Raw genomic sequence first — 576,716 nt, 5'->3', positions numbered from 1 at the left:
AATCATCCTAATGTTATTGATGTTTGTTCAAGAGTATTCAGGTAGTCGGTCTCATTACTGTTCATTTGACAGCAGAGGAGGAAGTCAGAGACAAATCAAACTAGAAGCTGTTGTTTTACACATCACGCCACCATGCTATCTAGATTCACAGCTAGTGTGGCTTTATGCCGACTTTGTTTCAGTGTAAAAAAGAAAAACTGGTGTAATGAGGGTTGTTCTTTGTGGGACCTCTGTGTAAAGGGGCGTTATGAGAAAGAGGGGGGGGGGGGATACGTTGCACATTCTGCAAGCCACGAAGTGCTACATGAGAAGAACAGGGCTTCAAATAGACCTCGTGATCAGTGAGCAACTGATACTGCGTCAAGCGATCGGCTCCAGAAATGCTGAGCACCCTTAATGAAGATGGATTTTAATCTCCCCTTTTTGGTATTTGTTTCACCGTTGTTACTCGTGACCCATAGCTGCACATAGTGCGACGAGAAGATGGTCATGATGGGTGCAGGGAATTCAAGATTGGTTCAAATTGGGTTTCCAGCTCAGATTGCTTTCAGGAAACTGAACAGATGGCGGAGCAGGTAGTTGGGCTCAGAGATGATGCCGTGGAATACAACCAACGTCTGAACTTACATTATTAAAAAGTCAGAAAAAAGCAATTTATCACAAACCACAGATCAGTTTAATGGATTTGCCTCACCCTGTGCATGTGCGTGTGTGTGCATGTGTGTCTGTTGGTGTGTGTGCGTTTGTAGCCCAAAGCCTGAGGGGACAGCTGTAGCTTCACTGTTGCGCACCATTTGTCCCCGGCCTTTCTTTGGGAGCTAAATCTGATTCACGGCATCTCCAACTTTTGATTCCAGGCAGACTGTCTCCACAGCTCGCTCCTCGAGAATCATGACACCAAACATGGCGGGGCGTCTGCCAAAGCATGAGATCTTCACCAACAATCACAACGACACTTCCAAACGAGTCTCAGAGAGTTGAAAGTGAACCACCCTCAGTCTTCCAAAACCAGACTACATTTAATCAAGCTGGGGGACTGATTTTAACATAACAGCTAAACATTTTTTAACTAACACATAAAAAGATGCACATGGCCATGAATACCGCGACAAAATCCACTATTTCCATAGTTCGGCAGACAACCGGAAACACACTTCCCAAAAGGGGCCTCCTAAAATGTGCTACTTATAACCCCATGTATATACTGAATTAGGGGTGGAACAAAAATAATTCTTAGATAGATTGCAATTCTTTTACAATTGATTACGACTCAAAAATCGGAAATTTCAATCTCAATTCTCAACGTTCTGATTGAATTCAAGAATTCTGTGACAACGGGCTGTCCCTTCCTTACCAATGTCCCTGAACACAACAGAATCTTGTTTACCTTCTAAGCAAGGGTAAATAATAGCAGTTTTGGTGAAAGGGGCTGAGCTTGATCAGCTAAATATGGATACATTCTGACCGGCGCCCTCTGGCTTAACAGAAAATGTATGGAAGCATTTTGCTTTGTCTTCTTTCCGACCAACTCGGAAAGCGAGAAATGATTCACAAAGTAGATTGCAACTTTTTTTTTTGCCAAGGAATGGTGCCCTGACTCAGTCATTGAGAGTCAGAGCTTTCGCTCTATGTTGCACACATTGGAGCAGAAATAAAACATTGACATCAACATTGTTACAGACACAGCGATACTCCAACAAAAGCAAAGCTTACGCCATGGATTCAGTTAAGAAAGCTGGGAGGATGGTTACACGCTATGCGAGACTTGCATTGTCGCAGAATCTAGTGTGACTGTAACCGCGCACTTTATCACTGTATGTAGTTTGACCACATGTTCTAGAAAGCATTATTTATCTTTATCATGGGGAGATTATGATATCAGTTATAACAATAAATCCTTAAAAATGTCAGATAATTTGTTAATTGTAGCTCACCCACATTTTAATATCTACGCTGACAGAAACCATCACAGAGCCACAGCGAGAGATGCAACCCAAGCCGTAAAAACAAATACTGTCAACTTTGCCTCTATTCTATTTTGCCATCATCCTTCAGGTGTCAGGGGATAAAGAGAAGCTATTCCAATCCTAGAACGTGTAAAATGGTCGGCTATGTTCCTAATACTTTCTACTCAGTGAAAAAAAATATCAGTTAAAAAAACAAACACTAAACATTTGAATTGCAGATTACATTTCTTAGTGTAGGTGTCCACTAGGGCTGCACCCCTGTTTTTCTGTAATGAATGAATCCAACGCAATTTTTTTAATCCGATTTATACATCACAATTTATGTATGGGTTATTCTAAAGATTTGAGACAACCATTAATAAACAAAACAGAAGAAACTTGCAAATGACACTTCACATGCAGTTGGTTTTACTTGGTTTTATATTGAGTCGACTCTGAGGTCCTCTGGGTATTGCCGAGCTGAAGGCCATTGGGCTTTTAGTACTACAGTTTCACTGGGATTACCAGAGAACACGCCAAGCGGCAGGCATTAAGTAAACTAAATTACAGGCTCTGAGGAATTAGTCAGTAACATCTGGTAAAACATAAAAAGCTACAAATCCGGCTCAGCATCCGACTGGTACATGTCGGCGTATAGATGCAGTATTGACTGTTTGTCAAGACAGACAACAGAAGAGGGGATCACGCCATGCTACTGATACAGCTTTGGACTAAAATACAGTCAGATAATCAAAAAGAAATTGAAGGGAGAAGCATTAACTAGTCTCACATCTCATTCCTGGAGGAAAGTAGAAATAAAAATGTATCTATATAGTTATATTTTAAGCAGTGCTATGCAAAAGACCCACTAGACAACAGAAATACAATACAAGAAGGAAATAGAATATGTTGCCTTAACCTTAAAAATAAGATGTTGTTTTGATCCCAAGAGGATCTTTTTTTTCCCCGAAAATGCAATGTGTGAATGATTACCAACTATCCCAGGCCTGTGGGAACCTTTGCAAACAGTTGATGCTGCACAACTAGCAGGTCACCATGGCATTGGGCAGCATCTGCACTTGCTTGTGTATTAGCTCATCTGTAATAACATACGGAGATGTAAAGCATGCAACCTTGTCCTCACATAAAGCCCAAGGCAACATATCAAAGTAAAATGTTTCCATTTCAGTTGTATAATGATGGTGTGATTAATAATAGTAATGCAATAATTATTTATGAAACATTTTTTATTCAAAAAGAATCTCAGAGTGCTACAGAGCCAGTAGGTAGATACAAATAAAATATAATAGAAAATATAATAGCTGGCAGTGATTTAACACAAAGTTAAAAACACCTTCCTGAATAAAAAGGTTGTTAGGCCAGTCTTAAGAGTCCAGTGTCTGTGTTGCCCTCACGTGGTCAGAGACTATTCCATAAGCAAAAGGCCCGGTCGCCCATGTTGGGAACTTTTTGTGGATCTTGCGGAGCATTTATGAGTGAGTAGTAGGACTTTGTAGTCAATCCGGAATGAGACAGGGAGCCAGTGGACTGAGTGGAGAATGGGTGTTATGGACTCATATTTCCAGACTCTCATTAGGATCCTGGCAGCGCCGTTTTGAATGTATTGCAGTTTCTGCATGTTCTTGCCAGTGATCCCAGTGAAGAGGGAATTACAGTAGTCCAGTCTAGAGCAAATTATGTTTAATTATGCTAATGTACACAATGATACATGTGAATATGTTGAAAGAGTTAATCATGCAAACTTTAAAGCCCAATTTGGCATAAAAAGTCAATTTATTTCCAAAGTCCAGCATTGAAATCACTGACCTTTAGTGGTCGCACAATGCACCATCCCCGAGAGCTATACATCAGATTCCACATTGAGTGAAGTGTCAGAGATCAACAAATATATCCATTCATTGCTGATGACACAAAGAAATATTGATGTTTGATGAAATCCTAATTACTTGCAAATTGTCTATCACCTTTTTTTAATTTATTTGCCAAAGCAGAGCATTATTTCTTCGTTGTCTGCAGGCCAATGCAAGTGGGGATCTAATCAGGAGATGTAAAATGCAGCTCTCTAATTGCATCATTAGCTAAACCAATGACTCAGTCACAGTGACTTCAGCCTCCCCGCCACCACCCCCACCCCACACTCTGCCCCATCCAGAAATAGGGAGTCAAGCCTGAAGCTCTTTACTATACAGCTGCTCAAGCAGAATAATTCTAACATGTAATGTACAACAGCGCAAAATGTTAGCGTTCCAGAAATATCAGACTGAAAAATATAGTATTAATGAGACTGTGCTTTAAAATGTCATCAAGACACTATTTAACCTATGGTCATGTAATGAAACCATAGGTTAAATAGTGTCTTAATGGTGTCTTTCAGTGAATGGCATCGATTGGATCTTATTTAAATTAAACATGTAGGCCACAATGTAGTGATCCCGCCTCTAAATGTTGAAGATTGTCAAAGGGCAAACAAGAACACCTTTTCAAAGAGGTACCATCATACACAGATCCACACGCATGAATTAAGGTTTGGATTTGGATGTGATGCAATTTTAACAGTTATGTTAAAAAAAAAAGCTCTCTCGATGCACTACAATGGGAAGAGAGCCTCAGTCTTTTTTTGGATCACTTATTGCCAAAAAAGCCACTCGACTTGCCCTCTCATTTGGAGGACCCCTGACTTGCTGCAGTTCTACATGCATTGCGAGAATGACTCAAAGAGGTGGTTTCCCAGCAACTGAAAACGCTGTGTATCAGAAAAGAACGTGCACTGCGTTTCCTGCCTCTGTGCATGAAGTGAAGAGATGACGGTAACAATTACTTCCTATCTTACATTCTCAAACGCAAATGAGGGCATGATCTTCATAGGCTTCCTGTAAGTATAGATCTCAATGATGACGCATAACGCATTGCCTAGTTTAATGAGAAACACGACGGTCCACGTTTTATGAGGATACGTGCTTCACATAATGATAGCTATATTTACGTGACCTTAACTTCGAGATTCTGACATTTTCAAGTGTAAAGAAGGAGAAAAAATATGTCAATGTATGCAGACAAAACATGCTTTCTATCTCTAGTATTTAGTTAGTTGCACATGTTTTACTGAGCCTCGTCTCTTCGTCACAGTGATGGCAGGAATCAACCTGTCCTCTGCCGCACCGTGAGCCTCGGTGGGTGCCTGCAGCAGTCCGACTGCGGCTGCTGAGGACAGAGAGCTTCTGGTTCCGACGTCTCCGTGTCGGGTCACATCCCTGAACGTTAAGATACGGCTCTTCTTCCGATTACACGTGTGTAAACCAACTTAGTCCTGCACGCGCCTTTACATTGTGAACGTGCGAGGTCCCTGAACGTTACATCAATGTAACGTTATGCTGATGTCCTTACAGCATGGAATGCGGCGAACTTGGTTGCTCACCACTCAGCACACTTTGCAAGCTAATCGCGGCTCACGAAAACATATTCATTATCACAAACACACGCTCTTATAATGATGAACATCTGTCTGTGCTGCGGCAACGTTAAATTGCCATGTCCATCTCGACACCGTTAACTGGTTACCGTGATTAATGTTGCGTTAACTGCTCAGCCAACGAACATTTTAAGAAATTAACGTCGTCAAACCCATTTCGGAAAAAAACCCATAATTGTTAATAGAAGTGTAGCTCACCCACACGCCACTTAGTCACCGGAGAAAGAGCAAACCTTCTTACCTTGTGCCGAAATCCTTCTCTTCCCTTTTTGACAGTGTAAAGACCCTCTGGATTTTGTTGCTCTGACACAAGTACCACGCGCTGCATCACAGCCCCGCCCAGCTGGCTGCAGGCGAGCTGTCATTGGTCAATTAGAATACAACTGCAGCCAGACTGAGGCTTCTTATTGGCCAGACCCACATGCCAATCTATTCGGATTCTTCTTCCCGCGTTCTCGGAGGCGCTCACAATACATTAACATGATGCCGCCTATATTTATGTGTCAACCACTGCAAATGTGTAAAATAAGTCACAGTGAGCTCAAGTATTAAAATAACGTAGAGTAGGACAAAAAGAGTTTAAGCAAATTCATGTTTTAATGTCAAGTGAAACAATTCACCCTGGCAAACAAATTGGCAATTTGTGGGACAAGTACAATGCAACAAAAATCAATAAATCCCATATAGAAAGCCTTTGAATCAAAACTGTATTTCTTAGTAAAACAAAAAAGAAGTCTATCATTGGCAACCTAAAAAGACAAAGGAAGACAATAACATGTCAGAACAGAAACATCCTTGTGCCCCCCTAGGGAGAAGGATTCAACACTAGTGACTTTGAGTCTTAGTGCCAGCGAGATTGGATTAGCTGTCTCAGTAGTGCAAAACGTCTACAGCGGGCAGTGGTGCTTGCAGGATGTTAGAGAACACGGCGACAGTCAATCTTTCATAACAAGAGGAGCCTTGACTTGAGCTGCCACCTCCGCCCCCATAAGTTCCTCTACAATCGTTAGGGCAAACTCAAAACTGGTTCCTGGCCCACGGCTGGTGATGTAATGTCCATCCTTCTGTACTCGGGCCTCTGAATATTTATAGTGATCTAAAAAAAGACAAAGCAATACCGTTAGGATAATCACAATATGAGAGCTTTAAGGTAAAGAATGAAAGTCACACTTCAGACATCACATTGTAATTCAAGCACTTGTATATAGATCATCTATTATCAGTTTTTTTAAAAACACATTTCTAGTATATTCTGCCAAATTCTTGCACCTGCTGGCATCCGAGTGTGTGCTATCTACACTACTGCATAGTGACATGACTTTTATTAGGCCAGAAAAAGCTAGTACAGCACCATCTGGTGCCCTTTAGAAATAATTAAATCTCCTCCTATTCCGAGTTGGAGCTGCAGATGTTATTTACTTGCTGTACTCTTCAGTAATATTGCTAGCCTTTTTACCAGCCGCAACAACGACCATGGTATTGTTTTCAACCAGAATTTCTGGACACACCTATGCCTGGAGACACCTATTACCACAAACAATGTTTTGAGTTTCTGTTCGTCGATGGTCAAAGTGTGTGACTGCAATATATAGTCGCAACCGTCACGAAACTCCCAAAGGAGTGTAGTTGAGATAAAAGTAGTAGTTTAGCCTGGTCCGAGCAAGTGTGTGTGTGCGGGAGGGGGGGGGGCTAAAGGGACATTGCAGTCGCGGCTGGTGTGATCTCTCCAAAACATGGTCTCTAGTGTTTGCGAGTGTTTTTCTGTTTGTTTGTTTTTTTACCTCCAGCCATCATCTTGTCCTTCATGGCAGGATGTGTAGTGACTGTGCTGCCGTACCCGATGCCATGTGCCAGCAGAGCAATGGGACCTGCAGAAGGGCAAAGCATTTATTGGCTTCCTGTGATAAAGTGACACTTTCTGCTTGTGTGGCTCCAGTTTATACAGTTTAAAAGTCACGGGTAAAGTACTATATCCTCAAAATCACTTCCATCAAGCGAAACACTTAATCAGATTTTAATACTGCATTTACCAGTAGGAACTGCACTTAGTCCACAACAGTATTACCTAAAGGTGTCCTCAGCTGTGCCATTGTTTCCAAGAATATAATATACAGTTTCAGTCTCTCTCCAGCAAACTAAAGAGAGAAAAAAGGAGCGGCTGAAGACATTTACTGCTGCTGCATTAACGTTGGCAACGTGCGACCACTGCAGTGAGCTCATCCAAAAATTGTTAATGAGTAGAAAGTTATTGATTATGCACCTTGGCTGCCATCCCATGCAGTCTAAGGATAACACCCTTCCCCTGAAAGAACAGAAGACTGCCAGCCAAAGCCGGGCTACTCCTGTTACAGCCGTCCCCACCCAGAGGACACCAGACTGGGAGAGAGAGACCTTCTGAGAGTCAGACAGCGAGGCAGATGTGGACTGAAAGGTGATGATGACCAACTCTCTATTAGTGTCCATGTATATGTAAATATTAGCTCAAAAAGAAAACTATACAATGAAAGACTCATCCTGATCGTTTTTGTTTTACACTCATTGTTCTGCTCCCCAATCAAGTGGGTTTTTTTTAACTGATTTTTTTCTTCACGTGGAGATCCTAATTTCCATTATAGGGCAAAAATAACTGGCTTCTTGTTAACTGGTTCCCTTCCTGGCAGGTTCATTAAACTGTATATTCCGGTGAGGATTTCAATAATTTTCTAGGACATCCTTCAATCCACTTTGCCGCATTGGTCCCCGTCCCTATTCAAAATGTCCTTCCAATGTCCTTCCTCTGCATATGGAGGCTGTCAAATAAAATGTCAGTGCTTGTGGGTTCACTCAGGGACATTCATTAATCAAACCCTCACTCTTCCATTCCCAATGCCAAAAGGGGTCATTCCTTAACTATATATTTTTTCTAAATGTTGTTAAGATATATGATGAACTATTTCAAGGGCATATCTAGTTACTAAAATACGAGAAATCCACAACCATGAGCATGTAAAAACTGCACATTTTTCTTCAATTCTATTTGCGAGCAAATCCTAATCCACTTTACTGGCACAATATTAGCTTGATACATTTAAAACCACAGTATCAAACATTTAGTGTTGTTTCAAGATAAAAATATGTCTCATGATAGCATAGTGCATTGTTAAATAATGTATGTCATTGGATTTGTCAAACTGGTTTGATATGGAAAATGACTGCGAGTAGATTTATTGATCCGTGACTGAAAGCATCCAAATAAACTGCATTGCGTCAGTTGAGTAATTTACATTTATTTGTTCAAAGCAACAACAAGATGGGCCTGTATATTCATGACTTGGTTGTTTTCACAAACAGTACCTGCACAGATGGCTGCAATCAAACCCTTCCTGCCATCTTGTTCCTTCAGCACCTCCTTCACAGCAGGAGCCTGCAGGAGAGAGAGTGAGCAGTCATCCCGGGAGCACCGAGGCAGAGATAAAAAGAGAATACGGCAGCATTGTCTTTTACTCTCAAGTCTGAAGCTCCAAAGGAGTTCATTTTTAACGGATGCACGTACGACCAATGATGGAAAACAAAACATTCACGCCCCATTAAAAGACATTTTCTAAGTTCTTCTTCAGCAGTTCATTTCTCAAACCACATACGTAGTCAACCTCCATCTGGTGAAACCACATCGATTTACGAAAGAGAAAATCACTGAAACTGTAAATTATGATCAGCTTTTGACATTTTGGCATCTAAGAAAACTAAAAAGAAATCACAGATTAAGAAAATTCAGAGGGAGTGTCGTGGATCTGAGCGATTGGGGAGGAAAAGCATATTTACAAAACAAAGAACTTCCTATACAATCCATGTGTGTATAAAATAAAGCAGACTTATTCCTCTAAGATTATCAATGAAATTGGAGAATAGAAAAACATTTTATTCTTAAATTATTGATCCATCCATCCCAGCTTTGTAACCAACGATGCCATGCCTCCTCGTCAAAATGTAAGGAGTTTGCGTCATTATGTAAAAATAAGATTTTTGAATATTATTTGCACATTCGGTCGATTATCAAAACAAATTTGACCGTTAGAGCTTCTCTGGGAAAACTGAATTCTGGTGAAATTAGTGAAGGGGGGAATACGTCAAATCAGTGGCTGTCAGGGTGGCCCCTTCAGTCAGCCTCCTAGGTCGTCCCATGCATTGGCACCAGATGTCCTCTTATATCCATGATGCAATGCTTAATTCCCAGACCTGCGTTGGCTTGGCATGCGATTGATTGGACGCAGCGCGCTTAAATTCATAAAATTAAAAAATTTATTTATTTATCGCCATAGCCATTATTTTATTTATTTTTCATTATCTCTAGGACTCTTTCAGAAATCATTAAATATTGTGAATTCGAATATTGTGATAAAGTTCTTTATTAAAAATTTTGTTAACAGAAAAAATAAACGCACATTTCCTCCCATATTAATTCACCGACAACCCTTTCTTTTATTATATTGATTTATATTATAGCTTAAGCTTAAAAAAAACTATAATATATCTAATTAATATTAATAGAAAAAAAATACTAGTAGGGTATTAAACAAATCACTTGAAAATCTCTTAAAATTACTCGAAACACCTGGAAACATGTTTCTGATTTTCTATTTTTTTTTTTTTTTTTTTTTTTTTTTTTTATGTTAATTTTTAATAAATTTTTATTAAGAATAAAAGCTCTAAAAAAGCCGTAGAGAAATTAAAATGTAAACCTAATATATACAGATACCTTTTTATTTTTCTTTTTTATAATAAAAGAAAAAAAAAAAATATTAATATTTCTAATTTCTAATTTATCTTTTATCTATATGTCATTTCTCTCGCTCTTTCTTCTCGTCTGCTCAATGCACTGCAAAATGCGCAAAAAAAAAAAAAAGAAACTTCATCACTTCACTGTTTGTCGCATTGTAGCAGGGCATACCTTTTTAAAAAGCAGATTTCAAGTAAGTTTCTCTCCAAATCGCCATCCTTGTGGGTTGAAAAAACAGTTTGTAGTGAAAAACAGCTTTAATTCCTTTATCAAATTCTCAGTTCTGAGGTTTTTGCATCTATCTGCATTTAGGACCCGCCTCTCAATCCTGGTAACTCATCAAAAGACCTGCAGCACTCCCCTGCGCACTCTCCCCCTTGGCTGCAGGGCCTCGTTTCGAAGGAAGGCGAAGGCCAACTCTAAAGTTGATGATTGATTGACACAACATCATTCCCATTCTTCACTTGAAGCTCGTAATGTTGATTCTGAAGGCCTAAGAAGGATTTTGGCAGCCTAAACACACACTGAATATGATTGGATGGCTGATAAAGATCTAACATAAAGACCAGCCTCAGGAAATCTCAACCTGGCGCTGGCAAAGCGCAGCGCAGGCAGAGGAGAAATGAAATTAAGAATAACTAACTCTTACTCTGGGGAATAAATAATTACATTGAAATATATTTAGAAAAAAATATATATTCTGATGATGTTTAGGCCAGCAGAGAAGGCCTTGCTGGCCCTGACGGCCCGCCACTGCGTAAAATCATCATGCAGTTAAAGTCTTCCACTGGCTCCTAGTTTGCAATTCACACTATTTTCTTTTAGGAGGTTTTGGACAGTTTTACTTGTGATGAATCAGATATTGTTAATTGCTCTCTGGACATCGACATCTTTCCAGATGCACTCAAAACAAGCTTCTACTTCAAAAACAATATTCTTTATTTTTCTATTTTGATCAATTTTAGACCCATTTCCAACCTGCCATTGTTAGGCAAGACATTGTGAAAGGCAGTATTTAAACCGTTAGATGCAGTTAGTCCGCTTTCAGAGTGCCGAGACGGCGCTTGTAAAAGTAAGAAACGATCTAAGACTGAGGCCACATCAAAAAAAGTTCTCCATTCTTTCACTTCTTGATCTCAGCATTGTATTTGATGCAGTCAATCAGGAGATACTTCTCATCCAACTGGACAATTGTGCTCTCAGAAACTAATGAGACAAGCAACTGCTGTTGATAGTTGAAGACTTTTCAAAATAGCTCAAAGTTTGTTATTACAATGTTGATTTGAGGTAATTACACCTTTTTCTTACTGTATTTATTATGCAATGATTTTGCATTTCTCACACTTATTTTTATATTGTAAAAATGTTTTTTTAGCATTAACAACTTTTTATTATCCATCGGGTCCATAGGGTCGCTGGAGCCGATCCCAGCTGACATTGGGCGAAGGCAGGGTACACCTGGACAGGTCAGCAGTCCATCCAGGGCATATATAGAGACAGACAACCATTCATGCTCACATTCACACCTATGGGCAATTTAGAGGTCAATTAACCTGAGCTGCATGTCTTTGGACTGTGGGAGGAAGCCAGAGAGCCCAGAGGGAACCCACGCTGCCACGGGGAGAACACGCAAACTCCACACAGAAGGACCACCCAGACCAGGAATTGAACCCACGGTCCTCTTGCTGTGAGGCGACAGTGCTAGCCACTACACCACGTGCATTACCAACTTGTTTTATAAAAAAGGTGCTATATAAATAAAGCATAATATTATTGTGGCCTGTGCAGGTGCAATTAAAATAAGGAAATGTAAAACTCATCTTAACTTGAGTGAGGTAACAATACATAAATGTGCTTATAAATCAGTAAGGCCCTCAAGTTAAAGTTAAAGGCCCTCAACGCACATTTTCTCAATCAACTTCATACTATTATAAATGACAGAAAATTAATACAAGATTTCCTACGAAAGTCAGAACAGTTAGTTATTCACATAAACGATTTCCGCATTCCCATTGTTCTTACTTCACATGTACCAATCAGGATTTAGCCCAATTGGAATGAGAATCTGAACAAAGTTGGTGGGTTGTTGCTGTCTCTCAGACCTTCACTCCATTTGACCATACAACTACGCAGGTTCTGTACCAAACTTGTTAAGTACTGAACCACTGTTCTCGGTTTAGCTCATTTAAGAAGTATGTGTGCAGAACAGGGTTGACCTAAAATGCATAACGTTTACTCTGTTGAAGCCTCTGTTTATTTCCTGAACCATGTAAAACCCCAGATACAAAATATAACTTGGAGAGTCACACTAAATAGGTCTTTAACAAATCTGGCAACCACATGAAGTAAAGTGACGGCCACCGGACAGGAGGAGGAAGAGTGCGACATCTGAATGTTGTCATTGTTATTAATAGCCCCTTCGAGGCAAAGTCGCACATGCGCAAATGCAGGCGATAGAACACCGCATACCGAGGTGAAATATTCATGCTGAAAGTTCTCCAAAGTTGAACTCAAATGAATGCAAACATGCGATTTGTTTCACATGCGTTTTCAACCCTTTGCTCGCAGAGAGAGAACGTTGGCAAATGCCGGGCCCTTCTACTCCAGCTAATTTAAGTTTAAATTAGAGATTGTTTTCCAACACTTTAACTTTGTTTGCTTCTTTTTTTTTAGTCCCAACCATCATAGATTATTGTTTTATGGAAAAATGTTTACAATTTGAAACCACATTTTCTGGTAAATATAGGTAATTGCTGTTAATTGCTGTCACTTAATTTTCACAATATTATTAATTGTAGGAATTCTTTTTTATCACATGAGATTGACATTGGCATGATTTTGTGTTATTTCTTGCAAGACAGGATATAATGAGAGATACAGTTTGAGAATCACTGGGTTACTACATTGTCCTGTTTCCAAGCAGGGTTGACCCTGGCTTTTGGAAAATAGCCCTATGTGATTGTTCTAGTAGATCAAAACTTAAAAAGACAATACAAAGTAATTTACAGGCTTGTGATTGGAGTGTTTCTCACCTCTGCCAGATTCTGGGCCCCTGGCATTCCTCCTGGCAGAAGCACCACATCGTACGGGCCCTGAGAAACACACCAAGATAGATTAAGAGAAACTGAAAGGTCTGTAGGTCGGTAGGTTTTCACAAATAAGAAATGTGTCTTGCTGTTTCCTGAAAGTAAATAAAACAAAGCATTTAATAGCGAAACATTTTTTGCAAAACATTGTCCGAGAAATAAGTTTCATTCAACATGGTTTGATTAATGGAATACTAATTAACTGAAAATCCATACATTACAAAATATTGCTTCCGTTTGACTATTTCTTGACATAATTGTACACGTAAGACCAACCTGGGCCATGGCCTCTTCCAGACTGGCATCAGGACAAATCACGACGTTTCTGCTGCACTGGACTGGCTCTTTGCCCGTCAGCCCTGCAATCGTCACTGCAATCTACCGTTTTGGGGAAATATTTTTTGTAAACACATTAGCATAAACGCAGCATCCTATTTGTATGCAAGGATTTGGAGACTTTTATTTTGAAGGGCTATCAAAAGGCTATCTTTGACCAACGTCTTTGACATTTAACGCGCTATCTTTCTGCAATCACTTTACAAGGTTATGAAGGCATCGACAGGGAACCAGATCACGTATTATACATCAATACAGTAAAACTATTCCAACACCAAAACTGTGAACGGGGCCAAGTAACGTCAATATCAAAATGACATTATTAAAAACCTTATGTTTCATCACTGCAACGTGACGCTGCATGTTCAGTCATTATCACGGTGACGGCATGTCTCAGTGAGGCCGTGGGGTTGTGCACCGACTGAAAAGGTAGCTAACGACACGTCAATGTGAAACTAATGCAAGGTGGCTAAACTCTGCTGAGCCATAGCTTTATGAGCTCGGTAGCTAGGTATGAGCTAGCAGACGTCACAGACCCCAGCTCTCCGCATGATGTCCACAGGGATGACCGTTTCCATCTCCTCCGCACCATTAGACAGGATCACGAGCGCCCTTTTGCCCGTCATGGTCAGCTAGTAGGCTAGTTAGCTTGTAGTTATGCTACTGAAAGGGTCGAAGACGCTAACTTCCAGAGCGCAACTTCCAGCAGCAGCAGCTGGTATAGAGCGCATTCACGTGACGTCAGCATCTCAATCGCGCCATCTTGGGGTCCACTTATTAAATGTCAGAAGAAGTTGACCTGGCTATCGTGTCCGCTGTTTGATTATGCGAGAGCCCAGCAACCTCATGTCCTTCTGCATTACCAAAGAAAGATTTCAGCGGTTGGAATTGAATATTCGGAACGCTTTTTTACCTGATTTTACTCGCTCAACACTTTGTGGTTAATTCGCTAGTTACCCTTAGTTACCAGCACATAGCCGGTCACATTCCTGTAAAACAGTTTTCATTTCCGCTATCGACCATGGGACATTAACAACTATTTCTGCGTTATACTTGTTGTAGAAATACCACAAAGCTGCCAACTTTTCAAAAAACCTTGGAGTGAGATTTTGTCGGGGGTGACCAAAATGTTGCCGCACACGCAGCCACACACCTTGCTGGCTCAAATATCAGGAAATTTGAATTAATGTGGCGTTGTACCCATGTTGTCCCCTGCATTCTGGCCTGGCAAAGGTATTTTACGAGGCATCTTTGCTACCTTAAAGAATTAAAATGTTTTTTAATAACTCTACTCTCATTTACAAAAACATGCCTAATTCTATTGCACAAATGTTCTGCCTTTATGTTAAATTCTTTATAATACATCTTGCTTGTTCAAAGTACTGTTTGGAACATTTTTGAGAGGGTCCTTTTCCTAGGCCTGCAAATAAAGATAAATGCTATGTAGGCAGCCTTAATAAACAATGCTCTGATGTGTTGAGCTTGCAGTATACCAAGAGGTTAACACGATGCTCTCCTGCTGCTTGTTATGACAGCTGAGTTTACATCACCACACAAAATCACACGCACAAACACAACACATTATTTCAAGATTTAAAGTTTAAGAGAGTGAGAACTTAATTGAACCGCATGTCATTAACAGGGCTCTTAAGTTTTGAAGACAGGCAAGAGTGACATATCTATCCAGGATGCTTTATTTTCATTGGTTGCTGGATTAAATCTTACCCAGATACAACAGATACGTTTTTTTCTGATTGGCTATTGTGTAGCCCATTTCTTCTTTTTGATTGGCTGATAAGTGGCTCCTCGCAGCAGAACTCCAGGGGAGCGCTTGATTCCTCCACGGTGAGGGCAGCGCGGCCAGCTCATGTTTGCGTGCTGCGGCACATTAAAACATTAAATAGCCGAGAGTTTTTTCAGCGTGAGAAATACGATGTGTGGCGGGAGTGCGTGACGTAAGACCGAAATGCGTGAGTCTCACGCTCAATGCGTGACACTTGAGAGCCCTGCATTCACACACCGTAGTCTCTGCTCGTTATGTCTGTTTGAAAATCTTCTGTTGCTGACTTCGGGACTCTTTGGGGTAAACAGGATGTCTATTCAGCGAATAGGTTTATAGATGCGCTCCTTAGCGCCATCTATCGTCGCGGAGTTTGAAAAGAAACCAACGCGCCTCGGCCCAAAATCAGAATTTCTTTTGCCGTGAGATATTGGTTGTGTGGCGTGAGAACGTGTGAAAACATGCAAAAGCGTGTGGCACACGGCGAAACCGTGAGAGTTGGTAGCTCTGTAAACCCATATTCTGAATCATTAGTCCCACATCCAACAATGAGGCACAGTACCTAATCACAAGGCACACCGTTTTGAACTGCAATTGTGTCTCCTTCAGGATATAATGGTCATTTCTAAAGAAGAGCGGCATAAAATAACGCAAAACAATGCCGTGCATGGACCCCAACATGGCCGCCAAAGGTTGTGTTGTAGTCACGTGAGTGAATACGCTCTATACCCTGCAATGAGGAGGGTTTGACAGGAGGGAGGTTGCCAGGCTGCGTCCCTCCATCCCCCTTTTAAAGACAGTGCTCCGAGAACTCCGACGCCAATTAAAACACACGTCATGTATGATACCTTAAATATGACCTTACCTGAGTATGAACCAAAGGGATATGAACTGTACAAATAACGTGCACCTGCACAAACTATGGAATGTAATATGCTTATGTCCTCTGCAGGGATAGTTTTGTAAGCTCAACCAGACTCTAGCAGCCTATATTTTTGTTTTTGACAGTATACTAGTTCAGAATATGTATATATGAATATATCTATGTGTTTAAAACGTTTGAGTACTAATATCTGCCCATCAGATTAAGCATGGTCACAAATACTGGACTCACCCTAGAAATTAATGATTTAAACTTAAGTCATTGATGATGATGATGATGATGATGATGATGATGATGATGATGATGATGATAATAATAGACTGGTCGATTTTTGTTTTTATAAACTGTAAGCAGGTTACATCAACATTAAAAGTATGTACCTTATCCAGTTTCTTCTGTGCAGATACAAGTCCACTATTGTTTTTTTGAAGATGATCCAGCCTTTGGTGCCATAAAGACTACCCTATGATATGAATGTATGATTACTTTATGGTACATCACTAGGAACACAACACGTCTAGTCAGTGAAAATTTAGTTACAGGCATCAAAGCAAGGAGCAGAAAATGGCTTACACCCACTACATACCTTCTGCCAGTAGGTGGAGGCATTAACCAAATGATGTAGATGTGAAGTCAAGGTATGACTTAAGAATGAAGTTTAAAATAAACAGTAACCGTCACTCTCTTAAATCTAAAGAAAGATAAACTTGGTGACAACTCCACAAATGCTATTGTTAAAAACATAAATCATGTATCAGTTAATGCCAGTTAATCACAGGCTTATGATCAGCTATAAGGTGCCACGCAGAGAGCTAATTCAGTAATGTAATGAATGTGGATTTGAAAACAACACCAGGCAGCAGGTCACAGAGTTCACCAAGTTCTTCAAGATCTGTCTGAGAACTTCTGCACCAAACTCTTAAGACAGTTAGGGAATCATATTCCAGTGTAAATCCAAGACTTAATATCTGGGGCTTTGGCATGCAGGCACCCATCCTAGTTAATGTGCCTCTGTGCATTCTGCTGCTGAGATTTACTTTCATATTTGTGCGACAAACTAGAGCCCAGTGAAACGACAGATTAGACAAAAGCGTAGGGGGTGCTGGCAGCAGGTTGTTTATTGCGTGCCTGCGAGTGAATCCAAGAGGCAGCGGTGATTAACAACATATGCAGCTAGGGATCAACTGAACCAGACCCACGGTGGCACTCAAGCTCATTTCCATACATTAATTCATTTATGCTCATTTACTAATTCCTTTCAGTGTGTAGTCATAAAGTGCAGGATTACACTGAGGAAATATTTCAAAGTGATAGTAAGGTGGCACGTAATGTGTGAGGCACTGAAAACAAAGTGACCAACAACTGATGAAGTATATCTAAACTTCTCATCTGAAGCAGGTTCCACTGTTAAAATAAAACAATGCCTCGAAAATAATGAAAACACATTAAAGAATAAGTTTGGAGATTTCCTATATTTTCAGAAGTGACAACACAGCCCATTAAAAGACCAATACTATCAATAAATAGATCTGACAAGTAATACCTGTGTAACCAAAGCTGATACAGCTTATATATTTGTGCCATAAATGACTACTGTTATCAAAAAAACTTTTAAAGCACATATTTGAGCCACATTGTTGCACTGGATTTATGTATTACGTTAAACACTGTAGTTTATCAGCCCTATACAGTGCCCTGTTTTCATGAATGAGTATAGCACTTATTATTTCTTGACAAAAGTTTAGTCGGTAACAACATTTGGTTTTGGTCTTTTAAATATAATACAATGCCAAACGTATCCTTTAAAAAGGCTTAAACACTGCAACATGCTTTGGAAAATGGCATATAGTTTGTCTGTGAACAAAATGTACTAAATGTCAGGGGCCAATCGTGTGGCATTTGTAGAAAAGGGTCCTTCCCCGTGTACATGGCACATGCGGTACAGAATAGTTTGTATGTTTTTCTCGGGATAGTTGAGATTGGCCTGTTGAGCAAAAGGGTGCATCAGTGGATTCCTTTGCGTATTAATCCTTCTCTCTTGCTCCCTCATGCCTGCTCCACCAGGCCTTGCTCTGCTTTATCTGGCCCTTCGCAGAGGTCTGCTCGAAAAACCTGAAGGGCTTCTGGAATCAGACCTCCGGGAGACGAGAATACAGAAACATCTTTTTTATAAGACGGGGACAGAGGAAATAGAAAATCCTCAAACTGAAATGAGGGAATTCCACAAATTACCAGTTGTCACAAAGTAATCCTGTTACTATTTCAAAGAATATGAAACGGTGTAAACATGTAAATAAACTGCTAATATGGATATAGGTTACAAGCAGAGGCTCTGTTTAGTTGAGATACAGCTGCAGAAACCTGTTTCAGATCCCCAGTAAGGAAGAGTGCCACAACATTAAAAAGTGATTCCAGAATATTTGCTTCTATGGGATAGATTTGGATGTGTTTCTTTATTTATTCTTTGTATTGCTACACTTCAGCTCATTGTGGGCCAACCTTTCGCAAGCCGGTGACTCTTTCCCAGTGATCTAATGGCAGCATTAAGGGCTTACATAGCTGCACTCAGAAAACTGATGAATATTTAAAAGCATGTTATCTTCCCATCTGTGCACAGGCTTTATCTTGTGTCTGTCTCACACATTGTAAGCCACTGAGTGCATGGAATGAGTGACAAGCATATAATCTCGATCGCATCTCGATGCGATTACTTTATGTTGCCAAGCGCTCAGGTGACAGCTGGGGGACGGTGAGGAGATCTGGGGGAAAAGGTGACATTGAATGTTACGCACCTGTGTCGGCAGTCAGCAGCCCCATACAGACACAAGATGGCGCCAGTTGAGTAGGCTAGTTCATAAAGCGAGGCCAAGTGTGTGAGAATATGTTCATCAATAATCTGCAAAAAACTGCAAATTACATAGAGAAAATAATACAAAACAAAAGTTGACTTTGTTTAGCTACAACAAAGGCAATTCCTCCTATTCTTTATCAAATCACCAAAAGTGTTCAGATGTCCAGTTTACACGAGCACATAAACAGATGAAGTGAACAAAGACGTGTTTGGATGTATGTCTCAACATGCATTTCACAATTTGTTTTAAATGCTTTAGAATTATTCAAAATGAGATCCCCGTAAATTCAACGCATGCCAAATTGTTTTCAGCTATAGAGGCAGTCTTACAAATTAAGGCAACACATTAATGTGTTGTTTAGATTACTGAGTATGTACAACAACACAAACCACAATTGCCTCACAGTCATTTCTAGTTTAAATAATCTGCCTATCCTCAAATTATGCCCCCATCCGTGCTATTTTACGAGGGGGGCTAAAGTGACTCTCCTTTTTCTTTATTCTCCCCCTCTGTCTCGGTGAGTATCAGTCTGTTCTTCTCTCAGCTTGCCTCTATTAGACGCCTTAATTCTGTACAGCGCGGCCTATCTTCAAACAGGAATGCTGATGATTCTGGCCCTGCAGCGGTGCTCCCCCCCCCCCCCTAGCCCTTACCCTAGCCCCGGCCTGCTCCTCTACACAGAGGGCAATAAAGACACAAGGAGGATTAGTGTTGTGTGCCTAACAAAGTGGTTGCCAGAGAGTGAGAGGGCCATGCCCATGGGCTCAACCGCAACCCCGCTCAGCTCCACTCGGCTCTGTCGAGGTCCCCCCCTGCTTGGGCTTCCCTAAGGTCCGCTCTCTCTCAGGGAGCTCTGTGGATGTGTGATAGACTCTGAGTGGGTGAATTTATGTTGATGCTAAAGAGGCAGAGGACGCAGACAGATAATCCACAGCTTAAGCAGTGCTGTAGTAACTTTCCCCCTTAAACAAGGGAACATATGTGCAAACAGTTCAATTTAATTCAATCACATACTCACATACTGTGCAGATTTTTTGCTCAAGACTTTCCCACAGTGAAAAAAAAAAAAAAAGTTCCAACTCTTTGACTAGAAGTCACTAGAAAATTTGCATCAATAAACACATGATGTTTTAGTTACCTGTGTTGGTTCATCCCACTCAACGTCCAGTGGGAAAACCTGGTTTGCTATAGCGCATGGGCAGGTTGAAGACCTTGCAGTGTATTTATGGATATCTCCCCCACTATAACCAGTGTGCTTATATAAATTGAACACCATATAATTGAACAAGTCTGATGAACAGAGGTGCTGTGGTCTTGTAAATGTCGGCGCATTAGAGTGGAGTGTTACGTCTGAGATTGCTGTGCAGGAACGTGTCTGTGGGTGCCGGCCTGTGAGGACAGTAGCCTGTGGTTTGATGGAGAGCCGTGTACAGGACAGGACAGGTGAAGCAAACAGCTGCTACCCCCGTTTTTCCTTAAAAGCCCCAGCGTGACAGATCAGGCCGTGGCTCTCACACATTACGGCTTGCTTTTCACACGGTAGCTGACTCAGGCCACGTTACACACATCTTTTAGATGGTCCACTTTGTACGTTAGGTAATGAAATTGACGATGGAGACCCCAGAATATGCAGACATATGGTGGCTATTAATGCTCCTTTCTCCCTTTTTTAGCTGCAGCCTTCTGTCAAACAGTATGGTCTGTTCCCGCCTGTCCGTTTTGTGTCCTCTTCACTCTTCAAGCTGTTTGCCTTTTACCTCTGTCACGCCAACCAGGATTCACACAGCAGCATGAACTTCTGCGTGCAGAAGACAGGCCAGATTCTGTTAATACTTGGCTAAGTTTACATGTTCATTCATACTTGATTACGGGGGAAGCCCTGAGTTGTGGATGGTTTCAGTATGTGAGAGAGGCACAATATGGAAAGAGTTATCCCTTTAACTGTAGATACACAATGGAAACACAATACTCAACAAAAATATTGTTACATTATTTAAAAAATATATTTGGAAACAAAATAAAACAAACCGCCATTGCTCAGTAACTTACAGCATCATTGTTTTGAGTAGGATTTTGAAGGACTTCCCCCCGCTCAACGGGGGTTATTGTGTTCGCCAGCATGTGAAATCCAAACCTGGCTTCACTCTGTGTCTGGTTTGCGTCAAGCTTTTTCCGTTTAGTGTTTCACCTTGTTATATTTGGGGTTTTTTTTTCTTCCCGGGGCAACGTCCGCCATTTTCATAGCTTCCTCTTGGAAACGTTTCGATCTGGCACCTGGTCAACAGGTTTCTACAGAAGTTGACGCTCAGAAACATTTGATCCTCCTAAAGTTGATCGGAAGGATCTACATTTCCTGAAAACCACCCACAGAGAACCATGTGTGTGTGTGTGTGTGTCCGTGCATGCATGTCTAAGCGTCTTTGAGTACTATGAAAAGCGCTATAGAAATTGTATGTATTATTATTATTATTCATGTGTGTGTGCGTGTGTGTGTGTGATATTTAAGTATACCATAGTATGTCTTGATAAAAGGCATTACAGAGGTGAATAGTATGTGTGTGTGAACATTCCTTTGTTTTAATGAGCAATCACTGTAACTTTGTGAACAAATAAATCAGACAATGCAATAATTAAGTGATATTCCCACAGTTGTGGTCTTGAAATAAAATCCAGTCTTCTTTGTACGAGTCAAAGACGAGACAATGTAAAAATGCATTTCATTCAGACCTTCAAAAAGAAGTTTCGAGAACAACAACACATAAATATATTTTTTAATCCTGTTTGTTCAAATACCTTGATAAGAGGAGTTTTATTTCTATGTGATTATTATGTTTGTGGTTATGTTTGCAACTCAGCACCATTTATGGTGCAACAAATTTAGCAACTAATTCTGATTCTGTTCGGGTCTTTTCTCGCTCATGCTTCCGAGTTGATAGCAGCAACACATTTCATTCTTCTAACAATGTACCGGAGCCACTTCGAAAACTGATGGTAACATATCCTTTTTTTCCTTCCTTGGTAATGGAAATGGATGCTCAATGGTCTCCCTCTGCAACGTATTATGGAGGTAAAAAGGCATGCAGGTGTAGTCTATTTTTACCTGCATAAGCCTTTATAGATTAACACAGTTTACCAGTCTCTGCTCAGCTTTCCGTACACTATCCCAACTCTGAAATTAACCGGATTCTACTTACTTAATCTCCTCCTTTTTTATATAAATGCATACTGCATTATCTGACTTAATGTCTGAGACGTTTCCAAACAACTTTCCTTTAAAACTTCTTCAAAATTGGTATGAAAACATTCCCACGAAAATGATGGCTTCTTTATTGTTGTCGAATGGGGTATTTGCAGCTCGGAGTGTAATTTTCGGGGTGATGGGGGAGACAAACTGCCTATAAATAAATCCTATGCAATCTCAATTAAGTCTGTTTTCTCCCGCTCACTATTCCCACACGTTTGATTTCCATTTTAAAAGCAGAGTGATACATCCCGATGATTGGAAATGTTCAATACACACTTCTGGAAGTAGGTGCACTGTCCTGTGCAGATAAGGTTGCAAAAGCAAGATCTGTCTCTCTGAAATAGAAGCTTGACAAACAGTGCCGTCTCTCCCAGACACAGTGGGAGAGAAGTGTGTTCGGATGGAAGCCTTTGAGACCAGTCTTTTTAATATCGGCGCCGCTGTAACATCAGTAAGGTGACATTTCGGCAGCACCATCAAGATCCAACAGTGGCCATGCTGTTTCGACAATCAATTATCCATGCATAACATCCCACCAGTGTGTGCGACATGAATCAGTCCTGGACCAGGCTTCTCCTCTGACTTGATTCTCAAGAAAAGGGAGACCTTTCATCCGACCCTTAAGAAAGAGAGAAATGCTCTGTGTGCTGATAAGGGAGCGGAGAGAGGAAAGTTATGGGGGGAAAAAAACAGGTAAATCAACAAAGATATTTATTTGCATTATCTTGGAAGGAGCTCAAATTGGTTTCATCCCAGTGACTGTGAATTGTGTTACAGAGAGAACGACGACCATCTCGCAGCAGAAGCCAAGGTTACGATTGAAAGGGCAGAATGCATTCTTTGTATTGCTTTGTGGACTACAGGGAAGAATGCATGTTATCTTTATTCCAAGGAGAATTAAATACATTTTACAGGACACATTGCTCATATCCGTTTTTGAAACCAGCTTAGTTTTCATATGATTGATATCAATGTATGTCATTTATTTCCCCAGCTATCTGACATGAATGACGTTCCTTCAGCAGTCTGCGAGTTCTCTCCCTACTTGTGTTCCTCTTCTTCGCCTCAGAACAGGTTGTTCATAATAGAGGGAGAAAATGAATTCCTGTGCAAACATCAACAGGCCTTTAGGGCTAAAAAACACTACAATATTGGGCTTTATTGTGGCTTATAATAAAGTGTCACACATCTGTATGGATTAAATGGTAGCAATTGAAGTGTCTTGCAATGAGCTCGTAGTAAAACATGGGATTTCCTCTGTCACGTTGATGGCTCTACAACATATCGTGTGGTTATCAGATCATATTGAGTTCTAACTTCACTATACATACAACATGTGTGATAACTGTGTTCGATTTTGGGTTTTGAAACCTCGCAGTAAATGAAATCATAGTCGGAGGACCCGATTTGGCGCAGCAGCCCACTCCCTGAAACCAGAAGCTTTCTCCAGTGTTTGACAAACAGCACTATTCCTCCGCTCGCCCTCATTTCCATCTGTATGCTATCACTTGGCTGTCAGCGGCCGGATTGGCCTGTAGTTCGCAGGATGAAAGAGAGAGAGATCCTGTTGAGTGAATAATCTTGCCAGTTTACAGAAGAGAGTTGATGTCAACTTGACAGACTGTGAGTAGCACACAGATTTGGGATTCATGGGCAATCCCATAGTCCCTTTAAGTCTGGACGTGTGAATGTGAAATCAATAGTACATCCATACAACAGTTTGTTTACTGGACTCTGGAACGCTTTGTTATGAAAATAAGAGTCACGGATCTTTTCCCTACAGATTGAGGACACAGAAAAGGGCACCATAAACATGGTAGTTCAGCATGAAAATCCTGATCTTTCTTTCTTTTCTTTTCCTTTTCTTCTTTTCAAATTCTCTTTTTTTTAAAGAAAAGCACGCACTATTTAAAATATATGAATTTATCAACACGATGTATTCCAAAAACATGAAAGCAGTACGGCTGATTGGGAACCGTGTTAGTGTTAATATGAAACCTCTCTTGTGTAAAAAAGCAAATTATATTTTAATTACCATATTCACCTGTGATGCTGTAAATGAAACGTGTCACCCTGAAGGTAAAGCTCACCATTTGAAACATCTCCTCGGGACTCTATACACTACACACACAAACCACCTGAACCTCAGCCACAATGTCACAATGATCTGTATCATAGGAGGTATTCAATAGACTTCAATGGCACCTTTACAGACATCTGCACATGCGTCAACGTTTACATGTAACATAGCTGTCTGGGTTGGCACCGCCATCATGCCCTGCTGTTTATTTGATATGCAAAGGAGTGCTGTGGAGCAGCTCCACGGTCTCTGCTAAAGTACTTTACTCATCACATAACCCAAAGTGGCAGCAGCAGCATCAGGATGAGCTCCAAGAGCGAGGTGGCTCCCTCTCAGTAATTTATAATGCACTTAACTCCTCTACCCTGTTGATTGTCTGCATTACCAAGAATCAAACACGAGGCAAAACCAATAAAAAATGCCACTTTTTATTCTGGTTTAACACCTTGGAAAGTACAAGTCTTTCATTATGTTCCCGCTCGTTCACGTCGGGTTCCCGTGTGGAACAGAAACAGGGATTACGGTGGCAAAGGAAAACCACTTCAAACTGCTTCCACGAACAGCGTCAAAGAAAAGCCTGGGTGAAAAAGAGCGAAGAAGGGAGAAATATACACAAACGTGTCGGTTCAATTGTGGTTCAATTTCGCTAGTTTGGAAAAATGTCAAAAATATCAACATTGAAAACATTGCAGTGTTAGATGGGTGAACAAGACACTGCAGGGTCTCTAACCACACCGGTACGACAGGCCTCAAAGTCTTCCCAGAATACTCTTCTGCTGCCTCCAGCCTAGAGTCACATGGACCGTCCATCTCTCGGGGTGGAGACCATTATTAAATGTGCTCTGTGGAGGGCCTGCAGGTAGCTCCCAGGATCAGACACAGGGAGAGCAAGAGGGGGCTGTTTGGCTTAAGTGTTTTTATTAGGATAGATGGAGACCTAAGCTCCATAACAGAGCTTCAGCCCTTTCTCCCAGACAGGGGCCCACTTTCCCTTCTCACTCTGCACAGGCACATATCAAAACACCAGCGCCTCACAGACACGCCGCTCAAAAATGGCATGTTCTCTTTTTTCACTTGGCTCAGCTTTCTCCCTGTCAAAATACAAATGCTCCATGATGGAATTCTGCAATTTCCTTTATCACCTGCAACAAGCCCATTTCTCGACTGTTAAAACCCGTAATTATTGTCACTGAAAACAAAACTGCACAAGGAGGTTTGACATTGAGACTTTGTGTGTGTCCTTATGTGTGTATGTCCTATAAAATTAATAGCTTACTTTTGAGAACTTGTAAACTACAGGAGATTGTATTGTACGGAGTTTTAGCTCCACCCTAAAGTATTTGTTCTCTATTTTTTTTGCACACAATGCTGCAGCACCTATTGGAGCCAGCTGGCCAGATGGTATCCTTCCTCCTCTAGTTGTAATGATATGGTGACATGTGTAAGCCTGTTTTTCCACTGCCCATCACTGACACCAGAACACTCTGAACATCAGCTCTGAACAAGGACAGTAAGTCGGGGAAGAAGACTGAACCGCAAACACCTCCATCCCATAATTTGATGACTCGGTCCAGTTGTTAAAAATCTATTTAATGTAGGAACTTTATGTGAACTTCACAGACAGTAAATGTTACATCAGTTTTTATATGTAGTCACCATCTTTTTGTGGCACAGAATTACTGCCTCTGTGTTTAAAGTGTAATCAATAGTATGAGCACATATTTTACAGAAGACTTTACCTTGTCTTGACCCTGCGGTTGTCATCAAAAGAATGCTGTGAACCCTGAAAAAAATGTTCCCATCTGGCTCGCCATCACATCAACTGCTGCTGTTATACTTGTGGGAACTACAATGGCCTCGCACTGGGCACAGAGGAAGAAAAGAAGGAGGAATAGTAGAAGAGAGGGATGGATTCACTTGAAAGATTCAGCTGTTAGGCCATTCGAACCCTGGGAAACTCAAATACTGGTTTTAATGTATGGGTGAGCACCTCGCCAGCACATCAGCCTGACTTATAAAGCCTCCGTAAAAATGTCGGGAACAGGTGGACGGGGAAGTTTGGCAAAGGGTGAAAGAGGCTGAATGCCAGGTCAGTCCTCACTGCCAACATTATGTGTTGCTTTGAAGCCCTCCCCCTCCCCTTTCACACTTTATATGTTTTACCTCCTGCAGTGCAGTAAATCACTTTTTTATTTCTCCACGTTAGCATCTATTAAAGTACAATTCCTTACATTGATTTCTCTACCTTTAATGCATAGGCTCTCCACATGGTATCGCATGCTCAGTATGTTGTATGCAGTAGTTTGTGTCGGCATAGGCAGACAGATGTGAATGACTCGCTCCAAAGCTCTAATGTGGTGCAATGCGGGTGAGGTCTGTACAGCCGTGTGTATATTGACTTCTCTGGTTCTGTAATGTTTCATTGAATAAAACAAAGAGCCCACCCCTCAATCCAGTTTTATCCATAACCTCTGAAATGAGACTTTATGTTTCATACAAACGGCATCTTGGTTACATCAATAATCCTGCAAATGAAATCGATTTCCCCTCCCGCTCTTCCAATTCTGATCACAGCTGGGTTCCCCATATGGAGTATTAATGGGGTGGAGCACCCTGAGCCTGATCTAAAGCTGGAGAATTCTGGGCACACCACAATATCAAATCCCACTGTAATTACCTTCATGCAAACACAGGGGCCCTCTCCAACACAATATGGGTTGAAGATTGGGATTTGTGTGCATTGTTTTTGACGCTGGAATTGATCTTGAAAATTGTTTGGTGCAATTTACCAAGATGCTTAAGAAAATTGAAGAGCACGGACTGTGCGGCATACAAATGCCTCGTTGTGAGGAGCACAATATACAAGCTCTAGGTGGCTCATCTAAAATGTTGACAGCAATGACTTTCTGGTACAATACAACAATAGCTAATTATTGTGTTTTCCATAAATTCACACAACAGAGATCATGGATCATCACGGATCTTGACAATCGTCACTCATCTTCATACTTTATCAGAAATTCTCCAAATCAAAGTCGAAACCAATTTAACCCATGCAGATGGCTCAGCAGCTACTCCTTCTCAATTAGCGTACACGTGTACTTGAGCCCAATTTTGGCATAGCAAATAAAATGTCATTTTGTCACGAGATTATGCTATCTGACATAAGGCCATTGTCTTAATTCCCTAAGGCGATGGTGGAGAAAAATCACTCAACATACAGAGGGCCAGGCTATATCCTGTCTTACAGACATCCATAGCCCATCATGCACACCCCAGCCTTCTCTCTCCAGCAGGTGGGGGTGGTCATGCACCACGCAACACGGTTATGGGTTTAAGTCAAATCTACATACTGAAATGACTTCAGCTTCCTTGCACAATGCCAAACTTGCTGGAAGTCTGATGAGTTTATTTCATCAATTTCAGAAATGCTGCAGAGAGAGAGAGAGAGAGAGCGAGAGAGAGAGAGAGAGTATATATTTCTACATACAATAGACTGTGTCCATCATCCTCTGTGTGTGTGCGTGTGTGTGTTTGTGTGTGTGTGTGTGTGTGTGTGTATCCCCTCTGCATACATAGACGTGTGTAAGTAAGTTTGATGTGAATCCTCTCTGCCCTCTGAGTAGCACAGTGACTGCTGTCCATCTGCTCCGGGGTCTCAGGTGTGTGTTATCTCTTCCTGTGCCCCTGGGAACTTTCTACAGATATGCCAGTCAGCCCGGGCTGAACTGCTCTTGTAAATTACTCACTAAACAGCCCTGCCCTGGATTCTGCATTTGGGGGGAAATCAATTATTTGACCCCCCCTTACATTTCACAGTCCATTTTCAGCATGCTGGGGCCAATTACACCCAGCAGAAAGACTACTCTTTATGTCATTCCCACGATGACCTCCATCTTGCAGCTCCACACGGAGCACTGTTAATGCACCAACTACAAGCACTTGTGCCACGAAGGATTGTGCTAATGCAATGGTTACCCACACTTTAGCCACACCAAGCACACACACACAGCAGCGGAGAGGCAGCACCACAGCCGCACACAGCCAGCTGTATAGTCTCTCAACTGGGAGGTGATCATCCCATGTCCAGTGCACTGAGCGAACGCCACTGACGGGTTGACAGCCCTAATGAAAGCTGATTACCAGGAGGCATCTATTAATTTGTCCTTAATCATGACAAAGAGAGTCTGTGGCTAACAGCTGTGAAATGGCAGCCGCCGCGTGGAAATGAGGCTCAGGGAAAGGCCGGGGACAAGGGGTTAGACCCTGTGCTGTCATTAACTGCCTGCCATTGTGCGTGCTCGCTCAGAGCTTAGCTACAGGTAACTCTATAAGATAACACGGACCGCGCTCTGCACTGGTCTTTGTGAAAAGCCATTGCTGTGAATCCTGGGCGGCTGGGCGAAGAATAGGAGGATATTGGTTTGCATGCTCCGAGCCGGTGTTCTTATGATCCAGGTGAGAAGCTGACAGTAACAGGTTTAAGCTCTGTTCCTTCATCTGCTGGAGGGGCGCTGAGGGAAAAGTCAATCACCGACGGAACAGGTCGCTGAATAAGGAGCCGAGCAGGCTGTTTAAACAGGCACAGGGCAGCATATGTATGCCCAATCAAACCCGGCATTTAGATTGTTATAATAGGCACACATGAATGACAAATCTACGTTGGAAATCGAAAACAAATATTCTCCAACACACACATATTCCATTCTGGGAGGTCCCATCAAAATTAAATCATCATTTTGGAATATTTACAGCTGTGTCAAATCCTGGATGTTTGTAGCCGCTTGTGGTGGAGTGATGTTCGGAGGAGGAGGCCCCTCATATGAGTCCAAATGATCTGCCTGGCTAGAGTTGCTAATGTGCTTTATATGACCCTGAGGTCACTTATAGGCTCCACTTAGGAAGCATTGGGAGGGGGGGGGGGATAATTATCGCGGCTGTCACAAGGTCTGTGACCTAACAACACCGGAATATTAACTCACACAATGATTTATAATGACACTAATGGTTTTTAATGTGTACCTTTAGTTAGCACAATAACAAACACGTGTTTTTAGCACAATAACAAACACGTGTTTTTTGAGTGTGAAACACTTTCACACCTCACCTACATGCAACCAGTAATAGCTGATAAAAAGAGAGTATTTTACCGTCTGGATCTTGAGCCTGAGCTCCACAAAGCTCTCCCCATTCATGATACCTGCTAGTTGTGAAAGCACCTGCATTTTTATTTGGCAATTCTTTGTCCAGTCCATACAAGGTCCAACATAAATCCGTTATTTATGTCGGTTTTAACCACCCACTGGGATTAGAATTCCCACAGTAGGATGTTAGTTCATCTTAGTTGTGGCAAAAACATAGTTTAATCCTGTAAGGGGTCTTATTTAAAATCATTCCCATCCCCTGTTTGTCTTTGACCACATTGGACATTTAGCTTGACCAAATATCCATGCATTACTAATGTTAAATTATCTGAATAAGTCATTTCACAAGTGTACTACAACACTGGCAGATTTGTGCAGTGATGCTGAATCTGTTCTGCTTCGGACGATGTTGGACATTGAATTGTCGCTGTTCTTGATTATTGTTGCCTTTCTTTTACGTCAAGTCTAATAACGTGAATTGTGCCTTTTAACATTCCCACTGGTGTGAGCGGGTTTAATAGAAACAGTTAGGGTTGTGTGAAATCATGAATTTTTTAATGTCCATATTGACACACTTTGTGTTATTATTAGGTTTTTGAGACCTGCTAAACGTATTAAACATCGAACTGTCGTGTTTGATTTAAGTGTAGATCAAGAGCAAATATTTAGACGCGATGCAATGATCTTATAAATATTTGTGAATCATTTTTTAAAATCACCTCGCAAATTTACTTGCATTCAGAGTGTAATTATTGAATTATATTATTCTTTACAGGGTTTTTGCTCTGGTCTAAAAACATTGATTCTGCTCGGGGAAAGACCGCAGGGCTCGGATGTAACATGACAAACAAGGCAGAACATTTCGTTTAGCTTCGTATGAATTAATCAGTGGAAATGGGCAGACATGTTGAGCAAACAGTCATTTAAGACTCTGCTGAGACACTGATGGGACCCGTGATTCAATTAGATACTGAGCTCTTAAAGATGCAACATGTCTTTTAGTTCAGGAGGGAACAACCACAGCTGGCTTCCACAGAAACACACAACTGGCTGACTGTCACACATCTGTAAACCTCATAGGACTGGATGCATTCTTTGATAGATAAGAAGTGATAAGTATTATTTGATAGATAAGAAGGGCTGCAAAAGAATAATATTGGGAAACATTGTGTATACATCCTACTTGATTTTCAATGCTATGAACATTGTTGGAAACAGTAGAATTGCACCAATGTGCTGCTGTGTTTATTATTTAAAGGACACAGGATGAGGAAACTCTGAAAGACCACCATGTTTTTGTCACACGAGTACATTTTACATTTCACATGCATTGCTTCAGAAACTGGCACTGAACCCGTAAAACATTTAAAGGAAAAGTTATCACTCTGTCACATCAAATTGTTCAAATCACATAGTCGATATAGCGTTGCACATCCATCCAGCTATAATATTGCCATGCGTGGTTAATGACACAAATAATGACAGCATCTTATTCTTAACTTTTTAGTGATGTTTTAAAACAATATTTTCAACATCAAATATTGAACTGAGATTAAAGTTTATATTTTATCGTGGGCTTAATGTGTGTGTGAGCACCTGATTTATAAAGGTTTCTAAAATGTAGGGAACAAATAGGCGGCTGAATGTTCTCTGAATATGCAACTCTTGAAATACATTTTGGATAAAACATTAAAAAAATAATTTTACCGAAGTGTAGTCCCCCCAAAAAAAGTATTTTGCTTGATAATGATCTATAGTACAGTAGTTTATGCTCTTTTATTTACTAATATTTGCTATCTATAAACCTACGGGTTAATCAATTAATTAATGTATCAGATTGTATGTGCGGGAAAAATATACAAAATTATAATGATAATTAATATGCAATTGTGAATGAGTAAAGAAAACGGCTATTATAACTTACTTTCAAAGAAAAACTACATATGAATCTGAACTAAATACCATGTTAAAGATTACATATTAAATACACACTGTTGGCATGGCTTTAAACAGCACTACGATTGATTTGTACAGATATTAAGAGCAGAGCTGTTACTGTGTTTGCTCATCCAGCCGTTCTCCTATCAATCTTATCATTTGACTTTATTATTCAGACAATTGAAAAAGCTTTCTTGATGCTGAAGTGTTCATTGCCATAAAGCATGCGGCTGAATGTACGTGATCAAGTGACACATTTTAGGGGGAAAAACTCAAGTGAAACAAGACAAATTCAGACATAGATGTCTTTCTAAGTGTCAGTAAGTGTTTTATTCGTGATTGCTTATTATTACAAACTCTGTATTTGACTATATTGAAGAGACCAGATGATGGAACGTATCAAGGTGCGTTTTTCTGTTTTATTGTTTGCCATTTGATGGGTGTTGACGGTTTAGGGTTCGGGCAGCAGGGAGTGAAGAGGCACCGCAAGCCTCCCGCTGATTCCCCTGGTGCTGCCCCCTCTCATCTACGAGGAGAGTCTCTTCCCCCCTGCTAAGTTTGCAAAGTCCAATTTTCAGCTAATATGGAGGTCGCAACCGCAGGCGCAGAGGGCGTAGTAGGACATAATGGCTATGGGATTGTAAATATTGGTTTTAGAGAGACACAATTGGAGGGCAAGCGGAGAGAAATTTCCATAGAGTATGTGCTAGCACCATTGGAGGCCTCGGCGCGGCAGAATAGATTTTCCATTCTAGTGTGTCACATTAGATTTTCGGAGGTGCTCAGTGGCAGGTACACGTCATTAGTAACACTTTAGCACAGTAATGAACCTTTTTATTTATCCGGCGCCTCTCTCATGAATGAATAAGGAGCTGCTCCCCGACTGTGCCCAGCCATGAGGAGCAGACAGAGGAGGCAGAGAGGGAGAGAGAGAGAGAGAGAGAGAGAGAGAGAGAGGGAGGGAGAGCTGGGAGCACGACGAAGTCAAAAGGGGAACGTGGAGCCCTGGGGAATGCTGAGGAGGGTTACATTATCATTATTGTGACACTTGCATGCACACACACTAACACACACACATGCACTCACGTATGCATCAGTGAACAAAAGAGCATACACACACACTCATGCACACTCCCCACCTCTGCTCCCTGGGGTCCTGATCTGACACTCTATTTACACACACATTTACACAGTCTACTCCCTCCTTTATAAAGCTGACAGGTACTTAAGCGGTACATTACTCTGAGGAGCTCAAGCCTCACGGCGGTGTAACCAAACTGTCCATTCACTGCTAGCCTTGTCTCAGTGTTCATTCAATAATGGCCTCGGAGAAATGCGCCAGTAACGAGCGGTTGCAACTGGGCCGGTCTGACGCGAAGCATCGGGAGACTTTTGGCCCCGGTTCATGGGTGGTACAGAACATTCTGTCAGGGTTCAGTAGCTTCAAGAAACACTGAGAGCCACATGAGATCTCGGCTCTCCAGACCTGTATGTGCCAGTGGAGATGCTTGACCTGCTTCTGTTAATTTAATCAGAAATCAATAGCACAAGTGTGTTCATCCGAGTTTTAACACCATTGAAAGCCAATCAGGGCATATCTGTCTTAAGGTCAGTGACTTTAACTATTGTTTTCCAGGTGATAAACCTCAATCTTAGCCCCTCCTCCGTGGCTCCTCTCAGATCCCAGCCTGGTGCAGTGAAGCGGAGAGAGTGGCAATAGCCGGCGTGGTCAGGGCCCCATGTCACCCCCAGCATCCTCAGTGTTCATTTCCCTTTCATCTTGAGTGTGAAATCGCTGCCGGTGCAGCACTGACCTCAGCATTAGGAGGTCAACTATTGAAATCTGATGTGCGCCTCTCTGGCTGAGGGACTTCAACAGATGGAGGGAAAGAGAGGGAAGGTAAGAAATGGAAGGAGAACGCTGGCGCTTACAAAAAGATTGGTCTAAACACGTTGTCCATCGTGGCTCTCCGTCTTAAGAAGTTTCTACGCTTAAGATAAGTTGAAGAATCTTTAAGCGGGGTGTGGAGCAGTTTGTGATTTTGGAATATGAATATTACATTGTACAATATTTGTTCAAGGTCAAGCTCAGTATTTGGACGTGCGAGGTCTGTGTTCTTCTTAACCCTTGTGTTGCCTTAGGGTCATTTTGACCCGAATCAATATTACACCCTCCCCCCGCCTTTGGGTCATTTTGACCCGATTCAATGTTTCACCCTCCTGTTACCTTTATATTTACTAACATATTTTACCCTTTGGGTTCAATTTGACGCCAGCAATTAAAACCTCCAGAAAATTATTAGAATTAATATTGTTTTCCAAGTTTAAGTGTGAGGCACTTTATGTTTGTTTGTTGACTACCGAAAGAACACCGACATTAAACATTGAATGGGGTCAAATTAATCCTAAAGCGGGGGGAGGGTGTAATATTGATTCGGGTCAAAATGACCCTAAGGCAACACAAGGGTTAAAACACTCATGTGAATATGTGAGTATATCGTAGTTCATGCGTTAAATCCACATGTATGTGCTCGAAGTATTATGTTTTACTTCCGTGTTTCTCGTCACCGTTAAAGTAGAGTAACTCCAAAAACTCAAACTTTGCAGCTTTTGGCAGCTTTCTACAAAATACATGCCAGAACTTCGTGTCTCCGTGTGTTTCAAACATAAGGTTCTGCATTTAAAGTCAATTCGACACCTCATCTCAGTATGAATCCCCTCCGAAAGGATATGTGATATGAAGCGTCGGAGAAGGTTGAGGTCTTGTCTCATATTTCCCATCGGCTACACTTTCATCCCTCTCTCCGCAGCAGACCACCTCTAGCAACCTGCCCAAATACGGTGTTCTGCCCTCAAAACCCTCCTCTCTGAAGAATCTGAAGAGTTCAGAATCTGCCGAAACTTTGGATCTCAAACACAAACATCTTTTATTCAAAGGATGTCTGTAATCACAAATAAATAGCATTTCTAGCGATGAGAACAAGGCACAAGAGAGAGAGAGAGAGAGAGAGAGAGAGGAGCCTATCTCAGGAGCAGATAACTAGTAGATATGATTCCTTAGATAAGGAGCAGTAATTTGGCTTTTAGAGATAGCTCCGGGGACCGCTGTGCAGAGCTGCGCTGATTTACTGTGTGTATGGGAGGTTGTTTTTTTCCACATTTTTATCTCTCCTGTTGAAGAGCATTTCATCTCTGATGATTTTCTCTCTTTTTTATGTATTTCCCCCAGAAGGTGAGATCACAAACCCACAGAAGGCAGAGTGGCATGTTTTAAAGCGATGGACAAAATACAAATATTTGAAAATGTATTTCATGGTAATTATGTCAGGTTTCATGGCCTTGGCACAGTACTGAGGCACAGCCTGGATGCCTTAATTTGTGTAGAAACTGTAATCATTTGTTCATTTCAAGGTGAAAATTGCATTTTTTAATTTAAATTGTATCCTGCGTGATAGGCTATTATCTAGAAAAATTGTCACTGTGTATGGCGGTCTATGCCCCGCCGTCACGCCTGTTTAGAGCCCACCTCTCCTGAGAAAGGGCTTATATGTGAATCTCCTGTCTGAATGCACCCAGCTTGCTCTTCATTAGGGCCGCCACTGCACTCATTTCCATTTTGTTATTAATATTAATTAGTTTGAGAGCACAGCTCAGATTTTAAATGTAAATCAAGCTTGGCTTCACACTGATTTTTATCTCGTTCAGATTTCTTAGATTTCCAACTTTACTTTGACTTTTTTCTCCTCCTTTTTTTCCTTCTTTTTCTTCCAAAGCTGCTTTAAGGGAGGTGTGCCTTGGTGTGTGTGTGTAGTTGTACATGTATGTTAACACTTCTATTTGCAATTTTGGACAATTATGCCAAGTTATATCTCATAGATTAAATGCAAACTGATGAAATGCTATAAAGGTGAAATATTTTATAATTGAGACACTGTTTCTTGTAAATCAGATGACTTCAGGCGATGACAATACCCCCATTTAAGCTCCTGCTTTTTACTTATACATGACAGATTGTCTATCTATAATACCTGAGAGGGGTAACCATGAAATTCAAAACACCTCATATGTTCTGAAAATAAGATGTTCTCCCTATGCAAAGCACACAGTTGGGTAGAAGATATATGCACACCAAGCTGTGCGTCTGCGTCTGTATCAGTGGGATCCTTGAGGTGACGAGCACAAAGCTGAGGCTCAGGTACACGGCGTATGCTGGCATAATTACAGGATTTGGAGGATTATTATACTGTAAGTGCTTTCATGGCGACAGCTGGGAGCTTTCTACTCCCCGTGACACATAATCTCAAAGAATAAAACCAAGACCCCCAGAGCATCTCTTAATCATTTCTTAGCATACCTGCACACGGTTCTGAACTCTCTTTCTGAAGACAGATTTGTATAATTATAATATAATTATCATATCTGGTATAAATCATTCTAAAGTCATGTTTTCAAACATATTTTCTTTAAAATTGAGACATTTTCTAGCCTGTTTTTCTTCACTGGATGCCCTCGCTGTATACCTTCTTCCTCTTCTTCATGGCTTTCCTGAGTCTTCAGCAGCAGGTTATTTATCCCATCATGGGCAGGTTCAGGGGCCTGGTCCTAAATTAGATCTGAATCACAGCCTCTATTCCATGGCTCAGTTTGAAAATGAGAATGACCCGGGTGAGGCTGTGACTTCTCTATCGCTGAGCGATAGGGCCTCCTGGTCTCTACAGTGAGGCTCAGGAGTTCCATTTCCATCCCTGTGATCTAAACAAACCCATTACCGCCAGCCATTTATGCACTGGGGCAGTACCCAAGTCCCGGGTCTGAGGACACAGCCCACGGCTAAGCTACCGTGGCACCTTCAATGGCCGTATGTCCATATCGAGAGGGGAGAGGAGGAGCGGAGAGCTCGGGCCTCTGCACTGTATCTAAACCACTCCAGAGAGGCGAGTGGAATCGGCTCTTGTGGACTCTGTTTATCCTCTGCTCCTGTAGTCAATCAATTAGGGGATCAAAGGAGGAGATGAGGGAAGTGTCAGAAAGCTCTCCCACACACCACTGCCTGAGCTGCCACCTCGTCCAGTCTGAGTGACAGCAGACCGGAGAGAGACAAAACTCCAGGGCCGGCACCTCAGGAGACAAGCTGGAGCAAAGGGGACAACCATAGCACATGCCAAGGTCTAATCTGGACAACCAGAACACACACTTTTAGAGGAATGTATAAGGGATGACACACAGCAGGCAGAGAGCCATCTTACAATGCATATTCAATATGTTGAGAGGAGGTTTCCCACATGAACTCATAAAGAAAAATATCAATTTCGTTATTGACCATATTCCTGACCTGCTTCTCCAGAGTCCAAGAACACTTTTATTTAAAAATGTCATTATTTTCTTTTAGATACTGAAGAGAATTTCCACTTGCATCAGATTGAGCCTGGATGATATCGTGGGGTGGTAACACTGCAGTTTGAAGCTGATTTGAATCGGTAAATCTAAAGCGAATACTAAATATAACATGTCTATTTATATACTAGCAGAGATGTTCAAATACAATTTTTTTTTAACAAAGTATGAAACATGAATGATAGTTACCTCATGATGACACTGTCTTAATATAAGTTTAATTAGATGAGACCTGACTTTATTTAACATCAAAGCTAAGTCCTAATACAATTTGATGTCAATGATGTAAATACTTGTGATTAGTGATGCATTTCATTAGTTTCATTTAATTGCCAATTAACAGTAAAGTATTGATTATTATTTGTGCACTATATAAAAGGTAAATACATCTCTCGCAGCACAACTTGGCATGATTTGCTTTCTTTACTAATTTACACAAGATTATAGACATTTTATAGCGGCATATATATGCAACATGTTTAGTGTTTAAAATCAGTGAGGGCTGGATGGCGTGTTTGACATGCCTTCAGAAGTGCTGATGGTAAAAACTGAATGAGCTCAACTGCTCTGACATGTAATTTGAAACACTGCGGATGCTTCCACGCCACACCGGTTAGTTCCCCTACATTCACACCATGCCGCAGAGATTTGCAGACAACATTCCTCGGTCAGCGGCGGGAGAGGAGAGTGCTGCTGGTCAGTGGGCACAATGAAAAACTTCCTACAGCTGCAACCAGACACACTCTGAGTCTGTGTCTCTGAGTCTGGGACGTCTGAGCTCTCATCACTTCCTAATCACATCACTAGCACTGGAACAGTCTTCTGGTGGCCCGCTGGCTCCACTGATGTACTTGAACATGGAGGACACACAGCAATATATATGCATGTAAACAGGATGCGGACAAGGCTCATTCAAACTTCACACTGAGGCTGCAACCACATTTGATTTATCATGACATTTTTAATCTGATGAATGTGAGAAAATATTAGAAAATAACCATCAGAGGCCAAGATGCATGTTTTGTCTAATCATTTAAAAACGTAAAGATACTGAATTCACTGTGAAATACAACAGAAAATTCTCACATTTCATAAGTTGGAAGCTGAGAATTTTAACTTACATTTTTGTCAAAAAAATGACATCAATTCTAGATATTGTTGTACATTAATTTCATGGAATAGATCATTTGACAATCCCCCTACTTTATGCACAGTAAAAAGAGCACCTGTTCTGGCACTTGCCTGGCTCACAGTATGTTCGCAGCTTTCTGGAGAGCCACTCATAAAACAGCTTCACACTCAAGAATGAACTTCTTTGGGTCCTCAGCAATACGGCCGTCATGTGGGAAGTCGATCGATGAGCGATTGTCGGAAAAAATCAAAGGACATACATACAAACCGATGACTGGTTCCATTTTATTTTGAAGAGAAAACAATCAACACACACAATAAAAAAGAGACACATGGCTGAATCAGTTTTGGATCTTTAATTGATAACAGTTACGCCAGTGTTACAGTAAACACACCAACAGGCTGAAGGTAGTAAATACCAGTACAAGTTTCCCACTACTCTAATACTTCATACAGCAGAATAAATTATACCATGATAATATACACACATGCGAAACAGAAAAAGAAGTAAAGCAAAGCACAGATGTCAGAAAGCAACTAAACAGGTTAAGGGTCAAATGGACGGGAGGGGGGACAAGGAGTTGTATGCTTTAAATATCCAAATGTTTATTGACGCAAGTATTAGAAATGGGTTTGATACACTAAAGACGATTCTAAAATTCTTCCTTTTTAAAATATACACGAGTGAGGCGTCTAAGCGTCGAAGTTGGAGCTGCTGCGATTCAGTGCAGTCAGCATTTCTTGGACTTCACCCGAAGTCTCATTGGTCAACAAAATCAACCGTGACTCGATTCAGTTTCCCACAACAGAGAGGCCGTGTTCCCCAGCTTCATCACCATCCTGAACCGTTGGTTAAGTCCCACACCCAACTTTCAGCGTTCGGTTGTGTTAGGTCCGTGGTCCAGTTAAGTCTGGTCTGTGAGATCCGGTGGTTTTAAAACACCCTTGAAATGCTCTGACACATGTTTCATCCAGCCATCTTTCAAATATACAGCGGTCCTGTGGTCCAGGGAGTCTCTCTGTGTCGCCAAGCTTTCATTTTCCATTGAGCTCAGTTGGATCCTCTTTTAAACTATTTTTTTTATGGATTTAATATTTTACTAATTTATACAAATGTATTCTTACCTGGGCCAAAAAACATGAACAAAACTTTTGGTCAAAACAGGTAAACCAATTAAATACAATCGAAACAAAAACCAACAGAAAACAAGCCAGTTAAGGAAACTCAAATCAAACATTTACTTCCACAGATCCCTTGCTTACCCACCATGTAGTTTTGTTTTAGTATAAAACATACTCTTTATAAACAAACAATACACAATCTGCTCCAGCTACTGTCCAGTTTTTAAAAGGCGACTGAGGACTAAATCCTGTCTTGAGATAAAGTGAACTAATCATCATCGTGACAAAGAAAATGTCACATGCGTTCAAGGGACCGGTCCTGGATGGTGTCAAAAGTCTGAGTGAGTTCTACATGAATGTCTCTTCGCCACTATTCTCTCAAATGTTTTCTTCTTTTTGTACATTTCAGTGAAAACGTCGAAGCGGAGGATTTTAGGGGGCCAAGCAGTGGTGTTACCTGTGCCCTTTCATGACTGGATTAAATGATTTTCCAGAGTGCATGTGAATGGCACAGCTTGTGGTCTTTTTAATCTCATAACAGAGAGCGTAGGAATGCTTGTAGTTTATTCGCAGATGGAGGAATGTTTCGAAGGAATGCTTGTTTACTCTGATCGCAAAAAACCAACTGAAGGTGAATTTACAAAATGAGCTAATTATTCTATAAAAACAGAAATACTGTCCGTTAATGGGAAGGGTCACTGTGAATTAGCGTTGACATTATTTTGTGTGATTTAATCTGCGATTAAAGTCACACAGCGTTCCCTGGCAGATGTGATTTGGGAGGAGTAGAGAGGGATGGGGGAATTTAGTTAGCCCTCCTTGGCAAGGTCCATATTTCTAAACAAAATACATTAATTTCCCCAATCCTGTTTTTGCAAACAATGCGCCCCTCCCCATGGACCGCGGCTAAGGATGGGATGGAGGTTAGAAGGGGGAAGCTATTGGCTGCCAAAACACTGCTTTAATTCCCTGCAGAATCCACCCAGCCAGACTTCCCACCGAGTGGCCAAGTTGTTTAGGAATGTCAAGATGAATATGAAAGTGGGAAGGTCAAATCGCTCATGAACATTAGAGCTCAGGGAACAGGGAGAAGAACAGCAGCTTGGAAAACAATCATCCTCTCATTGTGTGACTGTGCCGACACGTAAAACATGCACAAGCAACAGACACCCACTCCCAAATTGTCTCAGTCATCCACACTGTGTTTTACACACCAACATCTAACAGAAAAGAGATACGCATGGAATCAAAGAACATAAATCACATAACAGCAACAATAATCTTAACAATATCAAAATGGAACAAGAATAAGAGTCGTTCAAATGATATTGGCTTTTGTTAACTACTATGAACAGCAAGGTCAAAGTACATGCTGTTGATGGCTCTAAATGTGTGCTGGACTGCAGTCATGACAAACAGGCCTTCCATTCTCTTGGGTCCTGTCTGGCCTTCTGAGCAAAACAAAACAGGGTTTGGGTCTGGGGAAGGAGTTTGAGGAGCAGGCAGAGACGCACACAGATTGAGCAGAGAGGGAGCAGAGCCGCCTGGTGGTCGACAAGGGTGTGAAAAGTTGAGTTCAATTCCCCGAAGTGTCTTGTCACACCCACAAGTGTCACTTTCTCTGACACTCACAGCGAGGCTAAATGTCTGTGCGCTGATGTCATGGTTGGGCTGCAGAGCGAGCAGCAGAGAGGCGAGCTGGAGTTGGGCTCCAGACTTGATGGAGCATGGAGGAGGGTGGCAGAGTGCGAAGGAGAGTGGTGCAGCTCGTCCGGGGAGGCTTTAGTAGGCCTGTCCCGTCTCCACTTGCAGCAGTCCCAGCACGGCCGAGTGGTCTCCCAGTTTCATCCTCCTCTGGGTGGACAAGCTCACGTTCTTAGCCAGGTAGTCCACAGCAGCTGCACAGAGACAAGAAGACAACACGAGAAAACCTCTTGTCAGACAGGTGGTAGATGCCTGAGACATGTTCTATTCATTCTCATTTCAATCCTCTAAGGCTGAAAATAAGTTGTGGCAGAAGCGAGTGAGTCAAAGGAAAAACTATTCACAGTGAGAGTGAAAGATAAAAAACCCTTCCCCTGTCCCTTGTCTGAGCTTGGCACGCTGCTGGCACGGAGCATGTGCATCCTGGTCGTCTCCATGCTGTCACTCATACGGGTCCCTGTGTGTGTTCTGTGTGCCAGTCTTCATTACACTTGGCATCTCTGATTTCATGCCCTCCACACTCCACACGGCTCATCATTTTCATCTGCAGACAGCAGCTCTCTCCTCCATTCATTACCCATCCACTGTGCTCAATCACCATCTTAATTAACCTCACATCAGCTCACATCCGAACCGCCATCAGTTTCTCGCTTGCTGACAAAACGCTGGTGCGCACACACAACACGTGACACTGGTACGCACGCACATACACACACACAACAAAAAACATTTAAAAAAAAGATGCACAATGCAGCAGATCACTACTTAAAGCTGCACATAAATACAAACAAATGTTGGCTATCTGGCGCTGGCTGGCTTGTTGGGGAAGTGTGCTTCATTTTACCTCTTATGAATGGCTGTGACAGCATCAGTCAATTATGCTAATCTAATAAAGCAAACTCTTTCCTGCCCTGAGGGTGTGTGTGTGTGTGTGTGTGTGTGTGTGTGATGGAGAAGAGAGAAAGAGGGAGGTGGGCAAGAGGACACTGTGGCCCCTGAGGGTGTGCCGTTCTTTGAAGTAGCCCTCTCCTCTTTCCCATCCAAGTGGAGTGGGGTGTGACTAAGGCAACTCTCTTGGAGGATGGTGGTGGTGGTGTTGGTGGTGGGTTGAGGGGGGTCTTTATCAAGAGCACGTGTCTGCCTGCACCAACAAGGGTGCAAAGGTCAGGAGGCTCTCTTGCATAGGAGTTGGGCATCACTTCATAGGCTTTCTTAATTTAGTCATTTCAAGAGGAGTATATAAAGGACCAACGCACAGGAACTCAAGCTAAACACAAACATACATCAGAGAAATGTTGATGCATGGTTTACTCACTCTGGCCATACTGGCTGTATTGGTAGCCTGCAGTGACGGGGTCCACGCTGTAGCTGGTGGCGCTGTAGGTGGGGGGGCAGTATGACTGAGAGGAAGCCAGACTGTCCTTGATGGAGTCAGAGCGCTGGCTGCAGCTGGCTGAGATGGGGTTGGAGCTCTCCAGGCCGCCGTGCAGGGGGGAAATGGAAAAGTCGTGCTGGGTCTGGGAGGGTACGACGCTTGGGTTACTCAGGATACTCATTACCTGGAGGGGAAGGGGGAATGGAGGATGTTAGAAATTTGGAAAATTGAGGATCAAAGCGTTAACAGAGTTGAGGGAAAGTACTTTTTTTCCTGAAAATATAGTGCCATCCTAGCACTTCACGGTAAAGATGCCAATATAAATACCCCATTTCAACTTTGAAATGGGGAAAGGGAAAAACTTCGCCTTTTTTTTTTAAAGAGCAGGGGGAAGGATACAAGGAGAGTGATGAGGTTAAAAAAAGGAGAAAGGGAACAAGAGAGACTGTTTCCATTAGCTGGCACTGCCAGTAAGTGTTCTGCTGTGGGACAGAAGGGTCCCAGGGTGATAATAGACCCACCATCCGTGCCAGACAGCCCCTGTCCCAGAGCCTGAGGCCTGAGCCCGAGCCTACAGCACAACATGCACCAAGGGAGTCCCTAATCCCTCGCCCCTAGCCTACCCATCTCATGAATAGTAATGGGGTTGGAACTGGTAAATGATCCTCTCAGATCCCCACACAAAGTAGCCTCCACAAACCTTACCGAGGGGCCCGCTGATACTGCAGGTTGAGGCTCGCCTGAATATCAGTGTGTATATTATTCATAGTGTATAAAAGCTTGCAATTCAATATTCTAGATTAATGTAATAGCATGTGACATTCGTCAGAAGAAGGTCTCAAAATATGTTAAAATGGAAGAGATTACTTTTGGTGCTCGCTCAGTCTGAAGCACAGCGGCCCAGAACACTGTGAAGAATGTAGTTTTCTTATGCTGCGAGTTTCTTTAAGTGAAAAAGGAAAGTGGAGTGTGTGTGGGAGGGGGTGGTAAAAAAGGGAATTGTCCCACACATGCTTCCCTCCTATAGCATGGACGCCTTCCCTTCAACATCAGGTTCACGTTGAGTTTTGCTATGCTGCACTGGCCTTTGGCCCCTTGGCTGCTAAACCAATTAGCCCATCATGGAGGTGGTTACACAGGGGTGATACGCACGCAGGCATATGTTTGCATGCATGCACACATGAATGGACACATGCGTGCATGCACACATCCGCTGCAAACATAGACAATGCAGGGGCAAGGCGCAAATGTCCACAAAGTCCGCAAATGATGCACTAAGCCAGGAATATCCCACAGAGGGGAAATTAACGATATTCTGCAAGTTAATCATATCTTCAGAAAAGGCCTCCCAGGAAATCTGAAGCACTCGAATCACATCAGAAACATGAAGGCTGGTTAGTCATTTCCACATGTTAATTCTATCAGTATGGAAACCCCCACCCTTCGTCCCCTCAACATCTGTGGTCTGCGGACAAAGCATGTGACATGTATCCATCAGAGGGAGATTCATGGCTCTCTTCATGCTGGACACATGTGATGCTTCCTCCCATATGAGATACACACTCTGAGGAGGACAAGAGGAGTATGTGTCCTTATGTGTTGGGATGGCTGAGAGTGAGGGGGGGGAGAGCTTGTTAAGTGTCCTGAGAGAGGGCATGAGTCCATTTTAGTCATTGGTTAATTGAAGCTTGATTACATCGCTTCCTCATGAAATAGCCAACAATTGGGCTGAATATTATTCATGCTCATAAAAGTTCTTCAAAATAAAATTACTTCTTATCACCGACATTGTAGCAGCTTTGCGATTTTAGCGAATTAAAGATGAGGCGACCACTTTAGAGTCTAACGAGTGTTGTCATCTGTGAGTACGCCGCTATCCTTAAGTTGTCCTTCCCCCAAAGAGGATGCTGTCTAAATGATTTGAGTTTTGCTTTTGGGGAGAAGGTCAGCTCTTAGCTCTTAGATTCATCAGGTTCTCATTGGCTGTGCCAGTTACATTTTGTGTTCACACCACTGGAATAAGAACCATGGCTGTTTCAACATTGTTCCCTCAATCTGATGAGATTGGTCTACATAGTATAGGTCAATTTAAATGACATGGCTATGCTACTTTGCTGTCCCCATGACGTTATCTCATTTCACATTAAGGGTTGAATGAGACTCATCATTTGCACACTCTATGTAAACAAGACTTTATAGATATTACATCCTGGCACAAAGTGTCGTATTCCTGCTGGCAAACTCATCACAGCCAGTGAATTTATTCACAGAGGAATAAAACACTTTTTGTAAAATGTTTATATACATAACATGATAGATATTAATTGAATGTGGTTTTTGGATTGACATGATTATTGTCAATGCAATATTTGATGGAGTTTCACTGAATGGGGTCTGGTGCACCGGGATGTCACTCAAGTGTTAAATTGCACTTCTCAGTACACACAGGTGCATTACACCAGACTTGTGGAGTACAATTAATGAAACATTTTAGAGCTGAGAAATCTTTTTTACAACCATATGATTTTTCTCACAGTCTTTACATTTTGGTAGAGACTTTCTCACTCCGTCTCTCCCTCCCTCCCTCTCTCCCTCCCTCTCTCCCTCCCTCTCCTCTTTCCCCCCCACATCCCTCTCTTTTTCTTGCATACAGCGTCCTCAGCAGCCCAGAGTTCGTTTGTTGTTTGACGTTGTGTGAGTGCTGGTTTGGAAGATAATGTGAGCCAGGACCTAGTTTAAAGGACAATGCTCCAGGGCCTTCCCTGCCTCTCTCACCCCCCTTCCATCACCCTCTCCTTTTTCCGCTCCCTCTCGACAGATAGATTACTTTATAAATAATAATAAAAAAGTAATTAATTCTCTCAACTTCTGAGCCCTCTGGCCTGTGGCGAAGTGAATGGGGGAGTGTAAATTGATACAATGTGCATCCTTTCAGATAAATAAATAGCGCACTTGAAACACAAAAAGAGGCCCTTTCATACCTCCCTAATTTCTTCAACAGTCAAATTACATTTATTTTGACTCCATGAATGTTTGACGAGATGTTCTTTGTTGGATTTCTTTCCAGAATAAAACAATATGACAGAGACAGAGCTGAGAGAAACAGTGAAGAAAAAAAAAAAAAAAAAAAAAAAAGGGGGAAAAGTCTGCAAAGAAAGAGTGCAGATGTTCTGCAGCAAGCCTATTTTTTTCATTAAAAGTTGTTGTTGTAATTACATTTGGACAATTTAGTTCTAATAGCTTTAACAATATTTAAATGAGGAGCATTTATGTTTTTCATTCTTGGCTGTAAGAACTTAAATTGCTTCATTCAGAATTAGTTCTCATTCAAGCACCTGACGATAATAAGTGGGCACATGAACTCTTGTGTTGGACTACAACAAAAATTCACAAATGTGAAAACGTAAACGGAGCAGTAAAAATACGATAGCCTATAGAAAGAGGGCGAGAGTGGCATAAGAGGGGGAGAGAAAGTGATATAGAGTGAGTGAGAGGAAAGTGGAGGCTTTGGGAAGTACAAAGACTCCTGTAGGACTGCGCTGGCCTGAGGGCTAGCCTGCCTGGAGAGCTGATAGGAGCCCCTTCTGTTCCATTCCCGGCGCCAGCTCCAACACACCCCACTCCACAAATACTCTTAATCTGCGCAAGACTGGATTAGTTCCTCTGTCACCGATAGCACCCTGTTCTGCCCGAATCGAAATGCCCCCAAGATGTACCTTTAAGTTAGGCAGAGGTCACCGGGGCAGACAGAGAAAAATGAGCCCTCCAAATGTCTGTAAGTTATCTGGGTGGTGCAGAATAGCATCTTGAACCTTAGCAGATCTGCCTGGCTGATACTCGCTTCAGCTGAGAGTGATTAAAGACGGTGATGACACAACACTGAATTTCAGATCAATATTTGAAGGCCAGTCCTGAGGGTGTGATTACAGGACGAGAATATACGGTTTAATTCTGACACCCAGGAGTTGTAAAGATCCAGTGTCTGACTTTGAGAACTACCAAAATATTGAACACATTTTAGACATATATAGCAGACATAAGAAAGAAAAAAAGAAACAAATATATATATGTATATAATATATGTATTTTATATACTTAGACAGAGTATGCAGAAAAACTCAAAGAGATTTTTTTTAATAACGTTAACTAAATAAAACTTACATTTCCATTAAATTAAATTCTTATTCTAACTAATCTGAATCAAACATCTAATTACCTGAAACTAAACAAAGATGTAAGAATAAAGAGCTCATGGAATTTGTAGGTACCCCAAAGTCAGTCAACTCATGCTCCCACAGTGTCCCACCCTTCCCCCATCCCTCACACGAGAGGGCCGGCCCAGCGGGCAGCAAGGCCCCTCATCTGAGCAGACAAAATGACTATTTAAAAATAACAGTGATTGCATAAATTGAATTAAAGCGTTTTGGTCACGGTGGAGGTGGCGCGAGGGGTGGCGTGGGGCCGCAGCAGACAGCCGGGACGGTGGCAGGCAGCAGATGACGGGCTCTGGCCTGCATGCCACTGCGTTAATTGGCCGCGGCACATTAATAAAAACTGAAAAGTGTCTTCCACCAGCACCATAGGATGAAGAGACAGAATGAGAGGTAGAATGGGAGGGAGGGCGAAGGGTGCTGGAGGGAGAGAAATGAGCCTTTGAAGAATGTGGTCCGTATGGAGGAGGTGGGGGGTGCTAATTGTGTTCAATTAATTGGCTGATTGGCACTGACAGAATCTGGGCACTGACAAGTCAGGCACAGATGAGGACGATTAGTGGGCACTGGAACAAGCTGTCACTCCTCACAACGTGTTAGCCATCCTGCGCCTGTGTCCCTTCTCCTTGTGAAGCTGTTCAGGCCTACAAAGGAAGCTAAAACAAGTGGAAAAGGAATATTTATTTTAGGGTTGTCCATACTTCTTCTCTCTCCTTGCAAATTTTCATTCAGCTAAATCCTCTCCAGCCCATTTTGGCTCATGCTAGTTTTAGTGTTCAAGAAAGCACAGCTGCTCCAGCTGAAGGAAGGGCCACCCTCCCTCATAAACATCCCACAGTTTAAGCTATAAACTTGGCCCCCGCGCTAACCAGAGGTTAATATGCCGTCTATTGGACTGCAATTGGAGAACGTGTGGGGAGCAATCCTCTATTCTCTGCTAGTGATATGCTTGAGTAACTATGGGATGGATTCAGCCACTGGGAACAAGAGAGGCCTCTTCAAAGCGCACACACACACACACGCATGCACACACACTTGCAGACTTCAACTCTCCACACCTTGCACCAACGCCTCTTTTAAATTAAACGGCAGATTTTCTGATTCCAGGAGAGTGGTTTCAGCGAGGCAGGGCCTGTGTGTGTGTGTGTATATGTGTGTGTGTGTGTGGGAGGGAGCCGCTGCAAAAGGAAAGCGAGGCGGATCGAAGGAGAGAAGGAGAAAAAAAGGGGAGGAAGATGAGGAGGAGGTGTGGGTTGTTTGCTAAAAACCGCAGGGGCCAGGTCTCGTGAAAAATGTCAGGTCAAATTGTTTTTGACAGTGTTAATATCTGCACCTCTTAGCCATAATTACATGTAAATAAATAGTGAAATAGCTCTCAGCTGGAGACAAAGAGGGGAGAGCTCCTGCATGAGACAACCAGCTGGGGACCCTACCTCCATATTCTCATGTTATTGTGGGGAGGAAGAGAGGAGGAGAGAGAAAGAGGCAAGAGCAATGAACCATGCTGGCAGTAGCTACTTGTATTGCAAGGCTTTTTTCAAGGCTTAGCAAACTGTGAGTGTTAAATCAACTTTGCAAATGGGTCACAAGCAACGCAAAGTCCACAGTGGAGCCGGGAGCAGGGAACCAATGAGGGACATGCAGGAGGAGACAGGGGGAAGGAGGGACAGAACGAGAAAACATGAGAGAAAGAAAAAGTCAGAGAGAGTATTAATCACAGCTATGCACCTGTCAGAGTGGCATCTGGAACTAAGAGGAACCACATGCAGATAGACAACAACCCGAGACCTCCGACAAGCAGAACAGGTTCACAGCAAACCAGCCCTTCTTCTTCCCCAGCCATCCCATAACCCCCTGCACCCTGACCCGTGACCCCAGAGCTATGGTCATCCAGCGTATGCCCCACAGACACTTCACCTGCCCAGAGGCCTGCTGTTACAGCTCTTTATCATTAATAATAATAATATTATTACTATTTCAGTACAAGTCACCTTCAAATTGTGTATGTATGAGACTGGGAATTGCCATAGATGAGCATGTGACACAGTGCGTGTCCGTGTGTAATAGGTATTTTAGATAGGATCAATGTCTGTGCCTATACTTTAATAAAGCAGTATCACTCTTCACCTTATAGGCATTTCAACTGCGTAGGACACACAGCATGTGAATCAGTCTGTCATTTTCCTCCTTAAATCCCCATCTTCTAGGATTTACTGAAATTCATATTGGCTGCCTCTGCAAGATAAATGTAAATCACATTCCCTTATATTTACTATTTATCAGGATGCAGCAGCTCACTTTCAGCAGGAAATATCTCACCCGCACACAAACACCCTTGCATTTAAATAGCATTTTTATTGTCCGCCATAGCCTTTCATCTGGGCGTAGGGAGAAGAGCTGCCTCTCCAGGGGAGAGAGTTGGAGCAAGAGAGGAAGGTGGGGAGAGAGGGAGAGAAAGAGAGAAAGAGCAAAGCACTATTGGCAAGGCATCATGGGATGACAAAACGCCAAATGGAGGGAAGGAAGGTTGGTAGGTGAAAAATAGATTATGAATACATAAAGCTCCAACTGAAAATATTTTGGAATGGCAAAGAAAATGGCTTCACTTGGTTCTCGGGAGACGTTAGAGATGTGGTGAGCAACAAATGGCTCAGGACGGCTAGTAGGCTGCGCTACTGCCAGCTGCTAGCCAACGAGGCCTGTGTGTAAAGCTGCAGCTATGACCGCGATGTGCTGCAAGGTGTCAGGAACCTCTGAGTTTAGAAGGAGAAGCCCACCCTAATTGTTCTGTCATACTTCATAAAAACTACAGTCCGTGAAGTCTCTTCAAGCTGCAGAAACGAGCCGAGATACAGGAGACGACGACCGCGGTGTGTGCAGAGGTGGATTTCTGGTGTCACAGACACAGAACCTTTCCTCAGAGTTCAAAAGTGTTGCAAAACAACAGCAAACACTAATAATCTGTGCAGAAACAGTATAGCCAGTGGATATGATTTACAGTCCCTGGATTTTCTTGGCAGCTGCCAACAGCAGGCCTCTTTTTTCTGAAAGCCTCTTACATCTTTTTTTATACTTGCCAAATTGAAACAGTATTTGTTTTAATGGGAGTTCTAATTAACCAGTATGTATTCCCCCTCTTGCTCTGCGAGTGGCTGAGCTATGAATGCAGGCTATGTGCTCATCCCCTTTGATTTGTTGTCAGTGGAGCCTGCCAGCTGACACAGTGCCCGGTGAGAGGCTTAATGCCCAAGTTTTAATAATGTGGGGGACTACATGAATCTCCCCCTCTCATTGGTATTCAGGTGCAGAATGTCTTGTTAGAAGTCAGAGAGGGAGGCGGAATGAAGCCAGAGCTCCAGATTGTTCCGTATATTTTCCCCTCTCGTTTTTTTTTTTTTGGCAACGGGTAGAGCTTGCTTCTTAAAAATAATTCATCCCGTTTTTTAAAAGAAGCGTCTGCGCTAGCTAATGGAAGAGCAGCAGCACAGTTTGGAGTCTCCCCTGGCTTATCTCTCTCAGACAGTTGTGGGGAGTCGCTGGTGAGCATGGTGTCAGCGTGCGTGGTGCGGTGCAGCGCGCGGGCAGGCAGGCCTGGGGACACAGATCAAAGGGAGGCAGGGGTGAGAGCCGCTCTGCCTCTGATCCCGTGTACGCGTGAGTGTGTGCGTGCATGTGTGGAGGCCCGGCCCACTCACACAGCCCAAAGGCCCTCCTCAGATACAGACACATATCCTTGTCATTCCAAAACACACAACACTTTCATAAAACTGCTAAACAGAAAGAGAAAAAAGTTCCCCACAAAACTTTGCAAACTTCCTTGATTAAAACTTAAATTAAATATCTGTCCATCATACCTTTGACTGCCCACTCTCCTGATCACTTCGCCCTTTCATTTTAAATAGCATCAAACAACATCTCTGCGACGCTTTCGATGCATTTCCTGCGTTTGCTCTGCAATAGAAAAGCTTTTAGTTCTTATTTTTCCCTCATTACTCTAAGGAGTGAAACCCAAGCTCTGCCACTGAGCTTCTCTTGCTTCAGCTCTCCAGACGGTGCAGTTGTTTTCTTTCCTCTCCCAGCAGGTGTCCCTGTCATGCAATAATGAGGAATTCAGCACAAACGTCTCACCACATATAAAATGCCCATGAACCCTGCTTCAGAGAAGCATTTGAGAAGTATCTAAAAGGCTCTTTATATGTGGTTTCATATTTACTGGGTGTGTTGAACGTAGACCATATTCTTAATAGATGACTGTGTGTTGGCTGTCAAAGCATGCCCTCTTCAATTATAGGAAGACTGCCTGTCCTGTTGTTTTCTAGCCAACATATGCAAAATTCAAATTTGAAGCATCATGGTGGCCATTTGGGGCCGAGACAAAGGCCGATTTCAAATGGATTATTAAAAATGAAAAGTACCACGCAGAAAAAAAGCAAACGTGAGCATCTTTAGTTAACCACAGATAGAAAAAATACTAGAATGCCTCTGCCCTGTGCCCTTGCCTTTCCTTCTCATCAACCCCCGCTGTGCCGCTAAACGAAACAAGACCAACAACAAAACACACTTCTGGTTTCATACTTTTTGCCCAGCCATGCACAGCTTCACTCTGACCCCTAATATATTGCTCCCTCAACCAGCCAAACACGTTGTACATCCCACAATGACAGCAACCAGTTTGAGTGCGGACGGCTTTTCCACCGCCTGTAATGGGAAAATGTGTGGTGTCGGGATAGGTTATGGGATTGGGATGGACGCGAGCTCCTGTCGGGATCGCTGAACGTTGCAGGATTCCATTACAGACTTGGCACCACGCCACCGCAGCCCATTTACTGGGAATCAGAGAATTTTTGTCAATCTTTACAGCGACCGCAAGGCCATCAATGCCAGACACTTGAAGAAATAGCTTGCACATACCAATGCAAAAACATATCTCAAGCAAACAGATGCTGTCTGGAACTCACAATATCATATTCTAAGTTCCAGCTCGATAGAAACAGTGTCTGTGTTGCTATTTCTCCATTAGAGGAAAAGGAAAACAGGAAACTCTGTAAATTACGGAAAATTAACAGTGAGGTGTCGAAAGTGTGTCGCTAATTTTATCAAGCTGAAACAGATTTTTCATTGATTTAAATGTGTTTGAATGTAAAGAATGAGCAAGGTCTGACATGGGCAAGGTACACTTTCTTTTCAGTGCTGTGAGGTTTATGTTGATAGCTGCATGTAGGGAGAGAGAGAGAGAGAGAGAGAGAGAGAGAGAATTGAATAGTGAAAAGCCATGCTGTACAGTGGGCTAACGGCTCCTGTCCTAATCCTCACTATGACAGGAAATGTTTAATATCCCAACACATTCTTGAATGCCTGTGAAGAGGGAGAGAAAGCGACACTGAACCCCATGCCAGTATTAGAGAGAGCCATTAATGAAAGAAAAAAAAAGAACGACTCCATGTTCCTGGTGTTTTTCTGCAGGTTTGCAGTGAGAGCATTAGCAGTTAAAGCCCCTGTGCTACGATTAACAATCAAACACGCTGTGAGCCTCCGTGTTATCCTCCGTTGCTCCAGCAGGAGAGAAAATCTCTTTTTTTGTCACAAAAGCCTAATTCTTTCTTCTCTGAAGAAAGAGGGTAGAATATACACTTTTATAATACCAAGAATGTTTCCAATCTGCTTTGAGAAATATTTAAAGAAGAAAAAAAAAACTCCCAATAAAACACGTGTGAACGACGGGGTAATTGTGGAAAATGCAGCATTGAAATTCATTTTCAACTCTTTACACACCATTTCAATCTTATTTTCTGCCTGTTAACCGCATCTTGTTGCTGAGGGTGGGCAAGACTGGCCAGTATTGACGGGTAATTGTGTATAATTCACACACGATTTGCATTTTTTAATTCTGTGCTACTTAAAGCTCAACCCTTACAAGAGAGTCATATTTAAACACTCATTAAGGGAGGTGTCCAAAGAGGTTAACTTGGCTAAATCCAGCGCTCTTCCAAAGAGGAGGCAAAACAAATTAACCTGCACATACTGTGCGACACGCTGAGGTGGCACAGACGAGAATGTGAAGAGAAGATATTTTAGGGATTTAAACTGCAATTAAGAAACCCAGAAACCTAAGTAGCCTGGGTAATATTCTTCTTTATCATGACAGGAGTGAGCATGTGTCCAGCAGGAAACAGACGAGAAACCCTCACCAGAAGAGAGCACACACAGCCTCTGACACTCTGAACATAGAGCTGCCATGGAAATCATGCAGTAAAGGGATGAAGAAAATCTGGAGTCTTCCAGCTGCAGACAATTACGTGAAGAAGATTATGAGTCTACATTTATAAGCTTTAGCTAATTATTTCATCTGCATGTGTTCTCACTGCGCTGCGCAAGGATTTAGATGTCCCAGGAAAGTCAAAACCGCTGTTTGGAGCAGCTTGAGTACTTGCGGTACTATCAAGATGAATTTTAATTTGTTGATGTTAATCCAATTGTTTTACAAATGTAGCAATTTAGAGTAGCTAAAATAAATCCAGGGCTTTGGAAGGAGAACATAAAAGCCCACACTGGTAGCGATTTTGCTGAACATGCTGTTTCTGAATTTTTATTTCAGTCAAATACAATTAGTTAAATATTGTGAACAGCGAGAGGAGGGGGAGGGTGGTAGACTGATGAATGGGTATTCTACCTATTTGTGGGAACGTTGTATAAGCGGGAAACCTTCATGGAGGTAAAACCTGTTGCACTGACCTGTGGGGAGAGCCCGTTGCCGACAGAGTTCATGTGGTTGCTGGACGCTGAGGGGCTCATGAAAGTATCGGAGTAGCTGGAGAAGCCGTGGCGATTGGACGAGAGACCATAAGCAGAGCTTCCGTCAGCAGTCAGGCCTCCCTGGTGCATGGAGGATGGAGGCAGGGGCTGGGGTCTGTGCAATGTGCTGCCCTCTGACACCAAGAACAACATAAACAGGTCAGGGAGAATTCAGGGAAACACTCACTTAAACTGAAGCTCAGCAATAATCCTTACACAGCATCCTCAAAGTTTAAGGTCACAAGTCATACATTGAGGGTCCTTCTTCAAATTGATTACCAAAAATAAATGTCTCTTTCTGCAAAGGCTTTAGTACATACAAACTCATTTCTGTTTCATGATGAGAGGATGTGATTGTAAACATAACTACTTTCTGCACAGTTGTTATAAACTGCAAATGGTTCATATATAATTCATAATGCTATTCACATGAACATAAAATATAGATGAAAGACAACTAAATAGGACCGATTTAAAAAACAAACAAAAAAACGGATTCAACTCAAAGTACAGAGCCTATATCTTTCCGGTCTGAACTATGTTGTGCTCTTACCCTGCGATAGCGTGGTGCCGGGGTAGCTGGACTCTTGTAGCTGGTATGTGGGTAAACTTGGCATCCCTGTGGGGGGGAATCCTCCAGGAAGCAGGTGGTTGAAGGCCGCTAGCTGATTGGCCCCGGCCTGTTTACGCCACCGAGCGCGCCTGTTGCTAAACCACACCTGAAAATAAAAAGACACACAACTTCAAATCAAAGCACAGTGAAAATGATTGGTTGTCACTCATTTTCATTTTTAAATGTTGAGCTCCTGCAGGTTACACGTTGTTTTTGTTTCATTTTCCATTATCTCAAACTGCATTTATGTTTGTGCTGTGAGTATTTGACTGCAGTCGACTCTCAGTAGAGTCTGCTGGCTCCTGCCACCTGTGATTAATCTGCCAGTTAGTGCGAGTGGTGGTGCTGGTGGTAGTTGAGAGAGTCCCTGTGGGAGATGCCATTGAGGATCAGTGGTCCGTCCCTGTTGTTCTAAAGTGGCTGAAGCTGTGATCTGTGTAAACAGGCTGCCCTAAGCCCCCTTCAGAGGGGAGAAGTCATTTAAAGGTCAGAGGTAGGCCACTAGCCTTCAAATCACACCTCAAGTATGTTCATGAAGCTACTGGATGCTTTGCTTTCAAGAGGCCATTATCTCTCTAGAACTGCAGATAAACAATAACTGCTATGCTGTATGAATGTGGTTGTTTTTAGAGATTTAAAAGTCAGTTTAAAGAGAAAGAAAAAAGATTTAAACTTTGGTGTCAAGACACACGGTTCTAAGGCTGCAAATAGCAAAACGCTTACAAAACGAGCAGGACCAAGGCGCAGACACACAATGTCAACTCCCTGAATGAAAAGGGGGAAAAATAGGAGTCTTTTGAACCGCAAAGATTTACACATTTTAAAAAGGCTTCTGCTTCAACAAAACATGAATATAATCAGGCTCTTTTGAAAAGAGCCAGCAACCTGTTCCATTTAACCAAGACAAGGCCCGGGCTTCACTGTGTGCTAAGGGTTGAAGGACATTGATCTATGCCTCGCACAGGCAATTCATCAGAGTTTAATACACTGTCAGCGCAGTTCATCTACTGTTGTGTTTCAAACGGCCCGGACTATTGTGAGAGCACATGAAAGAAGGGGACAAAAGCCCCTCCATACGCCACAGAGAACAGTGGACACAAAGAGGGGGCGTCCCTTTTAAACAGGTCTTAAAGAGGGACACTTTCAAGGGGACTTACACAGCTACATACTCACTGCTTTTTTGGGGCTGCCTCTTTTTGGACACACAAACATACATATAAACTCGTATAGGCCTTCAAGGGATCTCAGCCCAACGGAGATCTTAATTTGAATGTGGTTTCTTTATCACACCGTCGCTGCCTCTACAAAGACCAAATGGGTTTTTTATGTGCCTCTACCTTGGTTTAGTCTTGAGCGCTCAACAGAAAGAACATTGGATGCAGCAGGCGATGACTGTAGGATGAACCTCAAACACACCACTTGAAAAACAACAAGAAATATTTATCTCAGGCCTAATTGCTTCTAAAGACCCCATGTGAATCCCTCAATCGGCTATTCCAAAATAAATGTGTTCAGGGGCTCCAGTGAAATTTCTGCTATTGGGATGTAGTGGAGCGTAGTCCAAGGTCTGAACTAAGCTCCTACTGGGCCAGACAAACAGCTGCCTGGCCCAGGGGAGGGGGGCACACCCCTTTCTTCCACACACTCCCCATCACCCCACCCCGCAGTGCCACTTCACCTCCGACCTCATCCACTCACCCCACCCCTCTTTTATGTTCATTTTAACTTCCTTCCCCCGTTGTCATCCAAGCATAGGAAGGAGGTGTTCCATCACGGCAGACACAAAACAATTAAACGTTGAAGTCCGCTCTTTGCGTTTGCCATTTTCCTTTTGTCACCGTTGCATTTTCAGTTCTTTCTTCAACTCCTAACTCTACTCTCTGCAATTGTTTCCACTGCATATGTGGAATTATCTGTTCGACAAAAAAACTAAATGTTTAAAATAACATATGATCCCATGAACACTGTAGTTAAAATATAAATAATACTAAATAAAAAAAGTTGCAAATACGAAGCTTAAATAATTTTTCTAACACACAAAGATTGTGGTTTTTGTTTTCTTATACTTCAAGCCGCTGTTGGTTTCTCAATACCAATCCAAGAACCTGATCTTACCTTAACCCTGACCAAGTGGCGTGAGAGGCTAAGCATAACCATAAACAAGTTGAAGCATGCTGTAATTGATTCAAGCAGATGCTATGGGGAAGATAAATGAAATAAGTTGTCCATAAACATTTGACTCACACTGTATATTGTGATGTTTCCTTATCATGTTGATTGAAGATGTGATCCAGTCTGAATGTTTCTTTCAAAATGTGTCTGTTTAAAATTAGTAGACTTTAAACAACGTCCAATCACCAGAAAAACTGTAAGGCATGTCAATGAAGGGTACACTCGTAATTTACAGTATTCTTAAACTATGAATAGGCTTGCTTCAACATGATGGACCTAAACTTAGAAACACGCTGAGGCTCGATTTAGGCAGAGAGCACAAAAGCCGGATGCAGTGTGTCTACTTCAACGTATGGGCATGCCCCGCTAACTGAGTGGACAATTGTCGAGCTCTCAGCACAGACTTGGATAAACATGGACACAAGTGGCAAATCACAGAGTCCATGTGCTATCACACACATGCATACGTTACGCACACACACAGACTAACCCACAGCCTGAAGCTGAGGATTTGAGGCTGTGCTCTGGAACCTGATCACAAAGTCACCTTGGACCACAGATTCTCCTCTGCTCTCCACAATCCGGTTACATTCTCGGCAGTACAGAGAGCTGCAGCACTCCTCCATGTCTTCCCTATCTACCTACAAGTGTGCCGCCGAATTCATGTGTCTCACTTCTGTTTCCTTATCACGCACTAAAAGGGTTCCCTGCATCCAGTGCACTTGGATGCGACTGCACCTCTGAATGGTGATGGGAATGTGTCAGGAGGCAGGAGGCGCGGTAACCCATCTTACAGAAGTCAAGCTTAGCCCCGCTTGTGAGACAAAAGAGGAATTGGAGGAGGGTGAAGGTTGTTGTCGAGCACTAGAAGAGGATCTATTTGCAAGCTTCAAACAGAAAACATTTCGTTTTAGTCTCTAGTTTGGTGGCTTACATTGCTTCATGTGCCTTTAATCTCTCATTCACTCTCAGCCGACAGAATCGAAGCGATAAAGTGGCATTTTTCATTTTCTTATTGCCGATCAGCGATAATATGCACTCACAAACACTGTAAATGTGTGACACTGCACTGCAGTTAAAATCTCTGTTGTTTCTCTTAAATAGGATCACTCATATTTCAGAATTCCCCATTCAGAGAATCCTCCATGAATTATTTTGTCAAAGACTAGCACTGAACGTGTGACGCCTTTCAGGAGCCAATTTGCAACATTCGGTAGATGAATACCGAAAGCCGAGATAATGACAAAACAAAATGTGCTGCTGACTTCATATCCACAAAAACACAGAGGGGTGATGCAACCAACCTCAACATACAAATCCTCTTCTGTCTCATACCACGCAATACCCCCCCCCCCCCTCTCTTCTTCTCCTCCCCCTCCCTCTCCCTCTCTCTGATTCCCTCCCTGCTTGCCTTCCAGACTGGCACTATGCTAATTAAAGTAGCTAGGAGTGTGAATTTGAGAGGAGAGTGGGATTAGTTTGATAAGTATCAGGAGTACAGAAGCACTGTACCAAAGTCATTTAAATTCTAATCATAAGAAACTGTTAGAACATTCATACTGATGCATTGCAACAATTTCTGCCCTACAATCTACACAAATCCTATTTATTCCTTTATGAAACATAAACCCATACTGGCGGGAATACAGTTGCCTGTTGGGTTTGGTTGTCACCACTTAGCTCCATTGTGATTTTCTCTCTTGCCGCTGGTACTCTACTCCTATTATAATAATCAAGAAACTGTGAAGTACCTCCTGATACCTCCCGATGGGATTATATTCACACTAGCTGTGTTGAAAACTTGTGTTGTAATTCGTCGACACTGTTCTGTCACATAAAGCGAAGAAGACATCCTCTGTATATCAGTCTTTTCCCTCTGCTCATTCCATTTCAATCAGGAGAGACGGGTATTTAGAGTTGAACAATCATTTATTACAATAGAATATTGCAAAGTCTTTTTGGCGATTGGACTCCATCCTGAAGTAGGATAAACCAGGGGTAGAGCTGCTGATATCTGCGCAGGCAGAATCCCCCCAAAGAGAATTATTTTATATGTATAAAATAAATTAAACCTTACCTACAGCCGCAGAAGTTTCCTAGGCACCCCTAGAACCATTTCATGAAACCACTAGTTATGGTTCGAAGGGGTTAAGGCTAGCCGTAATAGTAAACATCACAGAGTTAAGAAGGTCTAGCTAAAAAGCAAGGGAGGAAGGCCCCGAAGGACTGCAGACAAGGATACGGAGGTCTATCGACCGCAGAAGCTAATAGTGCCGATCTAGATATACAGCACTAAGACAGCAGGATCCGACCGGATCCCGAAAATGATAGTGGGGTCGGAAATGACGCAGAAAGGCAGATTAGGGGTGAAGATGCACCGCAGACAAGGACAGGAGGGGGTCGAGAGTAGACCGCAGAACTGGACAGTGTGGATAGGAACTACCACTTCAAAGGAGAAGGGGATTTTAAGATCCCCGAATGGATAGCGGGGGGTCACGACGTGCTTGGTCGCTCCCAAGGACCGGATAGGTTGGGTCAAGTTAGACCGCAGACAAGAATAGATTGGGGTCATGGGTAGACCGCAGAACAGGATAGTAGGGGTCACGTTCAAGACCGCAGGACAGTTCGAGTCGGATTTGTATCGGTTGGTCGCTTCTCGTTAGACCCCTGTCGGACTCTGGCGTTCCCACGCATCCGGGGAAGTACGTCCGGGAAAAAGACTGTGTCCTCGTTGGACGGGTTCATCGCAGACCCAGAAACAAGAAATACCCGGAAACAGGAATATTATGTCAGCTTTGTGACGGCCCTCCCCGGACCTGTAAACGAGAGCGGGTTTCCATACCATCTTTTGCTGGAAATTGGAAGATAATCCGCTTTGCCAGGTAACGGAGACCTAGGAAAATAAGAAGGATACCGTTACGCCAGATAGCGTTCACCTAGGAAATTAAGAAAAGATCACGTTAAGCCGGGCAACGTAAACCGCTAACTATTACATTAAACTAGGCAACGTCAACCAGGGAAGTAGAAACTTCACGTTAGTTAAGGGCAACGTGAAACCAGAGAATGCTAGAACACGTTTAGGTGAGACAACGTAAAAGCAGGAAAATATTCTTCTTCTTCTTTTAGATTTAAGGCCAGCATAGCCGCGAAATGACCACCACCACCAGTTATATGTAAACCTTACCAATTTAAGGTTTCAGGGACCTTTGATTTGACCATATGGTGTCTATTCCAGCCGGATGTCGGAGCCAACGGCAGAGGAGGACCACCTCCCCATTCTCTGGAGAGTTGAGGCGGAGATGCCTTGGCGGCCGCCGAAGAAGCAGCCCCTATCCGGAAAGAATGCCCTGAGTAGTTTGGCTAGGCTAAGTTGCTATTTGGGAGGATAACCTTCCAATGACCCCGGAACCAAGTCTGAGATATGGCCACCTTCCCCGGGGGAAGGAAGAGAGGAGCCCGTCTTAGGCCGAACCAAGAGGTACTCAAGCATGCTTCATGTTAGTTAAGGGCAACGTGAAACTAGAGAATGCTAGAAGCACCCGTTTAGATGAGGCAACGTAGAAGCAGGAAATTGAGGAAAACTCACAAGAAAACTGGTCACCTCGCACCAGCATGGTTCCACAAGTCTGTGTTAGCGAGCGGATCTGGAACCTTAGCTATGGTGAGATACGGCTGTACATAAGATGACTGACAAGTCACTGCCAACCAATACTTGAACCGGACACCACAAACAATTTATATGAATGACTTACCATATAGTGCCGGACTTCAATGATTTATGACTTGCCAGCATTAGGTTGAGGTCAGGGTAAAGGTCTACAGCTGTCCCATTCCCGGCATCAGTGCAACTGCGATGCCTAGGGGTTAGCCAAAGTAGCAGCCTCTGTGCTACCCCTTTGACCTACATAATGCTTCGTTGATCGAAGAAAGGAGGCCCTCCCGTACAAAGCTGCCTAGATACTTGGAGTATTGCCCGGGAAGACCATCCAGGATCCGAAAATGGCCTGAGGTGTTTAGGAAGCTGAGCGTCTCCTAAGCTAATGAAGTTGCTTAACGATCACCATTGACGGACTGCAACTGTGTCACAGAGGGAGGCCAGTAACCCCCCAAAACCACGGATGGCCTGCATCCGTGTAGCCCTTGACTGCATCAGGGAAATGCACCATCAGCCTTTGCAGCAAACGCAACTCCATACAGAAATTGTCCAACAACCTGCCCCGCAGGTCATACCGGCCCGTCAAGATAGATAATATCGGGAAAATTTGAGATATCCAGAGAGTAGGCCATAAACGCGCATTCGTCAGGTATGATACCTCTGACGAATGTACCAATGGCCAGGAGAGTGAGTAAGCGTAAACTCTTTACTTGTTCTTGCGTCCTAGACCAAGCCTCCGCAGACGCCCACGACTATACTGCCGCGCTCACACCAAAGCGTTTATGCAGTCCTTTATGCAAGGGTCAAGACCCAGCCGATATCATCCTCACGCTGGACCTACCCCTGATAGATACTTACTCTATTCTACCTTCTTACCTCTCTAGTCATTCCACATGCAACAGTACTAACCTGCCAATCAGATTGCCCGCTGAATTACTCCTCAGGTGTCCAGCACACAGCTAGAGGTGAATATGAATTGCCACACTGAAGTTGAAATAGATTGAGATCGTGATCACGATATCCTGATTAATGAGCATTAGTTCAACCACATTTCTCCTCGGATTTAACATTAGACAGGGAGCATGTACTGATGGAAAACTCTTCCTTTTGCCATCTGTCAGGTATCCTTACAACCAGCCAACGTTATCATCCTGTTTCTTCTGAAAACTTATTACCACATTTAAAGACGAGCTGTTGAATTAACGTTTAATGACTATTTAAAGAAAACACAAAACCCACGCCTACTAAATATATGCTACCTCTATTATACTTCTAAATGTTGTATCCTAACAAGCCCACTCTGGCTTTTACCTTATTCTGCTACCCAACTACAAATATGTGACCAAGCAAAGCCATCTTTACCACAAACCGGTAGGCAGAAAGAAAGTAAATCTTTGAAAGTCTCAAGTTTCCAACAGATCGACTCCCCTTCCCCAACTTAGCGGCTCAATGCTTGCTTCTGCCTGCCATTAGAGGCTCAATGCTAGCTCCAGCCAGTCTTATAGGCCCAACGCTTGCTCCAGCCTTCCGAGGTTTAATGCTTGCTCCAGTCTTCCGAGGCTCAATGCTCACGCCAGTCTTCCGAGGCTCAATGCTTGCTCCTGCCTGCCATTAGAGGCTCAATGCTCGCTCCGGCCAGCTTTTACAGGGTCAATGCTAGCTCCAGCCAGTCTTACAGGCCTCAATGCTCGTGCCAGCCTGCCTTCCAGACCCAAGGCTCGCTCCAGCCAGTCTTACAGGCCCAACGCTTGCTCCAGCCTTCCGAGGCTCAATGCTCACGCCAGCCTTACCGGCTTAATGTTTGCTTTAGTCAGCCTTAAGGGGCACAGCGTTAGTCCCAGCTGTCCTGTAAAGGCTGAAACTTGCCCCAGACTACATCGGCTCTATTGACTTTACAGACTCAATGACTTCGACCTTCTTTATAAATATAAACTAAAATATAAAATATTTATTTTCATTTGTATACAATATATTTATATTTGATTCTCACTGACATCCTCCCACTAAATGTACTTACCGCGGCCGTCAACTACGTTACGTATTATTTAGTTGCAACTGCAGCCTTAAGTTAACCTAAATTAGAAACCTTTATTTACACTACGTATCCATTGATACAACTATCAGGCTATGTCAAAACAGAATACACGTTAGACAATGTGATGTCACGACCAAGCCGCGACCATAGCGGGACTACCAGAGTAATCGCCGGCTGCGATACTTCTCCTGACGCGTGCATGCCTGGCGCCGTCCTACCGCGACATTAAAGTTTGTATGAACTGCTGCCCCGTTATGTCATTTCACAAGCGGCATCACTTTCGAACACGCTCCCCTTCCGTGACTGGAAGGACTGGTTCGTACTGCTTGAATCGAAAAGACGGTCCGGAGCTTCGGGCGCGAGTCTGAACTCAGAGTGCACTTATTTAGTGTTCCGGTTCACCTCACGGAGCCCAGTTAGCGCCGCCGAAACAACGTAATAAAGACACAGCGGTTACCGGGATTTGAAGAGAGCATCGATGGTGTGCATGAAGCTACACCGTGACTGCAGGGCGGAGATGACGCCGTTGTCAATCGTAGAGGAGACGAATTCCTGGCGTACCAAATACCAGAAGCGCCGTGCTACCTCTTCGCCTGCAGCCTCGGCATACACCCGCTCTTCCGGTCCCGTCGCCGTAGAGGGAGCAGCTGATAGCAGCTAACTAACTAGCCATACTTGCTAGTGGAGCAGGAGAGGAGGCTCGCTGCTAGAAACACCGCACTGGGTGAGTACACCTGAGCAGGGCAGCCCGCCGGCTGCCACTGAACACACCTCTCCACGAGATAACCACAATCGGAATCTGACATGTTTCAGCTCCCAATAATTAGATGCAATCAGCAGAGGACCAATCTCCCCATACGAACTGACGCGAGCTGAAACGACAACTGACAGCAGCAGAGAACAGAACTTTAAAGTGTTACCAACGACTCTGTGATAGGCTTATCCAACTGGGCTGGCTCTAAATGGTTCATTCATCGGGCCCGCCCCCAATCAGCTAATGGAGTAATCGCTGCAAGACTTGTGAATGAACCAGCTGTACCCACTGTCTTCCTGTCTGAATTTTCGCTAAGCTACATTGCATCAACAGGCCAGAACAAGCCAGAGATAAAGAGAGAAACTTTTTAGCAAATTGATTTGCACGCTTCGTAAAACGCAATGCTTATACCTTATTAGATTCCACTTCGTATAAACGCTGCATGCAGAATGTTTATTGGTAATGAAAGAGGATCTATGTGACAGATTCTGAAAAGCGAGCCGGAGGCGGCACGCTGAGATGATGAGCCTCTGCCGAGTCTCAGGAGTCACTCTCTTCAAAACTTTCAGTCTGAATAGAGAAGAATGTCATTTGCTTCATCTGAGAGCTGATTTACAGCAGCCTGCAGCCTATGGCCAGCTACCCATGTGCTCAATGCTCCCTTCACCTGCTCCACAAATGATGCCCTCTTCTCTAATAGCTCATAGAATGAGCTCTGCTGCCTGCTCCGGTTAAAACTGAGGGGTTATCAGATGGAAAGTGTCAGCGCACACTGCATCAGCGGAGCACATAGCGAAGGTGGACTTGGCAGTATTCCGTCTCACTGAGACAGCCTGGAACTAATTGCTGAGAGATACGGATCGTATCCCACAATTTGTCAGTTGGGGTGATAAAACCATTGCAGGGCTCACGGTGGTGAAGGAGCTCTGCTGAAGGGGGCAGTGGGGCTGATAAAGATGGATGGGGAGAGGGTCTTAAAATGGCAGGCGAGGGCAGACACAAGGGAGTTAGCTCTGTTTATGAGTTTAGGTTGAGAGTCAGCGCTAAGCCAAACACTCATCACCTCCACAAGAATCTAGCAGGTTCATTTGGAGCACAGCTTTGGGCTGTGGCGTTTTAGTGCCAGTGCAGCCATGTTTGTCTCACAAGTACAGTTTACTTCCAAATCCAACCTGAACAAATTGCTCTGCACATTATCTCCATGTTTAAATGACAAATGGGTAACAGGGAAGCATGACAGCGAACACAGATCCAAGTTAAAATATGAGACTGTTGGAGCACTGACACCCTCTGCCTATCCTTTCCCTCTCACCCCCAAACACCAGTTTGTCTGCGAACAACATCTGGAAGATGCGTCACTGCAGCTGTGCTGGAGAAGCTTTGCTCTCAGGCCAAAGGGTCTCCTCTCTCCTGCCCCATGATGGGCCTTTTAGCTACCTCTGTAAAAGCCCAGCTGGTGGACATTTTCAGAGCGCTTGTGATGCAAACAACAGCTATATGCACACACTATATAATGCACACACTATATAATTCACATTTAAACTAAATTATTCCCGATCTAGTTCAACTGTATTATCTAATTCGCCTTGAACAATGTTAGCTGTTAAGGTTATTCCTTTTAAATGCTTTTGGGAAAATACTCCAAGAAAACTATATAGCATTATTTAGGTTGGCTACCAGAGACACTTTCTTTGTAATCTTCTCAGAAAATTAAGTTGAGTTGACCTTTTGAGACTTTCAAAGCCTTTAAAAATTAGATTATGAGTAAAACAGCATTAACAAATTATAGCCATGACTCAAATTCCTCAGGTTTTCACATGACATCATTTAAGTCTATTATCTAAGAGCAAACACACAGCAGTCACTCGCTCTTCTTTCTTTCTCTAGCTTTCATGTTTCGATATTTTAGTTTGTTTCCAGAACACAGGTGCTCATACAATAATCTATTTTGTTTTCAAGCTGTCCTCCATGATCACTTTGAATGAAACTACATTTATACATTTGCACATGGCTTTTACTATGAGTTTAAAAAACTTGCAGAGAATGCAGTTTTAATAATTATAAAATGAATGTATTAAATCAAAGTAGGATTGTTGGGACTAAACCCAACAATTCTAAATTAAATGTACTTTTAATCGATACTTATTAAACAATGTATTTGAGTAGATGGAATGGACATTTTGAATGGGTTCACTTCTTCCACTTCTTATCCACGTTTACTCTAACACAAACTAATATATTGCCTTATATAACAACCATGAGATGCATTTCTCCTCCCTTGAGTGAGGCATTAAACACTCAGACATTTAGGACATCCTTGCATGTTGGGGGGTTAAGATGGACAAAGACATGTGTGGAATTAGTTACCCCAACTGCATGTGTGTAGTGTGATGAACAGTTAGCATGCGGTGAGGAGTTGGGGGTTCAGAGGGAGTGTGAACCACTGTGGTAAGAGGAGAGGGTGCCCCAGACTTTCTTTTTTTTACTAGCGGCTGATTGATTAATGTTGTTTTCGGGGCATTGGGTCCCTGGAGAGGATGAGGAACCCTGTGTGATATGTGGAGGGTTTTACAAGCCGCGGCGAGCTTGAAAGTGATGGGATGAGATCCTGGCCAAAGGCCGAAATGAGGAATCCATCAGGAATGCATTGCCTTTCTCTCCTCTCCTCTTTTTTCTCACTCTCTCCGTCTTTGGAACAGCTGCTGCTATAACTCTACTGTACAGATATTCCCTCAATCTTACATGCAACAGCAGGGTGTCAGACAGGTTCCTGTGTCTGAAGTGTGAAGATTGGGAGCATTTATCTAAAACATCTTGAATATGAAGGCTAATGATAAGTTGCAAACTCTCTTACAAGCACAGCACAGAAATGCAATATCCGTACGTTTTCAGAGCATCAGACACGATGCTTTTAGCCGTAGGTTGAGGGAAAGTATGGTATTTGCTGTTCAGGCATCATAGATCTATGTGAGGTCCACACAAGGTGAAACATAGTGTGAGGTACGTTTTCCTCAGGAGTCTCTAAGCGACTTCAACACATTGATGTTCGCAGTGCAGGTCGGGCAACGGAGTGGAGCTTTTAAAGTCAGCATTTGTGTTTAAAGCGCGGGATCATCGGAATGCAGAGATCTTTTATTTGCCCAGGTTTAGAGATTTCTGCCTTCAATAAAAGAGTGATGAATCAAATTTCGTCGAAAGTAAGTCGTTAGCAGTCTAACATCTTTGTTAATTGGGATGGTCAACACACAACACGGTTTTCAATGGGACTTTCTGTTAAAGTAATAGTCCCCATGAACAGGGTTTACAGTTTGTTATCAGAGTAAAAGGGACATTCGTAATCTGGCTGTACATTTCTTTACATGCACATTCATACATTTGCATTGGGTGAAAGCTTAAATCTCAGGGACAAATTAAACTCAACCCTTCATCAAAGCTATTACATATTGTGTTGAGATGATTAGGGTGAAACATAATGCAGGCAAACTGCAGCACAATGCCTGGCATTACTGGTACCTGTACTCTGGCCTCTGTGAGTTTTGTCCTCTGGGCCAGCTCCTCTCTGGTGTAGATATCTGGGTAATGTGTCCTTTCAAAAGCCTTCTCCAGCTCCTCCAGCTGCTCAGCGGTGAAGGTGGTGCGACTGCGTCTCTGCTTCCTCTTCAGGGGCAAGTCGGGCTCTGAATCTATATCTGAACCTTCGTCTGTGCGGTTACCTGAGTTGAGAAGGAAAAAGACAGAGAACGATCTGTTATCATCATGCAATGAATTCAAGTTATGGTGGGTTTTGTGTGAAGCAACTGAGAGGTGTTTGTAGAAAATAGCGTAAATAATCTGAGCTGCAACTGATCAAGAAAGGACTCTCACAGCATTATTTACATTTTGGAGCCTCTTTTGTTGCTCCAGAGAGCGAGACTGGCAACACTAAGGATTCAAGTGACAGCAACTCCTCTCTGAATATACAACTGGGAGAATATTATCTTAATCTGTGGATATTTATTTAATATAGAGGAGGCCCTGATACACAATCCTGCCTCTGTCAGGGGCCCCAGAGGCGGTGAAGGCAGAGGGCTGTGGGGGAGCGGGGGGTGTCGGTGGGTAGAGGGGTTAATCTGCACAGGCCACCTTGCTGCTCCTCACCCTGCTTTTCTCTCCCATTGGCCCAGGGCACACTGCTCATACACAGCTCAGCCAAAGTGTATAAAATAGAACACAATATCACACCAAAACCATTCAGTCCCATGTGTTTCCATCTGCTGTCATTAAATGAATTAGAACACATTTTACATTACTTTTTAGGCATTCAACTAAGCTGAATTTTTGCTCCAGGAATATAGATACAGCACAAAGCTGTACAATCCGGGCCGACAGGGAAATTTTTGACAGCAAATATGCATTACCATTGCACATTACCATTATAACTGAATTTTGAAAATTGCATCATTTTCACCTCCTCTGCATGTCTATTCAAACTACATGGCCCTATTCATTTCATGTCATAAAATTCATATTTTCATAATTTCCTCATTGAGACATTGACAAGGCGGCGTGATGTGCCAGTGTTGCTCCAGGCCTAGTTGGATTGCATCATGCACAGTCCAGAAAGTGTGGGAGAGGGAAAATAAAGGGAGATATTGAAAAAGAGGGTGTATGAAGAGATGTCTGCTTCTGACAGAGGCCCTCCACTATTCAGCTCGAATGAAAACTATAATGCTCACCTGAATGTCTTCCTGAGTGAGTTTCTACCACCTGACTCATTGTTTTACAGCTTCGATCTCTGTTTATAGCTCACTCCAGTCAAATCTTTCAACATAAGTGGACAAAAGAATACTCAAACCTAGCCTCCAAATAACAACTGTGAGAACAAAAGAGCAACAGAGCTGGCGGAGTCTCAAGGCCAGCTCCAGAGTTTAATTAAACAAGGAATTATGGGATTATCTGGAGACTATCATTACAGGCCACTCTATGAGTCGTCTACGAACATTTTTGTCCCCCTGAGCTCATGCTCAATGATTCTCTGCGGATTACATGTGGCTGCAGGACATGAGGCCGCATTCATTAAATCAATTCTTCAGTCTTATCCTTTTTAATAAAGATTGATTCTTGAAGCACAGGCTCACTTCGCTGCAGAACACCCTTGAACATACAAAGTTGAATATGTACATACACCACATATCCCTTTGTTGGTTTTCATGAGGATGCGTATGTCCATTTCTCCGGTAACTTGCCATGACGACACTTGAGACCAACCGAGCAGTCTGCAGATCACTTTCCAAAGTCACCTCTGTGTCCTACGGGGAAACGTGGGGGCCAGAGTAGACATATACTCCAGGGGCTCAGATGAAGACACTAAAGTCCTCTCCTCCTCAAATTATTTTATTTTTCTCCCCTTTTGTTTGAGGTGCTTTCACAGACTTTATTTTGCTGCGGCAATCTGTGTCACATTTAGCATGCTATCAGGCTAATGACTGCACACCTTAACAAACAATAGGTTGTACTGCTGCTCTCCATTAAGCCCTATGAGCCAACACATCTGCTCTGGTACATGATCCAGAAGCACAAGGTCAACAGCCCTTCTTGTAATGAGCCAAGGAAAATGGAAAATGGCACACGCTGCATGGGGCCAACTGGGATTGGGGTTGGATGTAAAACTCATCTATATGCCGACTACGTTTGTCATATAGGCGACAGAAAATACATTAAAACACATGGCTGCCGTCCATGTTGATGTTCCAAAGAGCCTGGTACTGATTTCTGGTTTACAAACTGCGGTGTGACTGTAGTCCGCCCAAAGCGAAGAGGACTTGGCTGGAATACATGTCAGGGTAGACTTAAGCAGGTATAAGGACAAAAAACAACCATTTATCAGTCTTTTTATGACCAATAAAAGCACTATAAAATCTTAATTTCATGTCTCTTTTTCTCCTCACAGATGTGCCAATGTTAACAATCACAGGCAAAATAGGACTCAGTGAACAAAATCCCTGCAGGGCTGTTGAGGTCAATTCCTTAATAGTCTGCTCGGCACAAAAAGGTACATTATGATTAGACCTTCCTATAATACGATGGTGGTAATTCCATTCACAGGTTCATGGGATATTGATAAACCACTCATGCCTTGTCTCATTACTTATCATCCAATTAGAATCTAATTATATGCCATCCAGTGGGCACGATTACCACCGTGTACTCTCCTCCAGGGGCCCCTCTAAGGTTTTCTTCCAATATTGATTTAAAAATGCACCTATTACAGATAGGAATTAATCAGGTTTACACATTGCTATTTGTGGGTAAGTGCCTGATTAAGATTAGAAATAACACTGGGTACGGATTGAGTAAAAGCTACCTTAACCCAAATTGTAATGCATGTCATGACTTGTGGTAGCGATGGTTTCATTACAGGAAATTATTTAAAAGATTAAATTGAATACAATCAATCCCTGAACTATAATAACACTGTTATGCATATAATTGACAAAACATTAAAAAAAGTGTTGTTAGCCACGTGCAGCATTAAAGTCATGTTGTGATCCAGGCAATGTTGTACCGGCGAACAAATAATGGTTGCTCGATGGCTGAAAATTAACAAACATGTATTTACAGTGAGACTTTCAATTCAAAATTCAGAGCAGAGGGATTGCCTCCACACGACTCTCAGCATGACGACAGCTGAGCCGGCGAGACTAGAAGCTAACATTATAGAGCAAACAGAGCTAACAGTGTTTATCTGAGGGGGGTCCGGAGGATGGGCTTTAACTGGAGTACGAACGTAGTGCAGAGCGGCGGTCATTAGCTAGCCCGCGGGCCACAACAGAGACTTACATGCGCTAAAAAGGCGCCCGGCAAAGCACAGAAAGAAATCGTATTACAACACACCCACCCACACACACACACACACACACACACACACACACACACACACACACACACACACACACACACACACACACACACACACACACACACAAAGAGGGAGTGTCATTTAAATTCTCTGCTCAGTTATTCCATGACACCTTTACATCACAAATAGTTGAGTTCTGCTATTAATGCTCTGAATTTTTAACTGAGAACCGTTAAATGTTTTAACAGTTTTTGCTCTAATAATGCTTTAACTCGAGCCAGATCTTTGGAAGGACTAACTGCCAGTTTATAGTTTTAAAGTTACTATGAGGTTTAAAGCCGTTTCTCTTCCCTGATGCTCCTCGGGTGACGCCACAGACAGACTCCTCAGACCATACCGGCAGATGGGATCCTCATCATCACCATGTTTCCTCAAAACCCCTCCACTTCTCTTATCGACCCCCTACCCACCTCCTTCTCTTCTTCTCCCTCCAACCCCTCGGACTCCTCCAGTCCTCCACCTTTACCCCCGCGACGCTGATGTAATGCTAATTAAACACACAGCTGTCCTCTCTATAGCGGCAATTAGCCAAGTGATCTGTAAGGTTACAGATTTATGACACATAACAAGTGCAGTAAACTTCATGTCTATCATGTTGTTGAACAATGTTGAAGAAATAGTTGCATATAAATGTTTATCATGAAGCATTACAATCAGAAGAAGCAAAGATCTGTGACATTTATTTAATTTTAAGTAAAAACGTATTTAAAAAAAAGCTTTATTCTAAAAATGTGTAAATTAAAAACTAAAACTAGAAGGTGTGTAAATATATACAGGCTACTTTAGCCCAGATGTGTAGGCCTTTCAATATCTTAAAAAAACAGGAAAAGCCATCACGAAAATTAACAGAATTACAAAAATGAAATTGCAAATATAGACGATGAAATCCAAATAAATGACTCCCTCTATATGCAACTAAAATGTAAGAATAATTAGAAAGCGTATAGATTTCTTTATTACAAATGTTAAAGGACATGTCTTTGAAAGGAGTCCGAGTTCTTTATCCATCATCTCTGACTCACCTGTGAGCAGTTTTAGTCTAAAGTTAAGTAGCGCTCATCCTCGTCAGACTGTCTCTGATTTCATAACCCATGGCCTCAATATCAGCCATACCTTTGCAAACTATCCAAGACAGAGGGACAAAAACAGACAGGGCTTTGGCAGTGCAGCATTAGCTCATAATGGCTCATTTAGAAAAGCATATTAGTTCCAGCATAATTACAATAAGGCCTCACGCTCTGTGTTTTTGCAGGCATTCACAGGACCAGCCTCTGAGCACCGAGTCACACCAGTTGACTGTGACTGACAGCAGATTTAGTTTAAAATTGTGTTTTTCCTCCCTCTTTTTTCCCACAGGACAAAAATAACACTGCGTCTTTTCTCCCTATTTATGTTGACTTGTTTATTTTGTGCCTACCTTTTGTCGTAGTTGATACTGCAATTATACTTTTTGTCAGTCAGAGGGGGTGAATATCAAAAGGCCTAATTATGCAAACAGCCTGTGATAAGAGGCGTCTGCCTGAGATGGGATCTGCTATCTCTGACATGCATCTGTCTCTGTGCTGTCTTTGCTGCTGCAGGCCTGCATATAAACAGCACTGCCTGTCGCCAGGACTGCATGCGATCCAACCACTAACACTGGAGTGGAGGGATGTTTCGGGGGGCGGGAGGGATCACGCAGCAACATCAAATAACTAACAACTTCCCAATTTGCATTTTTCCGAGAATGGTGCGGCATCTCTGCTTTATGCACTCGCCTGCTCATCCCAAAGGGCTTGCCAAGTTAAAGGAGCCATGTGATTCAAGGCATTTACCGAAGGATGTATCTGCGATAGGAACCGTATGTGAATACAAGATAGATGACAGCGATAACCAGAATGGTTTAAAGACAAATTCTCTATGAATAATCTTCTCCTGTAGTTATCTCCTTGCAAGTGAAAAACAAAACTCCAAAAGTGAGTGTAGCCTCTGCATAATCGGAATTTATTATAAGTATATATTAGATTAAAATATTCAGATCAACATACCGAACCAATTTGTAAAAAGACTGCATACGTTGCAAAATCGAGTGAACTGTTTACTTGGTTTGGTAACGTGCTAAAATGCACCATCAATTTCCTCTGGTTGTCGGTGACCTTCTCTGGGCCGCAATTTGACATTTAGCTGAAATTGAATCTGGAGAAGATGTGTAACTATACATGAGGATATTAAAAATCCACCATCTATCGGAAATAAAAATCATTCTCAGCTCACCTTTATGGACAGATGTCATTGGATTCAGCTTTGTCTCATGCCTATCATATCAATTACCGGTTTATAGCTGGTGGCCGAGGGCCAAGGGCAGACAAAATATATTTCAAGTGTTAAGACAGGACAAGTGAGAAAGGAAGGCAGAAGTGAACAAGAGCTCTAAACTTTAGTGCAACTTTGAGTCTGTAGCTACAAGAAGAAGTTTGAAAAGATTAAAAACTACCTGATGAAAAAAGAAAAGCCTTTTTTGCCACTAAATGCAGACCCTCTCATTGTCGGTTTCTTTTACGTCGACATTCCACAGGAATTCCTCTTTCTCTTGGAAAAAAATCTCCTTCTTTAGAAAAGGAGTAGTGCACCGTTGAAAAAGAGGAGAAAAAGGCAAGGGAGGAAGAAAGATGGGAGGCTCTATAATCTTTGGCTCTCACAACAAACAATTAGCCCCCTTTTCTCTGTTTGAGTTGGGGAGAAAGTGGGAGAGAGGAGGGAGGGTGGGAGAGACGCAAGAGAAAGCAGAGGAGACAGAGAGGGAGAAGCAGCGAGAGCGATGCTCTTTTATGGCTCTTGTCATATGGATGAAGGCGCGGCGCGTCCATGAGAGCGCACGCTCACCTTCAACAACAGGGCGTCCTCTGGGCCTCCCGGCCTTTTCAGCGCAGAGAGACAAGCTCCTCGGGGGGCCATTAGAGCATGAATAGGGGCCTGACAGCCCTGTGCAGCTCCGCAGGGCATCCATAAACGCTGACATATTGACTCCCCATGCCTCTGCGCTGCCTGAGTGTGAAAGCGCGAAGGACTTGAAGGGTGGGATTTTTTTTCTTTAATATACAACTGACTAAAACTAGGATATTAGAAATATGGGGATTGATTGTTTTTATCCGAGAGATAAATTTGATGGCAAACACTTTTGTACTCCAGAGGGCCGTTTAGTGTTTTTCCTAATATATAAATTATTGTTTTTAAAAGACTTTTTTTGAAGGAAAAAATGCACTTCTAACATTGCATATGTTAATTTTCATCCTTCACACTATGCAAAATCAAAACAATTTCAATTTACTTGCTCATTAATCATGTAATTTTGTCGACCCATGACCCATAAAGTCTTCAGAAGACACAAAACAGGAACCTTGTTGGGAAGACTGTTGTCAGTAAGACTGAGCTTTGCACCAGGTTTCCTCTTCTGTCGAGCAGAATGTCTCCGCTTGAGCTAGAGTCTTCACTAATTGAGGTCACAGCGAAAGTAATGAAATTAACAGAGAGCACAAGAAAGTAAAAAAGGAGCCCATGGGGGTCTCTGCCAAATGGCACTGGAGCCAGAGCCTCGGTCCCCCAGCAAAAAGCTCTCAAAAACCTACGCAGGAAATCAAACAGTAACGTCTCAGGGCTATGAGCTGAGGTCTCCTGCAGGAACAAATCATTTTCTCAACAAAGCCAAAGAGAGATTACTGGGCACAGTATAGGAATGCACAGCGGACATTTTTATGTGTCCAAGGGAAGTTTTCTAATTTTCTGGACAAGGCTGGGCAGCAAATATTGTGGAAAAGTTTGTGCGACATCAAGGGCACGAGGGAAAAAAGAGTGCTGAAAACCTTTATAAAAAACACTACGTAACTGTTTTTAGCGCGATTATGGCGATTACTATAAACAGAGTTATATGTCTCAATATTACTTTATTCCTGTGCAAAATAAAAACAGTATAGCAAGTTTTGAAACGGCTTTATATTCCTTATAACGAGTGGAAATTATTAAACATATCTTCAAAAGTATTATTTTACTCCACAGTGGACTGACATCCAGTGGATTACAAGTGAACAAAGTGTTTCCTTTATATTGAACAATTTAATGAATATTTCCTCTAAATAGCTTTTTTTTCCTGTGCACATTTAAGCGTTACAGTGCTGGGCATTAATTTCTGAGATCCCTCCATATTGAGGGGTTATAATGTGGCACAGTAGCAAAGCTTTTTATACTGAGACTACATGTTCCCCAAGGAGAGAATGACTGACGATGCAGAAATAAGCCCATTAGTTGAAAATAGCGGACAACATTTGAAGTTGTTATTTTGTCGACAAGGACAGGAGCTCCACCCCACTGTTTGGACAACCCCTTACACATTTTAACTTGGTGGGAAAAAACACATTTCTGATTTGCAACACTTAGGGAACATGTTTATTGTCTTTGTGCTTCTGAAAAAAGCCATGCACAATTAAAACAAATGAATATTTCAAGTGGTGAAGCAGATCAAGAGCATAAAATGTGAAATGTTCTGGCCCTAAGTAGCATAGGCTAATGGCGATTTTTAAACTAGCAGACCATGGTCAATGTTTCCCATTCATCACTGTGGGAGAGCATGGACGCACTGTGCTAAATGTAATTACTGTTGCACATTATGTGGGCTATTCCTGTATTGTAATAAAATTAGCCAGAAATGCCTTTTGTCTTTTCTAATGCAGCTCCATGGTAACCAGTGGATGGTCATAATGCAACACACTGTCCCCGATCTGTGCCAGCTGTCAGAGTTTGACAACCTTAGGTGGCAAGGCGAATTGGAGGAAACTACATTTCTTTCAATAAATGATGTGGCTCTGACCTGCTCATCCATTGCATGATTTAACATGGACATAATAAAGCTTGAGATGTACTGTATACTCATTTGTGTTATCCTTCAGCGTTATTGTTTGGCAGGGTAACAATGGTTTAATCACCAAGACAAAGATCTATTCCTGCCAAAGGTCCCGCTTATTATTACCATGTTCATCTTAACATTTTTACGAAGATTACTCCAGACAGGCAGGAAATTCAATTATACTACGTAGTTTATTCTATATTATTCAAGCTCAAGAGCCAAATCTTAAGAGTGGGATTTAACATAAAATTGAAATGTTACATTTAACCAAAATAGATTTTTGTGATGACAGGGCTGCAAATAAAAAATGTACAGTTTTAATAATGATCCATCATCATAATTGATATTTCTAAATTACAAAACGGACACAAAACTATCTTAAATGTGCACCTATATATCGTAGGTTATTTGGGGAAAATTACAGCCAAAAATCAGTTTGTAGAAATATATATTTCACACGATTTAAAAAGCATGCTATCAAATTTATTATATAATATAGACTGCTAAATACAATTGAGCCAGACAAACACTGCACTGATGCACTGATTTATCAGCTGTAAGATTATATTTGGATGAACTCAAAGAGACACTGCATGTCAATACTTGTCTCCTCGCCGATATGGCCTACATAAATAAACAGAAGAATTACTGGTGCATCTTTGACAAATTAACAGGCCTTTGTCATTGTTTGGAATGATCTGACAGCCGGCAACAACATTTTGTTGTTTGGTAGATAACTTATTCGACAAAATGGGGATGATTTATGGAATTACATGGTTAATTAGATACTGCTTGAAGCTGAAATTACTCTGTAAACTGTCTGTCCCCTGTGGCAATCCACCTAGTTGAGACAAAAACAACATTGCATTTTTAAGTCTGATCATTCTATGTTTGGGAGTTCTTCTCTGCCACGAATGCTCATAATCATTTTATTGCACGTTGACATTGTTATTGGTGCTTTCTGACAACAGGCATCATTGTTTGTGGAGGTCATGAGGTCAGTTAATTACGTTTCTTTATTGCAGAAAAATGATGGCAGCTCCTCTAATGATGTGAGCAGAACAACTGCACCAGGAGGTTTGTTTTAGCGGATGTTGCCTGAATTGAACGGGCTTTTTTTTCTTCTGGCAGAAGGAAAGACGTTAAGAGCAAATCTCAAAGCAATTAAATGAGATTTCTGTCCGATATTATAGGTTTTTCCATTAAAACCTTAGAGAATAATCTCTCCTGCTGAGAACACTTGTCTCTCCTCGTGGCATGGCTGGGAATCAGCAGTGAGAGATAAATAAATGGCCTTTAAAAAAACATTGGCCCTCTTGTCAAGACACATATCCACCCGAGAGCAGCGACAATCCACATGTCAACTCGTTCGCTTTTCATTTCCTCTGCTCCCTTTGTTAAGACACTCCTGTCTAATGAAGTAAGGGACTGCAATCCCACAGGGCTAAGCAGAGCTCTGTCAGCCCTGAGTGTTGTTTTCCCTCCAGACAGCCCAGTCATCGTCCGCCATCGAAGGTAATACTCACCAATCTGGATTCATTACAACCCCGAATCTATGAATGAACTGCCCACTGAAAGCGAAATCCGCAACTAATACACAACTGCCCGGGAGAAGAAATCGGCCTCCCCGGGACCCTCCTGCAGACTGAATTGGATTGCCAATACGGCCCACAGACGTTTGAGATGTCGAAAAAAACAATGGAGCAGAAAATAAATACTCCAAAGCCACGATGATGACTCCACTTGGTAAACTAACAGAGTATTGATCTTCTTCTTCTTTTTTTTGTTTGTTTGTTTAGAAAAGCCTCATCCCTGCTAATAGCTGTCTGAGAGTGTAATCTCTTCCTTGTCCTCCCCCTCCTCTCCTCCCCCTCCGCATTCCCTATTATGTGGCTCCTTTCAGTGCGCCTCAAATAGTTTAGGTTCAGTGTCGCACTGGGGTCCGGGGCATGGGACTGGGGAGCAATTGTTTGCTAATGTTGACACCTGCCAGAGCAGGCTTGGTCTATTTGGGGCCCGCCAAGCTGCAAACTGGATGCTCCCCCTCTTTAGCGAGATTAAGTGTGGGTTGCTGGGGTCACAAATCACTGGACTCCCTCTGATGTTGTGAGGCACAGAGCCAGCGACTGAGAGGACGAAAAGAGAAAGCTGGAGAGGGAGGGACAGAGGAGGGAAGAGGGATAAAGAGTGACAATCTATTGTTTACTGAAAAGGAGGGGAATAATGTATCTCCTTGAGTGCGCGTAACCAGCGCGCCCCATTCAAAATAAAACATATCAACAGTGAATCCACGTCGCCAAAGCACACAAACGATTTCTGCCCTGCTTTCTGTTTTCCTATACATGATCAAGAATAGTTGAAAGTGTTTTGTTTGAAATTCAACACAGCAAACGGGAAGACCAATTGTCACACTCTGCTATTGGTATCAACATAACAGCTTATGTGATTTCCACACCCACAATATAATAATATTAGTATTAAAGTATAAAAATAGGATGCAAGGTATTAAAACATCTGCTTTTATGATGATTCACAGGGCAGAATTTCTTTGGCTTGCATTTCACCAAATATGACACTGATAAAAAAATGACCTTGGTTCTTCAAGAATACATAAACATGAGGACAGCGTCTTTCTAGAAACTATAAATTCCTCAGAGAAAAGTCTTTTTAAAAAGTGCTTGTTTACCCAAACAGATAAACATATCTTCTTTAAAGTTGTTTTAAGCACAAATTAGGTGTAAAGCCCAAGGGAGAACCAGCGTGTTCATGACAGACAGCGCCCAGCTCCTCCTCCTCCCCCTTCCTTTGCAGATGTACATTAATGCAAAAAGAGGCAGAGATCTGAGCTGCAGCAGAAGCACCCTCTCTCCCTTTAAAACTGCTGCTGTCCAGCCTGATCGTGTCAGTTTGAAGGCCCCCATTCAAAAGTATTCATGCATCTGCCTTTGAGGCACAATAGCAGCTAGTTTATAAACTGTCTGCCCAGAGTCCCAAAGGCTTTAGTTCTTATTGTTTTCAGCCCCTTAATAAACTTTTTGGAGGAGTTCATCAACTTGCCTGAATAGCCTATGCAGCAAGTCTCAAGACAGAAAATAACAGAGGGGCCTTTTCTCCTCCCTCTTCTTTCTCTCGTCCTTTTCTAGTGGCTGTTCATCCAACAATGGTGAGAGTAGGCTGTCAGACATCACAGGGCTTTTTTTTTTACCAATACAAGAAAAAAAGTTTTCAATAAAAAGAGAATGCGGCCTCTTAAAATGGGAATCCAAAACAATTGTATTTTTGCATTTGCACAGGATGTGTATATCGCTAACTCAAGAAGTTAAAGATAAACGTTGTTTCCGAAATGTACATTTGAATATAACATAAATATCTAGCAGAAATTGTAGAGGAATCAAACATAACATCATCGATTTAATTCATTTTTCAAGTTACTGTTGAAGTGAAAAAACAGAGCAAGTTAATGATATGATGTTTCTCTTCTGTGCCTATGAATTCAAAATATTGCCTGACACCTGTTCGAGACAGAAATGATGGGACGCAATAAAATGTAATTTTGGCTGTAATCCATTAATCCACTGTTATACCTTTAAACTCTTTGGAATAAAAATTAGCCAAATTTAAAAGTCTCTAATAGATGTCTGCTCTAATTAATTTCATACCTAATTAAAGCAGGCTACAGTCCGTGCAGGCTGGCCTGTTTAGCCCGCTGGATGACCATAATTGAAGTAATAGCGGAAAAGAAGGCCTGCTTAGAAAATAAGACCCCGCAGCGGTCCAATTCAACAACATCACCATCCAACCCCGCTGCTCCCCCCCACCCACCCCTCCACCATCTGACCCAAAAAGGCCTTATTGGCTGCCCCGGACCAACCACCTACTGTTTCCCACCGATGCACTTGGTGCGTTTTAACACCCTAATTAGATGTGACAAGTTCAACGAGCTGGTTTCAGAGGAGGAAAAGCCGGTCAGGTTATGATTTCCGAGTCAGACACACAGGGGAATCTGTGGACAGCTGATTCCTGTCAGCCTCATTCATCTTCTTCCAGCCAATTAAGCGTCACTGCTAACAAAGCGGTGGCAATTTGGGGAATACATTTAACGCCTCAAGTGGAAATGTAAATGTTTGAGGCGTTGTCAGCAGGCTGGTAACACTAATATGATACTAATAACAATAAAACGGTAAAATAAAAACAATTCATAATAATGATAATAATGACAACAACAAAAACTACTTAGCTGACAAAATATTTACATTGTAACAGTGCCAGCAGGGTATACATGTAAAGTGTAAAATGTGGGATGATGAATTTAGAGTAATATTTGCCATAAATATAATAAGGTCATTCAAATGATAGGGTAATATATAAAGTAATAGGAGTAAAAATATAGAATAATAGGGTAATGTATAAAATAGCAGATTAAAATAATATCGTAATAAATACATTTCCCATAATTTCAACTGTCAACAATAAAATACTTTCCAAATTGTATATGTATATCTCTCTCTATATTGATATATATAATACAATAATTCAACAAAATCACCCATTAAATTGCCACAAAATAAATGTACCTTTTAGAAAAATTACAAATTCAGAATGAACTTTCTTTAAAATATATTATCCATTTACGATCCCCCAAATTCTAAGATGACTTAGACCAGGAATTCATGTGGAAAAAAATAATTTTGTGACCTAAAAGTACAACGTGTTGTCACTACCCCCACCTGTTGACATGTGTGATGCATTAAAGGACTGTGTGTGTGTGTGTGTGTGTGTTTGTGTCTGTGTGAGTCAGTGAGAAGAGGAGAGAGAGAGGGGGGGGGAGGGAGGGAGAGAGAGATAGAGAGAGAAAGAGAGAGAGAGAGAGAAAGAGAGTACAACTTAGGTAAAGAAAGGATATTTTGGACTCGAGCCCTGCAGGCAGGATTCTGGAGCCCTGTAGTGAAAATTGGTTGGAATAAAACACAGACAGAAATGAGAGTCGCACCCTACTGTTATGACAGGATACCTGCAGGGCAACACTTCCTCTTTAATTTGTCTCGTATGGTTTGAGACCCCCAACCAGACAGTCGATCCTCAGAGTGTTTGTAAGCCTACTGAGTTTAATTCTCGATGGTGAAATTATATGCTATAATTAAATATCAGATCATTAAAAAATGCTCACTGCCACAGAGGCATCTTATCAACTTGGTCTTCCTCGGCTTCGTCCTTGTTATCACATTAATAGTAACAACATCTAAAATGGGCCTATCAGCATTTGTGGGGGAAATTGCAGGCTAAACAAAGGGCACCTATGGGTTTACAGCTTATATTCTGATGTATTTGAACAGGAAATGTTAACCTTGAAATGCTACTATCTGCACTTAACAATGTTTGATCATAACCCCATAAATGAGGGTAGAAATTGAATCCTTTTAAGTTATTAAGCAGGAAAGGATTATAAACTCCTCTTTATAAATGAGCTAGAAATCCCCATGTCTTCCGCTGTACACTTTTAAATTTCCCACAAGAAGCTGGAGAGGAAAGATTGCCTCTTTTCAAGAGCCCCACAAGAGATGGAAAAACCATTTTTATTCCCAGATAGGGAGTCGTCCCACATAGTAAGCGCCACTTTAATTAATAGACAGCCTTGAGAGGTATCACTGTCAGCCTGGATAATGGTGGCAGAGTCAGTGTTTGTGCTTCCATGAATATTTCTGATGTGATCAAAGTCAAATGCCAGCAATGAATTTAAGCCTACACCATTTTTTTTATTTAGCCTAATGCAGCCGACACTTAAAGCTCCTGACACTGAAACGTCTCCGCAGTGTGGTGGTAGGCCTATACAAGCTTAAACTGCACTCTTTCAAATTGATGCATTACTCATTACTCATAAGCAATGGGTCTCATGTTATTATGTTGCACGGTTTGCTCATGTTACCTTGCTGGAACCAATAGCCTAATTTGTTATACTGGTAGCTTTTCGCCATAAAAATATAGCAATATATCATTAACGACAAATGATACCAGCCTTTTCTAAAGAACTAAATAAATATGCAACATTAAAAAAAATCACCATATATTTCCGGTGGAATTGATGTTGTTGATATTTTGTGTTAAACCTGCTCTAGCTTTTATAGATGGAGAGGAACCAAATGAACAGTTCTATTTATGATTTGAAATGATGATGAAATGTGTTACACGACTGAGATACCTCACAACCAAATAACTAACTTCCAGTATTATTCAGCAGCATGTGGTTCCAGAGACATGTCATCCTGGTTATTACAATACGAGAAAGACTAAATAGCATAGCTGCTATTTATGCCAACTAAACATCACCTAAACAACACTGAAACAATACTGACGCTTCTCTTTTGAATTCAGAGATGCTTGAAGAGCCAAATATAAAATATTATATTATTTAAAATATATGGGCAATGTGTCTCTATAAACAAATATGTATTTGTTATGTGAAAATGTCCAAAATATATATTTTGTATTATCATTAGAATGAAATGTTGTATTTCAATTTGAAAAAACAGCATTTATAATATATTATTATTATTATTATTATTATTATTATTATTATTATTATTGGTGATGTCCAGTCTGTCCGCGGCTGCCCCATCTATAAGAATAAATGTTGGCCTATACCGATGTAAATTCCAGTGAAATATGGCTTGAGTGGCTGCGGGGACCGGGGAGGTTAATCCGAGTTTAATGCAGTGAAGCACAGCGCAGGGTCTGGGCTATGATGGGTATGTTATCTCTGCCCAACATTTGGGTCTCCCTCAATTTCCACCCAGCCAAATAACTGCGAGAAAGTGCAGATGTAGTCACTCTCAATGCCTGAGGAAAAAACGTTATTAATAGCTAAATAACTTCCCCATACTTTCACTGAATCTCCCTCACACACTGTTCCAGATGGATTTGTTTGAAGTGGTCTCTCGCTTCATTCCCCTGTCCTTCTCATTCAGCACGGCTTTAGACCCGAAATATAGCTACATTATATTACCATACACTTAGAGACCGCGAGTGCACGCGCGTGCGCAAAAGTGTGTGCGTGTGCGCGTGGTAGTGTGCGTGGTGGTGACGTGAGAGCGGCATCTTTAGACACATTCTAATAACTATATACTATATATATACGTCGTGTTTTTTTTTTATAATAACGGCACAATTGTTCAATTAATTACTTTATTTGGAGGAAACACCGATTTTTCTACACCGATTATTTATTTATTTCTGAGTAATTTTTTGACGTATGACGTAAATTAAACAACATTTAGCCTAAAGATAACTCATAACTGAAAGAGACTTTTTGTGTTATCTTTTTTTAGGATGCAGCCCTAACCTGGATCTGACTTCACACCTCTCTGCTGCTCTGTCACTTTCCTAGCCTGGTGTTCGGGAGTAATCCCACCTGACAGCTGTTTAATTAGATGGAGGACCTCAGGTAATCCTGCGATTTGCTGAAGTGTCCATCGCCTGTCTGCGCCTCCTCTGCCGGTCAGGTCGGTTGCGTTAGTGTGGCAGATGGACGCCGGACAGCTGATTCACCTTTTTTTTCTGAGCGGTGCGGCGCAAAACAAAAGGATATCCAAGCTTGCACAGATGTAGTGTCCGCTTTCCACAATATTGTGCACGTGTTGAAATGTTGGCACGTATATTTAACAGTCACATGAGGTGATCAACAGACGATCAACATATATCCAAAATTAAAAGGGTTCCTAAAGTTGTGGCAAGATCGGATTCTTTTTGGGGCGCACTGATCTTTGGTTGGTTTAATTTCCGCTACATGTTGAAATAACAGCTGACTCCGAGCAACAACATAACATGTACAATATTGTAGAATGCGTTTGAATACACGTTAAATAAAGATAGATTAGAGCTGGGATAAATCCGTGATGTAACCACTGAGAAAATCAAATACACAGGCCTAATAAACAAATAGATAAATAAATAAAGTCTTAAAAATCTGGATCTGAAAAATAAATATCTCATGAATGTTGTGCCCTGGGCGAGCCACTGTGAGCTCCGCTCAGAGATGAAAGTGAAAGGAAATAAAAGGCTCTATTTAATCTGCTTTAAAATCCCTCTCCACATAAGGGCTGTGCTTCAAACTCGGGGAGTGAGGGGCTGATTGGGGATAAATACATTTCTTACCATGCCTGCGAGCTATTACACCCGGCACGAACACAGCACCTATTCAGCAACCGTCGTTTCCAGTGCTTACTCTAATAAGTATTAACATTATTAAATGCCATCCGGATGCCGGTAGTCTAAACTGCTTTGCCCAGAAGATGCGTCTCTTTATAGCCACGTAGGCCTAATTGAGTCCCAATTTTTTTTTTTAAACAAAAGAAGTCCAAATATAAATTTAAAATAGACGCGGGGAAAAAATTTGATATTTTGCACCAACATTACACAGTCAAACATAATGCAATGCTGAAGTATTTAATAATGTACCAACCATCACATCAGTCGTGCTTGTTGTTACGCACAGAGTTGGCGTAACGAGCAGACTCTCCAATGTTAGTAATTTATATCCAACAGGGTTTATAAACCATCTCTATGGACGTTTGACACATTTGCAACAAAATTGTGACATTTTTCTCGTAACATGAATGCATGGTGTGACAGAAAAAAGAGACCGTTTTCACGCTATCAACTGATTCTTCTCCAACGGGCCATTATAGAAAATTACAAAACTATCTACCAGCGGGGCGTACTGAATAATTCATCTCCTTTTATGTCTCTCCTTGCCCTTTGTCCAAACTTTTCTCTATTTTTCCCGATTTTTGAATGAGAATGGACGGGTCCACATACTCTGCTTTTTGCTGCCCTGCTTTCCAGGATCTGCTTTTGTACCTCCGACTCTTCGCTTGAGAAACGCGTCAATGGAGGGGAGGTTCTGCTCATGAAGTTCATCTTCAAGTTTTAAAATGTTTTGTCAGTGTCTTTTTGAGGGGAAAAATAAGCTTTTGTGAACACTTAACCCCATTCACTTATTTTTGATAATCAACCTTTATATCGTTTGGAAGCTGTGCAACTCCATAACCATAAAACAAACAGCGAAGCACTGGACACAATGTGACAATTAAATATGACAATAAAAAGTTCTTCATTTCAAAGTCTATTCTCGTAAAACTTAGAATATAAAACACGTCACATTATAATTTAAATTATAAAGTCCCCCGTGAGTTATTTCTCACTTGTAATATATTATATCAACTTCTTTTTTATATGAATAAAACATGCTACAAATATATTGCATATCACAGGAGGAGATACCAATACATGCAAGCTTGTTACCATCTTGTAAATAGTATTGTAAAACACTGACAGCAAATATACCTGCACATTATTTCCCCCTCCTCGCAGCATTACTAAGAGAGCAAATAATAATATGAACAATGATTTCCACTTTAACTGACAAGTGGTGAAATGTCAGAGAGCTGACATGATTGTGATTGGGTCAACTGTCAGCTGGCATTTAGAGGTCGTTAAATGACTCAAAGAATGAGGAGGAATTCGCGACACAAATTAATTTTCTGCAGTTAAATACCTTCTGCCAAGGCTCTCATAAATAATTGAGTGAATGAACAACTGCTGGCACGGAGTTAAAAGCAAGAATACATTCTGTGCGTTTAGCTGCAGCTCGGATGTGGGACCATTTCCCAAAAGGACGTAAAGTAGGAAGTCTAGTTAAAACACTTGCTCCCTGCTTACAAGGCTGCAATTTACCCTCAATAATGATGATGATCATAATAATAATAATAATAATAATAATTTGATATTTCAGACATATACAAAAGGGCCATATTCTGCTGTTAACTTACATTTATCACCGAGGATGCCATCGATGCTATGCTTTGTTTTCTTTTCTCCATCTTCATCCTTCTTATCACAGTCATCCTCGTCATCCTTTTTGCCAAATCGGGCCCTCAATACGCGGCTGATGGAGCTCACTAATGGCAACACAAAGGTAAATGGGTGATTAGCTCTAAAACCCATAAAAGAACCATTGTAATCCTAGCATACATTTTTTCAAAAGCACAGAAAAAAAGTTTGACATGAAGAAGCTGCGTTGAAAAAAAACTATAAGAAAAAAAGGACACTATAAATACAATAATCAATTATTATTATTATTATTTATTATTATTATCTATTGAGCACCAAAGGCAAAGGCAGATTTTTGTTCTGGGTCACATAACTGTATGTGTGCTTCCTGCTACACTGACATGTTATTATCAGTAACTGGGGCTTAAAACATGTTGGATTCAAAGTGATGTTCAGAAGTGTTGCTGCAGTGTTCGCTCGTAATAAGAAAATAAAAAAAGTGCAGCTTACCAGATGAAGCCTCACCTGAAGGAACTGTGCTTCTGTCGCACACCCCGTCCTTCAGCAGCTTATCCCGGATCTCCCAGCTGAACATACCGGGGTTTTCTCTCTTGTACTCCTCGATCCGCTTCTCCACGTCAGGAGTTGCCACCTGCTTTAGGTTTGAAATGGTGCACGGGAGGAAAAGGGCAAACAAAGGAAGATATTTCCGTTTTAATTGAGAGGCATTTTTAAAGAGAAAGAAAAATGTGATCCTAAAATAAAGGCGACTAAAATTAAAAGACAACTATGAATTATGAATCTTTTTTTGAAGGGAATTTTATGAGACCAACCGATAGGCTATAAACATTTAAACGAAATTAAAAAAACATCAGTGAAAAAATATTCCACATAAGTATAAATAAAATGCTGTAATGGAACATCATTTTAGTATTATTTAGTATTGAATGAATACAATATTGTATAATAAGCAAATTAGACAACAATTATCATTATTATTATTATTGTAGGAATAGTGTTTTCATTTAATTTAATTTATTTTTTCAAACTCAATAGAATATTTAGAAAGAACAAAATATCAGCCTCAACGTTTGTTATGACTATTACTGAAGTATGGATGTTACAGGTGGGCTGAAATGTAAAGGTCATAGTGTCATTATACAGGCAAAAAAAAATCGCCAAAGATGAGATTATACTCTTTTTTGTCCCTCTATCATAATTTAATAACACAAGATCACTCAGGTGTCCTTCACCTCGCGACCCACAGACCGTTCATGGATCTCACTCACCCTGGGCTTGCTGCCTCCTATGGCTCCCGGACGGATCGAGCCGGTCTCTTGGTATCGGCAGAGGATCTTGGAGACACAACCGTGAGAAACTCGCAGTTGTCGCGAGATTACGCAGGGTCGGATGCCATGGTGGGCCATCTCCACTATCTTGTGTCGGATGTGATTTGGCAGGGGCCTCCCGTTGATGAACACACCGCCAAGCTGGTTCACCCTACCCTGGCCCAGAGGGGTGGACACTGCGCCACAATAAACAATAAAAGTCTCAAAAACAACAACATCAACAACAACACACCCAGTCCTCTAAATGTTTACTTCAATGTTTGCTGTATGTAGCACAATCTCATTGAGTCAAATAGCACCGTGTTTGCTGTGTTACTGACTTTTAATTGAAAGCAGTTTATGCACATTATCATATTATACATTTTCAAGAGAGCGTCGTGCCAAATTCATCCATCGTCAGTCTGGCTGACAGCATGTATCCGAGGCCACTTCAGTATCCAATTTCACATTCAAGAGACACTAAAGAGGGTGACACTTCCCACCTTGATTATTCCTAGTCATGCTGTACAAATATTGATGTGATCCTTTGAGTCATCTCTTTGCTGTGTGTATTATTGCCATTTCCAGCAGCAGGACACTTGAACAAATCCCGCAGCTCGAGTAACTTGCGAACTACGTGTTTTTGGTACATTTCAGTCCAGAGCACTTGAGCACGAACTGGGTGTAATGGGGAAACTGTTTCCATAAATGCATGCAAATACGAAGTGATCTTTTCTTCCGCCCATATGTCCAGACGACTTGAGTGTGGGCATCGAAGTTTAAAAAAAATTACCAATTAGATTGCTTTTGTGTGTGTGTGTGTGTGTGTGTGTGTGTGTGTGTGTGTGTGTGTGCGTGCGCGCGTGTGTGTGCGTGTGTGTGCGCATGTGTGTGTGTGCCTGTAACAATTGAAGCTTGGATAAAATAAATGTTGCTTAAAATTTCCCCAAAACAACAAAACAAAATGGTCTGCTTATCCTGTCATCCAAAGTGTTATGAAGATAAATTACGGTCAGTTTAGCTTCAATTTGAGTACAAAGAGTATTTTTAAAAACATCATTTTCTGGGCCTATTATTATTAATACAATTTACCCATAATTTGAATATGAAAACATCCAAACCATAAAAAACAAATACACAAATGCCAAATTGTGATCGCAATGTATTCGATTCTGTATAATAAGGAATAACTAAGAGTAGATATGTCTTAAATTAAAATCATTTAGAAATAAATATACAGACTGAGCATATCAAATCCTAGAATATATAATCTGGTTGAATCAAAACACACGAGTAAAAGCTATTTAAAAAAGCTGTGGGTTATTATCGAAGCACGAGTTGATGCTTTCCCTAAAACCATAATTCCCTTTTGATTCAGGTTGTTCACTTTAATCATCACTGACTGGAGGTCGAATTTGTTCACCCACCTTTTTATTTCCCAGCATGTCGCCGGTAACGAACTGCGCTGCGTGTGACTATCAGAGTGTGTTACTGATGAGTTGTGTCACAGCACAAGTGCAAACATCAAACACACGTTGTCATGTATATTTTACCTTCCAGGGGGAAGCCGGTTCGCGGGTAGTTCTGGCCCGGCGCGGGGCGCATCATCCGAGGCATCGTTCCGGGCAAAGTAGCCATCATTTGGACGAACACAAAACGGATTCCAGTCCGAGTTCAAAACGAAATGTCTTCAAAATGATCAATATGATGCTCAGTCTGCTTGTCAAATCCCAATCCCAGGCGGAGAAACTGGACAAGCCCTTCTTCCACCGGGGGAACAGATACAGTGATGCTCTCCTCTGGTGCGATGAACGAGACAAAATATATTCAAAAAGATAATAGCTGCTGCAAATACATTAACAACCCCTTGAAGCTGGGATGTCTGCAAAATGGAGCACTTAAAACTGTGTGTGAGTTGGAGAAAATGCACTGTTATTCTTTTCCCTTGGTGTAGTTTGGGTTCAGTATAATGTCTGCTGGCTGGTGGGAAGTAGTTTAAGTGGCCAACTTTCGTGCATGTCGTAGGAGGAGACAGCCGAGCGCGCTCATAGGCTCCCTGGCCTTTCTTTTATGGATGAAAGCGAGTGGGTTTAGCCAGGAGCCTGTCGACCAATCAGAGCAACGCATTCCACTTTTAATTCACTGCTGCCTCCCTCCTAAGACTCCATACACCAAAAAGCAGTTCAAAATGTTATTAGGTCTAAATGTTATTCGCAAGCCTGTTTTTTCAAAATGTGTCTGGTTCCGTGACATTCAGCTTTTGGAACCTGTGGAATATTAATTCATTTAAATGGAAATAATAATTCCCTTTCTCTTTCTTTCTTTGCTTGAAGAAAACTCGAGCAAGTAAAAAAATAAAAATAGATATCGCATACAAACTACTTATATATCATTCAATTTAAACTGTAATCATTTCCTTCAAATACAACTGCGATATATGTACTGTATATTAAGAATAAAATTCCGATTAAAATATCATAATCATCCAAAAATATTATTCATTGAATTGACCAAAACCATTTATTTTTGGAAAATAACTTGACAAGTTATACATCCGGTAAATACGCGGAGCTTCAATAAGAATCACGGCCCAACATACTTGAGTGAGGAGTTGATGGTTTCTCAGCGGACAAAGGCGCGCACGAGCAGCGCCGCCTCGCGAGGGTTAGACCACAAGATGCTTTTGGCTTGTTAACCTTTCAATTAAGTAAATGTGCGCAGCATGAACGTGTAAATCGCTCCTATAGCTGCTGTGGTAATTACAACATTTGGATCGACCCGCTATTGATGACAACAGGTTGACTTTCCCTTAAGTACGCACAAGAGTAATTGCTTAAAGGTAATTATTAAAACAAACAAATAATACGCCACTATTAAACACGAATTAAAAAAAGCACATATGGCAAAAAAAAAGAAGAGGTTCATGTGTCAACTCTGTGGGCCCACCGTGCATATAAAATCGTGTGACAATTGCCGTGGAAAACACTCCTGGTGGAAGGCAATTTCACAAATAATTTGAGCAACAATTAGGGAGTGTGGAGGGGTGAAATGGCGATTTCACATGCAGATGTGCCGGTGGGAAGGATCTGGTACCCTGCCGAATAGCTATGACCCTCACTCTCCCGCTTTGGTTTGCTTCACACATGGGACAGAGAGGCACAAAGAGGCCGCCTCGCCCTCCTGGGAAGGCGCAGAGAGCACTATGTCAAGCATCAATCATGCGAAATCCAAACAATAGGTATTTCTCTTATGGATAAAACGTTCTTTTACAAATATGTCACCTCTCTGTTTTTCTGGAGCTACAACAGGTATATTTTTTTTATCAAACAGACACGCAAATAAAGCTAATAACCTCAGCAAATATCATTGGTTCTCCGTGCACCATCCAGTCTGGCCTCTGTTATCCTAATCATTATTAGCCTGTTATTCATTTGTTATGCAGCTGTCGATGATTACACCCAACAGAAAAGTGTTGCAGTGTGCAGAGAAATGCTGGAACATTTACATGATTATGTAAGTAAAAATTATGGGTTTCAATTTGTAATATTTTCGGAAACATAAAGACGTACAACTGATATATTTAAACAACAGTTAATCCTGAAATGTTGGTATATCTTTAGGTATTTTGGTCCCCTGTACTGTTACAATTACAAGAACATCTCTAACACAACCCTACAAATACAAACAAACAACTTTAGAGCTGAACAAAAGATACAAGCTCCCCAAAGGTAGCATTTATTACAGAACTTGAATCACATTTTTGTGAGTTGTTTGTTGGTCTGTGCTCAAATTGTTCATAACACCATGTTCAAGATCATCTACAATGAGGACAGATGATGTAAATTGATGATGCCTCAGGATACTAAATGCCAAAGTGTTAAATATAACTAGTTATTATAGCCTCCTATTGAAAGGTTTTGAGCCAGTTTGACTTTCATTAGAACTCTTGGTAGAAAAAAAGAGCCAAAAAATGCAACGTTGCAGTTGGTTTTTATGAGTTATTTTACTATGTTGATTAGTTCTTTTATATAGTTGTGTGTCCACTAGTGGGCGACTACTGTTCCACTTTTTCAATCAGTTGATTTATTTGGAGAAAAGTCACATTATGCACCTTTACGTGATCTATATACGGCTCTAGGTTTGTATTCCTAATGTTTGTGCAAATGCATTATGTTTTTGGATTATTTGACCAGAAGTGGCATCTGAATCCCAATCGTCCTCGTCACACCCTTTACTCCATTTATCCTGCTTGTTTCTGCAGGGTTCGGTTCAGCGTCTGGCTCGTATAAGTAACTCTGACACTTAAGTTTCCTTTCAGCATGCAGCAGACAGAAAAAAAAACGTCCTCTCTCTCATGATACTGTCTCCAATCTTATCTTGATCTGCACCGCTCTTCAAACACTTTCCTACATAGCCTCTCATTATTTGTGTTATGGCAATTACCAAAGTTTCTTTTTTGCTTGTAGGTGAACACTTTCCCCCCTCCTCCTATCTACATTTATTTTCTCCATACACAACGTTTAGCTATTCACATTGAGGAGCACAAAGAGAAAACACCTTTGATGAGAGGCATCGCCGATTTAGGCTTTATCTTTGTCTGAGCCGAACAAAGGCGAGAAGCACGAGCATTAAGTGTATACAAGCATTATTTTGCAGTGTATTTAAATTGTGCTTTTATCTCCCAGTAAGTGAGAGGGGAGTGTTGAACAACACTATTTGTCTTGTGTGAATGCTGTGCAGAATATCTTTGGATCATATGCTGTTTAATTTCTGCAGTAGATATTAAAACAGCAAATTCACATCATGAAAGATGTCTGTCAGAGACAATATTCCTCTGTTTTCCTATACTGTTAATAAAATGAATGAAAATAATGACCTTGTTTTTCATCTCCAAATTTTGGCCGTGTTAAAATGGGAGAATATGGACCGTGAACACTGTTTAACATCCTGTTTTTTCACAATTTAGTTCTTAAAATACGAAAACACAGTAAACATTCAGACAAATACTGTCTCCTGCTGTCTTGTGATCATTTCTGGCCTGAAGTGTAAAGAAATAAAAGAAATTCACGAATTTAATTCAATAGTTTCCTGAAGCATTTTCCATTTTGTGGGCATATTAATGCTGAAGGCAAGTTCTGTTTTTATGAATAGTTTTACATCCGTACTCAACACACATTAACTACTTTTTCTCTCCTCTTGCCGGCCTTGACTGAGGACTTTGGAAATTGTTGCATGTGAGATCTGCCTGCGTGAAACAACACGGCGGATAGCCTGCCACCCAAAGATTTCAAGGAGGACATGAACAGTTGTTTTTCCATCATCTTCCATCATTTACCTCCACTGCTTAAGGCTCCGGAGAGACTTTCTTGCTGCTTTAACAGTGACAAGATCTGCACTTCCACCACAGCCTTGTTAACTTGTTAAGATTTTTTCACATCTGCTCAGAATCATCCAAATGTGTAATCGCTTCCTGATGGGATGTATTTTATCACAATAGAGAGAGAGAGAGAGCGTATAAAATGTGCTCTTCGGAGGAGACTGTCTAAAACCTTCCTGTGCGTTGTAACATTAATTATAGAAAGCTGATTTAAGATAACCATCTCATTCTGTTGGGCACAGGGAGGAGCGCTGAACAGGCATGTGGGTCTGACAAGGTGTTGTTTGGTTAATAAGGAGAGCAAGGAGCATTCCTCACACTCATTTGGAACAAGTTAGCCAACGTGTGAACCTTGCCTGAACTCCCCCTGTTCAGTCTCCTTGGCTGGCTTTATACAAAACATATATAAGAAACACAAAATAAAGTCAGCAAGGCGACGCAGCTGGTTTGGAAAATTGAATGCTTTTTGCAAAAGAACAAAAGACAACCCCAATTCTTCCAACCATAACGACTCTACAACAGTCCAGCACTACAGTCCCTTTTTGTATCCAGACGCCCTGAGGACCGAATGGATAGTAATTGAAAAAATTGTTTTGTTTTTTCTTATAATTTTTCTTTATTTCCTTCTTTTAACACTGACATTGCGTACCTCTTCAGGCTTGAAACAATCAGAGGAGGAGAAAAGATCACTCTTCTGGTTGATCTTTGGTTTGTCACGAGTAGATATGGTGGAATTTAATGTAAAGAACACACCTTGGAGCTTCTTCTGTAGAGCACAAGACTTCCCATGGAGATCTTATTCTTTCCTACATCACCGCATCGTCACACACAATGTGTGGTAGGGGAGTGGGAAAACAAAATATGTTCTGCTGTCATCTGAGTCTGGCGTCTGAGTTATGACTCACAAAGACATCTATAACTCAACCAGTGATCAAACACAGCCAAAGGCCACTTAGAGAGGGCAGCTTTCTCTGGATTTCCAAGGAGATCAGAGGAATCAAAGCGAGGACAAACGGGACATGGAAAATACAGAGAGATGGTGCAACTGTGGTAAAAATGAGAAACAAAAATCACTCTTATCTGACAAAGTCAGGGACAAAGGAGACAGTGAGTGTTGCCTCCTTGTTGCAACACCATCAACAGGCCGATCGGTGACATCACACAAACAGGCAGACTCAGCTGGAAGGGTGCAGGTGGGTGCAGGGGTGGCAGCAGTGGGCTGGGGGTTGACATCCTGTCACTGCTCATTAGACTGTGAATTCAGTGTATACCCTCAATAGCACCTTCACTTGGCACAAGCAGAACAAACTGGTGATGCGACATTGGAGATAGATGTCCGGAGGACCGAATGAAAACAATTTAGACGGTGGACAATTCACTGCACAAAGAAAGAGAATGGGAAGTCTTGGAATGAGAGCGATCTCCCTAATTGAAGCCAGGAAGTAAAAAGGAACAAATCAGTACAAAATACACGGCACATCACAAAGCCATGATAATGGCTGTTGTCTCCTCAGTGTCTCAGGAGGTGCAACAGCGCTCCTTTATCTTCCTTAAACAATGCAAGGAGACCTGTTGTCTGTATATCCGAGGCTCTTATCACCACGCAGCAGAGCTTACCTGTTCTCTTCTGTTCAGCACAACAGAAAAACCAACAGAGCACCTTTCTGTTTCACTGTCACATGATATCAACACCAGTTTGTTAAACATTTGTGTATGTGAGGACGTGGTCATGAGAGTTTAACGCAAAGCCTGATCCTCTGAGTCGTGCGTAAACAAGGCACCATGTCAAAGCCAACCGCTGATCTCGTGTCTTTGATGATTCGCCTCAGACCGGCACAAACGCATTCAGATAATGCAACATTTAAAATGGTGTATAACTTGTCATGGCCGCCTACGATGTCCCTAAGATAAGACACCTTTTGGTTTAGTGTCAGGTTCCTGAGAGAAGGGCATCATTACAGCAGCACAAGGGGTAATCTCTGCATTGCTACTGGGTGTTTAATAAACAGGTTACACTCACACCTAAATATGAAAGATCACAGATGAACAGATTTCCCCGAAGCATGTATGAACACGACTGAGACTAAATCAGAGAAGGAGTATTTAAGAAGAATTTGTCCCCGTTGATATTTGTCACTTTGCTCAAAATCCCTTCAAAGCTTTGACTTTACAACCACAAGGGTTTCTCTATTAATTGATGTGGTTTTTTTAATCGGTCAAAGGAAAAGTAAACCTTCTTTTAAGTTTGTCAAACCCGTTTGTGTTCTGTCCAGTAACTGAACATAAGGAATGCTTTATCATTCTGCCTTCGGCAACAGGAAACTTTTTTTCTATTTCTATTCCTTTACTATTTACAATGTAAAAATATACAGTTAATACAACTCCTTTTAATGCTGTAATACCACTGGTCACTGAGAGTACACTGAAACCTTCAGAGGGTTTTCATGTAAAGGAATACGGTGGGTTGCTGGCATCATTTCATTACAGTAGCCAGTGTTACAATCCATTTTACACGACCAAGAATGCTCTGTGTGCGTGTTGTACTTGAGTGTGCGTGTGTGTGAGTGAGTGAGTGTGTGTGTGTGTGTGTGTGTGTATGTGTGGCATGTGATAGGACCATAATTCTTGGGTATCACGCTCTGATGTGCATGCCAAATCCACTTGTCCTCTCACACAACCTACCAGTGTGGCTCTGCCGTTTCAGCTCTGCCAGCTGAGGTCTGGGGAGAGCAGCAGCACAGGAAGCAGGTCACGAACCCGTATTCAGAAATCTCAATGTGATGTGCTTACTGAATTTGGACAAATATTACTTTAACCCTTGTGTTGCCTTAGGGTGATTTTGACCCGAATCAATATTACACCCTCCCCCCGCCTTTGGGTCATTTTGACCCGATTCAATGTTTCACCCTCCTGTTACCTTTATATTTACTAACATATTTTACCCTTTGGGTTCAATTTGACGCCAGCAATTAAAACCTCCAGAAAATTATTAGAATTAATATTATTTTCCAAGTTTAAGTGTGAGGCACTTTATGTTTGTTTGTTGACTACCGAAAGAACACCGACATTAAACATTGAATGGGGTCAAATTAATCCTAAAGCGGGGGGAGGGTGTAATATTGATTCGGGTCAAAATGACCCTAAGGCAACACAAGGGTTAACAGGCCAGAGTTACCTGTATGAAAACAGGTACTGTTTTGTTGTTGTCTGAGAAATATATGTATATTGATTCTTATTTTTGTGTTCATATATTCTTTGGATTTTATTTTGTAAAATTTGTATATGTCTTTTTAAATTTATTATTATATTTTATGGAGCCTCACACAAAAGCCTTTCGCACAAATGTACTTATATAAGTGAGAATAAATATCTGGAAACCGGAAGCTTACCAGATGCTAATTGTTTCATAATGTCAATTGTGAATAAAAAAAAGAAAGTATGATCATTTGTAAATAGAAGTTGAGTGTTTTTTTAATGTTTAAACCCAGATTGTAATATATAAATAACTAAGTGACTATTGCTGAATATAGAAATTGAGTACGTAAAAAGACATAAACAGAATTAAAGGAAAAGTCAGTGTGAACACCTTTTGTTCGAGCGGTGGTGGAAGTATTCAGATCCTTGACTTAAATAAAAGTAATAATTCCACAATGTAAAAAACCTGCATTTTAAATGTAGCAAAATCTAAAAAGGAAAATAACTAATTTTGCAAATGAATAAACATGTAGGAAGTATGTCACTGTTGTATATGATTATATATTGGTTTGATCTGTAAAAAAATAAAAATCATATTTTCTATACTGATCGTTTGATATGTTTGTAAATCTGCATTTGCAACATAGCTGTCAAAAGAATATAGAGATTTAAAAAGCTTTCCCTCAGAAATGTAGTGCAGTTGAAGCAAATGGAAATAAGCGCCTCAAAACAACACACATTAATTACACTTGCCTCAGCTCTTTCTTCGTCTTTGATGGTGTGCAATGTACGACTGTTAAACGGGCAATTGTTTACGTCTTTAGAATGACATTTTCTAAAAGGGGGAGCTCACATTATAATCAGGCCGTCATGAAGCATGATCACAAACATTAGCTTTTTATGAGGCCAACTATTTTTTTTTCTCCACATTTGACTGTTTCCGGTGCTAAAGAAGATACAAACCCAATTTCAGGGAGTTGATTACGACTTCCTGCTAGAAGAATAACATGACATGCCATCAGACCCTTTAAGAGTTTCTCGAAGCTAAAGCGGTCGAAGAGGTTGTGTTGTACAAGATGGAAATGATGGAAAACAAGAAACAACATTTTACTATCTGATGGTATAAGTTGAAATACAGCATGAACAGTTTGCTTTGGTAAATTACTACATCATTAGTAACAAATACAATCAGTTCAAAGTAACAGTATCAGTCATTTCAAATCAGAGTGTTTAAAAATATTTGTCGAAATGAAATACGTTGTGTAACACCCACAACATGACTTACTTTGTTATGTTGAGGCAAGTAACTACATGCCTCTCAATTCTAAAAATCACAGACCATTTCTGCTCTAATCAGTGGCTGCAAAAGTAAAGAAATGTTCAACAACAAAAAAGGAACAAAAAATAAATAGTCTCTTTGTTAATGAAGATAAAAGTAATGCCTCCATTTTGCATGCTATCAAAATTAGTCTCACCACAACCCACTGAAAGATCCTTCCAGAGAAGGAAGATCACTTGACCCCATCTGTGACCAAATCCTGTCTTTCCATTAGGTGCCCTCCGTCACCATAACGTCTATCTCTGCTCACAGTGGACACAGATGCTTAAAAAAGCACGGGGCATCATAAAGAGCTCACAGACAAGAAGTCACACGGCTCCCGTGATTGAAAAGATCCATTATTATGACGAACTGAGCTGAAGGATCTTGTGCATGTGTCTTTTTTTTCAAAGACAAACAAAAGACAAACACACTTTTCATTTGTTTTCACCATTTTCATTCATTGTAAATGAGCAGTTTTGTCAGCTTTTTTACCGATAATCTACCTTATAAAATTTATTATTTTTGGTACATACATGGTGGTTAGGAGTAAATAGCATAACACGGTTTAAAGCGTTCAGTTTGGGTGATTCAGTGGTTAACACAGGCACTTAGGTTTGATCATCCCAGTTGGTTTTTATGTGGTATTTCAATGTTCCAGACAAGAAATGAAAATTCACTTTTTCTGTGACTTTCCCCTCCTACCCAGGTGAGAGAAATTCATCATGGCCTCTCGTGTTGATATCTGGCTCCTGATCAATTCTGGACCATGTAGAGTTTGCATGTCCGTGTGGGTTTCTTAGGGGTACTCCAATAGTTTCATTGGACATTTCGAAGGCATGCAAATGAATTGGTGAGTCAAATGAATGTCTTCACAGTATTTCTGATGGGATGTCCTGTCCAATGAGTCTTCTATTGGCAACATATTCTATCCTCCTAAGGCAAATTTCTGATTGATAAATTGAAAAGGCCTATTTTGTATACTCCTGTTTACATTAAATATTTGGCAAATAAAAAGTACTGACTATGACTGAGAAAATCTTATGCAAACAAATTATATATCGGAAAAAAGGGAATAAACATTTCCAGTTCATACACTCAGTGTAACAGTTTAGCTCCACGCCTTCCTTTTTGTAATAGTTGTTTTCATCCTGTCACACCATCTCGTTAATCCAACTCCCCTCACCTGCCTCTGATCACTCCCTCGTTAGTCCCTCATTCCCTTCACCTGGTCCTCATGCCCTTCTCACCTGCAGCCCATCCCCTCAATTCAAGCATGTCTTAAAGACATAAAAACATGGATGACTTGCAACTTCTTGATGTTAAACTCAGACAAAACCGAAGTAATTTTAATCGGCCCTGAGCACCTCAGAGATCAATTATCTGGTGATGTGGTTTCTGTAGACGGCATTGCCCTAGCATCCAACACCACTGTAAAGAATCTTGGCGTTATCTTTGATCGGGACTTGTCCTTTAACTCCCACGTAAAGCAAATCTCAAGGACTGCATTCTTTCATCTACGTAATATTTCAAAAATCAGGCACATCTTGTCTCAAAAAGATGCAGAAAAATTGGTTCACGCGTTCGTTACTTCGAGACTGGATTACTGCAACTCCTTATTATCAGGCTGCTCTAATAAGTCTCTTAGGTCCCTCCAGTTGATCCAGAATGCTGCAGCTCGTGTTCTCACTAAAACTAAGAAAATAGATCACATCACTCCTGCACTAGCTGCTCTGCACTGGCTACCCATAAAATCAAGAATCACTTTTAAAATTCTTCTCTTAACGTACAAAGCCTTGATTGGTGATACACCATCATATCTTAAGGAGCTTGTAGTACCATATTGCCCCACTAGAGAGCTACGCTCACTAAATGCGGGACTACTTATAGTTCCTAGAGTCTTAAAAAGTAGAATGGGAGGCAGAGCCTTCAGTTATCAAGCTCCTCTTTTATGGAACCAGCTTCCACCTTCAGTCCGGGAGGCAGACACAGTCACCTCGTTTAAGAGTAGACTTAAGACTTTCCTCTTTGACAGAGCTTATAGTTAGGGCTGAATCAGGTTCACCTGGTCCAGCCCCTTGATATGCTGCTATAGGCTTATAGCTGCCGGGGGACGTTTTAGGATTCACTGAGTACCTATCTCCTCTTTTTTCTCTCCTTAAGGATGAATTTTCATCTCTCAATCACACGTTACTAACTCTGCTTTCTCCCCGGAGTCCTTTTGACTTCACGTCTCATGGGGTCATCGGACCCTATGAGACGGCATTGATCCTATCTGCTGATGGATCATTGAGGTCTGGGTCGTGGAATTCCTGCTACTGACTACGCCACTGTCCTGTTGAGACTCCGCCCACTGTTGAGAATCCGCCCACTCCTCCTCCTCACCGCCATCTGCCTGATGGATCGTGGAGGTCTCCATCGTGGAATATGCCTACTATGAACTATATTCATACACTCTGTCACATTCATTGAACGTATTTAAACTCTAAATCTGTCCTTCTGTACACATGACATCTATTGCATCTGTCCATCCTGGAGAGGGATCCTCCTCTGTTGCTCTCCTGAAGGTTTCTTCCCTTTTTTTTCCCCCTGAAGGGTTATTTGGGAGTTTTTCCTGGTCCGATGTGAGGTTTTGGGGCAGGGATGTCTATGTGTACAGATTGTAAAGCACTCCGAGACAAATTTGTAATTTGTGAAATTGGGCTATACAAATAAACTGAATTGAATTGAATTAGTCCCTCACTATTTAGCTCCCTCACTTCCACTTGTCCTCTGCCAGATTGTCTTGTGTTTTCGTGCCAAGTTCTCCAGTGTTATTAGAGTATATTCCTGACCTTCCTGTTCTGACCTCTGATTCTCTGCCCTGCCCCTTTTTGGACTTGTTTGCTTCTTCGACTGATCTCCCGGTTTTGACCCAGCCTGTTTCCAACCAAAGACAGTAATCTTTGTTACTCCTGTATGAGTCGTGCTTTTGGGTCCACTCTAATAGCGTCGTGACACTCAGAGTAATCAGATTTCAGAGGGGCATTTCTACTTTCAGAAGTCTTTGCTATCAGATTTTCTCAGATATTTTAGTTCGTATATGCTTATTATCAGTTTAGATGACATCATTGTATATGACATTAATAATATGTGATTTAACCATTAAAAAAACAATACATTATATTATTATATTATCATCTGGCCATGTACAACTGTAAAACAGATAATGAAAGAAGATACATTCCAAAAATGCTATACAAAATAGACAAAGATCTCACTTTACAGTTACAAAAAATATAGGAGACATGTCAATCTAGAAGAATACCTAATATACCTTTTTAATTTACGAATAAACAAAGTTCTACAATACTTTGACATTTAGGGAAAGTACGCCGATGTTATTTCTTGCAAAGATGAGAATATTGATTCCACTCACACATACTGGTCTGTTAAACAGAAAGGTGCAGCCAGCAGCTGTTAGCTTAGCTTAGCACAAAGACGACATGAGTAGTTACCAGGCGACCATGGGGAGACGCCATGAGGTTACTGTTTCCACCCAAGAAATCGTCCATCACTAAAAATTATTTTTCAACTTTGGTTTATGTGTCGATTGTACAAACAAAATATAATTGTCATTAGTGTGGTGGAGAGGTGCTGGTAGGCGAAGTCTGTTGCCTTCATACAAAGCCTGTTAGCTGGCTCTTTCACCCTGTTTTCAATCGGTGTGATACGCCAACCGATGCCGGCCGTAACTTCATATCTAATGGACAGATATGAGAGTGGTATAAAAAATACCACGAATTTTATAAATGTCTTTCCGAGAATGTCAAACCCGTGTGAACTTCAATCTCAAACCCAGTTTGGATTCATGAAGCTTCTGGGGTGTGTGGCACAGTTGTGAATGTAAAAATGAGTACCATGAACTAATAGTAGCAAAACAACATTCCTTATCACTTTACATTTCCACTTTGCTCTAATTATTTGAACACATCTTTCTAAAGACCCTCTCTCAAGTAGATCACATACATCTCTCTTTTAGAAATAACTGCCGAAAGTGATCTAAAGCAATTCTGTGATTCTAAACTTGATTTGGTTAACAAGGAAATATGTATTGTAGGTCAGTGGTTAGCAGGTCCGTCTTTTAATGAGAGGTTCGGTGGTTCGATCCCCGGCTAGCCCTAGTCGATGTGTCCTTGAGCAAGACACTTAACCCCAAATTGCTCCCCGTAGTGTGTCGACAGTGTATGATTGTAAGTCGCTTTGGAGAAAAGTGTCAGCTAAATGTAAAGTATTATTTAAAAACGTATGAAGAGGTACCATAAAATAAACCCTTGGCCCAACATCAATTTTAAATGTAACTTTAGTTCAGCTTACAGAGGTTTTGCGAGTTAAGTGCACAATGTAAGATCAAGCTCAGTGTTCAGAAGACATTAGTGGTATTGTCTTCTTCTTCCACATAATTAAATTAAACTCAGGCTTCTTTGACAACATTGTCTGGAGCAGCCTCAACCTTTAAAGCAGACTCCTCCTGCTTTTTCCAAGTAAAATATCTGGTCATCTGAGCGTCTCTAACTGAACTGTCACAGATGATTATAGGAGGAACAACTCGTCTTGGTATCCCAAAGAGCATGGGGTCCTCACGAGAGAGTGAGCCACAACTAGAATCAATGTCACCGTTCAGATAATCACGCATTGCCGATTCACCATGTTAGATTAATTTTGTTTGCTGCCTAACTGTGTAAAGCCTCTATTCATTTTCCAATTTTTTCCACAAAAAAAACCGTGGTCAACTCCATATTGAAGCTCTCCTCCTTAAAAGGTATCCCTGGTTGTTGAGAACCAAGTGTGTTATGTTGTGTTGTTCATCTGGTTGCTGAAATTATTTTTGTGACAAACCAAACCGACAACCTTTGAAAATCTTTTTGAATTTGAATCCTTGTTTTTCTTTTGAATTAGATAAGTGTTACGCGTTTGGGTAGTGTAGTACATAGGTCTATTATATCCGTTTCAAACATTGTGTACGGAAGTACTTCTTATTTTGTTTTCAATGATTTGTCATGTTTTACTTCAAATATGGTAAAAATAATTATCATTAACATACTAACTACATAGTTATGTTGTCTTTGTTCATAATTAGAGAGAAATTTAACTTGATAAGTTAGTTAAACTACATTACAGAAAACATTGTAATGCATAGAGTGGCAACCTTGCATGCATTCCTCACTGAAAACCGATGGAATGGGAGTTAAATAAATGTAATGTGCAAGTATTTTTCTCTTTTTTACTGTTTGTAAGTCATAATTATATGCTATATAGGCTATATTTATGAGGAGTCACGCAGGGACAGTAGGATATTTTCAGAAATACAACCGAGGGCCCATCTCTTTAGTGTGTCTTATGTGACCTCTCCTCACAGAAAACCATGTGTTTGTCACACACACACACACACACACACACACACACACACACACACACACACACACACACACACACACACACACACACACACACACACAGAAAAACAAGCTTTACACAACAGGAGTGTGAAATCACCATGTTCCAAGATTGGGGGGGGGGGGGGTATTTGTGCTCCCGGTGGGCAGAAATATCTGTGCACTCAGATGACATCAGGCAAAGCAATGACCCCTGAATTGAGAATCGCTCTCAGGAAACAAGTGTTTCATCTCTACTGGTGTCAACAGGGTAAACTGATTTAAAAAGCAATGCGTTACTGATGTAAGACACGCAATGCATGTAGAATAGAAATGATAGAAAAGAGAATGTGTCTGACAGCACAGTTATAACCAAATAACCTATAAAATGCACCAAAGAGATTTTACATTACTTTAGTAATTACTTTAGCTAATCTTTACACTTACATACATCTAAGTTAATATTGTAGAAATAGTCTACTGCACTTTTTACTCCACTGCATTTATCTCACAGCTGTCGTTACTTGTTCATGATTTGACATACAAAACCAAAACTGTCTATACAATATGACATAAATTAATCAACCCATCCGTAGGCCCAACGTATAGTTTACATTTTCTCCACCTCACCCAGCTAATCGACACAATAGTGAAATGTTTTTTAATATAGCAATGATAATAATAATACAATACTATTATGTAGTAGCAGCCGTTTATAATACTAACACTCAAAATAAAACACTCTGTAAAAATAGTAGGCCTGCCTCTACTTTTCATACTTAGTCAAATGTGGCTAATACAACTTGTCATGTAATTTTACTTAAACTTGACAGGACTTAACTGTTAATGTATTTTAATGTATTTTAATATTTAACCCTTTCCTGTTAATACTTTTACTTAAGCATGTCAGTACGTACCTATGATAAAACTGAAGCGTAAACGTTCACAGCACAAACTTTACCAGTCGGCTCCCATGTATTGGAAGCCAGGCCTTCAGTTTCCTGCAGTACGGTGCTGAGGAGCAAGGCACCAGCGCCATCTTGCGTCACGATAATGCAGTGATGCAGGATGTAGCTACGTCACGTCCGGTTCAAACATGGCCGCGTCCTGACAAATGTCACATTTCTTCAGTTGCTGTAAACACAGTTATTAACGTTGCTTTTATCACCCGTCCAGCGAAAAGAAAAAACAAGCACACTGGGAAGGTTTTGCGTCACTCTGTTCAACATCTGCAGAGGTATTTTGCTTATTTTGTGCTCGTTTCTAAAGCGCACGTAACGTTAGTCCTTAAACAGCCTTGAGCAACAGCTACATAGCTATTCTGTTGCCATTTAATGCAACGTTCAGTGTTATCTCCTGATATCGAATCAATGTTGTAATTTATGAGACTCACTGCTGACGTTTTAAGAAAGAAAGTTTAATATGAAATTGAGTATCTGTCTTTCTTTTGTCCCTAATGTCAGTATATATGTAATGTCTAACCTAAGGAGATGTATTGTGACGTGAGGTTAAAGTCTTGTAAAGCCATGTGGTCTGGTCACATATTAGTGAATGACGTATTGAAGAAGAAAAAAAGACCTAACCGTACTTCTAGTAATATACATTTTGTTTTTAAGTGTAACTTGTGTTCTTGTTGCAGGATAATCGAGCCAACACCATGGTTCATTTATGTGAGTATAAGATGCGAACACTAGAGGCATATCCTGACTGTTCTGATGCTTGAATAAACCTTTGATTTAGAGTATGTGTATTTTGTGAAGGTTATCACATACAGGACTGTCTCAGAAAATTAGAATATTGTGATGAAGTTCTTTATTTTCTGTAATGCAATTAGATATTGTGATGAAGTTCTTTTTTTCTGTTGTATGCAAAAAAAACAAAATGTCATGCATTCATCACATTACAAATCAACTGAAATATTGCAAGCCTTTTATTCTGATTTATTGCTGATTATGGTTTTACAGCAAGAAAACTCAAATATCCTATCTCTAAATATTAGAATATCATGAAAAGTATACTAGTAGGGTATTAAACAAATCACTTGAATTGTCTAATTAACTCGAAACACCTGCAAGGGTTTCCTGAGCCTTGACAAACACTCAGCTGTTATAAATTTTTTTTTACTTGGTCTGAGGAAATATTAAAATTTTATGAGATAGATTTTAGAGTTTTCTTTTTGCTTAAGCCATAATCAGCAATATTAAAGAATAAAAGGCTTGCAATATTTCAGTTGATTTGTAATGAATCCAGAATGCATGACATTTTTGTTTTTTAAATTGCATTACAGAAAATAAAGAACTTTATCACAATATTCTAATTTTCTGAGACAGTCCTGTATAGCAGAAGCAGCCAGGACTGCTTCCTTACTTAACTTGTATTGCTTCATTGGCAGTGAACAGATTTAGCTTCTCATATGAAGTTAACAATCAACTTCAATTCTTCTCCATTTCACATTGATCAGTCGATGAACACTTAATTTAGAAAATGCCAAAGATAGTGAAACAATGCCCATCACAAGAGAACACGTCTTTAAATGTCTTGTTTTATCCAACAACAGTTGAAAATGCAACAATATACAATAAATAACAACACTTTTTTCCCCCTTAATGCTGCAGGTGTAATTGATAAAATTATTGCTAATTATTGTTGATTTATCAACCACATTTTATTTGGGTCTATAATGTACATATACATTCAGTTTACAATGTACATCTAGCAAAAGAAAATTTAAGGGATTAGCTGATTTAATAACTCTGGTAATTTGACAAGAGGCAGTTTCAGGTGTTTTTGATTTTATTTTTATTTCTGTATAGTGAAAATAAAATTAAAATAAATAAGGGTAGACAAAATAATAGAATCTCTCTTAACAGTGTTGCCAAAAATTTAACATTAGAAATAAATATAAACATTTTACAATAAAAGAGAAAAGCAGAATACAAATTTATACATAAAATATGAATACAAAACATAAGGAAGAAGTGAACGTTTCACAACTGCTGCTCCCTTCACTTATTTTCCTTCCATCTTGTTCAAGAAAGTAACTGATTGAACATGGAATCAGAAATTGATGAAACATATGGTTGACAAACAAGATATCAGTCTGTGGTTTCATTTCATGATAAGAATTATGCTTTACTGGAAATTACTTAAACAAGATGGTCAAGATCTCGAAAGTAACAGCTTTTACTGAAGATTGTGCATTTTCAACATTAACAATTACAAGAAACTAATCTAATTTTACATTTAACAATGCTGACTGTGCTCGTTTCCTTCCGCAGCATCACTCCTGCTTAAGAACTACCACGGAGGTTACGTTGTCATCCGATTTGCTCTTGCAGGCCACAAACAAGCTAACAGACCTTTTTATCGAATCGTGGCAGCGTACAACAAAAGGGCAAGAGATGGTAAATATTTAGAGCAGCTTGGTACCTACGACCCCCTGCCCAACATCTACAATGAGAAACTTGTCAGTTTCAACTTCGACCGAATCAAGTACTGGATCGGTTGTGGCGCACATCCTACAAAGCCAGTGGCCAAACTTCTAGGTATGTATTCACTAAATGGCATATTTATTTTAAGGTGGATAATTTTGCTCTTGTCTGCCGTCCTCATAGATGACATGTGCCGTTTACGTTCAGAACGAACATCTACAGGACTGTCTCAGAAAATTAGAATATTGTGATAAAGTTCTTTATTTTCTGTAATGCAATTAAAAAACCAAAAATGTCATGCATTCTGGATTCATTACAAATCAACTGAAATATTGCAAGCCTTTTATTCTTTTAATATTGCTGATTATGGCTTACAGCTTAAGAAAACTCTAAAATCCTATCTCACAAAATTTTAATATTTCCTCAGACCAAGTAAAAAAAAAAGATTTATAACAGCTGAGTGTTTGTCAAGGCTCAGGAAACCCTTGCAGGTGTTTCGAGTTAATTAGACAATTCAAGTGATTTGTTTAATACCCTACTAGTATACTTTTTCATGATATTCTAATATTTAGAGATAGGATATTTGAGTTTTCTTAAGCTGTAAGCCATAATCAGCAATAAATCAGAATAAAAGGCTTGCAATATTTCAGTTGATTTGTAATGAATCCAGAATGCATGACATTTTTATTTATTTATTGCATTACAGAAAATAAAGAACTTCATCACAATATTCTAATTTTCTGAGACAATCCTGTAATGTATCATTCGGTTCTCCAGAATTCGGCAATGAGGAATTCAAATTAAAAAATGAAGTATCGGTCCAAAAAGATTTTGGCATCTACTGCACAATGTTTCTGCAATAGTTAGTTTGAAAAGTGTGTAAAAGATATTGTCTTCCTCTCTCCCCTGTCTCATTCTGCAGGGTTGGCAGGATTTTTCCCTCTGCACCCAATGACGATAACAGAGTCAGAGCGTCAGAGAGCACAGACAGAGCTGATGGCAACAGAAGATGTTCTGCAGGAGGGACAGAAGGAGGCGGAAGTGTGAGAACTAAAGCGTGTGCGTGTGCGTGTGCGCGTGCGCGCGCGCGTGTCCCCCCCCAAAAAGATGTTGCCGTTCTTTGGGGGGAACTAATCTATTTGTTTCCGAACTTGTTATGTGGACTGCTTTTAAGCAATATCAGATTGACATAATGTATTTTGAATTGACAATTCTTAATAAAGCTAATTTTCTGTTCTGTTATATTTGACAATATTTGGTTAAGAAGCAGACTTTTTCTATTGTTCTCTCTCTATGTTCAAGAACTTTTATGAAAACAATATTTTTACTTTGAACTTTACTCATGGGGTGTTATCGTTTTTCTTTCTTTTGTCTGCATTTGTGTTGAAATTAATAAATAGTGAATAGTCTGTAGTCTATGCCAAAATAAACAAACATGACCTGGCTTTGTTGACACTGTCTATCAACTTTAAAAAATAATGGTGCATTCAAATAGTGATTTTAATGTCAATTACCATGGCAATGGTTGACGCATTTGGGTTGGCCTTGGTAATGTCAAACACAAGACTATAGGGAAATTCAAAGTGAGTGGGTTGACTGATATTATTATTGGCAAGCTTTATGGCACTTTGGCTCAACAGCAAATTCTCCACCCGTCTGTGGAACTGCGTGTTATTAAAATCTTTCTAATCTGGAAATTTACTGTTGACCATTACATGACTTCTGTGAGTTAATAATATTGTTGAAATTATTATGCACTAAATCTTGTTTTTACTGTTTCAAAGGAAACAGCCTCGTGACGTTTTTTTTCTCAGTGGATATTTACGGCCTGTATTCGGTTCCCATCGGTCATGCTGTAAACTCTACCTTGTATTGATGTCCACTAAAATGAAAAACAAATCATGAACACAGCAAATAATCAGTTTCAGAATGTATTTGACCTTTACGCTGAAAAACAATTGTAATAACATTTTGATATTTCCAAAATATAATTACCCCATTCTTAACTTTGTGGATAACCTTAAGAAGCAAATGTCTAGAAATGAGCTTGTAGATCACACTATGCAACGAAAGCAAAGACGCTATTTATTTCTGCACATTATTGTTTTGGTGTACAACAAAAGGGCAAGAGACGGTAAATATTTAGAGCAGCTTCTACAATTAGAAACTTGTCAGTTTCAACTTCGACCGAATCAAGTACTGGATCGGTTGTGGTGCACACCCTACAAAGCCAGTGGCCAAACTTCTAGGTGTGTATTCACTTAATGAGCATCTTTTAAGGTGGATCAATATTGCTGTTGCCTGCCGTCCTCATAGTGATTTTTTAAATCAAGCAAGTCCATCCATAACGAGCACCGCATGCTCGTAAATGAGCTTTGTGGACAGGCCATTTAATGAAGTACTACAATCACTTAACTAAGCGAGTCAATTTTATTCAAATCGAGATGGTGGTTTTTCCTATACAAACTGCTGTCTGTGTGCCTGCCACATGCTTATTTCACATTGAACAGGTCTGTTTGGCTTGCGTCAATCAGGTAATTATTGAAAGACTAATTTCAGCCAACACACACTTGACAACGCCTATAGGTGACATTTGAAAGTCCGGCAGAAACATACCAAACTTAGAATAGTCGCTGTTGAGATTGCTTCAGTTCTTTAAGAAAGGTGGTGTAAAAGTCAGTTTGATTCTTAAACATGTTGGAGTACCAAGCATCCCCAGTACAACTGTTTTTTTATTCTATTGTGCCTCCTGCACCTCGAGCTAATCACTCAAATCCAGACTGTTTGCTGTCCTGGCTCCTCAGTGGTGGAGCAGGCTCCCCACTGACATCAGGACAGCAGAAAGTCTCTACATCTTCCGTCGGAGACTGAAAACACACCTTTTCCGACTATATCTGGATTAAAACACAGATTAGCACTTCAGTGGCACTTAGATAGCACTTACTTATGGTACTTTTGTAGTTCGACTATGTTGAGGAAATGTTACTTCCTGTATTCTTGTTGTTCTTAGTTTGTACTCTAGGTTGAAATGCACTTATTGTAAGTCGCTTTGGATAAAAGCGTCTGCTAAATGACATGTAATGTAATGTAAATTGCTAATTATTGTTGATTTATCAACCACATTTTATTTGGGTCTATAATGTACATATACATTCAGTTTACAATGTACATCTAGCAAAAGCAAATTTAAGGGATTAGCTGATTTAATAACTCTGGTAATTTGACAAGAGGCAGTTTCAGGTGCTTTTGATTTTATTTTTATTTCTGTATAGTGAAAATAAAAATAAATAAGGGTAGACAAAATAATAGAATATCTCTTAACAGTGTTGCCAAAAATTTAACATTAGAAATAAATATAAACATTTTACAATAAAAGCAGAATACAAATTTATACATAAAATATGAATACAAAACATAAGGAAGAAGTGAACGTTTCACAACTGCTGCTCCCTTCACTTATTTTCCTTCCATCTTGTTCAAGAAAGTAACTGATTGAACATGGAATCAGAAATTGATGAAACATATGGTTGACAAACAAGATATCAGTCTGTGGTTTCATTTCATGATAAGAATTATGCTTTACTGGAAATTACTTAAACAAGATGGTCAAGATCTCGAAAGTAACAGCTTTTACTGAAGATTGTGCATTTTCAACATTAACAATTACAAGAAACTAATCTAATTTTACATTTAACAATGCTGACTGTGCTCGTTTCCTTCATAGCATCACTCCTGCTTAAGAACTACCACGGAGGTTACGTTGTCATCCGATTTGCTCTTGCAGGCCACAAACAAGCTAACAGACCTTTTTATCGAATCGTGGCAGCGTACAACAAAAGGGCAAGAGATGGTAAATATTTAGAGCAGCTTGGTACCTACGACCCCCTGCCCAACATCTACAATGAGAAACTTGTCAGTTTCAACTTCGACCGAATCAAGTACTGGATCGGTTGTGGCGCACACCCTACAAAGCCAGTGGCCAAACTTCTAGGTATGTATTCACTAAATGGCATATTTATTTTAAGGTGGATAATTTTGCTCTTGTCTGCCGTCCTCATAGATGACATGTGCCGTTTACGTTCAGAACGAACATCTAATGTATCATTCGGTTCTCCAGAATTCGGCAATGAGGAATTCAAATTAAAAAATGAAGTATCGGTCCAAAAAGATTTTGGCATCTACTGCACAATGTTTCTGCAATAGTTAGTTTGAAAAGTGTGTAAAAGATATTGTCTTCCTCTCCCCCCTGTCTCATTCTGCAGGGTTGGCAGGATTTTCCTCTGCACCCAATGGCGATAACAGAGTCAGAGCGTCAGAGAGCACAGAGCTGATGGCAACAGAAGATGTTCTGCAGGAGGGACAGAAGGAGGCGGAAGTGTGAGAACTAAAGCTGGGCACTGTGTGTGTGTGTGTGTGACGGTCCAGTTCAAAAAGATGTTACCGTTCTTTGGAGGGAACTAATCTATTTGTTTCCGAACTTGTTATGTGGACTGCTTTTAAGCAATATCAGATTGACATAATGTATTTCGAATTGGCAATTCTTAATAAAGCTAATTTTCTGTTCTGTTATATTTGACAATATTTGGTTAAGAAGCAGACTTTTTCTATTGTTCTCTCTCTATGTTCAAGAACTTTCATGAAAACAATATTTTTACTTTGAACTTTACTCATGGGGTGTTATCGTTTTTCTTTCTTTTGTCTGCATTTGTGTTGAAATTAATAAATAGTGAATAGTCTGTAGCCTATGCCAAAATAAACAAACATGACCTGGCTTTGTTGACACTGTCTATCAACTTTAAAAAATAATGGTGCATTCAAATAGTGATTTTAATGTCAATTACCATGGCAATGGTTGACGCATTTGGGTTGGCCTTGGTAATGTCAAACACAAGACTATAGGGAAATTCAAAGTGAGTGGGTTGACTGATATTATTATTGGCAAGCTTTATGGCACTTTGGCTCAACAGCAAATTCTCCACCCGTCTGGAACTGCGTGTTATTAAAATCTTTCTAATCTGGAAATTTACTGTTGACCATTACATGACTTCTGTGAGTTAATAATATTGTTGAAATTATTATGCACTAAATCTTGTTTTTACTGTTTCAAAGGAAACAGCCTCGTGACGTTTTTTTTCTCAGTGGATATTTACGGCCTGTATTCGGTTCCCATCGGCCATGCTGTAAACTCTACCTTGTATTGATGTCCACTAAAATGAAAAACAAATCATGAACACAGCAAATAATCAGTTTCAGAATGTATTTGACCTTTACGCTGAAAAACACAATTGTAATAACATTTTGATATTTCCAAAACATAATTACCCCATTCTTAACTTTGTGGATAACCTTAAGAAGCAAATGTCTAGAAATGAGCTTGTAGATCACACTATGCAACGAAAGCAAAGATGCTATTTATTTCTGCACATTATTGTTTTGGTGTACAACAAAAGGGCAAGAGACGGTAAATATTTAGAGCAGCTTCTACAATTAGAAACTTGTCAGTTTCAACTTCGACCGAATCAAGTACTGGATCGGTTGTGGTGCACACCTACAAAGCCAGTGGCCAAACTTCTAGGTGTGTATTCACTTAATGAGCATCTTTTAAGGTGGATCAATATTGCTGTTGCCTGCCGTCCTCATAGTGATTTTTTTAATCAAGCAAGTCCATCCATAACGAGCACCGCATGCTCGTAAATGAGCTTTGTGGACAGGCCATTTAATGAAGTACTACAATCACTTAACTAAGCGAGTCAATTTTATTCAAATCGAGATGGTGGTTTTTCCTATACAAACTGCTGTCTGTGTGCCTGCCACATGCTTATTTCACATTGAACAGGTCTGTGTTTGGCTTGCGTCAATCAGGTAATTATTGAAAGACTAATTTCAGCCAACACACACTTGACAACGCCTATATGGAGGACTCAAAATTTATTTATTTATACATTTATTTAAGCATTTATTTATTTATTTATACATTTATTTATTTATTTATACATTTATTTAATTCAATTCAATTCAGTTTATTTGTATAGCCCAATTTCACAAATTACAAATTTGTCTCGGAGTGCTTTACAATCTGTACACATAGACATCCCTGCCCCAAAACCTCACATCGGACCAGGAAAAACTCCCAAATAACCCTTCAGGGGGGAAAAAAAGGGAAGAAACCTGCAGGAGAGCAACAGAGGAGGATCCCTCTCCTAGGATGGACAGATGCAATAGATGTAATGTGTACAGAAGGACAGATTTAGAGTTAAAATACATTCAATGAATATGACAGAGTGTATGAATAGTTCATAGTAGGCATATTCCACGATGGAGACCTCCACGATCCATCAGGCAGATGGCGGTGGGGAGGAGGAGTGGGCGAGTCTCAACAGGACAGTGGCGTAGTCATGAGCAGGAATTCCACGACCCAGACGATCCATCAGGCAGATAGGATCTATGCCGTCTCATAGGGTCCGATGACCCCATGAGACGTAAAGTCAAAAGGACTTCCGGGAGAAAGCAGAGTTAGTAACGTGTGATTGAGAGATGAAAATTCATCCTTAAGGAGAGAAAAAGAGGAGATAGGTATTCAGTGCATCCTAAAACTTCTCTGGGCAGCTATAAGCCTATAGCAGCATATCAAGGGGCTGGACCAGGGCAAACCTGATTCAGCCCTAACTATAAGCTCTGTCAAGAGGAAGGTCTTAAGTCTACTCTTAAACGAGGTGACTGTGTCTGCCTCCCGGACTGAAATTGGAAGCTGGTTCCATAAAGAGGAGCTTGATAACTAAAGGCTCTGGCTCCCATTCTACTTTTAAGACTCTAGGAACTACAAGTAGTCCCGCATTTAGTGAGCGTAGCTCTCTAGTGGGGCAATATGGTACGACAAGCTCCTTAAGATATGATGGAGCATCACCAATCAAGGCTTTGTAGGTTAAGAGAAGAATTTTAAAAGTGATTCTTGATTTTACTGGGAGCCAGTGCAGAGCAGCTAGTGCAGGAGTGATGTGATCTCTTTTCTTAGTTTTAGTGAGAACACGAGCTGCAGCATTCTGGATCAACTGGAGGGACCTAAGAGATTTATTAGAGCAGCCTGCTAATAAGGAGTTGCAGTAATCCAGTCTCAAGTAACGACAGCGTGAACCAATTTTCTGCATCTTTTTGAGACAAGATGTGCCTGATTTTTGAAATATTACGTAGATGAAAGAATGCAGTCCTTGAGATTTGCTTTACGTGGGAGTTAAAGGACAAGTCCCGATCAAAGATAACGCCAAGATTCTTTACAGTGGTGTTGGATGCCAGGGCAATGCCGTCTACAGAATCCACATCACCAGATAATTGATCTCTGAGGTGCTCAGGGCCGATTAAAATTACTTGGTTTTGTCTGAGTTTAACATCAAGAAGTTGCAGGTCATCCATGTTTTTATGTCTTTAAGACATGCTTGAATTTTACAGAGTTGGTTGCTCTCCTCTGGTTTTATCGATAAATATAGTTGAGTGTCATCTGCATAACAATGAAAGTTTATGGAGTGTTTCCTGATAATATTGCCCAAAGGAAGCATGTATAAGGTAAATAAAATTGGTCCAAGCACAGAACCTTGTGGAACTCCGTGATTAACGTTGGTGGTTATCGGCGTCATCGTTTACAAATACAAACTGAGATCGATCTGATAAATAGGATTTAAACCAAATTAGTGCCGTGCCTGAAATGCCAATCGACTGCTCCAGTCTCTGTAACAGGATGTCATGGTCAATGGTGTCGAATGCAGCACTAAGGTCTAACAAGACCAGGACAGAGAGGAGTCCTTTATCTGCTGCCATTAAGAGGTCATTTGTAATTTTCACCAGTGCCGTCTCGGTGCTGTGGTGTTTTCTAAATCCTGATTGAAATTTCTCAAATAAACTATTATGATGTAGAAAGTCGCACAACTGATTTGCGACCACTTTCTCAAGCATTTATTTATTCATTTATACATTTATTTAAGCATTTATTTATTTATTCTTGTATTTATTCATGCATTCATTTATTTATTTATTTATACTTAAGTCATTTTAAGTCCTCCATACGCCTATAGGTGACATTTGAAAGTCCGGCAGAAACATACCAAACTTAGAATAGTCGCTGTTGAGATTGCTTCAGTTCTTTAAGAAAGGTGGTGTAAAAGTCAGTTTGATTCTTAAACATGTTGGAGTACCAAGCATCCCCAGTACAACTGTTTTTTTATTCTATTGTGAGGCCTTTTTAGAAACGATTTTCTAATAAGCATACGGGTGTGGAGAAAAAATTATGTTCAACCTCGTCAGTCGTCACAGCTTATTCTTTCTTTGTGCCATTGAGATGGTTCATTAATCCTCATAGGATCATGTTTAACATTCTAGTCATAGTATAACCAAATACATTAAAATGTCTATATTGTCAATATGTTGCTCAATGTAAAATTCCTGACCTTCATGAGTCATGACCTACTGTTTATGTCCAGCTGCTTGCCACAGCATGTCATTATTGGATTGAAATTAATGTCAATAATAAAGCAAATAAAATACTATTTGCCAGATTTATTGCATTATAAAAACTAATCAAATAAGTGTATGAAGAGCAGAACAATGCATTCATAGTTATATAAGTAAGACCGTTCTATGAATAACTTTCTTGTGACAAATTAAACAGCGACAACCTTCACTCACCTCAAGTGGAAAAGTAAGCACCACCAACACTCATCCTTTAGCAACAAGAATCAACCCAACCACAAATACAGAGGTCTCCGCGAGTTCAATGTCTACATCCCCCTCACTGATGACTCACTTCATGCGGAGGGGAACCGGTTCAACTCCGAGCCCATTGACTAGCCAGGATTTTTTTAATACAGCTAAATTATAGGATTATAGCAGTGTGTCAACATTAAACATGTCTGATCCTGGCATTGATATTTCTTACCACTGTTTAAGAGTGGATGGGAACATCTCTTATGATTTTGCAATGTCAATTTTATTTGTCATCATATTTTGCAGATACTGCAGCAATACCAACTCGAAAATAACATTTTACTTTTAAATTGGTCCACATACATTTTATGGCGGCTTTTAATAATCTTAACTCACCTCAATCGTTGGAATTCATCAACATTGGAGCGTGAGATTTTAGATTATGGTTACATGACTGCATGATAGTACTCTTTGGTATTTTTTTGTGTTTAATAATGTCTTGTAATTTATTAGGTAATTTCAGTAACTGATACTATATAAAGATATTGTCATAATTTATGTTTTGCGCTTTGCTGTTTTTAATGTTGATGATAAAATAATTACATTTATTGTTGTAATCGTGCTGTATTGCAGCTTGAAGCCCTACACTCTAAGAAGGAATGTGTCAGAAATGGCACAACATGTGTTGAATGTCAACACATCTACAGTGTGCTTAGTGACAACTCATGTTGTTTTAATTTCAACACAGCAAGTGTGTAAGTAATTTCTACACACCAGCTGTGTTACATGGCTTAACACATAAATGTGTGATTTTAACACTGTGTGTACATCATGTATTGCCCAGATAAACACATACATGTGTTATTTCTGCACATTATGTCACCAATGTGTAATGGAATTACCTGCTGACTAATATTTTCATTTCAATAATAATGAAAAGCAAGGATACAATCATAAGTCTTTATTAAATATTTACAAAAAATGACAAGTCTTCAAGTTAACTTAGATTTTCCATAAACTTTACTTTTACAATTATTGTAATTACTCTCTTAATTAAGCACACGCTGTTTTATTTTGTTAATATCTTTCTATTCTTCCACTTTAGACCAGCATGTGTTGTTGCATAAAGCGTGGCGGAGTACATTTATCCAAACAATGAAACTCAAATCCAGTTTGTCAACACTCAGCTTGATGTTGATGTTGACAGATATCGTATATAACGCAAGAAATCTCAAGAAGATTTCTCAGCCCTTTAACAATTCAGACGTGCTGTTAAATGGACTCACATCTCAGACACCTGAGATCACAAGTAAGTGTCCTCTGTCAGTTCTAAACATTTTACTAATCGCTGCTTTGCATATTCAGTGTTTCGTCATTCAATGCATGTCAACATTTCTATATTTGCATTATGAGACTTGTACAAAATGGTAAATGCATAATTTTTTATCAATCAGATATCACATATCTGGAGTATTATGTCAACTTCTCACAGTTTGCCAATTATACTGCAGAGATCATAAATGGTCAATGGCAGTGTGTTGGACCTCGCAAAACAAACCCTGACTACAGTCATCAACATGGAGGGTCAACCTGTAGGTAAGCAAACATCTGTGTTCATCTCATCTAATTCAAGGAGCTTAAATATTTCTAATATTTTGTCTCATATTGTTAATCATATAAACATAATTAACTCGTATGACCCTTCAATCCAGGCGTTACCTTGAGGAGTCTAGCCTTGAGCGGTTTTATGGCCCACAGTGTGACCTCTTCAGTCACAGGTTTGGATCACTGGCAGCAGCACTCCTGCTCTTCATTATCATAATTGCTGTCATCGTCACTATCACAACCCAGCTCTTAGGCCATGACAAATATGGCGTGGACACTTAAGTTAAAGCAAAATGTTTATTTAACGTAATAAAGAAATATAACGTAGTGAAGTGTGGTAGTCAGTAACATCAGTAGTGTCAATGTGAATGCGTGTGTAATGGAGTGTAAGTGTCGTCAGCCAAACCACAGGAACCGGCATCAAAGTCCCACGACCACAACCACTCCACCAGTGAGGAGAGACTAACCCGCCATGCGCTGTGCGAGCTCAAGGCTTTTATGCCCTCCTGCTCTCGGACCAGGTGCGCTGCATCAGGCAATCACTCACCTAGGGACAAGGGCATAATTAGTAATTAGACACGGAGGACCGTCGCAGTCACATATGGGTTCTAAATATTTATGGTGGGTTATGCTGCACAACATGCATCTTCTTTTTCTGTAATATGAAAATGTAGTTTCTTGTTGCCTGTAATTGTAAATTTACAAACATTGCCATGAGAAACTAGTGAAACTGTCTCTATATTAGGAAAAGAAGCAACTCTTATAACCGAAGACTGTTTGCTTTTGAAGAAGATTTCTTTGACTTCTCGGTTACAAGTGCGTCCACTTTTTTTTGGTCATCACTGATTTAAAAAAGATATATATTTCAACAATTTCTCGAGGCATCTAACATTCGCAGCATTGATGACATCAATTGTTTTCACCGGGAGATCACTATTTAGGATCAGCAAGCGCTTGTACATCATCAATCAATTCTGACAGCCAATTGCAGGTATTGTTGTGTATCTTGTGTACTATTTTAAATCACATACAGTACGTATACAAATATTCTGGAGTACAAGGACAGATTGTAGTTAAAATGTTGATACAAAAATGTTATCATTCTTCTGTCTTTCCAGATCACAACAAAACGTCCAGATGTTTGGAACATCCTCAATCCATGATGGCTACAGACCTCAACATTTTGTTTGAATCACAATGTCTTTCCATAATTTAGTATCAGTATGAGCTAATAACTTTATCTTGAACATGATATTATATACCAGTGGTTTGTTTTGTGATATGCATACTATCACTGTATTTTACATTAATTCTAGTGCATTGTTGCCTCTTGTGCCAATATATAAAAATGATGTCGTAACTTAAGACTCCAGTTAATTCACACTACACTACAGCAACTTATTTGTGCCAGTATTTGCTTCAGTGTTTGCAATCTTGTCCTCATATAAGGTCACAAAGAAGATATGTGTTGTCAATGAGCAATACTGCCTTGCAGTAATAAGAAAAAGGGTAAAAATATAATATTAAACAAATATAAAATATGCTCCCTTAGTGAAACTTCTTGTTTGGGTTGTTTTAGCACAATTGTCTTCAGTAAAATGCGATGACATCACTGAGTACATTTTTAACCTGGTGGTTTTTGCTGCAGTACACTATCGTGTCACTAGATGGCAGGAACACACTCATTTTAATGATGTTTTCCCATTGCAATATGTGAATAGAGATGCACAGAGACAGACCGAGTTTATGATTTCTAAAACAAATGAGTGGGATGTCAAAATGTGTCATTTTAATCAACCTTAGCAGACCATCACTGTCCTGTTGTAGAATTGGGACATTGGTCAGTACCAGGTTATAACAGCTGTATAGGCCAATCTTACTAGTTATGACACTGGTGTTGGTGAGATTATTTTGATGTGCAACTGTACCTCGAAATACAAGTGCACATCTGTGCTGCGGGTCCTCAACAGCAATATACAGTTCATTGATTGTTTTTCCTTCGAAGCCAGGGATGGCTGTTTGTGTCCACCTTGTGTTTCACTCATAGGACACACTTGTAACCAAGTTCTTTACCTCTGCTTAATCTACTATAGCCTATGTTCATTCTGTACTCTGACCTGAGTAAGACTCTGTTCACCATTCCCAGCAAATGATAGGACAAGTTGTTATTTGTTCGATATCAGTCTTTGAAAATGCCACAACAGCTTACTGTTAACTATCCCTTTAATTTAAAATAAAGTGCAAAAGAATTGCACAATTTTAGGAGGAAAGTTTCTAAAAATAGCATATAGGTGAACGTTGAAACACATTGCAGATATAATATAAATGGATTAGAAATGGGGTCGTTTGAATTGCTTTAAACCTGAAAGATGTTGTTGGGAAGGCCTATTTCAGGAAAAATATAAATTCGACCGTGTGCAGAATAAGCTATTATGAAAGCTTTTTTTGAAATGACTAATTGTGATTTACAGTGTATTATTACCGAAGACTTAGGTTGCACTTAATCAATCCATATTCCCATTTTTTTTAGGTTGTGTGTAAAACAATAGCTTCTTGATACTTAATGAAATTGTCACTGAAATTGACCTTTTGGTTATGTTTGTGGTGCTGGTGCCTTTTGGCTAACCAAGCTAGCTAGCACTAGTTTTAGTTTAGTTTTTGCTCAATTCGCGATTGTTATGCAGGATCTGGCCCACTGAGCCTCACTTCTTCTTCTCTCCACCCTCTTGCAACGTTATATACTAAACAACTAAATGAGCACATAGCAAAAACCTGCTAAAGGTTCATGGGCGCAGTGGTGCTAGTTAGCGCTTTTGCTACTTCCTGATGCCAACACAAACAAGAAGTAATTGCAAAAGCTGAGGATAGTATTGCATTATATCTTATCACTCTACGACTCACTAAACTAGAAACTGAAGAACAGAAGAAAAAGGACAACCACTCTCCCTATGAGCTTAAGCCGACCTTAATAATAATAGTAATGCCAATCATTAGTATTAAGACCAAAATGGCAAATCAATTGCTATCAAAACATAACCACAAACCTAGAGAAATGGCCACTGCCTTGCTGAGAGGTTCAATTCAATTTATTTAGTACAACCCAAAATCACAAATTTGCCTCCGAGGCCTTTACAATCTGTACACATACGACATCCTCTGTCCCGGTACCTCACATTGGAACAGGAAAAACTTCCCCCCCAAAGAAATGATGAGAGGTTCAATAATAACAGCAACAGTGGACGTAGTAGAATAACAATTATAGTATAAGCAGTAATGGTATCGGCAGTAGTAATAGCAATGCAACTAATAAAATCAATAATCGTCACAGTCGGTGTCGGGCAGGACCATGCAGGGTCCAGATATAACCACAAGCCATGGAAACCTGCGTAGCGAGAAAGCACAAAGACTCCAGGGCAGAAGCAGAGTTTGTAATTAATGGGACATGATTTCAAACAAAAGGAGAGACAGAAGAGAAGAGAGGAGCTCAGTGTATCCTAAAATGTCCCCAGCAGCTTAGGCATATAGCAGCATCTAGGGGCTGGACCAGTGCAAACCTGAGCCAGCGCTAATTAGAAGCGCTATCAAAGAGGAAAGTCTTAAATCTAATCCTAAATGTTGTGATTGTTTTCTGCCTGCCAGATTGAAAGTGGAAGCTGGTTCCATAGAAGAGGAGCTGAAGGCTATGGCTCCCATCCTACTTTAAAAAAATTATAGGAACCATAAGCATTCCTGTATTATCATTACTAATTATTCTGCATCTCTTTGAGACGGGATGTGCCTAATTTTCAAAATGTTACAGAGTTGAGAAAAGGCAGTCCTTGAGATTTGTTTCACGTGGGAGTTAAGGACAACACTCAGATTCTTTACGGTGGTGCTTGATGTCAGGGCAATGCCATCTAGAGAAATTATATCCTTATATAGTTGAGTTCGGAGTTGTCTGGGCGTAGTAGAATAACTTCAGTTGTGTCTAACATCAGGAATTTGTTTTCTGATAATAGTGCCAAAGGAAAGCTTATATAAAGTGAATAAAAGTGGTCCAAGCACAGAACCTTGTGGAACTCCGTGACTAACCTTGTTTATTGAAATTTCATCGTCTACATATACACGTTGAGATTGATCTGATAAATAGGACTTAAACTAAGTTATAGTGGTAATTGCAGTTGAATTGCAGCTGATTTAGTCATCACTTGAACTCTAATGCTCTGTGTGTTTCACTGTGGTTTGGGCTCCATGCCTAACCACATGGACCTAAGTCAAGAGTAAAACCCTTGCAACATTGTTAAGTGCTAAGAAAACCTGTGGGCGCAAAGCTGGCTGCCACAGAGCATCTAAGCAGTCATGCAGCAGGAGAGCGCATTCTTACCAGGAAGAGGAAGGTAATACACTGTTCGCCTGTCAGTCGAACATTGTAAGTCACTCTTCTCTGGATAGAGGCCAGTTACAATAAGGCACAGCATGAGGGTGTGTGGGTGAGAAAACAGGCCAAACAGCTGAGGTGACAGACAGAATGAAGCGGGCTCATAAATAAGTCATTTTATTTTGCTTTCTTTTTAAAGAATATACGCATAAACTACTCATAAAAACAAATGGAATTGTTAAATACTGTACACACCATACTGTACTCTCCCAGTGCATGTCTTCACCACAGCAGAGAAGTTATTTCATGATAAACTAGTCTTCATTCAGTTTTATTATTTCTAATAAGACATATGAATACCTTAAGATTAAATAGTATCAGTGTATGATGTAAACATTTTTTCCGACATTAATTAAGTCCAGAAGGAACATTGTGTTGGCAAGGTTTTGTGAGCAGGAGAGAGGGAAAGTATATATAAATTACCATTTGACCTTAGCAATTATCCATTTCCCAAACTGAACATTTTTCAATACCTAGGGTTACTTCAAAACATGTGCTACATGTATTATATCCTCCTGATGCTTCTTGAATAATCTACAACAATAATAATCATATAGTTTCTAGGCTGCCAGCAGCCAAAGTCTCTCAGACCACACCCACTGCAATCATGTAAGGCAGGAATGCATGAGCAGAACAGGAAAGTCTGTGTCAGGTAGGTAAACCCTGCACTGGCTTTGTAATTTCCATCTGTATTAACAGGTTAGCCTAACATCTCCGTGATCTAAGATCCGCGTGATGTAAAATCTCTACTTAAGGATATCCGGTTAGAATTGCCTTTGTGTTATGCTTAACCAAAGTGTACTTGAGTTGGTCAGGTCACATATAGAGCTGGTTACCTCATCTTTTGTAGATTATAATTAATTTGTTTTCCTTTATTACTGGGGAGTATGTGAAATATAGGATTAATATAAAAAGGGAGGTAGTACTTGAGGCAAATTAGTTCCAAGCAATTACTCACAGCTTGACCAAAATAAAATAAGCTCCTCCAACTGTTTCATGGAATTTCAGTGAGAATCGCATTCACTTAATGTTCAACAGGCCAATTTCTGTGCAACAAAACAGACCTGGACACTGAAGGAACGCAATCACTTTTTAGAGGGCTGTACTCAAAAGCAGGCGCTGCAAATAAGCAGAGCACAGTAACAAGTATGGTTGACAGACACCAATCGTAGAAAGTCATTTTTATAAAGTCTCACCAGAACACTTTTCCAACCGATGCTCACATGCACAAATCATGTACACACACACACACACACACACACGCGTACACACACACACCTCAACAGACAACTACACTACATAAGCTGCACTAGATATTCCAACGGAAACATGCGTAGCTACCAGAAATGTACCCACCTCGGGAGTAAAAAAATGTACCGTGTGGGAAACATTATTTTACACAGATATAGTGGCCTGAGTAAGACTAAAACTTCATCAAAGCAGGGAAACCACATCAGTGTCGATATACAATAGCAAACAGAAAAGAGATTCGTATGCTAATATCCTTCATTTTGTAAAAAATTAATTGGCCTTGTATTTAGACTTCATATATTAAATGATTCACGGTTACATTACTGACCTTTTGTCCCTTGTGAGATACAAAAGCAGCTTCAATGCATCTCACAAAACATCCTCAACCTTCCACATACAGAAAAACACTGAGCACATGAGGTTCAAGGCCCGCTTGCAGCCTCTGACAGTACCACAAAATCAGCAACAACAAAAAAACATTGAAAGTCATGAAATAAAGGTAAAAAATCATATCAAAAGAAAGCTCTACATTGTGGAATTTTTCCCACAAGCTATAGTCAGAGATAGCTTTTTTTTTTTTACATAAAGTATCTTGGCTGTGATAGCTACTTAACATTACCAGTAACTGAATACAGTGTGCACATACCCTGTCTGTTCAGAATACATAGGGGGTTAAACAAAATTAAAAGTAAAAGCAGCAGTTTGAGGGTTGTTAGTGTCCAGTTTCACAATTTTTTCAAGTGGCTTTATGCACAGTACAGTAGAGTCCTCTGCTACTTCCATTTAAACTTTTCAAACTAAATCCACATGTGCTTTCCTCTTGGTGTGACAGTCCCAGTCTAAGTCGGATACATCTGTATTGCGAGCTGCAGGGCTTTCCATGACCCGAAGAAATCTCTCTACATAAGGGGAGTCCAAGAAAGCGGGCCGCTGAGGCAAGAGATAGTAATGTGTGGTACTGGCCTTCTTGCCATTCTCCAGATCAGGGAGGATGCAGGGGGAGCCCTCACTTTGCTGTCTCTGTAAACCGCGACAGCTTACGTATTTAGGATCCGGTGCAAAGCTTTGGGTTGGGGGCATCACCCCATTAATGTATGTCGGGAGGCTCTTGGGGCTGGGGGTGCGGGAGCTGCCTCTAGACAAAGGTTCCCTTGGCGGAACCTTGGGTGGCTTGTCCTCATCGCTGTAAGCCCCAGACGAGACCTCTGCTGACCAGCGGCGGTAGTCTCCCGTCTTGATTGTTCGTGGAGGGATAGGGGGTGGAATCTCGGGCTTATCCATACTTTGGGTGTGGCGTTTTTGGCACGTGAGGCGCAGCAGCGAGGGCTTGTTAAAGGATCCAGCTGGGCCAGAGTGCGAGCGTCGCAGTCTCCTCTGAGCTTTGTCCTGCTGTCTCTGATAGACCGCTGGCTCAGGTGGTTCCTGTCGCTGCGGCTCATGCTGTTCCCGCACTTCCTGTGGAGGATGTGCCTGATGATGCTGCTGCTGCTGCTTGGGCTGCTTCTGGCTTTGCGGTCCTAATGGGACGTCGTAGTAAGCATAGTTAATCTGCCCACAGTCCCTGAAGCTCCTTCGATTGGGGACTCCATATCGAAAGGGAGACGATTTGGAACTCTGATCAGACACCAGACAGCAGCTATCGTCCGAACTCGTGAAAAATTCTACCTCCTTGTCCATTGCCTGCTCAGTGGAGACGTCCGTTTGTGGAGGGATGGGCGGCAGAGGCTTGGAGCATCTACCTGGCGTCTGTGGTGGACTGCTGCACTCGTACACCGAGAGCCTCTGGAATGAGGGGACCACCTGGTCATCATCAGCAGGACTTGGGGTTGATGGTTCAACACTGCAGGACAAGGAGAGATGGGAGGGCCTGGATTTCTTTGGCGGTAATCTCTGTGAACTGGGACTGTGTTTCTGTCCTGTCAGAGAAGAAAAATAACATTACATTAATGACACAGTATTGAATTATAAAGGTTGGCTCATGACAATCATAAATTACTACTTAAACTTCATTGCATCCTGTAAAAAGCACTCATATGAACTACTAGCTTTTTTCTATGTTTCTGGAAAACCACTTACTATGTAAGGCAGGAATGCATGAGCAGAATCTCGAATGTATGTAGCAGATGATTCAAAGAAACAGCACATCCAGAGCAGCATGTGTGTATTTCAAAAGATCTGCACTGTGCAGATGACAGATCATGCACTTACTTTCATAATTTAGACACGGTGGAGGTGGCCCTTTATGATGAGCACGAGAGCTGTTATCCGAGTGTGCAGTGTCCATACTGAAGTAGAAGCTGTTAAAAAGAGAAGACAAAAATTGTACCATTTAAAATAAACTGCCTAACCATAAAAGAGACGCACGCCATTTACATCTTTTACTAAGAATCTTCCCCTAAGGGCCTGCTAGTCTTGGAACCTGATCACTCACTTGTCCAGCTCATTGTGATAGTTCCAAGAGGGTTTGGACCCAGCCATGCTTTGACAGTAGCTGCCCCTCAGGAAGGGGTTTTCTATGGGAAAATAAATCTCCTGGGCAGCCAGGCCCACTGTGGACATGCTCCAGGCACACTCGGGTCGCATCAAAGTCAGGAAACACTCAGATCACCCGGCTGGCTGCCCCTGCTTTTGGTGTACCTGTAACACAGCCAAGACAGAGCCATGAATGACAGTGAAAGGTTTTGAAAGGAAAAGCCAATGAAGAGAAACAGAACTTTCAAAATACTCTCTGTAAGCAGAGCCCACATCCTCTACAAAAGCCAAGAAAGAAATATAGCCCCGATATTGGAATAGAGTGTACATTAACCAAATCTACCCCTTTCTGCTGCCCAGCAAACCAAATGTTTAGTCGTGGCCGTGTGCTTTGTTTCCCTCTACAAAAACAATACTACAATCTCCTGTGATAGGAGTGATTAAAGATCAATTTGACAAGATTTTAGGACTCTTATGTAACAACACACCAAGAGAACAGAGCAGCAACAATATTTAAACAACTGGCCTGAAGTAGATAACAGTAGAGAACTTTGTGTAAGAATAATTGGTGCTTCATATAATAAACAAATACAATTATTTTCCCACCAGGTCACAGAATAATTGTTACATTTTATATATAGCCCATATAAGCCTTCAACAATTCTCAAAATACGCAATCGTATGTGTGAACTCACTAACCAACTTTCCGACTTCTATTTGTACAGACTGTTCCACCTCTAAAAAAGTTTACAGTTTATTTTAAACTTGACTGTGCCGCGCTCCAGTGCTGCAATCTCACTTGTCCTGAACAGAAGAGGAAAGCGCTCCTCCAGTTACCAAAGATATACCTGATGTTGCAAGAACTCCTCAAGTCAAATGACCTGAATGTCCGTGTCAAGTCAAGTATGTGTCAGGGCTGAGTAAACAATGTGTACAATATTCAGGGGGAGGGGACTTGGCAGCATTTTGATATTTCTGGGGTCAGCAATACATTGGATGTATTTTTGCACCTGAATTAACCTGTTCAGTATGTCACAATCTCTGGAGACACTTGTTTGCAAAGTGCTATATCAAAGTATGCCAGTGTGTCGAGGATAACTATTGGTGTATTTGTCTTCAGCACCCTATTAGAAGTCCTATTTTTCAGAATGCAACAAAACAGGTGCATCCGTCAGCCTGGTGGTTATCTCTTCTGGAGACCACAAATGAGGTGCGTGCACACTCGGAGACAGGCTGTCCCCCTCATAATGGTGAAGTGATGACTGAGGAACACGGCCCCCTCGTTCCTGGTCTCCTATGAGCCATATGTATGTGCTGCACCGACAGCTGGTGAGAAACAAAGCTCTAAAAACAACAGGAAGTCCGGGGCATCAACATGAGGCAAACTGCCCACCAAGGCATGCGATCCCCATGCCCAGGGTCGTCGATTCGGTTCGGCGGGGATGGGAAGCAACATGATCCTCGATAATGAACCCCGGGGGCTTGTGCTTCCTCTTGCAACAGGTGCAAAGACAGTTCATCGTGGCAGTTAACTGCAGGAGAATTTACAGGCAACAGGATTAAACAAATGACGTGTCATGCAGAGCATTAACCCTCTTGAGAGAGAATGTACATTAAGTCACTGCATTCACGAGAGTCTTTATATGGTCTCGGCGTTTATACAATAGGTGGACAGGCTCAACACGAGTGTGAAGAGGGCTGATGGGGTTAGCGGGGATGTAGAAACATCAGGAGATAGCTCGCCTTTGATTTAGGATTGCAGTAGTCAGACCTAGGAAGGAGTTCACACCCCGCTCATGACACCCCTGCAGCGGTTTCCGAGCAACCATACCCGCTCTACCTGTGCGGCAAGCAAACAGCGCGCACACCCCCTCACTTTACCGGATTGAGATAATAATGGTTAAAGGCCCTCTAGCAGGCAGGTGACTCACACCACAACAAGTCAGCTATCTGGCGACGACAGGTAATGATGATACAGAATGGTTTGTTATTTCAATTTAAGCGGGGACATATATATATATATATATATTCCGTTATAGGTTTGCAATTGACTAAACATTATGTAAGGGATTAATCATTGTATACCCATCATAAAAAATCAGTCTATATAGTCATAAAAGTGGAAAATGTGTTCCCAATTTGTAGTTTATTTGTGTAAGAACTTAACAAACTTTATAAGGCTTAAAGACAAGTTGCTTCTCTGAATGGCTGAGAAAAAAACATAAACAAAAAAATATATAAAAAATACACACGATTAAGCCTCATCTCAGAGGTGTCCGCCGTCGCGCTGGCACTAACATACACAACAAGAGACAGACATGGGCTCTTTCTTACTGCAGCCAACACCAGACATTTCAAATCTCTTTCTGAACTCACCTAAATAACTTCCCAGCGTTCCTCCGCGGACTCGCTCCTAGACTCCTCTTCTGTGAATTATAGCTCCTCGATTTATTTGGTTTAATTGACTCTGGAATCGTCTGATTGCATCAGGGACAGCACGCCAGGGAATATGTGGCTAAACTGAGACACTTTTAGATAAGTCTAGTATTGTAGTGAGCAATGTTTTATAAGATCCACCACACCAGAGGCGCACTGGCTCCGCCTCGAACACTTGCCCTTAAAGGCGCAGTGTTCTTTTTCACCACGTCTCTCTGCAGCGTACATGCGGCAGGACAGGCTGAGTGCAGATGGGACATATATACAGGCTAATTTAGGCATTAAGTTAACTTGATGTGATCAAAACCTGAGCACGGAGCAAGGATACATTCAGCTGATAAAGTGCTCAAGTGGAGGACATGAACACCTCAACAATTAGACTGTTGGACGTGAAGCTGCTCTGCGAATTGGCTACAGCTCAATGGGGATTGGTTGATGCAGTGGAGCTATGTTTATTCATAATTGTATACTCTGCTTTGCAGCAGTAAAGTCATAATTATAAGGCGTTAGTTTAACTTTCAAAACTTTTTATTGTCTTGACCTATATTGTAGTTCAAATGTGTCTCCAAGCATATACATGCTGCAGTCAAATGTAAATCTCATGGATCTGCAGCGAGACAGAGGCAGTAGTGGGGATGGCTCCAGGGTAGATAACACAGACAACAGGCAAAGCAACACAGCCAGAAACACTCTTATCTGCACAGCTGCTGGCTGAATGGAGTCCAGATTGTTTAGCTACTCGCTTATCATATCAGATTCAGATTATTTTAGCTGGACCTGCTGGCATAATGTTCACTTAAACCCATTGTAATTAGGTAACCGAGGCCACAGACGTACATTGATTTGTCTTTGTTTCTGTGCAGGGTCATATTTAAATAATCTTGCATGTGCCATCACTTAGTCTCCCACCCTCTATGTGCAGTCATTTAGCCAACTTAGATCTTAAGTGGTGTTGTATTAACTATATGTCACCAAACCTAACCGGGCTATACAAACCCAGCACTGACATGCACACTAACCAAACAAAGTGATACAATGGCTACAAACAACTCTATGTTGAATAAATAGTGCCAGAAAGCAAAGGTGTGTGCAGAGAGAGAACAGAGTGTTCTTGTGCCTGAGTTCGCAAATCCTTTACAGCTTGGGCACGGGGGCCCCTCAAACCCAAAAGGCGTATCATTACATATTTGACCCCTACATGGACCAGGCTACTGCTAATCCCCCTTTATAATTTGAGGCACATTTTTGGGATTCCCTTGTTGTGACCTGCCGAGGAAGGTGTTTTGCTGTGGAGGTGAATGATAATGGCATCAGTGTTATAAATGATTTACATGTTGGATGTGATGGATGGTGCAGGAAATACTCACCTACAACAACAAATGTTCAGTTAGGAAGAGAAATTGAATGCAATTAAATCCAGTTCAATAAAGCATATACTTATGTTTATTCTCCTTATGTTGATTCCTGCTTTACATCTTTGAATCTGTGGGTAAAACAGTGTTCCATGTTTCACCAAACAGACAACAGAGAAATAAGCTGCATGTTCAAACAGTCTCTCCTTCCACTTCAGCCCCCCTCCCTTCTCTGCTTGTGAGCCACATCGTGATGTCATCACTCACAGGAAGTTCCTTATAAAGTTAGTCAGAGACGGGGGGAAAAAGAAGGAACAATTCAGGGAGGGAGATAAGCACCCACAGCCAGAAGCAGCTTTGATGAGAGATTGAGATGGCAGGTGAAAGAAATTTTGTCACAGAGGATGTCGTTCTCAGGAAAAATACCAAAGTGTTTATGTGTTATGACAAGATTTATCTTCCATACCCAGCATCCTCAAACCCCCAACACACGTATACACTCGTCTCCCATTCAGCTGCAGTTGGAGCAGAAAGGATTTTGTTTTGGTATAACTATGGAGTGACGCGTCAGTCTCTCATCTTATTATGAATCCCTCACCAACAGGAAGGGAGGAGTTTAGATGGAAATAAATAAGAAAACAACGTATCATCAGTGTAAATGATTTATTGACTATGGAGGTCACCGCATTGATTGCTTCTGCCTGCAGAGGTAATTAAATTACGTGCATAATTAGCCTAAGTCCAAAGTTCATGCTGATATAAACACAGCAGCAGAAGGTTCAGTGTTGTAGTGACGTCAAACCTGTGAGTCTGTAGAAGATTTCAGTGAATAGGTGATACACTTGTGTTTGATTTTGCTCTGTTAACATTTCATTTTTTATGAAGGAAAGATTCAGACCAAAGTTTGTTGGCTATCTATCTGTTTAATTAAACGGTTATTGTAAACACTTCTTTCAACTTCTTGCCTTTAGACATGATAATTGTTGTAGATGGTGTTGAAAATCCCTATATTAAATTTAAAAAAACTAGGATTAAGTATACATCTGCATATAGTCTATTCCATTTATACCCCAGGGGTATTGATCAAGTCACATTATTTCTTTGAAAGCAAATTGTCGAAGCTTTTCAGAAAATAATCACATTCAATGACATTATATTTGCGTAGTGGAAGAAATGATGTCTGTTAAAAGTATGTGCACAGCTATGGAAAAAAGAAAAAATATGTATTATTTTTGTGTAATTGGTGTGAACTGATTTTACCTGATTTATTTTGTATGTTCTTGTTAATTGTAAAATAATGTGTGACTCGTTATAAGCACCAACATCGTCAATCAAATACTAAATATCCACAGAGAAATACACCAATAATGCAGAACAACTTCAATATGGCTGCGTGCTCACACTGTCGATGAGCTGAGCATCCAGCCGGTGCAGCTGAGAGCAACATATGAGACTGAGAGTGACACATTGCCGTTTATTAGTTCTGGATGGTGGTTTTATCTGGCAGACCCACACACATTTGGCTCTTGCCGTGGAAACAATACACAAATCCCCAGGCAACGGACTGTCATCTCTCTCAACCATGTGAAAGAACCTCTACTGGGTAACCATACCAAACTCCTGAGAATCCTCCAGCTGCTTCAGTTATTAATCACTTCCTGTATTGGAACAAAGGCTTCTGGGAAATGGAAGGATTTTAGGGTAAATTGCCTCACACAGGTATTTAAATTTTTTGAGCGTAATATAATCAAAAGCAGCAACAACGAGTCATCGTTGCATCACTCCTTGATATTGTTATGTTGATTGGTTCAAGTGCCGCCACAGCCCGCTGTTAGTAACGGGTGGAGCGAGCCACACCGCCTCCTTGATGATGACAGGGTGTGTTTAGTCTCCAGGACCCGAGGATCACTTTAGACATAGACTGGGGGAGGTATTGGCGCGCTCATCCTATGACTGAGACTGAATTAAAGTAATGTTAGTGATTATGATGGCAACATATAAGTAAAGCTAACATATTGTATTCATTCTTCTGTTTGGGATTACGGGCAGTAGTAAAAAAGAATGGGAACATACTCTCACAGTCACACGTAATCCCCGACACAGACACCCACACAAACGTTCTCATTTGTGTCTGGTGTTTGGGGGAAAGCTGTGAAAACGACAGCTGTGGTGTGATGAAGAACGTCACGCTGGTTCTACAGCTGCTGGCTCAGAGCCAACTCTGCTCACAGGCTGCACCACCGGAGCTCTACAGGATTGACTGACACAGACGGAAACCTGCTCCTAATATGCCGTGTTTCCGGCCAACCAGCGAATGTTCGGTGCACAAAACATTAGCTCTATCTTTTGCCTACGTTTTCCTTTTATGTGCTAGCTGCATTATTGTATCCTAAAGGGTCCAGTGAGGAGCCTGTTTCCCGTAGTGTAATGGTTGTATTGTCTTTTTAACGTCCAAAACAGGAGTTTCTGTCATTTGGCCGATGAGTATCACAGGTTTCCGTTGTGTTTTGATGTCAGCCTGCAGAGGCGAAGGTTTAGGTTTTTCTTAATGTAGCCATCTATTAATCTTAGGTAACAACTGATTGCTGGGGGAATTCACTCTTCCCCTGATTTCCTGGCTCAGCTTCACTCCTGGGGGATATTAGAAACTCAGCACACAGCAAGACCCAAGGCCCCCAGGTCTGCTGATAGAGATTTCAGATGTTGTCCACCAAGAAGATCACCAGGCGTGCCATCAAAAGGGGACACTTCCAATGCAGTAAGCTATAAATAAGTAGCCACCGGGTTAGGAAAGCATTGCTGTCTTGGTGCACTAAGAGGACAGAAAAACGCATGTGTAATGAAGGATACATTCCCCAGATGAGCTACAGTGAGCTGACTCCTGTTTCCACATTTGTGTATGAAAAACCTCATGTGGTATGGTCTGATGAAAAGCACTGAGTCATTCAGGGCAGAGTATCAGCTTTGTCAGAGAGCTTTTTGTTCCATTCACAAACGGATGTAGGGCCCCTGGTGGAGTCAGCCAGACTACCTGGTCTGACGCTAGGCAGCAGCCACATTAATTCCTCACAACAGAAACGCTGTGGATCACCGCTCACGCAAGCCTCTTAACGAGCAAACCGACTGGATCAGGAGAATGTAGATGAGGCCCAGCTCCCATTTTCCATTCCTTATGAGCAGATTGGCTGTGCAGATGCATATGTTTGGGGCAAAATGTGGCACTTCAAGGGAGAACCGTGCGTGGGTGGAAAAGCAGTTGTGTCCTTAACTCAATCGTCAGGGTACAAGGACTATTACTGCCTCGGGGGTACACGGTAGAAGCTAATGATTAATTAATGTTTCATCTAATCTGCACCACAACACCATTTGTATCTTTTCTAAAGAGTTAATGCAAAGTTACACTAACCCATGGTGTTATATTGGAGAACACAGAATTTTAGATATGCACAGATAAAACATCTAAAACAACCAGAAAATGCTGAATGTTTTACACCAAGGTACTGGCAAGACAAAACCGGAGGCAAAATAGAGGCTTCAAAGGAGGCACCTTCACTGCTTTGTAAATTTAGCTCTGGGGGGAAAGAACATTCAAAGTCAAGTTTAAGTAATGACTGTAATTATTTTGGAGCCAGCAGATTATTCTCAGCTCTGCAGAAAAATAATGAGTTATCACTGCTGTACACCCTATTTTTAAATCAGGAAATAGTGATGCTGATATTGAGGTCGAATTACTTGCTTCTCAAATAGGTCATGCTATAGCTCTGTAGGTCGACTGTGTGTTCAGTGAACTAACTGTTTCTACATCAGGACGGTCACTAAGACGGACTGCTTCTGTTTAAAAAAGGTGATGACTTGTTGAATTAACTGTTGTTATGCCGTAGATGTAACACAAGTCTCAGTTTATCCTCGCCTTCTCTCTGCCTCCTGGCAAACCCTGCTGACGCTCTCCTCCCCGCACTGCTGTGGTCCCCAGCAGGAAGTAAATCAGCCAGGGAGCCGCCCCAGACCAAACACTGCAAGGGCCTCTGGAGTCTGAAGGCGTGTGGGAGGTGTGCATCGAGCTCACGGGGCGCTATGTGCTTGTTACTTCCTCGTCAAGTGAAAAAACAGACGTTGCTGGATACACAGACAAGCATGTAAACTCTGAAATCTGAGGACATATAGACACTTGCACATACTTGAGTTTACACACAGACCGATGTACAGACAGGCGTGCACATGCTTAAGGCAAACATTTTCATTTTACACACTCCAAACAACACTTAGGGCAGCAGTCTATACTTAACATCCTCTTCCCACAAATCTCACTCTGAAACTATATTTACTCTAAAGCCCCTCACATAATTACTCCATCATTTGGAGCCTTCCCTGAATCCCCTTTACTGGCAAGCATTGTGAGATATCCACTACACAGGAAAAGAGTGTCATTTTACACTTCTCCAAGAGATATCACACTCATATACGTGTGCTTCTGACCTCAGACTGTCTTTGTTGGAGGGCTGGCTTTAAATAGGGGCTCATGCCAAAGTGGTTAAGACACATTGTGACACTGTGCTAGCATTAAAAAGCCTTTTATCTCTCGTGACCCGAACCAGGCCCCGAACATGTTTGTCTTCAGGAGACATTTTTAAAAGAATTAAAGCTGGAACCATCTTTCTAGATTTGCAAAAATAAAACAAATGGCATCTTTTTTTTTGGACGGCATGTTTACCAATACTACTCTCTCAGAACATAGAGAAAGTATTGTGAAAATATCCTCAGCTCATGTTAAGTTTCCACTGTGAGTTTTTAGGGAGATCAAACATATAATACATCAGACAATAGAAAGCAAATCTCTCTGAAATAATCCTGTCTGATAATTAGCTTTTATTAGAAATGCTGCCATCATTCCCTGGAATAACTCTGCCCTCAATAAACTCGAACACAGAGCCTCAGATGAAAGTGTGGGTAATTTTCCATGAGCATGTACATATGTGACGTCTGAGACATCAGTATCGGTGTCCTTCATAGGCGACAATTACCAATCCTTTTTCTGTGACTATCCTGATGCATTTGCTCCTCACTTGATTGTTTTATCATCTCCATTTCCGTAACCCTTATCTTCAGACAGGATGAGGAGCCTAATGTTTACATTAGTCTCACCGCAAACACACACATGAATGCGTTTTCCCAGAGATTGAGCCTCTCAGGCCACCATTGTGTCATAAACGAGAGAGAGGACACGCAGCATGATAGACAGAGCAGCCAGACGGCGAGGAGGCCTGTCTTTGAATGTTTACTCAGATTATAGTACGGAAAGTACGCATCCTGAAATACAGCAGGAGTCGCCAGGAGGACACAAAGGCAGTTTGTCATCTTGAAGGGCTTCATAAAAAAAACAATGATAGCAAAAGAAAGCACACCCACTGACAAATGAGAAGAGAAAGAGAGTAAAGTCACAGTTACAATGTATATTTAAAAACAAAACATCAAGTTTTAAACGGATGTTTGGCAAATAAACGTGATGGTATATTAAAGACTCCTGTTGTTTATATTCCTGTATATTTAACAACATGCTGCTACACAGTGAGTGCTTTGAGTTTATCCGGCATAGCTGCAATCTCTTTTGAAGTGATCTTGCAAAGTGTTCCCACATGGATGCACTAATTAAGTTCAGGCTCATTAAAATGCTGAAAGTAGCCCCTTTGAAATACGGTCTGGAATGCTGCAAACACCAAACAAATCCCTGTGATATCTTTCAGCAAAAGTCTTTTCAGATTAAGAACAAATCATTTAGAAATGTTTGTTCTCTGTGTGGTGAGAAAGCACGATGAAAGTCAGGATGTAAAGGTGTTATACATAAAGTCCACCGATGAAAGACTATCTGCAAAGTGTTTCCTTTTTGTAATGGAGAGGGGAAGAAGGGAGGCTACAACACATTCTCTCAAACTGTGCCCAGCTCTAACTAGTGGATGCATACCAAACTCTGGCTAGATAAGATTGTAAGTCATTGAAAGAGGTCCAAAACACCCAGCTCTTCCCTCCCCTGTTGCAACAGCTCCTTTCAGGGATATCTCTACTTGAACCTCTATCAGGGCAGGAAGCACCCAGCCGAGAGAGAGACAACAACAGCTCTACTTCCTCTGGCTTTTACCCTGAACTAAGAAACTTAGCTCATGGGAATGGGCATTCTGGAAAACATGATGAGTTTGTGTTTATGAGCGTCCACATGCACGTACAGTATGTCCACGTGTACATTGTGTCATTGCAGGCGTAAGAGTAGGACATATAACGTCAGCACGGAAGGAACAGCAGGGCTCAGAGCACAAGCACTTTATGGGAGTATGTCAGCATGTTGTTGGCACTCTGTGTGAGAAGAAGCAGACGCAACCTTAGACGTGTTTTCCTAGTCCCCGGTTGCCTGTGACTCAGAAGAGCAGCAGACACACAGGGGATGTTTTAAAATGGGACAGACTTTAGTCTGATGGACGTGCTGGCCTGCACCAAACACCTGACTTATACAAGAGCACAAACGCCACTCCCTGCTGTCTTGTGGCCTTTTGTGTTTGCATAGGCACGTGTCCATGTGACGTAATGCAGAGCTGTCATGTGACATGGCTAGAGCTCGGCAAACAGAACTGTGTCATGTTGTTCCCAAGCCAGTGTAGTATTAGTGATATTTACACCTTGAGTCAGATCTTGGTCAGGAAGAGAAGAGAGGCTAAACTTTCCTTCAAAAATTGACTTGATGATTCACATGGGAAAAAGGGAGTTCAAGAGGAAGACTGTGAGCGGGTTCGAGAAAGATGGGTCAGGGAGTAGTCACAGGAGAGAAGCCACCCACACTTACCACAGCGGCTTGACTCATGCGGCGGGGTTGGCACACGGCTGTGGGACAGGGACGTTGCACCGGGTCTTCTCTGCAGGATGTGCTGCCTGAACCCTGAGGCGGAGCACAGCGGAGCGTCACGGCCACTGACAGCAGCTTTCACGACTGGAGCCACAGTGACTGGCGACTGATTAGAGCGGACACACAGTGTGTCACACAGAGAGGGCGTGTACATGCTTCAGCAGTGAACAACTGAGCTCTGCACGACTTTATCCAGCTCTAACAGGGTCAATGATTCATGCGTGGTGTTCAGGCAATTATCTTCCTGGATGACAGAGTAAGACATCTGAGAGGACCTTATGCGAATGAGTGGTGGTGCAATCTCCTTTCTGCGAATATTTATTGTTCCTGTCCCATGTTAGCAATCAACGTGAGTGGTTATGATCGTGTGTAACACCTGATGTTTTGTTTTTGCACCTGGCCTCGCTTTCCTGTTTTCATTTAACTGTGTCCCTGATCACTTTATGTACACTCTGTTTCTCTCCGGCTTGTGTAGCCAAGCTGATAAAACCCTCCCTCCTATGGACACTCAGATAAGAGCCTGTGATTACGACATCCAGAGTGGTTAGCGTGCACTCTTACCGAGGCACAATACACATGTGATGTGTATAAATCTGTTCTTACTAGCTCTTCCAGGGCTTTAGGGTGTTTCCTGATTGAATATGTTGAAATATTCTCGTGCTACCGAAACCACACAGTGACACACAAAGTAAAAACCTTCCTGTAGTGCACGGTTGCCAAGTTGTCTTTGTCTTCATTATATTAAATTAAGAGCAGGTGCTAGCTCTGGTAGCTAGGCCAGATGCAGAAAACTAAAGTCAGATGAACAACGGCACAAGCAGCAGACAGCACTGGAGGGTAAGAGGTATTACATACAGTATGTGAACACCTGTGGAAACCTTTTCAAAAGACCAGCCGTCTTCAACATATTTGTTGGACTAGCGTCTCCAAGTTATCACGACCTGTCATTGTTCCAAACCACAATGTTAACAATTATCTGGAAAAGGTTCAACAGTTTGGAGCCAGCTCCTCCGAGCTCAGCCAAGCATGTCGGCTTGTAGGAATAATGTTGTGGCAAACCCATGTGTTTATAGAGCTCTCCTTTGTGGTAAACATGGATTCAAAAAGGTCTGACAGCTTTTAAACTGCCACCACCCACACTGTCTCATAGAGGCCGGACGTGGTTGAAAGTACAGCTTGAACTGGGCGCAGACCTCCGAGCTGCATTTTGTGTGACTGATTTGAGTATAGTGTTTCATCCACACTCAAAACCCACACATTGTTTGTTTGACTTGTTGCCCTAGTGATAGTGGCATCTCCCAATAGTTGACCTGAATAGATGCCATGGTGTTAGCACCAGGCACAACTTGATTTGCTTTGCTTCTGCTGATCGTACGAGAATATAAGTGGATCAGACTATAGTCCAACAATCCCAGTAAATAAATTATACTGGGCTTGCTTGCTTTCGCAAAGCAAACTGTCTCTTTCAGCTGCTGATATATTCTTATAGTGCTGCTGTCCATGAAGCTTTGTCTTAAATAAGATATTTCCAATAGGTACATTTTAAAATAACATGGTCACTTTCATGGCTGTGTACATGATTGGTTGCTTTACCCGGGGGGAAGGACGTCTGGAGTCTGTTTCTGGAGTGACAGTGATGGAGCGCGACTAAAACAGATCATCCTGGGCTAGATGGGGAGGTGTAGGGGCTGCACGCTGTTTGTTTCTGGATCAACATGCTGTTCCTTTCCGGCTCTGTTAGCTATTTGATAGAAAGAGGGATATATTACCTCAGTCTGATTGCTTTACAACCTGTTGGCACCAGACTGTCTGCCTCAGGTAGGATCTGCACCTGTGTGCTCAGCAAGACTGATAGTGCACACACACAAACTACACACAGCTCTAGAGACAGCCTCCTACTTCTAAAAGCTCACTCCTGAGTCAGAGTAGTCAGGTACTTTATAAGCAAGTGTTAAGTGGGGAATCAAATGAAACCGTACAATACTGTCACACTGGAACAGTGAATTTGATGCTAACTGTGCTGCAAATACACCAACGTATGAAGTTACAGAGCCTTCTATTGGTTCCACATAGATTTAAAATGAATAATCTGAAATCAAATTACAAAGTAATGCCGGAAATTCAAATACGCTGGTTGCATTATCAAGAATTCAAACTTATTTAACGAAAGACTCCTGCAGAGGGCTCAATTGTTTGTCAGATAATCGTGGGGCAACACTGAGGGTTTGTCATCTGTGACTTGTTGGACCTGATCTGTCACTTGTATCACTGTCCTCCCTCGGAGCACAGGGGGTGGGGTTTACCCCTAGCCTTTCTGCGCACAAGAGTAAATGAAAAAAAAGAGTTTACACTGAATGTTTCTGTCTATATAGTCGCACATGTTCTGTTTTGAAAAACATAGTGTCTCTTCACTTTCTTTAGATGAATGGGTAAAACAATTTAACAAATTAGATCAAATTAAAACTTGCAGATTGTGTAATTAGTCAAAATATTTCACTAAAATGCTAATGTGGCCACAACGGGCATCTGATAATGAAAGGTTGCTTGTTGCTGCAATGCTCTGACAATACACCTACTGGTATGTAGTTTATAAAAAGTGTCACATATATTTCTCGCAGCTGTGGTACACTTATATCTTCACCATCTCTGATGCATGACTTGGATCCCCACTGCATGCACTCACTGAAGCAGAGAAAAAAACAAGTCAGCATATTGTGCAACCATTTGACGCGGAGATCGTTGGGTGGCAGGCCATGCAATTCAATGTGTGCAGCAACAAATGCAAAAGTTGCATTTTGTAATCTGAACGTGCAAACACGTGCATCGTTGATTTCATGTCCACGAACATGTATTTATCTTACTGGAATACTTTACTTCTTATTTTATACTGAGAGATTTGAGGACTGAAGTACTATCGAGTAAGTCAAACTTGGCCTCTCTCTGTTTGAAGCATGTATTTAAAGAAAAGAAAAAAACTTGAAAAGTCAAACAGGAAAGTCAGGATTTATGAAAGTAGAAAAATGTGTTGCTGCAAGGTTAACCCAGTGTTGCACAGGAGAAATGTACCGATCTCAAAGCCAGCACCCCCCTTTCATGTTACCCACCCACCTTATCGCCCACCTCTTAACCTCTGGACATGAGTTCATATGTTTCCATCATCTGTGGTTCTGTGCATATACTGTACATGTGCACTGCAGGCGCTCAGTGTGTCATATGGCTACAGTTTACAAACAGAGTCAGTCTCCTGTTACCGGACACCGGAGCTATTCTAGCCTCTTCTTCCGATGCACACCATCCGAGTGTCCGGTCTCCATGTGGAAGTCTGCAAGCCAAGGTCACCGGGTCACATTCCTCCAGCTCTTTGGCATTCTGCCCCAGGGTTCAAGTAGTGTGGAAGTGTGTGCGTGCGCATGTGTGTTTGTGTGGCGTGCGTGCATGGATTGTTTGTCTTACATGCCACAAACTGCATTCTGTTAGAGGAGAGGCATTGCAAGAGAGTTCTGCACTGGTGACAGATAGAGGTGCACGCACAGACACACACACAGGTTGTATTTGAAATATAGAGCTTTAAAAGGAGATGTTATATGGGAGTGTGATTAATGTGGCTGTCTCCACACATACTTTCAACAGTCCTGGTTGGCTGGGAGGTGAGTGCTATGAGAAACTGCTGTTTGCTCGGGGGTGGACACTGATCCTTCAGGATCACTTGCACATAGACATATTTTAAGTCTATCTGGTTGATTTAGACTTTGTGTACTTGAAACTTGAGCACACCAGCGGAAATGAAGAGAGTCAGTATAGCACCATGGTGTTAGAAATGCAACACAGTTTGGCATCTAAAAAATCCAGCAGAGACTATAACAATAAACATTTTTGTTCATATATAGAGAGCAGGAGTACTGCATAGTTGACCAGCATCAGATATAATATGAGGATTTTTTGATTTACTTCAGAATTAGATCCTTTATGTAAATAAAACTATTAATACAACACTATAAACAAATTCCATTCAAATAACAGCCCAGTAAAGAACCACCTTACATCAACAAATCAGCAGAAGAATCAAATGCATGAACATAATGTAGTTTAATCACTAGCAATGCAGCACATGTTATAAAACCTGTCAAATCGTACAGTAAACTGTAAAGTTAAAGTAACAACAGCTGTTACATAAATACTGTGGAGAAAATGTCTATTTTATTTAAAGTATAAAGAAGCAGACAATAGAAATATTTTAGTCTTCAATATGGTACTTATAGTTTCATACATTACACAACTGGCTATGATTGAGTTTTTGTATCCATGTCCAGAAACAATTCATGCCAAATTGCATGCAATTTCAACCAAATGTGCCCAACAGCAAATCCTTAAATCCTGGATGGACACAAAGCATCATAAATGATTCTCCTCTGAACTGAACTTTATTTTGTTTACCCAGTGAGGGAGAGGAGACCCAGGTAATCCCCAAATGACAGACACCCTGTCCTGGTCTTGTTTTCGTCCCTGGCCAGCATCTGGCAAGGGAGGAGCAATCTGATGAGCCCACAGAGGACGACACACAGACACACACACACACACACACACACACACACACACACACACACACACACACACACACACACACACATACACACAGCAGATCTCTGTCTGTCTGGAGAGGGTGTGACATGAAGCGTGGGAGGCCAAGACGCTGACATGAGACATGTCTGATTGCTACAGGCAGATGAAATACAAACAGCACTGTGAGGGATTTTGTTGTATGACCAACAGATTTGAGTAACAACATGTGCAGGTTTTTAAGTTATGGCTGTGACTTTGGGTGTATACTTTTATTATTCAACACGTAAAAAGCCTTGCGTTTTTAGCAGTTGAGCTCATTGCACTGGTCTCTGATCAGTTATAGATGTGTGATTTATATCAGCTTGTGAATTAATTACTGAGAAAAAGTTTCAAGCTGAAAAAAACAACATTTACCCAACATATTCCTCTACCTTTACTCATCAAACTAAGTTTAAACCTATTTACTAAAACTAAAGTTTTTCCTAAGTAAAATTACTCATAAAACAAACAAAAATCAGACATGTTTTATTTATAATATGGCAGTGACGCCTGAACCCACACAAGGCAATATCGCAGAGCTTCCTTCCTGGAGTTCTGTTCCCTGGAGATTCCAAGAGTGCTGCCGGAAATCCAACATGAGGCAACAGGCCGCCCCCTTGAAAGGGTCGCAGAGTGTGAATAAGTCCACAGAGCGAACATGGTCGTGGCTGACAGACGGACTGAGTCAGCGCCGCATTCCAGTGGAGTCAACCATCCACTTTACCCTCACAACACACACTCCTCTACACATGCACGCACACAGACACACACACGCACACACACACACACAGTCACCTCTTTAAAGTTTCATTCTTGCTCACACACAAATACAGTACACTAAAGGTGTACCAGATTTATAACATCCACTTTACCCTGAGAAGACATTCCCCTTTGCCCAAATCTATCACACACACATCACGTCTGTCTCGCTCATTTACACATACACAATGCATGGCCAATGAACAACACTCTTTTCGGCCTCTAATCCAGCTGCTAATGGATGGCTAAATGCCGCTCCCGAGTCCTTTGCTAATCCTCTGTCACTTCAAACCAGGGAGTCCTACTTCATCGCAAAATTGCACCTGCAATAGTAATTTGCAGTATAAAGAGGGGACATGTATATAGTGTATCAGTAAACACCAATTAACAATTATAATAATTGAATGATTTAATACATGGGTAGTTTAAAAATAAATGGAAGGTCCGATATAGATTGAATAGAGTCTGTCTCATTGTTCTCTCTGTGTCTTCCGTCAGTGTGGAACAGTGCAGGCTGTTCTGTGCCATAAAGGTGTGTGATTAACTCTGCGTGAGTCAGATACAGGTGTTTTGCAATTTAAGGGAGGCTTCTGACACCACCCCCTTCCCCAGTTTTTTTAGGTTCATAGTTATGAGGCAGCCTGCATCTTCACACGCAAGCCTGCTGTCAGTCAGGAGGAGCTTGCAGGTTATCGTTAATCACACTGGAGACAGTTGGAGGATCTGCAGCTGGGGTGTCTGTGTTTACAAGCTGACAGATTTAGACCAAGCTTGGATACAACTGGTCTCTCCCATGGGAGGTAAGTTGATAGCAGACCCAGGTAGAGTTTGCACTCACTATGGTTAGGGATAACAGTGATAACGGTTGTATTAAACACCATAAAAGAGACAAACAGAGTTCAATCTGAATGTTCAAATTAAATACACATACATACAAACACACACACACACACACACACACACTAAGGATCTCACAAGACAGAAGGACATTCTTCTTTTCAGGTTAAGGGAGTTTTTAACAAAGCCAAGGGTCTTCAGTCCAACCCAGAGCCCTGCCCTATATCAAAGTGCTCGCCTGTCATCATGAGGGCTATTACCAATGTATGATAATGGTGATGACTGGTATTGTCACTTGAGTAATGCAATGTGGATTTTCCTGTAAGGTCACCAGAGTGACGCAAATCCCGTGTCTCAAGAGAACAAACTCAGCCATCTATCTAAATAAAATGCAATATACCTGGCGTGAGTACAGAGCTTCCACATGTCGATCACCTTGTGTTTAAAACATATTGTGCCAAATCATAAGAAACAGCAGATCTCATCTCCGGGTTTCAGCTTGTGTCGATGACCTGCAATCCTCGTGGTTCAATGGTTCGAAACTTGACCAGGTAAGACTGGCGTGTTTTACTGATATCTCTATCTGGGTTTCCTCTCCACTTTTTGAACTCATATTGATCTGTATCGCATCTACAACACCATGTCACCTTTTTTACATTAATAAGTTGACCAAATCACAAGCCTGTGAATGATATATTTATGTAGGAAAGCAGTCATTCTGAAAGACTGGGTCGGGATCCATGCGGGTCGCAGGAGATTTCATTAGGGTCGCAAAATAAAATTGCAGATTTTTTATGTAGTCTTTTTATTTCATATTTGTGTTTGCAGTAGACCTTTCAGTCACATGAGAGAGCCTTCATATTTGTATTGTTGGGATAATTGTAGCCTACATATAACATTGAATCTGATATGATAGGCTTGTGTAAATTATGTCTGTTTAACTGATGAGAGGAAATTAAATGAATGAAATAACCTATTAACTCTGTGTGTATTTGATCTCATTTATAAAGTATTTCAACATATGCATATTTTTCCAGTAACACATGCAAATAAACCATGTGTGATTTATCCCTTCTTATGGCTAGTTTACCTATAAAAGAGGAGAATATAAGGTGATTGCTGTAGTATTGGTGCGGATTTTTTTTCCTCATGATTTATAAATGAGTCAATCCCCAGAAAACAAGTTTGTGAAACAATGCATTAAAGTGTTAACTGTCTGTCAAGGCATGACGGGATACTTTCTTATGGATAACCACATTTGTCAGTGTATTCAGCAGTTGGAGTCTGCTGAACAGTCCTGAGTAATATCTCACACTAAGACTCGTAACTTTAGGCTATATGTTTTAAAGCAGACTTGAAAAATATTGATATCAGAAATGTGCCTGTACAAGCTGGACAACATACGACATCCTCTTTTCTTGGACCGTCATGTTGGATAAGGACACCCCCCCCCATCCCCGCTCCCCTCCAAAAGAAAGTCGAGAACAATGAATCAAGTGACTTTGTGTTGCGTGAAAGCAGTCCCTCGAAAGAATGATCACTAGACTTACAGTTCCCGTCAGCTCTACAAAGCTTCATATTGTCTTTCAGCTTTTTGTTTTCGTTCCCCGGCCCACTACCAGACTGCTTTGATTCATTCTCACCCCACTCATCGTGTTGCGAGCAACAAAAAAGGTCCTAAAAACCAACTGCACACTATCTGTTCAGCAACAGATAGAAGACAAACAAAGTTAGCGACTAGCTGGTGAACATTGTGAAGCATTTAGCAGCTATAGGAACCAGATATTTCCCAAAGGGGTCGGTGCAGTGAATTAAGGATCTATATAGGTGGACAGAAACACGAGTCCAAATGAAGGCCTAACGTTGCTCTGTATTTTCTTGTTGTATAATAAGCAACTGTTTTTTTTAAACATCTTTGGTGATAATATGCCAGTATCTTGTTACAGCTTAAATAGACTCCAGCTTGACAAATGTTCCAATGGCAAAAAAAAGTAATTTCAAGGAGTTTAGAATAGTAGGCCCATGTGTTTTATTGCATCTAATATAGCACTTGGAAAACCTTCCTCCTTCCTCAAACAATAAATCTTGTAATCTTCTTTTCACCTATTTCCTTTTATTCATCCCCCCTTTTGACTCCTTCCTCCCACCCACGCTGCTGCCCTCGGGCTGGCGGCACTAAAAATAATTGAAATAGCGATACACTGTCAAGCAGCCTTAATGAGCAGCTGGAAACTGCCGAGGCATTGCCTTCATCTGTGATGGCTGGAACATTTGGGCCAGTGATAACATGTGAACATTATATAAAGGCTGCTGTAGTTAGATGATGTTCAGGGTCATGAGCTTTGTTCTCGCTGGCAAAACAATTCATTATCTTTCTTTTTTTAATTTGGAGAAAAACATGCAACAGCAACACTTTACTTTAACTTCCAACAATGTCGTTTTGGCAGAAAGTCTATAACAACATTTAAATAATAGCTTACACATTACCAGCTGTATGCAGATATAAGCTATTATGTATTAATGTGCTTTAACTTAAATTCTGTAGATACACATAAGTGATGAACACAGTGGTAATACAATCAATGATAACTTCAGGAGATATTATAGGCTTATTGTTGACTGAATAATTAAATGTTAAAGCAGAGTGTAGCCATGTAACGTATCGAAAGAATACATCTTGCCACATTTAAAACAAATGAAATCCCCGCAAAAACTACCAAATGATTTACTCTCATTACTTCAGGTGCAATATTAGATTTCAGTGATGATGGTACACATTTTAAAAGATATAAAATGTCAAAATTGACCAAAACCAATGAAAACAGGGTTATTTACAAAGAGAATGCCACTGGAAGCACAAGCCGGAACTCACTGACTTAGCAATGATGCAATATGTGTGTGCGGTGAACATGAAAAAGACTCTGACTGGAGATAGGGGCAGGCCCCGTGACTGAGCACGTGGCTGCGTGGGGCCGCTCCTAACCTGTGTTGAGGAAGACAGACACCCCGAGGGTCAGACTGTGGCATCTGGCATGCTTCTAAAAAGAGGAAACCTACCCTCCCTTCCTGACCTCCTCCTTCTTCACAGCGGATGCTGATCCTGTCTGTCTTCAGGAGGAAGCAATTATTGAGTCAGAGGGAAAGACGCGCCTCCTTTTAATAAACCCACATCAAATCATCCGATGACTGACAACCGTGTGACTCACGTGTTGGACGGAAGTGAATAGCTTCAACAATGACAAAGAGAAGATTGAATTATAGGCAGAGTCATGCAGTCAGGACAGTGCTTCGGGCACCAGACATCCCATACTTTCATTTCTCGCCTCATGAAGAGCATTTCAATCCTCCAATCGAGCAGTGTGACTAGTTTACAGTCTCTCTGTCCTCTCTCCGTGTGCCTGGCTGTGTGACTCCCATCCTCTGTCCTCTACTATAAAGTTGAACTGGTAAAATTCCACTCGTTTTGTTCCCTACTCCTCGAACCTCTGTAGCAGCAACAATTTCCAATACTGTTCAGATCCAACTGCTCCCTAACAGGCCACATCACTTTAAATGGGGCTTGATGGAGGAGAGGCTTCACCTTGATGAGTCCATTATCTGAAAACAGTGTGCGTCATGTTCTGAGTGCACTTTCCATCCTCAAGCGTCTCCTGAAGCTACTCATGTGAACTGGGGACGCTTTGGCCGCCACTTGTTTCCATCGGAGTTGTAGGACATTAAACAGCACTTTTATATATAATAGGGAATAAGAAACTGAATATATGACTTTACTAAAGTTGGCTAAATGTGCACACAGCAAGCATCAGACGATAATATGGCAGTTATATATTATTAACTATCTTAAAAACTGTTTTTTCAAGGTGCTGTGCACACTTTTACAAAGCTTAAAGATTTTTTGCAGCTGTAATTAATAAAGATTTTAACGTCTGAATGCAAATGAAATGCGAAATAACTGATTTGTTGGCCACTTGGGGTCATTGAAAACAGTTGAATGTTAAAATGATTTTAAAAATGCCATTTAACCCTTTTAGATCACACTCTAGTCATATTGTGCGCATCTTAAAAAATATATACAATAACAAAACAACAAAAAAGTCGTTGTATTTTTAGATAAAAATCCAATCATTGTTTCTTCCTGTAAAACCAAATGAGACATTAATGACAAATTTTAACAAATAATATCTTGACATCCAGCCATCCAATCATTTATCAACTTTAGCAACACGGGAAGTCTGACCCCTCTCACTTTTATCCATCAATCAAATGCACAGGATTTAATTTAAATCCCTCTGTACACCACTTAAATTAACTATTCCATTTCACTGGAGAAGACGTCACATTGTAGGAGCTAAAGAGGCTCTTACGTCTGTTTCACTTGGCCAACTTGTCAACACAGCTTATACATCCAACAGTTGATGAGAAATATTTTATTTGAGTTGTTTCTGGTCCAATCCACTCTCTTTAAGCTCTGTTTTTGTTTTCCACCAACTCCTGGCTCTGTAGCAGCTGTAAGTGCTGCACGATGGTCACTAGCTTGTTGATAATTCTGACTATCTGTTGTTTGGTGCTGGACAGTCATACTGTACATGTATGGTACATCACTTTTTCATTGAAATAAGGTTAGAATGAGCCCAGACAGTAACTTTGTGAAGCGGACAGCTGCACAATGAGTAGAAACCTGATTTATAGCTCCATAAAGCTCAGGGGTTGTCATGTCATTTGAGACATTGTTATGATGATAAATGTAGTTCACAGCTCCTCTAACCCTGTAAATCGTCTTTTCATTTCTTAGTCGCTGTGCAGATTCAATTTCATTTCTACTTTAGAAAATGTCTCACATCACCAGTTCCAGCAGGTAAAAACCACAGCAGGAGAGAAGACTCACTCAGAGAGCACGGATAACTCGCCTGATGAGTCACCGACCGGGGGATGACAGATGAGACCTATCAGTTCACTTTGGGAGGTAACACGACACTACCACAGGAGAGCTTGCTCACACACACACACACACACACACGACAGATATAAAGTCAGAGAAAAAGAGCTCGATGCAGCATTACTCATGTCCATTTAAAATCCATCAGTCCACAGAGGGGAACATCAATAAAAGGGATCAGTTACTCACATGTTGGCTGATGCAATTCGCAGAACTATACCAAACATCTGAAAATCACTGACATCTGAAAATGTATATCTGAATATGTTTGTGTGCTATATTCACGATGATGTTCCTTAACAGATGACCAAATATCTTTGACAATGTGCATTGTCTGTGCAAGATAACAACTGAGCACATTTTATATTTCCTGTTGAACCTATGCGGTGTCCATTGAGTGCATATTGTACACTCTACTCTGTGCAGGTCTGGCATTTGTTGTACAGCACAAACTCTACTTCTCTCCATCTCGTTGGTTCATAATGTCAAACAGACCTGGATTTCTAAACACTGTCGATTTGCTCAAACTAAAAGATAACCGAATAAATTGTTCCACTGATGTCAAAGACCTCCGTCATTCTATCGCTCACTCGCCTTCTCCAACCGCCTGCCCCAACAGTCTGAATAAATCCTGCAACATTTCCATCACTTAATATTCTAACTCGACTTTTTGCGTGACAACTGTGTGCATGTCAGCTGTTTGCCAATCCCTTTTATGTCATTTCACAACACAGCACGAGCCTCCAGAACAAGGTGACACACTTTTCACACTCTTTCTTACTCTGATTATTTAGCAGCTCATAAATGTCCGACTGCTTTAAGCCCATGAGATGCAGCTATCAGTCACTCCCTGCTGTGTGAGTAGGAGAGCAGACTGACAGAGATTCAGTTTTTCAGTTTATTTGTATAGCCCAATTTCACAAATTACAAATTTGTCTCGGAGTGCTTTACAATCTGAAGCCAAACACTCTTGTCCCCAATGTGAACTGTAAATGGTTTTCAGAGACAAACACCAACGAGCTTTTTCCCCTGCAGGTTAATCAACCCAGAGTGCAAACAAAGACGTTCCAGTCCTCGGACCGTGCTAACACAGTTCTAAGAATTGGGTTAATTTGTAGGCAAGTTTTCTCACTGCTGTGTACAGTCAAATGTTGTATCCGTGGAGAAACCTCCACAGAGAAGTGCAATACCTTTAAACACTTGCGGATGTGAAACAAAGCAAAGGCCGCAACCTTCATCTGATTGTAACCACGTAGAACAATGCACAATAATGTGTCTCATTGTTTATATATCCCTGCACATGTGAATGTATGTACAAATACAAGTTGCAACACACTTGTGAGCCGCACGCACACACACTCACACACACACACACAGATGGGCTGAAGACACCAAGAAGAACAAGTTTTACTGCTGGAAGGAGGGAGGATGCATCCTTTATTTAACCCGTAGTGTACCGTAGGAACACCTTCACACTGCAAGTGTTCAGGCTGTGATAAGACGCACATGCATTTCTGCATGATGTAGTGAACTGAGGAATGTTGCACCACCACAGCTGGTTCAACCCTGACCAGCCACCCCCACCGCCGTTCAACAGGATCTCGTCGTTCCCACATTTCCTCCAGCATCATTGTCAGAGAGCTGATCAAGACGGATGACCGGCAGCACAGCTCAGCTCTGCTGCTTGGCTGCACGAACTCGCTGGCTGGCTGTCCCCACTCTGCTCGGAGAGGCTGGCTAATAATTTGTCAGCCCCTGTGGGGTATGAGGCCAGCATGTCGACAACGGGCCCAGTGTTTCCCAGGCCAGCGATGGAGATTAGAGAGCGGGGCTTATCCGGCCACTGTGCTGGCAAAGGGGGGTGTAGAGGGAGGGAAGGAGGGTGAAAGGAAGCAAGGGAGAGAGGGTGGTATTCCTGGGTCTCGCTCAGGGAGAGAATCTAGCACAGTGTTTTGCAATAGTCACGGCCATTACGGAGTGACAGAGGGGGCACTGGTGGCATATTATGTTTGCCAGCTGCAGTACATAACACATGAATAAAGTATAAGTGAGTGAGTATCTATTTCTTCATCTGACACATGGTGTTCCCTTGATGCAAAGAACGTCTTTGTTTTCTCAATCTGAGAGGTGTTGTGCAACAATGTTCCCTCCTTTGCATGTCATAAGGCTAACCCACGGAAATGTACTGACAAACAGGCTTACAGCACAAAATGTGTTTTCAGACTCTGTGTGAAACAAAACATAGCAGCACCAAAAGAAATCATTCCAGCACATATGCAGGTTGACTCCCCTCCGTTATCAGTTGTTCAAACAGCGCTTTGCTACACAATGTACCTGCTGCCCACACAGCTACAGGAAGCTCCACCTTCACCTCCATCACCAGCAACACAATACGTCTCCTTCTGGGTTTTCTCACCAGCTCCTTAAAACGTAAATATTCCTGATCTGTGAGTACAAGTGCCAGATTTCAACAGCCCTACAAGACAGACAATATGAGTCCACGGGTGAAGAGAATACAATACACGCACATGACATCTAGTGGTTGAGCAATAGAAATGTACACACTCAGGGAGTGGGGGACCTATAAGCTTCACAACCAGAGGACCTAAATGTAAGTGTGAACAACTTTTAAGAGGATCAGTTTATCCAAGTTATGGAAAGACATATTTTCTCACCCTTTTTTTACATAAGAAATGTAGCATTTAATCAACTAATCTACAACTATTGAGAATCGATAATCATTTCAGTCATTATTCAAGCCAAACCTCTACAAATTTGATGGATACATTTTACTAAAATGTAAGACTTTTCTGCTTCTTCTTGACCTTTTTTATTTTAAATAATGTAATATCTTTGGTTTTGGACTAAATAGGACATTTGTAGACAACAGCAAGGACCTTTATCACAATGTTCTGATTTTTTATTGAACAATCTAATTAACAACATTCTTGGTGTTGGGGAGTAACTACAACTGCACATACGGAAATGCTGCATTAAAGTTTTTTGTGGCTCGAGGCAGAGCTGATAAAATGCCAAAAGTGATGTCACTTCAGACAGCGTTGGTTGGGGCTAAAGCTTACAAGATTAAAAATGAAAGAAATCTAGAGGTGTTGAGTTCAAAAATGTGATAAGAGAAATTTAGGGGCCAAAAGCCGCTCTTCAGACGGAACTGTATGAGGTGTGGTCAAGTTGCATTGTGGGTAATGTAGCTGCCACTCACTTTCTGAAAAGGAAGACAAATGCATGTAACAAGTGCAACGCAAAAAAATTGGTGGTGTAATCTTTTCATTAATTGGAGGAGAAAAATATCTCCTGATTAATTGATGTTGAAAATGAACATTAGTTGTAGTTCTGGTAGATGGTGTGTGTGCATAATTAACCCAAATATCTTGTAAAGTTTGGTTTAACTTTCTCCACAGAATACTCTGCTAATGAGCCAAGTCTCTCAACATTAAAAAAACTCATAAATATGTTTCAGAGTCTGCGTCCGTCCACGTAGGAAGGAGATTGGAGTTGATGGATCAAATGTGCTAAACCAAAAGCATCAAAAGAATCTATATCAAATCGCAACCAAGTAGTTTTGTTCAAAACATAAACGTCTTTGAGAGCTCTGTTTCTTAACAGCAAAAGCGCCATGAACACTATGACATTAATACAAATAAATATAGAAATTTAGATTCATTTTCAGTAGAGGGTTTACATAAAAACAAGCAATATATATTTTATACAGAGTAACTGGGATATTGCATCTGAGGAATACGTTGCTTTTGCAAAATATTTATTGGGAATGTAGCAAAAATCTATATCCAACCAATGTCACAAAACTGAGAAATATAAAAACACAACTATTTACATGCCACTTTTTTAATTACCCTGTAATTTGAGGGTTAACAAGCGTTCATCCTACTGATGACACTACATTTACCTGGTCTAAACCACACCATTATTATCATGCATTCACTGTTCTGAACAACCCACAGGAAGCTTACTTGTTTGACCAAATAGCCATAATGATAGGGATTGTCCATGTCTAAATTATTTTAAGTCACTGAGAAAAAATTTAATACTTTGAAACAAAACAGACAGGCGTGTGTGTGATGCTGGCACAAATCATCAATGAAAGTTTCCGTAGCTACAACACACAACAAGGCAAAAGGTGAATTCATGCTTGAGACAAAAACAAGATGTTAATCTGAACCCACCGTCGTCTGCACACGAGAACAGAGCAGACACACTTAGCCAACACGAAATCCAGTCAGAGACTGGTAAGCAATTTCAATTGTTTCTGCAAATAGTATCAATCACATTATTCACAAAGAGGGATGAATCTTGTATTCCCAGTTTGTTCTAGGTGGAACGAGTAGACAGGGTGTACTAGAAAACATTGAGTGTCATCACCGGTCTTCTTACGTCAAGATGACTAACAAGATAGGCAACATAATACCTGCTTTATGTCCCTGAACAAACCTTTCCTGTAACTTCCTGTCTTCAAAGTAGTCTGGTTCACCTCAAAAGACAGAACAGAAAAGTTGCAATCACATATAATTACAAGAACCTGCAGCAGTGCACAATCCCAACCAACTAAGGTTTTTTGAGAAACTTTAATTCTATATTGTGAAATTACATAAAATCGAATCAAAAATTCCAGTCAATGAACATAAACTGTTTTAAAATGTCAAGTAAATAATTAAGACAAAAGACAAATATGTCCATGTCTCATTTTTCCACGTGTACAAAAACACTTTGAAACCAATGTAAACAACACAAAAAGAGCCAATTACACTGTACCGTCAAATCATTAAGAAATTACAACTAAAACTGTAAGTGAATGTTAATTCAACTTCCATTAAGGTGTGCATGGTAATTGCTTTGCACTGACGCTTGCTCTCTCCGGTTTGGCAACTAATTCTTGACCTATTAATCAAATGAGAATCTTATGTTCACGAGTGATTCAGAAGAAAACCTTTGGCCATGTGAGTCAGATAAAATAAATCACTTCCTCCACTGACTGTACGATAGTGAGTATGCTAGAGAAAAATTCTTAGGAGCAAAACCTAAGTCTTCCTTGTATTGTACGATGATGCAGTTTCCATTTTGTTTCCTGTTTTTACCGCATCTATCATTCTGTCATTGTGCTGCAATTAATTAGGTCCTGTAACATGTTTAGTCTGTCTCATATGTTATTAACTTCATATACCTCATCTTCATGCTTTATTGCAGTCTTAATTCAGCGATGGATTAGAAGACATGATTATTCACATATTTAGCCTTTGTTTGAAAGATTCATCCCGTAAAATCTGATAAAACAACGCCCTGACACTTTATCTGTATCATTATAATCAAAATAAATAAAACAGAAGAAAACTGGACTGGTTTCATTTTGATAATCAAACTCAGTATTATTGAGAGGAACCAAATATAATCTCAGGGAACATTTATGAAAAAGATTATTTTTGTGTTCATTTCATAGCTCAAGTATTTGATGTTAAAACTTGTAAACAACGAAGTTATTTGGTTTTCAAAGTTCTTCGACCAACAGCTTTGAAAAAAAGTCTGGACAGAACAAATATTACAGCTTGTCCAATATGCTGTTGTCAAGGGCCATTTACAAGAGCACTATTTTCTGCTGTAGGTTTATGCAAATATCTTGGGAGGAAATATGTCAATGTCCTTATATGGATGACACACACATTCAGTGTTGCATGCAAATGTCCATGCAAAAGCAACACTGAGGTGAATGCAAAACATGAAAAGAAAATCAAAAATGTAAATAAAATCATTCAATACAAAAGATCCTAACATACATTGTATCATGAGCTTTAACTGTATTGAGCTTGACATTTATTGATGGCTATCTTAATGGCACACTGGTTGCAGTAACTGGGTTAATGTGTTCTACATTTTCCCTAAAAATGACATGATGAGCCACCCACAAAAAAACAACATTTGCAAAGTGATAAATGTGAGGTTTTGCTGTGATAACAACTCGAGGATGAGCAGGTAAAAAGGCGTTTACTGCACTTATCTCCGGAAAGATAGTTAGACCAAAGAGAATCAAAGAGCAAGCCACAAGCAAATGTCAGTTAAATGCTGCGGAAAGATGAGCAGCGCTTGCACGACACACACGTAAACACACACACAAGGTGCAGAGTGAATCCTTCTTCACTGCAGCGCCTGACAAATAAGTCAACAATGTCAGTAAATTCGATGCTATCATTCACAATTCCTTCAGAATTAAGGTTATATATATCTAGAAGTGATCACAATAATAGTGCAGTTAATGCTACAGCTATACATTTTTCTGATAACATTAGAACAAATATCTTTATTATAAAATGTCGTGCTACATGAGACCACAAATGGAAATGTGTGTGAGATATGACAAGGGTCATTTCAGATGATTTGCAGTTACCTGGTATTAGACCTTGAAGTGGCCGGTAAGGGGAGGGGCCTATTGCACCAATTTTACTTTTGGGGTTTCAGGTGAGTTTGCATACAACATATCACTGACACATATGCTGTTCTCATTACTTTAGCTTCAGTCTCTCGGTTATCTGCATCATGGCTGCACCTTTGACTCTCCTGGTTTTGTGCTGCGCATTCAGACTGAGCTGCACTAAGAATCCACCTGAATGGTTCCACAACATTTCTACCAGTCTTTTCAGTTTGTCTGGGGACATTATGCTCGGAGGGCTCTTTCCCATTAACCAGCTCTCCAGTAACCTCAGCCAGAGGCGGGAGCCGAACAACATCAGCTGTGAAAGGTAAGAGCTCATGTGAAAAAAAGCATTTTGGGTAAATAATGACCCTATTATTAGAGATTCTGCACAAATAAGTATGTTTCACCCATCTAACTAGGCTGTTACTTTGTTTTTTATCTGCTTGTGGTTCCCCAGTTTAGATGAATTTGGACTGGGCCTTGCTCTAGTAATGAAATACGCAGTGGATGAGATCAATGCAAACCAGATGATCCTCCCTGGCATCAAGTTGGGTTTTGAAATCTATGATACATGCAGACAATCTGCCGTCGTTGTGAAGCCCACCATGTCTTTCCTCACTGCAAAATCTAACAAAGCGCTATATGTGGAGTGTGATTACACAAACTATGAGACCAGCATATCAGCTGTGATTGGTCCTCTCACCTCAGAAATGGTGTCCGTCATAGGAAAACTTCTGGGATTCTTTCTGATGCCACAGGTTTGGCTTCAAAAACATTCACGCTGTTTTTTTCTCAAGAAATATTCCTCATGTAAAATAAAATGTTCAAAGCGAGGCTAAATATTTGCCTCTACAGTGTCCGTCAAAAAGGGAAGTGTGCATAAAATTATGAGAAAAAGATGAATACTTGCTGTCCTACAACGCAAGCTGTATCACAGAGAAATATGAATGTGTTCTTCATGATTAATATACTGTATATTAACTGCTTTGTCATTTTTTACACAATAGTTAAACATAAGACAACTGCCCATTTGCTGTGCAAATTATCTGCAACCTCAGAAATGTGCATCAGGCCTTGGATTTCAATCATGGAAAATCAGTGGGGTAATATTCAAAAGTGGTATAATACAACTTCTCTCACTTCAGGTAAGCTTCGGTGCCACCAGTGACAAATTCAGTAACAAGCTTCTCTACCCGTCATTCTTCCGTACGGTGCCCAGTGACAAATGGCAAGTGGACGCCATGGCGTTTCTCCTGAAGGAGTTCAACTGGAACTGGGTGGCAGTGGTGGGCAGTGAAGAGGAGTATGGACAACAAGCTGTGCAGGACTTCTCCAAAACAGCAGATCATATGTCTATCTGTGTGGCTTATCAGGGACTGATTCCAGTGTATACTGACCCTGCACCTGCAATAGAAACCATCATCAACAATATCCTATCAACCAATGTTCAAGTGGTAGTTGTCTTTTCTCTGTCAGTGCCTGCTGAGAACTTTTTTAAAGAGGTTAGCAAAGCACTTTAGACACATATTACATGTGGATGGATTGTATTCAATTCACTACCAATGATTCAATCCAATCTACTACAGGTCATCAGGAGGAATGTAACTGCTGTGTGGATTGGCAGCACAAGTTGGATCATCAGTGCTCGACTTACTGCGCTCCCCAATATCCAAACAGTCGGCACGATCATTGGATTCATGGACAAGACCCAGGACCTGGACCTGTTAACTGCCTACACACAGGAGCTCTTCACCAAACTGAGTGAAGAGAGGGCAAATACTACCCCTCCAGCACAAAGGTCCACAGGCTTTCCTGTCAATCCCTGCCCACAATGTTGGAACCTGTCACCTGCTAATCTTAGTTTGGTGACCGGCTCTGGTGTGAAACACACATCTTTCAGTGTGTATGCTGCCATCTACAGTGTGGCACAGGCCCTGCACAACCTGCTGGGATGCAATTCAACTGCCTGTGTGCAGGGACCGAAAACCAAGATCCTTCCCTGGAAGGTGATTTATTTTTCTTTTGGTCTGCTATATAGCTGAAACATGTTTAACAACATTGAGATTAATTTGTGAATACATTCTTATTTTGCAGCTGTTGGAGGTTTTAAAGAATACTTCTGTCGACATAAATGGCACACATTTAAAGTTTGACAGTTCCGGCAACCCAAACATAGGATTCGATATAATAGAGTGGGTCTGGAAAGATTCGGGTTTAGATTTTGTAGCTGTTGGAAACTACGCTGGACAACTGTACATCAACAAAACCCTCTTAAAGTGGCACACTGTAAATTCTGAGGTAATTTCAGCAATTTATTAAGAAATTGTTATAAACTTTTGAACATGAATACTTTTAAATCTTTGTGGTAATTACCATAACAATCCTAACTTTAATGGCACAACTTGTGCAGGTTCCTCAGTCCACCTGCTCAGCAGCCTGTGGGAAAGGCCAGGTCCGCAGAGTCAAAGGCTTCCATTCCTGCTGTTTCGATTGTATCGACTGTCTGCCGGGAACCTACCGGGCAAATGAAGGTAATGTGGTATCTGTCAAATACTCGATCTTTATTTAAAGCAATTGTGGAGCATTTCAGGAAATCTGTTCTGGACTCACGTCACTCTCATGTCCCCATGGTAATTGTAAGCCTGCAGCCAGAAGCCGGTTTGTTGACTGGAGAGAACGCAAAACAAGCTAGCCTGGCTCTGTCTAAACATAATCTGCCAACAACAACAAAATTCACGTTTTCACATTTCAGTTTTTGACAAACAATATAACATGTTATTTAGTGAGCTTTGGAGGCGCTAGTATAAGCAGATTTGTAATACATTCAGACACAGACAGGCTATCTGTTTCTTCCTGCCTCCAGTCTTTCGTGCTAAACTAAGCCAATCAACTGCTGTATCTCCAGATTGAATACACAGACATAAGAGTGATAAATGGTGTGCTTGTTAATCAAAACCAAATGTCATGTTGTTTTCTGACTCATAGATGACATTCAGTGCACAGAGTGCCCAGATCGTAAATGGTCTTCGACACGCAGCAATAATTGCACTGAACCCACCTTTTTCTTTTTGTCCTGGGACACGCCTGAGGCTCTGGAAATTACACTGGCTGTGGTGGTGCTGTTGGTATGTCAGATGTCAGTGGGTGTTGTGTTCCTGAAACATTGGAGGACCCCGTTGGTAACAGCATCGGGGGGAGCACTGAGTTTTGTGGCTCTGCTTAGCCTGATGGGAGCTTCCCTCAGTCTGCTGCTCTTCCTGGGCCAGCCAGGGGACGGGGTGTGTCGTATTCAGCTGCCCCTCACCTCTATTTTCCAAACAGTGGTCCTCTCCATTATGACGTCTATCTCACTGCAGGTGAGGAATGACGGATCAAATACAAGAATGTAGATGAATGTAGGACTAAATAAAGAGCACACATTGTAATTTGGTTGCAAACTTGTCTTTTTAAACAGATTCTGTACGTGACAGAGTTCCCAAAGCTGGCCTCCTCTCACCTGCACATGATAAAAGGCCCTGGAAGGTGGCTGTTTGTGTTTGTCTGCTGTACCGTGCAGGCTGGTCTCTGTGGCTGGTTTGTTCAGGAAGTGTCTTTACTGTCGGAATTTGTGGCAGACATGAAAATAGACTTTGTGAGAGAATTTCTGTCATGTCCAATGTCGCCCTTATCTGGATTTGCTTTAATACAAGGTTTGAACGGCGCAATGGCCCTTATATGCTTCATGAGCACCTTCATGGCAGCAAAGCCTCTTCATCAGTATAACCTCGCCAGGGACATCACCTTTTCGTCTTTGTTCTACTGTGTGGTTTGGGTGGCCTTTATTCCGATCTACATCGGTTTGAATCAGAAGAACAGGTCTATCGTCCATGTTTCTTTCACCCTGGCAGGCAACTTGGGATTGGTGGCAGGCTACTTCTTCCCAAAATGCCACTTCCTGTTGAAAAAGCCTGAGCTCAATACAGCGGAGCACTTTTCTACCTTCCTAGAGGGTGCTCCAGTGACACCTGCTCAGGAAGAACCAGAGCCCCAGAAAGAGTCAGGGAAATAAACTTAAGTGCAGTTTTATAAATATGAACTCAAAGTATCTGTACCAGTCATATCTTGTAAATTGTACATCTGCATGCTTTATATGGAACAAAGCATGTGTGTGAGTGTCACAAACTAGTTTAGTCCTACAGCTATAGGATCCTATATTGTAATATGAATATGTTATTGTGAAAAATACAACACAGCTCAAATTTGCCTTTTGTAATTTTCCATGATAATATAGGGTAGAAATGTATTGTTAACATTGCTAACATTGCCATGTCTATACAATATAAAGCATTTTAATATGGCTGTGTACCTGTTTTAGGTACAAAACACATAATCAACATACTCAATATAATGCATTGTTATTTATTTTGTATAAGTACATTTTATCATATTTGGGGGTTGAGTGCTAGTAACAGCTTGAGTTTAGTGGCTTGTTGACTTGTTAGACTAAAGTTATGTGTACAGTAAGAATCTGTAACACTTTACTTTAAGTGTATTATATAAATATGAAAAGAAGATAAATAATGAATATGACTATTCATTTCTATGTTTTGCTGTGAATTGTTCCTTTCATGAGATTCACAAGAACACTCCTCCTCACGGTGAATGAGTGTCGAGGACACTTTGAGTTCCACCCATCCATTATCTGTAACTGCTTATCCTATTGTAACTACTGATCAGCAGGTGACACTGGGTGAAGGCAGGCTACCATGGACAGGTCACCAGACTATACAGACAAAGGCCATCCTAGCCTATCAAATCCGGGCCCCATGGGGCTATAGTGTCCCACTACACCACCATGCAGCCCACACGTTGAGTCAATAAAGTTTATTGAAGGGGTCAAATGTTTTGAATGAAATGCTTTGAGGGTGACACGTCCCTCTGTCACACATCCTTTTGTAACTTTCAACTGAGAAAGAGAAATACAAGTGAAATACAGCAATATAGTTACAATGCAATGCCACTTCTAATTCTGAAGGTTTATTTACGTTGTGCTTGACAAAGGGAATTAGGATATACCAAATATGGTCCTTCTCTGCACATCTAGACATGTGTGTAGATGCCATTGGATCATATAAGTATATGTGAGTTCATGCTTTTAGCTAATGAAGGTCATCTCCTTAGAAGTGTGTGTAGCTGTGCAGTCACCATCTAAATCAGTGCTCATACACAAGCACAGGACTGAATAATCTTTAAGACCAAAACCAACATTATGATGATCTGAGTTTGCCAGAGCTCAGAGGTCGAGTAAGGAAATGCAAGTTTGAGGGTGATTGATAATAACAACAGTGACAGTAAAGAAGGTGCAATGATGTTAGTGATAATAGTGAAGGTAAAAATGAGGAAAAAAACTATATCTCTTAATTTTTCTAATACCATTATTTATGGTCTAACAATCACCACATCCTCATTCTTCCACAATATGCAGAGATCTGAAATAAAACTTTATTATTTAGCATCTGTATACATGCTTAAGATTGCAAATAAACCATGAACATCAAATTAAGTGAAAAGCATTACATACATTTGTAGCAATAACCTAGATAATCAGCAAAGACACAGGCATATAATCAGATCTATTTAATTTAACTTATACTGCTGTCTTCTGGCAGAGACAATAAACACGTTAACCCTGCTTCTTCTTATTTATTTATTCACAGGGCTCTCAAGTCTCACGCATTGAGCGTGAGACTCACGCAATTCGGTCTCATCTCACGCACTCCCGCCACACATCGAATTCCTCACGCTGAAAAAACCTCTCGGCTATTTAATGCTTGAATGCAGGGGTGCTCAATACGCCGATCGATTGTTCCGCTGGAGAGCTCCGACGCGGGTCTGCGCGCATTGGGATGGAGCAAAAAAATAGTCACTAGCACCCCCCCCCCCCCCCCCCGTCAAAAACTTTTCTCGGAGTAGAATAGTCACTAGCACCCCCCCCCCCCTGTCAACAACTCTTTTCGGCTCGATGCCGGCGCGCGCAACGGTCAGCTGTATCGGGTGCTGATGGAAATCTCACGCTTGCCTGTCTTCAAAACTTGAGAGCCCTGTATTCATATTTATATATTTCTTCTGATGTTACCCTGCTATGTGCTTGCATAATAGACTGTACTGTATATATGAATGTCTTGCATATGGTCATTATATTGCTTTGACTTTTATTTTTAAATACTCTAACTTGTTTTGTTTTACCTGTCTAGTTTAAAGTCTTTTAAAAAAGAGAGTTTGAGTTTGATGTCCTGTTTATTTCGTTTCTGGATTCACTTATCAAACACTGGAAACCTCGGACCTCTTTACTCAACCTGGCCATGAGGACTTCCGGTCCTAGGACACTTAGCAACGGTTGCTAACAACTCAGGCTCCTGTGTGCCTGTGTTCTGCGTGATGGCAATGGTTTTTTTTTTTTTAAACATTAAACTGGTGAGATACATTTGTATTTGTCCGTAAAAGCATTGCAGATAACTTTCATATGCTATCTAACTATAACCAAGATACATAGTTCAAGTTGTCCATAACAGCTAGCAAGAATCATGGCTATTTTGTTTGGTTTAGTTAGCTAACTGCTAGCTAGTTATCTATGTTATCAATGTGCGTTTTGAGTATCCTCAACTTGATGACATGTCTGTCTTATAAATTAATACGATGCCTTGGATTAGCTGTTCTGATAGTAAGATTATCTTCTACCTAAATTTGAATACCAAAGTTTGATTTATCATATATGATGTAAAAAAAAAAAAAAAACATGCAGCACTGCACATTAATGGGTTGTGAAGATAAATGTGTCTTGTTCAAAGTAAAACTATGACACAAAGTATTCAATAATAAAATAAAATATTAGCTTTTTCAAGGTTTCAGTTTCAAGTAGTAAATAGTTTAGATAAGACAAATATGTTTGTAGCATTTCTTCATTTAAATTGCCACTTCTACCCCTCCAATTTTAAGTCTTACTCTCGTGATGTAATATGCTGAAAAGTAATTTATTCTCATATTCAGCTTGAGTTATGAAAACTGAATATCAGATTAGGTTGGATTTCATTTAATGTTCAGAGGAAAATGACATTTCCACAAGTAAAAGTGTAATATTTTCTGCAAACGTCACTTTACTTCATATTATTTTTCTTCAGTAAAGCCCAGTGTAACCATGCCACGTGGAAGATTGACCACTAGTGCCCGCTCAGACAGCAGTGAGGTGGATATTGATGGTACAGGTAATGTTGGATATGTTGCTATCAACTAGATATTGATGCTCTCTTAGTAATAACATTTTGCCAGTTGCATGGTTGAAACAGTAATAATGTGCATATGATTTTTTTAAAAAGCAGAATCAGAGATAGCCAAACTGCAGAGACAGTTCAGGATCATGGAAGGAGATCGGCAGGTCTACAACATTCAGGCCCGGGAGCAGATCCGCAAACAACAGTGAATAAGCACTACGCCTATATCACATTGTCAACTGTGTGTTTGTGTTTTTTTATTCGTCTAATTGGTTGTCTATGTGGGTTAAGGCAGGAGGTAGAGAAGCTGCTGAAGGAGAAGGAGGACCTGCATAGAAACCTCGGTGCATGTAAAAGCTTGTCACGCCAACAGCAGGACAGTGAGGACACTCAGAGTCTTCAGGCTCTGCTGGAGCAGAGAGACGCGCTAGAGGAGGAGCTGTGGAGAGAGAAGCAGTGTCAAACAGAGCTAGAGAAGGAGGTGAATTTAGTCTGTCCACTCTATATAATACCATACATGTCTTGTTTACTGATATTTTTGGTCACAAACCACAGTTTATGTCACGTGTCTGTAATGTAAGCAGATAACAAAAATGGAGTTGAAGCTGGCAGAGTTGAGAAAAGGGGAGGTCAGTACTGGGGACACACAGAAGTCTGAGTTACAGCGGACTCAGAAGGCCATACGCACTCTGGAATACAAACTGGACAGAGTGAGTTGAGAAAGTCATTCTCACAAAATACCTTGAAAATATTATCTCTAAATATTATCGTGCTATCAAATTCTATTGTTGTTCTTTGTCGGTTTTTACAATGAATAGCATATCGTTCTATGTCACCTCCAGTCCTTGACACGCTTGAATGAGCAGCTGACTAAAAACAGCCACCTGAGAGAGGAGCTCCAGACACTTCATATTGAGCGCATCCGTTTCCAGCAACTGCACAACAATCTGCACAAGGTCAGACGTCACGCAATACATGATTCAAAGACATGTTCGTGAACTGGTTTTCCACTTGTCGCTGTTTCTCGTGGGTTGTAGGAACTTTACGATGCCCGCAAGAAAATTGGGGAAGTTGTCAACCTGTCCTCTGTTGCCTACGATGCCAGGTCAGATTTTAGAGGGTTGTGTAATAATGTGTAAGAATCAAAAAATGATCTTGTTTTTTATTATTATTTATAAACCTTTGTAATTCAGGGTGGAGGCTCAGTCCAAGATGACCATGATAAGGGAGAAGGCAGTGAAGGACCTCGCCCAGTACAGCATTGAGATGAAGGAACTGGAGAGGGTTATTGCACATGAGTTCAGCCTGAAGGAGTTTATGACCACCAAGTGCAGCGAGAGGAGCGGGCAGGATGACGGCCATGAGATGGGACACAAACTATGTAAGACACAGCCACTGAGTTGCAACTAATATTGCTGTTTTTACAATATTGATCATTATGATGATGGCAAAACTCTTAGGAATGATAATAACACAGAGAGTGATTATTCAATGTTTATTTACTGGGGAGTCCCACAATTATCATCTTGTGCTTTATAAAGTCTCATGCTATATCCAATGTGGTCTACATGTAAAACAAATATAAGGTCCTTGTGACATGATTTTGATACGATTCAAACGCCGGATGTAGCCACATTAAGAATGTGAAAAAGGAAACAATAGCATTGAACCCTGCACAGTGCAGATCTCATTTCTATGAAAAAGTCTAGAGGAACTTTGCTTGACTTATTCGTCATTACCTGTCTTTGCCAAGCTGTTCACTAGCAAAACACCGCCGCATTGCAACTGTACAGCCTGTCCTGCCAGTGCGTCCTTAAACAATGTGTTATGACCTGGCCCAAGTGGCCATAACAAAAGACAGACACGCCATATGAACAATCAAAAAGAATCTTCATCGAACACATTCAGCAATCTAGAGCAAATTAAAGGGTGAACTTAAGTATTTGAAAAATGGGGCGTGGATGTTCGTAAAGTATGCCACGTGTAGTGTGCTGGAATGGAACTTGTGGGTGCGGGTGTGGAAAAGATACATGAAAGCAATACAACAAACTAAAGCCACATAACCAAACTGCAGTGAATGGTCCGCCAGATAGTCGACAGGGGAATCAGGCAGCAAGCTAAATGAAACCATGAGTCGTCACAGCTGTGATAGAACCAAACACGACACTCTTCACAGAGTGTTAACTTGTTTCAGCCACTGGCAGTCAGACATGGGGACGCACTTCAGTTACACGCACAATAACAGGAGACTTGGCATGGACTTGCTCAAAAATATTTGTGAGCAACTCCTGGCTTCAGAGGCTAGAGGGATGTGTTTAATTATAGTAGATTATATGTTTATATGTTAGTTGGAGACCCAGTGTAATTATACAATAATCATAACTGTTACTGAAAAAAAGGTTAGGCTTATTACTGCATGCATAATAACGTTAGCAATATTTTCCTGTTACCCTGAGTAACATTGGTCTATCTCTCTCTCTCCCTCTCTCTCTCTATATATATATATTAAAATTATTTTAGATCATATGCCAAACAGAAGAGAAAGAAATGCTGATACTGTATGCTAATAGTTTAAAGAGTGATAATACAGTACACGTCTTATGGCTGTTCTAAGCAGACTAGATGGCTCAAAGACTTGAGATTTAACTTGGACTTGCAACAAATGACTTTTAAGCATCTCTGCTAGTAGCAGCACTGATTACATAGGAAACGTCACAATAGAGTTTTTTAAAATAACTTTTTATTTCGCATTTTCCACAAACAGATTAGTCCTTGACATCGAGAAAAGAAATATATATATATATATATCGACAACAAAGTAAAATCAGCACACATCCAAATCCATCCATATCCACATACACACCCGCCAAACATTCCCACCCATCCCCTCCCACATGTTTATACTTATACATCTACCCTCCAAGAGTAGGACACAATGAGGAGGGAGGGAAGGACCAAACAATCACACTAAATAGAACCAAATGATAAGCATTAAATACAAAGTGAAAAAACTAAAGAAAGGTAAAAGACATTAATGTGAAAAAATAAAATAAAAAACATAAAAAATCAACAGACATTCATTTCATAACCAGAATTTCCATAGATCTCTTTGTTTAGCAGTTGCACTCTATGTGTACAACCTCAACCCCTCTCAGTTATAACATCTACATCCAATATCGACTCTAGATATAACGTCACGCACGCCCATCTTCTTGTGAAGATATCTAATGTCATTTGTAGTTTTGCAGTCATTTTTTCCATTGTATGGACCTGGTTTAATCTCTGTCTCCACTGAGTTATGGTTGGTGGTTTTTGCATCTTTCCAGTTCAGAGTTATTGTTTTTCTGGCAATCATTAACAGTATACGTCGAATATACCTCAGATTAGTGTCCCCTAAATCTCTTGGTATAGACCCCAGCACATATATTAATGGATCTGAGGGTACCTCCACTTCAATGATTCTATTGATTTCTTTTTAAATATTTTTCCAAAAACCTTTGACTACTGGACAGTCCCAAAAGATATGCGTGTGATCTCCTATTTTTCCACATTTTCTCCAGAAGGATCCTTCACAAATGAAGAGATTACAAGAGGTGTATTAAAATATCAGATTTTTAGATCCAATCAAATTATTTCTATAATTGGCTATTGATTTATGACATTTGTTGCACAGATCTTCCCATGTTGCATCTTCAATTATAACATTTAATTCCAATTCCCACTTTTCCTTAATGTTCAATGTATTTTGTGTTTTGTCAGCTGTAAGCCTTCTATATATGTGGGAGACGTGGTTTTTAGTTGGAAAGCCGTTTTCTGCTATACTAAGAAAATAGTCTTCTGTTACATTAGTTGTTGTTTTTACTAACTGTCTGTCTTTATGGTTTGTAATGTAGTGTCTCATTTGAAGGTATCTATACAGGTCCTTTGATGGAAGTGTATATTGTTCTTGCAGCTGAGAAAATTATTTGAGTTCTGTTCCATCAAATAATTGGTTGATGGTTTTAAGACCTTTTACTGCCCACTGTCTAAATCCACTATCCCATATCGAGGGAGGGAATTCTATGTTGCCTACAAGTGGCATAGCCCTTGAGAGTGAGCTGGGTCCTTCAAGCTTCTTTTTAAGTATTGTCCAAATCTTCAGTGTGTGTTTTATCCATTCGTTTTTATTTTTTATTTTGTTTAGATGAGAGTTAGATGTACAGAAAAAGGTCTGTTAACTTGATTTATAGAAGTTATAGCTGGTAATAAAGATATATATATATATATATAATATATATATACTGTACATACCATTTATTATGATCCTGATATGAAGATGCTTGTTTGTCCAAGTGTCAGAGATGAAGGAGCAGAGGAGAACGGACTCGGGGGAAGAGTCGCTGGATGCTCTAGAGGAGGTGTTTGAGAGGATCCAGACAGTGACAGGGGAGGACAACCTGGACATGCTGGTCACCAGGTTCATCCAGTGTACGTCTTATCAACATAGGCTGACTGTTTCAGACACAAATGTATGTTCCTTGTAGATATATTGTTGATTTATAAAGAATGACACCATAACTGCATCTCTTTCCTTTGAAAAAAGATTATTGTATGATTTTTTTCTTTACCTTTGGAGGAACACTGAGGCTAAATTAATTTCCATGTCCCACTTTGGTCATAATCAGTTTCAGTTGAAGAGATTTAAATGTATCTCTCTGTTGCATTGCTGTTTTGCTGTGTAGTTGAAGACCAGAACTTTGCGCTCTTCAACTTTGTAAATGAGCAGAACAATGAGGCAGAGGCGCTAAGAGATCATATCAGCAAGGTGAGTGATTCCTTTATTTACTCTCATGTTTAGCTCCACATAAAATACTCATATTCAGTGCAACAATAGAGCAGGTATGCTTAATTCCTTGTTCACAAATATTGCAAGGAACAAATATAAAGGTATTCAATGGCCAGAGTTATAGCGTTCTTACAACATCCGAGTAAGTTCTAGGAAATTAAATTAAAGTGGTTATTTCTGAGTGAGTGAAAGGGAGCATGCAGTATTCAGTGGTGTTGGTTCAACCCAAGTATCTCCATATTTGAATGTCTATATGTGAATTTGCAGACAGAAGCAGAGATACAGCGGTTTCGAGTAGCAGATTTGCAACAAGAGCAGGATCATCGCTCTCGGCTCCGAGACATTGCGGAGCAACTACAGGAAAGCGAGTCTCAAGCTGAAGACTATGAAGACAAAGTCAACATCATAAACAAAATCCTGGACCAGATTAAAACAGGTTTGGCATACGGCTAGAAAATATGTCAATATTATAGTAGTATTTTATATTTTGAGATCCTAACATTGCACAAATGTCCTTTCCTGGTTTTAAAGGCTGCATTACATGTCATATAATTTTCTAATTTACCAGACTGTTCTATCATTTGCCTTAATCCACTTACCGGTAGTCATTATACCCTCATCACAATGAATCCAACATCTCATTGCCATGGATATCTGAAAGAAAAATTTGTCGACAGGCAAGCATACAGTTCAACACATATAAAGAAAAATATCCATTGGTAAATTGATAATCACTGAATATTTACATGGGTTTGATTCAAGCAAAACCTATTGTCCCTCACATACTCTTTTCCAGGAAACGTCCCTTAGAATCATCAAGAGATTACAGATATATGTATGTTTTCATCACACAAAAGCAAACACAGACGGTTCCAGGTACTCCTGATTATGGTCTATCCCATCTCACAGGCGTGAACAGCATCTTCTCTCAAATGGATTGGGACCGCTCAGTGATCGAGGACATACTGGGCTCCTCCACAGGGATCAGTGAGAACAACATCATGTCCTACTTGGGTCTGGTGGAACAGAAGACCAACGAGCTGCTCACCATACAAGCTTTCCTCAATTCTAAAGTAACCTGCCGACCTGTGCTTCTGTGTTTACTTTTCTGACAGACGTTCCTGTTGTATTTCTGCCATGTCATGTAATGTGTCTCTGTATTTGTGGCTCTTGCAGGATCTAGAAAAGGAGTACAACCCAAAAGACCTGGCTACATTCCTTTTGGGTCAAAATCCAGAACTGCTTCAGCAGAGTGTTAGCGTCCAACCTCCAATCAACAGGTCAGACTTTTTTTCATAATTAGTAAAGCTATACATACATTTAATCACCACGGACATCCGGTTGATGTGTGTGTGTCTGTGTCGGTTGGACTCCTCAGTGCGGAACATGACGCTGAAGACTCTCCTGTCACTGATGAGGAAGAACGACCACTGTCACAGGGAGAACTTCGCCAAAGAATATTAAAAGCGGTGAGCACAACGCTAAGTGCGAATCATGCACTTCGGCGATTGTTTGTGCTTTTCATCATGATATATTTTTCCTGTACTTGGTTCATTCTCCTGGATATGAATATTAGATTTTGCAGAAAGAGAGTTCAGCTCGGCAGGCAGCAACCAAAGCCTCAAAGATCAGCCAGCAGCTGGATGGCAGACAACGCTCGCTGGAGGACGCACTGATCTGACACACTGACCTGATGTTTGAAATGGGGTCCTCGCCATCTGCATCTGAAGGGCTTGCTTTTATCGTTCAGCATAATATAGATCCAGGAAGGCCATCGCCGCTGATGGAACCGGCCTGTTTGCTTATTTTTAAATGTTGCAGCTTGCACATGTAAACATTTAAAGCTTAATTATGTTATGTATGTCCCATTTTATGATGAATCATTAGCGTGGCCTTTTACAATGCCTGTTTGTTGGTGTGATTTGTTTTGTTGGAACTAATTAGGTCTGGAGCTATAAAGATGCCATTTCAGATGCTGGTGACCAGCTGTCCTTTTGATGTGGGACTTGCCATCTGGCTTTGACTCTTCAGTCTGGTTGCAGGACAACCTCCCGCACTGGCGGTGTTTCATTACATGGTAGTTGCTGCTATGCTCAAACGGAAAGGTTGGGGGCAGCAGAACCTTTTGTAATTCTAATTGGCATGCTGAGCCCTTGAGTCCTGTTTCCAAAAAGGACATGAGCATTTAACGCTTGACAGTACAAACGGATTCTTAACAATTTTGTGTTGCTGTAATAATGCAGATTTTTCTCAGATGTGTTATGCTGAATCACGCTCACTTATTCATATTTATGTGACCAATTTGTAGAGCAGGCTTGCCACATTATCTTCTTCACATGTACCAGTAATATCAGAAGTGTCTGTATCTTTTTTTCCGTCAGTGTGGCTTGTAATGTGCAAAGATTAAAAAAACTTCACTTTGATCCTCAGGAGTTTCAAATGTCATCTTATCCAAACATCCTGGGTCGAGCCTCTGGTCTGGAAAAGATGGCAGTCACTGCTGCAGAGAGCAGCTTCCTCTGTACAAATGAGGGACGGGGAACTTATTTTAAGAACATTATTTTTTTTAACTGAAACAATTAACAAAGGGTGTTGCTATATTTAACTTTAAAGGTCACCCTGATGCCTTTATAGCTTTTTTACTGATTCATCATTGACTGATCAAGGAAATAATAATTTGTCAAGTGTACCTGCCCAAAACAATAAAGAGACATATCAGTCATTATGTTAAAAATCTAACTTGACTTTTGTGATAATTAGCTTATCTGTAAAAGGGTTTTTTTCCGGTTTTGACGTCAGAAATTTGGGGAAGTGAAACTGTTACTCTTAAAACATTTATGACTGAATTACCAATGGTTTGCTCAGGATAATCCTGCTTGCAGTCTCAACTGTGTGGCTATGAAGACAGATTATCAGAGATAAAAGAGCGCTGTGGAAAGGCAGACGGGTGGCGATAGTGGGAGATAAGATGGAGGAGGCTGCTTTCTTTGAAATTCTACTCTCACTCAGCCCCCTCCACTCCCAACAAACGCTCTGTGCACACGGCTCTCTGCATTGCCATAGAAACCTCCCTTTTAATCACAACAGAAACCTCATTTCCGACTGCTGACAAAAGAGTCTTCATTGCCTGTAGAGACCGCCTACATCAGCCATTTCCAAGGCCCGCCTCCTTCTGAGGGCTGTACCTACCAGCAGCAGTAGCTTTATTTACCCTTCCCTCTCCATATAAGCACATTTTCCACCTTTTCTCTTGCTTTAGCTTTACAGCTGCTTCATTTTCTAGGGCACCTTCTGCTTCGCACCTTGTAATCATAGGTCATTTGAGTCTGTTCCTTCTTTTTTTATATACCAGCTGCAGGCTGTTGAGATTGTTGTGATAAGTTCAACTAATCCTCATCAAAAAGTAATAATTAACTGTTAACTGGAAAAGCCTACACACCGAACCACACCAACAGAAACATAACCGGTAGCGTTTCTTCACACTCATCAGGAAACTATACACACTTGTCCGTGGCCTATTCTTCCGTTCCTCATCAGAATGTTACACAAAGTCAACTGCAGCGGCCTCTGTCCTGTAATAACCACTGCGTTACTCACAGTTCCACTCCATATCCTCAACAATTAATGCTGGCATACAATTGTATCAAGCCACTTGTAGTTTATTATGGATTGTAAAGTTCTTGTCAACTTTCATCCCACCACAGGCAAAGTTTTCAGCGTAAAGCTCTCCACTTCATATCTCTAATCGTGTTCTGCTTTGGGAACAAACTGTGTTAGCACTTATAAAATGCCTTGTTCCCTTTATCTCAAACAAGACTGTTATCTGGACCAGGACCCTGTCCTCTGTCTCCCACTCTGTTCTCCTCTCCCTCTTGTTTGTTTATTTGGGAATTTTGCCAGGTATTTCCCCAGCCAGTCTGCCTGCTGCACCCACAATGTTCCCTCCTCTTGACGAACTCCACCCCCCCCCCCCCCCCCGCCCTCCAACTCTCACACCCTCCCACCCACAAGTCACCCTTCCATGTATGTTGCTCAGCAACATGAGAACTGGTGCATTTTTTTAGCCAATCAGATGACTGAACATATTTTTGAACAGTGTTGAGGAAGGAACAAGGATATCACTGTTTTTCCCTATCAGGTCCTTCTTCAATTATGGGGTTTACACCTTACAGGTAATTGTAGCTATTTCATTACGCTGCACACATATTTGAGAGAAGTGAGCCTTAGATCATTCTCAGTGGCGGTTCATCCCTCGCTTGTACTAGCAATGCACCACTGGGTGGCAGCACGATCAGTTTCTACCACACAGGCTGCAAGAATCTTTTACTGCTGTTGCTAAGCAATTCTGACTCTCATGTCTTACCTGTGAAACATTTTTGATTTTTACAGATGTCCCTGCCACCATTTTGTCTTTGTTTTCACCATTTTGAAATGCATCCCACTCTAAAAGGGAAACAATGTTGGTTGCACTCTAAAAATCTCCTCACATCCAAAAATATGAACCCTCCAAAAGATGTTATTACAATTCTGCAGAGACAAAGCCTGTGTGTATCCGCTGGCAGAAGGAACGAGATACCCACCGTGTATGAGATCAAGGTTTGGGTTAAATATTAGCCTTGAATGGATTCGGCTGGCTTCATCTCATCATGCAGGAGGCAGGAAATATGCTCTTGAGTGATTAGGCCAGCAGCTCTTGTCTTCCACTTTAGCAGCAGTGGAGCGATCCATACGCTCTCTAGGCTGATTTGTCGTGCAGCTTCCTGTTTTCTTTGTCTACCAACCTCTGAGATATTTAGCTTTCACTGCTTTGACATTTCAGATATGATACCAGCTGATCAAGTCCCATTCAAATATTTCCTAATCATTGATATGTCTTCTTTTTTTACACTCCCCAGGTCCCTGTGTCCCTCCCCCTCCTCGATCCCCCTGTGTGTGAGTCCCTCATCTCAGCTTTGGTTGCTGTGCAGATGGCTCTTTGTTGGTGCTTCACAATGGGTCTAAGGTCAGTGTGCCTCATGCCATCAACACACTTAAACTTATTCACTGCAGCTGTCTCATGGCTGTATTTGTAGTTTATCTAAAATAATTCTCTAGCAAGCATCAGGTCTGCTCATGCGTGCACGGTTATGTTGTGGTCTTGAATAAAGAGGAAGTTATAAAACCACAGATGTAACGTATAGCCTGGACCTCTCGGGCTGTAAACATGATTTTCAATTTTTTTTTGTATCTGCACTACACTGGGGCCTTCTTTTGACACTCGTCACATTTCTTGGTTTTTGATATGACAGTTGACGACAAGCTTTGGAGGATCTCTGAAACAAACCAGAGAGCAGAATATCAGATCAGCCAGAGAAATAGAAATGCAAATCTACCATCTGCTCTGTGATCCTAATCCAACCCTTCATCATTCAAGAGCTGGTCTAATAATTACTCTCATAGTTTACCCTTTAATAGTAATTCTAAGGCTAACAAGATGTAGTTTCAGAATAGTAAACAAACAAAACATTTAGGCATCTCTCTCAGAAAGATCAGTGTAAATTACACATTTACTAATCTGTCGGTCATCCAAATAAAATAGAGCTTAAACACTATAATTTTTAACATTATCACATTCAAGGACCATATGTCGGTGCCAATATACATACATTTATAGACACATGATAATGCCAGAAGCATAAACAGATGTTATGTTTAGTCTATGTGAGAAATGGGAGATTTTCCCATTGTACAAAGTAATGTCCGCTGGCCACCACAAGGCTGAGCAGCAGAGGGGGTTTAAAGCAGGAAGAAGCAGGAAGAAGCAGGTAGACTGAAAGGCGGGAAACTAGAAGGAGGAGGAGCATTACTTGCAAAGCAGAAGGAATTACTGGAAATTTCCACTTCTCTGGCATAGCAGTTGCAAGGGTGGAGCTGTAGGAGTTTAAATAAATAAGGTGGTACAGTTGAACCAGTGCAGAGGGGAAACTGAAGCTACTTTTTCAAGTATCTATTTGTTAATGAGTTTTTTTAAACCTAAAATATGTTTTTTACATTGTATACAGGACTGTCTCAGAAAATTAGAATATTGTGATAAAGTTCTTTATTTTCTGTAATGCAATTAAAAAAACAAAAATGTCATGCATTCTGGATTCATTACAAATCAACTGAAATATTGCAAGCCTTTTATTCTGATTTATTGCTGATTATGGCTTACAGCTTAAGAAAACTCAAATATCCTATCTCTAAATATTAGAATATCATGAAAAAGTATACTAGTAGGGTATTAAACAAATCACTTGAATTGTCTAATTAACTCGAAACACCTGCAAGGGTTTCCTGAGCCTTGACAAACACTCAGCTGTTATAAATCTTTTTTAACTTGGTCTGAGGAAATATTAAAATTTTATGAGATAGGATTTTAGAGTTTTCTTAAGCTGTAAGCCATAATCAGCAATATTAAAAGAATAAAAGGCTTGCAATATTTCAGTTGATTTGTAATGAATCCAGAATGCATGACATTTTTGTTTTTTTAATTGCATTACAGAAAATAAAGAACTTTATCACAATATTCTAATTTTCTGAGACAGTCCTGTAAGTGTATAACATAAAATAGGTTTCTATTGAGGAATTCAAGGATCATTTAAGGTCATTATGCAGCACAAAATGACATTTTATTTCAGCCTTTTAAAACACAAAAAACACAACAAAAACAGTAGTACATTCCCAAGAAGAAGAATACATTGTGCATATGTTGATGCAATACGTTGTTGAGAAATTATTGTATGTTCAATTTGTGAAGAAACCACTAATGTAAACAATCAGGATATCTTCTTGAATAAAACATTTTTTTTAGGATATGCAAGATCTATGAAAGACAATGTAATTATAGTTTAAGAAAATAAAGATACAGCTTAAATGATCTGATTAATTGATTCATGAATATTATATATATATATATATATATATTAAGAGGGCAAAGTGCTTGCTGACAGATGATGATATGTTGCACTGCAATAAGATGGTAGGTTGCTATTGCTGTGTAGTAACACAGCATCAATCGCTGCACATTTCAACAGATGTTGAATTATTTATTCTTTGACATTTCAACCTCTATGTTTTAAACATACAATTTACTTAATGCATGCAGTATCGTGGCTTCTGTGACTAGTACATAATACATTACACTCTCTTCATCCATCTATCCATTTAATCATTTTCCAGCAGCTTTTCAGAGTCAAAGTAGCTGTGGCTACAGCTGGTATCACCCAGGTGACCTTTTCCCCAGCCGTTTCCTCCAACAACTCCACCAAGTGCTTACAAGCCAGCTGGGAGATGTAGTCCCTGTGGCATGTTCTGAGTCTGTTCTGGGAAGTCCCCCATCCAGTCTGTAGTTTGAGGTTTTCCTAGATTTCAGCTGCATGTATTGTCATTGCTATCAAAGTAAAGATGAACAGTCAAATATCATTCTTTATGGTTCAGCCTCATGGTCCAGTATAGTTTACAATGGCTACTGCAGCTGATGCATATTTTAGTGTTCTACCCACATGTGTATGTCATGAGACCCTGTAATATCTGAACTCCTGTAAATATGCTAGTTGCTTTTCTTCCCCAGGATGGGACACCGCTTTGTTATGGAGATCATTCTTAGCCTCAGGTTGTGAGGTGTTACTCCTCCCGGTTACTTTACACCCAGGAGCAGTTGCTGCTGTGCACAAATAATGGAGTCAGAACCAGCGGAGTTCATACGCCAACGTTAACATGAGCAGCGGCTCCAGACTTTAGCTGCACCATGATATCCTACAAACAGGGTTAGAGACAATGCACATCCTTTTACACTGGCTGGAGATAGTGACAAACAGTGGGTTAAATCTGAGTGTACAGAGACCAATAGACTTTGATATCGGGAAACACTAGCGCTGGCATTTTCCAAATCCTCAAAGCACTTACAGACTAATCCATGCAACACTGAAGATACATGTCAGCCACAACAGGCCAAACCAGAATCTCTTGGCACCCTGACTCTGAAGAGCTTTGGGTTACATTATGTGTGTTCATATTACTTTTTCATGCTGATTGTATTTGGTTGTATTCTTACTTTAGGTATTTGCGTTAAATGTAGCTTTTTTTTGTCTAAATATTTGTTTGTCCGGTTACTTTTATTCCGTTTTTCTCTCTCTTCCCTTTATCAGTTGAATCCTAAATGCGGCTGCAGTGACTTAATAGGCCTAATGTAACTATGTGACCCCTGCGATGTCAACCTTTTCTTTCCTTTCATTTCATCCCCTCACCGTATTAGTTTACTTATTTACAAATTTGCTGTTCATTATTATTGTATTCTTACTTTTGTTTTATGTTGTTCTCTTGGTTCTTGGGTCTTTGTGTTGTTATTAAGTGATATTGGTGCATTTTTATTGTTCCTGCAATTTGTATCACATCGAATAAAATGTTCAGGAAAAAAATAATGGTTGACTTATAAAAAGACGTCTCGAAAAAATATCAATAACAATTAAATTTTTTACTTAACCCTTGTGTTGCCTTAGGGTCATTTTGACCCGAATCAATATTACACCCTCCCCCCGCCTTAGGATTAATTTAACCCCATTCAATGTTTAATGTCGGTGTTCTTTCGGTAGTCAACAAACAAACATAAAGTGCCTCACACTTAAACTTGGAAAACAATATTAATTCTAATAATTTTCTGGAGGTTTTAATTGCTGGCGTCAAATTGAACCCAAAGGGTAAAATATGTTAGTAAATATAAAGGTAACAGGAGGGTGAAACATTGAATCGGGTCAAAATGACCCAAAGGCGGGGGGAGGGTGTAATATTGATTCGGGTCAAAATGACCCTAAGGCAACACAAGGGTTAAAATAGACCTTGCATAACTGCATTAGTTTACAGAAAAGTTATTAAAGATGTGACTCTTGGCCATTAAGTCTCTTTACAAGCATCCCTGGAGTTTTAATTTTTAAATACAGTATGAGCCTCTGGGGGTCGTGTGGCAGCACTACTAGTGCATGTTGCCATTGTGGTATACAATGACTGTACTTAATTGTGTTAATCATAGATTAAAAACTTTCTCCCTCACTGTGCATTCAAATGAAGTGTGCCAGTGAGAAGTCAACTTCATGTTGTTCTGTACTCTGCAGGACCTGAAAGCCAGAGAAAGCCAGGCCGACCATGCGGGACTCTGCTGTTGAAAACAAAAGAGCTCAGTTTGCCCCCCACCAATGGGTTCAATTATCGGGACCCTTCCCCCGCCTAATCCCGACCCCTCTGCTCTTTGATGGGCCTCACTTACCCCTGAGCACTGACATTCCGCAAGTTAGGTCAGTCCTTTGTCCTGAAGAAATTAAGTGAAATTAAGGTGCTGTACTTGCCATCCTGTATCCAGTTCAACATTCAAATACATGTCTCCCAGGCTATGGGAACTGATGCAACACATTTCGTTGACTGTCAAATGCATTTCATTGTAAGAACAAAGAGGCTTTTCTTTTATACAATATGGCTTTCTGTGTTACCATGATCTTAAATAACCTAAGAAAAGGTGTCCTGTTCCTTGTGGAAAGCTTTTCCTTGACTCTACTTGCTGCAACACTTTGATTCACGTCTTTACCTGCAGAGTGAAATAGGCTGTCCATAGATGTTTTTTTGTTTTTCTTGTTCAAGATTGGTGGCACATGGAAACATGTTGAGGTAGGCAAATAAGAAGAGAGAAAAAAGACAGGAAATGATCTCACAAACACTCCCCCTCTGATTGCTCCCAATTTCCAGCTACAGAAAAAGAGTGAGTAATGCCTTCTGCTGCTTTGAGTCTGCTCCTCTGTTCCTTCTGTGGAGCTACTGAAGACCATTACATTGTGGATGTCTGCTTCAATGCTCTGTAGTCTCCACATGGTCTTTATTTCACAAACAAAAAGGTATTACACTTCATGCAATGCTCATGAGTCCTTGCATTTAAGTGCAGTGACATAATGTCTTAAATTGCTGCTTTGCATATATTTTCAGCCAAACCATATATAACCAATGCAGTGTTATTATCTTCTGTTTATATATATATATATATATATATGTAGAAAGCTTTTGTATTCAAATTAGCACTATTTGAATATGTCCTTAGTATAGTTTGTATCATATGAATGATAGAAAAGTCTAATAATCTCAAAGTACTGACACATAATCCTTTGATCTCTGTAATTACAGTCTGTATGATAATATTTCAACTGAGTGCGAGGTGAATGACCAAATGGGGCCTGGAGGCTTCTTCAAAATCAGTAGCTTGAATACTGACATAGAGAATAAGTGAGGCGGTTAAGGATTAGGCCGTAAAATAAGAGATTAAAAACATACAGTGTCAATATATCCTCTATGGGTTTGTTGTGGCAAGTAAAGGACACGAACAGAAGTCAGGCTGTCTAGAAGTATTTAAAATCCAGATTATCTGGAACACCCAAATATGTTTTGTAAACTAGAGTCATGCATGTGGAAATTACTCTGTCGCTCTGACAACCATCTGATAATAATCTAACAACTGCAGGTAAAAGTTTTATGATAGCTGTTTCTAGGTTTAAAACAATAACAGGCGTGGCATAAAGGTTGTTCATGATTAGGCTGACACTTGAGAAATGACAATGTAGGTCACAGTATCCTGTAAATTTCCCCACTGCGGGACTAATAACGGATTATTTTATATCCTATATATGCAAAGAAAGAGGCGATTTTATATGTAATAAAGGAAATACAGATTTGTTTCACTTGAGGGACTGACCATGTGGAGGCTTAAATTACAGAGTCAAGGACCCACAAAGTTGTGTGTGTTACCACGAGTGTGGGGACGGCAATGAAAGTTAATGTCAAAGACTTTCTGAAGGAGAAGAAAAACAGACCATTTTGGGATATCAAAGAAATCACTCTTTCAATAAGACAATGCTTCTTATTTAGGAGGAAAGGGGAAATATATCTGAAGAAATATAACCTTAAATCATCGGTTACACTTGAAACTGTCCATGAATAAAAGACAATAGTATCCCAGGAGCATCTATAAAGACTGGGTAATCTCTTCCAATGAAATACCCCAAGACACATCATACTGTAATTATTGATGTCATTTTGTATTCTTTGCATGTTTTTCTAAATAAGTAACTTTGTACTTTCCCAGGAGAATTTTTTATTTATTTAATGTTATTAGGGCAATAACTATGATTCAATACATGCTGAACATGTTTCACACTACTGTAGCCACACTTATACATCACCTCATTACTCTGCCTTAACATCACAAATCACAAAGCACACATGTAATGTTTAGCGTGTGTGGCACATGATTTGTTTTCTTCTTTTCTTTGTTTCATATATTGCCTTAAACAGACAACTAGTTCAACTAACTTATTGTTCGACTGTGCAAATACTTCAGAAGGTAAAAATTAGAGGAAATGATGATCAATTTATGTATATTGATATCAAAGTTGTATTCATTTTAGTATTTAAATGCATTTGACTGTGTAAAGTGGATGTATAGCTCTCAAGCGTTGCAGCTATTTTGCCTTGAGGGAATATTGTAATAGAATAATGAATTGCTTAATTACGTTTGTTCAATGTGCAAATTACAGTGTTACTGGTCCTCCATTTACTAGGTTAGTAAAACAGTGAAAGTGTGTGCAAATTTAAGCAGGAACACATTTTGTTACATTGTGTTAAATATAGAAAGGAGGAGTGGCCGCAGTGTTTTCAAATCGTCACATTATTCCTTTCTGCTTGTAATTTGACACCCGATCTCTGCAGAGAAAGGGCGCTCAGACAAAAGATGCCGTTCGTGGGCATATGTTGAGAAACTTTTTCACTCCATCTACTTGATTCAATATTCAGCTGTGGGTGGACTTTCGTGGTTTATCAATACTTGAACAACGGGTCACTTGCATCCATTTCGAACATTTTAGGCACAACAAAATCAACCGTAACAGACTGATTTGTAGTAGAGAACGAAGTCTGATGCCTTAGTCCGGAGCTTTAATACAATTGACCAATCAGCGACGAGATAGCCAGTAGGCGGGATACCTTTTCAAGATTGACAGGATTTCCGTCCAATCAAACACTCCGGTAGCAGACATCGTCCAATTGTGTGCGGGATCGACCCGCTGTATCCAACAAGAGTGGATTTTCAACGAGCTGGAGAGAAAAGCGGAGACAGGCAGACATCATTTCTCTCTCGGCGCCTTTGGACTATCCACACGAAGGCAAAGAGCCAAGAAATTAAAAATATATCTATTTTTTCATAACAGGAATATAATTATCTAAATTAATTTAGAAAATTAGCCATGGCCGACACAGCTGTTGACAAAACCGCAACTGCAGAGGTTACAGCCAAGGTGCGTTTCATTCGGGTTTTTTTTCTTCTTTCGGTTGAATTGTCGTGTTAAAAGATTTTTTGAACTTTTTGAAGTTGTTGTATTATTTGTGTTTACAATTGTTTGCTGGTTTTCAAACAGTCGTGGGCGGCTGCGGCAGAAACATTAACGTTACTTAATTTTAAGTTAACAGTAATAGAGCAAAAAAAATGTAAATTACCTAACTAAATTACTCTTGAATGGTAACTCGTCAACTACCGTTCACCGCAGAGGTGAAAATGTGTTTTCTACACCGTGTACAGCTAAAATATTGTCTTGAAACTCAAACTTATGTGATGTGGGTCGCTAAAAAGAAAATCTTGAGCAGACAAAGCGGTCAGGTAGAAACTAGCGCTCGTGAAGCGGAGCTGCTGCTGTGGGCGGGAAGCCACACTTCGGTTAACGCTGCATTACGGGTTGGGACGAAAACCTCCAGCATTGTCACTAATTATGTCTAACATGGTCTTGTCTGAATTAGACTTTATCCCAAATATGGTAAACCAGCGTTCTCATTCAAACCAGACGTGGTGAGAACGTGAGGCACTTCAGAATAAACTCTTTGCTAAACCGTCACATTGATCAAGAGCCGTGCTTTTATTTTGTAGGAGCTAAAGGAGAAGAAAGAAGTGAAGAAGAAGGAGGAGGAGAAGGAGGAGGTGAAAGAGGAGGGGGAGGAGGACGACGACGACGAGGAGGAGGAGGAGGAGGAGGAGGAGGGGGAGAAAAATAAGACCGACAACGGGGACGCACCTGCCAATGGCACAGTGAGTTGGAGACTAGGACCAGCCTCGTGGCCTTTTGTCTTAGCACCCCTCATCATGCAGGTGTCGCTGCACCCGCCTCCCCTTCCTGTTCAGCTGCTCTTCACACTGCTTTGTTTGGGTTGTAAAATGGCACAGATGTTAGCTAGCAAGCGTTTGGACGTTTCAATTGGTGTCTCTAGTTTAGCTTTGTAGCTAATCCTCTGGGGAGTAAGGGCTCCTCACACATGCCTTTTTAAGTGTCCCCCCAGGGGTCTGTATGGCTAAGAGGATTATTTCAAAATATGCTTGGGATTCCATGTTTAGATTTTATTTTCCTCTGTTCAAAATTGTACATTTATTAATAGCCACATTCTGAATTGTAATGTTTTATGTGGACTGACATCTCCCTCTCTTCATTCAGAATGGTGCTGATCACAGCGACAAAGTGGAGAAAGGAGAGGAGAAACACAAGAATGGAGATGGTATGTTCTCATAAAGGAGTCTTTCTGTTTTCAGGAATAGACTTAAAACAACTGTTTGAAAGTCTCTAAGTGTTTCTCTTTGTTGTTTTGGATTTGCTCATAAATGCCGCCACCTTGTGTGGCCTTAAGGTCAATTATTTTTTCCATGAATTTTGTCTTAGTTACACAACGTGAGGGATGTATTTTCTGATGTGACAAACTGTGCTTACAGGAGCTGCAGAGGAGGCGCCCCCTGCTGAGGAGACTGACGCACCGCCTGTGAAGCGTGCAGCTGAAGAGGAAGAGGTGGGTTGTCACCACGCTGCAATATACAATTATAATCAAATGTGTTGACATTTTGTGAACTTTGCTAATGCATTTAATGTTTCCCTTTTTTAAATAGGAAACGGTGGAGACAAAAAAGCAGAAGACAGAGAAAAATGGAGATTCAAAAGAAGCAGAAGTGAAGGCTTAGGTATCTGCCCTGCTCCTTGTTTGCGGCTCTGTCCCACCAGCCTGGTCAACATCGTGTTGTAGAGCTTGTGCTTTCTGTACCGTTTGAGAATCATTTTTTTGTTTGCTCCCATGTTATCACATTGCACTGGAGTCCTGAAACATAGTGGCCCTGCATCCTTTTTTTATGAAATGTTATTTATTGGTCTTTAAAATGAGCTTTTTTTTAACTTGTACAAATTGGGCCACACCATGAGATAATTTTTTCATTTCTTGAGGTTTTATATCGGTATGATAGAAGCACAATCTCTGTTGTCAGTGCTGACCAGATGATTCATACGTACAGGCAGCTGCTCAACTCCATGGCTCATTTTGACCTCAGATTCACGTAAGGACCAAAGATAAGTTTTAAGCAGGGGCTAATGGACAGTTGTTAGCATTATTAGTTGAGGCATATTTTGTTGTTGTTGAGCTGCTTGTTAATCCTTGGCCTGGCTGCCTGGTTAACATAACAGATGGTGCAAATAAATAAAGGGGCTCTGTCTTATGCCTCCATGATAAGATTTCTTGACCTTGTTGTATGGAGGCAGGATTTTGCAATGTTAATTAACCCCTCTTAAATCTTAACGCTTTGGTCACTTGTTCTGTATGCATTCCATGCAAGTTTGTACCATTTCTACTTTTATTTTTCTTACAATTTCAATGAGTTTTATGTTATGGCTGGGTAGCCCAGTTTTGCGTCTAAAACTGCCTTGTTCTGAACCAGAATGACATTCGGTTACTTCAGCCACGGCTTTGTATATTCTGATCAACAAATAAATTGTCTTTTTACTTAAAAGTATATCTTTTTTTGTATGAATGTGTGTTACTTGATAATCAATGCTTCTTAAAAGCATGGTTTTATAAGTAGGTGATGTCACTTGACCTAATTTGTCTGAACATGGAAAATGGCTGGCTTAGATGCAGGAAGGCACAGGAATAATCTAATTCACTTGGTAATGGGAAAGGGTGCACAAAATGGATTTCACTCTTGTCTGCTGGCTCCCCCTTGTGGTGTACTCAAATATTGCAGCTCATTTCTGAAATCAGCTTGGGGGATAACTATTATGGGTGTTTACGGTTATCAGTTCAAAACAATAACTGACACAGGAGACAAATGGCAAAATTATCAATTTTAGTTTTAACTGAACCCTGAATAAAAGCTTTTACATAAACACTAATATTGAGCAATAGGTGGTACCATATAGCACAGCTGCTGGGTTTTATTTCTTCAGCAAGCTGCAACGCATGATCCATACAGTGACTGTTCCCTCAGAAACGTTAGCGTGGTGTGCATCCATCAGTCCAGGAGGCTTAAATCGTAGGCAATTGACATTCTGTTGAGGCAGCAATGAAGACTGGCACTTTAATGTTGGAGTATTCAGTGTGAGTGCCAATCAATGAAACGGATCACAATGGTTATACTCTTACGTTGACCTTTTGTTTAAAGCCCTGAAGTCTGACATGGTGCCTGTGTTGAGGCGGGCAACGCATACCGTTTGCCCTGGCACAACAGATGCTTTTGCGGATGAAGATGGCTTCTTTAGGATGGAAACAACGTCATAGAATGACTTTACTGAGTTGGTGGTCCGAGTGTGGTGGCGCTTAAGCATGCTCCCTAATGATGACGTTAAACACTTGCTGCCGGCTCTATGCACGCCCACAGTCTTCCTTCAATGTTGTCCACCTCCAGGGTTACCCATTGTTCACATGAGTCTTCTCCCTGTTTGCTGTTCTTCTGTTTTGTTCGGTTTCCGACCGAATGCTGATTCACACCCCAGTTTCAACTTCTCCTCTTCCTGATAATGACAAGAATCACTGTCATTATTACAACGGCAGGGCCAGGAGTCGGGTGACAGCTCACGGCTGGACCGTGGCTTAGTGGGGGCCAGACACAATGTGCCACCAGCACACATTTCTCTGTGTTCTTGAAAGTTTGTGTACGAGCGTGTGTACGTATGTCATCCTTAATAGTCATGCCTAGATGCTAATTAAGTACTTAATCGACAATGAACTCATACTTGGGACCTGATTACGAGTCAAACAGCACCAACGTGTGAAATGTGGGGATAGCACACTAGTAGGTCTCACAATGATTGCGTTTTGTGGGAAGTGTGTTTTTTATTTGCTGTGAACAATGTGAAGCTCTTCAAGACTGTTACAGTGATTATGCCTTTTTTTTAAGCTTCTAGTAAATATTAGGTATGTGTTTGCTAAATTAAAGAGCTCTTGAATTAATGAAGGTGCATTAACGGTGAGTGTGAGTGGAGACTGGCAGCTCATTGATTCGTGTGATGCAAATATTCTAACTCAGAGAAACAGGCAGGTAGACATTCCCTTGGCTGTATAACCAAACAAAAGAATACAAAAAAAGGTTTTTAGAATTACATTGCAGCTCATGCAGACGCTAGGCAACTGATAAAAGGGAGAAAAAGAGGAGGAAAGCTGTGGTTAGCTTGTATATAGTGACCAACATTTCTATGCTAAACAAAAACAAGCAAGAAAAGATTGAACAAGATTTTACAGCAAAGAATCAAACAGAAGAACTGCGAAGGCTTAGATGTCCTCAAGGAGGTCACTCACGCTCACACGCTCTCTCTCACACCCATTTATCGCACACTGCATTCAAAAAGATCACACGTTTGCAAAAGTAAAAATAAAATGTATGTCATGTATACACGTATTAGAGCAGTGGCCAATGTCTGTCTGTCTGTCTAGCTCTGAGTAGAGCGGTGCCGATTGGTGTGAAATGATATTTGGAATTGTGCTGTACAATGTGCAGCAGGATGTGCAGTGTGTTAGTCCTATGACTGCTGTGAAGGTCAACACACTCACGCGACAGCGTGGAAGCGCGTGCCCGTTGGGTCTGCGTGTGTGAGGTAAAGTAAATTGAGAGACTTTTCTAAATGTGCACCAATAGTGGCTGGGTCTCGCTATCGGGGGGCTCACCCTCAGGGGGGGGCAGGTGGTAAACCACGCAGAGAGAGGAGTACAGGCAGCCCACGAATGACATCAGGCTTGCAAAGTACATCACTCCCTGGGCCCCACCCACCAGTGAGGTCAGAGGTCCCATCGCCACAGAGACCAGGATCTGTGCCAGGAAATACTGGCAGCTCAGCAGAGAGATGTCCACCCCCATCCCTCGTTTGGTCCCTTCCTCTGACGAGCCACAAAACTGAGGAACATATGCAAACAATGATAATCAATCTCTGAAGTGCACCATAAATCACTTCAGAGCTAAAGGAATAGGTAAACATTTTTGGGACATACAATTTTACATGTTTGTGCTGAGATTTAAATGAGAAGATTGACACCGCTCATGCCTGTGCTCTATATATGGCTAATTTACATTTACACTGCAAATAGGGACTGAAAGGGGACACAAATCTGGCGACTAGTACTTCTATATATCTAAAATAGTCAGGCAAATAAAGCATCATTGTTACACTTTTCTATTTATTTTTTACAAAACACAGTCTTTTCGCTAACCTGCTGCTGCCTCTGGCTTCATATGTCCTGTACAAACATGTGAGTGGGATGGATCTTCTCATCTAACTCTGAACAAAAATGCTTATAAGTTTGCTTATTTCCCCAAATCTTTAACTATTCCTCAAAGTAAGTATAATATCATAAAGCTCCATATCTAGATACTGACCTGAGGGCTCTGGTAGTATTCACACAGCAGAGAGTAAGGCAGCGTGCATAGAGAGGAGAAGAGCACCCCATAGGTGACACAGAGAGAGAGTACCACGTAGAGGTTGGTGGACAGTGTTGCCAGGCCGGTGCCCAAACCAAACACCAGGTAGGCAAAGAAATATAGAGTGCGAAGAGAGAAACGCTCCTCCAGTTTCTCTAATATGGCTGAAAGTTGAAGAAGAATCGCAGAGAGAAACAGAAGGCACACATGTCAGGTTTACCAAGGAAACAACGACGCGTGAATGGCACTAATAACACATACGCGTCGTGAATGCGAGTGTATCTTACCTGAGTAGAAAGCAGCACTGAATGCATAGATGCACATTCCCCAGCAGCCCATGTTAACACCAGCATTGTACCGTTGGTAAGCCTCAGAGTCATGGGGTGCTTTGGGGTCTCCTTTAAACACAACCTCCCCCATGAAGTCAGTGTAGAAGAGCAGCATGCCTTCAAAGGACAGCCAGCCTAGACAGAGACAATGAGTATCAGCTCAGTTCATATTTAAGCCAGACAGTTTTTCCAGTGTCGCAGGGTTTTATGTGCAACAACGTATAAATAGTGAGAATTCTCACCCAGGAAATGATTAGTGCATAAACTCCGCAGAGAGGGAGGCATCCTGTAGATGGCTACACACAGCAGCCGTATTGACAATTGCGACTCTCCATTATTCACATTCTCAGTCAGGTCACTCTCATAGCGCACCCCGTTCAGCAAGATGTTTGCAACCTTCATCAGAAAAAGAAAGACACAGTGTTTTAAAATGCTGTAGAGGTTTCTACTGACTAAACAGAGTCTATAATATCTTGAATATGTGTCTGGACCTGCTGGCTGAAGGTCACTGTTCTCCTGCGGCCGTTCTCCAGCCCAACAATCTGGGTTGCAATGGGGTCCTCCATTAGTGCAAGACTCTGGGGTCGCTTCAGGATACCAGCAGAAGAGCCCTGGTGTGACCCTGCACCAGGCTGAGCCCCAGCTGTGGCCTGAGATTGTACTTCTCCCTCAGCCTGTGGCGCATCTGCATCCGGAGCTGCCCCAGCTGGATGAGACCCCACGTCGGCCTGGGTCTGTCCTGCGGGATGGCTGCCTGCTCCCTGTGTGGACTCATCAGGAGGAGGAGAGTCCCCTGGAGGCAGGGGCACAGTGGTGGGGTTGGAGGCCAGGGCCTGTGGTGTCTGCTGACCAGTGTAGCAGTCTATGAGCACACTGTCTATATAGGAGGCTCCTAACGAAGAGGCAAAGTCATTGATGCCAGTGAGCGAGTTGTCCCGGCTTATAAAGCTGCCATATTTCGGAGTGAGGGGGCTCAGCGGTGATATGGGGCTCGTGAGACCAGCACAGAGCCTTGCATTGGCACTGTAAGAATGGGCAAGAGGGTCAGAGTAATATGGGTGAGACTTTGAGAAATTGTAGCTGTAAAGACCTTCCTCATCTTCCTCATCTAGTCCCAAAGCTGGGGGAACAGGAGGAGAGGGAGGAAGAGGGAGGCTGGGGCTTTTTAGATGAGCTTTGCTGGAGTTTTTGTTCTTTGGTAGTCGCCGTTCGGGGATACTCATCAGAGTCATGGCTGTGGCGAACACCAAGGTGATACTCGAAAACAGGAATATGACCCGCAGTTGACCTCCCAACGCCCTTCCAAATTGTGTCTTGTCCCAGTTGATGCCACCCACAATGTAGCCAAATCCACCTCCTAGTCCTGCAGGGCAAGAAACCAAACACATTGGTAATGTCTTAATTGCTTACGTCTATTTTCTCCACATTCCAATGAATATAAGTTATTAATTCCACTGTGTAGTGAACCAGTAAGTGTGGGTTTTCTTACCTGCCAGTAGTGCATGGATGTTCAGCCCCCGATCCTGGTCCTCTGGGCTGCACACGTCCATCATGTAGGCATGGCTCGGGTTGTCTGCTGAATCCGCGCTGAAGTCCATCAGGACCACACCACACACCGTCAGGATGATTCCCCACTTGTGGTTTGATTCGGTATCAGCAAGCGCACCTCCAATGTCCCGTCCGTTCAGCACCAGAGTTAGACCAAACAGAGCGCCTAAGAAGGAGGAAAGTACAGTTCAAGTGAAATCCTTCTAAGGGTAAGAGTTAATCTACCTTACTCTGAGTTTACAGTCATTTACTAGCATGGAGAGTAGGGCGTAGCAGTTGTATCGTGTCTTCTGGTGCTCTGGAGGAGCTTTGTAAAACATTCATGGGACATCTTTGAGGTATCTCGGTGTGGCCTTAAAAACTGAACATCTTTTATAGTAAAGCTGTAACAGGGCTGTGGAGTTTGGGAGACTTTTGCAATAACCAGGCAGGAAAGGTCAAACAAAAAACATGTATTGATTTGCATTTGAAGAAGCATATAATCCTGTGTTTTTATGTTACAATATGGACTAAAAGTGAGGATATCTTAACCTCTGTTGCATCAGCTTTGACAATTACTATGTCTCTTAAGTCTTTGCACAATTTATACTTACATACATACTGATATTTAGTATTGTATTTACAAGGCCCCAAACTGTTCTTACCTAGAGCCAAGGCAAAAATAAAAGGTCTCCTTCGCCCAAACCGGGATGTACAACGATCACTCCACGCTCCGAGGAGAGGCTGAACAAGGAATCCTTCAAACCAAAGACGGAGGATGGAGTTAAAGTCTTAAGTAAAGAACAAAATCATTGCTGCTCAAAATCACAAGATATCATATATCAGTCCCAACGGGTGCCCATTTTGCCTTTCTGTTCACTTACCCAGAATGGGGCTAATAAACCACACCAAGCTGTAGAATTGATCAGGCAAGCCCATCTGTAGAAGCACAGGAGTCACATAAGCCGTTTCCATGGCATAGCTGAATTCAATTCCAAAGAGGATGCAGCCATTGCAGACCAGCTCTTGGAAGGTACGCCTGGGGGGAATCTCACTGAGGTCCAGCTGGTCCAGGGGGCAGGGTGTGTTCGGTGGCGGAGGCGGTGAAGGTCCTATCAGCTTCCGGCGCTTTGGCTGTCTTTGGAAGTTATTGGCTCGGTGACTGAGGTGCCGGGTGGTGGACGTTGGGAAACTGACGGTTTTGGATAGTGAGCTCCTCCAGAGACCTTCCTGAGCTGTGGATAACCTCCCTCCTGGACTGGCCAAGAGGGGGTCACTGGGGGTGCCCATGCCCGGAGATGACATCTCTCTCAAGCCAGTTTACACTGCAGCATATACAAGGGTGACACACGTTGTTAACTTTAGACTTGTATGGGTGGGTTTTTACACTTTAGAGGTCATTCAAGATCACCATAACGTATCACGTTGGTCATGTGAGTAACTGAATGCTGCGGATGGCTATGTGGTGGATGGTTACACTGCAGTCATCAGCAGACAGCGGTGATGGCACAGCAATGATGGGCACGACGCACTGCAACCAATGCGCATGTTAGTGATGTGCGCAAAAACCCATGTGCTCGGCGTGGCTGAGTACAGCCGGGTAGTATGCGGCACCGCTCTCAAGAAGCTGTTTCCATTTTAATATTCCACGGAGGAAGCTCAAATCGGATTTAATTGACCCGCTGGGGCTCACAATGATGTCTTTCAAGGCAGTTACTAGGATAGCTTTTCACTATCCCTCATATTGAACCTAAACATTTGAACAATACATGTGTAGCCAGGTAGCCGATCGATTGATCTCCCCCCTTTCCCTTTGTCTTCGAATGATACTCGATATGATCCCCGAGTTGACATGTGATCCTTAATGTGAAGACCACACGATCGACTTAACTGTGTGAGAAGATGATGCAGGCGTGCACATTGAAACGTGAAAGATGATAATTACCTTGTCGGGGAGGCTCGTCATTTATTGCACCATACTAGGTAAACAGAGCCGGCAATATGATTTGTAAAAGAACGAAGGATAAATTAAGGGAGTCATGATTGCTGTTTTTTTTCTTTCGTTTTGTGTTGTTCTCCTTAGCATGCAGTCATCCCCCGGCTCGCTCATCTGTACCTTTTCCTTCCCCCTCTTCTCATCGCCTCCTTCGCCTCTTCCTCCCGGTCTCTCCCGTGACGTCACGTCCCTCCCTGCAACATCAGCAACGCGGATAGTCACCAGTGAAAAAACCCGCTGTCTGAACATCTCCACATCTACTTGAATATAGTGTACTCAATTACTGATAATAGTCAGTACATTTTAATTATTGACTGATTATTTGTTGTTTTGTAAAAAGGAACTCAGATATACTGCTCTTTCAAGCATTTTATAATCTATCAGTGAAACCTTTAGTTTATAAACCGAAAACACATGTTTCATTTATTGGGGAAATGTCCCCATAACAAACAGCGTATATGCAAGAGGGTCTTCAGGTGTTTAGCACAATAAACCCTGGTGGGTCAGTTATTACCAACTCGTGCTGAGCTTGTTCAAACCTCCACACGTTTATTTTATATTCTAGCCAATCCTTAAGGTTTAAAAGATAGTATTAGCTGCACTTTGGGGAAATGTGCAATATATATATATATATAATATATATATATATATATGTATATATACAAATTGTGGGTTTTAATGTTTTACTGTTTAAACATCAGCGATCCTAATGAAAGACGGGATCAAGCTGCATATTTACAGAATAGCTAATTGTCAAATAGTGGAGAATACTAATAACAATCATTTTAATTCAGCCATTGTATGTATAGGAATAATGTCAGAAGGTCCGGTCTTTGCAGCCTGGTGTTTTGGTGAATCTGGTTATTTATTATACGGGTTGTTGCACAAATAACAGAAGACACACGTATTCAATTTGAGCACCTTCTGTTCAATCAGTGAAAATGAAAACAGGTGTGTATGATAAAGTCCATGATGGTGAGAAAGCACTGCCACTGGGTCAAAGCGAGAAGGACTTGTCCGGAAAAGTACAGGTGACACCAATTATATTAATGAGGTGTCAGTTTCCTCAAGTTTCCCATGTAAGCTGTGACAATACCAGAACCCTTAAACTAGCTTACATAGAGTTCAGTCCTTCTTAATGTCTATATGTTCATTTCATTTCATACATTATATCAGGATGCACCGGTAGCATCTCTTAAGTGATTTAAGGGCCACTTCTGACTGCAGGCTCACTTGTAGTAGGGTCTGGCCTGCAGGCTGTCCAGCTTCAAACTGAGGGATGGCAACAACGGCTAAGGAACTGATGTATTGAATTACGTGTAAGCAAACCTATAATCTTGATACTTTTGTGACTAAATTTGTCTAAAAGGATTTCTGTCTCGGAACATACACTAAAATCTTGATCTTAAAAGTAACTAACAATAGATGTTTTAATTTAGTACCGTAAACAAAGAACAACATTGTGGAGTAAGAGGCAGAAGATGAAAATGGTTAAGTACAGTGATACATTTTCCTCGTGTCAAACATGTTAAAACATCAGAACAAAATGGCTCCTGTTGGCTCAGGGGTTAAAAGAAAGCAGACAGATGGTAGCAAACTAGCAGCTATATAAAAAGCAAACAAAGGCCTGGCAATAAACCGTGTTACCTTTGAGCTCACCTGTACTACACGCCTTGTGCATGATAAAGAGCTGAATATATTCAATTATCAGTCACCACTTTGAGTTCATGGAACAGCTGTTTTCATGTGTTATGCTCGTTGTGAGGAACCAGTAGCTACATGTAGAGAACTAAAAGCTGATGTTGGCTCTTATGACAAATGCAGTATTGATTGATTTTAGAGGTGACATGAACGTGTTGACGGTTGCCCTTCCGAAGCCCCGCCTCCGTTACACGCACACACCACACACATCCATGCGCACACATTCGCGCTCTGTAAATGGCTGACTTCCAGCGCCAACAGAATCTGATTGGACGCCAGTGCTCAGTGGGTGTATCCGGATGCAGATGTTTTGCAACTGTTGGGAGGGCTCTGCTTACATATTGCTACTGCTGTCACGTTGTCCGATTATATTGTGAAGGAGACCGCACATTCCTTGTAGCTTTGTTTGCCAGTGGAGGTAAATCGTCGAAAATGGCAAACGTCGACCTCACTAAACTCGGAAAGAACTTGTTAAAGAGCGGTGCAACTGGAGAGGTACGGTATACAGCTATAGTTTACCGTTTTGGTTAGAAAGCTAATTATACTCCTTTGAGCTTTCTGCAGAGTTCATAACGTCATTCGGTTGATTAGTTAGTATTTAAATATGCCCTCTTTAAATCATCAGTCACCTGCTGTTAGGTTGACTGGTTCCCCTCAGAGAATACCTGCTGTATCTAACCGACTATTACCTCACAGCATTGACATAATTGGTGTCAATCAAATGAGGCCTCAGGGAATGACACGATAATGACGATCTGATGAAACGCACGCGAATTCAGATGATGATCTTATTCTGCTCTGTGATTTGTGATTTCACAGATGAGTATATCCACCCCTTCCTTTTTATAGGCCACCTGTGCGTTGCATGTGTTGTGGCCTCACTGTGTGTCCCCTATCTCTGTGTTACAGAGTGTAGAGCTCCAGTCCCTGTGGCAGGACCAGCCGGTGGTCTTGTTCTTCCTGCGCAGGTTCGGCTGTCAGGTGTGTCGCTGGATGGCAACAGAGATCAGCAAGCTCGAGCCAGACCTGAGAGCCAGCGGCGTGGCCCTGGTGGGGGTCGGACCAGAGGAGTTTGGGCTGAAGGAGTTCATGGAAGGAGGGTTTTTCAAAGGATGTAAGCAGTACTTCCTCATCTAAGACCAACACATGGTCTGTTTTCGTATTCAAATATCTAGTAGCACCTATGAATTTCATTCTGGTCAGGTTTTTTTTTATCGTTTTTATTTCAACTTTGTTGCTAGACCCTTATTGTATATTCTAAATAGCTGCATTTAACTGTTGCAAAACCAAACTATGCAGCAGAAAAATTTAGTGTCATGACCGTTTACTTTTTCAGTCCAGATACCAATACCTGGGTTTTGGGTATCAGAAGAAATCGAGTACAGATCCAATATAAGTGTTTAATGATTAAGCTGTATGTCTCACTGTGTGGGCGAGACTAGGATCATGTTTTTTAAAGTCTAAGGCAACATGCAGGCTTGATTAAAACATTGCTTTCCTAACTTTGTAAAAAAGAAAAAAAAGATGTAATTGTAACGTATAAATGAACTGACATTTTGTTAATTAAAATAATGGTATCTGCTATTTGAGTGTATCGGGCAGATAGCCATATCGATGCATCTCTAGTCACAAGGATTCAGACACGATTATTGAGCCCATCACTTTCAACAGCCAACTGTTTTTAGGGTTGTAAATGACCATTTATCGTCTTCTTCTTTTAGCCATTTATGTTGATGAAGACAAGAAAAGCTACAAGGATTTGGGCTTCAAAAGGTGAGTACAGTAAATCCACATTCCCTTTGTGTGATAGAGGAACTGTTTAATGTGACGGTTTGCTTTAACCATGATGTGTTTTGCTTTCATTTGTCAAAGATGATCTTAACTTCAATCGGATACTTTTGATCCACCATGATTAATCGATTCGTCATTTCATAAATTTGTTTGAGCAAAAAGCCAAAAATATTTTCGTTCCAGCTGTTTTATGTAAGTGGAAGATGTTTAGCGTTTGGACTGTTGTTCAAATAAATTAAGACATTTGAGTAAATCTCCTTTTTATAAGGTTAATAGCTGTTACAGCTCATGCTAATCTCCTCTCTTTTATGAAAGATTATCTGCCTTGTGTTGATCTGTAATTGAGAAACGGTGTGTCTTCACACTCAGATACACAGCCTTGAGTTTGGTACCTGCTGCTTTGGGGAAGAAAGTACGAGATGTCGCTTCAAAGGTGTGTAGCTTCATGGTTACATCATTACTTCACGGCTCATATGTGGTCACAAGAGCAGGGGTAAATCTGTGAGACGCACTTTGACACTCTGACCTCTGACTGCCTGTTTCCTGTGCGTTTTCAGGCCAACGCTGACGGCATCAAGGGAAACTTCTCAGGAGATCTGCTCCAGAGCGGAGGCATGCTCATTGTGGACAAAGGTACAGTCCAAAAAAGGGTCTGTCTTGTGAAAGTGTATACAGGAAAAACTAATTGATGGTTCTAAACACCTTTATGAACTGGGGGATGTCAATATCTAAAAGACCTTGTAGCATTGCATTGATATGGGTGAAGTTTGTCTTGTCATGTGTATGAAGGTCTCTAAATGGTCAAAGCGATGCATCTTTGCAGCCTCTCCTCTAGAGGGCAATGCTGCATCACATCCTTGTAGTTCAAACCGCTCGCCCCCAACGACTTGAGTGCTCTCCAGGGCGGTCGACTTTCCTCACTTCTTTATTTCTCGTATCCACAAAAGTATAAATATTAAACTTTTGAATTAATTTTGCCATCCACATATATGTATGTATATATATATATATATATGTGTGTGTTGGGTACATTAGAGACAGTTATTTGTATTACTCCGTTTTCACCACCTAACCACGAGAAGGAGGTTCAGCCATGAATCTGAGACCATTTGGATCTTAACTATTAAAAGTTTTAAAATAACGCTTTGGTGAAACCAAACTGCCTTGCACAGGACTTATATATTTTGCCTTTGTTCCTCTTGTTTTTTTATCACCAGTAACACGTGGATATAAAATATGCATTCACTGTGTTGAATTGAACTGTATTCTGTGTTTTATAACCGCTTTTATGAGTCATGAGTTCACCAAAGCAAATTCATAATGGTCTTTTGATTTTATTTGACAAAGTCAGCAAGTTGCTCCCTTTGCTGATTTCCCTGAAATATATTTTCCTCTTCAAAGGTGGAGAAAAGGTCCTCGTGCACTTCATCCAGGATTCACCAGGAGACCACGTGCCTCTGGAGGATGTTTCCAAGGCTTTGGGTATCTCATCCAAAGCAAAAGCAGGACAGATTCCAGTGGTGAGACATCCCATAATCAAGAAAAGATGCACATTACTACCATGTTCCATTATTAATTTCCTCCCTCTACTGTCTTTATTTCACTTTATTTTTATTTTTATGACCTTCATATTGTGTTTACCACACTGGAATGATGCCATTTCATCAGTTTCTTCCAGCAGACTTCTTTGGTTACATCAATAGCAACACATAAATCTGAGTCGCCCTTTCAAAAACAATTTCACACTTATTACTCCATCTTCATGGTCCGTCTGTGTCATCAACCCCCCAAACCTTTTAAACTGGAATGATGATATTAGTCTTTACCTAATTGTACCAAAATGAATTGCACAAAGGTAAGGTTATAAAAAAAACAACGTATGAGTTTTGTTATTACTACCATAGTATTCTATATTTAAAAATATTTGCACATAACCCATTAGAGCCAGGTATTTTAATAATGTGTTTGGTATCTGGGATTGACAGACATAGATGTAAGCATACATGTTGTGCCTTTGGCATGTTTATAACATTATGGTGGTGGCTATGCTAAATTCTGCAACTTACTGTGGAATAGGATTTTGTGAGAAGAAAGAGTCAGCATTATCATGCCAGTGTTAACAAGTGATTGCCCCTTAAAGACTCCAACAACTACAGTGTATATGTTGCATCTATTGCAAATAGATCAGAAAATATGAACGACCATTTAAAATGTAGTCCCTGTTCTATGCCGTAAAAACAAATTAAGAGAGAAACTGTTCAGGGGTCATGGACTTATTGTCCTGTGTCCAGAGCACAACAGGTGTATGTCATCAGGGCTTTCAGCTCTCCCACGACATCAGCACATGGTATTCAACGCCCGGTCCCCGTGGTGCCGGTGCATGCATCCCACAACATCCACCATGTCTAAGCTTTTGCAGCATGAATGCAATGGCTTCCCCATGACCTGTCTGAAGACCAACGGATGTCATTGCCACAGACCCGGCACAAATGCGAGTCACGAGCTGTCTGACATGCTGGTGTGGAAGAGGCCCTGAAGGAGTTGACTCCTTTTTACCAGAGGGAAGTCAGCGGCCGATACGGATAAAACAAACTTGTTCAGTGTCGTCTTGTTCAAACCTTTCCTGTTCAAACGCCTGATGGACTTTGTTAACTTCTCTTAAATGTGCCGAGTAAACCTCACACTAGAATTCTCTGCAGAATACTCTGTATCTTAACTTTAGGACAATGATTCTGAGGCCCCATAAACATCTGGCGACTGTGGGTCATTGGTTAGCAGGGCCGTCTTTCAATCAGGGGGTTGGTGGTTCAATCCCCGTCCTAGTTGATGTGTCCTTGAGCAAGACACTTAACCCTGAATTGACCCCTGTAGCTGCGTCTATGATTGTTGTCGCTTTGGATAAAAGCGTCAGCTAAATGAAATGTAAAGTAATAATCTAACATCGAGCCAATAACTGGAGTGCTCCTGCCTCAATTAAATATGAAGCAATGGTCAAAGGAGAGAGGATGTACAGATTGTATAAACCCCAAAGGCAATTCTTTATTTTATTTGTGATATTAGGCTATATAAATCAGACTGACTTGACTTTTCCTACCTTCTCTTGCAGTGCAATGATGACGTTTGTACACGGTGACGACAACTGCACATCATACCACATGAATATCTACACATCTGGCAGCTAAATTTGAAGTGCCAGGGAAAATGCAACTGTGATTTTAAAACTACTGCCAATATTCATAATTGCTTGTAATTTATTTGTGACTGCCTTGTATGGAATTGTATTATCTACAGTGAAAGCTGTATTCCTCATCATTAATGTTTAATTGTATGTGATTTTTTGTAAGTGAATTAATATTGTATTTTTATGAATTTGCAGTGTATTGCAATCACTTTATAAAATTAATGATTTATAATATATATCAATTATAATATAAGTTAAAACACTTTTTTTTTTGTCATGATCTTTCATGCAGATATTAGCAGAGCTTCAATAAACACGAGGTCTCTAACTTGATGACGGGTAGGGACCATATGAAAGATCAATTGTTAATGACATTAATAATGACAAACTCTCGTGGCTCCATCACAAGACCAGTGTCTTTACTCGCCTCCAGCATGTTTACTTTATATCCTCTGCTGTGTTGACTCCATCAATGTGTTGACCTGAGACTTCAACCTAGAATAACGGGATTTGGTTTCCTCCAGTGTTGCAACTTTTTGAGATAATTAGAAACATGTTTTTGTTTTAGTGATAATGATGCTGTCCCCTCAAAGCCACACACTTTGTTGAACTGTATAACAATTCTGCAGTTAAACTAAAGACACATTTTTACAAATGTCAAAGTGATCTTTACGAGCCATCATAACTCAACATGCATCCTATCAGAAATATATTGCTGAAAAAGCTAGCTTCATATTGTGTGTGTGCTGACAGGGTCACATGTGTTGATAATAACTGTACTAAGTATGATTGAGGACTGTGTGACTGCATAGATACAGATGAACTTAATGCTTTTGAGTGCTTTTAGGGGTTCACAGTATCACAAATGCATGAATAGAATATATAAAAAACTAAAATATCAAGAAGCATTACAAAAAACACTGACCGGATGACAATTCATTTAGGTTTTATATAAATATGTTAAATAAAAATGAGAAAGTAGAGACTTGAGAGAGTATAGCATTTGAGACACTTTAATGCAATCTAGATAATTACATAGCAGCCAACATCAACATTTTTAACGTCTACATTTTTGCAAAGCAACAATCATAGTTCATAAATATTTATGTAGATAAATAAAACTCTTTTGATGGGTATATAGATTAAACATGTTCAAATATAACAATAATGTATTTGTACTTGGCTGGTAATTTGAAAACAACACAAGTTCACCATGTACGTAAATGTGAAGCAAGAACTAAGGGAAGACGTGTACGCTTCCTTTCTTACCTAATTTGAAATCCTTTATATGAAAATACTGCAGTACAGAACATCAAGTATCAACAATAACACATTGTATCTAATGTACCCTTTAATGTTCAGTCACCATTTTTTAACAGTTTTACTCCTTTTAGGATAACGAGATAAAAATAAGGAGTCTAAGCTGTTGCCCTTCAAACCCAGGACCAATCCGTACCGTACGATTTATAATTTTACCGTTTGACATTTGGAGTGAGAAGCTTTCTTTCTGGAGGAGAGTGAGATGAGAAGACTGACACCACTCTCGATTGTTTTGACTGCTAAAAATAAGACTGCAGCCAGCAGCCGGTTAGCTTAGCTTAGCACTGAGGCTGGAAACAGGGAAACAGCTATCCTGATTCAGTGCACTGGAAACTAAATCAACCTGTTTAGTCTGTAAGTATTCAACTTAAATTAGTCCAGCATATAAGGCAAATTCTTCTTTTTAGTTTGGCTTTGGTTCAAATTGATCGATATACAATTGAGATGCAACATATTAAAGAAATAGTTCACCCCAAACTAGTATAAGTGGATAATGTCTCTTCTCCAGGCTCGTTATGGCCCAAGATAAAGTTTTATAAAAAAATAAAATAATTAAACATTCTCTAAAATTTGTGATTTTAATACCAGGAAATATATATATATTTTTGTAAATGTTTGACCCCTCTCCCCTGGCTCCCTAATTGTGTATTTAACCTACAATGGCTCTATTATGCCATCGTTTTAAGAGGAGAGCAGCATTTGGGAGGTGGTTGTATAAACACTTTGTATTGTTTGGGGAGGAACAGTTTATGTTACCGGAAGGCAGATTTTTGTTATTGTTGAAGAGAACCAGACCTGTATGGAGCCAAGACAGTGACTTTCATTTTGGCATTGAAATGTTGTATTGGCACAAAAAAGAAATACTGATATTTCAAAAGTATCCAATCGTTAAATACATATTGAACACACTTGTAGATTTTGTGACCATGGCTTTTCATTGATTGTCTTCTAATTGTTTTTCTTTATCTTCTTCGTCTTCTTTTGCGCTGACAGTTTCTTGTCAATGTTTACTTTGACTGGCGTTATGATGGTTCTCAATGCAATGCTTCTAAGTATTTCAATGCCACCATTTACTTTTTTTTCATTCAGTTTGTTTTTTGTCAATGCCAAAATCTAAAGTTTCTGTTCTGGTTCTTCACGTGGTTTGTTACTGAAAAGCAAATATATTTTTCCCATTGAGAAAAGCCTTCAGCATCATTCTTTGCTGCTATTCCAATAACGACATATTCTCCCGTTCTAATGTAACTGATGCTATTGCAGCATCTAGGTTAACATCTTTAGGAGACGGCGTTGTTGTTGAGAATGAACAGTTGCCTCTCTGTCGTCTCGCCGCGCCCAGAGCGGCCAGTAGACACAGATTGGTCCTTGTTCTGGCTTCCCGAACACAAGCGCGTTACTTGAAGCCTGGCAAGTTGGATTTTTATGTGATATATGATCCCGCAATTTGCACATCACAATTACATTGCAAGAATCCAGCTGCCTTGTAGAGACCGTGTTTCTAGTTGTTTTGCTAAGCTAATATAACCATCTGCTGTCTCTAGCTTCATCAAATAAAAAAAGAAGCAGACATGAGAGTGGTATACATTTTCTCATCTAAATGCTTTACTCTCAAAATGTCACGCTTTAAGATGGCGTCACACAATCACCACTTACATTCTGAGTCAAACTAAAAACTATTTTCTGCTGACAACATCTGCCAATATGCAAAAACTGCGAGACAGACTTTCATATACAGTAAAGCTTCAATATACACATTCAATTCAGCGGCCTCTGTTGAGACCTAAAAGTCGTGTTTACCAAGGCATCCTGAATGTGACGGATGACAAGCAAACATCCAGAACTGGATTTGTGTGTGTGTGTGTGTGTGTGTGTGTGTTTTTCGGGCTGTGTTTATAGGCTCTCTTCAGCACAAAAACGGTGTCTTCCTGCCGCCAGTGCCTCTCTCATGAGTTCTGCTCGGCTTTGATTCTCCTGTCATTACTTGTTAATAAAGGTAGAAAATAACAGTCCTGGCCCTGGCCATCTCTTTAATGACAAGCCCCATACTTCAGTGTGTGTCTGCCCGTGGGCTCGTGGCTCGACTGCAGCGGTCACCACGCTTCAGCACACTGCACTTCATCCTTTAATCTTACACAGCACTGATCAATGCGACATCAGAGGACAAAGCACTTCATCTGCTGCCTGTTCATGTGTGAGTGTGTATGGGAGGGTCTTCTTCTCCCTTCGCATGTAATTGGCTTTACCAGAGGCTAAAAGTCTTGTTATCACGGTGTGTTTGTGTCTCTTTTCTCAGGAGATTGTGTAGTGAAGGAAATAATAGTTTGTCTACACATCGATCACCATGTCGACTGAAATGTAAACTTACATATATGATACAAGCAGATAGTGTAATATTCTATAAAGTAGGGAAATGCCATTGTAATCTAACAAATGACACGTTAGGAGTTTTTTATGACAAAATCTGGTAAAAGGTTGAATGTGTGGAAGCAGAAAAAAGAGAGCGAACGAGCTCAAACACACAACACCGAACCGACTGTTTAACCAAACCTGTATCTAAACTTGGCACTAACTATTAATGCAATAATGTGATATACATTGTTTGTTTTTATCATTATCACATCCCCAACACGTGTTTTCTCACAAGCTAAAAAAATCAGCAGGCCACCAGTATTTTTCAAAACATCTGGAATATGGTTTCTCATCGGAAAGCTTTCATGACATACGTATACATTTCTGCAGTGAGTACTGAGCAACAATCATTTGCAGGACATGAAAAAGAAACATAGAAAAAAGATGATCCTCCAAAAAGTACTTAATAGCTTTGTACATTTTTTTGTGTACAAATGTTGAAAGCCGCAGCTTTCTTAGAATGTTAATTCATGGTTGAAGCTGCAAAGATTTAACAGTCTTAAAGTCTTTAGGTAATTTGTTTCGTGTAACAGTAAATGAACAAACTCTTAGAGTGTGACTAATTCTATTGTAGCTCTACTTCGACAAAGCCCAGAGCTTCCATTTATTTCATACTCTTCAGTCAGAGTTAGATTTGTTCACTATTGTTTCTTCTGAAGTGACAGACTGTCTGGAAAACAATACATCAGAGGAAAGACAACAAAGGCAGCTCTTTGCCAAATAATACTTGATAAATCACAAAGATCTGCACGAGAGATTTCTTTAAAGATTAATTCAAGAAAGGCAGGCCAAGCATTTAAAGCCAGCCGTAAAAGCTTCAACCTTTTTTTCTCAAGGTCTCCGTTTTCCATGTAGCCTTTTTATTCATGTACCCACTCATCGTCTGCCGTGGGACAAAGCAAAAAACAGAACAAGTGATCTACTCATCCAGAGACAACACTTCAAATTTGAGGAGATACTTTAGCAAGTTTATTCTATGTATTCTAAATGTATATGGGCTTCAAGTTTTGAAACTAGGACGTAGTCCAGGATGACATCCATTGTGACAACATCACATCCTCAAATGAATTGGAAATAAGCAGCATGTCTCTGCGGGTTTAAGGAGCACAACTTGTTCTTTTGATATGAGTTGAACAAGTCAAGAAATACATTTCTCGATTGTAAAACTTTCTACCAGACACGACACTTCCGCTCGGGGTTCATTTGACTGCCCTTTTGGCATTGAAAAGCTTCTGAGAAGGCTTCGAAGTTCTGGAGAGATCCAAGCACCCTAAAGACCAAAGAAAAACAAAGCATTGTGGTCAAAGCTTCATGAGTTATGAATGCCAGAGGTCCAGCTTCAAAGTCCTTTAATCAGGGATCAGCAAATGCACCTGCTGCTTATAATACTAAATTTAGCTGTGTTTCCATGCACACGTCAAATGATCGGCACACATGGAGAGGGAGACAGACGCAACATTATACGTCAAGTCCAATGGTCACTCTCTTTTGAGTTCTGTATTTAGTCTCCACCAACTCATGACACACATATCAGTATTTCAGCGGCTGAATGCTCCACTATGTTCTGCAGCTTGTTACTTCCTGTGTCTGGCTGCCGTTTGGTGCTGAGCAGGTTGAGTATAAAAACTAATTTTGGACATTTTACAGACATATATATTATAAATGTGGGACTGTGGGTCAGTGGTTAGCAGGTCCGTCTTTCAATCCGGGGAATGGTGGTGGTTGGCGGTTCAATCCCTGGCCTATTCAATGTGTCCTTGAGCAAGACACTTAACTCTGTATTGCTCCCTGTAACTGTCTACGGTGTATGATTGTAAGTTGCTTTCGATAAAAGCGTCAGCTAAATGACATGACACACACACATATATATACAGGACTGTCTCATAAAATTAGAATATTGTGATGAAGTTCTTTATTTTCTGTAATGCAATTAAAAAAACAAAAATGTCATGCATTCTGGATTCATTACAAATCAACTGAAATATTGCAAGCCTTTTATTCTGATTTATTGCTGATTATGGCTTACAGTTTAAGAAAACTCAAATATCCTATCTCTAAATATTAGAATATCATGAAAAAGTATACTAGTAGGGTATTAAACAAATCACTTGAATTGTCTAATTAACTCGAAACACCTGCAAGGGTTTCCTGAGCCTTGACAAACACTCAGCTGTTATAAATCTTTTTTTTTACTTGGTCTGAGGAAATATTCAAATTTTATGAGATAGGATTTTAGAGTTTTCTTAAGCTGTAAGCCATAATCAGCAATATTAAAAGAATAAAAGGCTTGCAATATTTCAGTTGATTTGTAATGAATCCAGAATGCATGACATTTTTGTTTTTTTAATTGCATTACAGAAAATAAAGAACTTTATCACAATATTCTAATTTTCTGAGACAGTCCTGTATATATATATTCCAAAACCGCTCATCCTATTCAAGGTGCTGATCCCAGCTGACATTGGGTACACCGAGGCACATATAGAGACATTTACTCTCACATTCACACCTCTGGACAATTTAGAGCTTCCAATTAAGCTGAGCTGGGAGGAAGCCGGAGGGTTCAGAATGGGTTCCCTCTGGGATCGAGGTGAACTGCTAGCCACTCCACCACCGTGCAGCCCGACTTATATATGAACATGCTGAAGCTCACCTGTACTCCAAGGGACTGTGCGAGTCAGTCTTGATGGACTGGCTGGCATACTCAGGCCGATAAGCACCACACCACACCTGGAAAAGTGACAACATGAGTGGAGAGCAACAAACATCCACTTCAAATGAAATCAGCGTCTGCTGAAATAGCTCAATACACATTCCCTCATTATTCTTACTTACTTGGGCAAAGTTAAGAAAGAAAAGTTGCTTGTGATTCATGTCTAGACCAGGTAGATGAGGCTCCTCCCCCTCCGTCTCCACCCACTTTAGATAAGCCTATGAACACACACAAACACATCAGACACTTAACATGTTGGACTTCTGGAAGAGTAACATGTGGTTTTGCGCAACATCCAACCTTATATGCTTGACGAACGCCTCCATTGTCTGCAATATTCTCCCCCAAAGTGCTGATTCCACTGACCTGCAGCCACACAGACGAAGCCATGAACACAAACACCGACATGAAGACACTCATTCTGGTGGTCACTTAATACATGGGTCACATTGTCTGGGATTATATGTCACTGGGTACTTACGTTTTGTCCACCCGCTAGCTTCCAGTTGAAGTTGCCATATTGTTGCACCATGCACTGGGACTGCTCTTTAAAATGCTCAGCAGAGTAATTACTCCACCAGTTTAGCATATTACCATCCATGTCAAAATTACGCCCTGTGAGGAAACATAACACATGAGGTAAAAGACTATTTGACAAAGATGATGCATCTAAAAAGCAGTAAGTTGTGTCGGTTGAAATAACAGTTGATTTTAAACAGCTAAAAATAACCACGGTGAATCATTCATGTCTCACCGTTGTCATCAAATCCGTGTGTGATCTCATGTCCGATGACCATTCCTATTCCACCAAAGTTAAGGGCCTGGTGCTGATGTTTACTGAAGAAAGGCGGCTGCAGGATTCCTGCTGGGAACACTGGACAAACAACACAAACAACTGGAGTGAGAACACAATAAGCACTGTCACAGCAAACAGGGTGACACTGAGGTGTCACTGTTTTATCCTCAACAACATCCTCAGAGGAAGCTCTTACCGATCTGGTTTCTGTTGGGTGAGTAGAATGCATTCACCACAGCAGCACCAATGATCCACCTGAGGAGTGATTGGTTTATTATTGATAAAAGAGCATGAAATTGCATTTTTTATTGGAAGACACGATGTTGTAAAATCCATAAGCAGAGCATATTTTCCACCATAAAATATTTAGACCTTCATTTTTCGCTACTCTTTGGGGTTTATTTGATGAAGACACAGAGAACCTTTCTGTTGTTACTGTAAGACATTCAATGCACCATTTTTGAAAATAATGTTATGTTTTGGTTGAGAAAAAAGATATCTTGGATGACTGTAATTCATCCACCTCATTTGAGAGAGGGGGTTTTATGTCATGAGATTTCCCGGAGAGCATTGATAGATAGATGGATAGATAGATAGATAGATAGATAGATAGATTGATTGATTGGACTGTCAGATGTATCAACAGCTTACAAGTCAGGGTCAACTGGTTCTCGGAGCTTCTTCAGACTCTTGTGTGCTTCAGACTTGAGGTTCTCGAGAATGTTTTCAAAGTAGTGCTCTTCACTAAAATTCAGCTGGAATGAGACATTGGAAAACAGTCTGTAATCAGTGATATATTTGAGTTTACTTCTAGCGTGACCTGGAAACAGACCCAGCTCTTACTTACATGCGTGTACTCCTGGTCGAGCTTCTGGTTGCTCTCCTGCAGAATATGATCTGGATAGCCAATATGCTCCTTGATTGCCATGGCCTACACCACGTGCAGAACAATAATCATGAATCATATGGAACATCTAGAGATACATCCTTATTTTCTCCGCGTGGCCGTCTACTTTACCTTCTCTCTTGCCTTCTCCTTTGAGGGAGAGTCCATCCAACTCAACTCCTCCAGTGTTTCCACATACGCTTTCTGGATCTTACCGATAAGGTCGCTGACCTGAGAACAGTGTAATCATGATCCCATTCAGAAACACAATGTCATCGCTATCCGTTCCCAGACAACACAATGCCTTTTGTGAACAAATACATTTAGGTCACCCACGTAATGAATGAGCAGAAACATGCATTTAATGTTAGAAAAGTGCACTTAATGTCAAAGAGCACAAAAGTGTTGACAATTAATATGGCAGACAAATTATTCAGAACACATTTTCTTGATTTAGTGGCACATAATGCAGGAATTTCTAACAGCAATGCAGCATGTGACAGTTACAGTCAGTATTCATAGTTTGACGTAAACTGCCTCTGTGGTGGTAACTGATTGCCGTGCTCTAAGGAAGAAGATGTTTCAGATCAGAAGAACCTACCATTTGTTTACTTTCACCAGCGAAGGTTTCACGCACATACAGAGCTCCAACTGCGTTCTCCATGCTGCTCTGGACATAACGGACACATTCTCGCCACCAAGCATCCTCCACAGTGGTCCCATAGAGAGTCTGACCATACAGGCACACACACAGACCGTCAACACTTTATCATTTTGTTTTTGAATGAGCTCATTTTAATGTGTGCTGCTCTCATATATCACGCTCGTCTCACCTTTCTGTAACGGGCTCTGGCGTCTTTGAAACGCCGACTTAAGCTATTAACTCTGTCAATGATGAGCTGCCAGGTGAGGTAGTTCTGCATAGTTCTGCGAACATAAATGTTTTTTGTATAAGTGTTGTGCTGAATTGTAGCTATTCTGTGATTATTATTCATGGTCTCCTGTCTGCATAACTCTCTCGGACTGACCTGACACTGTGTTTGGAGAGAATGTTGTTCATCTTCTCAAGGTAAGGGGAGCTGTAAACCACCACCTCCTCCTCTTGCTGCACCTCTACGGACACACTGGACAGCACGCCTTGAATAAATTGTGTCCAGTTAAAACCCTGGAAAACAAAAGGAAGGAGACAAGTATCATGTTAAATAAGGCTGTAGTTTGTGCCATTATAGAATCAACTACCTCTTTTTAACAAAATACAAGAAGGAACCAAGTCAAAGGTAGAGCTAACCAATGCCTTTATTTTTTCACTTTTTATTTTATTGATATTGATGCATCTTGAACACTGGGGGGTGTATATTATACTGTGTAACATGTCTGCTTCTTAAACCTAAAACAATTGTAAACATAATTCAAAATGCTACTTTTTCCCCCCTGTTTTCTGATATTTCTGTTAATGCCAGACTATGAATACTTGTCTCTGTTTTAATAAAGGCTGGTGAACTTCAAAAATATGACCAACAACAATGGTCTGAGAGTCTGACGTTGTATTATCATAAAAATATGAGACAGTTAATGTGCGTTTGGTCAATGACAATTTGACAGAGCCTTCTAGTGGCACCTTGAATTACCATCTGTAAAAAATTAAGAATAACCAGTGGCCTGATTGCACTTCATGTAACACACAAGAAATAAGTGAAATGCCACAAACATTAAAGCTGAAAGTGCTCTGAAGCTCTTCGAGTGTCGTCTTGTAGTAGAGAACAGTGACATCTTGGCGCTCCTCTGCTGGTGATGTGGCCTGTCCAGCATCAGGAAGAAAGAAGCCTTCTATAAACTCATGCTTGGTTAAATATATTCACATGTTGCTCTCCTTTCATCAGCATTGTCTCATTCTCCATGCCCCTCTTGCCCGACACGGACAAAAGACACGGTTACAAGCTTGGCTGATCTCGTGTCCACACTAAATGTAGCCCAGTTCGTTCATTTACTGGAAGCAGAGAGGAGGTACCCATTTTTCAATTTTCATTTGTCAATATTAATTATCCTGTTGTGACCTCGAACTCACATTGGCGATGTCTGTCTCCAGCTCCAGCACTTGCATCATTTCCTCCCACACGCGGTCATCATCCTGAGTCAAGTTCCTGTCCTCTCGGGTTATCTTCGCGATAGAAACCATGAAATGTAGATACGCCTCTCGAACCTACGGGTCAATCACAAGCTAGTTCATTGTCTTTCCTCAACAAAAAAAGTAAGGTTTTGTTTGAACAATAGGGGTTAATGGAATGAAATTTGTAACACTCAAATAATATTTTCCAAAAATGAACAGTTTACTAAGGATAATCCAGAGAGTAATAAAACCAGGGATGATCAAGATGTGACTGTGGACAGTTTCTTTTATACAAAGTAGTTTCAAAGCAACATTTTGTAAAGCGAAGTATCCGTTGAGTTTATCAAGGAGGCCGATTGTTCTCTAACGAAACCTCCCTTCATTAATTACGCTGTTGAGGATATCTCAAAACCATGACAAATAAAACCAGTCAGAAAATATGTTCTTTTGTGATTTGGTCAAACGGATCGTTGAAGGCCTCACCTTTTTGTAGTTTCCATCATTGAAGTAATAGTCTCTGGATGGCATTCCAAGTCCTGGTTGGTCAATCTAGTCAAATCAACCAAGAATAGTGATTAAGCATTTTGGTTTGTTGAAACAGTTTTATTAAGGAACATATATGACACTATGCTATATTTTTCGTTGTGTGAATAAGGCCCATGAAATGAGCAAAAACAAAAATGACAGAGTTCACAAGGAAGAAGTATGTGACTAGGTAAAGCCTGAGTCTAAAAACCTTTGAAAACACATCAATGAGCCACCACCATGTTGCACTGGATGTTCCTTCATTGCCATGAACAAGGTCCCTGTAGTTTATACAGAGTGCATCCTGTATACCCAGAATTAAAAATGTACATGTTCAGTATAATGAATGGGTGTGAGCTGACTGCCGCAGGGAGGGAAGTCTGACTGTATAATGACATTATGGCTGTTCTTTGTTCTTTGTGATCTTACATAAATGATGTGGCGCCGAGAGTCTCGGTCGTCCGTCCACACGTACATGTCCAGCAGAACCTTCTTGTGGAAACGAGCAGTAAGCTTTGCCAGCGTATCCTCAAGGCTCCATGCTTCCTCTGCAAGTGCACACAAATAATGGCTCTTAAATCAAACAGTCATCTTGCTGTAAAGAATTATTCAATGTTGCGGGATGCAAAAAATCCGGCTCCCTCTCTGCCTCGGCCGCCCATTTAACTGGGCTCTCTGTGTACATCTGTCTGTGCAGATGCAGCAATATGTGGTTCATTATGTTTGAGCCCCCGTCCGTGATTACATTTAACTAAAGTGGCAAGAGTCAGGAGCTTGGGGAAGAGCTGCGTGGACTATTTAAAGCATCCTTCACGGTCCTGACTGAGGACCAGCTCCTCTTCCCACTCAACACACTCCTGAACTCCACACATGACTGTTCAGGCCGGCCGGCCACTTGAGCCCGCCAACGAAGCTCACATTCAGCAGTTCTGTGCAAATATAGCTGGACAAGTTCTGCGTGAGCACATGTTATTGAGTAGGAACATCAGTGCTTGTTTGTGTGGATGTGTTGCGCGGGCATGTTTGTACAAAACAAGCTGCAGACGTGGATCAGAGTGTGTTTCTACCTGTAGTGGCGTTCCAGGCATCTGACGCCACCGGCCAGTCTCCGATACTCTCGATGAGCTTCAGGAGCGGCTGGGCGTCACGCTGCTCTATGAGGCCTGGAGGTGAAAAAACATAACTTGTAAAACGAAACAATACTGTTGTCTACTCACTCTGTCAGAGACACAACACGCCTCAATGGGATTGATTGATGCTTCTTTTAACTTAGCAGTTAACAAAAACAACCCCACCACAAGAATACACTTTACATCTTAACTTTTGAACCAACATGGACAAAAAGTCTTAAGAGAACAATGTTAACATCTACATTCGCTTAACAACTCAAAATAGAAAAGAAAACTAAAGCAGGATTGTTTTGACTGTTAATTGAATTTTAGGAGGCACTTCAGTCCTCTCTGGTAAAGCTTCAGTTGGCAACATCAGACTTAGAGCAAATACTGTCACTACTGCTCGCATCTTATAAAAGACAAGTGATTTGTCTGGAAGGCAGAAGCAGTCACCTCATTTAACCCTTGTGTTGCCTTAGGGTCATTTTGACCCGAATCAATATTACACCCTCCCCCCGCCTTAGGATTAATTTGACCCCATTCAATGTTTAATGTCGGTATTCTTTCGGTAGTCAACAAACAAACATAAAGTGCCTCACACTTAAACTTGGAAAACAATATTAATTCTAATAATTTTCTGGAGGTTTTTATTGCTGGCATCAAATTGAACCCAAAGGGTAAAATATGTTAGTAAATATAAAGGTAACAGGAGGGTGAAACATTGAATCGGGTCAAAATGACCCATAGGCGGGGGGAGGGTGTAATATTGATTCGGGTCAAAATGACCCTAAGGCAACACAAGGGTTAAGAGTAGACTAAAGACTTTCTTCTTCGATCACACATAGTTAGTCCTGAATCAGGTTTGCCCTGCATTTCTGTAACTTTGTAATGCTTCCTTCTGTAAACATGACATTGATTGCATCTGTCCATCCAGGGAGAAGGATCCTTCTCTGTTGCTCTCTTGAAGGTTTCTTCCCTTTTTTCTCTGTGAAAGGGTTTTTTCTATTTCTTGGGAATTTGTCCTCATCCGATGTGAAGTCAAAGGTCAGGGATGTCGTATGTGTACAGATTGTAAAGCCCTCTGAGGCAAATTTGTAATTTATGATAATGGTCTATACAAAATAGACTGAGTTGAATTGCAAATTTAGCATTTTTGCAAAAAAGTAACTTAAATGCATTCATCCTTTTTAATTAATCCATTAATCCATGTTGATACACCTCCTTACTGCTGCTTTAGTTGAATACATTTTATAATTAGTGATGAATCTCATATAATAAAATATGTAATATTGATTACCATTCAACGTTCCTGCTTTGGCCAGTATGATCTTGAATCAGGTATTAAATTGCATTTTATATGGAATTAAAAATAGCTTCGATTTATCTTGTTGGTCGAGGAAACAAAAAAGCCTCAAACACAAACTGTTTATGTTTAAGAGAAGAGAATCTTACTCTCATTCATGCAGGAGTTGTAAAGGACTTTGGCCTTCTTGATGGCATTTCTGTCCTGTTCATTCTCTGTCTCAAGAACACCTGCAACAACAAAACACAAGCGGACATGTCATCTCTGAATGAAGCCCACGCATAGCTCTGAATGCTCCAGCCCACTGACCACCAAAGATCAGACCCCGCTGACCTTTGAGCACAATCTCCAGCTTGTCCCTCAAAATGTCAAAGACGCTGTGGCGGGAGCTCGTCTCTGGGATAACGTGTCTCTCCAGCCAACCCCCGCAAGCATACTGGTAAAAATTAGCACAAGGCTCCACAGAATTATCCATGTTCCGCAGGAGCCGAGCAGCTTTTAAGTATCAAGATAAGAGGGGGGAGAAGGAGAGGGAGAGAGAGAGAGAGAGAGAGAGAGAGACACCATTACGAAGATCCACATTTGGTCAACTTTTCTCTGCAGCGATGAAGGGGGGGGGGGGGCACAGCAGGGTGAGCGAAGAAAAAACAGTTCCCTCACCTGCAGTAACACAGTCTGCAGTTGTGCACACACTGTTGAGGTTGTTGCGTAACAGCTGGCCTGGAAAAAATTAGTGTCAACAATCATGAGGAAGCGTGCAGTTTATGTGACAAACCAAGTAAAACAAAATAAGGTCCTTCTAAATAGTCTCGATCAATGGTCTAGTGTCTGTGTGTGTGTGTGTGTGTGTGTGTGTGTGTGTGTGTGTGTGTGTGTGACAGGCAATGTCTGTGTCAGCAGTGACTTTGTTCTGTTACTTTAGCGTGGCACTACTGAACTGGCATTGAAGGGAATTACAGTATTACAGAGACTATCAGAGGTGCAGGCTCCAATATGACACGTGTTGACCCACTTATCACTCCACGCTCCACGTGTTCAGTTTCCAAGCTGAAAGCGACCGACACTCACCTTCAATTGTTGAGCTCCTCGACACACTCTTCTTGTTAGATTGTTCTGAAATGGATGGAAAAAAACATATTTTTAGGACGACTTTATTCTAAATTATAATGTCATTAAAACAAGAGAAACTAAATCTCTACACAAGAAAACAAAGGAACTATCCTACCGAAAAATACTGAACAAAAGAGAGCCTGCAGTAGCGGTTTCCTACTTGTTTCTGGAAAAGATATGATATCATTACGCTTATTTAGCTCATTTTGGTTAATGACATTACCGTTAACAGATGACACATGAACATCAGCATATTGCATAACGCAATGCCACGGTCATATCTGAAAGCATTTCTAGGGTCAGCATCATTTCCTGTGTCAATGTCAGCTTGCAGTTACACACGAAACAGAGCAGAGAGACACTGCTGTAATATCTGGATCTCTCCACATCGAGCCTGACAGAGCCATTACCTTTCACAACCGATGTGTAGAGAACTACCAGCCCGGCCAAGGCACAGCTGACCAACAGCAGCAGGACGGACAGACCGATTTCTGCAAAAGTCCAACGACGCTTTCCTGGTTTACTTGATTTCTCCATGATATCCATTTGACTTTCGGATTTGCCCATATTCCTCCTCACTGACGGCTCTGAGGGAAAGACACCGTTTGAGTGTGGGATGGTCCAGGCACAGAGCTGTGTGTGTGTGTGTGTGTGTGTAGGTGTGTGTGTGTGTGTGTGTGTGTGTGGGCTGTGCATTGATCCATCAGTAAACTGCAGCTGACCGGCAGTGAGCGAGCTTCAACTGCTGAACACCGACAATAACTTCACTGAAAGCAGTTGTGAAACTGTTCTGGGCTCGTTGCACAAAACCAGTGTCACTCTACGTGTTATTATTTTCTTAAGTATGTTAATTGGATTGGCTTTTCATTACTAGTTTTCTAGCCTGTTGATTAAACAAACTGTCCGTTAGTCATTTATTTCTCACCTTTAAAGATAATGACAGCTTTAATAAAAACTACATTCCCTCTAATGTATTTATTTTACTTTTCCATTGTCTTCCTTAGCTTTACTTTGCTGCTCAGGATGCCTTCCGCCATTGGTTCCCAACCTGGGGGTCCAACATTATTTAAAGGTTAACATTGATGTGATACAAATTGTATAATTACTTGTGCCTTTGTCATGTCAAATATTGGATACATTTAGCTCCTCATGTTGTCTCAAAATCCTTGAAATTAAACAATTTATGAAAAAAACCACTGCTCACATATCATGGTGAGCAGTGTTTTATCACGTATATTAGTCTCGTATATTATCTCACTGAGGCAAAAAAATATTTTTAGAACAACAAGAAGACCTGTGGCAATATCATTTTTTTTAATATGAACTATTACTGTCCATTTTGTAAAGATAGTTGAGTAGCTGTCTTTAACTTTTTTTATATAAGTTAACAAAGTATTTGTTAAATCCCTCATTCAGTTAATTTAGGACATTGTTTCTCACTTTATCATTGAGCTCCATCTGTTGTTTATATAGATAAAGAGTTGTTCTGTATATTTAATGTGACATTTCCTCTGTAAACTATTTGGGGGACAGTAAATTAACCATTAAACCTACTTTCACTGACTATTGTTTAAAACATTTGCTCCGCACCACACGCACACACATACCAGGCCTCTAGCCATGAGCCTACTCCAAGAGAGCTAATTTGTATGCACAATAATTATGTATGTGTGAACACAATATTCCAAATGAGCATTTGTGCAGGGAACAAAATGACAATCACCCGTGGCTTTCAGCGGCATTGCTTCGCATCTATTCACTCTGCAGCACCTGTTTCTCCATAACCAGCCCCATTGCCCTATCATTAAAGCCTGACAGGGGCCGGGCTGTAAATCAGAGGTTCACACTGCTGTGCCCCATTAGCTCTTCCTGATGAATACTCATGGGCACATATCTGGCACTGCAGTGATGAAGAGCAGGCAGGGGCTTGTTAGAGGCTTCACTGACATCCTCAGCATCAGACTGCACAGAAACTGTCTCTGAGGCCAAATCCTGTTCAACTGCATTAAAGTCAGGCCTCTGGTGGAGAGCAGAGCAATAATGTGCAGTCTACTGTGTCAATACAAAATGACTTGTCCAATAGGAAGACCTATTCACATCCTTAAATGTCCTCAGATTTAAACTGCAGCATTTCTGTTTAATTCCTCCCTGTTTTAGAAATATCCATTTCTAATAATATTCATAAGCAACTATAACCCTGTGCATATAATGTCCATGCCCTCTATCCATTTTAAGAGGCGACGATAAAAACATTAAAAAAAGAAAAAGACACAAACATCCCAGACCCGATAAGGATGGTGCTGGATCAAAGAACTGTTCAAGAAAATGTTAAACAGCATTATATTACTTCTCACTGGAGTCATTTGGAGTGCAGATCTATTTGTTTCCAGTCCACTTTAATACAGTAAAACATGAACAATAATAATATATCATAATATTTAAAGCATTGATGACATCATTATGATTATTATCATTATTATTGGTGTATCAATAATGCACTAACACTACTAATAATTGTGTCTTGGTGTTAGTTGAAGGAGATTACAACACATATAGAATACAAAAAATTACAAACTCAAATATAGCATTTCCTGCTTCTTTAGCACTGTCCTTTACAGTTTTATTCTTTCATGTGTTATTTTTGTATCTGATCATTTGTATATTTTTTTTGTAAAGAACTTTGTCACATTTTTACAAACATAATGTATAAATAAAGTATTATAATTATTATTATGAACTCAACTTTAAAGCTCTGTAGCTTTAATAGGATTACACAACAACACACACACACACATATATATATATATATATACACATACAGAAATGTGTTAGAGGTGAAGTGACAGTATACAGACAGTTGTATGAAGCCAGAGAAAATATTGGTTTCAAATTCACAAATTGACTCTTAACTTGGGGAACCAACATCTGTAGAAGATCATAAGAACACAGCCTATATATCTTTTATGCATGCATACAGACAGTTGGAAAGGTTTACATAATAAACACAATCTAACTCTCTATCAACATTGAAAGGAGCATCAATGCAAAAAAGATACTGATCCAATCAGTGACACTGAAGGATTCTGTGTTCAAAATGTGGTTGTCCGTGCACTGAGAAGCTGAATATGTCTCAAGCCAAGGAAGGAAAGCACATTATATGAAGCATGACACAATGCATTGTATACAGGGCAGAGGTTCAGTGTGTCAAAATGAAACCCATTTTCTGAACGCGAGACCAATCTGTACTAAAAGTTCTCCTGGTCTTAAACACATTGAGATTACATTCAGTGACTGGTACTGTTCTCTAAACGTACTGCTCCAAACAAAACAGGGATTAACCCGCAGGTCAGACTGCCAACACACTTTCTGTTATTCAGGGCAATTTCAGGTGGCTAACTTTAACCACCTTCACGTTGCAAACAGGAATGTGATCTAAAGGCTCCAGAGTCTTACCGTTGTGTCTGGATGGTAGAAGTCCCTGAGCCGTTGCCCCCCACAGCGCGCTAATATCTGAAACACCCCTGCTGAGCATCCACTCAGAGCTGGTGTGGAGAGAAATGAGTCTGTGCTGCGGGTTGAAGGAGACGTTATCCAGCTCAGTGTGCTGCTCAGGGAATGAGTGAGGCAGCAGAGACCGAGGGAGAGCAAGATATGGAAGGAGGGAGGGAGGGAGGGAGAGGCGGAGAGGCAGATGGGAGGTGATAGCTACTGGATTGTTTTTCGATAACATTAGATGTTTGGGTTGTGTGTGTTATGTGGGGTTGAGGTGGATTATGATTCTTGCTGAAGTGTCAACATGATGTGTGCCAGTGAGCATCAATTCTTCTTTTTCTACCTGTGGCATCTCCAAAGCTGCTGGGAGGAAAGAAAATTCAAGAATCTTGCAGAGAGATAAGAAAAACATGTTCTTAAAGCACTCTGTAGACAGATACTAGTAACAGATTCCCTAATCCTTTTCTGCTGTATTTATAATCCCTGCAGCCATAAAAAAAAGTGTGGAGGTATACCCTCCTGTTATCGTGAAAACAAGCACCGCTTATCACTGTTGCCATTCTCATCCCTCTCTCCTCTCCCGTCCAGGAAGAGCCGTCTTCAGGGAGCTCTCTGATGCCTGAGGTGTTTCTTGGCGGGGAGCTGAACCCTGGCCTGGTGTCAGATTGAAATGGCATGGTGCCAAGGCTCATTATCAGCCTGATTAGCTTCACTGATTAACTGATCATAAAAAGGAAGAGTGTGTTTGGCTGACGCTCAGTTGCTCAGGTTGTTGATGCGGCCCAAGACGAGATGAGTCAACAAATATAGTGGATCAGACCCAAAATAGAATGTGCATTTAGTACATTAAATGTCTTTGTACAGTCTCACAGCAATGCACATGCAGCGTTATTACATTTATTGACGACTAATGTCTAAAAGCTTGCAGACATTTAACAGCAACATGACTGATGGAGTGCAGCACGGCTGGGAGTCGAGGTTTGCGACAGAGTTCATAATTTATTCATAGATTTGATTTAGCACGGAGGATGTTTCAGCTCACATAGTCATTGTGTGACTGCAATATAATTTATAACCATCTTCAATCCTGGATTTGATGTTCGGGGTCAAGGAGTGACGGGATTTAAGAGGTTAATTACACAGATTTAGAACTAGTAAGTAAATATCCAGGTGAAGGGGTGAAAATAACCAACAATACATATAATATCATTTATTAGATAGAATTCCTGTTTTATTTAGTCCCCCCCCCCCCCCCCTCTAATTTCAGATACCTTTGTGTGTTTTGCCCCACGTTTGTGTGTTACTGTATTGAATACTTTTGAAGTGTTTAATTTTTCAAGTGATCTGAGGTGTTCTACTTCAGGTGTGCGGTTGTGTCAAATGTGTTTTGACAAAATGAGTCAGATTTTCAAAATCGTGCAGCACTTTGCGTTTGGAGTGAGAAACCCACAGACTGCAGTGGAGGCTGCCCCCTGGGCTTATGCATGTGTGGCTGCTGGAGGGAGTCAGAGTATCAGACCAACATGACCCGAGACTGGTCCTGAGTGCGTCTCCTGTAGGAGAGAAATCTTCACCCATAATCCTTCAAAAGTAATAAGTAATACATTTATATTGCACTTATCACAGACAAAGTGTCACAAAGTGCAGTACAGTAGTCAATTAAAACAATTTGGCAATAACAGGGGCAAAAAGATAAACAGTTTAAAGTACAATACACAGTATAAAGATGGTGCAATAAAATAAACAATAGAACAGAATGTTCAAATCAACCAAATGCCTGTGTAAACAGGTATGTTTTGCGATGGAGTTTAAATGATGATCCATTCCCTGCTTTATCATAGGGACAGCATCATCAGGCGCAATAACCAGAAGCTCCATCTCATTATCATTTAGTTGTAAGCAATTTACTGCTGTCCAGGCCTAAACAGCAGTGACACAATCAAGGAGGCTGGTTAACCATGGCTTTAAAGGAGACATGGAGTGGGACATAATCTGCATTTTGATGATTTGTCCCAGTGGTAATAAGTATAAAGAAAATAATAGCGGCCCCAGGACCGAGCCCTGCGGTACCCCACAGGAGAGTGGAGAGATGTCTTACACAAATTCTCCCGCCGAGACAGTAAAACTTTTGTTTTTGAGGTATGATGAAAACCACTCCAACGCTGTTCCTGATACGCACACCCAGTCACGTAGCCTCTCAATCAAGATGTTACGGTGTGTACGGTGTCAAATGCCAAACTGAGGTCAAGAAGCACCAAAACAGAGCAGTCACCTGCGTCAGATGGCATTAATAAGTCGTTTGAAACCCTCAGGAAAGAGGTTTCAGTTGAGTGCCATTTGCGAAACCCTGACTGAAACTTGTCAAACATATTGTGCATCTCAAGTGCAGCAGTTAGTTGACTGGCCACAACCTTCTTTAGGATTTTTGACAGAAAAGGTAGTTTTATATATAGGCCTGTAGTGGGTAAGGCAGAATCTAAGTTGTGTTTTCTCAATAATGGCTGGATAGTGGCATGCTTGAAATAGGAGGGGACATTACCTGTGGACACGGAATAATTACAAATCATTATTATAGGGGAACCAATAATTGTCAGGATTTTCTGAAATAGAGAAAAAGGATCTGGCAGAACCATTATTTGCTATTTGTTGTGTACAGGAAGGCCACACTAAGCCAATGTGTCCCCAGAACCCAGTTAAGCTGTCCATGGACATGAGATATAATATCCCACAGCAGATGTTTGCATAAATGTGGGAAGAAAAAAAACATACCTGTTAAATGTTGCTATCATAGACAACGTACTCCTTTTTCACTTGGTCCCCATCAAGGTGACAGTTGTTTATTTCAAGGTTTAGCTGAACTTTATCAAGCGATGTACTCTGCTAGGTGGCAGAGTCGCCTCATAGTTCCCACCTCGTTGTCACTGGTAAAGGAGTGTAACTTCAAACTAAGGTTTTCCTTCTAAGTGTAATGTGGAGGTTATTTCTGACACCTTTGCAGACGCAATTTACGGCCGGATGCAAACTTAGATGATCACACATGGGCGAATTGTTTGCTCACCGAAACCTGCGGCTTCAAGGCTTGCCTTTCATGGATGTTTTTATTCATAGATTGTTTACATAGGAATATAGTGTTGGTATATATATATGTATATATATATATTTTTTTTGTAAAAAAAGACTCATGAAGTAATCTTTTCATTATATCGTTGGAATGTTCCCTGAGCCTTCTCATAACTTCATCTGCATTTCGGTCTAATCCTGTAATTCCCTTGAATTTGACGGTTTTGCAATCTTGGAACAAGCCCTATTTTGCTTTAAAGGAGAATCACTTTGTTTCATAAAAAAGGTCCCAAAATAAATCGAAATGAAACACTAGCGGCCCTGCTGAGACTCCGCCTACTCCTCCTCTCTACCTTCATCTGCCTGATGGATCATCGAGGTCTGGATCGTGGAATATGACTACTACCAACTATTCATACACTCTGTCATATTCATTGATTGTGTTGTTACTGTGTTTTTATTTGTGTATAATGATTCCTTCTGTACACATTACATCTATTACACCTGTCCATCCTGGAGAGGGATCCTCCTTTGTTGCTCTTCTGAAGGTTTCTTCCCTTTTTTCCTCGTGAAGGGTTATTTGGGAGTTTTTCTGGCTAATGTAGTTCTACTTAATTCATTTAAAGTAAATCAAAATCAGTGCTTTAAAAGGGTTGGTTGCTTTGGTGTTCTTTCTTTCCCCTTTTCCTTTCAGAATGATGCTCTGCTGGTTAAGATCTTTCTCACATTTCCAGCAGTCACAACCTTTTGCTTTCTGCCAGTGGTGTTTGGGGCTTTCTGCTCTGTGTTGCATCATTGCCAGCAAATGTGTTGACAAACACAATTCTGGCAAACATCAAATCTTTCCTGCAGTTTCCGGTCTGGATATTGCATGTTATATACTCTACCTCTGTTTTTGCAATGATCTCATTACAATTTTTTTTGTTTTAAGTAGGGAACTTCAAATGTGATTATTGGAGATGTTTTAGCTGTAAGCGTATATTTGTTCTCACATAGGCCATGAACCAACTGGACTGCCTCTATGATTAGTAGATCTGATAAACAAGCTTGAAAGCTTTTTAATTTGGCCATTGATGATGAATGCCACTGTATGTATTTGATGGAGAAGGCTGCTCAAATATGCGAAAAGCCTGTGGCAGAAAATGTTATGTGTGCTTGGAAACTGAAAAGAAGGATGTTGTTGTTGGATGACAGTTTATAGATTTTGGTAAAAAAAATTCTCATAACGAACAATGATATCAAATTACAGGTTGTGCAACATGGACCAAACGGTTCTTTTCACTGGTTCCAACAGAAGACCTATATTTAAAAACTCAGCGTTCATATTCGTAGACAGGTTAATAAATTAGCATTTGAGAAACTTTCTTTTTCTTTTGCCTGAAATTCCAATTTTTTAGCTTGCGGCTTGACAATAGTATTAATCACTGCTTTACATTCTCGCTACATGTCAATTATGACTTGTGTAAAAATGCTGTCGGATTAGACCGGCAGTCACTTTAACCAGCCCAGAATATTTCAGTTTTTAATTGCAATGCTTTAAGCCTGGGCTGTTTTTGAGCAAGAAGCTTATTTATTGTGATGAGGGGATATTATCTTACATGTGTCATTTTCTTACAGATACTAGCACTGCTATAGTCTTGTTTATATAATAAAATAGAGGCATTGATTGTTGACGCAGGTGGCAGCTAAGGCAGTCTGTCAGACAGCGCCGGTCGTCCTTACACACTCTGTCAGCTCGCTGGTGTTCTGTTAGATTCATTGTGGTCCCTCAGCCCCTAAACAAAGGCTGAGGCCTATTAAAACAGATGCAGTAAATCGAAGGAGGAGAATAAAGCAGTTAATCACAGAGAAGCACACAGGTCATTAAGCACAGCAGTGACATAAAACCCCTGACGGCTAGTCCACTGCTGACTAACTCAGAGGAACTGGACCTGAAGCAAACCTCCTGGTCTCTTTCCTCATCTCATAAATCAGCAGCCATTAAATCCCTGTTTCCAGGTGTGATGTGACGAGCAAACGCAGTCTGATTGATCGTCTACATTTTCACATTTTTGTTTTTGCTCCTCACGCAGGCCAAACCTATGCGTGACGGCGCATTCATTCTTTGGAACAAAAACATCTGAAAACAGGCCATTTAAAAGGAGAATTGTCTCTTAGTGCAGGGCTATAGGGGAACTGTTAGACATATCTAAGTGTCAGTATATTTAGTTTATGTGCACATGTTTTGATGCTTATACGCTCTGTAAACTTGATGCAATAGTAACATAAAAAAGCCCATAGGAGATGGAACATTTGTGAATATTATCTGTTGTGTCCCAGAAACAGAAATCCAAAATAATCTTAAAATAATGACAACAGGGGGAGTAATGAAAGCAACATGATCGTTTCCTAGGAATAGACTATAAAAACTATACAAACTTTGCAGAAAGAAAAGTTTAAAAGTGCATGAAGCCCAAACCAGCCTTTGACTTCAGTAACATATTCAATGGCGGAATATTATTTTCAATGGAATATTGTTACATTGTGCTATTGCAACTTTACTTTACTATGTGATGGATCTGAATACTTCAACCTCTGATACAAATGTGTTGTTGTTGTTGTTGTCTTTTGTTCGTGGCGATACATACAAATGTACTGTTCTTATTACAAACAACATCCTATTAACTCCCCATTAATCAGACTCTTTGGTCGCTGACACATGACAACAACCCTGCCATGGATGGGGTCTTTTACTCTCCACCTGTCCTCAGGTTGTAGCAGCTAGGACAGCGAGGTGGCATGTCTAATCCTTCTTATCTTAATGGCATCCACTTCTATCTCTGGAGTGGTGGGGACAATCGACCCTTTCCTTTTCTTTATCAGCAGAAAACACTTCCCTCACCAATCCTGTTGGTAGAACCACAAGCTCTCACACACACACACGCACACACACACACACACACACACACACACACACACACACAATAACACCGCAAACAGGGTGGATGTGTACCTTGGCTCCAGGTTATTATCATTCGTCTTTTCATCTTCCTCCCGGGACAATGGCAGCTCTTCAATAAGGGAGCCGGGAGAGACTTTTCAGATCAGATAGAAACGCAGAGATTGACAGGCCATGTGGTAATAACACATTTTCTTTTCAAAACCCTCACACAGTCTGGTTTGTATAACCACAAACTCTGGTTTCCCAGGACATTTGCTCAACTCTAGATGCGTGTAGAAATTGTGTTTTAGTGGTGTGGCAGCTGTCTCCAATTTGGCCTCAGCTGCTGGTGATTGGCAATTAGTCAGCAGCCGAGGCCGCTCTCATAAAAGGTCTCAGTTGAGAGTGGAGAGGAGAGAGAGCAGAGGCGCAGTTTTGCGGTCTGCTCGGTGGTGTGTGGAACACAATAAAAGATGTTGCCAAACGGAACCTCTTTGGTCATGGCTGATCCTTGGTGCTTTTGGGGGAAACCCACGGGTAACGGAGCTGCTACAAGTGGGTATACTGTACTTTTCAAAGTCAACATGTAAGATAACTAAAATCTGTGTTCTTTACTTTAAAACTATATATATATATATTGGATGGCTCTCTTACAGTTGGTTAACTTGGATTAAATAAAAAACAATATCTCTGCTTGAGTACAATTTCACTACTTTGTTTTGTGATTGTCAGTGTGTCTCTCTTTGTCCTCCACTGGGAACTGATGATATATTTAATTGTTTAAGGAAACAACTTTGGACTGAAAAAACATGGTGCCAATGTCTAATAATCCTGGCAATAATGATTTAGGTATGATTTGATAAGAACCTCCAACTTTATACTGATCTCTCTGTACTATTCAGGAGATCATTGTGTGTCCGGTTGAGTGGAGCGTTTTGCTGTGTGTAGTTTAGTGTCAGCTACTTTATCATGTGGAAACTAAATCGTCTTTTTTTTGGACAGATATATACTGAGAACAAACTCCTAAATGGTCAAGTAAATCTAATGAGTCTCACCTGTGTTTTCACCATCAATTCCGTTAAAATGAACGTGATGGATGAGTCGACCTTATGCTTTTCGGTCTTTTTTCCTTCCTTTCATTTCTGCACTTTGTTTGGTTGCAGTGACTTTTAAATACAGAGACAGGAGGTGAATTCATTTTAAATAATACATGATTGTATTACCATTTACAGTATGAGTACATGATCGGGGAATCTTCTGCCAATCTGTCTGACCACTTCTCATTGGTTTGAGGTGATCGGGCTTCAGTTGAAAAAAGGTGATGTCATGCATGTTCATGCCATTCTGGTGGAAGATGTAGAACTTGATGTTATTAAGTCATCGTTGAGATGAAGCGGATCAGACTTTGTGATTAACTGATACATTCCTCAGAATTTAAACTTTGTCATGGATATTTAAAGATAGATTACAATTTGAAAACAATATTTTTGACTATTTAAAAAGCCTAATTATGTAGAAGAAAATGTTGTCTTTAAACCAAGATTATGTGCTCAAATATATTCTCGGGATTAATTACATTGGTCTGTCAGACTGCATGTAGATTTGAAAAGTCAGCTTTAGGTGTAACTAAACAACAGACGATTATTCTATTTAAAAAGTTAGTTTTTTCAAAAGAGTATACAGTTAGTACCATGAATGTACAATATAAAGTGTCTCTGTTGTGTTCTTGTTCAGTGTAATGATATTATATTGTTCTACACAATATCATTACACTGAACAAGGACTGGACATAGACACAGAGATGACTGTCTCTACATGATAAATCAAATGTAAACATATTAATCAATGTGATTTTTTTAAATCTCTGTTTGTCACCTTACACCTTTTTATTTCCTCAAAATAATTTATCTTGGGTGATATTTTGTTATTTAGTAGAAATATGAGTAATTCCACTTTTTCTTGTGTTTTTGTTTTTGATGTGTCCGTTATCTGTGCCTAATGAACGATGAAGCGTTCTGGCGGCAGGCAGTAATTGCTTGGAGCCCAACAGTGGGGGTGTAATTAGAGAGACAGGGAGGAGTGTATGACTGCCACTGCGTTTAATGATAATGGGGTCAACTAATCCTACTGGACTGGCCTGAACAGTTCTCAATGCAAACGAGCCGTGACTGGAATACTAAGCAGCATCTTGCCCACGCAGTTCCACACCATTTGCTCCACGGGGCATCAGGCATACGATTATGGCTGTGACCCTGCAGCACCTGCAACACTGTCATTAGTGCCACCACGGATGGACAGGTTTAATGTAACTAAACTAACGTCATCAAGCCACCCAGCAGAGGCTGATTACGTTCCACTGACGCAAGTTAAAATATAATTTCAGAGCCACTCTCTCTGACCTGCTGTCCTTATAAGGTGTTTACACATTTGCCTTCCGATGGTGGATAATAAATAATGTGTCACTATAACTATATATCTCTGAGCACGTATGATTTTAAATAATTATTCTCATTACTCTTTCACATGTGTAATCTCAACTGACCATGTGAGCCTGAGCAGATGTCCACTCACACTGTCATGTTCCTCCATGGTTTATTACTTTATACTGACACCTCTTGAAGATATTCTTGGAGGAGTTTCCTCTTTGAACCTTCCGGCCTAAAGTTCAGGCCTTCTTTTTACCTAATATGGTTTTCTATTTTGTTCCCGTTATCCTGCCATCAGCAGTGGTACTGTTTAAGCTCAACTGTAGCTTTGAAGGCATATTATTGCTTCAACAGACTATCTTGTTCTTTGTTTTATTCCCTTGAGTTAAAGTCTAAACTACACTATTTAACTATTTCACTTCAGTTATTAGTTTGATTTAGTTAGGCTCAGTTTTTGTAAAATTTGTTGAAAAATGCTTTGTGAATAAATTTGCCATGATAAAAAAAGGAATTTTGTGCATCGCTTCAGCAATAACAAATCCAATAAGAAGTGGTGGTATATAATTGAGAAAGTCTTAATTGACATTTAAGAAAGCTATATCATTTGGTTATATGTAGTTTGATTGTTTGGTCCTTCCCTCCCTCCTCATTGGGTCCTACTCTTGGAGGGTATAAACATGTGGGAGGGGATGGATGGATTTGGATGTGTGCTGATTTTATTTTGTTGTAGATATATTATTTTCTTTCTAGATGTCAAGGAATAATCTGTTTGTGGAAAATGCAAAATAAAAAGTTATAAAAAAAAGCTATACTTAAGTACAATAGAAGGTACATGATCCTCTCAACTCCTTTATATTTCTGAGGAAAATATTGTACTTTTTTTTCCCCAGTGCATTTCCTTCATGGTAGTTTTTAGCTCTGCAGATTCAGATTGTACTCCAAAATGCATATTTATCAGAGGTATGTTCCTTCATTATATGTGATCCGACAACTTTTCTTGAATGCATAACCTTACCTAAAGCAGTAAATGATAAGGGTGTCTATATATATATATAATGTACTATATTTTCGTTATTGTCAAATCCAATCAAAGAACAAACACCAACATTGGCTTAGTCTATTTCTCTGTCTGTGGAATTGAATCCCGAAATCCACTGTTTCCTTCACCAAATGTAAATCTCATTGTCAATTGTAATGGTTCCTAGACACAACTGTGGCACAGAGATAAGACAAATATAGAACATCACCAGACGACTGCTTGAATAGAGTATGATCTACAATGTGGTATTTCGTTACAAGTTACAAGTCTTTTATTGTCAGATGCACAGAATGACACAGGGTCAGACTGGGCACTGAAATTCTTAGGACAAGGCACCACACAACAACTACCATAGCATAACATAGCAAACATGACATACACTCTGTACAAGTACTAATACTACATATATACATATAACATATAATAAACTAAACTACAGACAAATGGGAGTAGCAGGTAGTTAGTTTAACCATGTTATTAACTAATCTCCATTAAATGTACTGACCACCATCAACCATCCAGTCATTGTCGAGAGTTAGATAAACAGCGCCCTCTGCTGTTCAACAACATGTCCTGTCGCTTACATCCAATTATGTGTCTGTCCCTTTAAGGATACAGCCTCACACGATTGCAAGGCATGATGGGTAGACGCTCCACAGCCAATCACATCGTTGTTGTCAACGCGTTGTTAAGAAGCTGGCGATGGAGTCAGGTTTAAATCACGAGAGAGTATGAAACTCGGGCTTTTAGTTTTACTCTCACTAAGATAGACATTTGTATGAACGTGTTTAAAAAAATATGTCCTCCGCCAACCGACTGGACGTTTTACGTGAGCGTAACAAAGAGTTATTGAACCGTTTGAAGCAGCGGGGACAGACCCTGGAGCGGCTCAGCGGCTGCAGTCAGAGCCACCAGAGGGAGAGAGAGGGCGGCGCGGAGGAGCGGAGGGGCCCCGCAGTGACCCGGTCCGATGGAGGCCGAGGCCCCGCCCGGGCCGCCCTCGCCAGACGGACAGTGAGATTTGCGGGTAAATAAACCATCGAGATATTTGTAGATATTAGTTAGCATACAACACGTGTGTCTAAGACCGTGCAGTCGTTACTTATGTCCTCATTTGTATTATTGTGTAATGGCTTCACTAATAAATAAATAATAATCACTAAATTCAGTGACATTTAAATATTGTGTCTTGTCTGACTGCATTGTGAAGTGTGTTTTGTAAACTAACTACCGAGCTCACAGTCTGCTCTTTCGTTGTTTCCGGATGTGCTGAAAAAACCTTTTGTAAAACTAGACATAGCTGCTGGTTTTTGTGTATTTGTAATGATATTTATTTTCATGTTGGACATTAAGTCATTGTTGGTTTATTTTGTGTATCACATTACATTTCACTGCAAACCTGTGTTGTGCGTGTGATAAATTCAAAATAAAAACCTGGAAGGTTCTGTTGTCCCATGTCTCCATCAGATACATGTGAGAGACAAACAGGCATCCGCAGCACGATCTCATCACCGTCTTTGACCTCCAAATACAAACGAGGGACTTCTGAACATGCAGCACCGTCAGACCTTTTCAGAGAGCGCAGCAGACCTCCTCTTGCCCACAGCAGACTGAAGCATATGGACCCGTCCACAACCAAGTCCTGTCGAGTCAATCAAAGCAGAGAAGAGGTAGGAAAAAGAACTGAGGACAGTCTGCTCAAGTTCATCTCTGTTTTGTTAGCTGTATATTTTTTTGTTTATCACCAGCACTACCCTGGTATGTTCCCCCTAATCTCAGTTATCTCTTCCACCCCAAACTGAAGATTTACTCACCCCCATGTATGCTGGAATCTCACTCAACCTTTCTGTGGGATGGTTTCTAAATCTCTGTCTTGTTTTACACCTTGAGATAGGAATAAAATGGTAATCGGCTGTCTAAGAACAACCTTTTCAACATTCAGTTTATTTGAAGCCACAACATTGTGAGTCCAAAAGATTAATATTGTCAATCTTATCTCCTATATTTTCCTCGTTGACCCATCTCTGTTCACTCACATGAGCTACAGTCATCTTTTTCTCATTAAATAATCATTCTTAGGCTTTTTACTCTGGAGCTGTAAACCTATGTCCCTTAAGAGTTTGGGAGGAGACACAGGTGGAACTGCAAAGCTCTGCATGTTGCTGCCTGTTGATTTTGTATGAACTGAAATTTGACTGTGGGATGAATTAGTTCTTTTCACAGGAGATTTCCTCACAGCAGATTTAAGTAGAACATGTTAACCATAATACTCTGCCCCGCTTGTTTGTTTTTGTAGAGGGAGGTTCAGAGGCGCATCACATCTCAGTCTGATGAATGTGAGGAGATATCTGCCTTGGACAGGCATCACCTGCAGCCATTACTCGGGTATGACTGGATAGCAGGTACGTCTTACGGGTCTCTCTGTCTGCCTGGTTATGTCTTGGACACACAACCATCTAATAGTGCCGTAACAGGTGATGTTTGTTCCCTCCAAGGAGTCCTGGATGCTGAGGACTCCTTGATAGAGCGCTCTGATGAGTTCTTCAATGACCTTCACACATTTCGATCTCTTAATAAAGACGAGTGTGTCCACAACCCACAAGAGAAGTGAGTGTTTCCCCTGTGACTGCGCATAGTTTGCCTGTAATTGATGACGACTTCATTGAATTACTATTAATTTGCTTTCCTTATAGATTTCCTGAAGAGAATCGCTCAGTCCTGCCGCTGCTCACTGACAAGAACGGTCCAGAGGCTGATACGGCTAATCATCAATGTAAGAGGGGTTATTTATTTAAATTGCATGGTCTCATTTTTCTTATTATGATGACTGTTGCAATTTCTCATCTCTGTTCGCTCATCTTTTTGTTCAGGTACGTTTTCTTATAGGATCAACAGCCGACTGTTCCCTGTTCCACTTCACTACCAGGAGTGCTGCCCGGTGTGCAAAGAGCCCAAATCCTCCCATCCTCACACTACTGTTGAACCGGCTCTCATCAGGTAATGATCATGTGCACTTTAAGTCATGACCCCTGAGCAACAGAAGAGCACTCAACCCTTGAGTATTTCTTCTTGTCATATACATATTATAATTAAAATTGTGTGTCTTTTGAGGTTCCAAAGTTTGAAAATTCCTGCAGAAATGGGTTGGGTTAGACTTAAAATCAATACAAGGCCTTTCATTTTTTTTTTTACTCATATTTTCAAGAGATAACTCTGACAAATATCAATTAGTTTTAGTAAAGTAAAAAATAAAATCACCACATTTAACGACTATAGCAGCATGTCTTTTGTCTCATGTGTTTTATTGTTTTCTTCGTAAGGGTCAGTATCCCTCGCTCCACCCTCTTGCCACCCTACAAGTACAAAGCTCATCGCCGATGCAGTTTTGACCCTTCTGATAGTGTTGGGTTACCATCGGTGAGTAAGGAATCCCACAGCAAAACAATTTATGATTTCTTTGCTGTGCCGTTCAACTTCTGAGATCTGAGTTAAAAATAGTGTACTGGAGTAATTTTTGACTCGTTCATCTCTGGTCCTGTCCAGCACTGTCTCTCAGGGTGGTCGAACACAGGTCAGAGCACACTGCCGCCCCCCAGCAGCCTCGATCTGCGGAGCAGTCTGAATATGAAGAACTCCACCGGGTCACAGAACAAGGAACTGGAGGTGACACACTGCAGGCCTCTCACTGTATCTCAAACTTAAATATTATTTACCTTTTTCACAAGAGACATTTTGATATGTCATAGTAGAAAAAGCACATATGCAACTAAAATATTAACAATAGTTCAGTTCCATTAGGTGTCCCAGTGAGCAATAACAGTGAACCAGCATGCACATTAGTAAGACCCTGGAACTAGCTTATCTAAATGTAATGCAGTTGTCATTGTGTGTAAAAAAAAAAAAAAAAAAGATCAATTTTGAATCCTGTGAGGATACATGGCACACTTCTCATATTCTCACATGGTGGTTTCAATATTTTTCAGGACTCTGCACCCAAAGTGTCTGGTAAAATCTCTGACCAGATCTCAGATGTGTCCCGTTTGGCTCGTCACAACTTCCAACACTTCTCTTCCAAAAAAAAACAGGGAAGCATGTTTTACCCTTTGCACTGACATTTAATCACAAGTCTATTCTAAGGTGATAATAGTTCCTGAGTAATTTGACGACACCCAAAATTATTTCCTTTTTTGTGCTCCTGTTTTTACTTTCTGTATTGTGTTTTTACTTTCTTTAATTTTAATAATGTTTTCTGTATATATTTCTGTTAAATTTGTATGTTAAAATTAGATTTTCAAGATGAAACAAATAAACCGTGATCTTAAAAGAGAATGCATTCACATGTGTGTCTAATCCTAAATAAATAAATTTGAAACATGATATATTGTAAGATTTTAATGAGTTATAGAATGAAATGGGACATGTTATTATGTATTCTGTGTTATTTATTCTTACTTATACTGTACATAATAAGATGAATTCCATGGCAATAATTGTGCACACGACAAAGCAGCATCTTTCATTATTTCAGGAGTTGCATTTTATTTGTCCTGATCTGAACAAATTATACGAAGTTTGGACAGATTTAGAGACATAAAGCAAGAGCTCATAGAGTTACGCCACCGTGGAGGTGGTTTTAGAGTGAACTTTGTTTTGTAAATTTCACAACTTTGAGAAAGTTATTTTAAATCCTCTTTTGCCCTTCACAGCTGTTTGCTTTGGCTCCCAGGTTTATGCATACTTCTGTTTTTAACTTCCTTTGACTCTCCCTAACTGTGAGGCTGATGTACTGACGATGCAATTCACAGGAAACCACAAGCATCTTTACTTAATGTCAAACGCTGTAGCAAACCCAGCGTCGACACTTCAGTGTTTACAGTTTGTCTCTTCCAGGCGAACATATTAGAAAAAGTTAGACGGTATAAACAAAATATTCAATAAAATGATCTAAAATTAAAGTAAGTTATTTATTGTTTTTGAAGTTGAACAGGATGCACTATGTTGTTGTTGCTCAGAGCTGTGTGCTGAGTTCTGGAAGGCAGATTACCATGTCAGCTTTGTGTGAGATGAGGCTTTGTGATAACAAATTAGATTTTTACCACAAACAGTTGTGAATGTAAACGTTGCTTCTGAAACTCATGTCATCCTCATCATCATCATATCTTCAAATACTCTTTTTGCTCTGCTCCTCCTTTTCTTTGGTCAGCTACCATGAGTTGCAGTTTTTACATTGAAACTACAACATCTAGTGAGAGCTCAATAATCCAACACTGAAGACTTAGCAGTGATCAGAAGATAACATAGATATTACTTGTATATAAACCATTTACTTCACTGGTAGATACTCCGCACATAACAGCCATAATTGAATGTTTCTACCTTCAGACTGCCTTTGGTTACCATTTCAAAGTGTATAAATTGAACAGGATTTGAAACTTGCTTACTTGAGACCAATACCACACCCTGAGAACATCATGCCTGCATTTACTGTTTCCAGTTCAGTAGAGCTATCATCAGACTGATGCGAAAAATCTGCACCATGCAAAACAAATTCAAGGATGTGACTTCAGCAAAAAATAATGTTCAGTTTTAAGTCTATCATATAAAAATCGAAGCCAATATGCTGTGCTTTTTGGAATTACTCAGCAGCAGCGTACAGTATACAAGATCAGTGAACCTGAAAGGAGGCCAAATAAAAAAAGGTTTCCCCTTCTGCTGGTCACGTGTTATGCTGTAGCCGCCAACCCAGTTAAACACTGAAGGTATGTCAAGAAATCACCTCAGAAGTGCACGATGAAAGCAATGTAGTAGAACAGACAACACATAGCATGATCACAGTGGATAACCGGCCTCCTCCTGGTGCACTTGAGGACCAGCGAAAGGGTGAGAATGTGGCCAGGGGAACTTTATTGAGAAATGTCAACGTCTCACACAGAAACAAACAGCGAGGCAAAAGGGCATTAAACGAGGCAGCCAGTAGTCGAGAACAATAAAGTTACGCTTCGTGCCTTTGACTTTATTCTCACATGTCAATGGGGAGTTCACAGAGTAAAGTTGTAGCTGATTTAGGCTTCAGTGCCTTGCTCATTGACGCTGCAGTACTAGTGCAAATACTAGTAGTCATGAGAGGGAACTTAACTTTGGCCTCTAGTCAAAAGATGAGTTGTGTAATCACGCTTGTTGAATGGAAAAAACTTTATTCTGTAACGATCAGCTACAATATCCTGCCACAGTGTAGAAACCCAAAAGCACAGACGTAAACATGTCCCATTACTAAAACAATTGCTATTACAGTTGATGCTGCACACCAAGCTGGGTTGTGTTGAACTCCACTGCCTCTGAACAAGAAGAGAGAATTCAGTGTTCCGTTTCAGAATGTGTGGGTTCCGTCCTCGGTTCCAGAATGTCCGGGTTTTGTAAAGTCTGTCTTACATTCTGGGATGTATGTGTTCCGTTCCGGAATGTCATGGTTCTGTTCCAGAATGTCTGTGTTCTGGAATGTCCGTGTTCTAAAAATGTCCGGGTTCTGGATTGCCCATGTTCCCCATTCCAGAATGTCAGATTTCCAGAATACCTGGGTTCCGGAGGGTCGGGGTTCCGAAATGTATGGGTTCTGGGTTCCATTCTGAAATGTCAGAATAACGGTTCCAGAATTTCCGGGTTCTGGAATGTCTGTGTTCCATTCCGGAATGTCATGGTTCTATTCCAGAATGACCAGGTTCCAGAATGTCTGGGTTCCGGATTGTCCATGTTTCCTTTTCCAGAATGTCAGATTTCCGAAATACCTGTGTTCCGGAGGGTCTGGGTTCTGTAATTTCTGGGTTCCGGGTTCCAGAATGTTTGGGTTCTGGAATGTAGAGTATGCGTGCTCAAACCCCATCCAAACTCTGTCAAACTTCATAATGCTGATTCAATAATCAGAGAGTGTAGGTTTGAGCCTGCCTGCTCATTTACTTCCTTCAAACTCTCGACTCACTTGAAGGAAATTGTTGCAGTTCGCTCAGACTGCTGGCCCGCCTTTCTAAAATGATCAGTGCACACGCTGTCGGCTGTTTCCTCGGCAGTATACGATTTGCTTTAAAGAGGCAATGAAGGACATACTTTTACTGCTGGTTCTGCTCAATGCTCAAACTCTTAAGGTAGGTTTTGTGTCTGTCTGTAAGTCTGTCTTGCATATTTCGCGTTTATCAGGGAGTCTGGACAGATCGGATATCACTCCACATTCTTCTCTCAACTAGCATACAGGATACTTCTTCAGCACCAAATGAATTGTCAGATTCAATTTTGCTTCCTTGGGTTCATTCAAGGAGGTGTAAAGTTAAACAGGCATAGTAATTTTAAAAAATCCCAATTATATGTAAAACAATGTTAATGCAATAATTCTTAAATTAATGCGTTTTATCGTTTAAAGACGTTTCTAGTCTGACTTACTTTACATTTGTTTTCTGTATCCATGCCAATTGTGTCAGGTGTGTGGCATTGTTACAGTAGAGCATCTGACTGGTGAACCTGAATGCATATTTGGTTTCAATTGCTTGGCATCTGAAGCAGTTTCAGACTAAATATGTCATTGTTAAGACACGAGCAACACACCTTTCTTCTGTTGTCTGGCATCCTAGTGGCACGCAGCCAGGAGGAAGGGTAAAACAACAGAATGATCTTTACAGTAATTAATAATGGAGCTTCACAGAGTATATCTTTGTCATCACATCCCGTGCTACGAGTGGTCACACCGCAGAATAAGTCACTTCTGTGCCGAGGGCTTCCAGCTTGCCACCTCTATTTCCTGTTGGACGAGAAATACATTGCTTCAGTCAGCATATTCTAACTTCTGCATGTCAGTGGAGGACACAGAGACTTTCAACTCGTATGCACAGGACAGGTGTGTGAGCAACTGGGCGCTGTGTTGTGTCCTTTTCTGAACACCAATGCTGTAGTTCTAGCGGCTCTATTCCTGATATGTTGGTATGTGTGAGGGCGAGATTGTAGCTCAATGGATGCATGTGTGCAGTGCTCTAAGCTTGAATATTTCAAAGGGCTCCACAGAGAGGAAGAGCTACTGTAGAGGTGAAATACAACCTCTCTAAATTCAGAACAATGGCTGCCTGTTTGCCATGCCTGTGGCTCAACCCGAGAGCATTACCAAGAGGGAAACGGTGGGTGCAGGTGTGGGTGGTCTGGCACTACTTTAAGCTGCTTTTTAATTGATTCTGTTTAACTGTTATCACCCAATGACTTAATTGCTGATATGTTAATTACTACCAGGCTGATATGAAAGAAAGATGCAAATATTTAAGATGTTTCAACATGACTAGTTACGTGGAAACTCAAAGCCCCCCAGTGGCCTTTATTTATGCAGCTTTGTTTTAGAACATTACAAGAAAAGAATGAAATGTTCTTCGCTCTCTTCATCTGAACACCACTATATGAGTTGCTCTTATGTCTTGTCTCTTTCCAATAGGTCTGCTCTCAGCCCTATCAGGCAGATCTAGATGGAAACTGTCTAAACTCAACAACAGAGTACCTGTTGGACGGTTCAAACCTGTGCTGCAAGAAATGCCCCCCTGGTAAGTTAAACATAGCAAGAACTTCAATTTATAAAGTTTTTAAACTGACTATTACCAAAGCTCAGGTCCATATTATACTGAAAGAGAAAGCTATTTGACGACAGAGGCTGTGAAACAGTGAAAAGCCTGGGTGGAAGTTCAACACCTAAAGCGGCTTAAGACATTCATCAATTTCCTTGTTTCATCCTCATAGATGAAGCAAGTTTATTGTATACATTAGTCACTTGAGTAAAATAAGTAGATAATAATAATAATATAAGAATAATTATAATAATTAAAGTAGAGCAAGACCGAAAAATGGTCGGGCCAATAAATTTCACACAGTATCAGTATGTAACGTGATAATTTATGAGAAATTGCAATACATAAATAATATGAAATTTCATGAAAAATAGTTTCATTTAAACATAAAATGTTTAAGTGTCAATTGTCCCATGCAGTGTAGCTTACTAAGCCTCATCCCTCCTAGTTACTGTTGCTACGTCCTAAGATTTCAGAAAAGCAGCTTATAATTACCGTCAAGCAATCGTTGATTTTATCGTCTAAAATCACGATTTTATCAGCCAACTAGACAATTGAGCTAATTTTAGCTCCATTAGTGGGTTGCCATGTTTTCTTATTATTTGTTAGATGTTTGAAATACATCTATTCAATCTAATCATTTTGATCTAACATAATTCGGCTTGTTAGTATTCTCAAACAGAATGTTTTACTTATAATTCTAGAGAAAGGCCTTTAGGATGTGGACTAAGCAATGTGATCGGCAATTGTAACGCTACCTTGGGGAGAATGTTGTTGTGATTGCTGGAGTGTAAACTTAAAATCCAATGGAGCAGGACAATGCCGTTAAAATGACCCTCATAGCCTCCAAGAACAACTTCTGTATAGTGCTAACCGTGAACAGTGCTTTTTTTGTTATATAAAAAAATAAACTGTAACCCCACAAATAAGGAAAATACAATTATAGCTTTTGATGCACAACAAGCGTTTCGGCTTTGCAGCATTGCAACGGTGCAGCTCAGGAGGAGCAGGAATCTAGACACATTGTCCAATGTATCCACATCGTAGACACATTCTCTGAATGAGTTTCCACAATCTTCTCGTAAAGATTTGGGCCATAAAAACTGATGATGTACTCAAGCTGTCATTTGATCTCATGTGGCTAAGTAAATTGTTTTGCATCCCATTACCACAACACTATTTTAGACGTGAATATGTAAGGATATGTATGGATCAAACCAAAATAACAGCATGGTACTGTGATGCACAATGACAACGTATGAGGAATAATCTGAACTGTACCTTTTAATCTTTACATTGTTCATCTAGTGATGGAAATGTTGGAGTGACACTGTTTGTGTGCTGTTATAAAAGTATTTTAAAGTAACTAACAAGAGGCTTTTCCTTCATGTATACATTCGAACAGGACAGCGGCTGACACAAGAATGCTCTGAAACTACGGACACCGTGTGTGAACAATGCTCAACGGGCCAGTACGTGGAGAGCTGGAACTACGTTCGCAACTGCTTCACCTGTTACAAATGCAAAAAGGGTCAGTAGCTGCACTGTTAAGAATGCAATTAAAAAAAATATGTATTGTTTGGCTTTATTTTTCAACACATACAGTAATTGTTCCTATAAGCAAAAAATGACATATGTTCTACATACTACCAGCCAAAGGTCTGCAGGATGCTCGGAGCTGCTCCTCTACTGCAAGGTCAAAGTGCGTTTGCCAACCTGGGATGTATTGCATCATGGAATTTGGTGACCCGTTCTGCACAGAATGTAGAAAGTACAAGCAATGCAGACTCGGTTCTGGAGTGTCCGTGCCAGGTACAGCGAAACCTATTTCCTCACCTTTGTTTGTGTGTTTACCATCAAATATAATTTTTTGTAATTTAGACATAAATGCTTTACAGGACTGTCTCAGAAAATTAGAATATTGTGATGAAGTTCTTTATTTTCTGTAATGCAATTCAAAAAACAAAAATGTCATGCATTCTGGATTCATTACAAATCAACTGAAATATTGCAAGCCTTTTATTCTTTTAATATTGCTGATTATGGCTTACAGCTTAAGAAAACTCAAATATCCTATCTCTAAATATTAGAATATCATGAAAAAGTATACTAGTAGGGTATTAAACAAATCACTTGAATTGTCTAATTAACTCGAAACACCTGCAAGGGTTTCCTGAGCCTTGACAAACACTCAGCTGTTATAAATCTTTTTTTTACTTGGTCTGAGGAAATATTAAAATTTTATGAGATAGGATTTTAGAGTTTTCTTAAGCTGTAAAAAATAATCAGCAATATTAAAAGAATAAAAGGCTTGCAATATTTCAGTTGATTTGTAATGAATCCAGAATTCATGACATTTTTTTTTTTTTTATTGCATTACAGAAAATAAAGAACTTTATCACAATATTCTAATTTTCTGAGACAGTCCTGTATATGATATCATTTATATTCAAGAGTTTGGACTCCTGTTTCATGGGTCAACAAGACAAAGTTTCATTGGCTATCAATCCACCGAAGTTTTCTTTATATTGTAACAACTATATCATATCCATCATGCTATTGGTTGCTTACATCTGTCTCTTTACATCTATGTCAACCAAATATACTGTCGAACTTGTGACATACAGTATGCATCATTACGTTTAAATGAAATGGGATGTCTGGTAGTGAAATATCTGTAAATAGCAACATGTTTGGATGTCGTCCTCAGGGACAGTCAACAAAGATGTGAGGTGTGGACGGTGCCCGAGCGGGACGTTCTCTGACACAGTCTCCTCCACGGGCCCTTGTCTGCCCCACACTAAGTGAGTGAAGCATATATTCACATCTGTACACAGCTGTTTGAAGCTCAGATCTTTGAAGCTCAGAGCTTTGATCTCTCACTTTGTTTCTCCCCAGCTGTCATGGGAGGGTGGTTGTCAGAAATGGCAACGTTACCTCAGACACCATGTGTGGCCCTGAGGCTTTTAGAGCCACATTGTCGCCTCAAGCCTTCACACAGGGGCCTCACGCTGAGCTTGTGTTCACGATGACAAGCACAGTGATGAGTACAGTCTCAGTAACCTCAGACTCCACGGCGCCACGTAAAATGAAAGACACCACACTGTCTATTAGCGCGTCTTTTTCAGAGGCATTGTTCAACTCTTCCACAAAAACCCCACCACCAAGCACAGTGCCTGACCATACACTGGGTAGGGTAACCCATTCTGTCATTGTGAGAAAACGTTGAGGTCTGATTAATGTGTCATCTCTCCCCTTCTGCCTCCGGGTTGTGTCTCTGTTTACCTCTTTCTTAGCTCCAGTCATTGCCGGTGTCATTGGGTTGTCACTTGTTTTCATCGTAATCATTCTGCTGTTCTATTGTAAAGCAATCTGGAAGAAAGGTAACTGCATTCTGCAGGAAAATAATATTGTAAAACGGGTATTCTTGTTTTCACTCCCTTTAACTAAACGTTCACATTGCTTTTTTTGCACAGAAGCAGCAAGATTTAATTCTAAAGTAGATGCAAATGGAAATTGTGAAAGTGGTGATAAAGTGAGTCTTCTGCATTGTCTTTTTCTTCACAAACTTTTAAATATAGTTGTATCCATACAGAATACTGGGATTCAATGTTTGTGTCTTTCTACTGCAGATCAATCCGGATTATTTGGGGGAAACCCAGCAGAATTATATTACAGTAGCCTCACCAGAACAACAGTGTCTGCTGCAGAGAGGAGAAGAAGCCTGCAGTGACCACAGTCAGTCCAGGAGCAACACTGACACTTTGACCCGAACAGGCACTTCCAGCAGCCAAGAGTCCTTCGGCCCTTTGCAATCCACCGTAGCTCTTCACAATCCACACTCTGCCCTGTCAGGGCCCATGACTTTACTTTCCAGTACAGAGACTGTCACCCCGCAGCCCAGCCTCCCCACACAGTCCTCCTCTCAACCCTCCAGCCCACAGGTCATGACCCCTGTGACCACCAGCCCACACGTCAACGTCAACATCACTTTCCACATTAAAAACAGGTCTTGTGGGACGCCGTCTGTCACGCCCACAGACGCAATGCAAGTTGACTCTCTCTCGTTTGGAGAGGAAGAGGAGTCATTTAGCATCCCGCATCAAGAAGCTGGCAAACAATCACTGATGTCAGTGCAGGAGAGTGAAAGCTGCAGTGTATGAAGAGTCACCTGTGTGAAACACTGATTCAATTTAATTCAGTTTATTTTGTATAGCCCAAAATCCCAAATCCCGAATTTTCCTCAGAGGGCTTTACAATATGAACACATACGACATCCCTGTCCCAGGACCTCACATCGGATCAGCAACAACTTTCACGGGGGAAAAAAGGAAGAAACCTTCAGGAGGGCAACAGAGGAGGATCCCTCTCCCCAGATGGACAGCAATATAGATGTCATGTGTACAGAATCAACAGTGTTACAGAGTTACAACCCAATGAATATGACAGAAATTATGAATGATGATAGTAGGCTTGATCCAGATTTCCACAATCCATGTAAACAGAAGGAGGTAGGGATGAAGGGATGAAGGGATGAGGGGCATCAGCAGGAGGCAAAGCAAAGGAGGCGAGGCCCAGGCCAGGGGCATAATGCAGGAAGCAGGGGCAAGGAGTCAAGGGGCAGGAGCCAAGACCAGCTCCAGACACAGCCAGGTCCAACAGGACAGTCTTACGTCTACTCTTAAATGAAGTGACTGCCTCCTGGATTGAAAGTGGAAGCTGGTTCCATAAAAGAGGAGCTTGATAACTGAAGGCTCTGGCTCCCATCTTACTTTTTAGGACTCTAAGAACCACAAGTAGCCCCGCATTTAATGGGCGCAGCTCTCTAGTGGGGCAATATGGTACGACACGCTCCTTAAGATATGATGGTGCATCACCAATCAAGGCTTTGTAGGTTAGGAGAAGAATATTAAATGTGATTCTTGATTTTATGGGTAGCCAGTCCAGAGCAGCTAGTGCAGGAGGAATGTGATCTCTTTTCTTAGTTTTAGTGAGAATACGAGCTGCAGCATTCTGGATCAACTGAAGAGATTTAAGAGACGTATTAGAGCTGTCTGATAATAAGGAGTTACAGTAATCTAGTCTAGAAGTAACAAACGCATGAACAGTTTTTCTGCATTGCTTTGAGACAAGATGTGCCTCATTTGTGTCAGGATGCAACATTGCAAACAATCTGACTTGCAACCTGATGCACTTCATAGCATGAGGACAACGAGACAACCTTAACCCCTAATTCTGTTTCCATGTCATAGCCATCAATGTTCAGTGTGTTTATATATGTATATACAGTAAATAAAGATGTAAATATATCTTTCCGTAAGCGATGTACTGCAAATACAAGTAGTAGTAGTCACCATAACTTACATGTCAACAAGAGAATACAATTTCAGCCTGTCCCCCAACGTATTCCATATTAGAATGTATCCCATAATGGCGGTACAATTTACAGTATTTATATTGTTCATAAAAGTTAATGAGGAAGTGTAAATAATTTAATAAATTAAGTAAGTTCAATGTACTTATCACAAGTACAAAGTCATTAGGCAGCTGGAAGGCTGTCAGTTTTACATTATTATTGTATTAGAATACTAATACACTGAAGCATCAGTGTAATCAACATGTGTATGTTGTAGCTGGTCATTATTAAGCTAATATGAACTTGTGGCTAATTTTATTACATATTTAAATGTATTCTACTTTTTTTATAGCTCATACAATATATTGTAGCCAACATAATAATAGACAAAGTAACTACATCTTTACAAAATTGTCGTGAGAGATAAATGGCAATGTACAATATTGCAGTAGTAAAATGCAAATGTGTACCTGTTAAATATACACGTTACAACACTGATTGTAGTTTAGTTATTGTCAGTGACTTCACATAAAGATGGGGGTCTCAGAAGAGACAGATCAAACAAAAGAGCTCGGCCAAGATTAAAGATTTTACAACACACAACATTGATTCTCTCAAAACTCTCATGAAGCCGCCACCTGTCCTGGGAACAATACGGTGTTTCGCCTGACACCTGCTGGATAAAGGTGGACACTTGCAGCCCGTGAAAGCCGGCTCATAAACGCATATCAGTGAACACTGACAGTCCATTTTTAGAGCAACTTCTACACTTATTTTATTTGTTTAAAAGTCAAACAGTTTCTTGTACAAATGCAGTTACAGTTCGTTGTTTTTTTTACCGTGTTTATTTGCTGTAATCAAGGTAGCAAAGCAGCGATGCTAAGCGGGAGGTGAGGAAGTCTGAGCCACTCCATTGTTACAGGGACTTACACTATATATTGTCATTTACTACGCCTCGTATTCACTAATAAAATCGCTCATATTCTTTGAATACATATAAATATCGTACTATTCCATTTTGTAACGTATTTATCGATGAACCGCTGCAATCTCGCACATATTATGTTTGATAACCCCCCCATCGATCAATAGAGTTGGTTGCGTCTGTTGCCGCTGTGTGCTGCTCTCCTTCCTGAAAGACACTCGCATAGGTCTCGCAGATGTCGCTTGGAAGAGGTCGGTGAGTTGAGGATGTTTTCTCCAATTCTAATTTTCCATTTATGAATGTATTTCTTTGCGTTGACCAATGTAAATACCTTCACCTCTCATCTGTATCCTCCATTTTTGATATGTAGCTTATTAAATTAGTTTAGCCACATCTTGTGTCTCATCCTCCCGTTGTAGTGTCGTGGTCCTGGTTGGGTATGTTTACAAATACAACCAATTAAAATATCCTTTATGCTAAGTTACAACACAAGTGTTGGCTCGACAGTTTGTTTCAACGCTAGATGCTAAGAAGTACAACAACAAAAGCTCAGTCTGGGCTGTTGAATATCTCGTCATATGGGAATTTAAAAGGAAGCTTCCTAACAACGGGGTGGGAGGAAGACAACAGCGGATATGCCACCGCTGCAGGTGTTTACCTGTTTCCTTGTTGGTTGGTGCAGACAGTTTACTAAGGAAATAAAAAAAGAGAGGGGAAAGGGATGTAGCAAGGTGGAGAAGTATTTTAATAAAAGTATAAACATGGGGTTTCCTCAGGTAAGGAGGGAGCTAATAAAGTAAAAACAAGGATGCATTGCTCTCTTGAGAAAGCTAAATATAATTACATTACAATTGAGTGAATTGTTTCCGTCAGGAAGTAAGAGGTTACATTCTGGTACTTATGATATTAGATTAATCGGAATAAAAGTGCTTCCAAATAGGGCTACAACTTTTTTCGTTATCCGTTAATCTGCTGATTGTTTTCTTAAGACATGAATCGTTTGGTCTGAACAATTTGTGTTTTGTTCATCCAACGGACCACAAACGGTCCAAAAGAAAACCAGCACATCTTAAAATGTGAGAAGATGCAACCTGTGCATAGGTTGTCATTTTTGCTGAAGTGACAGCCAGCGTTGACAGCCCACTGAAATCACCAGGAGAAAAATGATATGTTCAACCAGCTCTAATTGAAGACTGTTGTTAATGTTTAACCAAGAGAATCTGCCCTTAATTATCATTTGTTTGTTATAAATACATCAGCCTCTGTACTAGGTGAGTCATTTAACATTAATGACCCCTTTTCTTTTTTCTTGTGCCATATTTCAACAGAGAGAATAAAGGTGAAGATTCCTGAAGATCTTGTCAACTTCTCTCCTAAATCCCACAGGCAGTAAACCGCTCGTCTGAAGATTAAACCAAGTACACTCAGCCCCGGAGCATTGCCCCTGTAGATGCCTCTCAGTCTTTGCAAATGGCTTGCTGCTTGAAGGACGAGCTCCTCTGTTCCATCTGCCTCAGTATCTACCAGGACCCCGTCAGCTTTGGCTGCGAGCACTACTTCTGCAGAAATTGCATCACCGAGCACTGGAGCAGACAGGAGCTTCACGGAGCGCGGGACTGTCCTGAGTGCCGGAGGACCTTCACCGATCCCCACCTCTCGCCGAGTCTCAAGTTGTCCAACATTGTGGAGCGCTACTCGGCCTTCCCGCTAGACGCCATCCTCAACGCTCAGAGGAGCTGCTACCCCTGCAAGGACCACGAGAAGGTCAAACTCTTCTGCCTCACCGACAAAAGTCTGGTGTGCTTCTTCTGCGACGAGCCGGCGCTACACGAGCAGCACCAAGTAACAACTATCGACGAGGCTTACGAGGAGATACAGGTCAGTTATAGCTATAACTTTATCAAAACCCTCGCGCGCTCCCGATCGAATGTGTTTACCGTGAACATCAGTCTATAGGGGCAGACATGTGAGAGTCGGCTGAGTTGACCCAGAGATTCAACTCGGGGGACGGGGACGCCGCTCGGTGGTGAGGATCCCCTCGTGGACCTCTCACTCTGCGGCCCTCGCCGGGCGCATCGTCTCCGTTGCGGTGCGCGGCGATTGAAACGTCTGATAGTTCTCGCAGATGTTACGTCATCTGATCGGCCGTTTTGAGAACGCCGATCAAAACCGATAATGGGAATATCGGCCGATATGGATCGGCGCCGATCAGATCGGTGCATCCCTAGTTATAGCGCTCACACTATTGACAGCTCATTAGCAAGGATGAGGCTGACATGTTCTTAAAACCCATCAGCACTCAAAGCCACATTCAGGCAGTTTCACTCATTTGCCCCGTGGGAGCTGCCCAGACAGTTCATCCTCAATCCTCTACTTCGTCAGAGCAGCTCCACTTTAGCAGTTTGGGGATGTTGTGCTTTGCCCAGGAGTACTTTGGCTTAAATAGCTGCTAATTTAAAAAAAAATGTACATGGTAAATAAATGTAAAACCCTTTATATATTTTGAAATGTACAACAACTAATGCAACACTGACGATATAGATGCACTGCACTTGATAGTATTAGAGTGTCTTATAGTTCTGAGTGTTTTCGATGTGTACATCAGAAGTATTGTGTCTCAGTGAAGGGATTTTAAGTGCACAGGCAGATGTAGAGTGTGTTGAAATGAAAAACTAATCCCATGAAGTTCAGATCAATAATATGTTTCATGACAGTGACTTTCTAGATGTGAGCTCCCTTATAAAACATATGTTAATGTGTCATATGTGTTGACACTAAGTCATATTTTCCACATTAACAGGAACAGTTCAGTGTTTGCTTTTCTGTCTGTGTTTGAATAATTCCAATCCCACAGAGCCAAAATCCAATAACTATGAAACAAAGCTCCTAATCCTTTTCCTCCTTTGCTCCAGGATGCAAAGCAACACTTTTCACAATGTAATGTCTCTCTCCTTCCTTAAGTCTGCTGCTACCAATATGTTGAGATCTGCTCAATGTAACGTAAAAAAAACCATTTGGTTTCCAGTCTTCTTGGCAGACAACAAGGTGAACGTTATGATAAGGAACAGACCAACATGTTGATCGTTAACACTCAGTTATGTAGTTCTGAAGGATTATACTCTCCAGTTGCAGCACACTCAGGTCACATTGGACGTCACACTAACATAATCTGTGCTTTCGTTTCACAGTTTGGGAGATTCGTAACATTGAGTTTATTGCTATTCTATCATTTTTGCCGTAGGTCTACATTTTTTGAAATGCCACAGACACGGTAACTTTGAGTGTTACTTTAAAGGCCATCTTGCTGCAGACTATCAATGAGATTGACTATTCATTACACTCACCTCTTCCACCCGCCTGGAAGTGTATATTTGAGACTGGGAAGCTCAATTATCTTTCACTGCTCTGAATTGGTGAGCAGTTTCACGTGGAGACTGCAGCTGAATCATTAACTCAATTTGATGCAGAGTAGTGAGAAATAATTGATGGACATGTTGTCATTTTTTTAACGACACTGTGAGAGATTCTGACGCCTGGTGTCGGTCTGATTGACAGCAGTTGAAAAAACAAAGACAAAAGTTTAGCAAACTGGATGAAGAATTAGATTCAACTCATCTTTCTTTGTCAGAGTGAAAGCAAATGTTGAGTTTTATGGTTATGCAAAAATATGGATGCGACTAAGTGCCTATATACATGTGTTACTGCAGCTTGCATGTTGACTGAAACTGCAGTTGCAGGACAGATTGTTAGTGCTAGCTTATTAGTGATCAACACTGCTGATGACTCTGGATTCACTTATCTAACAGCAACATTACCGGTAACCATCCCACACACCCGGAATTCCTCTGTTAACTTAGTTATATGTACTGGTACTGCTTTTCTGTATTTGTATATTATCGCATATTGTTTATAACTTATCTTCTCGAGCTATCTGATCAGATCACTGAGGTTTTGTTGTCATATTTCATTGCTGTGCAAACAATTTGAACAATGAATGAAGTCGGAATCTGTTCAGGCATAGTAAAAAAAAAACTCGCAAACAACAATCGGCACATAACTGAGACAAAATGGCAATTCAGTCTTATTTTGAGGCGTGATATCAGTTGCTTTTGAATATTATTGTTTTTTTAGGCATGTTTTAATTGGATTACATCCAATTGACTCAATTGAGGTAGTAGTGAGGGGAGAATTAAAACATAGATGACAAGTACAGTTCATTTAACCCTTGTGTTGCCTTAGGGTCATTTTGACCCGAATCAATATTACACCCTCCCCCCGCCTTTGGGTCATTTTGACCCGATTCAATGTTTCACCCTCCTGTTACCTTTATATTTACTAACATATTTTACCCTTTGGGTTCAATTTGACGCCAGCAATTAAAACCTCCAGAAGATTATTAGAATTAATATTGTTTTCCAAGTTTAAGTGTGAGGCACTTTATGTTTGTTTGTTGACTACCGAAAGAACACCGACATTAAACATTGAATGGGGTCAAATTAATCCTAAGGCGGGGGAAGGGTGTAATATTGGTTCGGGTCAAAATGACCCTAAGGCAACACAAGGGTTAATAGAATACATGTACACATGGTGAGACAGTTCGTGGTCGTAGAGCTACAGTGGCGTCCTTGTGGTTTCTGCTTTGAATGTAATTAACAGCGCTGTGAGCATCAATGCTGTCCTCCTTCATTTCCAATCACGCTCTTGAAGCCTGAGAAAGGTCAAAGCCGTGTAATCTTGGAGTAGAAGTAATTAGTCCCAGCACAAGATGTGTCTCTTCTCTTGGACACCAGCTTGTCCCTCTGCTTGGAGCTCTTTTCAAAGCAGCGTTCTGGCATTTTGTATTCTGGTATTCTGGCAGGAGCTCTGGAGGCTTCCCAGATCTACAATACTGAAAGAGAGTAAGAGCACAGAGAGGCCCCGTCGGAAACAACCCCGTCCCACGGCGAACTTGGCATGCTCTCCTTTCTAGATCAACAAGTGGAGTGGTGTGTTACATAACGTCTCATCATTTCACAGACAAACACAAACATCAGAACAAGGCAACAGATGGTGTTGCAATTATTTTCTGACAATTTTTTTCTTAAACTTTATCAGGAACTTGTCCTTCGTAACTGTGAACGTTGTTCTCTGAATAAGGAGCCCATGTAATTATTACTCTATTTGTCAACTTACAAGTTTACTTATCATTTGTTATTTCTGTCCCAGAGCAGACCGGAGCTTTGTGTCAGATCAAAACAAATGGGCATGCACAAACTTCTCTTTTAGCATGAGGCTCGACGCCGCTTAATTAAAGTGCCAAAACAACATGGTGAGGGTGTGTTAAAATGCAGCCGCAATCAGCTCCAGCGTTTTGACTGCCTGGGCCAGAGGAGTGCATGCCGGGCCAGCTTGTTGACCTCTTTCTAAAAACCTTGGAGTTTGTTGGGTGGGAAAGTTTGTCGATGAGGCGGGGAGAGCGTCGGCGGTTTTGTTCGGGTCAGAGCCAAAGCTTGTTTTCGTGTGTTTTTTTGTGATGAATTTGTTTGACACTTTGGCACATGGGATTTGGGATTGGCGAAAGCTGTCTCTAATTCTATGATGCTTACTCCTCTGCCCCTGTAAGCGTGATATAACTCGTCATCCGCGTGGCTCCAACTCGCTCCCAAAGCGGGGGAGGAGAACTTCTACAATCTGCTTTAAATTGCCAGATACTCTAATAATAATAATAATAATGCATATCATTTACATAGCGCTTTTCAAGGTACTTAAAGACACTTTAAATAACATATTTAAAACATCCTAAAAGCTATACGATTAAATTAACTAAAATTACAATAAAAACAATAAATAAAAACAATAAGAACATACAGGTGGGTTTGGATTTGTGATTTGACTGTCTTGAGTCCTGATTTCATTCAGTGTTGATGTCCATTTCCACGGCAGTTTCTGCTCTTACGTTACGTCATCTTCTCCGCGTCATGCGTGAGAGATGCAGGATGACACAGACATGTCCTCCATCTCCTTGTTAGCAACTCATCTTCCTTCAGAAATCAGAGCACTGATGATTAGTGTGTTTCACAATCTGCGCCACTGCGATGACAACATTTAGTTACAACATCCACAGTACGTAAACGTATGAATAAAGCCAAAGGATCGACCATCATGATTACTTTTTCAGACACAAAAAAACGTAGTCTGTCGTCTTCCAGGACTGTTGTTTGTCGGACAAGTTGTTCACTTTTCTTTTGCTTCTAAATGTCATCACTGTCAAGAAGTCATCTCACAATGTTTATCATTCACGGCTTAAAGGGTACATAAGCTTCAATTTACGGTTGCAACACATTTCAGAGCCAAAGCCTTTTAGATTTGATTTACTCAAACTCCCAAAAGGTTTAGACATACACACTCCTGTGATGTCACGGCACCACTGCTGTCGGCTGTGTTGGGCTGGCCAGTGTCCGCTGACGAGGCCAGCCTTTGGTAGTCTGTGGCAGGCTGTAATCTCCTTAGCGTGGCATGTCGCTCCGCTGACCTCCGGCCCTGAGTCTTGTTGCTGAGTTGAGAGCTTTAGCTCCTGCTGACTTTCATCCTCCTGTAAACGCTGCGGCACCCAATACCGTATCGCACAAACGTGTGTAGCAGACCGCTGCAGGTTGACACACGCACATCTGGCCAACGTTCACGCAACATAATTGCTTGCTTGCTTGATATTTCTTCACGTACAGACATGAAGGTGGGTTGGGGGAGGATTTGTCTGCAGCTTGACATGCTTTCAGGGAGCGGAGTGTTCACGTGGAACTAATGGCCTCTGATTTGGGGTTTTATTCCACCAGTCTTATGGACGGTATTAAACACCATTTAGGCATAATGTTCAAGAGCAAAAAACACTCAAAATAAAAAACAATAAAAAAACAATCAGCCCACTCAATCTCCAGATTCTTAATACGCACCAAGTAGTCTCATCATTTTAATCCTCTGTTAATTTGTTGTGAGGTTATTTTGTCCTGTCGGTCTTGGAACCAGAGAGCAGACTTCTTATCTACTAAGCCACATCTTTCCCCCTGTACGTGCGTTATGTTCTGGGAGGTGATGCCTTTTCATTTAGGCAAAATAGTTAATGGTGATGAGATACCGTCTTAGTCATGTGACACTTGGAGCTCTGGCGCCATCTTAAATAGAGGTTGGCTTGACGCTGTAACCTCGATTGAAGCTGGCTGAAGCTGTGCACTTATTATCTCACCACTGGGACCTAAAGTTGGCTGTCAACTTCTGCGCAGGGCAAAGCAGGCGCCACAGCAGCCTCTGTGCCTTAATTGTGATGATCGAGGCAGCGGGCCGTGTGCAACCACAGGACAGCAGAGCTAGACGGACCCATCCGGCTGTCTACTGGCCGTGTTTTCCGCTCTACTTGACAGCGATGTTTGATCAGACGAGAGAAGAAATAAGACTGCAACCCCTGGTCATCCATGCATATTTTGGGTCTTAACTTTGTTCCACAGACTTTAGACGGTGTCGCAGCGGGCAGCTGTGCAGTAACGCTCGTCTCCGTTCGACTCAGGCCCACGCAGCTGAAGAATTGAATGATTAGCGCTGTTGAGCCGCCCACACAGGCCTGCCACTCAAAGTGTCCAGATGCACCTGTGTGCTGTCCCCCATTAACATATTCTTAAACCTGCTTCTTCCTTCCTGAACGGATAACAAACACGGGGGTTAATCATGAAAACGTCTTGTATTTTTCTTGCCGGTATCGCAGGGTGGTGTTTTGAAAAAGGAAGAATGAGCATCCTTTTGAAGTGTTCCTCTGCTGGTTTTAAAACATGGCTGTCTGTCACTCTCCCAGCCTGCCATCGCCACGCATAGCTGTACCGCTGCAGTAATGAGTCAGACCATTTCAAGGGCACCCACGGCTGCCATCTCCCCTGTGGCTCGCCTCGGACTGCTCTCCTTTCCTCTAGCAGCTCCATCTCACTTACTACCCCCCCCCCCCCCCTCCTCCTCCTCCCTCTCCTGTGTGCTCTCTTCTCTCTCAGAAGTCTTCTTGTTTCGAAGGCATGCGCTTTCTTGAAAGGTAGCCAATTATTTCCCAGGTCTGCCACCCTGCTAATTCCCACCCCCCAACCAACCACACGGAGCGTTTGTCCAGCTCGGTGGTCAGCCAGGGTGGTGCGGCAGAGAGGCTGCGTTCATGCGGAAATGGAGCCATGGGGAGAGACGGAACAGTCATGTTCCACTAGAGGAGTGCTGGCATACTATCCTCATCCAGAGAGAGGCAGCAGCTTGGATTGCACTGAATACTCATTCCACTGATGTTGCTCGAGGCCGGGCTGAGCCGGTCTGCATGTTTACGTCGGCCCATGCTGTCGTTAGATCAGGAGATAAACGGCTGCATAGATCGGTGAAAGTTGAGCTGCATCCATCACTCGAAACATTTTGTCTTGTTTAGATGAGTCGGATGTTGATCAACTGTCGTGCATTATAAATGTGTAGGCAGGCTTTCTACACGGTCGGTTCTGCAGTTTGACGAGTGTCTGACGAGGGCAGGAAAACGTGAACGATGTTTTACAGCCAGAGAATACAGCTCCGTTTCTCAAAGTCATTCATACGTTATGTTTATCTTAACCAAAGTGAAGTAAAATGAGTGATATTATATGACTGTAAAACAGATTTGTATTGGTGGCAGTTTTTGTTGCCATTGTTGTCCTTTCCTTCCTCTCGTCGAATTCATTTCTCTTTGGCCACAATCCCACTTTCCAGAGAGGTTTTTAGTCTCCATATCTTCTCTTTCATTTGTTTACCGTGCTTTTGTTCTTTTGCCACACACATTTATACTGTAGGGGTGATGTAGATTTGAACACACTATAAATTGATGAACGATGGAAAGGGAAAAGTCACTAAGAGTCATACAGCACAGATACCCCCAAAAGGCATTTGTTGTAGAAATGGACTCATAAAACCTCAAAAATAGTAACACCTGAGGAGGTATGTTCTGCATAAGTTTATTTCATTTTCTGAGCGTGCCAGAGAGGGAGAGGAAGGACCCTGGTGGAGAGATTTACTGCACATCTTTGTGGATGAAAGGGAAAGTGCTGTCCTTAAAGTTGTGCAGCTTAAAGTGAGGCTTAACGATGGGGACAGCAGTCTGCACACTGGCTATAAAGATTTTATTAAGTGGCGAAAAAAAAGCAGGCAGAGAAAGATGTTACCTTTTCTCTCTTTGAGGTAGAATAGCCTTTAAAAAGAGGTGATTATAATATAAGAGTTTGAGGAAGATGGCTTTGGGCCAATTTCAGATTTCAGTATAAGAGTTCTCTGCTTTATAGTTTGGTCTATGTCCGTTTGATATTCGGGTCGATGTGAACTGCTGTACCCAGCTGTTGCAGCCATGAGACGATGAGCCCTGCGTTGCTTGATTAGCTGTGGAATTAAGACAGATTACAGCCATTGTTCTCTGGGTTTGGGCAGGACCGGGCCGGGCTGTAATCTCCTGTAATTCCCTGCATCCGTGATTTCCTGCAGATGATTTAATTAGATATGCTGCTGATAGAAGTCCACCTTTTCAGCTTCCAATCAGCCAGACCCAGGTCTGACCCGCTCTGAGATCACAAGTCACTGGGAGGAGGAGAGTGAAGGAGCTTGAAGATGTTTACATGTTAAATACTTCTTTGCTTTAAATAAGAGGGAGATGATGAATACACAGGCAACTGCTCCGTCAGGTTTTAGCTTTGTGATTAGAGTAATGGTTTCAAATTGACCAACATTTCTTTGTTAAACATTTGTGTAATTATCAGAAGGAAAAAAGCTTGTACATAGTCAGTTTGTGTGATTATGTATTAAGGGAAAAACACCTGTTGAAAGTGAATACAGGTTTTCCTTGACTGCCGTGGTTTGGCCTGCACACTGACTGATATCCCCATTAGCTGTTTTAAACACCATTGCTCCTAAATTGCCAGTTAATGTGACGTATGGCCAAATCAAGTTTCTCTGGCCAGGTAATCTTGGAGCTTGTTTATTTCCCACAATGCATTTAGTGTGCATCCAGGGTCAGGCTAATCAGTGGGGAACAGCCAGCTGTGTTGTCTGTCCTCAGCCTGGTGCCTCCACTGGGCATCGCTCCACAGTCTGCACATTAACAGAGGTTTGCTGCTCCAGCAGCTGTTCACAGTTGAAGCATTTATCAGAATCTCATATTGCGGTGATTTACACGAACTGCAGCTGTAGAACAAGTGAGCATTCGTCAAGCATTGACATTGTAAACTGTCAGAAAGTATAGAGGGATGTGGAAAGCTTAAATCAGGAAAAGTCAGAACATTGGTCTAATCAGCACTCTCATATATTGAAGTGACAGGAAACTCCTTTTGAAATACTGGCACGCCTCGCTGCTGGTTTGAAAGCAAAAAGCTGTTTGGTTCATTTGTTTAATTGGCCCGTCTCTCAGAAGTCTTTTTTGCCTCATTCTATCTTTCAATCCCCATATGTTTATGTTTTTCTGAGAATTTTGCTTTTTTTAAACAGCATCCAGAGTGATTAAATCTGAAAACTTTTAAAATGTTGAGCTTTTTTTAATGATGTGATCCTGATTGGGGGCGTTGTTGCGTTGAAGATGTCTGCCGCCTCTAACTCATTTTAATTTGAAATGTCAATCCCACAGTACAGGTGTGGTCATGACCTCATGATCCGGTTGATCTGCACCAGATTTCAACACGGCAACAAAGGAATTACTGCTTGCCTGATTATAAAGTGTTTGACCTGCAATAAAATGTCAACAGGAACAGACAAATATGTAAATGAGAACAGCAACATTGTGAATTTGTCTGCATTTAAAAAGACATTTAGTTGATCACATTGAGCAGGAGACTGACGGGTTTTTATGGGGTCAGATCAGTCTCAATAATTGCAAATGCACACAGAGACACTCGAACATGAAGATTCACTAATGCACACAGAACAATTCACAAATATATTCAATTTACAAATGCAGGCAGAAAGATTCACAAATACATTCCAATGCACACGTAAATAAATTAGGATTTATAAATACCAGGCGATATGAAAGCGCTGCTTTAGGGTTTGCTGACCAAAACAGGAGGAGAAAGAAAAGATGTATCTGTTTTCTTTGGTATAGTTATTTAGTGTGTGGCGAGAGATCCTCCCAAAAACTACCGTAATACACTAGCGGAGACAAACGTTGATGTCACGTTGTTGTGCCATGATATGTGGTAAACGATTAGCATTTTCTCAAGAGGCTGTATTCGCTTCCGTTCCACCATCTTACATATGTCTTTCTAAAAAGCAAAAAATATATCTATACTGTCTATATTTTAAGCTGAATTGGTGTCTGCCGCTGTGCTATGCGTTAGGTTTGAGCAGTGTCACTTTAACAAAGATGAAATGCTCAATTCTTTCTGTCCAGCACAGTAGTAGATCAACAGTACATTCAGCTGGAAGCCCAGTGAAAACAATTCACAGTAGAACATTGAATTGTCTGGCTGAAGTGAAACTGAAATTAGCTTTTAAAAAGTTGTATTACCTTGTCTCTCTATACTGTGGTAGCATTGATTAATAATGTACTCTTTACTCTTTATTTTCTGTATTTTGTTTTCACAGCACACAATACTTTGCTGTGTATATGGCCTTGGGTTGCCTATTATTAGGAGTAAAACAGAGTGTTATTGAATACTGATCTTTATCATATTCAGTATATCAAGTTTTGGAAGGCTGTGTGTGTTGAAACTGGCCAATACTGCACAACACAGACCTGTATTCACTGTAAACGTGTATATATATGTATATATATATATATATATATTTTTTTTTACATAGGCGCTAAAAAGCTTTTTAATTTTCTCAAAACACGACAGTGCGCCTTATAATCCGAAGCGCCGTATATATGGATTAATTCTGGTTTTGTTTACTGACCTCTAAGCGATTTCAAGGAACATAGAACGCTGTGTTGTTGGTGAAAAAAAAAAAACACTCGTGCTCCGGTGGTCATAGCGCTCTCTGAACCCGCGGAACTAACACACACACAACAACATCACTCGCTGTCCAATCACAGACACGCCTCACAGCTACCAGCTCGTGAGACGTTCACTTACATCCGGACATAACATTATAATATTACAGTGTGTGTATAAGGATCCCAAAATACAACTGAATAAGGTTGGTAGTTATTGTGAATACGCTCATTAACGTTTGAATAATGTTGAGCGTTTAATAAAGTTTGATCGACTGACTTATCTGACTGTTTTTTTTCCGCTTAATGCGCTTTATAGTCCGGTGCGCTTTATATATGAAAAAAGATCGAAAATAGACCATTCATTGACAGTGCGCCTTATAATCTAGTGCGCCCTATAGTGCAAAAAATACGGTATATAATATGTTCTTGTTCTGTCCTCAAGTTGAACCTTAATTTAAAGTTTAAAAAAAAAATGTTGATCCAGGCTTCAATATGTAGATTATTGGAAATCACCAGGGGATGTATTACCATACAGACCTGACTGAAGGCTACACTTAAAATGCGTGGCCCTTAACTGGCAGTTCTGCAGAAACAGCCTGTTATTCCATTGACTTGACAGAAGAGGCAAACATTCCAAAATATGTATTTGATGTCAGTTGCATGGATAAGAAGTGGGAGCACACTTTATTTGGTCAGAGCTGCTGGCGTGCCGTAACAAACACGACTGCAAAGTGCAAACACAAGAGCTCTGACTGAATAGCTTCTAGCTGCGCCCATGCTGCTGGAGCCCGTGCAGAAGATGATGCAGAGGCAAACAAATCTGTTTATCCCTGCCGTGCAGTGCTGACATGCAACCACATTGTGTGTTTTTTTAGAAAGGTGATTTGTGCACCTGGTACATTCCACTTGGTGTTATTTTAACAATATGTTGAATATTACTGACCGTTAGCAGTTTGTTTAATCCTAAGAAGCTTTTTTTTAATATAGAGATGACACAAGCTTGTATTTGGTTGTGGAGAAAATCTGCTGGCAGTCAAACACATCCATGGGTCATGTTCAGGGTGTGTTTACCTAGTGTGTCCTCAGAGGGAGGTCAGTGTGCAGTAGGAAAGAGATGATGGTGCAAGCAGGAAATGCAGGTCTCCATAGCTGCGTTGTTATGCCTGTGTTGTTTGGTTTGTGCATAGCGGGGTGGAGCTTCCTTTTATAGCGGCTTAAACTAGCACCTTGGTGTGCTCGCTGCTGAAATTTTGCAGTTGGAACTTTTGACATTGTTTAAATAACTGCTGAAACAGTGCAATTTGTAGTTGATGCGACAATCAAAATATTGATATTGAGAGTTGAAAAGGGTATAAAACCAATTTTTAGTTACATTGGTTCCTTAGTTACAGGAATAGTCTTTAATAATAAAAGGTTGTGTGAACTTCACAATAGTTGTGCAGAACAAAATAAGCATGAATAAAAAAAAGGAAATACCTCTGTTGTGTGTCCATTGCCTTCCTGAAAGCTACAAACCGAGACTTTAGCACTCTGCTCGCAAATTACTCTAATAATAGCTTGCTTCCTCCGCATGTCGGCAGTCATAGAATTAAAGAAATGCTGAATTTAACTGCACCACAGCTTCTATTATCGACAACTAAGTCGTCTGAAATAAGTTACCCGTGTTGAATTAACCACTGGTGGTCGATCGATAATTAAGGCTCTTGTTTGTGTTCGTCTTATGCATTTCAAAATGAAAACATAGTCGTGGGTATGGTGCGTAAATTAAATTAAATACAAGTTTTTAAAAAATGAATACTTTGTGTACTACAGCTCCCATGAACATTTACTTATTCATGTTCTGTTTTAAATAACTATAATCTTGTTCTGCTGAAACAAATGGAGTGGCTTCTGTCAAGCTGGTGACTCTTTGCAAACAGCAGGCTCTTATCGCACAACACTTCTCAGATTTCCTCTCCAGTGCCAACACCAAACCCCTTGTTCCTCTTAAACGGCTTGTCCTGCGCTGTGTAGATTATCAAACGGGACGCTGGCGGCTCTGAAACCTGTCTGTCTTTCTTAAAATCATGAGACTTCCAGCTCCTTCGCTTCCCTGATGATGATGATAATCACACACACACACACACACATGCACACTGTTATTACCACTCTCTTTAGTTCATTGTGGATTCTGTAGACCTTTGTCAGCAATTCAAACACCATGAATCTTTTTTATTTAAAAAGAGGATACAAAAAAATATATCTATAAAAACAGACATTCAGATTATTTATTTTTGTACCCATAGCTATTCATGTTTTGTGAAATTTTTTTTTTGCATAGCTGTGCCCTTCCTCGCTCCAGGAAGTGGAGCAGCAGCCTCTGAGCATTCATCATTTACACGGCGTGCCCTATATTCACAGGATTAGAGGAGGACGGCAGCATCCGTTTTTCCGTTTTTCCAATAATCCCCACAGCTGTTACCAAATGTTTACTGTAAAATTGATGTAGTAAATGTTGGGGCCATTTGTGAACTGACCCAGGATCAGTCACAGCAGACCAGTTTCATCGGCTCTTATGTAGATATTTATGTCAACATTTCTGCTCATATTGTAGCAGTATATTCTTTGAGTGCTGCTGCTTGGTAATAAAGCTGGATGATGAATTCATCTTTTTGTCTTTACAAGTTGTTTGCTAAATGTGTCTAATTGGTATTGAACAAATTAGTAATTGCACTATAATTAAGAGTGATTAAAATCAGCTGGGCTATGGCAAGAGGCAGGAGGCAGGAGGCCGGCCCACCAGGCAGGAGGCATCGCGGAAGAAGCTAGACCAATAAGGTCGGCCTTTGAGGCAGGAGGCTCAGAGAAGGAGGCACAGAGAAGGAGGCAGGGCCAATGGGAAGGAGGCCAGGTCCAGGCCAGAAGCTGGATGCAGGAAGCAGGGGCAAGGAGTCAGGATCCAGGACCAGCTTCAGACACAGCCAGGTTTAATGGATTCTGTGAGACGTGAAGTCACAAAGTCTCCGAGGAGGAAGTAGAGATAAAACTTGTTGGCATTTTATTTTATGTCAATGAATGAATTAAACAATCTCCTCGGCTTTTCAGCACTAAACTGATAAGTCGGAAATATAAACAGTAATGAAAATGATTGTTAGTTGCAGTCCTAAAAACGATGATCTTTCATGTCTTCCACCAGTCCAGAACTGAAAGTACCACAGCCCGCCTCGTGCAGTAGACGCACACATGCCGGCGTGCTGTACAGACTCCGCCTGCCTCTGGCTCACGAGGACAGCTGTTGGTTTGTCCTGCAGCCTTCTGAGCCCGTGAGCGCAGTCAGCTGGCCGCTGCCTGCTCTGCTGGCTGAGCTCAGGCTCCGGGGATGCACTCGGCCCCCTGGAGAGGCTGCAGGCTCTGCTGATGCTAGAGGAAACACGGCTGCTGCATGTAAGCAGCTCAATTTGATGTCGGGGTCCAGATGCGCCCGAGTTTGCAGCATTGAGACAGCATTTTTTTTCTTCTTCAGTTTTTGTGATGTCATCTTGCATCATCAGTACATGGTTCTAAGATTAGATCTCAAAACGAATATAGATGGTTAGCTATATTTATAAATCATAATTTAAATAATAATATTATATATCATAATGTATATAGATGAATGTAGGTACCATTGTACATCATAACGTTTATAGAAGTATGTAGGTATGATTATATATCACAATATGTATATACATTGATAATTACAATGATATATCATAACTCATATGGATATAGATAGGTATGATTATATATAATTATGTATATAGGTAGATAAGATTATATATCAGTGTTTATAGATGTATTTAGGTATGATTATATATAGGTAAGATTATATATCATAAGATATAGATATAGGTAGATATCATTATATATTATGCCATATAGGTAGGTATGATTATATATTATAACATATATAATATGGTAAGATGATGTATTCAGATATAAGGAGATAAGATTAGATATCATAATGTATATAATACATATAGGTACGATTATGTATCATGTATGGATAGTTACATATGGGTCGCTACAGTCACGTAATTAACAGTGTTATACAATGACAATACATTTTCAATCTTCAATAAGGTATAAACTCTTTCATGAGTAAAGTCCATGCATCGCTTTTCGCCTACAGACGGGGAGAACTCTTTCTTAAAACCTAACGATTAGCAGACGGATTTAACAGCAGTTTAGTTTCTAATTTCTGATAGATTGACATTGACTATCACAAAAAGACACAACACATGTCAGCCCGTTTTTAGGACTACGCAAGCGTTTGAGCGATTATTTCACAAGAAAGCAAACCAGATCGTTTGATGGACGTGAACCAAACAGGTGAGGTGTGAACGGACCCTCGCGGGGCTCCGTCTACACACACTTAATGTGAAGTGAACACGTGTGTGTTGCTCCCATGTAAGAGCCAAGCTGATAGCCTTGAATGTCATCAGCCTTGGATGTTGTTGGTTCTGTGACTCCGTCCCTGAGTTTACGACAAGCAGCGTGCGTGGATGACATATTTCATACCCGGTCCATATTACATCACACCAGCCCATAAAGCTCACAGCCTCATTGTAACAGCTTCGGTGTGTTTTGTTATTGGCTGGCGTCCTATTTACCCACCCTGCCAGCTACCTGACAGAATGACTCCCTCACCTTGACGAGGGTTTTGCCAAACTGTCCTTGCAGAAACATTGAGTTATTGTAGTCTCTGCGGGGGGTTGCCTCCCGATTTAATCCTCTCGTTAATTATCTGTCTAAGTAGTATATTGAGCATTCTGTATGTCCTCCAGTCAGAAGTCGAGTTGCAAGTGTAATTTGTTATTAGTTTATTTTGTTCCCTTTATCAGTGCATGTGAATGCAATCACTGGAAGCTTGTCTGTCTGTGTGTAAGAGGACGTGTTCCATCCTGTAGGCTTTTGATTATTCATACTGTGGCACTGCATGTTGTTTTGTTCAATCTTCTTCGCGGCTGGCCATTTCAAGCCAATAACGCTCTTTCACTCCTGAACGAGCCGCGGAATATAATCACTCCCGCAGCTGTAAAGAATTTGAGGAAAATGTAAGCTCCGTGCACATTTTCAATCTTGCTGATCGTCTGTTATTTATTCATTTATTTACTCGTAAATATCTACCATAGCTGCTAACCTGACGGAAGAGGAAGAAGGGAATGACAGCATAATGAAATGTACTTTAGATTTAAAATCCTCCAGCCGTGACCCCTATTTCCTGCAACTTGATGTCCTGGGGAAATGTCATGTCAGACTTGTGTTGGCCAGATGTGATGGACAGGAGGGAGACGCCTCCATTCACTACACAATAACACACAACCGCCCTGTCGGTCTCAGTCTTTGTTTTGTCACATGATAAAGCTTTTCTTCGAGATGCCGGTGAATCGCATCCAATTCAGATCATAATTCCTTGCCCTTGTGTAGTAATTGACACGACAGCTGTGGATTTTTTTTCTCAGCTGTGGCTATATATCATCACAGAAAATCTCCCATCGGTAGGATACTCAAAGGACAGTGTTTGCTTCCAGGAAGATTAAAGAGGATTATGTAATAGCGCGTTATGGACGGGGTTTAGAGCCTGAACGTGTATTAAGATGATTTCACGAAGGCAGATTTTAGCTGTTTCTAAAATGCAGCTTTGACTGCTTGAGTTCTGCTTATGTACACAATCATTGAACCTTAGTTAAATAAATAAAATGTTAGCGACATGTTGTCTTCCCAGTGGACGTATCCTGTTTGTTACAAACTATAATGCAGAGGGCGATTCAAAACCCCATGTCGATGTGAGTCTATACTTAAGTTTATTATTATTTTGGGTTGAATAATTCATGTTTATTCATCCATATTATCAGTAAGAGTTGCCCCCTGTCTGACCAGTCAGTCAGACGGTGTGCAACAGGAGAGTGGAGGAGCGGGTTTCCTCTGCCAGTGTTGGTCGATCTCAGTGTGTGGGAGTGGCCTTTGACCTGCTGCAGACTAGCGTGTAGCGATGAGGCGGAGAGCCTGCTGAGCCTGCTGAGCCTGCTGAGCCTGCCGCACTCCTGTCATTAGCATGGAGAGTCACGCTCCCCCTCTGCACCAACGATTGTTTTCCATTGTTTCTGTCTTTGAGAGGAAACATGCTTCACGTCCAACAGACCCACATTTGCTCCTTTGTTCATTTTGCAGCCAATCATCGCGATCACACATTTCCCGATGCATCACAATTTGTTCCCTCTCTACCTTAACCTGCTCTATTTTGTAACTGGTTAAATCTCGCTGTATTTTTCCAGTCAGTGGAGATCTACTCCTGGCATTTATTTCAGTCCCGCAGCTGAGTGATGTTTGCTTTATTAGCTCCGCTAAGCTGACAGTTCCATTTGGTGGATTTTTTTGCCGCAGTTAGTGTTCAGGGGAGGTGACACCGTGTGACACACGGGTTACATGAGCAGAGAGCAGCAGCAGGGCTGGCTCCGTGGTGGGGGTTTGAAATACACGAGGCTTGTCTCTGGTTGTTTCCTCAGTTTCAGTTTTCTATTTTCCCCTCAATGAGAGCAAAAGCAATTATTACTGCTACCACGCATATACTGTGGGGCTTCTTTTTTTTTTTACGAATGCGTCTTTTGTCCAATGCAGTTTCATTTTGGAAATATTAAACTATGCTGGAAATAATTATTTGTATTTTTGGCAATTTTTTTTATAATTTCTTTGGGAATCTGACATCTGGAATCTTGTGAATGTAACGGTCTTCCCTGATGTTCTCTTTTTAGCTATTTATTGTCTTTCATAAAATTGTCCAGACCCTTTTGATATGTACCAGAATGCTACTTTATCATCAAAAAGATGTTCAGGTTTTTATAGTCTGGCACCTTATGTTATGCTAATCAGACTCATCAGATAGACACAGGTGGGGTTCATGTTGGAGTGTATTCATTGTAGGAACAGACGTTATTACTTCCCTCACATACCTGGGTATGATTGCTCATGCTCTGGTTTGTAATGCTGTATTTTCACATGAGCCAACATGTGAGACACTAAATTGCAAACTCTCGACCATTTCATTTCTCATTCTTTATTCAGTATGAACATATGGGTCTCGCCCTGAATAACAAAGGGCTGTACCTTCAGCCTTGTACTTGTACATTTGTACAAACAAGTCTCTACTTAAGGGAGGGAATCTGCTGAACTACTTCTGTCCTTGAACCTAAATGTGAGTGTGCTGGTTGTTGGCACGTGGGACCTGCACACAAACGGCACCATTCGTGAAAGCAGCCGTCCCAGCCAGCTCCTGCGTAGCCTCTTTGCTGCCTTGGGGAGACTGAAGGTGGCTGAGTGGTGCAGGTTGTGCCAGCTTGTGCCTGATTAGAGATGAGACCCAGTTTTATTCGACACAGCCAAACATCTCCAGAGATTGCATTTCATCTCTTTCATATCTGCCTTGCTTGTGTTGTCGCTGAGCCTTCAAGCGTTACTGCCTCATACCCGAGCAAAGAGAGCTGGTGCACAAATGATGCAATTTAAATCAATTGTAATCGAATTGCAAAAATATCTGTTTTGCTAAAAATATAAGCATTATTTTTCATGCGACTGACTATTTTGAGGCATCGTTTGAGCAAAGAATAAGTGGAGCATTTTACATTTTAAATGGTTTCATACTGTATTATATTAGATATACCGTATAATGAAATCCACCAAATTGAATGTGTTCATCTGTTCCATTACGATGAACTCCCATCATCAGTTACTGACCTGTTGTTTGTTGGGTTTGCAGAGGGAGATGAAGGAGCAGCTGGCCACCCTGCAAGACAGTGAGAAGGGACACACTGAGGCCCTCCAACTCCTGCAAAGACAACTTACTGAGACCAAGGTACCAAAACAGTCCTGCTTTTAAAAAATATATATATATATATTCTCGTTTATAGAGTTTCACCAACAGTTATCAATCAGCTGCATAGAGCTGCAAGTAAAATCAGTTTCACTATCTATATAGTTCATAGAAATGTCAGATAATGGTGTAAAATTGGCCACTATAATTGAGCCTCAGGTGAAGCCATACTGTATCCCACAACAGTGAAAAACATTTAGTTAATAACACAGAAAAGCAAAATACCTCCAAGTTCCAGCTTCTTACAAGCACTAACTATATTCAATACTGGTATGTATAATATTCAAACATTTTCAGCATTTTCACCGAAAAGACATATTTAGTAAATAACCAATCACTAAAATGACCTCTTCAATTAACGGATCACCTATTCGACTAATCGTTTTAATTTTTTATTACAACTGCCTTTAAAAAAAAAAAAAAAAGCAATTTGGGATGTCTATTTGTCATTATTTTTCTAACATTTAAAACATTTAAGTCAGTCATAAGCGACCATGTGGATATTTATTCAAACAAGACGTCCACGTTTGCATCTTAAACATCCAAATGAAACAGTAAAACTGACTTAGTGAAATGAGTTCCTCTAGAAAATGTCCGAATGAGCAGGAAACAGACAATTCTGTTAACTGTGTGCAGTCTTTCAGTCACTGATTATAAATCTGTTCTTCCAAACCAAGTCGGACTAACCGGTAAATTCCAACACATAAAATTGGTTTATTGATCGCCTGTTTGATCCGGACACCTTTAAAAAAATCAGGGAACCATTGGGCGTCCATTAGATATGTCACCCCTCCACACATGTACGTCTCTTGTCTCTCCTGGAGTGACCGTAGGGGCTCTGGCAGAGGTGATGGCTCAGCCATCAGCAATATTGTTTATTTCGGGAGTACATTCATCTTTCTCTTGTTTCTGGACCTGCGGTGCGACGTCGCAGCATCCCTCTGTCTTTCTGCCAAAGAGAGCGAGGCGTTTCAGCCCGTCCATCGACTCGCTCCCGCTGCTAGATGAAGGCCTTTCAGCTGCCCCCACTCCTCATTGGAATTGAGCCGATCTCATGACATGTGCATCCATTTACACAGAGTGCTCTGCCTGGAAGTGAGCCGCACGGTGACTACATTGATCTCTGATGTGTTTAGTTAGCCGACAATGAAACGTCTCCCTGCAGTGCCTCATCTTGCTAAATGTCATTTTTCTTTATCGTTTCTACCTGATTGTTATTAAAGGAGTATACTCCATTCATCAAATCAATGTTGCAGAGCCAGAGATGTTGTCAGATTTATTCCGCACATTATTCATCTTTGTTGAAGCCTGGCACCTACATTACCCATAATGCAACTCCACAGCTGACAGTTCAGTCAGAGATTCATGTGTGTTATAGTGGCGGTTACTGGAGCCTGGAGCAGAGATGAGGAGCTACTGAGGTCTGGTGGACTCACTTCTTTCTAACTCTGTGCTCACAGACTTTAGCCTTGGCCCCAACTGATGCTGACTCAAGTGACATCAGTCGAGGCAACGTATCAGATTTCACTCCGCTCTCTTTGGAGCCCAGAGAAGGCTTGATAAAACATTTTCACACACACAGCAGCAAACATAATAAGATGTGTAAAATCTGTGTGTTTCCCCTTTTTTATGTTGAAGAACGAGTTGCGTATCGTTTCTTCTACTAATATTGAGATGAAATCACTGCAACAGCCCGGCTGTCTTTTAAAATAAATGTGCCGACCTTGCACTCTAATTCGGGTCCATGGCTCGTGTGCCCTGGAAGGTTTCTGTGTCTGAAGGATAGACATTGTGTCCTATTCACAGGCCCACTAGGGATTCACTTGATAATCACATGCTTCCCTGTGAGGTGGCCAGCCTCCTGTCTCCAAGGGCTGCAGACGCCCTCTCAGTGGCTCACAGCCTGCGAGGCCAAAGCAGCAGACACGTCACTCAGAGTCCTCCTCTTTCTTCTCCTCCACACCATCAGTGTTCAACTCTTAACCAAGGAGAAGGGCTGCGATACAGCCCACCTTAGGGTCATAGCTCTAATGCTTGAAGAAAAACAGTCGTCTGAAAGGTTTCCCACAGGCAGGGGGAGAATACCTGCCCCTGGTATGTGAGAGAACAGGAGGAACACTCCTGCTGTTTGAAGGATTGCATTTTTTAGCAAGTTTAATTAAACCTCAGATCACAGCTCCTAAACCCTGAAAAGATCAGAGGAGTGGTTGTGATTCCCAACAGAGAAATTAAGCTAGTCTCTTCTGAATTGTTGTTCTGAGTTGCTCTTTGATGTGCTGATTTAATTTGATTCTACAAACACAAGTTTAATGTTTTCAGTGAAGCGAAGACTGTTTAGGACCGACAGGAGAAACTGTGAATGAGACTTCTCATTGAAGTCCAGCCTTTGCTTTCCTCAGACGCTTCTATTTGAAAGGCTTATTCTGTCTCTCTGACACTCCGATGATTCATTCTCTTTAATGTCCAGCTTCCCATTTCCCCTCTTCAGCAACAAATCAGTTTCTTCAGCTCCCAGTCTGCTGGTAATAGCATCAGCGTCTCTGTCCGACCTCCGGTCTGGTAATCAGACGTCTTCACAGGTGGGATGTCATTTGTGACCCCGTCCTGGTCGTCCTTTGGGATTATTTCTGTACACTCTTGTATGTTTCTCCTTATTAAGACAGTGTCAAAGCTACTTTATTCTCAGGAAACACCTTGTTCTCAGAGAACCCCTTAAAATTAATGAAAAATGTTAAATAATTAATGTAAGATTAACACAATATAGAGCACATTATAAGCCCTTGAATTACTGACCCATATCTAATTTAGAGTCAGATTATAGTGACTCTACAAACGCGGCTAACTATGAATTTCTGGCTGTAAATAGTGTGGCTGTTTTTCTGTTTGTTTTTAAGCAAACCACCTTTTTTTTCCAGTCCTCAGCCAAGAGTCTGCGCGCAACCATCGGCGACGCATTTGAGCGTCTTCACCGCTTCCTGCGCGAGCGCCAGAAGAGCATGCTGGAGGAGCTGGAGATGGACACGGCCCGCAAGCTGGCCGACATCGAGCACAAGATCCAGCGCTACAGCCAGCAGCTGCGCGACGTCAAGGAGGGCATCCAGATCCTGCAGGAGCGCCTCAACGAGACGGGAAAGCACGACTTCCTGGAGGGGATAGCCGTCACATCTGAGAGGTGCTTCACCTGCTCTGAGTTTGCTAAAGCAGTCCCAGTATCTTCTCTGCAGTCCGATAAGAAAAGAAATGTGGTTGTAAACGCATTTTCTTCAAGAAGGATCAGGTTTTTATCATCTCTTGAAGTCTTTCATTGGCATTTTAGCTAACTGTAAACAAATGTTCTGTTATGGTCGTTGTAAGGATTTCATCTCTCGACATGTGTGCTCTGCTATTGCGAAATGTAAAGTTGCTTACGTTTTTGGAGAAAAGTACAGATTTGAGCAACAGCATCAGATTATCCCTGAACAGATGGTGCATTAGGCCTGAAATAAACCAGCTGTAGTGTTTAATCTGGGAGGGGTACTTGAGGAGGATTTAATTGAACAGTTTAATATCATTGAGGAGATTAATGAGGTGGAATATAGAGCTAGCTAGAGTGACAGAATGAAAAACATTTGTTTTATTATTTCTTTGAAACTGGAGGTGGATGATATGCGTGAAAAGATATTGTACATATATGTAACTATAATGAGGTCATTTGATCAATGTATGTTTCACTTTCAAAAACGGATTGGTACTCACAGCAACATGGTAATAATGTGTTTTCATTCCCTGTTGTCTGACAAAACACCATGATCAACCTAATGCACTGATATTGACAGTAAGGTCCCCTTTTCAACATACTGCATCGTTATTTTCAGGATCTCAACATGGTAACCAAACCCACTCAATATCTTGCCTGAATTCTGGACTCCATGTAGGAGTGTGCTGAGTGATTCATGTGCAGGTTCATAATCGAATAATTTTGTAATGGCGTTTTAGCTCTCACGGATACATTCATCTCTGTTTCTTGAGATTCATTAAGCAGTTTGTCAGCTGTTCAATTTCAATAATGACACATTTCAAAGCCCCAAACCAGAGTATTACGTGAAGCAGCGTCGTTGTGGCTTGAACCAGGAGGAATGTTATTAAGGAAAAAGCAGTTAATTGGATTTAGACTATTATTGATCTTTTTTTCTTCTTTTCTTTTTTCAAATTTGTCCCAGGATTAAAGGGAAGATACATGAGACCAATCTGACGTATGAAGACTTCCCGACATCCAAGTACATGGGGCCCTTACAGTACTCTATATGGAAGTCTCTCTTCCAGGATATCTCACCAGGTATGTGAACATGAGGTTTATGTTATGCAAACATGCTGGTGAGTCAATATACAGCGTAATAATAATAATTTAGCGTAAAGCACTGCAGGTGTTAAAGGAATTGTATACGTTTTGCTCCTGATATTTGGACGAGAAGATCGATTCCACTCGTGTTAAATATAGAGCTGCAGCCGATTGGCTGAAATGCTGGAAACAGAAACGGCGAGCTAGTCTGGCTCTGTTCAAATGTAATACCATCTACAGCTCACACTTTATATCTCCTGGTTTTATTCTGTGTGGTTATACTCACAGTGATGAGTGGATGTATTTCTAGACCATGTGCCCATTTAAAAGAAAATACTAATTGTTGTTTCTTTAGCACGCTTTAGAGACGCTGCAGCAGGATTTTGTGCATAAAGACTTCTGTATGCTAAGCTAAGATAACCATCTTCTAGCTGGCTGTAGACTCGTATTTAATATAACAAACTCAAAGTGTTTTAACACTACATTCACCCATTTACACCCATTCATACACTGATGGCAGGCGCTACCGTGCATGATGCCACCTGCTTATCAGGACTCACGAACATTCACACAATGCAGTTACAGCTACAGGAGCAACCTGGGGGTTGAGTGTCTTAGACACGGAAACATTGACATGGACTCGCGGAGCCGGAGATCGAACCGCCGATCCCGATTGAAGGATGACCCTGCTCTAACAGTTGCTTCATGTGTAAATGGTCCTTTAAAAACATGTTGATTATCTAATTGTACTTCAGTAGCTGAACGTGTGACTGAGAAACACAGAGTGCAGGAACTGATTCTGGCCTGAATTTGGATGGCTGGGATGCTTTGTCCTTTTTTCTTTTCTTCTCCTCCTCTGACAAGAAATGGTGGTCGGACCGGCAGGGCGGCGATGCCCTTCTGTGTTCCTCAGTGCCTCGAGGAGCTCTGCTCCTGCTGCCCTGCAGCCATCACTCACTCGCAGGAGATTATTTAGAATAATGTGCGGAGGTGTCTTTTACTCCCTCAATCAGTTCTCCCATTTCTGCCCGCTACTGGGCTGAAGGGGGGGGGGGGGGGGTTGTCTCCCTTGACTGCCCGCCAAATGGAACAATTGGTTACAATCCATCACCAGCGGATGCCTGAGACGAAATAAAGACATTCCTCCCATCATCCCTGGCTGTCACTGATGGGTTAGCAAGAATAACTACCAGACCTCATGCTTTATTTTATTTATTTTTTCACCCTTCTGATGTTTAGCAGGAAAAAAGGTTTCTCCACTAAAGTGTGTACTCTTGCCGGTTCCTCTGTATGACGCAAAAAGGCACTCAGGTTCTGAAATGTTAATGACTTGATTGTAACACACACTGGTGATGTAATTGACTAGAGAAGACATTGCCCTGTCCGCTGGCCGGGCGCCAGTCGTTTCACCTCCATTTATCTTGATATATATATATATATATATATTATAGAGGACCTGAAAAAATTGCCTTTCCCACTCTTTCCTGAAAGAAAAGAGAACACGCCGTTATTGTTCAGCCTGATTTGGTTCTCTAATCAGCAAACATTGGAGCCGATTCTCCCTCCCTAAAGTCACACAACCGGGAGCCTGTGGAGCGAGCTGGAGCGGCTCCTCCCATCGCTGTAATTACTGCTTCCCTGTATTATTTGCTCTTGCTGTTGTCTAATATTGCGCAAATGGAGCCACACGATCAGCCTCTGGAGAGCATGTGTTGAAGACTGTAGTTTATGCATGAAGGTAAAACAGATTATTAAAAAAATGTTGCTCATCTTCCTGAAATAAATAAGGTGAGCCGTCGGTGGAGTGGTATCATAACAAGCCATCAGACATCTGTTGCCACAGGGCATGGCATTGATCACCTTCTCTAACTCGAGCTAGAAACTATCCACAGGGAAGTGATGCCCTCTGGGTAACCTGGACATAGTTTCTGTAAATATATATATTTGGTATTATGTATTTTTTAACAGTGGCCTGCGGTGGGAACAGATCTACTGCCGAGCAGCAGGCGACATAAAGCAACCGACTGACTGCTGTAAACACCATCGACAAAAAAAAAGAGCTGTTCAGAATTTTTTTAAGTGCTTAAATGACGCCGCGAAGCATCAACCAATCATATGTTCTTGTTCCGTTCCATCTTCCCAGTACATGTTGATGACATAACTACACGAACAACACATAATTGGAGAAATGTCACTACCTGATGTTGTAACGTCCCCCACCAGTTAACTTCTGGCTGGGGACCTTTGTTGCACCATGTCCTCTCCTCATCTTTTTTTTTTATCACTCTGTATTGTCAAAACTATCAGATAAAAGCAAAATTCAAATTACACAAAAAAAGGCAATTTCTCAATGCTTCTAGCAGCGCAAATTAAATTGAATTGGCCTCCACTGAGTTATGGAGATTTCACATTAAATGTTAGACTTGAGCAGTACAGTTCCCGAGGAGCTAAGAGGACAGGCCGCTGATTTACTGGACTGAAATAGTTTACGGGTGGCCTCTGGGAATGAGAGGAGACAGGAAGAAAACATTTATTTCCCTTCGTAGTCCACACTACGTAAGAAAATAAAAACAAAACCATTGTCCTTGAACGCCCATTCAAAGTATTTTCAGTAAATATTTTTCTCTGGGATTATTTTAAGGTTCATAACCTTGACCCCACCCCTTCTGTAAAGTGCCTGAGCAGCTTGGACGCGTTTACTTGCTGCCTCAGCATAAAACAGCATCTGCAACGATAAAGAAAAAAGCTGAGAGTGACGCTGCAGTCCTTCTCACTTTTCTGTTTGACCAACATCAGTTAGAACATATTGATGCATTTGTTTTTTCACTCTGACTTATATGCAGGACTGTTTATCTAGGCAGACTGATTTTACTAAGATAAATGCTGACTGTGCTAAAACTGTCTCGTCCTCAGTGCCAGCAGCGTTGACCCTCGACCCCATCACCGCTCATCAAAGACTGATCCTCTCAGACGACTGTACCATCGTGGCCTACGGGAACCTCCACCCGCAACCCCTCCAGGACTCCCCGCGCCGCTTTGACGTGGAGGTTTCTGTTCTGGGCGCCGAAGGATTTGTGTCGGGCGTCCATTACTGGGAGGTGATGGTGTCGGAGAAGACCCAGTGGATGATCGGTGTGGCCCACGAGACAGTCAGCCGCAAGGGCAGCATCCAGATCCAGCCCAGCCGCGGCTTCTACTGCATCGTTATGCACGACGGCAACCAGTACAGCGCCTGCACCGAGCCGTGGACCCGCCTCAATGTGAAGAGTAAGCTGGAGAAAGTGGGGGTGTACCTAGACTACCACAAAGGCCTGCTGATCTTCTACAATGCAGACGACATGTCCTGGCTCTACACCTACCGGGAGAAATTCCCCGCCAAAGTCTTCCCCTACTTCAGCCCGGGCCAGAGCCACGCCAACGGCAAGAACGTGCAGCCGCTGCGAATCAACACCGTACGCCTCTAAGAGACGCGTCGCACGCCGATGGTCGGAAAAATGGTCCTGAAAAGATAATCCGCAGGACTTCTGTAGGTTTCAAAGGATTTTCCCGAAATCGATTTAAAAGAGAAAAAAAAGAGTGTGAGATGTTCAGAATTGTGCTTGATGTTGCTCTTCAAACCTGCGCTGTTACTTTTGTGCGACTTTAAACGCCCCTACGATAATGGCCTGCACCTGAGCTTCATTCCACATCTTTAATTGAAAAGAGGACATTAAGTGGAGACGGAGGGGCCCCTGGGCTCTGCTGGTGTCTGTGGCAGTGATGTAAAAAAAAAAAAAAAGAAGAAGCGATTCCCCCTCTTAAAGCCCCAGGCCTACCTTGCACACACCCAGGGGACATTGCTCTCCTTGTCAAGCTCCAGACTCGTCCAACTTGGCGTCTCTCTCTCTCCAGGCAAGAGGACATTGAAGTGGGGTCACTCTTATTCTCCGTGCTGTCCAGTTGCCTGAGCTTTGTGTGTGAAATGTGTTTGACAGCACTGGGCTTTAGTCGGGCCCAGCAGTAGACCTTGAACTCAAGGTCGTTTGGCACTTTTTACTCCCGTCTGAGACGATGACCGTGGATCCTCATGTGGGTCACATCCAAATGTGTCTGTGAGTCTTTATCATGGTAAGATAAGCTGCTGTTCTATGTGCAGCAGCATTCATCCACTTCTCCTGGAACAAATGCAATAAAAAGTGGTTCAGCTGCCCGTCCCCATCCACCGCCCAGCCCGACCTATGTGTCGAAGTCTGTTTGAAGGTTGTCCAGAAATATGCTGCTCCTGATGGAGTAAGGATTTGCATGTTTCAATATAAAGTAGCAAGGGTTACAAGAAAACAGTCTCTCATCATGCCGGCTCATGTTAAACCTCCAGTCTGCTCGCCATCACGACTATAGCTGTGGGTTTTTCAGTGTTGAATTCAAATACATGGCTTCTCTCTCAGTTTCATCATTTTGTCTTACAATGTAAAGAACGTTAAATCACGCTGTCCGAGTCGATAGTCCCGTGGGTTGGAGACATCGATAGATGTTCTATCCGTATCCCTGGGCTAAGATTTGACCCTGGGATAACCTTGCTGCTTTTCACACGCACATTGTTAACCCAGAGTTAACCTAAGCCCAGGGCTATACGGTCCATACTACACTTCTACTAGCCCTGGGTTAAACGGCCGTTGGAAGAATGACATGACCACTCCGATTGGACAACAGAAACATGACGCAAATCCCTTTGTTTACGCTTGCCATGTTTCACACGGGCAAATTGTAGTACTTTTTGTTTAGTGGATTCTCCGGCGATAACGCCACAAACTGGAGTTTGACCCTACTCCGGAGAGGAGCCCTCGGCTAAAGTCGGGGTTAGCTCTCTGTGGAATGTGCCGGTGTGAAAGCTCCCTCGGCCCCAGGCTACGGGCAGTGTGAAAAGCCCTATTGTTGTAAAAGCTTAATGTCTCAGATTTAAAAAAATCTAAACGGTTGGAGAAGATTTAATACTCAAAAAATCGACAAAGTCCGACTGATCTCTCGTATTTGAAATCATAAAATAATAAAGAAAATCAAGCTTTTTGTTTTGTGAAATGGAAATTATCAAGGAAAATGTTGATGGATGGATTCTGGTGCTAAATATGCTATTTGTGTGCAACTGGCATTTCCAAGGCCACTGCTTTCTGAATCTCTGACAATTCCCCTGAGGCTGACTCATGTTTATTTCTTCACCTCAAGTGCTCCTGTTCATCATTAGTTGTGTTCGAGGCTCTGAAGCTCTGCTCGCTCAGCCAAGTCCAGCAGATTGAGAGATGTGTCTGTGGACATGTGCACGGGTAGGTGTGTGCGGCCCGGGATTGGCTATAATCTATTGAATCCAGAATAATGATGCTTGCTGAAGCCCATCTGGTCCTCCGAGCAAACCCACGCAGCAACCCAAAGTGATTATTACAAATTACTTTGCAATCAGGTTGAACGGAAATCTCCAAATCACCTCACTCTTCCTTTGCCGCTGTACATCTTTGCATTTGTGTGTGTGTGTGTTTGTGTGTGTGTTGTCCGTGTTGTCCATGTAAAAGAAAATTGGGGCCGTGCCCTTGTTTTTGTAGGATGCGTTTCCGATGTGTGCAGTATGACGCAAACTCTGGTCAAATGGGAAGCATCTGCTAATTCCTCTCGGTATTTGTTTGAACTTAATTTTACACAAATCTGCAGCAGCCGGTTTCAAGAAGCATTTCTACAGGTCTTTTCCTCTGGGATTTACTCAGAAAATGCATCCAGAAACCTGATTTATGGTATTTATGTGTGATAATAATTACCAGAAGGTTTAGACAATGAGGAAAGATTAAATTGTACTTTTCTCTGATTGAGACTCTATTGTCTGAGAAATAAATCCCAGCTAGCTGGTGCTTCAAAATAAATGCTTACATTTGACCCCAGTTTGCTGTGGCTTAAGTAGCCTCTGCCTCATTAAAGACTTTCTGTTTGAATATAAGAAGGAGATTATTGTCAGCTGGTGTCGGGTTACTGGTGGTGGTAATGACTTGAATTGTTAAAATGATGTATGATGATAACTATGACACTTTTAATGATTATAATGATGATTGTGTCCTTTGATGATGGCCGCTGTGCACCCATCATTGGGTGAGCACACCTCAGTGTGCTGCAGCTGAGGTTTGTGGGTAAAGTTTTAATGGACAATAAATTACTGCTAAAATCAGCCCGTTTTCTTATCTTTGTCCTGGTCGCATTAACACAGGTTTTTACCACACATTTTAATATCCGAACACCCGTCATGAATGAACAAATGATGTGTATTAAGTATGGATGAGATCACGCCATGGCCGATGCATGATCCACTTAGTCTGGTTTAATTCAGCATACTGGAATGAGGCATCCCTCTTTTCCAATCTGGGGGTTCTTAATTTACAAGGGGTCGCTGGATTAACAATTTAAGAGATATGAAAAAAAATATGTATCAGCTGAAATGTATTAATTTAATCAGACATTTCTCAAGTACTGGATGATTTTACCTTCTCAGGCCTATACAACTAAGTATCTGCAGCCATGCTAGTAGTCCCATCATTTATTTATGTATCTATTTTAAATGTATCCTCTTTGACATACAAAAGGTGTTAACAAATAATCAGAATGGAAAATCCTGAAATCAGGAAAATTCCTAATGGCCGTCTTCCCGTGTAGCAATAATTATGATGCTTTGAGCTACATGCTAATCTCAGCATGGAGTCATGTTTACCATGTTCCCCGGCATGCTAACGTCAGCTAATTAGTGCTAAACACAACTGGAGCAGCATCAGTATTTGGTATTATTTGCATTAGGTTTTTTTTCGTATTAGGTTGTAAAGCAACTAATTACTCCATTCCTGGAGGAAGCTGAGATCCTTTAACATGTCCAAGAAGATGTTTAAAATATTCTATATCTCTTGTGGCCAGTGCACTGTACTTCGCTGTAGTCGCAGCATTGGAGCCGACGAAAACAGACTTAATGAACTGATCAGGAAGGCAGGCTCAGTTATTGGGAGCAGACCAGACGACGTTGAAGTTGAGGTGGCGAGGAAGACACTGAACCATTATGGATAATCCTGACCACCTCTCAACCAACTACTGGACAGACAGCGGAGCTCCTTCTCTTTCTCTCTTTCCTGCACAAGACAATAAGCCCCAACACCTCAGCTGTCTAACATATATATATATATATTTATTTATTTATTTATATAACCAGGAAGTGCCTCATTGAGATTAAAAATCTCCTTTACAAGAGTGTCCTGGCCAAGACAGCAGCAGTAGCACGTCACACAAAGTTCCATACAATACAACATAAAACAGTGACAGACAATATATAAAACGAAAAACAAAATCACAGCATGAGTAAAACCAAAACTAAGACTCAAGTCAACACAACCCAGCTTACACAGGAGCACATACCTCCGTCATATGAAACATCTACAGCTCGATGAATTTCCCTCCAATATTTTCAATCTATTTTTAAAAACACCTAAGGAGACCGGTTCCCGGAGACCCAGGTCTGTCTGCAGCAAATTCCAAGCCGCAGGAGCAGCAAACTTAAAACCTCTTTTCCCCATTTCCAAACGGACGTGAGGGACGGAGAGCAAGAGGAGGCCTTGAGCAGAGGTCACAGAGCGAAGATGGTAGCTTCCAGGGTTTTTCAGCTGAATTAGAGTACGAAGATACGATGGAAGTACATGTAGAATAGCCTTATAAATAAGGACATGCCAATGATTTTGTCTGCGGATGGACAGAGAAGTCCAACCAACCCTCGCATACAGGGAGCAATGGTGAGTCAGAGCCTTAAGATTAGTGATGAACCTCAATGCTCCATGGTAGACAGTATCTAAGGAGTGAAGACATTGAGAAGATGCATGCATATAGAAGACATCACCATAATCAATCACAGGCATAAAAGTAGCAGCAACAAGTCTCTTTTTAGCATTAAAAGAAAAGCAAGACTTATTTTGAAAATATTAACTTTATAGCTTCTGTCAAAACCATACTTTGCTCTGTTTTACTCCTTCAATAGCCTGCACATGGTGACCTTTCCCATCATCATACTCCCCGTTACCTCATTTCCTTCGATTTCAAACAGAAAAATGCAACAGATTTGCACACTTATGTCTTATGTATATGCAATGTTATCGTATCTTTATATTTCAAATTTTAGTGGGCATACTTATATTGTATTCTAATATATTCTTTACGCTGTATATTCTATAGATCAATATATCTAGTGTTGATAGTAATGTTTACTGTGTATTAACGCTTCCCTTCTGCTGTTACACAATCAATCTATAAGGGACACATTAACTTGACCTGCAGGTGGCACTAGATCAGAGATCAGGAGTTCAATAAAGTCAGTGGGACTTTCCTGGAACCACAAATGCCTGTACAAACGTTCAAAGCTAACTCAATTCGATTCAGATAACAATAACTCTTCACGTCAAGTGCTCATAGCTCCCTAAAATGTTGTCTTTGACAAGTTTGACAAGCTTCATTTTAAAGGTCCATAAGCGAGCATGGTATAGAACATACTACATGTCAATTTTCTTTAATACTGACACTGGTATAGTGTTTCCACCTTTAGTCACAGAGCGGACATGATCTATCACATTTATTTGAGAGCAAGGAAATCAACATTAACATTAACTCTCAAAATGAAACGCTACGCTGAAATGTAGGAAGGCTCTGCTTGTCAATACCTGTTCCAGCTTAGTGAGAGTCTCACACCAGGCATCTGAGTTGAGATGGCAGACTATCTCTCCTGCTCTGCCTTCCTGCTGGGAAGTGGGAGGTTGCGCACTCTTTGTATTACTGTTCCCTATTTTGGCATCGGCTGAAGGCCAGACATGTGACATGTTGAATCACAAGATGTCTGCAAGGGTTCAGTGTTCCCTCACTGCGGGTGAGCCGCCGCTTTCAATAGGTCCTCTTCCTTTGTCATGTGTGGCGAGTTTCAATGACTGGTTGGTAAACTGGTGGGAATAAATGATCATTCAGTTTGTAAGTGCTCAAATCGGAGTCATGCACTGCGTCAGAAAGCCATAAAGTTCTGTTTCTTTGTGCAACTTTATACCTTTAAGCTTTGTTATTTCACACTCTGAAGTTGAGTCGTGTTTCATCATGATTACAGCTGCTCCACAACAAGCTGTGCAGCTTGAAGCACAGTGCTGTTTATTCGCAGCAGACCCTCAGGACAAGTAGCTTCATATCCCCAGCTTTGAGTCGGGTTACTTTTCTCCTCTCTCTCCTGTGATTGAGACATTTATATGCAAGGAGGTGTCCATCCTGTAATATACATTTTTTACCTGAGGGGAAAGTGTCCATTAAAAAGTCACTGAGCTCTCCTTTGAAAGGATTTATCTGATTCCAGTCTGATGTGGCCCTCCTGAGGCGCGGGTGTAAGGTTTTTAATCTTGTAAGTGATAGAAAAAGCAAAAATGAAGGCTCACTTTTGCTATCTCTCTCCGTTAAAGAACAAGAACAAGAACGCTGGGGGCACAAACCACCAGATATCATCCATATTATTATACGTGTATTATACGTGTATCAGGTTGAATATTGCTTTAGGCTTAATAAAAAAAACAGGTTTTGAAGCCATTTTCTGAAATAATAAGTCCAATCAGTTTAGGGGCAGAAAATTAATCAACAACCGTTTAAAATATTTGATGAATAATTAAAGAAATTTAATTAATTAAGGTATATTTAGGTTGGTTAGACAGTCTGACATTCATAACCATCCTGAACATTTAGATAAAAGACATACTTTAGTTGCAGCCCTACACTCTCTAGTGCCCTGGAGGATGTATTACAGCTGGCCTATTCATAATGGTGGAGTTACAGAAATGCACTTCTCTGGTTATTTTCTTCATTTTTTAAATTAAATATAAACATTTTAAACATAGTAATATTTACAGGAATACCTACATATTTAAGTTACTTTGGCTTTTTGTTGTAAGCTATCAGCTTTTTTATGTATCTTGCTGGGAGCAGTTAAATAACGTGTGGCTGTACTGTTGAAGCAATAAAATAAAAACCCTATTAGGAAGAAAATAGTCTAAAATCTACTCGCCTAATACCATAGTTGATATTTCTTATCACATTCATATAATTGAAACATTACAAAGCACATCATCAAACACACAGAGCCATTGCACTCATCAACCATTTCTGTCTGAAGCAATAATTTGCCTTTGGATACATCTGGGTTTTAACCATCTCCATCTATCCTTCAATAGCATGAACAAACACACGCATTGAACGTGGCCCTCATTCATTGTCGTTCTGCGGTTTGAGTGGATGGTCTCTGCGCCGGGAAAGAGGAGGTGTGCAGTCCGTCTCCTCAGCCCCGAGGCCCCGATAAGGCAAGGCCACCTAAAAATGCAGTCTTTTGTCTCCAGAATACTCTTCGTCCTTCTCATGTTACTCCCCAAAGCTCATCTATCAAACATTTAGGGAGCTTCAAGGTCCTGTGTGTTCGTCACTCTGAGATGTTGTTGCACCAGATCGCCCTCTGGTGTTGACCTCTGTGTCCCTGCTCGCCTTGAGCTACACCACCTGTTAGCTCAGGCTCGGTGAGTCCTGCATGGGAGTACAAGGCTGTCGCACCACGTTGAGATGCTCCAGATTGCCCACGAGTGTCATCTCTCTTATATCTCTTACACAGGAAGATGGCCACTCGTTGCCTGGATCCAGACCTTTGAATCGGCCCCCTAGTGTCTGTCTGTTAAGCAGCCGCTGGTTTAGGGTGCAGCAGTTTGGCCTAAAGGATGGACATGTTCAAAGGCAACAACAGCCACCTAATTATAACACGTTCCATGTTGTTTGTTTGTTTCATCCATTCAAAAACAGATGTAAAAAAACAAAAGACCCACTTTGGTTTCGGGGAACTGACATTGTGTCTCGATACTTGTTAAAGACTGCCAGCATTTAAAAACAAGATTTTTTGTACATATTGAACAACATATAGCCACAGAACTGCAACTGTAACTTTAGGTCTATATGTTTATGATATTACAATATTAGATCAATACGACCCGATGAGTAAGCAACATGTTGTTGTTGCTGGCCAATATGCACCTACTTAGTACTTTAAATACATTTTTGTAGTTCAGCATTAGGTTCTCAATATATGGCATTACTTGACTAGATGACTGTTCACCACTGAGGAGGAGTACAATCCTTTGAAACAAGCTGATAAGAACAAAGACACAACTACAAAGAAGAAGAACAGAATCTGAGGTACACTCTCAAGTCACTCAGTATTTATTTACATTGCTTAATGTAGGGTTTATGGGATGCAGCATCAGCAGATTTTGAAAACATTGTTTGCCCCTGGACTCGTCTTATTTACATTGGAACGGCTCGTTCTAGAACACATTGAGTAATGACAAATCCCTGCAGATTTTGAGGCTCTGAGCAATAAAAAACAGGCCTACGAGCCACCTGTTTCTGTCGAGCTAGGTGTCTTACGACCGAGCACGCCTCAACCTGCCTCCTCAGCAGCTGTAAGCATATTTTCTACATGCGTGAAAAGATGCTCAGAAATGCTTATTTAGACTCTATTCAAGCCAGTGTTGACGGGTAGACCTGCCATCTGCACACATTCAATATTAATCTGGCGATCCCGTTGCATATAGCCTCCAATCAGCGTCCACTATTGTTTCTCACCAGTCTGGTTTTATACAAGTGTCTCATTGTGGGAGGTGGATGAATTCCTTGTGTTTGCTGCAGATGAAACTAAAGATGTAATACACTGCTTCAGCAGAGTTTCTATAGTCCTGATCAGAAGAATGTTCACGCTGAGGTATAGAGGCAGCACAAAGATGGAGAGCACACCCACAAACCCTATCATTACATGAACCCCTGGGCAGGGAAACCCCCCCTGTCGCCACCCACTTTGTGCGTCCACGTCCTCCGTGATGAATGTCAAAGGTATACATTTCTTTGTCCATTCGTGCTCCTGTACTCTTCCTTCTGCAGACACACATTCAGGGGAGAGGAGAACAAAGTCTCCATGGTGATATGCCGACATCTGCACGCTGTTCCGGGAATAGGCCCTGTGAACGCCGCAGCTGCTCTCTGTATTCTCTGGGTCAACACACTGTGCTGCCTCCGACTCCGGCATCCCAGGATTCAGAGGCTTGGAGGGCCCGATCGGTGCGGGTGCGAGGTCTTGCCGGCAACCGGCACCGTTATCGTTAACTCCCTGTTTCTCTTTGTGTGTCCTTAACGTCAGAGGAGGGGCCCGGTGTCGACCCCGCAGACCTGAGCTCATGGTCAGGAGGACCAGGAGGAGGGAGAGGAAGGCCATGCCCCAGCAGGGATTCACAGTGCTGGACATGGGGCTGAACAGGTTGGGCAAGCATCTCATGAGGGAGTTGGTGGAGTGCAAGCAGGCTACAGCCCACGCTTCCTCCCGCTTCCATCGCCACCTGACATTGAGGGCGACGGCGACCCACACCGACAGGCAGCAGAGGTAGCTGACGGCATGAAGAGACAACACCTTCTCTTTGGTTTTTTTGTCTTTACTCTCCTCTTCCTCTTCCACAGTTACTTCCCCAACGTAACAACGTTGTCCATCAGAGCCCTCCGTCTGACTCGCGGTCCTGTGAGCGACAACTGAGTTAGGGCCCAGCAGTGCGGTCAGAGTCTCCACTGCGATCAGAGGTGTGGTCAGAAGCAGCACCGCTCCGTATGTGTGGCTGAGAAAGATCAGGAAGCGCAGGGCAACAACATCTACGAGTGGGGTCAGCTCAGTCAGCCAGGAATCAGAGATGCAAAGGAAACTCAAAAAAGCTGTGGGAGGAAAATAAAGTTAGTCTATGTGAGTTAGTCTATGTAAGTTAGTCTATGTGAGTTAGTCTATGTGAATTAGTCTATGTGAGTTAGTCTGTGAGTTATTCTTTGTGAGTTAGTCTATGTGAGTTAGTCTATGTGAGTTAGTCTATGTGAGTTAGTCTATGTGAGCTCGGTGATTTCATTTAATTAGAGCCTCCCAGCCAGGACCATGTGGAAAGATGTTGGAGCAGCTCGACTTGTTTGGGGATCCTCAAGACATTATTCAAGACATGCATTTGCTGAATTTTAATTTGTGTTTTGTCTGTCTTTTTTTATTTTTAAGTAAGACATAATTAAAATTGCACACCTGCACCCAAAGTGGGATCTTTAGATTAAGTTGTTGGTCGAACCAGAATTCCAAAACCCAAAGATATTGAGTTTACCATCACATAGGACAGAGAATACTAGCCTCACATTTGAGAGGCAAGAAACAAAGAAATATGTCAACTCATTGTTTCACTATAATGTCTTGAATGAAACAATATAAAAACTGAAGTCATATTTTAAAATATTGTTGTTGTTTTTTAATCCTGTTGATTCAAATATTTTAAAGGTGGTGTTGTTGACGCTGTATGTTCGACTGGGAGCTTCTTGACCGGAGCACGGTTGTGGCCAGTGCACCTGGTCGTGTAGATACTCACCTGTGACCAGGAAGTCGGTGAAGACCAGGAGGCAGCAGCAGCAGAAGCTGACAGAACTGTGCGAGGCAGCCAGGGAGGGCAGGAAGAGGAGACTGCAGGCCAGTTTGCACAAACACAACACTGTTGCTCCTTCCAACACACCATCCATGGCTGCAACAGGACAACACATACAGGCGGGTTAACGTATTGAAAAACTGGTTTTCTTTTTTGCCTCTGGGTGGAAGAGCTCATAAAAGTTTATATATTTAAAAATCTGTATAAATGTTTTAAAGCAATCATTCCATTGTCGGTGAAGCTTTCTGCTCCGTGGTAGCAGATCAATATTTGTGCTGTTTACATTATCGTGAACCCTGGACCAGACAGGTATTTACAGTGGCTAAAAAATAAACTAAGAAACTCAGAAATAAACTTGTGAATAAGTCCAACTGTCAGGATGATATTTAAATGGGTTTCAAAAGTGATATTTAACAGCAGCTAATGCAATGAAACTCAGCAATGTGAACACACATGCAAAGTTACAGACTGTAAATATGTCCCCCACCTGACCGTGGAACTAAACAGACTGGTTCAGCTTGTTATTGCCACATTACCTCATATCACATGGTTACAGTATGAAGATTCAAACTCTGGAACAGAAAACTACAAATAAACATAAAACAAACTGCTGTGAGGTTTATTAGTTCTTACCTCACAGGAGCGTTCAGAGCAGCATGTCAATATGAGCTTCAAATGTTTCATCCCGTTCTTTCCACCTCCCCCTTCTGCTCCGCCCTCATGGGGATAATGACCCCCCCCCCCCCCTCATGTGCTCCCTGCTGCACCTGGCCTGCATGGAGGTGAGAGAACATGTGCGTCTCAGAAGGTGTGGCACTGTTTGTACAGACGAGAGAACTTGTCTAACGACTAACTAAATAACACGAGAGATGCAAAGTGTGCGTGTGTTTCGGCGTGCCCGTTAAAATAAACTTGTTGACAACTTTGAAAGATATATCCTGGGAAAAGATATTTTATTTTCACTGAGAATGAACACACATTCCAGTGTTTCACCCACCTTGATCACACTCCAGTCTGGAAACACACAAGCAGGGTGTTTCCAGAAGCAGGATAAGACTGATCACACAACATGCAGCAATGTGATTCATACGTGGTTTTAAGTGATTAATTTTAACCTCAGATCTTATTAAAATGCTGTTCCCCATTATGAATGATTGGTTTTGTTTTACCAACAGAGGAAGAGATGTACATTGTGCATTATTTATCTAAAAGGTTCTCCTGGAAAAACGGCCTCATTATCTGCTCTCCGATTACAACCAAATGTCAGCACATTTAAATTCAGGTGGACCTCATGCTCAAACTGATCTGAGATAGAGACGTTTGAAACATGATGCTTCTCACAGAGAGAATGAGATGTGAAAATCATTCAAGTTAAAACCTCTTGTCTGAAAGTCCATGCTTGACGTTGGAAACAGCAGTTGACCAAACGGTTGACCTCACCTGCGGTTCGGGCTCTTGATCATATCGCATGATCTTCTTCAGCAGATGGAGTTTGCCGAGTTGTCGTGAAATCAGATTTTTTTTCTCGAGCCTTTTGAAGACTTCTCTTCCATGTTTGAAACTGTATTCTTGATGATTAAAAAGCTCCAGAACCAAATTGACCTTGTGGTGTTTCCAAGGTCAAGAATTCCCTCTGAAATTGAACTATTGAGCCAATCCTTAAAAATGCTACCGGAGTAACGTCGACAAACTTCATCAAATTTTATAAAACGATCCAAATCTCTACCAAAGGGACCTCGTTAGCAAACTGATTTTATTAAAAAGGGACTCATTGACATGTGGATGTGTGCTATGGATATGAACGGGCTTTTCCTCTGAATTACATGAGCAGCAGGAAACAGGTGGTTGTGCAAAGTAGAGTCAGATTAAGCTCATAACCTTCTTTTGTTGTCAAAACAGAAAACAATTTGTCTTTGAAGATCTGAACAGTTGCTTCATCTGTACTTGATGAAGCTTTGCAAAACATATTTAAACTGCTTGTATTTAGTTTTAGCGTATGTTATGTCCAAAGGTTGGTAGTGAGGGTTCTGTAGACGTTCAGCACAATCCTACTTCTCTAATTATTCTCTTTTGTATCATCAGTCTGACACACGTGGACGATAAGAGATGGAGTCCTGTGTAGTTTGCATTTCCTATGAATACGTAAACATACATTTGAATGTGTGTGTGTGTGGGGGCGGGGGGGGGGGGGGGGATTTGTATGTGCACGAAATACCAGGATTCACACTTAAAATGAAATAATAATAAAAATCCTTTTTTTAAACATTTGTTTTGTGGGATCTGTTTTATAAAGTGTGAATTCAAATTATTGACATTTTGGAGGGTAGTGTTTGTTGTGATGTCAACTTGTATTTCCAATAAACATTAGGCACATATGATAACTTGAAATAAAAACGCAAGAGTATCTTGTAATATCTTGTAGGCCACATCAAAATACTGTATAAAATAAAAAACATCGGTGCTACTGCCTGTAAATTGAATGTTTGAATAGCACGGCCTAATAATTCAACTTTGAGAGTGTTTAATTTTCTCTTGTTATCTACCGGAGCACTGTGTGTTGTTGTAATGTGTCATTTCACGTGTAAAGTGTTTGCTCATCATTTCTATCTCCTCAAGCTCTCAACCCACATGATCCCCACTGGCCGGAGCGCTCTGGTTTGTGGCAGCAGTGCCATCTCCTGCTGAGCTCAGCACAGAGCATATTAGCAGCTGTCATGCTACTGCTGAGCGGATTACTCTCACATGTAGGCTACTGTACATGACATCCAAGACCTGAGACAGACAGACTGACAGACAGACAGACAGGGAGACAGGGAGGCAGACAGACAGGGAGGCAGACGGCTTATATACGAAGATGCAACACATTATTCTCATGATGGACTTTAAACACTGGAGCTCTGTCTGTAGCGTGCCTCGTTTTCTGCCTTTATTCGGGACTATTGTCACTAGTGATGATGCACAAGCAGTACTGTGTTCACGCCACAACTGTCTCCGTACAGGAAAACCATGTTAATTATGAACTTCCGGTGCGTACGCATGCTCCCCCCCCCCCCCGCCCTCCTTACGCGAGCCACAACATCTGCAAGAAAAGCCACCGTTTAAATTAGAAACCAAGAAAATGGGTTAAAAAAATAAAAAAATCTGTTCCGAGCTCAGTGTGTTGGAGCCGCCTGCAGCACCCAGAAGTGAACAGCAGGCGACCCGGAAGGTTTGAAGTCCGAGCGAGCGAGCGAGCAGAAAGAAGAGTCCAATCCTCCAGAAAACATCCCTTCCCTCGCCGGTTCAGGTATGTTGGCCGCTCGATGCAAATGGTCTGCCTCTGTTCTTTTGCTCTACTCTCTCTCTCTCTCTGGAGCTCTACTCGTGTCGCTTCGTCCCCGTTTCTCTGCGAGTCATGCAAAAGTTGCATTGAAAAAAAAGAGCATTTGTAGCGCAGAGATGAAAAAAGGGGATTTTTTTTGGTATGTCGCGGAAGAAGAAGAAGAAAAAAAATTAAGGCTTTTCACTCCGCGCCAGTATTAACATCGACATTGGGGTTCGTGGCTTCGCAGCTGCAGAGAACACAGCGAGGGCATGATGATGATTGTTGGAGGAAGTGTCAGGCTTCTTTTCTTTTTTTTCCTCCTCCTCGAGCCGGGCTATTCAAACCTGAATCAAAGTAAACAATCATTCGTACGCTTAATGCAAATACGCCACATGCAGAGGCGTCGCGCGAGCGTGTTACGACACCGGGGGAATGTTTCCCTTTATAATATTCGAATCTGCAGAATATGGCGTCCAGTGCTTATAAAAATAAGACAGGGCTGCCATTTTTGTTTTCCTTTTGTCTGAAATTTTTTAATAAACTGTCTGAGAATGTGGGAGAGGCGGCGGGCAGAGCGAGGGGCTGCTGCGGAGGGTCGCTGCTCTCCGGAGGAGATGCTGCTCGCTTCAAGATGCTCACATTTTTATATTCAAACACTACATTGTGTTGATTTTGCTTTTTTTAACAGAGGGATATTTCTGCATTGCAAAAAAGGGCCAAAAAGTTAACCATAACTTTAGTTCCAGAGATGGACTCCGTGGTTCGTTATCGTGTGTTATGACACTGAAGCTGAAATATAGTTTTCTGCCTGCTCGTCATTTTAATAACACTTAACCGACCATCTGTAGGATTATTATAGCACCCACATGTCAGAGAGCACAGCTGGAGGTTCCTCCACTTATGAAAGAATACTGATAGTTATTGCTGAACTAACAGCATGTAGCCTGGGTGTAATATCACGTTGTTATATACTCTTTAAGGGTTTATAAGTTGGAACACATGCTTTTGTTATTAATAAGAACGTATGCTTTATAGATCAGTTATACGTCATTAATAAGACATTTTGAGTTGTCTCTTACTATATTTCAAGGTAGGTATTAATGCAGCTACTCTGTCATAAAGGGTGACTTCAGAAAGGAACATTTTTCAAAAGGCGCTATATTAAATACTTTTTCAATTATGCAATTTAATTTTAAAAGGACCAAAACGTTGTCGTAGTCCAATATAAAGAAAAACAATCGTTAACGGTTGAATTTGTAGTTAGATTCATTTTTCAAGCAAAGAACCCAAACAATCACTATTCCAACTTCTTAAATGTGAAAATGTGCTTTCTGGGTAAAATATTAGAATAAACTGAACATTGTTTGGTTTTAGGCTGGTTGAACAAAATAATACATTTGAAGACATCACCTTTGAGAAATGATACTATCTTTCACTATTTCAATGCCCAAAAAAACCCACCTATTTATTAAATTAATCTGCGATTCAATTAAAATTAATAAAGAACTTATTTGCAGCCCTTCTTCAATGTGTATATTTATTTTACAATATTGTAAGCTCTTCTCTGTAATGCGCCTGCAGCCAAAATACTGGAAGAAAGCTTCCCGGTCTTTTTCTTACCTGCTGGAACAACTTCAAACCCTGTCACATGAAAGCATCAATATTTAAGCCATATAGAAACTCAGCTGCATTCACGGAACAATCTAAACTATTCTGGCAATAGTGGCACACATACTACTAAAGTTCAAAAGCAATGCAGTCGAGGCCTGTCTGTGGTTAATTACATTCCATGTGAATCATGTCTTTTTAGAAAGTGACATGAAGGTGTCCAGCAGCCGTCAAACTCAGAGCCTGCTCCCTCGAGGCAGAAAACCTCCAGGAAGTGAAACTGATCCCCACTGGCATCATTATAGAAATATTTTGTGGGGTTTGCTGTACGCTCGTACCCCCGAACGTATCGTTTTTGTTTCTCTTGGCTCTCAGAGATGGGCTGTGTTATGCCTCTGCTAAGCCAAACAGACTTAGGAATGATGAAGAGAGCCAAAGCACGCAATGCAAAATGTTCGAAAAAAGAAACTTCATACAAGGTTGAGGAGAGAAGCTTTAGGAAGACAGATCAAACCTTCAGCAGCGAGCACCTCGCTCTACTGTCAGAAAATGAGGCTTCTGTCCATCTGGCCTAACAGTTTGGAAAAAGCCTTGTGCTTAATATAATAAATATTCTCCTTTTAAAGAAAATACGTCATGCTCTAAATTTTCCATACAAATAAATAAATACAAATAATTACTGCGTCACTTACAATGAGGTTGGTGTCGGTTGCGCATCCTCATTTGAGTTATTCCATGTTCCGTTGCTGACCTCTTGGCTCTCGACTACGTCATTCAGGTCTCGCTGTTCTCTGGTCTGAGATCTGTTTTCCATCAGACTCCTAACCTGTCGGGGCCCCACATGTCGAGGTGGAGACCGACAGTAACAGATTAGGATCTGAGCCACATCGCTTTTGAAAGTTTCTGTTTTACTCTGATAAGTGCTTTCGGAGAGTTCCCTAACTAGCAGTCGTAGACGTGTGAGAGCCTATCTCTCAGGCAGCATGCCCATCTCCATGTTTTGTGGGCGGAAATTCTAAGAAAAGGCTGCATTACTCACTTAAACGTCCTCCTCTGACAACAGAAACATCCTCTCTGATGGAGCACTGTGTGAAGCACTTTTGAGAAAGAAGGGGAACTAATTCACAATGACTTGGACCAGCACAAGACTGAGAGAAGTCATCTTAAATTACCACGTCAAACAGTCAGCTGCCGCTTGGGTGGAGATCTCTCGTCACAAGTTTTAACCACTGACTTAGTCCACTAAAAATAGAACCACACATTTATGTAATTAAGGTGGCAGCTTTTAAGAATATCTCACACGAGATATTCCCAACATAAAATAAAAACAATAAACCGGAGGTGTCGCAAGATGACTCAACATTTCCTCTAATATTTGCCTTTTCTGTGGGTACATTTTAATTCTGAAAATTAAGGGAAGAATATCACTCACCTATTCAACGAGTGATGACGAGTCCCAATCATACAATGCTGCGTTGAAGAAGTGCCAATCAAGACGGTTGAGAGGCATTGTCTTACCCGTCTGTAATTACACTGCTGGACGGAGACGCTGCCCGTTCCTCGTTTATGATCCTTGTGTATTTATTTCAGGATGGCTGAACCCCGCTTTAACAATCCCTATTTTTGGCCTCCACATCCGACCATGCCGGGTCAGGTGAGTGACTCTGGTATTCACACGCCTGTAAAGATCATTGTAGTGTACATTTACGCTGTTAATGTTCGCTGTAATTTTTTCTAACAATGTCTTTATTGATTTTAATAGCAACCTAACACAGATGTACATTTATCTATATATTTAAACAGGGTTCAATCTGTTGGTATTGATACTCATAGTATATCCACCGGTGCTTCATATGCGCCGAGTCTGTCTTCTCTATGTAATATAAATGCACCCCTGATGTTGTGAAAGAGTTATTGATAGTATATTTACTTTTTCTCTCAGGGCAGTCAGACAATTCTGAAATCCATGAAACTACAGACCTTTTTTCCAGGATAGATCAATAACTATTTGTGGCAATAATAGACACATTTCTAAATAATACTGTTCTTTTTCCAATGTTGTGAAAAGCTGGATATAAGCCTTGGATGGAAATATGTGGGTCTAGAGGTATTGATCAAAATATCTTTGATACACTGCTTTTAAGAATATTTTTATTTGAGTACACTGCCAAAGACACTGGAAAAGTGTACTTTTTAAAAACTTTTTTGCACTTGATACATGTATCATTATTGCGTTATATACATTTGCTTTAGACAATTCTACTGCAATAATTTAAGGCGCGTGTTACTTGTTTGTAATTCTGTTTCGGTACATAGTCTCGAGCCGGGCTATCCTAAAACTCGATGGTGATTTCCTCTTCAAGCTCTAGTTCCTTTACGGATTACTCTGAGGACTCACCTGCCTGAAATTGTTGCCGTTTTGAAACAAACAATGCGCAATTTGAAGGGTGAGTTATAAGGGAAGATGACAGATCTTTTAAAGATGTGTACCTTAGCAGGACAGCCAGGCTAGCCGTTTCCCCCCGTTTCCAGTCATTGTGCTATGCTACGCTAAGCTAACTGGTTGATGGCTCACAGTTAGGCCTGAAATCTTCTCATCGTAATTGTCAGTAAAATGTTAATACGGCCATTTCTCAAAATGTTAAAACATTCTTTTAAAGCAGTGAAGGGGCCCCCAAGCTTAATTTGAGTGGTCCAATACATTTAAACAATCCATCACAGACATTTTTATTTTTTTACTTTTCTCTAAATTAAATATATTTATTTCCTGTGAGATACTAAGTGCATAAAACTCATGACAAAAAAAACATTGCCTCATTTTTAGAGGACAAAAAGATGAAGAACCACTGGTTTAATGGCGTTTAATTGTGAGGATGTTTTGGGTGCAATGCCACGTGTCAGCCGCTAGAGGGAACCATCGCCTCATAAAGTGACACTGACTGAACTGATGGCTGTTGTATGTTGTTTCCTGGCTGTCAGCTGGATAACCTAGTCTTGATCAATAAAATCAAGGAGCAGCTGATGGCAGAGAAGATCCGACCACAACATATGCCCGCTGCCTCCGCCCCGTCCCAACAGCCCTTACTGGCTCCCCCGATCCAGGCGGATGGCGGCCAGCACGTGATGTCCAAAAATCACCAGATGCCGGTTCTCCACAGCCACAGCCCGTCTCAGCCTGACATCGCCCTGCACGCCCGCCCCGCCTCCAGCTCAGTCACAGGTACCCCTCGCCTGCCTCCAGTGGTGGAGGAAGTATTCAGGTCCTTTACTCAAGTAAAGGTACCAATAGCACACTGTTAAAATACTCCACTACAGATAAAAACATGCAAGTATTATCAGCAGAATGTACTTCAGGTATCAAAAGTAAAAGTAGTCATTGTGCCTTAAAATGGTATATTACTATTATATGTTTTTTGTTTTAATATTATAACTGCTGCATTAATGGATAATGGATTTGGATGTTTAATTCCCTTATTTACAGTTGGATAGTTTAATCTAAAGCAGTGTATAGTATTCTATCAGATCAGATTTTTGTCGCTGTGCTGTGACAGCCACAGACGTAAGTTAGCTTCTAACTTACTGATACAGCCAAGAAGCTGTGCACTGTCCCTGTCAAATAAATGTATAAATTAAACAATAAGGAAGTAATGGCAACACCACAAAACAAAAAAATTAAACCGTTGTATAAATGTTGTCTACGATGAGCTAAATTAAATGGATGTGTGTTTATACCAGCTGTAAATTGTTAGCATTAAGACATTAAAGCTGATTAGGATGATGAAAGATGTTTTTAGTAAATGTGAACTTTCCTGCATATTTCTTACCAGGTCGTATTCTGGGGGATGTAAACTTGAATCTGGACGATAAGGCAGCCATTAAAGCCAGAGGATTATGGGAAGACTGGCATCTGCGTCAACTTATAGACCACCCCTCCAGGACGAACCACGTCTCAGGTAGGTTTGTCCAGTTGGTACTTCCTGTTGCTCTAGAAACAAGGAAGCAAAGATTGCCGTCTTGCGGTTTGTAGATTTCATGCATCATTAGCTCTGGAAAGAATGTTGGTGAATGTTGACGTCCGTGTTGGACTCATATGTAGCAGGTAGACGAAGAATGAATGACTAACCTGAAGTCGCTACACAGGAGTGTGCTATCACCATCGCCTTACCAACCATCTGACAAGACGTTCATTTTATATCTCTGTTCGTTCGATGCGGTTCATCCATCTTGATACGATTTGCATGACCGACTCGCCTGTTTGCATTCGACAGGTGTTGCGCTGGCATCCAGAACAGGCAACCTCAACACATCAGAGATCATCACCCCCAGCACACCCACCTTGAGCTGCCACAGCCGGCTGGGTGGAGCCCCCACATCTCACCTCATCTCGGGTTTAGCCTGCGTACACGGCATGGAGCACGGGAAAAACAACGGGGGCCTCGTGGGACTCCTCGGCCCGCCTCCAAAGGAGGAGCGAGGGCGTAAGAGGATCAAAGCAGAGAACGGGTCGTCCCTTTTGGTGGTGCCCTACCCAATCCTAGCTTCAGGCAACGACCAGTCCTGTGTCACCATCACTTCCAAACCAGGAAAAACCTACAGGTAGGAAAGGACTTTTTCTTTCTTTTTAACTCATGGCTTGTGATATACAGTGCATCCGGAAAGTATTCACAGCGCTTCACTTTTTCCACATTTTGTTATGCTACAGCCTTATTCCAAAATGGATTAAATTCATTATTTTCCTCAACATTCTACACACAACAACCCATAATGACAAAGTGAAAACTGTTTTTTGAAAATTTGTGCAAATCTGTTAAAAATAAAGAACGAAAACATAACATGTACATAAGTATTCACAGCCTTTGCCATGACACTCAAAATGTAGCTCAGGTGCATCCTGTTTCCACTGATCATCCTTAAGATGTTTGATTGGAGTCCACCTGTGCTAAATTCAGTTGATTGGACATGATTGAGAAAGGCACACATCTGTCTATAGAAGGTATCACAGTTGACAGTGCATATCAGAGCATAAACCAAGCCATGAAGTTCAAGGAATTATCTATAGACGGCCGAGACAGAATTGTATCGAGGCACAGATCTGGCGAAGGGTACAGAAAGATTTCTGCAGCATTGAAAGTCCCAATGAGCACAGTGGCCTCCATCATCCGGACATGGAAGAAGTTTGGAACCACCAGGACTCTTCCTAGAGTTGCCCAGCCAGACTGAGCGATCGGGGGAGAAGGGCCTTAGTCAGGGAGGTGACCAGGAACCCGATAGTCACTCTGACAGAGCTCCAGCGTTGTTCTATGAAGAGAGGAGAACCTTCCAGAAGGATAACCATCTCTGCAGTACTCCACAAATCAGGCCTGTTTGGTAGAGTGGCCAGACGGAAGCCACTCCTCAGTAAAAACACATGACAGCCCGCCTAGAGTTTGCAAAAAAGCACCTGAAGGACTCTCAGACCATGAGAAACAAAATTCTCTGGTCTGATGAAACAAAGATTGAACTCTTTGGCCTGAATGCCAAGCGTCATGTCTGGAGGAAACCAGGCACTGCTCATCACCTGGCCAACACCATCCCTACAGTGAAGCATGGTGGTGGCAGCATCATGCTGTGGGGATGTTTTTCAGCGGGAGGAACTGGGAGACGAGTCAGGATTGAGGGAAAGATGAATGCAGCAATGTACAGAGACATCCTCGATGAAAACATGCTCCAAAGCGCTCTGGACCTCAGACTGGGGCGACGGTTCATCTTCCAACAGGACAACAAAGGAGTGGCTTCGGGACAACTCTGTGAATGTCCTGGAGTGGCCCAGCCAGAGCCCTGACTTGAACCCGATTGAACATCTCTGGAGAGATCTGAAAATGGCTGTGCACCGACGCTCCCCATCCAACCGGATGGAACTTGAGAGGTTCTGCAAAGAAGAATGGCAGAAACTGCCCAGAAATAGGTGTGCCATGCTTGTGGAATCATACCCAAGAAGACTTGAGGCTGTAATTGCTGCCAAAGGTGCTTCAACAAAGTATTGAGCAAAGGCTGTGAATACTTATGTACATGTTATGTTTTCGTTCTTTATTTTTAATAAATGTGCAAAAAACAGTTTTCACTTTGTCATTATGGGTTTTTGTGTGTAGAATGTTGAGGAAAATAATGTATTTAATCCATTTTGGAATAAGGCTGTAACATAACAATGTGGAAAAAATGAAGCGCTGTGAATACTTTCCGGATGCACTGTAGTCACCAGTCCACTAGAAACTGTAACGATGCAACAAACTGGAACCCAAAAGCACGACTGAGACAGGGATAGCAAAGGTGATTGTTTTTACTGGATACAGGCAGGGTCAATACCAGGAGGTCAGTCCGTGAGGCATACAAGTAAAAAAAAAAGGGGTAGGCAGGGTCAGAAGAGGTGGATCAGGAATACAGACTACGGTAACGCTGGTGCACTTGCCGCGAAAACACAAGAAGATCTGACATGACAAGTGCAACTGAGGGGACCTCAATACTGACAGACTAATGAAGGGATGGGCTGCAGGTGAGACGGGCGTGAGGACCAGGTGAAGGCAATGAAGGATGATCAGGTGTGAAATGACATGAGAGTTAAACCAGCAAACAGAATGAAAACCACTAATAAGACGGGGAATTTGTGACAGATACAGCACGTTTAGAATCTCCATTTATTCCTGAAAAAAAGGAGGAAATATAGTCATTTAAAAGTATTTCTAGAATATAGAAAAAAAGTAATACAATTTAAAAGTCCCACAGATTTGAGAATTGTCTCGGCTCACCAAAAAATATAAGCAGCCTCAAAACCGATAATGTACAACAAGTGGGGTAACAGAACACAGTAAACGAGTGAAGAGTATATATACACCATGCCTAAAAGAATATTAATACATACAATGTCCCTGAGATGGACTGGCGACCTGTCCAGGGTGAACCCTGCCTTGCCCAATGTCAGCTGGGATCGGCTCCAGCGCCCCCCGCGACTAAAGAAGGATAAGCGGTTTGGATAATGGAATGGAAAAATTAACTACTGTGGGAAAAACTAAAATCAGCTTTCTGATGCCTCCCTGAGGTCTAAAAATGAGGAAATAAAGGATGAGAACTGTATGTTCGTGGCCTTCTCTTGTCCTCACAGTTTAAATGTCACAATGCGAGAAAACAAAGCAGAAAGTAAAAACACCTATAATCAATATTATAGATGAATCCGATAACAGTCTAAAGTGAAAGGAGTTTCCCCTCATAAGGAACACCACACAGAATTTGCAGTGGACTGTACAGTTTGGGGTTTTTTGGTTTTCTGTTCACAACTTACCTGTTTGCTTCCCTTTTTCACTTCCAGTCACAGCAGGGTAGTTTAAACCTAATGTTTGGTGCACTGTGCCCACAGTACACCACCTCATCAGTTCCCATCAGCAGACACGGAGCAGTTTAAGAGACACAAAAACAATGCAAATATTGGATGACTATTTCGCCAGTTGGCCATAAACAGACTCCAAATAAATGATTGTTGCTCTGTATCTGCTGGACGTGTAAACAGGCAACTGTTTTCTAACAAGTTAGCCATATATTCTACACAAATGCTGATACATTATTGGGATGTTTTACAGCTCGTTTCAGCTGCCGGACAAAAAAATAGTTTATTTTTTTATTTTAGTTTCATTTTATATTTATTTAACCAGGAAATGCCTTATTGAGATTAAAAATGTCCTTTACAAGAGTGTCCTGGCCAAGACAGCAGCAGCACATTACACAAATATTCAGACAATACAACATAAAACAGTGACAGATGATATCAAAATAAAGATTTTGTTTTTTTAGATTACAGCATGAATAAAACCAAAACTAAGACTCAAGTCATCATAACCCAGTTCACCCAGGTGTACATACCTCAGTCAAAGAAAACAACCAGATTAACCTACCTCCAACTCTTAATCTATTTTTTAAAAACACCTATTATTGCAGGTTTAAGTAAAGATATATGCATCAGCATGAAAAAGCAAAAGTACTCATAGAGAACATTATATTCCAGTATTATGCAGTCGATTATTATGAGCTGATAATGTGTTTTGTGTATTACATATTTAGCCGCAGTATAAATACTAACTATAGATGTTTCGTAAATGTAAGAATGTAAGAAATCTGCATTTCATCAGGATGAAATATGTATATGAGTCTCTGTGCGTGTCCTTGACATGTGTCCCCGGTGTGTTCTACAGGTGTAAAATGTGTCCGCTGACCTTCTTCTCCAAGTCCGACATGCAGATCCACTCCAAAACGCACACGGACCCGAAGGCCCACAAGTGTCCTCACTGCACTAAGTCCTTTGCGAACGCGTCGTACCTGGCCCAGCACCTGCGCATACACCTGGGCATCAAGCCTTACCGCTGTTCCTACTGCGAGAAATGCTTCCGCCAACTCTCCCACCTGCAGCAGCACACCAGGTCCGATCTCATCGCAGCATGCCCACGACACCCGTTGGCTATTCGGAGCATACATGCTTTCTGTTGTGCAGCATCGACGCTCCAATAACATTCTTTATGTTTGTAGCAGGATGTTTAATGTAATGAGCAGAACACTAGTACGCCACGGGGGGATAGGATTGTCGGATAGATGCTTTGTGTGCCATACTCGGGGTGATTTGTCCCTAAAATCACAGGTTGGAAACTTATGGGGTTTAAAAAAAAAAAAAATGTATTGCAGGGTCTAGCAGGTTTCAGGTATACATTGTGTTACTTAAAAAAGGTAAGTTGATTGCAGGAGATTCCTCATATTTAAGATCACTTCACCTAAATCACTTCCCTGTTGATTTCTGCTGTAATCATCGAGATAGTTACGGTTTTATAGAAGTTCCACAGACTTCACTGTGGATATAGTTTCTATGAAAACACTGATGCTGCTTTTCAGTAAAAAGTTGTACAAAAAAACGGAAACATGTTACTATGTTGACGAGGCACAACTTAGTTTTAGTAGGGACATTATTTATTCATAAAGCCAAATGTACAAAAACTAATCATTTAGCTTTGAAAGAGAAATTAGTGACACGTTCTGCTGAAGAGGTAATCACTTTTTTTAAAGCATGGGTGCTACATTTTTCAATGTCTTAAAACAGCGACTGCTGCAAAACAATTTCCGTTCAGATAAATAAAGTATTGTTTCTCATATAAGCCTCGGATAAACTTAAGAGAGTTGTGGATTTTGTCTAGAGTGGGCGAGCATGAGGGATTCATCTTTTCTTGGTATGAACGATAGAAATGATAACAGCAATAAAAACCTGTTTCAGCATTGACAACATGGGCGACGGCCGGCCATTGTACTCTAGGTTGAATGCACTTATTGTCAGTTGCTTTGGATAAAAGCGACTGCTAAATGACATGTAATGTAATGTAATTGTGTCACGCATTTCAACTACAAGTGAGGAAATATAATCTCTAATTTGATCCTTTTAAAATCGTGTTAATGTGTAGTAGGTTTCCGGTTTCTGTCTCGTCAGTGAGAGAGGCTTAGAGGTCCTCCTTGTTTACTCTCTGCTGGATTTTGTTGCCACAGGGCATTGTTCCTCTCTGACTTGTTTTAATCAAACGTTCGTATCATGTTGTCTCTTTCAGAATCCACACAGGCGATCGGCCGTACAAATGCCTCCACCCGGGATGTGAAAAATCATTTACTCAGCTATCTAATCTGCAGGTAAACATGAACTGCCATCTATCTCACCATCCTGATCCCCCACCGCTTAAACTGTGAGGCAAGGTGAAAGGGACTCAGTTTCATTCTGTTTTTCTCCCCCGCTGAAGTCTCACCAGAGGCAGCACAACAAAGACAAGCCCTTCAAATGCTCCAACTGTTACCGTGCCTATTCCGACTCTGCCTCGCTGCAGATCCACCTGTCTGCACACGCCATCAAAAACGCCAAGGCCTACTGCTGCAGCTTGTGCGGCAGGGCGTACACGTCGGTGAGTCCGAAATCCAAGTTGCATTCATTTGTCATCTGAACTGGCGGCAGCAGCGATTTCAAAAAGGGTTGTCTTTTTGTTTTTCAGGAGACTTACCTTATAAAACACATGTCCAAACACACAATGGTGGACCATGTGGTGTCCCACCACTCCCCCCAGCACAGGACACAGTCTCCCGCCATCCCTATACGGATCTCCCTCATCTGAGCTCCTCACCCGTCTCTTTCCGTCCCCATCAGAGACGTTTCCTGTGATATCTGCGCTCCTCTGATGGACTTTGAACCCATGTACGGGTTCCAAAAATGTGCCAGATTGTATAAGTAACTTGTGAAGAGGTGCTCTTTTAATGAGTGTGTCCTCCTTTCCTTTCTTGCTGACCAGATAGTATTATCGGGGACATCCAAAGATGACTTCTCAGCACTTTCAGGCCAGGAAATGACAGGCCTAAAAATGTCTTTTTCTATGTGACTCCACAGGGGAAAATAAGAGTATTGCTCCAGGCAGCTAACGTACATGGAAAATCTTTTTAAAACTTTTTTGTGTAATAACAAGATTGCATTGTCTTTTTTTATATGGTCCATTACTTTCTTTACTCAAGTATCTGCAAAGGAAAATATATTTGCATCAGAAAGAGTCTTCCGTTAGCCAAGTGGCCAAGTGAGCATAAGGGAGAATGCTTATATAATGCGTATTCATGTATATCTTGCCACTTGTTATGTCAGTGTTTGCAATGTTTCACCAATCACATGGCCATAACATTTTCATTACAGTATTTTTTACCCTGGCGCCAACATCGCCATGACGTGTATTAGACCAATAGATATATTTTCTTTTCCATTTGTGTCATAAAATGTGCTCACGGCAGTCCTCAAGTTTCTGCTGTTCAAGTTGGATCAATGCTGTAGGTCTCCAAAAATACAGGAATTGTACACACAAAAAAAGAAACTATATCAATTGGAACGAAATAATCACACAAACCGAGCAAAAAACCTGTATAAATTAAAAATTGGTTTTCGTAACAGTCAAAACACCCTAAAGAAATTATAATTGATATGCATTTACCGTGCCAGATTCACCACGATATGAATGATTATTGTGTTAATATTAAATTGAATTGTGCACTCAATGCTTTATTTGTCTACTTTGGGTGAGCAAAGGAATAAATGCAGTGGCAAGACTGAAATGTTCAATGAGTTACTTTCCTGCTAAACAAAAAATGGGGTCCATCTTTTTGGTTTTCAGCCATAATTTGCAACTAAAGCATTACACTTCTTTAAATACTCATTTTGCCGTTGTTTTATGAATGAAGATGTTGACATTTTATATGCATTTAAGCCATAATTTGTTACAACTCTCCACTCTGTTGTTTTATCACTTTACATTTGCCTTTATTTCATAGCATGATATATACTGTAAATAAACTATATTAACTGTCAACCTGTTTTATAATAAATCACTATAATTACTAGTAATGTTGAAAAGCTTGATGTTTTCTTTGATTGTAACGTGACTGTACTGCAACAATAGAAGATAAAGGATGCTCGCCGTCTTAATGCTGATGAATAAAAGGCCTCATCAGACCCTTTCTTTAGTGCCACAGGTGTTGGGTTTCTCTTTTCACTCCACACTGAAGTGTAATCTTACACAGAGGGATGTGATCTAGGAATATGATTCAACCCTATATGTACTTGGCACAACTCTTGTGTTTCACACTGAACTATTAATTAAAAGATCATGTTTCTCTTGGCTTTGGGAAACAATGGTGGTTAAGTGCCATTGAAAGAGGAAGGAAGTGTCTGTGATAGGTGATAAGTGCAGTTCATAAGAAGCTGGAGAGAGAGAACAAGATCCCGTGCAGATTCAGTTTGATGACAGTTGAGGGTGTAACAAACTACAACTCCCACATACCATAATGCCACAAAGGCTGGAGCCCCTAAGTGGCATTATGGAATAAAAGGTGACATACAACAAGTGTGTATCATGGAAAAGTTGCTCAAAACAGAAATGGGCGAGCATTTAGAAGTTCCAGGAGTTGGTAGAGAAAGAGCTAAAAGCGAGTGAATATTGAATATTGAATTCTCTCCATGAATGGTATCTAGATACATTTACTCAAGAACTGCTTCATTAAATTTCAAGATACTTATATTGTACTTAAAAACGTCCCCTCAATATGTTACTTTATTTCACAGTGTTTATTTTTTGTTACTTTTCTGATTACAATTTAACATATAAAACATATGATACGATTTTTAAACACGATACATTGTTACCGAACTTTTGGGAAAGCATTGTCCGGCTGTGGGACCGTGACACGTTTCAGATCTCCATGAGTTTGACCACAACGATATTTCCTCTTTTAACTTCTCAGCTCTTTGAGGCCCAACGTAGTAAAAACCCTTTAATATTACCCATAAAATAAAGATCAGAGAAAAGTTTAAGAGCAATAACAACACACATATGTGTCTTATCTTTCTTCATGTGTATTGTCTGTATCATCTCAGGACCGCTCAGATGTGTCTGATGACTATTTGGAGTCTGAACCCTAGCTTTGGAACCACTAAACCGAAATGTGGCTCTGCACTGATTAACCACAAACAGGAAGGTGGGGGAACAACTCAAACAAAGGCCTAAAGGAACAATATACAACATTCAGCAGCAAACAACTATCTGCTAAATAAAGTTATAGTGGCGTAATAGCCACCTACGCTGAGAAGGAAGTGGCCTTTCATGTAAACTGTGTAGACGTACCTGCACATATCGCTGGATTAGGAAATACATCCATACAAAGATTTTTTTATTTTTAAACACACTATTAAATGAGCACTTGTATCCACTGATGGGCTGAAAGAAGAAACGAAACAATGGGTTAAAATACTATTAAGTAACCTCCTTTGTTATCTGAATATTATTTGTTGATTTGTTCCACTTTTATCTGGTTTTATGTCTTCGTCACTCGCTTTGTAGCTTGTTATGTACATTAAGTTATCATTGAGCTCATTATTACTACATGCCACTTTTTTGGCTCAAATACAAATTGAATCTCACATTACTGCAAATCATTCTGTGGTATTTCATTTTCCTTCATGTTTTTTTTAACTTATTAAACAATAATTTTCATTAGCTGCCATGTAATATGAAAGTAAGTTAGCAGACTCTTAAAACGTGTGTTCCAGCTCAGTCATGTGATCGTTCTGAGGCAACAACTCAACTCAATCTGCTCTCTGACTGCATTACCATGGAAAGCAATCAATAATCACCTACGTAGAGCAGATGCTTATTGTCTGATAATTTATACAATCTGGAGAAAAGAAAAGAGCAGGGATATAATTAATAAATTACATTAATAGTTGTTGGGGGACTTAAACTTGCAATAAATACTAGGATAATCCTTTTAACTTGCACACAATTGCCAGGCTAGTTGAAAACATATATGTAGATCCTTTCCTTACAGTAGAAGCACCTATGGAACAAAGTACTATCAGCTAAATAATAATAATACTAATATATTCTATTTATATAGCACTTTATAAAAATCTCAAAGACGTGAATTATCAAAAGAGCTCATTCTGCAGCAGAAAGGCCCGTGGTACTGAAACACTAATCAATATGGCATTGTTGGATTATTAATATTGATGCATACATGTAATAGTAAGCAGCATTTTACTGTTGTAGCTGCTTGAATTGGAGGTATAGTTCTGTTTACTTTATCTTCAGTCAGGCGGTTTAGTCAAGCGTTTCAAAAGCTAGGGTGGGGGAGGGGTCACAAGATAAACGGACTCATGAGAGGATTCATGTTGGATGGTTTTACAAGTTTGGACCTCAGGCAGTTATGTCAAATTAAACCATGTCAGAAGCTCAAAGGGGAGATGTCTCTTTGGTGAAACTGCTGACAACTCATAATTTCAAGCCACAGTTTTTGAGCAAACCCTGAAACCGTATTACATCCATCTAGGGGCATGCAGCCATGCACAGGGGGATGTGCACACCTGCAGCTGCATGTAAGAGCAGGTCCCAGGTGACGACAACAAGGTCATATGATATCCGAAAAGATTATGTGCGTCTTTAAGAAAGTTTCCATTCTTAAAGTGAGTGTCCAATGACACGCCTCCTTCTCACACACAGCAAATAGCTTGCAGGCATTAATAATTACGGGAGTCCTCATAGCTGCGTGTTTTTAATTACTTTTTTTGTGAAAGAATGAAGATATGCAAGGAACCAAATGGGCGTGTTTAGGTTTGTGGGAGTGGAAAGTCAGGATCGTTTCGTATTGGAGCCACACACACACACACACACACACACAAGAACAGAGCCGTCCACGCGTGCAGTTTGTTAACCTGAAGAGACCAGTGCTCGTCCTCCTGCGCGCAGGTTTCACGTCGACACAGTTTTGCCTCTCAGGTGTGTTGACATTCAATTATCCTCTGGCTGTGAAATGTACGGTTTTTTCTTCTTTTTTTCCTTCTTCTGATTTTGATGGATTACTTTATTTAATTTATAAATATGGTCGTTTTCCTTTTATTTGGTGACGACACATTTCTCTCCTTTCTATCAAGGGCAGTGTCGGCCCTCTGAAAACTTCCGCTAACGCAAAAACAATCGCACGGTGCGCTTTGACGCGACCGTGAGTTGTGTCGCTCCCTTTGCAGACAAACACAAATCCCGTTATGCCGAATTATCGACAAATATTATGCAGAGCGGTCTCTGAGCGCGAGAATCACCTGGAGCGATAAACCCGTATGATAAGTTCGGGACTCTTTTAAAAGCTTTACTTTTCTTGGAAGTCGTATAGCTTTTTCTCCTTCTCCTCCTTCCCAAAGAAGCTCTCCAAAGACATTCGTTTTGTACTTAACATTTTACATTTTCGGGGTAACGTATCACGTGATCGAGGCGAGGCGTCTTGATACGACTTGATGGTGAGCAATCAGAGGATTGGTGGTTCGATCCCCGGCTGCGCTGCCCCACGTCGACGTGTACACGTCCTTGGGCAAACCCCAAATTGCTCCCGGCTGTGTGTGTGAGTGCTACTCCCGATGGGCAGCTGGCCCCTTAGCGGATGGGTGAATGACGACAAGTATTGTTAAAGTTCTTTGAGGGGTCGGAAGAATAGAAAACCGCGAGAGCAGGACAGGTCCATTTACCGTTTACATGTGTCACAGACTGATGTATCCGGTAATTTTTCAAAATAAAACATCTTTTAGACCTTGATTATTCACGTAATACGTTTTGTATTAATTCTTTCTTTCTCTCTGGTGGTTGGGGACCTCTGTGCTAGAAGATACACACGCGTTATGTTACCTTTTTCACGCAAGATAATACCTTTTGTCCAGACGGCCTCCCTTCCCACTGTTCACCTGAGAACACGAAGCTGCATGCTGTTCAGTGAGGAACTCAACAACATCCAGGTTGAATTATTGTTCCTTAAATATTGTCGGACGACTTATGGATGTATGCTGATGACACACAGGTAAGGGTATCAACACTTTCTTCAATGAATGTCATATGAAACATTTTGTATTTTGTGAACAATTATTCCGTGGACAATATATTTTACTTCAAGGTGTTCAGTTTAATTTGAGTTAGAATTTTTTTTTTACTTTTAAAGTGCAACAATATTTGTGGATGTCGGCGAGTTAATAATCATTTTGAAAAGGTTTAACACCCCTTTCTCTTTCCAATCATCATGAACCTCCGGCTGCCTTCACTGTCTTTTACAAGAACATTCATGGTCTAATGAGCTCGGAAGGAAGAGTTTTTCAACCATGAGGTATCTAACATCTTTTAAAATCAACGTTATTGTTTTAGGCTATTGTGCTCCACAGTTTTGCATTTACTAAAAAATATGATTCTGCATTTAATCTCCATTTTCCTTCCTGTAGCCATGTTCAGAAGACGAAGGGTGTTTTTAAATGTATCCTCGGCATTACTATCATGCTGTGTGTTCTCTACCTAATATCGCCATCTTTGAAGTGAGTCTATATTTAAATTCAAGAGGCACCACATACTGTATAAGAGTCTTTAATAAGCCAAAATGCCAACACAACATTATTTAATATATATTTTCTATGTATATATATATTTGATATCAGACTTTTAATAGGCCTAATACCGATGGAGAAATGCTCTTTGAAAAGCGCAAAGATGCTGGTTCTGGACAACAGTGCGGACGCCAGCCTCGACCTTTGGTAAGACTATTAACTTACGATTTGGCTGCACAGATCACAAATCCACTGTTTAGCACTCAAAGTATTGGTATAAAAATGTCTTCTTTTGCTAAAACCATAATTGATCGTCTCATCTCTACTACATTTAATAATTATTTTATTCTATGAATTGGTTAACAGATCGGCAGAAACAAAATGGGCAACTATCTTGATAATGAATTAATCTTTAATGATAACCTTTCTAAAGTAACCGGAATGTTTCGGTTCTGAAGTTGATGGCGTCACCTTGAGCGTTCAGGCCTTTTGAAGACTAAATGATCCACATTATAATAACGACAGCCCTAAGCTTTAGATTGGCAAAGTGGTTGATACAGTGAACTAACAAATATCAGCCTTCACAATGTATATATACAAAAAAAGTGAGAAGTAGAAAAGTTAATAGCCAAACACATTTTGCAATTGTCCTGCTTGAGGTTTTTTTTAGGACGATGTGTTTTCAGTACTCTGGTACAAAAGTTGCTCTGCATGAAGTGTTTTGTTTGCTTTTGCATGTGTGATAAACTGCAATGCTGAGCTGCATGTTGGTTAAGAAGAGTTTTGAAAACGGGAATTTAAGTGTAAGAAAATAGAATAAAAATGAGTATCATCGATCCCGCCAAACACGTTTTTACAGTATTTTTTCATCATATTATGGCAAACTACAAAATAGAGAATACTAATAATACCATTTGTCATTTATTTCAGGTCCAGACCTGACGTGCTAACGTGTACATATTGGAAAGCTCCCATTATCTGGGAAGGAATGTTTGACCCTGACCTCTACGACCAGATGCACAAGAAGGCAGGATCCTCTGTGGCTCTCACGGTGTTTGCTGTGGGCAGGTTTGTTCTGGTTCTTGCATTCGTTCTGTAGTGACTGTGCGGTGACCCCATTGCCTAAAGAATAAAAAGCCACCACCTTTTGTTTATTGCTGTTGCAATAAATCAGTTTACAACATGAAGGCAATATCTTTCTTAAAATTGCAGCGGCACTAGTGGTAGAAGGCGTTACTTTATTTCATTTGATACGGGTGAGTGCACATTAAATCTAAAAAAATCACATAAAAACATTTCTGAAAATGAGTTATCCAAGAGGCTATTCATCTGTAGTCCCGAGAGGCAGATGTCACAAAACAAACCTAAAGACATAAGATTACATATACAATGTTTATACAATATTTACACTTTTAAAAACCAAACAATGAAAAAGCATGGCTCATACACACTGTGTTGATAAACTGTCATCACACCTAAATAAATGGTCGGCCAACTGCCGTTTCGTTTGTTTAAGCCATGGAGATGTAAACGTGCGGTTGTCTGTCTCCTTGCCACCGAAGGTACCTGGATGTTTACCTTGGGACCTTCCTGAACTCATCAGAGCATCACTTTATGTTGGGTTTGCCCGTGACGTATTACGTGTTCACGGATGTGCCGGAAAAGGTGCCAGACATCAAGCTCGCTCCTCAGCGAAGCATAAAGGTTATCAAGGTGGAGAGGAACTCCAGGTGGCAGGACATCTCCATGATGCGAATGAAAACCATCTCGGATATCATCGAGTCGGATCTTCGCCACCACTGCACGCACGTCTTTTGCTTCGATGTGGATCAGGTGTTTTCTGGAAGATTTGGCTCTGAGGCTCTGGCAGATTCTGTGGCCCTGCTCCACGCCCACTACTACCGCTTTCCTCAGAAGTGGTTTACCTACGACCGCAACCCCAAGTCTAAGGCGTACATGCAAACTGGGGATTTCTACTACCACGCTGCCATCTTTGGAGGCTCGTGGAAGAGTGTAAAAGCGTTGACTGATGCCTGCTATCAGAGCATCATGGAGGATAAACAGAATAATGTGGAGGCTCTGTGGCACGATGAGAGCCATCTCAACAAGTACTTGTGGCTTCACAAACCGAGCAAGGTGCTCTCGCCGGAGTACTGCTGGGACAACGAAATCGGCTACAGGAGCGACATAATAGTCACCCGAGTCCTGTGGGCACCAAAATATTATGTCACACTGCGCACTTCTTAGTGTGTTTTACAAGTAAAATTCAAAACTGGCTTCTATATTTAGTCAATGGTACTCTCAGGGAATTTAGTTGAATATTTGCAAGAGTGGATTTGGGACGAGGGAGTGACTTCCTTTGCTGCTGCCTATGTTCATCGATGTAAATGCTGCCATGGCTGTGTAGTGGTACATGTGAATGCTAGACTGTGTGCTAGTTGATTAGTTATATTTTTGTGTGAGCAAGTTTATAAATCACCCTTGTTACCTGCAGTCAAAGTGGCATAAATCACAACAGTTTCTTCAAATTGTCACACAGGATGTGGACGGCTTAATTTTGTCATCAGTTTTTGAGAGATCTTCTGTATATTGAGATGGAAACACTGTCCCTTTTATCTTTCATTGTTAACTCTGTACATGTTGAGGAGAAGCCAATGATTTGAATTGATTTGCTTAGACAAATTAAAAGTGATGGAAGAATACTTTGTATGTTGTAAAGCACATTGAGCGCAACATTAGGCGGCTAAGATCTGTGTGGAACTTTGTGCTCTTGTAAACTGTTGTTCAGGGAGGAAATGTAACTATTACATTGGTTTGGCTACTCATGTACTGTACTTAAGTACCATTCTGAGGTACTTTACTGGAGCATTTGCATTTTTATGTAACTTTATACATTCTACTCCTACATTTCCGTAGTATAAAGGCCATTTATAAAGTAGTTAAAAGCTGCTCCACCTTTAAATACATACATGCTAAATACATTAATGCAGCAGTCCAATGATGTCTACCTTGAATATATTTGTGCAAAGTTACATTAACTTTATAATAATAATAATAATATAATTCATTATATTTGTAAAGCGCTTTTCAATGACCCAAAGACGCTGACAGAAAATGCAAAGCAAAAGAACAGACAAGAATGGGCAACATATAGAGACAAAATAGAACAGAACAACAAAACACAGTAGTCAGGGAAAAATAGAAGCAAAGCGGAGGGGGGGGGTTGGGGAGAGGAGGTGGTTAAGGGTAGGGGAGGTCATACGCTCGGGAGAAGAGGTAGGTTTTAAGGCGGGATTTGAAGGTGGTAAGTGAAGGTGAGTCTCTGACAGGCTGGGGGAGGGAGTTCCAGAGACGAGGTGCAACTCGAGAGAAGGCTCGATCACCAAAGTGTTTGAGTTTGGACGGAGGAACAATGAGGGGGGGAGTGGACGAGGATCGGAGGGTTAGGGTAGGGCGATGGAGAAGAAGGAGGTCAGTCAGGTAAGGGGGGGCCAGGCAGTGAAGTGCTTTGTAGGTGAGGAGGAGCACTTTAAAGTTGATGCGGTCTTTGATGGGGAGCCAGTGGAGAGATTGGAGGACAGGAGTGATATGATCACGGAACCGGGTGGTAGTGAGCAGGCGGGCGGCAGAGTTCTGTACCATCTGTAGTCGATGGAGGGAGCGGGAAGTGATGCCCGTGAGGAGGGAGTTGCAGTAGTCCAGGCGGGAGGAGACAAAGGCGTGAATGAGGCATTCAGCGGCAGTGGGAGAGGCAGTGTCTGATTTTGGCAATGTTGCGGAGATGGAAGTAGGAGGTCTTAATAATGGAGCTAACATGAGGGTCGAATGAGAGGGTGGGGTCCAGGATGAAGCCAAGGTTGCGAGCCAGGGGGGAGGGGGTGATGGTTGTGTCGTCAATGGTAAGAGTGATGGGTCCGGTCTTGTTGAGAGTTGATTTAGTGCCAATAAGGAGAAGTTCAGTTTTGTCACAGTTAAGTTTGAGGAAGTTATGGGTCAGCCAGGTTTTTATTGCGGATATACAGGTTTCAATGTGGGAGAGGGGTGGGTTCTTTGTGGATTTTGTATTTATGTAAATCTGTGTATCATCGGCATAACAGTGAAAGTCCAGGTTGAAGTTGCGAATAATTTGGCCAAGGGGGAGTATGTAGCAGATGAAAAGCAGGGGGCCAAGGACTGAACCTTGGGGGACCCCCTGCGTGACAGAGGAAAGGGTGGAGGTATGACCATTGAGGGAGATGAACTGTTTTCTGTCGGTAAGGTAGGAGGTGAACCAGTCCAGTGCAGTGCCCTCAACACCCAGTTGGCGCAGCCTTAGAAGGAGGATGGGATGACTCACTGTGTCAAAGGCTGCGCTGAGGTCTAGAAGTATCAGGATGTTGAGGGCACCTGAGTCAGAGGAGATAAGTAGGTCATATAAGCAGATGTATCATATTGGTGGCATTCTGCCAAGTGGTATTTGTGGCAGCTCCGTACTAAAAAAAATGTGGCATTAAAATGAACATCTTTAAGGAGAAATATAATTTCCCAGAAATGTTTCTTTTTTTTAAATAAATGTGTTGGATAGTCAAAGTGTGAAGCTATTACTTAGTAGCTGAAACATCCAACTGATTTATTTGTAAGGACTAATTGAGTGTTTCCCTTTGGTTCAAAATCCATTGAGATGGAGCCACCGTCTATTGCGATGTCTTAACGTGTTTCACATATACAGGTCAAATGACTGCATGTCGTTTAAATGCCAACAAATACATCAGGCAACTGCAATCAGAATATGGAGGACCTTTTTGAGGACTTCATACAAACATAATAAAAGTACATTTCATTTAATGCGGCAGGGCTCTAGCTCCTAAGTTTAGAACGAACAGCTGCTCCGGTATGTCCCGTGGTCTCTCCCCCTCGGCCGGCCCCAGAGGCCCGAGCAAAACGGCTCGTCAATTGTGCAAAGTAAAAAACACGAAGAGAACATGTGTGAAGATCGACCTCAAGATGGAAACTGTGAGGGTTCTGAAATCCATGCACTGTACATGTTAGTCAGGTTTGAAGTTAAGATGTTGAACAGTTACAGGATGTGAATTCATTTATTTATTTTTTACACAAGAGCTGTTGTCACTCCGATCCGGAGAGGTCGGTCATTTTGATATTAACTACAAAATTAAACTGAATGGGAAGAGAACGACAGAGAAATGGGAATTGCTTATTTATTTTTATTTACACATTTCTCTACAGTATATTTATGTTGCAGATAGACAGTAAATCTGAGTTGCTGAGGGCAGCCGGGGGAGACGAGAGGTCTGAGCCTCTCTGAGCGGAGGTCAGATTCAGGTCGCCCATCTCTGCTGATTGAGGCCCAGAGACGATGCAGTGACAGGAGGAAGTCACATCTGTCTGCTTTCTCTGACTTTTGTCAAATAACCCCTGGATTTCAGACATTTTGGGCATCGTCTCACTAGGGACGCAACCAAAGTTAAATGAAAGGTGTTTTACTGAGCAAGCAAATGGGTTTTGCTTAGATTATGAAACAGACTTACCTGGAAGTTTGCAAAGCAAGGGATTTAAAAACCTGCATACAATTTGATATTTTCTTCAGCTCCTCAGAAATAAATACATAAAAAAGTGTCTTACAATGACCACAGTAAATAATATACAGTAAGTTAGGGTTTCTCAACTTTTTGTAATTTAAGGCTCACCTATTCATGTTAAAAATGTAAGACGTTTGCAAAATAAACTTGGCTGTAAATATATGTTATGCACGTGTCGGCTACAACTACCACAATAAATACTTTAATTACCTTCAACCATCACCGCTTAAGAGCATATATCCACATTTAATGTATTTAGGGTCATTTTCTTTTCTCCCCACACGTTTTTCTCTCATTTGTCTACAAATAAATAATAATGTTAACAAGCTAAACTAAATGAATGAGCATGGTAAACATTACACCTGCTAAACAATAATCTAAACATTCATATTATCACTGTGAGCTTGTTTTGGGAAACTGAAAGCCCTGAGTACATCCTCAGAGTCGCTTGCATGCCGGCTATGAATAAACATGAAGCCGACGTAGCTGCGCCTCGTACCTCAGCAAAGTGGAGTGATTGCATGTTTTGCACGGTGTGTTCCAGGACAGCGAGCTGATTGGACATGTGGAGTATTTTGTTTCTCAGTTTCTTGTTTTCCATCTCGAGAAAATCCACCCTTGAAATCAATACAAACATCTCTTCTTTATCAATGAACACACATTTGGTAAGTGAGCATTAATCCTTTGAGCATAATGTGTGGACTCTTTGGAGTCGTACAGTTAAGTACCTGCATCTGGACAAAGAGGCTGTTAGATTACTGTCTTCCTTGTTGTTCCTCATTTAGCTGTTGTAATAATCTTCTCCTCTCCACAAGTAGTTTCTCATTTTCCACAGTTATACTTATGGTGAGCTCTTTCGCCTGAAAGAGAAAAACAGTTTGGATTTCCTTTAATTCAACATCCAATTGTAGATAGTGCCTATAATTTCTGAAAGTCTACAGAGTGAGTCCCATCAGGAATTACACCATGACTCTGCATTTCCTAAATATTTTCAGTGCTGCCAAGATATTCCATGACAGCCTGTTGCCGTGGTCAACATAGTGGAGCAACAGAAGAAGAAAAAACATGTGGGAATCATTTTCTCCAGAGCAAAAACTTGCATGTTAACAAAGGTGGGAATAAATACTGACATTGAAATCCATCATGGGAAAAAATTACTTCACAAATAAAACATTAAACAGTGATTCCTTGAATTTGAAACAAGAAAATATGAAAAATCAAAAACACTGTCAGAACATATCACTGAAGTCCAGTTGCCCCGCCTCAAACCTCAGGTTTCTTTGGTGTGAAGTCAGATTGACCTTTGACAGCGAGTGGGAACACAACGAAAGCTGCCGCTCTAGATTCTTTATCTTTTCATTGCGCCGTGTGGACTCCTCATCACATTTATGTTTGGCTCGACACAGTTTCGCCTTGTGCTTTTCCTTCATTTCATGGTATTTACTGTAAAAAGATGGAAAATTATTTTTATTATATTAAATGATTGTTTAAATGTGGCAAAAGAAAGCCAAACAACATTTGTTATTATTATACTGTACTATGAAGGGACATTGTCATATCTTGTCACCAGTGTCAACATTTTCAATGTCCTCTGCAGGTTGAAGAAAAGTCTTTGTTGTTTGTTCACACGTACAAATGTTGTGGGATAAAAAATAAAGTCACTCATCAAGCTTTAATTTGTGTTTTTCAGTTTACGGGTTTGTTACCTCCGCTCTTTGTCGAGGCATTTAAGGGTTTCACAGATCTCCTTCTTTAGTGTCTCACACTCAACTTGGGAGGCCAGCAGAATCTTCACGGCTTCTTGAGAATCCTGTGGTCCACATTACATACATAAGCAGCGGGGGGAATGAACCGTGCATATACAACGCATGTCATAAATTAGCACAATACGAACCAGATATAATATAAAATATAATAAATGACCTTACGCAGTGGGATTTCTTTGTTTTGCAGCACCTGTTGTTGTGTCTGTAGTTCTTTATCATCTTTCAGCTGACGGTGAGTGTTTTCTAAACGTTGCCCATTTTCCTCCCACCGCCTTGAAGCACACATAAACCTTCACTAACCCATGTGTTACTGCAACATTGAGAGTAAACATGCACTTACAGTAGCTGCTCGATGGTGTGCGGAGGTAGAGTCTCCTACTTCTGATCCTGAACTTTGTTTTCTGTGGTGAGGACGCTAGCTCTGAGGTGATTCAGGTCATAATGGGAAGTATCCGGCTGCTGCTTGAGGGAATGCACCTGAAAGGATAAGAGAAGGTTTGGACATTATGTAATAGGAAACAGGCAATTGTTTCATGAATGGACTCGACACGGTGTTTAACAAGAATAAGACCAGGTCAGTAATACAAGCTTGTTCAGTAAAAACTAAACTCTTTTCAGAGGGATCCATGCACATAAACATTTTACCAAATTGGGTGTAACTTTTGCTGCTTGGCATCACATCTATAGTGTAGTCTGTTTGATTTGATGATAGCAGTCAGAATGAGAAATGTTTATTTGCCAAGTATGTTGAAGATACGAGGAATTTGACTGTGAAAGGTGCATAACAATACATATATAATAAAAACATAATAAAAACAATAAAAATAACATCAATAATAACAGTTTAAGCAAAATTACTCTTATGATGTAATGCGCAGGAATCTCCCAAGTGAAACGTACAGCAGCTAACTCATTAACCAGGTTGGTTTGACCCTGCAGGGCTGCCTCCAGCCGCTCCACCTCCAGCCGCTCCACCTCTAGCCGCTCCACCTCCAGCCGCTCCACCTCCCTCTGCAGAGACACCGCCTGAGAAACATTACGCAGATCCATGTAATTACAAATATCTGTCCACATGCACATGTTTCATGGTCATTCAGAGACATTTAATGGTAGTTTTGTCCAGTTTATTTAATTGGGAGAGAGCTGAAGGATAGCAGTCAGGGCCACATTGTTGTGTGTTTGACAGCCATACAGTATAAACAATGCATGATAACTTTCATTAGTTTTATATCTGATGATATTTCCATGGACTCACAATTTCCTCCTTTTCCAGAAGACATCTTGTCTGGGCAGTGAGTTCCTCTTGTAGATGTTTGCAGGTCTGGTTGCTCTGTACTACCTCCGCTGCTTGAGACTAAATACAGGAAATAAGAAGATAATTTCTCCACAAGGATATTGAAGAACAAGAGGTCCTACTCGAGTTTGACTAGAAATTAGACAACAACTGGTCTGTTTTCGATAATAAAGTGGTATCTCTCCATTAAAACACATAGTGATGATTGAGTATGTCTCTAAATGTGATTCCAATCAGCACTTGTCTTTGGACAGAGCAAACTGCGGCTCTTAAACATCAGAACAGCTGTTTGTTTTCACAGTGAATCAATTAGGCTTACTTCGGCCTGCTCTGTGTCCCCGTTGGCATGAACCTGCTGAGTGTGCAGCTTGCAGCTGCTGCTGCAGAGCCGACTCCAGCTGCTCCACCTTCTCCTGCAGTGGCGACACCTGACACAAACACGCAGACAGTACAGTCGGGCTGCAACTCATTGACCTTACCGATTCATCTGCTGATCCTTTTCTCAGCCAATCCAGTAATCATTTATTCTATAAAAGCTATTCTCAACCACTTGACCCAATGGTGAGCCTCCGAGCGGCAGCTCGTGGGCTGCGGAGGTACTGCCAAAAGGTTAGATTGAAGAAGAAAAATATGTATTTGGTCATTTATTATGTCTGTTATCCTAAGATCTAAATGTGCTTCGTTTATTATATTGTTTTAAAATGTTGAGTATCAAAATCAAATCGATTAATCAACTAGCTCTAAAGTGCAATACAATTATTACACTGGTGTATACTTTTACTGTATCTATACCAATGACAGACATATTTGTAGGATTTTAATGTCCGTGTCTTCGACTGGGGTGTTAATATTAATCTGAATTGGACTGTCATGTCCAGGTCCCTGCAAACCTCAGAATAAACAGCACGTAGCAGCTGAAGTATGTGCCGATAAGTATTATGTCTGCCTGTCGAAGGTTAGCCACTCCGCCTCACCCAAAGCAACACCACACACACACACACCATGTTGTTACAATGAGAGAGGGGGACGAGGGCCCCCCTCCTGTGAGAAAGGAGCACACAAGCAGATCCGAGGTCAGGACGACGTCACGGGATGTGGGTGCTTGAAGAGCCAGACTTGTTTTGGGAAAGGCAGAGCCGTTTTGGGTTTTGACCTGTGCTGACCGAAAAGGACTCCCGCTGTGATTGCAATCGCATCGAGCTTGTATTTTACGTGTGTGATCGGAGAATAAATCCCCCCGTTGGAAAGGAGAGAACGAGAGAAGGTCGTTGGCTGAATTATTACTTTACCAGACATCCAATTTTGGAAATACGTTCCAGGGGCCAACATTTAAAAAATAATTTAATGTTCAAGTCATTTCTTTGTCAGTGGTGTTTCAACAGAGCAATGTCACCCCAAGGTCAGCTATGCTAGAGGGGGGGGGGGGGGGCTCTGCTGCCCTTTTATATGAGCAGCATCGGCTGCTGACTGATTACCAACCAGCCAGCAGCCGAGGACAGATTGGAGACAGCTGCCACATATTGGTTGGTTGGTACACATCAATGGTCAATCGTCATTGATCTGGTTTCTACAACATACACGTTGAATGCTATACAAACACAAGTCTTGGCTAACAGAATTAATGCAAGTGTAAACATTATCAGTCCTTTGCTTTGTTATTATCTGTAGAACGCTAGATGTTTGCCACAGGTGTACGGAGCAAATGGACAACTGTTTACGACTGTTGAGACCATGTTGCCACAATTAGATCATGAATATTATACCGTAGAAAAGGGCAAGGGCACTTAAAGATGCACTTTGTTCAGGCTTAATTGTAAGCGAGCTTCAGAACATGCGGAACACACACACTCTCCTAAAAGTGTGCTTTACCTCCATTTTAATATGGCCTTAGTCGGCACAAATGAGGGGAAAATTAGGACCTTCTTCCTACAAGCTAAGAGCATCTATGAGAGTGAAATGTGTGGTTCCTACTGTAACTAGTATAAATACTTGCTTATTTTCTTAAGGAATGTTGAAATTGTTTGCTGTAAAAAACTGTTGTAAATATAATTTATTAAGTTAAATTTTTTATCTCAGCACAATGTTCACTGATAAAGTACCTTATTCCAACATCTATCTTACCATCTGCTGCAGAGAGCTTTTCTCAGCATCCGGGGTGCAGACCCGGCTCCTCAAGGCTCTGATCTCAAGGTCCAGGCGATCGTTCAGCTCTTTGGCCTTTCGCAGTTCCACTATTTCTATGGAAGTAAAGTCAGATGATGCACTTATATGATTATAAATAACACATGTTAGTAATTTCACTGTTATCACGCATTCTTGTCTGTCAAATGCTGCTCAATTGTGACTATTCTAACATGTTGCAGACTGAAAATACAAACGCTAATAATTGTGTTTACTTTTTTAGATGCGTTAACAACCAATTTAAATATTGTCATGAGTCTCAGATCTACGGCAGCGAGGTGGCTCAGTTAGGTTTCTGTGTGCCGTTGGCACATTCACCCCCCTGTATGTGTGGGTTTCTTCCCACAACCTTAACACCAGATGTGGCCAGATGCAAGAGCTGTGTAGCTGCAACACTAAAACAGAAATCAGGCAAATATACAAACACAGAAATATGCATATCCTTTTGGTCATATCTATATACGGTATATGTATGCCTGACTCTGTATATCTCAATCGCTGTGGAGCTGTGCGCACATGTACAAGCCCGATTCCCACAAATAGACTAAACTACTTAAATCCTACATAAATATTTGTTCATGAGTAGGGAAAAGGAGTATGCATATTTTGTGTGTGTGCACACAGTTTATACATCTGGCCTCTGCAGATTGAGTGAAATTGAAAATGTAAATTGTCCTAGCGGGGGGAGTAGGAGTGTGACTGTGTTTGTTTACATGTGTAATAGACTAGTGACATGTCCAGTGTGGCCCTTGCCTCTCACCCAGTGCATGCTGGTACAATCTCCAGCCTGTGTGAACCGCATAATTATGTACACAAAATAGATTAATCAGATTTGTGTGGCGGGTTGTAGCTTGTAGCTCATCTGCCTTTTACACCCAATATAAGCTTAATAACATCTGGCAATTCTTTGGAAACAGACTAAAGAATAAAGCATGAAAAAAAATCTTGCCATATTTCTTCAGTTTGTGTACTTCCTGTCTGAGTTCATCCACCTCCTGCTGTGCTGCCTGCAGCTCATGCTCTAAGAAGCACAGACATGAGAATAAACTCAAAGTTGCTGCTGTTGAAGAGTTTCCTCCTGAGATTTGAGCAGTGGAAGTTGGTGGAAACTTCTGTTTAAGTTCAGAGACTGTTTGGATATTGTATGACAGTAAAATAACTTCTGAATGCCAGTAATATACAATAGTTATCAAGGATTCTACTGAATGTTTGTGATGTTTTGTGGTGGGAAACTTGGCTTAGTATGTGTAAATATCCCTCACCATAAGCTCTTTGGGTCAAGTGAGCTGACTCCAGCTCATCAGTCAAGCGGCGGATCTCGGTGTGGGCCATGGCCAGCCGGCGGTAGCCCTCCTCCAGGTCCCGCTCCAGGCGGGAACATTCCCTCTCAACGCTGCTGGCCTGGCCAGCCAAATGCCTGCCCTCAATCTAAAGAGAGACCAAGATTGAAGTGATTGCCCAACATTGAAGTGATTGGCCTACAATGAAGAGAAATGATTTATGCGCAAAAGATAAATGCATGTAAAAAAAAAGACAAGAGACCTTAAGAGGTGCACTGAATCAAGATGCATCAGTGGTGAAGTATCTTGAACTTCTTCTGTCATGCAAAGTGCCCTAGCTTGAGCTTAATAACACAGGAACAAAAAAAGATGTTGCAGTTAATGTGGATGCTGCTGAACATGCTAAAAAGATCATCATACTCAAGCGTGCACTTTGGGATACACAAAATAAAGTAATTGCCGCTGATTCTCCCTCATTTTGCAACTGGACTGAGAGCAGTTTTAAGTGTTTGTTAGTATGGGATGCAGAAATATTGATATGTCGAGAATCAGACATACAGAATAAAGTTATTTTTGCTCTGTGAAGCTTTGTGGAGTCCAAAGAGTCTCTTCCATGGGCTCTGTCCGTGGTGTGGTGCCCCCTTGTGGCAAGACTGTGGAACAACATTAGATCACAGAATCATGGAATAAGTATTTTGCCCTCAGGTCAATGTATGTGTACGGCATGCCTATTGAAGAAGACAACGATCTTCCTCTAACTTGGTCTGCATTGCTGTTCAATGCCTGGGCTTCAGTCCCCAGCAGGCCGGCTGTGTTTCCATCACCCGTCCCATTGTTACAATCCTCACTGGTCTCTGGTAGGGAGGCTCTCTCGACCAGGAGGTAGGCCACCTGCTCACTGGGGCTGCTGTGAATCAACTCTGTTACACCCTGCTGGTACAGCATCTTTGCCACCTCACTTATCTGGGAATCTATCACAACACAGAATAATGACAGATAAGATATATAACGCTTTAGTATTTTAAAATGTGAACTGACTGTCTTCTGAAGACAAGACCCCCGACACCTCACAGTGCACATCAGCGTTCCCAACATGACGTGTGTTCTTCAAGGATAAAGACGAGGTTGGTCTCACATTGTCTGCCTCAGTTCTGTTCTGCCCATTCTGCCACATTCCCACTTCCCCCTGCCTTGTCATTCCACATCCATCCACAGGATGCCCTCAGACTTTCCCACTTATCGCAGTCACCTGACCGGCTCATTTACCTGATCACCTGATTTCACAGCCCGTCAGTATATAAGCAGCCCTCTATCACTCTTTCACCACCAGATTGTCAGAGCCAGTGGTGGGCCATCAGGGCCAGCAAGGCCTTCTCTGCTGGCCTAAACATCATCAGAATATAATCCTTTTTTTAAATAAATGTTCCCACAAATATGTAATCAATTATTCCACAGAGTAAGAGTTATACTCTTCATTTCATAGCTTTCCTCTTGGTTGCACTGCTTCCAGCCCCAGGTTGAGATTTGGAGGGCTGGTCTTTATGTTAGATCTTTTATCCAATCATATTCAGCCATCGTGTGTTGCCAGGGGGCTAAAATCTGCCCTTAGGCCTTCAGAATCAACATTGCGGGCGCTGGTAGCTTAAAGTGAATGGGAATGAAAATGTTGTGTCAACCAATCAGCTTTAGAGTTGGCTCCTGTAGGCCAGGTAGCTAGCAGGCGTAGTGCGTGCACGTCTTTTGATTGGATTACCAATATTGAGAGGCTGGGCCTATGGGCAGGTATATGCAGAACCTCAGAACTAGGAAACTGAATTTGATAAACGAATTAATTCGCGTACTACTAAGCTATTTTTTCAACCCACAATGGCGGAAGGAGAAGATATCGATTTGGTCGAGGATATAATTATAACGCCATTCTCAAGACGAACTTTAAGACCGACGCCAACGCTACAAAGCCCGTCACAGGCGGGAAAGGGGTTCGTTCGCCACTTTCAAAGTTCCAACTCCGAGCGCTACCAACGGCTCTCAGGCTCCGAGAAGCTCTGCACACCGGACTGCTGGGAATGCCTATTATTTGCAAGTGATCGATTTGGTGTTTGGAGCCACACTGGCTTTGCAAACTTGAGTTGTCTAACCGAGGCAGCAACGAGACACCAAAGTACGGCTCGGCACTTACAAGCATCGGTGCTTTGAAAACTTTTGGGGACACCCGAGCGGATCTACAGATCAACGAACAAGCGCGCAGGGAAACGGAACTGCACAATGAACAGGTGAAGAAAAATAGGGAAATATTAAAAAGACTCATTATTGTGTCATGTGTTTGGGTAAACAGGAACTTTCATCTTCATCATCACGGTGAAACTGCTTTGGGTGACAACGCGCTGTTTAGTGAACACACTGTTAAAAAAAAGTTGGACTTAAAGCTCAAAGTTTGTGGACCAGAAATGGATAGAAGAAGAATATTAATATAACTCTGTTGCACTCGACTGTTTACTGTATTGTACTCTTCCCCTACAATTCTCTGAATAAAAATGTCAATTTCAAGGTGACGCAACGCCTGGTTATACTGCGTCTCTGTCCAACTGTATCTTGTCTAGAGCCATGGCATCATAATGATAGTAATAAGAGGTGGATTGATTCGGGTGGGACTGTGTAGGACCTCACTGAAGGCCCAGGCCCCAGGCCCACGGCACGCCACTGGTCAGAGCTGTGCTGTTGATTGACAGCCCTGAAAGTGTCTTCACCTCATGTAAACAACTCATTTTCAGCTGGCGCATGCGCAAAGGGTAGTCCTCAATGAAACAATTTATTTTGAGTTGATATGCACACCATCTAACCTAAATAAATCTAATAAATGAAAGTATTCATACATTTTGTGTTACACCCATTAAATATAAATATCTATTTTTGAAATTGATTTATTTAAATGTATCAAACAATATTTAAATGTGTCACCTCTAAGAAGGGCTTGAATCGTTTTTTTGAGTGTACACCAAGCTGTCAGGAAGCTAAATTCTCTCCCCTCACTCCCCCCAGCCATATCCTCCAGTCTAACAGGAAGCTGAAAATCCCCCCGCCCCCCTAAAAAATCACTCAACTCTGCACTTTAATCACTTGTATTCACTTGTTTAAAATTGTATTACGTATTTATAGTATTTATATATATATAGTATTTATAACAACTGTACGTTAATCTTTATCTTTATGTTTACTTAGTATTAGGAAATGTCTTGTCTTATCTGTTGTGCCTGTGCACTTTTATATGTTTCACCGTGGGAGAGTGGGAAACGTCCTTTCGATTCCTTTGTATGTCTTAACATGTGAAGAAATTGACAATAAAGCTACTACTACTACTACTACCTCCACTGGCAGTGGAGGAATGTAATGCGTTGGTCAACTCAAGTCCTTTTCTAAATATGAGCTACCTATTAAACTTTATTTCCATTTTTGCATTGTATCTCTTCTCCACTGCAACTGAGATAAAACAACAACAAAAACAACATTTTAGTCTACGATGACGGTGGGTGCATCCATGATGTTGACAGTTATACTGACACTTTCGCTTTAAAAAGAAGATTTTACATACAAAACGTGTAATTGTGCATGCAGTAGCCTATTGTCACTCATGTAAATACCCAACATAGGCCTACTGCATAATTAACTGATTATAATGTTTAATCCCCACCTCAATGGCTACAACGATACAATGCTGCTTAGCCATTTATGCAACATTCATACTATCAATAATAAATAATATAATAGTATTTCACTCAGTGGCCATGTCTTCCTGCTACTTTCACTTTCAGTACATTTAGCTAATTGTACTTATTTACCTGAGTATAGCATTGTTAATGATGTTCCTTGTAATGGGGAATGTCAGTGTCATAGTGAATTTTACGAAAGTAAAGGATCTGAATACTTTGTCCACCACTGATTATTGATTGATTCAAGAAATATTACTATTACACTTACTAAACGTATCTAAGTGCAATCAATATGAAGAACAAACATCATTAACAGCAAACAACATACAACAAACTGCAGTAGATTGCTAGAGATCTTGGCACACTCAGCACTTTATTTTCCTGGACACTTTATCCTAGAAACTCACTTTGGTCACTGCCTTGTATATATTTTTCGTATATATTTTGTTTCCTCTTTATATTTAGTATTAATATTGAGTATTTAGTATTGTTATTGTGTTTTTATTTTTTATTAATTCTCTAATGTGCACCCGCTGCTGTGATCCTGAAATTTCCCCACTGTAGGACTAATAAAGGAATATCTAATCCAATCTAATCTAATCAAACACCCGCATTTCCTCCTCTTTACATTTAGGATTGATCTCTGTGTTGTGTCTTGGGTGTTTTGAGATGTCCTCGAAGTGGACACTAATCAGCCTTTACTTCCTGCCTTTAAATCAACTCACTCTAGAAGTACTGCTGGTCTGTCACACAATGTGTGTCTTATATAATACATGATGTAGCAATGGCCAACCCACTCCTCTCTGTTACAGTGTGTTTCAAATATGTGATTCTAGTGGTCAGGAATATATTACCTCATCATCCTTTGTTCCAAACTTTGATGCAGATTGGACATCAGCAGGACAGTTTTTGGGGAAATGCGCTGCGTTGGTTTAGAGAAATGTTATTCTTGGTGTTGAGTTGGTCCAGACCACAAATGTAAGAGGGAGGGCAGGGAAACTTTAGAGGAAATGGGTGTTGAGAACACCTCCTATATCTGACTCAACATTCCTCTTCTGTACCCTTCTCTTAAAGTTGTGGAGCTCAAACGTCTGTGAAGGCAGAAAAAGTACAGAGGGAGGATAACAACAACTGGGGGAAAGACGTTCAACTGAAGGCTACAGACTGAAGCTGAAGGGTAAGAACTTCATCTTGGTTATGTTAAGCGGACACTTTATTCCTGGATTTTCACAAACTGCTTAGTTTGTAGCTATTGCCCAATGAGATGAAGGCCACAACCAAATATGATCAGATGCTAACAATAAGAGTCCATAATGATATTGTTTGAACATTTATGAGGATAATATGTCGTCCACAGTGCTTGCACAGTTACCTGAAACATAAACCAGATGTAGTGTGTAATCAAACACATGCCTCCGTGAGTTGGCCAGAATCTCATGGCAACAGAGGTTTCCCTGGACAGAGCTGGGTGGGAAAAGTAAACATGTGCAAGGCATCGAATACTCCCTCCTTTCAGTGTACTGTACAGTTGAGGGAAGATATTTTCGGAAAAGAAAAAGTCTACATTTGGCATGTACATGTATTTGAAAGTAGATGCAATGATCTGTGAAATGGAGGCAACTCTCTCTCTCTCTCTCTCTTTCTCTCTCTCTCTCTCTCTCTCTCTCTCTCTCTCTCTCTCTCTCTCTCACACACACATGTACCAAACCCACAACTTTTGATTGTAAAAAAACTGATGAATTAAGTTTTTGTATTACACGCTTTCTAATTATGCCAAAAATAATGTAGAAGAACAGCACACAAATCCATATTCATATTTTATGATAACTATAGAATAAATAATAGGGAACTGAAACAAAAAAGGAACAAGTCTTACTTAATAATGTGACTTCAACTTGTGTCCTCAAAATATCTCTGATGGAAAAAGTGAACCAAATGAATGAGTCATGTATCACTCAGAGCTGTTGCCTTTTTGCCTCAATAGCTTTCTTTGGTTTGGATCGTTGGGGAATGTGTTTGAAAATGTTAAGAAGAATATTAGTCTGGCATAATTATGGCCTGATAAATGGGCAGATTGATGTGGAGATGAATGATGAAAGTGCTCAGAGTTCAGAGTCCACTGTTTCAGGCCACATCCTTCATAAGTCTGCAGGCCATTTTAAACAATACAGAAATAATGGTGTTTCTTTGACTGCACAGCTGTTTGCTTCTTTGTGGAACCACCAATATTAACACAAATTAATTGTATGCAGGAAACTAGAGTGTTCCCTCATCCCCAAGCAGCCATGGTCTTCCTGCTCATATTCCTAATCATGCTGCATCTGCTCACCTTGACCATGCTCTTCATCGCCACCCTGCAGAAGGTGAGACACAAACTCATATCTTCTCACTTCTTACAGTAGATGTCACTGTTCATCAAGTGTGATGCAAATGCATCCAACCAATACTTTGTTGTAAATGTGCACGATGTTAACTGATGTTTCTTCTGCAGTCCTGGTGGATATGGGATGATTTAGAAATCACAGACCTCTGGTATAACTGTTTCCATGACAATGCCACAGATACCTGGTTGTGTGCTGCTACCAATGAAAGTGGTACGTTTGAGAAGTATTGGTCTGTGTGTATTCATGCATGAATTGATATAGCGTTACTTGTGGATTTGCTTGTGAGTCAGCATCCAACACTTCTTCTCTGACCTCCTCTCTCAGACTGGCTGCAGTCTGTCCAGGCCCTCATGGTCCTCTCTGTGGTCTTCTCCTCCATCTCCTTCCTGGTTTTCCTCGGTCATCTGTTCATCATGTCCAAGGGAGGACTCTTCTACCTCATAGGCTTCTGTCAGGCTTTTGCAGGTGTGTTTAAGTCTTATTCAATAAACCACATAAAATGTTTTCAATGGGAAAAAAAAAAAGACATCCTCAATAATATATTTATAATTTGTGATAATGTGTGACTCACGAAAACGTTTTACTCTTGCAGGTTTAACAACCTTTGCGGCTTGCCTCATCTTCACCTTCCACAGAAAGGAGATCTTAAGTAAATCTAGAGATCTGAGCAAAGGGAGCTTTGGCTATTGTTTCATCCTGGCGTGGCTGTGTGTCCCGCTCCTTCTGATCAGTGGATTCCTTTACGTCCATCTGCGCAAAAAGGAGTGAGACAAATGTGATGCTCTTCATTCACTCTCCAGTTAATATACTGTAAACTGCACCTTAGAAAATAACAAGACTGAGAACGAAAAAAATCTTTAAATGATACAATTCTCTATTCTTTCTGACTTAATATCACTCTGCCGCATAGCTTGTGGGAGATTATGTCATCGTGGTGGCATCTATGTCTGAGAGACATATACGTTTTCAAGAAAACTAAAACGCAGTCATGCTGTAAGATCTAAAAACATATTAATGTTACTTGAAGGATTTTGATGGCTAATGAAAAATGAATAATAAATGCATAACTTGTGCTTCATGTATGATTGTGATCATGTATTTTTATAGTTTGTATAATATATGTTTACTTATTAAATCAAGTGATACAATGATTATTGACATAGACTTTACTAAAAGGTACTCCTGTATCAATAGCGATAAATCTGTGTAAGACCTGTTTTGTTTTTTAATAAGTGCTTCGTGTGTAACACTGCAGGCGCAATCCTCCGATCCAACATCATGGTTGCAAAAAGGGTGTGCCATCTCTGGAAATGTGATCATTATATAATCTTGCGGCACTCATTGTATACTTTTCTAACGTATGCTTGCACCATTTCCTACAGAACAGAGAACAATTAGCTGATGACAAACTAAGCATTTAGTTTAGGTGCTCCCAAAGAAAGAAAAAGTAAAAACTGCTATGATTGCATCTGGCACCTTATATGCCAGGATACAGTGTCACGTGTTTCTCAACAAACCTACCTGTCAGGCTGGACCAGTTCAAAGGGTAAAACTGTGAGGTAAATAGCAGCCTCTTAGATATGGGAATGATTCCTCCACCTTTGAGGAATGTACGGCCTGGAACCAGAATATCAGAGATGAGTTATTTGAAATCCTGCAGCTGTAAAATCAGACGGAGACACAGTAGGATCGTACATTTGTGTCAGAAGCAGGAAACTGATCTGTCAGCTGTGAGGAATTTCTGTAACCTGAGAACAATGTCGGTAAGAAGGAGTGGAAGGTAAAGGAGTCGTGAGATGACATGCAGGTGAGGGAACATATTAACATCTACAGCTGCTGACAGCTTATGAGAAAACTTGAGCCTGAGAGATGAGACAGGCTGCCCAGGAGGTGAGTTTCACATTCTGTGGCTTTGTGTGTGTTGAAACCAATTTTAGTTTTCAGAAACTGCTTGCTTCTAGTCATCTATTTTTTTCTTCTTCTTCTTACGTAAACATGAGGTGGGGCACACGGCTGACGCAGGACATCAAATGTGCTCGGGACTAGACTTGTGAATCCTAAACAGACTTTTTCTCCGGAACTATTGTCTGCAACTTCAACAGCAAGATATTATCTTTGCTCTGGGCAGCTCTGACGACCATGGAACTATTGTAACTTTGGACTATTGTAACAGAGGGATGAATGAAATCCCTTTAACGAGAAAGAAGGGTGACACGAGTCGGCCTGTGTTAGTCTTGTCGCCACACAACAGGAGTCGGTAGTGGAACACTTTGACAGGTATCACCTATTCCCAGAGACACGCCAGGCTGCGGCAATGTCGAGCTCACAAGAGCAGAGCCTCGATGAGAACGCAGTGTTCCTGCCGGTGAATGAGTTCTCCGCAGAGTTCCTCCATTGTGAGAAGGAGCGTCGAGCAGTGGAGAGACTCCTGAATGCAGGACCAGAGGCCTTCTACAGCTCCATCGGCACAGAGCGCTCCGGCTGCTTCCTGTCTTCTGAGGAGGTCAGCCAGATATCCAACTGGGCTCAGGACTATCGCTCGAACCCGCAACAGGTGCAAAGTCAGCAGGTGAATGGAGAGGAAGGCAGCTCAGACATGGAGGACATCTGTTCCACTTACTTCCCTTCCCAATCAGACATACCAGCCCCCAACCTGGACCTGGGTTGGCCTGAAGAAGTCCCCATGGTGCCAAACGGAAGCGTTAAAGTCCACACCAGCCCTCCTGCTGAGGGACAACCTCCAGTCAGACAGATCATCAGACGGCACTTGCAAAAGGCTGGACAAGTATGCAAATATCCTTTTATAGATGAACACAGCACATTTCTTCATAAGGGTGGAGGTGAAGTCCATCAGTACTAACTTGAGGAACTGGTATTTTACTTATCAAACACTTAATACTTTCAAACCAACACAATTCAGAGAGAAATGTTGTAGTTGTTGTAGTTTGGGCGCCACTGTGTTTATTTTGTGAATTTAGTTTAAGATTTGATTTGAACATTATAAACCAACTAAAATATTTAAAGCACTGCTTCAGTTTAAACTTTTCAATAGTTTATTGACTATTCAGACATGAAGCAACCTGCACCAACTACAATATAAAAATGGATCTTAAAGGTTAATACATCAATAAACGACAACCATTTTACATAATCTGCTTTTACTTGACTCCATTTTGCGAGTAATTGCCGTCTGTTCAGTTTTTCTCCTGTAAAAGCTTCATTACTTCTTTCATTGTTACACACCAAGGCAAATGCACAACTATTTCCATCTGAGAAAAACAAGAGGATTTCCTCTTTGTTCCTGCCACTTTCTGAATAATCCTGACAATTACAGGCTAAGTGACATTTTGTGTACTATACAGGTAATTGCCATCGTGACCGACAGATTGACGGATGGTGCAATTATTGGTGATTTACATAATGTTGCTTCACGGGGCGTCCCTGTCTACATTATTCTGAATAAAAGGTCCATTCAAGAGAACTTCACTCTGAACAGGCTCAGGCATCCGGTGAGTCACCTTCTACAAATCAACACACACCTATAGCGACTCTCTGCTGTGTACGATTGACACGGCAATGAATACACCAGAGACTTAGTTTAGCTAAAACCCTACACCACCAGTTTAGAAGAGCAACACATGGTGTTGTGGGATTCTTTCGCAAAAAGATTATATCTCAATGTACAGTGCAAATGTGCTCTTGAGAAATGTCCTTCACTTTGGCATGCTTACCGTGGGAATGTAACTTGTATTTTTAACGTCACATAGTTAAAACTGGTTGCACAGCATTCGTTGTTGCCTGTGATTCTTTCCAGTGGTGAAATAGTGTACCTTCTATTGAGAACAGAAATCTTATTTTCATAAGCCAGACATGAAAAGGATGAACTCAGTCACTGAATGAACAGAAATTAGAACTCTTCCTGTATAGTGTTGCGGCGATGACGTATTTTATGTAAGCCAACTGCAGAATGTAGTACGGCACCGGTTCCCTCGAAGAAATTCCAATTGGAATTTTCCATTGAATTTTGAATTATTGCAGAAAATAAAAACATCATAAATTCAGTAAAAAACACGTTCATGATACTTAATCTTCACAAATGAACAACACTTTTATGATTTTTGTAGCGTGAATGCAATCCCAAGGAGTAAAAAAACCTTAAATTTTTTTTTAAATGTCTTAATCTTGTGGTACCCACATAACTTATTTGTACCTGTAAATATAAAAATATATCAGCATGTTAGCATTTAGCTCAAAGCCCCTTTATGGCTCTTGACCACTGTAGAAATACAAAGTTTGTGTATGACATATGATATTACACAACGCTTCATCCCATTCCATCATGGATGAAACTCCAAGTTTCAGTGTTCTCAAGTTTCTAGAGTTTCATTTTAAGTTTGTGGCAGAACATGCGGGTCCGTGTTCTTGGAGGGAAAAGCTTCTGTTCAAGGACGGGAAGAATGGTGGTCGGAGAAATGAAAGACAAGTTCCTTCTGGTGGACTTAGAGACAGTGATTCATGGCAGCTTCAGGTGAGCAGTTTTTTTCATTTAGCTCATTTATTTTGTATCACACACACTTGAGAGTGATGAAACACGCTGTCTTTGCACTCTGCAGCCTCACATGGACAGACGCCCATCTGCACCGGCAGCTGATCACTGTTCTAAGCGGCCCAGTTGTTGAATCATTCGATAGGGAGTTCAGGATCCTTTTTGCTGCTTCGCTTCCCATCCCAGACACATGGAGCCTTGCAGGTATTCATCTCGATGTGCCTCATCAGCTGAAAGACCGCTCAGATCTTGCGTTTCAAAGACCTCACCATTCGGAACCTGAGATGTTCAACCCCCCATCACCACCTGCTGATTACCTCCTGGACTGGGAAGCCATGGGTGTTATCCAGAGGAACCGTTGCGTCCCGGAAATTCCTCTTGATCAGCATGCTGAAATCATGGCCAAGGAAATACCACTGCAGAGCAAAATGCTGTTTATGAAAAACACACCCATTGTGGAGGGTTTCAGAAACCAGTTTTTTGAAAACACAAGGTAATCGGATCATTTTGACCTAAAGGTGCAATATGCGGGATTCAGAGCATAGCAACAAACGCCTATTTGCTATCTAAATTATAGTGGAGTAATATCTACCTCAGCAGAGAATGAAGTCGCTCTTCCTCTGTGTGTCAAAACCCAAGCATCTTCTTTGCATGCTTTTCGACTTGTGTTCGTGCCCCACTGGCAACCTCACAGTGGTCTGTTCTGCACTGCCTTCATATGGCGGTAAAAGCCTGTTGTGCAAACGGAGTGCCCCCCATCCCATTCCCCATCGGGTAAACACTATTCGCTCTGCCGGTTTGCACCATCTGCACTGTCAGCTGCGAGTCACTGGCTCATGTTGGAAGCCTTTGAAAGACAATAGAGATGCTCCCAATGTTGTATATTGCACTTTGAATCAATCTAAGTTGTCTTTTTTTTTTAGCAATCATACGTACGTATGCAATACAGTTTTTTTTTTGTTCTACTATAACCGACCTTGCAATGAAACTTGCACCAAATTTAAACATGTTTAATGCGTGTGATAATTCAGAATTTGCCCATGCATGTAGCACAGCATAGTTGGGATAATAATCTCTTTTTGTATGTGACAGGGTATTTGAAAACACCTCTCCAGTCACAAACCATATGCCATATAAATCAACAACTTTCAAGTGAGTCTTGTTACAGCCAATTCTGTCATTATACAGAGTCATGGCTCTTTTCTTTTTCTGCTAACATTAAATGCCGATCTTTTCCCAGGGATTTTGATAATTTTCAGATCAACACACAGCCCTGGCTAACAGATCCAACAACTGAAGAAAGAATGAGAAGGTAAGACCTAAAAGATAAATGAAACACACTGAATACATTATTATTGATATATCATATCAAAAGGAAACATTCTTTTCTGCTGCAGGGTGGACCACATAGTACATAAAGCCATTCCCAGGCAACTCTCCATTGAGAACAACACCCATTTAGATGACCAAAAAACAACAAGACTTATTGATGATAAAGCAACAGAACCAACACACAATATATTCATACATTCCGCTTCTCCGAGAAGAGAGCGATCAAGGACGGAGGCCATTTTGGAAGATGAGCGCAGCGTAAAACAAACGAGCTCCAAAGTGGAAAACACACCATCTTCTCGAGTAAGTAACTCCCTTTTCTGTCAAAACACTTTCGTTATATTTGAGAAAAGAAATTGAGAAATTTCTCTCCTCACAGAAACCTCTCATCCTGAGGATGCCCCAGTCTGAGAGCACCAGCTCTCCGAGTGACATTCTGAAGAAGGTTCAGCCTGAGCACAGCACTTCAGGACTGCTCAGGGTAGGACCGCAGGTCCCTGTGACAGATCTGAGCCAGTCCATGATGGAGCGGAGCACACACAACCCGGATGGTGACCCAGTCTCTGTGCCAAGGTTTACGACCAGTGTAAGTGTGTGGATACGCTGTGTTCCTCTGTAATGGAGGAAGAGATACTTATACAGATATACATGTATATCTCTCAATAACTTGAATCTTTCACTCAATTTATTGAGCTTGAGACAATTATTCTTGTGTTTTTGTTGTCGTCATCAATCTCCTGTTTCCTTGGCAGGCCTTTGACCCGGATTATATGACACCGGCTCTTGCTCTGATGAAGAAGAGGAACGAAGAGTTGAAACCATCCTTGTACAGAACTCCAACAGACTATCTGCCCAGAGAGAGGCCTTGCAGCTCCAATTATGCACACTGGAGAAGGTCACTGGCAGAGACGGTGGGAGAACAGGAATGAGGGGCGAGGAAACAACTACATGAGCAATATGTTCTGCAGTATAATCTTCTGTCCCTGAAGAAAGGCAGCTTCCATTAACTGATAGTTACAACGTCTGCAGTGTTAATTACCCAAGTTATGCCCCGAAACAGGCTGTGACCTTGAGAATAAAATCATTGTTATATATGCAGGATGTACTAGTTATATCCGTTGATTTAATGTACCACTGAATTTTATGGTTTGGTGTTTCGCATACAGTGTGTTACTTTATATGGACCTGTACTTGTACTTGTATATGCAAGATTTACTTTAGAATTTGTTTTAATAAAAATAATTATTCTGTTCTTGCTGATCACCATGAATATTTGAAACTGTTTAACCACTGGATGGCTGTCACAGAAAAATAACATTGTACACTTTATCATGAAAAAGAATATAAAGGAAGACGTTGAGTGTGCCAAGAAGATGGCAAAAGGTTCAATGTTGAAATAGACAACAGGCCAGTAGCTAAATAGTAACAGTTACAAAAATAAAAATAAAAACAGTTATCAATACATAGCCAATACATAATAAGTCAAGAAGAATATATCTAAATTATTAATCACAACTATTCGCCAGCAGTAAGCTAATTCGTAGTGGAGAAAACTCCTTTAAAGCATCATGTCGAGAACTTCTGGGACAGATAACTGAAAACAATGCAGCAACGGAATAAGTGAAATTGTGTACAACATATGTAGATTTTAAAACTGAGTTTTGAAAGTATTTATTAAGTTATCCAAAGGGTTTGAATGGCTGTGTTGACATATGATCTCAGACTTTTTTTCAAAAGTGTAAAAAAGAAAAAAGTACCTGAGTATTAAAGGTTTGCTGGAGATAGAGAACAAACATAAGGAGTAAAGTACACTACAAATAGTACATTCAGTACTCCAGTCCAGTAGGGGGCGCGATACGTCTTGCACGTTGCTGTGTAGCCCGCTATCTAAAGTGTAGAAGAAGAAGAAATCCCGGAAGCACATGGTCACCAAACCAGATTGGAGACGCGAGGATCAAACTCGACTGGATATTACACTTTTTATCTTCAAATATCAACATTGATGCGCGACGGTGTAGTTTTGTCATCATTGTTCGTAAACGTGAAGCAAACGCTTTTGATTAATTTCCATCATGGGTCGAACAAAAAGGTACGTTTGGCTAAAGCTAGCTCACATCGGAGTTGTTTGTATGTTTTAAGTTATGCTTACGTTAAAGGTTGTGTCTGTACTCTGCATTATTCTGGTCATTAACACGGGATACCTTTTTAGTACACTTTAGTCTCATAAGCCCTGACATTCTTCTCATCGGGTCCTACAGGAATTTAACATATTTTAGTTATTTAAACATCTGTATCTTTCAGAGCAACGCTTCAAGTCGACCCCTTCCTCTTCTTTTTTTATTGCGCAGGGTTATAAGGGCACCAAGACTAAAAAAGACCGAGCAATTTGGTGAAGATGACCCTGACGCCTACAAGAACATGCCTGTCCCTGATAAGGTAAGAGCAGCCTGCAGAAGACCCTGACGTTTATAAGGCGACCGGAAAGGTCCATTACAGCAAGTAGCCACACGTGTGTTGTATGAGCACTGTGATGCCATGTTGTTGCATGACATAGACGTGTTTTTAAAGCCAAACGTGTTATTGCATTACTACTATATCACACACAAGAGGAAGGCCAACGGAAAAACATATACTAGAAGTTCAACATACTCAGAGAAAAGAAGTGTGTATTGCACTGTATATATCCAACAGATGTTGACTATATTAATTGATGGGTAAAACTGTACACAAATATATCAAAGGGGTCATATCAAGACTATTTTCACATTCAAAACATATTAACATTTTTTTCTAACATTGTCTATCTTAAAAAGAAGAAGACTGAAACTGCCTAGTTGGCTGTAACTGGCTTGTGGGGAGAACTATGGTGCACCTATGCAGAGGTAGTTCTCAAGACGAGCTGCACAATACTCACTGAAAAAGGGTTGAGAACCACTGATCTAATCGGCCTGCATGTGACGGGAAGCTGAGACTCATCTGGATGGCTTGTTAAATAACATGTCTGATCAATCCAGCCCACAACAACTGAATGGGTAGTCTTAGTTCACAGTTTATGGGTTGGTAGGCACTCCAGATATGTGCACAAGCACTTTTACACACTGATTTTCTTTTAACCATACTTTAATATCAACAATGTGTTGACGGTTGGCTCCAGTATACAGTATTACATGCAAACTAAAGGTAACTGGTAAAACAGGGGATTAGTCATTTCAAAACTTTTCTTTAATACCTTAACGTTCTTATATTGTCAACAATCTGATGTTATGTAATCTAATTCCATCAACAAACTGTCACCATGTGAACTCTGCTTTGGTGTTGTAGTTACTTTCAACAGTCGGATATGAACATTACTTCTCTTATCATTTCAGAAATCGTCCCAGTACACAAAGGACAAAATTGATGAGTTTCACGATGAGAAGATTGCGGTAAGTTTACCTCAATAGTATATCTGTGGGACATTTATGGGGCTGCTGTTTTTTAATCTTTTCTTAACTTATTTTTTGCTGCGGTCTCTTTGCCACAGAAACTTCTCGCCAGTGGTGTTCAGCAGGACAGCGACCCGGAGGAATTGGATGATGAGGTGATGACTTGTGTGTTATATTTGGATTTATCTTTAGAAGACAAATGTCGTTCAGGAATACATTCAAGCTCAGCTGAATTTCACAGGAGGAAGTGATGGCCCTGGACGATTCAGAGGATGATGATGACGACGACGAGGATGAGGGGACCGACATGGAGAGTGATCTAGAGAGCAAAAAAGAAGATGGTAAACATAAAAAACATGTTTACCTCCAGGATTTGTTTTATTTTCATTCTAGCTCATTTAACCGTAACTTTATCGTCTTCCTCAGATCTTCCTAATGAAATGGCATGGGGCACCAAGAAGAAGATGTTCTACGACTCTGACTATGTCGCCACTAGTAAGCATCTTTTATCTCCAACAATATTATTGGAGCAGTTCATGACAAAGTTTTTGTCTGTGTGGCTAACTTTTGCTGATGCTAAATTTAAATTGTGTTTTTACAGAGGGGAGATCTCAAGACGAGTTGGAAGCTGAGGAGGAAGAGGAAGAAAAAGAGGCTAAAAATATCCAAACACGTTTAGCTGCCAATCTGAGCGAGGAGGATTATGATTTAAACTTTTTTCAGGTATTTTATTGTTAAATTCTCCTGTACGCATGCAGTTTCAACATGTGATGATACAATGTTGTTCTTCCTCTGCACACATGACAGTTGTGTGGTAGGCGACGCCCTGAGCTAATGTCTCTTTGTACAAACGGCCACCTGCACTCAAGGATAAACTGTGACCTGACAGAATACATTATTAGAATTGTTTTGTTTGTGTTCATGAAGGAATTTGCTGTGGAAGAGACAGATGAAAACAAGACTGTAGAAAAAGAAGAGAGGATTGTGAAAGATCTGAAGCAGATGTCTCAGAAGGAAAAAATGAAACTTTTAAAAAAGGAGTCACCAGAGCTGCTTGAACTCATTCAGGACTTCAAAGCAAAGGTAAGACGCATGAATGCAAACCAAAATACATCCGTAAAACAACCTTAGATTTAATTTGCCAAAATATATTAAGGCAGTTGCCACAGACCAACATGTAATTGATGTGAATTGTTTTTGTATGTACTTAATATATGCAGCTCAATGAACTAAAGGATGAGCTGCAGCCTCTCATACAGATGGTCAAGGAAGGAAAGATCCCACCAGGAAAGGTGAGTGCATTTTTAACTAAATTTCCAGCTGTGAATATGCCACCAGACTGAATTCTAAAGGCTATTTTTTGTAATAATGCATCCAATTACGAAGTTACTCGTAGGGATGAACCTACAGACTCGGAGCATCAGCTACTCCGCAGAATTGTATCTATGGCCTGTTTATAATAAAAGTATAATTATTGTTTCCAATCCAGTATTTCAATCTGAAAAATTTTCTTTTGGTTTTCCAAAGGGTGCTGACTACCTCAAGACAAAACAGCAACTGTATCTGAAGTAAGTTCGAATGTAATTGTAATAACATGTTGCAGAATCACATCGTCGTCCTTCATTGAATGGCTCATGGTTTTTTCCTCCCAGTTACTGCACAAACATCAGTTTTTACTTGGTGCTGAAGGCAAAACGAATCCCTGCCCATCACCATCCGGTGATTGAAAGACTGCTGACCTACAGAAATGTAAGCCAACACAATGACATCGACATAGTGTCCCTGGAAGTAGTTTCAGTGTCAAGAAAACAGTCCATTTACCTTTTTAACTAATTTGACAAATAAAAAACAAGGATACAAATCATGAGAATGTAGTATCCGTCAACTCACTTAAAAATAAATAAAAATCTGATGAAGCATTCTGACACGTCCATTCCTGTCTGCAGCTCATCAATGAGCTTGGTCCAGTGGATGCTCGGCTTGCACCTCAGTTTCGCACGCTGCTAGCTGGTGTGGAGAAAGAAACGACCACCAGCCGGCCAGCAGGGGGCAAGAAGACCAGAGTCACCAGCAAGATGGAAAAGGTGAGTTGTGGTTTTTTTTTCTTTTTCTCTCGCTTTGAATCTGTTGCTGGTGTTTCACCTAAAATGTGAATGGATACTGAGTGCAAGTCGCTTTGCAGGATTCTGGAGAAGCTATGTCGGAGGTTGAGGACGACTCAGACCTGGACGAGGAAGCGGCTCTGCGTTTCTACAGAGAAGTGGAGGAGCGGTCAAAATTGAAGAGAAAGCGCACTGCTGTCCCAGAAGCTAAAGAGTAAGTGTCATCCAAGTCTTCAAAATAGCAGTTGGGACTAAATCAACTGCAGATCTGATGCATTTTCAATATGTTTCAGGATGGAGGTGAAAGAAGATGAGCAGCAGCAGCAGGAGGAGGATCCAGATGCTAAGAGAGGAATCACTTACCAGGTACACAGTTAGTCAAAACTAGATTCACTTAATATTCAAAATGAACATTTGAGGACAAATCTTAGAGGGTAAAATGTTTATTTATTGTTTTTTGATTCACGAGTGTATCTACTGGTAAACCAAAAGTACATCAGAGCCAGCTTACAAATGTTTTTTTTCTCATTACTCATTCCTGAAGTTGTTCTAATGATGGGCCTCTACCTATTCCACAGATGGCCAAGAACAGGGGGCTGACACCCAGGAGGAAGAAAATTGATCGTAATCCCAGAGTCAAGCACCGAGAGAAGTTCAGACGAGCCAACATCCGCAGAAAGGGCCAGGTTTGCATTCCGCACATTGATGAGACTATTTTTATTCCGCTGTTTAAGTGCATCATAAAGCTCCTGGGAACGGTCTCGGTCTGTCGACGCATCAGCTTGACTCAAGAGTATATGTGGCCGTGTCAAACACGTCGTGTTCCTATTCACCAGGTGCGAGAGGTTCGTCGGGAGGAGACGCGATACAGCGGAGAGTGGTCTGGTATTCGTGCTGGTGTCAAGAAGAGCGTCAAACTTAAGTAACCATGCAAGAATCTCAAGTATGCTGCAAAGCAGAATCAAAGGATTTAAACATGTCTACATGTAATCTTTCTTATAGATGTAGTAAAAGCATGTCACTGAATTATTCAGCGGTCAATAACTGTTGTTGTAAAGTCCTCAATGTGTTTTCTGTTCTAGATCATTGCACAATGTGAATAAACTTGTCTTTTGTATCTGTTCAGAGACAACATAAAGCGGTCTGTTTTTAGAGCACATTAAAAGTACAAGGGAAGCCATAATTTGTTAATAGTTCCAATTATTATTCTAAGTTATGCAATTGTACAGCATATACAGTAAGACAGCATAACAGGCAATTAGGAAATGAAGCCCAACACCGGATCGGGTAAGAGCACAAACATGCAGTGTTGATGATTTCTGTCAACCTCCTTATCGAGTTATGAACTTGCTGTGTGCCGAGGTCAGGTTGCTCACTATCCTCTCCTCTATCTCCACGTCATTCTTCACATCCTCATCTGTGATGATCAGCTCAGCCTGAGTTTCGGGGGTCACCACCACCACATAACCCCGTCTAGAGTCCAGCACGTTGGCCACTACCGCCTGATGCCTGTAGGTGTCCAGAGCCCGTCGAGCCCTGTCCAGCAGGATGGTGGCATCGGTCTCCAGCTTAAACGATATGACAAAAGCTTGAGGTGCCCAGTCTTTCACCAGCGGGGACAGTATCTTAGGGACCATGTTCATGCTGAGCTGAAAGGGAGAAGGAAACCAGTATATTTGCATTCATTACAAGGTTGTGGGTATTCAGCTAGGGTAGCAGCTCTTTGAAGCGACCACAAATTGTGCATGTATATTAGCGATAACATATTTTCTCACTCACTTGAAGGGGTCCATTGGAAGACTGGATTTTGTGTTCAGGCATCTCAGATGCTGGGATATAGAAATCAGACACCGCTGCAGCCAAGTAAAACATGGCTTTGGATCCTGAGTGCAGAATACAGAGTTATGAACAATATGCGAGATAAGAACCACAACCTGTGCGTAGTTGTTAATCTGTACCTATTGTGCTGAGTGCTTGCGCTGCTGCTTTGAGTAGATGCAGATACTCCGACAGAGTGCTGAACTCGATGGGCAGAAGGAGTTCGCCTTCTTTCATTTCCTGATATTGCTTCAGTGCTTTGCCAATGTTGGGAAGCACCTGCTGGTCAACCACCACGTCGGAGTTGCCGTCCGCTCCTTCACCCCCACTGAACTTCAGGGCATCCAGCATGTTTATGTTTGAGAACATCCGTGTGTAGGGGTAAAGGGAGCGATGCCTGTGGAGGAAGATGACAGCGTAGCCGGACTCTATGAAATACTCTGCTGAGGAGGCTCCTCGTCTGCCGCTGCTGAAGTTATCGAGGAAACGAACTGTGCGGGACTCCAGGGGCACTTTGGTTCCCCCCGATGTGATGAGAACCACCCTGCGACCTGCTGCCGCATGATGACTGGCGAAAACAGCCATCTTCTCTTTGACCTCCCCGACATGGGAGGGAACGGCAAATTCTTCAGCTAACTTCCCATCAATGGAAGATATTCTGGGTTTAGCCATCACTTATTGAGAGAGAGAGAAGGAATCATGAGGAAGAATACTAAATTAAATCACACTGCTTTACAAATTGTGTACTTTATACTTTTAGCACGTGCTGCCAAGACACAGTACGTACTGTTGAAAGGTGTTATGCATCCAACTGGGGCATAGTACTTAACATTGCACTTTGACCCTCTTGCTCATATTTGCTGCACAGAGGATTGTCGGTCAGAATAGCCAGGAAGGCGTCCTGTAGGAATCAAACTGAAGCAGTAGGACATCCTGGTATCTTGCACATACTGCATTTGTTCCATGTATTGGGGCAAACTACATCTTTTTCTGGGATGATAAATACTATGGGTATTGGAATGCAGAGTATCTCTCAAAAAATGTCAATTCCAATTGAATGCATACTCCATGCAACAGTACATACTTTGCAACAGCAGCTGCGGTGTTTCTGGCAGACTACATTTAGTATGTTAACTGATGTGGATCGGTCAGTATGGGAGACTAGTGATGGACATTAAAAGTCAATGTCACGCCAATGATTAATAGAGAATGTTTGCATGTCAACGGGTGACGACAAGACGATCACACTTGACGATCTGGGGAAAGTAAAAGGCATAACACGGTTACCGCCGGTAAACCTGTGGAAGGATCATTCTGCCCGTTAAACCTGTTGTATTCCGTCTTTAGGGAGTCTGACATTTTCTTTTTGATCTATATAATGAACGTACAGTTATACCTCTAAATGATTGAAAGATATAGTAATCAGTTACAGATATCTCTAAAAACAAATATAAAATGTCTTCCAGTTATTGTCGATATCTTTGTTACCCATTCAGACTTGTGGTAAAACAAATATGACTAAGTGGAACGCTCTTCTGGATATCTCAAATGTAACACGGCTCGCAACAACTCACGTTAACGTTACTTGCGGTGAGGCAATGTGCCACCATGACAACATGCAGGAAAGTAGTTCAAGACAAAAGAGAGAAATGCCCTACTTTATATCCGGAGGTCGTTTCTCAGTCCGCTTCTTCACAACAACTTATGTACTTCCTGAAACCGATGAGCTGAATTCTTTGGTATTTATAAATACAAAAGACTCCCGACATCGCCCCCGGTGGCCGAAGATGGTACTGTCGCTACCACCACGCATGGTATTTATGAGTAGGGATGGGTATCGTTTGGGTTTTTTCCGATACCGGTGCTAAACCGGTACTTTTAAAACGATACCGGTGCCTAAACGGTGCCTGAACCGATACTTTTTTTTTTTTAATGCACAATGAGGACATTAAAAACCTCTTTGGCCATATTCCCTGTAGAAGCCGTTATCATGGAGCACTGACACACAACGGATATCAGACTGTTAACATACACAATATATGTTCTCCATTATGTGATGTGATATGTATTGTCATGTGCAGACCTTATCGGGTTAATCCTGTCACTGTTTTGATGGGCAAAGAGAACAACCAATCAGAGGTACTGAAGATGACACGTGACAAATAAAGTTTTGCTTCTGACAGCGAGAGTTCCACTGAAACAAAGTGACGCCCCACGGTCTTTATTCCTCCGTCATTATATTCCCGGTAACACCGGGTATACAGCCGGGACCGCTGTACATCAACACATCTGCTAGCAGACTGTCACGCTCGTAGCTCGTGCTAGCTACGAGCTAGCGCTAGCTTAAGCATGGTTATAATGGCTAGTTTATTATTTCTTGGCCTACTTTTATGAATGCAAGACTTGCAGTCAACGTTACGGTACTAATCTAAGTTCAGGCTGCTCGTCATAATCGGTCTCCACGTGTTCAGGGGGACCGGTGACGGTCTCCCCATCGCGCCCAGCCTGACGCTGGTGTGCTCGACACGGGCTCACGTAGTCACACACGGCCAGGGTTGCCAGGTCTGTGTGACAAAACCAGCCCAAAAACCAGCCCAATATCAGAACTCAAAATATGCCCGTGCCAAACCATATACACTGCTTTTAAAGTCCATGTCCAGTACCGCTGCTAACCATGTTGGTGTCCTAAGCATAACTCCTTCATGATGGGGGGGGGGGGGGGCAGGGGGGGCGCAAGTGACTTTCTTTCGTCAGGCGCGGCACCGGAGCTCTGCGGCGCGCGCGAGACGGAGATCGGAGTCGTGTTAACCCGACAAGTAGAGACAGAATGACATGCTGCTGTAGAGACAACCAACAACAGACGTATTGGAAGCTCATTCTGCACATGCGTTAAATGCGTTACAAAAATTAACTAATTAATCCTGTAATTTAATCATAACGTGTTAACGCGTTATTTTTCACAGCACTAATATATATATATATATATGATTCTTTGAAATAAGTTTTTTTGAGAAATCATAGGTTAGGGCACTTATAAGCTAGATAGCTTCAGCCTCGACCTTTTCGGTCAGCCACTTTCTTCTTTTGTTGAATTCTGATTGTTGTATATTTTGCTGATCGAAATAAACTAAACTAAACTAAACTAAGGGGTTAAATAGGGCCCCATTTGTGAATCCCACAGAACCAAACCCACCCCGGGATGGGGTGTAGGAGTAATCACACGAGGTGATTCTCGCCAAACCGTCCCACCCCGTTGGGGAGGTCGGCGATTCATAATCAGACTCGCCAATGAATCGCTCCTCCCGTGTAGGCGATTCTGAATCGCCTATCACCCACCGCTCCTGTGAGATTCACAAATCCCTGCTGCTTTGCTGGAAATCACTTCTATTTACAGACTCTGGTTCGGGGCTCCGTGACGTCACTAGCACCAAAGTGCTTAGATGTCACGTGACAATGTTTCCATGGTGACGGACAAGGTCGCGGAGATCGAAGGCACTGCGCGGATGTGTCGGCGTGTACGTGCTGATCTGGAGTCAGTTTGGTAGGATTTGGGTATAAATAAATTATTTCATTTAAAATATGGATTTTTATTTCAAGATATTCATGTAATTTGCATGCGAAATAGGTCTACCCGAACCAGTGGACAAAAAATTCAACCCGCGGCAACACTTCAAAAGTAGCCCAATTCCGCGGGAAAACCGCGGACCTGGCAACACTGCACACGGCGCAGCCTCCGCTGTCAAAGTTAAATGATAGGCTATCGTAACCTGCTGACAGGGCGGAGTCACCAGAGAAGTTCACAACAATAGTTTTTTTCAATTTTAATCGGCTCAGGCACCGGAAAGAAGCACCGAAATGTGCGTTGCGTTTCGGTCCGGGTAATACCGGTTGTATTGGAACCGGTACCATATTGGCACCGGGTTTCGGTAACCAACCCTATTTATGAGTGGAGAAAGATATGTTTTTTCACTTTCATACAGTGGCGGGCCGTGCATTTTCTACCTAGGCCTTCAATGCCGTCTCACTACAGCTGAACAACCTAATGTAAGATTAGTTCACCATGTATTTATGTATGTACATGTGTATATATCAGATAACCTATCTATCCCGTCGCGTGAGACTTTTACTGCTGGTGAACTTTTATTTCTTTTTTTTTTTTCTTTAATCATGAACCAAACCAATTGAATGAATTAAAACCTCCTTGTCACCACCGTAAGAGCGTTAGCCCATACGGGTCCATTAAACTATCAAAACTCAACACAAAATAAAGGTGCGCTCCTTTCTAACATTCAAAAAAAAAAAAAAAAATAGCTCAAAGCGGAAGTATATAAAAACACATAAAAAAAAACCAATAAAGCAGATACAAAATAAGGCAATCAACACAAAACAATAAACCTTTTAAGGGGTTATTTACACTATCTATCTCCCCCCCCCCAGTCTACGAGTATCCAGGGTACACATTCTGGTCCCCAGGACTCTCCCAGATCCTCAAGTAGGCTTGAGACCAGTGCTTGAACCTGCTCTATCCCTCCACCCCCCCAGTCTACGAGTACCTAGGGTCAGTCTCGTGCACAGACATTTTGGGGGGCAGGTGCTCAAACCAAAAAAAAGGGCACCCATTGGCAAAATGATTTTTCTATTAATCACTGTAACTTGAAGTGAGCAAGTAATTGGTTGTTACGAAACACCTGAAACACATTGTGTCGTGAGAAGACATGAGAACTGAAGACATGAGCGCATGTCGAGGCAAAATTCTTACAAGAACTCAAATAAATGCCCCGACAGATATCCAAACACATTTGGGGGGAATTGATGACAGAGAGTAAGTGTTATTCTTAAATACTGATAAATGAAGAAAAAATGTGTCTACGTCCCTGGGAAATGAATCTTGAGCCAGAGATGTGCCAGTTGTCGATTTACAATATCCTATTTCTGATGTTCAGTTGTGTCTATTCCCCAAGTCATGTGGTATAATAAGTTGGCTGTACTCAAAGAAGAAGAACAACTCATATTGTCATGTAATTTCTGGATATATTGTACTTGTGTGATACTGGGTATTGACTCTGTGCAGGTGTGTCTACATACAGATGTTCCAGATGGGTGTGTTTGTATACGTCTGGCTCGGCGAAATGAGGTGACCTCTTTGTATGTATTGTTTATGTATTTAATGTCCTGTACTTTAGTGTATACAGTGCGAGGGATGGGGGAGTGGGTTTTTATATGATATTTCAACAAAAAGATAACAATGGAAATATCAGTTCATGTTTCTGTGTTATGTACGTGTCAATATTTCCAAATAAAAGAATACATTATTTGTTTAAAGAAGAACAAATGTTCTTAAGACTTTACTAAAAAATATAATGGACAGTAATCATTTGACCTCTCTAACAGTTTCAAGAAGTTGATAGGGGAAAAGTATAGCTGTCAAATAAATAAAGTAGTTTAGTCGGAAGACCATACACCTGCAAGCCCGCGTCATCTATTGCTCATCCATCTGCCAATAATCAATGAAAGTTTCATATAAGATGTCAGACTGAACATTAGCATCACCAGCGACACACACTGGGAGAGGGGAAGTTCCTCTATATTTTGAACTGGACTGTCCCCGCTGACTCGCTGTAGTTTATTCTTTGTGCGTGTTTTCTTTCTCCCCGAAACTCCTTAATAGGTTAAAAGAACTAATAAAGATTGTGTTTAAAAAAATACAGAATACATAACGGCTAGACAAGCTTTTTAGTTGTCACATTGGAGCTTCACTAACGATTATTAAACACATAATACACTTCTAAAACCTGGCTCTTGGCCTGTATGTTATAATTCATCATATATTTCCCCTTTGACTCAATAACTTGACGGGACCTAAGAAAATGCAACATTTCCACCTTCAGAGACTGTCATGATGGACTTATTAATGAGGAAGGAAAATGTTGCTTTGCTGAATGTTGGAGGGGGAATTTGGATGGGAATTAAAGACAAGTGTGAAAACCACTGCACAGAGGTTTATTGGAAACTGGAAGGAATACATTGTCTAATGAATGTACGGTGTTTACATGTAGTGTCTCAGATAAGCAGCGTTATGAAAACATACACACTCTAATGATGTGTTTCAATCTGAAGCCGCAACTTGAACAGAAAGGCAGGGACATGTTTGTTTTTAAAATGATTAATCATTTATTAGGCAGAGGATCTATTAACAGCAGTCCTCGGATCAACCTACAAGAGGCGCTGTTGCCCTGCCGAACAGAAATACACAATATTTCACCATGGCTGCTGTCCTTGATACGAAGTTTGATTGTGTTGATTCAGCTGATTAATTTCTGCAGATTTCGTCCATTATGTTTATAAAAACGAAATGGCTATTTTACTGAGACGTCACCAGTTAAATAGACTTACAAGTTGATTCGGGTTTTTAAAAACCCATACCTGGAGTCCTGTGTGCAGTTCAAGAGAAACTAAGTCAGGATATTTGAAATTGGAAAAGATGCATACAATCTGAAAACGACAATACAATACACTCAAAATAGCTACTTTTACAAATAAAGATAATTTTAAATCAAAAAGTTCAATAGCAAAATATAGATCAATAATTTATTTATAATCACCCAAAGGACAAAAACAAAACAACAATCTTTTTTCAGACCGATTGTTTTCCACTGATGATTTTTTTGGATTGCCTCCAGCTGGAGGATGTAGCCCTGTGGGACTGAAAGGACCCAGTCAGAAAAAAACTAAATATTTTAAGGCCTCAAAAGTAACATGTCTCAACACTTTGTTATAAGAATATATTTAACAATTAGGGTAAAACATAATGCTATAACTCACATATACCACATACAAACTTTTAGCTATAAAGTATGCACATTAGTTTGAGACGAGGTCCACGTGAGCTCACTGCCGAGGACCAGGGCTGCAGTTCCCATTAAGGACAATGAGGTCATGTCCTTTTTCTTCTTCCCTGGAAATGTAACCTCAAGTGCAATTTACGCTGTACAATGGAGAGTTTGACATACTGGGGATTGTCGAGGACATTACAAAAAAATGTTTTACTCACTTTTTTTTAAATGGGCGGGCCAAGAAAAAAGAATGAAGGGATAAATGAATTCAGTATTTTACTAGAAGATGTTGTCCATGTCCAAGTTTCTCCCAACTCCTAAACTATGTATAATGTAATCCTATTGAATCTTTAATATGTTTCTATCAGCTTCTGTATAGTAATCAGCACCACTTTAGGATTAATCTTTATACAAATATTTTATTGATAGCCTAAATCATGAACTGATGCTTGGTCAGTTATCATTCTAATGACATATTGTTAAATAATCTGCGATAGGTGTTTATCCTCCTGCAGATTAAATAGTCTTTTTTTTGCTTTTTAATTCACCAGGAAGCCAGTAATGGTCGACTTTCACTTCTGGAAAAACCGGCAGCAAATCAGGACCCAAATCAATGTATTAACAACGTATTACTGTATGACTTGTGAACCCACAAGTGTTAATTAAAATATTATCATCATGAAATAGTATAAGGCCTTTTTTGCAATATTAACACATACAAAGCATACACACCAGTCAAAGAGATTTTCTTTGAATAAAAAGAGACTTATTACACGGCGGTGCCCACGTGGACTTTACCTTTTCTGCTTTCATTTTGTGATACTGATTACTTGCGTGTTTTCACTTTTTCATTTAATAGGCAGTATCTAATGCTATACGGCACTTTGGGTTATATTCACTTATAACGTTACCTTTAAAAAATCCGATTTGTGATTAATTGGTCGATTAGGCAAGGTCGCGTGTGGGTGCACCCGTTACCGTCTACACTGCGGGATTGCGCGTTTGACCGCGCGCTAGTTTCTGTGGCGGCAGGGTGGTGAGAGAGAGAGAGAGAGAGAGAGAGAGAGAGAGAGAGAGAGAGAGAGAGAGAGAGAGAGAGAGAGAGAGAGAGAGAGAGAGAGAGAGAGAGAGAGAGAGAGAGAGAGAGAGAGAGAGAGAGAGAGAGAGAGAGAAAAAAAAGCTTCATGTGCGTCGTCGTACGAGAAAGTAGTTCCGGGCACCTAACCCAAACGGGGGAGAGTCCCGGATGTTGGCTCGGCCGCTGAGAGAAAGGCGAACTGGAGAAGGCGGAGAGAAGCTGAAGAGGGACGCAACGGCACCGCGGGCACACCGGCGAAGCTACGGCGCTTCTTTGCACAGGACGATAACGCCAAGAGCACAGGACACTCCTGGGGAGCCCCCGCGAGCGGAAGAAGAGGAGGTGGAAGGAAGGGGAGGGGGCAGTTACTCTGAAACTACCGTCAGGATTTAACAGAGCCGCCGTCACAGCAGCGTTCACCCAGAGTAAGTGAGCTACGCGGGCATGGAAGTTGAACTAAGGCCCACGAAATGGACGACTTTAACGGGGAAGTGAGCTGCACTGAAGTTCTGGGGATCGAGCCCGGTGAACAGGCCTTGGCACAACTCCTTTCCGCCCGCTGTGGCGGGGTGTGCTGGGGGACACCGTTTCCTCTGAGGGAGCCAGTCGGTGTTTCCCTGTGGTCAGTGTTAGTACACCCCGACCGTGTTGCTGTAACTCTCCCAAGTTGACAGCTCTCGTGTTAGCCCGCTATCACCGCCGGGCAACCGGTGACAACTGACAGGGCAACTTTGACAGCTAGCTAGCCAGTTTTGGTAGCCAGCTAACTTTAGCTGAGCGTTTGTCGGCGCGCTCTCCTGGGCCAGGAGAGTGTGTGTGTGTGTGTGTGCGCGCGCGTGTGTGTTTTAGGTGGTTATAATGACCTATCCCAGCCCTTCAACAGCTAGCGTTAGCTAGCTGTTTGGTATGTGAGACGTTGTGTGTCCTGCATTAAATGTGTGTGTGTGTCTGTGTGTGTGTGTGTGTGTGTGTGTGTAGTAGCCCAGTGTCGTTTGGCTTTCCTGCATGCTCTGATGGTATTTGACTCAGCTGTTGCAGTGTGTTTTCTCGTCTGTCAATCGTCTGTTTCTCAGACGGCTGGAAAACTCTTCTTGGAAAATAACGATCCTGGTATTTAAAACGAGTCAATCTTTACGAGAACGTGCAGGTTTGTCATGTGGCTGGACAATCAACAAGTGCAACGCATGTTTAGGGTCAATTTGTATGCGACTGGATTTAATCTCGGGACTGAATCTTTCGCCTCTGGTATACCCCTGTGGATTGACCTGAGATGGCACAGGCGGTGTTGCATATTTGGACTGTTTGTGCATGACATTTCTCAGGGCATGCTTCTTTTTGCTTTGATGTTTTACCAGTCAGTGTGTGTGATCGCACAAGGCAGACACTGATTAGTTAATGCTACGACATTAAACTAAACAGCTGTGGCATTTGCGTGCAGCTGTATACAAAACGGTGCCCTTGCTCTATCCTGACGGCCTCTATTAGCGGATGGATGACTGAACTCTTAATTTGCCCTGCTGTCAACTTGTGCACGTTTGACCAATGATGTCACGTTGTTGTTTTACCGACTGAGAAGCACTGGGGTGCAAATTAATAGCTGCTCCTCATATACTCCCGTTCCTCCGTTTATTTTGTCATCCAGCCAACATGAAAAGGTTGAAATTATGACTAAAACAAAACACTATAAATTCCCCCAGACTATCTCAACCCTGCCAGACCTTCTGCCTCGACTAACTAAATGCCCAAAGTATTAGTCAGCACCCACAATCAAAGGTCAGACCTGCTTCGCTTCTTCATCACCCATCCTTTAAATAGCAGGCCTCCAGCATGCTGCCTGGATCTAGGCAATCTGTGCGTGCAGCTTCAGAATTGCATATGGTTTGAGTTCTGATGTCACTCCATTCAGGTAAGCAGAGTCAGAGTAGCTTCATTTGCCATATTGTCTAGAAATGAGAAGGAACAGTTGTCAGTCACGTCCTGCTTTCCTTTCCTTTGCTCTCTGAAAGGCACCATGTGCACTTTGTGTTAATTGCATTGTATCAGTGTCCTTCGGCTCAGTCTAAGACTGATAGACATCTAACTCAGTCATGGTCAATAATTAAATCTTCCGCCATTCCTGAAATTCAACTTTTTTACATTTTTCTTTTGAAAATAAAGAGTTGTTTTTAGAAGTAATTCCTTATGTCAATTAAAACAACTATGTGAAACGCACCAGTGGAATAATTGGCACAGACAGCGGAAGTTGAATTGTGCTGTTTGCGTCCATGAAATTCAGTTGATTTATAAATGTAGTTTGTTTCATGATGTGGTGCGGGTTCAAATTGAAATGCTCTGGTTAATGCATGCTTTTGCTGATTTATAAGCCTTTATTCTTGTTATTTCCGATTTCCCATCAAATAAAATTGAGCAGAGTTAGTAACTTTTTAGGATTCCCTTTTTTATTTAAACAACCTCAAGGTGTTTATGAATGGATTAAACAGTTGTGAATAAAGTATAGAGAAGATTACACATCTGTCTATTCTCCCAGTAACCATTTAAAAGTGTGAATGGGAGGATGTGTTTCAGCTTCCCTTCAATGGTGTTTGAGAAGTTTGTTGCCTAATGGTTTAAAAACACAACACCTACTTCTTCAAGGTCTTCCTGTGTTCTGTGTGTGGTAACAGTAACACGTTCGTCTATCATCTCTGAGGAAAAATTACTTTGTCCCGTTTTTGTTGTCATTTAGTAGCTTACATCGAACTGTAACATCATATGGAGGTACTTTTGATAGATGTCGAGGGTGGTCAACAAGCCAGTCCAGTAGACTTTACAACCGGTTTCTACGTTTTAAATTCAAGCTCCCCATTTGGAATTCAGTATGTGGCCTTGTGCCTCGCCCCATCTCACTGAGAGGCTTTTTAATTTCTCCCCTTGTTGAAGTGATTATTCAAATGGCCATCCGTGAGATGCAGTTATCAGACTCCTGGTGGCAGTTGAGCCTGTGGCAACATGAATGCCCCCCCCCCCCCCCACACCTTGTGTTGTTGGACTTCGCCCAACAGGTCCTCTCTGCAGCAACCCCTATCTTACCCCTCAGGCTGAGAAGCTATTGTGTAATGCGATTGGCAGATGGCAATTTATTCATTAAGGACGTCAGACTTTTTTTGTTGCCGTGGTGTAATGGTTATCGTGTTGTTCAAAGGCCTCTGTTTAGTATTTTTTACGATGACTTACTTTTGGTCTCGACCCAAAGTGGGCTTGTCTGAATTCCTCTCCTCTGCTCAGAAAAGTTATTTTTGGTTGCAGTTTCTTTCTTTTCACTTCATCGCCATCATCTTTTCCTCGAGTGTATTTTCACCTTAGCTTGGGCAAAAACACCAGGATTTCCTTTTGTCTTTTTAGAAAGCTGTTAACGCTGCGCGGAGGCTAGGTTTTCCTCTAATGCGTCTCAGACCAAATGGACAGGACCGTTTTGTTATAAGATTCTCTCTGTGCTTCTCTACCCAGTGTGTGAAGTTCTGCTCTCATGGAAGACGTGTTGGGAGAAGGGCCTGGCTCAGTCTTCATTTGCAACGCTGCGCATCACTAGAATGCAGATGAGCTATGAAGCCATTCATCTGCTGGAAATGCCTCCCTGATTCCAATTTTAATCTTGTTTGCAGTCACATTGTGTGAGCCCACTTCTCCATGTTAAAGAAGTCTCTTTATGTGATAGATCAGAGGGGGATAATTCCACTTAAGTGAACCTCATTTAGCGCTGGCCAGAGCAATTACTGTAACTGCAGATCTAGTTGTTTTTTGGGGCCTGGAGCTGCTGTCATTGAGTCTCTGCAGCTGAGATATCAAATGGTGAATAGAATGACATTGGCATGCCATCATGGGAATGGCAGATCCTCGGATGGATTTTAATTAGTTTTATGCAGGTTTTTACTCGGCTCTTTTTTTGCTTTTTTTTTCTTTTCAACTGAAGAAAAGCGTAATTAAAAATAACAATTAGAAATGCATTATTTTTGTAATGATTGAAAATAAATTATTCTCAAGGTGCTGTAAGGTGAAAGAAGCCAGCACTCTTTCTTCAGGCAACCCTCCCCCCCCCCCCCCGAGGTTTTATCATTAATGTTATTCAGGAGCCACATTTTGAGTTTTGCTCAGCTGGGTGCTTTAATCTATTTTTGCTGTAAATTAATGAATTTTTAAAGAGTCCCTCGCCGGATACGGGTGGATGTGGGAATACAGCACTGGTTCTGTTTTCAAACAAACCTCTACTCCATCGTCACCCCCCACCACCCTTTCATCACCCTCCTCACCGGATGGAGAGTGAATTTACTGAAGTACTACACTTTCATTTTTATTCATCCAGCAATACGCTGCCTCGTTCTCTTCATCCCCTTCATCACCCCCCTCTCTGTCTATTTAGTTGAATCTGTGAGGGAACGAGTCCTAGCCTATATGCTCCAATTCGCATCCCGAGTTGGAGTTGGACATGAATCAGTGAAGGAAGTATGTGATGTTTAATTCAACTGGTGTGCTGCCTGATATTATTGGCACGTTTGCTTGGATACATGTTTTATTTGAATGTGTTTCGCCCTTTATTTCCCCAGTCTGTCTCATCAGGGCTGTTCTGTCTACCAGGGACCTCCTGTAAGTACCTGCCCCAGAGCTTGCTGGGTAAGTTTAGAATGTGTACCGAGAGTGGGGGTTGGTGGTTCTTGTACTGCAGCGGTTTCTGTGACCCATTCCAGCCTTGTCGTGGCAAACATTAAATAAATATATTTGGTGGCAAGTCTATTATGAATGTTTGGGTTGATCTTATCTCTGCATTAAGTTCAAGTTTAGGAAGTGGATGAGGTACATGAACAGAAGTGTTTGTATAAATGTAGAATATGTGTGAGGTGGTTTTAGTGCACTAAATGTGCAAATGAAATCGGGGCTTACAAATCCCCTCCATTAAAGGGGAGTTAATGTGGTGCTTAATGACATGTAAAACAAAAGATTTCAGAGTTAATGCACTGCTGTGTCATTTTATATTTTACTTACTTGGAATGAATAACCAAGACGAAACAAATAAGACTGGCTCGACTTGTCTGTGGCTTGAAGGATAATTATCACATCGTATGCTTTGTCCTTGAGGTTTGATAGACCCTCAGTATCAGTGCATTTCTTTTAAGCTTGTTTGTGCTTTACTCGGTAGAAGCATTGGATATGCTTATATGATTCACACTTTTTGGAGACGTTCAAGCTGTGTGCAGGAAGAGAAGCTCTCTAAGCTGACACAGTAATAACAACGGGGCTTTCTTCATAGTTTTAGGTTTTTGGTTATCTGTTTTCATCATTACAATAGCTCTTGTGTCAGACAGAACAAATTGCTTCCAGGTGAAACGGCAGAATACCTAAAGACAGTTTTCATATTTAATAGATGGGGCTTTTAAAAATTTTTTTTAACGAAGATATTTTAAAACAAAAAATGGTGGCTACAACAATTGGCTGAACAATGTGTTTGTCTGCAGATCAGCAGCCACAGAGTTGTTATTTATGACTTTTATATTTAAATTGTCGAAACTGCTCCTTTACTAAAGTCTCATAGAGAAATGACAATTTAATAACATTATTTTGCCAAATGTTACCACCGGCTCCCTTTTGTAGACTGCATGCTTTTCACGACTATTTCGAGGTGATACCACGACGGTGACAAGTCGTCTCGTAAACCAGACTGAGAAAAGACCCTGATTGATGTAATAGTAGCACTGTTCTGTGAGGAGGTGCTTTGTGCATGCATATCAACATGGATACACACTGGCGATTGTGTACAGTTCACAAAAACTTTAGAGATACTGATTCCAGATTCAAAGCGATAGGCATAGTCTTGTCAACCACAAGACCAAGAAGTGGAACAAACTTGGAGCCAAAAGGGAATCAAGTCCTCCTTTTAATTTACCTGCAGAAGATGGTCAGTGGTGTCTGTTGGGATAATCTCTTCTATAATGGCTACTTGCTTGTTTACTGCAGGTGTATTTGTAAAGGAAGCGTCTAATGGAATTCGTAATCATCCGGGCCGCATAGCGTGGTTCTTGCTGTGTAATGTGTGTTCACTATGCAGCAATGTCGTACGTACGAGTGAATAATTCCTCACATGTTTGAATGTCAATCTGCGGACTCGGAGAGGAAAGTCAGATCGGGTCAGATTTAATTCAGAGCACAGTCTGAATCAGCTTAGTAGGTTAACTGGTGGAGTCTGAAGGACTTTGTTTATTCCCACATCTCAACAGTAAACTGGTGAGAGATGCATCATTTAAACTGAAATCACATTTCAACAGCCTTGTTTCTGTTGATCTGACTGTCGGGCTGTGTGTAGCTTCTCCATTTGTTTAGTGATTTCAGACGATGTTAATGTGGGCCGGTCCAGAAATCAGGGCTCTCAAGTGTCACGCATTGAGCGTGAGACTCACGCATTGAGCGTGAGACTCACGCATTGAGCGTGAGACTCACGCATTTCTCACTCTGAAAAAGACTCTCGGCTATTTAATGTTTTAATGTGCCGCAGCACGCAGACATGAGCTGGCGGCGCTGCCCTCACCGTGGAGGAAGCAAGCGCTCCCCTGGAGTTCTGCTGTGAGGAGCCACTTATCAGCCAATCAAAAAAAAGAAATGGGCTACAGTAGCCAATCAGAAAAAAACCTGTATCTGTTGTATCTGGGTAAGATTTAATCCAGCAACCAATGAAAATAAAGCATCCTGGAATTGCATGCGACTGACTGATATCTGAAAATTTCTTTCTGCGGGGGGGTGGGGGGGGGGGGTGGTGCTGATGGAAATGTCACTCTTGCCTGTCTTCAAAACTTGAGAGCCCTGAGAAATAGTGAGAGATTGTGTGTGAGGCTCATGCTCTGAAGAGGCGATTGCCAAGTATTGCAGATGTGGGGTTGGTTGGGAAGGAGCTGTGGCGTATCTGTTTGAAGCGATGATTTAACACTTTTTCTTCATGCGTCTTTTTTACGCCTCATTGTACTCTGCATGCTCAGCAGAATTCAGACGCATACCGCCAAAAGCTCTCTGTTGTCATTTGTCGCTTTTCTTCTCTATGAAACCTGATGGATTAGCCTTAATTGTAGTACTTGGAGTATCCATCTGTGATTCAGAAAACCCTGAAGAGAAGCCAAGGAGTCTCTCTGTGGAGTTTGAGGAAATGTTGATCTTTGTGGACCAGGAAACCCACACAAATTATGACTCGCTATTGCTCCATCATTCCCACCCTATTCCCTCTTTCTTCTTCTCACACAAAGTAATTCTCTTGATTACAGTTTCATTTGCGTCCTCACTTCTTTTTCTTCATCTCTCTAGACCTCCTGTGCTCTTCACTTGGCAAAAAACACGTCTGTAGAGAATTCACAAGAATGCATCATGTTACTCAGATGAGTCATACTTCCTCTGGCCTGCATGCCTCTCCCTCGGGTGGATGAATGAGAGGGCGGAGAGGTTAGCTGGAGGAGGGGCTCAATAGCTGAGGCCACGTGGTGTGTGCCAGTTGCCCAATGTAATAAGAGTGTAGGTCACAGGGCCCGAGACGTGCACATTAGTGCCGGCTCACGATGCGGTCGGCCCTAGGTGGCTGCGTGATTGACGGCTTCGACCAGGCCGAGTCACCGACTTCAAAAAGTAACTGTTTGGAAATATAATGCCCAGCTCTGACCGCACAAGTCAGCCGCAGCGCCAAGGTGCCGTGGCCCCGGGAGAAAAGCCCGGGGCCTCGGCTCCGGAGAGAAACGAGGCTGCACCTGCAATCTGAGAAATCTGCTACACTGAAGGAAATTGATATGGTGGGATATAAAGACCGGAGAAGTTTGCATGCAGTTACGAGGCTTAAATGTTCCTCGGGAGGCCCGACTACAATATGCATTTCTATGTGTGTAAATTTATGATGCCATTAAGTGTGTAACACTCCAGTTTTCTTGTTTTAATTCCCTAAACTTCTGCATCCAATTTTGCCTGATATTACACTGTACCACAAAATGTAGGAGTAAGAGTTGTAAATAAACTTGATTATCTTTTATGATACTAATGAAATGGTATCAGTATACCATTAGGCCTATCTCAGTCCTCGCTCAGTCTCTCCCATACCTGCTCTGCTTGGTCCCCTGCCAAAATCTATGACTCACAGGAGACCGAGTGACCTACTTTTTTTTAGTCTTCTAGGATTGCCAGAATATCTTTTTTGTATTTGCAAGACAACACAGTGGGTAAATATAAGTCAATTAAAATTCACTTAATGCACCCATTTTTGGTTTTAAGCACCTAAAGGCTGTGTCAGCATGGCAACAACCTCAGAGGAATCCCTTCATTATCACAAGGAGAGAAGATATGTAGTGAACAGTTGGTTTCTCATTAGAAGCAAACTGAGTTTGAGGCCACACTGGCTCTCATCAAGCTAATTTAAAAGTATAACTCATTTAAGTGCTCTCATACACGCATTATCTGTGTTGCACATTCCCAGTGTATCCAGGTTGTCAGAGATGATGGTCTCTACATGTAGACAAAGCATTTATCGACATGAATCAGTGAATGTCGCCTCTAGGCCTCGTCTGTTTGCTTTAGTAATGATCGAGGTTTGGCTGCACTGGGAAGGTAAAGAACCGTTGCTCTTAAACATAATAAGGATTAGGGCAGGGGATCCACATGTTTGGGTGGACACGCAATCTTTTAAATGCACGGTTCACCGTTTGCCTACCTCCCGAAAAGAAAACGAGGATGGGATCAAAGGCCAGTGGATCACTCGGGTGGTTTGACGGTCTGAGCTGGTTTTTGATTGGGAAAAGGTGCAGCCTCGCAGCAGATGGTATTTCCACTTTAATCGCTAATTGCCGTTTTTTGGTCGTGTTGTCTCTCATTGAAGCAGAAACAAGCTGTGCAGCTGAATGCCGTGTCTTGGCTGCTCTTTTCCCTTCTACAAGGCTCGGCTGCTTTGATATGTCAGTTTTGTTTTCGTCTGCCGCCTTCGTCTTGACACGATTGGCCCCGCTTGCTCCGACCTCCTGGAAAGCCCCCGGCGTGCCCGCCCCAGGGTGTGTTCAGTCATTTATTCGGCTTCCTCTAAAAGACTGCCATGCCTTCACTTCCCTCTAGTTCCCCTCCTCTTATTAAGATGCAGACGGCAGAGCAGCGTTTGGTCTGAAAGGCTTAGTATTGGTGGGGGTGGTTACTGGCATCTCCAGTGGGGGGTAGGGAGAGACTGAGCATGGGGACTTTAATGACTTAAAGTGCGCTGTGCAGCCTGGCCACACAAGTTCTGCAGGCAGCTCGCAGTGCTCAGATCTCTGCCTTTTTTGTTTGAGTCCAGTCAAGTAAATTCAAAATGATGCTTTGACAAAGTGACAATAATTGGAGAGGAACAAATTATCAAGTCTTTGGTTAATTCTGATTGCTGCTTCCATTTCTGCTTGATAATCCCTATGTAGTGACCTGTAATTACTGCCTTTTCGGAACCCAGTTTTTTTTATTTTTCTCGTCCGTTCTCCAATTATTTATTTTATGTTTTTACTACTTTTCAAAAGTCCCAATAGTGAACCACTTTGACCGCCACTCTGATAAAACAAAAAAGGGAAATCAAAATGCCATTTTGGATTCAGTGAAATATTTCTGGTACCTTTTTTATACAACCAAAGTATGACGTTTGTCAGTCCAATAGAATACCCACACAGTCGCCTGTATACTCGATGTACTCTGTTACAAAAGCATGTCCTTGTATTTGCTGCATGCTAGAAAAAATTGCTCCCGAACTGAAGCCAAGCTGCAGATCTGATACTGGTGCCAGTTTAATTTTTCTGTTATTGGCTCCAGCACAAAATCTGGTCACACCCAAAATGTTGCTACAGCACCATATAGTATTCCCTACAGAATTACACATATGCGTTTCAACCACAGGACATGCTTAATCAATTATTTTGGAAGGAGCTGCAGTGATGAATTTTAAAGCCTCAATTTTAAAAGCATTTTAAATAGAGGTCACACACAGTGCTGCACAATAAATATACAGAGTGACATTAAGTATCCCATTGTATCTCACAAGCAAAACTAATAATCTAATATGACTTCAAATATTCCTTTTTTTATTATAGTTTTAACTATGTACTGGCTCTGTGGCACTCTGAGATTCTTGGATGAAGAGTGCCTTACAAATGGAATCCATTATTATTACTTCATACAACGTGATATGATGCATTTGAAAAGGGCAGGGCTACTTTTGTACGTCTTGACTTGAATCATCTCTGTCGCCAACACATTGCATTACGTACACCTATAAACTACAACGGCCTGCAATACATCCTCCCTTCATAAAGGTTATAAAGTTCAGTTTTTGTTAAAATGCTATAAGAGAGGTGTTGATTCAACCTCACGACCGTTTTGGAGAATGTAGTTTGCGGTGCTGTTTAACTATTGAATTATACAGAGTGAAAACGTTTAGTGGCAATCAATGTTAAGCACACAACCCACGTACAGAGTCATTCCTTAAAGGACGTTGCTACGTGTATTACACCGTGGACTTTAAGACGCATCGTTCCCCGATGCTTCGCCTCGATGTCTCGCGGCTTGCAGTCCGCTGGTGGAAACCCTGAGGTCATAAACATAACCTTGAGCGACGGTAAAGACATGCTCTGGTCATTTAGCTCTGCACGAGCAATTCTGGTTTCACAGTCGTCTCACGTCCACTCAATAAGTTTGTTAATATGTATTACGGTTAATTCGGGATGCTGTATGTTTCTAAAATGAAACCCTGCCGTTTTATTGATATTCTGGCTGCACAGTTTGTTGTCTGATTGTGTTAAAATAGTTTACTTTAAATGTACAGGGACCCAGCAACCACCTGCGTCGTGTTGGGGACTCTGTTCTCCCTTATCTACCAAAAAATCACTTGTTCCTTATTTATTATATCTTTTATTTTCAAATGTACTTTTAGTAATAACGTTGTATGTATTACACACATGTATGTCTCATCCCCATAATGCAATGAGAGTATGGATCTGTAAGCCTTGAATTTAAAAATAATGTCCAAGTTCTCATTTTTATTTCTCTGCTGAGTATGAGTCAGTGTGGACTGAGTCGGGTTTTCTTTGTCGATATGATGCAATCGATGCATTTGAAACTGCACAATTAAGACGGCAGAAAACCATGTTTGTTGATTTATATGTCAAGAAGATATACACGGGATGTAAACAACTTTCCAAACATTTCCTTTTATTCTGAATTACATTTTTATATCTTGCAAGTTATCGAGGCTTTTTCCGAGGTGAGGTCACAACCCGAGCAACAATACAGGTTGGGTCAGGAGGAATAAGGTCTGTGTCCTCTCCTTTCACGGTGACTCATGGCACATGATGCACCACCTTCACTGTGGGAGTCATGCTTAACAAAAGCACCTTATTTAAAGTACGTGACTTTTAGTCATTGCTGACCCAAGAAGTGGACATACTATTTGCGCTCATGTTTATTTGTGCAGTTGGGACAGAGCATGTGGTCGTATCAGAACATGGTAACAGACTCCTCTACCACCTTTAAAGGGAAATACAAACAATTAAAATGAATGTTGAAAGCACACAGTCCCTATAGCTGATCACATATTTCAGAGATGTTGCATTTATCCTGTTTTACTTGAGTATTACCTCTTGTGCTGGTCAACACCTTTCTACATGGCTGTAGTTCATTAACGAAATTGAGAAATGTAAATCTTTTTTTTTTTTTTTTTTTTTTTTAAAGGTCCAGGATATAAATGGGAGATTTGACCCATTCATTCATCGTCTATGCTCTTTTTGGAGGCAATTCATTTTCCGTCAATTGACTTGCATCTATCATTCCAGCACTAATACAAAGATGGTAGTTGGTATTTCTGAAGTGTCGTCGAGCTGAAGCGGTCTCACCAATTGACTAAGAAAATAAAAAGGACCGGTTGAGAAATCATGACTTGTTCTGTACATAAAAAAAGATGGTGATCGGTCATAGGTGTGTGGACAGATGGCACAGGAACATAACTCGTGGTGTCATCCTCCTCAGCTGAGCAGGCTTGATTTTTAATGCACAAGGAGGGGAGCAATGTGCTCGAAGCTTCTGTTTCTGTTTATTTCCTGAATACAGATATATTTAAACTGAATATATGCTGCAGTAGAAAATAATTTGTGTGTGTGTGGCCTGTTTAAAAGCCTGCATGTGTTTGCTGTGTCTGGGGCCCACAGTGGAGCTCTTTCTGTCAGATGAGTGAAGCTCTGCAGAGGCAGCCACTGGGAGTTGTGTTTCATCTCCTCTCCTCCTGCTCTGGAGCAGACATGCAAATCTGCTGTAATGAGCGCTGCCAGTGTGGTGGTAGTGGAGGGGGGAGAGAGGGGGGGGGGTGGGAAATGAACTCAGGAATTTAAGGGAGGGGGAGGAGGGTGGGGGTGGGGGGGAAGAGAGAAAGGTGAGAAGTCGACAGCGGAGCAAGATAGCGGAGCATGGAAATGTAAGGGGTTTATGAGAGGGTTATGTCAGGAGCGCTGTAAGTGACGGGAAGTCTTCCCTCTGAAATCAAACATTCATTAGCCCGCTGTGTCTGCTCTCTTCCCCTCGCTGTTAAAACATCGAGGTAAAGATGCAAATGTTGCCACGTTAATTAGCCTTATCTTTTACACCAGCAAGACGTGTGAAAAACAACCCTCTGCAGCATCGTCACGGTTAACAAATGTAATGAGGCTTTTGTGTGAATTGTGCTGGAAGTTTAGCATCCTAAGATGCTTGTTGATGTTATTCCAAAGAGGTAATATGTTAACTTTCACGGCATTTTCATGAATGTCATAAGAGTAATCACAAAAGATACAATCGCATTAGAAAAACAACATTTAAACAAGTTGATTACATTTAGGGCTGCAACTAACGATTATTTTGATAATTGGTTGATTATTTTTTCGATTAATCGGATAAAAAAACAAAAACACTGTAATTTTCAACCCTTTATTCAAAACAGGGTCCGTACGGTCATGAAAAACCTAGGAAAGTCATGGAATTTTTAAATGGCTATAAGCAGGCCTAGAAAAGCAATTGAAAAAAATAAAATCCCAAAATATTTGGAAAAGTAATGCAAATTTGTTTTATTCAAATGTTAATTTACACGGTATATATACGGTATGCTTTGGAATTCTCATTGTTAGTTTAAATACTACATCTTCTCACTTTGTCACGTATAGACAGAGTTTTCACAAAATGTTTAATCATGGAAATTTGGTTTAAAGTCATGGAAAGGTCCTGGAGATCCACTGGTCACCATGGTGATGAACCGTCACAAACAGACTGACAGCTTTCCTCTCCTGAGCAGTGGTCCCCATGTGGACCGGCCCCCTGAACAATATCAGAGACGCGTTCAGATTTATTATTTTTTTCACCCGCTGCCGTTGAGATTGCAGTGAGACGCGGAAGAAATGTGAGGTGCTGCTCTTCGCAATAAAGCATCTTTGATGAGACGTGTCGAGTCTCGGCCAATCAGCGTTCAGATGTCCATAGCGTTTGGGAAGTTAGGTTAGCTTGAATGTTAGTCCGCTACATCTGCTGCTGTCACGCTGCACGGTGTAGCGATACTAACAAAGTACCCGTACGTTAAACACGATGTGATTTAGCATATCTTTAGTATCAATACTTCATTAAAAGAGCGATCAGAGCGCACGCGCTGCTCCGCTCTGTTAAATGTTGTCTGCACGCGCAGCGCAGCGCTCACAGCGAGTGGCGTCGTGGCTTATCTCCGTTGCCTTTTCCGTGGAAAAATATTTTCCGCTATCCGCCACGGAATAAATAACCACGTTTTCTACGTTATACTCTTGTGGAAATGCCACACACGTCGTGACATGTAGCGCCCTGGTATCTGAGTTCATAACGTCACCCGGAGGCGCACTCAGCTCCGTGAATGTCTCCGACGACGTGAATGACTTCTGCATCCAGCGCCACGTGAGCAGCAGCAGCCAATTAGATTCATCAACAGAGGAGCAGCTCAGCGCTGATTGGCTCTCACAACGCAGCGTTTTTTTTATACTCTGCGACTTATTGAACGCCGTAATAATCGCGCGACACAACGAATCGATAATGAAATTCGTTGCCAACTATTTTAATAATCGATTTTATCGATTCGTTGTTGCAGCCCTAATTACATTTTCTTCTGCTACTGATTTATACAGATGGGGAAACACTGTGCTGTGGGCGCTTTGACTGACTGTGAAGTGTGTGTGATAAACCCCAGAAGTATGTTCTGTCGAATAGCGTTGTTAATGTGATGTTATTCACTCATAAAGAATGCAATTCCGAATCAATGTTGGGATGCTTTTCCTCTGTCCCTATCCAATAATCGTCCAGAAAGCACAAGGTAGCTGGTTTGATTCCTCTCCACCTCATCGTGTACATGTCCTGGAGCAAGACACTGAACCCCCAACACGGTGGGATTAATAAAGGATTATAAAAAGAAGTTAAGCACTCAAGATATTGATGAGCTCTGCAGATCAATCGAAGGTTAACAGCTACTTCACATAGGTGGACCACCTCCAATATGATGACTATTATTTTACTTTTACCCGCTGTTGAGCCGTATACACACCTGAATGCCTGATTACCTTCGCATTGAAAATGCCGAAGGTAATGTTTTGATCGCCGTGTATTTGTATGCGTGCGTGCGTGTTATTCGCATAAGTCAAAAAGTATTAAACCGAATCGCATGAAATTTGGTGGGATGATTGGTTAGTATCCGGGGACCATTTGATTAGATTTTGGGATTGATCGGGTCAAAGGTCAAGGTCATGAAAAGGTCAAAATCTTCTTTTTACCATAGCACGAGTGCCCATTCTAGTTGGGTTTGAATGCCCCCCAAGTGACGACCACAAATTGTTTTGCTCTTTAAATGAAGGCCGTCCACATTATTAGTATTCTGAGGCTTGTGGTTGACTGGAAAAGCGATCCTGCACCACACACCACCTCCATGCTCCGGAAGAGAAGTGGGACCAAACATTTGATATGAACCGACTTCACCGATGTTAAAGCAAGCCTTTTCACAAGCTGTGAGCTGTTGACCCATCGTGACCAATATGATGCTGGAGATCAGAATCAAATGTCAACAGCCCACGCCGCTTCTCCACCTTCCTTCTTTACAATTAGACTTCCTCATTGGAAACACTGCTGCCAATGTCACAACAGTGCTCCAGTTTCTCCTTCTGCTCTTGTCTGACAACCGTCTCAGATTGCCGCCTGACTGCTTCTTCCCACTGTCGTTCTGTCCGGTGTTGGTGACGTGCTCGGCCGTCAGGAGGTGCACTAGGTGGGGACGTCATTGGAGTTCCTCAGTGGCTGACGCAGCTGTGACGTTTACTTGTCACTCGCTGACTAACAGGTTAACTCATCTCTCTTAAAGCCCAACGTGAGTGGTCAATGGACTTTACGGTTTCATGAATTGACCTATGACCTGTTCTAATACTGAAATATGGCTTGAACATGAGGGACATTCGTAGTTTCAAATGCTTGATTTAGTCCAGTTGAGTGTTCGGCGTGAGGCCGTTATCATTGTTCCTCACTAGTTTAGTAAGTTTGCTCCAGGTTTCTTGAACAGTGTCCATATTGCACCCCAGTACATTTCCAGTGCAAAGTTAATCAAGGATGTTTTTTTCAAGACGATGTGTCGTATTAATGAACATTAGTCATCTTCCTGCTTTGTCTTGGTGACTCCGCCGAATCCGACTACGTTGTGGTGTGAGCTAATTTGTAATTTGTGCCCATAATGATGGCCGCAAATCATAACTTGCCTTAAAGCCTAATCGTGGTATATTGCCACGGAGTTGTGTTGACATGAATCTTTTTTGTATTGTGGTTACGAGTGTGCGACTGTTTTCCTTCCCACCTTTACTTTCACCTTGGTCTGCACCTTTTCAACACTGATGTGATCAGCACTGATCTCCTCTCTCTCATCACTCCGCTTGAGTTACCAATAAATCCTGTCTCGACAGTTCATTGGTTGAAGCCAAAATCATTTGACTTTGGACCCAACTCACGTGTCTGCTATTTCTGATGGTAAATCCTCTGGTTTAGTGATGACCTATTGTGTCTCTTGTAAGGTAGTATAGCGTTGCAGTGATGAATCCATCTTTTATGCCAGGAGGTATTTTGACTGCAGAGCTTAAACCAACAATGACTGCTGCTACCCCCCCCCCCCCCCCCCCATCCACAACCAGATAAACAGCAACCTTGTCTCCAGGAAACAAAATTATTTGAATGAATGTGGAACGGAGCAGGGTGAAGAGAACGGGTATAGACACCGACGGATGTCCGTTTCACGTGAAAATAAATTCCCGGTCCGTCCCTCAGTGTCACGTTTTACTCCACTGCTCTCTTCTAATCAGCAATAGCCGAAAACCAAGCTGCCCCTAAATTACCATGGAAGTCATTTGGAGAATGCTCAAGGAATTTATTAGCTTGTATAAAACACAGAAGATTCCTGGTGACTTAAGACGTCACCGTTTAAAATCCACAGCTGTTTGGAGCGCTTTCATACTGTATTCTGCAGCTCTGCTCGGACTGTTTCTGTTTCTGTAGTAAACACACTCTCTCCCTTCAGGTATGTGGTGTGTTTTGATCAAGCAGATTATTGATCAGCTGGGCTACATTCAACTTGTTTGTATAGATGGATATATACTTTATTCATCCCCAGGGTGAATCTACTCGTAGATGTTTGTGTGTGTGACCTGCACATGATGAGCTTGATGGAGACCCTCAGAGTGCAGTCTGTTTGCTTATACGTGCTCACAATGTTGTAGTGAAGCAGCAGTCTGAGCACCGAGATGAAACAATTGGCCTGCTACTTCTAATCTATCTAATATAGCACATATTTAACAACGTGCAGTGTTGTGCAACTTCCAGGGCAGACTGCATTATCACTCGGGGAAAGGGCGAGGATTTATGGCAGGCGGCCGCTCCTCAGCAATACGCCATGAAAACCGTGATCATAAAATACGACTATCCTGTGAAGCTTTTGCATTCAGTAAATTAGTTTTAGCTTTACATTTCACATCCAGGTTCACTGATGTAGCGATGTTAATGCGTTCAGTGTTAAAAGCCACGTCTGGGTGAACGTTGGAGAGTATTCGTGCGGCATGTTATCAGTGTGCTGTGTTTTTATCTGCAGGTACAGTATGACTCCAGGAGCGTTTTAAAGAGCCGAAACGGATGCGCAGTAAACCAGGGAAACGGGACGCGATGAGTCAAAGAGTAAAACGCTTCAACAGCTTAACGATGTCGAGGCATCCAGCTCCGTTAGGCAGTAAACTCTTTTAATATGCTGTTAATTATTTCTGAGAGATTGAATATTGATTAAAAAGCAAAATGGTTTTAATTACAACTCCGAGGCCATTTTAAATGAAGACGATTTTAGGGTCTACGTGTGATGCACATCTAACAAATCTACCAAGTCTAAAGCGATATCAACTCTGTTTGAATTTTTTTACTTTGTTCCTTTTGCGTTTGAAAGTGAGTCTTCTGTCTCTGTGTAGCCGGTGTTCCAGCTCCTTCCCTCAACTCCAGCTCCATAGCTGCCGATGCTGATCTAAATTTGAAATTCATGACCTGATTCCTTCTCCGTGTAGCACTCGGAACATGCATTGCCCACCCAGGTAATTCCTTTGAATCACACTTGGGTAATTCTAGCCGGGTTTCTTTTGTAACACGTCTGTGTTTTACTTGGAAATGGGGCTCAAACACGGTTGTTTCTGAAAGAGATGGCACGGACACATTTAACCGTGCTACATTATACCGGCGTCACAGTGTACTGTATTATATACACAATTAAATACGAGCTATTTATTTGACCTAACGATCTTTTGTTATCACATTATTAATATTTGAAAATGCCTGTGACTCTGGGTTCAGATTAGGGCTGTAACTCATGATTATTTCTGCACATTTTATTTTCCTCAATGCTAGCGAACCCAAACATATTCATCTTAAAATATAAAGAAATTAACCTATTATCAAAATAGTTGCGAATTAATCTTTAATAAATTCTGAAATAACTACTACAGAGATAAATTGTCCTCCCAGGTGAACTAATACTTTCCTGGCCATGAGAGTTCCATGGACTGCTTTTAATTCTTGGGAAATGGACCCAATTTCCAAATTCCACACTGCTTGCCTCGGAGACTGGCTCAATATTTAACGCTGATGTTGAAATGGATCCAGCGAATGCAGATGAGGATAGGCCCTCAAGATTGCTACCAATACGCGTGGCCTGCCTGCCAGTGCCTTAAGTGGTCTAGTTGTGATGCAGCAGCCGGATCTTGCTGGCTGCCAGGCTGGCATGGAGTCAACCTCCCGGGGGCAGTGTGTTAATGCAGGTCTCCAGGCTTGTGGGACTGTGGTAATTGGGTTTGCATGGTCCGTGTCAGGGCACCCCCGCCACCTCCAAAACAAAGGCCACCTCACAGGCGAGACCAACCCCTCCTGACCACTGCAAGCTTATTAAATTACTGGAATGTTGCATGTGTGAGCGATTAAACATCTCTCTTGTTCTGCCTGTTTTGTGATATACATGCCTAAAAGGTGCCTAATATTTCTAGATTGAAATAATATCGGCATTATAATTATTATAACTATGAGGATTTTTTTAGTTGCCTATTTTGTGGAGCCCCCTCAGGACTTGGTGCCCTACGCACAGCGCGTAGTGCGCTATGGGAGCGGCGGCGCTGGTAGGAGTGTATAGCATGCCGCACAAACAACAATGAACTAGTGGAGGCGGCAAGGTGCTCAGTGTTGCCAGATTGGAAATGGTGAAGTGTCGTACCAAAGGCTCAAAATGGTTGTATTTGGAGGATAATTATCGTGTATCTGGCAACCCTGAGATCGGGCGACCAATGACTGTTCTCTATACCGTCAGAGCTCGCGCAAGAAGGTGGAACGTAAGGGAGATACCATTTCCAAAACTTGTAAGGGGTAAATACTAGCTTGTGAAAGACCCAGAGAAACACAAATATCCGACGAAGCAAAATCCCGGACGTTTTTGGAATCCCTGCCGGACGCATTTTTTAGGTCTAAAAAAAAGGACATGTCTGGGGAAAACCGGACGTCTGGTCACCCTACATTAACATGGAACGTGGCTGACTGCTGAGAGCGTCTCTGGAATATCTAATATCTAACCGCTGCATCGATTCACATTTCTCTCTCATGAATTGACTGTTAGCATTCAAGGGTCACAAACCCTGTTGCTCGCTTAGTGGCCTCTTCAGACAGCCTGAAGCGGCTCAGTTGATCCACAGCCAACTCCCATCTCTTCCACTGGCCTGATCCTCTCTCCCGCTGCATGTCTGCAGAGAGATTGCACACTCGTCATGGATTTCTGTATGTCTGTGGCAGCTGGAGTATTTTTCTCTTTACCAGATACTTAGAAGACCTCTGTTTGGCGCTGACTAATAATATAAAGGTCTCTCTTTCCTTTTTGAGCTTCAGTGGGTTCAAAAGAACTCGAGGTTTATCTTTGCTTTGTTGAAACCTCACCCTCCTCAGCGTTAACTGCCCTGCAGCCACATGCGCTCCTGATTGATTGGCAGAATAGTTCTGGACTTGAATTGTTCAACCATAGGCGAAGTAGGATTGAGGGAGTAGGGCAGCAGAAAGGGCATGCGTACCAATTTTATTTTCCTCTTTTAAAAACACAGCGGAGAGGACTGCATCTTTAAAATCCCACCGTAACACAACATGTTTTTGTGTTGTGTTGTAATGTATATTTTGTGTAAGCACACTGAGTCACTTTACCAAGCCAAATTCCTTGTTTGTGTAAACTTACTTGGCCAATAAAACCTGATTCTGATTCTGAGTCTGAACATAGCCCAATAATAACACTGTCACGTGGATTGCACTGTAATACAAAGACGCTCTTGCACATTCTGTTAACAGCGAGGAGGCCACGTCTGGCAACCGGCTCTGCTGTAGGCTGACCGATGTGTCTAGCCGTGTGAGTGGTGAGGAGATAATTGACACGTCCCAAAAATGCAAGTAAGGATTGGGTTATTAATGCTTTCTACCTGGGGGTGGTATCTGTGGAACCATTACGCTTTTAATTGGGAAAGAAGACTGACATTAAAAGCTGTTGCCGTGGTATTGCTGTTACCTACTTTTAGTTTGTTTAATGAAGATGAGGCTTAGGGTACTTTGCTGCATAATTACAACTCCTGTGCTATCACAATACTCAGATGCACCGCTATGTTAGTTGGAGAGAGCTCCAAAATAACTCCCTAAGTCCTTTGCCTCTAGGGCTGGAAAAAGTGAGGAGTCTCCCTTTGACTGAAGGGCAGGTGAGCCCGAGTTCCCGCCCCTCCCCATTTATCCCCCTTGCTATCGCTAGGAAAACAAGAGCTTCTCCCACGCTGGATATAACACTGTTGATATGGAAGGTATGACCCGGGTTTCGGTCCTGAGTAAAGATGCCAAAGGCTCGTTACCAGGTTACATCACTGTTGTTGTGAGTGCATGTGCCAAATCTTCAGGCATAACAGAGGGAGCACGCTTAGCAATTCCCCTCCCTTTTGCCAAGTTACCATCACACTACAGGAAGATTCTTGTCATAATAAGCTCTCTCTCTCGCTCCACACACACATCAAATCTGGCCAGAATTTTACAATCAGTGGTGTAAATATTTATTGTGGTCTGTTTGAACGCTCGTGACATTATTTTTAATGCAGCATTCATCGCCTCTCCTGTTCTGAGGCAGCAGATATGGCAGCACTGTACAACCATCACAGGCCTTAATGGCCGTGTCTGTGGAGCGGAGCAGGCACATGCTGTTGGAGTGTTACCCGTGATGGATGCACGACTGCTGTAAAAGGGGATTAATTGCGGAAATTGCAGATAAGTGCAGGAGAGCACTGGTCTGGTACCTATCAACAGTCTTGTGTCTGCAAGTGGGAGTCAGAATGTGAGCTGAATGGCGGACTCTTTTCTCAGAGGAAATCATGACAGTAATGCACAGGTATTTGCAGGAAAGTTATTAGGGAAGGCAGCTAGGTGTTCTAGGTAGTCGTGATATATGATGTGAATGCATTGATATCTGAGACACCTGAGACTGCAAACAGAAAATGGAAAATCACACCGAATACGGGAAATTAGGATAAAAAAAGGTTAAAACTGTTATTAAATGGAAAATCTTGAAAGGAATAGATGGGCAGTTTGGGAAGTAGATCTGTGACATTGCTCTGACCATCCACCAACACTTTGCAACAGAAAGTAACTCCTACTACAACCACAAATCTGTCTGTTTGTTTTCAGGTCAAACATATACAAGTGTGGAGTGGTTAGTAGGCGGATTTTTTTTCCGTTTGGAGCCAGACGAGCTGTTTAACCCTCCCTCCATTCTTTATGCTAAGTGAGGTTAATAGACTGCGGCAGGAATGAGTCCTGAACACAGAAATGTGTGAGCATTCTTGCACTTCTGTTCCCTCATCTTGGAATTCATGTTTTTTTTTTTTAAAGGACTTTTGGTTAGATGCCTAAAATTCAGTTTTAGATTTTAATGCCTTTTTTTGGAGACACAAAATGGTACAGAATAGCTCTCATGAATTCTGAAGCTTTTACGTGTCTGAAAAAGGCGGTTGCTAACAAGTGCCAAAATGAGACTACAGAGACATTAAGTGTCATCATATACAACACATCAAGCATTCAAATTCAACTTTATTGAATTTTATAGTTCATGTACTGAGACAATGAAATGTTGGTTAGCATCTGACCAGAGCAGTGCAAAGAAAGCAGTATATATACACACATATATATATACAGGACTGTCTCAGAAAATTAGAATATTGTGATAAAGTTCTTTATTTTCTGTAATGCAATTAAAAAAACAAAAATGTCATGCATTCTGGATTCATTACAAATCAACTGAAATATTGCAAGCCTTTTATTCTTTTAATATTGCTGATTATGGCTTACAGCTTAAGAAAACTCTAAAATCCTATCTCATAAAATTTTAATATTTCCTCAGACCAAGTAAAAAAAAAGATTTATAACAGCTGAGTGTTTGTCAAGGCTCAGGAAACCCTTGCAGGTGTTTCGAGTTAATTAGACAATTCAAGTGATTTGTTTAATACCCTACTAGTATACTTTTTCATGATATTCTAATATTTAGAGATAGGATATTTGAGTTTTCTTAAGCTGTAAGCCATAATCAGCAATAAATCAGAATAAAAGGCTTGCAATATTTCAGTTGATTTGTAATGAATCCAGAATGCATGACATTTTTGTTTTTTTAATTGCATTACAGAAAATAAAGAACTTCATCACAATATTCTAATTTTCTGAGACAGTCCTGTATATATGGGCGGCTATGGGTCAGTGGGAAGCAGGTCCGTCTTTCAATCAGGGGGTTAGAGGTTCAATCCCCGCCCTAGTTGATGTGTCCTTGAGCAAGACACTTAACCCTGAATTGCTCCCTGTAGCTGCGTCTACAGTGTATGAATGTAACAGGATTGTAAGTTGCTTTGGATAAAACCGTCAGCTAAATGACATGTAATATATATATTCACATACACACACACACACACAGTGAATATGTAAACATTAAAGTTAAGGTGAAAGTGTAGACATTACGGTGTGAATGGGGGAGGGTGTGGGGACAGGTTGTTGACGGGGTAAGAGGGATACTGGCTGTCAGCATGGTGCATAGTTCAGGGTGTTGACCACTAAGGGGAAGAAACTGTTCCTGATCCTGCTGGTCCTGGAACGGAGGTTCCTAGAGCGTCTCCCAGAGGACTGGAGGGCGGGGCTGTGTGGGCCCCTGACCATGCTGCGAGCCCTCAGCAGGCAGGGCTCCAGCTGGATGGACTCCATGTCAGGGACAGAAGTTCCGGTGATGCGTTGGCCAGTTTTAACTCTGCAGTAGTGGTGACATCAATTCCTGCTATTGTGGTATGGTTCGTTTATGGCGTAATGTTTGCTTCTTTATTTCTGGTGATTCCATTTCATTAGAAATCACAAACATGTTTATTTTTTAAGATTAACTTGCAACGTCTAACTATGACGCCCTTTTGTTTGCTCCAGAGCTTATTTTCCGTAATAATCCAAAATCTAGCTTTTTTCTTCTTCTTGGGAACCAAGGTGATGCGAACTTCCGGGTTGGCCAACAAAAATCCATCAATTTTATCATTACTTGAAAATAAATCAAATAACTGTATTTCCCAAAATGTTGAACTATTTTTTTTAAGTTTAAAGGATTTCTGTAACATGTTCACCGTGAAGTCGAGCTTAGCCATGTATAAGCACCGGTATACTTCCACTGAAGAGGAGGGGGAATCATGACGGAGTACAAGTCCACACTATTATCTGTTGTGGGGGAAATCCTTTGTGCTCCTCAGTGATCTCTGTAGAGCACATGCTCAGCAACACATGCCCCTTTTCGAAGGTTAAGGTTTTCTGACTTTAAATACAGCCGCCTGCTGGGAATGCACTGCAACCTGATTGTTTCTCTTGGCTGAGACTTTGACTGTAATTTAAAGAGTAAAACCCGCCTTATTCTCCTCTACGGTTGTACGTACTTCCCTTTAGTGTGACTTCTGCTTCAGTCAGTAGTTTCCTCTGTTTGCAGAATGTTGTGAACCAGCGGAACAATGTTAGTCTCATTCATTAGAGTGAAGAGTGCATGTGACTATAGTGCAGTTATCTTATTATAGTATATTGTACATTTTGTGTGTAGTTTATTTCAAATCTTGAACCTAGTGGTTTGAAACTGTTGCTTGTAGTTTTCGGAGAATTCTAGGGATTTTAGCTCTCAGGTAAGTTTGTAGCTCTTTCAAACTGCTTCACATTGATTTTGATGTCCTGGATCTCAGAACTTCACGACATAACTACACGCACTACAACATCATTTTGATAAAAACAAAATTGTCTGATTGGAGATTCCGAGGACAGCAAAAAATGCATTCAGAAATGTATACCTATTCTTTGGAAAAGTTTCAGCAGTATTTTGAATGTAATGTTGGATCATTCTGTTGGGACAGGCCTTACAAACTAGTGACGGTCATAAATGATGCGATACGTGGGTCAATGGTGTGACATGTTCCTACAAATAAACAAAGACTACACTTGGCGACAAAGAGTATTTACAGCTAATAGTGCAGAAATATACTCGGTCCCCTCAGTGAATACTTGAGCGTGAGGAAGTAGAACTGATCTGTTATGGGAACATACAATCCATTTAAATGTTAATTAGTGTAAGTCAGTTTCTTACATGTGTTGCAATACATATTAACCATGTTGCTTTTACCATAAAGCATCAGACTGTAATCCCGCAGATGAAACGTAAAGTGCTCCTGATTTAAATGACCTTGATGAAACCAGACCTTCAGACTGGTCCTAGAAGGGTGAAACGGCTTCAGAGCCCCATCGGAGTCTTTTCCCATCGTTAAATTGAAGAAGACTTCCAGTCAGTATACATTGCGTGCTGCACCTGCGTATCGTGACTCTGCTGCCTAGGTTTGGCTGCTGCCTGACTATAATATGCAATGAAATGATCATTAAAGCGTGGAACAGTATGATTTCCATCAGGTTCAGGTTGCTCTCGCCAGTAGAGCTGATAACATCCCAGAAAAGTAAATGATATGTGATCCCTGAATATAACGTAGTATTTACATGGAAGTGGATGCAGCTGGCAACTCCATCTCGTCTTACTGTTCTCGCTAAGAAGAACGTGCCTCACCTCACTTAAGAAATATGGTATCGCATGTGGAGTCTACATTCTGTTGTATTCATTCTAATATTTATCAAGCAGAATAACATTTTAAAAGTGTATTCATGTTCATTTTTAATAACGTTTTTAGTTGTAAATATTTGCAAAATCTAAGAATATGTAGAGAGTGAGTGCTTCACATTCAAGTAATGAGTTACCCACATTCATGAAAACACCCAAACCCGCTGCATTAGAATTGAAGTGAATTAGATGGTAATTGTCATTATATGAAACGTTGAAGATTACTAAGTGCCATTCATTGTAGCAATATTAGACTTTAAATATTAATTTCATCCTGGGCTATGGATCGTTAGGGGTACTAAAACCTTTAAGTGGTTGCTAAGTACAGACATGAATCTTGCAATAGTGGAGATGGAGAACAGCACTGATTTTTATGACTCAGTTGCTGACTTGCCATTTCAGTCGGTACTTGCCTAGAATGATGAAGTTGACGTAATCTGCTGTGTAAAGTAATCCCTAGTTGTGACTGCTTGTTGCCTCATTAGATTTTCCTGACTAAAATGGATGGTGTCAGGTTTAATAACCCTGCTGTCAGTGTGAGTGAACCACTTCGCTGAGACACAAAACACAATCACAGACTCGCTGTCGGTGCTCAGTTGGCAGCTGGAACGTTGATAATTCCTGTCAAGAATTGACTAAATTAAGATGTTTTAGAAACTCTTTTCAATGTCTCATTCAGAACTGAATCTGCTATTAATCCTTGGAGGATAAAGAAACATTGAGTGATGAAAAGAGAACGCGTCTGACCATCCATCTCTCCCACTCAGCCCTCAAATACTCTTATTGAGCCATTTAAAAATAAATAAATTAGTCGAAAGAGAATGAAGTTCTCTTTTTCTGCTCGTGACAGACAGAACCCCATTGGAAGGAAGGAAGGAATGAATTATTCGACCTCTTCTATGCTGACTGTTGCCCCTGTCTGCTCTCTGCCAGGCCTGATGCCAGCATCACTGTTGTCTTCACACCCTCCCTTACTGCTTAATCTCCCATGGCGTTTCTTCCCGTCTTGCTCGCCTCCTCTGTGCTCCTCTTCTTCCTCCCAGACCCGTGGATGAATATACTCAGACAGTCGTCCCTGACATGGCAGCAGGCTGGGGCTTGTCCGTGCTCTGACGGTCCCACTGCCTGGCAGGGTAATGAAGGCAGCAGGGGGGGGGGGTGGCTGCCTTACTGCCCACCTGCGATGCGCTTCATTATTCCTGCCACAGCCCAAGGTTCTCTAATTAAGACACCGACTTGGCCCTGCAGATTATGTAGCAGCTGGATCATTAGCGTCGGGGGTCAAATGGCATACGTCTCTGTGTAGCGGGCGCAGCGCCTTTCATCAACTCCTGTCTGTCAGCTCACCTCTGGCGGCCCCCAGAAGGCTCTGCCTGCTTCCTCTTCTTCGATACCCCTTTTAATACTAAGCGGTTGGTCAATGGAAACATTGACATCAAGACCACAAAGACTTAACCTCATACAGGTCCTTACACTGAGCAGCCAGGTCATCAGCAACACCTGATGAGTGATGATTTCAATCGTAGTAAGCTTGCGGTGTTTAATTCTATCATCGGGCTACAATTAATTATTTTCAGTGTTTTTAAACATTTTTATTTAACAATTTTTCTGAAGTAATTTTTTAGTCGCAATTAAGGTTATGTCTTCAAATGTCTTGTCCTGTCCGACCACTGGAGATTCAATTTGCAATGATCGAAGACGGATAGAAAGCTATAATTCTTCTTCATTAAGTATCAAAGTGGTTGTAAATTAGTTTTTATTCATCAATTTATTGTATACATTCTTTTTATGCTGTTGGGCTTGACAACATATTATAGTGCTGTATTTGTTATCAACCTGTACGTAATGTGGAAGATTTTCATATAATAGGTTAAACTATAATTATTATTTAAAGTCTGGTGGGTGTATATATTCAAATGGATGATAATGTGTGGATAAATATTCAAAATCAAATTAGTTCTTATATTCCAATAGGCTGCCCACTTAATGAGAAACATTACTGTCAGTAACAGCTTGAGAGTAACTTTTTTTCAGTTACAGGGTGGAGATATTTGGTGCATCATTTGTTTGTCTTTTCTGTGATGAGGAACTGATCTCCGCCATGAGGCCGACTCGCCTCAGTCAGTCAGCAAGTCTGCTCATCTATCAGTCTGCTCATGACGGCAGAGGATTGGAGTCACCTCAAAGGTGTTGGTGTTTTCATCCAGGCCGCCAACCTGTGAGCAAACACGGTTCAACCGTCAACAAAGGAGGGATACAAAGCAGTCGAGGTGTTCTTCTCTTTTGAATTAGAATAAATGTGGGTTGCTTAATTTTGGTCAGTTGCGATATACTTTAAAGGGGACCAGTATTTATAGTGGAAATAGTCAAACTATTCATGAAAACATCTCAAACCACCCCTCATTAGCCAAATTATGGTGAAATACACTGCTTTTGTTTTATGCTATCGCCTTCCTCAAAGCTTGGAATTCAGCCAGAAGTAGCGTGTTAGGCCATCGTTTGGTGACATCTAAATAAATATGTATTTACATATAAATGAGTTTTTTAAATTGCTGAACATACAGATGGACAACATAGGATTCGATTTTGAGAAGCTTAATCCTTTTTTCAATTAAACTTGACATGAATTCAATGTGACTAGAGCTGCTTTTCTCCATCCACCACCCATTCTGAGTCTAATACATTAGGATTAAACACGGGATGTTAAAAGAATACAGTAGAAAATGCATTTAGCTCAGAATTGTTTTTACAATGATCTTAACCAACTGGATTCTTTCCTGAGTTCTGTTTGGATGGATGATAAATGCCTTCATCATATGGCTGTGGCTGTATCCACTGGTCCCAGCTGGGAGATCTATTGATGGGGATAACCACAAACTGCTTGTGACCAATACCGCCAAAGAAGTTTGCCAAATAATTAATTTCTAACTATTCCACCTGCATTTCATATTGATAGCGTCCCTCACTGTCTAAGTATCGCGTATATATGAAAGAAAGGAAAGAAAAAAAAGTGTACACTTTTTATTTATTCCTGTGGGGAAAGTCTTCTCTGCATTTGACCCATCCTGAGATATTAAGGAGCAGTGGGCTACAGTGAAACACATTTGAGATTTTGAAAGCCTTTTTTTTTTTTAAACACACAATTTGGAGTCAATATCTTTTGGATAAATTGCATTAAAATCGTTAACAAATAATTTCAAAACATTGAAATCACAGTTTGAAAATCAATTACTGGCTTTTCCATATTGTAAAAATACTCTGCCTCTCTATTTTAAGACACGGAAGGCCGCGTGCTGAGAGGGACAGAGAGACGGGCTCCACTTATGTGAGCACGCACAGTCAAGAGAAAAATCTTTCCCCCCCCCACCTCAGCTAGATTGCAGTGTCATCCTCAGTTTTTCTCCAAGACGTGTTCACGGACTGCCTTTAGGAATTTCTACTCTGCCTCTCTATTTTAAGACACGGAGGTCCGCGTGCTGGCAGGGGAAAAGGAGAGGGGGTTTACTACCCTCAAGAGAGTCGGAATTCCTCCTGAGCCATTCCCCCATTTGGCTGACAGTTGTGAAAACAATTGCCTGGCATCTCTCTCTCTCTCTTTCTCTCTCTCTCTCTCTCTCTCTCTCACTCTGTGCAGATGGAGTCCCAGCTATGAGTCAGCTTTGAGAGCAGCAAGTGGTGGAGAAAGTGGTTGGCTTGTGATCTGCTGCACAGCTAATATAAGCATACTTTACAGAGACTCTTGGTTTTTGATGTTGGCCAAACTGTTCAGAGTTGCTTCCTTGCTTGCATTTCTTTTTAATCTCGGCAATATTGCTGATATACATAGCTTTTATGTCCAATGCGCTCCTGTATTTCTTCTAAAAGAGAATAGCGGAGTAATTAAGGCATTTCTGTTTCCCGTTTCTCTAGAGTTGACCGACAGACGACGTCATGCTGAGGCCCTGAGCTAAGGAAGACTTCCATCCTCAAGCTGTCTCTGTTTGTTATTCCACACCTGGTCCCCTCCGCGTCAGTCAACGGAGAGCATCCACCTCCACATTTCCCCCCACCCCCCTCCTGCCCAGCCTGCCGTCACCATGACGTCAGAGCTGGAGAGCAGCCTGACCTCCATGGATTGGCTTCCTCAGCTGACCATGCAGGCGGCCATCCGCAAGGCGGATGCTCAGAATGCCCACGGGCCAGGCATGGGCAAGAAGAGTACCCTACTGGATCCTAATACCACGTTGGACCAGGAGGAGGTGCAGCAGCATAAGGATGGCAAGCCGCCATACAGCTACGCCAGCCTCATCACGTTTGCCATCAACAGCTCGCCAAAGAAGAAGATGACACTGAGTGAGATCTACCAGTGGATCTGTGATAACTTTCCCTACTACAGGGAGGCGGGCAGTGGCTGGAAGGTGAGAAAAAAGAGCCACCTGGCCTTTAATTTAAGCTAATACAGCAGATGTTAATGTTTTTTGCCATTATGGTGATGATAGTTTGATTCTGGTTATAGTGACTTGAACACACTTTGTCAATGCATATATGACACTAATAATAATTGTAGAGCTTTTGAAATTGGATGTCCGTTTATCCAGAAATTCAAATCAGTTAATTGACTCATGGTTATGTTTCTTTGACTTAACAGTTTTGTAGTAAACCGTGGACAGTCTGTAGAAGAGTTGATATTCATATTCCTTGACGTAAATTATTGTTTTGTGGTCGCCAGGCATCTTAAACAATGTGGGATGCCATTGGTAATCACCATTGTCACTTCTGAGAAAGCTTGGAGAGAAACTACGAGTACGCCAAATCACACTAAGTGCCTTACTCCTCCGAATGAAAAATGGTGCAGCCCTGAGAGAACCATATGAAGTGTAAAACCCTGAATTAATATTCAGAGAAGTGGCCCCTATCTGTGCGAACACACACTAAATAGTCCATTCATGGGTGGTATTATTCATTGCAGATGCCTTGATAGGAGAAGGCCATTATGCAGAAGAGAGAGCCAGTGCTGTGTCATCATCTCAAGGAGCCCATGATATACTGAGATGAAGCTATGCTGATTGCCTTTTAAAGGGCCCAGATGGAAATTGATATTAGAATGAGTTTTCCAATCAGTCGACGTTTATTGGAAATAGAATCTTAGGCTCTGCTTTATTGCAGTCAGACAAGATGTATGAAGCCCATTTCCTGGGGCGACAAGATCTCTGTCTGTGTGTGTGTGTGTCTGTGTGTTTGAGTTCATAACGATTTTTGCTAGACATTGGCAGTGTTTACTGCTATTCTTGTTGCTGCGTTAGGCTTGTTAACAAATGCGGTTGCAGAGCATGTAGCACTCATTGCTCAGTCTGTATCTATTAAAGTAAAGCGTTAGCAGCAGCTACTAGTTAATCATCATTTATGTGGGTTGAAGCGGACTCTGAAGTTTTGCGCACATCCACAGACTTTATTGCCCAACTGAAATAACTGTAGATAAGACGCAACATGTATTTACACTCAACTGCATACACTTTTATATATTTTCGAGTGGGTGTCCTCAGTGGGAATCAAACTTGTGATGCTGGCAGAGTTGGAGATTTTCTCTACCCACCCAGTTACAGTTCCCCTGTAGTTACAGCAGAAAGGACTATATGGTATTCATTATTCAACGCTTGACTAATATGCACGGCTGTTCATATACGGCCTTTTTGGTTATTTTTGGATTTAGTAAGAGTAACATCCAAAAAATCAGCTGCTGATTTCCAGGATTCACATGCTCAGAAAACACTGGACATGTATGTATAACCTTGTTTTGAATACCAACAAATAATAAGTGGCATTCAAGATTTGGAAATGTCATGCAATCCTAATTTTAAATTAAAAGCTGCTGTGAAGATGTGACATTTGAGATGTTTTCTTATTTCATAAAATTTGTGTTATCCATGTGTCCTTTTAAAATGTACTTGGTTGCTACCCAGCGAATGGGTTCAATCCTCTTGGTGATTAATTGATAAGAGCAAATGTTCAGTATTGGAAGTAAGCATGCAGGGTTGGAACATGTTCACTTTTAAAGCTACAGTTGGTTACTTTAAAAAAAGAAGCTCCTATAGCCATATTTGCTCAGACTGTCACTCTACAGTAGTCGTACATGACACAGATGATCTGTGAAGACAGCAGGTTCCTCTGCCTCCTTTTAATGCTCCCAATGGCGTTTGCATGATTCCACCACGAAGGAAAGCAACCCGAGCCGAGGATTCTCCAACGCCGTGTCGACCACTGCTCATGAATCAAGATTATGTTGGTGTATTGCCTATTTCTAGTCTCACAGTGACAGTTTGTAATATATGATAAACATTTATTTTCTTTAGTTACCAACTGTAGCTTTAAATTTACAACATAACTCCATAAATCAAAACAGATTTTTACGTTGGGTTTTACATTTTTAGCTTACACTGAAAACATATTACCGCTTTCAAGTGAGTCCTGAGAACATGTATTATCCCATAAACATAAAATCCTTGGCAGAAGTATTTTTTATTTTTTTATTCCTTCAAATGGTGTGGAGCAATGGGGCCTTAAATCAAGGAACAATTGATTGCATGGAATTCCTTCATTGCATTGTTATCTTCTGTTGAACACAGAAATAAAACAAAAATAATTATAAACATTGACGATGGTTGAGCTTTTCTTTTCAGTGTTGGATGTAATGGAGATCTGACGTAACCGGACTAAAGCCTTGGGTGTAAGAGCAAGTTATATAATTAGTCAGCATTGGTTGAGAGTGACGCTTTTCTCTAACTTTGTAGTTTAGGGAGGGCTTGCATAGATCCACACATTCTGACCTTAATGTGGCGTGCAACTGTAGAAATATACCCTATTAAAAAATGACAAAAACCACATCACTCTAACCAGGATGCTGTAAGACACAGGAAACACTAAAAAGCCGGTTTGAAGATGTGCGCATAACGCTTGAGCCTGCGTCACTATTCTTTCTCAGTTCTTGTTAAAGGGGTGTTTTCCCTGCCATAGTTTCTTTCTGAGAATGTTAATAATGTGTAAAGTGTATTGATATCATATTTTCAATGCATAAGACATTTGAATCGAATCAAATATGCTGTTTTGCATTTGAGCAAGCTCCATTAGCCTTAGGTTTGTTACTAATGTATTTTATGCTCAGAATATTTTCACAATCACATAAATTATGTTTTCATTTAAGCCAAAGTAAAGTTCTTTCCCAAACATCAGGAGGTCACCAGGAGCTTGTACAGTCGAGAGTTTCTTTTCGGCTTTCAGATCCTCAGAGCTGAGTTTTTCTAAAAGTAGCATGTTCTGTAATAAGCATACAGCAGTAACCTTTCTTTGCTCTGATTTATACCATGTCTATGGTTATGAATCTACCTATAATGGGACTGAGGATGCATGTGTGTGCAAGTAGTTGGAAGCAGGCATGCCTGGGTGGGGTGAATGTAGGTCGGATGTAGTCATCGCTCCTCTGTTCCCCTGGAGATGTCATTCGCAGGAATTTGGGACTCCACGCACGCATGCGTCTGTTCAGTGTGATAATGCAAGCTGTGCAGGGGAGATGAGACCTGGCTAATCCGGGCACCAGCAGCTCATTTAATAATCTCAGTAGAACTCCATTAGCCTGCGCCTTTAAGAAATATCAATAAGTGCTGTCAATAAAAACGGGTAATTCATCAAGGTCAAAGAATGTGACCGTTGCCTCTGAGTGCAGAATATGCGTTCGGCATCTATGAGCAAGCAATTAGATGTTGCTTTTCTGAACACTCTCTCCAGCTCTCTGAGGTACTTTTGATTCATACGTTGCAGGTCAGTCTGAGCTGCCTTTTGTACTATTCCGCTTGTATACTGGAGCTCTGTGTCCCTTTGTTCCTTGTATGGTGAGCGTGGCTTATTTGAACATCTGCCTTAAGGATACTTGCTTGGCTTGCAGCACTCCAGTAAAATGCAGTGTCCAGTTTCTATGTGTTCCTGATTATAATTCATATCTGTTGCCCAGTCCTTTCCATTTCAAAGCCATTACGAGAAATCTAAGATGGCCCAGATGACTCTTCTGAGATTAAAAGGAGAATCGTCTTCTCCCACTTCAAGGTCAGAAGACCAATGTCTTTTCTCCCTCCCATGAGTGCCTCACAAAGATGAAACTTTTATTAAAACAGTTAAGTTTACCCTTGAGTCAGTTGCAGTATTTAAGAGGTCATAAGAGCATAACTGTTGGAGTTTGGGTGACAATTTACAACTGTGGAATCTCTTTATGATTAGTAACTGAATGAATAGAATATGAGCTGAATTTAGTTCTCAAGTCTGTTGTCAAAACTTCTCAAATCTGCCGTGTCTCTTCGTCTTTACGGATGCTGTCTTGCGTGTCATGAATTGCAACTCAGCGTTCTCTCACTTGCCATTTAACTGTTTGTGGGCAATTTCTGGCCAAAGGATTTGCAGATGCGCGGTTTCAAGACACTTCAAGAAGACCGATGCATGGAGGCGATATTCCCCAAGTCAACCTCTATGTGTATGCATTATGACTTGAGTGGTTTAATCGTTTATTGGAGTAACTCTAAGTGTTGCTTTGCCAAAAAGTATGTGTCCATTTCTTTAGATGCTAAAGTCTCTGCTCCCAAAGTGAACCAACGTCAAGTCATGACCTGAGTCTGTATTCCTTGTTGAAAACATAAAATGACAAGATGTTTGTGTAATCTGGTGAGATTTATTCCTGCAAATTTGTAATGGTGCTAAATAGGAGATTAGTAGCTAACGGTGCTAAAAGCACTAACGGTGCAAACTACGGCAAACGTGCTGCCAGAGCTAACGGTTGTTTCCCGGGGAGGAACCGGAGGGTGGGTGCTCCGCTTTGGTCGGGACTGAGTCATCAGCTGGAACCGCTGTATGAGCGCAGAGCAGGGGTTGAGTTACCCAACGGGGCGCGCTCACATGCACGTAAAGCAGGTGCGGGGTGCATCAAAATAAACGTCTTAAGATAATTGCTTGAATATGAAAGTTCTTTGCCTTATGACAATAATTTAGTGGTATTTATAACGTTTCATATTGATTATCATCTTGATTAAAACTCAAAAAATAATGTGTGATTTCTCATACAACTCTTAAGATAGGTCATGCGGTCACTGTTAACAGTGTTTGTTGAAACACATTGAGCAAATATTTTATTACAAATTCTTTTTCATACATTTAGTCATTGACTATTGTTATCTGTAAAAACATTCACTGTATTCAAAAGTAAATATAGGTGTTTCTTAGGGCTGCAAAAACAAATCGATAAAATTGATAAAAATCGATCACTAGAACAAATTTCATTATCGATTTGTTGTGTCGCGCGATTATTCCGCCGCTCAATGAGTTGTTTGAGTATGAAAAAGAAAATTGCGAGCAGTGGTAGAGGAAAGACCATAATGCTGCGTTGCGAAAGCCAATCAGCGTTGAGATGCTCCGCCTGTCATCACTGACGTCGTGCCGTTGGTGAATCTAACTGGCTGCCGCTACTCTAGTAGCGCTGGAATCTAGAGTAGCGGCAGCCAGTTAGGTTCACCACTTATTCAGACGTAGTTGGTGAAATTCAGCGGAGCTGTGTGACCCTACGGGTGATGTTATGAACCCGAATACGAGGGCGTTAGATGTTACAACATTTGTGGGAGGTCCACAACAAATATAATGTAGAAATAGTGGTTAATTCTTCCGTGGTGGGTGGGGGAAATTCTAATTGTTTCCACGGAGAAAAGCAACAAAGATAAGCCACTGCGAATGACGCAAATAAACCACAAATAGTCGGGCGAGTAAACTCACGAGAGTTAAGCGTTATCAGTTCTGTTTTTGAATAAAGGGTTGGAAATGTTATTTACATTTTTTTAAATGTGATTCATCGATTAATTGAAAACATAATCGACAGATTAATCGATTATTAAATTAATCGGTATTTCAGCCCTACAATAAAGCCTTTTTGAATACTGCATGATCTGATTCAAGCAAACGGACCTCACTTATGTTTCTTAACTGTATGAAGTTCTTATCCAAGCTCCAACTCTGATTGGGCCATCGGAGAACATGAGACGCCGCTCATCTCTGTCCAAGAAGGGGTGACATGCATGTCTGTTTATTTTCTGGTGTATTCTTTTCTAAAAAGAGTGGTATTTAGTAAAGACTCCACATACACTCTCAAATGTTGACCTCCACGCTGATCTCAAACCTTCTTGTGGGCTCACTTCAGGCAGTGTGTAAATTCCCCTCTGCATTTCTCCCAGGTGAAAAATACCAAAGAAAATCTGGAGCATTCCTCAACCAGTTAATAAAGGCTTGAAACGTTTGCTTGCTTTGAACTTTAACTATTGAGGAGATTGTTGCTCCTGGCATGATTTTATTTGACTTTTCTCTTTCCCCCACCTGTGTACAGGAAAGAAAATTAGCTGGAAGAGAATGTGCGCTACTGTTGATTGCCGAGAAAACATTCAATCTCCCATTGCATTTTCACTGAGGCCCATAGCTCTTACATGATCTTGTGAACAGGGAAAGCTTTGGTCTGTAAATCGTCCAGTGTACGGAGAAGGGGCGCATAGTTGCCTTCTGCAGGGCCCTGGACCTCCTCGCTTTGATCTCATTATAGAATGCAAATACACAGTACCCTAAACGGATCAAAGGTTCAACTTCCCGTTGGATCTGAGGTTTAATAATAGCAGCCTGGAGCAGTTTTCCATTTTTTAAGAAGCGATTTGGGTAGCTACTGGTCCTCCAGGACATTATTTACTCTGGAGATAATGTTCCTGCTTCTGACTAGTGACGAGCCACAGCTCAGAAAACCCCTGTTGCTTATTTAAATAAGATTGGTCAGGTATGAGAATGTGTGCTTCCTGCCCCTATCTCCCACCTCAAGCTTGGGGTTGCAGGGCCTGAAATGTAAAGTGTAAAATTGCTTCGGTCCTAGACTCTCTGATACCTTCATCTACTTCCCTAGCTTGTATCATCATTACACCGTAAAGCAAGCATTAACATTTTAAGCACTTTGCTGATACTGAATTTTTCAGTAGCACTGATGCATATTAAGAACTGCTCTGTAAATCACACACACACCAAGGCCAAGTCCCAAAAGCATCCTCTTCGTGAAGTTTATGAATGTCTCTTCTCCTGTCCACTGGCAGATGCAGTCTGTAGTGTGGTCAGGTGATACGGCGGTATTTAATTGAAGAAACGGTATTAATGGCTGAGAACTGACTGTCAGGTAGTGGGAGGGGTAGTGATTCACTCGGCAGCCAGTTTGATCCTGCTGTGAGGCGGGTCCCCGTGTCAGGAAGCTCCAGCCTGGCCACCCGCCCACCAGCCTCACCTTGCACCCGCCTACCGGCGCCCCACCGCTCACGCTCTGGCCCTTAGAGTGGGCGGGGAGAGCCGGCTGGCAGGCCTTGGCACGGATACATTTTGGCAGGAGCTGCTGTCCCCACACTCCACTGAGTGAAGTGCTGACTGCAGTGCAGAACATAAAAGGCCTGAGGCTTCTATCGCTTCCTCTTGTGGCCTGCAGGCCTGTGAAGAGAAGTTGGCTTCACTTTTACTTGAATCTGTATCTGTCTTTTTGAGAGTCATGGCTATGGCCATAAGCGCTGTTTTGGGTTAATTTAAAAAATGATAACAGAAGCCAAACTATATATTTTGTAGAATATCTGCTATAGCTTCTGTGATCCTTTTTAAACACTCATTAACCCATCAGCGCTTGTAAAAGCTCTTGACCATGGTTACCGATGGATTCAGTGAACGTCCTCCTCTGTCTTAATGACGTGTGTTGAAGTCGATACCTTTTTTCTTCTTTCAAAGAATAACTCATAATGCAATTAACTCTGGACAATAATTAGTTGTTGATCCCTGCACACATTCTTCGTCACAGCTTCAGGCTTTTGAAAAAACACTTAACATTTGTATTGTTGAGGCACGCTCTTCAGACGGTAGTTATGATGATACTCAGAGATCCTCCCTCTTTTTCCACTTGTCAGTTAAGGCGTGACATTTGTCTCGGATGGCTAAAGTTTTGGGTATGAGAACTATAGAGTAGACCGATGTATTTAGCTGACTGGCATTAGTGAGACCCATACGACTGTTTAAAAACTGGAGAAGAGGTCAGGATCTGTATTTCTGTGTCTTTTCCAGAGCTGCATTTATGTGGTGACTGAGATCACCTCCAGAAGGCCGTGCCCTTTCTTTGTCCCAGATATGTGGCCTGAAGCGCAGTTGGGCAGGAAAACCAACACCGGTGTCAGTCAAAGTTTTGAACTGCAAGGAATTTTATGCACATTTCAAAACGACTCATAACTGGAGAAATGATGAGCTAGTTCTTAGATTGTGCAGAGGGGAAGATGAAGAGCTGTGAGAGCGGCTCAGAAACTCTTTAGTCATTTTTCCGTGGTCAGAAAAACGTATACAAAAATAGTACTTTGCTTTCCCTGCGTTTTAACTTTGTTTTCCCAGTGAGTAACCTTTTGCCCTCTATCATTTTTCTACTTGGTTTGCTGTCGCCTTTTGTGTAACGCAGCATATGCACGGTCAGAGCGTAATGTTGCTGAATGTCAGAATACTGCCACCCTCTCGAAAGAAATCAGCAACGTTTTCATCCTTTAAGAGAATTATTTGCATGCAGTTTGAGGATGAAAACAGTCATGTTGAAAAAGTTAGATTTTTAGATTACATTTCTGTTCCATTTTTCTTTCTTGACTGATAATATCAACTGTAAGTTACTACAGTGTGAATACACAGTTAACATGTTCTTAGTGATATGTTGTCTAATAGCAAACTGGCTGTAAGAGGGGTGCAGTACACAGGCTACGTTGAGCAAGCACAGTCTCCAATAAATCTTAATTGCCTCCTATTTGTCTTCTGATAATGAAGACTTTGTTTCATTGATATCTGTCCACCTTATAACCGCGACAACCCCTCTATTGTGCTAAATGAAGAAAACAATGAACTCTCAGTAAACTCTATATTTAATGCTATATTTTCTATTGCGTTCCTGTACCTGGACACAAAGCCCTGTGTGATATCGTCGGTGCATATTGTCTTTGCAAAACTAGGATCTTAATATCAACTGCTGTTTCCTTTCAATATTAATATGAACTTGCACTTACTGTACGCAGCTTAACAAACCCAGAGCCTCCAGATGCATCATGCAGATGATTGGTTGGGGTAAAATGAAATCCCCCCTCCAGGAAACTGCTAATAGGAAGCCAATGTCAGACTCGATAATGGAGTTGGACCGTAATGTTTGCACCATTCTGAATATCGGGCTACCTTTGTTGACATTGGGATCACAGATGGTGCCTTTAACATAGCCTCTTGTGTGTGCACTGATTTTTGCTTTGACAAAGAGGCAGAGGAAAGCGAGGGGAACGCTGATGAATTCTGCATGCTATAAATAGATCACAGCCCTTGGAATCTGCCTTTAACACTGAATCTGCCCTGTTAAACTAATTCAAGGTGCATTAGACTGGCGACTGCTGCCAGCGCCGTCCGCATACAACATGTAATTCCAGAAAAGTAAACAAGGTGTGATTACATTTTAAAACATATCTTTTAGCATGAGTCTTTTTGATTGATTTTCGTTATTTTAGTTTCCCTTTTTTTTTTTTTTTACTGCTCCTGGCCTTTTCAAAATGTAATTAATAATATTCATAATTAAAGTAGCCTGCTCTCCCTAAAGAACGGTTGCCTCCTGTGAAGCATGCAGCTAATTTATCTGCCAGTACTGTAGCGTGCACACAGCGGTTCCTTTTTGGAAATGAAAGGAAAAGAGGCTGCAGGACTAATTAGCCGAGTCTGGAGAAGGATCTTTGAACAAGAATACAGCAACCTGAGACCGCTGATAGGGTCAAAGTTCTGTAGGAAAGCCCTCCACTGAATATCCACTTAGAGCGACTGCGAGCCGAGCCGTGCTGCCTTGCATCCAGACTGTAGATCATTCACATCTGATAGGAATTCCAGCCCTGATGATTGCCATGTTGATAACAATCTGCATGGCGAGTACTTATCTTGGAAAGACGTCTTGCCGATGTTGTTCCATTTCACTTTTTGTTTTCATCCACCTTCTCTCTTCTCTGGAATGACTTAACCTGCGTCAGCCTCCTATCGCTAATGGCTTCACTCTGCTCCCAACAGTCCCACAAGCTTATTGTACGCCTCTGCGCCGGCTACCGCGGTGGCCAGAGGCGTCATGTTTTAGTGTCGTCTGTCCTTCTATCCATCCATCTGGTCTATTCTCATGGACGAGCCGTCTCGGGGAGGCCTCTAGGGAGCTGCTTACGACTTGGCACAAACGTCCACCCGGACTCGAGGATGAACTGATACGGTGTTGGTGGTCAAAGGTGAAGGTCACTGGGACTTCACCTCCGCCACCTCCTAAGAAACGCAATATCTCAAGAACCCTTGAGCGAATTTATTTTAATTTGGCAAACATTTTAACTTTGATGCTCAAAGTTGAACTGACATTCCTGACCATAACTAAAGAATCCATCTGCAAATGATGACACTTTCACACAGATGCCCATAATGATAACGTGATTACATGTTGGTCAGACATGGATTTAAACTGCAACATGACGAGTTTGCAGAGGCAATAGTTCTAGTTCCAGCCGTGTGTCTCTCCACGACTCATGCTGCCTGCCATTAAATGCTGCTTTTTGATAAAGATGTCCCCATGGCAGAGGATATGTAGGGACGGTTTTTATTTGTCCTCTGCCTTGTCAGTGAAGCAGAATGTCTGCCTCCTATCCCAGCCAGATATTTGATCGTGCTGCTGGTGCGTCCTCAGTGGGGTCAGCAGTCTGTGAGCGGGGGACAGTGACACAGCTGTGGCAGCCGAGTGGAACCCGTGATGGATGATATGCCAGAGTGGGCTGCGCTGCCTTCCCAGGCGCCTGCGTTGACAGGCACGGCTCGAGCGTCTCACATTCAGCATCAGTAGGGCTAATCGCGGGTCGTGCCGGCCACAGATGTGATGCGTGAATATCGCTCCTGTAATTGCTCATTTGTCAACGTCACATTTGCAAAGAGCAGATTTCTGTGGCCACATTATTGGATAAAACTGGCTGTGATGGACAAACCTGGAAAAAAAACCCCGGAGGAAATGAAATCCCAATGAGGCCAGTGGAAGCATTTCACACTTTTGTCGTCTAATGCAGATAAGCCATAAGGAAGTTACACACCGACCGGGTGGATGGATGCAAAGAGTTTCTCTAAAATGTAAAATAATCACCCAAATTTTCCAGCTTACTGTTTTGGTGTAATCTCACCGCTCTGCTGCTTTGGTTCACTGTCACCGCGCTCATGGTGCCGTTTTCGGCCGCAGCAGGCAGCTGTCAGCAGGGAAGGCTCTAAAAACAGATTGTAAGTTACCTACCCAGCACCAGGTGGATGATGGATACAGCTGGCAACTAGCTGTGAACAAATCAGCCAGACTGTCTTCTCAGGAGTTGGAGGGAACCAAAACTGAGCTAAATAAAACAAAAAGAGTGGATGCTGGACTTTCATTGGGTGGTCGCCAACACAACTCCACATGAAAGCTAATGTTACTCATTCATCGTTTACATGTCCAGCAGATGCAGTCAACTGCAAAGGTGGCAATATGTCTGGCTCCCATGTTTATTTTAAGGCAGAATAATAGGCTGAAATAAGTTTATGTCGCAAAGAAACACTTCCAGTTTCTCTACGAATAAATATGATGATTTCGCGTAAATGCATTAATACATTTTTTTTTTGCTTCTGGTATTCAATGGCGAACGCTAAATTCTGTAGTACTGAATCTGTTGAGTCGTTTCTCGTAGTATGTAAATGGTTTTGCGTGTTTGTGTGCGCTCACAGTGATTATAATCCACGCCCTGGCTGTAAGCCCTTCAGCCTGTGCTCCACACGCCTCAAGGCCACAGCCTCTCCCCACCAGGTAATTGCATCTGAATTAGTCCATTAATGTGGCCGTGTAGAGGGCTGAAGGGGTGCACGGAGGTGTCCGGCCTCTTTTGACCACTGCGATGTATTATTAATGGGTCAGCAAGTCTAGCAGCTCTGCATTAACTTGTCTAATGGACTGTAGGGTGGGTCTGTGATTTCCTTTCAGAAGGATATCACATCTAATACACTTTACAGGAAAGAAAGCTCCTCTTTTTCAGAGTTAGGTAGTGGGAGCAGAGCAGTGATTCAAAATGTGCCCCTGCTGACAGGTTGCTGTGGGTATCCGAGGTTACGCTGAGTCATCACCCTGTGTCTGTCATGGACATGTACCGTACTTTGCTAATGAAAAGTAAATCATTGGATCAGATTAATAGAGATGATGGTAAATGCAATGGCTTTACTTTTCCTCTGCTTGTGTATTCAAGCGCATGAGGATGACTGTTTTCTTTGTCATGCAACTCACTCTTACATCGACTGCAAAGCCCTTTCTCCAGCGGATCTTCACCTTTTCTTCTGACAGCCCAACCTTTTCTCATGGATACACACCCAAGTCGTATTGGAAATAGACGCAACAGTATAAGGCAAACGGAGATTTTAGTCTCCAGAACCAGATTGGTGCTCATGTTAAACATTTCCATCCGTGTGGTATTCAACGGTCATATTTGATTCCGATGCTTTCTTTAACGGTTTCAATTTCAATAGAATTATTTTTCTTCTTTCCTTTTTTCCACCTGCACATAAATAACAGTGGTATGTAGTCATGGTCACTATTTGTTTCTCAAAAGTCAGCACTGAGCGGTCACACGATGATGAGTATGCAAAGCTAGAAGGTTTAGGAATGCATGTGACTGTTTTATTTATTTGCAGTCTGCTGGTAATGTGCATATCGAGCAGCAGCATACGCTCTGTCATGTTTGTGTAGAAATGCATGAAAAATAAAAGGTCAAACCGTCGAGGTTTCCCTCTGCTCGATGCGTTTTCAGCAGGACCTGATGTTTCTCTTTCAAACAGCGCATGTGAAATTGTTGGTATTCTGATTTAAAATGTGCTCTGTGCCACTTTCCCTGCAGTGGAAAGCGTCTACATCGAAGCGGCACGCAGCAAGCTTCCTGTGGCGTTCCTTAATTTGTCTAACTCGTAAGTGGCCGGTTGGCACGACCCCGTCACCACGAGTAGCTGCAGTCGGTTCTTCATTGTTAGTGGGCACTGTCGTCAGCAGGCTGCTCTGAGCCATTGTCAGAGGATCGCATCAGAGGCGCTTCGTCTGGCTGATAATTAAGTGGCGTACTGACAAACGGCTTTCATCAGATCCCTCATGTGGAACTGAGAGCATGCGAAGGCTTTCAAGGAGGATAAACCAGAGGACGTCACGTTGCCTCCACTCCTTCGTGGCCTCGTGCTGCCTCTGCAGTGGAAGCGCCTTGTGTCCTGTAGCACCGGAGCAAAGTGTGAGTCTGCGTCACTCAGAGAACCAGACTCCATTTACAGCCCTGAGCAAGACTCGGGCGCTCTTTGCTGATATTGTCGGTCGGTATGAACCCGTTTCCCAGGTAGTCGCGGGGGTGACCAAGCACACGGTATGTGCTACATCTTTTTTTTTCTTCACATTTGACTATCTGTCAATTACTTTAGTTTCCTTAAGGCTGATGTATCTTGTGATGGCGTTAGCTGCTGAGTGCATGAGGATCGGCTGACGGAGTTTGATCCGGAGCGTGCCGTTGTGACTATAACCCTCTCAACCACTAAAGAGTCCCATCACTACCACCTCGCTTGCCAAACTGTAACAGAAAACTGTCTGTTACCTCGAATTATGCATTGCACATCGGGGAAGCTTGGCCAAAGATGGTATGTTGGCTAACATTAGTTCATCAGTATCTGAAGTGAGGAGCAGGAACAGAATCATTGAGACGACATTCAATGTTGTGACTTCTCAGAACTACAACGCAGTTACCATTAAATACAATTCCACATTTTTATGTATTGAATGACTAAAGTAGTAATAGAGGTATTTAGTAAAGGTCATTTTACGATTTGAATGAATTGAGCTGTTATCCTAAAATGTTACTTATTTTGTCTGGTTTTCTGGATATAGATACATTTTTTAAAGTTAATTTCAATCAAAACTGCTGGTGAAATATTGCGTAGTGGCAAAGTGAACATTGGTGAAACAATAGGCTGTTGTACTTGATCGCCCCATTTTTCAAAAACAAAAATAGGCATTTTAATTAAAACCCAATCGAACCGAGTTATTTATCTAATAGGATATGTCTACTAATTGTCATGTCATTTTAATATTATTTAGCGCCCCGAGAAAAGTACTCATTTGATTAAAACCCCGACACATTCTTGATTATCTCCAGTGGATGTTGCACACTTTTATTTTGTTCTCCTTACCTGATTTTAATCCTGCCGTGCGTCAACCTTTGTGTTCTGACCTGATCTCCTGTGTTGTATTTACTGGTTTACTGTTATCCATCACTCAATCCTGCCAGCTACCAGAGATCTGTGCCCATCATCATTTCTCCTCAATTATTCTTGGTTCATCGCCAATGACAACTTTGTCGAAGGTCAGATGTTGTGAAATAATCCACTTTATGGAATAATGCTACACTTCTGCACCGTGCAATAGTGTGGAAACGAGAGGTTTGGCTCTGAGAGAGAGAGAGCAAGAGAGAGAGAGAGAGAGAGCGAGGCAGAGAGGCACATATCGGCAAAAGAGAAAGGGAGACAAAGACGGATAGCTCTCTGCAGGACTGATCAAATAGGCCTCATGTGAGTGGCTCAGGGCTTTTGTCGTTGTGTGACCTACCATTCAGTGTTGCATTAAGTGAATTTTCACCCACAGCTTTTCAAATCTGCAGTGACCGCTTCCAATTTATAAGGGGAATTTCATACGCAGCATTCAAGCAAGGGCTGTAACCTTGAGTGCACGCAGAAAATAATGCAGAAGTTTTTTTTCCCCTCGAATTTTTGCAGGTCCTTTCCAAGGTTAGTATACAGCAACAAAGAAGGAAGGGAAGGGAATGTGGGTCCATGTTGTGCTTGAGTGAGATTGAATTCAGAACATATTTATTGGAGCTTTTGGTCTCTAACCTCACGCTTGTGTTGAAAAGGTAACTTCCTTGGTGTAGCATTCATAAACTTTGTTTATGCCACTGGAGAACTATGAGGTTTTGTTTTGGCTCTGTCTATTGTCTGAACTCTAGACCATGCAGTATCCTTGGATTACCCTCAGAAAAATGACTTGGCAGATAAAGTTGGATTGCTTTGCTTTCTTGGTGTCGGACAGGGAAAGTCAACATCTACTTTTGGTTTTTGTTTGGACATTTCTTTGGTCAGTGTGCATCAGACGGTAGTTAGGGTGTTGCTGCAGATGCCTTTTTAGCTTGCTTGTATTTATTTATCTCCAACAAATGTCTGCGGTGTTTCTTCCTCTGATGAAGCCGAGTCTACCCGCAGCCGACGCTGTCTGTCCTCTTTGCCATTCCAGCAGTTTGAATGTATGTAGCTGGCCTCTGGAAAACCATACACCTGTGGAGGCTGATGCAAACCAGTGACCTCAGTTCTCGCCTGCAGTGGCAGGTGAACCTCGACAGCTCTCATTTTTATTATTATTTATTTTTCAGTAATTGCAGCTCTTTAATAAGGCAGGCCTTTCAGTTTTGTAAATGCGCTGTACGGTTGCTTTTGTTTTGTTTTCGATGCCGTCACGGTCTCACTCCTCCTGATAACGTGTTCTTTTTGAGTGCACACATGTAAAAGCTTATCAAGCTAATTTCTATCTTGCATGTATTGGTCTCACTGTGTTGAGGGTGCAGGTGAAAAATGAGTTTAATATAGCCAAATGTGCACTGTTTTGGGGGGGGGGGGGGACACACTATAGGGTACAATTTCCCCATAGTGTCATCTCCTTCTGCAGAAATGGCTGTTGAGTTCTAATTAATATAATACCTCAATGTGCTACACCAGATGACCCTTGTCTACACTGCCCTCCAGAATTATTGGCACCCATTAGTTAAAAATAAAAAAATAAACCAGATGGGAAGATTTTCTTTATCGTTTATCTTCATGATCTATTTTTTCATTGAACATATTCACAAAAATCTAACGTTTAATTGAAGTAACTTAATTTAAAGAAAGCTTTTCTCAAAAATATGTGCAACAATTTTTGCCACCCCTTCATTTAATATTTTGTGCAGCCTCCCTTTGCAAGAGAACAGCTCTGAGTCGTCTCCTCTAATGCGTGGTGAGGTTGTGAACACACAGGACTGGATCTAAAACCATTGCTCCACGCAGAATCTCTCCAGATCCTTCAGAATCCGACGCCGCCGCTTGTGGACGCTCCTCTTCAGCTCATCCCACATATTTTCTCTGGGGTTTAGGTCGGGGGTCTGTGATGGCCATGGCAAAACCTTGCTTTTGTGGTCGGTGAACTCTTTTTGTAAAGATTTTGAGGTGTGCTTCGGATAATTGTCCTGCTGGAAGCTCCAAACACAACCCATTTTAAGCTTCCTGGCAGAGGCTGTTAGGTTTTCATTTCATATCTGCTGGTATTTGATGGAGTCCATGATACCATGTATCCTAACAAGATGTCCAGGGCCTTTTGAAGAAAGACAGCCCCAACCAAAGATCCACCAACTTACTTCACAGTGGGTATGAGGTGCTTCTCGACATGGCTATCTACGCCAAACCCATCTTTTAACCCGGCCCCATTTAAAGTCCCAGTAACGTTTGGCAAACTGTAGGCACTTTAGTTATTTTGATTGATAGCAGAGGCTTTTCTCTGGCAACCCTCGCAAACTACTTGTGGTGATGTCTGATGGTCGTTTTGGAGAATTTCTGACCCCAAGACTCAACTCGCCTCTCCAATTGTCCAGCTGTGATCCTTGAACGTTCTCTTGCCAGTCGAACCGTCCTCCTCGCGGTGCGTGGGGTCAATGTACACGCACGTCCTCGTCCAGGCTGATTCTTAACATCTTTTGTCGCTTTAAACTTCTTAATTATTGCCGTGATGGTGAAAATGGTTATTTTCGCCTGTGTAGAGATTTTCTTCTGATTTCTGCAGCTTGACAAGCTTTCGTCTCGCATCACTGTGTTCTTGGTGAATGACTACGGGTATTTGGCCTGTATCACCTCATATTTACACCCCAGTGAAACAGGAAGTCATGGTTGAACACTTACGGGCAGCACGGTGGCGCAGTGGTTAGCACTGTCGCCTCACAGCAAGAAGGTCCTGGGTTCGAATCCCGGTCGTTCCAGGTCCTTTCTGTGTGGAGAGTGCATGTCTCTCTCTGTTCGTGGGGTTTCCTCCGGTACTCCGGTTTCCCCACCATCATAAAGACATGCACCGCAGCCTCACCCGGTTCGTATGGATGTGAATGAGTGTTGGTGGTGGTCGGAGGCGTGGCGCTGATTGGCTGCCACGCCCGCCAGTCTGCCCCAGGGCAGCTGTGGCTACTGATGTAGCTTACCACCACCGGGATGACTGTGTGTGTGACTACTGGACTCTGTAAAGCGACTGGGGGATGTCATGATGACTGAAGCGCTATATAAAATAAATGATTATTATTATTATTATTATTATAATACAGGAGAACATTCCTGCTGACGGCTATGAGGCTCTATAACAGATCACCTCTTGCCAGATCATAGTGCAATAATAACTTAATGTTTACACTATGTTGATCTGCACTTCACACATTTCATTTGTTTGCACTACACACATACACACACATTTCATTTCATCTGCACATATACACAATATATTTTTGTATTTGAATTGTCATTGGTGTTGTGTGTTGTGTTGTATATGTACATATATATTTTGTTTTGTTTTTGTATTTTACTTTGATTTTACTTTGTATACTTCTATATCTTTCATCCCTGTTTCTTATATTTTGTGTTTTGTTTTTTATTCTTGTGTGTTTAGTTTATTGGTGCTGCTACTGTCACGACAAATTTCCCCTTGGGGATTAATAAAGTATCTATCTAATCAAACAGGTCAACTTAAAAATGTAAAGTCATTTTATTTCAATATTTTTTACTTTCATGAAAAGGTACGCTTTTTGTGAAAAGTTGAGTGAAACACCGAGAGGATAAAAACAAAAGATTTTTCACAGCCTGTTTTGCTGATATTCACTTAGGGTGCCAATAATTCTGGAGGGAACTGAAGACAACAAAAGTCATTGATCATTTTAATTCGTCTTGATTGCTCATTTTATTTTGTCTGTGCAATATGGACACAGACAAAGAGCTCTCCAAGCACAGAATAACAGGTTGTTATATTTATGGCATATTTCACCTTTGCATGCATTTTTCTGCGGCAGGCAAGAAAACTGTTTGTTTTATTAAAACTACATCCAAGTCAGTAAAGATCAGAGACTCCATGGTTTAAAACCGAGCATGGCAACACATAACCACTAGATGCCAAGGGAGGCAGATCAAATGCCTTTGAAGATTGTTGAAAAAAAGGATAATAAACTTGAAAATCGTGATAGTTGACTTTGTGTGTGTGTGTGTGTGTGGTGTGTGTGTGTAAACAGGAAGTGAAGGTGAAGCATTCGGCATCCTGGCCCTCCTTTGTCATCATAAAGCAGGTTTTCATCCCGTCAGTCAGAAGAGCCTCGTTCTAATGGCCCTGGGGTCACTGTTCTCCTCACAGCGAACAGGATTAAATCCTCTGGTGATTGCACCTGGACGAACTTACCTCGCTCTACCTGTGTGTCCAATAAAACGTGTTTGGTTTTTTTAAGCGGCGCCTTGCGGAGCAAATGCTGTGTATCACACATGCCTTCCCACACCCACTACAAATAGACAGCGAAGGTGCTACATTCCGTGGCCTCGGTGCAGATCCCCGAGGCGGAGGAGTTTGTTCTGTGTTGGTGGGCATGTCACAGGGTCCATATGAAATAACAAAGGCCTAAAAATACTGTGTGTGTGTGTGTGTGTGTGTGTGTGTGTGTGTGTGTGTGTGTGTGTGTGTGTGTGTGTGTGTGTGTGTGTGTGTGTGTGTGTGTGTGTGTGTGTGTGTGTGTGTGTGTGTGTGTGTGTGTGTGTGTGTGTGTGTGTGTGTGTGTGTGTCTTTTGTGGGTTTGCTTGCTGCACTCGGCTCTTACGGCTCCCTTTTCTTTTTGTTTTTCATTCTGCCTCTTGGTTGGGCTTGTTAGAAATATTAACTGTTAATAAAATTGTGGATAAACTGCTGCAGGAAGTCCTAAAACCTGGAACCGAGTGAGCATTTGTGTACTTTCAGATCCCTCGTCTTAAAGTCAATGGGTTCTTTGGTTAGATTCCTGAAATAAGGTCTGTGGTCATCACAAGCTGAAGAGGATTAATACTTTGTTCTATGGCATGCCATACTGTACGTTAGTGAGCACCCCACTCGAGAACTTAAGAAGCTTTTACGAGTCTTTTTAGAAAAGGCAGTTGCTTACAAATGGCTGAATGAGACTCCAAAACTTAATACAGTCGCAGAGTTTGTTTACAGCCTAATGTTAGTTTTTTGACAATTGTATTTACTCGTCAAAAATCATAAAAGTAGTTTTCATTTGTGAAGATTATCTTGCTGAACACAACGTGTATGTATCAAACTATTGTGTTTGCCACGGGAGCTTATTTGCAAACATCGCACTGGCTTTTTGCCAAGGGAACCAGTCCAATGCAAACTTCAGTGGCTGGCCGACAAACACCTCATCCTTCCAGAGCTATAGAGGAAATATATTGAGATACTGAGGTTTTCACAATTGAAGTCAAAATAAATTAACATTTTGTATTTCCAAAATCCGTTGCTGCAGATTGAATACTTAGATATAAAAATGGTTTAGTGTGCAATTCTGTCAAGAAGCCTGTAAGGTGTATTGTTTACAATACTGTATTGGTAACATGTTAGTTTGGTAGGGCTGCAAAACATATTTCCATTATTGATTAATCTACCAATATTTTTCTTGAATTATCTTGCCTATAAAAGAAAAAGAAAAATGTGACACTTTAAAATACCTAACATATTCACAGTGCTATCATCCATACAAGGCTAGTAATAAATCCCCACATCCGAGAAGCTGTAACCAAAGAATGTTTGGAGAACAATTACTATTTATCTACAATTGTATCATAAAAATCTAATTATCTTTAAAAAAAAATGTATGAGTAATTCTTGTAGCATGCAGCAGGAAATGCTGTGTCATGCTGGACAGGCTTTGCTCCCTTGCATGAACTAATTTCACTTGCCACTCTTTTTAGCGATGCTCTGTGTTCACACACGGCCAGCTCCGAGGTCGTTGTGTTTGTTTGTATTTCTGTCCATTTGTTTGGCTGTTTCACTCGCTCAACTCACCCACTCAAAGACGAGTTCTTCCTTTCTGTCTCACCATTCATCCATCCAACAGATCTGATTCCTGCGATTTCTGTCTCGGCCCACTTCTTTTATATTCCTCCATCTTTCAGACTTGCTGACAAGGCAATTAGTGGTTGAGGTCCTATCCTCCACGCGGTGGCACCAGTAATGTTGGTTTCTTCTGATTCGTCATTCTTCACTCCTCTACAGACACGCCATAAAAGATATTAGATGTGGTAACATCAGCCTGTACAATATTATTTACATGGCTGCTTTTTTCTCTCTAAAATCCCAGTTGTTCGTTCCGTCTGCAATTTCGTTGTAAATGTGAAAAGACTGTGATTAGGCACACAGTGTTACTCAACTCTTGCACTTGAAACTGCTCATTCTTTCGCTTTCCTTCCCAGACCTGCTCTTTATTGTAAATTAAAACATTTCTTGTTGGAATATGTTCCTGTATGAGCAGGTCCTTCAGCGGAGGTCGTTGTAATGTTTGCCTGCTGGCTCCTGACACCATTCAGCACTGCCTGTTAGCCCACACACTGCAACGCAAGCGAGAACACTTTAATCACAAATACATCAAGTCCAGCAGCATTCAAGTTCCCCTCCATTTGGAGTTCAATCTTTACTTTAAGAGCACGTCGAGGTCATCGCAGACTCTCACTCAGGAATGCTCACTCAAGTATTGCATTTGTGTAGTTGTGGGAAATGTAAGAGTGTGCTTGGTGTTCACCTCCTGCACATTTTATTCTCCCTTTATTTATTTTGTAAGCATTGTCTGGATGCATAACGTTGCAGAAAGATGGTGGGAAGCCAGCAACTTAAGGCGACGTTGATTTGTCCACGTTGAACCACAGTATGACTCTTCCTCTCCCTGCGATGCTGGTCTTCGTCCCTAAGTCATAACCGGTATGTGTGCATACGTGTGTCTGTCCCGGCACGCCGAGTTCACTCCCTCGGGTCCCCGACTGTGTGCACAGGGCACCTCCTCCTTCCCAGCTGTGAGGAGCGGGGCTCTGACGCGGCCTGTCCCTTTAGCTCACTCTGCACGTTTGACACGCCGAGCTCAGAGGTCAGCCTGACCTACTTTCCCCTGGCGGCCCTTCTGCTGAGCTGCGGTGCTCCTCAGCGGGGGGGCGGGCAACGAGGGCGGAGCTGCTCACGCCTTCACTGCTGTCCTGGTGTGTTAAATCACCACTATTTGTTTGGAGACACGTACCAGTGTGTAGGAGGCATCCCACACACACACACACACAGGCTCGTGCTGAGGCTGGACATGAAGTCCTCTGTGGGGGCTGCAGGTAGACGCTGGGCAGCACTTGGCCAGGACCCCTGCAGTGATCTTTGTCTGACTCACTTTATGTATTGCTGTTCACATCTTCTGACCTCATCCACCTCCTTCACCTCCTTCTGTCCTGTAGATCCACTCACACGAAACCTTTTGCCTCCTGTCTTAATAAACCAAATCCTTTGTACTCACGCAGACTTGGGTTGTGAATCTAAGAAGCGACTGCTCAAATGCTGACATAATGTTTACATGTAAAGCGGTAATTGGCCTTAATTTTTCATCAGCCTCTTGTTGTCTTGCTCACCCTTTCTTTCCTACTCAGCAAAATCACTGTGATCTATCAAATGAAGCGACTGCCGCTGTTGTCGTGTTTTCTTTCCTTTTCTTTTCCCCGCTGCAATATTTCAATGTCCCTTTGTTCATCTCTTCACCTAGAAATGACCCACAGCCTGTTAGCTTCACTCCATAAACGTGTCTAGAGCAGTGGAAAGAGTTTGTCTGACACAATATGGGATGTCACGGGCCTGTCGGGGAAAGAAGAGAGCGGGCAGGCAGAGTTCATTAAAAAGTAAACTTGTCGTGTCAGGCCTTGGCTGCTTGACTGTATCAATGATTTAAGCCCAGCAGAAGGACCTGAATGGATGAAGCACCTCTCTGTTCAGCTGCGGCTGTCCGCCTGGCATCAAGTGGCATACACACTCAGAGGCTGTGGAGGGGAAATGGTTGAAAGTACTTTAGTGTGTATAACATTACATCTCACACCATCCCGCTCAGACACTCTCTTGGTGGACAGAGCTGGTTGAATCGAGATCCTCAAAGCTGTTTGTCACCATCCACTCTACATGATCACATTCTGCATTCACATTGTTTTATTCATCTGAACTCAAGTCAAACTGTGACCAGTCAAGAGAAAGAGAGGCCTGCACTCTGGCGCCGTCACTGCAGCCCGTGTAAAGTGGGCGGGGCCTTGTGACGAGGCTCGGAGGCTCGGATCTGTTGTTACGTGTGTGTGTGTCAATCACTCCTCAAGATCACGATTAATGTGCGCTATATGTGACTTTTTAGAGCCGATTCTACAGATTGACGTTTTCTGGACATAGAATTATATTTTCTCACTTCGAGAGCGAGCGGCGATCTTGTACATTTCGGCCGCATAGAGTTCTGATCGCAGTGCAGTGAGCGCACGTCTCGGTGCTTAGCTTTTGAAGATCCGATAGCAGTGTGACCAAAATATATTGTGGTTTAAGACCTCACCAGAAATATATTCTAATGTGTGACAGTCGCTTTTATGGTCAGTAATGTGTGCGTGTGTAGTACTTCAAATAAAAAACTAAAACTTTTTCAATTAATTGATAAGCCAATTGACAGAAAATTTATTTCTTGACGATTGTTTAATTATTGTGGTTTCAAGCAAATGTGAACATTTGCTTCCTTTCTGTGTTTTCTATAACTTAATCTTGAACATCTTTGGGTTCAGAGCCTGTGACGGCCATTTCTTACCCTTCTTTTGACACAGACGTAGAATAAATGAGTCATCATTATTTATTGAAAAAAGTGACATTTATTGATGAGAATATGAGATCTTCTGTGTTGTGTCCATTGTATTTTGATTCCTGGTCATCTTGTGTGTAGGTGTCCGAGGCCTCCTTCTCACATGACTTCTAAGTACCTGTGTCTCATATTACCCTGTCTCTTGTATGTTGTGCTGTTGTCCTTGAATTTGTACGGTTTACATTTCCTCTGTTCAGGGATTTTGAGTGATACTCCACACAAAATCTTTTGAGTGCCAAACGGCTCTGCAGGCTTAGAAGGTGGCTGTTAAAATGGAGTACTTTGCTCCTTCAGACACAGGCGCTATGGTTATCTTGAATTGGTGTCACTTATATTTCATTACAATGCTAGTGAGATAAAAGTGAAACATTTCCCACTCTTCTTTTTGTGTGTGCAGTCCTCCCCGTGCTCTCATGGTAAGCACAAAAAAAGAATCTCTTTTGGCACTGGAACAGAATAGTTTGGACTCTGGCGCCAGTTTGCCCCTCTCTATTGTTGGCGAGCGGAGAGAGATCGACAGCGTTACAACAAGGCTGCCATTATAATCCCTCCTGTGGTATAATTGCCTGTAATACTGTTGAATAAGCAGCTCCCATCGTTTGCACTTGAGGGTCTCTCTGTCTCGCTCTCTACTTATCTTCCGCATCCGTTAAAGTCATCGGAGAATCCGACAGCTTTCTAGTGTAGCCATCTGTCAATACACTCCATGACGTGGAGTGGAGAGACGCGTGCATCCATTGGCTCTTAAAAGCCTGGAGATGGCCGGCCTCCAGCTGGTTCTGAGGCCCTTGCTGGAGCTGGTTAACCCAGGGCTGGAGCATCGTTCGCCAGCCCTCACGGCTACTTCTGCCCACCTCGCCTCCCCAATCAGGCGGCTGGATGAACCTCCCTCTTCACTGCTGTTGAGTAGCTTGTAACACTGTAATGAGTTAACTTTCAGAATGATCTACATAATTTATTTCCTCCCCCCCACAGGAGCTTTGCTGAAGCATTAATTAATATCAGGCTCTGGTATCAGCAACCATCCCAGTGTGGGATTCCTTCTGGCTCTTATTTTTGGCACCTGAGGAATTTGATATGTTGTGCAACTAGAATTCAGTTTGTTGGACATTGATGAAATGTATTGCCTCCTGGTGGCGTTGTACACAGATTGAGCCCATGTCTATGTGAGTAGAGTGAAATCTGGACAGCGTCGCAGGCCAGATCTCACGCCACTGAAACGAGCTGACCTCGATGACAGGAGCTGTGACTAAACCTCCATGATACGTGCCAACAAGTTGTACGCCCTTGTTGCTGTTGGCAGTGATGTTCGCCACACTCACGTCCTGCAGACTTGTTTGTGTAAATGTTTTTAGTTTTTTAAAATCGATGTGTTCACTCACCTCCCCGCCTTTCTCTCTTTGTCTGTTTTCTCCTGCAGAACTCAATACGGCACAATCTGTCATTGAACAAGTGTTTTCTCAAAGTGCCTCGCTCCAAAGATGACCCAGGAAAGGTGAGACTTTTAAATACACGAGGAATGTATGCAGTTCTGAAAAAAGTACAGAAGGACAAATATGTCTAGTTTAGTTTCACAGCTGTCTGAATTCAGCACTACAACATTTTTGTGGTGTGTATCGCGCTATCTCTGGTTGAAAAAATATGTTACCTTTGAATGGCTGCCAGGGCTCTGACAGTCTGGAAATTCATGGCATGCTCATAATCTATTAGGAACCCCCCGCTCCCCCCCCCCCCCCACAAAATTGCATTTCGAATGTAAGGAGAGACCAGTTTGTTGGACCAGCACAGACAGCAGATGTGTGTGTGTGATGGAGGGGAACAAAAGTAAAAGACTCAGATTTAGCAGGATAGAAGTCAGGGGTCGCGTTTTTTAAACGGTGCAAGGCATCAATACTAAATTGTATTTGTGCGCTATGTCACGATCTTCCTGGCCAAAATAATTTCATTTCATTAAAGTATGCTTATAACTGTTAAAATGGCACTAAAACATCCTGGAGTCATTTCAGCTTACATTTGGCTTAACATAACACATATTTTATTCCATCACATATGGGACATGTTTTTAGTGTACATTGTTTTAGGTGAAAACGTATCTTATATATGTTAGGCATTAATCATAAGGTCCCCCTTCATGAAAAAGAAATGCAAAAATACGTTTAAAAATAGTATATAATTTTAAATAGTAACATTGTGTCTGTTCTTTTATATGATTCTTGTTTTTTTACCAGGCTGTATTTCTTACGTTGATCGCGAGCTAAACTGCTTTCTCAAGTGACTCACGAAGATACATTCACTATGATCCCGATAATGGAATTTCACCACGAACAACTAAATGTGTTTTATATAGCAATACAATCCAATGTTGAGCCATCCCTCATATTCACTAGAGAAGAAAATAGTGTGCAGCAAATAAATCACAGAATTATCAAATCGTGCGTACGCACACATGCAGGAAACGTCACCTTTTATACATCAGTCCACCTGGAAGTGTTTGAACTCGCCTCGTATCCCGCCCTCTGCGTGCGCGCACTCAACCATAAATGGTCAATGGAAATCACCTCGTGAATGTTGCGCATATAAATGAGCCTCCGGTGAATCATGCAGCATCACGCATGAGTCACTGCAGTACTTTATGTTTGCCGCAATCAGACTGATTGCTTACCAACTTGCCAAAAATGATGCTGACAATCAGTGGTACCCACCAGCCTGCGATATCATTCGAAAATGCAAATTTGATAGGTGAACGCTATTTATTCATTGAAGTATGTGATCCTGATCCTGGCCTGCATCAAGATCAGGCTGATAATGAAGGATATGTAGTAATTGTGCGAGAGCTGCCTAAACTACAGCCGTTCTTTGTCATCCTGGTGCATTAATAGACGATGGTATTAACACGTCTGACACTCTGTTTTTGTAATAAAGAGACAGCACTGATGACATTTTGGGCTGATTTAGATATTTTTTTTGTAGTTTGCTTATATCTTTTCAAATTGTAAGGTGGTTATGGAGCAGTTATAGCACTAACACAAATAACACTGCTGGTTGATAATGTAGATCAGTAATTAAGTTACATGTGTGAGAGGCATTATTATACAATCTGGCTTCAATTCACCACCTGCACACATTCTCCCATCAGGTTCATTTCTATAGATTTCATAACTTCTAACCGTTTTGTGCGTAAGCAATGGTTATAAATGAGATCAAAAGTAATTTCTAGAAACTTGCATCCCTGAAGTATTTACCCAAGGTGAACCAGAACCTATTTAGGAAAAAACTAATCTGACTTCAATTGCTCTCTTCTCAAGCCCCATTTTTCTACTCTGTAAGAGGATGTATAGTTCAACACGTTAATTTGACATTCAAATCTCAATAGGACCAAGTACATTTGCTTCCTCAGCCAGATTTACATCACATTCTGCCCCGATAAGTTGTGTCCCCTGGCCCGCTTAGCAGTTAATGAAGAAGGAGCCTATGAGCCTATATTTAGTCTGATGGCGTGCATAGGTCTCACCGTATGTAGCATCACTCAGATTTCATCCCAGCACATTTGGAGCATACGCTACAAATACTTAGGGAACCTCACAATAATAATTACACACACACACACACACACACATGCAGGAGGAGCTACGCCTAGCTGTGTAGAGGATGGGGACTGAATGCTAATTTCATGTTTTGCTGTAATCCTCTGATATTGACACTCCTGGGAGCTGCTCCACTAAATACAAAATAATCTATTGCTGTATGGATCCCATTCCAAATGCATGGCCAACATGCTTGCATCCTTAATGTTTAATTTGGAATTTTCCTCACTCCCTTCCCCCCTGAAGACAACTTCAAAGAGGCGCTAGCCGCTCTTGATATGTTGCATCAATATTGTAATGTGGCAGGAATATGAGAACTGCTGGTTGGGTGAGATAGGAGAGTCATGTCGCTCTCTGTCTGACTCCCTCACTGAGATGGTGTAAGAGATGACGGTTGGTATTGTACAAACACACACCGTGTCTACCTTGAAGGTAGAGGTGCAGCCTGTGAAGGCTACCGTTAATAATCAGTATTTTAATTGCTCTTATATCTCTGTCTGGAGTTGCCCGTGTACTTGTTGTTTGTCTTTCCTATATTTACACAAAAAGGAGGAACTAGATGACAAAATGTATGTTGATGTATGAAAATGAGCTGAGCAGGTAAAGTACATCTGTTACTAGGATCTGTTTTCTTTTAGTTTTTTTTTTTTTTTTTTTACAAACAATCTTCACAGCAGCCTTTTGTTTTGTTGCTGCAGAGGATATTGTGTCTTGGCCCCAGACTCCACGGGCACACTTCTCTTGGCATTGCTGCAGTATATTTGTGAATTATTTAATGACTCTTTATCTTTCTCTTTTTTTCCACCAACTCTCTTGGGGTGGGTGTAGGGAAATGCAGAAACTCTCCTCCCATGAGGGTTAACCTAATGTTTCCTACCCCCCCTAATTAAAAGAAGCGTCTCCAAGCGTGGCTTTGTCTTTGTGACCCCAATTTTGAAACATCTGCATCTGTACCCATGCATTTAGACCCTGCACCCTAACACAGAGGAGAACCACATGTAGAGACATCTTTACTCACCTTTACATACATTCTTCAGTGAAGCTTCTTGTAAAAACATGCACTGTGTAATGAGTCTGCTGCATTTGAGTGAATGAATGTAATCTACATCAATATGAGATGTTTCTTCATCTTTGGTGGATTGTGCTGTGAATTATTCTTTCCTCTGAGGAACATGTTAATTGACCCCAAAGCCTCTCGCATATTAAAACTTAGAATTGTAACCCCCTGACAAATATAGGCCAACCCTGGCTTTTCATTTTAGCAGCAGTGGTGTATGCGAGCTGTGAAAACACCACAAACAGGCCATTATGTGGTGGTTATTGTATAGATACTTGAGATGCATCTCGTTCTATGGCCTCGCCTGTTGTTGAGAGAATTTCTCAGAGAAATAACAATTATTCTTTCTGCTCAGGAAGTAATTTTAAAGGTCCTGATCTCACTTCCTCTGGTGAATTGAGATTTTATCGAGGGTCATATGAAATATTCAAAATAAATTCTGAACTTGTAGGGCCCTCTGGGTAAAACATCTGTACTGTGTGCGGCGTTCCTGTCGGCTTCGAGGAAGAAAACCATTGAAAAATAAATAAAATGGGGCAGAATGCAAAGATAAATAATGCAGCCTGGATGTGGGATCGCTAGCTGCAGCCCCAGAGCCAGCCCAACTGCTCTCTTCTTTATTAGCCGTGCTCAGACCTGAACAAGAAAGCAACACGGCAGAGCTAACGCTGCCTCGATTCCTGGCCTGAGACTGTGGAGCCTTCATCCTTGGCACTCCGATTCACTACCTGAGGCTGAGGAAGTACAGCTTCAGGAAAGGCTTAGCATTTCCACCACCAGCAGCTGCCCTCACCAGCCTCTCATTGAGAAGCAGCCGCAGAGGAGGAAAAGCCTTTCTTGCGAACAAAGCCCACCCACACGCTGCACAGACTCCCAGCTTTCAAGTCGACTAAAGACATGGGCTGATGGGCCAGGCATGAGCAGAGCAGATGAGGCCACTGCTTTGTTTATATTGTACCAAAGAGAGATCTGACGCTTGTGAGCTATCGAATGCAAAACTCACAGGGAAGACCTGTGAAGAAGCAATAAGTCATGTGTCATCTGCTCATCGGCTCACAGGTCTTTCTTCTGTCTGCAGGGGTCTTACTGGGCCATCGACACCAACCCAAAGGAGGACGCCTTGCCCACACGGCCGAAGAAGAGGCCGCGGTCTGGAGAGCGGGTGAGTCTGATGACAGAAACTCTGCTCCTAACAAACAACTATAAAATACAAATCAATACTATAATATAAAGACATTTGCTGTTCCTCTGCTAGGTCCTGTGCCGCCATCTCGATATTCATTCTGTGTCTCTCCTTCTGCCTGAGTTTTCCTTTCGCCCTCCTTCCTCTCCCACTCTGTCTCTGCCCCCCACACAGTAGGAGTTAGATCCAGACTTTATGTAACTGCCTCTCCATGCTGCTTCGCTAGCCTTTCGTGAAGTGGGGTCCTTAATAAAAAACAATGCCCGAGGCAGCCATTACATACATTACATTCTGCACTCCCTTTTTTATTTTTTTTATTTTTAACAAACGGAAATTAATGCAGAGCTGTGCGCCCCGCTTATTCTGAGCGGGATTCTTTTGTCTTTAATTATGGATGAGTTCTGCCCAGCGATATGTACAGCTGTACACGTTTTAGTGAGCTGCTCAGATTGACCTGGCCCTGGGGCATCCCGACACAGCGAGCTCTTGTCTCCTCTTTACCCACAATGTGGCTGACCAGAGGCAACGAGGAATGGAGGATCCTGTTAGGCTGGCGAGTCAGACTCATGTGCGCACACGCTAACACACTGCATTGTCTCACACGCACATGCGACTTATAATTCTCATCATGTAGTCGCCCTCGAGCATCGAAATACTATTGCATTCATTGTCTCTTTGCCAGTGTGATTTTTATCTTATTTTTATACAACGAATGTAAAGGTCCAGGAAAAGCACATTGTTTTTAATACACGGCTCTGCCGACAGTTCCAGCGAAAGCTCTCCTGATGCTGCTCTGTTGATTTGAGCGTGACACAAAAGAACGCACAAGTGAAGTGTGTTTTCTGTAGGACACATGCGCCGCGCTCACCACCCCCTCTCCCCGAGACACCGTCTGCCTACAAGGCATTCCATTAGGAGTCAGACACTGAAATTGAGAGTTTGTGAAATCTCATTTATGTTTATCATGAATTAAAAATGGTATTGTTGGCAGCCAATCCTCTTACAGTAAGCAGTTCAGGCATGGCAGAGTTATCTCTCACAACAGTGCGCCTCTACACCAAGATGAAGGCATGCGTGTGTGTGTGTGTGTTTGGGTGGGAGGTGAGGGTTGGGTTTGGGGGCTGTCTCCCGTCTCAGAAAGCTCAGTTCAAATGTGACCTAAATAAAGGTGCTGCTCTGCCAAATGACAATAGATCGAGTTTATTTTGTGTATGCTGCATAAGGATGTGTCTGGTCTAAGCAGAAGACATGTCACAAACATAATACAAGTATTTCCTTGTAACCTGCAGTGGGATCTCATGTGTCTGATAATTAGATGATGTTGAATTATTATTTTTTTTGTTTTTTTTGCCTCCGCACCCCGCCCCCGCCCCCCACAGGCTTCCACGCCGTACAGCCTGGAGTCGGAGTCTTTGGGGATGGAGTGTATGGTCTCTGGAAGTGCCTCTCCAACACTGGCAATCAACACTGTGACGAACAAGGTACTAGAGCCAGCCATCCAGCCTCCAGCTCCAACACACACCTGGCTACTCTGCTGCACGCTGACCCCACCCACTTCTCCAACCACCTACTGCAATATTCCCCAAAGAGAGAGGAGCACTCTGGTGGAGGAGAGACGCACACGCACACACAGAAGCTCACGCTCATATGCCTAAGGCTTCTCTGCAATGCAACCCACACCAAAATAAACAACAATCTGCACTGCAGCACCTTTTTCCGCTACAACAACAGGCAGCAGGCTCTTGTTATCTTAAGCACGGAAATAGGATGCTCACACTGATACTTAGCACGGCAACCTGAGATGGACCTTGCACAGTCCCGTGCAGACGTGCAATAGGATAAACCACACACTGTATTCACACCTGTAGTGGAGGTTTACGCCCAGAGTCGTGTGGCTCGTTCTGTGGCCACATTACGCCGCCACACTACAGGTGACCAGCCCTGTTGCTGGTTCTTCTTGCTCTCTTTAATTTAATGTTTCAATATGTGTAGAAGCTTGGAACCACTTGTACATCACAGAGCAAAGCTAGAGGGACTGCTAGCTGTTAGCTGGGAGTGTGCCGCTCATTTAAATAGGCTTCTTGAGCCCAAGCTCTCATCCTCTGGGCCCAGTGGGGGCAGCTCTCAAGTGTACTTTTAAAAAGCCTACAAGAGTCGCTTATTCATTTGCTGCAAGCATTACAACATTGTGAACAGGACTGAACAGGACTGTCACACACACACACACTTGTGTTGTGTGTGTGTGTGACAGTCTCAAAAAGTCTGAGCATATGTCGATATGTGAATTAGCGTGTGTGTACACGCATGTACAGTGTGTTTCAGAGTGTTTCAGCTTGTTTTGACGAGTATGTCGCACTATTGGCTCGGGGCTGTTTCTATAGAGAACATGCCGTTTTTCATGTTACTCTAGCAAACAGATTCATTGGCCCTTTTTTCTCTCTGTGATTGCTACAAACAAGCACCTGCACCAGTCTCCACCAGCGGTTACTGCATAATGAGGCCCTAATGTCGAGAGCTGACAGCTTAGTTTGGCCTCCTGCCATCACATACCTCGTCAAATAACTCACATGAGCAACAAGCGCAAAACATTAAAACGCCAAAAGACATGACTACTGTGTGATTGCAAGAGCTGATGAATAGGAGTTTGGATTTGTCTCTTTGTTCATTTGATTGCGACAAAAACTGTTGCGGCAGCGAAGTGAACAGAAGACAAAGTTGAATCGCAACAGATCTGAGGCATAACTCCTCGGAGAGAGCTTGTTTCTCGCCGTCTTGCACTGTAAACACACGACAGGCCACGCCTCTTTCGGTGCAGTGTGCCAAGCCACAGGAATTCCCTCTCTGGTTTTCTCTCTCTTTCTCTCTCTCTCCCTCCCTTTCTATTCCAGTCTCTCTCCCTCATTCCCGCCTTCTCAGATAGACCAATGAGAGAGGCTGGCAGGGCGAATACTGAACCAGCAGGAATCTCTTTTTTAATGTTTCTCTTCTGTCGGACATTCCTCACAAGATTGTCCCTCCTCTCTTTTCTTTCGTGTGACTTTCTCACAGAGACTCTGATGTTTCTCAGCGTGGGGGGGGAGGTGGCCCTAAACATTGGCTTGAATGTGATGCAACGCTGGCACCAAAGTGTGATGATGAAGGGAAAGAGGGGATTGTTGTGAAGTATGTTTGCTGATGAATAGTCTGTCTTCCCCCTTCTTCTCTCTCCCTTTGTCTCTCCCAGTCCGTTCAATCCTGCATGCAGGGTTTGGGCTGAACACTAGCTGGCATTGTTGGAGACACCTGGGCCAATCTTGCTTTGATTTCATAATCCATGTATCATGCTCCAGATTAGGCCCCCATGGAAAAGACACCTCTGGCTTTTTGCTTAATTCACTGCTAAGAATAGACCTCTGACTCGCTTGGCTGCTAGTAACACTGTACACAGTGTTTACTGCGGAGCCGCTCCTGCCTGTACGAGCATGCCTGCCTTTGTGTGTTTTTGTGTGAGTGTTATCCTGCTGTTGTGCACATCTGTAGCTGTAGAAATGTGTGTGTGTTATATGTTTGTGCATGCGTCTATGTACGTGGGCGAGATGCGACTGGGTGCTCGCCTGTGACGGGGCGTGCTCGAGTGGGTGTCTTCGCTCAGTGGACTCTGGGGTCTGCGTAAACCACAGAGCAGTCAGGTTTTGAAATCATTCCACTTCATGGGTGAGTAGAGTAAAAAATAGATTGCGGTGAGAGACTTAAGGCTAAAAGCCTGTTTTATGACTTCATTACAAATAACATTTATATTTCTGTGGCACGCTGCTTTTGATTATCATTGTGAGGCCGATACTCTCGACGTGCTTAAGCCTTCAGTCTTAGCTGCTCATTGAGTTCCCCTTCACGCCAATGAACACTGGAGCCAAGCCCACACTGAGTGGAGGAAGGCTAGAGTTGCCTAATGAGCTTCTCTTACTACCCCCCCCCACACACACACACACACACACACGCAAACACACCCTATTCTCCTCTTCCTTGTACAGTGTTGCCTGGATTTATCAGTTGCACCCTGTTTAAAAAAAAAAAAAAGGGCATTACTTCTATTTCATTGTACCAGCTCAGGAGCCACGCTCCATATTAAAAGCTTAATATGATCGGACGATCTCACTCTGCTTGTGTGCATCCTGGCGTCGGACCAGCATGTTAGTCAGCGGGCCAATCAGTCAGAGCAGAGCAGGCAGTCGAGGCTGCCTGGGTTTCCTTGTGGAAGCTCACTGTGCCTCGGCAGAAAGAGACAAGAGGCTTCAGTCCACGGCTGCTGTCGAGAGGCAGGATGCCGGGCCGGGCCGATCTGCCTGCCTGAAGGCTGCTGCCACTGCTGTCTCATTGTGCTGAGCACAGAGCCCACTCTGTTCCACTTACAGCGATGAGCAGAAGCCACCGTGCTGCAGTCGGTCATGGACGGAAACACACAAACGCCAATCTTCGAATGCCGGGCCCTTTTCCACCGCAGCACCATTGGTGCATTACGGTCTTTCCTGTCTCACAAAACTCAACACATGGACTATTCTCTGTGGGTATCATTATATTCATTATCTGGATCATTCTTTCTATTGTCTAAATTGTCTGACGACGCACTTTATTTTGGAAAGGCGGGAGGGCTGAAACCTTGTTAGACGATAATTACGATTGTCCTCCTGAAGTGCTTCGGCGAGTTTCACTGCTATTTTGAAAGGTCAGTGTCTCGGCTGCACTGAAATCCTTTGTTAGTTGTCCCAAACGTATTTGCGCTGGGTGAGCAGATGTGGCTGACATCGCCAGTAGTGTGACCTTTAGTGATAGGAATGTCTCAGCTGTCTCCAGACCCCTTCACACGCTCAGCTTGAACCCCTTAGTGACTGTGCGGCAGCACCCTGAGTCTCCTACACACGCCCTCAGTGAAGTGGAAAGCGAGTACTCTGCTATTATGACATGTCGGTGCATACAGCGCACACACACACACATGCTCAGGCTATACATCTCCATACTCAATTAAATTGTTTAACTATAACCAGCATTATCTCAGAGGAATGCTGACGTGCTTTACCATCAGCAAGATTGGTGATGACAATTAGTACAAAGGATGGAAATCACGAGTTTAATCCCGATAAGATGTCAATTATTTTTATTATTATTATTTTGATTCTTGCGATAACGATTCCATACCTGCTGAAATCACAAAGTCTGACAATTTTGATTTGATTGAATGTAGGGTCTTTGTAATCCATTTGATAATTTTACACAATCAGTTTCATTTATATAAACTCACAAAAAGCAACACAAATGTTATCTGACCATTTTCTTTTACTAGTTCTCTAGGTCTAATTCAAACATTTTAGTGCATCTTAAAGATGATGCATATTTATGTTTTTAGGTTGATCATTGAATCGGGATACCGATTCAAAACGATGTATCGTTACAACCATTTTAATAACATTAGTGAGTGTGTGTCTGAGATAACACGCGAATGTACATGTGTGTGTGTGTGTGTTTCAGGTGGCGTTGTACAACACAGACCAGGAAGGGAGCGATAGTCCCAGAAGCAGCCTTAACAACAGCCTGTCTGATCAGAGTCTGGCCTCCGTCAATCTCAACAGTGTGGGCAGTGTGCACAGCTACACGCCGGTAAGACCCAGGGCCGCTCTTCATTCTTCATCAATCTACATTTCGCAGCGGAACAAATGAGATCCTGCTGTGGCACTATACTTAAAGGATGCTGGTATTTCTGGATGTCGATGTTGCAGCTCATGAATGTCTCTTAGTTGGATATTTGTAACAAGACATTTCTATAAATGTGCTGTCGCTGATGATTTGTTTAGCATCGTACACTAAGGCCAAATGATGAACTTTCATTGTATCCACATTTTTCAAGCGGTGGGAGAGCCACAGTCACGAGATGAATGAAAAGGAAACACCGCCAGACAGAGAGAGTGCATGTACTGTATCCCATATTTCATCTGATCGGACGGCCCCAGGAGGCTTCATTCAGAGGAGCCAGCCGTCGACAGCAGTAGACGGAGGTTCAGGGTGGACATGCGCTAGAGTACAACATCAGGAAGGGGGTTAAGAGAAACAGAGAAAAATGTGCACGCTCCTGGAAGCCAGACAAAGGAAAGCGCCTCCTCTGATGTCCTCCCACCAGAGATGCCCCCTCTTTGGTGTGGTCCTCCTGCCTCCTAGAGTGCTCCCTGCTCTCGGCGCTGAGCATCGATCGGCTCAGCCTGATGGATGTGCTCTCGCTCTCTCTCTCTCTCTCGCTCTCTCTCTCTCTCTAAGCAGCTCACAGAAAACACTATTTATTTTCACCTCTTCACTCTTACCCAAAACAGACTGTGAGCCATGCACTTCAGCAGCCTGGCTGCATCTTGGGAGAGGAAGATGTTATGATCAAATATTGGACGTGACCTCTCTTGTAATGCTCGCCCCACAGTTGACGCGGGTCAGGTCCTGCTTTGTAATGTAGCGATGGTTTTTCCTCGCTGCCCCCGCTGCGGTGAATCTCGTAGACAAACTTGTTGCTGGAGGGAACGCCGCTTGCCGTCTCGCACCTCGAGACAGTGCATAAAATTGTCTGCCCACACAAATGCATGGATGAAATGGCTGCTTATTTGTACACGGTATTGATTTTGTTTTAAATACATTTTGCTTGGCCACCAGAGTATTGGGTTTGTGTCCATTCGAGTTGGTCTTTTAATGTATGTGAGCCAAGACGTTAATAAGCACTGACCTACATTATTATGATGATCTGTGCTCTTGGTCTTCACATGCTGAGTGACAGACACCTCTTCAGACAGAAGCAACATTATAACAGTGGCTCCTCAGAAGACTCACACTTCCTCATATTTGACTTGTGTGTTTGCTGCGAGCATAAATCACAACATTTTTCCTTTTAATATTCCCACGGTTTTTTGTTTTTGTGGCTCCATGACCAGGTGAGCATGGCGTCTCTTTTGAAAAGTATGTATATGTTTGATGCGTATGTTTTCACATTACAGTGCTCTCCCCTCAGAATCAGTCGCAACTGTAGTCTGTGGTGCAGATGTAGCAAAAAAGTCCACCACAGATGAAACGCAATCGGATCGATTAAACACACGTTTACTCTCGTTAATCTTTAGCGTTGTTTATCTCCTCGTCTCTCCAGGTGAGCAGTCACCCAGAGCCCGTGGCCCAGTCGATGAGCCTCCAGCAGCCCCCCCAGTCCCAGTACAACATGCCAGACAGGGACAAGCAGCTCCTGTTCTCTGATTTTGAAGATCTCAGTGCCTCCTTCCGCAGCCTATACAAGTCTGTTTTTGAGCAGTCCTTCAGCCAACAAGGTGAGTGGCCCCGCGGGAGCATCAAGTGGGAATGTAATAAAGAGCTTCAGCTTTATTTATCAAGCAATGCGATGATTCTTAAAGCGATTTTCCTAATGTTGGTTTGTTCCTAACCGCTGGGGCTATAGAGAGTCTTTAGGTACTAATTAGATTTACTGTGAAGTGAGCAGGTATTTTCATGGTCCTTTGCCTTATTTTATAATCAGAAGCTGAGTCTATGAGTTATTGTCTTACATATTGAATAAGAGGATGTAAAACGAGATGTTACTGCATTCATTTAATGGTTTATCCAGATTTGATACACCAGCCTTCTTGCTTTATACTTTTCAAATGACATGAAAGTTGTCTGCGTCTTGTTGTCACGTTTGAGATGTTTCCTCATGTCGGCTGTGTTTCATCAGGAATGAAGGAGGTCATATCTGCTGGATTTGAGGATCATTTGTCATAATGATGGGGAATTTGCATGATATAATACGTAGTAGCAGATGGAGCATATAGCTTTCTAAAAGCCTGTGAGTCCCTGCAGAACAAAATGCATTTTTGCCTGTAATCTGATTGACTGATAAACAAAGAGCACTTGACAAGCAGGTTATGAGCAAAGGAGACTGAGCTTTCTGTGTATAACCTACTTTCACAAATCAAATGCATTTCATGCTCATGTTTTCAAAGAGTTCCTCTCCTTTAATCTATCATCTGTGTTTCATTAGTTCAAAGTTGTTACCTATTTTCTGCGCATAAAAGTGAAATCTCTTAGTCAGACAAGCTTTAGCAATTAAAAAGCGTAAATAATCGAGCTAGAGGATTTCACACTCTGCCGCTGTAGACAGTGAGCTAATTCACCGGCTTTGATAATAGGTAATGAGCTCGCATTATTATTCTGGTGCTGCGTTAATTGCTTTCTGTATTTCCCTGGTTGGACAATGGGCTTTCTGTGCCGATAAGAGATGCACCTTTGTCACCCCTGCAGTGAGTGTTACGTGCCGATTGTGGAGGTGCAGGGCTGCAGTCGGCTCTAAAAGCACTCCAGTGAAATAGGTTTACGGTGCCAAAGCCATGAAGGACAGGGCCTCTTAAGACCACTCCCTGCCACTCACATGATTGCAGTTGTGTGTGCAGATGTTCATGTTCCAGTCATGTCTGTATTAAGAGCCATGCAGCGGCTCAATGAATTTGTCAAAGACAATCCAGAGCTGTGTAGCTGGAGAGGCGCCGGCAGCTCGGTAAACCTCAGACGCACAATGATGCCGAGTCATTTCCAGATACATCAAAATGGCAGCTGGTCTGTCTTAAGTGTACAACGACTTCAAGGAAGTCCACACCCCCAAAATGACCATTTTTACATCAATTACTTTCATTGTGTTCCCTTGAATTTGTGAAGAATATTTAGATTTTCCCGCATGCCTCCACGGTGAACGAAGACTAAGAGCTGAGAAAATTCATGATGAATTTAGATAAACGGGGGCTGTGTTGACGACAACAAGTTCTATCAAAACATCAGCGTTAAAACGTTTGTAGTATAATCCGACTCATTTATCCAGGCGTATGCTCACTACTTAACAAAAGTGTATTTTTTCTAAAACAGTACTATTTTAGACAAACGGTCCTCTCAGAGACGAGGAGCACTCTGTTAACGCAGACGTGTTTTCAAGTCGCAAGGTTTAGGGAAGATGCATGCGTTTGTGAAGCAGTGCGACTGGATAATGAGACTTTGTTTATTCCGCACGAGTTATATGTTTTAAAACTGATGTTTTCACATGTTGTTGTCAACACAGTTCCAATTTACTTCAATTTATTAATACATTTGTTTTTGGAGTCTTTGTTCAAAATGGAGCCATGTGAGTAAAAACTGAACTTTCATCATGAATTCAAGGTTCCACCATGCGAGTCACTGATATACAAATGGTCCTTTGGGGAATAAAGTATTACTTTAAACGGGTGAGACAGTGATCCTATGGTCGTAAGATGTTAATACATATGGAAGTATACAATACACCTTATTCTGGAAACTATGGGACTCGTATTTGTGTTGGAACCAAGATTTACTTTCAAAAGGTTTGAAATAAAGATATTTTCAATATCAATTCATTTGTCAATTACTTTTAATTTAATTTAATCTGACTCCCAGAGGTGGAAATTGCTTTTTTACCGTAGTCCAACATGGAAGTATATTCCTTTTACAATGAGAAGAAACGGACACAAGCGGCACATTCTCGAGGCCATCAGCTCGGTCCAGTTTTTTCTGTGAGAATTTCAGGGTTTTGTAGCTAATTTTTATATCGAGACAAAGAAAAGATGTTTGTAGATGGAGAAAATATGATGGCCATGTTCAATATTTTCTAACAAATTTGGACAAATCAACTTATTGATAAATTAGGAACATAATTGCCAATTTAATCAACATTAAAAGGTTAGTTGCAGCATTATCAATAATCTAAATTGTTGATAATCCTAATTTTCGATTGACATTTGTTTCCCACTATTTGTCTAAGCACTATTTAACTCTTTGTGGTGGTGTGTTTTGTTTCCCAGGCCTGATGGGTATACCGTCAGACTCCACCCAGCAGTCCCACACCTCCTGCTCCTATCAGCACTCCCCCAGTGGCACCATTAGCACTCAGAACAGCCTGACCAACAGCCAACCCAACAGCCAACCCAACAGCCACTCTGCCAACAGTGGCCAGGTGCCTCTTTCCCATCCGGCCCAAGCCCACCCTGGCCACGGCTCCCCCCACGCACAGCACCTCCCGCAGCACGGCGGCCCCCACAGCCAACATGCCCAGCATAGCCAACACAGTCAGCACCCACAACATGCAGCGCACGCCCAGCACGGCCAGCACCCATCGCAGCAAACGTCCCACGGACAGCACCCACAGCAACACACGCCACACCCCTCCCAACACACGCAGCACAGCCAGCACCCTTCTCAACACGGACAGCCGCATCAGAGCCTCTCCCACCAGCCCCATCCTACCCAGCAACAGATGGCCTGCAACACAGGTAAGACCCTCTGTCATCGTCTTCACCGGGTTTCTCTCATTCCTCATGTCCACAGAGACAACAGCCTGCATATGGTTCTGTGCGATTGTCATTTTTAGTCATAAAGCATTTAGAAATTGTTGTGTGCTATGGGAATGTAAAGATGCTGAACCGTAAATCATCATCTGATTTATTATCTGTGCTGTTGTGAGAACAAAGCAATGCTGCATCCAGTGACTCCGGCAGCTCTTACAGAGTCGACTGGCTCCTCCTAGTGGTCACTACACGGAGCTCAACCGATCAACCGTTTGATTTGGTGCTACCGTCTCATTCATTTGACGATACAACTGCCTGCACAGCTATAAAAATGTGACTACAATGAAAATGCGTCATCTGGCCTTATTACCTGACCCACAGTTAGAACAATTAGAGCAGCAATTATTGTGCATTTGTCCATAAATTCTGTAATTTGGACTCATTCTGTATTTGTACTGAGAGTGAATTTGGGGTCGGGACCAAAATAATCTTTATCCTTCAAATCTCTTACCTTGAAATGTTACAGATAGTGTGCTGTGTGTGTGTGTGTGTGTGTTGCAGGTTTACTGTCTGACTGGTACCCAAATCTGGATGTACTGAAAGAAAGCTGTCGTATTGCTAGCAGCTATAACTGGGCTGATGTCGACCTTTCACCTTTCCAAGGTGCGCTTTGGACACAAATATTGAATCAAATAACAGTCATGTAATGTATATGATTTTTTGTTTTGTTTGAGATTAATATGTTTCTAGATTCCAGAAGAAACCAAACATTTAAAGCCAGGAGATGATAGTACAGTACTGCCCCCGCTTTGATTGAGTGCTGAAGTGTTGACACTGTGGAGTTGATTACGAGTTTAATTAAACTGAGCTCTTCAATTAAATAACACTGCCTTCAAGTTTAATTACCAAAACACTGAGCTCAGCAGGTCAGTTTATCCAATTACAGTCTAGGATTGCAAGGTAGGATGTTTTTTAAATATCACCCACTGAAGGTTACTGACATAATGAATATATATTGCAACCGAAGTTTTTCCTTGTTTCTTAATTAGTTTCTCATTTACTAAATTTAGATTCTTTGGACCGGCTGGTGCAGTTTCATACATTTCATTGTCACAAAGGCATTTTAGTGCAGACAGGGACTGTCACTGATCCTAGCTCCAGGTGCTCTGTCTACAAACGTGTGTTTTATGGTCCTCAGGGTTGAAAGAGAGTATGAGACAAGCGGAGTTGAACAATTGGTCCCTGGAACCCACCCAGATCGCCGACCTCTGCTCGTCCATCAACCAGTTTTTTGCCCGCACCGGTGTAATTCAGCCACAAGGGGCAGTGCAGCCTCCTGTTTGTCATGGCTCCATGCACCCCAGCAAACCCAGCCAGCACCTCAACACAGGTAAAACCCGCCCGCATAGTCGGGGGGTTGTTTTTTTCTCGCCTCTCTTCCCTCATGTTATGCTGTAATCTTTCATCTCTCTTTCTCTTTGCAATTTCGTTGCTTTTGTACCTGTACTCTAGTCAATGACAATAAAACCGCATACCATACCATACCATACCATATATCACGATTTGATTGAATTTGTGTGGTTCATCATCAGATAAATAGCACTTGTTTCTCTTAATAAAATAACCGATGTGTCCTGAAAGATGTTGGCATTTTTTCTGGTATTGTTTCTTAATTTTTACAGTATAGAGAACTTCATATTCAAAATAAAGTTGAAAAAACACACTAGTCACACGCTTTCTGTTTGCGGTAGCACAGGGTAGCTGAACGCTTGGCAGACAGATTAGTGTCCAGCCATGTCAATAATGGTATCGACCATGATGTTTCACCTGGAGGTGGAAACTACACTTTGAGATCATTTAGAGATCATATTACATTTCATTTCATTTACGCTTTTATCAAAAGCAATTCAGGGTTTAATGTTTTCCTCAAGGTCACATCGACTAGGTCTAGCAAAGCCTGGAATTGAACCGCTGATTGACAGACTGACCTGTTAATAACTGACCCACAGGCCTTGATCCTACTGTAAAATGAATAAATTACTCTGCAGGTTCATCCCCAAAAAACTATTTTTGTTCAGATGCATTACTTTAATTCAAGAGGTGCATCTCCTGGTTTTAGTGAGGCTTAAATTAAAGTTTAGTTTGGATTCTCTCTTCAGGAAATCTCTACATGGACACCAGACAGAGCATGTCCATGATGGGTCCTCCAGGATATCCACACATGAGCAGCACAGTACCCACGATGACAGGTGACAAGAAGACTCGCTTGAAGCACATTATGAAACCCTATATTAATGTTTTTATTAATAAACCCACTAAATCCAGCCTTGTGCCTTTTTTAGAGAAGCTAACAGCCGCGTGGATCTGACTTTTATTTGCCCCCGTTTCCTTCCCAGGACACCATGCACAGATGAACCAGCAGCACATGATACCTACCAGAAACTTCCAGATGCATCGCATGCCAGCTGATGACATCCAGGATGACTTTGATTGGGACTCCATCGTCTAGGCCCAAGACCTCCGTTTTGCAAAATGAAAGGGAGCGAGGAGAGGAGACGGAAGCCAGGCTGAGCTGGAAGGCTGCAGGAGGAAGAGGAGGCCACTGTGGGCGGAACGCAGAGGAACATTTGACACGTGTTGGAGACAGACTGCAGAGCCCTGACATTTTTACAAAAGCAAAACATAACTAGAAAACGTTACTTTAAAGACAATCATATTTAGTCGGACATGTTAAAGTGATTGCTTACGTGCTTGTCAAGAGACCAGTAGAACACATTCTCGTCCCGACCCACATGCTCCTCAGCTCCTCAGCCGGCCCTCTCGCGGTCCCTAGCCAGCAGCTTTCCAAAGTCCAACCCCCTCTCCCCCCCGACCCCCTACTCCGTAACTGTTATGTGATTTGAACGACGTGTTCAGCTTGTAATTCTCCTCGTGTTGACATTGGCCTCAGCTGCCTCATGGATGAGTTTATCTCTCTTTTTTAAAAAAGTAGAAAAAGAAGAAAAGAGAAAAAAAAGAAGAACAATTCTATAATTTTTTGTTTTATTTTTATTTTTTAAAGAAACACAGGCCGTCTCTGTGAGTAATGTGATGGTGCTCGTTGGTCACTTTTGGGAGAAAGTGGGCCCCACTGTGGCTGGATTGGTGGTGAAGTAAGGTTTACAATAACTTTGAACAGGGTGTTAAATGTTTAAGCAGGCTTGATATTAAACAAACTGAGAAAGTGAGAGAGATAACAGAAAGTATCATAATCTGTTTTCATAGCCAATCAATGTGACCAGGCTCACTACAACAGACCAGCTATGGGAGAACAGCAACCTTTTTTTTCCTTTTCTTAGTTCTCTGTCTCAAGCACTTCAAGCCGAGTGAATATGATGAGTGTGAGAGGTGGAAGCAGGGATGTCAAACATTTCTTGTCTTTAGTTCCTACGGTTTTGCTCCTCTGTACATCATGTAGGTTAATAATCGCTTTACCAATCAGAAGCTGTTATAACGTGAAGTGCTAAACAAAGTCACATTTTCAAGGTAATTTTAACGGTAAAGATCATACATCTGAGGTGAGGAGCCTATTGGTCATTAAACAACATCATTGAGAGAAAATGAAATCAGTTGTAGTAATCTGATTAGTATTGCCGTCTGATCAGAATATCACCAGTATATCCTCATGTGTCAGCTAATAAGGAACAATAAATTGTCAAATGTCAAAGATGTGTTTGAGATGAACCGTGTTTCTACAACACAGTTTGTCATGTGGTAATTGTCCCGCTCAACACGTATCATTTTCATAATTTTAGAGATAAATAACCGTTATAAAAACAATATTGGCCGATGTAGCATCATTTGATGTTTTAAAACTTTCAAATATGGGTCTGGTTATTTGCCTCAGCAATCCAGGATCGGACGGGCTCTCGTTTAGAAGCAGGTTTTTGTCAAGTTTGCGTGCTTGTGCTTCAAGTCAGCAGGTTTTGGTGTCATTAAAGGTGTCGTCTGACATTTTGGGAGTTATAAAAGATGACGTGGTGAATATGAAACTGCTCTGAAAAGAGCGAGTCTACCTCTGTCCGAAGGAAACCAAGTCTGCCTCCCAGTTCCTCTAAGGCTCACCGATCGGCACGTTAGGTTGGGTGTGTTTAATTCGTATGAAAACTAGAGCGTAAACAAAATGTTGTTACAGGAGTTATGGGCTGGACTCTGTCCCAGCTGGTTGCATTCATATAATGTGTTAATTATTGAGCTTTAGAGGCGCTTTAGGCCGATTTAGATTCAGTTGCACAGAGCTAGCTCGTTGTTTATGCGGTTTTCCAGACGTGAGAGTGGGATTGATCGTCTCTAAGAGCTCAGAAGCATATCTCCCAACATGCCAAACTCATTGTTCCTTAAACTATTTGAATTATGATCATTAATACTTGTGATAGCCACACGTCTACCATTTTTAGAGTTTCAACCACACTGACTTGAACAATTGCGAGTAGACTATATAATTGTTAAATTATATTTTTAAAATAATATAAGGCCATTTAAGCTTCTTATTGTCCCAATGCTTTAATTAATGATCAATAGGATATGCATCAGATGTTGTTTCCATTTGAAAAGGGCGAAGAAAAGCACCAGTTTTACTGTATATTTCTTTGATCTGTAAAATATGTTGCACCCAAATTTATACCTTTTTCCACCTATTGTCTATCAAAGTGAGTTCTTGATGCTGCACTCAGTGTTTGTCATTTCTAACTTACGGAAATTACGGAGATATGATCTTTTTCTCTCTTTTTTTTTTTTACTACCCAATGTTTTGTTGTGATAGTTAGATAGCGTCAGACTTTGCTATTATACAATCATAACAGAATGAGAAATGTGACTCATACAATGTGTGTGTGTGTGTGTGTGTGTTTTGAACAAATGGAGCGAGCGTGTGTTTTGGTTTTATTGTAATTGTAGGGCTATGATTGATTGCTGCATTCATCTCTATGCTATCTATGAGCACAAACGCAGATGCACACAGTGATTAAAGACTAGATATGAGACATGCCTTTTTTTGTTTGTGGGAAGGGTCTCCGGAGCACAGAACAGGGAGACCAGCGGTTCTGGAAACCTGTAACGAGTGGCTCCTCAATCAGACAGGTGCTGAACCTTAGAGACACTTTGTTGGGAGAAAAAAGCCCTTTGCACTTTTCTGTTGATCTTAACCGCAAAGCACCTCCGTGATCTCAAAGGCACTCACCTTTTCATTTATTCATTCACTCGCAGTTAAACTATCTGCAATGAGCAGGATTATTAACACTGCTGACCTGTGTGTTGCTTTGCATCTGTAACTGTGTCCTTGTTTACAAGAATAGTTCAACATTTGGGAAAGTATGCTTCTTTGGTTCCATTCCAAGAGTTGGATGAGAAGATTGAAACCTCTCCTGTCTGAGACTCTGGAGCTACAGCGAGCTGACGGTGAGCATAAAGACTGGAAACCTCGTGCGGCCTCTCGGCACCTCTAAACCAATCAACAAGCTGAATCTCACTCTTTGAATCCCTCCCAACCCCTGAGTGTTGGGGTTATGCGTCAGACTCTTTCTTGGCGAGCTGGAGTCTCTTAAGAGAAAACATGTTAAATAATTAGCTTTTTTGGTGCTGGGAGGCTGAGGGCTAGGCTAACCTTCCCCCCTGTTTCTAGTCTTTGTGCTAAGCTAAGCGTGGCCTGGCTAAAGCTCCACATGTACGTACACACATGAGAGTGCTATCGATCTTCTTCACGACCATTGAAGTGTATTTCACGAGTCCAACGACCCCGTTTCGGATCGCTTAGCAACCACGGACTCCAACGGTCACCCTAGTTTGGATTTCATATTTGTATGACAATCATGGACTCTTTAATAATAATAATAACAATATCAAGTCTGTTATTGTTAGAAAAGGCCTGTTCAAGTCTCACATGGTTGTCTTGTTGAATATTGTAGAACCAGATGCTATGTTTGAACCCATCGAAGGTTCTTTGAAACTAGAACGGCCCGTTTTATACTGCAGAGCTTCTGTTAACCCTTCGACAGCCGCACAGATGAAGTCAAGTTCTCTTCTTTCAACTGATTATACTGCCATTGATTTTGATATTTTCCTGCCAATTCTACCTGTCCACATCTGCTACTTCCTGCTCTTGTTTATCCATCTTTGTATATTAAACGTCCGCTGCATGTGGAGGATTTCCTAACCTGTGGATTTCAACGATGACTTTAAAAAGTTTAGTTCAGCTGCCATACATAATGAATGAGTGCTCAGACAGAACTCTTAGTCCGTTAAGTGACACAATTCATGACTCTTAGGCGAGTGTTGGCCAAAGGGCTGTGTCAGTGAAAAGCTAAGGACTAATTGACCTCCAACAGAGAGCATCCTGGGAGTCCTTGGTTGGTGTGAAAGTGAAGTGTGTTTCACTTCTTCCAGGTGAAGATCGTAAACACACACGCTACTATTTGACAGCAACGCATTGGGAAAACAAAAGATGTTGAGTAAATGGATGTGGCTAAAAGGGCGAAAGGTGAAGACAATGACTGGATCACAATCACAATTTTATATTTTGTGTGTGTGTGTGTTTGCTAGTGTGAGTTCTTTTTCAAAAGACCATTTAAGTTTTTGAATACTGCTGGACATGTACCTGTCAGAGAGATTACTATCATTGGGAAAAAAGATGAGAAGATTTACAAAAAACAAAGCCTTGTTCCGACATGAGAGAGAACTGCCAACAAGAACTGCTGATTGGGGCCTATTTTTTTCAGTGCTGGTGTGTTGTTGTGCTTGTACATATGTGTCTTTTCAATCATCCCTTTTTCCCTCTTGGGGGTGGGGTATCAAGGCTGGGGGTGGGTCTTATTCACAAAAGACAGGAGCAAACAGAATAGAGTATTTTGTTATTGTCCAATCAGAGGGTGACAGTATGTATATATCTATATTGTATATATGTGATGAAAATGCGTTTGCTTTTTGTGTGACACTACCTTTTACCTGTACTATGGTTCTACATTCAGTGTTTCAGTGTTGATAATATATATTTGGTTTGTGTTTTATTTTTCTGTTTTGTTTGATTACGTCTTTGTCATTTCTTGTATTTTATTTCTCCTACTCGTCCTTTTTGTTTATTGCACGGTTTATTACTTTTGTTGTCCAATGAGGTGACACAGCTACTCTTTGTATTCGTTTAGTGCTGTAAAATAACTCGTGTTATTAGAATTGTCAATACCACCGCCCACCCCGCCCCCTTCCCCAATATGCATGAATGGCACTTAAAGAAATAAAATATGGTAACTTCACTGTGGAATAATGTGCTGTTTGAGCTTTGTTCCGGAAGACTGGCATCAGTATTACATGGCAGGGTGATGTTTCAGTCTCATCATATGTGGTGGTTGTCCGACTTCAGAGTATGGAGGTGGTTTCTCTTTCGTTTCACTTGAATATCTGTCACCATAAAAGCAACATGTTCAATATTCAAGTACAAAGTAGAAATGCATGTTTGATACTTTTTTGTTGTTGCATTGAATCATTATATTTGCTGAAATTAATTGGATGGCCCTAACAAAAAAATATTCAACCAGCCGCCACTGGTTTTATGACTCCTGGATGACCGCCAGAGGCAGTGCTTAACACTGGACATCAGGTTGAGTCTTTATATTAACAAAGTCAAGTGTGACCTCGAAGTTCTGGTGTCATCCCTGAGATCAGTCTACGGAATCTTCTCGCCGAGATCCCGAGCGACAAAGAACTCAGGCCGTCATCCAGGATTCATAGAATCAATGTCATCCTTACTGCCCGCCAGAGGCAGCGCTTAACACTGGATGACTTCTATCAACAGAGTCGCAAGGAATTCCAAGAGGGGGGAGGGGGTCCAACTGCACAAGCTGGATAGGCTGGTTGAGAGATGAGATGAATGCTACTTTCGGCCACAAAGTGACACCAGAGCCATCTGAGTTACACCTTTCGACATGATTCACTCCCTGACGGGGCATTGAGCTCGCCGAAACCTTTTGCTGAAGTGATGGCAAGGAGAAAAGCTGTGTTGGCCGACAGCCACCTCAGCTCTGTCCACTCGAAGTGAGGCGTAGGGTGTCTCGTCCCAGGGGTAGGTCCCATGCAGGAGCCTTCGGGACGCTCGGGAGACGCAATACCAGAGCCCCTTTAAGGAAGAGGGACCCCAGCCTGTGGCTCCCCACTGTGTCCTTGTTGACCCTAGCATGCATCCTTTTCTCGAAGGGACTGCAGAAACTCAAGTATCTCATGCACTGGGCACTGTACGGTCTTTGTTCTGAACCACATATCGGTCAGAAAACAGCCTCCACCTGTTTCCATACTGCAGACAGTTAGATGGCACTCTGGCATTCAGAATAGTTATTCTGCCTGGCTCCAGGCAGCCTCTTGGGCCCTCCTGCGGATGTCAAATCCGACCCTCAGGCGGAGACAGGAGGTCCCCCTTCTGTCAGGAAGGCGCCAGGGCAAACTGCAGCAGAGTCTGTACAACAGGGATAACCAAGCCCTGGCTGGCCACCAGGGGGCCACCAGCAGAACTATGTGGCCGTGTTGTCGCACTCTGAGACGTGTTGGTGTGATCAGAGAAACGGTCCGTAGGCGTAAAGTAGACCCTGGTCCTCTCCGTCCAGGAGAACTATTGTGGGCAATAAGTCAACATCTCTGAGGCGAAGAGCTCCGCCCCAGATGCTGTGCACCACCTCTGGATGAAGCCGCCACTCCCCGTTGGAGGTTTGTTACGGGAGAAGAAATCTGTTTCTTGTTTCTGTTCTTCTGGAAGATACATTGGCCATAGACTGGTCAGACGGGGGGGGAGACACCCGTAGCAGATGTGGTGCCCCCCTAATGGAGGAGGTGAAACACTGCTGAACTGTTGTCCGGACAAGCACATGCTTTTCTCTGAAGTATGGGAGGAAGTGTTAGAGCGCTCGGTGCATGGCCTGTTGCTCTAGAACATTGACCTGGTCCAAACAGTCCTGTTCTCCCACACTGCACCCCGCCCTGAAAGGCAGGCGTCTGTTTTGACAACCTCCAATAGGGACACCCCTTGACATGCTCTCTCCCTCCATTCCGCTATTGTCCTGTGCCAATTGGCATTCAAGTGAAGGCTGTTCAGCCATCTCTGCAGGGGGTGCAGTGACAGCAAACCCAAGGGAACGAGGCATCTGTCAATTGGCCCAATAGGCAAAGAACGAGGATGTAGGGCTAGTGCTTGTCCCCTGGAAAGAGGGGAAGGCGGTGGAGGATGTTTTCCACATGCTGGAGCGATGGACAGGCCCTCGTAGTGAATGCATACAGAGCAACACACATTCAGTTTATGCTCTGAGAAGAGAAAAATTAGCGCACCTTCAATTTAGCCGCTTACAGGATATTACACTATCAATGTCGCCTTAGTCTAACTAGCGTGCCACCGAGTTAGCCAGAGCGGGATCACTCTGCTCACAGTAAACGCTGCATCAGCAATGTATAACTCAACAGTGAGCGGGGATACTCTCTCGCTGTAGCCTACGTTGTGTTTGAATATTCTTTTTAAAACTGTAATATTCATCTCGATGTACTGTTTGGAAAGTCTGTAGAATACAATATATTATATAAAAAGTATATATTCCGTATATATACACACTACCGTTCAAAAGTTTGGGGTCATCCAGACAATTCCGTGTCTTCCATGAAAACTCACTTTTATTTATCAAATGAATTGAAAATTGAATAGAAAATATAGTCAAGACACTGACAAGGTTAGAAATAATGATTAATATTTGAAGAATTAATTTTGTTCTTCAAGCTCAAAGGAAGGCCAGTTGTATAGCTTATATCACCAGCATAACTGTTTTCAGCTGTGCTAACATAATTGCACAAGGGTTTTCTAATCAGATATTAGTCTTCTAAGGCAATTAGCAAACACAATGTACCATTAGAACACTGGAGTGATCGTTGATGGAAATGGGCCTCTATACACCTATGGAGATATTTCATTAGAAACCAGACATTTCCACCTAGAATAGTCATTTACCACATTAACAATGTATAGTGTGTATTTTTGATTAATGTTATCTTTATTGAAAAAACAGTGCTTTTCTTTGAAAAATAAAGACATTTCTAAGTGACGCCAAACTTTTCAACGGTAGTGTATCGTTTTTTTACAGGCAACTTTTGTAAGTGTTTATTTTAACGGTAGGACCTTTGATTCAGGGGTCAGATAAGGAACAGCTGGTGTAGTCTTGTTGAAGAGGTCCATGTGATCATATCTCTTAGCATGTTTCTTATTTTACCCTCCCAGTATTTCCATATGGTGTCACTTCACAACATGCGTCCACACTGACACTTTACATGCTTCCCCCCTCTGGGATATTATTTCACAGTGTGGGCACCAGTCTGACTGCTGTGTGACTTGAACAGACTGACTGGATGGACACCATGTACAACGCTTCCTCTCTAGTGCTGTTGACCGTAGTCCTAAATGTACCGCTACGCTCATCAGCACCGATACGTAAGACATGCATTTCATCTAAACTCTTTTGGCATGATCACAATTATTTAAAAAATGTATATGTTTTAGATTAATGATATGAGAAATTATTGCACAGCTACCTCTCAGGATAATAAGCTAAATAAAATACTAAAGATTGTTAAACTATTCATATTTTGTATATTGCACTTCAAAATCATATACTGTTTTGAAAAAAAAGAAAAATGTACACTTTTATTTATCCCTGTGTGGAAATTCTTCTCTGCATTTGACCCATCCTTAAGGACCAGTGGGCTGCAGGGAAGTAACTGGGGGTTCAGTGTCTTGCTCAAGGACACTTCAACATGCAACTACGGGGAGAGCGGGAATCAAAATGTGTACCTTGTGGTTACGGGACGACCACTCTCCCCCATGAGCTACAGCCGACACATGTGCTCCTGTTAGCATGGTCCCATTGAGACATGTGAACTAAACTTGGATCCCTACACACCTCGTTTGCATCGGTTCACTGCAGATTAATTGTAACATTATGAGTCGTTGTTCATAGCTATGCTGGCGGAGGGGGGGGGGGGGGATTAATTCATTGAAAACAGCAGCCAAAGTAAGCTTTAATGGATAACTTTAGTGAATAGTACAACAGATTTGTAGGAATGATGAACTAATATTAAAATGTGACCACAGAAATATGTATTATTCACTTTTATTTGAGGTAAATGAGGGTCCCCTTGTCTAACTACATACATAATGGCTATACTGTTCAAGCTCTTGCTGAGGCTCTAACCTCTATTACAGCAGCCGAGGTTGTCCAGGCGCCTGGACCAGGACCAGAGGAACCTGCACCAGTCACTGAAGACAACAGTTCCTTTATAGAGGAACATGAGAAGTTCCTCGCAGCTGTTGTAGGTGTAGCTGAGGAAGCGCCTGCCGAAGAAGACATTTTGATTATTGCAAAAGAACCAGAACCAATTTTCCCGTGATGACACTGATGGAGCTGACGGCTTAGCTCCTCAGGAGCCTTTGGCTCAAGCTCCCCAAGAATCTTCAGAGGATGAAACCGTCACTGAAGAAGCTGCCCTCGCTGAGTCATCTCCAGATGAAACTACAGACGACATTATCCTGGCTGTTGCTGTTGAGAGTGAATGGCATTATGTGGAGGATGGAGCTCCAGAATCACTGATTGCAGTCTTTCCAGAGGACAATACAACAGAAGAAACTGCTGATGCTGGAGAAAATGCACCCACAGCACCAATCCCTGTTATTCCTGTCGGGACTTCCGAAGATGAAGCTTCGGAAGAACCTTTAATTGTCGTCCCTGATGAAAAAACTGAAGTAGAACCTATTGCTCTTCCTATAATGCCAGAAGAAGAGGAATATTTTCTCTTAATTCCTCCAGAACTTGAGACAGAGGAGGCAGGTCAATGGAAACCTGCTGCAGAGGAGTCCGACGCAGAGGAACCCGATATTGTCTTTTCTGTAGAACCCACAGAACAGGAACCAGAACAAGAGGAAACGGTCCTGATTATTTCTCCAGAAGCACAAGAGGAGTCCGACGCAGAGGAACCCGATATTGTCTTTTCTGTGGAACCCACAGAACAGGAACCAGAACAAGAGGAAACGGTCCTGATTATTTCTCCAGAAGCACAAAAGAAGTCAGCCTTAGAGGAACCAGCTTACTTTCTACCTGTGGAACCCACAGAACAGGAACCAGAACAAGAGGAAACGGTCCTGATTATTTCTCCAGAAGCACAAAAGAAGTCAGCCCTAGAGGAACCAGCTTACTTTCTACCTGTGGAACCCACAGAACAGGAACCAGAACAAGAGGAAACGGTCCTGATTATTTCTTCAGAAACGCAGGAGGAGGACGCTCCAGTCCAACATGCCAACAAAGAAGAAGCAACAGCCCAGTAGTCCTGGAAGAAAATGCTCTTCCCAGTATGTTTGAAGAAGAGGAGTCTGTTGCCCTTTTTCCTGAAGAGCGTGTGACCGAGAAGGGAAAGCAAGTTGAACCTGCTGCAGAAAAAACAGCATCACAAGAGTCAGCCCAAGAAGATCCGGTTGTCATTGTCCCTTTGGATCCGGCTGAAGAAGAGCCGGAGCTGAGAGAACAATATACAACAGTTAGAGAAGAATCAAACCCCATAGTTTCCCTCGAAGCACCTGGACAAGTAGCTATAGAAGAATATGCAGAAGAAGAAGCTGCAGTGGGGCCTGACCCGACAGTCCCAGAAGAGAATTCTGCTACGACTGAAGAACCAGGTGCACCAAAAGAAGATGAATCTGTTGTCAGTGGCACAGAAGAGGAAGGTCAAGGGGAAACAGCTGCAGAGGAAACGACACCAGCCCTGAAAGAAGCTGTCATTGTTTTTGTGGATCCCACCAGCGAAGATGCAGCTCCAGAAGACCTCATCCTCATCTTCCCCCTGGAAGATACAGAGGAGGAGGACACAGGAGACGACGTTGTCTCATCAGATACGCTGGGAACGGTCCTGGAAGACAGCGATACCGATATACTCACGTCTGTCACTGAGACCCCATCTGAGAGTGACACCGTAGAGACGGCCCTGGATCCAGGAGGGGAAGTCCCAGAAGATGCAACCGAGGCTCCTGATGTCACGGAGATCTTAACTGAATCCCCGATTGAAGCTGTCAAAGCTCCTCTTGCCCCCGCTGTCTCCGAGGCAAGAATTGTTCCTGCTCCTGGAGAAGGTAATAACGGCAAGAAAACAAACAGCGGACATTTTAAAGCTGCCGCTATATCGATAAAAGAAGAACCTGAAGGTAAGAATCCAACACTGTAACTGATTTATTTAATACTTTACTGTGATGGAAATGTGTGTCTTTGTTAAAAAATATTCCAGGATGTAATTATTTCACAAAATAAAATGCTTAAGTGTGAAAAAGCCTCAACTAATCCCCCAAGCGTCTGCTTAAAAGCTCAAAGTTAAAGAGTTGATTTCACTGATGAAGATGGTGGTCTTCCAGCTCCGGTGAAGAGGGGTCGTGCTGAGTGCAGCGTTCTATACACTGATGTATTTTATCATCATCGGCTTTGTCGGGATGGCTCTATACAAGAAACTGTGCTGAATGCAAGTGAGTACAACAATCGTCACAAAGTTGAATTGGTTTGAATACAGAACTGATGATTAAATGGCCTGTAAAACTGGATAAACTATGAACTTGTTTCTCCTGTTTTAGGACACTGAAGTAAAGATTAAATGAAAAAGCTGTTTGATGACTTGTGGATCAACTGAAGCACCGAGAAGTTTTTCTGCCTTGGATCTTTGCTTAAGAAAATTACACGAAAGGATCCAAGGTTTGGATAGCCAGAAAGCCACCATGAGGTATTAAGAGCTTTAACATGATGTGAAATAGTCTCGTAAAAGTCCTTCTCATATTTTACTTACTAAAGGGAATAGTATTCATTCAACAGCATGTTCCTGTTGGTTGAGGTGGAACGATAACATACTTTATTTACTTTTAGGGAGATAAAAGGGTAATCCTGTGGAGTTGTCTTGTAAACAAACAAAGGTTTTATTAACATTCAGTGTCGCTCTAAAAGACATTGTGTGTATTTAAAATCCTGCATTGTTTACATGTTTACATGCATCCATCTTCTTCACTGCCCTTGTTGGCTCATCTCTTCCTTGCATGTTATTGCCGCCTGCTGTTAAATAACCTGAAACCGGTTGCTGGAATCTGTGTCGTGTTGCCCTTGTGCACAAACGCAATACACACAAACCGGAGAGAGGAAAACATTCAGCACTATCCTTAGGTAATTGCAGCATAATAGAACAGTAATAACGGGTACAAATGTTGGCATTGTACGTTTCTGCCAACTATGTTTACATTAAATGTTAAAAGTTTTGTGTTACGTCTAAGTCTTGAGCTATGTAAACTGTTGAATGACTGTTATAAGTATTATTATCTACTTTAGATGGAGATAACATGTAGTGTAAGTGTTTTGAATGCCTGAGTGAACATGTTTTATTTTTGAATAAATGAATGATGAAAACCTTGATGCACTTGTAACTTTACTGGAGATTCTTTGATTGTGTGTCACTAAGCACAAGGTCCTTGTGGGTATAAGAAATATTTTCTTTTGTGGGGGTGCTCAATCAAACATTGTGTACCCTTTAATGGCTAAATGTTCTTTACATCCAGTGTGTACATTTCCATTGGCCTCATGACTCATACATACAGTACAGTATACATACAGCATACGCCTCCGACATGCTGTCTCGGAGCCAAGAATGCCGATCCCTTTTCCTGCTCTGTCATGCGGCATGAGACGGAGAGCCCTCCTATCAATCACACGTTGGCATGCTGCGGCACCGGCTACATGTCCACGGCCCAGCCTGCACAGTCAGTATGTTTAGGATGGTGAGGGGGACACGGTGTACCAAGTGAACGCTTCACACGGGGTTCTGTGTTAACACTGCATATAGTACACAAAGCCCATTTTTATTGTTGCACTTTGTTGAGCCGCAATGAAAAAAAATAGATTTACAAAACCTGGGAGTAAAGACTCGACCAGAATAATGCTTAAAATTTTTATGAATTTACAGTTGTTACTACGGCCTTTACATATGGTGGAAGCCTATTTAATTAGGAGGTCTTAGTGATAACAAATGACATACAACAACACAAGAAGACAAATCAATCACACAAAGCAGACATCATACATACAATTATACATATAAAAAAGTTTAGCAAATATAACTTTATATAAGAAGTGCATTTTATATTTAACATCCAGTATATTCAGGACAGTTAATAAATATGAATGTAGGACCTTTTGTGTATAATGCAAGACTATCCCTACATTTTTTTAGAAAGACTGACAAAGAAAGACTGAAGTTGTTAGATTTATTTTCTTGCATCATTCACTGTGAAAATATGTATTACAATTTTTTTTCAGGAATGCCAGATTATCTTTTCTGTTTTTATGCTTTTAATATTCATGTGAAATGTGATGTACCTGTGATACTCGTGGTCTCTTTACAGAGCATTGTGTTCATAAACTGAACTAAGAGATCTAGTGTCTCCACATTCATTCACTCAGCTCTTTTACAGTAATGATTATATATCCTAGTACTGCAGGACAAATCAAAACTTTTATGTTTTTGTATGTTTGTATATTTGTATGTATTAACCCTTGTGTTGCCTTCGGGTCAGTTTGACCCGATTCAATGTTTCACCCTCCTGTCGCCTTCGGGTCAATATGACCCGATTCAATGTTTAACCCTCCTGTTACCTTTATATTTACTAACATATTTTACCCTTGAGGTCAATATGACCCCAGCTATTAAAATCTCCAGAAAATTATTAGAATTAATATTGTTTTCCAAGTTTAAGTGTGAGGTACTTTATGTTTGTTTGTTGACTCCCGAAAGAACACCGACATTAAACATTGAATCGGGTCAAATTGACCCGAAGGCGACAGGAGGGTTCAATATTGAATCGGGTCAAAATGACCCGAAGGCAACACAAGGGTTAAAATGTATTGAAGGTTTATGTGATGCTAAAATGAGCCCGGTGGCATCAGAGCCTTCCAAATCAAGTGGATATTTTCCAAGGTTAGTCTTTTTGTTCCTCTTTCTGTTCTTACTGTTACTGCAGCTTAGCGAGGAAACAGAGGGATGGACGTTCACATGAAGGGATGGCGAGCACAATCTACAGCCTGGACACAATCTACAGCCCTCATTTTGTGCAAAACAATAGTCTAAAGTTTGTCTTGAGGTGCCTGAGTGAGACACATCGAGTGGATATCTTTTTGTTGGTGCCAAACTTCCTCGTCATTGAAAAGTGTTTCTTCTTCTGCTGTGGTAAAAAGACAAACTATGGAATAAAAAGACTAACTAGAGAAGAGATCTATTAAATCTATCTCAGACTGCTGAAGCATCATATTACTTTCAGAATCACTTTTGAGCATAGTGTTGCACAAAATGAGGGCTGTAGATTTACTTACATCGAAAAAGCTTTAAGAATGTATGATCAGATCACATGGGTGGCTGACTATTGTTAATTATTGCATCCTTTAAGACTGTCATGATTTGTTCAAGAACACTAGTTGATGGACACCCTCCTATGGAAGACGAGGAGTCATAAAAGGCAGGAGGACCTGGGGCAGCTGTCAGCCTGGTAGACATGGGGAGGTCATCAGGGGGAAAGGAATTTGGCAGCGCTTGAGCAGTAAGGGGGAAACCTTGTGAAATAGGGTCATGAATCGGCACATCTGGTTGAGAGATGGTTTATTAAGCGCTGAGCTTACAGACTCTCAAGAAGCAGTTGAGGGACATGAATGGTCCACAACATGACGTGCAAGAACAGGTGGAATAAACACAAATGGAAACTCAAAACAGGAGACGTGATTCATATAAGAACTCTGAATGTGCCGATTGCCAGACTTACAGAGTGATAACCTTGTGTCCTAATGTATGTAGCATGAGGTCATGCCTTAAGATGTAACATATCCCTCATATTCATGAACAGAACTAATTGTGTTACGTGTGTCTCCTGTAAGATTTATGTATGTAAGAACTCAAATAGATGCAGAGACGTGTTGCATGAATGCCCCGGTTTGTCATTCAGAGAAAGGATTTCATTTAGCTACAGAAAGAGGAACAATCAAACCCATTGACCACACAGATAAATGAGTTGTGTATCGGTGCTGTTCTATAGCCACCAAACCTCCTGGCACAGACTTCAATCTGAGGGGGACACAACCTGTTTATGGTAGCACAGCAGCCTCTAGTGGCCACAGACATCGTGATCACAGCCACAGTACCTGGCTTGGCCTTTGAGAGTGAAAGTGACGTGTGTGGACTGAAGTCACAACTCATCCGAACAGGAACTGAATCCTACTGACGCTAATTCCGGTATCAACACCTGCAGAGAACAGAGGACACAAACTGTACAGAGAGATTTTAGTTTGGTCTCAGCTGTTGTTTTGAAGGCAATTTGAATGTGCTATACTTTTCCTTATTTAGGCTGTTAAACAATATGATAATATATACCGTGAGCAGATGAATTAGTCTCTAGCTAAGATGTTCCTACTTCTACTGTTAATTACCGGGCAGCTACAGCATCCCTTTAACATCCCTGTTTTACCAATCAACAGGTCTTCAAATAAAATGTAGACTACTGTAACAAGATGTAGGTATTGATTGTGTAGTATAATTAGTTTTCACTGTGATAGGGGATTTAGAGGCTGTGTTCCCATAATGTGGAACAATTGCACAGTGTTGCTGATCTTTATGTCCATTTGAAGACTTTTGCTCCAAAATGATATTTACCTGTTTATACACCAAGCTAAAACAACGGCATTGTACCGACACAGAAATTTAAAAAAGCTAAATAACAGAAACATGTATAATACAATACAGTTCATCAGCACCACAAACTACATTCTACAAAAAGGACCATGCAGTGCAAATAACACTAAAACAGTTTTATAAAAAACTGAACATTATAAAATTCAACAAAGGAGGATCTATTGCAGGACGTTTATATTAGACTGCATCAGTTTTAGCAAGGCGCACCTAATAAACTGGCTACTGAGTGAATAAAGTGTTTTAGAAAACTAACCTTGAAACTTTGGCATCATATTGCAACTCACGTGAAAATAACTGTATGATGTGTGTTAGCCCACTGATGAAATTGTGTCATATCCTTAAATAAATGAAAAAATGTAAAGCAGTATTTGGGTAAATACTAAGTAAACTATCCAGAAATAAGAAGTTAATTAAATTAAATTCAGTCATACCGAAACAGTGTATATGCTCACAATCCCCTCATTTGTTTTGAACTTTTAAATTAGTCAGTGGTAACCAGTTGGTATTTGTTTTAAAATAAGAGTATTATTCAATAAACAACTCTCAACGGGTAGCCTAAAACATTAAATAAATTTAAAAATAAAGCACCTTTAAGCCTGCACTTGTCTGCTTGTATCAAGTCCTCCTTCGCTTTTCATGGAGGCACAGATGGCTCCAGCCCACAGGCCCATCATGCTCACAGATGAATCTAAGCGAGCTACTTAATTGGCGCGGATCCACGTGAGGCTGCAGCGGGGACCGGACTGCCCGCAGGAGAGGACAGCGGGGAGCCGCCGTCCACACATCCCCAAAACAAACCAAACATTTCTGCTCCATCGCCGTGAGACTGCGCGGCCTCTCCCCAACAACACACCGCGATCCGAGTTACAGAGGCGGCTTTCCACTCAAACCTCCATCCGCCATTTTCAGCAGATTGAAAGCAGGTTGTGCGAGTGTGAGTAGCCGAAACCCCGAGAAACCCTGAGAAACCCCGAGCACCGAGGAAGGAAAAGCAGCGTGCAGCGTGCCAGCATCGGGGAGAATCGGTGTGCACACGGTTTACCAACCAGGTTTTTGTTGTTGTTGCCTTGCTTAACTTTTTGGATGCAAGGAGGCACACCGCTTTAAACACACACTTGCACACACCCACGTTGGCATCTCTCCATATGTTGCTTGAGCTGGAGGGGATTCAAACATGTCTGATCACAATTCCAGCACCAGTGGATTCAAATCAAATCAAATGAACCTACAAGTTCATGTATTTAACAAGGTGATGTAAAGAGGATGCTAATAGCCTATAAGCTCGTACTCTTTGCTTTTGAGATGACCCGGGATCAGTAGGTCGAGAGTCGTTAAAGTCAAAAGATCTGCTCGTGAGGTATGTTTTTATTTTTATTTTGTGAATATTGTTTTAAGTAATTATTCAGAGCCCAAACCCCACAGCACGCAGGCCAGTCAGCTTATTGTGCTCTGGAGCAATTTGCTCTCAAACGGTCAGGATTTGTGTTTTTATTCCAGCATGACTATCACATGGAAACTTGTATAAATAACCACGGGGTAATTTGGCATTCTTTAATTCTTAAAGACATTTCATCTAAAATGTCACATGCTGTAGGCTACAATTACAGCACATCAATTTGAGTGTGCTGCTACTTTTTAATTAGTTTAGTCATAGTCTTATGTCATAAACCTTCATCAAGACTTGGTGCCTACTGTTTTTTGGAAAACTAAACACACAGATTTACTTCTTGCAATCCATAACATTTGTATATTTCCTATGGATGTTCAACATGTCATGTTATATAATTAGATTCGACATCTTTGCAGGGCGTTTATGCATTTTGATAACAACATATTTGATGTATTGCAGCTCATGGCTATCATCGGAGGGACAGTGGAAACGTTGGATGAAGTTCCAGGTCACGTGTGGAAGGGTTTGCCTGACTGTTTGAGTCTTGGACCTTCTGCTGTAAACCAAAGCCGCGTCGGTGAGTACAAGAGTGTCTATTCTGTTTAGATAACCGCAACTTTTAAGGTTCTATAGACGGTACTCAGAGCAATCTGAGTTTCTCTGTGCTTTGTAGACATAGCCCAGACACAGTCGCTCATGCATTTTAGTGCATGTGAGTCTCGCTGGTTTGCACTGCATTCATACAGAGGTTATGTCTGATAACGCCATGTTGAGAGCCGTGTGGCGGCAATAGATATGGTTCGAATTCCGATTGGAGAACCTTGTAAGACCATAGGGAGGTGAAGTGCTGCTCTTTTCTTTTTTCTGGAAAACAAATATATACGGTGTTCAGGAGTGACAGACGAATATATTTTTTTCATCGCGTTTTGAATTGTGCTATAAGTTACGGATGTTTGCTAATTTTAAAAGATTTTTGCTCATTAAGAAAGTTGAATTTTCTCGTAAATGAATACGTAATTAGAAAGATTTCACCAAAAGTTGCACAAGTGTTGTCTCTCACTGGACCTATATTTTTTCTACTGATAGAAGAGTTGCTGGAAGAAACACATCCAGTCATATATTGTCACATCTATGCCTGGAATATAGCTAAATTACCGAACTAGCTAGCAAGCCACTTTGGCCATGTTTGTGTGCACATACCATATTGTGCAAGACGAGTTTCACACAAAACAATACGGTACTTTGGCAAACAATCATGTGTGCATTTCTTGACTTGGAAAACTATCTTTTTAAATTGACAAACATCTTATCTGTAATTCATGGCATAATCCCCCAAAACTTATTTTCTTCTCAGTTGGCTACCAAACAATAATTTTTCAAAATAAGGTCCCATGGGGGACACCAGACGGGGAGGGACTTGACCGGTCTGTTTACATGTTGATTTCAAATCGCATTTTTACTGATTTACAACTTTGAAAATGCCAACCAGCAGCAAATGACAGTGAGACTTGACTGTGTTGTAAAATTAAGTGTCATCAAAAGTGACTTTAAATGCTAGTTATATCATTAGGTGTACGTAGCTATTCTTTGAAAACTGGCAGATAAAGGCTCAAATGTAATGGGTATAAGATGTTTTACTTATTTTTATTTCCAGGTGTCTGGGCCACTCAGTTCATCCCTAAAGGCCAGAGGTTTGGCCCATTTATTGGAGAGAAGAAAAAACGGTCCCAGGTGACTAGTAACGTGTACATGTGGGAGGTACGTTACAGGCTACTCTTTTGGCATTTCTCAATAAAATACTCTGCTGCATAACTAAAATGAGCCCAACTACTTCCTACAGTTTCAGGAGATTGTGTAAGTAACCGACATAATCTATTGTCACCTCTAAGAGTTGTATAATGCATTTACTCAAATATCTCCAGGCACAACTGCTGTTTTGGAAAAAAAAGAAAAGATGCGTTGTTACATTATGACAAATGCTGCTGATTCAGGTTTAAGTTACCACTTGGGTAAAGGCGACTACATTAAGTGCTCCTGTTCAGCTACATATTAAAATCTAATTGTACGTGTGTCCTTAAGGTTTACTTCCCAGCACGGGGCTGGATGTGTGTTGACGCCACAGACCCCATGAAGGGGAACTGGCTGCGATATGTGAACTGGGCACACTCTGGTGAAGAGCAGAACCTCTTCCCCCTGGAGATCAACAGAGCCATTTACTACAAAGTGTTAAGGGTAGGTAAAGTGCATAAATGCAGCCTGTAGGTCATACAACCAGGGGCAAATGTGGAGATAAATGTTAAAATCACCAATGTATAATACTGTGCAGTTCATCACCACTGCAAACTACACCCCCAATAATAAACATGAAGTGAAGGTAATTATAAAAATGTCAATCAAAACTCCACCTAATTATTATTATTATTATTTTAAAGGTTGGCTAGAAGAGAACCTTCCACCACTGGATAAAACAGTGGATACATGCATCAGTTTGAATTCCCTATACCTGTGATGTATGAAAGCTTAACACTCATTAAGATTCATGTAAATCAACAACAAAAAAGTGGTTAAAATGCAGTTATGCTATCTACATCCCACAATAAACGTGCAATCCAAAAATGTGCACTATCGGTGAATATGCTGCAGACTATGGTGAAAACACTGTCAAATTCCACCCCCCACCTCAGACAGATAAGATGCACAGTGGCCCAAATATCCCCCTTGCCTCCCAGCAAGCCGAGCTGTGATTGGTGGCCGACCTCATCTCTCATTGTTGCAGCCTATCGGGCCGGGAGAGGAGCTGCTGGTGTGGTACACTGTGGAAGACAACCCTGAGATAACAGCTGCACTGGAGGAAGAAAGAGCCAGCAGTCAGAGCAGGACAAATTCACCCAGGGCGAAGCGAGGTGAGGCCTTACTTCCATTCACCGAGATGCCATTTGTAACTCCGCGTCGGTGCCCCGATGTGAGCGCCGCCCGCGCGGCCGCCGCGCCGACTCGGCCACGGGTTGATTTCTTCGCTGCTCAGTCGAAGTTGTAACAGGGGGAGCTAACGTTAGCTAGCTGGCTGCCAGTGACGGCCAGTGACGGCAGGCTAGTGGGAGCTAACGTGAACGATGTGTTGGAGCTTTTCTCCACTTTCACACCCGACCCGAAACTCGTCGGTGCGAGCAGATTAACGAGCGAATAACGAGCGATCCGGCCAACTCGCCCCCGTTAGATCGCACGTGTGGCTGTCAAACGGGCCGCCGGGGGCAACTTTTAGCTGCTTTTCCTCCTCCTCTGGGTCCTGACGGTGTCGAGGATGTGACCTTCCTTGAGTTCCTTAAGCATGAACGCCATCCATCGGCGAGCCTCTACTTGATGGTGGCCTAGCAGCTTTGGCTAGTTAGCCCGCTGCCTTATCCGACTGCGGGCTGACTGTTGCGTATGTATTGGACACCGACATGAGATGTAGGCGCCGTGTGCGCTGGGGGGGTTTCTAAAATGATCTTTCTCTCGGTTTTGGGTCCACAATAACCGGTTCATCGAGTTGTCAGACTTGGGTGTTGCATGCTAGCGTGAAGCTAAACAGCTAATGTCTGAGAGCACGGAAATCAGTACAGGGTCGAGGGGCAGATGGCAAACTGAGAGGAGTGTATTGTTATTAACAACTTATTATATCGATACGACGGGCGGACTGTTGACGCAGAGGCTCTCTTTATGATCCGCTGCTGTGGTGTTATAGCCCGGTTTCATATCAATAACATGTTGACAGACAAACACAACCGGGAAATAACGCCACATAAACGTCATGTTGTCAACCTTTTATAATCACGTTACAGGTTGTATTCAGCAAATGAACCTGGAAAAAGTACAACATTTTGTAAAACAATCGGCATGGCAGCTATATGTCACCATTACATATGTTTGTCCTCCCAGTATGAACTTTGGACATAGTCTCTCCATCTTATGGGTCGTGTGTGAAATTCAATGTGAGGCCATTAAGAAGAGGAGAACTGGGGGGAAATACTTCTTGTTCTGATAAATGCTTGCAGAGGTTATTCAGAGACTGACTTTTCACGTGGATGAAATTGAATAAACACTTAAATGCAGGCAACATAAAGAATGTAGCACTGAAAAAAGTTGGGAAACAAAATGTAAGGGCGGAGAGCTACATTTCCTGAGTTTTTATTCGAGCTTTACAATGGGTCTTGTGCCATTTCTTATGTGCCCAACAGGAAGTGGCTTCGAGCACATCACCTCTTTATGCTGCAGCGTTGTGGCTTTTGGCAGCCCTTTACTGCGCTGCAAAGTCAACCTTGGTGACGTTAGCTTACCTATCCTGCGAGCTTCATCTGAATTTCAAACACAGTGCTTGTTATGTAACCGTTGTATGTCGGGGTCGGTGTGCTCGCACATCAACTGTTTGGATTTGGAAAAGAATCACAGAAGGGCTAGGGCCCCCACATGATAGTTACATGATGACAATGATTGTGTCGTTAAGCAGAATACCTGCGACCATGCTGGTCAGATGACGGACCTGCAGCACGTGTTTCTCTGGTATAAATAAAGCCTTGTAGTCCAGGTCAGGTGACCTTGTTGACAGTCTTCATGATGAGGAGGTCCCAGGAAAGCTGAGCTTGAGTCAGGCAGGGGTTAGACATTTAAATTACTGATGCATGCAAGCTCATCATTCTGAGTGCAACACAAGGCTGTTTTCTGCTATGATTTGGTGTCGTAATTTAAGCACACAAGGTGAACAAGAAAAACCGTTTTTCAAGTCCTATGAGCATCGGTTTCATGGCACTAATACTCATATATTACACCTGTTGGTCTTTTTTAAAGTCACATCTAAGTCTTGGCATCCCTCCTTCTAGAATTGCGTTTGATATAAATGACCAACGCCTGCTATTTAGCCAGAAATAATAAGACTCAAATGCACATCGACCATATTCTTAATATGGATGTTTAAGAAATTTCATTTTTACTTGTAGATTGTTGCGGAAGATTCTGCACATGTCATATTTGTGGGAAACACCTAGCACTGGATACAAAATATCTTTATACTAATATTAGGTTTTTGCCAATCTTCCTTTTTAAACCAGTGTTTGCGTATGATCAAGTCTGATACAGAGGCGTGTGTGTGTGTGTGTGTGCTTGCAGCCAGAAGAAAGCTGCTGGAGAGAGCCAGACAGGCTGGTTTGGGTGGATTCAAGAAAACAAGCGTAACCAAACCTACTGTCAAGGAGATGTGGGATGGAGAAGAAGGTAAGGTGATTTATTTTTGTGGATAATTGGCTGATTTTTAACCCACTCATTTATTAACATGTCTCAGGTAGTTACTTAGCTTATTTATTTCAGGAAAAAGCATAACTTTACACTCTTGCTAATTTGTTTACAGGTCTGAAGGAGGAGGACGAGAGGCCATCCACCTTAGGGCCCTCACAGGAACCCCAGGAAACCCACCCCATGAGAAACACTGACTGTAGGGACGTGGAGGACATGTCAACAGTGATGACTCGCAGGGGAAATGGGGAGGAAGAAGAGGAGGATGCTGATGATTTGGAGGAACAAACCGCTCAGTGTTCACCTGCGGCAGATTCCATACAAAATAAACAACCGGGCTCTTTGCTGACCCGCGGGGAAGAAAGCCATAAGGATCCACAGGGAACGGTTGAGTCTTCCTCGCTTGCAGGGCAAGAACCACAGGTTGATCCTGATCCTGATCTTGACCCCGACCCCGATGATGATCTTGAGGGCGACCCCCATGGAGAGTCACATCCCTGTCAGCACTGTGAGCGCCACTTCTCCACCAGACAGGGTCTGGAACGTCACATACACATTCACGCCATCACTAACCAGCAAACGCAACTGTTCAAGTGCCGGTACTGCAGTAAATCCTTTGGCTCACAGGTGGGCCGGCGGCGGCATGAGAGACGGCACGAGAGTGGGCTTAAAAAAAGGCCTGGCTCTCTGGCAGGCACTGCCAGTCTACTCAGTCCTGTGATGCAGACTGGTGGGTCAAGTCCCGACTGCACCAGCCCGACCAGTCACTATATAGCCATAGGGTCCCAGGTTACTGGAGGACCTCTGCACAACTCTGAGATGCAGAAAAAGGAGTTGGAGCCTTATGCTGACCGCCCTTTTATATTGGATGAAAATGGGGAGTCAAAGGAACTCCATCCCTGCAAATACTGTAATAAAGCGTTTGGCACACACACAAACATGCGTCGACATCAACGGAGAATACATGAACGGCACTTATTACCAAAGGGTGTTCGCAGGAAAGGCATGATGCTGCAAGCGGCGTCAGTGCAGAAGCAGCAGCAGCCTGATGAGTCACCGAGCATCAGCCCTCCGCCCGTCTACGTGCCCAGTGCCGACACAGAAGACGAGGCAGACGGGGACGATTACGCAATCGACATTTCTAAAAACATCTCTGAGAATTTGAGCTTCTACATTGACGGCAAGATTGTGTCCACTAGTTCAGTGAGCAGCTGTGAGGTGATCGAGGTGGACTCCAGATCTGCGGCTCTGTTCGGTCTGGACACGGTCATCATCAGTCCACATCAGATCAGTCAGGCGCTGAAGGTCGAGGGTCGAACCAGCGTTGTGAAGCAATTCTCCAACATTGGCCAGCCGGCAACAAAAAGAAGAACATCCACACCCCCATTTGTTCCCAGCCTTAAAGTCGAGATGGAGTCGGCATCTCTCGCAGCCTCTTCATTGTCTTCATCCTCTTCTACATCTTCCTCATCTAACCTGTTAGTGGGTGGACTGTTTCAACAAGCTGCCGATTCATCCGCATTTCAACGGGAGAAAAGCGTTTATCTCTCACCGAAACTCAAACAGCTCCTTCAGACACAAGACATTCAGAAATCAACCCTCACCCTGATAACAGAAAGCCATAGACTGGCCTCACCGCTGTCGGTCACCCAGCTGCCAGGGGCTTCCGGCCGATTTAAAAGAAGAACATCCTCTCCCCCGTCATCTCCACAACTCAGCCCGGCGTGTAAAACGGAGAGCTGTAAACCCGAGGTGGTGAGCTCATTCGCCTTAAAGGTGCCAAAGCTCGAGAGCTTCAGTGCATCACCTCCTGGGAGCTTACTGGACAAGGAAGATGGAGACGGCCTCAACCTTTCTGATGATAATATGCACGGCCAAACCTCGTCTAACAGCGGTGGAAACTCCTGCAATCAGCAGCCCTTGGATCTGTCGAACTCCGTCACCAGGAGGAGGGACAGCTCCAACAAGGTGCTCGGGGATTCGGCTCTTGATTTAAGTTTCCAACGGAAGAGCAACGTCGAGCCTGAACTGAAGGGAGGTCCGGCGCCACAGCCACTGATAAAAAAGAGAAAGCCGAACACTAGCATGCTTGAAAAGGTGCTGATGAATGATTATTTAGGTCTGCCGTTGCCAGGAGATGAGGGCCCCATGGCCGGAGCAAATTTGAGTTGTTTCCACTCGCGCTCACCGAGCATCGCGACAGAATCTGCCCACCCCTCTCCACCCTCTTTGACCCCCGTCACCATGAACCCCTCTTCCCCCGGCAACTCCAGCGGGACCTCCCCGACACCACCACCCCCTCTACTCCCCACCATACCATCTTCGCCGGCTCTGCCGAGCTCTCCTCTTTCTCAGCCTTCAGACTCCTGTGTCCAGAGGTCTCTTCCTGTCCTCTCGCCAAAAATGTCTCCAAGATCAGTTGAACACCATCCCCCGTCGGGCTCCGAGGACAATTTGTTTGCCGAGGAAGACAAAGAGGAGGAAGGGAACCATAGCTCTGAGCCACGGGACTTCCCCAACACTCCACTTAAAGATCCCGTTCATCGCTCGGCGTCGTTAAGCCCTCCTGAGCCGACATCGATGGATCTGGCCGCCGTGGAAGGAGATATATCCCTGACTGCATCTTCCGCCGCAGTGGCAAATGGTCAAATGAACCAAAACCGTGACTCGTTAACAGAAGAATCTCTTGCTGCCCTCTCACCCCAGCCAGAATCTTCATCTTCCTCATCATCATCTCCTCCTCCTGCATCGCAGGATCCATCCCCAACACTGGTTTTACAATCCGTCCCTCAGATTAAGATAAAAGAAGAGCCCGAGTCCTGCATAGATGAGCTGCCGGTTCTGAATCGTGCCCCTCCGGGCGCGGTTGCCTCTTCGCCGCAGCCGGCCGCTCCCGATAAACCGTCTGATAAAACCTCTGTGGCGGAGGAAGGCGACTCGACGTACAGCAAGACCTTTGTGTGCAACGTGTGCGAGGAGCCGTTCGACTCCATCAAAGAGCTCAGCGGACACATCACCGAGCACGCTGCCGATCGGCCCTTCAAGTGTGAATTCTGCGTGCAGCTGTTTGGCGACGCTCCGGCCCTCCTGGCTCACCGGACAGCACTACACGGCGTGGGCAAGATCTTTGTGTGCTCCGTCTGTTCCAAGGAGTTTGCATTTCTCTGTAACCTCCAGCAGCACCAAAAGGATTTGCATCCAAATGAGACGTGTTCGCACGCCACTGTGGAAAGTGGCAAGCTTAGGCCACAAAACTACACGGATCCATCCAGAGCCAAAGAGGAAAGCAGTCCTTCAACACCAGCACCGGAGACGGCTGATGGATCTGCTCCGCACAGTGACGCCGAAAAAGAAGAGCCCGATGTTAACGGGAATCATACGGAGGACCCCAACGAGGAGCTGTACACTACAATAAAGATCATGGCCTCAGAAGGAGGGAAGCCTAAAGGCCCGGATGTTCGCCTTGGCATTAACCAACACTACCCCAGTTATAAGCCACCCCCGTTTCCTTATCATAGCCGTTCCCACGCCGGATCGGTGGCTTCAGCTACGAACTTCACCACCCACAACATCCCACAAACTTTTAGCACTGCCATACGCTGCACAAAATGTGGCAACAGCTTCGACAACATGCCTGAGTTGCACAAGCACATTTTGGCCTGTGCCAGTGCCAGTGATAAGAAGCGCTACACTCCCAAGAAAAACCCCATCCCCCTCAAGCAAATAGTGAAGAGTCCGAACGGAGTCGTGTCAACCTCGGCAGCCATTGCAGGCCAGAGCCCGTTTCGTAGGATGGGTCAGCCAAAGAGACTCAACTTTAATCAAGATACAAACGGGAAAACTAAAATGAGTGCGCTCAGTAAGAAGAAAAACCAGCTCGTCCAGAAGGCGATCACACAGAAAAATAAAGCTGCCACTTCTGCAAAGAAGGCTACTGTGAAAGTTGAAGAAGAGCTGGCCTCTAACGTTTGCCCCCACTGCAGTCGGGAGTTTACTTATCCCGCAAGTCTCAGTAAACACATGGCAGTCAGCTGTCCCATGAAGCCTGTTGTTAAAAAGGGCAAAAAAAGTCTCGCAGAGGTGAAAAAAGAGGCGTTGTCAGCGGTAGATAAACACATCAAGCTTAGAAAGAAAGCCTCAGACTTTGAAATACCGCAGACGGAGCGGGAGCCTAAACCCCTCGGAAAGACCAGAGCTCGCAGCTCCGGAGCAGCCGACCCCGAACCCGCCCCGGCACACAAAGGGAAACCCGCCGCTCCGCTGGGCCGACTAAAGAGGCCCGCCTCGTTCCCAGCACCGGTTTCTGCAAGCAAGAAAGCGAAGAAGGGCCACGTTCAGTCTCTACCTCCATCCCCGTCGGACCCCGACGCTCCCAGTGTGACCGCACACCAACGGCCAGCCGTGAGAATGCAGCGTGTGGGCAAAGAGGCAGCGCCCAAGAGATCAGCCGAGGCCAAATCACCGCCGCCGGCGCAACAGCTGAAGAGAGAGGAGCGCTTCTCACTTCGAATGAGGGAGAGAGTCGGTGGTCCAGTCACCAGGAGCTTACAAATGGTCAACGCCGCTCCTTCTGTTGAAGTGAAAACGGAGGAGCCACCAACTCAAGAGCCAAAAGAGACTCAGGTGAGACGTTGTTTGTTTCTTTGACGCGCTCGTTTTGTCGCGTCCACCTGGGCACGGGCAAATGTTCAGTCTCCACCAAAAAGAATGAATTAAAATCAGAAATAATTAATTAATCCCTGGGGAGAAACATGTGAAACGCTGTGAACTTAACTTTTGAATCGCAAATTCTTGTCACAGAAGTGTCACAATTGTGTAATAACTATGGACTGTGTGGACAATCTTGATTTTAATATTGTTTTAACTGGGGGATAAGTGGGTTAGACATGGTTTTAATAAATTAGATACCCGCTGATATATTTTGTTCTTTATAAAACTCTTTTATGTTAATATCAACATCAGAAGACCTAAATCTAAACATCGGTTTCATAGAAGTACTGTTGGACACCTCAATTTTGACGACATTTACCAATATGTTTAAAGCCCAAACGCTCATGTCCGCCGTTGGTTTATCGCTGTGTCGCCACCGTTCTCTGTTGGTAAACGTTGTCTGTCTCGTGTGTTCCAGGAAGTGCTGATGAAGTGAGCCATGTGGACACTGTTGAGTTCATCGGGGTACCCGGTTCTCACCTCTCAGGCGACGCTCTGGACTAATCAAGGCACTGACGGCACTGAGGTCAACCTTTTGTGGTGGGATTATTCACATAAAACACGTGAAGTCTCTCAACTGCCTTTGCTGGATTTAAGGAGGGAACTCTCTTTATCTTCCATCTATCTTATGAACTGAACTGAGCCTTGATTTTAGCCAGCCTTGCAAAAAAAATTAAAAAGAAACTGTAAATGACAATGAGTTAATATATACAATACGAGTCATTACTTGACCCAAAACAGTAACATTAGGGCTCCGTGATGTTGGAAAGCTGATATATTGCAAATGGCAATCATGTATCAGCGAGGGTTAGGAAAATAATTTATTCTTTTGTTCCATATTTTCCCCCTTTGGTTGTTTTAGTTTTTTGGATGTTTCCAGAGTCTCTTAATGCATGTGCAGAATAGAGCATAAACTAGACTACGCCAATTTCCAAATTTCTCCCAAAGGGCACCTACTTCAGTTTATACATGATTTGCAAAGTATGTATGTTTGATTTCAATTTCTGTAGTCATTATATTGTAGAATATATCTTGCTGGTATATTTTTGTTTGGGAAACAAAAATGAAAATGGCAGTCGTTTGCTGCAATAATTGGTCCTCAGGAACACTGTATATCTGTGTGGTAAGTATGTGTCTGGTTATAGTTGGATGTGTGACCTGACAGCTATTCCTTTGGATAATTCTCAAGTATGTCATGTTTTTGCTTGGTTTCTCATATTCTTGTTTATCTGACGTTGGCAGTTAATTCGAGGTGTAAATTGATAGAAATTATTTTGTATTCTCCTAAAAATGACGTCCGTCTTGAAAATTATTTTTAATAACACTCATTCAGCCCAGTGTTTCTTGCAGCACTTTAAAACAATCTGTCTAGCTGGATCGGTAAGATTGGCTCAATTGAACGGTGAATAATGGAATGTATTCAGACACTTTGCAGACACTGGTATCTTGCACCAAATTGGTGCAAAGCAATCATCTTATCTCAAATGCTACTTTTACTTCTTTAAATTGGTTGTTTCCGTTAAGCAATTTGACACATGAACCAACTTTTATATGCCAAAATGCATGATTGATGACTCAATTCCTCAAATATGGTGAATGCAGCAGCTTTTTGTTTTTGTCTGCGTAAGTGGATGCGTGCAAAGATGTTTCATGTGTCGATCTTTTTTCAGGAGCCATACCATAATAACCTAAATGCACAACTTTTCAACTGAGGACAAAGTCATCTTTGTTTGTGTGCGTTATATCTGGCAGGTTTGTACCGATGGAAAGCTTCTTATTTTCAGTTAATATTTTCCAGTGCTCATCCCACTGACTCACCATATCCAGTTGTACCACAGGCAGTGCTTGAACGCGTGTAGCATGTTATGGGAAAGTAAATTGAACAATATGATTTGAAACTAACTTAATTTCCACATGGAATCTTCATGTTTGCCTTTCAGCATCAAGATTATGTATTTAAGGATGAACAAAGACAAAAATTCCAAATGACCTCAAGTAAAACATTGCTGTAATTGACATAATAATACAAATAAAAAGTTTTTCAAATTGTGTTTAAGCTTTTATTGTTTTTGCTTACAGGGTTTTTAATTATTCAAGCTCTATTATTCAAACCGGAAAGGGAATGGGTGGAAGTTGATCCAGGTCCATTTCAACTCAGTTTCCTACTTTATAGAAAAGGAGTTTTCAAGTTCATGTATCACTACATCATGGTTTACGGCTTATATAAAAATCAATTCCTTTGAATGGGGAGAGAGGAAATGATTAATCTTTTGAGGGTATTTCATTCACTGGGACCTTTTCTCATTTTATTTCTTTATTTTAAATATATAATAGGTGTTTCGGCTGTAATAAAGTTGCCCAAATTACATTTGCTGATTGCCTTCTCCACTTGCAGCCTGACGGGGACCTGTATAGCATCATGAAATAGACCTTTAGTTTCCGTTGTGATTGGTTAAGATCGAGGGCGGTGCTTCACATAAATCAGATTTTAAGTTGCTGCCTCTAATCCGCAGGTCAGCGAGCTGCTGCCGGAGGGCCACGGCCATCGGCGGCCCGCGAGATCCGTTTCTATTTTAGGAACAGTGCACTTGTCAGGTTGATATGTGAGTTCTACAGCACCGTATATCCTCACCTCTGCCGTGCACCTTCACCTTGAGGAGGGAAACGGGAGCAAACGCTGCAAGAGGAGTTTTTCACTCATATTTGATTTCTCATTAAATAGCCGATTTTTGTGTCGGTTGAACTTCAAACATGTCAAATATTTTCTGTAAAATGAAGCCTGGTTATTACTCTTAGCATGTGTTGATTAAGGACCACTTTGTAACTGTCTTATTAGTTTATTGGCCACTGCCATTAAATCACGGCGGGACGAATGTGCAGTGTTGTGCACACAATCATGGAGCAGCTCTATTCAACCATGACCTCCTTTTGATGCTCCATGGCAGCCGCACAGTTCATGTTTTTTCATTAATCATAGACAAAGTGTAACAAAACTGTTTTGAACTGCATCAAAAGGTAAATGTACTATAAATATAATGTAATTTAATCAAACCTATAAAGCTAATTTAGTCACCCAACACAAGAAAATAACTTGAAATAAACCGAATACCAAAGCAGGTACATGGTTATGTGGAAAACTAAGTCTCCGAGGAGAAGTGTTGGCAGAACATATATTAAAAATAAAGTCCACACTTCTGTCACAGTAAACTTCTTCCAATGTTCAAAAATCTTTTTTGGTATAATTAATTCATGCTTGAAATAAATCCGAATAAAGTAAATATTCATGAGTTGCAGTCTAGCAGCTTTAGAAATATACCCTTTCCCTCACGTAATAATAAAGTTAATAAAACTGTTTGTTATTAGAGCATTGCATATTCTAAAAAACAGTGGTGTATTAACAGAGCTATGATACAAAAGCATCTCAGAATCACTGATGGCACATTTGTCACCAAGGTCTCATCTGGCACATGTGCATCTGCCGAGATTATTTTGGTCCAGAGCCGATCCATCAGGCTCACGTACTTTAATGAGCTATGAAGCCCACCGGACGGAGCGGAGCAGAAACGAGCCTCTGGCTTTGGGAACAAACTTGGAGAACTGTGACGTCTTGTGGCTAGATCTTCACATGAGGTTATCGTGTTGATGGATGGGGTCATGAATGAAATCCAATCTGTATGTTGGATGTGATCCACAGGCTGGATTTTCCTTTATTTAGAGGGATGGGGAGATGTCTTTATTTGCCCCAGTGCCATGATGGCGTAGTTTATGACTGGATGTGGTTTATGACTGTTCAGCTGTGTGGAAGGCCGGCCTCTTGCAAGAGTGCTGCACCATACTTATGCTGTCGCGGTGAAATATCGCCACACTCTCTCTTGATTGTTGTGTACGGTGCTTCAACCCTATTCATAAAAATGTAATTCCATGCAGCTCTGTGCCTGGCTTCACGAAATAAACTACGATCCCCCCAGAGAGGCAGCTTTAATGCGTAGAAGAGCGCCGAGGCTGCTTAAGGGGCTCGGTGCTCAATTACCACGTTCAGAAAGTTCACGACAAGCATCTGTTTGTGGAAATAGACTCAAAGTAGTATGCACTAATATTATTCTACATAATTGGTGTCATGAGTGTAACGTAATAGAGTGTATTGGAGACTTTTATTATAACAAGATGTCACTGATCAGTGAAAACCTTAGTTATCTCCACATTTTTAGATAAACAGGGTTATATAACTGGAAACTACGATTTCATCCACCTCTTACAGAGTAACTGAACAGCACTTTGTCCTCTCTCTGTTTGATCGTTTCAAGTCGGTTTCACCTCTGAACACACCCGCTGTTAGGCGTGGTGGTGTTCGATGAGCCACGTGCTCTGTTTAACCTGTAACCACACCCAATAGTGATGTCACCAGGCCCTGAAGTACACATATCCTGCACTGCAGCAAGGTGGAAAGCAAAGGCAGGATTGTCAGGGGGAGTGAGGTTACTCTTTCAGTTAAATAAAGCCATAAAAACAGTGCTAACATACTGATGTTGATATGTTTATCGTATTAATTTGTATGTAATTCTATTCCATTGAGCAGGTATCCCACAGGATGTTAAGCCTTGGTATAATATTATGATTTGTTATTAATTATTTTCATCATCTTTTGATCTGCTATGGATTCAGCTCGGCTGTGAGTTGCATCATGAGCTAGTGTTTTCCTTTTCTGACAACAAAAGATCTGGTTGAATATGAAGAGTCTGGATCCGACCGGACCGCTGGTTTTAAACTGGGATTTGTCTTCGAGAGAATGATCGCCCGCCAGTGAGTGGGAGGGAATGACAGCTGCTCATATATGACAATATACAGCCTCCAAAAAAACCCACTCTGCCTCTACTTCCTGTTCAAAGAGAATGGCATTAAAGCTGATGGAGGCGGAGTGGAGGATTATTCTGTCGGGCTTTAGTCTCTACACTTGAAAGTGAAGTTGTGTCTCCAGTCTTCTCGTCTGTAAACATGTCTGCATTCAGTGTGACCTCAGTATTCTTCACATTTTAGTTATGTTTGATACTGCCACATGCGGTCTGTTGTTACTGCTTCTGACCATAAGGATGCAATCACTACTGAACCTGCTCTGAAGCAAACACATTCATTTCAGAGCTATTTGGTTTTCATGTCTCTCAGTTTTTTTCTCTCACCTGCAGAACCACCTGCTTGAAATCAGCCCACCACCCGAGCCTTCCTCCGAGCTCCCGCTGTGGTCCGGCGAGGGTCCTGCCATTTCCTTTCAAAACAGGAGGATGTGATGCGGGGATGTAAGTGCTGCGGTCAGGTCCCCGGTGTGAGAGATGGCTCCATGACAATGGGCTTCCTGGCAATTTTTTTCTTCTTCTTGTTGCTCAAGAGGAAATCGGTTGTTTAACGCAGGTTTACACGCTTCAGAAAGGTTAGACAGCGCAGCGATGAATAACATGTCTGTGGGAGAGGTCTCCATGCCAACAGCGGCACAGTCCAATATCTGTGCCTCTAAGGCCTGAGATGGTATTTTAAGACCTTAAGATAAGATATTTATAGTCCTCAGTGGGGGAAATAACAGTCATCACAGTATAGTCACTGATAAAACGAATAATAAAATAGAAACAAGTAAAATATATAATATTAAAAAAAAAAAATCAGTAGAATATATATAGCATTAAAAACAGTAGAATATATATACTGACTGAATAAAAGTATATATATATATATAAACAAAGTATATAAACAAAAAGTACTTCAGCATATTGCACATGTTGTTGCACCAGGTAGTGGTAGAGTGATAAAGTGATAATGTGTGCTCATTTGATCTTATGACTTAATTTGTTGATGCATGCCAGAACATCTCATATTTCACCGCTTCAATGTGGCTGTTGCACTGCAAACCGAGGCAAGTACGAGTTTATAAGAGTTATTTTTTTGTTGAGTACGAGCTAATTACATTTTTTATACTCAGCAGTTTTCGACAATTCCTTTTCAAGATGAAGCCTCTGGAAACCACCAGCTGTACCAGCCCTACTTTTCACTTTTTTTCCCCCATCCCTCCACTTTCTCATCCTCTTTTTTTTTGCCTCAGTGCTGGGGGAAGATGAAGCACTCGAGTTTGCTAGAATCTGTTTCCCAGCAGCGGACCGAGCTTTAAGATGGATCGAGGGGATTTGCATGGGGTTGGGTGGAGAAAGTAAGAGGTGTGTGTGTGTGTGTGTGTGTGTGAGAGAGAGAGAGAGAGATGTTGCTGCTGAGGCACAGCAAATGAGTTGAGAGGGAGGAGGGAGAGGGAGAGAGGCAGAGAGGGAGAGGGAGAGGGAGAGAAAGGGAGGAGAGAGAGGGAGGAGGGAGAGGGAGAGAGGCAGAGAGGGAGAGGGAGAGAGAGAAAGGGAGGAGGGAGAGGGAGGAGTGAGAGAAAAGGGGCATCGTCACACAGATCAGAAGACTACAGTCCCGTCCGGTGCCCAGAGGACAACCACTGCTGTCTCCTCACACGAGTGCCGAGGGAGGATCGACTTCTACCTGCCGGAGACGCAGTGCTCCCCCCTCGCCTCTCCTCTTCTTTGCTCTTCCCTTCAACCCAGCCTGTCTGGAGCTGCAGAGGACTGTCAGCCTGTACAGACGAAGCACAAGATCAGAGTGTTGGCAGAGCAACTGTGCCTACAGCTCTGCTGCCTGCTCTGCCACGCTCACACACGCACAGCAAAATGCTTTCACAGGCACTCATTCAGAGAACTTTCTCCTGCGCGCACATACTTACATGCTGACAAGCTGGCAGGCAGGCAGGCACGCCCCCTTCCCTTCTCTGTGCGGCGAGCAATTCTGCTCATATTGGTGTGAGCAGCGAGGGGCTGTACTTCGCTCCTCCTCCTCCTCAGCAGCAGCAGCAGCAGGACGGGTCCAGAGGCGAGCAGTCATCACCAGAGATCACACACCAGCTTCGACAGCTGAAGGCAAGAGCACTCCCCCCTCTCCTCCTCCGCAACCCCCCTGCCCCTCCCACATGCCTTCTTCCCTTTCCTCTTTTTTGCATCTCCGCTTGTCTATCTTGATGTGACGCAGTGTTGCTGACCTTCCCTCATCCCCCTCCTCTCTCTCTTTCCCCTCAGCGTGTGCCAGTGGGACAGCCATGGAGGACACCCTCACCTGCAGCCATGCCACCTTCTCCCAGGTGTTTGGACGCCAGGGACAGCTCATGCAAGCCAGTGAGTAACCACAATTACACTTTCTGACAAATCAATAGCCGGCTGCATGTCCCGCATGTCAGTGTAACTGAGCTCCACCGTCTGCATTTCCTCCCTGCATCCCATCCTCAATCTGATTGCGATTTCAATCAAGCTGATGCTCAGAGGTTTAAGGTACAAAAGATGACAACATCATGGCTTAAGTCTCCCTGGGCTGCTGCTGTGACTGAGCATTGAGTTTTTTCTGGAATACAAATAAAAACTGGGTTATTTTTGGGACGGATGTCAGAGATGTGCGTGCTTAAATCTGTCCTTCTGTACACATGACATCTATTGCATCTGTCCATCCTGGAGAGGGATCCTCCTCTGTTGCTCTCCTGAAGGTTTCTTCCCTTTTTCCCCCCTGAAGGGTTATTTGGGAGTTTTTCCTGGTCCGATGTGAGGTTTTGGGGCAGGGATGTCTATGTGTACAGATTGTAAAGCACTCCGAGACAAATTTGTAATTTGTGAAATTGGGCTATACAAATAAACTGAATTGAATTGAATTGAATTATGTAAAGCAGGGGTGCTTCAGCTTTGCGGCTACTTATTATCATGACGTCAAGGCACATGACTGACCGGGGGGGGTGCAGTGCTCACACCGCGCTGCGCCTGAGAAGAGGTTTAGTTGGCTGAAGGGTGTGCTTTTCACTGCCGCGCACCGCGCCGAGATGAGTTGATGACGGGGAAACCAGGTCGCAGGTCGCGCACGAGACGGCGGGCACGGGATCGTTACCGTTACACGTACGAACACAGAACAGCCGTGCTGCCTGCTGCTGTAATGGCGCGCTAGAGAAACGGGGGGGGGGGCAATTTCTTTTTTTGTGCGATCTGCGATCTACCACGCCGCGATCGACTGGCAGGTCGCCGCGATCGACCGGTCGATCGCGATCGACGTATTGAGCACCCCTGATGTAAAGGGAAAGAAAGGAATAATCACTTAGATAGTGGTTGATGTTTCTGTTAGCTCAGCAGGTTGCCGTACAAAAGCCTGTCGTTTTCAGACAGTATACAGGTTGAACTCGGGGCTGTGGCTCAGCTGTGCTGGGGGGCGCATTTTGACAAAGAGGGCACTTTATGGGGACAGAGGAAGATAAGTCATAAAAAGGCTTTTTGTGTGTATTAGTTAGTGTTTTGTTAACAGAACAGTTCTGCACCTCACTGCAGCCGATATGTCTAACTGTCAGGTGTAAAACCAATAAGACAGACTGAAATGTATTTACATGCATGCACAGTATTAGTGAGTTTGAATCTGACAGGCTGAGCCACTATCACAGATGCTCTCGGAGCAGAGAGACTGATGGCTGAATTATTGAAAACTGAATCTATCCTTTCAGCGGCACAGGAACATTGAACAAAATCGTGGATTGCTGCAAATATAGCATACTTCCAGTGATATCTTATTATATAATTCACATCCTTTGGGATGAAGAAAGAGCGGAGATTGACTTTCCCCCAGAATGAAAGTGTCTGCTGCATCCTCCCTCATCTGGCCTGGTATCTCTCCTCACGGAGTCGTTCTGTGAGAACTTTGTCAGTGCCTTTGATGCCTCCACTCGGCCATAAATGTAAAGTGATTCTTCACGTAGTGTTATGATGAATAATGAGGAGAGCCCAGTGCAGACATCAAAATAAAACTGCCCTTAGAGCTGCATCCCATACATTGACTTTGCTACATCAGTTTTAAATTCCCGTGTTTCCCTCTATTTCCACCTGGAGAGACTGAGTGGAGTTTCAAAGTGAGTGTCATTAACAACAACACAGCTAAGACAGCACTTTGTGTAGCTAATAATGGAAACACGGCAGCTGGGAAATGCACGCTCCATAACACGTGCTTCTTAATGGCCTGTGTTGCAGGGTTTCATCTGTTGGGATTTATTTAGTTTGATACGTGGAGGCATTTGAGAAGAGAAAGATGAAAATCTGGTGCAGTAGATTGTGGTGGTCTTTGCTGATGTTGCTATTTGTGCAAGAGCACCCGTTTTTGTAAATAATGCACTTTGTTTGAACGTATCTGTGGGCTCAATGCTGTGTTGATGAGTCCATATTGCTGTTCAAGGGTTATGGGCCTGATGAATATTCTGCTTCATACTGGAAACCTCTGTACTAGTGGTTTTGGAGCAGCAATGACCTGCTGGGTTTTTCTCTGGTTTGATATTTTTATGGTGAGCAGAGAATTCGAACCTCTCAGGATTTGTAATTTTTTGTGATCAAATCTTTTATTGGTTTTTCGATATATGCACATGCACAAGAAAAGATGTACACATTGTTTGTATGCAAAGGTACTCAAAAAAAACCATTACAAAAAAAAGAATAGATATAAAAATACGAGTTGACATGCAAAAACCTGCACACTTATTAACATATATATACACATACCTGCATACCCTAATACATACACACACACATAAATACTGTTAATTTACCCCCCTCCCACTGTTGGCGACACTCAGTATTTATGTGATATGTACACAAACACTAAAAAAGTCAATTTACAGTAAGTAGTTAAATACTGAATGTCTCACATACACACGGCCTACGTTAAACGCCATGCAGGCCTTTATCTCAGCACTGTGCTGTATGTGTGACTCGGGTCAGTTTATCTGGAGGGCACCACAGTATAAAAGGGAGGTAGAACAAGAAGAGGGCGTGGCAGTGCTGACGATTCGTATCACATCGCATTACGGATGACAGCAGAGCCAGTCTGGCTTTCAAAATAAAAGCATAACAGTTTTAGAAATGGGAGAATCTATCAAAGTACACTGGGGAATAATTAGATTATGCGCAGCCTAAAGAGACACTACAAGTGTAAAATATAGTTTTCACTCAGTTGCCAATTTATAAAGGACAACAAAAGTCCCGCAATAAATCATCCCTTCATGAGAGTGATAATGTTTTTTTGTCTTGTCTTTGTTTCAGCTTAACTAAAGATTGGTGTGCTTATTAATTCTCCCATGACCCCCTCATATGTATCTATCGATGCCCAGATTGGGGGTAAAACACTGCTTCTGTTACTCCTCTTACACTCAAACACTGATTTCTAAAAATGTTGTATCTGTTTTTCATTCAGCCCGTTGTGTCGACTTTATCATGAAAGGCCACATGAAAGTTGGATGTGATGTATGGATACGCTATCTGCCTCATTAAAATTCTGTTTGATTGGACCACAATGACCGGGTTAGTTGTCAGAATGAATTCACAAGCAAGAGGCGGAAATCTAACAGATATGCAAATCACAGTTCCAGTTCGGCTGCTGTCGGGTGTATTGATGTATGTTGATGTATTGAGCTGGAATTGAGTTTTATTCTAATTGACTGACATCTCTTTTGCAGAATTAAATAGCAATCCTTTTGAGAAAGTTAAGTTATAAAGAGAAGAACCAGAGCTGTTAGTTTCTGCACGTCGTCTGGATGCGTTCCAGATTATGCAGCCATTCAGAGATAAAACGTCCTCCCTCTGTGCAGAGGAGTATAAGTTCCTTGAATAATGCTAACATGGACAACACACATTAAGCAATACAATAGCAAGAGTGTTCTCCTGTCGAAACAGAATATTTTCATTTGTGCATTTTTGACACTACTGTATTTTAACCCGGGCAAACGGCAAGTGAAAATGCTGTTTGTGAGAACAACATGCATTATTCACTTTCTTTGTGTTGCCTCCTCATCGCTGCTTGAATTCACTCCTCTTTAATCTTTGCTGTTAGTTTTACCAACACTTTGTTCTAAGTCTCCCCCTTCTCTTTGTGGCAACAACACGTTCGTAATGGTTAACGGCTACAAGAAAAGAAGCTTCACAAATCCCGGCACGCTCAGACTCGGCTCCTTCTCGCCCAAATGACAGTCACCTTTCTGCTCCACTGAACCACAGGGCTGTGAGGCTCGGCGCAGTGTAAGTTTGTCCGCAGGGTCGTCCAGGAGGTCCACAGAGGCCTATAACTCTGAATATCTACATTCTCCTTCTGCTGTCGAGCCACCCTCATGTCTCTGCTCAGGGAGGTCAAGGTGCTGGCTTCTGGCCAATGTTCTCGTCCCTATTAGACTCCTGGGCTGCTGGCCATCAAACCCAATAGTAATATCATTCAATGAGAGAGAGAGTCTCTTTAAATGGCTTTTTTAATTGAGTTTATTTCAGTGCAGGTGTGTACTGAATCTAATCGTAGAACAGTGAACGTCCTTTTTGCCAGACATTAAGAACTTTGCTTCTCTTGGCAAAAGCCCAATCAGATTTATTAAATATCCAAATAATATCTGTGACCAGTGCTCAATTGGTCTAATACGTCCCTCACAATGGTTTATGCTGACTTCAATTATTGATCATATTGTCTCTGGGTATCCCCAGCAGCCCTGGAAATCATTCCATCACAGTAGAGACAGGCCTAATGTATATCCACTTCTCTCGTCTAATCCCCATATTGGATCTATGAGCCCCAGTCGAGCTGCGAGGGGCGGACTTTGCTTGTCTGTCAGTCAGTACATCATGACTCGCAGCGGCAGCCTCAGGCCAGTCAGACATATTCCATGAATCGACATAAGCTGCTCTAAAAATACACTACCGTTCAAAAGTTTGGGGTCACTTAGAAATGTCTTTATTTTTCAAAGAAAAGCACTGTTTTTCAATAAAGATAACATCAAAAATCCACACATTACATTGTTATAAAAGACTATTCTAGGTGAAACGTCTGGTTTCTAATGAAATATCTCCATAGGTGTATAGAGGCCCTTTTACAGCAACTATCACTCCAGTGTTCTGATGGTACATTGTGTTTGATAATCGCCTTAGAAGACTAATGTCTGATTAGAAAACTCTTCTGCAATTATGCTAGCACAGCTGAAAACAGTTATGCTGGTGATATAAGCTCTACAACTGGCCTTCCTTTGAGCTTGAAGTTTGTAGAACAAAATTAATACTTCAAATATTAATCATTATTTCTAACCTTGTCAATGTCTTGACTACATTTCATATTCATTTGATAAATAAAAGTGTGATTTTTCATGGAAGACACGAAATTGTCTGGGTGACCCCAAACTTTTGAACGGTAGTGTATGTTTAGGTGAATTAAATGTACAGCAGTGAGCTACACTTGATTGAGTTATAATTACATGCATTTAGGTGCATTCGCTCCTCTAGTTGTTGATGGCACTTGTATCTTCATTAGCAGGCTTTTCCTTGGGGTGATCAATATGCCGATGGGAGTTCACTGACTGGATTAGTTCAGTGTTTTCTCTTAGAATCGACATGCCTGCTCTTTGACTGGAGATCAACATCTTCTCCTTGAGTGACACTCGTCTCCTCACTGACTGTGGATGTTGTTTTAAGGAGATGATGAGCTTCGTGAACTGCTAGTTACTGAGAGCATCACAAGACAGATACTCGGCTAGAGTGGTGTGATACAGCATAACACACTCTGACTGTGGGTGTTATGGGATGAAACATCCAACACGGTGTGAAAGGGGAAACTACAGAGAAAGGACTTTGTTCACTGCTGGTATTTAATTAACTACAACACACATAGGGAAGGTCGTCCTTAGTTGGAATCAAAGCAGGGATAATTTATAGTTTTACAACAGATAAATGTAGAACCGGGGTCACAGGAGACGTCAAGACGCCATTGTTATTAAATGCCAGCAGCTGCGTGAGGTGAACTAGGTGCTCTGAGTTAAATGCTAATGTCAGCATGCTAGCATGCTTTCAATGACGGTCCCAACATGCTGATGTTTAGCAGGTATTTTATTTACCTATTTATTTATCTTTCTCTAAAGTGTTAGCGTGCTCTCATTTAGCACTCAACAAAAAGTACAGCTGAGGCGGACGGGAACGATATTAGTTTGGCAGGTTTTGTATTCGTACATAATTATACGTCAATCTATCAAGTAGTTGTTGAGATGTTTCAGTCTGGACCAACATGTTATGCCAAAGATTCATTAGACATTAAGAACGATATGCAATGACATTTTTCTTTTTTTATTTAATCATAAAAATGTAGATACATAAATGATGCGCTCTCTAGAACATGTCGCCTTCATCTGTATCTATGCACGAGGAATACGTTCTGTCTTCTGGTTCCAACGACTGCTTCCAAGACGAAGAGGAAGGCACTCTTTCCCACTGTATTTATTCAAATGTTATGTTTCTGAATAGGGTGCAAGACACAATGCTTCACTTTCTTTTGCAAAACTAATTTTGACCTGGGTGACCCTGTTCCACAAAAGACAATGTGTTGCTGCAGCCCACCGCCGAACACAAAGCGTTTTATTCTAGCTCCTGGATCTATTGAAGACAAAGTTTTGTGCTTTCTCAGACATTTCTTTCTTTCTTCTGCATTGTACCAAAGGATTGTAAGAATTTCTCGCACTTTGAACTGTTGTGCCTCCCCCTTTCACCTAATCTCCCTATCTTTTCTTTCACTATCACTGACACACACACACACGCGCAGACAGAGAAAAGTGAGGTTTTTACGAAATGTTAAGTCGATGCACGTAAGCTGAATACTGTGCGCTCAGTGAACACATCTCCCAGATTTAATAGTCGCTCATATCCACCAATTTAAAGCAGCTGAATGTGTCACTTCTCGATCGTCTGTGTACAGCGAGCTGCTGGTAGGGTTCTAAAGGATGAACAACACCCGCTTTCACAGGTGGGGGGTTAATCCTGCTCGTCTTCGCCTCTTTATGATTACGAGTGTGTATTTGTCGGGTTTGTGTAATTGTGTACATTAAGTAAGTGTTGTGTTAGTTTGCTAGTTTGAGTTTTCCTACCAGTGTGAAGACACACTTCATATCTCAATAAGGTTAACACTCTAGCTGACCCGTTGAAAGATGTTCTTAATGAAATCCTACGCCCCGAGAGCAGCTTCCCACCGCGTTTTCTGCATCGTTGAACCGTCCAGCTGAGTGTTTGCTGATTCTGCATATCTGCCTCTCCGTGCCCAGGACTGCTGGCCTCTTTTTCTCCCCGTGCCCGCAATAAACTTTTTAGTTACACTGTTCAGCCCTTTGCAGACACAAGCTGTGTTCATCTCCTACAATGCACCACAGAGCAGACGTTGACAGAGAGAGAGGGGGGGGGGGGGGGAGGAGGAGCATGGGGCAGAGGCTCGGGACACAATAACAGTAAACACAAATTTGAAACACAAATTGAACACGAAGAGAACTTACATTTATAGAACATTTATTTCAAAGTCTAATCTGTAAAACTGTCACCTTGCTGCAGCTACCGGGAGCTACCTGAGCTGAAATATGCTACATCTTTGTTCTACAGCTCAGCTTGTGTAGTCTCCTATTCCATCAGACATCCCACTTCTCATCCCTCACTGCATTACAGCACTGGGATGCAGGAAGCAGAGAGAAAGAATCTGCCGTGCTCTGTATAAATTTGCATCAATCGTTAGTGCGAGCGCTCCCGTGGTGATGAAATATCGCCTGTTCTCCCGGGTGCGTCTCCTTTAACAGGCAGGGCACGCCGTGCACGGATGGGAGTGACCGTGCACACTGTATGTATGTCAATGTTATAACGAAAGATCAGGATTTTTAAGGATTGACTGGCTGCGTGTGACCAGGAAGTATGGAAATGAGGCCATTTGTTTGCATTAAAAACACAAATACGTACATAAAATGTTCTTCAGGGTTATTTCTGTGAATTACAGCGAAGAACGAGTCGCACACGTTTTATTTAACCACATAAAGCTCAGTGATGTTTTGAGAGTGGAAAAGCTAATGAGAAGAGCTACAGTACGCTTGAACCTACGCACTATGAATCCGATATGCTCGCAGAGTGAGCAGCTTGACTGTAAATGCCACCAATATATACCACAAAGAGAGGAATATACTTAATTGTGAGAGTTTCTTTAGATGTGTTCAGAGTGTGCTTGTGAGATAGGAGTCGAATTAATTCAAAAGGCGACATCACTAAGGGGCATTGAATCAACCGAAGCTCGTGATAAACGACTCTTCATCAGAAAAGGCTCATTGTGAAACACCCTGAAGAGACTCCGTCATTCTGGAGGAACGAGATTACAAGAAAGTTGTGAAATGAGTTTTTGTACATATGCCAGGGCTCTCAAGTTTTGAAGACAGGCAAGCGTGACATTTCCATCAGCACCCGATGCTCACCTGTGCGCGCATCGCAGCTGAGCGTTGCGCGCGCCGGCATCGAGCCGAGAAGAGTTGTTGACATCTGATATGCAGATGAGTGTCTTGATGTTTATGTGTGTGTGTGTGTGTGTGTGACAACCAGCCAACCATCACAGTGTTATCAGGATCAATGCCTGCTTTGTACTCGAGTCTTAATGCCGTATGGAGTCAATAGTTTGTCAAATGACATTACATGAGCTGCTAGTTTTTGTTTGAGGATTTGCTGCTGACAACAAACTCTCCAGAGCCAACACCTCACTGGGGTCCAATGTCAAACATGTAATGCTCTTATAACTGTCTCTGGTAATTTCTACATAAGCCTGCAGCGTTGTGAGGATGCTTCTTTAAGCCTATTGATTACCTCTTGTTCCCCTCTCAGACTGATGCCAAGCATTCAGAGTGACCGACCATTCTCATTATAATCTATTAAAGCATTGCAGCACCTGTTGGGCACAGCATCACTGCTCCACATTCTTCACCTTTGCTCTTTTAGCCACCAGAATAAACTAGCAGGATAAAAATATCCTCTTCTTACCAATCTAAACACACTATGCAAAAAACGATACCTTCCTCCCTCATTATCGGGAATATGAACAGCCACAGGACTGGCTAAGTTGACCTTATTTTTTGCATATTATGCTAACAAAGCCAGCTCATACAGGCCACACTAAAATCAACAATGATAAATATGACTAGTGGAGTAGCCTAAGGCTTTACATATTGGTGTAGAAAAGAAGGTACATATTTTGTGTAAAGTGACTGTTTTAGTAATTAGGTATGTCATTTAGCAAGTACATTTTATATTTCTACAGAAATAATAGATAATTAACCAAGCGTCATCTGTTTCCAAATGGCCTGTGCATCAGTAGACTAAAATCAAGCGCAGGAAACATAAAAGACATTAACATAACATTGTAAATCGAGTCAAAAGATGAATTGCGTCAACCTTTATTTATCACTGTATAAAATGCATTTATTAAATACTGCAACTAATGATTGTTTAATTAGTCATTTTTAGACGAGTGGAAAGAAACATTCCAAATATGTGTTTATTTTGTCACCCTTTGTTAATTTGTGTCTGTAGATTTCAGAAAACAGTGAAAAATGGGCTTTATAATCGTCTTTAAATCTTTCTATTTGGGGACCAACATTGAGACACTGACATATAACTGACAGCAAAGCTTGCTACATGGATTTTTAGCGCACATTGTTCATGTTCTTATTCCCTCTCGTGTGTGCGTTGTGGACCGAGCTGAGATCAGCGACCTTGAACACAGACTACATGTCAGAGGCTCCGTCCTGGTTAACAACTGATCTGACCAGCAATTATGTCAAGTGCTTTTTGCATCACAACTCTGATGTCATCCTGGTCTGAGCTGTCCTCCACAGACGTGTACTTGGAGAGACATGCTGGGCATCAGGAAACAGCACTTAGCTCTCCTTTCCGACACAGTTTCCAGCGTTTGATGTGAGAGGGAAGTGGAAAAAACTCACAGTAATAATGTCTGACTTGCTCAAATGTGGAGTTGATGTGCCTTTGAACTCGAGTTGTTTACCTGCGCAGAAACGTGTTCATAAATGATAGTGGCTAAAACCTGCAGCCTGAACTCCGATTGGCTCATCTACTATTAGAAACCTGCTCTGAAATTGAATGTTGAGCATCAAAGTGGCCGATAATTCTAATGGATTCAGAACCGTCACCCCATTTTGAAGTGAATTTGAAGTTCAGCTGTTTAATCCCCATCTGTCTCATTTGAAGTTTGTATGCTGTGTGCTACCTGCCTGTACAAAGATACGCTGCAGCTCTGACCCACTTTCATCTGCCCTGAAAGACAGGTACTGACACTCGCTCACAAAAAGTCCTAATTGGCTGCGGCCTTGTCACAGTGCCGCTTGTAGTCCCGGCTCTCAAAAAGGCGTGCAGCCTCTGGATTTTTAAATGTCATGTTTGAGCTCACACAGGTCTGCTCTAACAAGCTGTGTTCACCCCAACTCTGGGGGAAGACGAGAGGATCCTTATTTACTCTCTTTATCTCGGCTGATGCAGATATTTCTTCTCTGCTGTCTGTCAGTTGTATCTTCAAAGTTTCTCCTGAAGCTCATTTTCATGCTTTGTTGTTGCTGCTGAAAACGGCAATTAGCAATGCACCTTTGCTTTCCTGACTCCAGTTTGTACTTTCTACGTCCCTACATATATCTCGTAGAACTCAATATGTCTCATATGACACTCTGACATATTGAGATATTTGCAGAGCAGCTACATCAGACTCGTAGTCTTTTTGTTTTCGTAGCTGCTGGTGGTTCAGACTGTGGGAAACTATCTACTTCTCGACCACCATAGTCTTGAAAGAAGCCAATGCAGAGTTTCTGTCTCTCCCTGTCGCTGTCGCTTTATTTCTCCACCGATACGTATCGCCCGCAGCTCAATGCAATGTGTTCACGCTCGTACTTATCGAAGGGACTTCGAGAAACATTAAAGTTACTGACTGATGGAGGAGCAGATGAGGCAGTTTGCAGTAAAGCGGTCCACCAATGAGATGCATTAAAACGAAGTGAGCCCTACATTGCACCAAACAACAAAAAACAATGATGTAAGAAGACCCAAGGCTGGATTTTATTCCCTTTCACTTATTGCTGTTAGAGGATTTCACTCCTTTCTGCGTTGCATTTACTTGCTTCTGCTCGACAAAAGACTTACTACGGATGGACGGATTCACAACATGACCTCCAGAGAACTCATTTAAATAATTTGGGAAGTCAGTCTCTTGAACCCTGACCTTTTTGAAAGTATAGACAGTTACTTGCCAGTTTTTGCCATTACACACACAATTACACCTGACGTGAAGGAGAGCTGCTCCTGTTCGGTAAATTAATGACTTGTGTGTGAGTGGAGACATTTTAGTGAAAGCCACAATCCTCTCCGAGTGGTTTCATTAGGTGTTTAAGTGGAGGCCTCAGGCAGATTATCAAAGGGCCATTGGAGGCTTTTATGTTTAGCCGGTGGTTCAGCGGCACCTCCTGAGATTTGTTTTTCTAAAGTCTTTGACTCAAAGGAAGAAAGAGAAACCTGGATTGCTCTGCGCGGATCTCTTGTTCTTCTCACTAGGTGGCACACGGATCAAAGTTCTGCAAAATCAGAGGAGGGCATTTAGGGAGGTACCCTGACTTTCTCTTGACTGTTAACGACCATGTTTAAATAATACATCACTAACAGGTTTTGGGGAGAAAAGAATTGGCTATTATTGGAATTAATATTCTTTAGAGATAATTTAATTTTGATTGTTAAAAATGCAATTTGTTGTAATTGTAGAGTTAATATGAATGAAACATCGACCATAATGAATTATTTAACACAATTTGACTTTAAAACAGTGCAATTTTGCGATCGCTTCTCTGCAACAACTTGATGATCTCACTTGGTGGAGGCAGGTCCAGATGTTTTGAAGGCTCAATAAATTTGCCCGTCTGTGTCACTGCTTCACCTGCAGCTGTTCAGTGAGCCGGCTAAGATATGTAAATTGTTATTGCAGCATGTATCAAAGCTACCAGGTGGTGGCAATGTTGCTGTGGGCAAAATGAAATCTCTCCTGCAGTTCCTGTCTCCAAACCAGGGAGCTGGAGTGAGATGCAGCTCCCTCCACCCCGATGGGTCTCTAAGGGCTTCAGCTCACACATGAAAGGGAAACTTATAGATATCTGTATATCAGAGATTTTGCAAGGATGCCTCAGAAGATAATGTTACAGACTGACGAGGATGAAACCTTCAGCGTTAATGTGCAGAGTGGAGAGTTTGATCTGTTTGCCCGGAGCTGATATTTTTTCAGATATGCAAATTACAAGTTGCATCAAAACGATTTGTGATTCATGTGAGACCCTGAATGCATGCTGTTTTTGTACATACCCATGTCAGGATTAGTACCACTGAGTCTGTGAAAACAGTTGTATGATATTGTCCGGAGAAGCTTCCTCAAGGTTGAGAACATCTCCACAAGAGAGACGACATCCGCCTTCATTACAAACTGGAGTTGAGTTTTTGAAGCTTGAACCATACAAGGGACTTAAAGTCAGTAAAAATATCTCTCTGCTTCCTGTGCTTTGATTATGAAAACTCTTTAACGGGCCTCTGACAAGTCCCACAACCTTATGGAGGTGCAATACGATGATATTTTAGACAACCGTGTGCGTCCGACTGTTTCCACACGACAACACCAACAACTGTTTTTGTCAACTGCCGACAGTCGACTGCCAAACTGAAGTCTGACGACGCTACACGCCATGTGTGGTGGTTTGAAAACCTTTTGTACTTTGTTTGCCAGTTGTGTTCCCTTGGGTTGTTTTAATTCACATGCACATCTGTCTTCGAGTTAATTAGTAATATGCTCTCGAATTGTTTCCTCTAAATAAATTCCTGTGTGTTTCTATGTTAACAGACTTGAGACGGGGAGGTTAATTGAATCCTCGCTTTTGGCTGCAAAAACAGTTTTGGAATGTATAAAAAACATGTGAGGAATGTATTCTCGCTGTGGTTCTATCATGCATTCACATTTGATGTTTCTTGGTGGCACTTCGGTGCTGGAGGATCTGCAGGGAGAGCAGGTTTTCCACTGGCCGGCTCTCTAAGTCTTCATTTTCTTACTTGGAACTTTGACAAAATACTTACACAATTGTTTCTACATAATCATCAGTAATGTGACGAAGTGGTTCATGCTAATAATACTTCAGCTAGAACAGTCTGGCAAGTTCAGAAAATTACATCACTTTACTGTAATGCAGCCAATGAAAGCAGGAATAGACAAGCATGCGATATTACGACAATATGTTGTCTCATTACATCAATATAATATGAATAGACTTCGCAGCTCTAGTTGACATAAGAACTAAAGATGTTTAAAGTATTTTCACTCTGCAGATGCAGATAAGAAAATGTCTTTACAATAGAAACATGGCTTTTATGATAGAGATCACTTCCATACGGATAATGATTCACAAATCCTGTCAAATCAGGCATATAAATATACAATTTGAAGTCCAGAATATCAAGAGACTCTTCTTGTATATTGTTGCTATGCTATTGACAGTCAGTCCATCCCTTTGGTCGAGGCCGATTGCGAGAGACAAGTGATGACTTGACCAATTTGATGATTCCCTTGGTAGACCTATTAGTAACACAAATGCAAAGCCTGTTGTACATAAATCCATATTCTGCCTGCTCACATTACATGCAGTGAAGCAGAGTACACGACACATGCACAATAGGCGTGTGTGTATTCTTCTCAGCTGGTGTAATTGACTTAATTGTCTGGATGCAGTTCTGATCCACTCTGATACAGGTTAGTATCTAAAAAAGCCCCAAATTGCTTGTTGCTTTGTGTGGGAATGAGAATAAAATGTGGATTCAAAGGACGCTCTCGCTCGCTGTGAACGCAGAAGACACGCATGGCAGTCTTCCTCAGATCGTCCCTGCCTGATTGTTTTGGGCAGATTCTCTGATTTCTCCTCGCTACAGTTCTGGGGGAACACAATAGCACAAAGACACCTAGAACCCATGTAGTTTGTTTTCCACAGAGAACAATCTCTCTAAATCCACTTTCACAATTATGCACTGCATGTTCACACATTTCCAGCGTTGCCCATAAAGGCAGACGCAGCTCGTCACACACAAAAGCTTCCATCTGCTCTGCATCCGAAATTAGTGGACACGAGCCAGAGGGAAAGGATCAAATGCAGTTTGTTGAAGCGTGACATTGCAGCGAAGGGTGGCGCACATGCTTTATATCGGGATACAAATGACTTGCGGAACATGCTGTAACATGCTTGCAATGCTCAGTAAAGTAGTTTTCCTCTGGGGGAAAGTGTCCAAAATTACAGACGCGTGTTGATGCTGTCAGATACAAAGAGAAATTCAATTCATTAAGGCAAACTTTGCTCAGCTATAATTGGTCGGTCCAAATCCCCCGTGTTTAAAGCTTCACAGTGGCATATTTTTAAAAGGTTCAAAATGGACATTTGTGGTGCTGTTATACCGCTGTTAGTCAATACAGACGTGTGTCCTCAACAGGATTGTGTTGTTTATTTATCTGGCATCAGTGTAATTAAATTGTAGCCATGCTCTCTCTCTCTCTCTCTCTCTTGGGATTGCCTTGGAGTCTCACAGACTCCCCCATCCTTTCATCCGACTCTCTGTTTTTTGGACTCAAAGTGTGAAGTTGTTGGAGCTTCCTCAAATTGCCTTGGCACAGGCTGCCTGGCTTCGGTGACTGGCTGTAACTGTCGGACCCCAAAGCGAGCAGAAGCAAAAGAGCCATTTTAATATTTTTCTCATCACACTTTCATGGAGGGACAGCTGACAGGGCTCATTACCTTCGCATTGAAAATGCCGGAAGGTTATGTTTTGATCGCCGTGTATTTATTTATTTATTTATTTATTTGTATGCGTGTTATTCGCAAAACTCAAAAAGTATTGGGATCGATCGGGTCAAAGGTCAAGGTCAAAGGTCATGAACAGGTCAAAATCTTTCGCAGAACTCAAAAAGTATTGAACCGAATCGCATGAAATTTGGTGGGATGATTGTTTATTATCCGGGGACCAGTTGATTAGATTTTGGGATCGATCGGGTCAAAGGTCAAGGTCAAAGGTCATGAACAGTTCAAAATCTTTCGCAGAACTCAAAAAGTATTGAACCGAATTGCATGAAATTTGGTGGGATGATTGTTTATTATCCGGGGACCAGTTGATTAGATTTTGGGATCGATCGGGTTAAAGGTCAAGGTCAAAGGTCATGAACAGGTCAAATCTTCTTGAATCACATGGAATTTGGTGGGATGATTGGTTATTATCCGGGGACCATTTGATTAGATTTTGGGATCAATCGGGTCAAAGGTCAAGGTCAAGGTCATGGAAAGGTCAACATCTTTTTTTTTACCATAGCACGATACATTTTTGTCCAATTGGCATGCAACTAATGCCAAAATGTTCATAATTCAATGCCCAATCTTGTGATATGCGAAGGTATGCGCTCTACCGAGTGCCCGTTCTAGTTCAGATATGTTTTACTGTATTCCACCACATCTGCATTATAATAATAGAAAAAAAAGAAGGAACCAAAAGTCCCTTGTATGTATTTTTTTCAATTTAGCAAATGCAAACCAATCACAGAGAGAAACTGGTCCTGGATATTGTTCCCCAGAGAAGAAATTGCATTTTATGAGTGAGCTGTATTTTTCTTCTATTTTTCACATGTACATTATCTTCTCCTTTCACACGGACTGTGCCGCCTGACAACCCCAACATGCCTCATTACAGTTCCTTGTTGATGCTGTTTTGTTCTTGAAGATTCTAATGAGCTGTCCACATCGCAGCCACCAGCAACACGGAGCCACCTGTGTGTGGGAGGGTGCATCACAAAAAACACAATACCCCTCTGATTTGAATGATTATACATTTTACATAAAACATTTACATATGTTAAAAAATACAGACCTGACCTGATCTTTTTAATGACGTGGTAAATACACAGTGATATACTTTTTATTATACTCTGGCTATTCAACTGTGAATACACTTTGCAACATTATGTACATGTCATGTAGAGAAATGCTTAGAAAAACATTTTCAAAACATTCAATTATTATATTTTTGCAGTGTCTTACAGTACATAGACTACAAAATATTTTGAAAGCATTTCATACCCGATATAGGAACTTTAATAGCGTCTGGAGTCCATGCATGCAGTTTTAAAGGTGCTAAAAAGGAATACATAGAAAGTACGCAAACATTTACCGGACTCCAGAGGGTTGGAAATAAGTATTTCTCAATAATCTATGATTTACTTTCATCAATATTCCTCCCCTGAAATCTTCTTCAGCTTCCACCCGTGCATTTTGAATACTTACACTCACAGTTGTATCTGATCAGCGATGTGCAAACATGTTTTGATGTCTCACTTACATATTGTGAGCAGAGGATTGTGCTGCTGCCTCGTCTGGTTTGATCCAACCAGAAAGTATTAAAGGTGCAGGTCGTGGTGGTGGAGAGGTGCACGTGTACTTTCATTGCTGAAATACAATCAAACGTTGATCAGCTGCCTGGATTTTCAACATTTAGAGTCAGTTAACGAGTGAGCAGCAATCAATTATAAAAGGTTTAACAAATGGAGCATCACATGGTGTTTCTGTCACATCCCTCAGGGGCTTTATGGCTTTGGACGGGAACTGTGTCATTTTGATTGTGATATGATATGATGACATATGCAGAGTAGGCAAAGTAGCATTGCTTTTATAGAAAGCCATCTGCCTTTTCCATCATATGTCAGTGTGTGATGGGATGTATTCAATATGAATTGAAAGTGTAGAAGAGGGTGTGTTTGTTCTCAGAGTTTGACAGCGTGTCATTTTCAGCACCAGAGTGACATAACCTGAGGCATTTGGCCATCTTTGAGGCAGAGAGGTACACCTTGTAAATGTTGAATGTGAAATTCGAATCCAATCGCCGACCTCTCTCGTAAACATTTTATTCCCCCCGTCCACCTCCCGTGTGGTGATTTGATGTGCGCCGCGCCGCCTGCAGGGCCGCCGTGTGCTCGTAAACATGCCTCTTTTTGCATCCCACCGCAGTTCAGGAGGAATGCCGAAGGTGTGGCCATAAATCTTTGATCATTCTGCTGATAAGCCGACCTTGACTGTCGTCAGTGAGTCACACGTTGCCTCAGTCGCTCTGTCACTCGCCCCAGATTGACCTCTTTCACTCTGATGTGTGTCGTGTGTGTGAGAAAGTGACGCTTGACTTGGAGCGAGTGTCCTGACCTCCTTCAAACATGCTATTCCCGCAGAGACTGATGTTGACACTGAAGTTCACTGAATCAACAACTTATTCATCTAGTTATTTATTACCCAAACATGCCAAACATTTTCTAGTTTGGGTTTCTCAAATGGGAAGATGTTCTACTTTTTTCTGTTTTCTATCACCATGAATTGAATATGTTTTTTGGTTTGGTCAGTTAGAATAACTAAAACATTTGAAAACATCAACAATGAAAAACCTTTTGAATACCCACCGGTAGTTTTAAAGTTGGAAAAAAATCATTTTTAAAAGTCCAAACTCTCTGAGTAACACAATCATATCCAGTATATTCTGTATCCAAAATGTCCTTGAAACTAGATGATGTTTACACTGAGGGAAATATTCAAACTCACGACTTCCATCAGATATCATTTTTTATGCATCTCTCTTAGTTTAAACCCACCTTTTTGGTTTCTCTGATCAAACTCATATGTATCTCACACTCAATTAATGAGAGATTACCACCAGTTGAATGTGAATGCTTCTGATTACTTTGAAATGACTTCTTCTGCAAAAGTAAGCATGCACTGTGTGTTTACCACGTAAAAGTGCAATTGTTGATCTCATAGATGAAAGAAGTCTGTGCTTGTCTTCGTGTGTTGAGTTGAGTCATTTGGGTCGCAGGCCGCTGCTCGTGATCGAGTCGATAACTGTACGCTGCAGCATGAGCTGTGATGCTCATGTTATGTATTTTAGCTCCTATATATGTTTCCTCGTCTGCTGGGCTGCTCTGGCAAAATGCTCCTCTATCACCACTGCTGTCTGGTTTTGACAGTATTGATCAGACATTTTTATATTACCACCCACGGTCTGTGACCAAAGACCCAAGAGCTCCACATTGTGTAGACATAGCCTCTGACCGCACAAACCAAACAGAATAGACTTCTGTTTCTAAGACTCTCTCCATAAAAAATGGATTACACGATGGCTTGAGTGTGAGTTTATGTGTCTTTGTAATGGTTTTAGCCTAATGATGCCCCTCTTGTCCAAAAGAGGGATTATTCTGAAGAGGAGAACAATGGAGGCCGCTCGACTGCAGCTGTGGATGTAGGACGTGTAAACCAGAACATTTCACTTGAGGGAGAAGGAACGTGTCGTTGGAGCTCCTCGCTCAACATGGCAGTTGAAAATAGTGTTGATCGACTTTCATATGTTAAAGTTCTTCTTTCGCCTCTTTTGCAGCGGTCCAGTCTCTCAACAGCCTGAACGACCAGATTGCCCAGTTCATGGTGACCAGACCCTGTAGCCTGGCTCACGAGGACAAAGCCTTCATTCCTGGAGAGAGAGACATCTTGAGGAAGTCCATGACTCTAATGAGACACCTGCTTGTGGATGCTCAGGTACAGCCTCTGCCCTCTCAAGGTCAAAGGTCACTCAGTGCATGCTTGTCCTTCTGATTAAGATAAAGGTTTTAGTGTTATTTCATATTTCAAGGAGGTCCAGTTTAAAGAAATAAACCATGCAGTTACTGATCATGCTTGATTGTACATTACATTAGCATTTATTATAGTAGTATAGTAGTTAAAAAGTTGATGTATGCCCCCATGAATATTTATGATTGGTCTGATGAGCATACTGCTGGCAACAGAAAAGAGAAGTAAATCAATAAATATATACATTTTTAAAAGCTTGGTTGATTGTTCAGTTATAAGAAAATGATTTTTTTGTCGTATCCAATGTTCCCTCCCCTTTTCCCATTTCTACAATAATTCTTATTCAAGAACATATTTGTTGTTATTATGTTTAAACATTTTTTTACATCAATACATATTTTAGTAGTTCTTCTCCAAAATGTATTTGCTGGCAGTGCACAGAAGGCTTTGAAATCAAATTAATTTTGGGCAATAGTATGTACAGCAAACAGACTTGAACACTTACTTTAATGATTAACACATGGCAAATCTAAATAATTAGAGAAATATTGAAAATTAACTTTTGTTGTCGGTCAAAACTTTCTCAGTGGTTGAAGGGGACATCAGTCTTTTGGACTGCAACTATCCATGCTTGACCCATGTGTGTCCTTATCAGTTGTTCACTGTAGTTAAGTTTACAATTACCCATTATTCCTATCACTCTGTTTTATCTTATTTTTCAAAATTTCCAATAAAAAGCAGAGGTGTATTGTCGTATCTCTTTTGCCCACGGCACGTCACTGTGACCTAGGCTCTGGATTAAAGCCTGAATCTAAATAAAAGATTTGCCCACAGCACAACCTTTGTGAAAGCTTTGGCAACCTTTTTTTCCGAGTAATCCTCAGGATCTATGGAATGGAAAGGCTTGTTTCTGTCCAAAAGTCCTGGTTGTAGTTTCTCTAGAGTTACTTCCAGTGGTTTGTGCACGCTTTTAATCTTAAAGGTGCTCAATGTGAAACTCAGAGCATATCTTTTTCCTCCACACTGCTATCAACATGGCGATGGTTGATCAGTCCGACCAGTGCAGACACACATCATAGTTGTTTCAAGATTCAAGATTCAAGATTCAAGATGTTTTATTTGTCACATACACACAGGTGTGTGTGGTGTGCAGTGAAAGTGGCATGCTCAGCAGGAATGTGCATGGCAACAAGTACACACTATTTAAAAAAAAAAAACACAATATTTACAGTAAGTGTGTGTGTGTGTGTGTGTGTGTGCCTAGGGGGCAGTTGTGTGGGTCTATGTGGGGGTCCTGGTGAGGTCGGAGTTCACAATCCTGATGGCCTGAGGAAAGAAACTCCGTCTCAGTCTCTATTTCTTGCAGCGTGACACGGAGGCGCCTGCCTGACCGCAGCAGCTGAAACAGTCTGTTGTTGGGGTGGTGAGGATCGGCTCTGGTTCTGCACCTCCTGGTGTACAAGTCCTGCAGGGTGGGAGGATAGTGCGCTTCAGCCCCAGCACTACCTCTCTGCAGAGCCTTCCTGTCCTGGCGGAGAGGGTTCAATAGTGCTCAGCCCAACGCACTACTCTCTGCAGAGCCTTCCTGTCCTGGCGGAGCAGTTGCCAAACCAGGCTGTGATGCTTCCTGTCAGGACCTCACAGCTCCAGAGTAGAAGGACTGAAGGATCAATTTCCTCAGCTGCCTGAGGTGGTAGAGCCTGCCTGCCTTTCTCACCAGAGTGTCTGTGTTTGTTGACCATGTCAGATCCTCGGTGATGTGGACTCCCAGGTATTTACCACTCACCCCTCCACAGTAGTCCGTCAATCCCCAGTGGTGAGTCCTCCTGTTGTTGTACCCTCTAAAAAGTCCACAATCAGCTCCTAGTTTTGGTGACATTCATGATGAGGCTGTTGTCCTGGCACCAGAGTGACAGATCAGCAACTTCCTCCAGGTAGGCCTTCTCTTGTCGGAGAGGAGATCCCACCACCACTGTGTCATCCGCAAACTTGATGATGGTGTGAACCCTGACCTGGCCACATGTGTGTGTGTGAGTACAGAGTAGGGGCTGGAGGGCGCAACCCTGGGGATCCTGTGTTCAGGGGAGGATTTGGAGGTGTCTGCCCACCTGATTCTGCCCACCCTGACCACCTGTGGCCTGGCGGTCAGGAAGTCCAGGATCCAAGCACACAGGGGGGTGTTCAGTCCCAGCTCAATCAGCTTGCCGGCTGATTGAGCTTTATGAATGCTCTGAATATAGAAAAGCTTTTAAAAGCAATTTTCTTTTGTTTACCAAAGTAGTCAAATCCTTCTGTTTCTCTTCTCTGCTTCAGATGAAAGGAAAATTAATCCCTATATTGTTGCTTCAATTTGTCCTTTTATTTACATGTCTACATCTTTCCGGATGTCAGATGCATCTTGACATCGTGATGTATTTGGGTCATCCATTAGCACCATCGTGGATGAGCATGAGTTCAAGTTCAAGTTCAAGTTTTTATTGTCACATCCCCTTTTATACAAGTATAATCGGTTTGTGAAATTCTTATGTGCAAAACACCCGACAGCAGTAGCAGACTAAAAAAAGAATAAGAATGAGAATAAACTATACAATATCCACACACAAAAAAGAAGAAAGTATTAACAATATATATATAAAACAATGTAATAGAATATACATCATGACAATATATATATATAAAACAATGTAATAAAATATACACTTTTTTGAGACAATATATATATATATATGTATATACATACAATATATATATACAATATATATATATATAAAACAATGTAATAAAATATACACCATGGCCATAGATATTCACAGAATATGTTCTGGTGTATAGTGTTAATGAGGGTCTCAGTCCTTGTTCAGCAGCCTGATGGCCTGACTGAAGAAGCTGTCCCTCCTCCTTTCTCTCGGAGATATTTTCTCTGCCGCTGTGTCGTTGATTAAAGAGATTGTAATTCAGCAAAAGGCCATTGCTTTTAGCATCAGCTCAGTTGTACGCAAGCTGGAATGAAAGATTGTTAGCCTGCAGTCAGTCTTTTCTGTTAGTCAGGAACATACATTGGGAGGTGATGGATGAGTGGGAAACTCAACCGCAGATGAAGTGCCGATTATCTCCACAAGAAGTTGTAAAAAAAAAGTTAACCGGGAGTTCAGCGTTAAGTGAAGCGCTCAGAGACGTCAGCGTGACAGATTTCTCTGCATGTTGGCCTTGTTTGTGTCAGACGGTACATCCACAACCTTTACATGCTCGCAGATTTCTTCCTCTGAAGGATTGCAGAGACGACGCCTCCGTCAGATGGAGCGTGTTGCTCTGAACCGTCAAAGGACGTAACCGATCAGCAGGCGGTGCTGACATCTGACTGACAGTTGCTGGCGTGATATGATACTTTACTCTGAGTTCATATTATCGTATATAATACCTCTTCAGTTGTGCTTTAAGACTAACCTTTAAGGTTAGGTATAATTAGATGTTGCAGAGATAACCTGTTGGGGTTAGAGCAGTTCATATCAACACCAAGCCTACAGAAAATGTAGCCTTTTCTTGTTATATATAATAATCCAGATTTTAAAAAACAAAGCAAAAGCTGATTATACAGCAATTCAGTTTATTTATAACTGTAGTCATTTGTGAACCTAACCTAAACCAGATTAGATACAATCAGGTTTGAAAGGATTAATTAACAATAACTGGCTTTGATACTGGGTTCAGATTCAACACTACAACACTAGTCTTTTGACTATATTCACCTTATCAGAGCAGTAAGATGGAGTTCTTAGGCTCCCTCACATCACTCAGGCCCCAGACAGACAACATGGCAGGTTATGGACAGTTTTCTTTGTTCTCAGAGGTCAAAGTCATGTGTGATCTCACATCGAGGAGCTCGCCTCGTCCAAAGGATTTAGCATTCATGGGGAGAGTAGTGTTGCTGGTGTCAGAGGAAATTTGAAATGAGTTCAGCCCTGCTTCTCCTCTCCTTTTATCTTAAGTCTGGCCTACTCTCTAGTTCAGGCTATGATGTCCCCGTTTATTGCTGGTCTGAGAGAACTCTCCAAAAAGCTAACCGTCAGTCAAGAAACCAAGAACTCTTGTTACTGTGTGTCAATCTTCTGACACCAAACTCTTTAGTTTGTGAACATCAGGTTAAATACATCATCTGATGAATTCAGAATTCAAATTTCAAGTCCACGGCCACTAAAAGGCAGAAAATTAATTTGGAGAGGATTTGAAGAGTTTCTCTTTGAATGCTGTCCCAAAATTGATTGCCTCATTTGTCATTTGCACAGATGAATTATTTATGTCCCCGATGCTGTGCTGGGGTGACTAATCAAATGCATTCCAGAGGGTGTGGAAGCTGTGAATTGATGTGGTGGAACGTTGCACTGCATTAGCTACCTTTGGTTTGGGAGTCAGGGGGGCGACAATGGCGTCCTGATGATGGTGTGACAGAGAAGACATCGCTTGCAATAATTCTTTTAAAAGGCTTTTTGCTCTTATCTGATCCTCTCTCCCAGGGCGAGAAGAAAACTCCAACTTGATATAAACACTCAGAAACCACAAACAGGAAGGAAGAACAGAACAAAAAGTCGGAGCATGCAATTCTGGACAAAATGATTTTTGTATTTTGTGAAACAAATCCCAACAACAGGAGAGATTTAAGTCATGGTGCAGTGGTTAGTGAGACAATGAATCGGATCAGATCTGGTACATAATGAGCGTTGAAACGATTTGACACAGAGCGATGGTGAAAGAAAGATATACTGTCAGAGAAAGCGGACAAAGCTGGACCGAGGATTATAGCAAAAGTGTAGCCCCATCCTGCTATAGATCCATGATTTTTGTCAATTCTATTCAGCCATTTTGAGTCTCAGTGCAAGCAGGAGATGTGGGTTATCATTTATGAGATCCTCCTTATGGGAAGCTGTCTTTGTTCTGTAAGTATCTTTTCCTGTTTGAACGCGGAATACCCAAAGCTTTCATTTTATACCTCATTTTGAGGCAGATATTTTACCCTATTGTCTGGAAATCCGGCCATCCCTAATCCTTTGACTGTATTTCAATGTTACATGCTTTGTTTTACAATACGAGCTGAAGTGGGCTGGACTTCAAAGAGCTGAGGTAGTCATCTCACCAGTTTCCACATCTCTACCCCCTCAGACATACCAGGGGAACCAAGGAAGATTAATGAGTACGCATTCAACTGTCTATATTGGAGCTGACTGCAGAGGAGATTTCAAAACACGTCTGTCACTGCTCATGATATGGAAAACCTGAGTGCAGGATAAAATGTCTGTCGATATATACTTCCTCATATGGATTGGCATAAGAGATTGTTTTCCAAATGACACGAGGCAGACACGTTCATTTCTTTGTTTGCAGACCCGTCCCATTGTTATTCACACCCGGTAATCTCTAATCCCATCAAACAAATGCTATTTTTGTCAATAAAGGAGGTTTCAAACGTTCACTGTGGATATTTTTAGAGATGGCAATGTGCCCTCTGTCAGATGAAATGATGCATGCCAGATTGTGAGACTTCACCATTCTTCTGCTTTTCCAGAAAACCATCTGTTGATGCTGTTCAGGATGCTTAAGGTGGCCTATTCGCGGGGTGCGCATGTTTCTATGGAAACCATGAGCACTGTCACAAAGCGGATCCGGATCAGTACTCGCATCTCTCTGCCGAGCAAAGGTGTTCACCTCAATTTCGGAAGGAGTTTGGGTGATATGGAAAGGCCTCTCTCCCTGTTAATTTCCTCTTGAGTGACAGCCTGTTTGTGCTCTCTGCAGCCCTTTTGTTGTGTTGTTGTTTGTGTCGGGCTGATGTGGAGAAGTGTCGAGGGTTGGCTTCCTGTCCTCCTGGGACTTTCTCCATCAACCACAGAAAGCTTTACGTTGGTGGAGAGATTTTCACAGAAGATACGAGAACCCGCCTTCTGGTCTCTGCTGTGTTGAGTCATTCAGAGAGAAGAAAACGGATCTATTAGTCCATCATTTAGCATTCAGCCTCAGGTGAGCTTCTATGTGGCGCTGCTGCCGCAGTCGCCTCCACAGAGCTGAAACCTGAATGATTCAAGAGAAAACATCCGCTTCTGTGTTCACAGCTGACATGACGAGACGTTAATGTGTCGTGGCGTGACGTTGGTGAGCCTTTTCTTTCCGTTATCTTTAACATTGATCCCAAACACAGTTATTTGCTGTTGTCTTGAATACTTTAAAACCTTCTGCTCAGCTCTCATCAAAGACAGGATTTCAGCACAGACGAGAAGAGAGTAAAATCAAAGATGGGCTACTTGTTATCAAAGCCATTGAGTTCACGGCTGACCTGAGACACGATTTAAATGCTCCCTGCCGCCACAGCTTGTGGTGTGTTACAGGAAATATAAATGACTCTCCCTTCTATCTGATTCTCTGGCAGAAGCAATCGCTCTGAGGAGTTGGGGCAGGCAGCATCTCAGAGCTGCTTAACACATTTTTTTTTTTAGGCAGCACACACTTCCAGGTTTTTTATTTGACTGCGGCACCTTCAGTTGGTCACTGATCATTTCACTGGTGCACTTTCATTGTTCACGTTTCCTTGAAAACGTTCGCTGCTGTGAAATGCTTGTAACTTCCTTCATCCGGAAGGCCTTTACTTATTATTATGATATAATTTTTTTATAGTTGCACAAAAGTTTATCTTTTCAAGCTATTGAGTACTTTTTACAAAGGAATATTACTCAGCGAAAAAGCAGTTACACCTTGAATGCCATTGACAAAAGTCCTGCAACTATGTCAAATTAGTGTGTGTGTGTGTGCTTCTAGTGCATGTGAGTGTGTCACTGGCTTGCTTATGGCCCGCCGCTTTGTACTGCGCTCATTACCTTCGCATTGAAAATGCGGAAGGTTATGTTTTGATCGCCGTGTATTTATTTATTTATTTATTTGTATGCGTGTTATTCACAGAACTCAAAAAGTATTGAACCGAATGGCATGAAATTTGCTGGGATGATTGTTTATTATCCGGGGACCAGTTGATTAGATTTTGGGATCGATCGGGTCAAAGGTCAAGGTCATGGAAAGGTCAAACTCTTTTTTTTTACCATAGCACCATACATTTTTGTCCAATTGGCATGCAACTAATGCCAAAATGTTCATAATTCAATGCCCAATCTTGTGATATGCGAAGGTAAGCGCTATACCGAGTGCCCATTCTAGTTCGGCTATGTTTTAGTTCGTGGATAGTTTTCCAAATCAATATCTTATTGGTCCTTCCTAGTGGTTCTCAGTACCCCCTGGTGTTTTCTCTGATAGATGCTGAGAACAAATACATTGATTAGTATTAACAGCTAGCCATTGTCCAATGTGCTCCAGGCACGGTGGATTTTCCACGAGTTCTGTGACCTTTTCTCTCCCTCCTTACATGCTGGAAACCCCTCATCAGAACCCTGTGTGTCTTTGACTGTCACAAACACACTCAATACAATCTATTCTGAGGCAGATTGAATCACTTGTAGCCTACAGGCGATGCAATGCAACAAACAATTCCCAGACTATGTTTATTTATTTATCTTGACTTTCGGGTCCCGTCCCTCCGGTTGAGAACCTTTCCTCTAGTATTCTCTGTAATGTAGCGTATATTTATGCTGAAGAATCGGTTTAATTTCTTTGATATTAAAAGCATTTCAATCGTATTATTTGAGCATAAACACATTTATGTATAAAAGATGTCTTCTGTTGAATACATACATATGCATTTTGGAAAAAGGGCTTATAAAGTGGTCAATTTAAATATCTATGAACAATGATATGTACTTATTATATCCACTATTATAAGGAAATATAAGAGAAGAGGCAAACTTTTTAGCAGTTTTGTTTGTACATGAATCTCTTGGAGGTATAAATAAGATGGCTGCAATTGCTACTATCTTACGACACTGGATGACTTGTTTATTAAAATGTAAACAATAAAAGATTTCAAGACAGCATTTGAGATCTTTTGTATATATTTTTAAAATCTTTATTTCCTTTTTCTGGGAGTTCTACAGTATGTTATAACAATGATTACATACAACACAAATACAGTGATAACACAACACATACAACCTGAAACAATGAGTAAGATCATATCGTATATGAAGGTTGCTCCCTCTGATCCTTATCATCATTGAGTGTTTATGTTCTCCCGCCATTCCATCTTGTAATCTGGTTTTGTAATCTGGTGTAATGCAATTAAACAGAGGGGCTGGATGTAATCCCGCCATTTAAATCTGGATCAGAGGTGCAGGGTATTTTAGACCACCAGCATTTAGTTATGGTGCTCCGGATTACCCCCCTTACCCAGCATCACATTACCCCCTTACCCAGCATCACATTACCCTCTTACCCAGCATCACATTACCCCCTTACCCAGCATCACATTACCCCCTTAGTCAGCATCACATTACCCCCTTAGTCAGCATCACATTACCCCCCTTAGTCAGCATCACATTACCCTCTTACCCAGCATCACATTACCCCCTTACCCAGCATCACATTACCCTCTTACCCAGCATCACATTACCCCCTTACCCAGCATCACATTACCCCCTTACCCAGCATCACATTACCCCCTTACCTAGCATCACATTACCCCCTTACCCAGCATCACATTACCCCCCTTAGTCAGCATCACATTACCCCCTTACCCAGCATCACATTACCCCTTACCCAGCATCACATTACCCCCTTACCCAGCATCACATTACCCCCTTACCTAGCATCACATTACCCCCTTAGTCAGCATCACATTACCCCCTTACCTAGCATCACATTACCCCCTTACCCAGCATCACATTACCCCCTTAGTCAGCATCACATTACCCCCTTACCTAGCATCACATTACCCCCTTACCCAGCATCACATTACCCCCCTTAGTCAGCATCACATTACCCCCTTACCCAGCATCACATTACCCCCTTACCCAGCATCACATTACCCCTTACCCAGCATCACATTACCCCCTTACCCAGCATCACATTACCCCCTTACCTAGCATCACATTACCCCTTACCTAGCATCACATTACCCCTTACCTAGCATCACATTACCCCTTACCCAGCATCACATTACCCCTTACCAGCATCACATTACCCCTTAGTCAGCATCACATTACCCCCTTACCTAGCATCACATTACCCCTTACCCAGCATCACATTACCCCTTACCTAGCATCACATTACCCCTTACCCAGCATCACATTACCCCCTTACCTAGCATCACATTACCCCCTTAGTCAGCATCACATTACCCCCTTACCCAGCATCACATTACCCCTTACCCAGCATCACATTACCCCCTTACCTAGCATCACATTACACCCTTACCCAGCATCACATTACCCCCTTACCTAGCATCACATTACCCCCCTTAGTCAGCATCACATTACCCCCTTACCCAGCATCACATTACCCCCTTACCCAGCATCACATTACCCCCTTACCTAGCATCACATTACCCCCTTACCCAGCATCACATTACCCCCCTTACCCAGCATCACATTACCCCTTTTTTTTTTTTTTTTTTTTTTTTTTTTCGATTTGGCTCTCGACGGAGGCGGTCGCACTTTTCTCCCCCTCTCCTCCCCATGACCTTCCCCTCCCTGCTTGGCTCTCTCGTCATGTCTTGTCTGTCTCTATACTTGTGAGACTCTCTCCGCATCGCTCTTCGAACTAAAAACCATGGACGTAATCAACTGGTCCTTAAACGCACTGACACCATCTTCGGGAACCTGCCTGTCCTGGGGACGAATGTTGCTGGATACTGGCGGGTCTTGTGCCTAGCACCACTCTCCGTGGAGGACGTAGAAGACATCTACCTATTCGGAACTTTGATTACAGGATTTCTGCTGTTTGGATTTGGCGCTGCCCTGGTTTATCGGAAAATTAAGGAAACGGTGACAGCCGTTAAAAGGCCCCCTAAGGCTGCCCGACATGATTGACGTTGGGCAGAGTTGTTGGCACTCAGACTTTGGCATTAAACCGTCAGAATGACAACATCGTGGAGAAGCTGACGGCTCTGCAAATGAAAGTGGATCGATTTGAAATCCTATTGGCAAACGGGAGGAACGTGGAAGAATAGTGGGTGCGCAAAACTGAATTGCAGCTACTGGAAGACCAAACAATCCCAATCTTATCTACTGCTCCCTCTACCAGGACGGGCCCAAGGCCGTGACTGGAATAACAACTCCCAAGATCACTGAAGCGAGACTCTCTCATTCCCATTCCTTCCCCCTATCCACAGACACCTGTGGTTGTTTTCTCCCAGGCCCTTCAAGGCCATCTCCATGGCAACGACCATCTTGTGGCCTGAGAACTTTGTCTGTTGTGGACTGGGGAGGACGATACACCGGCCATTCACACACGAACTTAACAAACTGAAATGCACTCACTACCCCCCATCCCACGCCGCCTGCTTTGCCCCCAGGGACAGGCGATGGACCGGCTGGCTGCTTGTCGGTGCTGGTTACCTTCTGCCTCAATGACGGGCTATCGCCCAATCTTTGGATTACCTCCCTCCCCTTCCTACTCGTTGCAAGTCATGTCTAAGATGTATGTGCTTATGTGCAATGGTGTTTTTGTTTCTCCTGCTCCCACACTGTACCCTCTAGGGGCATAGTCGGGGTGGCTTTTCTTTCTCGCCTTCTTCCCTCATGTTATGCTGTCATCTTTCATCCACCCTTTCTAGATGGCGCTGACGGCGCCTCGGTGTCTTGGTGCGCGATTCTTGCACCTTCCGCCAAAAAAAGTTCCTCGTTTGTTTGTGTTTTTTTAATATGAACATTCTTTGGCAATAAACCTGTTTCTGATTCTGATTCTGATTCTGATTACCCAGCTTCACATTACCCCCCTTACCTAGCATCACATTACCCCCCTTACCCAGCATCACATTACCCCCTTACCTAGCATCACATTACCCCCCTTACCCAGCTTCACATTACCCCCCTTACCTAGCATCACATTACCCCTTACCCAGCATCACATTACCCCTTACCCAGCATCACATTACCCCTTACCCAGCATCACATTACCCCTTACCTAGCATCACATTACCCCTTACCAGCATCACATTACCCCTTACCCAGCATCACATTACCGCCCTTACCCAGCATCACATTACCCCTTACCTAGCATCACATTACCCCCCTTACCCTGCATCACATTACCCCCTTACCCAGCATCACATTACCCCCCTTACCCAGCATCACATTACCCCCTTACCCAGCATCACATTACCCCCTTAGTCAGCATCACATTACCCCTTACCCAGCATCACATTACCCCTTACCCAGCATCACATTACCCCTTACCCAGCATCACATTACCCCTTACCCAGCATCACATTACCCCTTACCCAGCATCACATTACCCCTTACCCAGCTCACATTACCCCCTTAGTCAGCATCACATTACCCCCTTACCCAGCATCACATTACCCCCTTACCCAGCTTCACATTACCCCCTTAGTCAGCATCACATTACCCCCCTACCCAGCATCACATTACCCCCCTTACCCAGCTTCACATTACCCCCTTAGTCAGCATCACATTACCCCCTTACCCAGCATCACATTACCCCCCTTACCCAGCATCACATTACCCTTAGTCAGCATCACATTACCCCTTACCCAGCATCACATTACCACCTTACCCAGCATCACATCACCCCTTACCCAGCATCACATTACCCCTTACCCAGCATCACATTACCCCTTACCCAGCATCACATTACCCCCTTACCTAGCATCACATTACCCCCTTACCTAGCATTACATTACCCCCCTTACCCAGCATCACATTACCCCCTTACCCAGCATCACATTACCCCCTTACCTAGCATCACATTACCCCTTACCCAGCATCACATTACCCCCCTTACCCAGCTTCACATTACCCCCTTAGTCAGCATCACATTACCCCCTTACCTAGCATCACATTACCCCCTTACCTAGCATCACATTACCCCCTTACCCAGCATCACATTACCCCCCTTACCCAGCTTCACATTACCCCCCTACCTAGCATCACATTACCCCTTACCCAGCATCACATTACCCCCTTACCCAGCATCACATTACCCCCTTACCTAGCATCACATTACCCCCTTACCTAGCATTACATTACCCCCTTACCTAGCATCACATTACCCCCTTACCCAGCATCACATTACCCCCTTACCCAGCATCACATTACCCCCTTACCTAGCATCACATTACCCCCTTACCCAGCATCACATTACCCCTTACCCAGCATCACATTACCCCCTTACCTAGCATCACATTACCCCTTACCTAGCATCACATTCCCCTTACCTAGCATCACATTCCCCTTACCTAGCATCACATTACCCCTTACCCAGCATCACATTACCCCCTTACCCAGCATCACATTACCCCCTTACCTAGCATCACATTACCCCCTTACCTAGCATTACATTACCCCCTTACCCAGCATCACATTACCCCCCTTACCCAGCATCACATTACCCCCCTTACCCAGCATCACATTACCCCCTTACCCAGCATCACATTACCCCCTTACCCAGCATCACATTACCCCCTTACCCAGCATCACATTACCCCCCTTACCCAGCATCACATTACCCCTTACCCAGCATCACATTACCCCTTACCTAGCATCACATTACCCCCTTACCTAGCATCACATTACCCCCTTACCTAGCATCACATTACCCCCTTACCTAGCATTACATTACCCCTTACCCAGCATCACATTACCCCTTACCCAGCATCACATTACCCCTTACCTAGCATCACATTACCCCCTTACCCAGCATCACATTACCCCCTTAGTCAGCATCACATTACCCCCTTACCCAGCATCACATTACCCCCTTAGTCAGCATCACATTACCCCCTTACCCAGCATCACATTACCCCCTTACCCAGCATCACATTACCCCCTTACCTAGCATCACATTACCCCTTACCCCGCATCACACTACCCCTTAGTCAGCATCACATTAACCCCTTACCCAGCATCACATTACCCCTTAGTCAGCATCACATTACCCCCTTACCCAGCATCACATTACCCCCTTAGTCAGCATCACATTACCCCCTTACCCAGCATCACATTACCCCCTTAGTCAGCATCACATTACCCCCTTACCCAGCATCACATTACCCCCTTACCTAGCATCACATTACCCCCTTACCCAGCATCACATTACCCCCCTTAGTCAGCATCACATTACCCCCTTACCCAGCATCACATTACCCCCTTAGTCAGCATCACATTACCCCCTTACCCAGCATCACATTTGGGTAGTCTGCATTTCTGAGTCCTCTTCAATAGACCTTTCTCTCAGCAGACATTTCGACTTGTCATAGTAGGAAAAGTGTTACTAACAATCCTAATGATGGCGTGGTTCTATTCAAGTGTCCTAGTGAGTAGCATTGGGCCGACTTGCATAACATCAGGAACCTGAAATCAAAGCAGCTAAATGGAATTCAGCCATCATTGATTTCTGTGAAAAACACAGACAATATCTTTTAAAAGTGGTTTCCTTTCCAAGTTTCAGTCCTAACTTCTTGCTTTTGGGGATTTTAGAGTTTGATATATTTAATGTTTTAATGTGTTTACTGGAATGGTGTTTCAGTTATGAAGACAAAGACAATTATTAAATAATACAGTCATACCATTTTGTCTACATCTTGGTGTGAGTGTTCCCATGAGCAATATACACAAGAACAATGAAGTTGTTCTTATATATGGTAGAAGAAGAACAAAATAATTCAGTTTATATTATATTATTCTAGAATTGATGCATTGTTTTATTTTACACCTATACTGGCACACAATAATGAAACTAGCACAATTAATCTATTTTACTTGGTGAAACACCATTTTTTTTACATAAAGTTTTGTGATTGTGTTATGCTAATTACTTTGCTGAAAAAATAATTGTCATCTCACTTTTGCTTGAACACTGGTTTTCTTTGTCTGACATGTTAACACAATGTTACGGCTGAATTATTTCTGATTGGTTCATACTTTTTCACTGATTTCACCTTCAGAACATCACTGCGTCACTGAAAATCTTCAATTTCTTTACAGAAGCTTTTAGTTTTTTCTTTCTTTCTGTGACTTGAGATTCTGCTCGCGCGTGTGAATATTTCATGCAAGTGAAACTTTAAACATACGAGTTCAGATATTTGCATAACTTCTCACATCGTTTTCTACAATTTCTGACATCAAGTCTACAACCACCTATTTACGACACATATTTACCTTAATAAATGTAATGCTACAACAGTCAGCAGGTGAACCCCACATATAGTATATTCATACCCTGTGCTTAGTAAACTGTTGCTGTAAATACCCTGTACAGTAACAGTTTAGAGAATAAATGCAGACTTTGATGCTTAAATCTGTGGGGATTCTCCTTCGCTCTCTCATATTTAGTTAATTTAAATATGTTTACTTTGTGCTCTGCATGATACCATACATTTACCGTGCTTCACTCGGCCCTAATCTAAACGGTCCCTCCTCAATTTGCCATATTTCTTATCCATTAATGTTCCTCTGCTTCGTCTCCCCACTACCTGTGAACAAGACGAGGCCACACATATTCAAACGGGAAGCTTTGCTGAGAAAGCATGACAAGATGTAAATGCAGCAAATAGGATCAGAAACGTCAAACACAAACGCTCATGACGGAAAAACCTAATTTCGGTATGTTTCTATAAGCTTATAATTATTACAAATGAAGCAGTCATCGTGATAGTGCCATGTACGTTCTTGTGTAATGAATCATGTTCTTAATGTGCTATTCTGTTCTTCCCCAACCTTGTTAGTATTCATATTTGCGATTGCTCTCCTCAACTCCTCTTTGGTTCTTCTTGTATGAATTTGTGAGTGTGTGATGCCGGCTGGTTGCTGGTTGCTCTGCCTGGATTCATCACTTTTTGCAGTTTGACTGCTTCACGTTTCCGTTCTATCAGCCTACCAGCATAATCATGCATCACTGTTGCCAGATTACTGAATCTTAACATTTTTATTTTTTTTACAGTTGCCCGGAGAGAAATTCTGCTATAGCGTGAATCTTTGTGATGTTTTTTTTTAGTGAGCAGATGGTACTTTAATGAACTCCACAGAAGATATTTTAATGTGATACTTATCCTTTTTCAACCCTGACATACAATTCCAGGCAGATGCTTTTGAAAGAGCTGTAATTGTTATTCTTTGGAAACAAGGTGAGACTCATTCTGTTATGTATTGTAAATCACCAAGGAGTTTAGCTTGAGGTCTATATTCCCTTGATTTTATCCTGAAAGATGAATGAAAAGGTAACTTGAGGATCTCTGTATTTGAACTCCCATGTTGCTACTTCTTATTCTTTGTGAGCCATCAGAAGCTAATGACGGTCTTTTCTTGGATTCAGTCTTTTTTCAGTCTGGACATTTACATTTTTATATTATTATTTATTTTCACCTTTCCCAGGTTCCTGCTAAATGTAGCTCAGCAGGTTTCCAGTCTGTCCGGCTGAAACCAGTTCTTCTTGTTTTATCGCAGATAGCACCGTGTTTGATCTGGAGAGGAGATGTTTGGAAAATGAACCTTCCAGTGGAATAATTTGAGAGCTGTTGCTCTATACGACTAAACTTCTGCCAACCTGCTGCTTCGTATCGATTTCTTTTTTTTTTTTAGCAGTCTAGTTTATTTTAGTTTTTGATCCAACTGTGTCAAACAATCAAATCCTGGAACTATAAAAATTAAGCCACTAGACTTTACCAGTGAATACTCAGTTTATATTGTGGATATTTAGGCTTTCGTATAAGAGGTGGATGTCAATGTGTAACATATTGTAACCTCCCTGAAGTCTGACGTATAAAGAAAGTAACACTTATACAAAAACTCAGGAAGAAATTCAATTTCTTGTAAAACTTTTATGGCAAAAAAATGTAGTTCTGATCTAATTATTGTAGAAAGAGATAATGTAAGGTTGAACTTTTAGTGGAGTAGATCTTCAACAACTTAGCAATTCTATGAATATTATGCAGATTTTATAGGTGACATTTTACGGTGTACTTCACTTTAATACATCTTCCATCACATTGTTTGGATTTAAAGTGACATTATGATGAGTTCATACATGTGAGCAGTGAAAGGGACGGAGAACATGGATTCATCCAAAGGTATGAAATGGTAAACAGAGGATGTACCATCTGTGCTGCTGGTTATTTAAGTGTGAGAGCCCTTCACTGTCCTCTCCAGCCTCTCCATCACACCTGTGGTTTATGTTTAAGCATGGATTTTCTCTTTAGGGAGTAGCAGGATGAACACTTTCATCCATGTGTTTGTCTCCATTTTCTTCTCATCTCCCAGACAGAATCACACATACGAACAGCAAGACAGCAGCCATTTTTACCCAAACAAGTCTCAAACAAAGTCTTATTAGATGCATACACACCAATACCAATAAACACACAAGAACATGTCTGCAAAGATACTGTTTAGGGAAAGTCACTGGAGCATATTCATTTATTCAGCATGACTGTAAAATTATATTATGGTAATTAGTTTGCCCAAATTTGTTAGAAACAGAATTTCCCCCCCATTGTTTTAGCTTTCCATGGATCTTATTATTAATACCCTGTTATAATCCCTTACAAGAGCTCAACTCCCTCAGCCAAACAAGTTCCAGACAAATGTAATATGCATGCAGATTAATGCAATTCCTGGCTCCTGCAGGAGCCAGCCGATTAGACACATTTAAATCACATACGTTTACAATTAGAATAAGTTGAAGACATTTAATAAAAGACGTAGTACAAAAGTATCTCATCAGCAGTTTGTCTCTACAAATACATTTGCATAAGTGCTTTGCCCTTTTGCAGTAACGCATATGTAAAGTAGTCGTACTCTCTAACTGTTGCCACAGTCTAAAAGAGGTTTTTATGCAGGAGAACGAACCTCCTTTTCCTTCAATTATATCCGTGGATGAGTCAGCCATATTACTTTAATTAAAATGATCAAAGTCCTGCTGTCAGGGTGGCACTTCTTCTGCACTGTTGTGGCTTGTGATTAATTGCTTTTGCATGTCAATGTTTGAGCTATCTCTACTTGTGCATATGTAGGTTAGTATGTGTATGAGGGGGGGGGGGGGCATATGTGTGCATATACATTATGTGCATGAAAGGCCCTTCATGCAGAACAGAGCCTGGAATACTGAGAGTGTTTGCACCGGTCTGGTCTTCAGTGTTCCTCTTATTGACTCCTACTGCATGCTTGAATGTCTTTCAATTTAGTCCTTCTGATAACTCGGCTCTCTCTCTCTCGCAAAGATAAATGTTGAAATATAATAAATGACTTTACATGTTTTGGCTCCAACCTCGCCTCTCTTTTACGCTCACTGTGCCCTTCTATTACTCCGCCTTATTTATCTTTCTCCCCGATTCCCTCATTGCTCATTTTTCAACTTGTTTCAACAAGTTTCATATCTTGTAGTATTAGCTTTTGCAAATAAAGTAATTCCCAGAACACAGCGACTTGAAGTTCTTCGGAACAATTTTGAATTCTCTCGGTGCAACAGGACTGTTATTGTATCCTTGACAATTTTGCTCTCACGTTATCCATTTTTTAAACATTTAGATTCTTTTAGTCATCGTTTGAAAAAATGTCGCACTTAAAGGCATTACCGAGACAGTAATTGAACAGTGGTAGCATTTGCCTGCTTTCAATACTAAGAAGGGGACAAAGGATGTCATTTGAGAGAGAAGCAATTAGAAAGAGTGTACAGTGCATTGGCGTGCATACAAATTAGCTGCATGAAAACCCCAATGACGCGGTGATGGAGTGATTATTGTCTCTGGTGTACCTATTCATTGGAACGGTCCTCTAGAGTGGGAACACATGATAGTAACAGGAGTCTCTCAATCAATAGGCTCTGCCGATGTGCCTTCACACGCACGGACAAGAGGATAAGCTCCTTATCAATATACACTGTACCAGCTTTCCGTCAGATATAGATTAATCTGTCCTCAGTACGGCACAGCTCATCCCCCCCTCCCCCTAAACATGACTGTCAGTTATTTGCCTGCAGTGCCACATTTAACCCGGGAGTGGTCTTCTTTGGTGCAGAAAATTCCTGTTGAGTCTCCACTGAAATGATTTCACTGCAGTGTAGATGGACTGTATTGCATCTGTCATTGTATGCCGTTCACTAGCTTTGGCCACTTAAAGCCATAGTTTGACATTTGGCAATGATCGACACCACTCTCATATCTGTGCAGTTAATCTGAACAAACACAATGTATTGTTATTTGTGAGCTGTGTTTTTTCGTACTTGTATTAGAGCAAGTCCAGTGGTTTCCCTGTGTTTCCAGTCTGTGTGCTCAGCCAAGCTAACAGGCTGATGGCTGGAGCTTCATGTTGACCACTCAGACAGCAGAGAGGTATCAATATGGCCAACTCTCAGCAAGAAATAAAAAAATGCTTATTTCCCAACACGTCAAACTACTTCTTGATATGATTTTCCTTTATTCCATTAGTTGGAGATTAATGTTATATCCTTGAATGAAGCATCCCCCAAACTCTCTGTTATTCACAGAACAAGTCTGGCAGCAGTCCTGCCCCTTCATCTCTTCATCCGAGGCTTGCTCAGTTGTCTCGGGAGGTGTACTCTAACCTGCTCTCAGCAGCCTGCAATGATTAGCCAATAAATAACTAAACGTATATCATAAATCAACAGGGAGAGCTCTGTCAGGGTGATTTCCACTGCAGTTGCCCTCTGAAAATCACTCTGCTGCTCTGAGAAAAGAAAGAAAGAGAGATGGATGGTGGAAGGTTTGGCAATGAGGTTCAGTGTGTGTTGTAGAAAATGTTTTACCTTGAGAGAAACCCTCTTGTAGCATCACCCAGAGACAGCTCCCTTGAACAGCTGGTCAATAGTTATGATCTGTTTATCTAGAATCAGGACACTGATAAAGCTGCCGCTAGCTTCTCCAGCGATTCCATGTTACTGGGATTCATTCAAATGACTTTAATTATGTTGATGATTATAACACTATCAGCTATCTTTCCCATCTCCCGTCGGAGCTTTCCAGGCACATCTCACATTCCCTCAACGTCAATGTGTGATTGTGCCTCCTGCAGTAGGATGCAGAGAATGAGGACAAGGGTGAGGACATTTGAAATTACTGCAACATTCAGCTTTGCATGTCTACATGTTGAAGACCAAAGTATGGCCACGATAGAGAGGAATTCAGCAGACAGCAATGGCCGAGGCATTACGAGGACCACTCTGAGAAGTGGCAATGACAGAATACAGCCAGCAGGGCGCAGAAGTGAGGCCGCGGGGAAATTGCGGCAAGAAGCGAAAAGTGGAGAGAAGGCCTGCGATAGAGGGGAGAATGGCATTTTCTGCAGTTTTATACTCCATCATCCAACATATATTTCCCATCCCTCAGGTTTTGAAGTTAATCATAGCTAAACCCTCCTCCCTGCATTCTCTGTCCCTTCAATTCCCCCAGAGTCCTGCAGACAAGCCATTATCTTGATCCTCATCAAGTCCTCCGGCACTGCACTTCATCCGCAACCCTGTCGACCGTTCTCTCCAAGTGGAGGGACTGTCCAACTGTTTGTTATTACTAGGCTATCAGAGATGGGAGAAGGACACGGCTGCAAGGTGTTGGAGTGGAACTTAAAAATGACAGACGTGCTGAGTTTGACATCTGATAATAGGTATTTCTCTCAAGGTCTTATCTTAGCCTCCATAGACCAGCGTAAAAAAAAAAGCCAGAGTTCGAGCCGCAGAGGAGAAATGAGCTGCTGCTTTTTATTGTGCAGCAAACTGTTGATGGCTCACGGTTTGAGTGAGCGTTCAGTGATTAAAGACCACAGTGCATATAGCGACATCAGAAGCTGACTAGGCTGGAGACGGGTGCATTCGATGGCTTACAAGCACTTCTTATGATCAAGTGTCTTGTTTCAGATGCTGAATACTAAACATTACTACTAAAATAAAACACTTGAACATTTTAAGGAAGCTCTAAATGCAACTTAAAGAGAATACAAAGCCTGTGTGCAGATTTACACAGCCAGCTTATTTCCACCTGGCAAATGTAAGACCAGTACTCCTTTTAGCTCGATTTGGCTCTCAACCAATTCCTGAAGGCAAGATATGGCTTTTTAGCTGCTTATTGTTCCACTATGTACATTAATGTTGTTATTCTTCTGTTTGGTGCTGGGAATGTATCGGCGAAAAACAACACTGATGAGAGCGGAGAGAGTGAACCAAAACAGCAAGTTGTGGGCAGTAAGACCAAAATAGTGAGAGTTCAAACACACTCAGTAGAGCTGAAGGGATACCTTTCATGTTGCATATAATCATGTGATCCATTGTTCATTTAGAACTACTGGTTATAGCTGCATTAACTTACGCAGTGTGGTGAGACCAAAGATGAGAGAGAGAGAGAGAGAGAGAGAGCTGACACCCAAACAAAGAAAAAGAGTTGAGTTTCCGCTCCCTGACATTTACTGTTTACTCCATCAATGCCCCTCTGTCCCTGTGTGTCACCACTCGGGGCAAAAGGCTTTTCTCTCCTCGTCACTTCCACAGACATAAATAACCATTTATTTATTTTCCTCCAGCTGTGCCATTTATATGTGATGAATTTGCATTCTTTGTGAACATTCAAAGCAGGGAACTAACTGTAAGTGACAGAAACTCAGCTTTCTATCGGGTTTTTTCTTCCTGTTTACACGCTGCCAAGGAATGCATGCTTGATGCTCTTTTTATGTTTCATCAGCCCATATTCGTTAGGAAACAAAAGCAATCAACCAATCAAGTGCTGCCTTTTTGCTGTGGGAAAGCTGTGCCAGATTGGATCCAACTAACAAAAGCCAATTTTTCAGTGTCTTGTTTATCAAGAATGTTGGCGGATGAAGCAGGTGGTAGTGGGACAAAAAACAGTTGTTTTCATTTTTTTCTTTGATAAGGACTCAATACACTCACTCAAACTCGTCCTCTCATCCTTTTGATGCAGCACTCTTTTTCAGTGCTGTTACTCGCTTTTACTCGCACAAACACACACTTCACTGCTGGTGAGGGGGCAAAGTAAGATCCAAATAGGTCCGTGTACGTTTTGTTAGTTTGTTTTTTTGTTTCATTCCAAATATGGAATACGGAAATCACGTGGGTTTTTCGTTTTCCGTCTGAAACCAAAAACGGAAAAACGGAATACCACCTCCGTATTTCGTTTCTGCCGTCTGAAACCAAAAACGACAGAACGGAAGTGCTTAAAATGAAAGTCAAAATAAAAGCCAGTGATCCATATTCGTATTAACGTTAGAAGAATATTAATTAATCAATATAAAGAATAAAGAATTAAACGGGGATATTTTAACGATGCAAACACATAGCACGTTCAATCTGATAATTTAATGACTTTTCCTGGAACTAAAAACATAATTTTTCTTACAAAGGTATATTATAACATGTAGGAACTTGATATATTTGACAAAAATAAATTTTGCTTGATCTACTTATGAGTGTCGAGTGATCTTCTGTCCCTGCGTTGGGCGTCTCTCGTCCATGCATGCTCTATCAGAACCTGAAACGAAAGGGACAAAATGCAGACCGCGTACAGTCTCTGCAAGGAGAGTCATTCGTCCTGCTCTCAACACTGAAACGAAAGGGAAAAAGATCGTTGCATTTAAAAGTTTAACCGGTGCCTGGGCCGCCGCATTCTGACGTCCAAGTTGAAGCGATTCTTCTGTCCCTGCGTTGGGCGTCTCTCGTCCTGCTCTCTGAACCTGATGATGTGGGTCCTACTTACACACTCTGAGAGTGAGTAGTGTGATGTCACTAACGACATCAGCTCTCTTTTAGTGAGCAGTTTGATGGGATCAAAGCCGCATCTGTGATGTCACACAGTGAAGTCATCAGCTCTCAACCAATGAGTTTTAGTCAAAGGCTCACTGGTCCGTGTACGTTTTGTTAGTTAGTTTTTTCGTTTCATTCAAAATACGGAAAACGAAAAACCCACGTGATTTCCGAATTCCGTATTTGGAAAGAAACAAAAAAACAAACTAACAAAACGTACACGGACCCAAATACGATGCAATTTACCTGTCTACAAGTAGGAATTTAAAACTCTTGTACACTTTGATGTGTGTTCCTGAATAATAAGTCCTGAAACCTACTGATTTGTTTCACTACCAAGCATAGTGCACATTTTGACAAGATATTAAGAAATTGAAAACTGCTGTCTGTAAAGAGTTAGATTCAGAGCAGGTCTACTGTCTGTGGGCTGATACAGACATTCTAAAATATCTATCTGGAGTAAACATACATAATGTGAGCAGTGTGCTGTAATGAAGCCGTCCAGTGAGGCTTTAGTTTGCTTAAGGGGCTTCATTCCTAGTGGAATACATGTTGATATTCTCAATACCAATTCATTTAAAGAGGCCGTAACTACTTGACCAAGGAATGAACCTCAAGTATTTCAATTTCCGATCAGCTCTAATCATAAATCAGGGTTTTTTTAAAGTATGTATTTTGCAACAGCAATTACCTGATTGACACCGTTAGCTAACATTTGTGCCATATTAACTTCATAAAAATTTAGTAATGGTCAATGTTGTGTTTAGAGCCATAAAATTAATCATCCAGGTTCAAGGTATATATACATCTGTATAAACAGCATCCAACGAATTTGATGGTTTGACATACAGAAGTGGTTTTGTTTCACCATATCTTGTAATTTATACCCTGATAAACCTTACAGTAACGCTTTACTTTTACCATTCATTTAGTCAACCATTTCTTAACATAAACTGTTAATACACCACCTTCCACTTATGACCACATTATGGGTTATAGTTAGACATAGGTACATTTATCAACACTTGTAGTTGCTAACAATTACATTATGGTGGGTTAATAACCATTTAATACATGTTTTTTTACTGCCTGTATGCTAAATAGAGTAAATAGAGTGGGGTTGATGTGGTGCCGTGGAATCAGGAAAACTGGACAAATACAAGGACACTCATTTCTGTCTTCCTCTTTTCCATCGTGCTGCACAGTGATGGCCATGTGGCAACAGTAGCATGTGAGTGTGTTAGTTGATCTGTCCTGTACCTCATGTGTCTCCCCTTCAGTCCCAAGGAAGAGCCACAGTCTGAGACCGTACTGTGCATTTTTAACCATCCAGTTCATAGTCACACTTAGGAGTTTCCTTTTAGTCCTCCTGTAAACACCAGTCACATGTCTTGATTCCAACAATACTCCCTCTTTATCCAGTACCCTGCACTGTGTGCCACCAGGCGAGCAGAGTTGTGGACCGACACTTTGCTGAGCTCTGAGAGTCAAGTCATCCCTTTGATGGATCTTCCTGCTCTCACATCGCCACCCAGATATAAATTATTCTATGAATCATGATGAATGATTTATTCACAGAGTAATAAACACATAATGTGGATAACATAACATGTTTCACACCCTCTTTTTTTATTCTAGTTTTCAATGTTACATCTCCAGCTCCTCCTATTCACACATATAACGACGCCATACTCGCAATCCCTGCAGGCACTAGCTTTATTCTTCTAATAGCATTTGATGGACATTAGTAAGTCGAGTAGAGTGAGGTAGATATTTTTCCCTGGCTCCTGATAAGGCCGGTATAAATAGTTGAGCAGGGCATTATATCACTTTGCTATTGGGATAAAATGGAAAGTGTTCCAGTGCGCAGAGGATTAGTCGATATTCAATTAACCCAGGCACACAGTCATGGTGGCTGTTTATCAATACCTCTTTTTAACTGCACACCCTCGGCACACTTAATTAAACTTCTCATTAATAGCATCAAACAAGTGAGCAAACTAACAACACAAACACTTGGCCTTGTTTGTAAAAGTGAACCAAATCCATTGAAGCACTGGTGGGAGCACTGGGTATTTAAAGGAGCCAACCAAGTTCCTGCACTGGTCTGAAGTCTCTGTTAGGGCCAAACATGCTTTCAGTCCAGTTGAGCAGACAGAGGAGGACTTTGTGTGTTTTGGACGCGCCACAATTATAAATCCTCATAGTATTCATCTGGTTGTTGGTGTATAACTGGGACATGTCCCAACCTTTGACCCCAAAATCATTCATTTCCTTGCATTCCACAGTTGAGAGGATAAGAGCCCTCACAGAGTACTAAGCAGACGGTGGTAGTGCTGGATTTAACTTGGTTGTTTCATAATAAAACGAATTGCTTTGGAGTCATGGGACTCTTCAGTGAAAAGCGAGAAGTGAAGACGGCCCTCGTCCCGCTCTGTGCTACAGAGAGCGCTACGCTTGTCTGTTGAGAATCAGCTACAAATCAGGGCCAGTGCACTAATCGGGGACGCTAATGTGACCGTCTAGACGGCGATAATGATCTGCTAACATGTGATGCGATCAAACATGCCAATACTGGTCACTTCTAGTAACTGTAATAATTGTCCTGTTTGCGTATCATTGTTTGACAGGAGACATGTTGACATGCGTTACAAAAAGATTACATGATAGAGAAACTGGAGACAGATGGGAAAAGAAACAGAAACAAACAGCTGGATTTATTGTCATGGCATTTTGTCATTCATGGACTCCAGACGAAGAATCTCACAGACGTTGGTGATCCCTTTACCTTCCATGTAACAGGAAACTTTTTTAATTTGTCCGATGCTTGGGTTTGTGAACTATAAAACTATAGTTCCATGTTTTGTGCTAGTTAGCTAATGTTAGCATGCTAACATGCTGAAATGGTATGATGACCACGGTAAACATTATACTCGCTAAACATCAAGATCTTAGCATTGTGTCTGTGAGCATCTTAGTATGCGGTCAGCTTTTATTTTATTCACAATGACTGCTGGATTAATCTGATGACAGACTAATTATTGGACTGCTTGGTCATTTCAGCACTATTTGTTTCATAGTGTACACAATGAACTAAGAAACACAATGAACTAGTTGGGCTTACTGTTATTATCAGTTTAACCTGTAAGACCCCTAGTTGTAATATTACAACGTCACTTTTATCTCTCCAAAAAACACATTTGCAAAAACGTTTTTTGGGGAAAGACCATATTTACATAGTCAATGGGTCCTATTGTCTTGCCTTGCAATGCCATTGGATTGTAAATGTGTATATAGGTGTGGCCATAAGGCCATGAACTCACTCTACCTGCAAACTTTCCCGGAAGCACATCTCCTTGTTTCATTCAACTGGTTATATCAACATTGAAGTAAGTAAATTCCATGAAATATTTTTTTTTGTGATTGTTAGAATATGTAGTTCATGTAAATACTAAGTTATTGTGGAATTAATGCATCACATTAGATTTTCAGCTTGTTATGTCATTGTAATTTTACAACGTTGGGTGAAAATGGTAGCTAAAATAGCATGTGCACCTTGCACACTACATGGAGACATTCCACTTCTCGGATGTTCAGATAAAGGATAAATACTTACAGAAATATAATGTATTTGATGATTCACACTTTACCAAAGGGGTTATTTGTTATAATTTTAAGTTTAGACCAGATTTGAATAATTCTAAATGGGTTAGGGTAACCCAAACCCAATGTTATTTCTATGTTCGCAGTGAGATATAGTCAACTGTTTTTTTATCTGGACTTTGTTGGTTTGCCCAAATATCTCCTTGTTACACAAGCCAGATAATGTTTGTAGAATGCTTTGGAGGATGGTTGTTCAGGGACAAGTGTAAATGTTTTGGAATGTGGGAGTTGCATGTATTTTGCATTGGTCAGGGAGAGGTGTAAATGTTTTGGAATGTGGGGGTTGCATTTATAATGCATTGTTCAGGGAGAGGTGTAAATGTTCTGGAAGATGGGGATGTAAGAGTTCTGGGGGGGTTGTATTTTCAATTCAATTCAATTCAGTTTATTTGTATAGCCCAATTTCACAAATTACAAATTTGTCTCGGAGTGCTTTACAATCTGTACACATAGACATCCCTGCCCCAAAACCTCACATCGGACCAGGAAAAACTCGCAAATAACCCTTCAGGGGGAAAAAAAGGGAAGAAACCTGGAGGAGAGCAACAGAGGAGGATCCCTCTCCTAGGATGGACAGATGCAATAGATGTAATGTGTACAGAAGGACAGATTTAGAGTTAAATACATTCAATGAATATGACAGAGTGTATGAATAGTTCATAGTAGGCATATTCCACGATGGAGACCTCCACGATCCATCAGGCAGATGGCGGTGGGGAGGAGGAGGGCGGAGTCTCAACAGGACAGTGGGCGTAGTCATGAGCAGGAATTCCACGACCCAGACGATCCATCAGGCAGATGGGATCTATGCCGTCTCATAGGGTCCGATGACCCCATGAGACGAAAGTCAAAAGGACTTCCGGGGAGAAAGCAGAGTTAGTAACGTGTGATTGAGAGATGAAAATTCATCCTTATGGAGAGAAAAAGAGGAGATAGGTACTCAGTGCATCCTAAACGTCCCCGGCAGCTATAAGCCTATAGCAGCATATCAAGGGGCTGGACCAGGCAAACCTGATTCAGCCTAACTATAAGCTCTGTCAAGAGGAAGGTCTTAAGTCTACTCTTAAACGAGGTGACTGTGTCTGCCTCCCGGACTGAAATTGGAAGCTGGTTCCATAAAAGAGGAGCTTGATAACTTAAGGCTCTGGCTCATTCACTTTTAGACTCTAGGAACTACAAGTAGTCCGCATTTAGTGAGCGTAGCTCTCTAGTGGGGCAATATGGTACGACAAGCTCCTTAAGATATGATGGAGCATCACCAATCAAGGCTTTGTAGGTTAAGAGAAGAATTTTAAAAGTGATTCTTGATTTTACTGGGAGCCAGTGCAGAGCAGCTAGTGCAGGAGTGATGTGATCTCTTTTCTTAGTTTTAGTGAGAACACGAGCTGCAGCATTCTGGATCAACTGGAGGACCTAAGAGTTTATTAGAGCAGCCTGCTAATAAGGAGTTGCAGTAATCCAGTCTCGAAATGTAACGAACGTGAATCAATTTTTCTGCATCTTTTTGAGACAAGATGTGCCTGATTTTTGAAATATTACGTAGATGAAAGAATGCAGTCCTTGAGATTTGCTTTACATGGGAGTTAAAGGACAAGTCCCGATCAAAGATAACGCCAAGATTCTTTACAGTGGTGTTTACAGGGCAATGCCGTCTACAGAATCCACATCACCAGATAATTGATCTCTGAGGTGCTCAGGGCCGATTAAAATTACTTCGGTTTTGTCTGAGTTTAACATCAAGAAGTTGCAGGTCATCCATGTTTTTATGTCTTTAAGACATGCTTGAATTTTACAGAGTTGGTTGCTCTCCTCTGGTTTTATCGATAAATATAGTTGAGTGTCATCTGCATAACAATGAAAGTTTATAGGTGTTTCCTGATAATATTGCCCAAAGGAAGCATGTATAAGGTAAATAAAATTGGTCCAAGCACAGAACCTTGCCAAGTTGAAGCGATTCTTCTGTCCCTGCGTTGGGCGTCTCTCGTCCTGCTCTCTGAACCTGATGATGTGGGTCCTACTTACACACTCTGAGAGTGAGTAGTGTGATGTCACTAACGACATCAGCTCTCTTTTAGTGAGCAGTTTGATGGGATCAAAGCCGCATCTGTGATGTCACACAGTGAGGTCATCAGCTCTCAACCAATGAGTTTTAGTCAAAGGCTCACTGGTCCGTGTACGTTTTGTTAGTTAGTTTTTTCGTTTCATTCAAAATACGGAAAACGAAAAAACCACGTGATTTCCGAATTCCGTATTTGGAAAGAAACAAAAAAACAAACTAACAAAACGTACACAGACCCAAATATGATGCAATTTACCTGTCTACAAGTAGGAATTTAAAACTCTTGTACACTTTGATGTGTGTTCCTGAATAATAAGTCCTGAAACCTACTGATTTGTTTCACTACCAAGCATAGTGCACATTTTGACAAGATATTAAGAAATTGAAAACTGCTGTCTGTAAAGAGTTAGATTCAGAGCAGGTCTACTGTCTGTGGGCTGATACAGACATTCTAAAATATCTATCTGGAGTAAACATACATAATGTGAGCAGTGTGCTGTAATGAAGCCGTCCAGTGAGGCTTTAGTTTGCTTAAGGGGCTTCATTCCTAGTGGAATACATGTTGATATTCTCAATACCAATTCATTTAAAGAGGCCGTAACTACTTGACCAAGGAATGAACCTCAAGTATTTCAATTTCCGATCAGCTCTAATCATAAATCAGGGTTTTTTTAAAGTATGTATTTTGCAACAGCAATTACCTGATTGACACCGTTAGCTAACATTTGTGCCATATTAACTTCATAAAAATTTAGTAATGGTCAATGTTGTGTTTAGAGCCATAAAATTAATCATCCAGGTTCAAGGTATATATACATCTGTATAAACAGCATCCAACGAATTTGATGGTTTGACATACAGAAGTGGTTTTGTTTCACCATATCTTGTAATTTATACCCTGATAAACCTTACAGTAACGCTTTACTTTACCATTCATTTAGTCAACCATTTCTTAACATAAACTGTTAATACACCACCTTCCACTTATGACCACATTATGGGTTATAGTTAGACATAGGTACATTTATCAACACTTGTAGTTGCTAACAATTACATTATGGTGGGTTAATAACCATTTAATACATGTTTTTTTACTGCCTGTATGCTAAATAGAGTAAATAGAGTGGGGTTGATGTGGTGCCGTGGAATCAGGAAAACTGGACAAATACAAGGACACTCATTTCTGTCTTCCTCTTTTCCATCGTGCTGCACAGTGATGGCCATGTGGCAACAGTAGCATGTGACTGTGTTAGTTGATCTGTCCTGTACCTCATGTGTCTCCCCTTCAGTCCCAAAGGAGAGCCACAGTCTGAGACCGTACTGTGCATTTTTAACCATCCAGTTCATAGTCACACTTAGGAGTTTCCTTTTAGTCCTCCTGTAAACACCAGTCACATGTCTTGATTCCAACAATACTCCCTCTTTATCCAGTACCCTGCACTGTGTGCCACCAGGCGAGCAGAGTTGTGGACCGACACTTTGCTGAGCTCTGAGAGTCAAGTCATCCCTTTGATGGATCTTCCTGCTCTCACATCGCCACCCAGATATAAATTATTCTATGAATCATGATGAATGATTTATTCACAGAGTAATAAACACATAATGTGGATAACATAACATGTTTCACACCCTCTTTTTTTATTCTAGTTTTCAATGTTACATCTCCAGCTCCTCCTATTCACACATATAACGACGCCATACTCGCAATCCCTGCAGGCACTAGCTTTATTCTTCTAATAGCATTTGATGGACATTAGTAAGTCGAGTAGAGTGAGGTAGATATTTTTCCCTGGCTCCTGATAAGGCCGGTATAAATAGTTGAGCAGGGCATTATATCACTTTGCTATTGGGATAAAATGGAAAGTGTTCCAGTGCGCAGAGGATTAGTCGATATTCAATTAACCCAGGCACACAGTCATGGTGGCTGTTTATCAATACCTCTTTTTAACTGCACACCCTCGGCACACTTAATTAAACTTCTCATTAATAGCATCAAACAAGTGAGCAAACTAACAACACAAACACTTGGCCTTGTTTGTAAAAGTGAACCAAATCCATCGAAGCACTGGTGGGAGCACTGGGTATTTAAAGGAGCCAACCAAGTTCCTGCACTGGTCTGAAGTCTCTGTTAGGGCCAAACATGCTTTCAGTCCAGTTGAGCAGACAGAGGAGGACTTTGTGTGTTTTGGACGCGCCACAATTATAAATCCTCATAGTATTCATCTGGTTGTTGGTGTATAACTGGGACATGTCCCAACCTTTGACCCCAAAATCATTCATTTCCTTGCATTCCACAGTTGAGAGGATAAGAGCCCTCACAGAGTACTAAGCAGACGGTGGTAGTGCTGGATTTAACTTGGTTGTTTCATAATAAAACGAATTGCGTTGGAGTCATGGGACTCTTCAGTGAAAAGCGAGAAGTGAAGACGGCCCTCGTCCCGCTCTGTGCTACAGAGAGCGCTACGCTTGTCTGTTGAGAATCAGCTACAAATCAGGGCCAGTGCACTAATCGGGGACGCTAATGTGACCGTCTAGACGGCGATAATGATCTGCTAACATGTGATGCGATCAAACATGCCAATACTGGTCACTTCTAGGAACTGTAATAATTGTCCTGTTTGCGTATCATTGTTTGACAGGAGACATGTTGACATGCGTTACAAAAAGATTACATGATAGAGAAACTGGAGACAGATGGGAAAAGAAACAGAAACAAACAGCTGGATTTATTGCCATGGCATTTTGTCATTCATGGACTCCAGACGAAGAATCTCACAGACGTTGGTGATCCCTTTACCTTCCATGTAACAGGAAACTTTTTTAATTTGTCCGATGCTTGGGTTTGTGAACTATAAAACTATAGTTCCATGTTTTGTGCTAGTTAGCTAATGTTAGCATGCTAACATGCTGAAATGGTATGATGACCACGGTAAACATTATACTCGCTAAACATCAAGATCTAAGCATTGTGTCTGTGAGCATCTTAGTATGCGGTCAGCTTTTATTTTATTCACAATGACTGCTGGATTAATCTGATGACAGACTAATTATTGGACTGCTTGGTCATTTCAGCACTATTTGTTTCATAGTGTACACAATGAACTAAGAAACACAATGAACTAGTTGGGCGTACTGTTATTATCAGTTTAACCTGTAAGACCCCTAGTTGTAATATTACAACGTCACTTTTATCTCTCCAAAAAACACATTTGCAAAAACGTTTTTTGGGAAAGACCATATTACATAGTCAATGGGTCCTATTGTCTTGCCTTGCAATGCCATTGGATTGTAAATGTGTATATAGGTGTGGCCATAAGGCCATGAACTCACTCTGCCTGCAAACTTTCCCGGAAGCACATCTCCTTGTTTCATTCAACTGGATATATCAACATTGAAGTAAGTAAATTCCATGAAATATTTTTTTTGTGATTGTTAGAATATGTAGTTCATGTAAATACTAAGTTATTGTGGAATTAATGCATCACATTAGATTTTCAGCTTGTTATGTCATTGTAATTTTACAACGTTGGGTGAAAATGGTAGCTAAAATAGCAGGTGCACCTTGCACACTACATGGAGACATTCCACTTCTCGGATGTTCAGATAAAGGATAAATACTTACAGAAATATAATGTATTTGATGATTCACACTTTACCAAAGGGGTTATTTGTTATAATTTTAAGTTTAGACCAGATTTGAATAATTCTAAATGGGTTAGGGTAACCCAAACCCTATGTTATTTCTATGTTCGCAGTGAGATATAGTCAACTGTTTTTTTTATCTGGACTTTGTTGGTTTGCCCAAATATCTCCTTGTTACACAAGCCAGATAATGTTTGTAGAATGCTTTGGAGGATGGTTGTTCAGGGACAAGTGTAAATGTTTTGGAATGTGGGAGTTGCATGTATTTTGCATTGGTCAGGGAGAGGTGTAAATGTTTTGGAATGTGGGGGTTGCATTTATAATGCATTGTTCAGGGAGAGGTGTAAATGTTCTGGAAGATGGGGATGTAAGAGTTCTGGGGGGGTTGTATTTTCCTTTTGTAAATGTAAGTAGAGAGCACATTAGGCTAGCCAGACAGTATTGTGTGCCATCAGTGGAGTGTATTGCCTGAATAGGATTAATTTGCATTGGAATTAGTTATACTTGAACATTCTCTAACTATTGTTTCCATTTCAGAATGCCACCAGCAAGGAGAGCTTTCTTCAGTATCCAGGATGTCATTCAGTGCGTTTACATGCAATCGAATTATTGGCTTAGTCGGACTGAAATCGAATTATCCGTTTCATGTAAACACCTTTGTCGGACTATGTGCGGTCCGACTTCGATCCGATTAACACCCCTGGATAGCTCGGTCCGATCCAGTTGATAATTCGACTCTCGCGGCATGTAACGGTGAATTCGATTAGGAACTGGACTTTGCGTCTTTGCGCATGCTCGAGATCCCGCCGCCCTCCTCCCTCCCTCCCTCCTCCCTCCCATGTCGTGACCCGGAAGTCGAAAGAGACGATAAATTAAATTCTCCGTGTACCTTCGGCGACGGCGTCTTCTCTCCGTTATCAACTCAGCCAATAGCGCCATTTGCATTCGCTGTACTCCTATTAACACCATGGAAGAATAGTAGAGGGATGTAGCTTCGCCTTGCTCTCTGTTCGCCATCTTTCTTGAAATGTTGTTGTTGGTGGTGGTGAAGAGGTCAAGCGGAAATGGCTGTATCACCACGAGTTGTAATGAAAACAGCGCCGCCTATCGTATCGGATATGACATGCTTTCGGCCAATGATTCGAATTACTCACTGCCATGTATATTGGGATAACAGCAGATCCCCCAAAAGATAGCATAGTCCGACTAAAGCAAGATTCGAATTATACCATCATGTAAACGCACTGACAGAGGCTGTCCAAAATGGAGAGAGCGATGTTGAGATGGAATCAGACATCAGGAACTGCTTTTGGGACTACCATTGCAAGTAAACAATGGACACTGATTCTTTGAAGTTTTCATTCTGTTTTGTATAACATTTTATCCAGTTTTTATCTTTTTTAAATAAATTATGATTCATAAAAATATGACTGTTGGGTGATTATTATTAATGAAATGTACTGTAGTGCTATGTAAGCATTGACATTCCAAATTAACCATTAGTTGTTTTGTGTATTTGTTCTGACAGTTTGAGAGCAAATGCTGAAATTCTGCTACCAACTAGGCCCAACAATACAATATTACAACGTTTCCCTAAAAACTTACAAAAACATTTTTTTTAAATTAATCCTTCATTATCTGCATCAGAAGACTCTTACAACATCATCTGACTTAAAAAAAAAAAGATTTAGATATTATTTATATGTTTGGGTCTTACAGGGTTAAAAGTTCATCTCAGGTGTCATGAGGGAGCCAGATGTTGCTGCACAAACTCCATTATTATGCTATCTATTTATTTGTGTGTGATTGTATGGCCCTGGAGACGACTGTTGTATTCATATTGGGCTTGTTTTGACCATGCAGGCATGATACTAGAGGCTTTCGAGGCATTTTGTAGGGAACCAATTCCATTTCTCGTGGACAAACTATATTATTCTATATCCCTCTCGCAAGGACATTGGGATATAGAGAATATTCTGGAGAATCAGTTGGGAATTCATTCAGAGATATATCTGACTGCAAACACCAGCATTACTGTATAGAATACAGGAGCTGAGAGTTGAGACAGGACACCGGTAATGTTCTCCTTGAGGCCACACTAGCGGCCCTCTATCTGACAGACATCTGATCTATAACACCTCCACTGTGTGGACTTCATCATAAAGCAGCGACCGAGCTATCAGTGTAACCAACAAGTTGTGTGTCTCATGCGGATTGTCAGTCTCACGCGCTCACACGCTGGCGTCATTGTTGGTCTCTTTCTGCCATTGTGTGAATACCAATGAGCATTGAGCCGTTATCGCCCGAGCCTCGGATGACAGCATCTGAGTGATGTATCACTCATCTGCCTCGGTTTGTTCAAAGAGACAGGATGTGTTTTCTTACTTGGGAAATGAAATGTCAAATGCAGATTCGAAGTTGTGATGGCTCAGCAATATCCGGAATTGTTTTAACCTTTTGTGTGTGATGGAATTGTTCTGCCGTACAGATATGAATTGATGCCGCTGCTGGTAATTTGCTGGGCTCACAGATGAGCTGAAATATAATCCTTCCAACTGTTTTGGATCAAAGAAGTAAAGCTATATGTTCTCGCCACGGCTCGATTCTAATTCTCCAGGCCTCTTCTCTTTGTGTTCAGCCTATCGGAGGGCCGTGCCTCTGCCCTCTGCTAAGTTTGCTCTCAGAGTTGAAATGTTTTTCCCCTTGGGTGCCTTGAGCCAGCCCCCTTCCCTTTCCACCGATGTGGGGGTGAGCTTTCCCAGGACAAAGAGATGAATATATAACGGGATGAAAAAAGAGGGGGTGGGAGAGACTAAAAGACAGCGGGTGTGTTAGTGAGAGGGAGGAAGGGAGAGTGGGACTGAAAAGATATAGAGGGCTTGACAAGTGCTTGTCAAAGGGTTCAATACTGCTGCCAAGCTCTGACTGGAGGGACAGAGAGAAGAAGAAATGAAGAGAAACAATCTGTACTTTTACCCTATTACAGACCCGATTGCTAACTCATTACAGACTCCATAGGGTGTGTGATACACAACACGCTCTGTCGTTAGAGAGCTGCTGGAGAGCAGCTCAGTCCAAATGGGTCCCCCCCTCTCCCCTGGTCCTCCGGCACATGGTACAATCCATTTAAAAGGCTGCATGTCATCTCAGTGTGTGCCGGGTCCTCTCTGAGAGCAGCTGCTCACAGCACATTCTCCTCTGCGGGAGCACTCACTTTCCCCTCCGCCCGCTGAGCTAAATCTCCTTTTCTGTTCTGTCTTATTTTCCTCTCTGCTCTCTTTACTTCTCTCTTCCTCTCTCTCCCACGCTCACTATCTTTCTCCTTAGCCCTACACACACACACACACACACACACACACCCACGCACACACACACACACACCCACGCACACACACACACACACCCACGCACACACACATGCTTTCTCTGACTCTGTGGTGCTTGGACACACAGACGTTATTCTTTGTGCAGTAACAGGTAGACATCATCTCTGTGCTGCTTCGTTGAGAACAGAAGAAGGACCTTTTTTTAAATTATATGTGCGAAGTAAACTGTAGGAGAGGAAGCACAGGTGGAGGAGGAGGAGAGGGGGATGAGAAGAGGAAGAAGCTTCACCCCCTGGAATGCTCCACTTGACATCATGCTGCTCTGTGTGGATTTGGTCCTCAGGGGAAAATTCTTAAAATGATGGAAGACAACAAACATCTGGCACAGAGGATTGATGGGGCCATCCAGTCTGCCAGTCAGGAAGTGACCAACCTCCGTTCCGAGCTCTCTGCCACCAGCCGCAGACTGGCAGAGCTGGGTGCCAGCAGCCCCCCGGCTTTGGAGAACCACCATCAGTACAACCACCACGATGACAGCCTGCACTACCGGGGTGAGTGTCACAGCATGTGCATGGATGTGAATGAATGAGTGTGTGAGAGAGAGAGAGAGAGAGAGAGAATGTGAGCGCACTCACACCTAATCCTCTGCCTCTTTGCGTGTGTGTGAGAGTGAGAACATGAACGTGTGAGAATATTTTGAAATCAACTGTGGGAAGGAAGTATTCGAGGAATGTGCAGCGGGGAGACCAATATCACTCCATCGCTCCTTCAATGACTCATTTCCCCACAAAGTCCAGAATCAGAATGACAGTGGAAAAAGCAGCGGATTACAAGAGGCGGACTGAGTGTTGTTATTAGACGGGAGGGGCTGGGGTTAGAGAGCGTGGGCCAGAGCCGGTCCGGGTTTGGTTTCCCAGGCAGCAGCTGGAGTCCTCTGGGTCTGCACTCCCTCTCCAGCTCTGGCTCTTTCTCCGCTCTCTCCCCGACTCTGGCAAGGAGTCTCAAACTGAGCTTTAGGCCAAGGAACTGTATGCCAACATCTCTGACGGCGACTGCATGCCGACAGACACCATGGCACCGTCACTTAGCTGGGAAAGAGATGTGATGAATGAGAAATGAGCTTTAAACTGGAGTTTTCATGGGAATGTTAACGTTTTGCCCTGGTGTCATGTCAGCAATAACCCAAAGACTATGACTAATATCTACAGTTTTATATGTAGTTGTCGCATACCTAATGACGCTTGGTTGCAATAAAAAAAAATCTATGGCTATTTTATTATCTATTTTATCGTGTAATGATGGCTTGTGTGTAATTATGACAGATTCAGCTAAGCTATTTTTATATCGCTGACATCTTGGAAATCATTCATCATTTTTTTTTTGTAATGAGGGGAACAACCATGTTCCGCTAATCCGCAAATCCGTTTATTGAGCAACTCATTAGCTTCAACAAACTTAAATCCTAGAGCCCACGCAGCAATGCATAACAGATTCATCTGTTCATCGCCTGCATGTACAGACAGTTTGGCTGGCTTGAATAGTGAAACGACCGCTGAACAAAAAGGCCATATGTTGCCGGTCTGCAATGGTCTGGGATATGTTTAGAAGCCCAGGGGGGTTATGGAGATCTTACCCTATCAGACAGCTTGCTGTCAGTGTCCAATAAATGGCTCCCTGTGTTGGGCCTATGGAGTGCAGCAGCAGGTGATCCCTTGTATCTGCTGCTAGCCCTAAAGGCCCAGGCTGATCTGTTGGAAATGTTGTTTTTCGGGGCGCTGACTTGTGAGTGGCGCGTGAGTCCTGCGATTCCTCACTCTTGGTTTAAAACATTATCAGGAATTTATGATGATTAGCTGTATAGGGTCTTCTGCAAAAATAACCCTGATTTTATCATGAAGTCATCTTTTAATGACATACGATACAATTTGCTATCAAGTTGCATTACGGGAAATGTGAGGCAGGGATTATGGAGCCGTAACTGCTTGGTTTTGACCATCCTTTTTTTATTGCATCCTGCAAGTCCCTTAACTTTATGAGGTGAAATACTAATAAATTGATTTAATAACCCTTTTAGCACATTTATCAGTTAATCAGTTAATCCGAATGTGTATTAAGTTTACCAGCACACAGTGAACACATCACAACAATGACTGAAAGTTATTAGAGAGAAATGAAGATAAGGAAACTGACAGACAGAATGAACAAAATATAAGTAACAAGCAGTGAGGTTGAAAAATAAAAATATAAAAGGGAAAAAGCTCTTTAATGAAAGGGAAGCGTTGAGATCAGCAAAGGGGCAGGCAGGCAGGATCGGATCAGGGCAGGCAAGGCAGGACAGAGCAGGCAGGAGGGAAGGACACCAGACAGCGGGACAACAGACGGGCAGACAAGGACAGACAACAACAGAAAGACACAAACAACAGAAGACTGAGGAGACTGAGAGGGGAGACACGAGACAAGAATCAGGAAACAAATTAAGCAACGAGGGACTCAGGAGACAAGAGAGTGAGGAAGAGAGACACAGAAGACAAGGGACACAGAACGACACACACATGGAATAGGAGACACGGGACCACATGGACCGGCTTAGGAAGGAACACAGGGTAGAGACAGGTGAGGAGGGAACAAGGGTGGTGGAAAGGAGGGGTGGAGTGCGGGCAGGGCGCCAGGGGCACCAAGGGCGGTGAAGCGGGGCAGGGGCAGGCGGAAGGAGGAACAGGGAGGCGGGGGGAGGCAGGGAGGATGATGAGCTGGACAGTGCGGGAACAGGAGGCAGGGGCTGGGAGGAAGCTGGGATGGGCGGGGGACTCGACAGGGGGGGCCGGGGAGGGGGGACAGGACACAGAGGAGGGGCAGGGGACGGGGCGGCAGGGGGGAGGGCAGGACAAGGGGAACTAGGGCAGGGAGGGGGGAGGGGCAAGGCGGGCCGGGGCAACCAAGCAGGGCCGGGGGGAGGGGGGGAACGGGAGAGGGGGGAGAGGAAGAGAGGGGGAGGGGAACTAGGGGGGAGGGGGGGGGAGGCATCGGGAGGAGGGGAACCAGCGGGGGCGGCAGCGGAGGCAGACGAGACTGCAGCGGCGGGACAGGCACCGGGAGCGGGCGGAGGGGGGAGGGCGCGAGCCTGGAAGGGGGCGCCCGGGACGGCGGGAGAACCCGGGGCACGGGGAGGAGGCGGGCAGGACTGCTGGGGGAACTGGGGCCGGGGGGGCCAGACCGAGCCATCAGGCAACCGACCCATCGCAACCCCACCGACCCAGCCGACCAACCCGCCTTCAGAGCCCTCAGATCCCTCTCAAGGAACTCTGTTGGTCGACTGCTTCACTGTCCCTCAGAGAGCTTCTTTGATTAACACACAGGCTCTCCTGTCTCTACTCTTGCTGACGCTGTGGAAGCACACTCTGCCAATCCTGGTCCGATTGTTCTGTCAAGGGGAGTGTGAGGGGTGAGGGCAACAGGATGAATGGACAGAAACAGAATGGACAAAATAAAATGGGCTCTTAATGAGGCAAAACAGTTGAAAAAATAAACAAGGTCCAAAAGAAAAGGCAGGATCAGGGCAGTCAGAAGGCAGCAGGTGGATCGAAGGCAGGATCAGGAAGACACACAGAGGACGACAAAAAGAAGGAGGGAACAGAACGGACAGACAACAGACAGACACAGGAAAGAATGAACAATATATAGGGGAAACACGGTATGCGACATCAGACAACAAAGAGACAAGGTGGCTGAGGGGCAGGTGCAGGGAATTAAAGAAGAACACACAGGAGACATGGAATAGGAGAGGCAGGAACATGAGACCACGAACATAGGAGACCCCACCAGTGTTCGGTTGTATTTATATTGCACAAACTGGAAGTTCTCAAGCAAGAGATTTAAGTATTGACCAGGCCTGATTCATCTGCTGCCTGGTGGATATACTTTTTAATCCTCCAGCTATACACAAAATATGCAGGCAAGGCAGCTTGCATCACACGCACTTGTCTACACTTGTTGTTAAAAGCAAGTACATCACAAGACGTTGACAGGTTGGGTCGATTTCCATGCCTGTGAGAAGTAACTAAAGCATCTGAACAGGTACGGTAGGGCCGATGTGTCAGGTCCCGTTCAGAGTGGAAACAACCATGTTAAAAATACAATGGTTGTTTGGGGTTTGCTGTTTGAAGTATTATTGAGACAATATGATCTAGGAAGTCTAGTTTGAGTGACAAACACTTGTTTTTGAGGCTTATCAGTTGGCCTAACACTGAACAGCTGTTTATAATACCATGAGGAGGGATTTTATAACTTAGGCAAGCTATCGTGTCAACAATCATCAAATATTGGTTTGTGAGGGTCGCTGGGTAAGCAGTAGAAACCTGATGTTCACATGACAAAGTAGTCTAGGAATGTCTGCTTGCATGTATGTCTCAGTCTTCATTGTGCTAAAGTTGAGCCAGGTTCAATTTATTTGCTGGATGACCCTGTGTCAACAGAATGGACTTATTCAACAGAAAAGTAGTGTTTTTCCCTCACAGGGCTAAAGCTGGTCTGAAGACAGGGCCTGAGTGTTTATTCTTTAGGGCTGGAATAACTCTGCAGTTATCTGTTGTGTCCATCTCGCTCGCTCTCTGTTTCGTTCCAGCAGTGTTAACAGGCAGCCTGACATTCCCACATTCCTGAATGCCAGTGATGTCATACTTCCTGTTCCCAGAGGCCAGGCCAGGCCAGGTGACTGATCAAACCAAACACCACCACACAGTCCTCCACTTCCCTCTTTTTCTTTAAACTAGCACAGCAGTGAGGGGTGAGCCTGAGAACTGCTTAGCTACAGGATGTTTTTTTAAAGATTTTAGATTTAAGATGATTCGTCTGAGAGATCGGGTTAGGCGGTTGAGGTGTGATGAGCAAACGCCAGCATCCAGCGGCTTATGGAGATTAAATGTTCTTCAGGTGTGTATCCATCTCAAGGCAAGGCTGTGTTTGTCCATGTGTTGGCTCTGCCCTGCGCACCATCTAAGCAACTGCACAGACAAGGTTTTTTAATATGTATGAACTGTCTTTCTGTATATTTAATGCACAATGCCAAAATGCCAGGATTTTTGCGGTTTCTCTGCGGAGCTTCAATGACATCTGTGACAGATGTCCAATATGGCTATAACACAGCACTTCAGCCAGCTGTTTCCATTTTCTTGTATTCTGTCCTTCTCACTCATGTCTGAAAGTTAAGTCAATGCAGAAGTTACCATTAACTTGCATTCTTTCTCATGGCCATCAGGGAACCACTTCTCTGGTGGTAAACGTAATCGAAAGTCTTCTTCAGTACAGCATGGTGTTCATTTAGTTAAGTTGAAGCAGGGTATACTTTAGGGTGTGGATACCTTTTGATTGACAGATTGCATGTCACTTCTGGTGGCAATTATTTTATTTTTTTATGGTCAAAAGGCTGAAATCAAGACTTCCAAATGTCAAAAACCAATGCGTGATGTCACCGTGACTCCTTCCTCTTCTTATATATGTGTGCATTCTTTTATTCAAGCCACTGACAGTAATGTATTCATTGCCAGTGTAATGACACCCCTTTATTATTGGCCAGTCTTTTTCATCCATCACATCCTAAATGACGCTGATGTTTTAGCACCAAGCGACTGCATTGATGCCAACTCTAATGTTCATCTGACTTGTGAGGAAAAAGATTTAGCTTGGAATCAATTTGTCTTAGAGAACAGAGGCCGTATGGAAAAATGTTGTCATCTAAAATCAATGTGTGATAATACATTATTTATGCTCTTATGCTTGTGGTAGACCGGTACCCTGAAGTCGGTTGGTGAGGAAGCGCTCATCACAGACTCATGGGAAACCAATACGAATCCATAAACCTTTCTGAAACACCACAATGAAGCAGCTGTTAGTGACTTATACAGCATAAGGAGTATGGATGACACATTTTCACTTTCACTCGGTCATGGTCAAGGTAAAATAAGGGTCTCCATGTTAAGACCAAAAAGTAATTTTTAGCATTGGCAATGTGTGTTGGCTTGCACGTCTAGGATTGTATATGTGAGGACATTCTGAACGAAAGATGTGCACCTGGTGTTTTAAATATCTGGTTCATTGATGGAAAGCTACAGGTAGTACAAGGTCAACTCCCAACGAGAATTACATTTACACAATTAACACTGATGGCCATTATGGTATCGTCAAATCATTAGGAGAGTCCAGCATTGCTATGGTGGTCTACATGTTGGTGACATTGAATATTAAAGGCTTTTATTGTACTAGGATGTTACTCTGTTTGCAACATGGCCCTGTGTTTGTTGTGACATATATATATATATATATATATTTAAAAATACATTAAAAAATGACAAACTGGAGTGAGAAGTTTGTCATTTTTAATGTTTCTTCAGTATTTTGGGGCACTTGGAAAATATCCTATAAATTAAACTTTCAGATTAGAATTTAGATTTGTAGAAACTATTTCCAGAACCAGCTGATTTTCCAACTCTGCAACCCTATTATAGGTGCTATTGAGCATGCTGGGTTACTGTACTCAGGATTAGAGGAAGTAAGCTCAGCTGACTACTTTAAATACACCATCCAAACTGTACGGAGAGCTGAAAACCAGTGTTGATGATTCTCCTAAAATACCCAGTGATTATCTTTTCTCTGTAGGGGAGAAGTTACCCTGGCTCTAATGCGCTCTGCTGAGTAATTGTGGGGAAGAATCCTCTCCCCATCTGGCCTGAGTTTGTAAGAGGCCCCGGTCTCTCATTACTTCATTGTGCACATGAGCAGGACTATAGGAACAGAGCGGCAAACTACAGGGCAGAATCCCACCCACCCCAGTTTTTTGTCTCACTGTAACGCTCACCAGGGACCACCCGCCTTTCTGTCCCCTGGCCACATGCAGAGAAAGTATGCAAGGCGCTCTAACCTTCTCCCTGTATCCATCAGCACCCGAATACCTCACCCCCTCCCCTCCTGATATTCCCTGCCTGGCCTCCCTCAGCCACGCCCTGTCTGTGGTCAATGCAGCGTGAGAGGAACTGTATCCAAACAATAGCAAGAGGGAGGCAGCCCCTCAATCCCTGAACATTTCTCCCTCTCTTTTCCTCTTCTTCACTGGACTTCCTCCAGTAAAATAACTAATAATGGCATTGCGAGGACTCCTCAGGCTCCAAAACCAAATGTAGATACCGGCGCCGGGGGGTGGACGGTTTTACTTCCACATTTTGAGTTTTTTTTAGACTACAGTGATGCAAAAGGCACTGATCTTACGGTTCCTCATTATTCTCTTAAATAGATAGATAGATAGATAGATAGATAGATATATACTTTATTAATCCCCAAGGGGAAATTAGTCGAGACAGTAGCAGCAACACACAAGAATAAAAAACAAAACACAAAATATAAGAAACAGGGATGAAAGATATAGAAGTATACAAGTAAGATAAAAGTAAAATACAAAACAATATATATATGTAAATATACAACACACATGCATACACAACACACAACAACACTGACAAATCAAATACAAAAATATTAAATATAGACAGAGTGCAAAAAGCAAAGTGTGTGTATGAGTGCAGAGCAAATGAAATGAAATGTGTGTGTATGTGTGTAGTGCAAACAAATGAGATGTGATGGTAGACTAATGGTGTACAGTGCTCTCTTTCAAATTAGAAGTTTACAACATTGTTGTTGCATTACTTTCTTGGAAGCCAGCTGAAAAATGTAATCATATTATTGAGTGTATGTCACTGAAAGCTAACAAAAATATGACAACATGTGCAATCTAAAACAAACTGCCACAACAAAAAGAAGAACAAAAATAAGTTGATACCAAGAGAAAAACAAAATGACAGATGCACACAGTATAAGACATAAACCCATATTTTTAATTGGCTTGCAACTTTAAGTAATAAGAGCCATCTTTATTGCCGTGTTTACTTACTTCATCGCTGAGGTCCTTTTTAAGTGTTTCATTTCTTTTATTCTCCATATTTTTTCATTTTAGTTGAGTGTTTCTGCACTTAATAGCTGAACAGGGGTTATAAGTACCTCCTGGCACATCGGTTGCCTTTTTTCTACAGTGACTGGTAATGGCTTTAAATAAATAATGTCTCTGGTTATTTGTTTTGCTTTGTAATAGAATGCAGACCCAGGTAATGAACTGACTGAGCTGTGCAGGTTGACAGTGGGAGCAGAAACCCTGTGAACTTTGACTTGTGAGAGAGTTTCCACTCCTGGATGTGGCTGCCTCGGGAGCAAGGAGGACAGCTGGGCGGCACATATTCACTTTCATGTCTATAAAGGGGCAGAGGAAGCCAGCCTCTATTGTTCCAATCACTCTGTTTACCGGGAGGACATTGTGGCATGCTACTGAGTTCAGGTTGCAGCAGGTTGCATCTGTGCAGGGTTAGATCTGACAGAAGACAGATGACCCGTGTGTATCTGAGGTCTTTTAGCAGAGGTGACGGACGTGTTGCCCTGGACGCCGGATGGTGGTGGCATTCCTTCGCTTTGGATGTTAGATGGCCGCAGGTAGTGACATCACCACGAGGCCCCTGATCTGAACTGTCACCTCATGGAGGATGAGCGTGGTAGACAGGCAGTGGAGCAGAACCAGAATTGGAAGCTTGAAGAAAGATGCCAACTGAAGACAGGGTACATCTCCTACAGATATTCCTCTGCACTTAAATGTTCCTGGCAAGCTTTATGCGAATGGAACTTCTTAGAGCAAGTCAGTAAAAAACTATTCAAGGAGAACTGACCCTAAGCATTGAACTGCTCTTCGGTGTAACACTCTGCCTCTGAGATGATATTATTCCTAACAGTAAGACCAATATGTCTACGTATGCTAATTAGCTCCATGAACTGAATTACTTTGTTTCAGTGTTTCCTTCCCATCTACTCAGGAGACACGCTGGGTTTCTCAGATGATTTTTTAAATGTATTTTTATGAAGATGCCATTTAATATAGATTTATTGTGTGTGGGTCATGGCTCATCTTAACAGCACATTATGAGACTGAGAATATTCCTCATTGTTATCGCTCCCTGTTATCGTCCTTTTCACCCATATTTCCTTCATAAGGGGTCTCATAATTTTGCATACAGGCAAGTACTCTCAAAAAAGAAATGGACTGTAGGAAATAAGAACTCCTTGTATCTTTGGTGTGTTGTATTTACCACCACCATATGTCCGTAGATAACAACTTGCTTCTTGATCTTGTTTTATAGGCCCACTGGACTTCATCATGTGCATCTAAAATCAGACTAAGTCCAGGATTGGGAAACTTAATCTCACTTAAGATGATCTCGCTGTCTCTCTGGCTAAGGAATGTACAATACATGGTAGAATGGTGTTATGTTGAGGTCAGGTGATAGCAGGGTGTCTGACTGAAGTATGTGATGTGATGGAGGATACACCGTATGTCTCCATTAATGACGCACTGGACTCCCGGGTGAACAAGATTCGCTATTTTGTTTGCGCTGAGACGAAGAATGAGCTATGACAGCGTGTTTAGTACCATTCTCCCAAGTGGAGTATTTTACGGCCGGTGCCTTGGTGTTGTTGTGGCCGCTTTGCAACAGGAGGCACAGATAATGATCAGGCTTTAAACCCAACCGTCTCCCCCACGCCTCCACTGTACACATCTAAACCTTTATTTTCATCTTAAATTATCAAAAACCCCGTAGAGTCCAAACTTTAAACAATTGCAACTCTAAGAAAGAGAGAAAGAGACCGACAGCGAGGGAGAGAAAGCCTGGTTGCCTTCACAACAATCTCAGCTCATCCTATTAAAATGCCTCATTGCTTTAGCAGTGTAGACTTTCTATTGCTGCTGCTACATATTGTTGCCTTGGCTGCAGTTTAAATCCATTCCCAGAAGAGAATGGAATAGACATGGAGGAAAATTTGTTGTGAGGAAGAGCAGAACACCCCCGTATCCAGAGGAAGCAAAGCGTGACATTCCAGCAGAGTGGAGGATAAGCAATACACTTTGCCACTTCTCCAAATCATCTGGTTCACGCAGCCCTCTCACAGGATAGATGGGTTGAAGACATCCTGAACACCAGGACAATGTTGTGCACTTTTAAACAGCCACACAATCCATGAATGGCAAATATTTTGGATTACATTTAGGTGTCATCTTCTCTCAAATCTTCAAACTACTCTTTCTGTCCTTTAACTAATAATTTGTCATGATATACTGGAGGACTTGAGGTTAAACTAGTCTTCTGCAGAGATCAATTTATATTGAAACCAAACAAAGTACATGCGTATACTTTACAGTTTTCAGTCTGAACAGTCCTAGAAATCCTCAAAACCTGTCTGAGAATTAGAGCTGAAATTATTAAATGATTGATTTATTAGCAAAGAAAATTAAGAAGCAACGATTTAGTTCTTTGGGTTTCGGAGAAGCAATCTAAATATGTCAATTTGGGCTTTCAGAAATTGTGATGGGCATTTGTCACAGCTTTTCCAATTTAGATGAATTGATAATGAAAATTGTTCTAAAATTCAAATTGAGTTGAGGGACAACAGTTGACTTATGGATATCTTTAATAATCAAATACGTGGTTTGTCAAGCAACCTTTTGCCTCTTAAATGTGAGAATTGTCCGTCTTTTGCTGTTTTGTATTGTAGTAAATTGAATTGGTCATACTAAACAAGAAATGTTAAGCTTTTGGAAACTGTAAATATGCTGTGAGTGAAAAAGTACAGATTGCAACAACAAACTAGATAAATCGATAAAAACAATGATGCTACCAGAGTCTGAATATGTAAGTGCATGCAGAAGTGGTGGTGAACTTTTCAAATTTCTCTCCATATATCATCCGTATGTCTTCAGGCTGCTCGTCACAGACAACGACAGATGGCTCGGCTCACTTCCTGATGGAGTTCCACCGAGCACCGCAGCTCTAAAATTAATCAATTCACTGTTTGAATTTGTCATTAGGGAAAACATGGATTTCACAAATGAGATTCCATACTCCTGACAAAGCACGCCATTAAAGTTGAGCGTGACTAAACATGACTAAACTTGATCTCATGCTGCCTGTCTTGATTAAAGCTACTTGTTGGGAACCCACAATCAAAACATGTGTTACTCTTCTTTGCTGTTTTAATTAGTTTTGTCTATCAAAATGTCTACTTTTGCTATTTATGTATATATTTGTATCAACATTTTTGAGGGGAAAAACAGTTATTACAAAACAGCACATTACATTTAAATATTTCCCCTGAAATGTTGACATAAAGCTTGTAAGTGGGCTCCATCCCAGAATTATTTTTGCTCTGCAGCCGAAGGCATTAGTGTGGAAAGCATGCCGGTCTGTTTTCTCCTGCTGAGGAGGTTCTACACAAATATTTATCAGGTCGCCAATTACTGTACCACATGCACGTAGACATACACACGCAAACACGCTGTCGCTCTGTTGAGAAGGTTACATTACGGTAAATGTGTTCATTTTTTGCATAAGTGGCTACATTTTACCTCAAAGCAAGTGTGCTTCTCAAAGCTTTTTTGTATTGTTAGAAGCTTGTTTGTGCATTCCAGTTTTAGAGGAGGCAATTCAAAGAGGCATCTTTATCTCCAAGCCTCTCAAAGTTGCTCACAGCTAGCTGGCAGTCCGATCAATGTCCAGAGAGATAGTTTTCTTTTTCTTAAAAGCGTCTATTTTCAACCACATTTTGCCATGAGGTTCTGATTACATACCAAATATCAATCTTCACGAATAACACTCATTGTAACAATTTTATAATACGGATGGATCTGCATCCTCAATTACATTTTTTTTTAAAGACACCAAACGCTGATAGAAGTTTGTATAATTCCAAATTCACTCTACATCTATGCCAACTCAGTGAAATGGCCACGGGTCATTTGATCCTGAATTATGCAAATTGCAATGAAAATAAGAATGAACCAATCAGCAGTTTCTATTCTATTCAGCATTTCTTTCTAGCTTTACAGTATCTGCTTGCCATTATGACTAATAGGGTAAACCACGAATGCAGAGAGCTGCGTTAATATTCCCAGCAGGCTACTGCTGAGTTAGACTCATCATTTCTTTCAACATTATTCCATGCATAGGAATAAGACAAATTAAACTGTGTGGCTCTTCGCTACAGTGATTCACTTTATTGATTGAATGGTATGTCATTTTTTCATCTGTCTCTTAAATTTGATCATTATTTTCTTCTCGCTATAACTTTTGTTATATCTCAGGTTCACTCGCATCATCATTTCTTCAGACTTTATGTGTGAGTCATCGCTTCAGAACTGTGTCCCTGATAACACCTGTTACCTGTCCTTTACTCACTGTTTTCGGTTTGGCAGTGTTTTTCTTTTGTCTTAAAATGAAGAAAAAAAATGTGACCTGGCTAAAACTGATTTTTAGATTATATTACTTAAGTTCCAAAATATGTTTTAGTGTTGGATGATGCAGCTCCCTTGACTTGTGCTAGTAGTTCCAGCTCAAGCTATGCTGGATCTCACACTACCTATATATAGTCTAACTTGATTTTTTAAGGGCATCGTCGCTGCATCCTGTGCTCAGCGCTGCCCAAGAGGATTATGTTTGGTTTAAAGATACACAAACAAGCGAGAGCGGTTTTTCCCCCATTTCCAAAATGATGATGTGGAGCTGGACCTTTCTTCAGCGCTGACCCGGCGCTGTGGAGATAGGTCGGGCTATGCGACACCACTTACCTGGTAAATGAGCTGGGCCACAGACCCCAGAGACATTTCAAGTTATTGGAAATAGGATTAACTTAGTTTAAATGTAATTATTTTGTTTGGTCGTATGGACCACTAAATCACAGAAAATAATTGAATTATAAGGCACTTTAGCCAACTCTGCCTTTAAACCTCATGTCTTGTTCAATTCAATTCAATTCAGTTTATTTGTATAGCCCATTTTCAAAAATTACAAATTTGTCTCAGAGTGCTTTACAATCTGTACATATATATAGACGTCCCAATCCCAAAACCTCACATCAGATCAGGAAAAACTCCCAAATCACGGGGAAAAAAGGGAAGAAACCTTCAGAAGAGCAACAGAGGAGGATCCCTCTCCAGGATGGACAGATGCAATAGATGTAATGTGTACAGAAGGAATCATTATACACAAATTAAAACACAGTAACAACACAATCAATGAATATGACACAGTGTATGAATAGTTGGTAGTAGGCATATTCCACGATCCAGACCTCCATGATCCATGAGGCGGATGGAGGTTGTTGATCAGGGGCTCTGAATCAGATCTATAATGTAGTTGAATAAAACTCTGCAATAAAACCCTACCTTGAAGTAGGTTTTACAAAGAGGCGTTTTTTCAACATCATGGACATTTTGGAGGATGTAGTTTGCAATTAGTTATAGTAAGAAATGTTTTTACAATTCTTTTACAATTCTTTTAAATGACTGATTATTGATATTGATGGGGTGAAAATACGAGAAACAACCACCAAAAGGGGTCCACAGCTCATTCTTGCTTTTTGCTGTGTTTGCATTTCCTTAAACAGCCCGGAACCAGAGACAGAGACATTTTACAACTGTTTTCTACTTGTGATACGCATACATGTAAAATGAGTGTACTTCCCCTTTAACCAACCCATTAGCCATTATCGCCTTTTGAGTTTTTCCTCCTCTGTCGTCTGGTATTACAACCGCAGCCACTCTCTGGTATTGGCCCTCTCATTGTCAGGACGACAGCTTAGGCAACTGGACGAAAGGGATGGAATCTTCCGTTTTGGCCTCGGAACAATCAGTTCCATTCAACATGGCCGCCATTACTTGAAGTGGTGTGGGTTTTTTGGAGGGGGGTTTCGAATTCAGGGGTTTCCCAGAGACTCCCCAAATTAACCACGGCAAGCTACTCTCTCTGTACAGGAATGTGCTCCCGAAGCCTCAGAGGCACACTCGGGTATGCCTCTGTTCCATCCCTGCAGCAAAACCTCCTCATTTCCAAATTGTGTGCTCCAGAGTTGCTAATGAGAACAAAACTGAAGCTGTTCATTTCATAGTAGTATAGTAGTTTATTTCATAGTTCGACTATCGCAAGGTTCTGCTGTGGCGGGATTGTAGCCTGCCATACGTGTGTGTTTTATTGAGTTAAGTTTACCTGTGGATCTAATCTCAGGGAGGCACTGGTGCTGTGACACATTCGTTCATGGCTATTGTGTGTCGTTTGAGACAGGCTCTATTACTTTCCCTTTATGAGGTTAATGTGTGCCACAGGGCAGCAGAGCATCTGCTGCAGTGCTTTGTCAAGAAACTGGTCTGAACGAGAAGAGCTGGGTGCGTGTAATTTACTATCCACGGTGAGGTCCTGAAGCAAAAACTAGAAGAGAAGAGGTGAGGAGAGGCAAGGGGATACACACAGGAGGTTATGAGAAAAGAGAGAAGAGGAGGAGTTTCAGACTTCATTAATAGAACCTGCATGTGCTGCCGAATTGATTTTGAGGTCAGTCCATAAAGCACACTGCCTGAGCACTGTACTAACAGTGGCATCATTATGGTGTTATTAGTGAGGAGGACTGGCAGAAAGGGGAGGCTGATAGGGCTGTGGAGTAATTTACAGGTGTGTTAAACATGACTGCGCTTCTAGAAAGAGAGAAAAGAGCTGAGGTTGTGTTCTGACCACTTTTTTTGCGCTACTGTTGTCCAATTAGCTTCAAAGGGATTGAGTCTTTCTCACATATTTTTTTCTCAACGCATTCGCTCTCTCTGCTGTCACATGAGGCCCAATCTATACTATCTATAGATGTAAATGACTGTAGCCGTACTAGAAAAAATCGTTCTCCAAGTATTCAGATAATTCACTTAACCCTTGTGTTGCCTTCGGGTCATTTTGACCCGATTCAATATTTAACCCTCCTGTCGCCTTCGGGTCAATTTGACCCGATTCAATGTTTAATGTCGGTGTTCTTTCGGGAGTCAACAAACAAACATAAAGTACCTCACACTTAAACTTGAAAAACAATATTAATTCTAATAATTTTCTGGAGATTTTAATAGCTGGGGTCACTATCGGTCTCGTGCCGGTATTTAGCCTTAGATGGAGTTTACCACCCACTTTGGGCTGCATTCCCAAGCAACCCGACTCCGAGAAGACCGGACCCCGGCGCGACGGGGGCCGTTACCGGCCTCACACCGTCCATGGGATGAGCCTCGATCAGAAGGACTCAGGAGGGTGAAACATTGACCCGAAGGCAACACAAGGGTTAAGTAGCAATATCCCAGGATAACAAATATACCATTGCAAGTAATAATGTATATATGTATCAAATAAAAGCACTGAAATATTGGCTACAAAATATACTCTACAGTATTAACATGAAAGCAAGACTTGAATGTTGTAGTTGGCGGAGGTGAAGCACATTTGGACCGCTTCATGTATATGCTTTTGGGTATATTAATCTATAACTGCATCACATGTTTGGCATTTAAGATGTTACACTGAAGATAAACCAGAGCAAGATTAGTGAAAAAAGTTATGCACCGCATAAACCAAAAAAGTAAAACACAACATCTCGAGCAGCAGGACCAATGGGGCCCTCTGCAGGCTTTCTGTTTGCTGACTGGACTCACTGGTTGCTCCATCTGGACTCAATTAGAGGTGCTGGTATTCGCTGTTAAGCTCAAGCGACCATTAATATAATTTAATAGATCCAACTTTTCCTTATTAGTCATATTTTGACCTTTTAACAAGTCAACACAGGCCCAGTAGGGGTTTAAATGGTTTATGCTCAAACTGTGCCACCTTTATGAATAAATGAAAAGGTATGTGAGTACCTGAAGCAGGATAGTGTAAAGTACTTATTAAGGCTGGTTTCACTTCGAAGACCAACAGCGGAAACGGCGATTATGAAACGGAAATTATCGAAAGGGTGCAATTATTTTTTTGTTTTAAATTGTTGCACTCTCCTTAAGCTGTTGTGGTGGAATACTCTCTATTTTCCTTTCCTTTACTCGGCACTCATGGGGGAATTCCAGAGTCAAGATGTGCTCCAAAATTGCAGCTAATTTTCTGAAAGGTTTACGGTTACATGGTCTGCAGCATGTTTTGCAAGAGGGAATGTGGGAATTTGAATCGTTCCAGATATTTCATCCATCTCACACAGATAAACTGTTAGGACAGCTTAAGCAACACTAAACACACACGCACACACACACACACACACACACACACACACACACACACACACAAACTCTGACAACAGTTCGGCCCTTTCTAGCCCAACATCTGAGTGTTTTGTTTTGTGTGCCTGCATACATGGGAAAGGTTGAGATATCAGTGTCTCTGCATTAATTAATGTCTCTACGGCTGCACGGTGGTGGAGTGGCTAGCACTGTCGCCTCACAGCAAGAGGGCCGTGGGTTCAATTCCCGGTCGGGGCGGTCCTTCTGTGTGGAGTTTGCATGTTCTCCCCGTGGCAGCGTCGGTTCCCTCCGGGTTTTCCGGCTTCCTCCCAAAGACATGCAGTCAGGTTAATTGATGTCTAAATTGCCCATAGGTGTGAATGGTTGTATGTCTCTATGTGTGCCCTGCGATGGACTGGCGGCCTGTCCAGGGTGTCCCCTGCCTTCGCCCTATGTCAGCTGGGATCGACTCCAGCGCCCCGCGACCCTAATGGGGATGAAGCGGTATTGATAATGGATGGATGGATAAATGAAACATTGTTTTCATAAGACTCTGGAGGGTTTTTCCAGATTTAAAATGAGCCCTTAAACACGCTCCTCTTTAATTTGTCTTGTCTTTGTGCTTTATATAACTATAACGTATGTCCAAACTGATTCATCATCATTCACAGACACGGATGCTATTCTCCATAGGTTCAAATATTGGAGGATATATTTAGCTGCTTCCTGTATTTCGTTCTGCTGCAGAGAGATATAGAAAAGAGAGGAAGGCACACAGAACACAACTGAGACAATAATAAAAAGAGATGTTATGGAACAGAAAAGATGATATGAAAGGGTGTAATGTTGAGACTTTCAACAGACCGCTGAGCTGCGATGTGAAGAGCAGTAGAGCACTGTGAGAGACAGGTAATGATTGTGTGGTAATACACCTCCAGACCTTAATTGGTTTGAATGAGCAGACTGAAGAGGCTCTTCCATCAGGCTGTGGATGAGCAGACTGTCAGGTGACACGCCGCGGAGGAGAGGACTAATTGGTCCTCTCCTCCCGACACGACTCCTGTCTTTCCTCATGTAGCTGACAGAAACCGTGGCTCTGTAGTCGATCGAGCGGATTGCTGCAAACCCAAATCCTCATTGTTTAGATTTCTTACTTGCTTGTTTATAAAATGGGCTTAAATGAATGAACCAGGCTTTACTGATCTCTATGCATACTCAAATGTCACAAAGATAAACCTGTATCTATAGTAACTAGAAAAAGCTATATTTTCTGAAGAACTTTAATATGTGGTGGCTGGAGAAAATGTACAATTCACACATTGTTGAGATGCTGAAGTGTGGTAAAGTTGAAGTGGCAGTTGAAATCCAATTACTAAAATAATTTGACACGGCTTTAAAGATGGAAGGCCTGAGACAATTTGATGTGGAAGAGTGAGTGCTGAGTGAAGAATAGACAACAAGTCCTCCACATTAAGTGACACTGTGGCAGCTGTCCCCAATCTGGCCTCGGCTGCTGGCTGGTTGACAATCAGTCAGCTGCTCTGACTGATTGGCAATCAGTCAGCAGCCGATGCTGCTTGTATAAAAGGGCAGCAGAGCTGGAGGGATGGGAGAAGTGAGCAGAGGCGCATGTTTTGCGGTCTGCTCGGTGTCGTGTGTGTACGAATAAAAGATGCCGTTGAGCAAAACCTCGTGGTTCCGGGCGGATCCTTGGTGCTGGAGGGGGAAACCCACGGGTAACGGACACGGTCTTGTTACATTGGAGCCCAACGTGGGGCCCCCGGAAACCCAGCGCCTGGAATGGATGGAGCCTGGGAAATCAGAGGAGCAATTCGCCGGCTGGGAGCAGTTGCTCGTGCGGGTCGCAGCGATGCGGCGGGACCAGGCCAAGGCGAACTGCCAGTTCCTGGAGGGCCTCCAGGACCTGGCTGCGAGGCAGACCTTCGCCCTCGGACAGCTGGGGCTAGTCACTGCCTCCCAGGAACCGTCGGAGCTGCCGACCTCCGAGGTCCAGGACCCGTCGGAGCTGCCGACCCGGCCTAAATCGGGTGGTGGGGATATGTGGCAGCTGTCCCCAATCTGGCCTCGGCTGCTGGCTGCTCTCCATGTGCTTTTTTTTTTTTTAAAGGAACTTTACAAAAAAAAAATTTAAAAGGGCTTCACGTTTGGCTCCAGTGTGACAAGACCGTGTCCGTTACCCGTGGGTTTCCCCCTCCAGCACCAAGGATCCGCCCAGAACCACGAGGTTTTGCTCAACGGCATCTTTTATTCGTACACAGACGACACCGAGCAGACCGCAAAACATGCGCCTCTGCTCACTTCTCCCATCCCTCCAGCTCTGCTGCCCTTTTATACAAGCAGCAGCCGAGGCCAGATTGGGGACAGCTGCCACAGACACACTATGTTGTTCGTCTACTGCCTGGAACGACACTTAAAAACGATTCCTGATCAAATGTCCTCAACAGCAACACACGCACACACACCTATTACAGTATTTCAGCATACATTCTGTTGATTTATCTGATTTCACCACTTGTACAATGCTGGTTAAATACACTCAGGGGAGACGGCACATTGACATCATTTGATTTCCTTGACGGGGGAGAAATACTGAATTGGCTGTTCGAAATGCAGACTGTGACTGTCAGAGTGACTCATTTCCATGTTCAAACGTGCTCTTGGAAGTAGAGGAGATATTGTTGCTGCCGTACTATATGTTCCAAGTAGATCCTTTAATACTGATATCAAAGGATTAGTCCAAGATTGTTTCGGGCCTTACATATGTCTGTGTCACTACCTTGTATTAGTTCTTTAATACAGTTGCCTTCAGCTGTCTGATTACACAGCTGGAGGGTGAAGGTAACGGCTTAGGAATGACTATAAACCAGCAGTGACCAAGTGTCTTTGTCTTTAACAAGACTGTCCCGTTGAGATGGCAGAGCCTGATCTTTGGGGTTAGTTAAACCAGCAGGGAGTGGGCAAGTCCATCGCAGGGTGGTACATGGTAAGCTTTATCATAGTAGTTCATAAGGAGTGTTAGGTGGGGGATGGAAATGATGGGAGGTTGATCCCCATGGTAATCTGTGTCCCAAATCCCACATCCGGGATCCTCGGAGCAGTGAACTGATGCTGCATCAACAGCGTTTAGACTGAAAGAGAAAATGCAAAGAAGGAAGGACAGATATGGATTTTTAAGGGCTGATAAGATGCTGCTGCCCAGCTGTCTACCATGGAAACTGCAAGGACACAAATCGAATAGAGGTACGGAAGCAGCAATGCTTTACCTTTCATACCAGCGAGGCGCTACAGCCATTAGCTGCTACTCGGTGTCATGCGGCTGCAGTGCAGTGACCTTGGCCTTATGAGGTTGTGTGTCTTCAGCCTTGTCATGAGATATGCACACATATGAACACACCATGCTAACTTTGAACATCATGCTCAGCAACATGTGGACGTTGTATACTGAAGCCAAAGCCCAATGCCAGTGTGTGTGTGCTGTGAATGCACACGATTGGGTGATATGTTTCAAATTGATTACGTTTCTGTCACGGGGGGGGCACAGGCACATCGTGAAACAGAAGGTGGATGAATCTGAATCATCACGCGGCGCCGCTCGCTGTAGTGACACAGCAGTCCGACACAATAAACGAGAAGTCTTCTGAGGCTTTACTCTTATTTCTTTGGCTCCAACAGCTTCTTGATAAAGCAATCCAACAATTAGCTAAACTTACCCCATCAATTATTTTGATTCGGTCAGCTCTACTTCCCTGTAATAATGAGGTTACTAAATCAGTTTAAATAATATTTCTTTGTGTTTTTGACGGCTTTGCCTTAAGCACTAAATGAGTTTGTGTAGCGCGAGTCCTGCTGATCCAACAGCTGCTCTGATATTTCAAGGCCAGGATCAGGCATGAAGCTGAAGAATGGTTAATTCAAGAAAGGCCACCCACTGCCTTTGTTATTTCAGAGCACTTAAGTGTTGGTGAGTTTTGCTTGAGAAGCCTAAGCAGAGTTAGTTGTCTCTTTTTAATGACTTTTTCAAATATTCTGTAGATATAGTTGAATACAGTATGTATGTATGATGTATTTTGACATTATTCTATCACAACAGTTTAGAGGACTTGCCTTATATGAGTGGCATTTTCAGTTCCACTGAACGATGATACAGTATATTTATTTGTACCTGACATTTTGTGTGTGCTGTTATTTGTACAAAACTCTACCAAATTCTCAGCAAACATACGTATTATTTAATTTCCTCATTCTATTTTCAACTCGGAGTATGATGGTATCTGTAATAGAAAATCAAAGAGAAAATGAATTTGCCGAGATGGTAAGCTTCCTGCATCCTGATCCAGTCTCAGGATCAATGTTGTCAGTAAGGCAGAAACAATAATCACACACATTACCTGTTTGACTTTTATTCTGTGAAATACCATCTCTTCTCTGTTTTTGGCCCACTTCATACTGCTTATAACCATTATGTATATATATCAAATATTCTATACAATAACATTGTTGGCCAGCTTGTTATGAAACCATTCTTTGAACAAAGCGGAAAGCAAAATGTATATTTAAAAACAACTGATGCAGAGGATGCTGCAAAAATGCAATTGTAGTCCAGTGAGCATAAAGTGTAGAAAGTGGCATAACGGAAGACAATTATTTCTTTAAAGATGTGTTCTTTACCATCTACTTTAAAGTTTAAAGAGTTAAAGTTTGATCTCGGAGGGCAATTTTTTAGATCTTGTGCAGTTTAATGAGAGTTGTGTGTGGTGACCTCGAGGTTTTTGAACAGGACATGCGCGTGAAGACTTTTGACTTTTAATACCTCACATCAATCATATGCTGTAGAAATGAGACTCTTTTTTCTGACATGCTCCAGCATTTTCTTTAGAGAGAGGATTAAAGTATATGCCAAAGGTTGCCATCACAACTGTTATTTAGCAACCCTGGTGGGACGGCATGTGAAGAAGCAACAATAGATGTTGGTCGCTTCATGAATGAAACAAGACATTTTAACATGAATTTGTTTGACAATACAACTGTACTCTTTCAAAATGTGCACTGACCTTCGAGCGACGATTCGAGTCTTTTTCATTCAAAAAATTGTAAATGTCTCCCAAACAAACTGTCATTTCCTCTTTATCGCTCACAAGGCGATTGAAAGTATTGTAATGAAGACCCATTACAAACACTGGAACACAGCATTAAGGAAAAAGACACTTAAAAGGGTTAATGATTTATTGGAATGTCTTGATTGATTATGGAAGAGGTGGAGTCAAGTATGTCTAAAGGCAAACCTTGCGAGATTAGTTTACTCAAATGATTGGGAGTATAAACTGTTTCTTGGTGCAGTCCGATGCCATGCAATGTGTTCAAGTCACTCACCTCTGTTATTTCTCCTCTCCAGAGTGTTACATCTAAATGAGTCCCCCAGGAGCCTGAGCACCAATTTATGGTTCCAGGAGATACCAAGTGAGAATTAGTAGAAGGGTGTTTGTAAAGTCTATTTCCCTGTTTGGTCTTTATATGATCTCTATGGTGACATGGAGCACCAATGTAGACAAGGTTACATGACAAGATTATACATACATTTTGGCAGATTTCCAGAACCAATATATGTGTCTTTTTGCAAAAATTGAATTACACCCGACAGGTTTTCAAGATTTACATAATTTTAAGGAGAGCTGAAATGTACAGATAATTCACAAAGATTTTAAAACAGGATGTTTTGGTGGCTAACGTTTCATGGGCTCATAACCTTCAGTGTCAAAATCTCCGCTATGCGAAAGTTTTTTAAGCTTGCTATTTAGTTTTTACGTAGTTTCACTCAACTCATTGAGAAAATGATTAACCGTACATATTTATTATCAATCGACTCTCTCCTCATATGTGTGTGCGTGAATGTTATGGTGGTGCTGATCAATTCTAGTTTTAAACTTGGCATACTTGTAAAGCTTTCTCAGTGCATCTCTCTGAGCGTAAATAAAGGCTGAATTGAATTAAAACTGGGAATCAGAACAACCAATAGGATCATTGTTATTGGCCAAATCTCCAAAATACATCCCACATTTGAACACAATCTGAATTATCATGAAACAGAGGTATATTTGACTAGTGATAAGACAGGGGCCGCACTGACCCATAACATGACAATTCATATTTTACAGTACAATATAAGCTGTTTTTACGGCAGTACAGGCACATATTCCCGTCTGTAGCAGAAGTAAAGTAAAGGAATCTTCTGCTCCTCACAACATTAAGCATACTTTCCCCCAGACATATTTCACACAGTAACGTTCATGGGTAATTGATCTCCTGTGTTGAAATAGAAGCTTTCCTCGGCTGATCAAAGTGAAAAAGGGTATTGAAAATATTATAGGAGCTTAGCCAGATGCTCAGGAATGTCTTGGGAGGTCTGCCCACAGAAATATGGTACAAATAGGAAACAAAATGGTGCATCAACACTGAGCTGACTGCTCATTAATTAACCAGACAACACTTTGGAGGAAGAGGGAACGATAAAGGTCTCCAGTTACTTCAACTGTGTCCCTTGAGAGTGCGCTGCCTGAGGGTGATACAGGAACTGTAAACGTACCGTTTCAATGTTTCTGATTTGATAATGATGCCATGCTGATGTTCTGCAGAGGTCTCGTTGAGGAATTGCTGGTGTCATAAGGATTTGTGGAAATGAATGTTTCTGTATCTAGTTTTGAAAGTTTCTCATCTGCCCTCTTCTCTTCCTGTTTGAATATGTTTAAGGCTTCACGGCTGTCAGGCTGGCGCCCTGCAGAGCGCTGGCTGTATGCGTCCCAGAGCCTCTCTGCTCTTATTACTGCAGTGACTCTCCTGGGAAGAAGGGAGTTGAGTGCAGTCGCATTAGAGACGGAGGGAGAAAGAGTGACGGACAGAAAGCAGAAGATAAAGAAACAGTAACAGTGAAGGGGCAGGAGAGGCATCTTAATAATCATGAGGAAAACATCCTAAGAGAGAAAGAACTAGATGAGGTGAGGGATTTAAATACTTCAAGAATAGTTTAATTGATGAAGGAGTGTGTGGGAAGAGGGGGCAGTAAGAGAGAGGGGACAATGGCAGTGTTGGTGACAACATAGGAAAAGGCCGGGGGAAGAAAGAGTGGACTCACTGACATACATAGGAAAAGTACCTGTGTCCTCAGCAGTTACTACTCCTACAGCGGATGAGCTTCAGTGATCACTCAGGGGACCACTAGGCCAGTGGGCTGCTGGCTGCTCTTGTGATCTACAACATCACACAAAAGGTCAGCTTCCTGGACAGGTGGAGGAGCTTTTTGGAGTGTCGCCTACTTACCCTGCTTCCTATCAGTAATTATCATTACAGCCTGTAGCCGGTGTATGTGCATGGAAACAAACAGAGTGAGGAAGAAAGAGCTCCGCAAACTAGCATTACTCAATTTTCAACACCACAGACCTTAATGATTCTTACAGACCATGGTCTCTAAACCGTATAAATGTTGGATTATTAAATGTCGAATGGATCATACCCGCCAAAAAGGGATTTATCTGCTTTTTGAACAGACATTTTTAAGATCAGCTTGCATCAGACCATTGGTCCTGACAGCTGCCAGGGAAGTTGTGCTGTCTTCCACTGAGACATAGTTTTCATCAGACAACAGCGACACGACTCCCTAAAAAACAATAAAAGTTTATACCGGTAAACCTATTTGGATCCAAAACATGGTTACATGGTGCTGGAATATAACACACTTTGTACCATTCAATTGCAGTAAATAACAGAAATAAAGAAAACAAATATAAAGGCCTTATGCACCCCCACAGCTGTATTCACTTCTAAATAGTCCTTTGTTCAGGTTGAAGGTCGAATAAAGAAGGATAAAGGTGGAAGTTATACGCCCTGATAGAGTTCCAAAGATGTTAATCAAATATTGATTGTACATACTCTCACCATCTATAGGTTTACCATGGATGTGGAGGACCTTCAAGATCACATAAAACAGAAACTGCATATATCATTTAGATACAGTACATGAATGTTGTATCTCAACATTGGAGGAACAAACCCTGCAACATTCATTCACAAAGGAATCCTTTCAACCATGAATTACACACACACACACACACACACACACGTCTAATGCAACATGTCCTGTATTACAACCACACGGATGTCTATTACAGCGATTAATATATAAACAAACATGTTTAACAAGCCAACCATGTGAAGACCTTCTGCACAATCATGTTTCACAACCAGCAGTAAAGGCGACTTGAGGTGTGACACCGTTTTCTTTCACCTGCCTCTGTCGCAGCTTCTTTCCGACAAGAAAAGAAGAGTAGATCAGAGACCATTCCACAATTCATATATTATTATCTAAATATAGTCAATTGATCTAAAATGATGGAGGATATGTGAGAGAAGAAAATGAGGACACAATTTATTTCAACAAACTCTACAAACCTCAATAAAGGGCACTATTAAAAACAACCAAATGTTTGTACTGGAGCTGCAGGTAGGATAATCTTCAGTAATTAGTCGATATTTAAAGTGCACTTTATGAAGTGTTTGGTTTAGAAAGTGCATGAAGCACTGTGGTTAAGTTAGTAAAACTTAGCTGAGATGCTAATTAGCACTTCCACTGCCAACCCACTAATTACAGCCTCACGTTGGCTGAAACATTGACAGAGAGGACAGGATGATTACATTTTAAATGCGGATTCTCTGCTTCACAGGAACTCATCTCTGTGCTGCTCTCTGGTGCGGTTCAAGAGGAGTAAGTGGTCAACTCCCTGCTGGAGATTGTTCCTGCACCGAGACATTATTCGTTCTGAGCGGTGCCCACTGCAGAGCAAAACGCTGATTCAGGTTCTTATAGAACTGTAAGGTATTCCAAGACGAAGGCGATGACCTTAAAGACTTTACCATCTATTGTAACACTGGCCTTGAGTAGAAGTCATGGCGTGGATAGCTTACTGGGTCATTTTTCATTTGCTGAATTTTTTCTCCATTGCTACTCGCCACCACAATGGGTAATTCATCGCCTCACCTGGGGGATGTAATTCTGTGTGATGTATTTCTTCCAAGGATAACAAAGTGAGTACTATTTGTATTTCACAAAACTATAGGTACCTTCCCTAGCAAATCGTATTATGTAATTGACGAGTTGTAATATGAAGAGTGGCGGTGGGATGGGTTGCACTGGATGCAAAGGATTTCTTCCATAATCTAAAGCCTCCTCCTTTGTGGACCAGGTCTAATTCACTGCTAAATTGACTGAGGATTTAGAATCAGCTTCCAAAGCCACCATGATATTACACACAAGCAATGTATAGTTTATCTTTATTTTTATTATGGAGAGACAGTTTGTTCTCGTAATTTACCTTTCAGTGTTAGACAGAGAAGCCTGTGGGTGTGCTGTGAGGTGGGTCACCTTCCCTCTTCTTTTGCCAAAGTGTATTGCTCAGACATGTGAAGCAGGGGTTTGACCTTTTATTCCAAACATAAAAGAGTGAATAGTTTGCACGAGGTGGTGCTCAGAATGAAGCAGCATAAAGCAGCTAACTAGACTGCTCCATAATAATGTTCATCTAAATACAAATACTCATTTGGAATGCGCCAATCCACATGTTTCAGTCCTAATACAGATACCTGTGCTTCAGCTATCGACCATGTACCGAGTACCAATGTGTTGATTTAATAAGCTGCATGCCTCACTGTGTGGAAGTCACTGGAATCATTCTCTGTGTATGGAAACTTTAGACTTGACATTTCATAACTTTGTGAAATATATATATATAAATGTACTGATTTTTTTTAACGATAATGGTATTTTATAGCAGATCAGCCTATTCTCACCGATTCAGTTAGTTACTTTGGCAACTGTGTGGACAGCTGTAACTCCCTCAGCTGCCTAAAAAAGCGTATATTCCGTCTGAATAGGAAATATCTGACATCTCTCTGCACAATGTCAGATTTGCACTTATGGTAGAGCCATGTTGAATTAAATTCCTGAACCTCCTGGTTAAACTCCTCTCAGTAGTGTGAGCAAAATCGCTGTGAACATTCATTTATTCCTGCAGCAATCCACTTAACACAGCGATAGCATGTTGTTGACCGCAGGGTCTGTGCAAGGTGTCGTCACTGCCACTCGAGAAAGCGCTTGAGAGTTGGATTGGATGAGAGTGCTTCGTTTTTTGTGCAGTTGTATTTTTTTTTCTTCTTCATTCTTAATTGTTCTTTTTTGCAGTTTCCTTGTGCTATATATTTATTTACATGGCTTTTTGTAATTATTAGCCATTTATATGGCTGTGAAATGAAGCCCGGAGACCGGTTTCGCCTCTGGGAGAATTATGTGTAATGATTTGAATCGGAAATTCATGTATTTGCCACCGCTGCTGGTATAATAATACAAGCTGGGGAGTTTTTATATCAAATAAATAATGTATTTGATTGTGTTTATTATATTTAAAAGGTGCTTGCTTAAAGATTAAACGTAATATTTAACAGGAAAATTGTGTCTCAAAGATTGCAGACCTGTTGCATTTTTCCACGACCCTCAGATTCACTGTGTGCCTGCCAGTTTGAGCATTCATACAGCAAGAGAAAACATTTTGGCTCATCGCTCAAGACTTTGTTGTCGGGTCCAAAGTAGCAGAAGAGCAGTTGTGGCTTTTTTTTCATATCACGCTTGATGCCAAGAGCACAGCATGCTTTAGTGTTCTCCTGCAATTAGCAACTATAACACTGCCGATGATATTCTGTTTGAAGATGGTATATGAACTAAGAAAGGTTTCCTGCGTAAATGATTCCCATATTTCCGTCAGTAGCTGACTTGTCAAGGCCCAGTGGACATGGTAGTCTTAGTTCTATTATTCACACCTTTGCTCCTCTCTCAGTCAGCACTTCAAACTATGCCTCACAAATGACTATAGCTAGCTATTATACAATAGCAGCCCCAACAGAAAATATGTGTGCTCTTTGTAGTACGGCCATCACTGACTTCACTGTGTTTTATTATTCTGGCTTGATGATTAGAGTTGGTTGGAGAAGCTGTGCTCTCCCGCTAGTAATGCTTGTTGAGCTCTTTTTCCTTTCTTGCACACCTCAAAAACAAACTATTAATTCACCTTTTAGTTGTGAAGAAAGAAGTGGAAAAAGATGTAAAAGTAAAGCTAAATCTTAGCTTCTCATCCATTTGCACCCAAGACTTCCCCTCCAGTTGTCTTTTACAGAGCAGATGATGCTCGATCTGCACTCTGTCACAGTCCTTCTGTCCAGAGAGAAAAGGTTCCCTCTTAGATCCTGCAGAGGCAGCTGGGACGGGCGTGGCGGGACTGGCCTGTGTGAAAAGAGCGTTAATCAATTCCCAGGCCAATATGAGGATAGAGGTCAGCAGAACGTCTCACATTTTCCAAAAGTCCCCGTGTACTAGGACAATATTAAAGAGCCGAGGCCAAGCCCGCTGCTGCCATTATTGCAGCTTTTACCCAAAGCAGGAAAGGCCTTGGCAAAAGAAATTGGAGGATTTGTTTTGGTCTGAGTCCTGGATGCCTTTCAGGCAGTTTTTTTCTGCTTAATCTTTACTTTAGATCCGCCCTCATATAGCTCTCCTGGTCCGAAAAAGCCTATGGTCACGGCAGGGCAGATGATGCCCTGCCGTGACCAGCTGTGACCCACAGTTTCAACCCAATGAGCCATAAAGTCTGTCTGTGTGTGTGTGCTCTTGTGTACAACATATAGATACAAGAAAATGTTGACATAAATTGTACTTTTATGAGAGATGGTAAACGAGGCTATTTCATTTTATTTATTAAATTTGTTATATAATTTTTCAAGACTATACCATTTGAAAAAATGCTATTATAAAAAACATCTTTATTCACTCTTACATACGTTCCATCTGTTGGATGGTGCCTGATAACAAAGGCAAATTTAGCTGCATGGGCAAAACCACAAAGTTAACTTTAAGTTATGTATTTGTTTTCCACCGCAGTGGCAGACGACTGAGCCTTGAGCTCATTATCTTGGAGCGATCTTGAAGGACGTGTTGCATTAGCTGGTGTATGAATGACTGCATCTTATCCTCAGGGGTTACAGAAACATCTATTAGCTCAGCCATTTCCCCAGTTTTTCACTGGTTCAGTTACAATTAAAAAAATTACGAATGCTTGATGTGCTGTCCTACATCTTACAACTAGGTAGCCAGCCTGAAGGATAATGTCATGTTTTAAATAGTTGTACACAGATTGTTTATCCTTAAACTGTGGTCCCTTGCTATTCCAATTCGACAGGTCAGCCCCACTGTGATTATTCACCAGCTAGCATAGATCATCATACCAGTCATATGGGATGATGCATAACTACATCATCCCATAGTGACTCCAAGGATATAGCATCATCACTCAACCTTGTTTTCCTGATGGTATTGTTATTAATAATCAACTGAGGTACTTTCTGCTCTCTTGAGCCCTTTAGCTGTTTTAGTTTCAGCACAACAACATAGCTCAGTTTAATCACAGGACTGAGCTCTGCAATGTTGTTTTGAGCAGATGCGGCATGTGATACTGAATTAGTGAAACAAAGGTTTGTTGTTCAAAAGTTCCCCTGTGTACCTATTTTGGATAATTTCTCCTTCAGTTGTTCATAGTTTAATTAGCGACCTAATTGAATCGACCTGTCTGGGCCACTTTGTTTTGTGTTCATTTTACAAGTAAGTCCGATTCAAATCTAAAATGTATTTTAAAAGAAAAACCTGGCCAAGGCAGCTGCACATTAAAATTCAACATGATAGGCAAAACAGTGTGATTGATAAAAGCATCGGTCATCTTAATTTTATATTTTAATCAATGTATATTGGGAAAGGCTTCAGTCATATTTCTATTGGTTGAAGGTAGTCTGAGTTTTTTTTCAGATGAGGGTCTTTTATCTTTCTTTCTCATCCTACAATTATGTTTTCATCATAAATACAAAACACCGGAAAGTTATCTTTCATTCTCAAAGGTGCTCTTTGCCAGTTCTGTCTCGATATGAGGGATGTGTTGATGTGTTTATAAGAAGTTCCATTAAGATATTAAGAGGAGGGTGTTCCAGTTTTTCACAGTCGAGAGGAAGGTTAAAAAAGAACATTATTTTTTTGCATTGCTCTCTTACTAAATTAAACATGGAGTGTACCTCATTCGTTTCTTTGGACAAAAGCATTTGCCAAAGGGAAACATTTAATCCATCCATCCATTATCAATACCGCTTATCCTCATTAGGGTCGCGGGGGCGCTGGAGCCGATCCCAGCTGACATAGGGCGAAGGCAGGGGACACCCTGGACAGGCCGCCAGTCCATCGAGGGCGGAAACATATAATGTGCCTCTTAAATAAAGTGATGGGGATATGTGTTTTATTATCATCCAGTTAAATGTATAAATGACAAATCACTACTTTATGTTACTTTGACTCACTTTGTCATGCTGTTTGAAAAATCCCCAAATTGCCATATACATTTGCCACAATGGCCGAATCCATCCTGAGATATTAAAGGGATAGCAACCCCTCGTAAACGGTGCAGAATTTTTTTATCATCACATAATATATGTTTGTTCTCACCCATCTCTCAGTCCTGTAATGAAAATCCTGCAGTTACGGTTTAAAAATATTGAAAAGGACTTCCCAAGGTTTGTTATCGCCTGTCGGGACACCCCGTCTTCACAGCACAGGTTGCTTTTTAAAACCCTCCCTTAATGTGGTCCTTTGACACTGATATAATTAGAGCGAAATAAATAACCATACCCGCAGTCTGCTGAGCAACTGAGCAACACGAGCAGTAACACCGGTTACCCTGGACACTCGCTTTCTCAAGCAATTTCTCCTCATTGCTGTAATGGATGTGTCCCTGAACAGGCTTCCACGCATGTCTCCTCAGGGCAGGCTGCTGTTGTGCTCTTAACGGCAGAACACAAACAGCATCCAGAGGCTATGGATCACAGCCGCCTTGGGGCAGCCTTTCAGGACTGATGTTCATGAGCGCCAGGAGTATTGATTCACTGTGTCACGTATGATTATAAACACAGATTAATACACAGTACGTTTTCAGCTCCAGGCAAAGTAAAATATTAAATGGATGACATTTTTCTGCAGTCTTTTGGCTGCATGTTTGGGATATATAACAGAGATGTGACAACTCCACCTTCATTTGACAGCATACAGTCCCACATCTGTCCCAGAGGAGAAATCTGTCTGTTGCCTTTCTTCGAGTGTAAAGAGTGTGTTGAATACTAAGTCAACTTCTCCCAAAAGTATTTCACTGCTATTGTTAAATAATTATTTGACACCTTTACAGCCTTTGTTTATTGGGGTTTATGAGATGTTGCTGTTTTCTGGTTTTACACAATATTTTGATTTCATATATATAGCGTCGTCATAAAGGAACGATGTTTCCATTCACCATTGCCATCTGTGTCAGAGGCGGCTAATGTTATCTACGAGTGGAGATGCATTGTGCCGTGGAAGTGCCGTGTCAGCATTCTGTACACTGGGGTTGGGATGAGCTCCAAGTGTCTTTGCCTCATAAAACCAGGTGCAACTGAGTGCCGGGGTCAGGGATGAGCAGTCTCCCTTGTGAAATATTCAACACTAAACTCAATCAATTCTATTCAATTCAGTTTATTTTATATAGCCCAATATCACAAATTTCAAATTTGCCTCAGAGGGCTTTACAATCTGTACACATATGACATCCCTGTCCCAGGACTTCACGTCGGATCAGGAAAAACTCCCCAAAAATAGAAAAAACCTTTCACAGGGAAAAAAAGGGAAGAAACTTTCAGGAGAGCAACATAGCGCATCAACACGGTCACGGAGGCAGGAGGCATCACGAAAGAGGCCAGACCAATGAGGTTGGCCTTTGTGGCAGGAGGCAAAGAAAGGAGGCATGGACTTTGGGAAGGAGGCCAGGCGATATTAGAAACCCAAAAGGCATCACACCATTTAGCTTTGTTAATGTATTCACTGCTGTGAAAATTCCACTTAGATAGTGTTTACAATTTTTAGATAGTGTTTCACATATTTTTCACATTATGTCGTGCCAATTTAAATAGAGAGAGAAAGTAAATAATATAACACTGTGGTTATTGTCATGCCAAGGGGGAATAATTACTGTGAACCACAGAAAATTGTCATTGTCTGCATAAAACATCCTAACTCTTCAGCTTTTTTGTCCCAGTGTTACTTACACTACCGTTCAAAAGTTTGGGGTCACTTAGAAATGTCTTTATTTTTCAAAGAAAAGCACAGTATTTTCAATAAAGATAACATTAATCAAAAATACACACGATACATTGTTAATGTTGTAAATGACTATTCTAGGTGGAAACGTCTGGTTTCTAATGAAATATCTCCATAGGTGTATAGAGGCCCATTTCCATCAACTATCACTCCAGTGTTCTGATGGTACATTGTGTTTGCTAATCGCCTTAGAAGACTAATATCTGATTAGAAAACCATTCTGCAATTATGTTAGCACAGCTGAAAACAGTTATGCTGGTGATATAAGCTATACAACTGGCCTTCCTTTGAGCTTGAAGTTTAAAGAACAAAATTAATACTTGAAATATTAATCATTATTTCTAACCTTGTCAATGTCTTGACTATATTTTCTATTCAATTTTCAATTCATTTGAAAAATAAAAGTGAGTTTTCATGGAAGACACAAAATTGTCTGGATGACCCCAAACTTTTGAACGGTAATGTAAGCTTCTTATCAACGCTTTTGTTCTAATGCTTCCTTTTTTTCATATCTCTCTTCTGTGTACATAACGTGAGCAATTAACAACAACAAAAACCCACATCCATTGCAAAGGCTTTGAATTGCAGTATTTGAATGTGTGCCACAACCCCCAATTGTCACTATAACCTCTCTCCCGTAACAAAAACCTTTTAGTCGTTGAGAGTATGTGATTTTTTCTTTTTTTACAGTGACCTTTTGTTCTGCAAGTGTGCTGATAGCCAATCAACCCTTAAAGCTCTTCTAAACACAGACACACACACACACACACACACACGCACGCACATAGCCGGGTTATTACACCATGCTTCCAACCATTGTAAATGATTGTAAGTGGTACCTACACATGTTTATCCCTCAGAAAGATAGAATACGTGAAGCTGTGTTATTGCACTCAGCAGGCGAGGGTTTCATGGTGTTGTGACTCCACAGTGATGTTGCCTTCCTTTCCTCAGCAATGACTGATACAGGAATGAATGTGTCTGCTGCCTGCATGACGGATTGAATGCCAGTGTCATTAAATGTTGTCTGAGGGTGGGCAATGATGAGCTGTCTGCACACCAATGATAGTTGCCTCCTTTTTCTGCTTCAATACCCACTCTGTTTGTCTCCTCTCTCCATCATGTCCCATGCAGTACATGTCGCCTGCATCCCTCAGCTGTTAGCGAAGAAGGGAAGTGGTGTCAGATGTTTGGATAGCCTCTCTGACTTTCCACCACACCCGGGGATGTTTCTGCAGTCACACACTCTCAGTATGTTCTCATTAATAACTAGATGGTGTTTTCCCTTGTGATGCTGTCGGGGCTGTGTTGTTCCCTTGTTGTCTATCAGAAAGTCTCTTTAAAAAGATGGTAAGAACACTTTTAAGTCTAACATTTATTTCTACAGTAATATTGATCTGCTTTGTAAATGAGATACCTTGTTTTCTCCTGGAGGAATAAACAAAAGGGGCACATTTGCATAATAATATTTGCATTAATATGTCTTTTTATATATTTTATTTCTTTGTTTCATTGGGCATCCGTCTCTGAAGATGGTGATATTATTGGCATACAGCTAATCCAAAGTTGTTTGCGTAATATTTGCTTAACATGATGCGCTCGCTTTCCTTTTATCAGCATGACTGTGACAATAACTGATTTCAGGCTCAAACAAAGGGGTTAGCAGTGCGTCTGTGTGCAGTGAGATGAGGTTCAACCTAAAAAATCATCTGCGAAACGGGAGCGGATGGGAAGGAAACAGTTAAACAAAGTCATTCATTAATGATGACTTGGTTCCATGTAAAGGTGGAATAAGTGATTCTGGAGAGAGATTGTTGTTATTTGAGCTCAACATCCAAAACGAATCCCACCCTCCAGATTTACTGTCCCTCCCACTGCCTTTCTCTTTAAACATCCATTGGCTTGCACGAGAACCCCCTGTTGTTGATTGGCTAGAATGATGTGGCTCAGTCCAAGCGACTTTGTTTATTTTCCATTTACAGAGCCAGGGCTGTGCATCAACACAAGATTCTTTTTTTCATTACAAGCTCAACTCAAACTTTTGGAATAGGATCTCTGACAGCAACATTTGAAAGCTTTTCCAGTGAGCTGCAGGCACAATACTTGGACCTCCACTAATCATTACTTCTTTTTCCGATACACCCATAAATACACCTCATGTCAAATGTCTACTGTGGAAAAGGTCTATTTAAGTATTTATGATGGAGTTGTCCATCAGATAAGGGGATATATATATATATATATTGACAAGTAAACTACTAAGTAACCTGTTTTTAAGGTACTTAATTTTGATCATTATTCCCATCTGACAGAATGGGACACATGTTTAAAGCACATTCATTTCCCTGGTAGCTCACCGGGAGATGGATTAAATTACATTTTAAATTGATACAATAATGAACCAGAAATGGAGAGATTTGATGAAAATATATGTAAAACATATTTACAATAGGCAGAGCTTGATCAAAGTCATTGGCCTGTAGTTTGGGCTCCTGCCTAGTTTGGTGAGTTAGGCTCCAGATAGAAGCTGGGCCTCCTACTTTCCATAACCTTTGACCTCTTACAGCAGAGGTTCAACCAAGCAGAGAAGAGGCGACACCTATACTGCTCACTCCCCAGGAAAAACCTCTCTAGAGCACATTCATGTACTTTACTGCATTGACACAGACACAATGACAGTGTTTTCCTCTAGAAATACAATGAACCCTGGCAAATCAAAACCCCTTGGGAATGGGAGGTCATTTAAACCAGTGAGACATTTAGATGACTGAAGTATGTTGAAGTACCAGGGTGAAGCGTACTCATTATATGAAGCACACATATCCAAAACAACGTGATATTTATGCTACGTTGCTACTTTTTCTCATTTGATAGGCTGCTCATTTAAGAGTGATGACATTTTTAAACAATAACTCCCCAACCCAGACTCGACATTACACCCTTAAATTTATGTATTGCCGTTTTTATTTTGAAGTGCTTCAAAGCGTCAGCACCTTCAACCAAGTGCTGGAATAGATTGTCTGTTCATTTATCTAACTGCCAGCAGCTCTCTCTCTCATTACTGTTGGTAAAGCAGCCTGCCTGCTGGCCAATCTCCATATTAAAGAACAAGGGAAAGGTCAGTTTAACAACATCTAAACAGTTATCGAGGGTCATAGGACAGAGGAGGGAGGGGGCAGCCATCTAGATAAATACCATACGGCCATGAAATTCAAAACTGTCAAAATATGCAGATTAGGAGGAAAGCTGAGATCATCGTTAAGGAAGAGTGGTTGTGCAGATGGTTTTGCTCAGAAGGCCCCCTGAGGTTCGCCGGCAGTGCTGTGTTCATAGACGGGGTTCACGGTTAAACTAGAAAACCCGTTTTATTTAAACACCGTTTTAGCCCGTAGACAGGAGATACTGTCACGCCTTCATCTGGTATGAAATCTAACATTTACAGCGTCAGATGGATTTATATGATCAGCAGATAGAAGATCAATAGCAGCACCTGAAGCCCTCTTCAAAAAGCAAATCATTCCCGTTGTAATGCTTTGGTATCCGCTCTACAAAACCATTTCCCGGGAGGATATTGCTCTCTCCGATAATCATTGTCATTTTTATAGCATTTCATGCCTTATACATGGAGGTGAACATTTAGAAAAGGAGATGGAGGAAAAGCAGTGGACAGAGGGACCATGATGATTTAAAATCAGATAGATGTTTCTCTCAATCCATTTTCTTTTTGAAGTGAGAGGAGAGAAAATAATAATAGTAATAATAATAACTTTAATTATATAGCACCTTTAAAAACAAAGTTTACAAAGTGCTCTACAGAGAGTCAAGGAAAAACAAATAGAATAGTAAGAATCTTCGAAAGATGACCTTAACGAGCACAAAAGGTATCGAACGAGAAATGGTGGAATAAATGGGTGGATAAAAGAAACAAAGAAAAGGGAAAAAATATGAAAGGTTATCACGAGGTGATCTGAAATAGGTACAAATTTAGCCAAGAATTGTAACATAATGAAACAAGCATGAATCCTTACTAATACAGTTTGTGTTTAATTATTTATTCCAAATTCTGATGACAAAAGCAGTGAGGACAGATTCATATTTGCAACGTGTCTGGAAGTTTAGAAGTGCGCGTCGAAATTGACAAAATGTCCGAATGAATTATCCGATGAGTAGGCCTGCTGTGGACACAATGTCAGTATGGGCCCAACATACTAAAACAACCTGCTGTGTGATGACAAATAAGAAGTTTTTTATGAGATATTAAACATTTGATTCATCTAATGTTGTGAATTGACATTGATTCTTCATATCTTTTCCCCTGCAGATCCGTCAGTGCATCACAGACAGAAGACAGTTGTGATGGACATGTGCTACCCGACAGAGATATCCAGCCTGATGGACTTTGGCTCCCCGGACTGCTCGCTAGGCAAAGGTACGGTGCTGCTCGGAAATACAAGGTGTTGCCTTGGTGACAGCAGGAAGTGTGCACGGAGATTTATCCTGGCAGTTAAAAGACACAGAGCTGTCGGCTTGACTGCAAGGTTAACACTGGAGCAAAGGCCTGCGCGGGCTAAGAGTGTGAGAACAGTCAGACAGCAGCTGTTGGTACCTGGCCACCAGGGCATCGCAGTTCACCGCAGGCTTTGATTTATCGCAGCTAGATAACATGTTTTGTCACCCAACTTGTGGCGCAGTAAGACTCTGAGACATACCAGAGGAAATCATTTCACTTTGCAAATTGCTTTAATCTGGATAGAGCTTCATTGATGTCAATTGTGCCCGAGTTCTATTTAATGTGGAATTATTGCATCGCAGCAAGGACACCTATTTTCTCAAATTGCTGTCATCAGTTTGAAAAGTAATATGTTTTTTAGAGGGGCCAGTGTGACTCAAGATAATAGTCTCGCTGAATCCCTCCTGTGCAGTAATCAAACTGGCCAGGCTATAATATTTTGCACAACAAAGGGTATTGATCATAAGGTTTATTGATCGTGTCTGCATTGTTGTCCATTTGTTTTTCTCATCACGGTGACTGCTATTATTCTGTATTGTTCTCACATCGAAGCCAAACCCAAGAGTCTGCAGTTTAATTCCCTCAATAATTTCAAATCCAATCTTTTCATCCCATCTATCCCCTTGAAGCTGGCAGAGCCTGCTCCGCGGCTATTAGACAAGCCTCATGTCATTTCCCCCAGCAATGGTGGTGACCTCACTCACTCATTCTGCTTTCATTTTTCATTCTTTTTTTATTGAATGTATGCATCTATTCAATATTTACACATGTCTTTCAGACATTGATACCACATGTGAAGATTCTCAGATGATGTCCATCTGATCTATAAATATCTATATGCTTTCTGTCTCCCTCCTGCTCTTTTTTTAATTTAATTTTTTACTTTTTCTTCTTTCTTAAGGCCAACCAATATCTTAATGTGGCTCCATCCCAGCTCTCTATCAACAGCTACCAGCACTGATAATGCAGAGTGACAGGTCACCCGTGTGCAGCTGAGAGAAACAAGCGCAATACTGTGTGAGGGTGTAGAAAAAGAAGGCCTTTAAGGATTTCTTCTGGCTTTAACGTGAGCGAAGCAAATTAATGACATGGTGATACAGGGAGTTAAGCCGAAGAATAAGGACAACCAGGAGTGGAACATTTCAGACTTAAGAACTGTCAGGATAAAAGCAACACCGTGAATAAGATCCAGTGTAGCTGAGAGGCAAGCTACAGCATGACCTTCACATTATGAAGTGCTACATTTGGTCAAAATGTTCTTATTTAGGCTCTTATTCAGTCTGTAGCACTTCAGACAAGTTAAAAGCAGCTGGAGTCAGACAGGTTACAATTTGAATCTAAATATAAAAAAGTGGTACAATTCTATAAATGTGGTTCTGTGAGATATTTTAGCTGTAATACAACCAAGGAGACCAAACATATCTTCGGCGTTAATTGTATCCACGATATTGTTTTAAATCTTTTGTCTCAGATCAATCAGAGAGGAATGTACCCAGCCGTAATCTTTAAAGGTGTCAGCGTGTGATTGGCAGCTCCATTGCCTCATGTGACAAGTGTGGTTCGAGTACATTTGATCTCTGGACGGAGCTGAAACTCTGAGCGTCCTCCTCTGACAGGCAGGACAAATGGCATGCTCGCTCTGAACTGCTGTCACGTCTTTAAGTGGAAGAGGTTTAACTTGTCTTTCTCTTGCACACAAACTCAACCATATTGTGCCTACACGTGTGCTTTAGTATGCTAGTTATGGCCCTCAAGTGCTCATAAACTCGAAAGGCTGAATTAATTCAGTTGCAGCTCTATCTGTTTTCCTGATACCACCTGTACCTGCCCAGGGTTTCAGGCCTCAAGAGCCCTGTTAGGCAAACGCGACAAGCCAAAACCTTATTTACTGTCCGCACACATCTAAGTTCCCATCCAACATAACACAGACTGTCCTTATTTAGACATGCAGGAGAGAAGTCCATGGAAACAATCCCTGCTGTGTGTGGAGCTAGTGCAGTTTGGTCGGAAGCATGAACTCCATCCTTCACTGCTGTCATGATCCATCCTTTGGGGCGTTTGTACTCAAGGGGATGTTGTGGAGAATCTTTATTCAGAGTTTACATTCCTACCTCCTCTCGCCAGAACCTAAATTCACATTCAGGAAGTGAGTAATGTAAACTTGTGTAGGCTAAAAGCATAGCTTGCATACAAAGGGAAGTATTGTTTTCTGTTGAGTCGCCGAGTGTAATTGCACACGCTGTCCTTTGTTAGCTCTCCGCCATCAGGTGGCGCGAAAGCTCCACTGACTCACCTGGTTTATTAGCTGAGGCCTGAGGTACAGTTTGTATTCCCCTCCCCCTCATCCCTTTGTACACTAGGGGGAAAGATGAAAATCAGGAGTGGGCGTGGGTTGAAAGTTGTCCTGGCTGAGACAGGGCGTGTCACTAAACAGGTAGAGAGTGGAAGAGATAGAGAGTCACATTAAGAGGTAAGAAAAGAGCAGGAAATGTTGCTGAGTGGCTTACAGGGGAAGACTTCCTGGTAACCTGTCTGGGTGGAGCTTCAGCATTCAAGGCTGGGAGCGGCCGGCTGTGGTGGTGGTGTGTTGTGTGCGTTGGTTTGAATGGTGTGTGCACTGGTCTGTACGTATACATGTGTGTTTTCCCTTTTTTTTAACCTGCTATGAGAGCTCACACCACAGTTGACAGTGGAGTCGAGTGGAGCCTGTGCCGAGGAGGATATGAGGTCCGAGAAGGAGGAGGGGAAGGCCGGTGAGTGACAGATAGCAATGGAGATAGAGGGCGTAAAAAGACGTTGTTTGAGTGTATTGGAGGAATAGTGTATGAGTGGTTTGAAATGGCAGTGTGTGAACAGGCTCAATTTCACGTGTGTTAATAACTGCCTGCATTGTTTGTATGAAAGGAATGTGAGAACAAATGCAATAGTGGAAAGTACATTTATTTAAGAACAATACTTGAGAATAATTTGAGATACTTACACTTTACAACTTATGCTTCATTACATTTATTATCTATAAATCTAGCTATTATTTTCTTGATCAATCACTTAATTGTTAAGTGAATAAAGAGTCAACAAATAAGTAAAGAAAACAAACCCTATATAGCCCATAATGATGACTGAAGCTGTCTCAGCCATGAACTCAAAATATATTTAAATGAGAAAACCGGACATTTGAAGAAGGTAGAAGCAGATAACTTTTTCCATTTTGCTTTAAAAGTCACAAAAACAACAACTTCTGGCACCAAAGTAGCTGTCAATGAGGTTTTTGGGATCCAATGTATCTCACCCTCAACCAGCTGCAGCATTGAAATGCAGTTTACAGGATTATGATTATGATTTTTCTCGTGGGCCTCTTTGCAAAATGTCAGGAGTTCTCCACACGGCTCTCAACATGGCCATGGCTGAGCCAGACGGCCCGTAAATAACGTCGGGAACAGTGCAAACAACAGCAACAGTGGTGACAGAGCAGTGTTTACCTGAGGGAAAACAGGAGAGCGGGTGCTAAGCTTCTGTGACAGCGTTGTCAGCTGTAACCTCTGATTTATGAGCGCTGTGCAAAGTGGCACCAATTAGCTAACCAGTGGGACACTGGGACTTAGAGTCGTGGACGTTAGTACATGTGTGAGTCACTCACATGCACTAACACGCATGAGCGGCCGCACCGGCAACGTAAACAAAGAACAGAAACTCAAAACAGTGTGACCGTGAAGATGGTCCATTCTAGTATTTTTTACTTAGATGTTTCTGAAAATACTATTAATGTATTTTGGTAGAATTCTTCACACTTACACATTATTTCACCGTAATGCAGTTATATATGTACAACAATAGAAAGGTTGTTTTACATCATTTGTTGTTGTACATCTATTCTTTATAGATGTACCACAGCCCTTTATACTTAGTGCTGATGTGTTTAAATCTATTCCATAACTAAGACGTATGTATTGTTTTACTAAAGATTAGGATATGCTGACCTTGATATTACATGTCCATATTGAACATATAGTAATCTGTTAATCTTCCATAATCATTGTACATGAATGGAGTGGTCTTTGGTGAGATACTGTGCAGTATTACAGACTTTAGTAGTGCAGCAGACATACTAAAGCTTGTATCTGTGAGAAACTGAGGAACAATAATAACTACATGGCTCTTGTGTTATGACTTATGAATACTGTTGGAATCTGACATACTAAAGCAGGGGTGCTCAATACGTCGATCGCGATCGACCGGTCGATCGCGGCGACCTGCCAGTCGATCGCGGCGTTGTATGGTAGATCGCATGACCTAAAAAAAAATTGGCCCGCCCCTTTCTCTGGCGCCACATTACAGCAGCAGCATGTCATTTATGTCTCTACGTGTCGCGTTAACAGTCCTCTGCCCGCCGTCTCGTGCACCGCGGAGCTCCGACACCGGTTTGCGCGCATCGGCCCGTCAACAATCCTTCGGCTCGCACGCGACTCTCACTAGCACCCCGTCGGTCGATCGCCTTGACTCGGTCACATAATAAGTAGCTCGCATGCTGAAAAAGTGTGAGCACCCCTGTACTAAAGCATGTGAAGATGTTTGGGCGTTATGGTGCTGTTTGAATGAATTGAAATGAGTCTGATTCAACTGTGTTTTGTGTGACTCCTGCTGCACTAAACATGAGACCATCATCGTCACCATCAGCTTCATAACATCAGCTTTGTTGTGCATTATTTTGTTGTTTTGTTTTTTAGAATAATTTCATTTCAGTCTCTGTGAGCGAGCTGCCCTGAGTTTATTAAGGACCATTGTTACATTCATAATCTGCCCAAGTGTTAGACTGAATAATAAACAGAATAGGTATTTGTTGACATATTTTTACATAATTCCAACTCCTCCGTAATCATTTAAAAGTGTAATATACAAGCTTCAATCGCAGCTCCAGATTCTCATGCAGCTTGTGACATTATTCTGCCATGAGGGAGGTTGTGTATTAAATCCAGTTTTCCACAGACCACATCCTGCTGTTTCTGACAGATGTTGAGTCCCCACGACAGATTCAACTGGGACAATATGGCCTGTGGCATTTTGGTCCTCAGTGGCTTATGCAAGTCGGCCTCATGGACACCGCACCGCCCCTTTGCTGATTACTCTGCTCATCCGCTGTTTTGTAGATACTAAGATCCAATTCCAGTTCCTGCCCTGATGGATTTAAAGACTTTGACACTAAGTCCAAAAGGGCTCAGGACTATCCTGAAAGTGAAAGTTTAAGTTTGAGAGCTTTCAGGTCAACCTTTGAGCAATTTATTCAAACTTCACTCAAAGTCATGATGATTACTCCCAAATATGTTTATTTGATCAAACATAACTTTTGTTCTTACTAAAAGGGAAAGAACTATACTCGCTAATAGTTTGGCATTCTGGGAAATATGCTTATGGTAAATTTGCTTTCTTGTCAAGGGTTAGATGATAAGATCGATCGACTCATGTCTGTACAGTATAAAACTAAAGCCATTTAGCTTAGGCTTGATATTCTACCAAAATATAAAACAATCTCTGAAACTCACTTATTAACATTTGTTCAATCAAAGTGTTTAGCAGAGACTTCAGGGATGACCAAGACATAGTCTGTATATAATCCATAACCCCATGGATATATAAAGAGAATTGGATACAGTGTTGGAGGCGGGGTCTCGTTCATACTCATGGTGTTCAGTCTCTGCATCCATTAGCCGATGGGGCACTCGCAGTTGCTTCTCCTTTAAACCCGTCGCCCAGCTGATCGGTCTTGGCTCACACAGATGACCTACAGTTCATTAGGTCTACAGAAATAACTTTTTTGCTAGCTATTAGTGGATATTATAAATTTCAGGACCGTATGATTTAAATAGTATTTAACGTGTTTGGCAGCGATGGAAATTGGCTTCAAAGTATGGTGCTCTTCATGGGAGCTTGCATAACCACCCTAAAACCCCAATATCATGTTTCTACACTTTGCTTTTGTAATTTTGTTTTAGAGGAGCTTTAGAGGTGCTGGCGGGTGGATTGTATTTCTTTTCTCAGTCTTTGTGCTTACATGGATCCAGCTTTAAGTTTACCAAACCGAAATCTATTAAATTAAATACAGTATGACATATTAATATATATTATTCAAGATTCAAGATTCAAGATTCAAGATGTTTTATTTGTCACATACACACACAGGGTGTGCAGTGAAATGAAAGTGGCAATGCTCAGCAGGAATGTGCAAGGGCAACAAGTACACACTATTTACAAATAAAAAAACAACACAATATTTACAGTAAGTGTGTGTGTGTGTGTGTGTGTGCCTAAGAGGGGCAGTTGTGTGGGTCTATGTGGGGGTCCTGGTGAGGTCGGAGTTCACAATCCTGATGGCCTGAGGAAAGAAACTCCGTCTCAGTCTCTCTGTTCTTGCAGCGTGACTACGGAGGCGCCTGCCTGACCGCAGCAGCTGAAACAGTCTGTTGTTGGGGTGGTGAGGATCCTTCATGATCCTGCGGCTCTGGTTCTGCACCTCCTGGTGTACAAGTCCTGCAGGGTGGGAGTGTAGTTCCAATAGTGCGCTCAGCCGAACGCACTACTCTCTGCAGAGCCTTCCTGTCCTGAGCGGAGCAGTTGCCAAACCAGGCTGTGATGCTTCCTGTCAGGACGCTCTCTACAGCTCCAGAGTAGAAGGACTGAAGGATCCTCTGGGAAACTTTAAATTTCCTCAGCTGCCTGAGGTGGTAGAGGCGCTGCCTTGCCTTTCTCACCAGAGTGTCTGTGTTTGTTGACCATGTCAGATCCTCGGTGATGTGGACTCCCAGGTATTTATACCGCTCACCCTCTCCACAGTAGTCCCGTTAATCCCCAGTGGTGAGTACGTCCTCTGTTGTTGTACCCTCCTAAAGTCCACAATCAGCTCCTTAGTTTTGGTGACATTCATGATGAGGCTGTTGTCCTGGCACCAGAGTGACAGATCAGCAACTTCCTCCAGGTAGGCCTTCTCGTCGTTGTCGGAGATCAGGCCCACCACCACTGTGTCATCCATAAACTTGATGATGGTGTTGAGCTGAACCTGGCCACACAGTCATGTGTGTACAGGGAGTACAGTAGGGGCTGAGGACGCAACCCTGGGGGATCCTGTGTTCAGGGTGAGGGATTTGGAGGTGTGTCTGCCCACCCTGACCACCTGTGGCCTGGCGGTCAGGAAGTCCAGGATCCAAGCACACAGGGGTGTTCAGTCCCAGCTCAATCAGCTTGCCGGCCAGTCTGGAGGGACTATGGTGTTGAAAGCTGAACTATAATCAATGAACAGCAGTCTCACATAGCCCCCTCTGGCTGTCCAGATGAGAGAGTGTGGTGTGCAGTACCTGGGAGACAGCATCATCCGTGGATCTGTTTGGGCGATAAGCAAACTGCAGCGGGTCCATGGAGGAAGGAGGAAGGCGCAGATGTAGTCCTTTATCAGCCTCTCAAAGCATTTCATGACCACCGAGGTGAGGGCCACGGTCGGTAGTCATTCATACATGCTGGAGAAGCATTCTTGGGCACAGGGACAATAGTGGATCTCTTGAAGCAGGCGGGGACCACGGACTCAGCCAGGAGAGGTTGAATATTGTGGTGAACACTGGAGCTAGCTGGTTAGCACAGGTCTTCAGTACTCGCCCAGATATGCCATCTGGACCTGCAGCTTTCCTGGTGTTCACCCTCAACAGAGCCCTCCTCACACTGTGCTCGGTCACAGAGAGTGTGTGTTCATCCCCAGCGGTAGAACTCACCTCGGCTACGCTAACGGTGTTGTTGTTAGCGGCGAGCTAGCGCTGTTGTTGCTAGCCTCAAACCGTGCATAAAATGAGTTCAGGTCGTCCGCTAGGGATGCGTCGGCACTCACCATTGCGCGGGTCTGCTCTGGTAGTTTGTGATAGTCCGTAGCCCCTGCCATAGGCGCCTGGTGTCGCGCTGCTCCATCTGTGATTCCACTCTGTCTCGGTACCTCCTCTTGGCTTCCTTCACCGCCCTCCTCAGTCCATAGACCGCTGCCTTGTACTCGTCCATGTTGCGGATACAAGACCGGAGTTATAGGCAGCAATGCAGGCGTTCACAGCTTCACGGATGGATCTATCAACCCACGGCTTTTGGTTAGGAAAGACCCTAACTTTTACCGTGGGGACGATGGTGTCCGTTAAGCGTTGCTATGAGGCTCATTGCTACTTCCAAACTCGCTGGCGTCACTGGAACTGGATTGGATCATGTCCCAGTCGCGACACGCAGAGCGTCCTGTAGCTCAGCCTCTGATTGGTCAGACCACCGCATTCGTTCCTCGTCACTACCGCTTCCCGCGATCCTTTGTTTATACTCCGGAAGCAGAAAAATGGCGGCATGGTCTGATTTCCCGAACGGAGGGAGAGAGACAGCCTTGTAGCCTCTCTTGAATGGCGTATAGCAGTGGTCCAACGTTCTTTCCCCTCTGGTAGCACACGTAATGTGCTGGTGAAAGTTCGGCATGACTTTTTTTAGGTTTGCCCTGTTAAAGTCCCCAGCCACCACCACAGCCGCGTCGGGATACTTGTTCTGATGCCGACATAACACATCATGTAGGTCCGATAGTGCTACGTCGGTGTCCGCTTGTGGTGGAATGTAGGCGTCTGTGGTGATGACCGAGCTGAACTCCCGGGGAAGGTAGAATGGGCGGCATGAGATCGTCAGATGTTCCAGGTTCGGCGAGCAGGAACGAGAAAGAGTCTTAATGTTCTTGGGGTCACACCACATGTTGTTTGTCATGAAGCAAACCCCTCCACCCTTAGATTTACCAGACTCTTCCGTTCTGTCTGCACGGAAAACAGAGAAGGACTCGGTTGGGCATATGACTCGATCCGGCACCAGCGGGGTCAGCCATGTTTCCGTCAGACAAAAGATGTTACAATCCCGCATGTCCCGTTGGAATCTGATCCTTGCCCTAACATCATCCATCTTATTTTCCAGAGACTGGACGTTAGCAAGAAGGATGCTGGGCAGAGGTGGACGGTGGGCTTGAACTCTCAGTCTGTTCGAATTCGCTCCGTTTCCCTCGATGTTTTCGTCGTCTCCCCGTAGTAGCGGCTCCACTGTTGTTGATGTGGTTCGCTCGTACGATCTCTGCCGGCCACGCTGGATCGATGGAAAAAGTGGACAAAAACCCTTGTTTTGCGCAAAAGTTTATGTCCAAAAGTGTGCTGCGGTCGTATGTTGTTAGTGCCGATGTGTTTGTGGCAAAGAAAATATTAAAAATAAACACAAAAACTAAAAGAGCGCACAATCTCCGCGGAGCTGCCGCGACGGCGACTGGACACAGCCGCGCCATTCCAGAAGGCTTCGTAAAGGTCTCGAACCCTTCTGGCCTGTGGCATTTTGGTCCTCAGTGGCTTATGCAAGTCGGCCTCATGGACACCGCACCGCCCCTTTGCTGATTACTCTGCTCATCCGCTGTTTTGTAGATACTAAGATCCAATTCCAGTTCCTGCCCTGATGGATTTAAAGACTTTGACACTAAGTCCAAAAGGGCTCAGGACTATCCTGAAAGTGAAAGTTTAAGTTTGAGAGCTTTCAGGTCAACCTTTGAGCAATTTATTCAAACTTCACTCAAAGTCATGATGATTACTCCCAAATATGTTTATTTGATCAAACATAACTTTTGTTCTTACTAAAAGGGAAAGAACTATACTCGCTAATAGTTTGGCATTCTGGGAAATATGCTTATGGTAAATTTGCTTTCTTGTCAAGGGTTAGATGATAAGATCGATACGACTCATGTCTGTACAGTATAAAACTAAAGCCATTTAGCTTAGGCTTGATATTCTACCAAAATATAAAACAATCTCTGAAACTCACTTATTAACATTTGTTCAATCAAAGTGTTTAGCAGAGACTTCAGGGATGACCAAGACATAGTCTGTATATAATCCATAACCCCATGGATATATAAAGAGAATTGGATACAGTGTTGGAGGCGGGGTCTTGTTCATACTCATGGTGTTCAGTCTCTGCATCCATTAGCCGATGGGGCACTCGCAGTTGCTTCTCCTTTAAACCCGCCGCCCAGCTGATCGGTCTTGGCTCACACAGATGACCTACAGTTCATTAGGTCTACAGAAATAACTTTTTTGCTAGCTATTAGTGGATATTATAAATTTCAGGACCGTATGATTTAAATAGTATTTAACGTGTTTGGCAGCGATGGAAATTGGCTTCAAAGTATGGTGCTCTTCATGGGAGCTTGCATAACCACCCTAAAACCCCAATATCATGTTTCTACACTTTGCTTTTGTAATTTTGTTTTAGAGGAGCTTTAGAGGTGCTGGCGGGTGGATTGTATTTCTTTTCTCAGTCTTTGTGCTTACATGGATCCAGCTTTAAGTTTACCAAACCGAAATCTATTAAATTAAATACAGTATGACATATTAATATATATTATATATTAATATATGACTTTACTGCCCACATAAATCTCTCTGTCCAAGTGATGTGATTTCACAAAGTACCTCCGATATAAATTCATGGGGAGCCCTCACACCTTCCTCCACTCAGACACTCTACACAGGTTACAGGAAGTGAGTTAAAGTGTGTGAAGGTGCATTGCTTGCTGCTTAGGGTAAGGGGGATTCATTGACTCAAAACTAGACATGTCTCCTGCAGTATGACAAATGGAGGAAATGAGAGGGTGCGGCTTAAGAGGGACAATGGGTCATCATTATTGACTGAATTAAAAACTAGGATATCCAATGCTCATAAATACTACAATTACTGTGCTAAATCACCTGATTATCATGGCTTTGCTGAAATCAAAAGACTATCTGTGTCCTGTTCAGAGACACAATATCAGTCAGGTTAATCACTGGTTAAACCTAAAGCGAATGAATGAAAGTGAGGGTATTTTTTTAAAAATGCAGCTCTTGACAGCAGTCAAAAAATGTTAATAGCCTTGTCCAAGTTCTCGGGGCACATCCTTGACAGCGCACCTAATCTACACATAATAAACGTGTGAATCAATTACAGCTATCTGCACTTGGCATCCTTGCACTGACCTCAGTTGTAGTGTAAACCCATAGGTAATTAATTAAAAGAGGCTGTTCCCAAAAGATACTGTATACTTGCACGAGCAAACATGCACAGATATAGTATACAGACCAGCATGCATCCAAACAATGTGCAGGTCACATATGCATCATATCATATCAGCATTTAATCTGCTTTCAGTACTGTATGTGAAGTATATTTCAGAGGCAAAACAATACACAATACACAACATGCATTATTTATGGATATATTGACCAGACCCTTAAATCTAGGTTATTTTGAGGATGCAGAAAATACATTCTGTTTAGTCTCCTCAGTAATGTTCCTGGGTAGGCGTCCTGTTTCTCTGACGCATTTAAATTGGAAAGAATGCAGCATTGATGATCTATTTCTTCCCTGTTAATCAGAGGCAACAGATTAGTGAGTGTAAGTGTGCGTGTACATGTGTGTGTGTGTGTGTGTGTCTATGAGAGAGATAGTGTATGAGAGAGAGAGATACGCTGTACATTTGTACACAAAACAACTTCAAATACCCCCTGCTGCAAAATATTTGTGCCATTATATTTCATCACCAGATGTTCAGAGGACAGCAGTGTCTTAGTCAAGTTTCATGTCTGTAATCAAAAGTGTGATCATATTTTTTGACTCAGTTACTTTTATTATTGTGAACAAAGTTGAAAATGTTTTTAAAGTGTTCATAGTCTGGAGTTTATTTTTCAGATTTTCATGAATATAAACATAATCATAACCATATTCATTTTTATGACGTAACACACGAGTTTAACACAATTTGACAAACGTTTTTTATTTATATTAGTCAATTTATAGGGGACCCAATCAATTTTCCTGGCACTCACCCACTCACCACCCGTGGAAAATAGAAAACGTATCAACATCACTGTCTCCTGCTGCATGAAATGGAGACTTTTCTCTGCTTTTCCCCTCTGTTTGTATCTTAAAGATGTCAAACCTCTGTTCCCCTAGCACATACGTTCCTCGTTTCACTGTAGCAGAATTCAACAATGAAGATGCTAAATATAAGCCTGCTGATGATTTAAAAGAAGCCCCTAATCGCTGCAGGCGACATAATGATTCCCACCTCCCTCCTTGGGATTTGAGACTCAGCAGGTAGCTGCTGACAGAATAATTGGGTTTATTTGTGAAGCCTCAGTTGCAGTATTTTCTTCTCTCGCTTTCCCTCCCTTCTGTCTTTCTGTCAGATGTGGGATGAATGCTCATTTTATGCTTCTTTAGTATTTTGGCTGTCCTTTTGTCTCAATTTGCAAACAGAATCCTCAAGGATCATAGAATGTTTCTTTAAGTCTTATCAGTTTCACTAAATTTGGACCGTTTGTATGATAGTTTTCTGTCTGCTTGGCTCCCTGGTGTAACAGCCATGCTAGCAGCTCTGTGCAGCTTTGAGCTGTATGGTAAGTTGCTTATAATGATGCCGCTGACTTGCTGATGTTTGGCAGGTTTAATGTTGACCATGTTCATTGTCTCAAGTTAAGCTTGGAGCATGCTTAGCTGCTCTAATTAGCAGTGTTTCTCGTAATGCAGATACTATATTTGAAGTTTAGATAAACTGCTGGAGGTGCAAAAGTCAGGGGGTCTACATTTCTTACATTTCATCCCTGGAGGAACACAAATGGCTGTATACAATTTCAGTCCATCTAATAGTTGTTGAGACATTTCAAGTAAAACCACACATGAGATAGATTTTGTTTTGTTCTGAACTAAAGTGATGGACCGACGGCTTGACATCTATCGAAAACGAAAGCTAAGGTTTTAGACATCAGGGCGTACCTTTTTAACTAGACGATTAGTACTATATTATTACATATCATTCTCTCCTGTGCAGCCTGATTGTCTTGAGACAGAGTGTCATGTGTGGAAGCACACTAAAGCAAGACAGATTATAAATAATATGAGGCTTATTGCTTGTTGTCGATACACAACCTGCAGCGTTTATTTCAGTCCATCCACACTCTATTTTTCCTGCCTGTCAAGACTATAGTGTTACTTGCACGAAGAGTTTAATCAAGAGCTGAAGCAGACTGCTGGCGCAAACCTGACTGATCTTTAAACTGTAATCAGCGGAGGCCGCAGATCAGCAGACATATGCCAACCAAACAATCAAACAGCAATAGGGGGCAACACTTCACGAATATAATGAAGAGTATGTGCTCATTACTGATTAGATAATAACCTTTTACCTATATACCACTCCTAGTTTGCCTTCTGTTGTTCTCCAAACTGTGTATTGTAGAGCAAGAATGTGACTTATTGTGTCATTGAGGTCAACACAATCAGGAGTTAATTTATTCAAGTGGCCGTTGTATGATTTACAAGAGCCAAGACGGTGGCTCGCTTCCCTTCAGGGAGTCTGACAGTTTGAGTCGACACAATTAACCTGCATTCCAGGTATTCACTTACGTCATGTTTTCCACGTTGCTGTCCTGGGAAACACGTTTTTGTTTTGTGCTGCTTCATTCTCTGTAAGGCTTATTAGGAGACTTTGATGAAGCATTTGAAAAATGTTTCTGGTTGTTTGAAATAGCTCGTATCATATCAGCGAGTTACAGAAAAAGCTGTTGTTGTATTTCTGCTTACATCCATAGTGAACATTTTTAATGTTGCTTCTAATATTGTTAAAAGAAAACTTTGATATTGCTGTTCCTATGTTTGGTGATTTATTTATGTGCTGCATTGTAATTTGTGTGAGAAATGCAACAGTAAATGGCGTTGTTCTGGTGTCTTGCTGTCTTAGCGCCAAACCCTGCAATGATACAGCAAAATATGTCTTCACATTTTCTGTAGGAAGCCATTACTCACTGCTTTCATCCGTAAGCTCCAATCCTCCTGAACACCCTCCTCATGTACACACAGCCCCTCTCCGCCTCACAGATAGCATATTACAACTGGACACCAATACCACAGAAGCCAACAGGGGAAAAAACTGAAAAGTGTGAGGGAAAATGTCAGATGTGGAACTTAATAACAAATCCCAATCCTGTACTATATTTAAAGAGCAGATTTCATAGTCAAATCTTGAGAGGTGATCTGTGAATACCTTTGTTCCATGGAAAATAAAACTGTCCTACCTCGACATGCAGCAGTATGTTAATGGTTATGTTATATAGATGTTTACAAGGTCAGGACCTTTTTGGAAATGACAGTTTCAGGGTTACAGCACCTTCTGTATCAAAGGCCACAGTTAATATTATTATTACACAGCCAGGAAATGTCAGCAGGTATTTCATGGTGATAGAAACGGGTTGAAGATTTGTTTCTTGCACTTGAGAATCCTCCAAGACGGTTGAAATATGCTTTGGTGGTTCACAGACTTCTATTAAAACATTGTTATTGCAGCGCTGTGTGTCTAGATACAGTAGTAAATTTACACAATAGTGTTTGACCTTGTTGTCAAACTGTCATTTACTGTACTGTAACTTTACATCTATTTTATTCACTGTAGTCTTAATCAGCACGATATCAATTAAAAAAAATTAGCTGCAGACCGACAAAAGTTCAGTGCTTTGGGGAGCACAAATAAAATGACATTCACACTATCTTATTGGGGGTTGAAGATCTCAGAAACAGATATCTCAAAACTTGGTTGAATGAAACCAAAACTAGCATTAAGGATAGTAAGACAGTATATTATATTAACAATATTTATTTTCAAATCAAGTAAGCAATGTCTGTGGTTCAGATCTGTCAAATGAACGTCAGTACACTTTCTGTAAAGTTGCCTGATTGATTAATGAATTAATGATAAGAGCCAATCAATTCAGATGCATTGAGAACAGCTGGTCTGAAACTGCTTTTGGGAAGTTTTTCCAACAAAACAAAAACTTTAAATTTAATTTATCATCCAAACTCAATATTCTAACACAGCTCACATTAAGATCATTCATGTATATAAATAGCTTAACTTTAATCCTGCGTACGCTTCAGAGGAGGCTCGTTCAGGTCTTTGACCGCCAATCCACACATTTCCAGGTCCCTCTTTCGCTTGCCAAGCAGAGAGCGATGCCTCCGCGTTCTTTCAAGCCTAATCATGAGCCAACAGCCACTGCACACCCCTCACAAACTCTATCTCTCGCTCTCTCTGTGTGTGTGTGTGTGTGTGTGTCTGCGCTGGCTTGTGAAGGCTGCACTAAGCAGAGGAAAAAGGGACTGGGAGAGATGGCCAGGACCTCGCTGGCTTTGATGGACACTTTAATCAGGCTTGGATGAGAAATTAATAGGATGAGCCACAGCTGAAAACGAAGTAAAGTGGGTCTCTCTCTATCTCTCTCTCTGTGGGGGGACTCTAATAGCACTACTCCAGGGTCAGAATCGAAAGAGCCCAGATGTAAACAGAGTACGGCAGTGTACAGTTTTTGTGACTGCTGTCAATTTAAATAACATTTTATGTCGTATGGGAGATGATTTGTGTCTGTGCCGTAGGTGTCGCTTTAATGCTAGTCAGCGTGCAATAAAGCAGCTTTTCTGTGTTTCTTTTCACACATTTCTTTACCATGAAATGGACACAAATCCAGGGGAGATTGAAACATCTCTGCAAGTGTTATTTGCCCTGATTTTACACACAATTTGATCAGCAAGAAACCCATCAGAGAAGAGTGTGTTCGTAGCTCGGTGTATATTAGAGAATTAGGATTCTGGAAATAAATGCAAAATTGGATTTGGGAGAATTGTGCAACTGATTTATCTGCACGTCACACATGTCTGATTCAAACTACAGTAAAGACTCCTCAAGATACAAGTATAGCACATTTTTGAATTGACTGGAAGTAGATAATGTCACACAAGCCAATGTTGCACATGTGATTATACTTAATATACTTAAGTAAGTGAAATACTCCTAGATTATGAGGTACAAGAGGAAATGACTCATCATCAATTAAGAGTAATGTAATTAACAAGAGCAGATCAACCTTCACGTCACAGCGAGAGCAGCGGATAATTAAAACGGCCTGTTTGGAGTTGCAGATTAGGCCGAGCACAATAAGGCACCTACAAAATGCACACTTCTGTTCGGTGGCATAAAAAGCAGCAATTGGGGTTCCCGCGAAAAATATAGGAAAGCCTGATGGTAAACAGCCGAATAAGCGGATTTAAGCTGCAAGACGGCTTTAAACGAGTGCTCTCTTAGGGAAACAAACTATTTTTGTCTGATGCAGCACAGAGCTGCCCGGTGTGACTCCGTAGTCCTGAGTCGACAGAGACCGCTGCAGAGTCCCTTCCTCTCTTATCGGAGCTGACGCAGCCCCACGAGGTCTGGCTGCAAGCTGCAGAGTCACAAACACACACACATACACACACACTTACACACTTTGTTGCATGCACTCTTGCTCTTGAATTTGACATAATTGTGTAGGGATCTGCATACAATTAAAGGCACAGTCTACTTTTTTACACGTTATATTTTTCTGCCATGTGAGCAGCCTTCCATAATGTGTTTGAAGGTCAGTTGGTTCCACCACTCGTGTCCATGGATTGCAGTGAAGTCATCTGCAGACATTCATGATCCTCACAAGTTTCTGATTTCAAATTGATAATTTTGTCGAAAATATTGTCAACAAATTAGAATAATTGATTAATAGTCATGTAGAAAAGAAACAAATCTGCATATTTGGAGATTGAAGCTGAAACACTTAAATAAATGTTTATGAAAATAGTAAATGTTCTACTCATCCGCTATTTGATTAATCAACTAATATTTCCCGCATTATCCAAGTTGCAACTTGTCTTTGTTGTGCTCTTCCATCTTGTAGGATATTATTTTTTTGGTGTCGAATTACACATTTATCATCAGGCACTGCAGCTTTTTACAGAGAAGTGGAATGCTTTGGCTGCTTGTGCGTGTCATTTGTCTCGTTCTTATGAAAAGAGGCCATTCTTCTGTAACAAACCGTCTGCCCTTATGTGTGCAAAATAAATCATTATGACATATTGTTCCTGCGTTGCTGGTATCCCTCACTGGACTAACATTCCACCCATGAAAGATTTTTCTTCGTATCTATTTTATCTTTTCTATCTCTGCTGCTCAGTAAACATGTCCACCAGCTCCTGTCCGTTAATTCCCTCCTCGGTTCGCTGTGTCCTCCTTAGTTTCTTGCTCCTGTTTGTTTTCGCTGTTTTCCCTGAGGGTTGGGAGGCGTATCACAGTGGATGAAAAACCCAGCACTGAGGAGCATGCCTCGAGTGTGTGTCACTGATACTTTATTAAATCTTATCAGACTGCTGTCTTTTACTTACCTACTACCCTCGCAGATTTCAGTGCTGAGTCTGTAACTTAGCACTGAATTTCTTTAACCCCTGTGGCCACAGCTGAGGGGGAGCTGGGAGTCTTAAGAGGTTTTATATGCTGATTAAAATGCATTCTTTGCTGAATAATCACGCTCTCTTTTTTAAATTCCAGGTGTCCAATATGACTTCCATAATTTTATGCTATTTTCCTCCTTTTTTTTTTTTGTTTACTCTCCCTCTGTCTTTCTTTAGCTTTTTCTTAGTTTCTCCTCTCTCACGATTTAAAATGCTCAGTCATGCACTCTTAGTTTCCTCATTCCTCTTCTGCATACTCTAAATTCCCAAACTCTCTCTCTCTCTTTCTCCCTCAGTGTTGTTGCGTGAGGAGGTGGTCCAGCTTCAAGAGGAGGTCCACCTGCTGAGGCAAATGAAAGACATGTTGAGTAAGGACCTGGAGGAGACTCAGGGAGGCAGTTCAGCAAATCTGCTCTCGGCCACAGAGCTCCGAGTGCAGCTGGGTGACAAGGAGCAGGAGTTGGACCGAGCCAAGGAGGCCTTACAAGGTCAGGAGCCAACGCAGACAACTTTTTGTCTCACCTATTCCCCCTGAGTCATTTCTTTCAGGGGACATCTACCTCCAATATACAACTGTCAGTGCTGTTAGCAGGACGTTTATTTTTACCCTAACAAAATACTAAATACGTTTCCCTCAACTCCCAAGTTTTCTCCAAATATTTGGCTCACTGAAATATTTCATATTGAATTCTATACATTCTCGTAGTAATATGTTACATTTCTTACTCTTGATGTCAAGTATTGCAAACAATTCGAGGCAAATACAGCCATTAGGTCTGCTTCCTTCAAATGAGTTGGCTAGAACAATAATACGATCATTGTTTTGAAGTGTCTTGTTTGTTTTTTAATTTATGTACAACAAACAAGAATGAATCATGAAATATACATCATATTTTATCTAATTTAGGACTGACCTGTTTCTGTTAAACACATGCCCCAGTGGATTTTATGACTGCTTGTGAACAGCCAACTCAGCATTTGTGCATCATCCATCATTGTTATTTTACTTAACCCTTGTGTTGCCTTAGGGTCATTTTGACCCGAATCAATATTACACACTCCCCCCGCTTACGGATTAATTTGACCCCATTCAATGTTTAATGTCGGTGTTCTTTCGGTAGTCAACAAACAAACATAAAGTGCCTCACACTTAAACTTGGAAAACAATATTAATTCTAATAATTTTCTGGAGGTTTTAATTGCTGGCGTCAAATTGAACCCAAAGGGTAAAATATGTTAGTAAATATAAAGGTAACAGGAGGGTGAAACATTGAATCGGGTCAAAATGACCCAAAGGCGGGGGGAGGGTGTAATATTGATTCGGGTCAAAATGACCCTAAGGCAACACAAGGGTTAAGCCAGTATTGTGTGGCTGCTGGTTAAAAGAACACTGGAATAATAAAAAATAATAAAAATTCGGTAACAATCCACCACAAATCAATATTTCTTCCTCCAGACTGACATTGCTTCCAGTTTCGACATTGAGTAGTAAAATACTACTACTACTAATAATAATACATTTATTTCACGGAATCTTTCATGGCACTCAAGGTTATCTTACAGCACAGATCCCTAAAAAATATACAATAAGCAAGCCACATTAATAAAACATACAATACCCAACAGCTCAACTCAACAATGAGTACAAATCGGTATCATGAAATATAATTGGATGCATTATGTAGATGATAAAGATATTTGTTTCCAAGATAAATTAAATGAAGAATAATTCACACTCATGTTTCATCATCCTAGATGAACTCAGTTTAGTCCGTGTTCTTTACTTTCAGCTAACAAAAAGAAAAATGTTGGGAATAAAAAGATGGGGGCTATGTCTTTAAAATCTAATTGAGGGTTAATCTGTTTTGTCATGTATGTTCCAAACGTGTCAAACATGTGCACTCGAATGGAAACAGTGTGCAATATTTCAGAAGAGAAACATGATCTGTTTTCTGTGGGTAGACAAGAGATTATATGTGCATGTGTTCCAAAATTGGTAAGAAATGGGTGGCACCCCTGATGAGCAGCCAAGAAGAGTCCAGGTGCACCTCATTTTAATTAACTCCCATCAATCACGCAATAAAAGTTTTTTTCTGAAATATTAATGTGGTATTAATGTAAACAGGAAAGCAGCGTTCATTGTATGAAAACAAATCGGACCATATTGAAACCCAGGGAGTAAGATCAGTCCCTCGCACATCAATGATCATTTATTGTCACACAAATAGGACAGAAAATTGGCATGGCAGTTGTGGATTTAGTTTAGTTCGACAGTATTACTTTGCATGGTTCTCTCCCCTGCTCTGATTCGCAGGTCATAAACTGCAAGCTATAAAACTGTGTTGTGCAACTGCAGAAAAACAGGTTTAAATGTTGAGTGTAAAATATGAAGAGACTGAACCGTTGTCAGGAGGAATGCCTCCTGGATGACATATGTGTGTGCAGTTATGTAAAGTACAGGTTCCAGTCTTATCTCTCTGTTGAGCACAATCTCTCAAAGGAGCGTTATTCGCCACCAGTTGCATCTTAACTGATGAGTTTTCTCTGAAAGTAGAATGAAATCAGATTCAATTGGTCTTCTCCAAGATGAGCCAAAAGTCTCCACAAGCCAGCCAAAACACTTAAATGAATGAATCAACATGTGCTACTGTGCCAATTATCTTTTTGGAGGATTTCGTCATTTTATCTAAAACATAACAAAAAAAGCTGCAACCCCTCGTTAACAGAAGTCACAGTGTCACCTAGTGGCTCCCTTCTGCAATTGCAAAGTCGTTTCTGATTTTACAGGCAGACAAATCTCACTGACATATTTGTTTGACAGAAAAATTGTCTGTTAAGAGGATCCTTGATTTACACCTCTGTGCTGCTCAGTTTGTGAATGTGTTTATCTGTGTGTTGCAGCTATGAAAGCTGACCGTAAGCGTCTAAAAATTGAGAAGGCGGACTTGGTGAGTCAGATGCAGCAGCTGTACGCAACACTGGAGAGCAGAGAAGACCAGCTGCGAGAATTCATACGCAACTACGACCAACACCGAAAGGTAACAGCGGTCTGCCCATTGATCGTGAGCTTAATGTCTATAGAACTACACACGTCAGTGCAGAAAAAACCAAGACAGTGTCTCAATAACAGAGTTTTGCCACTGACACATTTTCTTTATTTTTTTTTACATTTTAGCTATAAAATGTCTCCCAGTATGGTAACAATGTACTTAAAGTTCTACTTTAGAGCATACGGCATATGTAAGCGGTTGATAAATGGTTTATAACACACTATAATGTAGTTGTAAGCAGATGTAATTGTTTATTCATGTAATTGTCAACACTATAATTCCTCCTGTGGTCACCCATGAGTGCATAGCCTGAATAAAAACAGAGTAAAACACAGTTGTAATAATATAAGGTATGTCTTTGGAGGAGAAGTTAGAATTGATAAATACTGTAGCTTTCTAAACACTTTAAAATTACGTTATATTTGTGCACACACACATTATAGTCAGATATAAACCGTTCATTACCTGTTTTATATATTGCTCATGAATGTGAAATAGGAGGACATATTGTATGGAGTTCTAAATCTTGATAACAATACTAAAGGTTGATGCATTTGATGTAGAACAAATAACTGTTAGCCTTTATATCATACTACATATACATAAGAATATATATCTGATTTGTTCCTGGGATAATTCAAATTATTTGTCTCCATCGTGTCTTCTTTCATCCACCCTTTTCTTTTCTTTTTTACCCGTTTTGAAATAGTTCATAACTTAGAATGTAGCTCTGATATGCTCCCTGACTCCAATGCCGCGCTTCACTGATCGTTCCAAGTGAGCGTGGTGAGGATTAACCATTTATGTGTGTGTGTGTGTGTGTGTGTGTGTGTGTGTGTGGGATCTGCAGGAGAGTGAGGATGCAGTGAAAGCCCTGGCGAAGGAGAAGGACATGCTGGAGAGAGAGAAGTGGGACCTGAGGAGGCAGACCAAAGAAGCCACAGAACAAGCCAACATCCTGCGCTCTCAGATGGACATGAAGGAGAACAGAGTCAAAGAGCTGGAGGCCGAGCTCACCATGGCGAGTCACCCTGCACATAAACACAGTCACAACTTTGTTGAATTAATAAGTCAAGCCCAAAAAATGTCACATTAGCATCATTATCTGGTGTTTAAGGCATAAATGGAAACAAGGTGTGGGTTTGCAATCCCGGTGCTGTGTTCATATCAGTTCAAGCACATGCAGTAAGCTGCTCTGACATCCTTATCCCATCCCTCTCTTAACGCAGTATTTCTTTCTCCAGGCTGAGGAAAAAATGCATGCCTTTTTTTCTGTGTTAGCGTGTCGGCGCCTCGGAGGTAGAGTTGTCAGTCTGTGTGTCATTGATCTCTCTCCTCCCTCGACGAGTCATAACCACCCACAGATTCTCACATCAAGCTCCAGCACGGATCACATGTGTCGGTACACCAGTGCAAGAGCTCCATCGCTGTGAAGCGACAAAGCCACAAAATATATTTCTACCTTTCGTTTGTCTCCTCTTCTCTTTCTATTTAAACTCCTGTTCCTCTTACCACTAAGTGGTTCCCCACTATATGCCTTCCAGTCATAAAATCCTGTGGAAAACATCAAACATGTACCGTTTTGAATGTGCTATATTGGGATATTGCCCGTTGACTAACTGGCCATAAATGGGTCGAGCTGCTGTTCTTCAATATTTTTATTGTTGTCAACAATCCCATGAAAAGACCAAAACTAGTACTGAGTGCATTTCTCAACACTTTCTCAAATTCTCATTTACCAACCCTGCTGTGGCACTCAGCTTTTAAGCCAGTTTGTTCTGCTGAAAACATAAATCTTTATAAACAGGTGAAACATAGCGATTTTAAGGTCTAAATAATTTCCTAAAACAGCCGGGCATTGTAGTTTTTCGCAAACAGTGCTCAACCAGGAGTAAATGATGTATTTTAATGATGTATGTACCCCAAGGCCTGTTTAAAATGCATGCTCTATGGCCTGCTTGTTATCTGTTTTTTATTTATTATCTCTATCGTTTTTATTGTGAATTTTACTGCACATTCTTTTATTGTGCTTTCTTACCTCTTGTAATGTGTTGTCCCCTTCTATGGTCACTATTTCTTTGAAACTTCATGTGAATATTTACAGCAACAAGATGGTGAATGTTTGTATTGATTAAAAATAAAATCACTGTGCACATAGTAGAGGAACACGTTGGCCAGTGCCACCATCTGGTTTTTAATCAGTAGGAAAACTATAGCAGAGAAAAATAAGATGTTGAATGTTGGTGTTGGTCTTTTCATGGGATTTGTTGACTATAAGTAAACATAGAATACCACTAGTCTTGCATGAAGCTGGCAAACTCCCACATTGAGTTGTGTAGTGTGGCCTTTGCTCTGTAAATGTGTGTAGATGCTCACATTCATGCATGCATGAGTTTATGTACAAGACATGTTCATTTATGTGGCACATTTCAAGGGTTTTACATGATGCATAACGGATGTAAAGACTAAGATAAACTCAACACAAACCAAAAGCGTAGAAATTCATTTGAAATCAATTACAAAATAAATGTGTGTGTTTTCCTTCCAGGTCATGCTCAGTTTCTGCTTCCCTTGTGCTTCCCAGGCGAAGCAGTCTCTGGCCACCTTGACAAAAGATGTACCGAAGCGCCACTCGTTGGTCATGCCCACAGAGCCCGTGGTGAACGGCAGTCAGGAGTGGGTGATGCAGGCCGACATGCCGCTCACTGCCGCCATCCGTCAGAGCCAGCAGACCCTCTACCACGGACACACCGCGGACAGACAGGGTAATCCCTCTCTCTCTCTCTGTGTGTCTCCTCTGCTCCTCAGGTGCTGCTTGGTGTTGCTTTTTCAAACTAAACATACTAACAGAGTGTTTCCTGGAGGTTTCTCATACTAACTGGGTATTTTTCAACAAACGTATGTGTGTGTGGCACATCCAGCTGTAGTCAGGATCAGCCCCTGCCACTCTCGCCAACCCTCAGTCATCTCCGACGCCTCTGCAGCCGATGGAGACCGCTCGTCCACGCCCAGCGACATCAACTCCCCTCGTCATAGGACCCACTCTCTCTGCAATGTAAGAGCTGCCTGGCCTCCTCGACCAAGTAATCACACCTCCACACTTTTCTAAATGTACCTCCCTCCCCACTCTTCTTGTCTGCTCCTGTTTGTGTCTCTCTGTTCTGCCGATCTGCTGGGTGTCAACCTGCCTGCTCGGTGGTGGTGGTGGCGGTGATGATGTTATTTTGCATGTAGGTCACTTTAAAGCAATGGTTTGACATTTTTGAAAATATGCTTATTTGCTGTCTTGCTAAGGAAGAAGCTGCAGCCATTTAGCTTAGCATAACTTCAGGGAAGTACAGGGCTTTAGGTGATGGGCTAATTATTCTCATGGACAAGTAACTTCCTGCAGGCGTCCAGTCAAGATTCCAATAAGTTTCTCTTCTAGTCCTAAAAATAGTTCTGCCCTTAACCGCTGTGAACCATATATTGTTTCTTTGACACTTTGTTAAAGTAAATACTCATAATCCATTGATAAAATAGTCTATTTGGAGTTACGAGTTGGGCTGCATATTGTTTATCAATATTATTTCACACAATTCATTTTTACAATGAATTAGCAATGGAACAATAATGTACATTTTATAATTGCCAAGAAGCCAGGCTTTCAATCTGAGTCTGACCCCCTTATTAACCCTTGTGTTGCCTTCGGGTCATTTTGACCCGATTCAATATTTAAACATTGAATCGGGTCATATTGACCCGAAGGCAACACAAGGGTTAAAACGGTCTAAACCTGCCCCTGATTTCAAGAAGCTGGGAGAAAGAAGGAAAGGAAAAAATTACACTTTTATTGATCCCTGTGGGGAAATTCTTCTCTGCATTTAACCCATCCTTAGTTATTCAGGAGCAGTGGGCTGCAGTGAAGCACCCGGGGAGAAACTGGGGGTTCAGTGTCTTGCTCAAGGACACTTCGATATGCAACTATGGGGAGAGCCGGGATCGAACCGAGTACCTTGTGGTTGCAGGACAACCACTCTCCCCCATGACAGCCGAACCAAAAGGCGGAGGCAGATTTTGTCACATTTGGACAGAGCCAGCTGTTTCCCCCATTTCCAGTCGGTGTGCTAAACTAAGCTAACCAATCTTAGTCTGTGAAAAGGCATATTTCCCAAAATGCTGCCCTGTAGCATAAACCCAGCTGTACGAGATGACAAACACAAGCTTCCTGTCTCCTCTGTTCAGTCCATGGAGGATCTGGAGGACCAGAAGCGTAAGAAGAAGAAGGAGAAGATGACTCTGGGATCACTGTCGCGGGTGTTCGCTCGAGGCAAGCAACGCAAGTCACTGGACCCCGGCCTGTTTGATGGTACAGCCACCCCTGATTATTACATAGAGGAGGATGCTGACTGGTGATAGTGAGTGTGTGAGGTTGCGAGTGAGTGGTAAATGTGTGTAGATATTCACCTGGCTTTAACTGTGTGTAAAGAGTGTTTTGTGTGTGGGTTTGTCTGGAGGGGGGAGGGGGGTATATTTTAAAAGAAATGCCTAAAAGAGACTGCTATCCCACATAAATGTACAGTATATTACCTTCAAATTGTATGTTTGTAAATTAGATATATATTTATAGATGTACATGTATGCATATGTATATATGTTTACATGCATATAAATATATACATGGGTTTATTATTATGTGTAGACATGTTTATGCTGTATTATCTTCCAAATGTCTTAATGTTTTATGTTTTTTTATTACTGGAGACTTGAAGGACCGCTGTTCATATGTAAATAGGAGTTATTGTGAAATTAGTGTTTTTACTATAAATGTAATTTGGCTTTTGTTACTTTACAGTTGCTTTTATCATGCTTTGCAACATTGATTTAAAAGTTCCTTCTTATTCCCAATCTTATTTGGCCCATTTCTTATTATAAAAGAAAAGATATCATCTGATTGGTTTTAAAATATTTTTTATCTTTTGGAGTTTCATAGGCCAAAATGCTATTGTTTCAAATTGCTTGTTGAAATGGAAAGTAGTACTTTGTTTCAGAGGTATTGCTGGTACAGGATTACCCTCATGTTCATTTTATAAATGCCGGCTCATGTATAAACATATCACAATGTGGGCAGCAGGGAGTTTTTTTTCATTAAGCTTTCTCATCCGTTTATGATCAACATCATATTATCAGATACAATAATTAATGACTGGCTAACAAGAGTTTGAAAGTCCATCTCCCTTAAAATGCACGGACCTAAAAAGACAAACAAAAGATTAACAGAGATGCATCGTCACACACCTCTCATCTGCTGTCGAAACTATGTGCCAAAGGTGAAACACTCATCTCTAGAAGGTCTGCGTATCATTCTGTCACTGTTAGCACTAGCCTCGTAACACTGTTCATATCTGAATAATTTATTACTGAGAGCTATATCTAACGTGCCAATATGAGACGAAGGAATGCACATTAAACACCTGCATGATCCCTCTTCGCTGCTTTGATTAGACGTCCATTCATTGCCAATCAAATTAATATCCTCCATAATCCTGTGTTGCCAATGTGTTACCTTTTCCCTTTGCCAAATGATCTTTCTTGCATTATGAATGCTCGGCCCCTTTTTATTTTTTTAGGCTGTTTTTATTTTGCTTTGTGTAGAATCCCTCCTCATTTCTTGCAAATGTGGCTCTACTAATTCTATGTTAAATGCTTTGTAATTTAGGAGATGTTGCATAAAAGAATAAATATATTGGAGTATTTTATTTAAAAAGAATAAATACAGAGAAGAGATAACTTCAAATATTGATCTGCTGCAGCTGTAGCAGCCAGATGTTGAGGAGGTTTTAGCATTTTCAAAAATGAACTCTAATTGAAATGAAATCTTATTTTAAAAATAAAACTAGTAACTGAATACATCCTATGTGGCAGTTTTCTGTTCCATGAGTAATCTTGTTATTGTGTCCCAGTCTAACGTGCCTCTCCCTCTCCTCCTGCCATTTCTAATGGCAACTCTCTCCTGCCAGTGAGTAACTCCTCATCTGTGATTACCAGCTGTCTGTTTCTGCACTCTGGGGATTATTCATATCACTTAGGTCCATTGGAAAAATCCAAGTGTGTGTCATTTTTTTATGAAAACTCTTTTGAGAAAGAGATGGTGGACTTTGCATGCAGCGTTTTTGTCAGCATGTGGAGACGACTCAGGTAAACACGTAGCGTTCATCCTGGATTTGTTTGTTCAGTCAGTATGAATCAGTGTTTTCCTGCATGATGTTTTATGAATAATCCCTATGTCTCTAATACATTATCCTACTGGTCTTTAGTCCTGTCATAATCATCAGATAGTTGCTGAAGTATTTTAACAACTTTACTAAACACGGTTTGAGAACTCACCGGACTACTACACTCTCATTAAATAAAGAAATGGATTGGACTTATTTATTTAAATAATCCTGGAAAACTATTTATATATACAATACAGTTCACCCGAAGACATAAAGGACGTGAAGCTACAATGAATTGTTTGGGCTCTACCTAGTGGCCATTTGGTGCAATTTCAATTACGTTTTTTGACACAATTTCCCTTCAGATTCAGTGTATTTCCAATGTGAAATGCCCTCTGATTTGATGTTAACCTTTCTCCAGATGATTCCCTTTTGTTGATTTCCACATCCCTCTGACCCTGAACCCCTCCTGTATGCTACACCATAACTTCTCCTGACCAATCCAGACTCTGACAGCCTCACACAGCAGAGCTCGTCAGACGGCGAGGAGCAGCTGGACCGCCTCCAGCAGGCGGAGCTCACTCGAAGCACATGCATGTCACTCTGGAGGGCAGGTGCAGTCCAGGCCTGGCTGGAGGTTGTCATGGGAATGCCCATGTATACACGAGCCTGCTCTGAAAACGTAAAAAGTGGAAAGGTACACCTTTGGTATAAGTGGTTGTTGTGCTTCAGAGTGGGGGGTAAGATGCTGCTCCTGTTTGATTAAGAACTGGATGTCTGTACTTTAGGTCCTGCTGGGCCTGACCGATGAGGATTTGGAGCTGGGTCTGGGTGTCAGTAATCCCATTCATCACAGGAAACTGAGACTGGCCATTGAGGATTACAGGAGAGCCGAAGGGGACCAAGGGTGAGCAGCAGTGAACTAAACACTGATGTGTAATAGTGGTTATCAGTAGCGGAAGAGTAGATTAACTACATTTCATTGAAGTATTTGCACTTGAGTTTTTCCCTTTCATCGCAACTTTATACTTCTACTCAACTACAATCCAGAGGATACTATTTATTGCCCTACATTTATTTCAAAGCTTTAGTCACTAGTTACTTTGCCGATTGGACAAGCTACAACAGTAACCTGAATGTTATTGCATTATTAGCACTTCTTTCGGACACTGTAAGATAATTTAGCTCATAAAACTTTTCATACTTTTAAGTGCCATTTTAAATTCAGGAATTAAACTTGCAATGGTGTATTGTCACTGTGTTTCTGCTCTTACTTGAGTAAAGGATTAAAACACTTCTACCACTGCTGATCAGTGTTGTCTAACCATCTTAATCTAGACTATCAAAGGCGTCGAAAATGGACCATCACTGGGTTGCAACCTCGTGGCTGAGTGACGTGGGGTTGCCTCAGTACTCGCAGACCTTCCAGACTCACCTGGTGGACGGGCGAGTGCTGAACTCTCTGAGCCGCAGAGACCTGGAGAGATTCCTCAACATCAGTGACCAGTTCCACCAGACCAGTCTGCTCCTGGCGATACAGCTACTGCAGATGTTTAGTTTTGATAAAGAGGTCAGATTAAAGATCAATTTTCATATGAGACTAGATGAAAAGGAAGTGATAGACGTTTCTCAACCACTGTATGAAGTGTAACTCGACTACACTCACAAAACTGGATTTGATTTCCATAATTATCCACCTTAGCTTGAGCAGGCCCTCATCCTTCCCTGACATCTCTCTGTGTTTTCATTGGTTCCTGACACATAAGTGCTTGCGCAGTTATCTGTCTATTGTGTTTTCGCAGGCCCTTCAGGCACAGCGGGCAAAATGTGAGCTCCAAGACCGGGACCCTATTGTGTGGACATGTCACAGAGTAATAAAGTGGATCAGAAACATAGACCTCAAGGTGGGTGGAAGGTCAGTGACAGTATTCCCCATTGCTCAGGAGATATAAAGGGCAGATTGCAACCAGATACGACTTACTAGTTTTCTTGGAGTGCTTCAAAAATTGGGGCGGATGTGGTTCAGAGCTAGTTGTCCTTCAATCACAAGGTTGGCGGTTCGATCTCCGGCTCCTCCTGTCCGCATGTCTCAGCGACCTTGAGTGAGACACTGAACACCGAGGTGCTCCCTGGATGCTTTACAGCAGCTCGCTGCTCCTAAATGCTTATGATGGGTTAAATGCAGTGGTCAAATTTTATGTACGGATGTTAAGATTTAAATAAAGCCTCACCATTGCTGAAAGAATACAGACACAAATCACTAAAGAAAATACCAGAGATGAGTTTCTTTCTGCATCAGACATGAGTAATCTCAACAGGAGTTTGCAGATAATCTTCAGGGTGAAGGGATTCATGGAGCAGTGATGGCTCTGGATCCGTCCTTTGACACAGACGCCATGGCCAAAGCCCTGGGGATCCCCAGCAACAAACACATGCTGCATCGGCACCTGTACGAAGAGATGAAATCACTCGCTGTCCCTCACAGGTATTGAAAACCCTCAACTCTTGTTGCATACATTCCTATTCTATATACTCTCGTCATTTTGTTCTCCAATAATAAATATCTTTGCCAGTTATTGTGTTGCCTTTGAAAATACATGTGATTATCTAATGATTCAATTTAAACATCATACACATAACATGAATATGTCTATTCTTTGTATTCCCAGCAGTGCAGAGCAGAGCAGTGAAGTTATCGGGTCCTCTTCGCCGGTGGCTGTGAACCGCTTTGCAGAGGAGAGGCTGTCGATGAGAAGATCAGGAAAGGTATCATTTCATTTTACTCTCCCTTAAACATACACATGCTTGTATGTAACATCACCAGACTTACAGGAGTTCATTTGTGAAATGTTTTCTTTTTAAGTACATTTTTACAACATGTGGTGGGACAGGGCTTTTCTCAGCTGACACGACACATGCATGCAGAAGGACAGCATTTTTTCCCTCACTGTTTTCATGTCAGAGAATGCTAGATTCTAATTAAATTACCCAACCAAAGATCTTGGCCCAGTGTTGCTCTTTTCCAATGAAAGTAGTAAGCGCCGCTAACTCCAAAATTAGCTGAATCTTGCAAGAAAGTAGCCAATTGGGCAACACTGGTAGCCCGTGCCTTAAGGCCCATTACAAAAACGAATTTATAAGTGACGTATTCATTTGTGTCAGGAGATGTTGAAATGGGACATGACACAGAGAGCAATCATTCAAAAGTCTCAAATAGTTTGAGAACGTTTAATTTTCTGGAAGTTTTAGAAAGGTGAAATTGTTGATACGTCTCTTTAATTGGTTGTTGCAGCATGTTAGAGTTTGGAAGTAATAACAAGAAAGTATAGGGAAATCCAACTGAAACTATTTGTTCATCTATTCTACAGTAATGAGTTGTCCTGATATTTGGAGTTTTTATTTTGAGAAAGAAAGTCCACATTCTGTTTTCTGACTTTTTCTTTTTAATTCCAGAGTCCGCTGAGGTTACATGCCAACAACCACTCTGTGGAGCGAAGTCTGGGCTTCCACAGCAGCTGTGGTTCTCTGCCCAGAGAGGCCCGAGTTCAGGTTGTTCCCCGGGCCAAAGGCAGCCCGTTGCACACCTACAAGAGTGTAGAAATCACCAACGTCTGAACCGACCTCCGCCATCCAGATCGTTCATGTTGATGTTGTTGCTATTGTTTACATTGTTACTGTATTATAGTTGTTTACTACTGAGAGTGACCTCCTACATTCAGCATTGATTGACTTTTAGGAGTAAGTTCTCTTAAAGGAGTGTACCACTTGATATGAAAATTCATTATTTTTAGCCAATATTAAAAAACAGAAACAACAATAATGTTTGACCCGGAGGAGCTGTCAAATGGCCAAATTACTTTTATATGATAAGTTTATACAAGGTTTAAGAATAACCTGCAAAATCATTGAACACAGTATTGTTGTCCTTTGATGTCTTGTATGAACTAGGTCTCACAGCACGGTTGTTTACTGCTCTACTCTTTTGACTATTTCTAACATTACAGTAAATTAATGAGTTATCGGAATAAAGTCATTTTAACATGCTTTCACTGTAGAGATGCATATTATCTGCTGTTTACACCTGTACTGTGCCAGGTCAGCAGCTGTACACACACACACACACACACACACAAACATATATATCGGGAAAAATGTTGTTGTTCTATGATTCTAGCACCCAGGTTCATCTTTAATATGGATTCAGTCATTTTGAAAACTGGTAAAAATCTATCTTATCATTAATGTTACATAATATATTAATTTAATGAAAGAACGGAAATTGTTTTGGTTTTTATTTGAATGTGAATGTTGAAATATTCTTTTTAACTAAATGTATCTAGGTTATACAGAGATAAAACATACAACTAAATGTTGGGTTTGAAAGTGCTGATGTGTAATAATTGATGCAAATGATCTGCAAATGTTCATACTGTTTTAGTTAAGTGCTGGTGTAACGACAAGACTTTTCTTTATATTATGAGGTCAGTGGAGAGAATTTAATGGTATTTTTGTACAGTTTAATGATGTTTTATAACACACGGTTGTTTAAAGTCTGTTCCTGAGCATGAAAAGACACAAATTAAATGTCACACTGTGTGCAGCGGAACGCCTGAGGTTAATCCAAAAAGTCGAAGACAGGTTTGTCTGTCCCAATCAGGGCGTCTCCTTCAGTCACCAACAGCAAAGTTGTTTAAGCGGGAAGATTAGACTAGTTCAAACGTGTATGAACAGAAGGGAAGGACATCAGTATTAATATGACTGTTTACTCTCTTTCTTCACCCTGCTGTGCGAGATGCTCATGTACAACATCATTAAAGGTGAAATTACTCAAATACAACATAGGCCTGTTATTTGTATTGGTCGAGACAAATACGTTCAAATATCTTTTAAAACGTTAACCTAGAAATGATCCTGTAAAGAAATGTTGAACAATATTTGATATTTTTTGTTTTAATTCATATTCAAAATGTGCTCATAATTTTCCAGAGTTAAATGAGCTTGTTGATTAGTTGTTATATTACGTTTTTCTCCATTAAATACACTGCATCAACATTCCTGTTTGCATTTCATCGCCCTTTGGACCAGAGTAGGAGGGGAATACATTTGGTAATGAGGGGAGAATGCTGCTATGCACTCAAACCACCAACCTTTGGGGGCTCGCCTCTTACCTTTAGGCCACCACTACATCGAACTAGGAAGAATGTGTGACACAATCTAAAGCTCCAATACAGCTGAATGGACCTTATGGTAAGATCGTTTTTGTCAGCTTTATATCATTGATGGTTGTGATGATATAAAGAATAGGAGTTGTATACTTTAGACCACATATGTGTGCTCACAACCCTTTGTAGACCATTAAGGATATCTTTATTTTTGCTTCAATCATATTTAAACACTAATCACGAGGGGAAATTATTAATAGTTTAAGTCAGTTTTCAAGCAAAAGTTTCAAATATGCCCTGGGTTCTGATACTGATTTTCATAAACTAAACATAATAATAGATCAATAGTTAAAATATAGTCAATACAGCCACAATAATAGAAATAATGATAGAAATGATGTGTATTTGTTTAAGTAATCTAGGAATTCCTAAGGGGGGGGGGGGGGTGATGAATTTTTTTTGTCGCCACACCACATCCACGTTGTATGAACTTGTTTTACAACATGTGGTGGGACAGGGCTTTTCTCAGCTGACAGACGACACATGCATGCAGAAGGACAGCATTTTTCCCCTCAATATTTTCATTCATGTCAGAGAATGCTAGATTCAAATTAAATTACCCAACCAAAAATCTTGGCCCAGTGTTGCTCTTTTCCAATGAAAGTAGTAAGCACCGCTAAGTCCAAAATTAGCTGAATCTTGCAAAAAAGTAGCTGAATGAATTTGTGATGAATTTTTTTCACATTTACTACGTGTCCCACTCCAATCTCATAAACGCTGGCCGGCCAGTTGAGTTGCCCCCCCCCTACCCCAAAACAAAAACTTTTCGGATCTACACGATTCACGTGGATGAACTATTTTGACTTTAAAACGGTGAATTTCACTGAAAGGTGACAAGTTTGCAGGTATGAATCTGTTTCCGGATGTGTACACCTTTCTTACGTCACTCAATTGTCCCCAGCGGAAGTTACAGGCGCTAGGACCACGCGGAAAACCAGCCAAAAACACCCTTTACTACAAGGAGAAGGGAGGTTTCATTACTGCTGGAGTTTCACTAAAGTTTCTCTTAAAGCATTTGCGGTGGCGGTAAACGTGGTATATGGATATATATCACACGCTTTGTGATTTTAAACACGAAGCTCAGTTGAACGGGACGCCAGTGGTTGCGTGTATGTCTTCTTCCTCTTTCTCCCTGTGATCTTCCTGAAAACACCTGCGTGATTCAGGTGAAGAGAAGTCCTTGGCCATTGAGCGGCGAAAGGTAAGGCCTCTGCCCTCTTCCAGATCACCTTCTCCTCGCTCAGATTAAGGAGCTCGTAGATGGGGCGCACATTTATCTTTACGAACTCTCTGCTTCCGGAACGGTTGAGTTTTTAGGTGTCGCACCTGTGAGGAGGGGACGTGTCCTCCACCTGGGGCTCCGACTTGACAAACAAAAGAACTGGCAGCTTGCTGAACCACGATCACCTGCCCACTAAAAGTTCTCGGTTTTAAAAGTTAATATTACCCAAAACGGTACCCTAATTAAAGCAGTTAGTATACACCTGTGATATTTACAGGAGAGAGATTGTTCTTTTTAAATGTTTGAAATGTCCTGTGTGTGGAAGAGGGCACGCCCATGCACATCACCCAGCCTCAGACGTGCAGAGCACGTAGCTCAATACGAGAATATCATGAAGACATTGGCACAGCATGCGAACTTACACAATCACAAACTACTGTGATACCACATACATTACTTTAAAAAATGTATTTATTAAAAATCTTTGTAAAAGAAATGCACATTATTATCATTATTAATAGTATTCTGGCTGTAGTGACTATATCTTAACTATTGATTAGTCTGCATGCAAACTTACACAATCACACACCACTGTGATACCAAACCAGCATCATATGTTGGCCTTGGTAAGGATGGTGGTACATTATATGAGGAGTACTATATCCCACCGGTCCAGTCACTTAAAGGCACTAGAGGCCAGGGGTAAATGTGGCACTAAAAACTCTGAAAATAAATAAGTTGTGTGTAATGTGGGTCATGTTCGAGCTGATATTTGATCCATTTAATAAAGCCCGTACTGTTCTAGTGCTTTAAATCTGTGTAACCTTCTATCAAAGTGCACAACGTCTCATACTTACAAAAATGTTTTAATTTATTTATTCACACAAGAAAAACGGTACAAATGTAACATTATTAAAAGAGACACAAATGAGTGCAGGTGAGAAAAGAAACCCAAAGGACTTATACAAGGTTCTTACCTAAAGTATTAAACAAGTATAACGTTAAACAGGGTAAATCAAACCTAAGACAATAAATAAGTTCCTTGTCCTGTGTATTCAATCCATCAACATATATATATCGATAACAATATGTCATCAAAACATACAAAAACTAGAATGGGCACTCGGTAGAGCGCATACCTTCGCATATCACACGATTGGGCATTGAATTATGAACATTTTGGCATTAGTTGCATGCCAATTGGATACAAATTGACCGTGCTATGGTAAAAAGAAGATTTTGACCTTTTCGTGACTTTGACCCGATCGATCCCAAAGTCTAATCAAATGGTCCCCGGATAATAACCAATCATCCCACTAAATTTCATGCGATTCAAGAAGATGTTGACCTTTTTCATGACCTTGACCTTTGACCCGATCAATCCCAAAATCTAATCAAATGGTCCCCGGATACTAACCAATCATCCCACCAAATGTCATGCGATTCGGTTTACAACTTTGTTTGTTACGCGAATAACACGCATACAAATAAATAAATAAATAAACTAGAACGGGCACTCGGTAGAGCGCATACCTTCGCATATCACAAGATTGGGCATTGAATTATGAACATTTTGGCATTAGTTGCATGCCAATTGGACAAAAATGTATCGTGCTATGGTAAAAAAAAGATTTTAACCTTTCCATGACCTTGACCTTTGACCCGATTGATCCCAAAATCTAATCAAATGGTCCCCGGATAATAACCAATCATCCCACCAAATTCCATGTGATTCAAGAAGATTTGACCTGTTCATGACCTTTGACCTTGACCTTTGACCCGATCGATCCCAAAATCTAATCAACTGGTCCCCGGATAATAAACAATCATCCCACCAAATTTCATGCGATTCGGTTCAATACTTTTTGAGATTTGCGAATAACACGCATACAAATAAATAAATACACGGAGATCAAAACATAACCTTCCACATTTTCAATGCGAAGGTAAACATGGGCTGGTAATCACAATATGAAGATTTGTCTTCTCCCAGATGTAATATATTCTGATATGATGGACAAAACTGGTGACATCTATTGACATTTGATGTTAAATGCAGTGAACTGAAAATAAGGTTATAAAGTGTGTCACAATACATTAAACTGTTAACACAGAATGTAACTTTATTTTCTTCTGTGTAATGTGCAGGCTGCTTTCTAATGGAATAAACTGCTGCAAAAGATAACGCTATGATGAGGATTTGAGTAATAGAAATAAACCCAAATCTGAAAGTCCAAAATGGAATTATTCCTAGGGAAACCAAATTATTTATTTCATTGATTTATGTGGCTTAATTTTACAACACGAATACAAAACTCACTAATGTCCCTGATTTGCCACGCCGTCGGAAGATAACCGACAGCAGTATTGATTATCGATCTCCACCAGTGGTTGATTCTGCAGAGATAACGGATTACAGGCGGTGTTGTTTATACTTGCAGCTGTTGTTAAATTGAATTCTGCATTGTATAAGTGGTGCTATTGTCTACATGCGAAGGAAGCTCTTATTGGAGGGATTAACGAAAACTAGCGGCCTTAATAGCCCTGCAGAGCAAACTTTTTAACACATGGTTTAGAGGAGGGTAATGGACACGGCACAGAGGACTTCCTGTTTCTTATCAATGCTTATTTTGTTATGCACAACTGTTTTGAAGTTCCCAAATAAACTGTAAGTGAGCAAAAGCATAAATGCTCTCCAGTGACCCGGCAGAGTGACAACAGACAATAACGAAACTGAGAGGAAACAAGTGGGATGCGTGTGTTAACCATAAAAGTGAAGAGTTTATGATCATATTGCCTGTGGAAGGCTAGAGGAGGTGAATAGAATCAGTCAAAGCACAGCCTTGTGGAGCTCCGTGACGAACGTTGGTGTGGATGGAGGATACCAGTGAATCTTTGTTTTTTAACTGTTCATTTTAAAGTACATTTGATGTTTGTCTGTGTGAGAAGGAGATCAAGACCTGTCGTCGAGTCACTAAATGTATCATTTGAGGGAGGAGTAGACGAGGATTCTGTGTATTGTTCAGACCATTTAAACTTTTTTTTATAGAGAACTTGTCAACCATCTTAACATTGTTGACAGGGAAAGAATACTCACTAAAGTATTACAGGGTGAAGATGGTGCTTTGCTGTAAAGGTTGACAATAGTATAAAGTGAGTCTGTTTTATAGTACAAATATCTGAAAAAGCCAATGTATATATTACAGACAAAAAGCCACAGTAACATGAACTCTTATAGTCCAACAAAAGTTTCAAAAAAATTATACCACCTCTCTGACTTTGCAACAACAAAAAACACGTTTTACAAAAGTAGACATCGTGCAGGGTTATTGTGTTTCATAACCCCCCCCCCACACACACACACACACACACACACGCCTCCTAATTCTAGAACTTGTTTATCCAAGTTAAAATGTCTTGTATTGTATATTTCATGATTAATGTGGAGGAATATATCATCATACCTTCATACCAAACACTTTTTGTCACTCCATTTTTTGAGTGCAAGTCATTACATACCCCATTCACAAGAGGTCTGAGTTTGTTAGTCATGTTAAGACGTGTGGAGCGACTAATGCACCGATAGTTTCCTCGTCAACCTGCTCTCTCATTCCTGTTGCTCAAAAATGTAGCAATCTCAGCTTTTGTACAAATTGTAAAATACAGGATTAATTCACCAATGCAGCCATATTTATCAATAGCATTATGCAGATGTAATTGTTTGGTGCAGCGATAAAATGCTTTTTAGAGCTAATCTGAACAGTTGTGATGAACACAATCCCAGAGATAACAATCGCCTTCTTAGAGCCTGAGATGGAGATGCAAAGATGTGTGTTTTTAGGCTTGACTTGGCATATATATATTTATAGATGATCAAATATTTACACAGTGTAGTGTTAATGAGTAATAGTATTTGCTTTTCTCTCATCACTTCGTACTGTATTGGTGATCCTCTTTTTTCCAGTTTGTCCTGCAGGGATGTGTTCCAGTCGGGGAATATGCGGCGACAACGACCGTTCCAACAGATCCTCCAGCTCGGAGGGTTCAGGTTCAGGAGCTCACTATGCCCTGTGCGCCCTTGGAGTGGGACTCATAGCCCTGGGTATCGTCATGATTGTGTGGACTGCGATCCCGAAGGACATAAAGAACTCGGGCGACGGCTCCCCCACGTCGAGCAACTCCACTGGCGCGGACGGCGGTAAAGACGACGAAGAAAAAGACGACACAAGTCCTTCAATAGTGGCTATGGTGCTGGTTGGAGTAGGGGTAGCGATGTTGCTCTTAGCCATTATCCTCGGAGTGAGAAATAAGAAGAGACAACGCAACGCAAGTAGCCAGCCAGTGGCAACTGGCATCCCCCTCATGAGCCATGTAGCCAGGACGCAGGAGGAAATGTAAGTGATGGCGCTTTGTCCTTTTTTATTATATTCAGATTTATCTGAGATGTTGTCAACTTCCTGTATTACTCCGATTTGGTACACATGGTGCACAAATGAATGTCCAGCTAAATTATATTAACAATAGCGTAATGTGAAAATGACAATCCCTGAACTTGTTGGTCCAGTCTCGCAGCTCTTAGTCCTGTTTTGTCCACAGACAGCAGCTGTACAGACAGCTGGGGGATGTAGCTGAGCATTTAGCAGCTAAAGAACCAGATATTCCAGGGAGTTGCCAGAGATGGAGCTAAAAGAGTGACAGTTGGACTTGCTGTACATTTGTCAGTTGGACGCAAACACACCGATAAATGAATGATAATGTTGCTCTAAATCGGCTGGATGTGGAAAAACTGCAACCGTTTGTCATAGCAACCACCATAAGTGATATGTCCGTGTTGTTTTTTGGCTTGTTCCTGCGGTTCCTGAGAGGAATTGGAATAGTTACTGCCGGTTTAAAGTTTGATTATTGCCGTACTTTTGTTGTTGTTTTTTACTGCACTTTCTCACCGAGACTCTTTTGCAGAGCGGCAGACCGAGCGGCACACACCGTGCCGAGTTACGAGGAGGTTGTCGGCAGCGGCGACTACCTCGTCCGCCAGAGCAACCTTCGCAGTAGCACCTCCCAGCTGCCGTCCTACGAGGACATCATAGCCGCTGTGGAAAATGAGGGGAGAGAGCTCACTGACAACCCTTCCGAGATCACCCCTCTAAATGATCCCACACTAACGCAAACCGAACCTGCTGCCGAGATCCAGACTGACCCCCCTGGCCTTAAGTCAAACCAGAGCCTGCTCACTCGCAGTGCAAGCCGGGCGAGCCGTTTACTGCGGCCTCTCCGGTTGAGGAGGGTCAAGTCCGACAAACTGCACCTGAAGGACTTCCGCATCCAAATCCGCAGCCCCACACAGAACCCAGTGACCATTGAACCTATCACTCCGCCACCGCAGTATGACAATAAGATGCCTGAATTAGGGTAGTGTCTCTCGCTTATTGTCTGCTCCCAATGAATATTAATAACTTTGTTTCTGAGAACCCAATTCCAAGGTTGGTGTTAAGTCGGTTAGATGTAACTGGGAGCTGCGTGTTGGAGGCCATGCACACGCACACACACACACACACTCCTGAAATGAGAACATTGTCTTCATCACTGAAGCTTGTGATTGGCGTAGTTATTCTCTAAGTTATAATTAAGTCTGTGTGAAAGGATAAGGTGTCAATGTCGAGATTTTGTTTTGGACTTCAAACCATAACTGTCAAACATGGGACAGCCTTTCGGTTTTATTTAATAGACAATTGTGTGTTACCATGGACAATATCCTGAACTTTTATATCTTTTTCACGTACCCAGGAATTCTTATTGTTACTGTATATTGATGCTGATTTAATTGTGGAATCATTTGAACCATATTGGTGTAATTCAAAATGGGAAATTAACTACCTGGGAGTTTTAAATCAGAATCAGAATCAGAAACAGTTTTATTGCCAGGAATGTTTACACAAACGAGGAATTTTTTTTGGCGGAATCACAAGCATTAGATGTGCAACCTCTGAGAAATAATGCACTTGGCCAAAATGTTTTGATAAAACAGCTGTTTGAGTGATTTTTGTAAGTTGCTTTTAAGTCCGAATCAAACTTGTTTAAAATAAAAATGCCATCTGTATGACAAAATATTGGAAACTCATTATATTCCACTGTAACAGTAAAACCAGAGGAAAAATATAGTATATTCTTGTATGGGAAGTATGCATTGCTTTATATGTATTAATATGTTTAAACGGTGCTGTATGTTGTAGATAAAGAGTGGAGAATAAATGTTTTCTATTTCATTGACCTCATAACAATTTTATATTGTTGTTGCAATATGACACTAAAAAAACAGTTCGACAGGGGCAGCAGGCTTCGGAGGGCCTTCAAAATGCCCCTCTTCCCAGCAGCGCTTTCCAGCTCAGCCTGGGGAACCCCGAGTTGTTCCAAAGTCAGATTATATACATATATATATAATCCAAAGTCTTCTAGGTCCACTGATACGGTTGGATGTGCCTGGAAAACCTCAAAAGGGAGGAATCCAGAAGGCATCCTGATCACCTGCGCGGGCCCCTTGGGAGGCAGAGGAGCAGAGGCTCCTCAGTCCTCACCCTATTTCTAAGGCTGAGCCCAGCCACCGTATTGGAGAGGCTCATTTTGGTTACTTTCCAAAGCTTACACGGTACCAAACCGCCTGTTCATCTCACCGTCCCGGTTACTGTCACTTCAGAACAAAACCCATACTGGCCTTGCTTGGGGTAGTGTTTCACTCTCAAGGTTACAATCCATCTTTTTTATCTGGCAGAGAACCATTGCCTCACACTTGTAGATACTGAATCTCAGCCTGACTGCTTCACACTCCGCTGCAAACTGCCCCAGCGCATGCTGAAGGACGCGTTCTGAAGGAGCCAACAGAGCCACATCGTCTTCCAAGAGCAGAGACGGAATTCTGAAGTCTACAAAGTTGATTCTCTCCTCACCCTGTCTGTGCCTTGAAATCCTGGCTATTAAATAAATAACCCTGGCGAAGGCCAGCAACCATTGCAGACATTGACCTTTTGCAGCGTATACTTTTACTTTGTACATGTGAGGACTGGATGGCTCCTAGCAAAGAGCCCGGTACGTAATTTGTGCGCAGTACTCTCCGAGGGAACATGATTGTAGAATTCTCCGAACCCACATACATACTACACTATGACTTGTGTATATAAATACATTAAAAAACACAAAAATACGATATATGCTATAACATCTTTTTGGTAGCAATTCACCAACACAAAGTATGCATATTCATTATCTTTAAGTTCACTTTCTAACAAAACTTAAATCATATATTTCACTGTGTTTTCAACCAAGAAACTATGTTAGCTGATATGTAGAACATGATGGTTGCATTCATTGGCTTGCCATGTTATTGTTTCATAGGAGGAGGGCCTATAACACAAACACATTTCAAAATGGAGGTTGTGGCTGATCCCTGAGGTGAACCTCGGTGTAGCCCTCATTGGCACATTGCCTTCTCAGCCAGGGTTGGAGCTCACGAGGAAGTACGTGTAAGATGATTTAGCGCACTTCATGTGGTCAAATCTAAATAATGCATTTATTGTGTTATCACAATATTATATATCTAGTGATCCCAACTTTTTTTAGACCACATACAAGTACTTACATTTGAGTACTTGTCAATACTGAGTATACTTAATAATATTACAGCTCCAACAGTAACTTTGACAACCTTTTAACGGAAAACTTTCATCAGATGTGCTTTACTTTTTGACTGTAACAAATACAATAGACAAAATGTTGCTGTTGCTGACATTTTAACATATAACTTTTTGTTTTCCTGTTACAGAAAGAGGGATGTTGATATTGAACTGTTTAACCGTTTTCTAAGTTTAACAGTTAAAAGCTGGTTCACCTCAATGGTCATCCCCTTTAACGATCTTCAAAGCCAGACTTTAGGGGTCGGACATTTCTAAAGATTGCGTCCCAATGTTTGTGTGCATACCGCCACCTAGTGGACTGGAGTATTTAAAGATGGAGCTATTTTACATTAGCCTGGAATACAATTTACAGTTTTTCACAGTTGTTAACACCCAAAAAGCGAAAATTCGGCACAATTTGCACAACCTTCTCTTCATGTACCAATCGTTCGACCCAATTTGGCACTACTTCACACTGCCTTTTCTGCATTAGACTCTGATTTTCTTTGTTTACACTCTGATGTCAATTACACATCACCTTGTTGTCAAAACACTACACACAATGTTCAGTTGTTGCACACACTTCTCAAGTAAAATCTTAAAGCATCAACCTACAATACACAAATAGTCAACTCTCTAAACATTCAGGTCTGTTGAGCATAAAAGTGCCTTGAGCCGCTGTTTTGTTTGATGAGCAATGGAGAACGTGGCAGATAACGACAACCAGAGAAGGAGAGGGGTAAGAGTGAGAGGAGGAGGAGGAAGAGGAGGCAGAGGAGGACAGAGAAGTAAGAGGAGGACAAGAAGGAGGAGGAAGAGGAGGCAGAGGAGGCAGAGGACAGAGAGAAGTAAGAGGAGGAGGAAGAGGAGGACAAGAAGGAAGAGGGAGAGGAAGAGGAGGCAGAGGATGACAGAGAGAAGTAAGAGGAGGAGGAAGAGGAGGACAAGAAGAAGGAGGAGGGAGAGGAAGAGGAGGCAGAGGAGGAGGAGGAGGAGGACAAGGGGGAGGAGAAGGACAAGGAGAAGAAGGAGAAGGAGAATGGTGATCTCAAATGAAATCCGGGCAACTGTTGTAGACCATGTTCTCAACCATGGGTTGAGCATGAGGGAGGCCAGAGGGTCCAACCTAACCTCAGCCGCTTCACAGTTGCTGCCATCATAAGAACTTTCAGGATGGAGAACAGGTACGAAATATATTTGCCTTGTGTACTGCAATACTGCATGTCAATAGAATACAGTGTGCTCACAGTATTTGTATTTTGCAGGACTGAAAGAGAACCACACCATGGAGGTAGAGCGCGCATTTTCACAGCCGAACAGGAGACGGCAATTGTCGAAATGGTTCGTGAGAACAATGCTCTGACACTGAGACAAATAAAAGCTAGGATCCTGGCTGACCGTGCTATATTTAGAAATGTCCAGACTGTCAGCCTATCCACATTAGACCGCATCCTTCATAGGAATACTATGAGGATGAAACAAGTGTACAGGGTCCCATTTGAACGGAACACAGACCGTCTCAAGGAGTTACGGCGAGAGTTTGTGCTTGTAAGTACCATACATTCAGCACTGACACATGCATGTACCTGTAATTCAATAGTGTGCCTTCTCTACAGTGTCTCACTGTCACCCACTGTGTTGACCTCTCTGTGTCCATACTGTAACTTGCATTCACATGCTCTGTGTCAGCGGATCCAGGAACACGACACAGCAAATGTACTTTACCAGTACATCTTTATTGATCAGAATCAGAATCCGTTTATTGCCACGAATATTTACACAAACGAGGATTTTTTTGGGGCGAAAGGTGCAACATTTGACATGACAAACAACAATCAACAGTGCAATGTGTGTATTAACTTAAGTATAAGATAAGATAAAGATAAATAAAGATAAACAAATAAGATAAAGATAAACAAAGATAAACAAATAACGTTAAAGTGTTTAGGTGTGTGTTTAGGTGTGTGTTTCAAGAGACATGCGTGTTTAAGTTAAAGTGTGTGTTACATGTGACGTGTGTTTAAGTTAAAAGTGCATGTTAAAGTGACATGTGTGTGGAGGAGGCCTCCAGGAGGGAAGAAGAAAGGAGGAGGGAGGAGGAGTAGGAAGAAGAAGAGGAAGGAGGGGGAAGAAGGACCTTAACGACCGCACTTACCGGGTAACTTGGAGAGGATCTGTGTCTGATCCTTGTCCTCTAACTACTGGGGTTCCTCAAGGCTCCGTCCTGGGTCCCCTGCTCTTCTCTCTGTACACAAATTCTCTCGGCTCTGTCATTCGTTCGCATGGCTTCTCCTACCATAGCTATGCTGATGACACCCAACTGATCTTCTCGTTTCCACCGGCCGAAACACGGGTGGCGGCGCGAATCTCTGCCTGTCTGACCGACATCTCTCAGTGGATGTCTGCTCACCACCTGAAGATCAACCCTGACAAGACTGAGCTACTATTCCTTCCAGGGAAAGGCTCCCCCACCCACGACCTGACTATCACCTTCAACAGCTCTGTGTTGGCCCCTACCCGGACTGCCAGGAACCTCGGGGTGACACTAGACAGTCAACTCTCCCTGACGGCCAACATCGCTGCGACGACGCGTTCCTGTAGGTACATGCTGCACAACATCAGGAGAATACGTCCTCTTCTTACTCAGAAGGCGGCACAGGTTCTGGTCCAGGCTCTGGTCATTTCACGCCTTGACTACTGCAACTCCCTCCTGGCTGGTCTACCCGCTAAGGCCATCCGACCTCTGCAGCTCATCCAGAATGCAGCAGCTCGACTGGTCTTCAGCCTCCCGAAGTTCACCCACACCACTCCGCTCCTCCGCTCTCTCCACTGGTTACCGGTGGCTGCCCGCATCCGCTTCAAAACACTGGTTCTGGCGTACCGTGCTCTGAACGGATCGGGCCCCGTCTACATCCGGGATATGGTCACACCGTACACCCCGGCACGTTCGCTCTGCTAGGCAACAGCCAACCGACTTGTGACTCCTGCACCTCGAGCTAATCACTCTACATCCAGACTGTTTGCTGTCCTGGCTCCTCAGTGGTGGAACGAGCTCCCCACTGACATCAGGACAGCAGAAAGTCTCTACATCTTCCGCCTGAGACTGAAAACACATCTTTTCCGACTATATCTGGATTAAAACACAGATTTGCATTTCAGTGGCACTGGGATGGCACTTATTGTGGTGCTTTTGTGGTTCGACTGAGTTGAGGAAGTGTTGCTTCCTGTGTTCTTGTAGTTCTTGGTTTGTACTCTTGGTTGGATGCACTTATTGTAAGTCGCTTTGGATAAAAGCGTCTGCTAAATGACATGTAATGTAATGTAAAGGAAGGAGGAAGAAGAGGAGGTAGTCCTGGGGGTGACAGAGTCAGTCAGTGGGGGACCCGGGCTCCATTGATGAGCCCGACTGCCGACGGGAAAAAACTTTTGGTGTGGCGGGAGGTCTTTGTCCTGATGGACCGCAGCCTCCTACCAGAGGGGAGGGACTCGAACAGGGAGTGTCCAGGGTGGGAGGGGTCAGTGACAATCTTGCTGGCCCGCTTCAGTGACCTAGAAGTGAACAGGACCTGGAGGGATGGCAGATTGCAGCCAATAACCCTCTCGGCCGAGCGGATGATGCTCTGCAGCCTACACTTGTCTTTGGCCATGGCTGCAGGGTGCCAGACGGTGATGGAGGAGCAGATGATGGACTCAACGATGGCCGTGTAGAAGTGTACCATCATTTTCCCTGGCAGGTTGAATTTCCTCAGCTGCCTCAGGAAGAACATCCTCTGCTGGGCCTTCTTGGTGATGGAGCCGATGTTCAGCTCCCACTTGAGGTCCTGGGTAATGATGGAGCCCAGGAAGCGGAAGGACTCCACAGCGTCGACGGGGGAGTCCCACAGGATGAGAGGCGGGTGGGGCTGCATTCTTCCTGTAATCCACAACCATCTCCACTGTCTTCAGAGTGTTGAGCTCCAGGTTGTTCTGGCTGCACCAGGTCACCAGGTGGTCAGTCTCCCACCTGTAGGCGGTCTCGTCCCCACCAGAGATGAGTCCAATGAGGGTGGTGTCATCCGCGAACTTCAGGAGCTTGACGGACTGGTGACTGGAGGTGCAGCTGTTGGTGTACAGGGAGAACAGCAGAGGGGAGAGAACACAGCCTTGGGGGGAACCTGTGCTGGTGGTCCGGGAGCCTGAGACGTGTTTCCCCAGCCTCACGTGCTGCTTCCTGTCGGTCAGGAAGTCTGTGATCCACCTGCAGGTGGAGTCGGGCACGTGCAGCTGGGAGAGCTTGTCCTGCAGCAGGGACGGGATGATTGTATTGAAAGCAGAGCTGAAGTCCACGAACAGGATCCTGGCATAGGTTCCTGGGGAGTCCAGATGCTGGAGGATGTAATGAGATGCTGGAGGATGTAATGATGAGGTGGGTTTCAACCTGGTAAACAGGAGGCGAAGGGGCAGAAATGTCATTGGCCAGCGGGCCATTGTTGAGGTCCCCGGCCAGCGTGGTGGGAACATCACGATGTGTGCTGCGATGAATCAACATGGGATCTTGCACCGTCATGCCCACCTAGGGGCCTATAACACCGCCCGTCTCCTCGTCTTCCTAGATGGCCTGCATGACCTGCTGGTACCACCTGGCCAAATAGATGACCAACAGCGGGTCGATCATGTTGTCATCTGGGACAATGTGAGTTTCCACCGGGCTGCGAGAGTGCGAGAGTGGTTCCAGGACCACCCACATTTTTCCGTTCTGTACCTTCCACCTTATTCACCCTTCCTAAATCCTATTGAGGAATTCTTTTCAGCTTGGAGGTGGAAGGTATACGAACGGAACCCACAGGACCAGGTCCCAATGCTCCAGGCCATGGAGGAGGCTTGCGGCGACGTGACTGTCGAGGCCTGTCAGGGCTTCATGCGTCACTCGAGGCGATTCTTCCAATGCTGCTTGGACAGGGATAACATTGCCTGCGATGTAGATGAGGCCCTCTGGCCAGACAGGAACCGGAGGCGTGATGCCTAATTACTGGAATTTCTGTGAAGGGGGAGGGGGGGTTGAGCAGGCCGGTTTACAGTACTGTACTGTTGTCTCTGTGTACCAGAATAAACCTTTTTTTGCTGCATATGTGTGTGCTGTTTTAAGTTTGACTATGAAAAAGGTAGGCCTACACTGAGACATTTTACAAAAGGAGAAATGGCTCATTCTCCAGAGTCATTGTCATTCGTATGGTGTGTTCCATTTCGATGATTGTGTTTTCAATTTTGCCCTTCTGTGTGCTGTAAATGCTTAGTTGTGTGTACTCAATGAATGTATGTGTGTGTCTTTTGAAAAAATGGCTGTGTGTACCAAATGAAAAAACGAGTTCCATTTTGTGAATAGTTAAGAGATTTGATGGCAAAGAGTCATCTTGCAAAGGGAGTGTCAGGTTTAGCATTTTGTGTGTGAGGTTTTCAGTTTTCTGTGTGCAGTTTTGAGAAAGCCGTTATTTTTTTGAAAAACGTGTGTTAACAATTGTGAAAAACTGTAAAAAAGGAAAACAGGAAAAGAAAGAAAACAAAACTATATTATATTCAACTAACGACTGTTTAATAGTTCACCTATTCCCTTTTTAAGCTTTCCAAACCGTATCTACCCCCAAAAAAGTTACAGAAATGGTGTAGTAGTATGTTATTTTAATAAAAATGGCATAAGAAGGTCAAACCAAAGTTTTAGAAAAGTTATTAAATGCTATAGTATATTATTTCTTTGAAAATATGAGATTATAGAATGTCATAAAAATGGTCACAGCATAAAAGGTCACAGTATACAATAGAAAGTCAGAAAAATATCATTGTATATTATCTCATGAAAAATTGTATGGTATAGCATGTCATACAAAATGTCATAGTATATCTTGTCATAAGAAATGTATTGCATGTCATAACAAATGTCCTACAAATATATGTCATAAAAAGTCATATGGAAAGGCCTGCATACACACCTATGTCCCGGTTGGCAGTACCGACAGACCAGACTTGTTTTATCATCAGCTATTTCGTTGACATTCAACAGTTGCGGTCTGGGTCACCATATGTTTAACAGAAACATGGTCCGTGTACTCAGGGTTCTCACAGACATCGCTGTGCTTGCATTTGCACCTCACAGAGTTGTGGTAGCCACAAGGGAAACAACATTCCTCCCGAAGTCAGAGACACTATAACACAATTACAAATATGCCATACCACAGAAAAAGGAGAGAGGAGTTGTGTGTTTTGGGAAATAAAGTCTTGGCATGGCTTAGATAATCATGGTGATTTGTCTTGCCATACACTTTTGTTGCACCCAGGAATACTGGTCATAAGTCTTCATGGTTGTGTTATCGTAGGCTTATCATACAAATGCTCATAACTCTTGACAGAGCTATCACTTTACCAAACGCTCACAATGCTATATTGTGTTGCTGATGTTTATACGACATTATTTAATTTTAGAAACGTTGAATTCATAATCTGTTGTGATGCATTAGAGCAGTTATCGGTGTGTCTAAAGCTGTGGTGGTTATAATGTGCTGTGTAACCCAGAAATCAGATTCACTTCATATGACTTTGGCACGGAGATTTAAAGCATTCTGATTGCTGAACTTATACATTCCACCACCTATTATAATTAATCAACCTTGTTAAAAGGTATCATGCATGATACACATGTATACAACTTTTTATAAAGCTTTTTAAATGCAGTATATCTTAGTAATGTGCTTATAATATATTATAGACATGTCCTTCCAATACAGTGTTACAGACTTTCTATAATTTAAAAAAAAGCTGTATTTATTTTGTATAGTTATTAATATTGTCTTTATACTTTCTGTTAATATAATCTAACTGTAAATATTTGCATTCTTTTTTCTATAGTGTGTTGCATTCTCAGACTCCCTATTTGAGTTTAGGTTCGTTGTTATTATTTAGCGCCCTCCAGTGGTTAAGCAAGGTACAATATCAAATTAACTTTATTCAAAGGTGTTCTGTTACTTATTAGTTATAAGTTACTTTAAAAAAAGAAGAACAAGGAAACATTAGTGCAAAATGTAAAACAATTGCTCATAGAGATGAGGTCGTATCTATGGGAACACAATGTGAGGTAAATAAATGCCCCTTTGGCTGAATGTCAAAGGATTTCACACTTTTTCAGTTGCATTATATTGGATTGATATAACTGAAATGCAAGTATGGAATGCATATCTAAGTTTCTGAGAGTGCCATCCAACCCTTAGATGTGTAAGTTAATTGAAATCTCCACCCCTTTATAAGTAGGTCAAAAGTTATTCACATTGGAATTAACAGTTGATAACAATTCCATGTTATCTCTACAATTTTCCCACAATATAATAATATAATATATGTAGCCGAGTGGTCATGTTTATGGCAGCTGAATATCAGAAACAAGATTTCAGAGGAAATGCTGAAATTCATCCAAGGATGTATATACATGTTATATCATTGGTGGCTGATGTATGATGATGCTTTACTTTAGCAAAAGTAGTTCTAAAGTCAAATTACGGATCTAAAAATGTTACTTTGGCAAAGAAGCACAGGTATTATCAGCGCAATACAAAAATATAACATAATACAAATGAAAGGCAAAGTATGAAATGCATGAACAAATCCCTTGTGTGTGCTGTACAATGACATGCACATTGTTAGATTAGCTGAGCATATGGATGTGATGTTATTGTTTTACTTTATCATTTGCTTTGTATGTTACATTTTAATTCGTAAAGTAACTAAAGCTGTCAAGTGTATTAATGTAGTGGATTAAAAAGTATCATCAAATAGAACAACTCAATTAAAGCATAGCCTATACCTTAAATAAAGTTATTGTTACTTCTACTACCACATTGTTCTGTTTCAGGTTGACCTTCTTAAGCAAACACACACACATAGCCTTCAGTATATTCTAGTCATCTCATTTTAACTTTACATGCTCAACAGTTTTCGAAAGAAAGAGAAAACATGATGATCTTCAAGGCTTTAGCATCTTAAATAATAACGTGTAATTTCACATTTCAAACTTCAACTATATGTTTTCTTTAGCTCCACCTTCCCCTCAGCTCAGAAGGTTTTCTTTTTTTAATGTGCAGCTGCCATGTAGCAGAGGGAGGAACAGCTGGCTGAAGGAAGAGCCAGCCCGGGGAGTCAGTCACATTCCTGGCTGGGATTCAATGACTGAACCAGACACAAACAAACAGAGAGGGCGAGGGAGAAAGAGAGAGAGGGAGAGAGAGAGAGAGCGAGCGAGCGAGCGAGAGAGAGAGAGAGAGAGAGAGAGAGAGAGAGAGAGAGAGAGACTCACACATTGAGTGAGTGGGGAGACAGACTGAGAGTAGCCTACGCCAGACTGAGCAGACAAGGCATATTTTGAGCTCACATTAGGAGTGCGTAAAACCGCAGGAGCGCAAAGAAACACGGTACCCGTTGATTGTTCGTTGGATAATACGAGTTTTGAGCCTTGGAGTTGTCGACTTTAATTGCGTCCGCTTACAGGAACAGCCCCTGTGAATTCAGCAGCCGTCAGTTTTCTGAATGGACGCGCTGGGAAGCTTCTCCGGTGACATGGAAATTCGCGTTATTGAGCGTGTAGCCGGATGCTGAGGACGCCCGATCCGATAAGTCAATTTTACCTTTCATTTTGAGTTTTGAACTCCCTTATCCACCCGGCGGCAACATGGAGGGCACGAGCTTTCAGCCCCATCCCGGACTTCAACAAACTCTGAAGCAGTTTCATCTGAGTTCCATGCGCTCTCTCGGCGGACCGGCGGCTTTCTCCGCTCGGTGGCACCAGGACTCGTTTTTCGGTAAAGATGGGAAATCCGTCGAGATGATGCTCACCCTCCCGACTCAGACACCTCCGGTAATGTCCGGTCCACTTTTCATCCCGTCCGACCGATCCACGGAGAGGTGTGAGACGGTCCTGGAGTGGGAGCCCATCTCCTGCTTCGTGGTCGGCGGTGAGAAGCGACTGTGCTTGCCGCAGATCCTCAACAGCGTCCTGAGAGATTTCTCCCTCCAGCAGATCAACTCGGTGTGCGACGACCTGCACATCTACTGCTCCAGGTGCACGGCGGACCAGCTGGAGATCCTAAAAGTGGTGGGTATCCTGCCCTTCTCGGCTCCGTCCTGCGGGCTGATCACTCAGACGGATGCTGAGCGCCTCTGCAACGCGCTCATCTACGGCGGTACTTACCCTCCTCACTGCAACAAGGAGTTGGGCTCCCTGGAGTTAGAGCGAACCGAGAAGAGCTTCAAAGTCTATCATGAGTGTTTCGGCCGGTGTAATGGCGTGTTTGTTCCGGAGCTGTACACCGGACCGAGCGCCGCCTGCATCCAGTGCATGGATTGCAGACTCATGTTCCCTCCCCACAAGTTTGTAGTCCACAGTCACAAGAGACTCGAGAACCGGACAGTCCACTGGGGGTTTGACTCCGCCAACTGGCGGGCTTATGTGCTCTTAGACCCGGACTACACCGGAAAAGAGGAGAAGAGTCACCTGGAGCAGCTGCTCAAAGAGTTAAAAGGAACATATGATCTGTCGTGCAAGAGGTCCAGTAAATCGTGCAGAGTAAGTCTGTTCTGTTTCACCTTGTTATTAACCACAATGTATTGTCTTTGATGTGCTTAGTTTGTGTATGTGGATATTGTCAAGGGCCCCAGGCCTAAAACAGCACCCTATAATTAATATTCCTTTAGAGGAGGCTTCCTTATGTGTCACTTTCTCCCTTGATTGATTGTTTGTCTTTTCCAAGTGTATTAGGCAACCCCTCCAGAGTTATAATGCAAATCACATGTCTCCTCACATATTTCTGTGTGTATCCTCCACTCTTTATCTGTGAAACACTTTGCATGAAGCCTCACTCACCTCATATATTTATAAAAGAGTTGAAGTGAAGCCTCTAAGCATCAGCTGACGCCCCCAGAGTATCCCTCCCATCCTCCAAAACTCCCCCCCCCCCCCCCTCTGACCCTCAGGGTTACCCAAGGGCATCTGCATTATGATAAATGGAGTCCCGATGATATATTTGATCAGTGTGAGAGGCAAGAGGGGGGCAGGGAAGCCCATTAAGGTGCCACGAGGTGGGGAAGGAGATCCGAGTTTAATGAGGTTTTGGATATGGAAATGTATGTGTGAGAGAGAGGGGGGCGTGTGTCTTGTTGGGATGGGATAATATATGAATGTTTGTTGGTGTGTGTCAATGTCCAGGCTCCTTGCGTGGGTCAGAGATGTTTAGTGTGGACAAAGGGCCGGGAGACGAGGTGGCTGTTTCTTCGTCACAGAGCAGCTGCTGTGTGGGACTCTGCTAATGAGTGGACATCTCTGTATGCATCACCACGGTGCTGCTTCAGTCTGAGCAGGAGCCAGAAGATGTCTCACAGGGAAACCTTAGTACTCTCCTTGAAAAATGCTCAGGGAAATGTTGTTGGTTTATAGTAGCATGTCTGAAATACCAACGGGGGAAAGGTTATCAGTCCGAGTGCAGCATGGTTTCCCAGAAATTGGACCCAGACGTCTTTGTGCCTTCAAGAAATAACTGTCTTTAGAAGTAAAAGTTATCATAGGTCACAGGTCAGCACCTTTGGCTAATTTCTTCCTACTTGCAGTCAGCAGGACTTGATGTATCACCTGTGAGTAATATATATGTTTTAGAGTCCAGCGCAGTCCTGCAGTGACAGTGTGTGAAATAATCGGGGCCTGAGCATCATGGAGGGAGCGTGGCAGAGGGGGCAGTGCGCGTTTGCTGTGGTTCACTGTCAGTCGTGTCCCAGTTAGCAGACAGGCCCGGTCCTCGGGGAGCTGCAGACCAGCGCTCCCCCATACATCAGCCTGACAGGCCAAGCTGCTGAAAGGCCGGACGGGGGCTCGCAGATCGCGCTTGGCTCGGCTTACCTATGAAACAAAAACTCAATGTTATCGTGCTGCCTCAGCCTCCCTCTGATGTCAGAGTGTTTTATTAATAAGAGAGAGCCTCGAAGGTTACCTCCTCTGCCTGTATCATCTGTCTAGACTCCCACCTCATCTACTGTATGTGGTGGCTGGTGCAGATACAGCACTGCTGGAGGAAACTGCTGAGACAATTATTGCTGATGTAGCATGTGCTTTATTGTTGATTAGTATTGAAGCGCAGTTCGCTCGAGAGATGTAAGTGTGATTCAGAATGATCCCATTTTTTTAATAGCCTGTGTATGTAGAAATTGAAACATAACCAGCCTCCTCACTAAAGCAGAAGCCAGATCAGAGGAGGGAATGAGCCCAGTGAACCACTGTGTCTGTTTTGCATCAAATCCAGCATTTGGTCATTTAGCTTTAATGTGCAGATGAGGCCAGATTGCTGAGAGGAGGCTGCAGACTCTCATTCAGAAGATGCAGGGTGTGTGTGAGCCAGGCCTTGACATGTGTTGTCAAAGGGCCGTAACCTCTGACCTTTCCCCAAAGACACTGACCGAGCCTTCCCCCATTCTTTTCACACCATCCAATCATGTGCCCTTGTGTCCAGTCCACTGGCCAGATGGCTGTCTGATAAAGGACGGAGGGATATACAGTGGGCAGATAACACAATCTCAACTTCAGCTTGATTCCAATAAAAACCTTGCAATTCTGCAATGCTTTTTCTTTCAGATAATGGATTATTATTTTGCTGACACGCTAGCCAAAAAAATGTCAATTCCATGGAAACTAAGTCCAATTCAAATTGCTATTTTC

The 576,716-nt window shown here is 41.8% G+C and overlaps 28 protein-coding genes and 1 pseudogene across 50 annotated transcripts in view; 21 read left to right on the top strand and 8 right to left on the bottom strand.

Annotated features, from left to right (window-relative positions):
* Positions 1-6,011: 6,011 nt before the first annotated feature.
* park7 (parkinson protein 7) lies at positions 6,012-14,460 on the bottom strand. Of its 2 annotated transcripts, none has more exons than XM_056438283.1 (6): positions 14,151-14,460; positions 13,555-13,656; positions 13,225-13,284; positions 8,770-8,839; positions 7,218-7,304; positions 6,012-6,532 (listed from the first exon to the last, which is right to left on the bottom strand). In XM_056438283.1, exons 1-6 carry the CDS (start codon positions 14,238-14,240, stop codon positions 6,372-6,374), a joined length of 570 nt encoding a protein of 189 aa, XP_056294258.1. In that variant the 5' UTR covers positions 14,241-14,460; the 3' UTR covers positions 6,012-6,371. The 2 variants fall into 2 exon arrangements, with proteins under 2 accessions (XP_056294258.1, XP_056294259.1); XM_056438284.1 differs by lacking the exon at positions 14,151-14,460 and adding an exon at positions 13,945-14,144.
* Positions 14,461-40,547: 26,087 nt separating this feature from the next.
* On the bottom strand, positions 40,548-87,061 carry pax7a (paired box 7a). Of its 3 annotated transcripts, none has more exons than XM_056438261.1 (9): positions 86,974-87,061; positions 85,382-85,617; positions 84,603-84,747; positions 84,092-84,220; positions 66,007-66,206; positions 53,818-53,983; positions 53,205-53,398; positions 42,202-42,445; positions 40,548-41,080 (listed from the first exon to the last, which is right to left on the bottom strand). In XM_056438261.1, the coding sequence occupies exons 1-9, from the start codon at positions 87,059-87,061 to the stop codon at positions 40,965-40,967; spliced, it is 1,518 nt and encodes a 505-aa protein (XP_056294236.1). In that variant the 3' UTR covers positions 40,548-40,964. The 3 variants fall into 3 exon arrangements, with proteins under 3 accessions (XP_056294236.1, XP_056294237.1, XP_056294238.1); XM_056438262.1 differs by having other exon boundaries at positions 84,618-84,747; positions 86,974-87,058; XM_056438263.1 differs by having other exon boundaries at positions 66,007-66,194; positions 84,618-84,747; positions 86,974-87,058.
* Positions 87,062-101,821: 14,760 nt separating this feature from the next.
* Positions 101,822-105,599, top strand: mrps16 (mitochondrial ribosomal protein S16). The gene is made up of 4 exons (XM_056437452.1): positions 101,822-101,961; positions 102,364-102,394; positions 104,003-104,269; positions 105,078-105,599. Exons 2-4 carry the CDS (start codon positions 102,382-102,384, stop codon positions 105,200-105,202), a joined length of 405 nt encoding a protein of 134 aa, XP_056293427.1. The 5' UTR covers positions 101,822-101,961; positions 102,364-102,381; the 3' UTR covers positions 105,203-105,599.
* Positions 105,600-107,005: 1,406 nt separating this feature from the next.
* Positions 107,006-108,926, top strand: LOC130208511 (28S ribosomal protein S16, mitochondrial-like; annotated as a pseudogene).
* Positions 108,927-113,190: 4,264 nt separating this feature from the next.
* Positions 113,191-115,795, top strand: LOC130207917 (uncharacterized; the record flags this gene model as incomplete). The annotated part of the gene is given in 7 exon segments (XM_056436704.1): positions 113,191-113,273; positions 113,952-114,042; positions 114,044-114,155; positions 114,301-114,442; positions 114,559-114,731; positions 114,852-114,972; positions 115,197-115,795. Coding segments are annotated over 7 exon segments (828 nt in total), but the record flags the coding sequence as incomplete, so codon positions are not given.
* A 1,724-nt stretch (positions 115,796-117,519) lies between these two features.
* On the bottom strand, positions 117,520-125,110 carry errfi1a (ERBB receptor feedback inhibitor 1a). 2 transcript variants are annotated; one of them, XM_056438308.1, is made up of 4 exons: positions 124,968-125,110; positions 122,551-122,756; positions 122,328-122,416; positions 117,520-122,035 (listed from the first exon to the last, which is right to left on the bottom strand). In XM_056438308.1, exons 2-4 carry the CDS (start codon positions 122,700-122,702, stop codon positions 120,912-120,914), a joined length of 1,365 nt encoding a protein of 454 aa, XP_056294283.1. In that variant the 5' UTR covers positions 122,703-122,756; positions 124,968-125,110; the 3' UTR covers positions 117,520-120,911. The 2 variants fall into 2 exon arrangements, with proteins under 2 accessions (XP_056294283.1, XP_056294284.1); XM_056438309.1 differs by lacking the exon at positions 124,968-125,110 and having other exon boundaries at positions 122,551-124,932.
* A 25,850-nt stretch (positions 125,111-150,960) lies between these two features.
* Positions 150,961-154,919, top strand: LOC130208836 (taste receptor type 1 member 3). The gene is made up of 8 exons (XM_056438187.1): positions 150,961-151,163; positions 151,296-151,596; positions 151,984-152,340; positions 152,425-152,844; positions 152,933-153,136; positions 153,249-153,369; positions 153,824-154,194; positions 154,293-154,919. The coding sequence occupies exons 1-8, from the start codon at positions 150,961-150,963 to the stop codon at positions 154,884-154,886; spliced, it is 2,571 nt and encodes an 856-aa protein (XP_056294162.1). The 3' UTR covers positions 154,887-154,919.
* Positions 154,920-158,012: 3,093 nt separating this feature from the next.
* odad1 (outer dynein arm docking complex subunit 1) lies at positions 158,013-165,339 on the top strand. Its single transcript, XM_056436703.1, has 14 exons — positions 158,013-158,079; positions 158,194-158,290; positions 158,377-158,566; positions 158,670-158,795; positions 158,928-159,041; positions 159,123-159,190; positions 159,279-159,466; positions 162,418-162,552; positions 162,807-162,889; positions 163,178-163,346; positions 163,820-163,983; positions 164,087-164,190; positions 164,289-164,379; positions 164,487-165,339. Exons 1-14 carry the CDS (start codon positions 158,013-158,015, stop codon positions 164,589-164,591), a joined length of 1,701 nt encoding a protein of 566 aa, XP_056292678.1. The 3' UTR covers positions 164,592-165,339.
* A 9,719-nt stretch (positions 165,340-175,058) lies between these two features.
* Positions 175,059-177,772, top strand: si:ch211-222l21.1 (parathymosin). Its single transcript, XM_056437727.1, has 5 exons — positions 175,059-175,254; positions 175,878-176,036; positions 176,437-176,497; positions 176,709-176,782; positions 176,880-177,772. Exons 1-5 carry the CDS (start codon positions 175,204-175,206, stop codon positions 176,949-176,951), a joined length of 417 nt encoding a protein of 138 aa, XP_056293702.1. The 5' UTR covers positions 175,059-175,203; the 3' UTR covers positions 176,952-177,772.
* A 314-nt stretch (positions 177,773-178,086) lies between these two features.
* slc45a1 (solute carrier family 45 member 1) lies at positions 178,087-184,604 on the bottom strand. 3 transcript variants are annotated; one of them, XM_056437602.1, is made up of 10 exons: positions 184,467-184,604; positions 183,406-183,846; positions 183,187-183,279; positions 182,484-182,708; positions 181,486-182,357; positions 181,237-181,390; positions 180,953-181,129; positions 180,624-180,829; positions 179,918-180,143; positions 178,087-178,767 (listed from the first exon to the last, which is right to left on the bottom strand). In XM_056437602.1, the coding sequence occupies exons 2-10, from the start codon at positions 183,824-183,826 to the stop codon at positions 178,739-178,741; spliced, it is 2,403 nt and encodes an 800-aa protein (XP_056293577.1). In that variant the 5' UTR covers positions 183,827-183,846; positions 184,467-184,604; the 3' UTR covers positions 178,087-178,738. The 3 variants fall into 3 exon arrangements, with proteins under 3 accessions (XP_056293577.1, XP_056293578.1, XP_056293576.1); XM_056437603.1 differs by having other exon boundaries at positions 180,021-180,143; XM_056437601.1 differs by lacking the exon at positions 178,087-178,767 and having other exon boundaries at positions 179,298-180,143.
* A 1,953-nt stretch (positions 184,605-186,557) lies between these two features.
* Positions 186,558-191,455, top strand: prxl2b (peroxiredoxin like 2B). The gene is made up of 7 exons (XM_056438015.1): positions 186,558-186,713; positions 187,128-187,332; positions 187,940-187,991; positions 188,379-188,442; positions 188,567-188,642; positions 189,411-189,529; positions 191,116-191,455. Exons 1-7 carry the CDS (start codon positions 186,651-186,653, stop codon positions 191,140-191,142), a joined length of 606 nt encoding a protein of 201 aa, XP_056293990.1. The 5' UTR covers positions 186,558-186,650; the 3' UTR covers positions 191,143-191,455.
* A 732-nt stretch (positions 191,456-192,187) lies between these two features.
* mmel1 (membrane metallo-endopeptidase-like 1) lies at positions 192,188-209,027 on the bottom strand. Its single transcript, XM_056438014.1, has 24 exons — positions 208,925-209,027; positions 205,882-206,058; positions 205,430-205,474; positions 205,022-205,081; positions 204,695-204,856; positions 204,511-204,591; positions 203,014-203,109; positions 202,376-202,494; positions 201,905-201,970; positions 201,380-201,514; positions 201,023-201,112; positions 200,343-200,479; positions 200,148-200,241; positions 199,916-200,044; positions 199,447-199,545; positions 199,276-199,359; positions 199,080-199,183; positions 198,625-198,683; positions 198,387-198,506; positions 198,114-198,247; positions 197,933-197,998; positions 197,755-197,850; positions 197,573-197,649; positions 192,188-196,189 (listed from the first exon to the last, which is right to left on the bottom strand). Exons 1-24 carry the CDS (start codon positions 209,001-209,003, stop codon positions 196,090-196,092), a joined length of 2,409 nt encoding a protein of 802 aa, XP_056293989.1. The 5' UTR covers positions 209,004-209,027; the 3' UTR covers positions 192,188-196,089.
* Positions 209,028-219,126: 10,099 nt separating this feature from the next.
* On the top strand, positions 219,127-222,785 carry miip (migration and invasion inhibitory protein). Its single transcript, XM_056437871.1, has 9 exons — positions 219,127-219,435; positions 219,876-220,078; positions 220,705-220,810; positions 220,904-221,015; positions 221,102-221,181; positions 221,279-221,405; positions 221,729-221,825; positions 221,952-222,071; positions 222,392-222,785. Exons 1-9 carry the CDS (start codon positions 219,207-219,209, stop codon positions 222,518-222,520), a joined length of 1,203 nt encoding a protein of 400 aa, XP_056293846.1. The 5' UTR covers positions 219,127-219,206; the 3' UTR covers positions 222,521-222,785.
* Positions 222,786-225,411: 2,626 nt separating this feature from the next.
* Positions 225,412-232,302, top strand: tnfrsf1b (tumor necrosis factor receptor superfamily, member 1B). The gene is made up of 9 exons (XM_056437400.1): positions 225,412-225,544; positions 226,867-226,972; positions 228,399-228,524; positions 228,647-228,805; positions 229,704-229,797; positions 229,892-230,184; positions 230,290-230,376; positions 230,470-230,528; positions 230,626-232,302. The coding sequence occupies exons 1-9, from the start codon at positions 225,494-225,496 to the stop codon at positions 231,154-231,156; spliced, it is 1,506 nt and encodes a 501-aa protein (XP_056293375.1). The 5' UTR covers positions 225,412-225,493; the 3' UTR covers positions 231,157-232,302.
* A 2,322-nt stretch (positions 232,303-234,624) lies between these two features.
* trim62.1 (tripartite motif containing 62, tandem duplicate 1) lies at positions 234,625-263,596 on the top strand. Its single transcript, XM_056438277.1, has 5 exons — positions 234,625-235,152; positions 252,984-253,079; positions 256,013-256,269; positions 257,297-257,412; positions 260,329-263,596. Exons 1-5 carry the CDS (start codon positions 234,745-234,747, stop codon positions 260,877-260,879), a joined length of 1,428 nt encoding a protein of 475 aa, XP_056294252.1. The 5' UTR covers positions 234,625-234,744; the 3' UTR covers positions 260,880-263,596.
* Positions 263,597-268,651: 5,055 nt separating this feature from the next.
* LOC130208066 (uncharacterized) lies at positions 268,652-277,071 on the bottom strand. 5 transcript variants are annotated; one of them, XM_056436970.1, is made up of 4 exons: positions 273,573-273,661; positions 271,481-271,716; positions 270,891-271,040; positions 268,652-270,207 (listed from the first exon to the last, which is right to left on the bottom strand). In XM_056436970.1, the coding sequence occupies exons 3-4, from the start codon at positions 271,036-271,038 to the stop codon at positions 269,090-269,092; spliced, it is 1,266 nt and encodes a 421-aa protein (XP_056292945.1). In that variant the 5' UTR covers positions 271,039-271,040; positions 271,481-271,716; positions 273,573-273,661; the 3' UTR covers positions 268,652-269,089. The 5 variants fall into 5 exon arrangements, with proteins under 5 accessions (XP_056292945.1, XP_056292944.1, XP_056292942.1 ...); XM_056436969.1 differs by having other exon boundaries at positions 271,578-271,716; XM_056436967.1 differs by lacking the exons at positions 271,481-271,716; positions 273,573-273,661 and adding an exon at positions 276,549-277,071.
* znf362a (zinc finger protein 362a) lies at positions 274,149-287,403 on the top strand. 2 transcript variants are annotated; one of them, XM_056436972.1, is made up of 9 exons: positions 274,149-274,230; positions 277,447-277,510; positions 278,869-279,076; positions 279,684-279,809; positions 280,125-280,452; positions 284,073-284,297; positions 285,462-285,540; positions 285,648-285,806; positions 285,894-287,403. In XM_056436972.1, the coding sequence occupies exons 2-9, from the start codon at positions 277,448-277,450 to the stop codon at positions 286,011-286,013; spliced, it is 1,308 nt and encodes a 435-aa protein (XP_056292947.1). In that variant the 5' UTR covers positions 274,149-274,230; position 277,447; the 3' UTR covers positions 286,014-287,403. The 2 variants fall into 2 exon arrangements, with proteins under 2 accessions (XP_056292947.1, XP_056292946.1); XM_056436971.1 differs by having other exon boundaries at positions 278,836-279,076.
* Positions 287,404-290,120: 2,717 nt separating this feature from the next.
* Positions 290,121-294,030, top strand: LOC130208894 (alpha-1,3-galactosyltransferase 2-like). 3 transcript variants are annotated; one of them, XM_056438287.1, is made up of 6 exons: positions 290,121-290,204; positions 291,134-291,570; positions 291,683-291,772; positions 291,893-291,988; positions 292,712-292,849; positions 293,344-294,030. In XM_056438287.1, the coding sequence occupies exons 2-6, from the start codon at positions 291,566-291,568 to the stop codon at positions 294,026-294,028; spliced, it is 1,014 nt and encodes a 337-aa protein (XP_056294262.1). In that variant the 5' UTR covers positions 290,121-290,204; positions 291,134-291,565; the 3' UTR covers positions 294,029-294,030. The 3 variants fall into 3 exon arrangements, with proteins under 3 accessions (XP_056294262.1, XP_056294263.1, XP_056294264.1); XM_056438288.1 differs by having other exon boundaries at positions 290,133-291,270; positions 291,522-291,570; XM_056438289.1 differs by lacking the exons at positions 290,121-290,204; positions 291,134-291,570 and having other exon boundaries at positions 291,706-291,772; positions 291,904-291,988.
* Positions 294,031-296,115: 2,085 nt separating this feature from the next.
* Positions 296,116-305,052, bottom strand: si:dkey-264d12.5 (coiled-coil domain-containing protein 30). The gene is given in 20 exon segments (XM_056436702.1): positions 296,116-297,224; positions 297,307-297,368; positions 297,845-297,974; positions 298,086-298,130; positions 298,132-298,217; positions 298,659-298,800; positions 299,064-299,167; positions 299,281-299,395; positions 299,503-299,600; positions 300,024-300,149; positions 300,379-300,477; positions 300,737-300,787; positions 300,789-300,845; positions 302,539-302,654; positions 303,548-303,619; positions 303,861-304,026; positions 304,141-304,216; positions 304,437-304,531; positions 304,638-304,849; positions 304,950-305,052. Coding segments are annotated over 20 exon segments (2,181 nt in total). The 3' UTR covers positions 296,116-296,998.
* A 3,471-nt stretch (positions 305,053-308,523) lies between these two features.
* On the top strand, positions 308,524-311,121 carry emp3a (epithelial membrane protein 3a). The gene is made up of 6 exons (XM_056437856.1): positions 308,524-308,563; positions 308,660-308,762; positions 309,838-309,948; positions 310,077-310,179; positions 310,294-310,434; positions 310,562-311,121. Exons 3-6 carry the CDS (start codon positions 309,871-309,873, stop codon positions 310,735-310,737), a joined length of 498 nt encoding a protein of 165 aa, XP_056293831.1. The 5' UTR covers positions 308,524-308,563; positions 308,660-308,762; positions 309,838-309,870; the 3' UTR covers positions 310,738-311,121.
* Positions 311,122-311,925: 804 nt separating this feature from the next.
* fam83e (family with sequence similarity 83 member E) lies at positions 311,926-317,099 on the top strand. The gene is made up of 9 exons (XM_056437890.1): positions 311,926-312,754; positions 313,332-313,478; positions 314,373-314,497; positions 314,583-315,008; positions 315,608-315,667; positions 315,756-315,827; positions 315,913-316,150; positions 316,227-316,433; positions 316,600-317,099. Exons 1-9 carry the CDS (start codon positions 312,284-312,286, stop codon positions 316,774-316,776), a joined length of 1,923 nt encoding a protein of 640 aa, XP_056293865.1. The 5' UTR covers positions 311,926-312,283; the 3' UTR covers positions 316,777-317,099.
* A 671-nt stretch (positions 317,100-317,770) lies between these two features.
* On the top strand, positions 317,771-322,497 carry utp3 (UTP3 small subunit processome component). Of its 2 annotated transcripts, XM_056438312.1 has the most exons (16): positions 317,771-317,936; positions 318,196-318,283; positions 319,216-319,272; positions 319,371-319,427; positions 319,514-319,613; positions 319,699-319,767; positions 319,874-319,995; positions 320,200-320,355; positions 320,493-320,564; positions 320,800-320,840; positions 320,925-321,021; positions 321,219-321,356; positions 321,455-321,588; positions 321,668-321,740; positions 321,953-322,060; positions 322,211-322,497. In XM_056438312.1, exons 1-16 carry the CDS (start codon positions 317,920-317,922, stop codon positions 322,298-322,300), a joined length of 1,419 nt encoding a protein of 472 aa, XP_056294287.1. In that variant the 5' UTR covers positions 317,771-317,919; the 3' UTR covers positions 322,301-322,497. The 2 variants fall into 2 exon arrangements, with proteins under 2 accessions (XP_056294287.1, XP_056294286.1); XM_056438311.1 differs by having other exon boundaries at positions 321,953-322,497.
* Positions 322,331-324,886, bottom strand: ppcs (phosphopantothenoylcysteine synthetase). Of its 5 annotated transcripts, none has more exons than XM_056438315.1 (5): positions 324,851-324,865; positions 323,980-324,093; positions 323,333-323,866; positions 323,154-323,257; positions 322,331-323,023 (listed from the first exon to the last, which is right to left on the bottom strand). In XM_056438315.1, coding segments are annotated over exons 2-5 (957 nt in total). In that variant the 5' UTR covers positions 323,981-324,093; positions 324,851-324,865; the 3' UTR covers positions 322,331-322,705. The 5 variants fall into 5 exon arrangements, with proteins under 5 accessions (XP_056294290.1, XP_056294289.1, XP_056294288.1 ...); XM_056438314.1 differs by lacking the exon at positions 324,851-324,865 and adding an exon at positions 324,767-324,847; XM_056438313.1 differs by lacking the exon at positions 324,851-324,865 and adding an exon at positions 324,277-324,837.
* Positions 324,887-331,230: 6,344 nt separating this feature from the next.
* On the top strand, positions 331,231-406,369 carry foxj3 (forkhead box J3). Of its 2 annotated transcripts, none has more exons than XM_056437371.1 (12): positions 331,231-331,528; positions 359,755-360,242; positions 384,349-384,423; positions 388,648-388,731; positions 390,132-390,233; positions 394,255-394,383; positions 395,900-396,074; positions 398,604-399,071; positions 399,648-399,749; positions 400,285-400,476; positions 401,246-401,335; positions 401,483-406,369. In XM_056437371.1, exons 2-12 carry the CDS (start codon positions 359,922-359,924, stop codon positions 401,593-401,595), a joined length of 1,851 nt encoding a protein of 616 aa, XP_056293346.1. In that variant the 5' UTR covers positions 331,231-331,528; positions 359,755-359,921; the 3' UTR covers positions 401,596-406,369. The 2 variants fall into 2 exon arrangements, with proteins under 2 accessions (XP_056293346.1, XP_056293347.1); XM_056437372.1 differs by lacking the exon at positions 331,231-331,528 and adding an exon at positions 331,636-331,725.
* Positions 406,370-421,302: 14,933 nt separating this feature from the next.
* On the top strand, positions 421,303-430,298 carry prdm2b (PR domain containing 2, with ZNF domain b). Its single transcript, XM_056437945.1, has 4 exons — positions 421,303-421,696; positions 423,415-423,519; positions 423,653-428,160; positions 428,666-430,298. Exons 2-4 carry the CDS (start codon positions 423,501-423,503, stop codon positions 428,681-428,683), a joined length of 4,545 nt encoding a protein of 1,514 aa, XP_056293920.1. The 5' UTR covers positions 421,303-421,696; positions 423,415-423,500; the 3' UTR covers positions 428,684-430,298.
* Positions 430,299-434,679: 4,381 nt separating this feature from the next.
* On the top strand, positions 434,680-550,582 carry LOC130207947 (kazrin-like). 4 transcript variants are annotated; one of them, XM_056436743.1, is made up of 12 exons: positions 434,680-435,197; positions 435,354-435,449; positions 453,621-453,778; positions 488,709-488,916; positions 520,912-521,028; positions 524,099-524,206; positions 541,942-542,133; positions 544,547-544,683; positions 545,546-545,716; positions 547,280-547,460; positions 547,617-547,750; positions 548,920-550,582. In XM_056436743.1, exons 1-12 carry the CDS (start codon positions 435,005-435,007, stop codon positions 549,088-549,090), a joined length of 1,866 nt encoding a protein of 621 aa, XP_056292718.1. In that variant the 5' UTR covers positions 434,680-435,004; the 3' UTR covers positions 549,091-550,582. The 4 variants fall into 4 exon arrangements, with proteins under 4 accessions (XP_056292718.1, XP_056292719.1, XP_056292720.1 ...); XM_056436744.1 differs by having other exon boundaries at positions 547,617-547,778; positions 548,920-549,036; XM_056436745.1 differs by lacking the exon at positions 520,912-521,028.
* Positions 550,583-551,393: 811 nt separating this feature from the next.
* LOC130207960 (kazrin-A-like) lies at positions 551,394-555,729 on the top strand. Its single transcript, XM_056436769.1, has 7 exons — positions 551,394-551,589; positions 551,681-551,799; positions 552,231-552,462; positions 552,695-552,796; positions 553,211-553,377; positions 553,562-553,658; positions 554,346-555,729. The coding sequence occupies exons 1-7, from the start codon at positions 551,488-551,490 to the stop codon at positions 554,505-554,507; spliced, it is 981 nt and encodes a 326-aa protein (XP_056292744.1). The 5' UTR covers positions 551,394-551,487; the 3' UTR covers positions 554,508-555,729.
* Positions 555,730-557,105: 1,376 nt separating this feature from the next.
* On the top strand, positions 557,106-563,580 carry tmem51b (transmembrane protein 51b). Its single transcript, XM_056436767.1, has 3 exons — positions 557,106-557,315; positions 561,301-561,730; positions 562,296-563,580. The coding sequence occupies exons 2-3, from the start codon at positions 561,315-561,317 to the stop codon at positions 562,747-562,749; spliced, it is 870 nt and encodes a 289-aa protein (XP_056292742.1). The 5' UTR covers positions 557,106-557,315; positions 561,301-561,314; the 3' UTR covers positions 562,750-563,580.
* A 9,717-nt stretch (positions 563,581-573,297) lies between these two features.
* skib (v-ski avian sarcoma viral oncogene homolog b) overlaps positions 573,298-576,716 on the top strand; it is a 35,164-nt gene continuing 31,745 nt past the window's right edge. The window contains exon 1 of the mRNA XM_056436738.1: positions 573,298-574,580. Coding sequence (XP_056292713.1) covers positions 573,687-574,580 — 894 coding nt within the window. The 5' untranslated portion in view covers positions 573,298-573,686. The remainder of the gene's footprint in view (positions 574,581-576,716) is intronic.

The sequence above is a fragment of the Pseudoliparis swirei genome, chromosome 18 (assembly GCF_029220125.1).
Source record: "Pseudoliparis swirei isolate HS2019 ecotype Mariana Trench chromosome 18, NWPU_hadal_v1, whole genome shotgun sequence".
Lineage (NCBI taxonomy): Eukaryota > Metazoa > Chordata > Actinopteri > Perciformes > Liparidae > Pseudoliparis > Pseudoliparis swirei.
This window is presented reverse-complemented; position numbering and strand designations above follow the sequence as displayed.

Coding starts and splice junctions, on each gene's coding strand:
- park7 (XM_056438283.1), bottom strand. CDS start 14,240: ATGACGGGCAAAAGGGCGCTCGTGATCCTGTCTAATGGTGCGGAGGAG. Junction 13,657..14,150: donor ACATCATGCGGAGAGCTGGG/GTCTGTGACGTC, acceptor CCAAAACGGTAG/ATTGCAGTGACGATTGCAGG. Junction 8,840..13,224: donor GGGCCCAGAATCTGGCAGAG/GTGAGAAACACT, acceptor TCTCTCCTGCAG/GCTCCTGCTGTGAAGGAGGT.
- pax7a (XM_056438261.1), bottom strand. CDS start 87,061: ATGATGGCTACTTTGCCCGGAACGATGCCTCGGATGATGCGCCCCGCG. Junction 84,221..84,602: donor TTCAGGTGAGGCTTCATCTG/GTAAGCTGCACT, acceptor TGTTGCCATTAG/TGAGCTCCATCAGCCGCGTA. Junction 42,446..53,204: donor GCAACGGGCTCTCCCCACAG/GTCAGTGCAACA, acceptor CTTCCCCTCCAG/GTAATGAGTATCCTGAGTAA.
- mrps16 (XM_056437452.1), top strand. Junction 104,270..105,077: donor GCCAGTGGCCAAACTTCTAG/GTATGTATTCAC, acceptor CTCATTCTGCAG/GGTTGGCAGGATTTTTCCCT.
- errfi1a (XM_056438308.1), bottom strand. CDS start 122,702: ATGCGACCCGAGTGTGCCTGGAGCATGTCCACAGTGGGCCTGGCTGCC. Junction 122,417..122,550: donor TATCACAATGAGCTGGACAA/GTGAGTGATCAG, acceptor TCTTTTTAACAG/CTTCTACTTCAGTATGGACA. Junction 122,036..122,327: donor ACCGTGTCTAAATTATGAAA/GTAAGTGCATGA, acceptor CTTCTCTGACAG/GACAGAAACACAGTCCCAGT.
- LOC130208836 (XM_056438187.1), top strand. CDS start 150,961: ATGGCTGCACCTTTGACTCTCCTGGTTTTGTGCTGCGCATTCAGACTG. Junction 151,164..151,295: donor AACAACATCAGCTGTGAAAG/GTAAGAGCTCAT, acceptor GTGGTTCCCCAG/TTTAGATGAATTTGGACTGG. Junction 153,137..153,248: donor GGCACACTGTAAATTCTGAG/GTAATTTCAGCA, acceptor CAACTTGTGCAG/GTTCCTCAGTCCACCTGCTC.
- odad1 (XM_056436703.1), top strand. CDS start 158,013: ATGCCACGTGGAAGATTGACCACTAGTGCCCGCTCAGACAGCAGTGAG. Junction 158,291..158,376: donor GAGCAGATCCGCAAACAACA/GTGAATAAGCAC, acceptor ATGTGGGTTAAG/GCAGGAGGTAGAGAAGCTGC. Junction 163,347..163,819: donor CCTGGACCAGATTAAAACAG/GTTTGGCATACG, acceptor CCCATCTCACAG/GCGTGAACAGCATCTTCTCT.
- si:ch211-222l21.1 (XM_056437727.1), top strand. CDS start 175,204: ATGGCCGACACAGCTGTTGACAAAACCGCAACTGCAGAGGTTACAGCC. Junction 175,255..175,877: donor CTGCAGAGGTTACAGCCAAG/GTGCGTTTCATT, acceptor TTTATTTTGTAG/GAGCTAAAGGAGAAGAAAGA. Junction 176,498..176,708: donor GAAACACAAGAATGGAGATG/GTATGTTCTCAT, acceptor CTGTGCTTACAG/GAGCTGCAGAGGAGGCGCCC.
- slc45a1 (XM_056437601.1), bottom strand. CDS start 183,826: ATGTCATCTCCGGGCATGGGCACCCCCAGTGACCCCCTCTTGGCCAGT. Junction 182,358..182,483: donor CATCCATGCACTACTGGCAG/GTAAGAAAACCC, acceptor CTTGCCCTGCAG/GACTAGGAGGTGGATTTGGC. Junction 181,130..181,236: donor ATGCACTAATCATTTCCTGG/GTGAGAATTCTC, acceptor GTCTCTGTCTAG/GCTGGCTGTCCTTTGAAGGC.
- prxl2b (XM_056438015.1), top strand. CDS start 186,651: ATGGCAAACGTCGACCTCACTAAACTCGGAAAGAACTTGTTAAAGAGC. Junction 186,714..187,127: donor AGAGCGGTGCAACTGGAGAG/GTACGGTATACA, acceptor TCTGTGTTACAG/AGTGTAGAGCTCCAGTCCCT. Junction 188,643..189,410: donor CATGCTCATTGTGGACAAAG/GTACAGTCCAAA, acceptor TCCTCTTCAAAG/GTGGAGAAAAGGTCCTCGTG.
- mmel1 (XM_056438014.1), bottom strand. CDS start 209,003: ATGCTCAGCAGGGGTGTTTCAGATATTAGCGCGCTGTGGGGGGCAACG. Junction 205,082..205,429: donor GAGGAGCTCAACAATTGAAG/GTGAGTGTCGGT, acceptor AATTTTTTCCAG/GCCAGCTGTTACGCAACAAC. Junction 196,190..197,572: donor CACAGTCCCTTGGAGTACAG/GTGAGCTTCAGC, acceptor TTTGGTCTTTAG/GGTGCTTGGATCTCTCCAGA.
- miip (XM_056437871.1), top strand. CDS start 219,207: ATGTCCTCCGCCAACCGACTGGACGTTTTACGTGAGCGTAACAAAGAG. Junction 221,016..221,101: donor GTCCACAACCCACAAGAGAA/GTGAGTGTTTCC, acceptor CTTTCCTTATAG/ATTTCCTGAAGAGAATCGCT. Junction 221,182..221,278: donor TGATACGGCTAATCATCAAT/GTAAGAGGGGTT, acceptor CTTTTTGTTCAG/GTACGTTTTCTTATAGGATC.
- tnfrsf1b (XM_056437400.1), top strand. CDS start 225,494: ATGAAGGACATACTTTTACTGCTGGTTCTGCTCAATGCTCAAACTCTT. Junction 228,525..228,646: donor CTGTTACAAATGCAAAAAGG/GTCAGTAGCTGC, acceptor ACATACTACCAG/CCAAAGGTCTGCAGGATGCT. Junction 228,806..229,703: donor TTCTGGAGTGTCCGTGCCAG/GTACAGCGAAAC, acceptor TGTCGTCCTCAG/GGACAGTCAACAAAGATGTG.
- trim62.1 (XM_056438277.1), top strand. CDS start 234,745: ATGGCTTGCTGCTTGAAGGACGAGCTCCTCTGTTCCATCTGCCTCAGT. Junction 253,080..256,012: donor GACAACTTACTGAGACCAAG/GTACCAAAACAG, acceptor TTTTTTTTCCAG/TCCTCAGCCAAGAGTCTGCG. Junction 257,413..260,328: donor CTTCCAGGATATCTCACCAG/GTATGTGAACAT, acceptor TCTCGTCCTCAG/TGCCAGCAGCGTTGACCCTC.
- LOC130208066 (XM_056436966.1), bottom strand. CDS start 273,660: ATGACAGCTGCTAATATGCTCTGTGCTGAGCTCAGCAGGAGATGGCAC. Junction 271,041..273,572: donor CTCCGGCCAGTGGGGATCAT/GTGGGTTGAGAG, acceptor GTCCTGTTGCAG/CCATGGATGGTGTGTTGGAA. Junction 270,208..270,890: donor CACCGACTTCCTGGTCACAG/GTGAGTATCTAC, acceptor TTCCTCCCACAG/CTTTTTTGAGTTTCCTTTGC.
- znf362a (XM_056436971.1), top strand. CDS start 277,448: ATGGCTGAACCCCGCTTTAACAATCCCTATTTTTGGCCTCCACATCCG. Junction 279,077..279,683: donor CGCCTCCAGCTCAGTCACAG/GTACCCCTCGCC, acceptor ATTTCTTACCAG/GTCGTATTCTGGGGGATGTA. Junction 280,453..284,072: donor AAACCAGGAAAAACCTACAG/GTAGGAAAGGAC, acceptor TGTGTTCTACAG/GTGTAAAATGTGTCCGCTGA.
- LOC130208894 (XM_056438287.1), top strand. Junction 291,989..292,711: donor GACGCCAGCCTCGACCTTTG/GTAAGACTATTA, acceptor CATTTATTTCAG/GTCCAGACCTGACGTGCTAA. Junction 292,850..293,343: donor ACGGTGTTTGCTGTGGGCAG/GTTTGTTCTGGT, acceptor TTGCCACCGAAG/GTACCTGGATGTTTACCTTG.
- emp3a (XM_056437856.1), top strand. CDS start 309,871: ATGGTCTTCCTGCTCATATTCCTAATCATGCTGCATCTGCTCACCTTG. Junction 309,949..310,076: donor TCATCGCCACCCTGCAGAAG/GTGAGACACAAA, acceptor TTTCTTCTGCAG/TCCTGGTGGATATGGGATGA. Junction 310,180..310,293: donor TGCTGCTACCAATGAAAGTG/GTACGTTTGAGA, acceptor CTCCTCTCTCAG/ACTGGCTGCAGTCTGTCCAG.
- fam83e (XM_056437890.1), top strand. CDS start 312,284: ATGTCGAGCTCACAAGAGCAGAGCCTCGATGAGAACGCAGTGTTCCTG. Junction 312,755..313,331: donor ACTTGCAAAAGGCTGGACAA/GTATGCAAATAT, acceptor TGTACTATACAG/GTAATTGCCATCGTGACCGA. Junction 316,434..316,599: donor TGCCAAGGTTTACGACCAGT/GTAAGTGTGTGG, acceptor TTTCCTTGGCAG/GCCTTTGACCCGGATTATAT.
- utp3 (XM_056438311.1), top strand. Junction 319,996..320,199: donor ATGATTTAAACTTTTTTCAG/GTATTTTATTGT, acceptor GTGTTCATGAAG/GAATTTGCTGTGGAAGAGAC. Junction 321,741..321,952: donor AGAGAGGAATCACTTACCAG/GTACACAGTTAG, acceptor CCTATTCCACAG/ATGGCCAAGAACAGGGGGCT.
- ppcs (XM_056438316.1), bottom strand. Junction 323,258..323,332: donor GCAAGCACTCAGCACAATAG/GTACAGATTAAC, acceptor TTCTGCACTCAG/GATCCAAAGCCATGTTTTAC. Junction 323,024..323,153: donor CTTCCAATGGACCCCTTCAA/GTGAGTGAGAAA, acceptor TCTCCCTTTCAG/CTCAGCATGAACATGGTCCC.
- foxj3 (XM_056437371.1), top strand. CDS start 359,922: ATGACGTCAGAGCTGGAGAGCAGCCTGACCTCCATGGATTGGCTTCCT. Junction 396,075..398,603: donor GCAGTCCTTCAGCCAACAAG/GTGAGTGGCCCC, acceptor TTTGTTTCCCAG/GCCTGATGGGTATACCGTCA. Junction 401,336..401,482: donor CACAGTACCCACGATGACAG/GTGACAAGAAGA, acceptor TTTCCTTCCCAG/GACACCATGCACAGATGAAC.
- LOC130207947 (XM_056436743.1), top strand. CDS start 435,005: ATGCTGACAAGCTGGCAGGCAGGCAGGCACGCCCCCTTCCCTTCTCTG. Junction 453,779..488,708: donor ACCTGCTTGTGGATGCTCAG/GTACAGCCTCTG, acceptor TTTGGTCCTCAG/GGGAAAATTCTTAAAATGAT. Junction 488,917..520,911: donor TGACAGCCTGCACTACCGGG/GTGAGTGTCACA, acceptor TGTCCCATGCAG/TACATGTCGCCTGCATCCCT.
- LOC130207960 (XM_056436769.1), top strand. CDS start 551,488: ATGTCACTCTGGAGGGCAGGTGCAGTCCAGGCCTGGCTGGAGGTTGTC. Junction 551,590..551,680: donor AAAACGTAAAAAGTGGAAAG/GTACACCTTTGG, acceptor TCTGTACTTTAG/GTCCTGCTGGGCCTGACCGA. Junction 552,797..553,210: donor TCAGAAACATAGACCTCAAG/GTGGGTGGAAGG, acceptor TAATCTCAACAG/GAGTTTGCAGATAATCTTCA.
- tmem51b (XM_056436767.1), top strand. CDS start 561,315: ATGTGTTCCAGTCGGGGAATATGCGGCGACAACGACCGTTCCAACAGA. Junction 561,731..562,295: donor GCCAGGACGCAGGAGGAAAT/GTAAGTGATGGC, acceptor ACTCTTTTGCAG/AGCGGCAGACCGAGCGGCAC.